The sequence below is a fragment of the Hyperoodon ampullatus genome (assembly GCF_949752795.1).
Source record: "Hyperoodon ampullatus genome assembly, chromosome: 3".
Lineage (NCBI taxonomy): Eukaryota > Metazoa > Chordata > Mammalia > Artiodactyla > Ziphiidae > Hyperoodon > Hyperoodon ampullatus.
This window is the reverse complement of record NC_136916.1, coordinates 116,160,740-116,679,293: the sequence shown is the minus strand read 5'-3', so window position 1 is coordinate 116,679,293 and position 518,554 is coordinate 116,160,740. Positions and strand designations below refer to the sequence as shown.

The 518,554-nt window shown below is 39.7% G+C and overlaps 8 protein-coding genes across 16 annotated transcripts; 4 read left to right on the top strand and 4 right to left on the bottom strand.

The window, feature by feature from the left end:
- Positions 1-13,444: 13,444 nt before the first annotated feature.
- Positions 13,445-16,710, top strand: NFKBIA (NFKB inhibitor alpha). Its single transcript, XM_079700262.1, has 6 exons — positions 13,445-13,756; positions 14,355-14,463; positions 14,799-15,009; positions 15,295-15,383; positions 15,512-15,772; positions 16,141-16,710. The coding sequence occupies exons 1-6, from the start codon at positions 13,530-13,532 to the stop codon at positions 16,186-16,188; spliced, it is 945 nt and encodes a 314-aa protein (XP_079556388.1). The 5' UTR covers positions 13,445-13,529; the 3' UTR covers positions 16,189-16,710.
- A 65,169-nt stretch (positions 16,711-81,879) lies between these two features.
- PSMA6 (proteasome 20S subunit alpha 6) lies at positions 81,880-97,349 on the bottom strand. Of its 2 annotated transcripts, none has more exons than XM_079699962.1 (7): positions 97,211-97,349; positions 89,414-89,508; positions 88,867-88,948; positions 87,983-88,138; positions 85,520-85,698; positions 84,147-84,241; positions 81,880-82,105 (listed from the first exon to the last, which is right to left on the bottom strand). In XM_079699962.1, exons 1-7 carry the CDS (start codon positions 97,284-97,286, stop codon positions 82,048-82,050), a joined length of 741 nt encoding a protein of 246 aa, XP_079556088.1. In that variant the 5' UTR covers positions 97,287-97,349; the 3' UTR covers positions 81,880-82,047. The 2 variants fall into 2 exon arrangements, with proteins under 2 accessions (XP_079556088.1, XP_079556089.1); XM_079699963.1 differs by having other exon boundaries at positions 97,215-97,331.
- Positions 97,350-115,271: 17,922 nt separating this feature from the next.
- On the bottom strand, positions 115,272-237,599 carry PRORP (protein only RNase P catalytic subunit; the record flags this gene model as incomplete). Of its 2 annotated transcripts, XM_079701110.1 has the most annotated exons (7): positions 115,272-115,403; positions 116,574-116,769; positions 119,496-119,644; positions 187,478-187,585; positions 234,030-234,162; positions 234,648-234,695; positions 236,611-237,599. In XM_079701110.1, 7 exons carry the CDS (start codon positions 237,597-237,599, stop codon positions 115,272-115,274), a joined length of 1,755 nt encoding a protein of 584 aa, XP_079557236.1. The 2 variants fall into 2 exon arrangements, with proteins under 2 accessions (XP_079557236.1, XP_079557237.1); XM_079701111.1 differs by lacking the exon at positions 234,648-234,695.
- Positions 237,600-238,767: 1,168 nt separating this feature from the next.
- PPP2R3C (protein phosphatase 2 regulatory subunit B''gamma) lies at positions 238,768-264,430 on the top strand. The gene is made up of 13 exons (XM_079701253.1): positions 238,768-238,929; positions 245,588-245,715; positions 248,498-248,602; positions 249,339-249,451; positions 249,861-249,958; positions 251,041-251,111; positions 254,231-254,363; positions 255,568-255,623; positions 255,701-255,776; positions 256,570-256,706; positions 259,522-259,659; positions 261,863-261,922; positions 263,751-264,430. The coding sequence occupies exons 1-13, from the start codon at positions 238,872-238,874 to the stop codon at positions 263,937-263,939; spliced, it is 1,362 nt and encodes a 453-aa protein (XP_079557379.1). The 5' UTR covers positions 238,768-238,871; the 3' UTR covers positions 263,940-264,430.
- On the bottom strand, positions 260,220-285,459 carry FAM177A1 (family with sequence similarity 177 member A1; the record flags this gene model as incomplete). 3 transcript variants are annotated; one of them, XM_079701256.1, is made up of 7 exons in its annotated part: positions 260,220-260,459; positions 266,610-266,720; positions 268,824-268,921; positions 270,023-270,089; positions 278,765-278,938; positions 285,216-285,339; positions 285,437-285,459. In XM_079701256.1, 6 exons carry the CDS (start codon positions 285,309-285,311, stop codon positions 260,448-260,450), a joined length of 558 nt encoding a protein of 185 aa, XP_079557382.1. In that variant the 3' UTR covers positions 260,220-260,447. The 3 variants fall into 3 exon arrangements, with proteins under 3 accessions (XP_079557382.1, XP_079557381.1, XP_079557380.1); XM_079701255.1 differs by lacking the exon at positions 260,220-260,459 and having other exon boundaries at positions 266,030-266,720; XM_079701254.1 differs by lacking the exons at positions 260,220-260,459; positions 285,437-285,459 and having other exon boundaries at positions 266,030-266,720; positions 285,216-285,380.
- Positions 285,460-299,497: 14,038 nt separating this feature from the next.
- SRP54 (signal recognition particle 54) lies at positions 299,498-332,048 on the bottom strand (the record flags this gene model as incomplete). Of its 5 annotated transcripts, none has more annotated exons than XM_079699822.1 (15): positions 299,498-299,693; positions 300,568-300,663; positions 304,034-304,204; positions 308,906-309,014; positions 309,225-309,298; positions 312,759-312,845; positions 313,333-313,433; positions 313,720-313,868; positions 314,947-315,097; positions 323,408-323,465; positions 323,544-323,610; positions 324,413-324,517; positions 328,576-328,666; positions 329,638-329,729; positions 331,971-332,048. In XM_079699822.1, the coding sequence occupies 15 exons, from the start codon at positions 332,046-332,048 to the stop codon at positions 299,602-299,604; spliced, it is 1,521 nt and encodes a 506-aa protein (XP_079555948.1). In that variant the 3' UTR covers positions 299,498-299,601. The 5 variants fall into 5 exon arrangements, with proteins under 5 accessions (XP_079555948.1, XP_079555949.1, XP_079555950.1 ...); XM_079699823.1 differs by having other exon boundaries at positions 328,582-328,666; XM_079699824.1 differs by having other exon boundaries at positions 304,130-304,204; positions 328,582-328,666.
- Positions 332,049-342,531: 10,483 nt separating this feature from the next.
- On the top strand, positions 342,532-367,568 carry LOC307049996 (uncharacterized protein; the record flags this gene model as incomplete). Its single annotated transcript, XM_079699734.1, has 8 exons — positions 342,532-342,628; positions 353,968-354,089; positions 355,665-355,803; positions 358,782-358,903; positions 360,795-360,905; positions 362,523-362,629; positions 365,863-365,953; positions 367,452-367,568. 8 exons carry the CDS (start codon positions 342,532-342,534, stop codon positions 367,566-367,568), a joined length of 906 nt encoding a protein of 301 aa, XP_079555860.1.
- Positions 367,569-419,839: 52,271 nt separating this feature from the next.
- Positions 419,840-515,528, top strand: BAZ1A (bromodomain adjacent to zinc finger domain 1A). Its single transcript, XM_079701198.1, has 25 exons — positions 419,840-419,969; positions 431,135-431,413; positions 455,471-455,614; positions 458,137-458,238; positions 464,654-464,741; positions 468,775-468,909; positions 469,718-469,814; positions 470,610-470,776; positions 472,949-473,044; positions 473,741-473,879; positions 475,196-475,342; positions 479,774-479,998; positions 481,699-481,864; positions 482,097-482,210; positions 485,180-485,304; positions 487,892-488,488; positions 490,475-490,638; positions 491,354-491,508; positions 493,762-493,910; positions 508,062-508,309; positions 508,399-508,622; positions 510,129-510,598; positions 512,267-512,409; positions 514,768-514,855; positions 515,306-515,528. The coding sequence occupies exons 1-25, from the start codon at positions 419,857-419,859 to the stop codon at positions 515,500-515,502; spliced, it is 4,572 nt and encodes a 1,523-aa protein (XP_079557324.1). The 5' UTR covers positions 419,840-419,856; the 3' UTR covers positions 515,503-515,528.
- The last annotated feature ends 3,026 nt before the right edge of the window (positions 515,529-518,554 follow it).

Sequence of the window (518,554 nt, the reverse complement as noted above, 5' to 3'; positions counted from 1 at the left end):
TGGGCCAGGACCCAAAAGTCCTGACCATAAAAAGAATGCAGGCAGACAAGCTGAAGGTCTGAGCCACTGCCCACGATTCATGTGGGTGGGGTCCATTTTTCCCAGAAGTGCAGACAATGTCATTTGTAATTCAGAAAAAATGTGGCAGACATTGCCAGGGCAATTCTCTCAGCATTGAGTGAAGAGGAGGGGGGTGGGGACGGGGCGTGGACGAGGAAGGGGGGATGGGGCAGTGCACAGATACCCAGAAAAGGTGGTCAGAGAAACACGTTTCCTCCTAGGTCTGTCCCTGAAGACAGGTCTGTATTCAACTGTTTGGGGAAAACGAGCAGCAGAGCAAACTCCTTAGCCACTCTGTGGAGGGAACGTCTATAACCCTTCAGTGCTGGGAGAGCCACAGCTCAAGTTTTGGGACCTAATATCTCTCAGAAGTGGATAGTACAGTTTAGTGTAAGAGAAATGGAGCAACATTTTATGGAGGGGTTTCCTAAATGTGAAAAAGCCATTCCTGAGATCCCAGCATTGATCTGGCCTTCTGAGATCTCTGACTTCATTTCCTATTACTCTTCCCATGACTCACCCCGCTTCACCCACACTAACCTCCCTGCTCTTGGTGGGTCCAAGAGCACCCACCTCAGGGCCTTTGCACTCACCGAACCCGGTTCTTCCCCTCAGCAGCCACCCAGCTCACTGCCTCCTTTCCTTCAGATCTTTACTTCACTGTTTGCCCTCTCATCTTCCCAGCAACCCTGCTTAAAAGTTCAACATGTCCTCCTGCCCTGACATTTCTACCCCTTTGTCTGACTTATTTTTCTCCTAAGCACTCTCACCAGTATATTCTGTATTTTACTTATTTATCTAGTATATTTCTGTCTCCTGCACGAGGTAAGCTCCCCGAGGGCAGAGTTTTGGACTGTATCTCCCATGCCTAGAAGAGTGTCTAGGACAGCGTGGGCACTCAGAACAGAACTTTGAATGAATCAAGTTCAGCTCCATATTCACACTTTCCAGAAGGACACCCTGATTCACATGAAGAAAGTATTCTTTCTAAGCAAATTAATATTCTAAGGAGGGTTTCTTAGAGAATGGCTAAGCATCCTGTGAAACCTAGCTGCTTTCTAGAATCCTTAGTACTTTTTTTTTTTTTTTTTTTTTTTTTGCGGTACGCAGGCCTCTCACTGATGTGGCCTCTTCCGTTGCGGAGCACAGGCTCTGGATGCGCAGGCTCAGCGGCCATGGCTCACGCGCCCAGCCGCTCCGTGGCATGTGGGATCTTCCTGGACCGGGGCACAAACCTGTGTCCCCTGCATCGGCAGGCGGACTCTCACCCACTGCGCCACCAGGGAAGCCCCCTTAGTACTTTTAAGTGTTAGAGATGAAGAGGCATCTAGAGCAGTGGTTCTCAAAGTGTGGTCCCCGGCCAGAAGCAATAGAGGACCTGGAACTTGGAAGAAAGGCACTTTCAAGCCCCACCTAGGACCTGCTGAATGAAGATCTCCAGGGGTGGGGCTCAGCAATCTGTGTTTTAAAAGTCCTCTGGTGACTCTAACACAAGCTGCAGTTTGAGAACTAATCACTGATGTAGAGGAAAGAGCAAAGGGCTAAATTATCTAGAGATGTAGATTCTAGTCCTGGTCTATTTAATTGTGCGACCTTGGTTACACCCCTTAAGCTCATCTACCTCCCTCTCTTCACTTACAAAATGAAAGAGCTGCTAAATTTTTCTTATATGCTTTTAATGTACTAATGGTAAATCTTGCAATCACAGCCCTGAAGGACCCCTTTCGTTAGGCTTGTAACTGTATATTAGCGAATCGTTCAACAACCTATCTTAAGTAAAACTTTCTTTTCTTTCAGTCTGGCCTTTCTTTTCTCAAGTTTCCTGAATTGGTGAGCAGTTTGCACAGACACACAATCTTGCCACACTGGACATTTCTTCCAATGACCTTATTCTTGTACCTCACACCTTTTTCAGCTTCTGGGACAGCCCTCTATTCTGGTTTCCCTCCCATCTCTTTGGCTGTTCTTAGTTTCTTCTGCTGGCTTCTTAGCCTCAGCTCACTCCTTAAACTCTGGTGTTCCCATCTTGGTTCTTAAAATCTATACACAATTCCGGGTGGCTTTGTCCTCACCCTGACTTTAGCTATTTCTCAAGTAAGCCAATGACTCCCAAATATTTCATTCTCTTAGAAATCCCCACATTCAATCACCTGTTATATAACCCCCAGACCCCTCAAATTAACACGTCCGAGAGAGAACTCATCATCTTCCCCCAACCCACTCTTCCTCCGATTTTGCCACTAAGTAGCCCGGGTCAGAAACTGAGAGCTCGTAGATGCCTCCCTCTCTCCTTCCCTCTCATCCAGTCAGGCACCAAGACCCGTAGATCCTTCCTCTTGGATCTCTTCAGCCATCTCTCTTCTTCACTTTCCAGTCACTGCCTTTAACTGGTCACCAGCTTCATACCTAACCCACTTCAGTCTATTTGCCACACAGTCTTCCAAAGCACACTGATGGCAGCCACCATGTAAAACACCCAGGGACTTCCCTGGTGGTCCAGTAGTTAGGACTCTGCCCTTCCACTGCAGGGTGCCTGGATTCAATCCCTAGTCGGGAAACTAAGATCCCACAGGCCGCACGGGGTGGCCAAAAAAAAAAATAATAAAATTTTAAAAAATTTAAAAAACAAAATAAAATCCCCCAGTGGCTCTCCATGGCTTTCAAGGTGCTGTCCCAGCTTCTCTGCTTGGTCACAGGGCCCTGCCCCATCTCATTCCTGCCTAACACTCTCATCTCTCCCCACACACACCAAGCCGCGTACAACTGCTTGTTTCACACCTCCATGATTTGCCACAGACTTTCCCTTCTCCTGGCACGTTCTTCTCCTTCCTTTTCTACCTAACTCCTACTTGTTCCTTAAAAGCTGTCCTTTATCACCCACACCTGTCAGAATGGCCATCATCAAAAAGAACACAAATAACAAATGCTGGCAAGGATGTGGAGAAAAGGGAACACCTGTACACTGTTGGTAGGAACGTAAATTGGTGCAGACACTGTGCAAAACAGTATGGATGTTCCTCAAAAAACTAAAAATAGCTACCATATGACCCAGCAATTCCACTCCTGGGTATATTTCCGAAAGGAATGAAAACACTAATTTGAAAAGATACATGCACCCCAATGTTCACAGCAGCATCATTTATAATTGCCAAGATATGGAAGCAACCTAAGTGTCCATATGAATGAATAAAGAAGATGTGATACACACACACACACAGAGAATGGAATACTACTCAGCCAGAAGAAAGAATGAAATTTTGCCATTTGCAACAACATGGATGGACTTGGAGGGTAATATGCTAAGTGAAATAAGTCAGACAGAGAAAGACACATGCCACGGAGCAACTAAGCACATGCGCCACAACTACTGAGCCTGTGCTCTAGAGCCCACAAGCCAAAACTACTGAGCCCGCACGCCACAACTACTGAAGCCCACATGCTCTAGGGTCCGTGTGCCGCAACTACTGAGTCCATGTGCTGCGACTACGGAAGCCCGTGTGCCTAGAGCCCGTGCTCCACAACAAGTGAAGCCACCGCAATGAGAAGCCTGCGCACCGCAACAAAGAGTAGCCCCCGCTCCCCGCTACTAGAGAAAGCCCAAGCGCAGCAACGAAGACCCAACACAGCCAAAAATAAAATAAAATTAAAAAGAAGAAAAAGAAACAGATGCACAGATACAGAGAACAAACTAGTGGTTACAGTAGGGAGAGGGAAGCGGGGAAGGTCAACATAGTGGTAGGGGATTAAGAGGTCCAAACTACTATGTATAAAATAAATAAGCTACAAGGACATATCATACAACACAGGGAATAGAGGCAATATTTTATAATAACTATAAATGGAGCATAACTTTTAAAAATTGTGAATCACTATATTTTACACCTGTAACTTATATAATATTGTACATCACCTATACTTCAATTAAAAAAAAAAAAGCTGTCCTTGACCAATCCTCCCAGCCCGCCTTAGCTTCCCCAATTCTACACTCCCGGAGCACTTTGTTCACATCTCAACGTGAGCCTCCTTACTAAAATCACTCCTGTACCTGGTTATCTCCCCACCAGCCTATACGTTCCCTGAGAGCCAAGAGCCTATTTTCTTTTCTTTGTACCTTCAGACCCCAGCAGTGCCTGGCACAAAAGTGCTTAATAAATGCTTGACAAATTAATGTTTGTTTTTTCTCTATACATAATACTTTTTTCTCTAGAGATTTCTTTTTTCATATTAGCCAAGTGTGTCAATATGTCACATTTCCCTTAGCTTAACCAGTCCTTTGACTAAACATAGCTACAGGTAGTTAGGGACAGACGTCTGTGCTTGATCCTGGAGCAGGAACTAAGAAAGTGAATTTACGCAGAGGGAAAGCCTCTGACCGGAAGTCTGGGGTGGGAAGAAAGGGCAGCCTGTCTGTGGGAGCTGTGACATTTTGAAAGCACCAAATTCACTGTCACCTCGAGCTTCTCCTGTGGGGCAAAAGGGATGACAGAGGTGGGGGCTTTTGTCCTCTCTTGTGGGCAGATTTCCCCGGTGAGTTTTCCTTTTGTGGTGTCTGTGGCCATGAAGGAGTCTTCCCCAGGAACCCCCCACCTATTTTTAGCCTCAGTTCAACACCCTACAGACAGCACCCCTCCCATATATCTCTGTGTTAATTTTCAATCCTGCTGTTACCAATATGAATCACCCAGGTCTGGCGTGACAAATTGCTAGACCTGAAGTGAGAATAAAGACTTGAAGTGAAAAGGTAAAACCTTTAACAGTGGAAAGTTGCAAAGATGCCCTGACAGCTAACGCATCTAATAGCCTCCCTGTGCTACTTTTATAAAATTATTTCGTGGATGTTCACATGTAGTGTTATTTGAATGAAGTTCTCTGTGATCAGAGGTTTAGAGCCTGCACTGGATAACTCAAACTCCTCTCTAGGATTTCCTCTTTAAGGAAGACTCATCTGGGAAATGAATTGTTGTAGATGTTACTTGAGTCAGGTAGAATACACACCATATATCATTCTTAGTACAGGCTTTTTGTTTTAAGCACTCATTATGTTATAGTTGGTGCATGCTTTGTGAAACTAGGTCAAGCTCTTGAGGTATGATATTTTGTGTTGAAAATGCTGCTGCCTCTGAAAGATCATCCTGGAATGACAGTTACCCCTCCACTGGGTCCAGCCAACCACGTGTCCATGGGCCTTCAGCCTTGCCATCCATTGATGGGAGTTCTGGTGAGGCATTGCCCTGCTGGGCAACCTCTTAATCAACCAGATTGATTCCCATTCCGCCTCCTTCCCCTCATCCTATGTCCCTGAAGGATTTTTGCCACAGGGGATACTCTAGGCAAGTTCTTATTGATTCCTCTAAGCTAGAGCTTCTGTCTCAACTTACTTTTCGATCTCTTGGCCTGGGCCTCCAGGACCTCATCTATCTCTGTACTGAAGGTTTTGAGGAGTCATCTGCCTTCTTATCCTGGGTCCCACCCTAGAGGTTACTCTCAGGCTGTAGAGAAGAAAGAAGAGAAGTGGGGCACAATCTAAGTCTATTTGTAATATCTTCTCTTATTAATACTCCGGATGGGCTGAGTTCTATGATGGCTCTGGTTTGGCCTTCTGTCCTCCTAGTAGCCTTTCTCCCACAATGCCTCCTTCCTCTGTAAAATGAGAATGATAACACCTCACTCCAAGGCAGAAGCTGGACCAGATGAGCTCTTGAGATAATTTCCAGATAGAGAAGTGTTGACTGGATGAAAAGTGAGGTATTCACAGAGAAGAAGAGTCAAAGAACAATTATGTTAGGTCTGAAGACAAGAGGATACTCATGCCTTAGACAATGGACCAGACAAGAGAGACGCAGAAGAAATGAATTTTCTCCACCCCTCCCAGCAGTGCCCATTCCACCCCATATCCTTGCATCAAGCTAGAGTCAAAAGGGGATACTGAACAATAACTAAGCAGTACAAGGCAATGTGTGACCTCAGGCCCTATGTGCAAGCCAGGCCATAAGAATTAGAAGGATTCAAAAGAGGGCAGAGGAAGAGAAGGAAGAGCTCTTGGAAAGGGTAGGTCCTGACAAGGAAGTGGGAGGAAGTTGGTCCTTGGGCAAGGAGGGAGAGCAGAGGACGTATCCCAGTGCAGGCCAGAGCCCCTGGAGCAGAGTGTTGGTGCTGGGGAGAAACGGGGACTGGGATGGCCAAGCTGGGCGGGCTCTGACTCTGGAGGGCTGTAAATGCTGCCTGAGGAATTCAGACTCTGTCCTGCAGGTCATGGTAGGTCACTAGAGGTCCTGTTACAGGAAATAACAGGACAAAATTGTGTATTAGCGAAAGGAGATTTAATCGTATCGCTGTAACCCTTTGATATGACTTGAATTTTTAACCACTTTTTCAACCACGTGCAAGTGCTACATCTGTTTTTTTAATACTACAGAAAATACAACTTATAATTTGTGCCAATACCTTTGAAAAACTTTTAAATAGGAACAGTCAAGCCACACTGTTAGAGTGTGGAGAGGAACAATGGGAGGGGGGCAGCAGGGGGTGATGGATGTAAATGCTGGCTTTGGCTTTCTGGTTGAGTGACTTAACCTTTCTGAGCCTCAAATTCCTTTCAAAACAGATAATGATCTCCATCTAAGAGAATGGTTGTGAAGATTAAATAGGATAAAGTATAGCAAGTGCCAGCCATGGTAAGTGTTCAGTAAATGTATAAATAACAATTTGAGAGGCTACTATGGTAAAACAGGGCCTGCACTAATGTGGGGACAGTGGAAATGGGAAGGGGATGGGCTGGAGTCATTTCAAAAGCAGGATAAACTGAACGGATCAGCTACAGGGATTTCAGGAGAGGGACCACTCACAGCTCTCCCCAGGGCTGTGATAAATGATGCACCATAGTCACACCTAAATACCCAGTCTCAGAGCACATCCTCCAGCCATCTTTCCTGAAATCCCCTCCTTAAGAAAATGTGGGAACTTCCCTGGTGGTCCAGTGGTAAAGAATCCGCCTTCCAATGCAGGGGACACGGGTTTGATCCCTGGTCGGGGCAACTAAGCCCGCGTGCCACAACTACTGAGCTCGCGCGCCTCAACTAGAGAGCCCGCGGGCCGCAAACTACAGAGCCCACAGGCTCTGGAGGCCGTGTGCCACAACTACAGAGAGAGAAAACCTGCACGCCACAACTAGAGAGAAGCCCGCCCGCCGCAACGAAGACCCGAAGCAGCCAAATAAATAAATAGTTAAAAAAAAAAAAAAGTGATTCCTCGGAGAAGTTATTCCACAGACAGCCTGAAGATGTCGCTGCAGGCAGTACCATCCATACTGCGCTCCTTATCTTGCCTGGATTCTGCCATTCGTGAAAGAAAATTCCACTGTGGCTCCCTATCTAACCCCCCTTACTCCATGCTCCTGCCCTGTATGTAGCCTCCTCTTTCTCCTGTGAACACTCATCCTTCCCTCTACCTCCTGCCCTGACCACCTGGGGGTGAATCTGAGCCCTTCAAGGCAGCCGAGCCAACTTTGTGACCAGGTTGCACAAGTGCTTCCCTGCCCTTTCTCCATCATCGTGTTCATGTAGATTATTTACCAAGACCTGCACGCATGCTCTTACCCCTATCCCATTCCCCTAGCCTCTTGAATTTCAGTCAATGAAGGTAGGGGCACCCCTATTCCCTATCTCCCATGCTCTTTAACTTCTCTTCTAAATGGCCCAATTTTCAAATATTAGCATTAAAGATTTGATGATGCATTAATCTACCTCATTTTCTGAAAATGTCAGTGTTCTTGGTAAAATAATCCCTGAACCATGGCCTATATAAACAGCTGTGGGATATAGGAAATGATGAGCATTTTGGAGCCAAGCTGAGTGACTTAGCCAAAGGGAATATGTGACAGTCATGGGACTGGACTCTGACAGCTGAGACCCAGTAACAAAGGAAAAATGTTCCAGGCCAATTTCCCCCTTTCTCTCAGCTCATGGCTTCTGTTTGTGACCCTTCCTCTTACTCTCTCATTTGCTTTCAGCATGTAAAGATCAGCCTAAGAGTATAGGATTAACAAATACACACTACTATATATAAAATAGATAAGCAACAAGGATTGGCTGTGTAGCACAGGAAACTTACTCAGTATCTTGTAGTAACCTATAATAGAAAATAGTCTGAAATATATATATACATATATACATGAATCACTTTGCTGTGCACCTGAAACTAACACAATATTGTAAATCAGCTATACTTCAACTGAAAAAATAAAAATAAAAAGCCTAAGAATAACTTTCAGAATCGATTTTTTTATAGGTATCCCCCATTAACAGCCTCAGAGATAAGACACATCTCAATTCTTAATATTTATCCAAGTAATCTGGGGCTCTACCCCAGAGAACAGAGGGTCTAAAAGGAGATTTGGGAAAGACATTATCTTGGTGATTACAAGAAAGGGCTGAGGATCAAGGTTCCTAAGTCTTCACTCTATTTATAAACTGAAGTGAATCTATGATTCCTCTATGATTATCTATGATGCAGCTCTGATTCTGTTTACCTTTGTCCTACACCATTCCCAAGACCTTAGACCACAGAGGGGAAGAAATATCCACATCCCCGTATAGTTTCTGGTGGTGCTTTGGCCTCTGGTGCTGAGAGGGATCATGAGCTTCTCCCCTGCTTATGGTGCCCAAGGGCAGGGACCTCCTCTCACGTAGGTCCCCAATCCTGCCGGGTACCAGGCCTTTGTGTGGGAGTGCCCTGGTGCTAAGTCCCCTCCTACCCTGACTGAACTCAGAGTGAATTTACACCCAAGCCAAAGTAGCGAACGTACTGGCATGCAGAGGAAGCAGTGGGCTCTTAAGCCTCCACCCCCTTCTTAATCCAACTACCCGTCTCTGAACACAACAGAACATGAATCACCCTCACACCTATTAGCGACCCCTTGGTTACTGCCGACAAACAGTGAAAAGGGAGAGCCAGGAATTGGGGCCATAGGTGACACGTGCAGGCCCCCTGCCTCCCCGGCAGCCGCTGGTTACCCAACTGGCAGAGGGCACAAGGTTGAGGCACCAGCCAAGCAGGAACACTTCAAGGAGATGTTTATTGAAAGCATTTGAGTGTTTAAAAAAACCTAAGTAATCTTTGTAAGAAAAATCAGAACTTTGTTGAACTTGTTGCGCTCATTTTACAGGATAGAGTTGAAACGTTTTTTGGGGGAGGTCGAACTCTCTTTTCCAGGCTTAGTGATTCCAACCCTGCCTGCAGGGGCAGATGGAACTTCCTGGACAGACACACTCCACCTCCAGCCTCCGGTTACAGTTACACGGAGGAGCAGAGACCCCGTGATGCCAAGGGAGGGGAAGGCGGGTGCCTTCCCCCAAAGCGCCACAAAAACATCATACCTTGGCTGAAAAAAGAGGTTCTACACTCAGGGCCTGTAGGCTTGATTTAGCCAAAAGATGCAGAAATGCATTTTGTTTGGGTTTTTTGTTTGTTTGTTTGTTTTTTACAATGCTTTAAGATTTGAAATTTTTCACATCAAAATCCATTTTCCGATTTTTTTAAACAATGGAATATCAGTGCTGAACTCCAGGTGCTACTTGGCAAAAATTGTCTGAGCTGAGTGTGAGGGACATACTCTCAGTCAGGGATGCCACCACTCCCTCTTGGACTCACATGGCCGGCTTCGCTCATCTGTGAAAACTGCCTGGCCCCTATAGGAAGGTATTTGAGAATGAGACCTTTTAAAACTGTGATCCCCCTTTAAATTGCAGGATTTATTGCAGCAAAAGAAACCCCTGAAGGCTTTGACAGTCTTATTTTCAGGTCACCACAAATGAAAGTCCTGACAGCTGTTTTTCTGTGGGGAAAGCTCCAGAGCTTGGGAGCCCCAGGTTCTCACAGGGGTGGACGGATGCAGTGGCTAACCATCACAAGAGGAAAGAAAACTAAGCCTGGGATTGGAGGCAAAATATAAATTCAGAATTTCACGGTGGGGCATCCATCAGCAGCATGCCTGACTCGCTTGCCCTCCAGGGCTCTGTCATGGCTCCTCTCTCTTCCAGCCTGGCTGCAGAGAGCCACGGGCAGCCTTCTTCAGGAGTTTGGTTTGCTGGGGCTAAAACAATTTTTGGCAACTGACACAGGACACCCTGCCCACGATGTTTAAGAAAAGCCAAATATGTTGGACCACCTGGTTGAACTTACAGAAATATCTCCGTGCTGCCAGGCCACTGGGCACCCCAGGCAGAAGGTTCAGTCCACGCTGTGCATCTCCCACCCAGGAAGAGTGCACAAGTTGCCTGCGATCACACCAGGCCTTGATGGTGCTCCTTTCCCACAGGGGTGCTCCTGCCCCCACTGAAGCAGGCAAGCATCACTGGCCATCCTGTCCTTCCCTATGGCTGTATCCTGTGCAGCTTCAAGGTTAACTTATTCATTCTTTTGCCTTTTGCATTAAAAAAAAAAAAAAAGGGAATTCCCTGGAGGTCCAGTGGTTAGGACTCCGAGCTTTCACTGCCAGGGCCCGGGTTCGATCCCTGGTCCAGGAACTAAGATCCCGCAAGCCACATGGTGTGGCCCAAAACAAACCAAATAAAGCCAAATGACATTAAAAGGCTTTAACATCTTTAAAATGGTCAAGATTAGCTAAAATCCTCGACAATGAGGTAGGGAGAACTCTAAGTGTGCAAAGGTCTTTCTAAACCAACAATCAGTTTTGCTGTCTTCTGCTCCATCTGTTTTCTGATTTCCAAGTATGTTCTCTACCACCCAAGGTGTAATGTTTGTTGATTTAAACCATATAGAGCATATGATAGAGGGAAAACTTGTTTGGATCACGTTATTCAAAACTGTCTCCCAGGTTGCAGAAAAACAAAAGGGACCTCCCTGGGAATCCCCACCACAGGGACAGTTCATCAAGGCTCAGCACCTCCCAAAATTTCCAAAGCGCCATGATAAATCAGGGAATGCCTGGACCTGACTCTTACCACTAGGTGTCACACTAAACAATCAGGAATAAAGACCACCAATTGTCCGAGGCCTTCAGCTACAGAAAGCCATCACAGCAGGTGCAAAGAAAACTTATTCCTGAGATACTTTTGACTTAGGCATGATTTTTTTTTCAATGATCATTTTTAAACCTGCAGCTAATAATCATCTTCTAAGGTACCCTTTGTAAGTGGGAATTTAGGGTTTGATATTTCTGTACCTTTTTTATAGGTGTGAATATCCCCAGATGGGGGAACATCTACCCTCTATTTTACCTAACAACTGGAGTAGAAAACAGTTTGCATATCTTCCAAATTACAGTGTATTCAGTCTCATTTTCACAAGGTGTTTTCAAAAGTGTTAATACCATGACTGCTTTGGCCAAATGATTACTATGTTGGGATAGAAATTAGATAAACTGCCATGGGATGCCTAGGTAAATTTCTCTGCATTTTAGTTTCTTTTTAGGAAAGTAGGAACAATAGTTCTTACTTACAGGATTAGTTCTGAGAACTAACAATGTGTTGCAGAAAGTGTTGGAGCCCTTCAAAAACTTATACTGTGATATTTCTAAGAGACATGGTCACCCTTTGCAAAGTTACACAAGCATTTGTGGTCAAGTAATACAATTTTTAATCTGGGGAAAAAATCTAAACAGCATTAAATCCAATCTTGTTATTATAAAAGCAGGTATCCCATAGCAAAGGTAGCTAATCTCTCCAACTAATACGCAGTTAATTAGAGGTAGAGCTGGGAACTGAGATCTCCTACTTAGAGTTCTCATTCCGCCTTGCCTAATAATTATGTATTTGTATATCACATGCCTGCAGAGACATACGGTGTCTATCCCTGGGGAGTTTTCATTTTAGTATGTGACCATCACTACCCTGAAGGTTTATTTCTTGATTTTACTTTTTTTCCCCTCATATTTTGTCTCTCAGCCCCATTGGCCCAGATTTCCTACATTCGGATATTGAGGGTAGGGGAGTGGGGAAAGGGGAGATGAGGAGAGGTGAAGGGTTGGTTAGTACACGGCCAGTCAAGTTGAAGATGATTGCAATAATCACCAGAAATCTCTGCAAAACTATAGAGGCTTCCTAGGGCGCATTCTGAAGAACTCTGACCTAAGTTGCTTTAGTTTGCCTGGACCAGTTCTAGGAACAGATGAATGCATTCCTCTCATTGGCTAGGAGATGGGGGTGGGGCAGAGAGCATAACTTCTATTTCTGCAGATGAGACCCGAGGATGGTGAGCCTGGAGTGGCTACCCATATGGCATGGATAGGTCCAGCTGCTGTCCTCCCCCAGGCAAGAGAGCAAGGAGCCAGCAGGGGCAGGATGAAGGCCACGCTGGGGCTGCCTTGAGCTCCCGCAGTATGCCTGGCAGTTACTTTCTTAGCCAACCTTAAGGCCCAATCTTGGATACGGCACTACTCAACCCATTCTTCAGCCACCTTCTCCAAATGCTTCTGGAAAGTCACCCAGCTGGGCACCCAGAAGTAGGTTAAAGGTCTATACTCTGCAGCAGCACAGTGCAAATCAGGGAAAATGACCTCAATAATTATTTTGTTATTGCAAGGTGTCTACAACTCTACTACAAAGATTAACGCCTTGCTTTCCTTGAAAAATATTATGGTCATATTCAGCATTTTCCCGCATACAGGGCAGAGTGCTTGCCCCTCCCCCAGTCAGCAGGCTTGTTAATCCCGAGGAAATGATTTGAGGCTTCTCCAAGCATTTAGGTTTTCAACGCCAAAACTTTCACAACTTCTACCTGAGTGGGGGGCTGGGGGCTACACGCCCCTGCACTGCCAAGATCCTGGTACTGGCAGGAACGCAGAGGCAGCCGGCGACCTTCCACCCGCCAGTGCGTCCTTCCTGCAGAGACCTTTGGGGAAGTGAATCCCTATACCCAGCCAACATTTCCACTCGCGTCTTCAAAAGATCAAAGAAAAAAAAATTTAAAAACCGGAAAAGACCTGCAGGTCTGCAAACCCCAATGGAGAACCGCCCTGCAGGCCTGCGTCCTTGGGATCTCAGGAGCAGACGACCCCAAATCAAATCGATCATGGGAAACCCCAGGGAAAGAAGGTTTCTTGCAGAGGATCAGGATTACTGGCTGCAGGGAAGTACCGGGGGAGGGGGCCCGGTCAGGAGGACTTTCCAGCCACTCAGCGTTCATCAAAAAGTTCCCTGTACATGACCCCAGTGGCTCATCGCGGGAGTTTCTCTGATGAACCCGGGCGCGGGGTTTGGGCTTCTTTTTCCCCCTAGCAGAGGACGAGGCCAGTTCTCTTTTCTGGTCTGACTGGCTTGGAAATTCCCCGCGCCTGACCCCGCCCCGGAGAAATCCCCTGCCAGCGTTTATAGGGCGCCGCGGCGGCGCTGCGGAGCCCACAACAGTCCGAACCCGCCGTCCCGTCGGTCCTCGACACCGCAAGCAGCCAGCGCGCCGCGCAGCCCTTGGCCCGCGCACCTGGGGAGCAGCGCCCGAGCCCTCACCGCGCCATGTTCCAGCCCGCGGAGCCCGGCCAGGAGTGGGCCATGGAGGGCCCCCGGGACGCGCTCAAGAAGGAGCGGCTGCTGGACGACCGCCACGACAGCGGCCTGGACTCCATGAAGGACGAGGAGTACGAGCAGATGGTGAAAGAGCTGCGGGAGATCCGCCTCGAGCCTCAGGAGGCGCCGCGCGGCACCGAGCCTTGGAAGCAGCAGCTCACCGAGGACGGAGACTCGTAAGTGTCGCGGGCCCGGATGGCGGGGCCGGGCGGGGGCGCCGGGCCTGCAGCCCGAGGCGCGGGGCCTGCGCTGCGGCGGCGGACCGGGGTCGGTGCACCGACCCGGAGGCCGTGCAAAGGTGCACGGCTGCGCGCGGGGACCGGGGAATCGGGGATCGGGGCGGGTAACCGGGGCCGTGGTCTAGCAGCTCTGCCTTGCAGTCGCGCATACACACACACCCCCCCCACACCCCTTGCGGGTCCCCTCGGCCGGGGGCGGGGCTGCGGCGGGGACGCTTAGTCCCCGCTTGCATAAGGGGGGCGGGAGTTTCTGCCCCGCTGGCAGGCGCCAAGCGGCCGGGAGGGGAAGTACAGGGCGTTCCGGCCCGGCGAGAGGGCGGGGCGGTCTGGCCGGCGCCCGCCGCCTAAGAGGGGGGGCCCGGAAAGTCCCTGGGCGCCTGCCAGGAACACTCAGCTCATAATAACCTCGCGGAAAACACCGCGGCCTCGGCCTCCAGAAACCCCGACCTTGCGCAATCCCCCGCGGGCCGCGCCTCCCTGGGCCTCACGCAGCGCACTCACCAGCCCTGCGGGGTTTTCCCTCTCTTCCCCTCAGGTTCCTGCACTTGGCCATCATCCATGAAGAGAAGGTGCTGACCATGGAAGTGGTCCGCCAAGTGAAGGGAGACCTGGCGTTCCTCAACTTCCAGAACAACCTGCAGCAGGTACACGACTCGCCCCGCCCCGTGCCTCTCTGACCCCGTTATAAAGCTGCAGCTAGCTCAGTTCCTCCCAATTATTTCTAAATTAACAATTCCTGGTCATTATCATTAACCTTTCACAGCTGAATCAGCCAACATCCTAGAGAGGACAGAATATTCCATTGATTTGGGGAGGCCTTTATGAAGCCCACCTGGGGCCTCTGGTATTTTGCCTTTTGCCCCTTGTACCTCCCTGGGAGGAGCAGTACCCACTACCAGGATTTCTCTTGGGCTTCAAGGGAACACAGACTGTAGGTTGGATCCGTGGCTTATACTTTCTATCCCTCTTCTGTCTGTAGACTCCTCTCCACTTGGCAGTGATCACCAACCAGCCAGAAATCGCTGAGGCACTTCTGGAAGCTGGCTGTGATCCTGAGCTCCGAGACTTTCGAGGAAATACCCCCCTACACCTCGCCTGTGAGCAGGGCTGCCTGGCCAGTGTGGGAGTCCTGACTCAGCCCCGCGGGACCCAGCACCTCCACTCCATCCTACAAGCCACCAACTACAACGGTACGTCTGGCTGCCCTGCCCATCAGAGGGCAGGTGACGTGGGGAAGGGAGAGGTGGGCCGACTTAAGGAGTCCAAGCAAGGTTTAAACTCTCAACATGTGAAAAGTTGAGAACACGTGTATTCATGAAGGCCTATTTGATGCCTTACTAAAGTCCATCCAGAACCCAGATTCTGGGTTCTTCAAATTCAGAAGAATTTGTCCCTTAAAAGAATAGGTGAAAGGTTCTGCTTGAGAAGTGAGGGTTGAAACAAGGGGTTATATTTTCTTACTTTTGGTCTTCTAGGTCACACGTGTCTGCATTTGGCCTCTATTCATGGCTACCTGGGCATCGTGGAGCTGTTGGTGTCCTTGGGTGCTGATGTCAACGCACAGGTGAGTGCCTCACGCCTTCAGATGGAGTGCATCAGGCTCCCAGCCCTCCTCCATATGATCCCGTGCTTTTGTTGCAAGCAGAAACCCCAAACTCAGCCATAAGCCTCTCAAATTCCTTTTGGTTTCAGGAGCCCTGCAATGGCCGAACTGCCCTCCATCTCGCGGTTGACCTGCAGAATCCCGACCTGGTGTCGCTCTTGTTGAAGTGTGGGGCCGACGTCAACAGGGTCACCTACCAGGGCTACTCCCCGTACCAGCTCACCTGGGGCCGCCCAAGCACCCGGATACAGCAGCAGCTGGGCCAGCTGACCCTAGAGAACCTTCAGATGCTGCCCGAGAGCGAGGATGAGGAGAGCTATGACACGGAGTCAGAGTTCACAGAGGATGAGGTGAGTCCCGATTAACTTGTTTGTGGCTCTGCGAAAAGGAAGAAGAGTGGCCATTCTCCCTCTATCTTCTCAGGCCCCTAGAGCTCCTCCTTATCCTGAGGGTCTCAACATAATGAGGCTCTCAAACTTGAGTGTCCCTAAGCAGTATCCCAAGAGTATGTCTTTTTTTTGTTGTTTTGGTTTTTTTGCTCTTTCTGAAGGAGAGGATCCTTAAAGGAAAACTCCCTCAGCCCAGGAAGTTAATTTATATTCAGGTTATAGAGGGAGTCTAAGAATACTTGAGTTATTTCCAGTAGCAGCCCTCACCATCATCCCAGTACCCTTGGCAAAGCTCTGGAAGTTTAACCTACCTTATTTTCTCTTTTTAGCTGCCCTATGATGACTGTGTGCTTGGAGGCCAGCGCCTGACGTTATGAGCTTCGGAAGGTGTCTAAAAGAACGTGGACTTGTATATTTGTACAAAAGAAGAGTTTTATTTTTCTAAAAAAAAAAAAAGGAAAAAAAAAAAAGGATATACTTATAACCACACTGCACATTGCCTGGCCCAGAACATTTTACTCTGGTGGATTAGCCCTCATTTTGTTATTTTCATGAACTTTGGAAGAGGGGCAAGAAGGATCATTGGAATTCAGAGAAAACCTCTTTTAAATGTCACCTTTGGTGGAGTTTTAAGGAAAGGTTATTCAAAATTTGATGAAAGGACTATATTTTATTTATTGTGCTTTTCGGTTGAATCACCATGGATTCAATGGCTGGGGCCAGTTGTATGGAGTAACGTGTAACAGGTGTGTTGTTAAACCTGTCAGTGGGGTGGGGTTAAAAGTCGCTACCTGTCAAGGTTTGTGTTACCCCCTGTAAATAGTGCACATAGTGTATTTTGTTGGTAATTATTTTGGTACTTTTAAGATGTATATTTATTAAACAGATTTTTACAAACAGCCTTATCGTGATCACTTCCTCCGGGCTGCTGGGGGGCTCCTACACTGAGAGTCATTCTATCCCCAGGTGGAGGCGGAGAGTTGTGTGGGAGAACTCACCTCAGGCAGCCATGGAACCCTTTCAGAGAGCAACTTCTCCCACTGTCTACACCAGCCTCCCAGGGCCGGGGCCCAGTGCGTGGGCGGGAAGGCTGTTGCATGGTTATAGGAAACACCATTTTCAGGCCACTTGGTCTACAGCTGGAAGGTACTTTATTGTCAACTGCTTTCATCTTCTTGATTTAAACTACTCCAGGACCTTACTTCTGCTTTAGGAAATTATTTTGGCCAAGAGGAGTATGCTGAATTCACATTTTCTAGAGCTGGGAAAGATCTCCCCTATGATGCTGGAAGTTCCTGCAGACATGGGCTTAGGAGTAGGACTGCACTGACAAGTGTTAGCAGGTGCCCACCTCTGAGCCTCTGTTTCCTCGTTTATAAACTGGGCTGTCTGAAAAATTGCACAAGACTATACACATAAAAAGTATAGCGGAATACCAGGCCCACAGTACTAAAGAAAAATACAAACCGTTGCACAACATTCTGTATTTCACATGGGAAGGAACCAGTCCAGAGAGAATGTCCTGTTCAGGGTCACCTTGCAGGACAGGCAGGTGGTTAAGTTAGTTGATACACTCTTGTCTTCAGGTGGTTAACAGTTTTTAAACGCCATCTACCTGCAAATCAGCCTCTTTTACTGTTATCAGCTGAAGTATAAAATTGATAATAAAGGCTGGAAAAGTCTTTTCATCAGCTCAGTCTAATTCTACTGAATGATTCTACAGAAGCAGATGATTTCACAAGACATCAGTAACTTGTGAAGTTTGGGTTTAGGTGCTTTCAAAGTTTTTATCCCTAAAATGCATCTCTTGCCTAGATAGAGAAGTACAGGGAAGTTTATGGCATTCTGTAAAACGCAGAATGGGGTATCAATACAACTCATGTACTTTGGCTTACACCTAAGAAAACATTACCATTATGTTATCCTTTTCCTGACCCACAAATGATGTCAAAGTCAAGTGAATATGATGATCACCTTCCTTTCAGACCAAAAAGGAGCCAATACCTCGTGGGTCTTTCATATATAAAGAGTATCACTGTAGACTGAACTGTCTGGTCAAAACCAGCTCTGTCCCCCTCCTGCAGCTCAGTCGTCTGGAGCTGAGCACTGTGGTGGGCCCCTACCAGTCTTGTCTTCTCTCAGGTGCTCCAGGACCCTCACTAAAATTCCTTGTCCCTCTCAGAGCACCTGAACACAGGTGTTACATAATCTAACGCATGAATGTCAGGTTCAGCTCTCCGCTGACACACAGAAGAGGTAAGAGGGATAAGGGGAGGGATATCCATCTCCGATCTCAAAGAACAAAGGTTGGAAATTGGCTCCCAATTTTGGAATGATGCGTCTTAACGCATCTCAGTCAGACATGCCTCTTTTTCCCCCTGTGATGGTGTTGAAGGTACAAGTCACTCCAGTTCTGTGCTTGGAGGTTGGAGAAACAGGGCAAAGGGATGTGACCCACTCTTCCTCAGCCTCCTTGGGGACCGGCTTTTGTGTAGAGGTGTCACCTTCCATGCTCACAGAGGGGCCTCTTCTGACCTTCCATGCTCACAGAGGGGCCTCTTTTGACCCATTTGGACCCAGCCTCCCACCTTGCCAGGCTTCATTCAGCTTTTCTGCTCTTCTGGACCCCAACCCTCAGGGTGGATTCCATCCTCTGCTTAAACCTGGAGGTAGCTGGCCCTTTTCTTTACTCTCTGGATTGTCTTCCTGTTTATCCATCTCCTTTCTTTCTTTTCTTTTTTTTTAAACCTACCCTCTTTCTTTCATGCGATTGGTTGGGTGGCTGGAGCCTGGAGTTCCCTAAAGAAAAATTTTAGAATTAAAATATTCTAATCCATGGAAAGTCTTCCTTACACTTTCTTCCTTTCAAATTTCTAAGCAAATAAGAACTAAAGTTTTCAAAAGAAAACAGCTCAGCAGACTGGGAGCCTTTTATGCACTATGATTTTCTCCAAGAAGCTAAAGGTCCTGTCAGGACAGGTAGAAGTAAGGGAGTCTTGGGAAAGAGGGAAGTGGCACAAGGGGGAAATAAAAGTCACATCAGCAACTTCCTTGAATTTAGTTCCTTGATTGTTTCTGCCTGCCTCATCCTCAGGATAAATTTCCTTTATAGGTACGTGTACCAAAGTCATTTCCAGAAGGAAGGGTTTTTCTTTAAAGAGGGAATAAATTCCAGTCTGAGCAATCTGAAGACCTTCACGTGGGGCCTGAAAATGTCAAAACTGGATGCTTGGGGGCATTTGCATTGAAACTTCAATTGCTACTGGAAGTGATTAAGTGGTGACAGAACTGAGTCAGTGAGATGGGTTCTTCCTTCGCCCCCTTTCCTCCTGATTTTCATCAACTCGCCCTAGGTGTAGTTGAAATTTCATTTGGCAAGAAAGGTCAGAGTGGAACTGTAGTCAGAAACATACCCAAGAACCATTCCCCGACCTCTGGGACCTGGACAAGAATATCCCAGGTCGTTTCCCCATTTTAAGGGAGCATCACAGAAACTGAAGCTGGATATCCTGTGTGTGTTTCCTCCTAGAGAAGTGGCTCTGTCTCATTCATTCAATCGCATGATGAAGCACTATTATTCTCCAGGCCCTGTGCCAGGTCCTAGAGACACAAAGAGTTACCAGTCATGGCCTCTGCCTCAAAGAGCTCCTTGCTCCGGTGGAGAAGACGACAAGCACTTAGAAGACAGGATGGGAAGCTGAAGCACAGATGTGATGTGAGCTCAAATCAGAGGCCCCAATGCAGAATGCAGCAGGGGACGGGGGACCGAGAGATTACACCCTAGTTAGCTATTTGCCCACCAGACCAGAACTCTTATCTCATATCCCAAGTGACCCATGGCCCTCTTTCAACAAGTGACAAGAAACAAAACTGTGCTCAGAGTAAAACTAACTTCTGGGCTGGGATTAAACCAAGCACCCACAGCATGCTGTACTGTTCATTTTTGCATCTCTGTATGCTCCTAGATTCCAGAGCTGAGCCTGAAAGCAATTGAATTAATGACAAATGATGTACATGCCTTAGTTCAGAGCTTCTCAAACTCAGCGTGCACTTGAATGTGCACTTGCATGGCCTGGAGATCTTGCTGAAACGCAGGTTCTGATTCAGTTGGTCTGAGGCTAGCATGACACTCACATTCCTAACAAGATCCCAGACAAGGCCTGTGCTGCTGGCCTGGGGACAACACTGAGAAGCATTTTGAATAGAATGTTACGTTGGCTGTTTATTTAAGGCCAGCATTGTCTGCCATCCCCCTCGGTACCACTGACAAACCTGGACAAGAGTTTCTGCAGCCACTCCTGAGGATGATCCAGCATCAGATAACGTGAGTCTTTTGAAAAGTAGGGCTGGATTCTGAGGACTGACGTTAAATAGGGCCCAGGCCAAAAAACCTGCCATCAAACCTGGTAAGTGTTATAAGGAAAGCAGCTGACACAATGCAAGGCCAAAAGGGTTATCACCTGAGGTCCAAGAAAAGGACAAAAATCATGAAGGAAATGCATTTGAAGGAAAATTCACTAAGAAGAAAAGCTGGTTTTAAAATGAGGTTATTCGTCCCTTTTATGGAGTTGCTGTGGCGTGTGGGAGGGGCCCTGACCAGGCCTCCACCTGGAAGGAGGGGAGAGGGGTTGGCTTCCCAATGACAAAGTCCCCACTATATCCTTATCAGAATATGAGAAGCCTTAACAAGAAAAAAAAAAAAATCAAAAAACAAACAAACCCACCCCAAAAAACAGAAAAAAAAGAAAAGAAGAGAGAATGTGAGAAGCCTTAACAAGCACTGACTAAAATGCATCAGGGAAGACCTTAAATAAAGAATAACTTCCCCTTAAATGTTGCCAGCATTTCATGATTCCCAGTTTTAGAAATTTATTGAATATAGTCTATATGGAAAATATTCACCTGTTTAAAGGTAAATTTTTGAAAAGCTTTTAAGTTGCCATATTTTTTTTTTTTTCTTTTTGGTCTCACTGCCTGGCATGTGGGATCTTAGTTCCCTGACCAGGGATCGAATCCACGATCCCTGATTGAACCCGAGCCCCCTGCAGTGGAAGCGTGGCGTCTTAACCACTGGACCGCCAGGGAAGTCCCTAAGTTGCCACATTTTCATTTTGTACAATATATTTTTTTAAAGATTTATTTATTATTTATTTATTTTATTTTATTTTGGCTGCGTTGGGTCTTAGTTGTGGGAAGCATGCGGGATCTTTCGTTGCAGCGCACGGGCTCTTCGTTGCGACAAGCGGGCTTATCTCTAGTTGTGGCATGTGGGTTTTCTCTCTCTAGTTGAGGCGCAAGAGCTCAGTAGCTGTGGCACGCGGGCTTTGTTGCCCCGCCGCATGTGGGATCTTAGTTCCCTGACCAGGGATCGGACCTGCGTTCCCTACATTGTAAGGTTGATTCTTTACCATTGGACCACCAGGGAAGTCCCTGCATTTTGTACAATATTTTATTCAAAATGTCTTTTAACTGATCTATGATACTATATAATATAGGATAAAATAATAGAATAAATTTACTTTTTATGTATTACACATGTGCATAGTGCTTGCTGTGTGCCAGACATTATTCTAAGTAGTTTACAAATATTAACTCCAGGGATCCTCAAACCACCCTGTGAAGTAGATATAATACTATTATTATTTTCATATCTTTTATAAGGAAGCTGAGGCACAGCCATGTTAAGAAACTCAGCCCAGGTCACACAGCCAGTAAATGGCAGTTCTGGGCTTGGGTGGGCTCCAGGTTCAGGTTCCCAATCTGTGGTATAAAGCAGCTTCCAATGTGCGTGGCGATTCCCACTAACTAAAATGACTTCAAGTCATCGATTCTGAATCTGTTTGTTACACATTTGCTACTAATATCCTCCCAAATTGGATAAATATTACTAAGGATGGTTTGAATTTCTGACGGGCTGCGTAATGGAAGACTGTCTGGTAGAAACTACATAATAATGCAGAGCATGCAAGATGTAAGACCTTAGGAAACCTCAGTAAACCAAACAATAGCGTGGGACCCAGGCAGATTTGGACCCGAATCCTAATTCATCTCCTCTGGATGTTCAGTGTCAAGTTTCATGTGATTCTAAATAAAAGGAAGTGAGGCATGTCTCTCTTTCCAGGAGTTTCCAGTTGTGTGGTCTATGTTTGCTTCTGATTGAGGCTAGGTCTACCCAGAGTCACCACATTAAACATTTGGTCAGACTTTTTAAAACTTTGCAGTATTTGAATATTCATCTCCGGGGAAGCCCAAAACAAACAAGCAAATGCAACTTTTACAGATTAATGAATGATCTTCTTTCAGGTGAAATGTTCTAGTGTTGATTCACTGTTAAGTTGGTTTTTAAAGTTCTCCTTTGAACACCTTCCCACCCCCATCCCTGGGAGGCGACTCTCCAGGGCAGGACCTTGCCACGTGGCCCGCCATGTGTGGCCTAGCCAAGGAGGTAGCCTGGGCTCCAGAAACCTTTCTGTGTATTTGCACTTAATTCAGTTATTCTCTTCCACAAAACACAGAGTAAACTTCTAGTTTGGTGAGGCCTAAACTATAGATATGTAAACATCATGTAATTTTACAAGTCAAATGGAATAGATAGCTTTCACCTCTTTGAGGCTAGAACTAGGAATCTACCACTGGCAGATTCACCATGGAAGGGTCTGTCTGGGGTGTATGCAGTACTCCACAGGTCCAGCAGCAATGGTCCCCAGGGAATCTGTGCACTCGGCCCTCCACCCGTGGTCCCCACAGCACCCTGAGCGGGGAGGGGCAAGGTCATAGATATCTCAATGAGAATTTCAAGTTTGGCTGAAAGTGGGTCTTTCAATTCAGGGGCTTGATTAGGATTGGGGCAGTTTCATAATATAGCAGTTTGGGGTTTGAAGCAGCAAGGTGAGAGTTTGAGGTGAGGGGTTTGAAGTATCTCAAGCGTGAATTGTCTGTTGATGCTTCCTATTAAGAGTTGATGGATCTTTCAGGAAATTCCTGAAATGAACAACCAACTTATTTGCCTGGGCAAGAGTGTACTGTAATAGTAAACTTATCATAATGAACTATGGAAGAATAAAGTCATGTTAATGTAGACAGTAAACTAGGGGCAGGAGGAGGTAATTTTGGCCTCAATTGATTAGTCATTAGGCCTAGAGTAAGGTCCTGAGGAATATGAGGACACACGACAGGCACATTTTGATAAATTAAAAATCCAGGACATGAATCCATGAGCAATGACAGGTGGGGGGTGTGTAGGTAAGTTAACAGGGAGTTTACAGAGGAAACTGCACACAGGGAGGCCAGAGGAAGTGGAGGGGGGGTCAAAAAGCAAGTTTTACATGTTCTATCACTTTACCCATGACTGACAAGGCTTAGATACAGTCACAAATTCCCACTGCAAAGTATCCATGTAATCCAGCTACTGGTGACTAATAATAGTAGGTATAACTTCTCAAACAGTGGCTAAATGCCAGGCATTTTACATATGTGATCACTACGGGAGGTGGGGGGAGAGTGAATTACTATCCCCATTTTACAGATGAGGAAACTGAGGTTCAGAGTTTAGTAACTTGTCTGAGGTGATGCAACCAAGAACAGTGGCAGTGCTGAGACTCAAACTCTACCCCTTCTGCCTCCAAAGCTCTTTCTCACCAGGCTGGTCAGGGTGAGCCTCCTCATTTGCTGAAGATGTTCGAAGATCCTCAACCACCGCCATTGTCCACTGCTGCTGTTGTTAACCTCAAGTAGCTCTAGCTGCCGCATCAACCCATTCTACTCTGCGAAGTCATTTGCTACTAGTACTTCTATTTTATAAAATTTCCTTATTGGAAAAGTTGGAAAGGTACCCCGTAGGACTGTTTGAAAAGTAACTGATGGAGTGCATAGGAAACTCACCACAGCTGTGGATGCAGTCTTGGCATTCGGGCTTCAGTGCGAGAAGCTCCAGACACCTGATCCAGATGAGGGGCTGTCCCAGGAGGATTCTTGAGAGCAAATGGCAGGAACCCACCAGCAAAGGAGAGAGAAAACTCCACCTCCTCCGGGCCCGCTGGGGAACCCTGTTCAAGGCAGTTTGTGATTAAGTTTAGAACACATTTCCAGCTGACTCGGGATGGAGATGGGTACAGTGAGCGAACGTCTGTGGGGCCTGAGGGAGGGGGCCTTCAAGGAGCACTTTTCAAAGGACCAGCAGGCACCATCCTTGGTGGCTATCACAGCAGAGGCAGCCTCCAGAGTGACTGCCCAGCCATTTGAGGTTCATACCAACCCGGATCCCACCCTGCGCCCTGATCCGTACCATCGCATGACCCTGGGCTAGTGCTTACCCTCTCTGCTTCTGTTTCTCATTTATAAATTGGGGTGATGCAGCTGCCTCGCAGAGTTGCTGTGATGCTTAACTATCGCTAACGGTGTCTGTAAAGCTCTGGCAAAGTGCCCCACACGTGGCAGGGGCTCAGTAGCTGACAGCTCCTGCTATTAGGATTTTCCTTATCAATAACATTAAGATGCCTACGGAGGGGCATCCCCTCCAAGCAGCACCCCTCCTTCCTCCGCCTCTCAGGGTCACCCAGGACCTGAGGAACCAGACCCTCTAAAGACAAACTGGGGCATCCAGTCTTCCCTGGTGCCCTTCCTGACCTTGTCCCTTGCCCCAGGGCTCCACCGTCACCCAGCCCATCTCATCCTCTGGACATGGCCCCTTGATGGGGGAGGGGAGCCGTTCGGTGTAGACCTGACCCACAAGAGCCGCCACAAGGTTGGACTAGGAGACACCATCGATGAGGCACCTGACCGAAGGTGGGAAACTAAAGGTTGTTATGGGCCCAGGCCTGCATGTGAGCTGGAGGCTCCCGACTTCTGGCAGCCCTGAGGAGCCATGGAAAGCGGCACCTCTGCTCTGGTAGTCATGAGTGGGCCAGGCTGCAGGCGGCTCAGGGCATAAGCACAACCTGTCCACAGAGCATGAGGAACACCCCTCTCCTTGGGCCTGGCCAGAAGCCTCCTGTTGGGGGCGGGGGAGCTGATCAGGAGTGCCCTCAGGCTGTCCAGGTCCCCACCCTGCCTCATTAGAGGAAATTGAATCTTTATCATGGAGACCCTTTCTTTTCTTCCACCAGCCCACTTGTGGGAAAGGCAAGGAAGGACAGAGCCCTTGATCCTATAGCAGCATTAACTGTGTTTGAGAAAATGAAGGAGGGAGGAGGTCTGTAGACCCATAAAGACGCCTCCACATGCTGTTAAGTAGAAGAAGAGACCACCTTACAGAGCAGTTTGCACAGTAATCCTATCAATATGGAGAGTCAGAGAGAACAGCTGGTGAGCTCATCTCTACAGCCTGGGCCACTCCACTGGGGCCGGAACAGATTCCACACATTCCCTCTCATTATAAGCCTGTGATTCAAGGTCTAGGCATTTTTGCTTCAAGTTAGGGCATCCCCCAAACATTAGAAGTGAGTTCAGATGACAAGTTTGAGTGACAAATGTCCCAAGATGTCAATAGGGTTCTCTCCATGGGGTTGGATTCTAGGGTGGTTGGGTTTTTTGGGGTTTTTCGGTAACTTACTATGGAGAATTTCAAACATGTACAAATGCTGAATATTAAAATGAACCTCCATCTCCAGCTTCAGTTATCAGCTCATGGGCAAATTTGTTTTCATTTATACTTCATTTCCTTCCCTCCATCTCATTAGAAGTAACACAGTCATCATATGTCCACCCTTAAATACCTCAGTATTTATCCCTGAAAGATAAAGACTGTATTTATTTATTTATAAAAATATTTATTTATTTATTTGGCTGTGGCGGGTCTTAGTTGGGGTACGTGGAATCTTTGTTGCGGCACGCGGGATCTAGTTCCCTGACCAGGGATGGAACCTGGGCCCCCTGCATTGGGAGCACGGAGTCTTAACCACTGGACCACCAGGTAAGTCCAAGTAGGTCCCAAAGACTATATTTAAATGCATAACTTTAATGCCATTATCACACTTAAAAAACTAACAATAATCCAGAAAGATTTCTTTTACTCTCTACTTTGTGCATTTCTCTATTACTTTAATTATCAGGAAAAAATATAAAGCTATTCCCATTTTTAATTTGTTTTCAAAAACATTAACCCCCAGTTGAGCATGCCTCAAAAATCCAGTCCTGAGGAGAAAGGTGGGTCAGGGGACGCAAATAGGAAACCCAGAGTGACCACGGGCATCGTTTCAGTCACAAATAACAGAAGCCCCTGGAGCGGGGGCTCTGGAGGCTCAGGAAGTGGTGAGGCCCGAGGGCCATCAGAAGTCACCTGGGTCAACACCTGTGCTCCTCTCTGAGGAGGAGATTTGCATGTTTTCTCTCTGTGTCACATAGCAGGAGAGCCTGCTTGGCTGTGGCTGCCAAGCTCACAGATGACGCGCACAGTATGAAGACAAGCCTACCTCCCAATCAGCCCTCATCTGTCTCTCTCTCTCTCTCTCTCTCTCTCTCTCTCTCACACACACACACACACACACACACATACACACACACTCCTATGGAAAGGACTCAGATGGGTCTAATTATATTCTGAGAAGCAGGGCATGTTTTTGACCTGTCTGACCCTGAGACCCCTGCCCTGAACTCTGGAAGGGTCTATGAAGATCAAAGACAATGACCAGAAAGGAGGGCCATTGTGAGCTGGAGAGCCAGCCAGTGGGTGCCCACCTCACACGAGTCTGTGCCGCCAGAGAGCTTGGTTTGGGGGAGAAGACCTGGGTGCTGACAACAGTTAGAAAACCATATGGAGAGGCACGACATAGGGTCAGGGTGGGGGAAGGTCCTGTGGGCTACAGCACCACCAAATCCCAGACTCTGCACAACGGACAGGTCTCGTCTCACGCGGCTGGAGTTCTCTGCCTTTCGTGGGCCTGAGATCAGTGGCTGCCTCCTTTTTTCTGAGGCCCAACAGCACAAGCCCAACTGTCCACTTGGCTCACAGGACTGTGATGACGAAGGAAGAGGGCAGAGAAAGCAGGGCCTTTGGGTGGTCCTTCCATGACCTCTACCGGGGCTGGGGCCTCAAGAAGGAAAGGGGTGAACAAAAGGGGCAGCAGAGGGGGCCTTGCATAGTATTGGTCCACTCTGGAACTGTGAGGACCCACCAATGACCACCTGACCCATCCCAGGCCTTCTATAGAAGGAATGGAAGTAGCGGCCCCCAGGGAGGGTCAGGGACCACCCCAAACCCAGGCAACTTCCTGGGAGCACTGAATCAGATCCAGAGAGCCAACCCTCAGCCCCAAATTCTTGCCAGGGTTTGGACAGATGAGTAAGGACAAGGCTTTCCAGCAGCAGAACGTGCCAAGGTGGATGTCCACCTGACACCCCTCAAGGAAAACACAGGGCTCCTATGGTCAGATGGTACGGGCAGGACCAGATTACAGAAGGCTATGGACATCTGGACTTGACCTGTGGGCAACAGGGAGCCACACTAGATTCCTGAGCAGGGAAGCCACATGATAAAGTGCAACAGTGCAACTTCACAGAGCTTAGGGTGCAGAGTGAGCTGTAAGGGAACCCAGCTAGGAAGCTGCTGTAGTTGCCCAGGAGTGAGGAAACACAAGTCTGGATGGAGGTCATCAGGGATGAATTAGGTATGAGATGTACTGTGAAGAGAGAAGGTGGGGCACTCCGGCTGGCTCCCGATTGCCGACTCATCGGATGAGTGGTTGACTCAAGCCCCATGCTTGTGTCCATGAGCCATTAACCAGCTCTTGCTAATTTTAAGCAAAGGAGAATTTAATGGAAGCCCACAGGGGATGAAGCGCTCACAAAACGGACAAGAGACTGGGAAGACCAGGCTCTGGAAATCAGGAATTGAGGGCTGTAGACAGCCAGACGGTCACGGCCAGGATGCCAAAGCTGCAGCCACTCCTGCTGTACCAGCTTTTGTAAATGACTTCTAACCACCCACTGTCCTCAGCTCACTCACTCAGGATCTGAAGCCCTAGGCAAGAACATCCAATTGGCCAGGCAGAGGCCGCGTTGTCACCACTGGGCTGGGATCGGGGTGGAGCTGGAAGGATTTGGCCTGCTTGGCTCTTTTTGAGGGAAGTAGGGATGAGGCAATCTCCTAAAAGGAGGTCAGAGTGCTCTTACGATTGGGCACTGGACACCCCCAAAATGACACTTAGCTTCCACTTGGCCCATGTTTCCATCCCACTGATTCTGCAGTTTGCTGAGATCTCTGACCACCACTATTCCTCTCCTGATACTGCTTTCCAATGTGACTGCCCTATAAGGGTCTCCCAGGGATCTCTGTGCTCTGTGACTTTTGTGCTGGATTTGATGTTCCTGCAGATGACAGGGAGAGCCTGCCGGTGGCCAGGTGAGTGAGTGGTGGGCTGACCACTGAGCTTCTAGGACTCCTCAGGATGGTCCCTGGCTCCTTGGGTCCCTCCCTCTCCCCTCCCCAGTTCACCTTCATAAAGCCACAGAGTGAGCCTTCCAGCACCCTCGAGATGAAGCTTAAGGTCCTTTGGGTGCACACAAGGCCCTTTATGAGCTGGCCCTGCCTGCCTAACCTCTCAGTCTCTCTGTGCACCCTTGCTTCTGCTGAGCCCTCTGCCCGACAGGCCTCTGTCCCCCACCCACCAGCCCACACATCTGGCTGTGGCTGGCCAACTCCTCTTCAGCCTGCAGAACCCCTTTCCCACCCTCCCCAGGATTCCTAAGCACGCCTCCTTTGATTCCATTACATTCGCACATCTCAGTCAAAACATTTCCCCTCCAGGAATATCACATTTTGTGATATTTACTTGCAGTACTTTTTTCTTTTCAGAAAGAAATGGGACTTTGGACATAAAACAGAAATCCCCTTTAACTGACACCTCTGGCTCCCAATCCATTGTGCAACTTTCATATACTTACATGTAACATAACCAGCGCTTGGTACCAGTCTTTGGAAGAGTTGACTTCATTCTCATTTACATAAGGGTTATCGTGCTCTAGGCATTTCTCCATACCTTCACTTCTCCTACTCAGCGTCATCATCGCAATCAGCAGACTGTGTGGCCTAATATTCAACAAGTGAATATTGTAATTTACCTAATCACGTCTCTAATATTAGATATTTAATTTCCTTTTTTTTTAGTACTTGAAATAATGTTGAATATCCAGCGTCTTATGCATTTCCGGTTATATACTTAGGATGGTGTTTCAAAAGAGCATGTACTGGGTCAAAGGGCATGTGTTTGCTAAGTTCTTATACATATTGCTGCATCAGTGCCCTTTCAGAGAGCAAGCCTCCCTCCCCCAGGCAGTGGGCTAGTAAGAACACTTATTCTACAGCAGTACTTTGTTCTAATCCTGGATGTTATACATTTCTAAAGTCAGCTAATTTGATAGATGGAAAAGTATGTCTTCTTTTAAATGTGCATTTCTTTGATTATTATCTATTTTTCAATTAGTTAATAATCAATTGTGCTTTTATTTGTGATTTGTCTACTCATATCCTTTATTTATCTTGACATAATATTGTTTTTCTTTTCCATTTAATGATACCGTAAGAATTTTAATACATTGTCACCTTGTCTATCGACATCTTTTACCAGGTTTTCTCTGAATCTTTAAAAACTTTATAATCACAGCATCAGACTTAGTTGAATGTTTCATCATGCTGTTCATTTCAGGCATAACATGTGTATTCTCATGCTGGTTTCCAAGCAGAGTATATTTTGTCCTACATAGTACATACTACTTCTGTGATATTCCTGGGAACGGATTGCATCGCCTAGATTTCAATGGGATGTAGAGGCCATCAGCCTTTGTTTAGAGGTGTGCTTCCCTCATTGCCACAGGAAATAGTCTTTACTCAGCTCGGTGTGGCTTAAAATATTTTTTAATCAGCTCTCGCAACCTTTTCTTACATGATTATTTCCCTTTTAAACTTAGAAAGTCTTTTCCTCTCCAACGATTGTATTATTTTCTGCTTTGTTTTCCTTTAGATTTTATGGGGGGACATTGTTTGCTTATTTTTTAATATCTAACTCCAATCCATCTGGAATGTATTTTGGTGGCATGGATCAAGGAACAGTTTGGAAATATGCAAAAAGAGCTATATATATATACTTCCTGACCCACTTTAGAGAAATGTGGATCAGGGAGTATAAATGTATTACCTTCAAGGAAATAGTCCACAATAAAAGACTTGCAAAGATGTGTATAGCAGTACTATTTATAATAGCAACAGTTGTAGAAAGCCCAGATGTTCACCTACAGAGGAAGAGTTAAGCAAACTGTGACATGGAATAGGAAAAAGAAAGGTGTATATGATGAAGTTTTAAAAGAACATAAAATGTGCCTACCCTGAATTTACACTTACAATAAATCGTGTAGGAGTATGACCACAGCCTGGGGAAAAAATACAAATGGCAAGGTTGTGAGTAAATCACTGACTGCTGCTGGGCAGGTGAGTGGCCCCTGGCTGTGTGTACCTTTCTCGAAAGGTATTCAGAAAGGCGATCTGGAGGTGGGAGGGTTGCCCCTGGGTAAATTATTTTCCTTTTATATTTAAATTGTATTGATATCAGCAAAAGATTTATTTACTTATTATTGAAGTATAATTGATTTACAATACTATGTTAGCTTCAGGTGTACAGCAAAGTGATTCAGTACACACACACACATATATACACTTTTTCAGATTCTTTTCCATTATAGATTATTAAAAGATATTGAATATAGTTCTCTGTGCTGCACAGTAAATCCTTGTTGTTTATCTATTCTATATATAGTAGTATATATGTTAATCTCATACTCCTAATTTATCCCTACCCCCCAGCAAAAGATTTATTACATTAAGACAGTAGCCACATGACATTTGCAATGGATATGTTTCAAGACGTTTGCTAATCTCCAAATCTACACATTAGGAAATACCCAGTGCCTCACCCCTGGAAGCATGTCGTCACAGAGAGCTCCTGTGTGTCTTGTGCTTATTCTTGCATCTTTTCAACCATCACTAGTTTTGTCTCTCACATGATGTCCTTTTTTGTTCCCCCACAAAGAAAAAGTATTGATTTCTCCCCCCTAACGCCCCTCACAACTTTACAAGAGCTACCCTGTAGCCAAGATGACTGGATGCCATCCAAGCCTTGGTAAGAGTCAGGTGCTCTGTGGACAGCCAGGCTCACTCACCAGTAAGTGATTCTCACTTCAGCACTAGCCTGGAGGCACAATTCTAATGTCATCCTTGCAAAATCACAATGCCAACTTCAGGTTTACTCTCAAATAGTTGAGCCTGAAAATGTCGAATCCATAACTATCACTAGTCTTCTGAAGAAGAAGGAAGTTGTGGTAGACTGTGCCCTCCCAGGAAGCCCACCTCCTAGAATCTATGCCCTTGTGTAGTCCCACTCACATCCTCTCTGGCCTTGGCCATGTGCCTGACTTTGGCCAAGGAGACTTCAAGGAGGCATGATACAAGAGCAGCCTTGAAAAGTGCTTGTGCTTTAGATTTGCCCTCTTGGAAGGCTCCCTCTTAGGACCCAGCTGCCATGCTTTCAGGAAGCCCTGAGTAGCCAGTGGGAGTAAGGAGACACCCGGAAGAATGAGGTAGCTCAAAAAGAGGAACAGAGGTGCCCAGCTGAACTCCCAGTTGAATGCAGCCGCCTGAGTAATACCATATGGAGCAGAAGAACTACCCAGCCAACCCACGGGATCATGAGAAATAATAAATCAAGATTGTTTTAAGCCACTAAATGTTGGAGTAGTTTGTTACACAGTAACAAATAACTGAAACACATGGAAATGTATGCAGTGTATACTGTAGGACATTAAGACAGAAAGTAAAATAAAAAAGAAACACAGGATCGAGTCTATATAAAAATACATGAGTAGGGCTTCCCTGGTGGTGCAGTGGTTAAGAATCCACCTGCCAATGCAGGGGACACGGGTTCAAGCCCTGGTCCGGAAAGATCCCACATGCCGTGGAGCAACTAAGCCTGTGCACCACAACTACTGAACCTGCACTCTAGAGCTCGCGAGCCACAACTACTGAACCCACGTGCCACAACTACTGAAGCCTGCACGCCTAGAGCCCTGCGCACTGTAACGAAGGGTGGCCCCTGCTCGCCGCAACTAAAGAAAGCCCACATGCAGCAACGAAGACCCAATGCAGCCAAAAATAAATAAATAATTTATTTATTTTAAAAATACATGACTGTATCATGAACCAAGATTAGGAGACACTTTAAAAGTATAGAAAATGTTTGGAGTTCCTTCAGTTACTTTTTAAAAATTAATTAATTTATTTATTTATTTATCCTTGGCTGCGTTGAGTCCTCGTTGCTGCACGCGGGTCCCCTCTAGCTATGGCAAGCAGGGGCCAATCTTCATTGTGGTGTGCGGGTTTCTCATCGCAGGGGACTCTCCCAGCTGTGGAGCATGGGCTCTAGGCACGTGGGCCTCAGCAGTTGTGGCACGCAGACTCAGCAGTAGTGACTCGTGGGCTCCAGAGCGCAGGTTCAGCAGTTGCAGCACACAGGCCTAGCTGCTCTGCAGCATGTGGGATCCTCCCGGACCAGGGATTGAACCCGTGTCCCCTGCATTGGCAGGTGGACCCCCAACCACTGTGCCACCATGGAAGTCCCACCTTCAGTTACTTTTTAAGTATATATATATTTTTAAAGTGTTGTAAGGAATATCAAAAAGTCTATCATGGCTCCTGTTCTCAGGAACTTCCAGCCCTTGGGAGAAGCAGTGCCAGGCAGTTCTTGGGAGCAATGCTTGAGACTCCCAGCCCAGAGGGGGACTGGCTGAATGGGAGAGTTTCTGGGGCCAACTAAAGGCCAGTATGGCTTCCAGGAGAAGCAACTGATATCCTCTTTTTATAGAAAGGTAGTTCTCAGTAAGGAAGTAGCTCTACTATCAAAACAATTATGTATGTGTGCATGTGTGCGTACATGCAAGCAAGAAGTTATCCAGCCTTAGAAACCCTCCCAGTCCTGAGTCCCCAGGGTTGCAGCAGGGCTGGGCTCAGTTCCCAGGCTAAGGGAGATTTGAGGGACTCACCGACAAGTCTTGAACTCTCTCAACTCTTCCAGTCAGCTCCAGACCAAACCATGCTGTGGTTGCCATCAGCAAGCAGGTGACATGACATGACATGTACAGCTGGGATGTTCTAAAGTTGGTTGAACTCCTGTTGGCTGCAATACACCATATGTGAGGCCTGTGCAAAATTAGGAAAATTACAGCACTGGTAATGAGGGCATGACATCTGGGAAAGTACTTTTTAAAAATAAACAACTTAAGTAACTTCACAAAACAAGCTACTACAGAAACATGAAACTGTTTCCACTCTTCTAATTTCTTGATGAATTACAGTTAATGTTCATATACGTTTTACAAAATACATTTATAAGAGCAAATGGATATTAGTGAATAAACTAGAAAACCACGGATCGTGCTGCCAGTAAAAGCTTTTTTTGGACACCTGCTTTTGATTGCGATTTCATGTCCTATTCACAGGCAAATTTTCTGTTGGCACTATTGCTTCTGGTTCGTGAAATGGATTCACATTGTTTCAACATTCTCTGGTGTTCCCGAAGAACACGCTGGCTACCAGGCCCGAATCAGTCTGTGATCCTCTGTTGAACCACATCGGGTCACTCAGCCATTCCAGGCTCAATCATTTCTGAAAAGGTGAGAGCGCTCTTCCTGCCAACCAAGAGTCTGTAACTAAGCCCAGGGCAAGCAGCAAAAAGTTTAGGTGTCACGTTCCTGGTTCAACCCCCTTATTTAGTGAGAACAACGTTGTATTTGTGAAATTTCTGCTTCCCTTTGTGAAATGAAGAAGTGCTGAGTCACCTTTCTGAGGTATTCCTGCAATGAGCTTCCTAGATTTCCCAAGACTTTTTCTATTTCATTTTTCCTAGATTAAGAAATTAGTACAATGAGTGGCCTAGTAAATGCCACAGAAAGTAGAAAGTCACTGGTGTTGACAGCTAGGGCTGCTTCAGGTTCAGGAAGTCTAAGCTGGATGTGCCCTTTCTGTGTGCTGTGAGCTCTACCCACAGACAGAGGAAGGATTGTCCAGACCCTGCCCTGGGAAAGGTGGGGACTGGCTGCACAGTGCTGACTTTCCTCCCAAATTGTCTCCTTCAACGGCTACTTTGAGTTTTAATTGGAACTTTCTGTTCTAGCTGTTCAGTGAACTGAGCCTCTGTGATCTTGATAAGGGAAGGCAGCTTTCCTATTTTTTCTGGCTTCCTAGCCCTGCATCTTGGCTTGGTTTCCAGCCTTATTGTTTTGCAGTCTGTTTGAATAACCAAGCTCTCTGGTGAGGGTTCCATGACCCCACCCCCCCACCTAGTAGGCAGCACCAGGGATGGGATGAGGGGCGGCTGGGCGCATTCCTCATGCTGTCCTCTTAATTCTGATCTTTCACTGCAGAGGCCCACTGGGCACCCAAGGGTATAGTTTGGGCAAGGACTTCTCACAGCTCAGGGATCATGGAAAAGACACAACAAAGAAAAAACTTCTTGATCTTGGAACCTGCCTTGCCTGAGCAGCTTTTGGACTTTCTGCTCAGAGGACCCCTCAATGCCCCATCAAGGGCAGGGAGGGCACAGTAGAATCACTTTGGGGGGTGGGGGCAGTAGAGCATAGGAGTTAATGGAGGCCTCCTGGCCTCACGACTTGCCAGCTATGAGGCCTTGAGTACATCACTTAACCTTTCTGTGCCTCAGTTTCTCATCTTTAAATTGGGGATTCTGGGGCTTCCCTGGTGGTGCAGTGGTTAAGAATCCACCTGCCAATGCAGGGGACACGGGTTCGAGCCCTGGTCCAGGAAGATCCCACATGCAACGGAGCAACTAAGCCTGTGCGTCACAACTACTGAGCCTGAGCTCTACAGCCCGCGAGCCACAACTACTGAGCCCTTAGGCCACAACTACTGAAGCCCGCACGCCTAGAGCCCGTGCTCTGCAACAAGAGAAGCCACCACAATGAGAAGCCCGTGCATCGCAACGAAGAGTAGCCCCTGCTCACCTCAACTAGAGAAAGCCCGTGTGCAGCAACGAAGACCCAGTGCAGCCATAAATATATATATATATATATATTTTTAAATCTCTAGGAGCCAATTGGGGTAGTTTAATAAATAAATGAATAAATAAACACATAAACTGGGGGTTCTGGTAGTTCCAACCTACAGGGTTGAAAGAAGCAATCCAAATGTGTGATCATGGTAAGCTCTCAATAATATAACCATTAATATTAGTTGTAGGGTAGAGGGGAGAAGAGGAAGTCTTATCTGCCTTGCTTCAGAAAATAATCCCAAGTAGCCCCTGTTAATCTGCCACCAACTTCCATCCGCGTCCCCACCCCCATCCCTGTCTGGGCTGTAGAAGGCCCTGTCCCAGGTGGGGTGGCCTGGGCATCGGCACTCAGATCTTCTTTAATCCCAGCCCTTGGATTTCTGTGGTTTCTGTCCTAGGATGACTATCCATCCAAATTCAACACACTCTCCTCAGGTTAGGTGTGAAGTGGGAGGCAAAGTTGCCTAGGAATCTGTGTACTGTGCAAGAAGAAGGAGCACTGACATTACCCTGGAAATGGGCGGTGATATAGGTGAATGTTAATGTTTACCGTCTACTCTGGGAGATCCCAAGAAGCAGAGGATTTCAGAGAAGGGAACAAACGCTCCAACAGGGGTCATCAGGAAGGGCTTCAGGAGACAGCATTTACTTTCCTTAATATGCCAGGATCATGCTCTCCCCAGCTTCTGAACAACCAGTTTTCAACAAAGCGTCTTTCACCTGAGCCTCCAGGCCTTTGGCAAGAGGTTTAGAAAAACTGCTCAGAGAAAAACCTCAGCGCCAGAAAACAGGGCTGGATGCAAGGGTGCTGCTGCGAGCTGGCATTCCCGGTTTCCAGCTTGACTTTGCTATCCAGGTCCCTTCCTTGTCTGTGAAATTAGGGTGACTGGGGAGTTGGTCAGAAGTTTACCAACCCCTCCTCCCGCTTACAAAGTCTATGATCCTTTACTCTCCAATCCCTGCCCCACGGCCCCAGCCATACGTCTGTGCACCTGGGGGAGAAACCCCAGCAGGATTCAGCTGACTCATATTACCGTAACAGGATGCGTTTTATATTGCTTTCTGGACCTGGAAAAAACCGAGAGTGCCAAGGCTAGACCAGCCTGTGAGTGTTTCCTGTTTCTCCGAAAGCTGACAGGCCGGCGGTCACCATCCCGGGAGCAGCACATGCCAAAAAGGACAGCATCTCCTGGAGTCCGTCCACCTCCCAGCCTCCCGTTTCTTGTAGCGCTGGGCGTGGCCTCCGCGCGGCTCATTGGTGGCTGACGCAGGAGCTGGGAGGCGTCATCCCAGTCCTCGCATTGGTAGAGCTGGTGGGGGGAGAAGGGGCTAGTTCGCAGCCTGGAAGCTCTGGAAGGTCGCGTGCGCTCTGCTGCCCGCTGCACTGGCCCTGACCAAGCGGAGGTCTCAGTCGGATCCGTGGGTGGCCGGACCGACCCCGGTGGCTCCCGAGGCTACTTCGGGAGGATTGCGCTTGGCACAGCTATCTGTCAGTTTCCTGCAGGACCACCCCCCAGGATGTAGCCAGGCTTCCAGACACCAGGCCCATCAGTTCCTTTACATACAATGCGCTGGGATCTCCTGGGCTCTGGGCCCCTCAGAATGGAGGGTGACGTCTGTGGAGGTCATTTTGACAGGATACAGTGGGAGTGAGGACTGGGTCCGAATATCTGTTGTGCACATCAGAGGTGTCACAGGCAGCAACCACCTGTCACCGCACAGTGGGTAATTGGAGAGAATTTAATAAAGGGGCTGTTTAGAAAGGCGAGGGCCAGGGTCTGGGCCTCGCAGTAGCCTCCGTGTCCCCTGAGGCCTGGTGAGGCAGGAGGACCGGTGGTGGGGTGGGGTGGGAAGGTGGTGGGACCTGAGCCCAGAGAGCTGCAGAGGGGCAGGGGAATAGGCCGGGCCTCGCTCTCTCCTGCCGCGCATCTCCACCGCGTCCCCCTAGGCTGAGCCCAGCCTTGACCTCAACGGAGAAGGGGGCACTGGTGAGAGGAACCACAGGGACAAATGTCCGGTGCTACAGTTTAGAAATAACTGTTAAAAAGAGCTGCATCCAGATGTCTCGAGAGTCAAACATAGTTACCCTAAAATGCCTGGCCTCATGCTGGGTTTGCATGTCCTCTGGCCATTCACTGAGATCACAGCCCCAAGGTCACCACCGCCCACAGCCCAAGCAGGCCGGGCCCTGTGTCCAGAAAAGCCCTGGATCACACGTTCCACCCGAGACTGCTGCTCAGTCATTGCCCCTTCTCCAGGACACTCTTGTGCAGAGTCCCAGCTGGTGGAAAGCATCAGTGGCTGCAAATTACTGAAAAATGAAAACAAACATACTTATCCCAACAGCATACAATATTAAAAGGAATTTTGCTTTTACAGAATCCAGTAAACTACCCTCAATTGTACCTGTCAAGCAGAAGTGCGCCTTTGTAAGCAGAGGAATGAGGAAAGAGATTAGGGACACCTGACCTGATGTTCAGGGCACAGCTTTAGGGACCAGTTTCATTTTCTGCCACAGGAGTCAATAGTCTAAAAAGAGCTGAAGGAAAGTCATACTTATTGGATACTTCCTAGCTGTGTAACCTCAGACATGCTCCTTAACCTCTCTGTGCCTCCGTCCTTTTATCTGTAAAATGGGAATAATCAGACTGCCTTTTAGGGTTTTGTGAGGATTAAATGAGTCCATCTCTGGAAAGTATCTGAAACATGTGTGGGACACTGTAACATGGTTGTGTTACCTCAGTACCTGCTATGATCACGTGCCAGCCCAGAGGCCGTTCACAGTCTTTGTTTCCCACCCCAGGAGACCACAGCTTCCAGGCTTCCTCAACACCCAGAGCGAGCCAGCCATTTAGTGGACCCGTGGATCACCTGGTTTTTGTTCCCTGGGGAGAGATGTCCCAGAACGAGCCCTTCCTCCTCTAGCCCGCATGCCAGGCACCTGCCTCTGGGTACCTGGTGGTAGAAAGTGGCCCTGAGTTGGCATTCAGAAGACACCCAGAGTAGCAGTTGAGCGACCTTAATCTCTGGGCCTCAGAGTTCCTATCTGTAAATTAGAGATAATGATTGTCCTCCCCACGTACCCACATGCAGCGTGTTTATAAAGATCAAATGTGGAATAACTACAAGTTTTTCCTCAATGTAAACACCCATGCTTCCAACCCCAAACTGCATTCTAATGCTCCGCTGAGGATGGAATGGATTCAAATAAACCAACCTCAGTGGGTGTGCAAGGGCCCTAGAGTTGCTCCCTAGCCACATGGAGTCGTGGGCTGCCCCCACTGCCAGGCTGCTGCAGGGAGGGGGCCATTAGCCCAAGAGAACCCTTGAACTGCTGGAGACCTGGGATGAAGGGAGATGTCCCATCCCAATTAGTTCCCAGGTTCCACGAGGAAACAGGGATTCTGCTGAGATACCCTGCGTGCAGCGCCTAGCTCTGGCCCAGCACATAGCATGTGCACAATGAATTTGCTCCCCTTACACACGTGTGAGCACATACACAACCGCGTTCGGCCTCACCACCAGACTTTCCGCAAACGCCAAGCACCCACTATGTGCTGGGCACTGCACAAGGTTCAGGGGACCAGGCACTAGAGCTGGCCTCAGCCTCCGGGAGCTCCAAGGCTGGTGATTGAGGCAGCCCTGAGCGCAGGAGAGAATTGGAGCCCTAACAGGGGTCCTGGGGAGGTGCTTCAGGGCCGGGGGTGTTCGTGGATGGGCCTCTGGGCTGATGGAAGAGCAGCCACAGCAGGAGGGGTCGGGAGCTCCAGGGTGGCTGTGGAAAGCAGGTTAGGAGGAGGCAGGGTCCTCGGGCAGCGTTTTCTTGTGCTACATCTGCGTGATTTATTCCTTTGGTACCTGTGGGAGAGGCAAGACCTTGGCTGCCCACCCCTGCAGGTCTCCCCATAACTGGCACATGGTAATCCCAGCATGGGGCCCCTGTCATGGAAGGAGAGGGCAGTGCAGCCCTTTGCCCCAGATGACAGCACAGGTGGGCTGGAAGAATCTATAAGAGAGTCCTGCCCTCTGGGTTCCAGGGGAACATTCTAACCCATCGGAGTCCTCATGGGGCTGAAGGTTCTTCCAGAGGTGGCTTCTAGGTCTAACTCCAGGTACGGGGCCTGGGGTGCCGCCCATCACTTCTTCCCTCCTGCTCTCTGGTCACCCTTCTCCTCCAGCTTTGGGGGCAGGTAGCTGGTCCCCCTCCACTCCAGAGCTCCCTGCACGATGGCCCTGGGGTGTCAGATCGGAGTGGACAAGGGGAGAGTGGAAAAGAACCCTCCTCAGTGGTCCACCCACTAGGAGAGTGTCTCAAGCTAGGCCACCCCTTCACGTTGCCCAGAAGAATCAGCTCCTCATTGACGATGATGAAGCTTCAGTCTCCTCAGGAGCCACACATTTGCATGAAGAGTTGGGAGTCTGGATATGGGAGAGGGATAGCTCTGAGAGTTCAGCCCTGGGGGTTGGTGCCAATTTGAATTTTGCCTCAGAGCAGGCTTAGAACAAGGAACGTCTATTAGAGCACCAGCTACGTGCCAGGCCCTTTGCATATATTCTCATCTAATCCTCACTACAACGTTAAGAGGTAGGCATTCTAGACCCATTTCACAGATGAGGAAACTGAGATACAGCGAGTTTAGTTACCCAGAGTCACACAGCCACCTGAGGGGAGTGGCCTCTGGTTCTACTGGAGGAACAGTCCTTTTCTGATTGAGGGTCCCTCAGCAAGCTCCTGGGGCCAGTGTAGATTCTGGCTGAATGACTGAGGCTGGACTGGGAGCTGCCACCTCAGGAACTGTGTGTGGAAGGCTGGCTTGGGGAGTGTGGCAGCTCTGTCACAGGTGGGCTGGGGCTCTGGGTGCCCCGCCGCCAGTGGGGAGCTACGGAAGGGGTTTGCACAGGCCACCTCATTCCCATAGTCACCAGGACTAACCTGAAGTTAGTGGAGGTCCCCAAGCCTGAGCTTCCAGCGTGGGTGAAGTCTGCTTCCCAGCTGATGCACTTGGAAAAGCCCCTGCCTCTACCATGGCCACAGAGTGCTGTGTAATTTCCTCTGTGGGTCAGTCCGCCACCAGGCACTGTGACAGGGCCATGAGTCAGGCTCAGCTTGTCACTGACAAGCCACCAGCTGCCTGGCTTCCAGCTGACTCAGTGAACACAGGTGGCTGTCCCCTGCTTTCTCCCATCTCTGTTCCATCCTGAAGAGGAGAGGCGGGGCGGCTCCAGGGATGGTCAGGCAGCCATCCACTGTGGGTCACACCAGACCCAGAGCATGCCAGGAGCTGGGAGCAGTTCTGGGCTGTGGCTGGCATGGCTGTGACTGAGGTAGACCGTCACCAGCTCCCGGACAGGTCAGCCACGAGCTTCCAGGGTCAGGAATCGTGCCCCCAGCAAGCTATTTGAACTGGGCCTGATCGCCCCACTCAACTCCCAAGTAAGAACATTCTCCACCTTCCCCTCAAATTCAGGAGCCACACTGAGGAATTTACTCCTTTCAGAAAAAGGCACTTAGCTTAGGTAGTTAAAAAAAAATCAGTGGTTACTTCAGCTGCCTTCAAGGAATTCACCATGTAAGGACAAGGCCTTGAAACTCAACAGATGGCTTTTAGAAAACAAGGATAATCTTTGGATCCCTTGTTCTGTGCTGACACTGGCTCAGCCCTTTGGGGTGGGGAGCACAGGCTGGGGTGCCAGTCATTCTCCTGAGTAATTTAAAGCCACGCGCTCTGTGTCACCAAGACTGTGATTCAACCTTGTGCTTGCCAAGGCTCATTCGCAGAGGGGTGAAAATGCTCTGCAGGCACTTTTCAAAGTGAGGGCTCTCCGCCTCCTTGAGGGAAAACCAGGATGCACAGGAGGTGGGCCTTTCCAGCTGCCCAGGGGAGGGGCCCTCAGAGCCAGGACTGGGAGGTGTTCGGCTCTGTATCTGTTAGATGACTAAGTGAAGAACAGAAAAAAATGAGGTGAACCTGGTACAAACCCTAAAGCCCATACTTTCCCATGTAGGTACTCCTTGCTGTCTTGCTTCTTAGCAAAGAGGAGTGATGCTTGTGTGATCCTCAGGAGGACGCCTGGACCTCCACAGAGGGATCTGATGGTCAGCCGGGGGCAAAGAGGTCCATGCACCCCAGGGGCTTGCCCTCCCTCTGCCTCCCTCCAAGAAGGTAGGTGGTGGGGCTTCCCTGGTGGCGCAGTGCTTAAGAATCCGCCTGCCAATGCAGGGGACACGGGTTCGAGCCCTGGTCCAGGAAGATCCCACATGTTGCGGAGCAACTCAGCCCACGTGCCGCATAACTACTGCAGCCCGTGCTCTTAGAGCCCGTGCTCCGCAACAAGAGAAGTCACCACAATGAGAAGCCCGCACACCGCGATGAAGAGTAGCCCCCGCTCGCCGCAACCAGAGAAAAGCCTGCGTGCAGCAACGAAGACCCAAAGCAGGCAACAATAAATAAAATAAAATAAAATAAATTTAATTTTAAAAAAAAAAGGAGGTAGGGGGTGGCCTGGAACCCTTTGAGGGAATAAGGTCACTCTGTATCTGGGCTATTTCTGGAATGATAAAGTTTATGTTGGCTGAGACCCCCAAAAGAGTTGTTCGTTTGTTTGTTTGTTTGTTTTGCTCCGTGCTTGGGGCCAGGACGTCCCCATGGCGGGATTTTTTACTTGCTGGGACCTTCCACAGAAGTGTGTTTTTACCATTCTCTGCACCATAAACAAAAACTCTCATGGCAGGGCTTCCCTGGTGGCGCGGTGGTTGAGAGTCCGCCTGCCGATGCAGGGGACGTGGGTTTGTGCCCCGGTCCGGGAAGATCCCACGTGCCGTGGAGCGGCTGGGCCCGTGAGCCATGGCCTCTGGGCCTGCGCGTCCGGAGCCTGTGCTTCGCGGTGGGAGAGGCCACAACAGTGAGAGGCCCGCGTACCGCAAAAAAAAAAAAAAAAACTCTCATGGCAAACAGCTTTCAAAGACAGTTATCTCTAAAAGGAAATTGGGCCTTTATTTTCCCACAAGAAGTTCAAGGAATTGTGATTACTCAGAACTCCCTCTCGACATTCTTGTGAGCATTTGAGAAATTCCCAGTGCCTCCTGTTGCCCCCGAGTGCGGGAAGCCAGGGATGTGCCGACTCACACAGCTGCACGAGTGCTTTCGGGCTCACAGAAACTGCATAAACCATTGCGTAACTGCAATTGTGTGTGTGTGTGTGTGTGTGTTTACTTTGATAATGAGAGGAAATGCAAATTAAAAAGTAAAGACTTCTGGTAAAATTATGCCTAGAAAATGACTTTCTACTCTCTATCCCTCCCATCCCCTCGGAAGTCCTCCTCTCAAGATCTCTCCTCCAGGAGCTTAGTTCCCAGAGCGGTTTTCCAGGATTGCTAAGGGACATGTGACAATCTATGTCATTAGCTCCATGAGACCTCTACTTTGGGGCTCAAAGTTTCCCTCAGGCCCAGAGATGGATGCAGGGACTCTCCAAGCTAGAAGAGCCTCCGGCCACCAGCCAACTTTCGATGCAAAGTGCAACTTCAGTCACGAAAAAGACCTGGGAAGTCTTGCCAAATACTGAAGACTCTGACAGAAAAGAATAAAGGGCCTGCATAAACCTGCCGCCATCTCCCCACGGAGAGAACCAGCTCACCTTGGTTACCTACAACCATGGAGGATGAGCTTATGGGGGCTGGATGTGTCCAGGGGAGTCTAATGAGGGGTCCAGGAGCCTAAAGAAGGTGTCTGCTCACATGTCCACTACAGCATGCAGGAGGGAACAGCCACTGGACAGCAGAGAATTCCCAGGATTTTCTGCGTAGGTGTATGTTGTAGGCAGGTAGACATATGTCTCAATTTCTTAAAAATGATCTGTTTTCAAAGAGAAAGAAAGAAAGAAAGGAAGGAAGGAAAGAAGAAAGAAAGAAAGAAAGAAAAAAAAGAATGGAAGGAAGGAAGAAAGGAAGGAAGGACCAGAGAAAGGGAAGGGAAGAGGGTGGGGAGGAGGAGGGAGGTAAGGAAGAAAGTGGGGGAAGGGATGGGAGAAGGAAAGAAAAGGAGACATAAAAGTGCTAGATCCCGGGCTTCCCTGGTGGCGCAGTGGTTGAGAGTCCACCTGCCGATGCAGGGGACATGGGTTCGTGACCCGGTCCGGGAAGATCCCACATGCCACGGAGCAGCTAGGCCCGTGAGCCATGGCCACTGAGCCTGCGCGTCCGGAGCCTGTGCTCCGCAACGGGAGAGGCCACAACAGTGAGAGGCCCGCGCACTGCAAAAAAAAAAAAAAAAAGTTCTAGATATGTGCAGTTTGGTATGGTAACTTCTGCTCTCATGTGACTATTGAGCACTTGACATATGGCTGATCCAAACTGAGATATGCTGTAAGCTGGATTTCAAAGACTTAATATGAAAAAAGAATGTAAAATTAAAAAAAACATTTTGATCAATTACATGCTGAAATGATAATATTTTGGAGATTTTGGATTAAGCAAAATATATTAAAATTAACGTCACTTATTTTTTACTCTTTTTAAATGTGGCTCCTAGAACATTTACATCCATGGCCTGCACTCCACGTAGTTGCTCCCAGGGGGAACCATCCAGCGCAGTGCGGCCACAGCCCCACTCCTAGTTCCCGTCAAACTGTGCAGGTCCTTCGCTCCACTCCTTTCCCGGGACCGAATGTAACTAGCACAGGTGTGTGGTGCCTTGATTCTTAGGTTTTCCAGGTGAGATCCAAGCATCTCCCTGGAAAATCCTTCCGTGTTTTAAGTAGCTGTTTTCTGACCTGCCTGACCTTTTAAAATCCTCTGCTTCATCTGAAGGCGCGCAGGGGCTTTCTCGCACTCTTGTTTGAGAGAGCCAGTAGGTGGCTGTGTGACAGTAATGGAAACTTTGAATAGAATGTGTGAGTCGTGTGTGGTTTTGGTTAGGCCTCAGTGGGGCTGAGGCATTGACAGACACTGTTCAAGTTAGAGTCCAGGTTCACCGGTAAATATTTAGGAGAGTTTTTAAAGTGGTACTGGAGAACATCACAGCAATATTAACAAAACATTCTTCCAAAACTTTCTTCCAAAACAAAAACATTCTTCTCTATGCCTGGGAGCTCACTAGGTGAGGAATTCAGCTGGCTGCAGTCAGACCCTGAAGGAGGAAGGAAAGGCTGGTTGCGTGATGCAAGTGGGAAGGGTCCAGGTGCCAACCATGCAGCTGCTCAGCTTCCCAGGCCTCCGGCCCATATGTGTGTACTTCTATAAAGTCATAATTACAGTAGTACAGTTACGTGTTTTGCTTTTATACTTCTTTCTCATAAGTGCTCATAAGCATTTTCCATGTTTGTCCTCATATCATACTTTTTAGTAATTAAATAATAGTCCACCAAGTGACTATCATTTTGTAAACTGCTGTGGAACATTTAAATAGTTTCAGGTTTGCTCATTTAAATAAGATAGCAGCAAAATTGCTTTTCTTGATGTCTTTTCTCTTGGATTTATTTTCCTTGTGATTAATTCTCAGAAAAGAAAGAAACTACTGCAAGGGTATGAATGTTTTTCTAGTTCTTGATAGATATTGCCAAGGTGCTGTCCAAAAAGCATGTATGAACTTACATTTCTCACAGTGATGGATGCTTGTGCTAAAGTTTCTTGCAGCTTTGCCAGGATTGAAGTGTTACAGCACATATATTTTGTTTTCAGCATTTACATTTGTAAATGTATATATTATATACATACATATATATATTTGCAAATTTAAATGCTGTAAAAATGGCACCTCCTTGAGATTTCTGAAGCTCTTCTAAGCAAGATAGTTATAGACAAGTAATATACGTATATATATTTCCCTCCCTAAAAATGCCAAAACATTGTCTTCAGCATTTCTGGACTTTACATGCAGTTCTGTTTTTAAGTTGTTCTGCACAGAAGATACATCTCTTATCCATTTATGAATTTATGAACTTATTTATTCTATCATTTATTTATATAAATATGGACTTGTTTTAGACTGTGGGTTATAGTCAATACTACTTTATTTATTGTACTGCTCAAAATTTTCCAGTTTAGCCATTAGGAACTCTTTCTGTTGGCTCCTGTGCCCCTTTGACCTCCCCATCCATGTATTTGTTTTGTGAGCACGTCCTTACTTTCCGGCACTACAAGATGCTCCAGCTTCATCTTGTACATTTCCCACCTCAGTCCTAGAATCAGACCATTCTCCAAGGAGCCCCGGTTCCTGTTATTAGAGAATGGTTCTAGAAACCAAGATCTGGGTGCTTGGTGTGCTCATTGCTACTAGGGTGTTGTTTCTCAGGTGACAGAGCAAAGACAAACATGTGTTTACTAGCCTGCCTGCCTGTATAGATACACATAACTATTTCTATATGTAACCATCTGTGTCTATATTAAGTTAAACATGAGTTCTTACTGTTGCCTCCAACTCTAATCCAGTACCGCATGGATCATTCTAGTCTTGCTTATCTTCCCACTCTGACTCGGCATGCATTAATAAAGACCTCATTTCAGGGAGGGCTGATTATCCCTTTTGAAGAATTTCCTTTCCAGAAGTACGTTTTGTGTGAAGGGGAAAAAAAAAGTTGTGCCTAATTTCTATCAACAGAGAGAGGAAAATATCATCAATTTACAAGAAGTTTTAATGTCCTTAAAGTTATCATTGGAATCGGCTGCTGATGGAAACTCAGCAGTCTGCATGGGTCTCCAAAGGTCTACACAAGTGGTTCCTGGTCCAAGGCCCAGCTGACTTTGCTCCCAGCATCTCCCTGCTGTCACTGAGTACCAGTGGCTCCTGACCAGAACCCACAGGAGGATCCCAAGCACAACTGTCCATCTTCCAAAGTCACGTGCTCTTCAGTGTCTCCCTAGAAGAGCTCATGGGTCTCAGACCAGATGGGCTCCCCGTGCTTTGCTCAGTGACACTGGTCACCTCAAACTGCATCATGCCAGCATGAAGTCCCACAGAAAGAACTGTCCACACCAGCCCAATGCTGCTCAGGGAGCAGGTCTTCTGTGCCTTCTTGGCCTGGCTTCCCGCCCTCCAGGTGAATCTCCTTTCAACACAAACATATACAGCAAGTTTGTCCCTCCCTTCTCAAGCCCTTGATTGGATAAGTTTGGCCTTGTTAGTGAGGGATTCTCCATCCAAGCAGGCACAGCCTACTTGTGAAACAAAGTTTATGTTTAATTACACAAGTAGTAATAATCGGAACACTTCCCAAGGGTGGGGCTCTGTTCCAAGCATTTTGCTTCTATGAGTTTAATCCCTATAACAAGCCATTATTAGCCCTATTTTCCTTAAAAAAAAAAAGTGAGGCTCACTGAGATTTAGTTATGTGCCTCTTATACTCTTACACAGCTAATAACTAATAAAGCCAGTGTCTACACTAACCATGGCCATACATACTGCAGCTAAGCAATATATTAATGCAGGTTCATTGTCTAAAAATAAATAAATAAACAAAAATCCCAAAACACAGAAATATCTGTAGTACAACTTATAGTCTCTCTTTGTCACCCCCTTCCAATTGTCCTTCCTCAGAGGTAACCACTCTGTGTATGGTGTGTGTACATCCTTCTAGATCTGTTTTCTTTCCCCCTTTGGCCACACTGCGCAGCTTGTGGGATCTTAGTTCCCTGACCAGAGATCAAATCTGGGCCCCTTGCGGTGGAAGCTTGGAGTTCTAACCACTGGACCACCTGGGAATTCCCTAGACTTGTGTCTATGTATGATATGGTCTTAGGACTTGGGAGGGACTTTAAATACATAAATTACACTATATGTGCCATGTTTTTGACTTGTTAGTTTCACTTGTCAATATGTCTTAGAGGCCATGTCCTGTCAGTATATGTAAATCTGCCTCAGTCTTTCAAAGATTTTAAGGATTCCATGGTGTGGATGTACCATAAATTATTTATCTGGTCTCTGATTGATAGCCATTTAGGTTGTTTCTAACATTTTCCTTGAAAAACCACGGTGTGTTGAACATCCTTGTACATGCCTTTGTGAGAATGGCAGAGGGCAGAGTCCCAGAAGTGGAATTTCTAGATCAGGGTGAATCCACATTTAACTTGTTGCTACTGCCTAATTGTTCTCCAAAAAGATTGGGGTGATTTTCACTGCCCCCCACCCAGTGGTGCTTGAGAGCCCCTGTTTTTCCACATCCCCACCAATGCTACTGAATAGTAGCAATCCTTAACATTTTTACTAATCTGATGGATGGAGGGTGAGATCTCCCTGTTTGAATTTGAATTGACTTTGCTTGAATTTATGTTTCTAGTTCCCTCATTGCTCATCTATTACTAGGCTTTGGATTTCTTTTACTTTGTGCAAGCAATTGCACCCTTCCCAATAATAATCTAAAATGACTCTTTAAAACTCTTTGCTGAGAATTCCCTGGCGGTCCAGTGGTTAGGAGTCTGAGATTTCATTGCCAAGGCCAAGGTTTGATCCCTGGTCAGGGAACTAAGATCCCATATGCTGCATGGCGCAGCCAAAAAAAAAAAAAAAAAACTCTTTGCTGATCTCACCTTTGAGCTTAGGTAGATTCTGCTAAGAATCCTTATCAGTCCTTCCCAGCCCTGCCTGGAGCCACTCCAGGGCTCCCTTCTCAAGAATAAACTGTTCTGGAACATGTCAGCAATGCCTGCCTTAGGAAGGTTGTGGACTTTTGTCACAGTTGTGACTCAGCCCCTGTCCCTGAAGTCTGAGGCCATCCATGTGGAAAACAATAATTCCCTACGTGCAAACCCGCCACCCACTTGGCCCTCATCCAGCAGAAGGGCTTGCTCTGCCTTCTTCCCACTGCTCCTTTGCTCCTACCCGCCACTTTACTTCATAATGCTGTTATAAAAATAAAACATCCACAGATGCTAAACCATTCAAACTGTACAAAATTACCCCATGAGAATATATGGATATTTGTTTAACCTCTGTGCCTCTTTAAAAATGTCTATGCATAAACATGCATATATATATATTTTTTAATTTTAATTTTTTATTTTTGCTGTGTTGCGTCTTCGTTTCTGTGCGAGGGCTTTCTCTAGTTGTGGCAAGCGGGGGCCACTCTTCATCGCGGTGTGCAGGCCTCTCACTATCACGGCCTCTCTTGTTGCGGAGCACAGGCTCCAGACGCGCAGGCTCAGTAGTTGTGGCTCACGGGCCTAGTTGCTCCGCGGCATGTGGGATCCTCCCAGACCAGGGCTCGAACCCTTGTCCCCTGCATTAGCAGGCAGATTCTCAACCACTGCGCCACCAGGGAAGCCCAACATGCATATATTTGCATATAGATTCTTTTTTTTTTAATGCAACTGGAAGACAACTATACATAGTATTCTGCACCTGGCCTTTTTTTTTTTTTTTTTTGATTAACAATGTATCTCCAAGATTTTTCCATGTCAGCATACACAGATCTTTTTCATTTTGAATGGTCTCTTAGTATTTCATTGATGTGTCATGATTTGTTTATCTAGTCCCCCATTAATAGACATTTGGGTTGTTTCCACTTTTTTTGCCGCTACAAACAACGCTACTGTGAACAACCTTGAACAAACATCCTTTTGGACATGTGAAGATGTACGTGCAAGGTAAATTCCTAGAACTGTAACTGCAGGGTCAAACAAAAGAAACATGTACTTGAATTTTGATAGATTTGCCATGCCAATTTACCCTCCCATCAAGAATCATGGAGAGAGGCTGTCTCCCTGTCCTCTCTCTCACTAGCATCAGGCTTTGTTAAGCTTATAAACCTTCTCCCATCTGACAGGTGAAAAATGGTATCTCATTATAATCCTAATTTGCATGTCTCTAATTATGACTTAGGAATATGTTTCAAATGTTAAGAAGTCATTTGTATTTCTTTTTCTGTAAACTGCCTATTTATACCCTTTATGATCTATCCTATTTGTTTATAGGAGTTCTTCATATATGAAGGAAATTAATATTTTTGTTATGTATGGGGTGATAATTTCCCCCAGTTTATTGTTTATCTTTTGTCTGTAGGCTTTTATTATATATAGGTTGCCCTTAGATTCTGGGTTTTCTGTCTTATAGCAGGTTAGAATTTCACTACACACATTTGGGTGTGCAAGGATTGATTGTTGTACTTCCTCTTCAGTTCTACATTTCAGTCCCCATTCCCCTGAGGTGGCAGACACTTCATTGTGGCAATCCAGAGACTGGCTGGCCCCCTCATCCCCTCAAGCTTCCTGGGGTGGTCCTGAGTCCAGGTGGGCTTTCTCAGTGGGAGGAGCTCACTGGATCCTCCAGGCCCGCTGTCCATCTGGCATACACTGGAATTGCCTCCCGGCCACTTCTTGTCCACAAGGCCCTTCTGAGGCTACGCACTCCTCTCCGGCCCTGCAGCGCAGGCGGAACGCACAGGACTCCTCCGCCACCCGCAGGGGTGCAGGGGCCCACCTGCCTGACACCCCACTCGGCCCTTCCTAACCTGGACCTTTGCCACCTCCTCTTGGCTCATCCCAGAAAACAGGGTCAGGGCCCCTTCCTCAGGATCCCACCAACATCTACATACATCTCACGACCCCCCAACTCTGCTCCCCAAGCCCAGGGACTCTGACAAGCCTCGCTATTCCTCCTCAAACAGCTCCCCAGATCTGTTCCTGTGCCTTCCATTCCTCTGAGGAGTTGGAGTTCTGGACTTCAGAGATCAGGAAGACTTTTTATAGATTTTTCTCCTTCTGTCATCACATCCCTTCCCTGAGGCAGGCAGTGCACACAGAATGGCCAGAAATGTGTGTGTGTGTGTGTGTGTGTGTGTGCGTGGCTCCTGGGGAGAGGAGAGGCCAAAGCTCATCAGGAACTCCCAGGTAGAAAGCAGATGGTTGTTAAACCCTGTGCACTGCCCAGAGCCGCCTGGCTTCTCCAGACCTGTATCCTCTCAAGCCCCCAGCTGACACAGTCGGGGTTTCTGTGGTCCGTGTGCTGGCGGTGCCCCTTCTCTGGAAGCCCTTTGTGGGTGGGGGTGGCCCATCTTACTCTCCTTGGTGTCATCCCGCCCCGTGGGCCTCACACATCTGGGCACTTGGTCAGGTGTGCAGCGCTGAAGCACGGTTGTAACAGGCCAGGCTGTTGTTATCCTGGGGGTTCTCCAAAAAGGCCGGATGGGTGGGGCACCAGTGAGGGGGATACTTAGGGTATCCCCGCAAATGGCTTTCTCCTAAAGGCTTTCCTCAGCTAAGCTCCAAGGAACCAGGGGAAACAGGTTTTCTCCAGAGAGTTCTGTCTGCGGATAAGGCCTCCCCACTCGTTTGTCTCCCCAGCCTCCATCCCTGCTACGTTGGGGTTTCTTCAGGCCAGGGGGCTGGACAGTGTAAAGTGACCTCAGACCTGGGGTCTTCAGGAATGGCAGCTGTAGGGGCGGAGCTTTAGGGAAGGTACCAGGTACCAAGCTTCACTGATCACAATTGACTTCACTCCTCATAGGGTTTTCATCTCATCCCTACCGCACCCCTGGCACCACCTTTACTTTGCCTCCAGCCAAGTCAAAGCTCCATCTATAATCCTTCTGGTCATAAGGGACAAGGTCCTTTCTGCAAGGTCCCACATTTCCTGAAAGTGGAAATTGCAATAAAATCCAGCCACCTGCGCACGAGAGGGTCCTCCCCACCCAGGACCCCCTCTCCCTGCCCCTCTTTCTCTTTCCCGGGCAGGGCCAGCTCTCAGGACAGTGCAAACACGTCCTCAGTTGGTCTCCAGTCCTCCCGCCATTTCTACTTGTTCCCTCCAGCATCCTCCACGAGCTCAGCTGCAACCTGACCTAGTTTTGCTGGCTCCCTTATGCCACCTCAGTGCCGGTTACCCACCGAGGCTGAGGCCTTGCTGCCTGTAGATCTTTTACGTTAATTAACCCTCTCCTCAGTAGCATCTCTTTTCTCCTTTGGCTGTGCCGCGTGACATGTAGGATCTTAGTTCCCCGACCAGGGATCAAAGCTGCGGCCCCTGCAATGGAAGTGCAGAGTCTTAACCACTGGACCACCAGGGAAGTCCCTTGGTAGCATCTCTGAGCAACACCATCCACCAGCATGCTTGTCTTAGGGCTGAAGGCCAAACTCAGAGGGAAATGCAGGCATTAGTGGAGCCCCACCTCTGGAATTGACTGGATGGTCTCTTGACCTCCCTGGGCCTCTTTCTTCATCAGTAAAGTGGTGAAAAATACAGTACTCATCCAACAGGGTGGTGAGGGCTCCATGGGTGACACGTGGGTGTTTATAAAACACACGTTATTATTCATAGTATTTTGTGAAGAGCATTTTTCATTGTAAGTGATCTTGCCCCATCCACCTAGCATAAATCTTGAGTCATATTTTTTTGGAGGGGAGGGGGTTTTATCTACATTTTCTTTTTCTTTTTTCTACAATTCTTTTTTAAAAATATTTATTTATTTATTTATTTGGCTGCGCAGGGTCTTAGTTACGGCACATGGGATCTTTGTTGTGCTATGCGGGATCTTTTAGTTGCAGCACGTGGGATCTTTTTTTTTTAGTTGCGGCACGCGGAATATTTAGTTGCGGCATGTGAACACTTAGCTGCGGCCTGTGGGATCTAGTTCCCTGATCGGGAATGGGACCCGGGCCCCCTGCATTGGGAGCGCGGAGTCTTAGCCACTGGACCATGAGGGAAGTCCCCTACCACTCTTTTTTTTAATTAGAAGGTGGGGATAGTGCTGGCAGTGTTAGAGAGGAAAAACAGTATAGGGTGTGGATGGAAAGATAAATAGGTTATCGGGCAGCCTCGCCTCCCAAAGTAGGTGCCAGAAAATTCAGCTGGGACTGAATAAAGTCTGGAAACCTCGTGCTGAGCTCCTGGCCTCTGAGGACATGGACATGAGCCAGGCCCCCCACCACTGCAGGTGCAGTGTGGGCACTCCCCAGGAGCCTGCATTAGGAAGGCACCCCCATGGACGCCATGGGGCCATCCATGCTCTCTTCCATTACCTTATGTCCCTGGTTTGTCACATCTGGAACACAGGCCAACAGGGAGGGTACTGGGCCAGGAGACATGAGCTGGGGTCACGGCAGAGCCAGGGGTGAAGCATCAGGTAGTCTCCTGAGAGGGGACAGCAAGTTGGAAGCCCAGAGGACTGGAAAGCCCTGAAGTCACAGTGGTGGTTGGTTTCCCTGTGGAGAAGCAGAGCAGGAGATGCAAGGTCATGAACTGGGAGAGGAAACAGGAGGTTAGAAGCAAACCATAGCTATCTGCACTGCAAAAGACTGAAAACACCCTCAGTTTCCATCAGTGTGGGGAGGGCTAAACCCACAGGGAATATCCATACAAGGGAAGGCTGAGCAGAAAGATGAGAAATTGCATTATGTATTCATGTGAAATAATATCCAAGATATATTATTAAGTGAAAAAAGCAAGATGCAGATAGTGTATAAAATAAGCTATCATTTGTGGTTTTATTTATATTATTTGCTTGACTACGCATAAAATGTCTCTGGAAGGAGTCACAAAAAGACATTTCAGGAAGTTTGTGTTTAATGGTGATGGGGTTCAGGGCAGGCTACCCCCAAATATGATACTTTGGCATATTATTTTGAATTAAAGTTACTTAAGAAATAGCTGGTACAAGAAGGACAGGTACTCTGACCTTCCTTTGTCCCTCTGAAAGCAGGAAAAAAAAATCTCCCATTTTGGAGATGTTATGCCTACTTTGGTCATTTCTTTGGGTCTCATATCTTTGGGGCCCTGGTACGTATAAAATTAAATTAAAGTAGTTTTTCTCCTGTTAATCTCTCTTTCATTAAAGAGCTGTCTCAGGACTTCCCTTGTGGCACAGTGGTTAAGAACCGACCTGCCAATACAGGGGACACAGGTTCGAGCTGTGGTTCGGGAAGATCCCACATGCCACGGAGCAACTAAGCCCATGTGCCACAACTACTGAGCCTGTGCTCTAGAGCCCGCGAGCCACAACTACTGAGCCCGCGTGCCACAACCACTGAAGCCCGCGAGCCTAGAGCCCGTGCTCCGCAGCAAGAGAAGCCACTGCAATGAGAAGCCCACGCGCCGCAACAAAGAGTAAACCCTGCTCGCCGCAACTAGAGAAAGCCTGCGCACAGCAACGATGACCCAATGCAGCCAAAAATAAATAAATAAATAAATAAATATATTAAAAAAAAAAAAAGAGTTGGCTCAGCCAAGAACCTAGAAGGGTAGAGGAAAAAATTATTTTCCTTCCTTACAATGGGTACAGAGTTTCAGATGGGGAAGATGAAAAAGTTCTGAAGATGCGTGGTGGTGATAATGTGAATTCACTTAATGCCACAGAACTGCAGTTTTAACTGTACATACTTAAAAATGATTACAATGGTAAATTTTATATTACATTTAACCACAATTTTAAAAACCCCAAACATTTCATTAGTTGCCTGCGGGGAGAACAGAGTGTTCAAGAAAGAGAGGAAGGGAGACTTCCCTGTACATCCTTTTGTAACCATAGAAATCTTTTCAAAAAATAAGTAAGAAAGGAACTTCCCTGGCAGTCCAGTGGTTAAGACTCTCCACTTCCACTGCAGGGGACACTGGTTTGATCCCCAGTCCAGGGACTAAGATCCTGCATGTTGTACAGTGCAGCCAAAAAAAAAAAAAAGAAGAAGAAGAAAAGAAAAATTAAAAATAAAAGAAGCAGCAAACTGATAGGGCCCAAGGGCAAGCTAAGCCTTACAGGAGGGCTGGCTGAGAGGCAGTGCAGGGTGGTAGCTTGTTCACCGACAACGGAACTATTTACAAAGATGTAACGGGGGAAGGAGAGCACAGGGGGTGGAGCAGCACCTGGACTCAATAGCAGTGTGCTCGGAGCTTGTACGACTTACTGGAATCAAGGAGAAAATCGGTGGAAGAGGCTGCCTGACAGAGGCTGTGACCTTCCTTCCAGGGTCACAGCCAGCGTGGGTGACTTTGCAGGGAGGGCATCAGGGGAGTTAATACAGATGTCTCTCTTCTCCCTCCCTTTGATCTCTCCTGGGCTCCCCACTGGCCAACCCTGAAAGGCAGCCAGTGGGCAAGGGCGCTGGCCCGGGCAGGATTGGTCACAGGGGTCAGCCTCCTCCAGACACAGAACCGGGTAGAAAAGGGTGGGGAGAGCATCTGGAGGGACAAAGGGACAATCTCGGACACAGCTTGCAAGCTGAGGAGCCAGCCTGCCTGGGCGTGTAGCCCAGCTATGTCATTCACTACCTGGGCATCATGAGGTAATAATTGTACCGATGCTAGAAGCTGCTATGAGAATTAAATTTGTTAATATTGACGTAAAGTGCTTAGAACGGTGCCGGGCACAGGGTAAGCACTGTACACATGAAGTGACTGTTACTTATTACAGCCTGCTGTGTGAGACCTAAAGCTTTCCCTGGCTCCTACCAAGGAAGGATGCAATGGGGCAGGGCCGTTCTGGGGGGCAGGAGGCGGAACCAGCAGTGAGTGTCCGGGTGAAGCAGGCATCTGAGAGTAACAGCAATACCGATTCACTGAGCACCTCTAACTGTCACCACTGTGCTGGGCCTGCTGTGTCCACTGTCATGAAACCCTCACCACACGTGCCAGCTGGGTGGAATCGTTGCTCCTTACAAAGGGGGAAAACTAAAGCTTGGAGGGGAAGCCCCTGCCCAAGGGCTCACAGCTAATGAAAACCTTCCTCCCAGCTGGGCTCTCTGTGCTACACTCCTCCCAGCTGCTAAGTGTTCCTGTAGCAAATCAGTCCGTGAAAGATTTACAGGTTGTAATATCAGAATTCAGGTCAGTGGGACTTCCCTAGTGGTCCAGTGGGTAAGGCTCCACACTCCCAATGCAGGGGGCCTGGGTTCCATCCCTGGTTGGGGAACTAGATCCCTCATGCACGCCACAACTAAGAGTTCGCATGACGCAATGATGATCCTGCATGCTGCAACTAAGACCCGGCACAGCCAAAATAAATAAATAAATATTAAAAAAAAAAAAAAAAAAAGAATTTAGAACAGCCACTATTTCCAGAATCTCTCTGAGCTTACCAGGCACTTATACAAAGGGTAAATCCTCGTTCAAAAATATTATGGTCAATTAAAAGAGTCGATGAAAAGTGTCTGAAATGTCAAATTTGTTAACTTTAAAATGTAAATTTAAAGAGGATTGCAGGCAATTTTATGAAAAATTAAAAATTATAAGCCTGTGTTGAAAGTAATGCATTTTTTCAGAAAAATACCAGTGGCATGGTATTTAGAGACAGATATAGTTAAAGTACAGGAATAATATTAAAGTGATGAAAGTACCAAGAATAATTTTTCTTTTGTTATTTTAAAATACTGGGATAACCAATATAAATAAGTTTTCTATTTGCTTGAATGTACATGTTATCTTTTAAAATAATTTTATTTTTGAAGTTTTAAAATATATTATTTTAGGGCTTCCCTGGTGGCGCAGTGGTTGAGAATCTGCCTGCTAATGCAGGGGACATGGGTTCGAGCCCTGGTCTGGGAAGATCCCACATGCCGCAGAGCAACTAGGCCCGTGAGCCACAACTACTGAGCCTGCGCATCTGAAGCCTGTGCTCCGCAACAAGAGAGGCCGCGACAGTGAGAGGCCCGCGCACCGCAATGAAGAGCGGCCCCCGCTTGCCACAACTAGAGAAAGCCCTTGCACAGAAACGAAGACCCAACACGGCAAAAATAAATAAATTAATAAACTCCTAGCCCTAACATCTTAAAATATATATATATATATTATTTTATAAACACACAAATATAATAAACCCAATTTCTCAGTCAATACTTAACAAATTTTTAAAGTCCGAGGCCACCTCACATGTGGATGGGTGTGTGGGTCCCTCCCTGCTCCCTGCCCCACCACTTCACAGGAGGAAAGAGGATATTCATCCCTGTTCATGGTAAATATAAATGGACGAATGAGTGGAGGGAAGATTGATACATTTGAAGGACAAACAGACCTAGGTAGAGTGGTGATGAGGTTGGGAAGACAGTTTGGGTTACACGGGAAAGGCTTTGACCGGAGGCTGAAGAGAGGATTTTACCCAAGAAGCAGTACAGAGGCAGAAAAGTGATGTGACGCCACCAGACTGCAAGGAAGATTTATGTCACAGAGGGATGAGGAGAGGTCAGAGAAGGAACTGGTGTCAGGGTCACTATCTGGGGGCTCGAGGTGACAGAGGCTTTAGTTTTTGGGGTTTTTTTTTTTTTTTTTTTTTTTTTTTTTTGGCCACACCATGCGGCTGGTGGAATCTTAGTTCCCTGACCAGGGATAGAACCCAGGCCCTCGGCAGTGAGAGTGCAGAGTCCTAACCACTGGACCACCAGGGAATTCCTGACAGTGTCTTTAGAAGGGCCTAGAAAGGGAGGCAAGGAAGGCTGAGAGGTGGTAAGGGGACTGGCAGGACCTGGCGGGTGCCCAAGTTGGGGGCCTGGGAGAGGGAGGGGTTGGGGGTAAGCCGGCCCCCTTGGCAGTACCAGGGAAGTCAGGATGTGGGGAGGAAGCCTTTTCTCTCTGCATTTCCGTTAAGCCACCTGCTTCCTGAGGGAGGGGGGTGGGTTGCAATTCACCCTCAGGTCACGTCTGAGGCCGTCTGAGGCCTCACCCATGTCTGAGGCCAACGTCTCCCCAGTGCCCAGGATGGGGGACACCAAGGCCACAGCACCATCACCTCCTCTGATCCTGGTCCTGTTTCCAGGGTGAGGTTCTGCCCCTCTTGAGATGGGGAGCAACTGAGCCCTTTCTTACAGTCCCAAGACTTCTCCCAAGCAGGCAGTCCCTGGCCAGAACATCCGTCCAGACATGGTTCTGTATCCATCAGTGTATTTCCAGGATACTCCGTGGATAACTTCTCAACCACCTGCAACCGTCCTGCTGTGCTGAATCCTCAGGGCCTGAGACAGCACTAGGAATCACCTAGAGATGATTCTAGATCATCTCGATCATCTCTCCCTTGCCCTCTCCAGTCCTGCCTTGAGTGTCAAAGTTCAAATAAAACTGGACATCAGGGAGAAGCAAGACAAACCATAGAGGAAGTGGCCGCCCTTCCCATTTGTGCACATGGAAGGCATGCTGGGAAAGAGGCCAAGGGACCACACACCAGACACTTCTGTTTCTTGGCTGCAAGGCCAGTGCTGGGCAGATGGGATCTTTATCAGCAAGAATGTAGATCAAGTGGTCAGCAGCCCTTTCCAGCATCACGTGGATGATTTATGATACCTGTGAGCATCAGGCTGCTCCTTAGGACTCGGTAAGAGAAGGAAGGCCCAGGGGTCAAGCCCCTTGCCTGAGGCAGCCTCAGCAGAAATCTCAGTGAGCAGAACAGAAGAGGTCTCTGCCCTTCTGGAACTTACATTCCCGTGGTAGAAGATACATGGTAAACAAATATCTAAGATAATTTGAAATGGTGGTGTGTGCAATGACAGAAATGAAAAGCGTGCAGGGAGTCCTTAGAAATAATGGTCAAGGAATTCATATTTCACTTGAAGGAGACGGAGGCATCTGCCGTGTAAGAAACTAGGGAAAGTCATCCAGGCAGGGGGAACAGAGAGGGCAAAGGCCCTGAGGTGGGACGTAGCTTGGCTTGTTCGGGGACTACAACAGAGGCATTTGTGAACTGTGAGAACTACCTAGATTTCTAGCACTAAAGTTCCTAAATGAACCCTTGCAGGAAAGACCATTGTGTTAAGGGTTTATAAGAACATGGGGTCAAGAGTACCCAAAGCTCTGACCCTGCAAAGGGCCTTTGCTTTCAGTCTGGATGGCTGGGGAGGAGAAAGAAAATGGCGGTGGTCGCTTCTACCTCCTACCTGAAAATTCTGCCTGGGTGGGTTGTGGAGCCCCGGCTGTGGGTTAGGGAAGAACCAAGCCAGAACCAAGATGGACCCCGTGACCACCCCCAGCTGCCCTGACGGCGGGAAGGGTTTGCTCCTCTTCCTTTCTGCATCAGCCCTGAAGTCACAAGCGAGGGGCCAGTGTTTCTCTAAGTAGGGCAGGGTCCTTGGGGGACGCGTGAGGAGACGGTGTACGTTGGGGGCCTCTAGAGGCTTGGGTCATTGCTGGGGAGTGACAGGTTGTTGCTAGAGGCTTGGGCCTCAGAGTAACCCCTGGCTCTGCCCACCTTCCAGAGTTTCGCCAGAGCCTGGAATCACTCTAGGGGCAAGGGCCTTGCATCTGCCAACATCCATCCAGCTCTCCTTGGCCACAGGAGCCTAGGACGAGCAGCAGGAGGTGGGAGCCAGGGGTGGAGTGGGGAATGGGGCCGTGGCCAGTGGAGGCCTTGGGACGTGCATGGGGCAGGAGAGGCCCTTGAAGTCCTGGGAGCAGGTTCCTCCAAAGAAAAACCACTTGAAACACACCAGCTGGGACAGCTGAGGCCCCTGTGGCCAGCCCCCGACAGCCCCGGAGGCTTCTGCTGTAGAAACCCGTGGCCAGCCCCCGACAGCCCCGGAGGCTTCTGCTGTAGAAACCCGTGGCCAGCGAGGGCAGCTGCCCACCCCTGCACAGGACCCAGGATGGCTGAGGGCTTAGGGGTCAAGGGACGAGGGGGTGACTCGAGAGACAGCCACTCCAAGGTCTCCCCATCTGGGCTCTGTTTCCCTCTTCTCCTGTTTGCGGCTCTGACTGCCCCCCGCCCCGTGAAGGCAGGCTAGGAGGCTCGCCTGCCCTGAGTCGCGGCCAAGCTGTAGAAGGCAGGGCCTTGGCAAGCACACAGGGTCGTCGCTCTGGGAGTGGTGGGGCTAATTATACTCAGCTGGCGGCAGTGGCTTGGAGGTGGCCGGGAGTTTCCCAGCTCACTGGCTCGCCCGGCCTCCTGTGTGGTAAACACTGCAGGGAGGTGTGGGGACAGAGGGCAGGGAGGTGCGGGCAGGAGCCCAAGCCAGGCCTTGAAGGGGGGCCAGGTGGGGCAGAATGACCAGTCGCTGGCTCCAGCTAGGAATCTCACTTAGAATCCGTGGCCGTGGGGCAGGTCCAGCCCTCTCCAGGGTCCCGGGCGCAGGGTCCTCCTGCGGGGTGGGTGGCCCAAGATCCAGCCGGCTGGCATATGGTGGAGCAAGATGGGATGGAATGCTTGGGGAAGGCCCGGAGAAGGGGCCTGATGGAGAATGTACTGTCCGCCTTTCCTCTTCCTGCCAATGTTGGGGACTTTCCTGGGGTCAGGGCTGCTGTGTACAGCCGTGCAGGTGTGGGCTGATCCAGCCCGTGTTGGCTGTGACCATCCGAACAATGGGTCACCTTTATCCAAAGCCCACAAGGGCCCTATGCAGGCCGGTACCTGGTGCCCACAGGCCAGGGTCAGAGGGGGGTTGAGCATCAGAGAGGAGCCCTGGGCACTGGGGCAGCTGCTGGCCTGGGAGCCATTCCCCTGAGGCTAGGGTGACACTTTCAGGACTGCACATCTGGCCTGGTCATCAGCGCCTCAGGCTCCAGGGGTGAGCTCTCAGCCCAGGAGGTGAGTGGCAGGCTGGCAGAGTAGTCTGAGGGCCCTGGCTGAGGAAGCCCAGACCCCTCGCCTATTCCCCAGGCTGTTTGTTTCCACGTCCTCCCCTGCCTGGGTACTAGCCTCTGCCCCTGTGGCAGGTCACATCCAAACCAATCCTATTTCATCCCAAGTGGTTTGAGTCACATAGAATTGGAATGAGGGGTGAGCCTGTGAAAGTGAGATCAGAAGTCAGTGTGGTACCTGCATTTGACCTGAAAAATGTAGACCATGAGGCTAAATTACCTGTCGAAGGAGTCCACTGGGGCAGGACCAATGATTTTATGTCACACCTATCCTTACACAATTCACAAGCATGTTTAGATTTACAAACACTAATCTCAAAGCCCTATTCACCCAGTCAGCAAACATTCAGTGAACACTTCCTGGGTCTCACTCACCAACATGTCTGAAGACTCAGTAGGGAAGCAAATACGCCCTGTTCTCACTCACATTCTAGACAAATCAGAAAACCAAGAAAGTAAGCAAAATAATTGCAGATGGCAATAAGCATCAGGGAGGAAATAGGCAAAGTTGAGAGCAGTGGGCCGACTGAGCTGGTCTTGCTTCACCTCTGAAATGAAATAATAGAAAACCTACCCAAATTCTGTCAGAGGAAAAACAATCCTTGAACCACCTCCAAACCACAAGCCCAATTAAGAACCCCCTTCCCTGCACACCTACTCCCAGTTGTGGCTGCTCCCAGAGGCAAGGTCTGCAGGGCTGCTCTGCAGGCTGGCAGGAGGCCCTGGGCCTGAGGGACAAGAGGGACGTGCCACCTCGCCACAGGAAGGGGAGATAAGTGCTCCGTTAGGGTAGCACAAGGATTCATAGAAAAGGTGAGGGAGGGCTTCCCTGGTGGCACAGTGCTTGAGAGTCCACCTGCTAATGCAGGGGACACGGGTTCGAGCCCTGGTCTGGGAAAATCCCACATGCCGCGGAGCAACTGGGTCCGTGTGCCACAACTACTGAGCCTGCGCATCCGCAGCCTGTGCTCCGTAACGTGAGAGGCCGCAACAGTGAGAGGCCCGCGCACCGCAATGAAGAGTGGCCCCCGGGCCTCCCTGGTGGCGCAGTGGTTGAGAGTCCGCCTGCTGATGCAGGGGATACGGGTTCGTGCCCCGGTCTGGGAGGATCCCATATGCCGCGGAGCGGCTGGGCCCGTGAGCCATGGCCGCTGAGCCTGCGCATCCAGAGCCTGTGCTCCGCAACGGGAGAGGCCACAACAGTGAGAGGCCCGCGTACCGCAAAAAAAAAAAAAAAAAAAAAAAAAAAAAAAAAAAAAAAGAGTGGCCCCCGCTCGCCACAACTAGAGAAAGCCTTCACACAGAAACGAAGACCCAACGCAGCCAAAAATAAATAAATTAATTAAAAAAAAAATTTTTAAAGCTTAAAAAAAAAAGAAAAGGTGAGGGAGCTGAGGCCGGTTTTGAAAGATGGATCCAAATTTTGCGGGCTGGCCAGAGGGAGGCCTCCTGGCTCGGAGTGCAGGAGGTGGGTGCAATGGGGTGGGGCGCAACGGAAGGGCACCGCCAGGGGGGGACGTGTGCCCAGCCCTCTGCGGCTGGCACGGGGCTTTCCCATGCCATCAACCTGGCCAGAGGCCCGCAGGGCAGGGTCCAGGCAGGGCTATGAGCATGGAAGTCTCTGGAGAGGGGCCCCTGCGAGGAGGACAGGCTGCTTCTCAGGCCTGGCCACTTGTTCCTCTGCGGAGAGCTCCAGGAGAAATGCTGCTCTTCCTGAATATCTGGTCGTGAACACAGGCATCCAGGGGCGGGGAGCTGCTGGGGAAGAGGAAACGGACTCTCCGTACAGAGCCACCCGCTGTCTGGCTCGGCCTGAGCACACAAGGAAATGGTTCCTAAATTGAGGGACAAGAGTCATCTGGGGCAGAGGTGCCTGTTAGCCACACTCCCTGTCCTTCTTCCTCTCCTAGAACGTCTAGGGTTGGACCCAGGATCGTGCGATTTTAACAAGCACCCAGGCGATTCTGGTGCAGGCAGCCTGTGGGTCCAGGGCCCTGGAAGTTGGGCCTACATGGCATGGCAGCCAGGAGGAGGCTGGGATCCGGTGGCTTGCTGTGGGCCTGGCAGCTCCTGAGAGCACAGGACTTTTCCTTTGATCCATGTCAGTTCCACACCCCCACTCTGCCACCAGGTGTCAGAAGGGGCTCATCTTCTCCCTGGGATCCCCACCAGCTCCATCTGTGCCCCAACAGACAAACAAAAGCTATGCTAGTCTCGAGAGCCCCCCTCCCCCATACTCTCAGTAATGTTTTTTTTCACCAGGAAAAAAGCCCAAACAAAGCACACATGAGGATTTGTGGTTCCCTCTGGTCTGAGAAGCCAAGGCTGAAATGCATTTTGCCTACACGTAAGTCCTCGGCCTCTCGGCACTCACAGCTGATGAAGATGTTGTCAGAACAAAGCTGAACATTCCAGAAGAAAGGCTTGAAACCACCAGGCAACAGAGAGGGCGCACAGCTGCTGAGAACCTGGAGGCATCAGAGCTTAACGCCTCTGCCCACCCCCATATTAGGCCACAGAGACGGCAGACAGGGGTGAGCAGCAAAGGTGGTGAGGAAAGTCAGAAGAAGATGGAGCGGTCCCAAGGGGGACCTCGGGCAGGTCAAGGATGTTGCCTTCAACCAGCCACCCTCTCCAGGGTCAGAGGTGCACAGCTCTTGTCTGGGGGCAGATGCGCCTCCTTTCACAAGCTTTCAGGCCTCAATTAAGATTCATCCCCTCCTGTTGCCTGTCTCCTAGGTCATGACCTGAAGCCCACTGGGGTGCAGTGTCCCTTCTGTGGGGCTGCCCCAAGGCCCTCACTGTGGGGCTGGGCAGATGAAGCCTGTGTTAGGACTTGCCAAACTGCACCAGTATCTCAGCATCCTTTGTGGGAGACAGAGATTTTGCCCTGATAATTCCCTCCCCTTTCCAGCCCCAGTCCTAGCCCTGGCCTGTAGCCTTCCATCCCCTAAGAGCTGCTGTGGGGAGAGAGGAGGGACGGCACTTCTGAAGGGAGACAGGCCTACGTGCTCAGCCCCAGAGCCCTAAATCCTTCCCTGCTCTCTGGCTGGTGAGAGCCACATAATGGGCCACATGAATAAATGTAGCTGGATAATACCACCCAAAATGAGGCCAATTCTCCCTTGCAATCACAAGGCAAAGTTACTTAGGCTTGCCTTCTTATTAGGCCTTATACCTCATTTGGTCTGTGTCCTAATTTGGAGGCTTAATGTGAAAACGGGACAGCTTCACCTGCTCTATTATTCTTTTTTTAATGTTTTTGGCCACGATGTGTGGCTTGTGGCATCTTAGCTCTCCGACAAGGGATCGAACCCAGGGCCTCGGCAGTGAGAGTCCTTAGTCTTAACCACTGGACCCCACGGCTCTATTATTCTTATCCAGTTAGTCCCAGGCCAATCCAGAAAGCTGAGCTTTCAAATACCTGTGGTTTCTAGGGGCCTCAGTGGAGTCTCTGGGCTCCCATTTATAGGTGCAAAGATGCTATGGGACTTGGAATCCGGAGCTGAGAGAGAATGTGGAGGTACCGGCTTTCACAAGGCGAGGGCTGTGTATTCTGGTTGACAGCAGCCCCGTAAATGGAAAAGACCCCACAGCCATTGAATTCCAAACACACCTGGCTTTGAATCACCACCTACCACTTGTGTGACCTCGGTAATCCCTCTGAGCCTCCATTCCTCTCCCGGGCAACCATGGACCCATCACGGAGGCAGCGGCTGCAAGAGAGGGGGAGAGCCGGGGATGGGTCACATTCTCCTCAGCCCCTCAGCCCCGGGACCCTGCGTGATGGTGAGGAGAGGGGTGGGAAGAGCTGAGAGGGTTTTGTCGTCACTGCATTCTGCCTCGGACACTTCACGCTGCCCGACCCCACCCCATTCTCCTCTGGAGGTGGTAGCCCTCACCCCGGCCTCCTGCCCTATGCCACTGGGGGTGCAGGGCATCAGGCCGCTGTGACCGAGGGGCGTAGGTCAGGGCCTGGCTCCCAGACGCCGTACAGACAGGATCAGCTGCCCTCCTCTGTCCCCGCATTCATCACTCCCCAAGACTGTGGGCCTTGGAGGTGTTTGTCCCTGTGTCCTCCCTTTCTGCTCCAGACAGGGCAAGGAGTTTGAATTAGATAAACAGAGATAAACAAATGCTAAACACGAACACAAACTTTATCCAAACCATTTTTATATATTAAACAGAAAAAAAAAAAGGGCCTGGGAGTGTCTGAGGGTCTTGTGTGGCCTTTCTCTGGGTTGAACTTGGTTCCCTTAGACGACGTGCCAAGGCTTTGTCTGGCCCCGAGGCCCTGCTGCTGTTGCTGCTGCGGCTGCGGCCTGTTGTCGGCTGGAGAGGGGGCACTGAGGGGCGCCAGCTGCCTCTTCCTTCCTCCCCAGGTCTCTGGGAGACAGAGACCGCTGCTGCTCCGGCGGGCAGCCGCAGGAGCACATTTGCATTATTTTGTGGCAACAAGCAAATTTCCTGGAGGGGGTTTTTGGAAGAGCTGGGAGCCGCCCAGAGGGAAAGCTGAAGGAAACAGGAGAGCAGGAGGCCAGGAGGAAACAGGCCTGGGCAGAGGCAGAATCTGAGGCTGCAGGCAGCCGGGGAAAACAAGGCCTTGGCCTGAGGTTGGGCTGAGGGGTATCTGGGGCCCTGACATCCTCCTCTGTCCTTGAGAGCTGCAGAGGGGAAGCCTGGCCCGAGCACGTCCAGGCAGGGGTGCTACTGCCCGCGCTGACCTGCAGGAAACCTTGCCCAGCCCAGCAAGCTTGTCAGTGGCAGGATAATGATCTGAGGAGGAGCCAGGCAGGCTGCAGAGTCAGATGGAAAATTCCCACAGCGCTCCTGCACCTGAGCTGCACCCGGGGGAGAGGCACCAGGCACCAGCTCCATGCAGGCCCCGACTGCATGACGGTTGGCAGGGCAGACGCCGGGGGCAATGGCAACTGAACAACTTCAGGGGAGGGGCATGGAGACTCGATCTCTGACCTTTCTCTTTATTCTTGCATCTTGGGAACTGGCCTGACTATGGGCTTGGTTGGTGTGTTTATTGGGTAGGGATGGGGAGGCCATTAGGAAACGAAAGAAGACAGACCTGCTTTCTGCATATAAAGGAGGTCCCACAACCCTCCAAAATCGGCTGAGAATAGGAAAAAATGAGCCGCATTTGTTTAAACAAATCAAGCAGCATTCCATAAGCATATCCAGATTTTAAATTTAAGTTGCTATTAAAGCTCAGGTGCAGACACTCTCAGGTTGGATCGATACTGATGAATATAAGCCTTTGCTGGGCCCGGGGCCTTGAGGAAGAATGTCCGTAGGCATCTGCTGTGTGCTGGCGCCTTCACATAGAGCCTCTTGTTCAGTCCTTGCTGGGAAGAGCCCCGCCAGCAGGACATACTTGATGCGGTACGAAGCCTGACTGGAACGCTCCTAACCATTGTTCTCCCTCAGCTTCTCCCAGAAAGCCAGGCTAGAGCAGGCTGTTTCGAGGCCCTGGAGATGCAGGTGTTTCCCACTTAGTCTCCAGAGCTGGTGCCTCACATTCCCTGTGTCCCAGGAAGATGAGAAGGACCCAGGTGGCAGGAAGGGTATCCTCTGGGCACGTGGCTGGGAGCCCAGCAGCCTGGGTGCCAGGTCCAGGAAGGCCTCCCCACCCCTGGGGGACCCAGTCAGACGGAGGAAGGAAGGAAGCCATGCAAGATAGGATTTCCCCACCCCAGGCCTGCAGTCTTCCTGGCTCCAACCTCCTGATAAGCAAGCTGGTTTGTTAGTTGACCTGTGTAGTTTTCCATAGGTGACAAAAGCCACTGGCAAGTTGCAAAATTCTCCGGCACAGGTGGGCTTCAAGAGGCCACAGTTTTCCAACAAAGATATAAAGAGAAGGTGGAAGAGCCCTGGACGTTCTGTCGGAGCAACTTTCTTCAGGGTCCCCGACTGGGCCCAGAGCTACAGAGAGGAACTGGGCAGCGCCGGTTTCCATCTCTCCACCCCTTTCTGCTGCCCCAGGGCTCCTCCACATCTGCCCCTCCCTCCCAGCTAGCCTTGACTCACGCTCCCTGGGCGCGGTGAGGAGCCTGGGGGAGGGCACGCTCGGGGGCAGGCCAGGGGCCTCACAGCTCCGTGCCGCAGGGGTAGGAGCAGGGTGGTGCAGCCCAGCTGAATCAGAGCACTAGGGCTCTTGAGGGCTCTTCAGGCCCCAGGAGGAGAGGGGAGTGGGAACCCACCCGAGTCCAGGTTCCTCTCAGAGCTCCAGGAGGCTGTTTTGGTTCGTGGCAGGGTCAGAAGCGGCTTGCTGTCCGATGCCATCTTCTCCAGCAAGAGAAGGCTTGAGCCAGGGCAGCCCTTGTCCTGAAGGCCAGGGACCCCCATGAGGAAAGTTTGCAGCCTGTGTGCGTTATGGGCAAACAAGCAGCGGAGGGCCCAGGAAGGAACCTCTTCACTCAGAACGAAGCAGGAATTTGGCTCGCAGGCTGAACCGCAAATTTGGTTTTGCAGGTTACCCAAGGCCACACCTGCTCAGCTCTGGCTGAGGAGGGAGGGTTTTTTTACCTGCAGGCTGGCTTCTGCCTTGCTGACCCCATTACTTGGGTGAAAATATTCTCAGGGTGTCATATTTTGGAAGGTCAGGGTGCTTCAGAAGTTGAAAGCATTTAAGAGCCATTCTGAAAGAGCTCACCAGTTCCTGCTGAGAGACAGTAATACTGTTCTTTTCTGCACTTTAAATGTGTTATGTCATTTAATTCTCATTGCATCTCTTTGAGATGGATCCTATGATTATATCATTTTCCAGAAGAGAAAACTGAGGCTGTAAAGTACTCAGCTGTAGATTGAGAATTGAGAGAAGCTCTTTGTTGGAGAGTTGAAGTCCCTGGCACTTGAATCAGGGATGGAAGCCTGGGGATGCAAGTGGCCCTTTCCCCACCTCTTTAGTCAATGTCTCTGTCACCTGGGTCTCCCTGAGGCCCAGTTTGAAATGGAGCAAATGCAGAGTTGGGACTCTGGTGCTGGTGTGCAGCCTTTGGGAGCTGTTGGCCGTGACCTTTTTAGCAGGAATCTCCCCACTCCTAGTTTTGCTGTGTTGTCCAGTGTCCAAGTGCCTGGACAGAGGTTCATGTGACTATTTCTCTCTCTCCCTGGAAAGCCCCTCCCTCCAAGGCCATCAGCCCCGCCCCCTCCCCCCTACTTTGTGTCTTGGGACTGGGGTTTTTCACAAATGTGAAATTAGCAGTGAGCACCTGGAGCCCTTCCTTCTTTAGAAGAAGCTGCATTATACCCTGTTTTACAGTGACATTTTGTTTTTTAAGAACACGGAGAAGAAAAGAAAAAACCAGAAAGGAATCTCCACGTAGTTTGTGGAAGGAAAGGAGCATACTACGTATATTACAATTTGGAGCTGTTAGAGGCATCCTCTCACTAGTCCTGGGCAGGTGGCTGCCAGTCCCTGGGGGTGCCCCTAACAGAGCTTGTCTGGAAGGAGGCCTGGAGGCTGGTTTTGCACAAGAGGCCTTCATGCCCAATCTGCTTCTGTGAAGGGGCAAACCCTCACCCTGCTGGATGCAGACAGGATGCAAAGCTGTCACAAATCTCTCTCAGCTCACTTGGAGGAGATACTCTGCAAGAGATGCAAAGGCCAAAATTCTTAGACCCCGGAGAGACTTAGCCCGTGTTGCCTTGTTCATCACTGTGTCCCCAGGCCCCAAGGCAGGGTCTGACTTGTAGGCGGCCCCAAATTTTTGCTGATCAGTCAGAGCTAAGAGGACTTTCCCTACATTGACAGGAGATGGTACAATCACATGGCCCTTGCACAACAGCACTCCTCCCTGAGTCTCTCTTGAAGCACATTTTCTCAGGTGGCTACTGGACACAGAGGTGCAGAGAAGCTGGTGGCCTCCTCCAGGTCACCCTGCAACACTGAGTCTCTACAGCCATTCTATCAGGATCAATGAGCTACTTTTTTGGAGGGGGGGTGATTTTGTCTGATGTTGTGCTCATTCAAAACTTAGAGTTTGGGCTTCCCTGGTGGTGCAGTGGTTGGGAATCCGCCTGTCAATGCAGGGGACATGGGTTCAAGCCCTGGTCTGGGAAGATCCCACATGCCGTGGAGCAACTAAGCCCAAGCGCCACAACTACTGAGCCTGCTCTCTAGAGCCCACAAGCCACAACTACTGAAGCCCGCGCACCTAGATCCTGTGCTCCGCAACAAGAGAAGCCACCGCAATGCGAAGCCCGCGCACCACAACAAAGAGTAGCCCCTGCTCGCTGCAACTAAAGCCCACACGCAGCAACGAAGACCCAACACAACCAAAAATTAATTAATTAATTACTTTTTTTTAAAAAAAGAGCTTGACCCGTATCACTTAAGAAACACCAGCATGGCCATCTTCACAGAATTTTTTTCCCTTTGGTCTTCGTGGGAACTTATGTAAGCTCCCAGAAACAAGTGTCCACCAGGCCCCTGGAGGCTGCCTAAGGATTATGGCCCCAGTTATATGACCTAGGCAAACCCGGCTCTGACGGGAGTTATCAACTAACCAGCTAGATCCAGTTGATAACCGAGGTGCTGCTCTCAGCCTTATCCCTGGAAAACCCCATCTTGGGCGGGCACTCTGAGGCTGTTAGCTGGGGCTCCCCCCAGTTCATCCCTACTCTGCCCAGGGAAACCAGATCTTTCCTGTTCTTCTTCTGCTTCTCCTTTTCACCCTCATTCCAGTGGCCAGTGGAGGTTTAATCACAATTCTCCGTAAAACCTATATGACTGGCTTAACTCCGAGGTTTGCATGTTGACTCCTGAATAAGTTTAGATGTTGATGTCTGTAATGCAGACTATCTTCTTGTGGTAACTGCTCAGAAGAGGCATCAGTAGCTTCACCAAAGTTTCTGCAACACCATTTGCCATCTGGGACAATGGCACATTCCCTTCTTCTACGTGCACATTCCCCTGTGTTCCCTCCATGTCCCTCTGGATCTGGAGGAGCCCTCACATTGATGGGAGGGGCGGTGGTCTACAGAAAGCTCTGATGGAGCATCATCAAGCCTTTGCAAGGGGGGCCCCCAGGATGAGGTTGCTACAAGCTGGGCTGCCAAGAGATGTTAATTATTGTTGGACATTTGCATTTTTTTGTCCCTTGGACTGGCTTTAGGAGTCAAAGATGAGGTCAACGAAGACACAGATGCCGAGAACCCAACGCATGGGGGTCAGTTCCTGGAAACGTGCTTGACTCCTCAGCACGCTGGTAAGCTGCCCACTGACAAACTGAGTAGAGGTGGGATGAGAGCCTCAAATACCCTTGACTATGGCCATGCCACCTGCAGTTACCTCTTACAGCAGCGGTCCCCAACATTTTTGGCACCAGGGATGGGTTTTGTGGAAGACAATTTGTCCACGGACACGGTGGGGTGGGGGGGCGTGTGGAGGGATGGTTCAGGCGGTAATGCCAGCAATGCGGAGCGACAGATGAAGCTTCACTGGCTAGCCCGCCACTCACCTCCTGCTGTGCGGCTGGGTTTCTAACAGGCTGTGGACCAGTATCCGTCCGAGGCCCCTGGGGTTGGGACCCCTGTCTTACAGTGTTCCCTAAGGAGCAGCAAACACCAGACCTGACTGGGGAGTGCCCTCAAAATACACATGCCCAAAGCAGCATCCTGGGAGCCTGTGATGTGATAGATCAAGGCAGAGGGCCAGGACTCTACACTTGGGAAAAGTTCCCCTGGTGGTTCTGATGTGAACCCCTGGCTAAGAACTGCCAATCTAGCACATTTCAGTTTAAAATTTTTCACTGCTTACGCTCATGGGATGTGGGCATAGGAAAGTGGTATTACAGAGATTTCAAACCACACCGATCTCGGTGGTTTCCTTCTCGCGTAGAGGGGTCATGGGGCAAATCATGCTTATTGTTCCCCAGGAGGCTCTTTTTGAGTCAGAAGCAAACACCAACACCTGATGGTGTGCTTTCATTTAAGGCCAAGAGAGGCGGCTTCCTAGGGCTAGAGGGGGGGCCGCTAAAATCTGAGGTCAGTCAGATGGATAACAGGTGGGTAGGGTGAGATTGTGCAGCCAGGGAACTTTGGAGGCAGCTTTCCCCCTGCGGAGGCACCCTCGCTGTGGGTAGAGCCCACGGCTCTGCCCTGGTAAATGGGAACGCACTTCACGCATGTGCAGAGTTTTGGCCACCTGGGTTAGCGCTTCTCTGTGGCTTGGAACTGAGGAAAGCGAGGGTCATGCGTAGGGTTTGCGCAAGGAGGCTTGACCAGCACGTGACCAGCTGAGCAAGGCTCCTCTCCAGGTAATGCTAGGATGTGCGAACACTTCAAAAATGGGTAAGAATACCCGTACCTTCACTTTTGGTATTTTATTGGGAAAATTTGGGCCTGTTTCTCTTAAAAGGACTAAAAATTTTAATCAGGTTTAAAAACAAATTCGTGCCTTTCATTATAGTTTTTTAGAATTCAGGGCTTAATTTTTGCCTGATTCTATGATTAATAACTGATCTACTGAAAAACATTTTGAAAATACATTTAAAAATAAGAAATGAGAAATTATTCATAACCAGTATGAACATTTTGTTAAAAATTAATAGGCATTTTTTAAGAATAGTTTTAGATTTACAGAAAAATCTAGCAGTAATTGTACTGAGTTCCCATTAACACCCACTCCCCACACACACGTTTTCCCTATTATCAGTATCTTGCATTAGTGTGGTACATTTGTTACAATTAATGAACTAAGATTGATACATTATTATGAACTAAAGTCCATAGTTTATTCTAGGGTTCACCATTTGTGTTGTACCTTTCTTTTATTTCTTTTTTTTTGGTCAGGGCACGCAGGTTTTGACAAATGCATAATGCCCTGTATCCACCGTTACAGTATCAAATAACAGTTTCACTGCCTTAAACCTGTGCTCCACGGGTCATCGCTCCCCACTCTCCCTCAGTCCCCTTCCAAACTCCTGCCAACCACTGGTCTTTTTACTGTCTCTATAGTTTTGCCTTTTTCAGGATGTCTTATAGTTGGAATCATACAGTGTGTAGTCTTTCCAGACTGGCTTCTTTCACTTACAAGATGCATTTAAGTTTCCTCCATGTCTTCTGTGGCTTGATAGCTCATTTCTTTTTAGCACTGAATAATATTCCATTGCCTGGGTGTACCACAGTTTGTTTTCCATTCACTTATTGAAGAATATCTTGGTTGCTTCCAGTTTGGGGCATTTATGGATAAAGCTGCTATAAACATTTGTGTGCAAGTTTTTGTGTGGGCATAGCTGGATCTTACAGTAAGAGTGTGTTTACCTTTGTAAGAAACTGCCAGACTGTCTTCCAAAGTTGTTGCATTTTGCATTCTCACCAGTTGCTGCTGCTCTGAAGCATCACCAACATTTGGTAGTTGATTTCAAAAAAAAAATTATCCATTCTAATAGATGTGTAGTGTGGTATCTCATTGTTTTAATGTGCAATTTATGAGGACATATGATGTTGGACGTTCTTTTCATACACTTATTTGCCATCTGTATATCTTCTTTGGTGAGCTGTTACGATCTTTTGCCCATTTTTAAATTGGGTGTTTCCTTATTGTTGAATTTTGAGAATTCTTTATAACTAATATGCACACACACAAAGAATTCTTTATATATTGATACTTTGGATACCAGTCTTTGGTATCCTTTGGATTCCAAACACATATGTTTGCAAATATTTTCTCCCAGTCTGTGGCTTGCCTTTTTATTCTCTTACATGTCTTCACAGAGCAGATGTTTTCAATTTTAATAAAATCTACTTTATCAACTTTTTCTTTCATGGATTGTGCTTTTGGTGCTGTATCTAAAAGCTCATTGCCAAACCCAAGATTACCTAGATGTTCTCTTATGTTATTTTCTAGAAGTCTTATAGTTTGGTGTTCTGCATTGTCTATGATCCAATTTAAGTTACTCTTTGTGACAGGTGAAGATATGTGTCTAGATTCATGTTTTTGCTTGTGGATATAGAGTTGTCACAGCGCCATTTGTCAAAAGACTATTCTTTCTCCAGCGAATTGCTATTTTTCCTTTTTTCAAAGATCAGTTTGTTATATGTGTGTGGGTCTACTTCTGGGATCTCTATTCTGTTTTATTTATTAATCTATCTATTCTTTCAGCAATACTATACTGTCTTTACTGTAGGTTTGTAGCAAGTCTTGAAGTCAGATAGTATCAGTCCTCTAAGTTTGTTCATCTTCTTTAGTACTGTGTTGGCTACTCTGGGTCTTTTGCCTTTCCATATAAACCTTAGAATCAGCTTATCAATATCCACAAAGTAACCTGCTGCGATTTTAATTGGGATTGTGTGGAAGTTATGGATTAAGTTGTTAAGAATTATCATCTTGACAATATTGACTCTTCCTACCCATGAATATGAACTCTCTCTCCATTCATTTAGATCTTTGATTTTTAAAAACAATTAATTAATTAATTAATTAATTTTTGGCTGCGTTGGGTCTTCGTTTCTGCGCGAGGGCTTTCTCTAGTTGCGGTGAGCGGGGGCCACTCTTCATCGCGGTGCGCAGGCTTCTCACTGTCGCGGCCTCTCTTGTTGCGGAGCACAAGCTCCAGACGCACAGGCTCAGTAGTTGTGGCTCACGGGCCTAGTTGCTCCGCGGCATGTGGGATCTTCCCAGACCAGGGCTCGAACCCGTGTCCCCTGCATTGGCAGGCAGATTCTCAACCACTGTGCCACCAGGGAAGCCCCTAGATCTTTGATTTCTTACAGCAGTTTTTAGAGTTTTCCTCATTGAGATATAGTACACATTTTGTTAGATTTATATCTAAGTATTTCTTTTTTTCCTTTTTTGAGTACTAAGGTTAAGTGGTATTGTTGTGTTTTATTTTCAAATTCCAATTGTTCATTGGTATGTAGCAAAGCAACTGACTTGTGTATTAACCTGTATCCTGCAACCTTCCTATAAACACTTACTAGTCCAGGAGCTTTTTTCTCCACGTATTGTTTACATTGTTGAGGTCATAGACTTTGTAAACAATCTTATATCCTGTTTTTTTTTCTCAATTATGTCATAAGCCTTTTCAGTGTCATTTAAAATTCTTTTAAAACATTTTTTTAGGGAATTTCTTGGTGGTCCAGTGGTTAGGACTCTGCACTTTCAATGCTTAAGGCCTGGGTTCAATCCCTGGCCAGGGAACTAAGATCCCACAAGCCGTGCAGTGCAGCTAAAAAACAATTTTTTTTTTAATGGCAGCAAAACATTTTATTGAGCTCTTAGTTAACACGTTAACACATCCATCTTTATCGTCTTCATGCATATTCCTTATTGAAAATACAGAATTGTATAAAGAAAAAAATTAAATGTGCTCAAAAAACTCCACCATAAATAACCAAAATAATTTCCACAAGAAATAATCACTGTTCACATTCTGTTGTTTTCCTTTTACTGCTTCCTTTCTGCCAGTGGTTCTTTATTGGGAAATAGACTTCTTTGAATATCTGATGAAAGCTACGGGTCTCTCCCAGAAAATTAAGACATGCACTTATCTTTGAAGTTTCAGAGTTTTTAGGGGCCTCTATGGCCCATCCCAGAAATGCCTCACAGGAGGCTGTGACATTTATCCCCCAGCTTTGGTTGACATTATTTACACCACACTTTCAGGTGCGTTAGGCTTGCACAGACTGAGCAGGCTTTCCTGGCTTTAGAGAAAGCCTGGGACTTCAGAGAAGCAGAGAAATGTATGAATTAGTTGGATATCCCAGAATGTAAAATAAATGGAGGTCAACAGTCATCCTGGGTTCACTCCTTGTTGCAGTGGAAGTGACATTATGATGTTAGCTGTTAAGACTTGTTTCTTATATTTTGGAAATGTAATAGATGGTTGGAACTTTTTTTTTTTTTTTTTTGTGGTACGTGGGCCTCTCACTGCTGCGGCCTCTCCCGTTGCGGAGCACAGGCTCTGGACGCGCAGGCTCAGCGGCCATGGCTCATGGGCCCAGCCGCTCCGCGGCATGTGGGATCCTCCCGGACCAGGGCACGAACCCGTGTCCCCTGCATCGGCAGGTGGATTCCCAACCACTGCACCACCAGGGAAGCCCGGTTGGAACATATTTAACCTTAGCATTTCTGACTCTTTAAGGGAGACCTTGAAGATCCTTAATGTAATAATTTGGTTGTGGCACAAATCTGAGGGTTGGATTTGGGGCTAGTGAGGGAGCTGAGTACCTGGTTTGCTGTTTACATATGATCTAAATGGTACAATGCTGTTTCTTCATGTGGGTACCAAGAGAAGGAGAGCCATGTGTCTACCCACAGGGCTTCACATTCACAAATGTCTCGACATATCCCTCTGAATGTCAGTATTCAACTGTGTATTTCTTACTAGGAGTTTATCAAAATGCCCTTTCGGTAAAGATATTTAAAATTTTAAGATATTTTTCTTAGCATTTGTATAAGATTTCCATGTTAACTCTGTTAGCGATCCCAGACTGTGTTAAAAACAGAATTAGAGCATTTAATGTTTGCATACTTAAATTTATCTCTTCTATTTCTTCCAGTTCTTTTAAGCATAAAATAACCAATTTAATATACTTACTCAAAACCCTTAATTCAGCTAGATTTTGCTTTATAATGTAAAAATTTATTTTCCTAACAAATGAGAAAATTTTCATTTTCTATCACTAGAAGATATTTTCTTATAGAAAAATCCAGTTATTTGCTAGTCTCTCACCCATGATTCCAGAAGGGTGAAGACAGTCAAGGCCCTAAGGGTATAGGAGTGCAGACTCTATTCAGGGGAGCAGCCCTTTATGCAGACCCCCCCCCCTTTCAAAATGAGAGCAGCACCTTTATAGAGCCTAGTGGATTTGGATGGGTAATCCCAGGGCAGCAGCCCTTGAATCGGAAGAATGTTGCTTCCCTTCTAGGACACTTTACAACTCATGACTCAGCTCTGAAGAGGATGTGGTCGGTCAAGTTTCCTGCTTCTAGTGGTCCCAAGTTCACATGGCTTCCCCTTTTGCGGGCCTGGTGGCTGCAGAAACAAGGGCAGCGGACTCCAGGGACTGGTATTAGACCAGCAGCCATGCTCACCTGCATGAGGTAACACCAACAGCACCAGTCTCACCCAGTGCAAATGAAATGTGTTGGCCTTAGACATTCCAAGATTTTGGATACTCTATAACTATTAGTGGCTGAGGTCACCAGGGAATTACTCTGGGAAGTTTAAAACCTTAATTCTACACATTAAAAAAAAATTATTCACAATATAGTTTGCTCTTCTTTTTCCCCTAATGTTGTTTATGGTGGTATCTCTACTTTACTATAGGCCAATTCCTTAAAGTCTGCTTTAAATAGTTAATCTCAAGGCAGCACAGAAAATACACATATTCTACAACTTTTCTAACCCTATTGCTTCCCAAAGGTAACTACAATTTCTGCTCTTAAAAATATTGGTTCTGAGAGACTTCCGGGTAAGATGGCAGAAGAGTAAGACGCGGAGATCACCTTCGTCCCCACGGATACACCAGAAATACAGCTACACGTGGAACAACTCCTACAGAACACCTACTGAACCTGGCAGAAGACCCCAGACCTCCCAAAAGGCAAGAAACTCCCCACATACCTGGGTAGGGCAAAGCGGAGAGATTCCCGCACAGAGGAGCGGTGCCGAGCGGCACTCACCAGCCCGAGAGGCTTGTCTGCTCGCCCGCCGGGGCGGGCGGCGCTGGAAGCTGAGGCTCGGGCTTCGGTCAGAGCGCAGGGAGAGGACTGGGGCTGGCGGCGAGAACTCAGCCTGAAGGGGGCTAATGTGCCACAGCTAGCCGGGAGGGAGTCCGGGAAAACTCTGGAGCTGCCGAAGAGGCAGGAGACTTTTTCTTCCCTCTTGGTTTCCTGGTGCGCGAGGAGAGGGGATTAAGAGCGCTGCTTAAAGGGGCTCCACAGACGGGCGCGAGTCGCGGCTGAAAGCGCGGAGCCCAGTGACGGGCGTGGGACGCTGGGGCTGCTGCTGCCGCCGCCAAGAAGCCTGTGTGCGAGCGCAGGTCACTGTCCACACCGCCCTTCCGGGAGCCTGTGCAGCCCGCCACTGCCGGGGTCCCGGGATCCAGGGGCGGCTTCCCTGGGAGAACGCACGGCGCGCCTCGGGCTGGTGCAACGTCACGCCGACCTCTGCCGCTGCAGGCTCGCCCCGCACTCCGTGTCCCTCCCTCCCGCCCGGCCTGAGTGAGCCAGAGTCCCCGAAGAGGCTGCTCCTTTAACCCTGTCCTGTCTGAGCGAAGAACAGACGCCCGCCGGCAACCTACATGCAGAGGCGGGGCCAAATCCAAAGCTGAGACCCAGGAGCTGTGAGAACAAAGAAGAGAAAGGGAAACCTCTCCCAGCAGCCTCAGAAGCAGCGGATTAAAGCTCCACAATCAACTTGATGTACCCTGCATCTGTGGAATACATGAATAGACAACAAATCATCCCAAATTGAGGAGCCAGGAGTCAGTGTTGTGCCTCTGAGGTGGGAGAGCCAACTTCAGGACACTGGTCCACAAGAGACCTCCCAGCTCCACATAGTATCAAACGGCGAAAATCTTCCAGAGATCTCCATCTCAACACCAGGACTCAGCTTCACTCAACGACCAGCAAGCTACAGTGCTGGACACCCTATGCCGAACAACTAGCAAGACAGGAACACAACGCCACCCATTAGCAGAGAGGTGGCCTAAAATCATAAAAAGTCTGCAGACACCCCAAGACACACCACCAGACGTGGACCTGCCCACCAGAAAGACAAGATCCAGCCTCATCCACCAGAACACAGGCACTACTCCCCTCCACCAGGAAGCCTACACAACCCACTAAACCAACCTTAGCCACTGGGGACAGACACCAAAAACAACGGGAACTACGAACCTGCAGCCTGCAAAAAGGAGACCCCAAACACAGTAACATAAGCAAAATGAGAAGACAGAAAAACACATAGCAGGAGAAGGAGCAAGATAAAAACCCACCAGACCTAACAAATGAAGAGGTAATAGGCAGTCTACCTGAAAAAGAATTCAGAATAATGATGGTAAAGATGATCCAAGATTCTATTTCCAAGATCCAAAATCTTGGAAATAGAATAGACAAAATGCAAGAAACAGTTAACAAGGACCTAGAAGAACTAAAGATGAATCAAGCATCGATTAAAAACACAATAAATGAAATAAAAAATACTCTAGATGGGATCAATAGCAGAATAACTGAGGCAGAAGAACGGATAAGTGAGGTGGAAGATAAAATAGTGGAAATAACTGCTGCAGAGCAAAATAAAGAAAAAAGAATGAAAAGAACAGAGGACAGTCTCAGAGACCTCTGGGACAACATTAAATGCACCAACATTCGAATTATAGGGGTTCCAGAAGAAGAAGAGAAAAAGAAAGGGACTGAGAAAATATTTGAAGAAATTATAGTTGAAAACTTCCCTAATATGGGAAAGGAAATAGTTAATCAAGTCCAGGAGGCACAGAGAGTCCCATACAGAATAAATCCAAGGAGAAATACGCCAAGACACATATTAATCAAACTGTCAAAAATTAAAAACAAAGAAATCATATTACAAGCAGCAAGGCAAAAACAACAAATAACACACAAGGGAATCCCCATCAGGATAACAGCTGATCTCTCAGCAGAAACTCTACAAGCCAGAAGGGAGTGGCAGGACATAATTAAAGTGATGAAGGAGAAAAACCTGCAACCAAGATTACTCTACCCAGCAAGGATCTCATTCAGATTTGATGGAGAAATTAAAACGTTTACGGACAAGCAAAAGCTGAGAGAGTTCAGCACCACCAAACCAGCTTTACAACAAATGCTAAAGGAACTTCTCTAGGCAAGAAACACAACAGAAGGAAAAGACCTACAATAACGAACCCAAAACAATTAAGAAAATGGGAATAGGAACATACACATCAATAATTACCTTAAATGTAAATGGACTAAATGCTCCCACCAAAAGACACAGATTGGCTGAATGGATACAAAAACAAGACCCATTTATATGCTGTCTACAAGAGACACACTTCAGACCTAGAGACACATACAGACTGAAAGGGGATGGAAAAAGATATTCCATGCAAATGGAAACCAAAAGAAAGCTGGAGTAGCAATTCTCATATCAGACAAAATAGACTTTAAAATAAAGACTACTAGAAGAGACAAAGAAGGACACTACATAATGATCAAGGGATTGATCCAAGAAGAAGATATAACAATTGTAAATATTTATGCACCAAACATAGGAGCACCTCAATACATAAGGCAAATACTAACAGCCATAAAAGGAGAAATCGACAGTAACACAATCATAGTAGGGGACTTTAACACCCCACTTTCACCAATGGACAGATCATCCAAAATTAAACTAAATAAGGAAACACAAGCTTTAAATGATACATTAAACAAGATGGACTTAATTGATATTTATAGGACATTCCATCCAAAAACAACAGAATACACATTTTTCTCAAGTGCTCATGGAACATTCTCCAGGATAGATCATATCTTGGGTCACAAATCAAGCCTTGGTAAATTTAAGAAAATTGAAATTGTATCAAGTATCTTTTCCGACCACAATGCTATGAGACTAGATATCAATTACAGGAAAAGATCTGTAAAAAATACAAACACATGGAGGCTAAACAATACACTATTTAATGACGAAGTGATCACTGAAGAAATCAAAGAGGAAATTAAAAAATACCTAGAAACAAATGACAATGGAGACACGATGACCCAAAACCTATGGGATGCAGCAAAAGCAGTTCTAAGAGGGAAGTTTATAGCAATACAATCCCACCTTAAGAAACAGGAAACATCTCGAATAAACAACCTAACCTTGCACCTAAAGCAATTAGAGAAAGAAGAACAAAAACATCCCAAAGTTAGCAGAGGGAAAGAAATCATAAAATTCAGATCAGAAATAAATGAAAAAGAAAGGAAGGAAACGATAGCAAAGATCAATAAAACTAAAAGGTAGTTCTCTGAGAAGATAAACAAAATTGATAAACCATTAGCCAGACTCATCAAGAAAAAAAGGGAGAAGACTCAAATCAATAGAATTAGAAATGAAAAAGGAGAAGTAACAACTGACACTGCAGAAATACAAAAGATCATGAGAGATTACTATAAGCAACTCTATGCCAATAAAATGGACAACCTGGAAGAAATGGACAAATTCTTAGAAATGCACAACCTGCCAAGACTGAATCAGGAAGAAATAGAAAATATGAACAGACCAATCACAAGCACTGCAATTGAAACTGTGATAAAAAATCTTCCAACAAACAAAAGCCCAGGACCAGATGGCTTCACAGGCGAATTCTATCAAGCATTTAGAGAAGAGCTAACACCTATCCTTCTCAAACTCTTCCAAAATATAGCAGAGGGAGGAACACTCCCAAACTCATTCTACGAGGCCACCATCACCTTGATACCAAAACCAGACAAGGATGTCACAAAGAAAGAAAACTATAGGCCAATATCACTGATGAACATAGATGCAAAAATCCTCAACAAAATACTAGCAAACAGAATCCAACAGCACATTAAAAGGATCATACACCATGATCAAGTGGGGTTTATTCCAGGAATGCAAGGATTCTTCAATATACGCAAATCAATCAACGTGATACACCATATTAACAAACTGAAGGAGAAAAACCATATGATCATCTCAATAGATGCAGAGAAAGCTTTCGACAAAATTCAACACCCATTTATGATAAAAACCCTGCAGAAAGTAGGCATAGAGGGAACTTTCCTCAACATAATAAAGGCCATATATGACAAACCCACAGCCAGCATCGTCCTCAATGGTGAAAAACTGAAACCATTTCCACTAAGATCAGGAACAAGACAAGGTTGCCCACTCTCACCACTCTTATTCAACATAGTTTTGGAAGTTTTAGCCACAGCAATCAGAGAAGAAAAGGAAATAAAAGGAATCCAAATCGGAAAAGAAGTAAAGCTGTCACTGTTTGCAGATGACATGATACTATACATAGAGAATCCTAAAGATGCTACCAGAAAACTACTAGACCTAATCAATGAATTTGGTAAAGTAGCAGGATACAAAATTAATGCACAGAAATCTCTGGCATTCCTATATACTAATGATGAAGAATCTGAAAGTGAAATCAAGGAAACACTCCCATTTACCATTGCAACAAAAAGAATAAAATATCTAGGAATAAACCTACCTAAGGAGACAAAAGACCTGTATGCAGAAAATTATAAGACACTGATGAAAGAAATTAAAGATGATACAAATAGATGGAGAGATGTACCATGTTCTTGAATTGGAAGAATCAACATTGTGAAAATGACTCTACTACCCAAAGCAATCTACAGATTCAATGCAATCCCTATCAAACTACCACTGGCATTTTTCACAGAACTAGAACAAAAAATTTCACAATTTGTATGGAAACACAAAAGACCCCGAATAGCCAAAGCAATCTTGAGAACGAAAAATGGAGCTGGAGGAATGAGGCTCCCTGACTTCAGACTATACTACAAAGCTACAGTAATCAAGACAGTATGGTACTGGCACAAAAACAGAAAGATAGATCAATGGAACAGGATAGAAAGCCCAGAGATAAACCCACGGACATATGGTCACCTTATCTTTGATAAAGGAGGCAGGAATGTACAGTGGAGAAAGGACAGTCTCTTCAATAAGTGGTGCTGGGAAAACTGGATAGGGACATGTAAAAGTATGAGATTAGATCACTCCCTAACACCATACACAAAAATAAGCTCAAAATGGATTAAAGACCTAAATGTAAGGCCAGACACTATCAAACTCTTAGAGGAAAACATAGGCAGAACACTCTATGACATAAATCACAGCAAGATCCTTTTTGACCCACCTCCTAGAGAAATGGAAATAAAGACAAAAATAAACACATGGGACCTAATGAAACTTAAAAGCTTTTGCACAGCAAAGGAAACCATAAACAAGACAAAAAGACAACCCTCAGAATGGGAGAAAATATTTGCAAATGAAGCAACTGACAAAGGATTAATCTTCAAAATTTATAAGCAGCTCATGCAGCTCAGTAACAAAAAAACAAACAACCCAATCCAAAAATGGGCAGAAGACCTAAATAGACATTTCTCCACAGAAGATATACAGACTGCCAACAAACACATGAAAGGATGCTCAACATCTTTACTCATTAGAGAAATGCAAATCAAAACTACAATGAGATATCATCTCACACCAGTCAGAATGGCCATCATCAAAAAATCTAGAAACAGTAAATGCTGGAGAGGGTGTGGAAAAAAGGGAACACTCTTGCACTGCTGGTGGGAATGTGAATTGGTACAGCCACTATGGAGAACGGTATGGAGGTTCCTTAAAAAACTACAAATAGAACTACCATATGACCCAGCAATCCCACTACTGGGCATATACCCTGAGAAAACCATAATTCAAAAAGAGACATGTACCAAAATGTTCATAGCAGCCCTATTTACAATAGCCCAGAGATGGAAACAACCTAAGTGTCCATCGTCGGATGAATGGGTAAAGAGGATGTGGCACATATATACAATGGAATATTACTCAGCCATAAAAAGAAATGAAATTGAGCTATTTGTAATGAGGTGGATGGACCTAGAGTCTGTCATACAGAGTGAAGTAAGTCAGAAAGAGAAAGACAAATACTGTATGCTGACACATATATATGGAATTTAAGAAAAATAAATGTCATGAAGAACATAGGGTTAAGACAGGAATAAAGACACAGACCTACTAGAGAATGGACTTGAGGATATGGGGAGGGGGAAGGGTAAGCTGTGACAAAGTGAAAGAGCGGCATGGACATATATACACTACCAAACGTAAGGTAGATAGCTAGTGGGAAGCAGCCGCATAGCACAGGGAGATCAGCTCGGTGCTTTGTGACCGCCTGGAGGGGTGGGATAGGTAGAGTGGGAGGGAGATGCAAAAGGGAGGGGATATGGGAACATATCCCATATGTATATGTATAACTGATTAAATTTGTTATAAAGCAAAAAAAAAAAAAATGTTTTGGGAAGACAGAATTATGAAGTTGCCTGAAATATGGCAGAAGGTAGTGGAACAAAAGGGTGAATATGTTGTTCAATAAAGTTCTTGGTGAAAAAAAAAAATGTAATGAGAACACCAAAAAAAAAAAAATATTGGTTCTTATTGAGTATAGATTAAATGTGTATCTCAACAACTGAAGATCAATAATGCTAATCATTTTACTATAGTTAAAACCTCCAATGCAACTTGGAGTCCAGGTTCAGGAATGAATGAAGAATTGTAAAATAAAGGCCTTGCCTCACATGCCCACTTACTATAGTCAGAGCAAGTTTTGAAACCAGAGTTTTAGTTTGCAATTTATTAATTATGCCATATAGCTACAGTTTAAATTTCTGGCTAGTAAGTTCCTTAAGCCAAAGAAACTTGGATCTCTCAACAAAATGAATAAAGCTACAATGTGAAGATGGTGAACATTTATTTAACTGTCTGCATGTACCAAAGACTTAATCGTTAAAATTGGAGGTAAAAAAGACAGGATGCGATTATTTTCCAAAAGCACTGTTTTTATTTATACAGAGTCCTAACCACTTCAGTGGCAGGAGGAGTGGGAGAGGTTCCTTTTTCAATTCAGGGGCCCCCATAATGTTGGTCTGTTGTTACGAAACACACAGGCAAGTGGCGTCATGGATTTGGTAAACTAACTACAATGTTTAGTCTCTCTCTGCTAGAGCAACAAGGTGAGTATCAATCTCTGCTTCTGTAAGAATCCTGGAAGGCAAAGGGAAAAAAACCCCACAACTATTTACTTTTTGAAAACTTTTTATTATGCAAAATTCAAAAACAACATAAAAGTAGGATAGTAATGAACTCCTGTGTACCTATCACCCAATTTCAACAATTATCAATTTATAGCTAATCTTTTAAAAATCAATAAACCCACCACTCATCCCTTCAGATTATTTTGAAGGAATTCCCAGACATCATATCAACTTCATCTATACACACTAATGTTTACCTCTTTGACATCAGATCTAGAATTAGGTCTTTTGAAAGAAAAACCCTTTTGGTTGCAATTATGATAGCAAATATTTAAATTAAATATAAAACTAAACTATACATAAAGTATTCTATTTTAGCTCCTATGTCAAAATGCTTTTTATACCTACTATAACTCAAGTTTGTATCAGCCTAGAGACAAGAAGGCACTCCATGTTGAACATGTTATTTTCTAAATGATGTTTGCCCAAAGAAATAAAAACTGCTTGGCAATCTTTAATGTGACCCATTACTGGTGAACTTTTAAAAGTGAAATTTGTCAAAGTGACATTTTTTAGTGCAAACTGGGGCAATGTAAGTAGTTTATACAGTTGTGTATGCTTGTTATATATTCTAGTTATTTTTTATTTTATTTTTTTTTGCGGTACGCGGGCCTCTCACTGTTGTGGCCTCTCCCATTGTGGAGCACAGGCTCCAGACGCGCAGGCTCAGCGGCCATGGCTCACGGGCCCAGCCGCTCCGTGGCATGTGGGATCTTCCTGGACCGGGGCACGAACCCGTGTCCCCTGCATTGGCAGGCGGACTCTCAACCACTGCGCCACCAGAGAAGCCCTCTATTTATTATTTAAGTATACTTACTATCACAGAATTTATAAATGATACAAGAGTTTTTCTGAAGACATACGATCTTTGGTTTCTTACTTATTTAACTAGTAGATGGATATAAAGATTTTAAAGGTTATAGGAGGGTCTCAGAATAGAAAACAAGAACTATTTGTAGATCCTTTAGAGAGATTGCTCCTGCTGGAATTTTACTGCTTTAATAATAAAAAAAAAAAGGCAACCTTTTCTATGGGGGACAGAAGGGAATTCATTTCTGTTTTTTAAAAAAATTCTATAAATTTTTCTTAAATCTTTCATGTTTATATCACTTGCCTACAGGCAACAAAAAGAACAAATTAGAAAAGAAAAATGTACTGACAAAACTCTTCAAGGTCTGGTTAAACTTAGTTTACTACCTTTTTTTCCCACCCCTAACAATAACAATGTGTCTTTATAACAGTGACCTAAGAGTAAATACACACAGTAGTCAACATGCATTCCAGCAGGTTCCCTGAATCTGTGGATTTAACTGAAGCATTTTTTACTATTCACGAGAGTATCCAGGTTCATGGTAAAAGTCAATCACCACACAGGGTTGCTGGGAGGATTAAGTGAACTGATATATGTTAAGCACCCAGTATAGATTTGACTCGTGGAAGCTGTGAAGTTGATTTGTGGGAGTTAGTCACTTAGTGAGTAAGAACAGACAAGGATCCATCATCTGCAATTCAATTAGCTGTATGCAAAGTTCAGGGGTTTCAAAGATATCCAAATAGGGTCTGAGGTACATCAGTATTTCATACTGCTCGTCAAAGCTCCACTTAAATAACCACTAAATAATAAAAGCTCCATCTGAAAACTACTAGTTTGGGAGCTGAATTTCTATTGGCCTTAAGCTAAAAAAAACACACAAACACGCTTATTTACTTCTCAGATAAAGGAGGTTATTTTACATCACCTCTGGTATTAGATATAAAATAAATGAAATGAAAAGAAAAGCAGTTTATGTCTGTCTTAAGGAGACACCAAATAAGCTTTAAAACAGATCTCTCAGGTGCTGAAAAAAAAACAAAAAACTAACTCTAGTTCAAAAAAGTGTTCTTTCCTCAAGTTACAGGACAAATGAACCAACACACCTCCACCTTTCTAGACTAGAATTTATCATTTGGCAAACTTCTTTAAGTACCTGGCCAACAATATGATAACTCACCTGAATTTAGGATTTTCAACTGTAACTACTCCAACTTCTATTTCTGAAGGTTTGAAATCAATTGATAGAACAGTAGACAGGCATGTAATTGCAGTCTGAAAAAAAGTATCAACATTAAAATAATATAGTATTTTTCAGAGATTCCAAGATTTTTCTCATTCCAAACTTACTCAAGTCATGAGTTAACCACAAGCTATTCATTTTTGCTCCATGTTTGAGGTGATGTAGTTCTACAGCCACACAGATTGCTTAATTCTAACATGTTGCCTGCCAATGACAAGAAACTTGTTTATACCAAGTCGAACTATAAACTAAAGGGCTCCAACAACAAAGATAGGGTGATTTACACAAAACAGTCTGTTTGCCTGGTGATCACTACATGCCAGGCAATATGCTTATTAGCACTTGGAGTGAGACGGGGAGAGGATAAAGATGAATGATAGTCTTCTTTCAAGGAATTTACAGTAATAATAATTTAAGAATGTTTTAAGTGGCTTTGTACCTGATGTGATTAATTACTTATGTAACTATGAATTGCAATTAAAAAAAAAAAAAACCTTTAAGAAACATTTGAACAGTGCCTCCCAGATGAGAACTAGGCTTGTTTCCTGTTAGTGTATGATAATACTGCCAACCAAACACAAAGGTATTAGATGGTAATTCTTCCTTTCTCGTTTATCAGAATCATGTTGTTAGTCTTTAGAACTGCTGTATCCCAGACCCTCTTTTCCACAATCCACTAAAATTGTGTTTTTAACTTCTTGGCAGTAAATAAGAAACTTCTTTAGTCTAAGGTTACTAAATATTTGTGTAAGAATTTTGTCTTGTCCTGTCAATTTAAAACTTCCCAATCATAATGAACAATCCCCTCAAGAACCCTGCATAAAACAGCTCTACTTCTGTGTCCCAGATATAATTTCTCTGCCAAGTCATCCTGTGAGCATATTCTTTTACTGTGAAGATGTCTGCTTCCTTGAAAATTTGGTGTGTGGCTGCTTTTCCTTTAGGACCATAAGAGCAGCATTACTGACTCAACTTTTTCACTTCTGCTTCCAGTTAGCGTAAGCGTAATTTGAATCACAACCATGCAGGTCTTTGGACCTGGTCTTGACTCCTATTCTTAGTTATAGTTTCCCATTTTATATGTGTTTTGTTGAAAGCAGTTTCAAATAAATTATGAAATGAGATGGGGAATTAGATGAATAAAAGCAGTCCTCACTGTTCCCATGTGACATCAATTTTACTATTAACCTGACAAACTTGGATTATCATGACATAACCCAGGAATAGCTTATACAGATTGTCAATTCTGCAATGATCCTCATTATTCTATACAGCATAAAAAAAAGGTCAGTTCCTTTCGGCTAACTTACTTCCACTGTCTGTTCAAATGTCCAATCAAATTTCTTCTTCACTTTTTTTTCAAGGAAGCTGGTTGACTCGGTTTGTTTAACTCCCGCTGCAGTGGCTTTAAACCCACAGTAGTAACCTGCGGGATCACACTTGTACACCTGAGGGCCTTGTTCTTCATCTATACCGATTAAAATCATACCTAAACAGAAAGAAAGACCCTCATTAAATATCTTATGCCTTTATACAACAAGATTTCTTCTCTATTGGTATTGCCACATAGCTGTTGTTAATCATTACTCTGGCCGTCTATTTTAGGATTTTTCTTTTTTTCCTGAGAACAGGTTTTTCAATGTGTGACAGTAAATGCTCAATAAATGTGGAAATTAAATGATGTTACAGAAAAGGCAACTCATGAAAGCAAAGAAAATCAGGTTAGCCAATTTCACTGTTCTTTTAAAAATATTTTTTAAAGGATGTGTTTGTTTTAAGAAAACTAATAACAAAACATAGGTCATCACCAGATAAATTATGTAACAAATTTCTATTTTCCAAAAGGTTTTATTGCAGATTTTTTAAAGGTTTTAATGATCACAAATGTAATTTACAATTTTGTAATCCTTGCTATTACCCAAAGCATGTTCCTTTGAACCCTAATCCCTCAAAACGTTAACTGGTCAAATAAATTTGGAAAATATACTTTTCACATACTTCTTTTAGAAAAAATAATATACAAAAGCATATTAAATGTTCTAAAATCTTCTGCTGTAGGCTGACCTACTTTAGCTCAGTAGTTCGTCAGTTTATTTGACCAAGAAATATTTTTTCTTGTATAATTATGTTATTATAATGACATACAATTAAAATAACCACCACCAAACTTCTTTCTACTCAGCAGAGCAGGTAACAAAGTATTTAAAGAATGGCTTAACCCCATTTGAAACTTTTTTATATAGTGTCTTCTTACAAGATTTGGTATTATTCAACGACTTTATTCACATTTATAGATGTTTTATAGAGTCTAGTAATGAGGAATTTTGAACCTTATTTTATTGACAAACACTATGACAGTGATGAGCTATCCATTTTATTCTAATGTTATGTTACCCTATAATTTTCTTTACATTTTATACTTGAGCTGTGATACAAAGTACAAGGGCACCACAAAAGAGAGATCCACTTACTTCCTGGGGGGAAAAAAAGAAACACTTCTTTACTTCAGGGTCTTGCAAAATGAGCAGGTTTAACAGATGATAAGGAAATGAAGGGCAATCAAGGCAAAAGGAACATGCACAAAGGCACATGAAAGGTCAGGGCACACCCAGGGAATGACAAAAGATCCATGTATTACAGGAGCTTCAGGCGAAAGAAAAATGCAGAGCTTCAGGTCCAAGAGGCAACTTGGGAGTAAACTGTAAGGGGCCTTGCACATCGTATTAACAACAAAACAATAAAATTTGATTTTAGAATGATAACTCATGTAGGAATATGGAACAGACTAGGAGAGAGTAAGGAGGAAGAAAGGCAGTAAATTAGGTGGCAGAGGCAAAAGACAATGAAAAAGTGACAGAGGAGATGGAAGGGACATATTCTAGGGTAAAGCTTGATGACTAAACAGATGACCAGGGAAGGTGAGATGGGGGTAGAATGGAAGTTGAGGATGAGAGTAGGAAAATAGCAATGATTTCAAGTTTGAAGTATCTGTGGGACATGAAGGAAGAGACTGGGCTAAAGCTAATGGGGGAGTGACTGGCATACAGGTAGTAAACGAAGCCATCAAAGTGGATGAGATCACCCAGAAGAACAAAGAGGAGAGAAGGACCAAGGAGAGAAACCCAGATGAGCAACAACATTTAAGGGACCAGTAGGAGAGGATGAGCTAAGGAAACTGAGGAGAAGAGTATCATTGAAGAAATCAAGGGAGAATTTTTAAGTGACGGGTCAAAAATAGGGTCAGACGGTAAAAAAAATCATTACACTGACTGCTTTAATTCTCATAAATGAATGACACAATGTCAGAAATAAACATGTTGAATTTTTCAGGCTAATTTATTACATTAAATCTCAGATCAGTAAAGCTTATTCCTCTCCCAATAAAATTTTACTTGTTTTTTAAAGAAGAAATTTATTCTAAATATATGAACCACAGGCATATATGTGTAAGCCTGATTCTTTAGGGTGGTCCAAAGAAACAACTACATTGTTAGGATGCCTAATTTAAGCATTTCCATCGAACTAGTAATCTGGAATTGCAGTAGAATCTCCATTACAAAAGCCTAATAGCATCTAAAGTTTAAAGATAGTGCCTAAAATACTGTTGTGAAACGTATCCTTCCATCACTGATTTATTATAAAGATTTCTTCACCTTTTATAACTTCCAAACCACATGTTCCAAACCCGTTACTGAAATAACTTTCTTTATGCATGTTCACTAAAAAAAAATCATAATTCATCAATTATTTGGGAGACTTCTTTGCATACTTACAACAACCAAGAGGCCTCATTTCAGCATTCTGTGTGTAGACCTGAGAAATATCAGCAATTCTTTTACACAGCATGTCCACAGGAATCTCGTAACCATACTTGTATTTCCAATTAGCTGCTTCATAGCGTGCCCTCTGTACCTGGGATCTGCTGTCAGCTTAGAGCATAAAAAACAAAGGTTTACTTCTTTAGAAGGAAAGAATGAATCTCAATTCAGATAATTTTCCCAATATATACATATATCTCCATTATGACTTAAGGAAAACAGAAGTGGTCCCCTATGGCTTTTTCTCCCACCAACGTATAATGAATGACTCAGCAATACGTATGTGACAAAAAAGGAAAAAAGTTAAAAAAATGAAGTTCTATATCCAGCACTGCTCTTTTATGCTGAGCCCTTCATTAGCTGTCAAAATAGTTTCTAAAAGTGTCTAATAACTCCCCAAAGGCCAGGTTTTAAGGAAAGAAAATAATGTTTCTCTCAATCTTTTTTTGTGGGCTTGAATTTTCCCTTGATTTCAGAAAATAAAAACCCAATGTTATTTTTTAAATTCTCACCTACTTCTAACCAGTGTCACTATCACCAGGTTTGAGATATACTGACTTATGTCCCCTTAAATTACTAACCATATCTTAAATAAACCATCTATGAGAGGGGCCTCAGCTCAGTTTCCCTGACTGTAGCATAGAGATCTAATTCTATTATACTTATGGTTTCAAAAAAGCTCACAATACTCTGAAGATATTGATACTAGCCTTGGAAGACTGCAAATCTACTCATATCACCTGAAAATCAGACAGTACAGGAAGCCTTTTAAAATTAATACAAAACTCAAAAATAATCTGAAGAAAATAACAAATCTAAGTAGGTATTAAGTCAATCACCTGTCATTCCTGTCATCACGCAGCCGATGTTTTCGGTTATCTTGAATAAGTGAGTCACTGTGCTGGAATCCAATAATTTATCCTAATGAACAAAATAAATCAAGATAATTTAAAAAAATCACAGGTCTCTGTGTAGTGACAAAAAATATTATGAAATGATAACAATGAACTATATAATAAATGTCTTCTGCTCATTTTACAGTTAAAACCAATAAAAAATGGGGGCAGGGGCACAACTCTGTTTTCCTTTTTCAGATGATATGTTTCCTGTGGGCAAGAATTATAGCTCACCAAAGTGTGTTTTGAGGTCCCTGAAGACAAAAGACCTAGAAATCCCATTATGCTTATAATCATACCACAAAGTTCAACTTGTCAATTCTGTCTACTCAGTTAAATTGTCAATAAATTCTTCTTGGATGACAGACAGGAAAGCAGGGTCAAAGCAAAAACAATGTTAACATATATAATAATATACTCTTGTACAAACTCATGAAACATTCTTGCATTATATTCTGCAACAATTGGCTATCCTGGCAGTACTACTTACAGGTACTTTCTTCTGTGTGACAATTACTGCACAGTCTTTCCCTCTGACAGCTACTGATGTAAGGCCGCCCTGGTTAATAGCCTTAAAAGCATATTCTGGAAAATAGAACAGTTTTTTTTAAGAGGTGAAATAAATGATCATAGATTCATACAATGGAATAATAAAGTTGTTAAAAATAAAGAGCTTTATGAACTAACATGGAATGCCATCCAATACATGCAAAGTCAAAATAATGATAATAATAAATCGTAATTAAACCAACTCCACTTCTTTCCATTTTGATCATTTTCATCAGGTACAAATACCAAATTTCCAATAAACATTTAATTAAGTTTTATTATATCAAATCTTTATCAATTATGTTTTATCATTTAAAAAGTTTGTTTTGTAGCCATTATTTCTACCAAGTCTGGTTTCCCCGGGTCAAATTCAGGTGATCTAAATTTTCTCAAGATTTACTATTTCTGTTAACTTTTGGTCAATAACTAATTGACCGTATGCAGTTTTAACTGCTGTTAGATTACTTTGCCTTTTCTTCCCCCCCTACCAAGTTGAAATTTTCTGGATCATGTTTTTTGCAATTTTCATGTTACCTACACTATAGGATTCTTTAGTTTATCTATAACAAACTTCAGCTTGTACACTTCTCTAGCTGCTGTCAAATCATTCCCATGTTAAAACAGCTGAATTGAAGTGGTTTATACAAACAAACTACTTTGGCACCATGTGGTTTAGCTGATAATGACTGCCTGTAGAGAGTAGAATTACAGATGAAACTATCCCTTTCTACGCTGTATATTTCTGTAATATTTAAACTTAATATAAACATATATTTTGTAATGTGGAAAAGAGCAACAAAAATTAATATATGCTCACTGTAGAAAATATAAAGGATAATGTAAAAGAAAAAAATTACTCACTACTCCAATTGTTATCTACATTTGATGCATAATAGATGCTTTTACTCTGTGCACCAGGTCTGAGGCCTGGTCTTATTTGGTTCAAAAAGCCATTGGTGATGAAGATCATCTGAGGAAGATACTACCTATGACACCAAAGAATTTCCTTTAATAGGAGCTGTGATAAAAATCCTTTGTCAAATATTTCTAAGTGGCCACATATTGAAGAGAACAAAAGAGTAAAAAGACTCTAGAAAAATCACCTCAAAGAAAATCCTCAGATCTAACTTACATTTAACTAGCTAATTACAACAGCTTGTTTTTATCATCCCATTACATCACAAACAAGTTCTAAAATATAATGTTTCATAATGCTTCTCAGTTCTGTTTCTCATATAGTCAATAAAGCCTCTACCAGATCAACCCTCCACAGGTAAACTATAAACTATAGACAAAACTACCCAAAGACACCAGAAAGAGGCCCAAAGAGGCAGATTCCAGAGAGGGAGGCAACGCTTGAAGATGGCAATGGACTGGGGTGAGCTCCCCATTTTCATGACTTAAGCTTGCATGCAGGCCCCAGTCAGGGGTAAACACCCAAAGAAAACTCCGTCCTTTTGGCCTGAAGAGCTGGAGAACAGCTTGGGGGAGTAACCACAGCTGCTGGAAAATGAGGAAGAGAAAGGAGAGAGCCGAAGAGGGAGAGCCCGAACTTCTATGTTGCCCAAATCTCTAGCTGATTCCATAACCACACACACAAAAGACAGACTCCAAGCAGCCTAGCTAGGATAAAAGAATTGAGATTTAAGCTGCCACCCAATTAACCTCCTGCTAGAACAAATTAATGCTCTTCGGAGGAATATAACAGAATCCAGTCTTCACAACCTAACATTCACAAATGCCCAGGATATAATCCAGAATTACTCAACATACCAAAAAAGAAAACAAAACAAACAAAACAAAACATAGTTAAACATGATCTCCTTAGAAGAGACCAACCCTGAGATGACCCAGATGTTGTATTAGCAGGCAAAGTTATTAAAACTATGTTCAATGACATAATGAAAAATATTCAAGATGAAATAAGAAATCTCAGTAAATTACAAAAGAACCAAATAGAAATTACAGAATTGAAAAATACAATATCTGAAATTTAAAAATTCACCAAGTGAACTTAACTGCAGAATGGAGATATAGGAAAATGAGTCAAACTATCCCTCTTTTTTTTTTTTTGGCCGTGCTGCACGGCATGCAGGATCTTAGTTCCCAGACCAGGGATTGAACCCGAGCCCCCTGCAATGGAAGCACAGAGTCCTAACCACTGGACCACCAGGGAATTCCCTATCCAATTTCAAACGAGAAAACAGATTTAACAAAACAAGTCTGTGGGTCAACATCAAAAGGTATAATGTGTGTACTGGAGTCCCATATGGAGAGGAAAGCACGAGACCGCCCCCCCCCCCAATCTTTAGAAATAATGGCTAAAATGCTCCAAATTTGGCAAAAGACATAAAATTTCATACTGAAGAACCAGCAAACTCCAAGCAGGATAAATACAAAGAAAACCACACCTGTGAGCTCAATATAGTCAAATTCCTAAAAACCAAAAGCAGAGAAACTTTGGAAAAACAGAAAAAGAACAGATTATACACAAGAGAACAATGATTTGAATTCCATGATTGCACCTGAAGACAGTGGAACATCCTTAACATGTGGAAAGAAAAATCATCAATTCAGAATTCTATATCCAACAAAAACATCCTTCAAGAATGAAAGTTCAGACTTGCAACAGAAACGCTAAAAGAAGTTCTTCGGGCTGAAGGAAAATGATGCCAAAAGAAAACTGCAATCTTTAGAAATGAGGAACATCAAAAAATGGTAAATATCTGGATAAATATAAAAGACTATTTTATTCTCTTTAATTCTTTAAAAATACCTAACAAGGGCTTCCCTGGTGGCGCAGTGGTTAAGAATCCACCTGCCAATGCAGGAGACACGGGTTCAAGCGCTGGTCGGGGAAGATCCCACATGCCACGAAGCAACTAAGCCCGTGCACCACAACTACTGAGCCTGCGCTCTAGAGCCCACAAGCCACAACTACTGAGCCCGCGTGCCACAACGCAGCCATGCGCACAAGCCCATGCGCAGCAACAAAGACCAAACACAGTCATAAATAAACAAACAAACAAAAATAAATAATGCTAATGGATGAAATACTCCAATTAAAAGAAACTGACAGATGTAGAGAACAAATGTATGGACACCAAGTGGGAAAAGTGGAAGGGGGGGAGTGGTGGTGGTGAGATGAATTGGGAGATTGGGATTGACATACATACACTATTATGTATAAAATAGATAACTAATAACCTGCTGTATAAAAAATAAATGAATACATAAAATCCATATAAAAATTTTTTTAAATTAAAAAAAAGCAGAAACTGTCAGAATGGATAGAAAAGCAAGACTCAAATATATGCTGCCTACTGGAGACACACTTTAATAAATGGATGAAAAAACATATACCATATAAAAGTAAGCATCAGAAAGTTGGAGGGGGGCTTCCCTGGTGGCGCAGTGGTTGAGAGTCCGCCTGCCGATGCAGGGGACACGGGTTCGTGCCCCGGTCCGGGAAGATCCCACATGCCGCGGAGCGGCTGGGCCCGTGAGCCATGGCCGCTGAGCCTGCGCGTCCGGAGCCTGTGCTCCGCAACGGGAGAGGCCACAGCAGTGAGGCCCGCGTACCGAAAAAAAAAAAGGTACTGTGACAAAATGTTCAGGACGAGCACACAATGCCCGACAGTGGCTCACAGTATGAGCTGCTCAGTGTGATGCTACCGACAGCAGCAATGCACGTCCCATTTATGGACGCTCATTTCGAAGCATCTACAGGTGATTCTGAAATTCTGCCAATTACAGGAATGTAACTCAAGATTTATCCCACCCATAATTTTGTCTAAAATGATGTACTGAGATGGAAACTAAATTTTTGGTGCTCAGCATGATTGCAGGGTATACGGAAATAGAAACAGAAATGTTGTACACATGAAACTTAATGTTATAAGCCAATTTACCCCAATAAAATACAAATCTAAAATTTAAAAAAAAAGAGAGAATGCAGCCCTAATGACACCTTAATTTTCAGCCTATGTGACCCTAAGCCTACCAGACTTCTAACTTACAAGACTGGGAAAAAATAAATAGACGTTTAAAAACAAACAAAAACTGTAGTGAATTTTGGAAAATATGATTTTTTCCCATATAAACATGGGCTGGAAAAATAATGTATGGTCCATACATTCTTCGAAGTTTGGCTATCAAAAAAATAAGAGATGTTCTACTGGGGCAAGGCAGGTATTCTTCAGGATATGTCTACATTCAATTTGAATGCTGTACGACTAGAAACTTTTTGTTAAGATTTTTTGAAACTGCCATTCTGTCTTTCCCTAACCTTGTAACTTAAGCAGGAAGTGTGTCTCATTTCACATTGCCTCCAAATATCACACTCCTTAAAATGGTGATGTTCAAGCAGGTGGGGTCATTAGAAATCTTGGCGTTTGTGTGTGTCGGGGGAGGGGGCTATGAGGTTGAAAACACAGCAGTGTTTGATCCCATTATTTCTGTGTAGTTTTAATATGTATGAATTTATGAATATATATACACGTATGTATACACATACACATTTAATTTCAAATCAGATTCAAGAGGGCATGAGGGGCTTCCCTGGTGGCGCAGTGGTTGAGAGTCCGCCTGCTGAGGCAGGGGACGAGGGTTCGTGCCCCGGTCCGGGAAGATCTCACATGCCGCGCAGCGGTTGGGCCCGTGAGCCATGGCCGCTGGGCCTGCGCGTCCGGAGCCTGTGCTCCGCAATGGGAGAGGCCACAACAGTGAGAAGCCCGCGTGCCGCAAAAAAAAAAAAAAAAAAAAAAAAAAAAAGAGGGCATGAGACGTCTGGGTTGAGAAACACTACTTTAAAACAAGAAAAATTTTTAACAGCAAAAGAGGCAAACAGTAAGTACTTCTCAGTCCATTTATTTGTGAAACTCCTGATTCCATTTTTATCAGCCACTTGTTTCTTCCTGACAGCATCCCTCACAGAAACATTTTACTGAGCACTTACTATGTCACAGACACTGAGTACTTTACATCTATTAACTCATTAAATCCTTAGAGACCTATAAGGTAAGTGGAATTATTATCTCTATTTTACATAGGTAGAAAGTTTTCCTAGTTGGTGTGGAGCAAGGACTCCCCAGGAATCCTGGCTTCAGTACACAGTACCACTTCCAGATTAGAAAACTGTCCTCTCCAGTCTGTCTCTACCAGACCATTTCTTTCCTTTCCTTATCAGCATGCTCCCTTCTTAGAAGCAACCAAGCAGTGCTCACTTCCATCTGGGAGGCAAATTCAAGATTCAAGTGACTGCTCCTACCTCCCTTGCCAGGCATATCCAGCAAAAGACCTGCAAGCAGAAGAGAGGCCTGAAAGTAGTCAGGCTTATGGGCCTTCGTTTCCCCACTGATAAGTGCTCTGTATATAGCGATACAGTTTTTCTGTACACACACACGCACACACACACACACACACACACACACACACCCTACCCCTTGAATACATTCATTAAGAGAAAATTTTCAAGGTACAGGTAACAATCAAAAATCTTTCTCTCTACTCCTTGGGAACAAACACTGCCAACAGTTTGTTTATGATTATAGTTAGCATTGTAATTTTAAACTTATACCTCTATTTTTTAAATTTATCAACTTTAGACTACATTTATCTTTTGAACCCCAACTATGGAAGATGAGGAGCATACTCGCCTTTCCATTAATCTTTCCATTCCCTTGTCATCTCTCCATTTTTCTTATATTATTTTTCCACTGTTATGGTTAACAATTTGCACTTTATAATTCTTATACATTTTGTCTTTGGCAGATTCTAAAGTTTATAAACTAATAAACAGTATTTACAACATTATGACAATCTACATATATTTCACTAGAGAATCAAGCATAGATGGACAATGAAAGAAGAAAATAGAGCTACTAATTTAATAGACCAAAAATAAAATAAGCCAAAGAATCAAACAAAAAATAACATTTACTGAGGACTTAATACTGTGCTAAGCACTCTACATGTATCATTTTATTTAATCCTCAAAACAACCATATAAGGAAGGAATTATGAGGCCAGCTTTGCAAACAGAAATTAAGGCTAAAGTTATATCACTTGCCCAGGTGAGCTAGTATGGAGGAGAGCAGGAATTTGAATTCAGGTATGGCTCCAGGGCCTGAACTCTTCACCACTATACTGCTTGCTCATACTAACTATTCTTTCACTTTCCTTTTCCTAGCAATGTCTAATTAGTGCCCTGAGTAGCAGAGGGAGTGTGTTATACAACAAGACAGAGCTTAAAATTATTCTGTCTAGATATTTAACTTGTTTTGAACTACATGCTCTATTCTGAATCTTTTAAAACCATTAAAATGACACTATATTCAGCCTCTCTACTCACCAAATCTGGGAAGCGTTAAAGCCTATGCTTTATGGCTAGATTTCACAATATAGTATACAAAAGCAAAGTGTAGGTCTAAGTGACTTTTCCTGTTCGCATATTAAAAACCATGAAATAGAACATTCAAAGCATAGTCTAATATAGAAAAAGTCTTTAAAACTCAGGAATGAAACTTTAAAAATGAAACTTCCTTGAAGATACAGTTATCATCTCTCTGTTCTATCTTAGGTCATATTTTTCAATTGGGGATGAGTTAAGGGGTTACTGAATTAACCAATATGATGTTGTTTCTTGCTACGTTATATCCAGTATGTAGCCATATAGTAGACTGCTTTCATTCCAAGTTATATTTATTTCTAAAATTTACACGTGAAGAGAACCTCATTTATAGGCCAACTTTCTCCTTCTGATTTCCAAGCACAGACGATTTTATCACTGTCCTCGCCAAGGCACTGAGGTGCTAAATTCACTCAAAAATGAAACCATCACCGGCCAGCTGTAAATCAGGTTCTCCTGATACTGAATTCTCCAGGGCAAGAGGTTAAGGGTCCGAGGTTATAATCATAACCTAAACCCTGACACCTTTCGATCCAACAAAATATATTACTATACTGAATAACTGTAACTACTTTAGGGTTTATTTCCGTTGAAGCTGTTCAGGAAACAGCTAGTTCACCATACCTCATCTACAATTCAGAACCAGCTTTTAAACTATAGTAACATTCAAACAGATGTGGGTTAAGAGAAGATGCTAGTTTCAAGAGCAGCTCTAGAACTGACGGCCACTCATCCTGTCCACCAGTTTTTCAAAGATGTCCTGAACTCTGTAGGTATTTGTAATTTGGCGCTCTATATTTTTCTTTTTATCCGTTTTTTTACGTATCTGTCACTCCCTTTAAGCTGTGAGTTTCAGTATAGGTGAGGGTGTGACATCTTTGCATCCCCCAGGACCAGCACAGCGTCTGGCACACAGAAGGCTCTGAATGCCTACGCGGAATTAACCACAGGACCAGGAAGTCCGTGCTGCAAACAAAGGAAAACGGAGGGGGGACGTTTTAATTGGAAGGTCAAGGAACCAATTATCCATTAGAGGAATGCAGACGTTGGGCCCACTCACGTCAAACAGCCCTACCTTAACGCTTTACAGTGTCCAGGCAGTGCGGCCGCTTGCCCTGGAGAGCCCGAGGCCTTCAGCCTTCGGGCTCCCATCCCTGCCTGCAGATATCGGTGGGAACATCACGGGACTCGACCTGGCCTCGGCCCTCCTCCCGTCCCAGCTCCGGCCATGCTTCAGCCCGGGACTAAACTCCGGCTGCGGCTTCCTGCTCCAGGCCGTACCATGACAGAGCAATTCGAGTGGACCAAAGGCAAACCCGGTTCACTCACCTACTTGGTAGAGCCGGCCCTCGGGGGAAAAAATGGTAATGTGGCGGTCAAAACCAGCGCTGGAGCCACGGGACATGGTGCACCACTACTCCAAGCACAATCCTGAGGCCCCGTAGCTCCCGCACCAGGTGTACAAGCCCCTCCGGAAGTTGCAGCGACTGCTTCCGGGGCACTGGCGGACTTCATCCGCTCTTGCGCCCCGAAGTCACGATTCTAGCGTCAGTTCCCGCGCGCCTGAGAACTCCAAGGCCCCGCCCCTGGTGGAGGGTGGGGAGAGCGGACCAAAGGTTTTCGATGTGCGCATGCGCCAGCCCCATGTGTGGGCGGCTTTAAGATGGTTGGAGAAGTTCTCATTGAGGCGGTTTATAGAGCTTTCATCTAGAGAGTGAATTGACTATAGCAAGAACAAAAAAGCTTTCCGGGGCCAGGAGTAGTGAGTTGCCTGTCTGTGGGATCGCGTATTTAACAAGTCTCTCGTTAGTTTTGGCACCTGTATATCCAGCCTGGCTCTGGCTTGCTGGCGTTCTTCTAACCTCTTTACCCAACCACTTTGTTTCCTGCTACTAGAGGGAGAAATAAATGGATTGCAGCTGCTCCCGCAGCAGCCGTTAATTTCAGGTACAGAAGGGAGCGGGTTCTGCTAGCCACTCCAGAGCACAGTTTTCTGGCCAGGCAAGATCTTCCTTTGGCCAACAGCCCCCGACAGTTTTGTCTTAAAAGTGGAACTGGGGTTGAAATATAGGTATAATACAGGAATCAGTAGCCTTGATTGATAATGAACAAGAACCGAAGGGAAAGGCTCATAGCAGGCCGGCGTTAGATGAACTAATGAGAATAATTCCCAAGCAGGCGAGGTAGCTCTGGAGAACAGCAGGTGGCTTTTTGAACTGTAAAATGTGCCTATTTTGACCTACCTCAACGCACGCTCCTATTTAGTGAATATAAAATGCAAAACAGATGTTAAGTTAGTGTCACCCGCCCCCTCTGCCCAGTAGTTTGTGCGCCAGGAAGGCCAGCTATACCAAGATTTCTGGCACTTCAATATCAGCTGTAATGAATACTGAAGTAGGGATTCTTACCTTTTTAATGTATTTTCTCTTAAACTCACTTTCCATTTAAAAGAAATTTTGTAAGAGCCTTCTAAGGAGTTTGTTATGGAAGTTCCGATTTCTCAAGAGTGTTTTTTAAAAAATAAACTTCTATTTCGTTACTGAAAAAGAAAATTCAAAACTGAAACTCGATTAAGAAAATACTAAGTGCAGACATCATCTCTGGCACACAGGGTACTTTCCAGCTCTGGCTGATTCCCAAGTGTACTGATAAAAGTTGTCCCTTGCTTCTGGTTTAGGTCCCTATCCTCAGCACCAACTCCTCCTGACCTTTTGAGTACTTTTTTTTTTTCTCAGACACTGAGCAAGCCTCCTAAACTGTAATTCCTACAGTTTACCTGAAGAATCATAGATAAAATGAGTTCTCTGTAAGGCTGCTTGGAGGGTGAACTCATTCAACAGCCCCCTCTATGCTGATATTTCCTCAAAACTAGGTCTCTAGCTGGATCCTCCTCTGGTGCTGAGTCTTCTCTAATCGCATATATGACATTTTTCACATTGAGACACATGGTACCTCAAAACCCAGCATGTTTAAAACAGAACACCTGGGGCTTCCCTGGTGGCACAGTGGTTAAGAATCCGCCTGTCTGTGCATGGGACACAGGTTCGAGCCCTAGTCTGGGAAGATCCCACATGCTGCGGAGCAACTAAGCCCGTGCGCCACAACTGCTGAAGCCCGTGCACCTAGAGACCGAGCTCCGCAACAAGAGAAGCCACCGCAATGAGAAGCCCCCGCTTGCCGCAACTAGAGAAAGCCCACGCGCAGCAACGAAGACCCAACTCAGCCAAAAATCAATCAGTAAAATAAAACAGAACACCTCGGGGCTTCCCTGGTGGCGCAGTGGTTGAGAGTCCGCCTGCCGATGCAGGGGACACAGGTTTGTGCCCCGGTTCGGGAAGATCCCACATGCCGCAGAGCGGCTAGGCCCGTGAGCCATGGCCGTTGAGCCTGTGCGTCTGGAGCCTGTGCTCCGCAACGGGAGAGGCCACAACAGTGAGAGGCCCACATACCGAAAAAAAAAAAAGAAAAAAAAACCAAACAGAACACCTCATTCCATCTCTTTTCTCCCAAGCCAGTTCCTGTCCCTCATACCACACTTTCTAAGTCCTCAGAGCCAAAACCTTGCAGCAGCCTTCAGTTCCCCAAAACTTCCTATTCTGTCCCCATGTAGTCTTTTTTTTAACACAAGCTTTTTAAAAATTATTATTATTTATTATTATATATATTTTTGACTGCCTTGGGTCTTCGTTGCTGTGCGTGAGCCTTCTCTAGTTGTGGTGAGCGGGGGCTACTCTTCGTTGCGGTGCGCGGGCTTCTCATTGCAGTGGCTTCTCTTGCTGCGGAGCATGGGCTCTAGGTGCTCATGCTTAAGTAGTTGTGGTGTGAGGGCTCAGTAGTTGTGGCTCGCGGGCTCTAGAGCGCAGGCTCAGTAGTCGTGGCACATGGGCTTATTTGCTCTGCAGCATGTGGGATCTTCCAGGACCAGGGCTCGAACCCATGTGCCCTGAATTGCCAGGCAGATTCTTAACCATTGCGCCACCAGGGAAGCCCCCCATGTAGTCTTGATCCTTCTTATTCTGCTCTCCTCTTTTCTGTTGTATAATTCATAATTTTGTTCACTGTTTATTGTCTCTCCTCCCCCAACCCAAGTTCCATGAGGGCAAGAATCTTTGTTTTGTTCACTGGTATAGCTCAGGCAGCTTGAACAATACCTAGCATGTAATAAGTGCTCAATAAATATTAGTAGAATGAATGAATCCCTTACAGCATAGGGATTAGGAGTGCATCCCTTTCTATTTAAACCTGAATTTAAATCCCGTTTGTGACAGTTACCAGATATGTGACCTTATGCAACCTCCCTAAGTCTGGATTTCCTTATCTGTTAAATTTGGGTAAGATTCACTTTATGGGTGCTGTTGTGAGGATTAAATGAGAGAAGGCAAGAAAGTGAGGTGTTAAACAACATACCTAGCACATAATGAGCACTCATTAAACGGCTGTGATTGTTGCCTTCCTGTCTGGTCAGTCACCAAATCCTCTTGATTATTCCTATGGGGCAACTCCATCTGCTTTTCACTCCCACTGCCACTGTCTGGATTAAGACCCCTTTTCCAGTTTGCCTGGTCTGGCACAGTAGCATCTCTTCTTGTTGATCCACATTCTTGGAATTATTTTCTTTAGCAAGATCTCATTGGGTTGCTTCTCTGCCCAGATTTCTTTGAGCTCCTGAATCAAATTCAGCCTTGAGCTTAGCTGACCTTGTACCTATCTTTTCAGCCTTGTCTTCCACTTCATCCTCCTATTTCCATTGCAGGGCTACATTCCACAGCACAGCTCTGAGAAGCACCACCTGATCCTCCTCAGGCTCTCCCATTCCCCCACACTCCTGTTCCTCCTGTAAGGACGCTCATTCCCATCTCGTCATCTAAGAAGCTCAGGTCCACCAATCTGCCTCTTTTCCCCTATATGCCTAGTGCATACAATTTGAATCTTTTATTAGCCTGAACCAAGTGAAATGACCATTTCTGTAGGTCAAAAGTGTCAAATATTGGTAATCATATGGTTTACCTTAAAGAGTTGTGTGTAGGGGCTTCACTAAAGACTGGCAGGGCAGAGCCTGAATACTTTTTATCTCTGTATTCTCTACCACCCCTGGCATGGAGCTTGGCTTATAAAAGTTCAGTAAATGACTGTCAAGTTGAACTAAAAACTGTAGAAAGACAGGGAACAATTGAGAAATGCTTTCATAGCTGCCTTTCCTTCCCACATAGACAAAAACCCGCTGTGAAGCACCCCTGGGTGTTCCCTGCCATGCAACGACGGGATATTTCAAATCACACACACTTCAGGCTGTGAAAATTATTTCACACATTCAAACAAATTCTGATCCTCTGTTGAGGTTGCATTTAAGTTGGGCCCTAAAAGAGGCATAGGATTTTGGATGGCATATACACATTAATACTCTAAAGGATACTTCCCGGAAGGAGTCGACCTCATTTTCAATACAAGACAAACTGAAAGCTAGAATTAGAACATCAGGCTCGGGCTTCCCTGCTGGCGCAGTGGTTGAGAGTCCGCCTGCCGATGCAGGGGACACGGGTTCGCGCCCCGGTCCGGGAAGATCCCACATGCCGCGGAGCGGCTCGGCCCCTGAGCCACGGCCGCTGGGCCTGCGCGTCCGGAGCCTGTGCTCCGCCACGCAAGAGGCCACGGCAGTGAGAGGCCCGCGTACCGCAAAAAAAAAAAAAAAAAGAACATCAGGCTCCTTGAGGGCAGTGGCCACATCTGTTTTGCTCCCCGGGGTACCCTCAGTGCCAAACAGTACCTAGCATGAAGGAGGCGCTCCGATCATTCACTGAATATGCATTCTCACTGTTTGGCTTTTCTACTAGGATGAACTGTTTTTATTTGAAGAGATTTGTGAATAAATGAAAAATCCAAATCTCAAAAACCTAAAAGGCCAGAGATTTTATATTAGAATTTGAGGTTTTTCCACAAGGCCAATGGATTCCTCCGGGAAATCTTTCAGAAAGACGAACCCCTTGCTGATTCCATTGCTAAGGGAAATCCCCAGGAAGCAGACTTCACGAATATGCGCCTTGGGTACCAAGCAGCAGCTAATCTACTCACCCAGGTGGACTTCCCCCTGGGTTGGGGAGCTTTCACAGAAGTCTGGGGACCATTGCTCCTGCAGCTTTACCACAAGCCTATGGGGGCAGACTTGCTGTGTCTGTATGGAAAATTTGACCTTCCTCTCTGTTGGGCCACCAAGTTAGACTTTCTGAAATGACTTTCTGGTTTTTTGAAAACTTTTAGAGATGACTTGACATCTCGTGAGTCTTGGAAAATCTCCTGGGGGCCTCCATTTGACAAGGCCCACATTCTCCCCTGGGGGTGGAGGTAGGTGGAAAGGTAGGGGTTACCCACAAGGCAAAGGTAAAAACTGGCAGCGTAGATTCCCAGTGACTGCAGACATGCTGAATCACATGGTGTTTAAAGGCAAGATAAGAATTTAGCCCTTAGCTTAAGACGCTCTGCTGGTGGTTTCAGTGAGCCAGGGAATATAAAACTGAAGCTTATCTGTGTTTCCATGTGATATTAGCAGGTGTTGAAACACTGGTAATAGAGTATCTTAGGAGAGTTAGGATTCCCTGATGTCAAGGGGCCCCAGAGGTCAACTGTGGCCACAACAGAGCTAGGGATGTGGCAGTTCTGTGTGGACAATAGAAGGGAGGTAGCTCCCTGGTCAGATTTTGAGCCATCAGGTGCCTCCTCAGGGGACTGAGGGCAAGAACCTAGTTCCATTCGTATTTTTCCCTATCTGTATCTTTCTCATACCAATAGAAACCCTAAAGCTCTTCCTGTACCCCAGTAGCTATGGTTGGCTACCTAGGAGTTGTCAATCTGTTTGAGTCTTGGGGAAAAAGAAAAGGGTGATTTCTTTGTACTCCAGTTCTATAATTTACGGGCAAAGGAGAGGGACAAATGGGGCATCAAACGTGGTATGGGAAGTGCTACCGTGACATATGAGGCACTTGGTTATGCTTCTACTCAAAAGCTCTTCAAACCATATTCCAATAAGGCAACGCTCCCCAGCGCTCTCTCCCATAACACCTAGTGTGGTTCTCTCACCCTCCAATACCAATGGTGGGTTCAATATGGTGTCTATCAACATCGCAGTCATACAGCTATCATTTCCCTGCTACTCCATCCTTTCCTTTCCAGTCAATATAATTCTGCGTCTGGATTCTGTCAGTCATCTCCAATAATGATAATGCTGTCCTTTGATTTGAAAGGGAATAAACTTGTAGCAGCTCAACCCAAAGGACATTTAACTAAATCTCTCCAGGAACCCCTTCTAGAGAGCCAAAACCTTTAGCTTTCAGGTCACTCTTGATTTTTAGCTATAACAACTTCAGTATGAAGTTGTTATAGCTAAAACAACTCTTACAACTTCTGATGTTTCTCTTGTTTTCCCAAACTCCCCCTTAAATGAAGATCCAGTGCTTGACTGAGGACTGAGCTCTTGTTTCTGAAAGCCAAGGACTTTGAGAAACACTAAGAATTCTCATGGGTCTCCCCAGAATACTGGAAGAAGCAATGGAAGACCCCAGCTGGCTTGGGCTTAACCGTTGGTGGTTTTTAACATACAACTTCCCCTTAAGCATGATAACACAGGAAGCCTTTCATAGCTTGAGAGAACAGCAAATGTTCCAGTGAAAAATAAGATGGGGAAGGGAGGGGCCTGAGTCCTGAACATGGTCAGGCTTTGCTTTGGGTGTCAGAAGCATTGGATTTGAATCTGAGCCTTGCCAGTGACCAACTGGTGGCCACCACCTTGGTTTCTTCTCTCAAACAGGTGAGCATGCTGTACCCACCTTAAAGGCATGGAGGAAAAAAATATTAAGCACAATGAAAATAAGTCACCTACTAATAGACTTTAACTAAGCTTCTCTCTTTGTGAAAGGAGGGGACACTGGTGAATAAAGCCTGGATCGCTATTTTGTTTTGACCTATCCCTAGTACAGAAGGAAGCCAAGTACTGCACCAGCCTGCACTGCACTCTGCTATTGTTCAGAAGTGAAACTCATTCTGTTTTCTTAACTTAGAAAGCAGCCAATTCTTACTCACCCTATCCTGCATACATGCAGCCTCACCCATGACTGTGGACAGGGATGGGAATCGTAAGCATCAATAAGTTCACTGAGGGCTTCCCTGGTGGCGCAGTGGTTGAGAGTCCGCCTGCCAATGCAGGGGACACGGGTTCGTGTCCTGGTCCGGGAAGATCCCACATGCTGCAGAGCAGCTGGGCCCGTGAGCCATGGCCGCTGAGCCTGTGCGTCCGGAGCCTGTGCTCAGCAACGGGAGAGGCCAAAACAGTGAGAGGCCCACGTACCGCAAAAAAAAAAAAAAAAAAAAAGTTCACTGAGATTTTCACACCCATGGTGTATCCCTACATCTTGGTGTCTTTATGAATGTTATTTGACTTTATTCATTCTGCTCACTACCCCCAATCTCACCCCACACCCATTTCAGCCCCCTGATCGGGTGGGGAAAGGGTGGTGCAGACGTTGGTCAGGCACCGAGAGGATGAGTCAAGAACAGAGAGGAAATAAGACTCAACAGCCTTCCTTTCAGCCTGGAGACACTTCCTCTTCCTTGAGGTTTCCTAATTGGCTTCCTCTAATTCCTATTTTCTTACCGCAAAATTAAGTCATCTCTGGTGCTCAGAGGAGCCAAGTTCTCTTGAGATAACTGGGGGAGAGAGCAAATGAATGAGGTGTCTGATCATTATAACCAATATTTTCAGGCACTAATTGAGGAACTAGTTCTTGAGAACCCAGGTATTGATGGGAAAGCAAGAGAGTGCTCCAGTGTTATGTTCTACTTGCTTTGAAAGTACTTGATACACCTCAACTGAGATCCGTGAATTTCACCCAGTGTGCAATTCATCCACTGTGTTGAAACAAAGGCAAGTTTCAAAAATCAACCATAGACAACAGACTAAAACATTTTCAAGATTAAAAACTCTGCAATGATGTCTTGCAGGTGGAGAGCAAATTTTATTCCAGTTTTCATGGTCCATGTACAAAATAGATGCCTAATAAATAAATAGTTAATTCATTTAAGACATGGGGAGGGGCTTAAATGGTATGATTAAAGAGGGTGGCATTGAGAAGTTATCATTATTTCTTGAGTGTCAGTTGGAGCATCAGACACCAAAGAGTATGTTCCTGAGCTAGCCGGCACACACACAAAATACCAAGGAGCAAGAGGGGAATTCACTCAAAGGAGAAGTGGGAATCAGAGGTAAAAATCAGGAAGACATTTTCAAACAACTTCTCCAAAATAATTCAACAAACGTTTATTGAGCCTCTTCTAGGGGTAAGCAGCTGGGCTGGCTGCTCTGGAGACACACAGATGAACCAGACGGGGAAGAAAGTTCAGTGGGGAAGAAAGATGAAACACAAATGAGAGCAATACTAACACGAGGCAGCACATGATATGTAAGGTAGTGTCCAACAAAGCACTGCAGATGGGAAATGACTTTGGCCAAAGGGAATGCAAGCCTCCTGCTGAAAGAAATATATCCGAGCTCAACTTGGGAGGACAAGCACTCTGACAGGTGTGTTCGCTGTTAGGAACAGTGTGAGTGGCACTATGATGCAACGTGGACTCGGTGTGGCAAGAACAGAGAAGCAGAGGAAGAAGAAAAGAGCCTGTGTTTAGGGCATGGCAGTGGCTTAGCTTGACTAGGACACAAAAATGTTCTGGAGTACAAATGCAGGGAGGAGGCCTTGAATGCCAAGGAAAGGAACTTCTGCTCTGATTGGAAGGCAATGGGGAGACATTTGACGTTTTTGAGTAAGGGAAATGGCATGATTAGAATTATGCTCTCAGAAGATAAACTTGGTGGCAGTATTTATGATGAACTGTAGATGGGGATATCAATCAGGAGGCCATTGCTAAGAGTCCCAGTGACCGTTTGTGAAGGCCTGAACTGGGGTGGTAGTTATGGAAACGGAAAGGAAAGAAGATGCCAGAGACTTTTAAATAGCTCTCCGCCCATTATAAAAAGTGATACACTATTCATAGCAATTACTATTTGTAATAGGCAAAAACTAGAAGCAATCCAAATGCCCATCAACAGTAGAATGGATAAATTGTGGTATATTCACACTATAGAACATCACATAATAATGAAAATGAATGAGATACAATAACATGTGACAATAGAGATGAACCTCCCACAATATTGAATGAAAGAAGCCAGCCACAAAAGAGCACAGCCTGACTGATTCCATTTACATAAAGCACAAAAACAGGCAAAAGGAATCTATACTGTTGGAAGACTAGACAGTGGTTACCTTTGTGGAGGCAAGAAATGATGGAAGTGAGCACAAGGGGGCATCTGGGTTCTGGTAACAAGCGTGATGAACAGACTGTGATAAAACTACAATCTGACTTTTGTTCTCCCACTCTTCCTTTCATTTTTCCTGCCGCTAGATGAAAACTCGGGTATGCTCCCTTACTTTTCCATTCCTTTTAGATAATATGCAGTGCTATGGTTACTTTAAGAAATACAGTAGCACTTCAGAAATTAGAATATCCAGTTCTATACCAATAGATTCCAAACAGCACTGCATCATTTCTATTCTGTCAGCTTAGGTCGGCTTCACACTAAATCTTCCTGTGGAAAGGGGCAGGGGCATGGTTGACTTGTCCTCCCTAATCACTCCTGGCTCAGTTCCACCCCGACCTCCTTCACACCCTCCACATGCCCCGCCCCAGCCAAGGTGGAGGATGGGCAGTGGAGGATAGGTAAGGGTGGGTGGCTCAATGCTTTCTAGGCCAAGCAGATGTTTATAGCTGGAGTCTCTGGTGAGCCTGACAGATGGTTAGAGCTGATGCTTCTCCGCTTGGCCACTCTTCTAAGGCTCTTCAGTGGGTCTCTGCTGAGCCCATCAGTTTTTATATGTAGGTGGCCACTCGCACTCCTTCTTCAACCCCTGGCTATCCCGAAGTTCCCTTCCAGCCCAAGACAGCCTAAGGCAACTCTCTTCCCACCCATCTGGCCCCCATCTGGACCTCAGGAAACCTGCAGTGCCAGGCAAGTCCAAGGCAGTAGCCCCCTCTGGCTCGTTTCCAATGTCTCTTGTCAGCCCTGCTGTCATCCTGCAGCTTTTGCAGAGTCAGGCCCATCCACAGAGGCTTCAGCTTTCTCTGAAGTTCTGGGTTCCCCAGACTGCAAGAGGAGCTCCAAGTATTCCTATTGAGGTATCTTTCCCAGGGTCCTGGGGTCAGAGGGTACCTAAGGAACAAGGAGCCTGGCCACAGCTCTCTACAAGGAAACATCTTTATCTTTTTCCTTCCTCTGACTCTTTGATATCTTTGGCCTGGTTAAGGGGCTGGGAGTTGTGAGGCAGATTCTCCTTTATTCTTTTTGTAAATTCTGCATACATACTGTCTGCCTCACATTCACCTGGGAATCTTGGTATCTACTATATTTGTGCCTCAGTGGAAACTGAGGCAGAAAGAGTCCTATTCTAACATCCTATTACACATGTAACAATTTCAGATTGTGCAGAAGATGAAGACAACTAAAAATCAACCACAATCCCAGCATGCAGAGATACCTATTAACATTTTGGAATCAACAAAATATTATTTCTTTCAGATACTTTTCTCCAAATGTCTCTTTCCTTCCTTCCTTCCTATTTAAAAAATGGGATCATATTAAACATACCATTTTGTAGATGTTTTGTCATTTAACCCATGCCAACACACAAAGTATCATTTTAATCACTGTAACGTTTAAAATTATATTTATTTCTTCCCTCCCTTGCTTTGAACATTTCGTTATTTCCAATTTTGTTATTATTATCAATAACATTATTATGAAGAATATCTTCATGTACAATTTTTTTAAAAAAGGATTATTTCCTTTGGAAAGGTAGTTAAGAGTTGAATAATTAGCCTATGACAGGTATTTTGAAGGTGGAATCAACACAGTTTGCTAATTGATTAGGTATGTAAGTAGGGGGAAATGAGCAGGAAAAAATAACATAAAGTAAGGCAGGAGGTCACTCTGTTGGGGTGAAGATGAATTGTTTTCACCGTGGTTGAGTTTGAGGGTCCACAGGCTACCAAGGTAGAAATACTCAGCTGCAAATGTAGAATTGGAAAGAAAGCAGGGGTAGAGATGGCTCCTTCCTCTGAGAAGTTTGGCTGTTAAATTATCCCTAGGGAAGCACAGTTTTGTCAGGCTAGAAGCCAAAAGGTATTGTAGTTAGATGGGGGAATGAGCCCATGGAAAGAGATTAACTGAGAAAACAAGTTCCCAAGTTAGCAAGAAAGGATAGTATGGAGGCAGTAGAAAAAGTAACCTAGAAAAGGGAGAAAAGGGTGAGGAAATAAAGTTGCTGGAGAGGGCAAAAACTGCTGAAGAGGCTCTTAACAGATGGCTTTTAGTTCCTGCTTAAGTCATCTGCTGAGAGTGAGAGTGGCCAGGTTATGATTCAGGACTTAGAATCATGAGTGTTGTACTATTATTATTTTTAAATAACCTTGGAGTCCATTTGAGACTACCCAAACTACTACTCAAAAATATGGTCTGCAGCCTTGGCATCATCAGGCACACCAGAACTGAATCAGAATCAGAACTTTAAACAAGATCCCATGTCCATTAGAGTTTGAGAAGTATGCTGGCACCCTCTTCCGCACTGAACAGAAAAGGAAATGGAGGCTGCAGGAGATGAGCTCTTTTCAAGTTAAGGTGGCAAAAGTTGGGAGAGCTCCTTCGGGGAATTAACAGGGAATTCACTGAAAGGTGAAACAAAGGACCTTCAAATGGGAGTGAAGTACTAGTAGCATAATTTCGTGACTTTTCTAGCAATACTATGGTATAGGAGAGGAGAAAGTGGAATGGTATGGGGCTACCCAAATTTCGGTTTAGAATTGATAAGATGGGTACCACAGGAGGTGAAAGGAATGAGAGAATCTGAAGTATTACTGAAGTTATCCATGAAATGAGTGGTCTGAGGATGGACTGGGGTGAGCAAGAAGGCAAGCGAAGCCAGATGCAGATGGATAAGAGAGACCTCTAGGGGAGGAAGGAATAGGCTTAAGAACAGATCTAGGAACTGGTGGTCGGGATGAAGGAGTGGAGCAGGTTCAGGAGGTTGTAGTCAAAACGAAGAGCTCAAAAGTCTGATATCCTGAAAGTGGAGCACTTTTAAGTAGTTTAAAAGATCCAGGTTGGCATCTCACAGGGGGCCGAAAATCATCAGAGTTTAAGTGGATAAGAAACGATGAGACCAGAATGTGGATGGTGTTGAAATCTCTGGGGATAATGGCAGTGGGAGTGGGAAGGAAAGAAATCTACTGACGTTTATAAAGCACAAACTGTTCAGTACTCATTTCCTCACAAAAATCTCCCTTGCTCTATCAAAGAACAAAAAGAGCCAGATGATTTACTTTAAAAAATAAAAAGCTCTCTATCTGTGTCAAGCAGCAAAACTTCCTCAGGCTTTCTCTTCAAATACTTGGTCTGACCAGAATTTATTTCTTTAGGAGTTGGAGATCAGAGGGCCTAACTTGGAAAAGACCCATTTCTTCAAGGATTTGAGAACTCCTGCCAGAACAGGGCTAAGTGCCAAAGGACATGATCCTTAATTTGAGCCAGTAGCTATCATCAGGGTGACAGCTTCCTGGAACACAAATTTCCTTCTGAACACAAGGAAACCTGGAGGAGTAGTTTGTGAGTATACAACCATGCAAATAGTATTTTATGGTATACAGCAGTGTCCTAGCTTAACCTGACTGCCTCGTTTTATGAATTTATATTATGATGTTCGGAGTACATGAGGAAGAAGTGATAGAAGACTATGAGAACAAGGAAAAGTTTCATTTTCTGTCAGGTGGGAAAAAACCATATTACAAAAGAGCTTATAGAGAATGAGTGATCCTTTAAAAAATTATATATCCATGTGTGTGTATATATATATGAAAGGCATATATGTGTATAAAAACTTAATAGCATTAGACTACTCAGCTTTGGAGCACAGGATAAAAATATTCAGCTTTGGATTCCAGGACAAGGTCACTGAAAAGAGGAAGAAAATACAAGAATGATTTCTTTTTAAAGAATTAGTAATACAGTACATCTTAAGCAATGAGTCTAGGTGAGGGACTTACCTTTCAGACAACCTGCCATAACCACTTCCAAAGGAACATGTTTCATTCAGCTTTGGATTCTAGGACAAGGTCACTGAAAAGAGGAAGAAAATACAAGAATGATTTCTTTTTAAAGAATTAGTAATACAGTACATCTTAAGCAATGAGTCTAGGTGAGGGACCTACCTTTCAGACAACCTACCATAACCACTTCCAAAGGAACCTGTTTCATGGAGGTGGAGGCCCCATACTATCCTCCCAGGCCAGGATGCCACTCTGCCCCAGAGAGCCAAATGAGAAGCAGAATTGTCAGGGAATTCCGGACACTGACATTCTTTGTTCTGATGCAGTCATAGAAAGCACAAGAAATCTGTTTTAATAGTGGACTTTCATAAACAACAAGGACCTACTGTATAGTACAGGGAACTATATTCAATATCTTGTAATAACCTATAATGGAAAAGAATCTAAAAAAGAATATATATCTGAATTACTTTGCTGTACACCTGAATCATTGTAATTCAACTATACTTCAATTAAAACAATTTCTAATACATAAAAATTTTAAAAAGAAAAAAAATGGACTTTCAATATTTAGACGTGACCTCAACTTGATACTTAGTCATGTTCTAGCCCAGCTGAGACTGATAGGGCAATCTGAACTGGTCTCCTTAAAATGAATTTATGTCTCTACCATATTAGAAATTGAGATTTCTCAAGTATTTGCTTCTTGGGCTGAATTTTAACTAACATCATAGAGATTAATGAGGTAATCATTTAAATATGGATGAAATTAATTCTACATCAACTTTCTTGTCAGAAGCTACCAGAAACCCTTCACATAACACTGCTATTTATAATAAATTATCATGGTTATTTGAATAACAATCCATTTGATAACAGTGTACTTCTGAGAGTACTCTGGTAGCAAAACAATTTTTGGCTGTTATCAGTGACTAGATAATTGTCTTCCTGTTTATTTCAATTCCTGGTTGAAGGCAAGTTGTATATGTACAGTCTCTGGAAGCATCCATCAGATCAAGTATTGCCAACAGAGACAAAACTTGGGGAGAAAAGTCCTCAGGGAATCTTTTTTTTTTCATTTATTTATTTTACTTTTATTTATTTTTGGCTGCATTGGGTCTTTTGTTGCTGTGCATAGTCTTTCTCTAGTTGCAGTGAGCGGGGGCGACTCTTCGTTGCAGTGCGCAGGCTTCTCATTGTGGTGGCTTATCTTGTTGCGGAGCACAGGCTCTAGGCGCGCGGGCTTCAGTGGTTGTGGCACACGGGCTCAGTAGTTGTGGCTCGCAGGCTTAATTGCTCTGCAGCATGTGGGATCTTCCCGGACCACGGCTCGAAACAGTGTCCTCTGCATTGGCAGGCGGATTCTTAACCACTGCGCCACCAGGGAGGCTGCCCTCAGGGAATCTTGAAACACCATAACAGAAACATGATAAGAGAAAATTAAAGATTATTTCTCAAGATTTACTGCATTTACTTACTCATTGGTGTTCACGTCTCCCGTTTTTTGTTTTTGTTTTTAGTTTTGTGGCATTTATTTTCATTACATACACTGAGAGAATATTCTCACCATCTCCCGTATTTTTTTTCATCCTGCTGGTTTGAATGGCTTCCTCTAAGTAGGTCTCTGAATGGAACTTCCTTCATTTATATCACATGGACTCAAGCTTGTAATTGGCTGGGATAAGGCAGGGAACGTTTGGTCTCTCTCCTCCACCCCCACACCCCACCTCCTGCCCAGGTGCCTTTTACTCACATCCTTTCTTTTTTTATTTTATTTATTTATTTATTTATTTTTGGCTGCACTGGGTCTTCGTTGCTGCACACAGGCTCTTCATTGCAATGAGTGGGCTTCTCATTGCGGTGGCTTCTCTTGTTGCGGAGCACAGGCTCTAGGCGCGTGGGCTTCAGTAGTTGTGGAGCACAGGCTTAGTTGCTCCGTGGCATGTAGGATCTTCCCAGACCAGGAATCGAACCTGTGTCCCCTGCACTGGCAGGTGGATTCTTAACCACTGCACCACCAGGGAAGTCCCTTAGATCCTTTCTTATCCTTGTTCTCCTCCGGCCTCCTGTAGGGCTGTGGGCTTTAGAGATGCCTCATTTCCCACTACCCCTCATCCTCCCATCTAATTCCCACCTAGGGTTGCCAGATATAGCAAATAAAAATACAGGATGCCCTGTTAATTTTGAATTTTAGATAGGCAGTGAATATTTTTAGTGTAAGTATGTCCCTGCAATACTTGTGATGTGCTTATACAAAAAATTGTCATTTATCTGAAATTCAAATTTAATTGGGAGACCGTATTTTATCTGCCAACCCTACTGTCACCCTGGGGTTATAGGAGGCTCCAGCAGCTGCCTTGTCCCACTTACTAAGAACTCTTAGTTCTGCTTAAGTCCCAGCCCTGAAAGAACCCAAATCTAAATGCTACAATTTCATCAGAGTGATCTATGTTCCTCCACTCCCAGTCATTCCCACAACGATTCCCTTAGATGTTTCTCACTCTAGGAATTCCAAGTTGCTGAAGGATGGGCAAAGTACCTGATCTAGACTCCATTTAGCTTTGCCCTCAAGTATCCTGATAATTTTGATTTTTAGCAAAGATAAGATTCACCGTGATGGGCCAGAATTCAGGTGCCTGCATAACATACCCTTCCTTTCCATGCCTGCTCTAGAATGAAGCTATCAGGGAAAAAGAAATCTAATGTGAACACATATGCATTTTATAGCACCTTAGGACAGTTCTTTAAAAAGCAAGAAACCTGCTAAAGGAACAGGGAAGCAGTAATTATTTAAGTGCAAACTTGAAGAGAAAAATTCATTTAATGTGAAGAACAAGGCACCTGAGGTGAGGTAGTCCCAGCAGAGCCCTGAATGAGCTCAGTCTTCTCCTTTGAGATTTTCTCTTTACTGGGTCTGAGAACAGCAGGAGGAAAAGAGAGTGTAAATTCAGGAGCATGCCAGAGGGAAGCACAAAGCATTTTAGACATACTTTTCAGTGGCAGAGTCAGTGCCCTTTCAAAGCTTTCATTGTTCATGGCTGGCCAACTTTAAAGATACTCTCAATCCAGGGCACAGGTTTTTAAAGAATTCCTTCTTCCCACTGTGTCTGGGACCTTGAATTAGACAGGTAGCTTTTGTCTCACTCAGGTGATCAGAATACAAAAGGCAGCCTAAGTGTTGGGTACCAGCTGCCTCCATTCAGAGAATCCCTGAACTCTCCAAGGTCCCGTGTCAGTGCGACTGATTCTGAGCGCCCTAGAATTGCCCTGCTCCCGGACAAATGCCAGATGCACCTCAGTTTACCTCAAGCAGAAATTAGGGTTTTGTTTTGGAATGGTATTAAAGAGTTCAAAAATAATGTAGTTTCCCTAACACAATTTTCTACCCTGATGAGCCACCGTGGAAATGTGAGCCCTTGAAGAGGTCGTCCTGCCTGTTCCCTTCCTCTCATTCTCCCCACTTTCTCTTATGTGGCTAACGAAGTTTCTAAATCTACATACCGGATGCTCTACCATTCAGTCTGTCTGAGTTTTTATGAACTACTCTAGTCTAAGTTACAGTGTACAGTAGAAGAAAGACTATTTGACTTGAGAATCAGAAGAGCTGGGTTATGGTTGAAATGTATCTACTAACTAGCTGTGGGATCCAAGGGAGCCATTGCATCTTCCTGGGTCTATTCCTCCTCTATAAAATGCGACTGTTGGACTTTATGTTCTTCAAGGTTCACTCCTGCTCTGAAGTTCTATGATTCTTTTTGTATCCTCTCCCATCTCTAGAGCAACTTGTGAGGAATTTGCATTAAGCTTTTAGACAAGCTTATTTAACAAATGCTTTCTTTCCTTATTTTCTTAAAACTAGGATAGTTTCTTAAAAAAAAAGTTTAGATCGCTGAAAGCACAGTGTTCTAAGTAGGTAGTTCATGAAATCTAGAAAATAAACAGGTTGGATTTATGAGAGCTTTCCGATTCTCAGCATCTTTCAATGCCCTCAATGTATCAGGCACTTGTCTGGAGAGCTCCTTCCTCTAGGGCGCAGTAGTGTTGAATCCAACAATGCGTAAGGAGGTAAAACATCCCCTCCTCTGTTTTTCCTGGATTGTCTCTGTGCATAATACACACCTTACTTATATCCATGTACATTGTTTGATATAAATGAAGTCATTGTTTTTTCATGTAAATAACTTTTTTATGCTAACATACTTTTTTCAGTTACGTTGTTGTAAATGCATCAATTTTAAGTGTTTAGTGTGATGAATTTGACTAATATATACATACACCTATGTCAGCACCACTCAGAACTTTCCATCACCCCCACAAAACTCTCTTGTGCCCTTTTCCTCAGGCAACTAGTATTCTGATTTTTATCACCATAGACTGGTTTTGTCTGCTCTTGAATATCAAATTGTATAGTATGTATGAGTAAGGAAAGAACTGTTAAGAAGTGTTACAGACACGAATATTTTCAGCTAAAATCAAGATATAAGCTGCCTAGCAAGGGAGTAAAACAGAGAGGCAACAAATTACTCACTTTGGTAAAGTAAGTCAGACTTGATAAAATGAAAATAATCTATATACTTTAGAAAGCCCTCATACCAAGTGATGGAATTAATAGTGTTGACAAAATGCTGAATTAGTCTGGAAAAGGCATTATAGGATGAAGAAGAAACAATCACAATTTAAAGAGAAGGAATTGCCCCCTTTCCTCCAACCCAAATCATTGGGTGATAAGTAAAAGTTGCTAATACACATCTGACATCTGGGCCAGCTCATCATACAGGACCACAAGTGATTCAGTGTGGGAAGGAGATAACATGTAGAGGATGAGATGATATCAGAAATGGAGAAAGGGTTTACAAACAACCCAGAGCCCAGGGCCAGATGGATTGGTTCTGCTATTGGTGGACCTGGAAGGGTAGCAAAATGGATACCAGAAGACCCTGTTGCCCAAGTAAGTGGAATAGCTGGCTCAATAGGAGAAAGGTAGGTATCACTCTGCACCAAGTTCCCCAACTTTGGATAAGCCTCAAATCCTAACAAATGTTAGGGGAAAAAATGCAACCGGTTATGAAAATATATTATATCTTATTAAAAAATCAATTTATTGATATGCAAACCAACTGGACCAAACAGGACAAACTGGATCAGACAGGACAGAAGCAATGCTCTACACAAGCATCAACAATCAACTTAAGAGCTCTGATGCCAACCAGGAGGACACACAAACACAAGTTTAGCATGGGGGTAAGAGTCTTTATGTCTTCCGGTGAAGGCAAAGCCATTTGGTTGGCACTTCGTAGGAATATCTTTCCACCAGGTTGTCATCATAAGGTATGTGCCACGAGTCTCCAGTTGTTTGCACCACGGTGTCATAGATGAGAATATGCTGTTGAATTAAAAAGGGAACCACACATTGAGAACAACACTAAAGGAATATCTAGCCATTTCCCTTTCTCTTCTGACAGCTTCTCAGTTTGCTTCAGAGATGTAGTCTCTGTCTTACTTAACAATGGATTTTGAAAAAGCAGCTAACTCTGTGAAGATGAATGCCGGGGGTGGGGGGCCGTAGGGGGCGGGATAAATTAGGAGTTGGGATTGACACATACACACTACTATATGTAAAAGAGGTAAACAACAAGGACCTACGGTACAGCACAGGGAACGACACTCAATATTTTGTAATAACCTATAATGGAAAAGAATCTGAAAAAGAATATATATATATATACATATATATGTATAACTGAGTCACTTTGCTGTACGCTTGAAACTAACAGAACTGTTAGTGACTGACTGTATCTCTGTGGTAATTTGATACCATATTTCCTATAAATGTTGTTTTATATATTTTTTGACCACTGCACCATATTTATCATTGGCTAGTGTATTTTTCTGTAGTAACTCGCCTTTAGATTTTCTCCCTTTGCTTTCACACAGGAGGAATCCTTGTACTTACAGGTATTTAAACTAGAATCAAAAAAGAACTCAATTGAGACTGTGCCACAGCAGTGGATTAAATAGGAAAAAGGAGTTATTTAGCAGAAATAGAAGTTATGACGAACCATAAGGAATATGGAATTTTGAGCTATTGTAAATAAACAGGAGAATAAAAAACACATATGAGGATTTGTAATTGATGACATAATTGATGTCACAACTGATGACATTACAGGTGTTTTCAACATGTCAATTAACGTGGGGTTGGCCTATGAAAACTTTGCTCTGGCAGACTCTGTGTTTCTAGGATCTGGGTAATTCCAAATACCGAACTAAAGCTGAGAAAAATAAAACATTGAGGGACTTCCCGGGTGGTCCAGTGGTTAAGACTCTGTGCTCCCAATGCATGGGGCCTGGGTTCGATCCCTGGTCAGGGAACTAGATCCCGCACGCATGCCGCAACTAAGACCCAGTGCAGCCAAATATATCAATCAATCAATCAATCAATATTTAGAAGTAAAATAAAACATTGAGAACTAGTTGCAACATTCTTTGACTATGCCACATTCTTACTATCTACTTGGCTCTGCTGACATTATGTAGAGAACAGGTAACATACCTGAAAAGTTATTTTTGATCCCGGATGCCTACTAACAATTGCCAGCTGATGTCCCTGCTGCCACTTAAAGAACAGGCGTTGGGTCTTGGCATCAGGCAGACAGGCCTTGTGGTCCCGCATCAGATCTTTTGTGATAAACTTGCAGTGGTTCCCCGAGTGCAGTGTGGCATACAGAAGGAATGGATCGTCCTCTGAGCTGAGTCAGGCATAAGAAAGAACACAATCAAGCACACGCCCAAAGAGGCAAAGAACAGCATTCTTCACCATGCTGTTTTCTTCTTACTCTACTTTCCTCAGAAGTGTTCTGCTTTCTTAACTGACATGATCTCAGTGATACGTAAGAGCCGTCTGCAAGTCCTAGCTGGTAGACAACACTATCTAGAACACAGATGGAAAGCTAAGGGGAAAGGAATGCTAATGCTAGGGATTCTTAGCAGCTCAACTGGGCTTTTCCACTAGAATGGAGAACTCCATAACAGTAATTCTCTCTTCATACTCAAAATCTGGGTCTCTGTGTTCCCAGGGTGTTTTTCCTATCTGCTTCATCCACCACAGAGCACACCTTTCCCCGTCTCCATTCCTCACTCGAATTCATAATACTAACAGGGCAGGATGACAATTTCTTGCAAAAGTAAGGGGCTGACCTCAAAGCTGAAACTGGTTATCCCCAAGCAGCTTCTGGGTAGTCATCCTGATCAGCACCCCAAAGGCATCTCCAACTTGAGAAGAGCCAGGAGCACAAAGCCTCCAATGGGCCCTCAACATCAGTGCTGACCACTTGAATACATGTGCTGTAAAAACAGCAGTGGCTACCTTGGCTCAGGAGATTTGGACAGCAACATGTGATAAGCCCTATGCCTTGATCCAAATGACCCAAAGTGGACCCTTTAAAGTTTACCTTATACTGACGTATTTCAAGTGAAATGATAAAACAACTGGGATCTGTCTGAAAAATCTCCAGGAAAAAGAGAGAGGAAAAGAAAAGAGAAAACATGTGGAGGTTGTATGGAGCAAGGTTAACAAATGACGGTGACTGCTGGAGCGGGGTGACAGTCACGTGGGGATTCACTATACTGCTCTCTCTACTGCATGGTTGAACAGGCTTCTTCGGCACATTAATGGAAAACAGAGTTAATGTTACAAATGTAAATACTCAAATCCAAAGCCATAGAACATCCCTGAATCAATCTTTACAACTGGGTTTGGATCTTCAGTGTATGCAATAAATACAGGCTCCAAACCAAACACGAGACCAATTTTCAACAGGCTTCTTGGTTATAACACTGCATTTATCCAGTTCTTCCACCTAAGAAAAATAATGATGATGGTGACAGCAACAAACATACATGCCTGCCATGTACTTGGTGCTGTATGATTTGTAAGTTTCTTCTCATTTAATCCTCATGAGGGTTGCATATGAAGAAAAGAAAACACAGAGAAGGGAAACGCCTTCCCAGACAGGAAGTGGCAGGGCCATGATCTAAACCTGGGTGGATTCATTCCCAAGCCTGCGCTCTTAAGGTTTACCCAGTATTGCCTAAGGTGACTGCATGAAGAGCATTATTATTGTCTTATAGTCCTGGAGAGATGGAAGCACCCCCCTCCCATGAATAAATAAAAGGACTTAGCTAAAGAAAAATGGGATTTGGTTTGGGATCTGAAGGAGGGGTTAGCTTCCAGCTTTGTGCACTGAGTGCCATTTGACCTTTCTTTTCGGGGGAGGAGGGGAACGCGCTGTGCAGCCTGCAAGATTCTTAGTTTCCCGACCAGGGATTGAACCTGGGCCACGGCAGGGAGTGCCGAGTCCTACCCACTGGACTGCCAGGGAATTCCTCCATTTGACCTTTTTAAGAAGAAATGACTTGGGGAATACTGACAAACCTTGAAGTTATAACATTCAATCTAATGAAACCTAGACTTGGGGCTGAGGTGCGCTCATTATCCATGCAAAGTCGGAAATAAACCTTTGTCGGCATGAACAGTGTGAAAACCTAAATGCATGCTGAAAGTTAATACGTGCTGTTGTGGATCTGTGCTCCTTCTGATCAGCTGCTTTTTCATACTCTATGGACACTGTATATTTTGTGGCTGACCATGTTTTCCATGTTCCTTTGGCTTCCTGGGAAGCTGTAGCTCATAGCAACATTCCCCTTACATTGAGAAGAAACTCCAGAGCCCACGAGGAGCTCTGCAAGGTGGTCCCTGCCTTTTCTTGGACCTCAGAACTGACTACCTTCCCTCTTGCTGCCCCCAGCCCATCCACACTGGCCTGCCAGCCTTCCTCATTCCTGCCTCAGGCCCTTTTCAACACTTGCTGTTCCCTCTGCCTGGTAGCTTCTTCCCAGCACCCTTCCCCCTTGCTCAAATGACCTCACTCGTTCCCTTCACATCTGTCCCCTCCCAAAGGCTTTTTCCACTCCCCTCTGACCTATCCCCGACCTAGTCCCCTTCCAGCTCCTTACTCTGCTTCATTGTCTTCACAGCTTTGATCACTGCCTGGAATTACATTACCTGTTTATTTGTTTACCTGTTTGTTTACCTGTTTACTGTTAAGTCACAAGAGGGCAGGGACTTGGTCTTGTTCACTGCTGTTTCTCCAAGAACACAGAAGGTGCTCATATTTGTAAAATATTTGTTAAATGATCTGTTTAGGAATTTATGGCATGCATTCTGTGTACTAATCTCATTTGGGGCTTTAACTCATTTCTCCTTTAACCTGATTTCCTCATCTATTTAAGTTTATCCTGCTGTAAAAACTATATTTTTGTAAGCTGTCTCAAATTTTTTTGTTTTGGAATGAGGCTGAGTATATATACATACATACACACACACACACACATGCACTTTAAAAAATGGCAAAAAATAGGTAACAAGCAGATGACTGGAGCCTAGTGTAACTCACTTAATAACTTCAATACCTACATGTTGTCAGCAAAAAAAAAGCTGGCTTGCTTTTGCACCTTTTCCATATCATCCTTCCTCCACCGGGAATTCTGCTTTAACATATGCTTCCGGCCCAGGACCAGCACTTGAAGATTCTCCTTGGCTAGTTGAGAGACCACATCCAAGAGCTAAAAAACACAAAGCCAGTCCCCAAGAGGGTCAAGGGAAGAATCTCAAGTAAGGGAGTGATTCTTGCAGATGGTAATCTCAATGGTCAAATAGTCTTTTCCGGTAAGAGGTGAGAAAACATTCCTTAAAATAACAGTCCATCTTTGCAAATAAGCATGAGGAAAATGCTCCCTGGTCACAACTTAATGTCTAACACCCACCCACTGGCCAGGCTACACTGGATACCTGGGGAGGTTTCTAAGTATAGACTGCGTTCCCTAGAGCCCATGGGGATAGAGGTAGGGGGACTAAGAATGATGGGGTTTGGTCCCTACACACTCCCAACCTTGTTTCAACCCCAACAGCTCAGCTTTTGTATATTTATATATTGGTATTCTGCATAGGCTTTTATTTGAGTAAAGGGTTCTACTTCTTTTTTTTTTAAGTTTGTAAATGGCCAGAATACTGACTTTTCAGTCAACTTTTCCATGTCATGACTCTGCTGAGACTGCTACCTTTCACTGAAATCCCTTTTTCCTCCCAAAGGTCTGTCAATTTCCATTCTCTAGCTTATTTTCCACTCAGTGAATCTTCCCCATTCTCTCCACTTTCCACATGTCTTGTGCGCACAGGAACTCCTCTCAAAAGTTTACACTGGGATTTTTAGTAAATCTAGTACTTTGGTGAGCTTGCTTACATTCATTCTTTCATAAGGAAAAGTCCATAGATTACTTTTATGTACAACCTATTAAACTAAGCTATTAATGGATATTACTAAGTATAATATGTAAAAGCTAATGAAAAACTATAACTTAAGTTATATAATAGTGTATCGGAAGTATAAAAGTTCTGTAATTTATAAAAACTGTTGGGCTGGGACTTCCCTGGTGGTGCAGTGGATAAGAATCTGCCTGCCAGTGCAGGGGACACTGGTTAGATCCCTGGTCCGAGAAGATCCCACATGCTGCGGAGCAACGAAGCCCATGTGCCACAACTACTGAGCCCACGCACCACAACTACTGAAGCCCGTGCACCCTAGAACCCATGCTCTGCAACAAGAGAAGCCACCGCAATGAGAAGCCCGCACACCACAACAAAGAGTAGCCCCTACTCGCCACAACTAGAGAAAGCCCATGTGCAGCAATGAAGACCCAACGCAGCCAAAGGTAAATAAAATTAAAAAAAAATTTTTATTAAAAAAAACAAAACTGTTGGGCCTACGAAAATCACAAGTTGAAAGTCATTGAAGAATCCTTAGTTTTCTTGGGTCTTGGTTAGAAAAGGCATTTTCTTTAGTCTAGCTTCCCCTTACTCATAAATTTCTTCCCATGTAGACTTTCATGGGAAAGACACACAATCCTACCCATGTAGGATATTATTTAAAATTCTCTGATCAGTAAAATTTCATTTATTTATTTGGTCAGTTGTCAAATATTGCTTGAGTACCTGTTATGTCTAATACACATGCAGACTCCTGTTAGTCTAATAATGAATTAACAAGGGCTGAATTTTTAAATTACTGTTTAATGCTTTGGATTTATGTATTTTTTTGGCCCATCCAACTCCATTACTAATCTTATTATTTTAGGAAACAGTAGTGAGTTTTATTATCACGAATTCTTAGTTCTAGAATTAAAGGACAGAATAGACACAAGTTGGCCACTGAATGTGAGCTGATACTCAAGCAGAGAAGTGTATCAAGACCAGTGTGAGGACTCTGACCCAAAGCTTTACGACCAGTAAAATAAAATACTTCCCTTCAAAGCTATGAATAATGGCTTCTGTGTTCATTCAACAGTTATTTCCCAGGCCTCTCTATGTATAAGGCACATGGTAGGTATCACAGCTTACAAAATTTTGAAAGACATGGCCCCTGCCTTTAGTGAGGGAGTGCCTAATGATTTTCTTACCCAACTATCAAGCCTGGGAAGATGTATATGCTGGCTCTACATATACTGGATGGTTAATAAACATTTTCTGATTAGCTGAAGAATATGCCTACCTCTATTTTTAATCTACCATAAAAGTAGCTCATTATTGAAAATTTGAAAAATATAGACAAGAAGGTGAAAGAAGAAATCACTCATACCTCACTACCCAAAGACTGCTAACATGTTTTTGCCAGTCTATTTATTCTATGCATTTTTACATAATCTTATAAGCCACTATTTTAAAAGTTGGGTTAGTAATTAAAAGTAAACATCTTCACTAAAAAAGTTTGGTTCATGGATTCAAACACCCCAAAAGACATTGAGAGTGCATCTCCTTCAAAGTGCATTTATAACATTCCTTTATTAAAGTTATGCTGAGATTACAGATTATTTTCAATGAGCCCAGATACAAAATGACAACTGGATTCATTAAGAGGAATGACGATTGCTTTCTAAAAGTTCCTATATGAATTCCCACAAAGTTATTGTAAAGATACAAAAAAAGAATCAAAGAAAACCAATTTTTGATACTGATTCCATGCATTTGAGAAGACATGGCTTAAAGAAAAACACAATTGGGTCTTCACATCTATACCTTGGTTTAGATAAATAGCCTTGAGTTTACTAATATTAAGTTAAAGGTAGGGGCCCAAGGACGAGCAGAAAAGGCTTAGTCTGAACTACTCTGAGGCACCATCTTGTGGCTGAGAGGTTTCTACTAGTAGCAGCTCTCTGAAAATGATGCAAACAAGGGAGAATAAAGACACAGGAAAGAAAGATGAGTGTACGGAACAGAGGCACTTGCCTGAAATTCTGTGGACAGTCTAGCTATGAGCCTACTTCCTCTGGGGTAAATTCCAAGGCTGGATCCAGTGGGCTGGGTCAGAGTCATAGGTATACTCAGAATAGTAAAGAAAAAGTAAATTCACCTTAATTCTATGTTAGATCAAAAATAAAATGGGGAGAAGTTTCCACTTTTGAGACGATGGAGTGGATGCACTTATCCCTATTTCTTCCACCACTTACAACTAAAACCCCAGACGTTATATATAAAACAAATGTAAGACTTTGAAAGTAGAGACAAAAAGGTAGACTGGCTAGGGACCTTGGGACATGAGGAATGACATGTTGGTGTTGCTTGGATTTTCTTTTTGCATCATATATCCTATACTTGGAGATCAAGAAGCCAGCAACCTGGAAATGCCAATGGATGCAGACAAAAAAAGACCAACAAAGGCCAGTTCTCACTAGCCAAAGGGCCAGAAAAGATGCAGTCTAGCAACACAGAAAACCTGCTGAAGTGATAACACCAGGAGACTGTGATGTTATATGTGTGTGTGTGTGTGTGTGTGTGTGTATACACATGTAATACCTAGAGCAACCATTAAAAATGCTATACAAAGAGTATACTCAAAAACACTATGATTAAAAAACAAAACAAAATACCCACTACAGACACATAAAAATGGAATTCTAAAAAAAGTTAAAGTAGCCCACAGGAAGGCAGGAAAAATAAAACAGAAACAGAAAACAGAGATGACAGAAAACAAAAAATAAAATGGCAGGCATAAGCCCTAACATATCAATAATAACACAAAATATAAAGAGTTTTAATACATCAATTAAAAGACAGAGTGCATACCAGAATTTTATTCCTTTTTAAGCCTGAATAGTATTCCATTGTGTGTATATACAACATTTTGTTTATCTATTCATGTCGATGGATATTTGGGTTGTTTCCAAAACCTTCCTTCCTGAACTTATCCTGTAATGAATATTCATATATACGAGGCATATTAATTATAGCTCTCTGGCTGGAAGAACTGGCATAGAACTTCTAATGTCTCTAGACATCAAATCCCAAAGACTTTAGAGTTTTGAAGATCTACAGTCCACACAACTCAGGAAATGTCAGACTGCAGAGGGGGAGGTAAAAAGTTAAGAATAGGGAGAGGAAGTTACACTTGCTATTTAAGATTACTCAGAAAAGCTCTTGCTCTCATTGGCCTCTCCCACCTCTCAGACAGCTTTTCTATTTCCTGAGCATCCCTATGCACTTATTTCTACCACATGTAGCTCTGCCAATTGTATTTTTACCCTAAGCTCAGGAACTACCTTTCAGCAGTTTTATGCCAAAAGTAAGTCACTTATGAATAATGTCACTTATGGATTAAAAAAAAAAAAACAACCCTCTTATGTATTCCTACCAGAGACAAACCAAATTAGAATAGAAGCCAAACCAGAAAATGTTTGCACCAAATATTAAGCTGTAACTTGTTTTTACTCTTCTGGTTTTTGGAGAATCATCCTTTAGACATCTTAAGGAGCAATGTGGGAGGGGAGGCGGGTGAGATCTGATTCCAGCTTAACCTTGAGATACTGAGTGCCCAGAGTTCTGGAATCAATTTGGAATTTTAAATATTCTCTAGAATCAGCTGTACTGTGCATTTTGCTCTACTGTGTGGCTCAGATTCCAGACCCCTTAGGCAAGTCTAGAACTGTCCTCACCATCTCTGGGTTCTCCAGGTTGAGAACATCCCAGAGTGGATCTTTTTTTTTTTTCCCTTTAGTATTTATTTATTTGCTTGCACTGGGTCTTAGTTGCAGCAGGCGGGCTCCTTAGTTGTGGCTCACCAGTTCCTTAGTTGCGGCACACGGGCTCCTTAGTTGTGGCATGCAAACTCTTAGCTGTGTCATGCATGTGGGATCTAGTTCCTTGACCAGGGATCAAACCCGGGGCCCCTGCATTGGGAGCATGGAGCCTTTTTTTTTTTGCGGTACGCGGGCCTCTCACTGTTGTGGCCTCTCCTGTTGCGGAGCACAGGCTCCGGACGCACAGGCTCAGCGGCCATGGCTCACGGGCCCAGCCGCTCCGCAGCATGTGGGATCTTCCTGGACCGGGGCACGAACCTGTGTCCCCTGCATCGGCAGGCTGACTCTCAACCACTGCGCCACCAGGGAAACCCCAGGGAGCATGGAGTCTTATTCACTGCACCACCACGGAAGTCCCCCAGAGTGGATCTTGGCTTCTGTCATCATGACTGCCCTGAGCTCAAGGAAACTCTTCCACATCTCTCTCATTTAAATCTAATCCCTGTTCAGAGTCTCAAGGGGAGGATTGCCTTTTCCAGGATATCGACCATTCTGTACACATGGATATTTGTGACATACTCCTTTATCCTTCCTATGAAGGCCCAGTTTGGTCTTGGATGAACCCTGAAGATGATAAGTCAGACACAAAAGGGCGAATATTGTATGATTTCATTTATACGAGTTACCTAGAGTAGTCAAATTCACAGAGACAGAAAATAGAATGGTGGTTGCCAGGGGCCAGAGAAGGGGAAATAAAGGAGTTATTGTTTAATGGGTACAGAGTTTCAGTCTGGGAAGATGAAGGAGTTCTGGAGACGGATGACGGGGATTGTTGCACAACAACGTAAAGTACTTAATGCCACTGAATCATACACTTGAAAATGGTTAAAATGATACATTGTACGTTACGTATATTTTACCACAATAAAAAGTTTTACTACAGAAAATTTTAAATATAAACAAAAATAAGCAGAATAGCATGATGTGCCCGTCACCCAGCTTCAATAATTATCAGGTCATGGCCAATCTAATTTAATCTATATCTGCACCTACTTCTGCCTCGTATTATTCTGAAACAAATCCTAGACATCATATCATTTCAACTGTGAATATGTCAGAATGTATTTCTAAATATAAGGACTCTTAAAAAAATAAGCATAATACCATAATCACATCTAAAAAAAATTAACAATAATTCCTTAATATCAAACATACAATCAGTATTTATATTTCTCTAGGTTACATACTTTTTAAAAAATCAGCATCTAAAAGAACTCCGTACATTGCGATTGCTTGATTGCAGTTAAAGAAATGCAGAGGCTAGTCTGATGGAAGTTCCCACATTTAGATTTTGCTAACAGCATCCTTGTGGTATCATGTAACATATTCTCTAGTCTTTCTATGTTTCCTATAAATTGGTAGTTAGACCTAGAGACTTGATCAGATTCAAGGGTTTTTTTGGTATGTATGAGTGTGTGTGTGCATGTGTACATTTAAAATTGTGGCCCTGATAAAGTGAAAAGGTCAGTTCATTCATCAAAAATGAACGACAACTTCTCTGTCAGTCACTAGGCAGAGGGTATTGGGGATGCAGATACCGATATAAAGACACATTTATCCCTAGCCTCCAGGAGGTCGCAGTCAAATGACTGTAATGTGATGTAAAAAGTGCTAAGGAGGAGGACAAAGAATGCGCACTTAAATCAGACCGGGGGTAGGGACGGTGGTCGGGACGGTGGTCAGGGAAGTCACCACAAAGGAAGCAATGGCTGAGCTGTGTTTTCAGATGAATTAATCCGGGCAAGGAATGGGAGTTTCCAAGGACAAGAAGCAGCATGTTGAAGGTGGGCGCTCTTTATTAGTGCGCTGAATTCAGGGAACCACCGAGGTGTGGGAGGTTGACACAGGGAGTGTGAGATATAGGGCTGGAAATGACTGTAAGGGTCAGATCACAGGGGTCTGTGTAAACCATGATAAGGAATCTTTTACCACCTGAAAGCAGTGGAGAAAAAAAAGGATTTAAACAGGAGCGTGACATGACTACCCATTTAGAGAGGTCAAAATTGTGGATTGCAAGAAGGCTGAACTAGAATAGGGAAATCAAGTAAGGGGGCTTCTGCAGTAATTCAGGTAACAGATAATGAGAACTGAGGTGCTGGCAGTAAGGATGGAGAGAAGAGAGCCCTCTGTGAGTAAAGCAGAACTGATCAGACTTAGTCATTGACTGAATGTAGGAAACAGGGAGAGGAATAAACCAAAGAAGAGTTGGACAACTGGATGGATGATGGCAGCAAGACAGGGTCTATGAGAGGCGGAGCTCGTGATATCCCGAGGCGGGAGAGGCCCAATGGGCAGCCAGTCAGGTGACATTTAGGAGAGGGCTTTGAGATAAAATAAAGATTTGGAGTCATCAGGAAACATATATAGGCAGGAGCCATCAGCGAGTGGAAGAGGTCTAACAGACTCAGAAGGAAAGGAGCAGAGAATGAAAACTGAGGAATATTATTACTTAAAAGACAGAGTTATAAGAAAAGCCATCAATGGAAGCTGAGGAATGGCCAGAGAGACAGAAGAAAACCAGGAGACAGTGACCAGTCTCTCAGAAAGACTATAAGGAGCGTTTCAAGAAGGAAAGAGAGACGAGGCATCAGCGCTACAGAAACACCAAAACATGGCCTGTGCCCCAGAGGCGGCATTTTGGTGATGCCATGGTGGGCAGGATGGTAAATTCACTTGGTTTCCTAAACTCTCTATATAAAGCTGAAGTCTGCTTTGTCCAGAGAGACTGTCTTACAAGCACGGCTCTTTTTTGCTTACCAGAAATCACAATCAATTATGCTTTTCATTTCAGATACTGAGTGGTGTGGCCTCTTTACAACCTCCAACCTTCCAGAAGCTTCACTGAGTAAGGAGGAGGTTTTGTTTTTGTTTTTTTAAGATGGAAGAGACTTGAGAATGTTTCTATTCTGGTCAGAAAAAGTCAATAGCAAGGTAGAGGCTGAAGATACAGGCACAGAAGGGATAATTGCGAGAACAAGGTTCTGAGAAAGGCGGAGATCTAGAGAACAGGCGATGAGAATACCTCTTGCACCGAGGTGAGTTTTGAGCACAGGTTCGTTGGTTTGATTGCGTGGTTGGTGCACGTGTGTGCAGTGACTACGTCAACACGTGAGGTCATTCCTCCTGATAGCTTCCATTTTCTGTGTGCCACACGTGAGTCAGTGGCCCAGGGAGGCTGGAGGGGGTGGTAGAGGAGGCTTGAGGGCTGCCTGTGGCACAGATGAGATGCAGCTGGCGCGAGACTGGGAGTGGGAGCTGAGTGGACTGCGGATGTAAAAGCGCAAAAGCCCAGGTGAGGCTGGAGGTGGCAGCAGGGGGGACAATGGGGAGATTTACAGCCCTCTGCATCCTGGCTGCAGTGTGGGATAATGATCGGGATAACAATTGATCGGTTGCCCCTTGCTCCACGTAAACATTTGGTCAAAAGGCATTTCCAGGTGGAACCATAATGGAAACATCAGTCATTTAATATCACTCTCCCTATCTATTTACTATTAAAGATACCAGTCCAAATTGATATTTACATAGTATAAGATCTGTGCTTTGGCATTCTGGCCTGAGTCAGGAATTCCAAATTCCTATCTCATTTGTTTGTTCAGATCTCTTTAATTCTAAAATGTGAATAAGGTGCCCCCCACCCTCCTTAACAGCGTTGTCATTTATCAAGTCATCATAAACAAACATGTAAAATGTCATCACTCGCAATTTCTATAACGAAAAGATTTTTGGAGAAATGATCTCCAAACCACTTGGCTTTGAGGGCAGGCTCTCTCTGACAATGTCTCTTCCTTTTAATGACTTCAGGAAACACCTAGGGGTCTATATGATAAGGTGGTCGGTCCCAGGGGGCTGCATTTTAGTGCTGAAGTCTGTTTCCTTCCTCAACTACCTCTCTCTCCACCTTCTGTCCAATCTCCCTGCCCCCCCTTTAATGAATCAGTGAGGGAACTGTGAGAAGCTCTACTTATCTTAGCCTTAGGAGCAGCCCCCCAATTCTCTTCTGCTGTTAGAGCCCAGCACTCCGTGGACACTGCACCCAGTGTCATTCCCTAGCAGCTTCTGATGCTGCTATTCGATGTGTGAAATGAATGAGTGTCAATTGCTCTCAGGAAACAAGGAAAGTTTGAAGATTCTTGCACTCAGCCCTGGACAGTTTTCTTTAAAGGATCTGATATAGAAGGGGAGCTTGATTAAAGTAGAAATTATTCTCCCTGGAAACAGTCAGAAGCTGTTATAGGTGCAAATTGCAACCAGGTAGCATGTTTGAGGAGCAAGGCCTCATGCACTCGATGGGTCTAAGCTTTTGGAGGCCTCACTTTTCTCAGATAAAACCATGCAAGTGCTCACACCAAGGAGGACATGAGGTGATTTCATCTTTGACCTGCCCCCTCTTTACACACACACACACACACACACACACCTGTAGTTCAGCACCTGAGCTGGGGAAGGAAAGCAGATTAATTTTAACCAGAATGTTGACATTAAAGAGACTATTTTGAGTTATTTATAAGTAGAAAAACTTAAAATTCCATAAAAAATCAAAGAGAAATTCTTAAAACAACCACAAATAGCCTGCAATATTGTTCCAACATGAAAAGATACCGATTACACACCAGTTACACACTGGTCGTTTGGAACCCTAAAGCCAGGAAACACATGTCCACTTTTTATGCTATTGCTTCACTAAAGACAACCTCATGGCAACATGGGGCGTGAACTAGGATGGATGGTCCGGGGGGGTTTCCTATTTGAGCCTGGGTGTCTTTCAGGATATGATGGTGTTAAGTCAAAGGCAGACAAGAGAAAGTACGAAAAGAAAATAAAGACTCTTTGGATCATTTTCTTTCATGCATTAATTAATTTTGACAATTGTTTCCTACAAACTAAGACAAAATGAAACCACTTCAGGGCACAAGGATTGATGAACTCTATGGAGGCAGTGTTGTCAAACTCAGAAGACCACAAACACAGTGTTTGTAATTGATGCACTGTGCATTCCACAAAGTTTACAGCAGAAGAAACAAGGGAAGTCATAACTTATACTAGAACAATGGAGTTTTCTACTTGTTTCTATGTTCCTACAGGCTGCAGGTAAGCTAATATGCAGTTTCATTCTCTTCTTTGTCTTCGTTCCTTTCACTTTTCTCTTGAACTATGTTTTGGAAAGAGAATCCCTGTCTTAGAAATAGTCCTTGAGTGAATGCTGAATTCACCATTTTTCTGTGTACCTCTGGAAATGCCACCGAGGAGAGTGCAGGAAACTCACCAAGGTTGTGGCTCAAGGCTCTCACCATGTTTTCATCTGCCAGCTACTCACTGGTACAGTCTCAGCCTCAGTTTTACGTTTGAGAGTTACTGCTGCTTGCCAGAGAGAGTAGAAGGAAGAAATATTACTCTTTACTTAAAGAAGGTCAATGATATTTCTTTGCTGAACTGTTCAAGCATTGTATACCGTGTAAGATCCAGATGAGCATTTAATGAAGATAGGAGTATTGGAAGAAGGTGAGAAAAGGGAAGTGTTTTAGAGAAGCAGCAGAAGCTGGGGTGAGGAGAGAGAGGGAAGCTTTCACTGGGTATTCAAGGAGTGGAAATTTCATAAGCCTGGTGGCATAGTTCCAGAAAGGAGAGGCTGACACTGAGCTGGAGTCCTGCTCCCACCTCTGGGACCATGTGCTTTAAGCACAGATTTAAAACTCTGATGACTGACTGAGTCTGTAAAGCTCTTTGAAACTCTTGGAAGAAAGTATATACACAAAATACTACTACTTTATTATGATGTCATAAATGATCCCACTGGTTTATATGAGACTCACCATGTCCTATATCCTGCTTTCGTTAGTCATTGATATTTTAGGGAAATTTCAATGATCTCATGTTGTCTTTAGTCAATGAAACAATTCTACTGAGGAAGAGAAATGCCCTTCCTGCCTTGGGAACATCCTGTCAAGTGTGGGATGTGTTTCCTGCCTGCCATGTCTTCTCCAGTCTATGCCATTAGCGCCCACACAGTTATCCAGCCTTCTAGAAAATGATTAAACATTTTCTAAATGTTCAGAACATTTAGCTGGATGAATTTCCCCAGCCAGCTGAGAGTCAGAGCTGTCTAGAAGACAGCAGGTTTGGCTCCTGACTCAGAGTGTGACTTTTCTCCAAACATTTACATGCATCCTTTGGTCTTTTTAGTTTTTCTGTAAAATATCTGTGTTTCCTTGATCATTGTGAGGCAGGAAAGGATAGTATTTTGAAGACTGAAAACTAATTTCAGGAAGATTAAATTAACTTATTCTCATGCATATTAATTTCCACTTTTAAAAGTTAATTAAAAACTTTTCGGGCTTCCCTGGTGGCACAGCGGTTGAGAGTCCGCCTGCCGATGCAGGGGACACGGGTTCGTGCCCCGGTCCTGGAGGATCCCACATGCCGTGGAGCAGCCGGGCCCGTGAGCCGTGGCCGCTGAGCCTGCGTGTCCGGAGCCTGTGCTCCTCAACGGGAGAGGCCACAACAGTGAGAGGCCTGCATACCACAAAAACAAACAAACAAACAAAAAAACTTCTCCTAGGGTTCTAGATCCTGTCCATGGACAGGGAATAATTTGCTCACACTGGGAAAGTATGTAAACACTTTCAGGCTCACAAGCTACCATTTAAGGACTAAAAGAGAAAGAATATGATAAGTAGGGCTCTGGAGGACTGAAATTTTGTGTAGCTTCTCCATGGCTGCACTGCTTCACACAGCTTTTGTCTTGGTACAGAGCCATACACAATTGTACACTATGGCAATTCGCTTTGTTTTCTGGAACAACCCTGTCAGTTCAAAACATATAAAACACCTAGGTATACAAAAGATAAATTGGACATCTCCAGTTAATGTTCCAAGCTGTCTATCTGTACAGTAGGAGGGTTTACACAGTAAACGAAACTAACAGAGACATAAAAGAGACTTTTCCAATGTATATCTACTATTTAATAGCATAGTGATTAAGTAATAAAATAGTAATAGTAATTAAGAGCACAAGCTTTAGCGTCCAGCTGCCTGGGTTCAAATTCTGGTTCTATGAGGTCAGAGCTGTGTGACCTCTGTTACGTTTCCTCTTGAGCCCCTGTTTCAACATTGGTAAAATGGAGATACAAATTGGCTTATTATGAAGATTAATTTTGATGCATGTAGAAACAAAGCACATGGAAAAGTATTCAATAAATATTAGCTATTATTAGACAGTCTGGATTAGTAAATTTAGACCTCCCAAGCCCTACTGATCCCCCCAAACACCCCCCCCCCACAAAAAGAACAACACAGAAGGAAAAGGAAAGGAAAGAGAATAAAATTTAAAAAGAGAAAGAAAAGAGAGATTCTTTTGGTATTATCACAGACTTGGGTGATTTTTGTGTTAATCTCTCAACATGTTAAGAGTAGAACATAAACAAACGTTCAGGTTTAGAAGGCAAAAAGAACATGTGCATCTAAACTTAATCCCACTTGAAACTCCCAATAAAACTATAATACAGAGTCTTTCTAAAATGACAAACCCACAGAAACATGGAGAATAAGAGGGGAGACAACATCAGTAAAATCTGGAAGCTGGAAAGCAGATGGACAAGTGGTAACCGACCTTGCAGATCCAACGGAGTCAAATTTGAAGATGGGTCAGCTAAGATCCAACCCAACCTCTCAAGACTCCAGAACTAGAAGCAAAGGGGGGAGGCTAAATGGGGGTGTGTGGTTAACTAAGGAGAATCAGGTAAAAGCTGCTGAAGAAAATTTAGATTCCTAGATTTGTGTGCCCCTGCCCCCATCCATATTGCCCCTGCTGGGGTGGGGGAGGGAAGTCTGAAGATTCATTACAAGGATGTGGTAAGTCAGAGGAAATCTAGCCTGGCATACCAAGCACATGTGACAGTGTGATCACCATACTGAAAGTGGAGATTAAGTGAATGCATGCATATTGAAAGCAAAATGCAGAGAAACTCAGATTTTCCCCCCCTAATTGGCTCTCAGAACACTGGCAGGAAGGCCTTTACCCTGCAGTCAGAGGACTGAAAACTCTCCTTTGGGGAATATGACCAGTGAAAAAGGAAAAAAACCGTAAAGATTCTGATTATTGGGAATTCCCCAACAAATGACCCACCCAGTTCACCCAGCTGGTGAAGTCAACCAAGACATGCCCCACCTACACAGTCAGAGCTTCCAATCAGCTCTTTAGATCATCTTTAACCATAAGCAGACACCAAAGAATTATCAGACAGCTGTGGAGAGCCTGCAAAATGTAAGACTCTAAAACAACTAAAGAAAACAAAAACCTGAAAAAGTGAAGACTACAAAAGGAGAAGGCAAAATCCCCACAAAAACCTCGCATAAAAATCCTATGAGGGAGACCTTCAAGATGGTGGAGGATTAAGACATGGAGATTGCCTTCCTCTCCACAAATGCATCAGAAATACATCTATATGTGGAACAGCTCCTACAGAATACCTACTGAATGCAGGCAGAAGACCTCAGACTTCCCAAAAGGGTCTTGGTGCTCTGGCTGCATGTCAGGCCTGTGCCTCTGAGAAGGGAGAGCTGAGTTCAGAAAACTGGTCCACCAGAGACCTCCCGGCTCCCCATAATATCAAACAGCGAAAGCTCTTCCAGAGAGGTCCATCTCAACGCTAAGACCCAGCTCCACTCAACGACGAGCAAGCTCCAGAGCTGGACACTCTATACCAAACAACTAGCAAAACAGGAACACAAGTGCACCCGTTAGCAGAGAGGCTGCCTAAAATCATAATAAGGTCACAGACACCCCAAAACACACCACCGGATGCAGTCCTGCCCACCAGAAAGACAAGATCCAGCCTCATCCACCAGAACACAGGCACTAGTCCCCTCCACCAGGAAGCCTACACAACCCACTGAACCAACCTTAGCCACTGGGAGCTGACACCAAAAACAAAGGGAATTACAAACCTGCAGACTGCAAAAAGGAGACCCCAAACACAGTAAGTGAGGCAAAATGAGAAGACAGAGAAACACACAGCAGATGAAGGAGCAAGGTAAAAACCCACCAGACCAAACAAATGAAGATGAAATAGGCAGTCTACCTGAAAAAGAATTCAGAATAATGATAGTAAAGATGATCCAAAACCTTGGAAACAGAATGGAGAAAATACAAGAAACATTTAACAAGGACCTAGAAGAACTAAAGAGCAAACAAACAATGATGAACAACACAATAAATGAAATTGAAAATTCTCTAGAAGGAATCAATAGCAGAATAACTGAGGCAGAGGAACGGATAAATGACCTGGAAGATAAAATAGTGGAAATAACTACCATAGAGCAGAATAAAGAAAAAAGAATGAAAAGAATTGAGGACAGTCTCAGAGACCTCTGGGACAACATTACATGCACCAACATTCGAATTATAGGGGTCCCAGAAGAAGAAAAAAAGAAAAAGACTGAGAAAATATTTGAAGAGATTATAGTTGAAAACTCCCCTAATATGGGAAAGGAAATAGTCAATCAAGTCCAGGAAGCACAGAGAGTCCCATACAGGATAAATCCAAGGAGAAACACGCCAAGCCACATATTAATCAAACTATCAAAAATCAAATACAAAGAAAACATATTAAAAGCAGCAAGGGAAAAACAACAAATAACATACAAGGGAATCCCCATAAGGATAAGAGCTGATCTTTCAGCAGAAACTCTGCAAGCCGGAAGGGAGTAGCAGGACATATTTAAAGTGATGAAAGGGAAAAATCTACAACCAAGATTACCCTACTCAGCAAGGATCTCAGTCAGATTTGACAGAGAAATTAAAACCTTTACAGACAAGCAAACGCTAAGAGAATTCAGCACCACCAAACCAGCTTTACAACAAATGCTAAAGGAACTTCTCTAGGCAGGAAACACAAGAGAAGGAAAAGACCTACAATAACAAACCCAAAACAATTAAGAAAATGGTAATAGGAACATACATATTGATAACTACCTTAAATGTAAATGGATTAAATGCTCCAACCAAAAGACACAGACTGGCTGAATGGATACAAAAACAAGAACCATATATATGCTGTCTACAAGAGACCCACTTCAGACCTAGGGACACATACAGACTGAAAGTGAGGGGATGGAAAAAGATATTCCATGCAAATAGAAATCAAAAGAAAGCTGGAGTAGCAATTCTCATACCAGGCAAAATAGACTTTAAAATAAAGACTATTAGAAGAGACAAAGAAGGACACTACATAATGATCAAGGGATCGATCCAAGAAGAAGATATAACAATTGTAAATATTTATGCACCCAACATAGGAACACCTCAATACATAAGGCAAATACTAACAGCCATAAGAGGGGAAATTGACAGTAACACATTCATAGTAGGGGACCTTAACACCCCACTTTCACCAATGGACAGATCATCCAAAATGAAAATAAATAAGGAAACACAAGCTTTAAATGATACATTAAACAAGATGGACTTAATTGATATTTACAGGACATTCCATCCAAAAACAACAGAATACACTTTCTTCTCAAGTGCTCATGGAACATTCTCCAGGATAGATCATATCTTGGGTCACAAATCAAGCCTTGGGAAATTTAAGAAAACTGAAATTGTATCAACTATCTTTTCTGACCACAACTCTCTAAGACTAGATATCAATTACAGGAAAAAAATCTGTAAAAAATACAAACACATGGAGGCTACACAATATATTATTAAATAACCAAGAGATCACTGAAGAAATCAAAGAGGAAAGCAGAACATACCTAAAAACAAATGGCAATGAAAACACGACGATCCAAAATCTATGGGATGCAGCAAAAGCAGTTCTAAGAGGGAAGTTTATAGCAATAAAATTCTACCTCAAGAAACAAGAAACATCTTAAATAAACAACCTAACCTTACACCTAAAGCAATTAGAGAAAGAAGAACAAAAAACCCCCAATGTTAGCATTAGGAAGGAAATCATAAAGAGCAGATCAGAAATAAATGAAAAAGAAATGAAGGAAACAATAGCAAAGATCAATAAAACTAAAAGCTGGTTCTTTGAGAACATAAACAAAATTGATAAACCATTAGCCAGACTCATCAAGAAGGAAAGGGAGAAGAATCAAATCAATAGAATTAGAAATGAAAAAGGAGAATAACAACTGACACTGCAGAAATACAAATGATCATGAGGGATTACTACAAGCAACTACATGCCAATAAAATGGACAACCTGGAAGAAATGGACAAATTCTTAGGAAAGCACAACCTTCCGAGACTAAACCAGGAAGAAACAGAAAATATAAACAGACCAGCCACAAGCACTTAAATTGAAACTGTGATTAAAAATCTTACAAAAACAAAAGCCCAGGACGAGGTGCCTTCACAGGCGAATTCTATCAAACATTTAGAGAAGAGCTAACACCTATCCTTCTCAAACTCTTCCAAAATATAGCAGAGGGAGGAACACACCCAAACTCATTCTACGAGGCCACCATCACCCTGATACCAAAACCAGACAAAGATATCACAAAAAAAGAAAACTACATGCCAATATCACTGATGAACATAGATGCAAAAATCCTCAACAAAATATTAGCAAACAGAATCCAACAGCACATTAAAAGGATCATACACCATGATCAAGTGGGGTTTATCCCAGGAATACAAGGATTCTTCAATATACGCAAATCAATCAGTGTGATAAACCATGTTAACAAACTGAAGGATAAATACCATATGATCATCTCAATAGATGCAGAAAAAGCTTACGACAAAATTCAACACCCATTTATGATAAAAACCCTCCAGAAAGTAGGCATAGAGGGAACTTACTTCAACATAATAAAGGCCATATATGACAAACCCACAGCCAACATTGTTCTCAATGGTGAAAAACTGAAATCATTTCCTCTAAGATCATAAACAAGACAAGGTTGTCTACTCTCACCACTATTATTCAACATAGTTTTGGAAGTTTTATCGACAGCAGTGAGAGAAGAAAAAGAAATAAAAGGAATCCAAATTGGAAAAGAAGAAGTAAAGCTGTCACTGTTTGCAGATGATGTGATACTATACATAGAGAATCCTAAAGATGTTACCAGAAAACTACTAGAGCTAATCAATGAATTTGGTAAAGTAGCAGGCTACAAAATTAATGCACAAAAATCTCTTGCATTCCTATACACTAATGGTGAAAAATCTGAAAGAGAAATTAAGGAAACACTCCCACATACCATTGCAACAAAAAGAATAAAATATCTAGGAATAAAATATCTAGAAAATATCTAAGAATAAAATAGTAAAATTTTTAACCAGTACTATGTTAAAAAAATGTCTGTTTCTGAATACACTATGTTATCTCATAGGATTTTTTTTTTTTTTTTGCGGTATGCGGGCCTCTCACTGTTGTGGCCTCTCCCCTTGCGGAGCACAGGCTCCGGACGCACAGGCTCAGCGGCCATGGCTCACGGGCCTAGCCGCTCCACGGCATGTGGGATCTTCCCAGACCGGGGCATGAACCTGTGTCCCCTGCATCGGCAGGCAGACTCTCAACCGCTGAGCCACCAGGGAAGCCCTCTCATAGGATTTTTAAAAAATATCTTTATTGGAGTATAATTGCTTTACAATGGTGTGTTAGTTTCTGCTTTATAACAAAGTGAATCAGCTATACATATACATACAGCTCCGTTATCTCCTCCCTCTTGCGTCTCCCTCCCACCCTCCCTATCCCATCCCTCTAGGTGGTCACAAAGCACCGAGCTGATCTCCCTGTGCTATGTGGCTGCTACTCACTAGCTATCTAGTTTACATTTGGTAGTGTATATATGTCCATGCCACTCTCTCACTTTGTCCCAGCTTACCCTTCCCCCTCCCCGTGTCCTCAAGTCCATTCTCTAGTAGGTCTGCGTCTTTATTCCCGTCTTGCCCCTAGGTTCTTCATGACCTCTTTTTTTTTTTTTTTTTTTTTTTTAGATTCCATATATATGTGTTAGCATATGGTATTTGTTTTTCTCTTTCTGACTTACTTCACTCTGTATGACAGACTCTAGGTCCATCCACCTCACTACAAATAACTCAATTTTGTTTCCTTTTATGGCTGAGTAATATGCCATTGTATATATGTGCCACATCTTCTTTATCCATTCATCCATCAATGGACACTTAGGTTGCTTCCATGTCCTGGCTATTGTAAACAGAGCTGCAATGAACATTGTGGTATATGACTCTTTTTGAATTATGGTTTTCTCAGGGTATATGCCCAGTAATGGGATTTTTGGGTCGTATGGTAGTTCTATTTTTAGTTTTTTAAGGAACCTCCATATTGTTCTCCATAGTGGTTGTATCAATTTACATTCCCACCAACGGTGCAAGAGGCTCCCCTTTTCTCCACACCCTCTCCAGCATTTATTGTTTGTAGATTTTTTGATGATGTCCATTCTGACTGGTGTGAGATGATATCTCACTGTAGTTTTGATTTGCATTTCTCTAATGATTAGTGATGTTGAGCATTCTTTCATGTGTTTGTTGGCAATCTGTATATCTTCTTTGGAGAAATGTCTATGTAGGTCTTCTGCCCATTTTTGGATTGGGTTGTTTGCTTTTTTGATATTGAGCTGCATGAGCTGCTTGTATATTTTGGAGATTAATCCTTTGTCAGTTGCTTCATTTGAAAATATTTTCTCCCATTCTGAGAGCTGTCTTTTCGTCTTGTTTGTTTTCCTTTGCTGTGCAAAAGCTTTGAAGTTTCATTAGGTCCCATTTGTTTATTTCTGTCTTTATTTCCATTTCTCTAGGAGGTGGGTCAAAAAGGATATTGCTGTGATTTATGTCATAGAGTGTTCTGCCTATGTTTTCCTCTAAGAGTTTGATAGTGTCTGGCCTTACATTTAGGTCTTTAATCCATTTGGAGTTTATTTTTCTGTATGGTGTTAGGGAGTGTTCTAATTTCATTCTTTTACATGTAGCTGTCCAGTTTTCCCAGCACCACTTATTGAAGAGGCTGTCTTTTCTCCATTGTATATTCTTGCCTCCTTTATCAAAGATAAGGTGACCATATGTGCAAGGGTTATTCTCTGGGCTTTCTATCCTGTTCCATTGATATATATTTCTGTTTCTGTGCCAGTACCATACTATCTTGATTACTGTAGCTTTGTAGTATAGTCTGAAGTCAGGGAGCCTGATTCCTCCAGCTCCGTTTTTCTTTGTCAAGATTGCTTTAGCTATTCGGGGTCTTTTGTGAGAAACAGACTTTTTTAAGAGGAAGAGAATAAAGAAAAGCCCTTGGGAATTAAAACATGCCTGCCATCATGAATAATAATAATTATAATAACAAATAATAGGAAGAGAACACTGAGGAAGCCTCCCAGGAAAGGAGCAAAGAGATAAAAAATAAGAAATTTAGAGAACTAGTCTGGGAGGTCTGATATCTGAGTAACAGAGAGGAAGAGAGAACAGGGAAAACAGAAGGGAGTCATCAATGAAATAACCAAAGAACATTTCCCCAAACAGAAAGACAGTAGTTTCTAGAATGAATTAGTCCATTGCATATCCAACTTAATGGATGGCAAACAGACAATACCGAGTTGTTCTACTATAAAATTTTAGAACATGAGAGACAACGAGATGATTCTAAAAGCTTCCAGAGGGGGAAAAGAAAAGCAGATCACATAGAAAAGATCAGCAATCAGAACATCTTCGGACTTCAAGGGTAACTCTGGAAACATGATAGACTGTCTTTAAAATTCTGAAAGAATGTATCTCCAGTGGGCTGTCATCTAATAGTGACAATACTGCCCTTTCCTCACACAGCTAGGGTTGAGTTTTGCTACTCAGGTTTTCAAACCTAAACAACGAAAAACAAGAAAATTATTTACACCATTGTCAGGGTGGTGTTACCTGGCTGGGGTTGGGGGTGGGGTAGGGGAAAGAAGAGGTTAGGAGAAGAAAGAAAAGGTTAGTCAGCGCACTTAGGGAGCTTCCTAACCCAAGTGTTGGGTATAGGGGTGTTAGTTTTATTATTAGTCTTTACATTATACATTTACATTTAAAGTCTTCTTTATACATGATATGTTTTACACACACACACACACACACACAGACTTTGTTTTATGATCCACATGAAGCTGCCGATATTCTACCATTTTTGAAGTACAAAAATAGCAACCTCATAGGTTTAAACCTAACAGTTCAGGCTCAGCAACGTACCTTGTGCCCTTGAGGCAAGTTAAGAGCCTAAGTTTCCCCACAGGCAAAATGCAGAGTGGAAAAAAAAAAAACCCACGCAATTTAAGAGTAATGAACTCTCATAACTGTATAACTTGCCTATTGTGTATGCACAATACTATAATTCCTGTCCTCTAAAAAGTTAAAACGTAAGACTCGAATGGGGAAATTCCTTTGCGTTTCCCAGAGAAAAGATCTGGCAAGTACTATATTCACATAACTACAGTTTAATGTAATAACATAACAATGAGGACTTAGGAACAGTTTTTAAAAATCCCCAAACCCTCACACTTCCCTCACTTCTGCTTTTCTTAGCAGAAATGGGGACACAGAAACTGGAAATGACAGGAAGCAATAATGGGGATGTGATGTGAGGGACAGATTCAAGAGGAGGAATTAGATATAAAAGGAGACAAGTGTACTTGATATTCTCTAATCAAGGAGGAGACATGGGTGGACCGAGTGGGTTCTTGGGAGAAGAGCTGTTTTGAGGCTCTTTTTTCAGGCATATACATTAAAAATTCACATAAATCAAAAAGTAGAATCTTCAACTTGTCTCCCTTTAGCTCTGATTTACGGGGCAATTATGATGCACCTTACATGTCTTTATATACATCATCACTTCATCCTCATAGATGTCCCATGAATTTGGTACCATTGTTACCACCCTGCTCCAAATACCTTTTTAATATGAGGTAACAGGCTCAGTAAGGTTAAGGAAGTAGCTCAAGGTTACAGGCCAGTAAATAGCAGAGCTAGGTTTCAATCTGAGGTAACTCTAATCTCAAACCCACTTTTGTAATCTGTAACCTTCTTTTACAATATAAACTCTCAATCCTAACTCCTTTCTTTTCAAAATGTTCCCTTCTTAATCCTGCTCCTTATTCTACAGCTAACTGTTACTATGATTTTTCTAGTAGCATCTACTGCCCCATCCTTCCTAAGTGAGTTGTGGGAAATCCCTAGGTACTTCTGTTTGAAAGACTAACACTGTATGTCTCACACTGGGCTATACACAAGCAGCACTTGGCAGTATGCTGGGGGTCCATGAAGCCATAGGATAAACAAGGCATATCCTCCTGAAGTGACAATTTATTGCAGGTTTTATTTTGGGGGAGAATCTTGGTTTTAATTTGAAAACAAACAGAGATGCTGTGATATCTTTAAATGCAAGATCTGCACTAACTTTTAGGATAAAACAAGTAAGGTTCCAAGACACTTTGTACTTGTATATGACTTGAGTCATGGGAGGTCAGTCTGCCTTTATTTTCATTCAATATGAAACACCTTCACTCTGACATGTGTCAAAAAACAAACCAAAATAAATAGCCCCAAGTACATGAGGCTGTACATTCCATTTCCAAGGTAACAATTTCTCACATTAGTAGCACCATCTCAAAACACAACTGGTTGCCTTAGAGACGGCTGTGACTATGTGCACATGCAATAAATGTATCTATGTACGAATGGGAATAAACAAGTGTAAAAAAAAAAAAAAGCCAAAACCTGTTTTCAAAGGAATTAATTTCCAAAATAGAAACAGGTAAACTGAAAAAACCCACCTGGGTAAATCTTAAAACAAAGAAAAGAACAGTTTAAAAGTTGACCATTATCTAGGAAGTAGTAGCCACAATATTTTTAAAGGATGCTAAAATTAGAATGTGTATGTACAGAATGCAAGGAAATAGTTTGAGTAGTAACTTTAGTGTTAGTGAAATGATTTATGAACCATCAACTCTATGCCAGTCCATATAACATTCCTGGCCAAGCATTCTGTTTCAACAACTTTTCTTTTTTTTTTTGTTTTTTTTTACAGAGGCCAGAGCAGAAGACCCTTGGTTTTCCTTAGTTAGACAAGGCAGGACAATTCATGTGAGTAGGGAACTTGTTTCAATGTGACATGCTACTGAGTTGGTATGACACTGATATGGCTTCATTTACATACTGCTAAGAAGCAATGTATGAAATGCAGAAGGGACAATGTGTCATGTATCTGTCACCTGTCAAAGGGAACAAGTATCCTGTTTATGAGACATAGATCAAGCATCTAATACTTGAATATACTGCGCTTGGGAGTTATCACAAGGAAATAATTTTATGAGCTATCTTAGCTCAGGCTGCCATAATAAAATACCATAGACTGGGTGGCTTAAACAACAGAAATTTATTTCTCACAGTTCTGGAGGCTGGAAGTCTGAGACCAGGGTACCAACCTGGTCAGGGTCTGGTGAGGGCTCCCTTCCTGGCGTGCAGATGGCTACCATCTTGCTGTGTCCTCCAACGGCAGAGAGACAGCTCTGTGTCCCTTCTTCTTCTTATAACGACACTAACCCCCCACAAGGGCCCATCCTCATGACCTCATCCAAACCTAACCACTGGGGGTTAGGGCTTCAACATATAAATTTGGTGGGGGTGCACAATTCAGTCCATAGCATGAATCATAGAGTCTTTCTTGTGCTCATCCATTCACTGCCTGATCTAACCAACTCGTAACATGCTACCAAGCTGGCATTCAAATGTTGAGAAGAAAATGGGCTCCAATTTGATCATTAGCTTAAAAAAAAAAACTTCTGTTTTCAGGGAGGCAGAACATCTCTGAAAAAAGCACAGGATGTGGATTCAGTGTGGTACTAGACAGCTGTTACCTCCCTGCAAGTCACTTTTAGCTTCTGAGCTAGTTTTCTCTTACGTAAAATGACAAAAATGCAACTACTTACTCCATAGAGATGTGTGAGGATAAAAATCAGATAATAGCTATGAAAGGGCTTAGTAAGCTGTAAAAGACTACATATTGTTATTGTTAGGCCATGAAAGCACAAAAATGTGGTACTGCGAGAAATAAATGTTTGTTGTTTATAAGTCACCCAGTTTATGATCTTTCTGTTATAGCAGCACAAACCAACTAATACAAGCACTAAAATCCGTCCACTGGAATTGGTAATTAGGAAATTACTGGTGGCCTCAGTGAGAGCAGTTATAATGGAGCAGTGGGGGCTAAGCCATCCCTTAGGAGTTAAGGAATAAATGGGTAGCAAGAAAGAAACTGTATGCCAGTGTTTTAAGAAGTTTAGATGAGGAGGAAAGAGACTAGAGCAAGCTAGCTGTTTATGAGTTAGTGATTAAAGCAGTGGCAATCCAAGAGATCAGGGAATCAGAAAAGCATGTCACAAATAGCTCAGAGTGGTATTTCAAGAAAGAGGGGATAAATAAATCTGTTACAGAAGAAAGAACATGGATTTTGGAATGAGGTATGTCTAATTCTGTGACTTTGCCACTTACTGGCTATGAGACAAGATACTTAACCTTTTCTCATCCTTAAGAAGGGAACATCACTACGTATGGAACTGTTGTGAGAACTAAATGAGATACTGCATATCAAAGTGCCTAGCACAGGCACCTTCTGCTTGATCCAGAGAAGGAACTCAACAAATAGGAGCTCTCATTTCCCCATAGAAGTCACTGGTAACACAAAAAAGTGTCATTTCAATTTAAGCAGTTAAGATGTATGCTAAGTTGCCCAGGGTTAAGGCATTCAGTTATGAAATATTAAAAATAGGAACAAGAATCAAAAGAGGAAAGGATTTGAGAGCATTAACCATGTTTGAAGTCTAAAAAGGATGAAGCAAGTAAAGTACCAAGAGCGAAGTGAGGCTAGGGGAACAGGAGCCCTCATGTCATATGTGATTCGCCCACATCCAAAAATTACATGAAATAGAGGTCCCTCATTGGTCTATAAAGGATAAGATTTACAACAGAGATGAAGTTTTAGGAGGCTGGACATGGAAAAGATCAAAGGACAAACAAGGCCACTTTAGGGAAGAAAGCTGGTGGAGTTGATGTCTGATGTTGAGCATTTCAGCAAAGATCTGGGAAACAAAATATTTGGGAAAGTTAGTTTCCTTAGCAGATTTGAACCCAAGCATCCTTGAGACTAATTATTAGTGAATGTATATAGTACACAGCTAGGGAATTTGTGGATAGAAAACATTCCCTAATTGCACAATCTCTAAACATTTCCAACAGACTTTAACTATAATGATGTGCAAGTTAAACATACTTATCAAATTTTCCAACCCTACATATGCGAAGAATTATTCTCTTCAAACACACATTTCCTTCTAATAATGAGTCTTGACATGACAGCTTTCTTAGATAAATTCAGTTATTTTCCAGATTGGCGGGGGGTGGGGGTATTATTAATAGGCATTTTAAACTCCATATTTTGATCACAAGGAAAACCTGAGCTTTAAAGAATTTAGAACTGAGCAGTTACAAGGCAAGATAATGGTATAATGGAATCCAATGCTAGTCTTTTCCCAAATTTCTCTTCCTAACATTGGGCTGGCCAAAAAGTTCGTTCGGGTTTTCCATATTGGATTGGCCAAAAAGTTCGTTCGGGCTTAAACCCCGAACAAACTTTTTGGCCAATCCAATACATACATGAAATGCAAATTTGTCTTCAAAATACAGGGCACGGACTCCTTACCAACTGTACATTTACTGGTCACAAATCAAGGTGGAAGAACCACTACACAGCTCAGGAAAAAGAAAAAGATGTTGTAATTATTGCGAGGGAAAAGAAACTAGAAAAAACATCCTGTGTTTCACGATACAAAGAAAAAAATTTAAAGAACTCCTCAAGGCAAAGAAAAAAATCCTTCAATTACTACTGAAGATAAAGAAAGAAGCAGTAAGTGAATTTTAGAGTGGCTTAACACAGGTGGTCTGAGGAAAGACAAAGGTTGGTTTCCTCACAAAATCCTCTTCCACTCCACAGGAGAGGAATGCATGCTTTCCTTAGAAAAGAGTTGTACTCTGGCAACTGTTGGAACATGGCAACTGACTGACTTTACAGTAGGAAATGAATTTTGATAATCAACTAAATGGAGCATGGTAGACAGGACCACTGTGTGGAGCTGAGCTGGCTGTGCACCGTACAACTCTGGGGGCAAAACATTCACACAGACGAAAACATGACAGGCACCTGTGGAGTTATGCACAGCAGCAACCCTGGTGGTAGGTATGTATTAAAAAACAACGTGAGCTCCATGAGGACAGGGAGTTTTCTCTATTTTGTTCACTGCTGTATCCCTGGCACAAAGAACAGGGCCTGGTGCTTAAGATAATCAATCAATATCTGCTGAATGAGGGAGTGAATTAATGAATGAAAGAAAAGGGCAAAACTTAAGTTTGAGAGCAGAGAGATGAAGTATATGTTAGAACAGGATTCCTTAGGATTGGAAGATATTAAGTGGGTCAAAAAGACTCCAGGACTTTGGAATGGAATTCCTACCTGTTATGAAGGAGGTGGAGGAAGGAACCAGTTTGGACTGCCTTGCCACATGTTACTGTGCTCTGGCATGGACTTACTAAGGGCTGAGCTAAAATTACATAATAAAGAGGGGTGGAAAGACCATGTAGCATAGATGGGAGATTTTCTTCTTAGGTAACAGGCTAAGTATGTCAAGAAAAGTTCACTCAATGGCTTTGTTTCAATCAAAAGCATCTACATGGCCATAACCATACAGGGAGATGGAAGTCAGATGAAAAGATATGATTTTTATTATAATATGAACCCACTCCAAATAAATTCTTGAACACATGATCAAGTAAGATAAACACTGCAGAAGTGATCTGTAAACTGTTATATGCAACCATGTTAGCTGTTTTAGTATCCAATTAACAGAAACAGAGTTCATAAAGATTAACCAGTTAATTAATGTCCACCAACCATACCTTGAGCCTTAGCATATATGCATTTATATAAAATAGGTAACTTGTACTATTCCTTGATTTTCATTTGTTTTATTTATCAGGTTTCAACTAGACCTAAAGCTCTGTTTCTTTACAACCCTCAATATCATCTTTACACGATCCATAAACGTATACAGAATTTCTAAGGACATGGGCTATGGCTGATTCAGTGGAATTTCTTTTAAAATTCCCAGTATTTAAAAAAAAATTTCAGCTACAAAAATATATTTCAAGAGAGCTGATGCCTCTATATATGTCCTCTTATGACTCCTCCAATGGCATATCACAAACAATTCATCTCAACAAGGAAATCTGCTAAGTTGCTCTAAATTCTCAGCAATGCATAGGGACTTAACCACATTTTTCTGTTCACAATCTGTTTTCTGCCAGGGTTTTTTTGGCACACACCATTTGTAATTTCCATTAAAAGAACACAACCAAACAAAAACACATAGCTCTTCACTGCATAAAACAAAACTAACTAAACTCTAGTAGCTTCTCTGGGAGGAAGCATTCCCACTCACAGCCACTTGATGTTTATCAGGCTATACTAGTTGAAACCTGTGAGAAACAGAGTGGGAAGTTCCCTGTAACCAAAACAAAAAATGTTACAGATACTTAAGTGATCCTTAGCAATACTCTTCTCCTGTCCAGTATATGTTTAGGAGTTTAGTAGGTTACATAACCTACTAATATAGGTACACTAATATAGGTATACTAATATAGGTATAAATACAAGACAACTGGTATATATTCTCCTCAGATGTGGTAATGTGATATACTAAAGAAGTAAAGCTTTAATTTCACTTTATTTTTGTATGGGTAATATATTCACATGGTTCAAACTCCAGAAGAAACCAAAGGTTATTCAATGAAAAGTTTCTCTCCCACCCTATGCCCCAGCCACATAGCTCCTCTCCCCAAAGGCAACCAATGTTAACCATTCCTTGGGCAGCCTTCTAGAGAGTCAAGAACAAGCAAGTGTGTGTTTCCCTTACCCTCTTTTACAAAATTGGTGGCATAATGTATACCACTTCTAGGTATACTCTTAGGCACTTCTCCTACTATGCCATGGATAGGAAATAGGTTTCTTCTTGCGTGTCTTTTTTGCAAGAAAAGCAGCTTCCTCAAGTGCTGTGTTGTGAAGGAGTTTGAGACCAGCAGACTTGGAAGGAAAGTATTTTGTGATTATTTTATATCTGCTACAACCATCTATTCCTGTTCTATGTCTTACTGTATCTTCTACATGCCTCTATTATAGGAATTACCACACTTTATAATATACTTGGGAAGGGTGTCTGAGGGTAGGTACCATGTCCTTTCATGTGCATAATGCAGGATACCTACCCAGCACAGTGCCTAGCATATAATTAACATTCAATAAATATTTACTGAAAGAATCCCACAGCAAAATTCCCAATGTTTAGGGAGAACAAGAGAGATTTTCATATTCCTGAATGAGCTTCTTCCCTCCATGCAACAATAGACTTGACTGACCCTAGAACTATAAATTTGTAATGAAGGTGTATTTGAAACATATGTGACAGTGTTTCCCCGTCCCTGTTAGAATTTACAGCAACGTCATCTGGCACTCAGTCTGCTTGGGAAAAAATACTCATACAGAACTACACAGTATCCTATCATGTGCATAATCAACTAGTTTCCAATCACTGCCACCTAAAGAGAAAATGGTTGTATAACATGTGATTTCTGAAACCAAAGTGGGGTGGGGAGGGAGGTCAGGTGATGGTGGAAGAAAACTGAACAGAAACATCCTAAGTGAAAAAGAAAGTTTACAATTGTTTAAAAAAAATCCAGTGAGAAAAATTAACAAAGAACATTTCAACTGTACTTTACTCATTAAGACTCCATCTGCTAATCATTCTCAAATCTCTTGTATGAACTTATATTTTCTACCCATACTGCCATCTACAGTACATGTAGGAATCATGGTATTTTTTAGGGGGCAAGTACCTGAAATGAAAGCCTGGCATACTATATAGGCTGACATCATCATACCCTTTTAAATATATGCATTTATCAAAGTTACATGGTATATTTTCTCATTACCACATGTAAGGAAAGGCAATAATACTCAGTGGGCTGGTTATTATCTTTTAAAAATTAATATCATAAATCTAGAGCTTATAACTTTTTTTTTTTTTTTTTTTTTTTTGGCCTCTCACTGTTGTGGCCTCTCCCGTTGCGGAGCACAGGCTCTGGACGCGCAGGCTCAGTGGCCATGGCTCACGGACCCAGCCACTCCGCGGCATGTGGGATCTTCCCGGACTGGGGCACGAACCCGTGTCCCCTGCATTGGCAGGCGGACTCCCAACCGCTGCGCCACCAGGGAAGCCCTAGAGCTTATAACTTTAAGTCTTTAAATTACATGTTATGTAACCATGAACAATGAAGAAAAAATAATTTATAATTTTGAACTAGAGTTTAAAGAAATGTTTTAAATATGCCCCAATTCCCATTTATTTCATCTTGCTGTGAGATACAAATTGGGACTCTCCAAGGAGAAGTAAAAAGAGTCCCCGTAAGAAGTAAAAAGAATCTCTTATTTTTGGCGGGATTCCTCTTTTCTGACCAGTAGGTTAACCTAGGGATAGACAGGACAGAAGAGGAAGAAGAATATCAAAAGCGGACAGACTGACTTAGATTTACAGGTGAAAGCTGGAAAAGCCTGAATGAAGGTATCCCAGACCACAGATGATTTTCATGCTCCCAAGAGGACATTAGACCAATGTGTTATGTTATCATAACATAACTTTTAAGGTAAATAAGTGGACTCCATTAAAACTAATTTTTAGAATTAAAAAGAAATTTGATTTTGGAGATAACCAAAGATAACCAATAATATTTAGAGGACAATGAGAATTTTTCTGCTTTGTTTAACCAACTATTCTCAACTGGGTATTAAATTTCATCTTTCTTCTCAAATTACATCACAGTAAGGTTACCATGTGTGGATAACAGAAAAAGAAATTAGCTGATATTTATTACTTTTCCCCCACTCTTCACCCCCTACCTCCTAAGTACTACTTTGCTACATGGTGCTATTTGAATAGTGTTGTCTGGATATGGAATCAGCCCCTCTTCTTTCCCATCTCCTAACTCTAGCTCTCAAAATCTGACCTAATTGTCAAGACCCAAATTAAATGTCTATGTCTCCATAAAGCATTCTTGGATTCCTCCTTAGCTAGAAGTACTTTTCTTTAGCCTATGCATTTTTTTAAAGCTCTTCTCTTAAACATTTCTTAGGGCCCTTATAAATATTCTACATATTAACAATTTAAGTACTTACAGGATTATAAACTCCTTGACAAAGAGAGAATTGCATTTTATTCATCCTTGCATGTCACTACCTAGCACAGTGCCTGGCACAGGATAGGAAATCAATCTAATAAATAATATATGTTTACATTTGAAAGTTTATATGGCTCATAATAAACCAAATAGTTCTTCTGAGAAACATCACGGCACAAAGATCTTTGTTAAATATTTCTTGGGCAAGGAAAGCTAAAACCTATGGCAACTCTAGTAAAATATACACATTTAAACTCATGGTTTTTATGAGAGTAATAATTAGTGTCATTCAGTCACCAGCAGTTTAGTGACAACTTAACGTTACAGCTTGGTAGAGCTTTGGTTAGGCTAAGGCATGTGATATATCAGGAGCTAAATTTCTTAAGCTCTTTTCTAATCATTACTTTAATTTATAGATTAGACAGGTTGTAGTGTTGCCAGGAAGATGTCACCACTACCAGAACGGAAAGCATAAACAAATTTTAAAACATGCCAAATGCTGAGAAGAAAGGCAAGTATTAAACAGAATCCTTAGCCTTATGTTTACTGATTTTGTTTCTTGGGGCACCCTTTGCTAAAGTAGAAAAATGCCCTACCAAAGAATCCAAGCCCTCATAGATTTATTCAGAGCTCCTAGTAAATTTATGTACGTGGTATGTTATACTATATGAAATTAACTATAAAAGAGTTTCTATTAAAACAAGATTAACACACTTAGAAAAGAAGAACAGAAAATCTATGCAGAGACATAGAAAAGAATTAATTTCTGATACTAGCAAAATGTCCATGGAAAATAAAATTAGATGTGAATGCGGATAGATAGAAATAACCAGCAGGCAAGAATTGTAATTAAGCTAAAAGAGAAATAGGTTAAAGGACCTCATTAGTCTAACCCTGGACATAATCAACAAACTTCCCACAATCCCACAATATACCATAACCAACAAAAAGGAGCTTGTGGTCAAAAGTACACAAACAAGAGCTAGATACAAACCATGTCATTTGAAAGTCGGGAAATGCTTGGGAGAACCAAACAGACAACAAATAACAGGGAGGGAACATTATTATAATTAGGTACCTTTGGGGAAAGATATAACTATGAAGCTCAAGGTGCTACACAGATGACAAAGTCCTTAATTAGTTTCTTTGTTTTTTTAAGTAATGTTTCATGCTCATCAGGTATTTTCTGGTGTAGGTTGTAACATTTTTCTCCATTGGAATTTTAGGAAGAAAATAAATTGGAGAGGCTGCATTAGGTGGTGTTTAGAGAACAGACTCAAGCCAGATTTCCTGAATTCAAATTCCAGCTCTCTCACTTACTAGCTGCGTAACCTTAGGGATGTTATTTAACCTCTCTAAGCCTCAGTTTCCTCATCTATAAAATGGGAACTAATACTAGTTCCTCCCTGATTGGAGGATTTGTTTGTTATGAGGATTAAATAACGAATTTAATGAATTAATTTACTGTTTATAAATCACCTTGGACGTATATCTCACAGTAAGTGCCTTATGAATGTGTGCAAAATAAAATCTGTCATACATAGTTTAGATTTCATCTGATGTAAGAAAAAGTTTGGCCCCCATGATTGAGATCTCCAGATATATACATATCATGATGACACTAGGCAGAACTTTTAAAGTTCTCTATTTTTGAAGAAGTCCCGCTTTGACTTCATTTTCTGTCCTTTTCCCCCCACCCCCATGATTTCTAACTCTGCCTCAATAATGATAGTTAAAAGGTAGTTATCCAGGAAACAGTACACCTCTCGCTCAAGGTTCATAAGTGTTCATTTCCTCCAAATCTGCCATGCTCCACAGGAAGTGAGGGGGAAAAGAGGACATATATCCTCTTTTCTTATTAGATATATGACAGTAAGCATTAAAGCTGATGATAGGGTGGAGTTTGAGGTCTCAACAAGATTATGTAAAATCAAGAAGAGCTCCAACATAGAGGTGCTGGTGTGATACCTACAGAATAATATAGTAGAGCCTTTAAATAATTTATCAGCAAAAAATCAAGTAGATGGAGAGTAGGCTAATGGCCTCATTCCTAATAACAATCTCTAGAACATGAATAACAAGAAAAGTAAACTTGAAAGGTTAACACAAGAAGGCAAGTGTCACTGAGACTCATGACACTGGAAAGGTATGTTCTATTTTAATGATGCTATCGTGGTCGACACACCATGATGCTTTCCTAATACGGATTACAAAACAGATATAGACACAATGTACAGTAGTAGTAATGGGAAATGTTACCTCTCCCAGCACTGGGGAGAGGTTTCATTCTGGTAAAAGTAGAGCACCTGAGAAGTTGATACCATATTGACAATTTCATTTCTCAGAAAGCAGAGGAAATGACAGAGAAAACTGCTATTCAGGACTGACAGGGAGGAAACTGTAGGTGATGTAGGAGTGACAAGAGCTTCAAAAGTGATGGTGCTTGCTAGCTTGGACTTTGTAATAGCAAAGGAAGGAAACCTTTCACATGGGAGGACCTTAGACCCTGAGAGAGTAAATGTCAAAGTGTTCAGAGATTGGATGGAGGTAATTCCAAGCTAGAAACTCTTAACTGGGAGTGTAACCTAAGACAAATGGAAGGTAAGGCTTTAAAAACAAAATTATATGCTATTGATTCGAATGAGGAAAAAAGGAGGGAAGCAACTAAAGGAAAAAGAAAAACAAGTAGAGATGCATTTATTAAAGGATGAATGCATAAAGTGGCACAAACTCACTATAAAAATAACAGGAAAGTTAATGCTCAGAATGAGGTAAATATTTTTTTCCTACCACACTTTTTTTTTCTCTTGCAGGTCAGAACTGCTGGTTATGTTCTGTCTATGAATGAAGAGCCCAAAGAATTACAGCTTCAGCCTGGGAAAAGAACTTGGAAGTCCAAAATGGGGAATAGGCAGTATATGTTAGGATGTTGGTGGTATCGAAAATAGGCTATTTTACGGCCAACAGAAGAGTCTACAGGGACCTTCAATGGGGACATGTGAACTTGGACTGAGGGTGCCAGGTGCTCTATAGAAATCGGGGAGTTAGGGCTGGCCCCATCAGTGGATCTGGTGAGGAGTACCCATATTTCTCTTGACTTCTCCCTCAGGTAATTGTTATTGTTAAGCTTCTTGTTGCTTTTACCGAATATGTTTTGGTTTTTTTGTGTTTTTTTGTTTTTTGTTTTTTTTTGCAGTACGTGGGCCTCTCACTGTTGTGGCCTCTCCCGTTGCGGAGCACAGGCTCCGGACGCGCAGGCTCAGCGGCCATGGCTCATGGGCCCAGCCGCTCCGTGGCATGTGGGATCTTCCTGGACTGGGGCATGAACCCGTGTCCCCTGCATCAGCAGGCAGACTCTCAAACACTGCACCACCAGGGAAGCCCCTCGAATATGTTTGAATTTTTATTTTTTGAGTCTTGCTGAGGTTCTTGAACCAAACCTGTAGTACTGCTGCATATATGCCAATTTGGGGAGCCATTCTTTCCAAAGACTGGAGTTTGGGCATGGGTTCGTACTTAATAATGTCTCTGAATCTTCCAGCTATTTCTTGGTAAACGTTGTTTCCTCCATGGATGCCTCTGGTACTTGCCTTTAGTGAGATCCTCTGAGTCTGGCATTAATTAATCTCTGCTGTTCACACATTCAGGTCCAATGACTAGTTATTATTATTATTTTTAAGTTATGTACAACAAAAAAGTCTTTTTATTTGTGCTTGGACAGTTAGTGCAATATTAAGAAATGACAACTAAAAATAAACATTCAAAATTATGTTCAAGTTAGAAATTCTGGTCAAAAGACTGAATGAGAAAAGAAGTACAAGACAAGGGAAGTGACTGAAAAAAAGTTACTTCAAATGAGTTCATTTTTCTAGGCCTGGGTGAATTTCATCCTAAGACACCAAGAAAACTTACATATACAATCATGCAACCATTACTGGTTTTCTCTAAAGAAGGGAGAATGGAAGTCTGGAGATAAACAAACATGATTGTGATTTTCAAAAAGGAAGGAAATATGGATCTTGAATACAACACCACCAGCTCAGAAAAGGAGCAAGACCAAGGGGAGCCAGAGTAGTAACGTGACCAAGGTGATGGCACGGGAGGGGCGTCAGACACTGCCTCTGGGGCCAGCCTCTAGAGGCATGCCTGTGCACGCACACAGTCACAGTAGGGTAGGATACAGACCTCCACTGCCATTGCTGTGATATATCTCTAACCACATCTGTGTCTTTACACCCTCTAGGGTCAAAGTCCCAGGAGAGAGAGCCCAACTGGCTAAGCATGGATCTTATGTGTATGTATTAGTAACAGGGCTGGGACCAGGGTGAGGTGACTGAGGAACTTGCATTGGGCACAAAATTTAAAGGGGCACCCAAAAACTCACTAATCAAGATAAGCAGTATGTTAATGCAATATTTTTTTAAATCAAAATTAATGAAAAAAAATCCATGATGAACAAAATATTAAAATTTAAAGAAAGGCTCAATAACAGTGCCATGCCAAACCGTACTGGTGCCTAAAGCAAAAGGGAAAATCAATAATACTGATCCTTTCTTCAAACTTTTCATATTTTGTTCATCTTGGATGTTTTGCATTAATTGTGATTCTTAAAAGTACTGCATTAAAACAGTTCTTAATTACTGCGGATTTTTGGCATTCCCTGAAATATTGTCACTAAGGTAAGTGCCTCATTCTACTCACCCCAGCCCCACGCCTGTCCCTAGTTGCCAGGGAGCAACAAGAGGGACTGTCTAGAGCCATCTTTGATTTCCCCCATGGGAGGCCTGGCTCTCCAACAGGAGGCAAGTGTGGATGCTGCTTCTGCCTGGAACACTAATCTATCCTGCCTCCTTCCTCTCCTTTTGATCTTTAGGTCTCGGTTTAGATGTCTGTTCTTCACTACTGGTCTAGGTGCTCCTCCGCTGCCCTAGCATCTAATACTACAGCGTATCAAAATACTTATCACCAAATACTTATCAGGGTTCCACAATTTGTTTACCTCCTCCCCCGACTACTACCTTAGATGGCATGGATGCTAGGATATCCACCCCTGCATCACTCTAATACCTAACAGAGTGCCTGGCACGTATTAGGCCCTCCATACATATTTGCTGAATGAATGGCATGGAAGCCGTGTCACAGGGGATAAACTGAAATTAAAAGTGTTGATTTTGGCAGGGAACAGACTCAGGGAAATATAAATAGCTGTCCTCATCCATCCGAGGAAGGAGGCTGAGATGGCTGTTTCTCAATCTTCTGTCCACTCCCACTCCTCCTGGAGGGGATTCATTACATTTCCATCACAACTGGCTCACAATGGCATTAAGTATGCATTAAGTCTGGGATTTTGTTTTTTTGGAGGGTGGTGGTGGTAGTACATATGCTAGAGTGGATCTTGTACGTTGGAGAATACCGTGTCAGAATGGTGAAGAAGCGGTACCTGTGTTATTCGCCTTCAACCTGAAAATCATGGCATCAGTTGTTCTTGTCCCCTATAACTCTGCAGGAGAGACTTAGAACCCACTGTGCAATACTATCATAGAATAGGTTTTGGATCAACATGAGAATCGTTAACCTTTAGAGCTATTCATAAACAGAATGAGTAGACATGCAAAATGATGAATGAGCCATGACCACAAACCTTGCAACTTCTTGTCAGCATGCTGCAAAGTGAACCTGGCAGAAACTGGAGTGACAGTGGAGATGCAGTATTGAATAGTGAGCCTCAAAAAGACATATCCGTGTCCTAACGCCTGGAATCAGTGAATGAGACCTTATTTGGGAAAAGGGTCTTTTCAATTGCAATCAAGTTAAGGATCTTTGAGATGAGATCATCCGGGATTATTCAGGTGAGTCCTATATCCAGTGACATAAGAGACAAAAGGAAAGAAGCCAGGAGGCACAGAGAAGGCGGTCACATGAAGACAGAGGCGGGGGAACTTAGCCAAGTAGACTTGTAAGGTGTTCTAAAGCTAAGAATTTTTGTTTCTAGTTATTTCCTGCCTAGTGGAAAAAAATAATAATAACAGAGTCCATGTGGAAAGCTACCACTTAGGAAAGTTTTTCTGCAATGTTACCAGAAACTGATACCTCTACTCTCCAGACAATAGACAAGAGGAGATATACTTTGATACAAGCAAGTAGGAATACAGAAATTCACCAATAAATTAACTACGATGTTACAAAGTTCACAGTACCAGCCTATCTCTAGCAAATACATGAAGCTGTGTCTAACATGTAGGGTGCCATTAGATGGGTGCCATCCAAATGTCATGGTCACTTAGGGAACGGTAGCTAATCCAAATTATGCATGTGAGAGCCAAAGTATGCTCTTCTGAGGGGTCACAAAATACTTTCCAAGACCCCAGTCTTGGAACACTGTCAAATGTAGGCCACTAGCTTTCACAAATGTTTTACGTCCCTTTGTAGAAAAAATGTCGCTATAGGCCCATCTCACTCTATCCTTAATTTGCTGTTAATTTACAAAATGGGCTTATAAAAGTCTGTGAGTACTTCATGAGCTTTTGAAGAAAATGTGAATACTCCAAAATAATGATGTTCCAATTTCACACCTATTTTCTGGTTGTTAATTAAAAAGGGGCATAGTACAACTAAAACAAAGGAATATACCTTGACTATATGGCACCAAATAGTGTTTTTTACATCTCTAAATTATTTTTATACGACAAAATACTTTGAATAAAACGGAATACTCTTCTCCTTCCATTAAAGTTTTATTTGCTGATCCAAAACTATTTTATTTAACAGCCTAGTATGTGATGGAGTTGGGTTGCACACAGATAATAAGTGATAGATCCAAACCCCGATACCTTTGCTCTGAGCTCTTAACCAGTCTGTCATCCTGTCTCTCAAGTCCTTATTCGGTTGGTGTTAGAATAAGCTACCCTTGTAATAGGGAAGAACATATCTAACTCCATATTGGATTTGTTTCTTTTACGTTAACCTTTGTATTCTATTGCTTTTGCTACCAGTTAATCACTAAAGGGATGTTGCCTGTAGCTTAAAGTATATATAATGGTTCATTTCTGGAAACCCTGCCTGCTATACCTGCATTAAACTAAAATACCTTTGTTTAAGCTCACAGGAAACATCCTGACCAGGCCCACCTGTGAATGGCTGCAGAAAAGAGGAAATTAAGACATCCCCTCTAGAGTCTGGCCAGAACCAAGAAATATTTGCGACAAGTTACTGCTTTTTTGCTTTACCTCTTCACCTTTCTCTCTGTTCTATAAAAGAAACTAGCATCCAAACCAGGGCAAGATGGTTCTCTGGGGCACTAGTCCACCATCTTCTCAGTCTGCTGGCTTTCCAAACAGTCGCTATTCCTTGCCCCGTAAGTTCATCTTCTATATCTGTGAGTCTGTTTCTGTTTTGCAAATAAGTTCAATTGTATCATATTTTAGATTCCACATATAAGTGATATCATATGACATTTCTCTTTCTCTGTCTAACTTACTTCACTCAGTATGATAATCTCTAGGTCCATCCAGGTTGCTGCAAATGGCATTATTTCATTCTTTTTATGGCTGAGTAATATTCCATTGTGTGTGTGTGTGTGTGTGTGTGTGTGTGTGTGTGCGCACGCGCGTGCGCGCGCACGCACAGACAGAATAGCCCAGGGGTTCTTAACCTTGGCACTACTGACATTTTAGGCCAGATAATTCTTTGTTGTGGGGTTGCGTTATTTATTATAGGATGTTTATCAGGATCCCTGGCCTCTATGCAATTAGATGCCAGTAGCATTCCCTCCCCCTTCCTCAACTGTGAAAACCAAAATGTGTCATGGGGACAAAATCATCCCTCAGTTAAGAATCCCGGAATTGACAAAGACAAACCAACCATTCTAGTTCCAAGATGTAAATTCCTATCCCAATCCTGTTTTCTTCACTATCTTTTCTTCTCTACTCCCCAAACTAGAACCAAATAAAAGCCTTCCTTTCCACCCACTAGCTCTATAGCTTGATGCTATATCAGAAGCATCCCTTATATCAGGGGTCCCCAACCCCCCGGCCATGGACTGGTATGCAGAAGATGAACTTATGGTTACCAAAGAGGAAAGGGTGGGGAGAGATAAATTAGGAATTTGGGATTAACAGATACACACTACTATATATAAAATAGATAACCAACAAGGATCTACTGTATAGAACAGGGAACTATATCAATATCTTGTAATAATCTATAATGGAAAAGAACCTGAAAAAGAATATACATACACACACACACACACACACAAATGAATCACTTTGCTATACACCTGAAACATTGTAAATCAACAATACGTCAATAAAAAAATTAATCTTTCTAAAAAAGAATGAAGATGAAAGGGGTAGTGGGTGAAAAAAATTCAGCAGAGAAAAAGAAGAAACTCTGTAGCTCAAAGCTGGCCAATTAGAATGGGAAGCAGAAAGAAAGAGAGAAAGAGAAAGACAGAAAAGAGGGAATGAGAGAGAGAAAGAAAGGGGGGGGCGGAGAGAAAAGAATAACCACTCTTCCTTTTACAGTTTCTGACACATGGAAAGAAGAACAGAGCATAAGAGACAAAAGCCAAATGAAAGTCTTTCTCAGAATTAAAAGTAGAAACAGGAGAATCAAGACTAGTCTACCTAAAGGAGGCTAAATGTAATGAACTTGAAGTTACACAGTTCTACTGAATGCACAGTTTCAGGCATGTGCATAGAATGCTCTTTAACACTAAGTAAATATTGTAAATTACAGCAAGGTATTCTGGTGAGGTTTGTGGGAAAACGAACAAAACAAAAAAACCTAAGGGATTAAGATAGATTGAGAATATCTGTGATATGAGTATTATAAAGTATTTAAAAAATTTTTTAAAATACTAACGTAACAGGTCTGTTATATATATTTTAGGAATAAGTGAGTTAAAAAATGTAATAATCTACCTTTAAATTAAGTTTACCTAACCTGACTTCCTGGACCAAGGTGGCCAAGATTCACCTACTTTACTAAGAATAAATTTAGGAAGAGGCAAGATTTTCTAAATAAAAAAAGCAAAGAAAAAAAGATCTGACCACTTAAAACTCAAAACTTCTGTATACCAAATATCATAAACAACATTAAAAGGTAGATTGGGAAAATATTTGCAATAAATATCATAAAGGCTAATACACTTAATTTACAAAGAGGCATACAAAGTAAATAAATATTATAAGCCCAACAGAGAAAAGCATAAACATATGAACTGATAGAAATGACATGAATTCACAAAACTGTTAACAAACATGAAAAATGTCACCCTCGTTGTTTTAAAAATGCACGTGAAAACAAGATACCCTAGATTCAATGCAATCCCTATCAAAATCTCAGCTGGCTTCTTTGTAGAAACTGACAAGCTAATCCTAAAAACAAAAACAAAGTTGGAGGACTCACTCTTTCCAATTCTAAAACATACTACAAAGATACAGTAATCAAGACTGTGTGGTACTGGCATCAGGATAAACATATAGATCAATGAAATAGAATTGAGGGTCCAGATCCAAACAAAAATAACCATATTCAAAAATCAACTCAAGGGACTTCCCTGGTGGTCCAGTGGTTAAGAATCCGCCTTCCAATGCAGGGGATGCGGGTTAAATTCCTGGTCAGGGAACTAAGATCCCACATGCCGTGGGGCAACTAAGCCCGTATGCTGCAACTACAGAGCCCACGCACTCTGGAGCTCACAGGCCACAACTAGAGAGAAGCCCGTGCGCTACAATGAAGAGCCCATATGCCGCAACTAAGACCTGACGCAGCCAAAAAATAAAATAAAAATAAATAAATAAATACTTAAAAAAACAAAAACAAAAATCAACTCCAAATGATCAAGATCTAAATGTAAGAGTTAAAATCGTTGTGACCTTAGATTAGGCAATGGTTTCTTAAGATATGAAACAAAAGCAAAAATAACAAAAGTAAAAATTAGGGGGCTTCCCTGGTGGTGCAGTGGTTGAGAGTCCGCCTGCCGATGCAGGGGATGTGGGTTCGTGCCCCAGCCCGGGAGGATCCCACATGCCGCAGAGCGGCTGGGCCCGTGAGCCATGGCCGCTGAGCCTGTGCATCTGGAGCCTGTGCGTCCAGAGCCTGTGCTCTGCAACGGGAGAGGCCACAACAGTTAGAGGCCCGCATACCGCAAAAAAAAAAAAAAATTAGATAAACTGGATATTATCAACGTTCAAAAGTTTTGTGCTTCAAAGGATACCATTAAGAAAGTAAAAAGAACCACAGAATGGGAGAAAATTTTTGCAAATCATTTACCTGATAAAGGTCCAGTATCCAAAATATACATATTTTGGATATATATTATTTATATACATACAAAAATAAACTCTTACAACTCAATAATAAAATTATAAAATTAACTCAATTTAAAAATGGGCAAAATATCTGAATAGCCATTTCTCCAAGGAAGATATGTAAATGGATAATAAGCATATTAAAATATGATCAACATCATTAGCCATCAGGGCAAATCAAAACCACAATGAGATACCACTTTACATCCACTAAGATGACTAAGATAGATAATAACAAGTGTGAGTGAGGATATGGAGAAACCCTTATACACTGCTGGTGGGAATGTAAAATGGTGTGGCCATTTTGGAAAACAGTCTGGCAGTTCCTCAAATGGTTAAACAAAGACTTACCATATGACTCAACAATTCCATTTCTAGGAATATACCCAAGAAAAACAAAAATATATGTCCACACAAAAATCTGTATACAAATGTTCATAGTGGCATTACTCATAAGAGCCCCTAAGTGGAAACAATAAAATTGATGAACGAATAAACAAAATGTGGTATATCCATTCAATGGACTATTATTTGGTGATTAAAAAAATGAAGTAGTGGGCTTCCCTGGTGGTGCAGTGGTTGAGAGTCCGCCTGCCGATGCAGGGGACACAGGTTCGTGCCCCGGTCCGGGAAGATCCCACATGCCTCGGATTGGCTAGGCCCGTAAGCCATGGCCACTGAGCTTGCGCGTCCGGAGCCTGTGCTCCACAACGGGAGAGGCCACAACAGTGAGAGGCCTGCGAACCACAAAAAAAATGAAGTAGTGATACATGCTACAACATGGATGAACCCTTCAGGGGTTATGAACCCCTTCAGGGTTATTCATGCTAAATAAAAGAAGCCAACTGTGGTGATCATTTCACATTGTATACAAGTGTGGAATCATTATGTTGTACACCTGAAACTAATATGGTGTTATATGTCAATTATACTTCAATTTTAAAAAAGAAAGAAGCCAGACACAAGAAGCCACATACTGCATGATTCCATATATGATTTGATCAGAACAGGTATATTTCAGGAAAGCAATCTGACAAAGGTATCAAGAATCTTAAAATGTTTACAGCTTCTGACTCAGAAATCTGTACATATTATGTGATAGATTTACATACAAGATATTCTTCATGCCATTATTTTTAATATTAAAAATATGGGAAAAACCTAAATATTGACTAATAGGAAAGTGGCTATGTAAATGATAGTTTCCAAAACACATTTAATTCTATAGGATGTCTCACCAGATGGGAGAAATCAAAAGCAAAATAAAATCTCTCTCTCCCTCTCCCTCTCTCTCTCTGGAGATATGATATGGAAAAAACTGAATGAGACAAAAAAAAAAAATAGAAATACACCAAAATGTTAACACTGACTGGTGAGATTATGTGTATTTTTTATTTTTTTCTTTGAAACTTTCTTATTTGCCAGATGTTCTAAAATCAATATATAAAAAAAAGTTTTTAAAAGTATCAATAACATCAAGAATTGGTTTCTATCACCTCAACTAAATAAATTTAAGGAATCAGACACTTTTCTCAAAGGTTGGGAGTCTGAAGATAAAAAATTAAGCTGAGATTCCACCTCTGTTCAGTTCCTTTCAAGAGAATGCTACAGCACTCAGAAACACCACGGCACCCTCTTTTGGAAGAAATGCATTGTTCTTCATTGGGAGCCTGCTGAAATCACTAAATTTTTAGAGCTGAGAGTCTTTAAAGATTATTAAGCCTGGTCTCCTCATTTTATATAAGGAAATTAGGGTTCAAAAAGAAGAGACCACCCAAGATCATAAAGGGAGGTAGCAGCAGAGTTGGGAACAGAGCCCCATATCAGATACTAACCAGAGCTTAATTTTTCTGATCTTCCCATTCTTTATTCAATAAATATTTTAAAGATAAAAAATAATAATACTCTTCCAATCTTGAGTAAGTATGAAGTCCTATACTCAACAGGCACTCTAGGCACCCAGCCTTAAAAAGTATTATTCTAGAAAGACACGTCCATTTTTGCCTATTGCTTGATACAAATTAGAGTAAGAATTTATAAACCTCACAACTTCTGCATTTGTCTATTAATAATACATCTTCTTCTAAAAAGAAGCAACAGGAGATGACAGAGTAAAATCACTCTGTTTAATTCTAGAAAATAAAATCTTAATGAGAATTGACTCAATATTATTTTCAGGGCTTCTGAGAAAATCTGTTACTATATAACTGAACTAGTGTACTGGGATATTATTCTGGAGTAAAGTCCTAAAATTTCATTATTCAGGCTGGCTGATGAATGGCAATTCATAAAAGGAAAGAAACAGTACATAACTCTTTTCCAAAAATATAAAATAATATAGGTATTGCCATTTTGGCTTTTATCATTTTCCTACTCCTAGATCTGAGTAGTACCCTGCTTCCCTGACAGACAGTATTCTTTGAAACACCCTGTGTTTTCCTCTTAATTGAAAGATGATTGACAAAAAGAAACAAATGAATATTTTGACAAGTGATGAGTAAAGGATAATGTGTAATTTTTATCATTAGCTACATTGACGGTCTTTAAAGCATACAGAGCAGATGCACTGGGGATAAGATACTTACTCTTGGCTGATAATTATCTGTCTATTGATGAATCTGTAAAGGTAATCATTCATTCTTCTGACAATACTATTGAGCAGCCAGTACGTGCAAGGCATGGTTTTAAGTGCTGGGAATATAGCAGTGAACAAAAGGGGTAAGGTCCCTGCTCTCATGGAACTTACATTCTTGGAAGGTGGGAAACTGTTAGAAAACAAAAACAAATAAATGAACAAGGTGATTGTGAAGTATGAATAAAACAGGTATCTACGAAAAACATTAAAAATAATCTTTCCAGTGTTATACACCCACTAAGAAATGTTCATCAGTTCCATTGTGGCAACCGAGCCAGTCCTTTACATATATCATTGTCCATTAAGATGCAATGTGATGTGGGCATGAAGCCTACGGTGACTTGCTTTGTTGAAGAAAACTGGAGGAGGGGAACTGTTTTGCTCTTTTTATCAGAAACTCAGTAGGCATGTCTTAGTCTTCCAGGAATCTAAATCAATCTATTTATCCAATATCTAAAGTAGGCAACATTTCAGGTATTTCTAGCTAGTCACATGTGTTGATTTTTCAAGATAATTAATACCTACCAACCATGAGCCTCTTCCTGCAAAATTCTGCCACTGTCAGAATACTAGCTATTCTTGTCACTCCTGCTGACTTCCAGTCTAAGTCTTCCCTATGGGTTGGTCAAGACCCACGAGCTAAAAGTTAAAAATAAAAACCACCAGATATATCTGAAATCAGATATATTTTATATGACCTGGGGCTTTTCCTCATCCACTTTCTGGATGAAAGACACCATTTGAAAGCAGAAAATGAGGGACTTCCCTGGTGGTGTAGTGGTTAAGACTCCACGCTCCCAATGCAGGGGGCCTTGGTTCAATCCCTGGTCAGGGAACTAGATCCTACATGCATGCCGCAACTAAGAGTCTGCATGCCACAACTAAGGAGCCCTTGGGCCACAATTTAAAAAAAGAAGCCTGCCTGCCACAACTAAGGAGCTGGCAAGCCGCAACTAAGGAGCCCACGAGCTGCAACTAAGACTGGGTGCAACTAAATAAATAAATAAATTTACACAGGAAAGGAAGGAAATAGAATAGCCTAAACATTAAAAAAAGAGAGAGAATGAGATGAAGCATCTTCATGATCCAAAACTAAACAAACATTTTGTTAGTGGAGAAAGGAAGAATACAGATTCATTTCTGAGATATAATTAACAGAGACTCAATTTACACTTTATAAATAGGAACATTTTTCTAGTTATTCAGAGCTCCAAAAACCCTTGTAATTTCCGAAGTGATAAGGGTACTAAGGTCACCTTTTGTTCTAATATTTGGTCTTTGATCCCAGTTCCTGAAACAGAGCTCCTAAATCCCTTAGGATTTCCAGGGTGTTAGGCGTGTCTTTTGTTCTAATGAGGGGGGCTCCTGGATAGCTTCAGCATGGGGGCTGGTCACCAGGAAGACAAGCCATGTTTAGAAGTTTGAAACTTTCAGCCCCAGCCCACTTCCATCCTCCAGGAGGGGAAGAGGAGCTAGAAACTGAGTTAATGATTGATCATGCTTATGTTATGAAGCCTCTACAAAAATACTAGAAGATGGGGTTTGGAAAGTTTCTGGGCTGATGAACACATCTAGGTGCAGGGAGGGTGGCACACTCCAACGCCACGGGGATGGAAGCTCCTGCACTCGGAAGCCTCCATACTTGGAAATATCTCTTCACCTGGCTGTTCATCTGTATTCTTTATCACGTCCTTTAATATGATAAACCAGTAATCGTAAGTGTTTCCTTGAGTTCTGAGAGCCATTCTAGCAAATGACAGAACTTGAGGTGGGGTCATGGGCACCTCCAAATTATAGCTGGTCAGTCAGAAGTACAGGTGACAACCTGGGACTTGTAGTTAGTGTCCCAGGGGTATGGGGAATCTTGTGGGACTGGGCCCTTAACCTATGCGGTCTGCACTAACTCCAGTTGGTGGTAGAATTAAATTCAACTGTAGGACACCCAGCTGCTGGTGCAGAGAATGCCAGATGTGTGGAAAACCCATACATCTGGTGTCAGAAGTGAGGTGTGGGATGTTCTATGTGAGTAGTAAAAGGGAGACACAGAGAAGTGTGTTTTTCCTATAAACCCCTCAACTCACTTCATTTTGGCTTCTGGTCCCTTCCTTCCACCTCCATGGCTCACTCTGTGGTCACCAATGATCTCCATATCACAGTATCCAATGACATTTCCTGATCCTCGTTCGCCATGATAGTTCTGCAATATTTGAAAATGTTAACCTCTGCCTCCCTTTCAAAACACTGTTCCCTTGACTGCTGTAATAACACACTGTTCTTGTTTACCTCCAACCTCTGCAGCCACTCCTCCATCTTCTTCACAAGCTTGGCCACTTCTACACAGAGGTAGAAGTGCACAGACCCTTCTTCTGAACTCTAGGCCTATATTCCCAACCATTAGGTATCTCCTTTTAGATACCCCAAAGGCATCAAACTCAACACATCTAAAGGCAGACAGACTCATGATTTTCCCTCCAAACTTCTTCCAACCTCTCTCAGGAAATGGCATCACCATCCATCTAGTTAAGTGAGCCCACACCTTGGTGTTGTCCTTGGCTGCTTTCTCTAATTCATACATTTCCATGCAGCTCATTATGAGATTCTCTCAGTTTCATTTCCTAAATATTTGAAGATTCATCCACTTCCTACTTGTCTCTCCCTCTCTAAATCTGTCTTCCTGTGCTTCATTCTAGGTGATTTTCTCAGTACCAACTTGCAATTCATAAATTCTTTCATTGTAGCCAGTCTAGAGTTTATCATGTCTACTGAATTCATTATTTCAATGATTATTTTTCATTCAAGATATCTGATTCTTTTTAAACATCCATCTGTTCCTGTTTCATTTCTGCCTGTTTTTGTGTCATATTCTCTTGCTCGTCTTAAATGGAATATATTTATTTGATCTGAGCATATTAAACATACTCACTTTAAAATATTTGAAACTTTCATCAAATTAATTTCATCTGTAAATTTATCTTTTTAAAATTAAAAAATTTTAGTGAATGAAAGATTCTACAGTACTTTACAACTTACAAAAGTTTCACATACATGATTTCATACGATCCCACAATAATGCTTTCTTTTTTCCCTACCCCTATACTGCCCCCCCGTAACCACTACTGTAAATTTATGACTTAATTGTTGATTTTGTTGGTTGCTTATCTTTGCGTTAAATTTTTTCACATTTTTGAATTTTGGTTTGCAGAGTCATTTGCATTTCAAGTTAGAGTTTTTGTTTGTTCTTTTTTCCTCTTTAACACTTTCTCTCTTCTTGACTTCCTCTATGCTGATCTAATCCTTGCTTAAAAGTCTGGGGAGTACTCGCCTCCTTAGCTCCTGAGTCCTTTGTTGAGACTGGTCACTGGTGCACTGCCAGGCTATTTCTTGCCTTTACTCCTGGAGCTTGCAGCTAGTTACAGGTCATAACTTCAAATGGTAACGAAAAGGTTTTTTTCTTGCCCCAGCCTCCTCTGCCACTTTGAGGAGCCTTGCTCTTGCCCTAGCTTTAAGCAATAAATCTGCCTTTGCCCACATCTCGTATGGCACACTTTTAGTCTTTACTACCCCAAAGGAGTTGAATTCCCTGCCTCTATGCCTCTACTGGGACTCAGGATTAAGCAAGCCTGTGATTTTGGCTCTACTCAAGATTTCATGTTTCTAATGTTTTGTTTTGTTTTGTTTTGGGGGTTGGAGGTATCTTTTTGGTTTTCTGCTTCTGTATTTCATCTATCATTGGTATGTATTTGGTGCAGAGGTGGTACATCAAAGTATGAATTTATGGAAACATTTTGACTAGAAATCACAGATCCATTCTTCATACTGCAGCTAGAATTCTACTTTCAAAAATGAAAGCCTGATTATGTCAATTCCGTGCTTCCTATCACTCTTAGGATAAAGACACAAGTCCTTGAAGTCTACAAGGTCTGGCCCCTAGGCTCCTACCACCCTGACCTTCTTTCAGTCCCTCATATGTGCCATATTCCTCCTCTGAACCTACCCCAAAGGCCGTTGCACATGCTCTTCTACCTAAAACACTCTTTCCATCCTTCTTTGTTATCTTTCTTTACTTAGTTAACTCCTACTCATCCCTCTGATCTCAACTCACTTGCCATTTCTTCAAGGAAATTTTCCCTGATCTCCTTGTCTAGCTCAAGTCCTTTTTCTTAAATGCCTTCATAGCACCATGTACCTTTTTTCATTGTTTGTTTGGTACCACTTATCATAACTGCAATTTTACATGTATTTCTATGATTATTATATGAATGTCAGGCTATAAACTCCATGGGGGCAAGGGTCATGTCTGTTTTTATTTACCACTGTATCCCCAAACTAGCTGCTGAATGACTGAAAGAAAAGTCTAACTCTTCAACATGGTATTCCAGGTACTCCAAACGATAGCCACAACCAATCCTACCATACAAGCACTACTAGCTACTAATACCAAACAAGTAAGCTATGCTCCAGCTATTAGTGGCCTACTATTCTTCAAGTATGCCTTTATTTTCTGCCTCTGAATACTTACGGCTAAAATCATTGCCTCTGCTTAGAACACCCTCTCCACTAACTCAGCCTGATGAAGATTCATCGCAAATGCCACCTTGTTCATGAAGCCTTGCCCTAATCTCCTTATCTATACTTTATTTATGGTGTTAATATTTCCCCTTATATATATATATATATATATATATATATATATATATATATATGAGTGATATATATATCTATGATATAGATAGATATATCTGTCACTTCCTCTAGGTTGTAAGTTTCCTGAGGGCAAAGGCCATATGGCCATTTCTACAACCACATAACAGTCACTTAACATTTGTTGAACTGAACTTGGGCACAGATAATTAAGCTTATTTTTGTTAATTTGTAGAAGATACCAATTTTATTAGAAAGTGACTATGCTGTATTTAAACTTCATCAAACAAAATGTTATACTAAAACAAACCCCTTTTGGTTTTGAGTTATATAAAATAAATGTTTGGTTGTTTTGTGCATGTTATACTGAAATAAAAATAAGAACACATGGAGAGGGGCTTCCTTGGTGGCACAGTGGTTAAGAATCCACCTGCCAATGCAGGAGACACGGGTTCGAGCCCTGGTCCGGGAAGATCCCACATGCCGCGGAGCAACTAAGCCCGTGTGCCACAACTACTGAGCCTGCACTCTAGAGCCCACGAGCCACAACTACTGAGCCCGTGCACCTAGAGCCCATGCTCCACGACAAGAGAAGCCACTGCAACGAGAAGCCCGCGCACTACAATGAAGAGTAGCCCTGGCTCACCACAACTAGAGAAAGCCCATGCACAGCAATGAAGACCCAACGCAGCCATTAATTAATTAATTAATTGATTGATTAATTAAATTAAAAAAAAACTTGGAGAGGACAAAAGGACATATTTTATGGTTTCTAAGGTGACACAAATAAACGTAAATAAAGCTCTATCAATGTTTTACTTATTCTTTCTGCTATTAAAACTTAGAATATCTTAATTTCTAAATGGGTAGCAAGAGCTTTTTTTGTTTTGGCGGGGGGCGGGGGGTAGGGGGGAGCGGGGGGGGAGTGGCAGTGCGGTGATAAAGAGAGTGGAGCTGCTCCCTTCCGGAGCTGGAAAGCACACAGGTTAGTGGCCACAGGGGCACTCTCATTTTGAGACCATGCCATATCCCATGAAAATCTGGAGAAGGGTTTCCTTGAGTTGGCAGTTCTATGTTGGTGAATTAAAGGAGAGAAAAAGGACACAAAAGATAAGTAATCTCAGGGTGTAAGGCTCAGCAGGTACAGAATAGGAAACCCAATGGATATAAAGAAAGAAAGAAATCAAGTCTCAGGACAGCACGGAAAAGCAGCAGAACAAAGAAAACAGTGGGAAAGATTCCTACCTACTCCTTCTACAGCAACACACCAAAATAACTGCATGTCTTTTTAAGAGAAATACATAAAAAGTGATCTCTACCTATAATATATTTATAACCTTGCTAAAGAGAAATCTTACACACGAGACAATCATCAGAGAATTCCAAGTAATCTTTTAATGCTAAATGTAATCTTGCAGTTACATAAAATAATTGGGCAGATGTGTCCGTTTCACTAATACAGCTAAACTAGTGAAAAACACAGGTAGAGCTAAACAAAATTGATGCAAAATAACCAAAAGTGTTCAGTGTATCAAGTGTGGAAAAAAGGTTTTAAGTTCTAAAGCATTTCAAACCACAGAAAGGGTAAGTTCTTTTCTCTGCATTTCCACTGACTCTAAAAATAAACCCCGATTATTTTCCAGATTATAAAAGAAATATGAGTTCATTACTTTAAAAAATTCTAACACTACACAAACGCATCATAACGAAAACCAACAATCTATATAACTATTTCCTTTGGAGGTAACCAGTGTTATCAGTTGGGTAACAACCACTTTTTGATTACTTGAGACACAGGAATAGGAGAGCTGCTCTGAACAAGTTATGTTATTATTTCAGTTTCTCCTTTGACCTGTACCCTTCCTACTCCACTGCTAAGGAGACAGAAGAGGAAAAAGAACATCCAAAATACACGCTGCTCTTCCACAACAGGCAAACCACAAAGATTAACCCCTGGAAAAAAAAGAAAAAAAAACCAAAGTTGACTGGGCAAAACTGTTACACTACGTGGCAGAAACAAGTATTACTTGATTTTGAGAAATGGAGTAAAAGTAGAAAAAACACTAACCTTTCCTTTTTATTACCCTCAATAATCAAAAAAGGGGGATAGCATTTTTCCTTCAAAGAAAAAGGTTTTATTTTAGAATAGTTTTAGATTTAGCAAAAAGCTACGAAGATAGTACAGGGAGTTCCCATGTGCCCTGTACCTAGTTTTCTGTGTCATCAATATCTTCTGTTAGTGTGGTACATTTGTCACAATTAATGAACCAGCATGGATACATTATCATTACCCAAAGCTCATACTTTGTTCAGATTCCCTTAGTTTTCACTTCCTGTCCTTTTTCTGTCATGGCATCCCATCCAGGATACCACATTACATTTAGTTGTCGTGTCTCATTAGACTCTTCTTGGCTGTGACAGTTTCTCAGACTTTCCTTGATTTTGATGACCTTGACAGTTTTTGAGGAGTACTGGTCAGGTATTATGTAGAATGTCCCCCAACTGGGATTTATATGATGCTTTTCTCATGATTAGACTGGGGTTATGGGTTTGGGGGAGGAAGACCACAGAGGTAAAATGCCATTCCCACAACATCAGGGCAAAAGTAGACACTATCAACATGACTTATCACTGTTGATGTTAACTTTGATCACCTGGCTGAGGAAGTTTTGTCAAGTTTCTCCACTGTGAAGTTATTCTTTTTTCCCCCATTCCAATCTTTGGAAGGAAGTCAGTGTGCAGCCCACACTTAAAGAGGGGGCAGTTATGTTCTACCTCCCTGGGGGCAGATTATTTACACTAATTATTTGGAATTCTTCTGCTCGAGTAATGTGTCTGTTCTCCCCCACTTATTTATTTAATCATTTATTTATAGTAGTATGAACTCATGGATATTTATTTTATACTTTGGGTTATAATCTAATATTACTTTATTTTGCTGTTCACTTAGTTTAGCTTTGGCAATTACAAGCTTTCTCTTCACTCCCATGTTCCTTTGACATACCTCCATAATTGTGTGTTTTTTTAAGCACTTCCTCACTTCTGGCACTACAAAATTCCCTACTGGTACAACATTCTTTTTTAAAAGCTAAAAAACGTAGCTAATTAGGTAGGTCTGAAATAGAAACTATTTTAAAAGGAAAATTTTATCTTAAAATAAGCATTTTAACACAAAATTAATGATGAATAAAGTGGTACCATTGTAATAATAATTAAGTAAGAATAATTTATATAGATTCAAAAACATGCTTACGTAAATTTACTACTCACTCTGGAATTGCTGCTTTCCAGACTTAACAAATATTTAAAAAATTTTTTAGTTAAAGTGAGTATTATACTTTCACTCTACCTACCACATTCCTGAGAAGCGTATTTTGAACTACTGTCACAGAAGCAAAGTACACACAATAATGATTCACAAAGACAATCTCACACACCCTAAATAGTTATCACACAAAAATTATCAGTGACACATCAAGAGGAGCATCAACTTGCCATTAAGATTTTGCCAGAGAGAAAACAGATCGGGAGCTTGGCAATGCTGTTTTCCTAACAATGTTGTTTTAAGATACCCGATCAGTTGACTAATGCAATTGGGGAAATGTTGTTTCAAACACTATGCAGAGTATATCTTTTGGGGATATTTGGAAAGAAAAGAATATGAGGCCAAATTCATTACAGAAACTTTGCCTGACTTCCTTCAAAGTCTTTCTACTTACTTCTTTGATCACTTTACTAAAAACCCACTTATCGGGGCTTCCCTGGTGGCGCAGTGGTTGAGAGTCCACCTGCCGATGCAGGGGACACGGGTTCGTGCCCTGGTCCGGGAAGATCCCACATGCCGCGGGGCGGCTGAGCCCGTGAGCCATGGCTGCTGAGCCTGCACGTCTGGAGCCTATGCTCCGCAACGGGAGAGGCCCGCGTACCACAAAAAAAAAAAAAAAAAACCCACTTATCCAACAGTTGATCATTCACTTCATTAGCTATTGGTACATGTAAGAATAATCCTGAGTGGTGTAGACTACTCCAGCAGTGGCATGACAAGACAGAACTCTTACAAGTGTCAAGCAGGTGAAATGGGTGGAATGGCACATGGATGGAAGGAAGCATCTAGTCAGTTTGGCATTATTTGACCTAGGGCAATGTGACTTCCCTGACTTATCATGTCACGAAAGCTAAATAGTAAGAAAAAAACCCAAGAACCATTTTTTGTGTTCTTCAGTGAATTCTGGATTGGCATCATCCATTAACGCTTATTTATTTCCCCACCTCATTTGGGGGGGGAGTCACCCTTGACTAGCTAGATGTAAGTATTTTAAACATAAGGAGTCAAGATTAGGTCTACCCCCCACCCCATGTAACAAACTTATAGATTAGAGAATTCTTATAAGCCCTTCCTGAACCCAAATGAAATAGGACTTAAATGCTGCCACCAGATGAGTTGCCTTAAGATTCACAGTCCAAGTTTATGGTTTCCACTGATTAAAAAAAAAAATCTTCAGGCTTTTGAATACATACTAACAGTGACTTATTTGGGTGATTATTTCAGATGCACTATAAAGAAACATGCAATTCCATTGGTTTGATACTCCATATAATTACTTTCAGTCTCAGGTTTTCTCCATTTAACATATTCTCTTTGGGCTATTTTAACAGTTTTTTAAAAGTCATACTCTAGGTAACTTTAACCATCATAATGCTAATATAACTACTTGATAACATAACTGTTGGTTATGGAAACATGACAAACTTCTATTTTGAAAGTGGAAGAAGTATATTATTCTTAGGAACAGGTTTTAGTACTTTAAAATGAGTTTCATATATTTAGTTTAAAAAATAGATTCCTAATCTAAGAATCATTTAGACTTCTAATAGTTTTGAGTATTTGACTTATACAATTGCTTGTTTTTGTAAAGCAGTATGAGTACACTTCTGAGCAAACGTTTTTATGCAATAGTGGTTCTCAAAACGTGGTCCCCAAACCAGCAGCATCAGCATTACCTAGGAACTTTTAAGAAATGTAAATTCTCAGCTCTACCCCAGACCTTCTGAATCGGGAACTCTGGGTGCAGGGCCAGAAATCCTGTTTTAGCAAGCCCTCTAGGTGATTCCGATGCACACTAAAGTTTGAGAATCAATATTCTAAAGTATAGCAGAAACATTAGTGGTTAAGTTTAAATATTTTAAATTTTCTTATCTTTAAAAATATGTGGGTTTTTTTAAAGAAATGTAATAAGTACTCATAAATATATATAATTCTAGAAAGTAAAAAATGAAGTCCCTTCCTGGATTATAGTTTAACCTGGAATAACTGGATTAATAATTGTTCCCATAACCCCTAGCCTTAAAAACACTGAAGGAACCACTTTTTAAAATCCACTGGAAAGAAATTATTGATAAGTAGTTGACTAAAATTAAAATGCTTAGACGTAACCTCCAATCACTTAGTTCCAATCATTAGTAATCAACAAAATTTATGAAAGTAAACTGGGAAAAATGACAAGTTTTTGATTCTAGATTTCAATATAAGAAAAAAATTACTCAAACACCTTCTCAGAGTAGACACGGGGACAGCCTTCTTTGAAGGCAATAAAAGCAGCATGACCCCCAAGTTTTGAGACCCAGTTACAAGATCTTCTACCTCTAAAGCCAGCCCTTAAGAGCTAGTCTTTAAGCATGAGAAACAATTATATGGAGAAGAGTATTAAAAGTTAAGAAGGTGCAATAAAAATTTCACTTAATCTAACATTTGCCCTTGCAAACATAGTAAGGAGTTTCCTTGCTACTATAACATTATTGAAACATAATTTCAAGCACAGTTGGTGTCAAACTCCAAACATTTCTATAGTTTGGGCAAAAAAAAATATGCCCAGGATTTACAAACACAAAAAAACCCACCGAGCATAGTTTATTTTATTTTAGGTTCTTTATGGTATTGAAACATTTACAAGAGGTTGTGTAAATCAACAGAAAGAAATAAAATAACTTGGGTGGCAGGAAAAAAAATGAGAACTCACTGCCAAGTAAATGCTACTGCCAAATGACTTTTTTTTTCTTTTTCTTTTTTTTTCCAAATGACTTTTAATGGCTAATACCCTTTCTTCCTCCATTTTTCTCTCACTGTAGTAAAACCAACCTAAGAGATGGCAATCAAAACAAATTCTGCAGTGTTTCTACCAAACTACTTTCTATTCAATGCCCCAAGCATGCTGTAAGAATGAAAGCATTAGGTGCTAATGTCTGGCCATAATTCTTTTAAATTACATTATAAATTTTCTTTCTGTGGAAGCCATTTTAACCAATTCTTAGTTATCTACAAAAATAGGGAACTGAGTTTTGAACAGCTAGCAAGATTAACTAAAATGATGTACTTTTCCCCCTATACACCCTCTACTAGAGGAGCTTATGAACAACTGAAAACCCCAAATGCAACCTGCAAAAGGAGCAAGGGGAAAAAAAAAAGGACTGACTCCTGGGGAAGCCTGTGTGTCGGGGTGGGAGTGCTGGTGGTGGGGCGGGAGGAGGAGATGACAAGAGCGAAAATGCAGGATGAGAAGCTTTCTACTTTGCTTCACCCTTTGTTTTCTGGGTGAAAGCTTAGGATGTTGTCCCTGTCTCCTCAAGGCAATCTTGCATCACCCATTATTAATAATGACTTGGTGGCTCAAAAGAAAAATCCATCTAAAAATGAAAGTTGTGAAAGTATGTGTAAAGTATGAGTTATGGAGACTTTAGAATTCCTACTTCATCATTCTGGGAAAAACAATCAAGAAAGGTGTCAGTTCTTTCCACATAAAACCATAGTGAAGGAATTTGATATTGAAAAAAGGAATCTAGGCACAGACAGTTTGCATTGACATGATGAAACTCATTTCTGACTCCTGGACTTGACCACTGTTAACAAGCAAGACATCACCAACTTCAGTGCAGTAGTCATCAGAGCTGTTAAAAAATACTAATCCTCTTTCTCCTTCCAGGCGCATGGTAGGACGGCCTTTCCTATGCTGCTGAACTCAGGTGTAGCTATGTAACCTGTATTAACTGGTATCATATCTGAGCAGAAGCTTTGAGTCAGTATGTGCTTCACCACTTTCCCTTTTCCCTCTGCCACAGTGACTGGTAACATTTCAAAAAGTTATTCTGGGTCCTGGAATGAGAATGGTGATGACAAAGATGACCTAAAATGGACATATAGCATGAACAAAAAAATAATTCATTTAAAGCCAATGAAATTTTGAGTTTATTACTGCAGCATTACCTAGCCTATCCTGACTAATATAGTTTGTCTTTTGTTTTCTCTATATTGTTAATATATTTCTCATTTACTTACTCTACAGAGAAGTTAGCTATTTATTTAGAGACTCAAGTTTAGGTTCTAAGCATCAGTTCAAAAAGAATGAATGAGGACACAGGGAGGCGGAAGAGTAAGCTGGGATGAAGTGAGAAAGTGGCATGGACATATATACACTACCAAATGTAAAATAGATAGCTAGTGGGAAGCAGCGGCATAGCACAGGGAGATCAGCTCAGTGCTTTGTGACCAACTAGAGGGGTGGGATAGGGAGGGTGGGAGAGAGACGCAAGAGGGAGGAGATATGGGGATATATGTATACGTATAGCTGATTCACTTTGTTATACAGCAGTAACTAACACAACATTGTAAAGCAATTATACTCCAATAAAGATGTTAAAAAAAAAAGCATAAAGACCCCAAACTGAAAAAACTACAAGAGTAGATGGTCAGTTATTTAAATTAGGAGACTAAACACATCATAAAAAACTACTATGCTTTTATTTCTACAGAGTTAAGACCATAGACAACTAAATGAACTCACAGGGTTGTTGTGGTCTTTTTCTTTTGCATTTTTCTTCTCTTTCTTTTTTTTATTTTTTTGGCTGCGTTGGGTATTCGTTGCTGTGCGCGGGCTTTCTCTAGTTGCAGCGAGCGGGGGGCTACTCTTCGTTGCGATGTGTGGGCTTCTCATTGCGGTGGCTTCTCTTGTTGCGGAGCATGGGCTCTAGGCGCGTGGACTTCAGTAGTTGTGGCACGCGGGCTCAGTAGTTATGGCTCACGGGCTCTAGAGCACAGGCTCAGTAGTTGTGGTGCGCGGGCTTAGTTGCTCCGTGGCATGTGGGATCTTCCCAGACCAGGGCTCGAACCCGTGTCCCCTGCATTGGCAGGGGGATTCTTAACCACTGCGCCACCAGGGAAGCCCTTTCTTTTGCATTTATTGGACTATGTGCCAGGCACTGCAATAGTGCTTTTCAAGGATTAGCTCATTTAATCATCACATAGGAACCAGGAGGTTAAGTAACTTAGCCTAGGTCACATAGCTACTACATGAAGTAAGCTGCCAAGAATAAAATTAAAGAAGTTTTCAGTTAATCCTGAAAAGCAGATAAGTTATTTCTAACAGGTTATATGAATTACTGTATATCCATTTGTTCATTCTTTCAGTCATTCACTAAGCATCTCCTGAGCACTTATGATGTTCAAGGCCCTTTTCTCAGTGCTGAGGATAAAACAGCAAGCAAGGTACACAAGATCTTCAATCTCAGGGCATTTGCATTGTAATGGAGGACAGTAACAAAGTTAACAGAGAAATGTATAGGTAATTATAGATACTAAGTGCTATGAAGGAATTAAATCAGTTATCTACTGCTGTGTGATACATCACTCAAAAACTTGGATTAAAATAATCTCTTACGTTCTCACAATACTATGGGTTGGCAATTTGGGTTGGGCTCAGCTGGACGTTATTCTGTTCCACGTGGTATAGGCGAGGCTCATTCATGTGCTCACAATCATTTGGCAGGCTGCCTGGAGGTTGTCGGTCCCAGATGACTTTACTCACACATCTGGAGCCTTAGTTGGGAAGGCTGAGTTCTCTCTCTCTCTCCCCCCACCCCCCTCTCTCTCTCCATGCGGCATCTCCTCCTCAATGAGACTAACCTTGGCTTATTTATAAGGTGTAGTTCCTAAAGAGTAACAGCATAGCTGCATGGCCTTCTGAGCCCAAGTCCCACAATGTCACTTCTGCTACATTCACAAGGCAAGTCATAAGGCAACTCCAGATTGAAAAGATGGGGAAACAGACTCCATCTCATGATGAGGGAAACTGCAAAGAAACTGTGGCCATTTTTAATCCACCATAGAAACAAATAAGGTTGTTGTAACTGAAAATACAGGCAGAGGTTGGGTGAGCAGAGTGGGGTTACTTTAGAAGAATCAGGGAAGATCTTTGAGATGCTGATAATGATCCAACTGTTTGAAGAAGGAAACACATTAAAGGCTGAAGGAAAACCAAGTACAAAGATCTTGAGGAAGGAACAAGTCTGGAATGTCTGAGGAACAGGAAAAATTCTAGTGTGTCTATAATTCAGTGAAAGGCAAAGAGAAAAAAACAGAGATGAGGCTGAAAACAGAGGTAAAGATCAGATGATGAAAAGTACTATAATCCATGATAAGGAACTTGGATTTTATCCTAAGTATCCTGCAAAGTCAATGAGGCAAGGATGAAAAAGCAAGGAGGCCACTTAGGAGTTTAGGTGAGAGATGATGTTAATAGAGATAGAAAGAAGTGATTAGATTACAGGATATATTTGGGAATCATGACCATTAAAACTTGTCAGTCAACTGGATGTGGGGCTAGTGAAAAAGAGCAGTTGAGGTTACAATCCTTGGAGGATGGTGGTGCCAATTACTCACTCAGTTGAGCTTAAAAAAATATGGATACAATTTAATTTCTACCTCTCATTATGCAGTGCTTTTCTCAAAAGTATTTGTAAGAGCCCAAATAACAAGTTGTTGGGAGATGGCTGTTCATAAAAAAATCCATGCTGCTCCAAAAACATAGTTTATTAAATTAAAAGAAAAGAAATCAGATTCAAGAAAATCCAAAACACTACACCTTGCAGGTAATGAAAAAGGAATGTTAGTCTAAGTGCTACATAAAGGTTGGCTCAAGTGCTGTACAAGGGTTCATACCTAACACTTTCTAATCTAGTCATTGTTTCTCCCAAATTACAACATGTTCTGGAGAACTGAATGTTACAAAACCATTTTGCAATACTTAAAATTTTTTTTTAAAAATTCTTATCCCATGTATTTTGGGTAAACATTATTCTCCATTTTTACATTCCAAGTAGATTTTTAAGAAAAGAATCATACACAAACACAAGAATCACTCTCAATAGACAACAAGATGCAAAATATACTATGAATTTCTTGTTTAGATTACATAACCATCAGCCTAATCATGTTCCAGCATTCGTAGCATTTATCAGCCTATAGACATACCCTCACATCTTAAAACAGTATCTGGCATGAAACAGTTGCTCAATAAACAGTAACTGATTCTACATTGTAACTCCCTGCTAAGAAGCTCTAACTGTTCTTCTCAAAATGGAAGCTATATATCAATAATTAACCTGCCAGTCACTCAGAACCCTTCCCTCTTCTCAAAAATAAAAATACAAACCAAAACCTTTCTTCTTCTGAAAAACTGCAACCAAATAAATATTTTTGAAAAGCAGAATACACTTAACACGTGAAAAACATCTACAAGGTGAGTAACAAGTCTTATTTTGCCCAGATTTACTAAAGGTTCAACAGATGAATTAGAAAGGGTTGAGGCTAGTCCTGTCTAATAAATCTCACTATACTCTAAATTATGTTGGTTTACCATCTATTGAAGATTGGTTCTTTAAAAGGGAACCCTCCTACTGTTGGTGGGAATATAAATTGGTGCAGTCACTATGGAAAACAGTACGGAGGTTCCTTAAAAAACTGAAAATAGAGTTACCATATGATCCAGCAATCCCATTCCTGGGCATACATCTGGAGAAAACTCTAATTTGAAAAGATACATGTACCCCAATGTTCACAGAAGCACTATTTACAATAGCCAAGACATGGTAGCAACCTAGGTGTCCATCGACAGATGAATGGATAAAAAAGGTGTGGTACATATATACAGTGGAATACTACTCAGCCACAAAAAAGAATGAAATAATGCCATTTGCAGCAACATGGATGAATCTAGAGATTATCATACTAAGTCAGACAAAGACAAATATCATATGATATCACTCATATATGGAATCTAAAAAATGATACAAATGAACTTATGTACAAAGCAGAAACAGACTCACAGCCATAGAAAACAAACTTATGTTACCAAAGCGGGACGGGGGATAAATTAGGAGTCTGGGATTTGCAAATACAAGCTACTATATATAAAATAGATATACAATAAGGTCCTACTGTACAGCGCAGGGAACTATATTGAATATCTTGTGATAACTTACAATGGAAAAGAATCTGAAAAATAATATATACATATATAACTGAATAACTTAGCTATATATCGGAAACTAACACAACATTGCAGATCAACTATACTTCAATTTTAAAAAAAAGATTGTTTCTCTAAAAATGCAGACACTAAAATGTAAATAGATAGCTAGTGGGAAGCAACCACATAGCACAAGGAGATCAGCTCAGTGCTTTGTGACCACCTAGAGGGGTGGGATAGGGAGGGTGGGAGGGAGACGCAAGAGGGAGGAGATATGGGGATATATGTATACGTATAGCTGATTCACTTTGTGATACAGCAGAAACTAACACATCACTGTAAAACAATTTTACTACAATAAAGATGTTTTTAAAAAATGCAGACACTATAAATTCAAGAGCTAAAACTATAAAACTTTAGAAGAAAAGATAGGCATAAATCTTCATGATCCTGGATTAGGTAATGATGGATTGATTGATTGATGCATGCACGCTGCACAGAGTGGCATGTGGGATCTTAGGTTCCCAACCAGGGACTGAACCTGAGCCCGCTGCGTGGAAGCACAGAGTCTTAACCACTGGACCACCAGGGAAGTCCCAGGCAATGATTTCTTTAGATAGGACACAAACAACAGGCAAAAAAAAAAGACAAATTGGACTTCATCAAAATTAAAAACTTTTGTGCTTCAAAGGATACCATCAAGAGACTGGAAAGACAATCCAAATGGGAGAAAATATTTGCAAATCATATATCTGATAAAGCCCTAGTTTTCAGAATACATGAAAAAATTACAACTCAATAAAAAGACAAGTAACACTATTAAAAAAATAAGCAAAGGATTTTAATAGACATTTCTCCAAAGAAGATATATAAATGGCCAATAAGCACATGAAAAATGCTCAACATCATACACCATTAGGAAATGCAAATCAAAACTACAACGAGATACCATTTCATACCTACTAGGATAGCTATAATAAAAAAGACTGGTAATAACAAGTGTTGGTAAGGATGTGGAGAAATTGGAATCTTATATACTGCTGGTGGAAATGTAAAATGGTGCAGCTGCTTTGGAAGTTTGGCAGTTCCTTAAAAGGTTAAACAGAGAACTACCATATGACCTGGAAATTCCACTGCTTAGGTATATACCCAAGAGAACTGAAAACATGCTCACACAAAACATGTACATGAAGTGTTCACAGTAGCATTATTCTTAATAGCCAAAAAGTGGAAATAATCCAAATCTCCACAAACTAATGAAGAGATAAATAAAATGTGGCATATCCATACAAGGGAACATCATTCAGCAATAAAAAGTAATGAAGTACGAGGACTTCCCTGGTGGTCCAGTGGTTAGGAATCCACCTTCCAATGCAGGGGATGCGGGTTCGATCCCTGGTCGGGGAACTAAGATCCCACATGCTGCAGGGCAATTAAGCCCGTGCACTCTAGAGCCCGCGTGCTACAGCTAGAGAGAAGCCCATGTGCCGCAACGAAGATCCTGTGTGCTGCAACTAAGACCCAACACAGCCAAATAAATAAATAAATATATTTTAAAAAGTAGTGATTTAAAAAGTAGTGATTCGTGCTACAATATGGGTGAAATTTGGAAGCATGCTAAGTGAAAATATGAAATGTCTAGAATAGGCAAATCCATGAAGACACAAAATAGATTAGTGGTTACCAAGCGTAAGGGGAGAAAGGAATTGAGAGTGACCACTAAAGGGTATGGGGTTACTTTGAGGGGAATGAAAAATATTCTGGAATTTGATAGCAATAATGATTGCAAAACTCTGTAAATACACAGTTGTCCCTTAGTATCCAGTGGGGATTGGTTCCAGAACCCCTGGTAGATACCAAAAGCCATGGATGTTCAAGTTCCTTGTATAAAAATGGCATAGTTGGCCCTCCATATCTGAAGATGCAGAACCAGCAGATTCAGAGGGCTCACTGTACTAAAACTCACTGAACTGTACACTTTAAAAGGATGAATATTATGGCTTATGAATTATACCTCAAGTAGGTACTAAAGAAATGACACAATACTTGATCGAAACCCTAAACTGTGTCAAAAGTGAAATCTAGTCGGGGACTTTACAATCTCCAGTTCCATTCAGTATATCCTCTAATGGTATTAAGACACCAGAAACTACAAGATGACCATGGATTTAGTAATAACTTTTAAGCAAAAAACAAAAAAAGATTTCTTTTTCAGTAACAAACAAAATCATATATTAATCATATAGTTCCATGCCGTATTTTTTTTTTCAGACTCACAAGTAACATTTAAATAGGAATCTTCATATCTTAGTTAAAGGCTCTTCTGAATTACTTTTGGCCATAGCAGCTCTATGACATGTAACATACATACTACTCTCCTGAGAACCTGTGTTCTTCACCTTTACTTTTGTATCACTTTTAAGACCAACAGCAAAAACAGAGTGAAGAATACTGGGGGTTTACCTGCATTTCATATTTGATTATTGCTTTTTCTTTCAATGAATTATGCCATTCTGCAAAAATCAGTTTTAACAACCTCTCCTTGCTTTAAAATTCTGTACGTTATTCTGAGAAACGTGTCAATTACCACCACCTTTTACTGCATGGTTAGAAAACCCTCAGCAAATATTTAAAGTTAAGATTAAGGTTAAAATTAAACAGCGTGTGGAGCTGCCAATACAACTAACTCAACTGAGGTCACAAGTGGATGAACAGACATAGCTGTGCACAGCTAAATTTGCACATTCCCAGGCAATGACAAACACCAGTAAGTCTCAACTCTACATGGTGACTGGCAAGTTCCTACTGACATGAATTATAAGACATAATCTGATTTCAAAAAAAATTAAAATATAAAAAAGTGCAGGGCTTCCCTGGTGGCGCAGTGGTTGAGAGTCCGCCTGCCGATGCAGGGGACACGGGTTCGTGCCCCGGTCCGGGAGGATCCCACACGCCGCGGAGCCTGCGCGTCCGGAGCCTGTGCTCCGCAACGGGAGAGGCCACAACAGTGAGAGGCCTGCGTACCGCAAAAAAAAAAAAAAAAAAAAATTGCATATGAAAACTGAGAAAATAAGTTCACAACCAGAACTTATTTTTAGCTCCTTAAGTCACTATCACCCCTAAACTGTAGGCTCTGAGATCAAGATATGTGATCAAGGTGTTACTCCCTAAATAATGAATGTAAAAATGGTCTTTTCTAATTTATGAACTTACAGAGGACAATGCTGGATACATAATTGACCATTAATAGAAAAGGACCAAGAAGAATTTGTCACATATTATATGTAGAGGGTCCATGGAAAAAACATAAATGACCTGTACATTATTCCACAGAAAAAAACCTGGAAACTTCTTCACACAAAGATGAAAAATTCTAGAACTAAGATTCCTAATCTTTCCTTTGTGTACACTTAAAGGCAACTGTATTAAGAGAGAGAAAATACTAGCAAACAGAATCCAACAGCACATTAAAAGGATCATACACCATGATCAAGTGGGGTTTATCCCAGGAATGCAAGGATTCTTCAATATATACACAAATCAATCAATGTGATAAACTATATTAACAAATTGAAGGAGAAAAACCATATGATCATCTCAATAGATGCAGAAAAAGCTTACGACAAAATTCAACACCCATTTATGATAAAAACCCTCCAGAAAGTAGGCATAGAGGGAACTTACCTCAACATAATAAAGGCCATATATGACAAACCCACAGCCAGCATCGTTCTCAATGGTGAAAAACTGAAACCATTTCCACTAAGATCAAAAACAAACAAGGTTGCCCACTCTCACCACTATTATTCAACATAGTTTTGGAAGTTTTAGCCACAGCAATCAGAGAAGAAAAACAAATAAAAGGAATCCAAATAGGAAAAGAAGTAAAGCTGTCACTGTTTGCAGATGACATGATACTATACATTGAGAATCCTAAAGATGCTACCAGAAAACTACTAGAGCTAATCAATGAATTTGGTAAAGTAGCAGGTTACAAAATTAATGCACAGAAATCTCCTGCATTCCTATACACTAATGACGAAAAATCTGAAAGAGAAATTAAGGAAACACTCTCATTTACCATTGCAACAAAAAGAATAAAATACCTAGGAATAAACCTACCTAAGGAGACAAAAGACCTGTATACAGAAAAATATAAGACACCAATGAAAGAAATTAAAGACGATACAAACAGATGGAGAGATATACCATGTTCTTGGATTGAAAGAATCAACATTGTGAAAATGACTATACTACGCAAAGCAATCTACAGATTCAGTGCAATCCCTATCAAACTACCAATGGCATTATTCACAGAACTAGAACAAAAAATTTCACAATTTGTATGGAAACACCAAAGACCCTGAATAGCCAAAACAATCTTGACAAAGAAAAACGGAGCTGGAGGAATCAGGCTCCCTGACTTCAGACTATACTGCAAAGCTATACTAAACTAGACAGCATGGTACTGACACAAAAACTGAAATACAGATCAATGGAACAGGATGGAAAGCCCAGAGATAAACCCACACACATATGGTCAACTTATCTATGATAAAGGAGGCAAGAATGCACAATGGAGAAAAGACAGCCTCTTCAATAACTGGTGCTGGGAAGACTGGACAGCTACATGGAAAAGAATGAAATTAGAACACTCCCTAACACCATACACAAAAATAAACTCAAAATGGATTAAAGACCTAAATGTAAGGCCAGACACTATCAAACTTAGAGGAAAACATAGGCAGAACACTCTATGACATAAATCACAGCATGATCCTTTTTGACCCACCTCTTAGAGAAATGGAAATAAAAATAAAAATAAACAAATGGGACCTAATGAAACTTAAAAGCTTTTGCACAGCAAAGGAAACCATAAACAAGATGAAAAGACAACCCTCAGAATGGGAGAAAATATTTGCAACTGAAGCAACTGACAAAGGATTAATCTCCAAAATTTACAAGCAGCTCATGCAGCTCAATATCTAAAAAACAAACAACCCAATCCAAAAATGGGCAGAAGACCTAAATAGACATTTCTCCAAAGAAGATATACAGATTGCCAACAAACATTATGAAAGGACGCTCAATATCACTAATCATTAGAGAAATGCAAATCAAAACTACATTGAGGTATCACCTCACACCAGTCAGAATGGCCATCGTCAAAAAGTCCGCCAACAATAAATGCTGGAGAGGGTGTGGAGAAAAGGGAACCCTCTTGCACTCTTGGTGGGAATGTAAATTGATACAGCCACTATGGAGAACTGTATGGAGGTTCCTTAAAAAACTAAAAATAGAACTACCATATGACACAGCAATCCCACTACTGGCCATATATCCTGAGAAAACCATAATTCAAAAAGAGTCACATACCACAATGTTCACTGCAGCTCTATTTACAATAGCCAGGACATGGAAGCAACCTAAGTGTCCGTCAACAGATGAATGGATAAAGAAGATGTGGCACACATATATAATGGAATATTACTCAGCCATAAAAAGAAACGAAACTGAGTTATTTGTAGTGAGATGGATGGACCTATAGTCTGTCATAAAGAGTGAAGTCAGAAAGAGAAAAACAAATACCATATGCTAACACATATATATGGAATCTAAAAAAGAAAAAAAATGGTTCTGAAGAACCTAGGGGCAGGACAGGAATAAAGACACAGACATAGAGAATGGACTTGAGGACATGGGGAGGGGGAAGGGTTAGCTGGGACAAAGTGAGAGAGTGGCATGGACATATATACACTGCCAAATGTAAAACAGAGAGCTAGTGGGAAGCAGCCACATAGCACAGGGATATCAGCTCGGTGCTTTGTGACCAACTAGATGGGTGGGATAGGGAGGGTGGGAGGGAGACGCGAGAGGGAGGGGATTTGGGGATATATGTATACATATAGCTGATTCACTTTGTGACACAGCAGAAACTAACACACCATTGTAAAGCAATTATACTTCAATAGAGATGTTAAAAAAAAAGAGAGAGAGAAAGAGGACAAATAAGAAGGTCAAGAATATTTCCTTTCTGGGTTATTTTATTAAACTTTGTTTACAAATTTTAGAAATGTTTGATCTAAGAAATCTGGGTTAAAACTGTCCAGCGCTTTTCACGTAGCAGATTCATGGCACAAATGCAACTAAATAGTTGAGGCAATCATGTAATAAGCAACTTTGAAGAAATGTGTTCTATTTGGGCACTTTTATACACTGTTGGTGGGAGTATAAATTGCAACAATCATTTTGGAAAGCAATTTGGCAATATGTAGTGAGACCTTTAAAAATATCCTTACCCTTTGACTCAAGAGTTCTATTTCTGGGAATCCATTCTCAGGAAATCATCTGAAACATGCAAAGAGATCTTCTTCCAAGCATTATTTACCATGGTGAAAAATGAGAAACAATCTAATATGCCCACCAACAGGGAAATGATTAAAAAATTGTGGTAATCCATAAGATAGTTATTTTAGAATATTTACCAAGAATGCCTTTTTACTTTTCCTGATGGTGATTTTTTTTAATTTTAAAGTAATATATACTTATTGTAAAGAAACTTTTAAAAACATAAATGAAAAACTAAAATCCTCTTATTGTCTTTTTTTTTTTTTTTTTTTTGCGGTACGCGGGCCTCTCACTGCTGTGGCCTCTCCCATTGAGGAGCACAGGCTCCAGACGCGCAGGCCCACCAGCCATGGCTCACAGGCCCAGCTGCTCTGCGGCATGTGGGATCCTCCCGGACCAGGGCACGAACCCATGTCCCCTGCATCGGCAGGCAGCCTCTCAACCACTGCGCCACCAGGGAGGCCCCCTCTTATTGTCTTTTTTTTTTTTTTTTTTTTTTTTTGTGGTATGCGGGCCTCTCACTGTTGTGGCCTCTCCCGTTGCGGAGCACAGGCTCCGGATGCGCAGGCTCAGCAGCCATGGCTCACGGGCCCAGCCGCTCCGCGGCATATGGGATCCTCCCAGACCGGGGCACGAACCCGTATCCCCTGCATCGGCAGGCGGACTCTCAACCACTGCGCCACCAGGGAGGCCCCCCCTCTTATTGTCTTATACTCTATCCCCAACTCCTAAAGTTAACTATTGTTAAGTTTTTATATGTAATTTCTAGAAATTTTCTAGTCATATACAAAGTTACCTAACAAACATTTATATATGGGTAATCCTTTGGTTTGCTTTTAACACAAGTGGGGCTATATTCAATTTGTTGCTCTTCAACTTTTTTCTTACACTTACTTTGGGTATCATTCCACATCAGTACAAACAGATCTCCCTCATTCATTTAAAATAGATGTTTCAACATATATCAGGTCCTAAATTGACAGATATTTAGGTTGATTACACTTTTCTGCTTACAAACAATGCTATTAACTAACATATTTGGACACACAACTTTATATAGTAATGTGAATATATTCATTTCTAAGAGTAGAATTTCAACATTTTAGGCACCCAAAGTTATTGCCAAATCACCCACCAAAAAAACATTGTACTGATACCCTCTTCTCTACCTCTCCAAACCATTCAAAATACTGGATACTACCAACTTTTAAATCTCTGCCAGTCTGGAAGATAAACATTTTAATTTGCATAACTAGAATTATGAATAGGGTTAAGCCACTTTTCTACTGCATGGTTCATCTTTTTCTTATAGACTTATAAGAGACCTTGGTACAGTCATGAAATTAGCCCTTTGTCACATGTGTTGTAAATAATTTTTTTTTCAGTTTGTTTTTATTTTTAAACAATGTTAATAGTATTTTTTACTATCTAGCAAATTTCTCTATTCCTCCCATTAGGGTTCCTGAATTTTATATATGCTTCAAAGGTCCTTCCATCTCAAATATTTTTAAAAAGTACATGATTTCTCCTATTCTTTTTATAATTTCATTTTTACTGAGAGCTTTCAACAACTGTAAATTAAAATATAGATATATAATTATTTACACAGTTGGAGCCCAATTAGGTAAAAAAAAAATAGAAAAATACAGCAAGGAAATAAAACATTGACAGTGATTATTGTTGAATGTTAGGATTATATATGATTTTCTTTTCTGTAACTTCCAAATTTTCTACAATGAACAGGCCTTACTTTTATAATCTTAAGAAAATAACATTTCTTAAAATCAAATTTTAAATTTTTCTTAAGTTTTTGATGGTACTGGCTTCAATTCTCAATCAAGTATTGTTTGAGTACCTCACCTAGAGTCTAACAGTAACACTAAATCTAATACTAAGGCAGAGATTTGTATTTTCTTTTAGCTCCATTGACATGGATGACACAACAGGAGAAAATCTTAAACTGCCAAACAGGGGTTAGCTGAAAGCAAGAATTACATTTCCATTTGGGAAGTTACTTTGAATAGTTATCACAATAATAGTTACACCTATTAGGTACTTAGTATGTGCCAAGTATTCTTCACTACATCTTTAAGAGATGGGTACCATTATTATGCCTATTTTACAGATTGGGAAACTAAGGCACAGATAGGCTAAATAACTTGCTCAAACTATGAAAGCAATTAAACGTGGTAGACTGAATATAAAAAGTCTGGTTCCAGAATGGCCATTCTTAATTTCTAAACTAAAATGCTACTTTAAAGCTATTTAAAATGCTATTAAGTGCTATTCAGGTGGCATCTCTGAATCTCCAAGCTGAGATTTCCCACATATAATGCCAGTGCACTACCACACATAACAGTGCTCTGAAAAGCTGGGTAATAGCAATTACTTGTCACATAAACTATGGCTTACATTAAATTATTTTAAGAGTAAAAGCTAAAAGTAGTGGCAGATGCCTATGATTTCCCTGGCCCATCATTTGTTCCCTGCCTCTCTGCTAAAATCTGCTAAAATCTTGAAAAATGTGCACATTTTTCTCCCACAATGCTGGGGGATGTGTTTACTACATCATCTTCAACATGGTACCTGCATAAGTTATTCCCATTTGGGCTATATATTTCTGGCAAGACAATTTTTAGTGCTTTGTGTGAAGCTGAAAGTCAAATAGAAGGTAAACAAATAGGAAACTTCTCATTCTCACAGTTTAGATGGGAACGAACCCTTCTGATTCTGAGCTGTACCATGCATTAGTGATAATAATTTCATGCTTCCTACTCTGGCTTTGCATTTGTCAATGTTACTGCTTCAAAGGGCCCTTCAGGTACCTAAGAGATAGAAATATTTTCAACTTACTTTTGTGTTTTTTAATAATAAAGGAGTAAAAAGTACATACTTGACCATAAAAATGTAGGCACAAACGTAAAGGAAAGGCATACAAAACATTTTCTATAAATCTACCTTGTCCTTCGTTAGTACCTGTAAGCTTTTTTGAGTATAAATGGTCAAACTGGACTAGTAGCACCTCTGAGAAAAAGCTTTTAAGTTGGCAGTAATTTTTAAGAAATAATAGTTTAACTACAGATGATCGGCCATAGATTGCCAGCAATAAGAGCCACAAGTCTGAAACCCAGGAACTCTCTACAATCAACTTTTGATGTTATGACTGCTTTCTAAGGATTTACTGAACAAAATTGACCTTAATTTTCTAATTTTCTAATCTGTAAAAATGGGGATTAAAATAATTGCTCACTAGTGCTATAAAAAATCATGATATTCCTATTAGAAACTACTAGGACACTTAGAAATTGACAGAACAAACAATTTACCTTACCAAAAAAAGAACTGCTTAGGTTAATTTATGAACATAGTATGTTTGGAAAAACACAAATGTGAGTTATGATTAATATCTCTTAATAGTATATGTTGATAAATTTCAAATGGAGGGATGTGATCCACAGGGACAAGATAGAGTAACCCCAAAGAGCAGAGACCTAGGAGAAGGTTAGCTAAAAGTTACACAAAAAGGGCTGAACTGGCCCTTTATTACATAGACTTTTTAATCTCTCACTCTTGCCCTGCCTGTAAGAGCCACTTACTTGCCAGGGATGAAAACACTGAATCTTAGATGACTGGTTGGTCACTTTTGGGAACTTATTTTTAGAGGAAAGTAAAATGGGAAACTAAGAGACCCAAGGAAGATCACAAATGGGTACAATAAATATTTCTAGAGATTTGGAATAACAAAATAAAACTTGTACTTACAACTTGAGATTCACGAGCTTTAGGAAACATTTTGGCAACATTGAGCCCATCAATAACAATATCAAAAGGAGGATGGTATTTTACAAAGTTCTGAAATCTCTTAAGTTCCTAAAAAAGAAAAGTCAGATAAAATATTAATAAGAACCTAGTAAGGTCTTTATCATAAACACACTGCTATGACTTTCATTATTGTTCTGGTAAGTCAAAATATTCATCCCTTAAAAATACACACACACACACACACACACACACACACACACACACAGATGCTTTCAAAATGAAATCTGAAAAGATCAGCCTAATAGATGCAACTGCATGTAATTATCTGATACATCTTATAATCTCATAGTGTTTTACACTTCACAAAGTACTTCACATGGTATTTCATTTGATCTGTAACCAGTTATCTAGTCTGCTACACTGACACACATGGTAGTCAGATGAGAATAAAATGTCAAAATCTCTATGCCTTGTTCTATAAGCCAAGGAGAAGCAAATCTCAGATATGCCAGTCTATCAGTGCAACCATGTTGAAAAAACAAGACTCTATAACTTGTACTCCTCTCTTGTCATCAAGAGGATTTGGTTACTTATGGCTATTTTGAAGAGTTGAAAATTCATTCATTCATTCAACAAACATTTGTTGAAAGCCTCATTCTATTGAAAATGGGCACTGTTGTTCACGGTGTCCATAAACTGTTAATGTGGCTACCTTGAGAACACAAGTTTTGCTTCCATCACTGTAATTTTATTGCAGTGGTGACAATGAGACATGTAACATATTTTTTGCTAGGTTCATAAGTAAAAATTGGATACAACAAGGTTTTTCAATATTAGAAAAGATGAAGGAATAAATAGCAATGTGCTTGCTATATTTAACTTCTGGGAAAAAAAATTTGTTGAGCACCTACTGTATGCCCAGCAGTTACCAAAGAGACAAAACCCCAACTTAATGGAGCTTGCATTTTAATGGCAGGAGACACACAATAAACAAGTTAATATATTAAATGTCAAATGTAATGAGTGCTATGGGTGGAAGAAAAGGAGGAGAGGGAGTTCCACTCCTGGTAATGACGGAGTAGTCTGTAATGGATTACCAGATAATATAATATTTTCTATATAAAAAGTAACTATTTGAAGGTACTAGAGAATGACCAAAAGCAAGCAGAAATTGGAGGGCACACAACATTTGAAAGAAGGTTTGATGGTTTTAAAGCATGTCTGAAAATTCTTTGACACTCCTCCCCCCTCAAAAGGCAGAGTCTAACTCCCTTCACTTGAATAGAGGCTTTTCTTTGTGACTGCCTTAATGAATGAGTGTGGCAGAAGTGACACTGTGTGACTTCCAAGGCTGGGTATTAAAAGGCAATACAGCTTCCATCTGGCTCTCCCTTTTAGGATGCCTGCTCTTTGAACCCAACCATCATTAAAAACCCAGGCAGAGGTCATGGGTCATGTACAGGAGTTCTACCTGACAGTCGAACTGAGTCCCAGCCAAAAGCCAACATCAACCATCAGATCTATGAGAGTGAGGGAGATTTCAAGATGACCTTAGCCTTCATTTGATTACAACAGTAGAAGGACCAAGCAAAAATCACACAACTCAGTTTAGTCAAACCCTAGAACCATGAGATGATATAATAATAATAATAATAATAGGTGACTGTTTCTGTTTAATGCCACTACATTTGGGGTGGTTTCTTATCTATTTATGGATAACCAGATAATAAGTGAACTGCAGCAGGAGAAATTTGCCTGTATGTGGCTTTTTGCCAGAGGGCACTCTCTAGTCAGCATGGTTGGCAGGGGCAGCTGGAAATCAAGCAGAAAGCCACAGACTGACTGGTTTGAGAAATGAGAAGAGTTGGAGGCTGCCAGAGAGGCTGGGAAGTTACAGAAAGAATGCTAGAAAAGAGGGAACTGCAAAAATCTGTGTATAAATCTGCCCAAATCCTTGGCTAATCCTTGATCTGTACATGCATGGAGGAGACTCCAAGGAGCCCAGCAAAAAAAACAACAGATGAAAGACTTAAAAGACCTGAACAAAGATTTCAATTATTATCCACTGCAAGAGTGGCAGAGTCTGGAGTCTCTAAGTCTAACCAAGTTTAACCATCTGGTAAAGCAGAAAATCTTTGTATAAATCTGCCCAAATCCTTGGCTAACCCTTGATCTGTACATGCGTGGAGGAGACTCCAAGGAGCCCAGCAAAAAAAACAACAGATGAAAGACTTAAAAGACCCGAACAAAGATTTCAATTATTATCTACTGCAAGAGTGGCAGAGTCTGGGGGCTTCCCTGGTGGCGCAGTGGTTGAGAGTCCACCTGCCGATGCAGGGGACACGGGTTCGTACCCCGGTCCGGGAAGATCCCACATGCCACAGGGCGGCTGGGCCCGTGAGCCATGGCCGCTGAGCCTGCGTGTCCGGAGCCTGTGCTCCTCAATGGGAGAGGCCACAACAGTGAGAGGCCCGCGTACTGCAAAAAAAAAAAAAAAAAAGAGTGGCAGAGTCTGAGTCTCTAAGTCTAACCAAGTTTAACCAGCTGGTAAAGCAGAAAATCAATAACCTCCAGAGGAAGATAATGGAATCCAGAGCCTTTGCAAGATGCCCCTCACAATGTCCAACATACAATTTAAAAAATAATAAACATGAGAGGAAATAGGAAATGTGACCCATAGTCAAGAGAAAAGAAAGTCAACAGAAATCAATCCAGGTCCAGATGCTGGAGTTAGCAGGCAAGAAATTTAAAGTAGCTACTATAAATAGATTTAAGAATTTAAAGGAAAATATAGTTATAATGAATGGAAAGAAAGGAAAAAACAGAAAATGGAAACTATAAAAATGAACATTCTAGAGCCAAAAAGCACACATGTGGAATAAAATATTCACAGGGTGGACATTACAGCAGATTAGGGATGGGAAAAGTAAGAGTCAGTGAACACAAATGACGGAGCAACAGAAATTATGCAACTGAAGGAAAAAAGATCAAAAGGAAAAGATAAATAAACCCTTAGTAACCTGTGGAACAATACCAAACAGACCAACATATGTGTCGTTGGAGTCTAAAAGGAGAGGATGGAGAGGAAAGGAGAAAATAGAAAAGGGAATCTGAATAATGGCCAAAATTTGATGAAAAATATAACTTATCTAAGAAGCAGAGCAAACTCGAAGCAGGATAAATACAAAGAAAATACAAAGCAGGATAAATCAAAGATAAATCAAACATGCAGGAGTGATATATATGACAACAATAGCACAAAAACCAGGAAGTGTTTGGTAAATGGAATTCTACTGCTACAAGGTTCCTACATTTTATGTGAAATGGTATAACCTAAACTCTAAGTGGACTAGGTTAAAGATTCATATTATAATCCCAACTCATATATTTAAAAATAATACAGAAAAGGCATAGATAAAAAGCCAACAGAAGAATTCAATGAAATATTTTTAAAAATTTGATTAACCCAAAAGAACATGAAAATAGGAACAGAGGAACCAAAAAAAATTTTTTTGGATAAATATAAAACAATAGCAAAATAAAATATTTAAATTCAACCCTATCAAAAATGCTGTTTATAAGAGACATACTTTGTTTGTTTGTTTTCGGTATGCGGGCCTCTCCTGTTGTGGCCTCTCCCGTTGCGGAGCACAGGCTCCGGACGCGCAGGCTCAGCGGCTATGGCTCACAGGCCTAGCCGCTCCGCGGCATGTGGCATCTTCCCAGACCGGGGCAGGAACCTGTGTCCCCTGCATCGGCAGGCAGACTCTCAACCACTGCGCCACCAGGGAAGCCCCATACTTTGTTTTTCTTCCAATTTTATTGCAATATAATTGACATACAGTCCCGTATAAGTTTAAGGTGTACAGCATAATGATTTGACTTACATACATTATGAAATGATTACCACAATAACTTTAATGAACATTCATCACCTTAATATACACAAAATTTTTTATAAAAGAAAAAAAAATAATTTTCTCTTGTGACAAGAACTCTTAGGGTTTACTCTCTTTTTTTTTTTTTTGCGGTACGCGGGCCTCTCACTGTTGTGGCCTCTCCCGTTGTGGAGCACAGGCTCCGGATACGCAGGCCCAGCGGCCATGGCTCACGGGCCCAGCTGCTCCGCGGCATGTGGGATCTTCCCAGACCGGGGCACGAACCGGCGTCCCCTGCATCGGCAGGCGGACTCTCAACTACTGCGCCACCAGGGAAGCCCAGGGTTTACTCTCTTAACAACTCTTATATTTGACACACAGCAGGGTTAATTATATTTATCAGGTTATACATCATATCTCTAGTACTAATTTATCTAAATAACTGGAAGTTTGTGCCTTTGGACTAACTTCATCCAATTTGCTCTTCCCCCACTCCCTGCCTCTGATAACCATAAATCCGATCTCTTTTTCTGTGAATTTGTTTGCTTGTTTGTTTTTGAAGTACAGTTGAACTACAACTGTATGTTAGTTCCTCATGCACAACATAGCAATTTGATATTTCTATATGTTTCAAAATTATCACCACGATAAGTCTAGTTACTATCTGTCACCATAGAAACATGTTACAATATTACTGACTACATTCCCCACACTGTACTTTTAATACCCGTGACTCATTTATTTGGTAACCGGGAAGTCTGTACTTCTTAATCTCCCTCAACCTATTCCTCTCAGCCCCCACACTCATCCCCTCTAGCAACCACCTGTTTGTTCTCTGTATCTATGACTCTGTTTCTATTTTGTTATGTTTGTTCATTTGTTTTGTTTGTTAGATTCCATATAAAAGTGAAATCATAGAGTATTTATCTTTCTGTCTGACTCATGTCACTTAGCATAATACCCTTTAGGTACATCCATGTTGTTGCAAATGAAAAAATTTCATTCTTTTTTATGACTAATATTCTGTTGTGATATATACATATATATATATGCATGCATGCCACATCTTCTTTATCTATTCATCTATTGATGGGCACTTAGGTTGCTTCCATGTCTTGGCAATTGTAAATAATGCTGCAGTGGACATTGGTGTGCATATATCATTTCAAATTAGTGTTTTCATTTTCTTTGGATAAATACCCAGGAGTTGAAATGCTGGATCATATTGTAGTTCTAGTTTTAGTTTTTGAGGAACTTCCATACTGTTTTCAATAGTGGCTGCACCAATTCACATTCCCACAAACAGTGTAGAAGGGTTCACTTTTCTCCACATACTCACTAGCTCTTGTTATTTGTTATCTTTTCGATAATAACCATTCCAGCAGGTGCGAGGTGATACCTCATTGTGGTTTTTGTTTTCAATTCCCTGGTGATAGTGATGTTGAATATCTTTTCATGTGCCTGTTGGCCATCTGTATGTCTTCTTTGGCAAAACGTCTATTCAGGTCCTCTGCCCACTTTTTAATGGGGTTGTTTTTTTTTTAATGTTAACGTGTATGAGTTCTTGTATATTTTGGATATTAACCCCTTATCTGATATATCATTTGCAAATATCTTCTCCCATTCAGTAGGCAGCATTTTCATTAAGTCATCAGTTTCCTTTGCTGTGCAAAAGCTTTTTAGTTTGATGTAGTCCCATTTGTTTAAAATATGTAAATTCAACCCTATCAAAAATGCCGTTTATAAGAGATGTACTTTAAATATAAAGATATGGATAAGCTGAAAGTGAAAAGTAGGAAGAAAATACATATCATGCATCAGTATGCTTAAGAAAGTCGGAGTGGCAACACTAATTTTAGACAAAATAGATTTTAAGAAAACAAGTATTACAAAAAATAAAAAGGTACACTTTGTAATGATAACAAAATCAATATATGGGGAAATCATATTCATAAATAAGAACAGAGCTTCGAAATACATGAAGCAAAACTTGACAGAAGTGAAAAGAGGAACATAAATGTCTATAATCATAGATGGCAATTTCAACTTTTCTCTCCATAACTGATAGAACACGTAGATAAAAATCAGCAAGGAAAGAGAAGACCTAAACTACTATTAACCACTTTGACTTGATTGATATCTAAAGGACAATATATCCAACAATGGCAGAATATTTCTTCCTTTTAAGTACACATGGAACACCAAGACAAACCACAGCTCTAGGCCATAAAATGAGTCTCAATACATTTAGAAATATTAACATCTGAAAGAGTATGTTTGCTGATTACTCTAACATACACACACACACACACACACACACACACACAAAAGTGGACCCTTGTACACTGTTGGTGGGAATGTAAATTGGTGCAATGGCTACAGAAAGCCAACAGCAGTACGATATTTAGAAAAGTTCCAAGTATTCCTGAATAATACTTCTAAATAACCCATGGGTTAAAAGAAATTTACACAGGAAATTAGAAAATATTTTGAATTAAGTGACAGTAAAATATTAAATATCAAAATTCATGCCTGCATTAGAGCAATACTTAGCTTTAAATGATTACATGAAGAGAAGAAAGGTCTAAAATCACTGATCCAAGTTTTCACTTTAAGCTAGAAAAAGAAGAGCAAATAAATTTCAAGAAAGTAATAATATTAATAATAAAGAGTCGAATCAGAGAAACAGAAAAGTAAGAAAACTAATAAGGGAAAAAGTTGGAGAAAAAAATGAACCCCCATCTCTATCTCACATCACACTCAAAAATTATTTTGTTATAGATAAGTCTAAACCCAAAAGCCAAAACTATGAAATCTAAACCTAAGAGCCAAACCTAGAAGAAAAGAGAATTCTGTATAACATCAGGATAGACAAAAATTTCTTGGGTAACACAGTCATCACCAATATTCACACAGTGCGCCTCCTGATACGATGCCTCTGACAAGGATACAACAGCATTTTTGTGATATTCTTGCCAAAAACGCATAGCCTGAATCTAATCATAAGGAAATATCAGGTGAACCCAAATGGAGACATTCTACAAAACACTAGGTCTATAGTTTAAAAAAAAAATCAAGGTCCAAGAAAGACAAAGAAAACTGGGATTTTTGTTGCAGATGAAAAGAGACCAAAGAAACAGGACAACAAAACCCAATGTGTAATCCTGGATTGGATCTGGGGGAAGGAGAAACTTACAAAGGACATTATTGTGACAAGTGACAATTGTGACTGAGTATCAACTGCGGATTAGATAATATCACTGTAGCAAAATTACAAAGAGGAAGAACCCCCTTTAGGCCAATAAGCACATGATCAGACACTCAACATTATTAGTCATCAGGGAAATGCAAATTTAAAACCACTGAGAAATCATTATCCACACACCAGAATGACTAAAATTTAAAAGACTGATCATAATAAGTATGTGGAGCAACTGGAACTTTTAAATATTGCTAATGGGATGCAAAATGCAACCTCACTATGGAAAACAATTGGGCAGTTTCTTATAAGGTTAAGCATACATTTATCCTATATATCAAGAATTCCACCGTTAGGTATTGAAAGACGAGAAATGAAAACATGCATCCACACAGAGACTTGTATGTGAATGTTAATAATGGCTTTATTTGTAATTGTCCCAAACTGGAAACAATTCAAGTGTCCATCAACTGGTGAATGAATGGGAAAAAATGTGGTATATCCAGACAATGTTATACTATTCATCAATAAAAAGAAACTACTAATACACACAAACACATGATGGATTTCAAAAGTATTATGCTAAATAAAAAAAACGGCAGACATAAAAGGCTAATACATACTGTATGATTTCATTTATATGAAATTTAAGGCAAAACTATACCAGTGGAAAGCAGATTAATGGTTCCAGGAAGGAGGGAGAGGGAACTGACTGCAATGAATACAAGGGCACTTTTGGGGGATGATATACTTGGTCCCATATCTTGATTATAGAGGTTATGACACAACTGCATGTATTTGTCAAAACTCACTGAATTGTATACTGGCAAATCTTATTATATGTAAATTATACCTTAATAAAGCTGATTAAAAAACAAAAGGAAGAAAATCCTAGTAGTAATAAATATTTCACCTTTAAGATAACCATTGGTCCATATGCATACTTTCATATGTCACTTGACTTCTTTAGCTTTTCTATCCCTGCTGACTACAGTTGTGTGGGACCATACTCTTTCCCTTCTACTCAGCAAAACACTTTGTTTTAAAATTTCTCTGCTCAAATATATTTCCTATACAATGTTTAGAAAGTTCCAATTCATATCAAAACTAACTAAATATTAGTTGGAATGGGAATACTATTTTTTATAAATGGAAATAAAACTATCAAGGAAATTTAAATAGTTCACATACAACATGACCATTTCTTGTTTCAGTTTGAACGAACCAAGGAAAACAAGTGCATTAAATTTCTAAAATTCAGGTTTCACTAATAATTAACAGTAAAAGAATTTCCCATTATACTTCTAATTTATCATCTTGGTGCTGCTCTTGGTACTCATTATATTCACTTCAGGAGTAATGACAAACTAGGGTAGTTCAGTATTACTGGAAAAATGGACATCTGTAAAAATGAAGAGTTAAACTAAACAGATAACTTATAAAATCCCCTTCCAGTTCTGATATTCTATGTTAACCACTCTTGGAAATCCCTTAAAACCACAGAATGGAAGAGGGTATACTGGAGAAGTTTTGTTTCAAAGGTGAGTCTCAGGAACCTCTGTGCAATCACGGGATGTGTAAAATATAATCTCATCCAAAGATTATCCTCCCAATCCATGTCTTCTAATAGACAAACAGAAAAATCCAAGAGGTTGGGTTGTTGTTGTTTTTTCCCCATTACTAAAGCTCTGCTTAGTAAATATGTTACTAGTCAGGGAGTAATACTTTTACTACTTTGTAATACTTCCAGTGGGTCCCCAAGATGCTCACTTTCTGAACTAAACAAATTTATGTCACTGTACACAAAAGCCCTTGAAAAGACCACGCTGAGAAGGCGTGAAAAAGAAAGAGTTGACCTACTGAGACAGCACACTAACTATGGCATAGGGCAATACAAATATGCAGGCTTAGCTGTTTTAATGGATGATAAATTTAAGCAAAGAACAATTATTTCTTTCTAGGGCTACTGCCAGAGTTGTACTTGATTGCAGACTGGCTTATGATCTGGGGTATGAAAATCCACCAACCTTTTGATCATTTGTTCCTTGGCTATTAATAAAAGAAGTTTTAATTAAAAAAATAATTTTATGGAGACATAATTCATATACCACACACTTCACTAGTTTGAAATGTACAATTCACAGACTGTGCCACATCACCACCATCTAATTTTCGAATATTCTGTCCCTCCTAGAAAAACTCCTGGAATTCCCTGGAGGTCCAGTGGTTAGTACTCTTTGCACTTTCACTGCCGAGGGCCCAGGTTTAACCCCTGGTTGGGGAGCTAAGATCCTGCAAGCCATGCAGCATTGACAGAAAAAAAGAAACAACTCCATTCTCATTAGCAGTCAATCCTCATTCCCCCACCTACCACACAGCAACCACTAATTAATCTACTTTGTTTCTATAGATTTACCTATTCTGGACATTTCAGATAAACTGAATCGTACAAATATGTGGTATTCTATGACTGACTTCGTTCATTCAGCATATTTTCTTTCTTTTTAAAAAAATATTTATTTATGTATTTATTTGGTTGCGCTGGGTCTTAGTTGCAGCACGCAGGCTCCTTAGTTGTGGCATGAGAACTCTTAGTTGTGGCATGTGTGTGGGATCTAGTTCCCTGACCAGGGATAGAACCCGGGTTCCCTGCATTGGGAGCGTGGAGTCTTATCCACTGCGCCACCAGGGAAGTTCCCTCAGCATAATATTTTCAAGGTTTAATCATGTTCAGCATGTATCAGTACTTCATTCTTTTTTATTGCCAAGTAATATTTCACTGTATGGATATGCCATATTTTATTTACTTATTCATTAATGGATGAACATTTGGGTTATTTCCACCTTGGGGCTATTATGAAAAATGCTGCTATGAACATTTGTGTACAAGTTCTGCATGGATGTATGTTTTCATTTCTCTTGGGTATATATATCTAGGAATGAAACTGTTAAGGTACCAAATGTGGTAATTCTGTTTAACTCATTGAGGAACTGCCAGACTGTTTTCCAAAGTAGCTGCACCATTTTACATTCCCAACTGCAATGTATGAAGGTTCCAATTTCTCCACATCCTCAACCAAAACTGGTTATTGTATGTCTTTTTTATTATAGTCATGCTTGTGGGTGTGAAGAGGTATCTCCCTGCAGTTTTGATGTACATTTCCCTAATGACTAATGATGTTGAGCATCTTTTCATGTGCTCACTGGTCTAAAGGGAGTGCTTCATTTTTGTAACATACAGGTTTTATAAATTCAACACATATCTCCTTCAATAATTGTCACAACTTCAATCGTCTTAACTCATTTTATACTTTTAAGTTTAAATCTGAGAAGTTTAACTGCATAGGAATTATAAAAACTGTACAAAAGAAGTTGTAAACTCAGATGACTACAGGGACCAGGCAGGTGATATAAACAGGTAAAACAGGCCAAGTCTAAGAAAACATAAGAGCAAGCAAAATGATAATTAGCAAATACTCATATCTCATTGTCCAAGATTCGACAGAAGGAGGTGATGGCTATGACCAAACTGGAGAATGGAGGTCCCTTCTAAAGGGAACAGCCCAGTGCTCGGTACAGATAATTGTTGCCACACAAATATAAAGACCCAGGGTTAGCAACAATAAAGACCCAGGGTTAGCAGATTTGATTTTCGAAAGAAAATTTTAAAATCTGGCATTTTGAAACGTGAAATGACTTTTTAAAAGAGTAAAACACAAAGATGCTCAAACAAAAAAACTAATATGGGCTAGATCTCACCCTTAGGCCACAAATTCATAATACATTCACTTGATCAGTGAGTCAACAGATTTTCATTAAGTACCAAATGTATGTGAAAAATAATGTTCTTATTCCTAGGAACAGAAAAGTGAAAACACTTCCTGCCCTCAAGGAATTTATATTAGCCAAGGAAACAAGCAATACCAAGGTAACAAATACTTAATTTCATTTAGAGAAAAGTGCCTTGAAGAAAAATTAAGCCAGGCAGGGTATTAGCATCACCTTCCCTAGTCCCTCTCTATTTTAGATTTGGTGAAGGCCTTTCTAATGAGGTGACTTTTGAACAAAGACCTGAATGAAGTGAGGGAGTAAACCATGCTCCCTCTGGGGGAAGTGCCCCTAGGCAGAGGAAAGAACCATGAAGGCCCTTAAGAAACACCAAAGAGGGCTTCCCTGGTGGCACAGTGGTTAAGAATTTGCCTGCCAACGCAGGGGACACAGGTTCAAGCCCTGAGCCGGGAAGATCCCACATGCCGCAGAGCAATTAAGCCTGTGTGCCACAACTACTGAGCTTGCGCTCTAGAACCCACGAGCCACAGCTACTGAGCCCGCATGCCACAACTACTGAGGCCCATGCTCTTAGAGCCTGTGCTCCGTAACAAGAGAAGCCACCGCAATGAGAAGCCCGTGCACTGCAACGAAGAGTAGCCCCCGCTCGCCGCAACTAGAGAAAGCCTGCGCGCAGCAACGAAGACCCAACACAGCCAAAAATAAATAAATAAATTTATTTTAAAAAAAAAAAGAAACACTAAAGAGCTTGGCCTGTTTGAGGATTAACAACTAGGCAATTTGGAAACTCAAAGAATAAGTATAAAGTCTTTATATAATTATAGTTTGAGCTTAAATTAAAAAAAAAACTCTTGCTTATTGCTACAACATGGAAAAGAGTAAATAAATGTAAAAACAATTCTAAAACAGCTAATCAAAAGTTTAAATTCTTTATCTTATCGGCCAGCAGTCCCCAGCCTTTCTGGCACCAGGGACTGGTTTCATGGAGGACAACTTTCCCACGGATGGGGGGTGGGGGAATGGAGGGATGGTTCAGGCAGTAATGGGAGCGATGGAGAGCAGCAGATGAAGCTTCACATGCTTGCCCGCCGCTCACCTCCTGCTGTGCGGCCTAGTTCCTAACAGGGGTCCGTGGCCCAGGGGTTGCAGACCCCTGTCTTATCCAACCTTATATTAGAAACAATGAAGTAGAACTGATATTTGTTGATTTGTGGTTGTTACCTAATCACAAATGAGTAGCAGAAAGATCCAAAGATGAATAGCAAGAAAGAGATATAAAAGAATGGCCCTTATACACTACACTTGATACTTGAGATCCAGAATGGAGGTGACTCCAGCTCCTGCCATCAAAAAGCTGCCTTCATAATTATAAATAACTCTCACGACATACATGGCAGTATAACTTGACTCTTCTATTTATTATTTCTTCTACACTATGGATGAGAAAACAAACAGGTTAAGCAACTGATTTTTCTCAACAAATGATATGCAAAGAGACAATAACTTCTTTTTTAGCTTTCCACTTAGAAGAGCTTAAATTTTTTCAAATTTTGGGGATGATGATCTATATGTTTATGACAGTTTACTTCTATTCTGAGACTTTGATACAAATTTCACAAGGAAATTAAAAACATATCTCTCTCATTTATTTTGTTTAATTTCCTACTCTAGAATAGCAACTAAGGGTAACCAGGAGGACTACAATAACATATACTCAAAACTGTATTTCATAAAAGAAGCAGTGATCTTAACATGTCAATTATATCCAATGTACTGAAACATCAGATAATATTTTCCAAAGATTAGAAGAAACGGAATATCAAAACAACTGGCTTTAGTCACAGTGGATATGGAAAAACAGGGGAATACCAGTTATTTTGGTTAGAAGCACTGTTCTAAACATGGGAACAACAGTAAAAAAATGCATCTTTGCATCAAATGGCCAAACTTCTTCATGTGCCTTCTTTAAACCATGGGATCCAAATAAATCCTCAATAGAAAGAACACTAGCATGACTGCCTTAACTTAGCCTGGGAAAAATGAAGTCACAGGTCTGGAAAATGTCACTGCAACCTCATAACTAATAATTTTAGAAAGTTTATACTCATTTAATAGCAAGTTATATTTTAGATGGTTTTTTTCATTCAGTAATTATAATTACTATCACGAAGAATCCTATTTAAAAATACTTATAATTTTACGTGAATTTTCTGATTCCAGTAAGATGAAAAAACAAACAAAAAACCCTTCTTCCTGGGAATATCTAAAAAGGCCGGATAAAATATGACAAAAATACTTAATACACGGTGAACATTTAAGAAAGGAAGTGAAATAAATCTCTAATTGCCAGAGATGAAGCGAGATCTGAAAATCAGAATGGTAAGGATAAGAGGTGATGTTAATGTTGTCCAGGAAGGAAGCAAAAAATAGAAATGGACTGGGTATCAGCAAACAGGGGCTTGGCTTTTGATACCCCCAGGGGAACTGGAGACCTATCAAACCTTGGGCCCAAATGAGAGGGGAAACTGGAAGTGAACTCCACAGTAAAAGAAGAACCTTTACAAATGAGCACATTGATGTCCAAACATAATACACCAGCTTCTCTATCTCTACTAGGGGTCTAAGTAGGAAAAAAAAAATCTCTTAATAGAAACTCTAGGAATTCCTTGGTGGTCCAGTGGTTAGGACTCCATACTTCCACTGCAGGGGGCATGGGTTCGGTCCTCCGTTGGGGAACTAAGATTTCACATGCTGTGTGGTGCAGCCAAAAATATAATAAGAAGAAGAAAAGAAAAGAAAGAAATAGAAACTCCAGGCTTGTATTTTAAGTAAGTGTGAAGCACAAATTTAGATAAACTATATGACACAAATCATCACGTTCCACTGAAAAATTACGTAAAAACTGGTTCTGGTCCAGTAATATCTCTTGGACATTTGGCAGAAGCAAGCACAAAACTTCTCTGGAGAGACACTATCAACAATCCAGACAACAAAAGAATTCTCATAGAAAAAGCAAGCCCCTTTAAAACTGACCTCACCAATTAAAAATTGTAAAACACAGAGTAAATAATCCACCATGTGTGAGAGTCCTCTGACACAACAGAAGGATTAGAGTCCAAAGAACTCAGGATAAAAGATAACAGAAAAATCTAAGAGAAAATATAAAATAAGTACATAAAAATAACTAAAACATAAAAGAAGAATCTGAACTTAAGAAAATACAGAGATCATGAAAAAATGAAGAGAAAAATTTCAAAGAGAAGTTCTAAAATTAAAATTCCAAAATAAATGGAATTAAATGGACATAAGCCCAAATGTCCATGAGCTGGTGAATAAATAAATTGTGGTATATTCATCCACTGGAATACTACTCAGCAATGAAAAGGAACTACTGATACATGTAACAACATGAACTCAAAAACATTATGTTTAGGGCTTCCCTGGTGGCACAGTGGTTGAGAATCTGCCTGCCAGTGCAGGGGACACGGGTTCGAGCCCTGGTCTGGGAAGATCCCACATGCCGTGGAGCAACTAGGCCCGTGAGCCACAACTACTGAGCCTGCACGTCTGGAGCCCTTGCTCCGCAACAAGAGAGGCTGCGATAGTGAGAGGCCCGTGCACCGCGATGAAGAGTGGCCCCCGCTTGCCACAATTAGAGATAGCCCCCGCACAGAAACGAAGACCCAACACAGCCAAAAATAAATAAATAAATAAATAAATAAATAAAATTTTGTGGGCATACAAAAAAAAAACATTATGTTTAAAACTAAATCTAATATATTACAAAAACAAAGATTATGTTAAGTGAAAGATAAACCAAAAAAATTACAGATTATATGATTCCATTTATACAAAATTTTTAATAAAGGCAAAACTACAGAGACAGAGAGAAGGTCAGTGGTGACTGGAGTTGGGAGTAGGAGTAGGGACTGACCTCAAAGGGACATGATGAAACTTTTTGGGGTGATAGAGCTATTCTAAAACTGAATTGTGGTGATGGTCAGACAAGTGATAGATTTAGTCAGTCACTGAACTGTATACCTAAAATGGGTCGATTTTATGCTCTGTAAATTATTGAAACATTAGGGGGAAACCCCTCAACAAATGGGTAGAGAGAACAGACATGTTACAGGTGAGAAATAGTGAACTAGAAGATAGATCTGAAGACGTTACCCAGAATGCAATTCAGAGAGATAAAGAGATGAAATATATGAAAGAGAGAGTAAGTGACATGGAGGAGAGAGTGAAAGGACCCAACAAAAGTCTAATAGGAATTTCAGGAGAAGCAATATTTGAAGATATAAGGCCTGAGAATTATTCAGAATTGATTCAAGACATGAAACTTTGGATTCAGGAAGCTCAGTGAATCCCAAGCAGGAAAAATAAATACATTCATATATACCCATCATAATGAAACAACAGACGTGAAAAAAAAAAATCTTAAGAGCAACAAGGTGGATGGAGTTGGAACAAAGATTGGACCAAAAGCAAACTTTTCAACAGTGACTAAAACAGAGGCCAGAAGACAATGGAATACTATCTTCACAGTGCTGAGGGAAAATACTAAATTCTCTATAGTTAACCTACCATTCAGTAAACATTTTCAGAGAAAGAATAAAATAGTTTACCACTCTTATCCTGTCACTGAAAGAATGTTACTCAGGAAGATGCCCAACAGGAAGTTTGGGGTTCAGCGAGAATGCGAGGACTGGAGCTATACAGATCTGTGAGTCACTGGCATACAGGTGGTAGAGAGGCATACAGAGGAGGGGGTGAAAATGAACAGGGGGAGTGGATTGAGTAGGAAAAGAGGAAGGAAGCTGTGGGAACCCAGAGCCCTGGGAAACACCAAAAACTCAAGGGATAGGCAGAGGACAAATTGTATTATTGTCCTCTTAATGTAAGAGGACAAGTTCAGTTGCATCTGTAAAGAAAGAGCAATGAGCTTTAGGGAAAGAACAGCAACAGATGCAAAGGTATCTGGCAAAAATAAAACAGAAATGCAAGAGAAAACAAAATGCAACAGAATTAAAATCTTCACTGAAAGCATTAGAGATTGGAAGTAATACACAAGAACATGGATTTTGTGAAATGCAGCACAAACTTAGAAAAATTCTATTAGAATGAAGAGGAAAAGAACAAAAGATAAGAGAAAGAACATTATAGATATGAAGAACAGAGAACAGAAATCCAACTTAAGCCTCATAAGGGTGCTCTCAGGAATAAATCAGAACAAAAAGATGAGAACTAATTTTTTAAATTTTTAAAAATTTCCTAAGACAAAAATATGTCTTTAAGGACTCATGAGATTCCGGGAAACTTAATGAAAAAATTCACCTAGTCCTCTTCCCACAAGATTTTAAATTTTGAAGTTGAAGAAAAAAATCCTATAAACATCCAGGCCAAATAATAATAATAACACAAAGATACTTACAGTGCTTTCCATGTGCTATGTAGATCACAAAAATACAGAAAAACAAGAATTCTAAGTGCTTTCCATATATTAACTCCTTTATTCCCCTATCAATGGTATCAATATTATCATTTTCCCCACTTAACAGATTAGGAGACTAAAGTACAGAAAAGTCAAGTACATCACATAACTAGTAAGTGGTAGACTTGGATTGGAAAACTAGAAATCCATGTTCTCACCTGAGGTATAGTGGAACAGAGCAACAGTAACCAAGCTGGGAACCCTAAAAGCCAGAAGACAACAAAACAACTCTGTCTGAAGATGGTAGAAGAGTCCTCACATGGATCTGAACCTCCTGGCACCTGCCTTATAATAGTTTTTCCTTTTCCTGAACAGTACACATTAATAAGCTGTGGCCTAAGTTTTTAAGAAGGCATGCCAATCAAAACTACTGCCCTTCCTTACAAGGTACTTGCAAAATGGGAGAGAAATGCAAATGCCGTTCATGAATTCTTTTGTTGAGAAATCCTACTTACTTTGATGTAGTCTCCCTAATTTACTTAGGGAGAGGTAACCCTCCTTCTCCTGCTCCCCACTCCAAAAAAGACTAATAAGGACTATTGGGATTTCATTGAAATGGAAATCGAATGAGGGATTTTTTCAACTGTAGGTCACAACCAATTACTGGGTCATGAAATCAATTTAATAGGTTGCAACCAGTATTTTTGAGGTTATGATTAAATAAGTTAACATTAAAATGCAGTCTAACACATGTAGCAAGAGCATATAAATGTTTTTGTCAGTTATAAAATGGGTTGTTACACAGAATGTATTTTGTACTTGAGTTGTGGTCAAAAATGTTTAAAAGACACTGGTAGGGCTTCCCTGGTGGCGCAGTGGTTGGGAGTCTGCCTGCCGATGCAGGGGACATGGGTTCGTGCCCCGGTCCGGGAGGATCCCACATGCCGCGGAGCGGCTGGGCCCGTGAGCCGTGGCCACTGAGCCTGTGCGTCCGGAGCCTGCGTGTCCGGAGCCTGTGCTGAGCGCAGCGTGAGAGGCCACAGCGGTGAGAGGCCCACGTACCGGTAAAAAAAAAAAAAAAAAAAAAGACACTGGTAATGGGACTGTCATATACACAAAACACGATTTTGCCCCAGGGAACATTATAAATATATTCTATCATAGGTCTATAATATTTACCCTTGACAGTTTATAAAGAAAGAGCCAAACCCCCAGTTCTAAGGATTAGCTCTACCACATATTAAGACATGTTACAAAACTACAATAGTCAATACAGTGTGGTCATGTGCACAGATTAATGGATGAGAATAGAAAGTCCAGAAGCTGACCCAAATATATATGGGAATTTGATATCTGATGAAAGTGGCATCCCAAACAAGTGGGAGAAAAGATGGGTTGTTAAATAAATGGTGTTGACATAACCGGGTAATTAACTGAAGGAAAGAAAAAAAATCGTTGGAACCCTACCACATTTATACCAGAAAAAATTCCAAATGGATCAAAAATGTAAAGGAAAAACAACAAAAGGAGTAGGGGGCAAAAGGAGGCTTGTATTTGTGTTTATTCATTCTTAAATAATCTTGTAAAGGAAAAGGCCTTTCTAAGTATGAAACCCAGGCGCCATAAAAGAAGAGTTTGATATATTTGACTATTTTAAAATGTGCGTAAGGAAAAAAGCCTCAAAAAGTTGAAATTCAAATCACAATTTTTCAAATAAAGAGCTGCTACAAATCAATTAAAAAACCTCAATAACTCAAGTGAAAAATGGGCAAGACAGAAGCAAGCACTTTGCAGAAAAGAAATACAGGTGGCTTTTAAAGCTATGGAAAGATGCCTGACTTACCCATTAAGAAAATGGTAAACTAACCTTATACCGAGGTTCCATTTTTCTCTTCAGATAGGCAAAGATCAAAATGTTTGATGACACACTGGAACACAAGGGTGTGGAGAAACAAGACTTCTCATACTTTGCGGATCAGTATGTGTGTATACTGATAAATTTTCCACGAAAGCCAATCAAAATTGATACATCTCCACTGCCCTAGCAATTCAATCTGCAGGAATCTTACAGCTGTGTTAGAATATGTGAGAAATTACAAATGTCTAAGGTGATTCACTGTTGCATTTTTGTAGTAGTAAAAGTCTGAAACAACCTAAATATCTATTAACAGAAGACTGAACAAGTAATTAAATTATGGTCATTTGACAGGATGGAAAACTATACCGCTTGAAAGAGAAAAAAGAGAGGAGGAAGAGGAGAGAGGAGCAGGGGGAAGGAGGAAGAAGATAACATATTTTTGTCTTGAAATACAAAATGATAGCCCAGTATCAATAACATAAAAGACTGAAAAAGTTTCACTGAAGAATTCTTAACCATCTAGAATCACGAGTTAAAGACATGTTCTCTAGCAGCCAGGTATATTTCCAAGTAGATTTTCCTACTAAATACCCCAGGCAGAATATATTTACTCACAGGATAAAGTTATTTCTTAAATCTTGCCTGGGCTTTGGGGAAATAGATCTTATTCAGGTAAAGATAGTTTAGAAATTATATGTATAGCTGATGCACTTTGCTGTACACCTGAAACTAACACAACATTGTAAATCAACTATACTCTAATAAAAATTTAAAAAATAAAAAGATAGTTTAGAAATTAAGCTAAGAGGAAGAATAAAAAGCTATATTCTTTTTAATCCCACTCCCTTTCCCTTTCATATCATATCCTGACAGACACAGAGAACAGCTAAAAGAAAGGCAAAAAGACAATATATTTTTCATCATAGAATCTTGCTCCCAAATTAGAAAGGAACAAATCAGGCAAGGAAAGGCAATAACATGGCTTGGATCCTGGAAGCCCAGAAATGCTGTTAACCACTTTTTTTTTGTTTAATTCTGCTTTCAATTCAAGGAGTTCATCCATGTTTACACACCCTGGAAATCCCCTATGCTTCACAACCAACCAGGAACCGGCTCTAAAACACCAACTTAGTGCCTAAGTTCTCCCCGTCCTTGGAAGCACACACGCAAAATATTTAAGTCCTTTCACTGGATGATCCCAAAACAAAAGAAAATAGAAGTATGGCACAGATAAAATTCACTGGAAATCTTTTCCCCCCAAAATCAGAAACTAAATACTTATTTTTCAAATAAGGGAGAGAAAAGTCTTGTAGAAAAACTGAGCACTATACATAGATAAAACTTAACTCAAACTCCTCAAAAAGATTGCCAGAGAAAAGCAATTATGGAAGGTTGCCCATGGCTCTTTTGAAGAGTCTTTATAGATGTTTCATTGTTCACCCTGAAAAAGTGACCAAATTCAAAATGTTTCCTTTAACAATAACTTTGGATACAATTTTATTATTATCCTCCTCAGGTACATACAGGAGCCCTCAAAGCAGCTGTGAGGATGCTAAAGGAGCCTGGACTAGCAGTGATAAGCCAACTTGGGTTTGCATATTCTCTGCTGGGCCATTCAGTAGCTGATATGACTTTGGTCAAGTCGCTTCACTTTTCTGGGCCTCGGTGTAAAGTGGGGCTACTTACTTCAAAGGGCTTTTGCAAGGACTCAATAAAATTAAATGAGCTGACTATAAATAGTCTATACTACAAAAGCCTCCCCATGTGCTTTGGTAAGCAGGTAACAGTACACATTCTACCAACAGTTTGTCACCATCTCTAACTCTTTGGGTTTTAAAACAGGATGCCAGGAAAATAACTTTGCCTGTTTCCTGTTCCTGACTCACAACTGGGTTTGTCTTCATATGGTGGCAGAATGTTTGAATCCCTAAAGTAGTAATAACCCAACTGCCTCCATATGTGTAAGAAAAGCATGTCTACATGTCACTTGTTCCCATGTATTCTGATTCAAAGGCCAAAGAGACCATTGAGCCCATCCCCTTCAGAAAAGCTAGATCCACTGTTCCTGCAGTACACATGTATGTATAGATGATTCATAGATCAAGTGTTCCCTGCTGGGGATTGCCTGTAGTGCATCCTTGCAGATTACTCTAAACTTTACAACATGCATGTATCTTTGGATTGGATCCTCAAAACAATTCTGTGAGAAAACTGTGATGCAGAGGGGAAAAAAAGACCAACTTAATGACTACATAAAAAACATACAATCTCTATTTCCGACTCCTACTTAACTCATCACTTCTTTGAGCTGAATGAGCTATTTATTTTGTTTATAAAGCAGGAACAACAATTTTTCAGTTGTATCTGCAAAAGCCACCAAAGTTTAAAATTTTCTCATAGCCATGAAGCAGAATTTACTATCATCTGTACTCAATTTTATTGTTAATTTAAAAAGAAAATGGTTTGAGCTATCTTTTTGTCCTCTTTTAAAGAAAAAAAAATCAAGAATAGAAGAGGAAGAATAGAGAAGGGAAAAATTTAAATCCTGGAATTTCTAGTGCTTAAGTTAAACAATACTAAGTCTGACTTATGTTAAATAAGCATATAGTAAATCTTTGTGCATTGCAGTAGTAAGAAAGTAGCCTAGGGAAGCTGTCCACGTGGAGGGCAGGGAAAAAATGGTAAGTGATATTACTCCGAAAGAAACTCAGAAGGTGAAAGGGTCAAATAGTAAATGGAAGAGGCAAGAAGACTGGTAGAAATCTTGGGGATATCCCGGGAACACTCATTAGCTCAAATGACGTGTCTTGTACATCTCATCAGTGGTTTTCCCTCCCATGTCTAACTTATACAAATGTCAAATAACTTAACAGCAAAGTACAACTGGAAGATGAGTCATCTCACCAGTAATAAACGAGATTAAGGGAAATTCTATTTTCCTGTGAAATCTGACACAGTTTGCATGTGTTTCATTATTCCTGCTAATTCATGTCTGCACACGTTTTCTTGTGCTTCCATTAATTAAGCAAGTAAGTATTAAGTATTAAGCACTCTTCCACCCTCAAAAGACATACACAGACTAAAAGGGAAGTAGAATTACTGGTATAGCATAAGCAGCATGTGTAACTGAATCCAAAGATCGGGGTTTGAATCCTGGCTTCACGACTTAAACTGTGTGGCTTTGGCAAGTTAATGAACTTCTCTGAGCCTCAGTTTCCTCTCTGTAACGTATATAAAATACTCCTTCCTTCAAAATTATTGTAATGATTAAAAGGTATAATTAAATAAATAGTAACTATCACATAAGAAATATAAACCTTGGATGATTTAATATATAAATAATATTTATTGCACACCTACTGGATGCCAAACACTGTGGAGAGTACAAAGAGGGACAGGAATGTACTCCTGTACATTTTAGATGAAGGGAAAAAGCAGAGGAAGAAAACAGCAATGCAGTCCAGAGCCAGTGAGTAGCCAGCTCCAGCTGAAGCCTGCGTTTGTAAAGAACAGTAGTAAGAGATGAGGCTTGAAATGTAGGTTGTAGCAAAACTGTGGAGAAGGAGTTACTTTCAGGGTAGGAATGGAAAACTGCAAAAGTTTTTGGGGCAAGGGAATAATATGATTAAACCAGTGTTTTAAAAAGATTGATTTAGCAAGAGTATTTAAAAAAAAAAAAGATGGAAGGAAGAGTATAACACAAGAAAACCAGTTAGGAGGTAACACAGACCTTGAGGTTTAGATGCTACAAGGCCTAGACAAGATACAAGTAGTGGAAATGGAGCAGCAGAAGCAGATATGAGAAGTGCCGCACAGTAGGGTTATTAACAGATTTGACACAAGGTTAAGGATACGAGAGGAGTCAAAATCAGTTTTAATCTCCTCAGTCTGGGTGGCAAAGGGGAAGTCACAAAAGGAAACTCAACAGTGTGTGATCGGAGGCTAGAAAAGAAGCATTTATGAAGAATTTGATCTCTGACACATTGAATTTGAATTCATAATGGCATATTCATATAGAAATGTCTCACAAGCAGAAAATAATCTGGGAGTCACTTGGATAAGAAGGAACTAAAGCTGAGGAAGAAATCTCATCAGAGTCATTCATAAAGGTTCTGGGTCCTCTTCCAGGAGAAAAATATACACCCTCACTGCAGGAAAATGGGTTTCCTCTGGTGAGGAGAGGATGTGGAGTCCAGGAAAGCCCAATATTCATAAAAGAGGCACAAAGATTGTGGCATAAATCTTTGTGAACAGTGGTGTCAGCCTAAGTATAAAAGGTCTGTGATGGGGCTTCCCTGGTGGCGCAGTGGTTGAGAGTCCACCTGCCGATGCAGGGGACACGGGTTCGTGCCCTGGTCCGGGAAGATCCCACATGCCGTGGAGCGGCTGGGCCCCGTGAGCCATGGCCACTGAGCCTGCGCATCCAGAGCCTGTGCTCCGCAACGGGAGAGGCCGCAACAGTGAGAGGCCCGCGTACCGCAAAAAAAAAAAGGTCTGTGATGCAACATGAATTAAGATAGAGAGCTTACCTTGAGTGGACACTGTTACTGTCTCGTCAGCCCCACTGGGGGCTCCAGGGGCCTAGGGAAACCACACTGAAATATATTGCACCTGCTTCTTCTCTTATCTGGCCACTTTCTGATACATTTCAGCATTCTTAGTTATATAAACTAGGAATTTAATCTAATTTTACCCTGGATATATGTGTGGTATCTACCTGCTAGTCCATAACCCACCTGAAACACTGCACGTATATTTACACAAAATGTTACCAACATTTCTGGGGGTTCAGAATCCCATGGAACAAAACCTGAAAACCAAGGATTAATCATAAAACAAGGAAAGGAAGAGTTATGGTCCTTTCCTCTCCCCCACAAATCCATTATCATTCCTTTACTCATAGGGGTATTCTACTTTAAAAGTTTTACTGGAGTAAAACTCAATATTGAGTTGGAACACAATAACAAGAAACACATTTGGACTTAAATACTAGTTTAGCTTCACTGATAACACTGCTAATAGTCAGGGACAATGAATGCTGTGCTTTGGATCTGATCATTCGGCTCTGCTAGTTCTGGAAGTGGTTCGTCTAGTTATTTTGGTACTTAACAATAATCAGTTCCTTACAGATAGCATATCATTTATGTTGTTATACCTTAAACTAATACACTGTTATATGTCCATTATACCTCAGTGAAACTGGAAAAATAAAATAAAATTATAAACGTTTAAAATTAATAATAATCAGTTCTTGCTTTCTAATAATCATATGGCATTTCTCTGCAGGCCCAGAAACCTTGTACCATCCACACAATGGTGAGCAACCTGGGAAGAGGTCACTTCAACACTTTCTATCTCCAAAGGTCTGGCCCATCTTTAAATGTAGTACAAGCCCCCAAATATATTTTGAAAAAATGAATCACAGTTATTAGGTCATGAGATATAGACAACGACTGCAGAAAAGGTATTAACTTATGATAAGGCCTTTCATCTTTCACCTAATGTTTAATAGCTCCTGAGCATTTACTAAGTTCTTTTCATTTCCCAGTGACAGTGCATGTGGGCACATACCTGATGAGGCCTTATCTCATTTCCCTGAAAAATACCTTCTGCTCACTTTTCTCATTTTGGAGAATTTTACAGGTTAAATAATCAGGTCAACCCAAAACATAAGCATTTATATGGCATGAATCTGCCAAGAAAATATAGTATTTTTATTAATATAGCATAATGTAACTTAGCCATTCTTCATTTTTCAGTCAGCTTGCAAAGAATCACATTGCTAATTACAGCAATGGTCCATCAAGAGGGATGCCTGCCTTTGAAGAAGCCTGGGTTTATCTGCTAATTCAAATCATCTGAGCAAATCTACCACTGGCACAAATGCAGGGAGCCAATTTTTAAAAAACTAGTGTTTAGGGGCTTCCCTGGTGGCACAGTGGTTAAGACTCCACCTGCCAATGCAGGGGACACGGGTTCAAGCCCCGGCCCAGGAAGATCCCACATGCCGTGGAGCAACTAAGCCCATGCGCCTCAACTACTGAGCCTGCACTCTGGAGCCCGCAAGCCACAACTACTGAGCCCGTGCACCCAGAGCCCGTGCTCTGCGAGCCCAGTCTCTGAAACAAGAGAAGCCACCGCAATGAGAAGCCCATGCACCGCAACAAAGAGTAGCCCCGGCTCACCGCAACCAGAGAAAGCCCGCGCACAGCAACAAAGACCCAGCGCAGCCAAAAATAAAAAAATAATAAATAAATAAATTTGTTTAAAAAAAAAAACGTGTTGAAATCATCTGTGTAGGTAGCTCAATCCATACACATTCCACTCTTTCAATTATAAGTCTCCAAAAGAAAAGCCAGCACTCCTAAGTGCAGGAAATCACATTTTACTTCCCTGCAGCTGCTGCACAGCTGAGGAAAATGCAAAAACAGAGGAAATGTGCTTGGAGAGCTTATTAACAAAGAGTGGAAATCCCCTTCCTCCAGATCTCCCAATTAGCACTGCTAAGGATGTATAAGCTCTCAGGTTCAAATTTCCCTTCATGGAAGGCCTAACCACCCAGAATCAATTGGGAGCTGCTGTCTGCACTAATGGCTGGGGTAGATGCACACTGGAGCATTCCAGATTGCCACTTTAGCTATAGTTTTCACTACATAATGGAATAACATGTACAGGATTTTTTTTTAACTCCAGAACAAATATTAATAGCCCTTTTGCAAAGCAAAAACAATGTGGTTCAGTAGGAAATCTCTCTCCAGCTCTGATCTAAATTTCACCTCTCACACATTTCATAAATGGAAACAGAAATATGTTACCATGTGCAAATGACATGACAATTTTCAGTCTTTTTAAAATACTACTTGACTAAAGAAATGGACTTTCACTTTCTATGGTTACATTTCTAAACTGCTTTCATCTTTTATGAGTATGGGGAAAAATATTAGAGGAAGATGTTGCCTCTGCATGAAATTCACTAAGGATGCAGTATTTTATAATCTCCCTCTTCATAACTTCTATTCTGAAAGTATATAAGCATTTATTTAACATGTCAGTTTTTTTGTTTTTTTTTGTTTTTTTATAAATTTATTTATTTATTTTTGGCTGTGTTGGGTCTTCGTTTCTGTGCGAGGGCTTTCTCTAGTTGCGGCGAGCGGGGGACACTCTTCATCACAGTGCGCGGGCCTCTCACTGTCGTGGCCTTCTCCTGTTGTGGAGCACAGGCTCCAGACGCGCAGGCTCAGTAGCTGTGGCGCACGGGCTTAGTTGCTCCGTGGCATGTGGGATCTTCCCAGACCAGGGCTCGAACCCGTTCCCCTGCATTAGCAGGCAGATTCTCAACCACTGTGCCACCAGGGAAGCCCCAACATGTCAGTTTTTAAAAAAAGATTTTTACAATGGAAATTTCAAAATATACAAAAGTAGACAGAATAATATAATAATAAATCTCAATGAATCCATAAACTACCTTCATCAACTCATGGCCAATCTTGTTTCATATGTAGCCCCACCTACTCCATCCCCCATTTCCCAGTTATTTTTGAAGCATATCTCACCCATCACATCATTTCATCCATAAATATTTCAGTGTGTAGCTCTCAAATATTTATGGTTTTGGGGGTTTTTTTTGGCTGCACCACACGGCTTGTGGGATCTTAGTTCCCTGATCAGGGATTGAACCCTGGCCCTCGGCAGTGAAAGAGCCAAGTCCTAACCACTGGACTGCCAGGGAATTCCCTAAAATACAGAGTTTTAAAACACAACTCGGGACTTCCCTGGTGGCACAGTGGTTAAGAATCTACCTGCCAATGCAGGTGACATGGGCTCGATCCCTGGTCCGGGAAGATCCCACATGCCGTGGAGCAACCAAGCCCATGAGCCACAACTACTGAGCCTGCGATCCAGAGCTCATGAGCCACAGCTACTGAGCCCACATGCCATAACTACTGAAGCCTGTGCATTCTAGGGCCCGCGTGCCGCAACTTCTGAGCCCGAGTGCTGCAACTACTGAAGCCCGTGCGCCTAGAGCCTGTGCTCCACAATAAGAGAAGCCACCGTGATGAGAAGCCCACCCCACGCACCGCAACGAAGAGTAGCCCCCCCTCGCCACAACTAGAGAAAACCCGCGCGCAGCAACAAAGACCCAACACGGCCAAAAAAACCCACCACAACTCACTAGCATTATTACACCTAAAAAAACCCAACAATTTCTTTTCTTTTTTTAAAAATTTATTTTTGGTTGTGCCAGGTCTTAGATGCAGCAGGCGGGCTCCTTAGTTGCAGCCAGCAGGCTCCTTAGTTGCAACATGAGAACTCTTAGTTGTAGCATGCATGTGGGATCTAGTTCCTGACCAGGGATCGAACCCACGTCCCCTGCAATGGAAGGCAGATCCTTAACCACTGCGCCACCAGGGAAGTCCCAACAATAATTCCTTAACATCTCCAACAACTGATGTTCAGATTTCTTTGATTGTTCAGATGAGGAATTAATGGCCCAATACAGTCCATACACTGCAAATGACTGATGAATCATAAATTGCTTTTGATCTATAGGTCTTTTCCCTCTCCCTCTCCCTCTCTCTGGCTCTCTTTCTCTCTGCTTGCTATTGATTTATTGGGAAAAACTAGGTTGTTTATCTTATAGTTTCCTAGCTTGGATTTGATGATTGTATCTTTGAGGTATAATATTGGATATGTCCCATATATTTCCTGTAAATTAGTAGTTGGCTTTAGATGGTGATCAGATTCAAGTTTGATATTTTCATGTACCAAATTCTTAACTCTTCTATTTCCTATTTCTTGAAACCCTGAGGGAAAAGAACCACTTGCTAAGCTTCAGCCTATAGCTAACAAGTAGTGCTGGATAATAAGGAGGTGTCATGGGCTCTGCTTGAGACCTACCAACTTATACTCTGTAATGACCTAAATGGGAATAGAATCCAAAAAAGAGTGGATATACGTATATGTATAACTGATTCACTTTGCTGTACAGCAGAAACTAACACATTGTAAATCAACTATACTCCAATAAAAATTAATTTAAAAAAAGATATTAAGGAAAGGCAGTGAGGTAGTCTAAACAGCTTCATACTATCAAAACGTCAGCAATGATTTGATGTCCCTTTCCTCCTTTCCAGACTGACACTGTGCTAGATACAGATTCTGCACTTTCAGTCACCTAAATCACAGCCTCCTCTTCTACCCTGCACTGTCTTCAGGGCTCTGCCCTCATCTCCGCCCCCATTAGGAAAAGATGACCTTATCTGACTTTTCTTAACACGTAACTAGGTTGCCTGGCAACAGTCAGAACAAGAGTCATGAGGCAACTTTCCCATGGTTACTATAAAGATGATGTTAAATGAGTTAATAGTTGTAAGGTACTTATAGTAGTGACTAGCATATAATAAGCCTTATATAAATGTTTGCTTTAGAAAAAAAAGCATTAAAACAAATTAAGAAGCAGAATTAATATTTGAAAAGATCTCTTAGACTTCTTCAAGAATACAAGTATACTCCCTTCTACCTTGTACTTTGGAGGAATAGTGTGTTTTTTCATACAAGTAAACATTCCAGATAACTAAGGCATGTTCCTTTAGACATCTAATGTTATTTCATTTTAATCTTTTAAAGTGAAGATAATCCAAAATGGAAGCTGTTGTTAGAAATGCATTGCATACTTTATCAAATGAGGAACACTAAACGATATCTTACTAAATTTCTTAGGGACCCAGTATTTCATTATGAACAAAGGGAAGTTTAATGAACAGAACTCAGATTTTGGAGACAGACAGACTTGGGTTCTAATCTTAGCTCTGCTACTAACCAATTTGGCTCGACAAAGCCACTTAACCTCTCTGAGGCCTAGCAAAAAAGAGATTCTGCCTTCCTTGTAGGATTAACAAAAGGATCAGAAATAACAAAGACCCTAGCACACTGCCTGACATATAGCAAGCATTTAGTAAGTGGCAACTATTATTCATTAATTGAACAAATTGAGCATTTTATGCCAAGCACTGTTCTAAATTATAGGAATACTGCAGGGAACAAAATTTCCTACTCTCATGGAGCTTCTATTCTAATATGGAGAAAAGATACTAAAAGCATATAAAATATACAGTATGTCAGACAGTGGTAAGTGCTATGGAGAAAAATAAATCAGGGACAGAAAACGGAGAATGCTTGGGTGAGGGTATACATGCAATTTTAAATAGGGTGGTCAGGAAGAACCATTCTAAGAAGGCAATATTTAAGAAAAGAGCTGAAGCAGGTAGATGAATAATCACACAGATATCTGGAGGAAAGGAAATAGCTAGTGCAAAGGTCCTGAGGCATAAGCATATCTGGTAGGACCAAGAAACACCAAGGAGTCCAGTATGGCTGAACGCAGTACGATCCAAGAGGCTAACAGGGGTAGGATTGTGAAAGGCCTTACAGGTCACTGTAAAGATTCTGTGTTTCAGCCTGAGATGGAAAGCTACTGGAGAGTTTTAAGCAAGGGAGTGACGTGATCTGACATGGACTGAAAAGGATCACTCTGGCTGATAACAGGGTGCTGGGAAACAGGGAGAACAGTTAGAAGGCTACTGCAGTTGTCTTGTCTAGCAATTATGGTGCCTTGGATCACAAAGTGGTAGTAGTAAAGGTGATGAGAAGTGGTCAGATATATCCTGAAGTAAATCAATAGGATTTTCTGGTAGATTGGTGGTGGGGTATGAAGGAAAGAGGGGAGTCAAGGTTGACTGCCATTTTTGATATCTGAATAACCAGAAGAAGAAAGTTCTATTTACTGAGATAAGAAAGAATGCAAGAGGGGCATCTGTATAAAGATCAGGAGTCTGGTGCTGTAGAAAATGGAGGAGGCCTTTGTCATTATTCTCAACATCTCAGCAGCTGCTCTTTCACATTGGTAGTTTTCTCTTCCCTCAGAAGTAAGCTGTCAGCCTTCAGTACCCATGTGCTATCGTTTCTAATCTTCTATCTTATTTAGACTATTCTAGTCTCTAGGAAGAACAAATGAAAAGGCAATAAAAATTGATACCTTTAGTCAACAGTGAAAGAAAACTGAATCAGAAATCTGAGGAAGCATTTTCTAAGCAAAAAAAAAAAAAAAAAAATTCACTTACAAAATGGTTACTTAGAACTCAAAATACTTTTTCCCATAAGTACAAATTTATAAAAAATGACTTGGTTTCCGTGCCAAACTATATCATGGGGCTACAATATAACAATAATAGTAGTAGCCTTGGACTTTCCTGGTGGTGCAGTGGTTAAGAATCCACCTGCTGATGCAGAGGACATGGGTTCGATCCCTGGTCCGGGAAGATCCCACATGCCGCAGAGCAGCTAAGCCTATGCGCCACAACTACCAAGCCTGCACTCTAGAGTCCGTGAGCCAGAACTACTGAGCCCACATGCTGCAACTACTGAAGCCCACGCGCCTAGAGCCCGAGCTCCAAAACAAGAGAAGCCACTGCAATGAGAAGCCCGCACACCACAACGAAGAGAAGCCCCCGCTCACCGCAACTAGAGAAAGCCCGCGCACAGCAACGAAGACTCAATGCAGACAAAAATAAATAAATAAATTTATTTTAAAAAATAATAGGGCTTCCCTGGTAGCGCAGTGGTTGGGAATCCGCCTGCCAATGCAGGGGACGTGGGTTCGTGCCCCGGTCCAGGAAGATCCCACATGCCGCGGAACAGCTGGGCCCGTGAGCCATAGCCGCTTAACCTGCGTGTCCGGAGCCTGTGCTCCGCAACGGGAGAGGCCACAACAGTAAGAGGCCCGCGTACTGCAAAAAAAAAATAATAATAATAAAATAATAATAATAATAGTAGTAGCCTGTATCTGAGGGAGAAAAGATCACAGGGTGTAAAAAAGACCAGGCTTTCTTGCCCTTGGCCTAAGAAAAAAATAAGTTTCTCCTCGCACACTCCTCCCCTGTTCAAACTTCCTCAATTAAAGGTGCTTCTGTCCCTCTGCCTCCAGCACTGTAATCTACATGAGACCTCCCACTCGAGCATCCTCCCCAGAGCTGCCCCCCCATAAATGTTCTCCATGTCACTCACCCAAATCTAAAACAGCAGCAACCAACCACACCCACACACAATTCTTCTTCCCTTGTAAAACAGAACACATCCAGCTATCAGGAGGAAATGCACTGCTTCAAGGTAATTCTCATAAAAATGATTGGATCCCAAGTGGCAGAATTTCAGCAAGTGCTATCTTAGAGCAAATGAAGGACGAAGAAATGGAAATGTTTGATGTTAAGAAGGCCACTGCAAGGAGTCAGCCTGCTTCTCTTTTCACATTTTTATCCTTCCTGGGCTTCTGAAATCACTGATTTTTCTAGAAGTTTCAAATTTTTGGCCACAATTCTTGCACCAATACACTTGGATGATCCAGAGATCACATGCCTGTTTTCTAGTTTTTAATTGTGGAGCTGAAGAAGAGGAAGTGGGGAAGAGCATTAGTGATTAATTATGTACTGGGTAAAATGTTCCCAAGTTGAGGACCATTTATCCATTAATGGGCTTTTTATAAACAGACTTCAAAACACATGGTTTTAAAACTATACTTTGCAAATCGTTAAATTTCTCAGTTTTTTTTAACTACCAAATCTCCGAAGTTTGCCATTTACCACTCAACATTATTTTTTTTAAATCTGGGGGAAAACCTCATATGCATCTTAGAGATAACCAAGTCTTCAAACCCACAGAAGATGAGAGTGGAAGGTTCTGAAGATTGTGATGAAGAGCTCAGCTGGTTCACGTCTTTCATGGTTTGCAGCTGCAACTCTCAAATTAAAAAAAACAAAACAAAAAACCTACATTAGATCAGTTTTTATACTGACATTTCATTTGGGTCACATGTGCTGTCTTAAATCTGTAGTTAAGAGAAACACCAGAAGGCCTCCCTTTTGTCAATTAACTGAAGAGATATTATCAAGCAGAACAAATGGTTTGATTTAAACTTAACCCTAAAAACTCAATTAAATGTACTACAGGCAATTTGCCTTCCTCCAATTTCTTTTCTAGAAAACAGAATCCCAAGTCATTAAAGTTTTATTTAAGAAGTTCTAAATCACAGGATTATGGGGGACTGCTATCATGATTAAAGTTTCATTAAAAGTTACCCAAAAAAAGAGCTCCACTGAAAGTTCAAAATGAGAGGACCATGGTGGGCAACTATTTCTTTCTTTTCAGTTGTCTATTTCAACAGAAAATTTTTTATAATTAATAAATATTATTTTTATTTTCCATTTTGGAAAGTGAAAGAAGATGATGAAATAAGAATAAGAACTAAAAGAGGATAAAAGAAACTAAATACAAGATATGCTGAGTAGTAAGATTGCTTTGCTTTGTTTTTGTTTTGTTTTAACTTCCTTTGTTAATATGTTTGTATAATAAAATTGAGGAAAATAAATTTTACTTAAACTTTTCAAATAGAAAGAAAAAGGAAACTACATCTAAAGCAGAGTATTTCTAGAGCAGTGGTTCTTCAACTCTGGTGTGAGGACCCCTGGGCATCTTTAAGACCTTTTCAAGGGATGTGTAAGGTTAAAAACTATTTATATAATAATACTAAGATATTATCTGCCTTTTTCATGCTCATTTGCTCACAAGTGTGCAGTGGAGATTTGGTATAATATCAGAGAAGAATAACAACAATTATCTGAAAATGCCAATAAAATACTTTCACCCTTTTAGACTACCTATCTCTGAGCCCCCATTTTCTTCATATGCTTCCACCAAAATAACAAACCACAACAGACTGAATACAGAAGCCGATATAAAAATTCAGCTGTCTTCTATTGAGCCAGATAATTAAAAAGATTTACAAATATGTAAGACAATGCCTCTCTTCTCACATACTGCTTTTGTTTAGATGACAGAATTATTATTGAGAAAAGATATTACTTATGTTCACACGTAATAGTTTTTATATTGTTATTTTAAATTAAAAATATTTTTAGGGCTTCCCTGGGGGCACAGTGGTTAAGAATCCACCTGCCAATGCAGGGGACACGGGTTCGAGCCCTGGTCTGGGAGGATCCCACATGCCGCGGAGCAATTAAGCTTGTGCGCCACAACTACTGAGGCTGTGCTCTAGAGCCCGCAAGCCACAACTACTGAGCCCATGCACCACAACTACTGAAGCCTACGCGCCTGGAGCCCGTGCTCTGCAGCGGGAGGAGCCACCACAATGAGAAGCCTGCGCACCACACTGAAGAGTAGCCACTGCTCACAGCAACTAGAGAAAGCCCGTGCGCAGCAACGAAGACCCAACGCAACCAAAAAATTAATTAATTAATTAATTTTTTAAAATATATTTTTTTCAAGTTTCTCAGTTTTAATTTCTAATTCAGTAATTATCAAACAGTACAATCCCACATGAACAAAAGCTCTCAGGAGTCCTTAATTTTAAGAATGTAAAAGGGTCTTGGGACCAAAAGGTTTGAGAATTGCTGTTCTAAAGGATTTCCTACTCTGTAAGAAAAATATCACTCTACAAAGGAGTATTTCTTAAGATAAGAGATACAAAGAAAGTTGCTTAAAAATGAATTTACAATTTATAGGACAAATGATTAAGCTCAGATTTGCTTTACAATTATCTGAGTGGCAAGGGAGGAACGGTGGGAGTATAAATGAAATAAGAGTGGCCGTGAGTTAATAATCATTGAGCTAGGATTTTGTTATTCTAGTCTCTCTACTTTTGCATATGTTTCAAATTTTCCCTAACAAGAAGATTAAATAAAGACAAATTCATACCTGAACAGCTGAATGTGGGAAAAAAAGGCTGTAATTTAATGTTATTGTTAGAATGAAGGAAAATGAGAGGAAAAAAAATCTTACTGATATTAAACTAACACTGTCCCCATAACTCCAAATTCACCTTTTCTATCTTCATTGATGTCAATGAGTTTCATGTAGTTGAATCAGTAGTACACAGATATTATTTGGAGTTCTGCTTCACTCACTTAAAATTTACATATACAGCTCCCCTCTTTATCTACTATAACTAACTTGACAAACAAAAATTACACAGATATCTTTCAGTTTAAGAAAGATAAAGAAGCTCATCAAATCCTTTAACCTGACTGACCTGGCTACAACCTAGAATAATCTTTTACATGTTACACTATTGCCATCTGCTGGTTGTGATGTCTAAGCACAGTAAATTAAGGTTTTAAAACAGAAAAACTAACAATTTACCTATGACTATGGTTTTCACCCAAAATTATCCTGTAGAAAAGAAGCTGTCATACACACATTAGGGTTCTTCAAAATCTCACATTAGAAGCAGTGGTTCTGACCCCACTGCACTTTAAAATCATCTGGGAGTTTTTGAAAGCCCTGATGCCTGGGCCCCGAACCAGAGCAATTAAATCAGAATCTCTATTTTGCGAAAATGAAAGGCAAGCCAGACTGAGACAAAATATTTGCAAAAGATATATCTGACACAGGACTTGTACCTAGAGTCACTCTTACAACTCAATAATAAGAAAACAACCAAATTTTTTAAATGGGCGAAAGATCTAAACACCACCTCACCAAAGAAGATATATGGACAGCAATTCAGTACATGAAAAGATGCTCAACATTGTTAGTTATCAGGAAAATGTACATTAAGACCACAATGAGATACCACTTCACATCCATTAGAATGGCTATAAGTGAAGAGACTGACCTTAATGTTAAGTGCTGGCCAGGATGTGGAGCAACTATAACCCCCTCACACTGCTGGTAGAAATGTAAAATGGGACAACCACTTTGGAAAACAGTTTGGCAGCTTCTTAAAAAGCCACACACATACCTACCATAAGACCCGGCCATTCCGCTCCTAGATGTGTATCCAACAGAAAGAAAAGTTGTAGTGGGTTAAATAGTGTCCCCTCTAAAATTCATGTCTACCTGGAATGTGACCTTATCCAGAAGGGGATCTTCACAAATGTTATTAGTTAAGATGAGGTCATACTGGGATAGAGTGGGCCCTAAATCAAATGGCTGATGTCCTTATAAGAAGAGATGACACATAGAGGAGGAGGAGTGGAGTGATGCAGTTAAAAGCCAAGAAACACCAAGCACTGCCAGAAGCTGGGAGTTTCTGAAGCTAGGAAAAGGGAAGAATCTCCTCAGAGTCATCAGGAGACCAGTCCTGCCAACACCCTGATTTCAGACTTCTAGCCTCCAGAACTGTGAGAGAATAAATGTCTGTCATTTTAAGCCACCCAGGCTGAAGTACTTTGTTACAGCAACCCTAGGAAACAAATACAAAAGCACAAAGTACAAAGACTTGTACAAAATGTTATTAGCTTTATTTGTAATAGCCCCAAACTGGAAATAACCCAAACATCCATTAACAGGTGAATAAATATACAACTGTGATATAGCCACACAATGGAATACTACTCAGCAATAAAAATGAATGAATGAGACACAAAACATAAGTGAATTCTGAAAATAATTATGAATTAAAGAAGTCAGACAAAGCAGGAACTAACACACCATTGTTAAGCAATTATACTCCAATAAAGATGTAAAAAAAAAAAAGAAGTCAGACAAAAAAAGACTTATATGATTCCCATGGTGTTTATCTGAGGTGACAAGAGTGAGTGGTATGTGGGTACAAGAGGGAGTCATTATAAAGTGGCAGGAAACTTTTGACGTTGATAGATATATTCATTATCTTGACAGCACTGACAGTTCCACAGGTGTATACACGTGTCAAAACTCATCAATCTGAGGGGAAGATGGCAGAGAAAAGCACACCAGGAATCAATCTCCCTAGACAGACTAGACAACAGTGCACTGACAGAATCTGTCTGATCTTGTAACAATTTGCAACTCTGAAGTCTGTTGAAGGTTTGCAACTTCCAGGGGAAGCCTTAAATGATGAACAGTGGTTAATTTAATCAGTTTTAGCTCTTAGAACAGCAATAGCTACCCACCTCTCATCCCAAACCACATGGCAGGCAGCTGTACACATGTTCCTGAAGCAGTCTGCTCACAGCTTATGGGAGCCAGGGTGGTCAAAAAGGACCCTGTCCTCCAAATATTGGGGATTTGTGCTCTGATTGCAGACTGCTGCTTCTGATCACAGAGATGCAAACAAAGAGGTATAATCATCAAGAAAAAGAAAATTTGAATATACCTATAACTAGTAAGGAGAGGGAATCAGTAATTTAAAAATCTCCCAACACAAAGAAGTCCTGGACCTGATGGTTCACAGGTGAATTCTACTAAACGTTTAAAGAAGAACAAATACCAATCCTCCTTAAACTTTTCCAAAAAATTAAAGAGGAGGGAACACTTATCAACTCATTCTTCGAGGCCAGCATTAACTTGATACTAAAGTGTCTTTAAACTACAAGAAAGGAAAACTATAAATACTGATGTAAAAATCTTCAGCGAAATACTAGCAAGCAAAATTCAGCAGCATATTAAAAGGACTATTCACCATGACCAAGTGGGCTTTATCCCTGGAATTCAAGGATGTTCAATATATGAAAATTGATCAATATAATACACCACATAAACACAACAAAGGAAAACAACACATGATAATCCAAATAATGCAGAAAAAGCATTTAACAACATTTGACACTCTTTCATTAAAAAAGCAAACAAAAAAACAAACAAAAAATACTAGACAAACTAGGAATAGAAGGAAACTAAGTCAACATAAAAGCCATATATAAAAACCAACAGCCAACATCATACTCAATGGTGAAAGACTGAAAGCTTTTCCTCAGGACTAGATCAGGACCAAGGCAAGGATGCCCCCTTGTACCACTTCTACTTAACACAGTACTGGAAGTTCTAGCCAGAGCAGTTAAGCAAGGGAAAAATAAATAATAACAAAAGGCATCCAAATTGGAAAAGAAGTAAAACTGTCTTTGTTTGCAGATGATATGATCTTATATAGAGAAAACCATACAAGTACACACACACACACACACACACACAAACTGTCAGAAGTAATAAATCAATTTAGCAAAGTAGCAGGATATAAAGTCAACACACAAAAATCAGTTGCATTTCTATAGACTAATAATGAACAATCTGAAAAGAAAATTACAGAAGCAATTCTATTTATAATAGCATCAAAAAGAATACCTAGGAATAAACTTAACCAAGGAGGTGAAAAACCTGTACAATGAAAGCTACAAAACACTGCTGAAAGGAAATAAATGGAAATAAATCCCATGTTCACAAATCAGAAGACTCAATACTGTTAAAATGTCAACATTACCCAAAGCAATCTACAGAATCAATACAATCGCTATCAAAATCCCAATGACTTTTTTTGTGTGTGTGTGGCAGAAATAGAAAAACCCATCCAAAAATTCAAATGGAATCTCAAGGGACCCTGAATAGCCAAAACAATCTTGGAAAATCAAAACTGGAGGAGCCATGCTCATTCAAAACTTAGTATCAAGCTACAGTAATTAAAACAGTGTGGTATTGGCATAAAAATAGACATATAGACCAATGGAACAGAAATAAATCCAGACCCTCTTATATATGTTAAAAATGACTTTTAACAAGAGTGCCAAGACCATTCAATTGGGAAACGGCAGTCTTTTCAACAAATGGTGCTGAGAAAACTGGATATCTACTCACAAAAAAATGAAGTTTGACCCTTACCTCATACCATATACAAAAATTAACTCAAAATGGAGACAGGACCTAAATGTAAGATCTAAAACAATTAAACTCTAAGAGACAAAAACAGAACAAAAGCATCACAACATTGGATTTGGCAATGATTTTCTTAGATATGATGCCAAAGGCATAGGAAACAAAAGAAAAAATAAACAAATTGGACTTCATGATAATTTTTAAAATTTTGTGCATCAAAAGACACTATTTTTTTGTTTGTTTTGTTTTTTGTTTTTTGTTTTTGTGGTACGCGGGCCTCTCACTGTTGTGGCCTCTCCCATTGCGGAGCACAGGCTCCATGGCTCACGGGCCCAGCCGCTCCGCAGCATGTGGGATCTTCCCGGACCGGGGCACGAACCCGTGTCCCCTGCATTGGCAGGCGGACTCTCAACCACTGCACCACCAGGGAAGCCCAAAAGACACTATTAACAGAATAAAAAGTCAACCCACAGCATGGGAGAAAATATTTGCAAATCATAAATAGGGAAAAATAGTTGAAATATAGAGAAAACTCAACAACAAAAACCTAAAACTCAACAACAAAAACCCCAAGCCCCATTCAGAAATGGGCAAAGGACTTGAATGGACATTTCTCCAAAGAAGACAGCCAAATGGCCAATAGCACACGAAAAGATGCTCAACATCACTAATCATTAGAGAAATGCAAATCAAAACTACAATGAGACACCACCTCACACCCATTAGGATAGCTACTACCAAAAAGAAAAGGAAAACAACTAGTGTTAGCAAGGATGTGGAGAAATTGGAACCCTTGCCCACTACTGGTGTGAATGTAAAATAATACAGCCACTGTGGAACACAGTATGGAGGTTCCTCAAAATATTAAAAATAAATGTAGCATATGACTCAGCAATTCCACTTCTCAGTATATATCCAAAAGAATTGCAAGCAGGGTCTCAAAGACCCATGTTCGTAACAGCATTATTCACAATAGCTAAAATGGGGAAGCAACCCAAACGTCCACTGATGGAGAATGGATACACAAAATGTGGTATAAGCATACTATGGAATATTATTCAGTCTTAAAAAGGAAGGGAATTCTGTAATATGCTACAACATGGATGACCCTGGAGGACCTTACGCTAAATGAAATAAGTCAGTCAAAAAGACAAATACTGTATGATTCCACTTACATGAGGTACTTGTAGTCAAAACCATAATGACAGAAAGTACAATGGTGGTTGTCAGAGGATGGGAGAATGAGGAGTTATTATATAATAGAGTTTCAGTTTTACAAGATGAAAAGAGTTATGGGGATGGATGGTGGTGACGGCTGCACAATAATGTGAATGTATTTAATACTACTGAACTGTACACTTAAACCCAAAATCTCTAGGGGGTGGAGTCTGAGCATCAGTAATTTTTAAACATCCCCTGAACTATTATAACAAGCAGATGAGGTTGAGAACCATTTCATTAAAGGGTGCCATCTCATTTATTTTGTTTTGAACAAAAGCGTACTACTTGGTAAAAACATATAAGCCTGAAACAATTTTGATAATGCTCTTTTTAGATGCTTATGGAGGTGAGCCGAAATCATACATTTTTCTTAAGTAGACAAACTCAACATGGATTAGTAGTTACTCCTTGGTTTATACCTCACATTCCCAAATTATAAACAAGCTTTTAAAAGTAATATTGATAGAAGTTCCAGCTGTTTGTTCCCACTACAAAATAACTTAAAATGCTGAACACAATATAGTTTTGTTTTTTTTTTAAAGAAGATGTTGGGAGTAGGAGTTTATTAATTAATTTATTTATTTTTGCTGTGTTGGGCTTTCTCTAGTTGTGGCAAGCGGGGGCCATTCTTCATTGCGGTGCGGGGGCCTCTCACTATCGCGGCCTCTCTTGTTGCAGAGCACAGGCTCCAGACACGCAGGCCCAGTAGTTGTGGCTCACAGGCCTATTTGCTCCGCGGCATGTGGGATCTTCCCAGACCAGGGCTCGAACCCATGTCCCCTGCATTAGCAGGCAGATTCTCAACCACTGCGCCACCAGGGAAGCCCACAATATAGTTTTAATACATATTTGCAATGAATGGTGTTATAGACTGAACTGTGGCCTCCTCAGAATTTGTATGTTGAAGTCCTAACCCTTAGTACCTCTCAATGTGACTGTATTTGAAGACAAGGCCTTTAAAGAGGTGATTAAGGTAAAATGAGATTATAAGGATGGGCCCTAATCCAATCTGACTGGTGTTCTCATGTGAAAAAGAAATTTGGACACACAAAGAGACACCTGCAGATGCCTGAGCACACGGGAAGTCTTTGTGAGGACAAACCAAGAGGGGGGCCATCTGCAAGTCAAGGAGAGAAAAAAAACCTCAGGAGAAACCAAACCTGCCTATACTTTGATTCTTGGAACTGTGCAAAAATAAATTTCTGTTGTTTAAACCACTCCGTCTGTGGTGTTTTGTTATGGCTGCCCTAGCAAATTAACACACATAGTAAGCAGAAAAAAAACACAAGATGAAAAATTTGGGGCAAATGACACCCTGGAGCTGAACTTTACCCTGGGGCACATGCCACACCCTGAGAGCCCTACCCTGGATCTGGACAGGGCCCGGAATGGCTTGTCCTCTGAAATCTTAGCCTCAAATTTTTAGTCACCTGCTCTCTGACCTCAGCCTTCCAGTTTTCATTCCCTTATTGTCACTGTACCTTCTCCTTTATTCCACAGTGAGACTACGAGCCCCTGAGCCCTCCCAGACAAGTGCTCTCTGGCCTTATTTCCTTCCCTATCTAGTTTGGGCCCCATGGTGATTGTGTCAACTATTCTATCTGAACTACCTTCCTCTGCTCCCTATTACATTGCCATATCTAAGCAACAAAACCCAAAATCTGAACCAATGCTACATTTTGTCTTCACTACTCCTCTGGGTGAGCCATGCTCTGTTGGAAAAATATTAAACCATGTATTTATGGAGAGTGATGCCTACAAACTTCAATGATTCAAGTCTCAGCACCCCACTCCCTGCCACATCCTTCTGCTTGAGTTAGCATCTCTGCCATTCCTCTCAAGCACCATCCCAAGCCTTGTTCACTCTCTCTAATCCTCCACTGATGCCCATCCCTCACCCTGCATCCCACTGAACATAGCACATGTCATTAGCCTCAGCCTTCTTGCCTCCCATCTATATATCTGTATCCACACCCATCTTCTTTCTTTTCTAGTCTCAGAGAGGTTTCTTTCATTTCTAACCTCCCCATCTGTGCTTTTTGGCAACCCCTCCTACTTTTGAATCTTGCTCATCGGTAACGCATTCTCTCTACTACTTGTCCTGCTTATTCAACATTTTTATCTTTACTGACAACCCTTTTTTCATCTTATGAACATGCACATCTCTCCCATCTCCCTAAACCGTCCCTTGACCTCTACCAAACTCTAGCCACCACTATCCCATTGCCTTCTTCCTGTTTTCATCTAAACTTCTCAAAAGAAGAGTTTAACCTCAATGCGTGTTCACTCAGTTGCTATAACCTGGCTGGCTTTGACCCTCGGTGTACTATTGACACTGCTCTTCCTAAGATCATCAATGACTCCTTACTTAGTTCTTTTTTTTTTTTTAAGATTTATTTTTTATTTATTTATTTTATTTATTTCTGGCTGAGTCACATCTTATTTGCAGCACACAGGATCTTCCTCAAGGCATGAGGGATCTTCCGTTGCGGCGTGTGCGTGGGCTGCTCTCTAGTTGTGGCATGCGGGTTTTCTCTCTCTGGTTGTGGCACGCAGGCTCCAGGGCCGCATGGTCTCTGTAGTTGTGGCGTGCGAGTTCCAGAGCGTGTGGGCTCTGTAGTTTGCGGCATGCAGGCTCTCTAGTTGAGGCATGCGAGCTCAGTTGCCCCACAGCATGTGGGATCTTAATTCCCTGATCAGGGATCGAATCTGCATCCCCTGCATTGTAAGGCAGATTCTTTACCACTGGACCACCAGGGAAGTCCCCTTACTTAGTTCTGAAGTGGTATCTGCTCATTCTCTCAAAGCATGCTATAGGACTGAGGGGAAAGGACAGACCCTTTCCTAGTCCCCACTGCGCCTTCAAAGTTGCTACTTCTCCACCTCAACTGAGGCTTATGCTGTTCATATATACCAGGGGTCAGCAAATGGTTTTCTGTAAAGGGCCAGATGATAAATAGTTTAGGTTTCGCGGGCCCATGGTCTCTTTTGTACCTACCCAACTCTGTGGGGCAAAAGAAGCCACAGACAAGACAGGCATACATGTTTGGTTCAGTTCCAGACCACCACAATAAAGCAAATATCACAATAAAGCGAGTCATACAAATTTTTTGGTTTCCCAGTGCATGTAAAAAGTTATGTTTGTGGAATCTAAAAAAATGGTACAAATGAACTTATTTACAAAACAGAAATAGAGTTACAGATGTAGAGAACAATCATATGGTTACCAGGGGGCAAGGGAGAGAGGGATAAATTGGGAGATTGGAATTGACACATACACACTACTATATATAAAATAGATAACTAATAAGGACCTACTATATAGCACAGCGAACTCTACTCAATACTCTGTAATGGGACTTCCCTGGCAGTCTAGTAGTTAAGACTCCACGCTCCACTGCAGGGGGCATGGGTTCGATCCCTGGTCGGGAAACTAAGATCCCGCATGCTGCACAGTGTGGTCAAAAAGAAAAAAACAAAACAAAACAAAAAACAATACTCTGTGATGACCTATATGGGAAAAGAATCTAAAAAAGAGTGGATATATGTATAACTGATTCACTTTGCTGTACAGCAGAAAGTAACACAACATTGTACATCAACTATACTCCAATAAAAATTGTTTTAAAAGTTATGTTTACATTATACTGTAGTCTATTAAGTGTGCAATAGCATTATATCTTTAAAAAATGTACATACCTTAGTTAAAAAATCCTAACCATCATCTAAGCCTTCAGTGAGTCATCATCTTTTTGCAATAGTAACATCGAAGACCACTGATCATGAATGACCATAACAAATACAATAATAATGAAAAAGTTTGAAATACTGCATGAGTTACCAAAATGTGTCAGAGACACAAAGTGAGCAAATGCTGTTGGAAAAATGGTGGCAACAGACTTACTCAACGCATTGCTGCCACAACCTTCAATTTCTTAAAAAACGCAATAAAGCAAAGTGCAATAAAACGAGGTATGCCCGAATATAAATGAGTGACTGTAGCTGTGTTCCAATAAAACTTTATTTACAAAAACAATTGGTAGAGGGACTTCCCTGGTGGTCCAGCAGGTAAGACTCCACGCTCCCAATGCAGGGGGCCTGGGTTCTATCCCTGGTCAGTGAACTAGATCCTGCATGCACAACCGCAACTAAGAGCCCATATGCCACAACTAAGAAGTCCGCATGCTGCAACTAAAAGATCCCGCATGTTGCAACAAAGATCCCACGTGCCGCAGCTAAGACCCGGCGCAGTCAAAATAAATCAATAAATAAATATTAAAAAAAAAAAAGTGGAAGGGTGGACTTGGTCTGTGGGCCATAGTTTGCTGACTCCTCTCTGCTATCACCTTGTGTTGTCCCAGACATCTGTACGTTTATTAAGAATTTGGCACCGGACTCACAGACTTCATCACCAGCCCGGCAGTTGGTAAGCATTCCATAATATGGTTGCAGTTATTATTTTTAAAAATTATCATATGGACACTCTAATTAGCTCTGTGGATGACCACCTAGCAATTTAGGCTCTCAGTTTCTTCATCTGCTTAACTCTCATACCCTGGATTTTGTCACCACTCCAGAGCCCTCCGTCTCTCAAATCGAATCGCTAATAGACACTAATCACTCTCACTCCCTTTATGCTTGCTCTCCAACCTCACTGAGATTCCGGTCCACTTTTATCTCCCTCGTCTCCTAATCTGTGAGCTCCTACTCATCTTTACTTCCTTCTACCAACCTTGATCTCATGGTCCGTTAATTAAGCCACCCTCTCACCTACACCCTCAACTCCTGTCTTCCCTTTTCCCTCGATGGTACCACCCTAGCAAAATCTTATCCCATCCCATCCAGCTGCCTTCTCTCTATCTAGATGGCCCAGAACTGCTGAAAATGGCTCACAGATCAATGCCCTTACAAGTGTAGTTGTTGGGACTTCAGCACCACCCAGCAATACTCTCCTCAGTTCTCCCACAAATAATCCAAACTTCCAAGGCTTAAAATTGTCCTTAAGCTCTCTCAGACTATCAAAAATTCTCTCACTTTCAAATGACCAATTTGAAAATTCTCCGGCTCTTCAGAGAAAAACTCTTTGCTGTATCTACACATTTAATTTATCCACTATTCTTAATTTGTTTCCTCTAGTCCCAAAAAGAGTTGGTTCTACTTCAATCTACCAGAAATGCTCTGGATCCATCTCTGCCCCTTCTGCTTCACCAATATTACCAAAGCTAAACCCTGAACCAATCCAGCCATATGCCTTCTTTCACTGCCTGTTAACCACGGATATGGTTCTCAGCCTGAGCCTCCCCATCTTCAAATTGGTGATATCCTTTCAAGATTGTTGAGTGCTGTGAGTGTAATAGGCCTAGAAGTGCCTGACATAGGGTAATCATTCCATAAATGGTCGCTATGTTATTATTATGTTAAATCAACAGCTTAAAGGTGAGAGGCAGATGACAAAAAAATGGGATACAGAATCGGGGAGCTGCAGCGAGGAAAGGGGAGAACACCTGGAAAGAGAAAAGGAGACAATTTCCCTTGTCATAAAATGTCCCAATCCTTCTGTGAATATATTCAGTTGCTTTGTGAATTATGGTAATTAAATGTATGACTACTCTTTGCTATTCTCACCAGTCTGAAGCCTGAAACTCCTCCTGCAGTATAACATTCTCCGAGGGGAAGGTTTGCTCTGGGTTCTAAATCTTTGTCAGCAGAGAAAACTAACAAATCTTCCTTCCATTAGTCTAGAATTACAGTCAGAAGGAATCATTAAGAAGAAATTATGGCAATGTTTAGCCATTAAGAGTCTTAAACAAAAGTATCCAACTAGTGATTCCACGACTGGGGCAGGAGCAATTCAAGGTGAAAACCTGGGACATCTTGTGCCAGAAAGCACAGAAATGCTCAAAAACTGATTGGGGGGGGGGCGGGTTTGCTAGGAGGATGTCAAAGACACACAGGAGCTGGCTTGGCAGGGGTTCCCACAGGCCAAATTTGGGACAATTTGAGCATCAAAAAGAATAATGACGGTAATGGAGTCTAACACAGTTCATCTTAAAAAAAAAAAAAAAAAAAAAAGAACTAGAAAATCATCACTTTGCACCATTCCGAAGGCAGAGCTCATCTCTGTCATGTGAAAAACACTGGGTGAAGAGTTAATGGGTGACAGGATATCTGCGTAGTCTTGAAGTATTACTCCACAGATTACTTAATTTTTAATTACAAAAATTACAAAGGGAAATTATAAAGGAAAAAAATGCACCTTTACAGTGGAGACATCTGGCAGTCACCCTCTTAATCAAGTGATGAAACTTAGCATCAGCAACAGAGAGCAACCTGATATCATGTGACTGCTGTGATGCAGTAAGAAGCACACAGCATTGCCTGTATAACATACCCCAAAAGCTTTTACACTGAATTAATGAAGAGAAAGCCATCAGACAATTAGTCCATGGTCTTGCTACTCAAAAGTGGTCCAAAGACCAGAATCCCATCACCTGGGAGCTTGTTCGAAATATAGAATCTCAGACCCCACTCTGGACAAGTGAGTCATAATTTGCATTTTAAACAGATCCTCAAGTGACTCTGAGGTACAAAGTTTGAGAAGCCCTGAACAAGACAAACCACCCAGACTTTTCAAAAAAAAAATCAATGTCGTAAAAACAAAAAAAGGCGGGGTTGCGGGGGAGGCGCTGCTCTGGATTTAGAGAGATATAATAACAACCAAAAGCAATGAGTGAATCTTGATTCAATCCTGGGTCAGAAGAAAAACGTTATAAAATACATTTTGGGGGAACAACTGGGAAATTTTGAATATGCAGTTTTTATTAAATGACACTGAATTAATGTGAAGGGTCTTAAATGTGATAGTAGCATTTAATTACATAGAATGTTCTTATTCTTAGATACAGGGAGTTCCCTGGTGGTCCAGTGGTTAGGACTCCAGGCTTTCACTGCTGTGGCCCAGGTTCAATCCCTGGTCGGGGAACTGAGATCTCGCAAGGTGGGTGGCACAGCCAAAAACAAACAAAAAAAGAAGATACATGTTGAGATATTTAAGGTAACATGTCTACCAATTCACTTTTAAATGGTTCATAAAAACACACATAGAGACAGAAAGCATATGTGGAATAATAACTGGTTACTCTGACAAAGAGTATGTAGGTGTCCATTGTGCTATTTTTTAACTTTTTCTTCTGGTTGAAAATTTTATTAAATAAAAAGTTGCAGGATGGGAAGAATGTTCAATTAGCCCACAAAAGAAATGTAAAGTCTTTGGTAGCAAACAGCATGATTTACACAACCCTGAATCTATCTTAGCACCTGCTTCCAAAGATAAACATTAAGTGTTCAGCAGATATTGGATGAGAGAAAGGAAATTTGTTGAAATCATTTTAGCTGGCAGAAATTCCTAAGGCATTAAGAGCTGCTACAGCCAGTCAGCTGTCAAGTACATATAGAACTACAAATTGAATTTTCATTCAATGAGAGGCAGCAGAGTATAAAGGCAAAAGTTTTGGGGTCAGTCTGACCTTGATTTTATTAGTGGAGCGTCCTAGGGTATATTTAACCTCCCGAAGTCTCAATCACTCTATCCGTAATACAGGAATAAAATAGTATCTCATAGGGTAGTGTAAGGGTTAAATAAGATATGAGATAATGAATATAAAGCTCTTAGGATCATTTAATAAATGTTAACTATAATTTTACCAATAAAGTCAGCTAAAAGGTATTCCATAAAGTGAAGATAATGTTTTCATGGACCAGATTCTGACTTTATTCTGAGAATTAAAAGTCTTCCTAGTAGGGGTATTTTCTGATAACTTTAAGTCAACGTGAGAAGGCAGAACAATTTTTACTTCTCGTTTTTATTTGGTATCTTGAAGAAAAAGCATTCAGTGAGATGATAGGCAGCCTTTCCCCAAGGATAACCTTTCCCCAAGGTAAAAGCATGTTACTTCAACTTAATCTTAGTAAACCAGCATAAAGTACTGAAGATTAGCAAAATAAAGCTATTAAGAATGACTTCAAGAATCAAATTCGATAAAAAGAAGACTTGGAAATAATTTTGTCAAGTTACCTTAAACTCTCTTGACTAGAAAACTTGTGTGAAACCATAATGCTTTCATGGGAGTTTACTGAACAGTTTTCTGGAAGCACCTAGACAAAGAATAAGCATCTATCTTTTTGGCTTAAGTGCACTTGTGCGCAGATGAAATAGGATTGACTTCAATAGATGGATGACAGTCTAACCCAATTATTCTATGAAAGTCGAAAGCAATCTCTCCTAAAGGTTGGCAACTACGGCCAGTGTGCCAAATCCAGCCCACAACTTATTTTCATGAATACAGTTTTACTGTATTCATTTATGTATTTTCTGTGGCTGTTTTCACTACAACAGCAGAGTAGAAAAGCTGCAACAAGACGTTATGTCCCACAAAGTCTAAAATACTTATTATCTGGTCTTTTACAGAAAAAAATTGTCGACCCCTGCTCAAGGCAAGCAATCCAGGAATCAACAAGACCTGTTCCAGACTCACCTGAGGTGTCGTCTTTTTGTATTGGTCACCTCCATCTATCACATCCCTCATGATTTTTTCCTTGAGAAATTCATACTCTTCTGAACTCAGGTGAATAGACTCTACAGTTTTTCCACAGCCCAAACACTGACCACTGTAATTACAATTAAATGTGTTAAATAATGTCCTGGAAAAGAACTTTTTCTACAATGAATAATTCTAGGACATGAGGAAATTGAAAGGTAGTTTTAAAAAAGAACATTATAACCTTTGCGATCATCATACACATCTCACTTTTTGTAATCCAGACAATGTAACAAAATAGTGTGCCAGAAAACCCAAAACAGTAGATGGCTGGCACCCAGACAAACTTTTTAAAGTCATTCCTAAAACACAACTGGGTCCCAAATCTCTAGGGAAAAACATTTCTGAGGCGTCACACCAGGCTCACAGCACCTACTGAAAGAAACATTTTGAGCACTACAAATTCTCCAAATGCAAAACCGTGACTTTTTTCTTGGCTATCCTAACTAACTTAATTATCCTGTTTCTAAGGCATTCTTAATTTTTTTTTAAATAAGTAACAACAACCTACTGAAGCTGAATCGAACAAATTAAAAATAAAACATTGGCCTTTACCTTTGCTGGACTGTGGTGAACTGTCCTTTCCATTGTTCTCCAGGAATACTACAAAAAAGATTGCAAAACCAAATCACCAGAGGGTCAAATCCCTACTGAACAGAAAGATATTCATTGTATTTAGAAAATCCATAGGAAAGAGCTCTGAGAAGTTCAGGATACTTCCCTAGAATGGTTCCATTAGAAGAGTGGTTGCTTACACTGTGATGGGGCTAAGTAACTGATGGTACTCTACTCTGGATCTCCTTCCCTTTGCTTCTCTTGTCATCTGACCCTCATCTTTAACTCGAAATCTGTCTTCACAGGACCTGCCCAGAAAGCAGCCCAGACCTCTAAATCAAAACTCAACTCTAGGGACTTACCTGGCAGTCCAGAGGTTAAGACTCTGCCCTCCCAATGCAGGGGGCACGGGTCGTGATCCCGCATGACGCACTGCCCAGACAAAAAAAAAAAATTTTACTCTTTCTCCATAAAGCTGCCAGAGATTGTTCTTGGCCCAGAGTAATTTCTTCTCTTACACTATCATTTTATACACCACTCTGAGATAACTGTCTACTATTGTATTCCCAATTAGGTCATGAATGCCATTATAATAGATCTTACATCACAGAACATGCACAGTGCTAAGCCTAAAATTGGAGGCATTCAAAACTACTTATTGGTTTATTTGCTCAATCAACTTATCCTTTATTCTTTCCTCGTACAGAAAATACCATCCATTCCTACTGATTCTACTGCCTTCTCTCCTTTCCCAGTTCTTAATTCAAGATCTCATCATCCCTCATTCAAACCTACAGTTGCCTCCAAACAGATCTCCCTGTTTCAAATCTTAATTCCTCTCTAATCATATTTTCTCACTGTTTTGGCAGTTACTTTTTAAAAACTACTCCAAGACCAGCACTCTTGATAACATTAAAATCCAAAATCCAGGTTTCCCTGGTGGCGCAGTGGTTGGGAGTCCACCTGCCGATGCGGGGTACACGGGTTCGTGCCCCGGTCTGGGAAGTTCCCACGTGCCGCGGAGCGGCTGGGCCCGTGAGCCATGGCCGCGGAGCCTGTGCTCTGCAGCGATGAGGGGCCCGCGTACAGCAAAAAAAAAAAAAATCCAAAATCCTTCCCATTCCAAGATTTTCACAACCTAGCTCCTCTGTGGATATTCAATAAATGTGTTAAGAAAGATAATTAAGCATGATTGCTACTTCAAAGCTCTGTAAAGATAATATATAGTAGAAAAGCAAGAGAAAAATAGAGACAAAAGGAATGAATCTGTAGGAAAGAGCCTGAGGCCAATTAGTGGTAAAGAAATAAGAGAACAAAAGACTGAAGCAATAAATCAGCATGCACACAGCCAGTAACATGAATAAAAGCAAAGGGAAAGCAAAGGACAGCCTTGGAGAGAACACTCAAATGACGGTATGATCAAAAACAGGAAGGATGAAGATTTTCTTCTTTAACACATATCAGGTTTGAGCAGGATTCCTCTCTCCCCTCTAACTATTCAAGCTGGTGAAATGCATAGATTAAACAGAATATATATGTACACATCATACCAGTCACTAGGTTTCAGAAGAACTTCTGAAAATACTAATATGACCCAAAGACAGCTCCAGTTTTCTTGCTATGAACTCCAGCCACAAGTGCTATTTGAAAATATTCACATCATACTAGACACCTCAGAAAACAAAATAAATGATCCTTCTAAAAGGAAAAAAAATACATAAAAACAAGTGTTCTATAATTTCCCTTTTATGTGATGAGTAGAGATTAGCACAACTTATTTATGCTGCTACTTTCTTAAAGAGAAAGAAAACTTTGTCTAAAGGGGAAACAATCTTTCTAAGAGACAGAAGAAAGTATAATCTGACTAGAGTAATTCTCAGCAACTAATAAAAAAAAAGAGGAGGCTAGTTTTAGGTAACGGTATTAAAATAAAAATATACATATAAACAAAAATCAAAATTACCTTTCAAACCATGTTTTTATACTGTGTGCAAGTGACTCCCCAGGATATAGCTGATTATTTCTTAGATACAAAAGAATGTCTTGCAGTTTGTTTGAATACTGATCACCTTTCATGTCTTTTCCAAAATCAAAGAAGGCTTTTAATGTTTCCAACATAGGAACAATATCATGACCTAACAACTCCTGATACAAATTCCAAGCTACATTTACATCTTGATGAAAGAGGGCTCCCTGGATACAGTCATTATAGTTCTTTTTTGAAGGAATCATGACTTTTTTGATGTCCTCTAACAGCAGCAAGGCCTCTCTCCATCTGTCTGTATGGATTAATCCCCGGATGAGAAGAGTGTACGCTCCAGATTCTAAACGCTTGTATCTGGCTTTCATGATTTCATAGACATCAATAATTTCTGATGTCTGCTTATGAAAAACGCAGAGATACAAATACTTGACCAGCAAATCATAGCCTACAATACCATTGTTTTTGGCAGCTACCCAGGCCAGCCCAGATTTGGCCACATCGACAGAGCTATGGCATTTAACCATCTGTGAAATGATCCAATTTTCAAAGTTAGCCTTTTCTTTGAAATCTTCCTTCAGTTTATCCCACTCCTCTGAATTCAAAGGTTTTGTCGGGAGTTGAAAAATGTTCTTCACAGGTGGCAAGACGTGCTCTTTACTCGGAGGATTCATCTGTGATCTCTTCTTAGCCGCTCCAGCTGCAAACATGTGAGGAGAATCAGCAGAAACTTGCTTACTACTGCCCTCATCTTTTTTCCTGACATATCTGGCTTTGGCAGTCAGCAGATTCATTGCTTTGGTATTCTGTGGAGACACCGTTTTAAGAGAAAACCACTTCTCTTGGTTCCTGATGCCATAACAGTCTTTGAGAAAGAGAGAGAGAGAAGAGTGACCTGGGCCTAGCCCAAGGTATGGGCTGCTCTTCCAAAGTTTAGGAAAGCTTCGAATACCAGTGAAATAGAAAGTCATTATGCAGTTAAATCAGCACCAGATTGTGAGAGAGATGTTCAAAAAACCCCAACTTCTACAGCATAATTAAGGGATTTGGGGGGTAGGGGGCGGAGATTCGAAGCGCAACTTTCTAAAAGATGATTTTCAGCTTCTCACAGACAAATCAAATGCTTTTGGGGCTAGCAGCAACGAAGCTTGGTTGAGTTCTCTCCATTAAACAAGGATATGGGGACATCCAACCTTGGTCGCAAGTTCCAGGACGAGGGGACAGAGAAGGAATCCTCTGGTGCCTGTTATAGTCCAGTCCGCGAACCTGAGGAAAATGCACAAAGAAGACCGGCCAGTTGACTCACGTGGATCACAACTGTCCTTGAAAAGGGGCCGGATCCCACGGGAGCCAGGCTGCAGAAGGGGCGAAAAGTCGGAAGCCCCCTACCCCAGACCCACCGGCAGCCAGGACAGAGGCGAAAGCCCGAGTCTAGGGGCCCTGGCCGCCAAACTCTTCAAGTAAGGAAATGGGGGTGGGGAAGGGGCAGAGAGCCGAGCCGAGCCAGCGATACAAGTAAGGAAGGGAGGTCCACGAGGGCACCACCTACTGTGTACGGATCTACCACAAACGAAGTTCACTTGATTCAACCACTCACCGCAGCACTCACGTACCATGCAACCATAAACGCGGCGGAAACTACCCCGCCCACAACGCACTGCGACGGCGCGGCCGCGGAGGCCTGGCTGATCCCTAAGCAGGCCTTCCGCCCGGCCTGGCGGCAAGAAAAAGGCGACTCTGAATCTTTTACTGGCAGGAGGGGGCACAAGCGGCTGCTGAAGGTGCCTACTACATTCAGAGAGACTTTAGGGCTTCCAGATATCCTCCATGAACAATGAAAAGAAACTGTGAAATTAGAAAGCTCGTCCCTCGAACCGGAAGAGCCAAAGGACTTCCGGGATCACGTGGCGCACAAGTGCCAAAGGGCCAAGATGAAATAAAAGGGCGGGCTCCCTTCTGCGCCTTTAAAATACGGCGTGGTGAAGCTGGAAAGCTGCCTTAAGGAGGCTCCCTCTCCGTTTCTTTCACGTCTGCTCTCCCTGCTGTTAGCGTGATCGCCGTATTCTCCGCAGTGGTTACGGTGATCGATTTGGCCGGGTTAGTAGACTTCCGCCCGCGTCCAAGATGGCGATTAAGCGGCCTTCATAACCTTTACGGGGCTGGGCAGTGTTGACGCCGGAGCTGTCAGGGGGTGGAGCGGTTAGTAAACAGCAAATGCGGGAACTGCTGGGCCGGAGTTAGCCATGGACTGGAAAGAAATTCTTCGCCGGCGGATAGCGACGCCCAACACCGGTCCAAACAGTGAGTTTGGGAGGGGCCGGCCGCAGAGAGAGCCAGGCCCTAAACTCCGGGAGGTGGGGGGAGGATGGATGGGGAGGAGCAGCACCTGGGAGCCGTGCCTTTCGCTTCGGTAAAACCTCTCCTGACAAAGGAGGCTGACTGGGATGTGTTTTAGGGATCCAGAGAGGGTTTTTTGTGTGTGTGTTGGTTTTTTTTTGCGTTACGCGGGCCTCTCACCGTCGCGGCCTCTCCCGTTGCGGAGCACAGGCCCCGGACGCGCAGGTTCAGCGGCCATGGCTCACGGGCCCAGCCGCTCCGCGGCACGTGGGATCTTCCTGGACCGGGGCACGAACCCGTGTCCCCTGCATCGGCAGGCGGACTCTCAACCACTGCGCCACCAGGGAAGCCCTCCAGAGAGGTTTGACCCACACTTCCCTGGGAAGGGATTTGCGGGAATGAAAAGCTACCTTAGCCACGCACTTGCATGGTCCTGACCTAGACTTGTGAGGGATAATTGAGAGTCCTGGCGCCATCAACCCTTTGATCCTACCAGAACCTATAATCCATTACCCCTACCGCCTTTTTATTGTTACATTGTTCACTTCCCTCCTTATCCATTTTAGACTTAATAATCCATTTTTCCTTATATCTTTCCCTCTACGGCACGTTTGTTAATCAACCTGGTTAAAACTATCTTTACTATTTCACAACTGCATCCAGGACAGCTGAAAGTGGTTAGAGAAAAACGGAACCTTGGTGAATTTCCTCACTTTTAATTCATGTCCACTAACCTAAAGTAGGTGTTTCAGTCATTCATTTACACTTCTTCCGCGTTTCCCTAGACATTCACTCTCCTACACTCTAAGGCAGTTCCTCTCATCTCCCAAACCTCCAATCCTCCAGTATGTCCTATCTACTCCTTACCTTTAGCTGATGAACTAGTATATATACTTGAGAAAGTAGAAGCAATCAGAGAAGAATCACACCTGTTCCCATTTACCATTTCTGCCAGCGCCCCCCCACTCCCCACCCACTGTAGGCAACCGTGCACTCTGCCTTCACTGTTAAAAGGTGAACTGGCCAACAGTCCCTGTACTCCAACGCTGGATCACGTTTCTTTCTTTTATTCACTGACTTCACTCTGGCCTTATCCCCTCCTTTATGCACCATCAAATTTTCTTTCCCTACTGGTTCATTTTCATCAGCTCTGACAAACATGTTGTAATATCCCCCATCATTTAAAAAAAAATCATTTGATCTCACAGCCCCCTCCAGCTTTTGCTACATTTCTCTGCACCCCTTATAGGAAAACTTCTAGGAAAATTTACCTGTACTTGTGCTTTCTCCTCCCCTTCACTCCTAAACCCACTCCATCGCATGTCTGTTATCTGGATAACCTAGGCTGTAGCAGTAAACAGAAATCCTTGTCCTTGTAGAACTTACACTTTAGTGTTGGCAGAGATGATAAAATAGTAAGTAAATCATATAGGTTGTACTTCTGTTGAAGGCTATTTCTTCCATCAGTGTGCTAGATCCCATTTTTGCCTCCTCAAGGATGTACTCCTACAGTCATCCTGTCTCCTGCATCATGAGATTTTCTTTCTCATTCACTCCCATCAGCATATGAACATGGTGTTATTTCTCCCACCTTAGAGAAACTTTCTTAACTTCCACCTGTAGCTATGCCTCGTTATAGCAACACTTGTTAAAAGAGTTGTTGGTTGAATCTGTCGTTGTCTCTGATTCCTGCTTGTCATGATCGTCAGTGATCCCCACGTTGTTCCAGTGCTCAGTTGTCCTTATTTTACTTGACCAGCCAGCAGCCCCTGCCAGGAACATAGTAGGTCACTCACTCCTCCTACACATACTTTCTTCTCTTGGTTTCTGGGAGACACACTCTCTTAGTTTTCCTTCTACCTCACCAGTCATCCCTTCTCAGTCTTTACTTTTTCTTCCTCTTCTTCCCAAGAACTTAACATTGGAGGGCCCAAGGCTGAGGCCTTGGTCAGTGTCTATTCTCTGTCTACACTCACCTTCTTACGATTTTAAATAATGTCTATTTGCTAATGTCTCCTAAATGTATACCTCTACCCTGGACCTCATCCCAAATTCCAGGTTCATATATCTATCAATAATTGTCTACCTGACATGGCCACTTGGATCTAATATCTTAATCTTGTCTGAAATTGAACTCCCACTCTCCTTCCTAACTTGCTCACTCATAGTTTTCCCCATCTTAGTTGCCGGCAATCGCATCTACTCAGGTCAAAACCTTTGGAGACATCTTTGACTGCTCTCTTTCTCCAATACCCACATCCAGTGTGTCAGCAAATCCTGGGACTAAAAAGAAAATATATCCAGAATAAATTTACCCCTAGCCACCTCCATTGCAGCCACCCTGGCCCACGCCACCGCCATCTGTCACCTGGATTACTGCATTAGCCTCTTAATTCCTTCTGGTGGCTCTCTCCCTCATCAGAATGAAAGCCAAGGTCTTTCCAGAGGCCTGGTGGCCTGCCTCCCCCATTATCTGTTGTCCCTCATCTCCTGCTATTCCCTCTGGCTCATTCTGCTGCAACTGCACTGGCCGCCTCCCTCTTCCCTGCACACACCAGGGACACTCCCATTTTCGTGCGTTGGCACTGGCTGTTTCTTCTTCCTGGAATGCAGTTCCTCCTGGATATCTGGATAGGCAGCTTCCTCACCTTCATTTTTTTTGAGGGGGGGTCAATTTTATCTCAGTGAGAGAGTCAGTATCCCTGACACTGTTGAAAGCTGCATGTGTGTATGCACTCATCCACTCACACATATACTTGTGTATCCCTAGAATAGTTGAATGATGTAATGAAAGTGACTCTTGGGATTTGGGCTCAGGTGATTGGATGATAGTGGTACCACTTATTGAGATGGAAATATGGAATTAGAAGAAGAGTAGTAAGGTGAGGGATAGGGAAAGTCATTCTAGGTATGTTGGAGCATGAGGATGAAAATATTTTGTTTTGAATGCGTGAGTTTAGTGCAATGTCTGGGTTAGTGACATAGGTTTGGGGCTTAGAGGTTAAACTATGAAAGTTGAAATGATAGAGGAAGAGGATTAAGAAAAAAGAAGAGGGGACTTCCCTGGTGGCGCAGTGGTTAAGAATCTGCCTGCCAATGTGGGGGACACGGGTTCGAGCCCTGGTCCGGGAAGATCCCACATGCCGCGGAGCAACTAAGCCTGTGCTCCACAGCTACGGAGCCTGTGCTCTAGAGCCCACGAGCCACAACTACTGAGCCCACGTGCCACAACTACTGAAGCCCACGCGCCTAGAGCCCATGCTCCGCAACAAGAGAAGCCACCGCAATGAGAAGCCCGCGCACCACAACGAAGAGTAGCCCCCGCTCGCTGCAACTAGAGAAGGCCCGCGTGCAGCAACGAAGACCCAACACGGCCAAAAATAAATAAATTTATTTTTAAAAAAATAATAATAAATAAAATAAAAAAGTGCATGTATGTATATATATAACTGATTCACATTGCTATACAGCAGAAACTAACACAACATTGTAAATCAACTGTACTCCAATAAAAATTGGAATAAATAAAGACAGACAATAAGTAGATCAGTTAAATAAAAAAAGAAAAAAGAAGAAATAGCCATAAAATAGGAGAATCAACAGAGTGTGGTCTCATTAAAGCCACAAAAAGTTGAGAATCATTGACAGTATCAAATTTAACAGAGAAATCAAGGACAGGTGTGTCCATTAAACTAAACAATTAGGTCACATGCTGCCTTGGCAGTTTTCGTAGAGTGGCAGGATTGCATAAAGAGATAGTGAGAGGTAAGAAAGTAGAGATCGCCAACACAGGCCTTTCATTTGAGAAAGTGGATGAGGAAGAAGGAATTATGTGTGGCAACAGGTAGAAAGGAAGGAGTTTTGCGGAGGAGATGGGAGAATGAGGGGTCAGCCTTGGGTGAGAGAAGAGCTACGTCTTCCCCTGAAACTGGCAGGAAGAAAGTAAGATGCAGATTTGATACCTTCCTGTCCTCCCACTCCACTTAGATGTTTGTGGGTATCCATGCCCAGTAGACTCAGTTGTTGGTGAACTGGGTGGGATTCTCATCTGTTGAGGGTGAACACAGGGGGCTTGAGGAATGTAGTGAAAGTCTGGAGCAGTCAGTCACCAAGAGGACATCAAGCGCAAATAAAATGTGTATTGGTGGTTTGGGGAGGCTGAGTTATTAGTAACCGTGAAATAAATTTGTGGGACCAAATATTTGCAAAATTTGGCAGTTTTCTCTAGCACCATTGAGCATTAGTAAACAGATTATAAAATTGGTCCAAGGTTAAAAATTAACAAGGCAGATATGGCAGAAATGCAGGCAGGAGTTTCGGGGAACAACTATATGCATGTTGAGAAGGAAGTGAGACCAGGAAGAGGAAAAACTTTTGCGAAAACAGATCACAGAATTGAAGATCTCAATGAGGCTGAAGTGCAGTGAGGTTTTGGTAACCATAAGCTTGTTTTCTATGTCTGAGTCTCTTTCTGTTTTGTAAATAAGTTCATTTGTATCTTTTTTTCCATATTCCGCATATAAGCTATATCGTATGATATTTATCTGACTTCACTTAGTTTGATAATCTCTAGGTCCATCCATATTGCTGCAAATGGCATTATTTCATTCTTATGATGGATTAATATTCCATTGTATATATATATACCACATTTTCTTTATCAATTCATCTGTCGATGGACGTCTAGATTGCTTCCATGTCTTGCCTATTGTTAATAGTGCTCCAGTAGTGAACATTGGGGTGCATGTATCTTTTCAAATTATAGTTTTCTCCATATATATGCCCAGGAGTGGGATTATAGGATCATATGGTAACTCTATTTTTAGTTTTTTAAGGAACCTCAATACTGTTCTCCATAGTGGCTGTATCAATTTACATTCCCACCAACAGTGCAAGAGGGTTCCCTTTTCTCCACATCCTCTCCAGCATTTCTTATTTGTAGCCTTTTTGATGATGGCTATTCTGACTGGAATGAGGTGATACCTCATTTTAGTTTTGATTTGCATTTCTCTAATAATTAGCAATATTGAGCATCTTTTCATGTGCCTGTTGGCCATCTGGATGTCTTCTTTGGAGAAATGTCTATTTAGATCTTCTGCCCATTTTTTGATTGGAATGTTTGTTTTGTTGGGTTTTGGGGGGTTTTTTTTTTGGTATTGAGTTGTATGAGCTGTTTGTATATTTTGGAAATTAATCCCTTGCTGGTCTCATTGTTTGCAAATATTTTCTCCCATTGTGTAGGTTGTCTTTTCGTTTTGTTTATGGTTTCCTTTGCTGTGCAAAAGCTTTTAAGTTTAATTAGGTCCCTTTTGTTTTTACTTCCATTACTCTAGGAGATGAATCCAAAAAGATATTGCTGCAATTTATGTCAGAGTATTCTATGTTTTCTTCTAGTAGTTTTATAGTATGTGGTCTTACATTTAGGTCTTTAATCCATTTTGAGTTTATTTATTTATTTATTTATTTTTTGTGGTACGCGGGCCTCTCACTGTTGTGGCCTCTCCCGTTGCGGAGCACAGGTTCTGGACGTGCAGGCTCAGCGGCCACGGCTCACGGGCCCAGCCGCTCCACGGCATGTGGGATCTTCCTGGACCGGGGCACGAACCCGTGTCCCCTGCATTGGCAGGCGGACTCTCAGCCACTGCGCCACCAGGGAAGCCCTTGAGTTTATTTTTGAATATGGTGTTAGAGAATGTTCTAATTTCATTCTTTTACATGTAGCTGTCCAGGTTTCCCAGCACCACTCATGGAAGAGACTGTCTTTTCTCCATTGTATATTCTTGCTTCCTTTGTTGTAGATTTATTGACCCTAGGTGCATGGGTTTATTTCTGGGCTTGCTATCCTGTTCCATTGATCTGTATGCCTGTTTTTGTGCCAGTGCAGTGAGGTTTTGAATAACAACCAGAAGGAGAGAAAATTTTTGAGAGTATATTAGAGTTTAAGATTTCAGAACAGGAACAGGTAAGATCTGTGGTCTTGCTGAGTGAACAGAGTACAGTAGAGGTGAAAGCCTTCAGAGTTGAGGGGGTACCTTCACCCACATAAATGTTTATTCTTCCTTAATGATTGCAGGTGAAGAAAGCTGTGCACCAGTCTCATGGTTCATGGTGGAGGAATGGCTAAATGAGATGGCCATCTGCCAGCAGCAAGCAGGTTGGGTAATAGCACCCTGAGGTGTGAGCTTCAGATAGGTAGAGGAACAGTGACTATGACGCTGAAACTCCATGAGGTCAAGGGCTGTGCCTAGTTTCTCGCTGCTCTAGCCCCAGTGTCTAGTGCAGTGTTCTGTTTGGAGTAGGTGCTCAGTGAGAACTTTTGATTGAATGAATTAGAGCATGTCAGGTCTATAAGAGAGGCAATGACTTGAGAAAGAGACAAGTATAGTGATAAAAATAAGTGGAGGGAGCATCTGAGAACTGGTTGAAGATGTAGAGGAGGCTGTTTCAGTTGAAGATAGTGATTCTTGGTATTTCAAGAAAGTTAATATAGATGCTTAGTGTCTAAGTACAATTGTGAAGGCCTTTTTTGTACTGTAATTAGACCATGGTGTATAGATGTCTTGAAAAAAATATTGTTTGATTTTAAAAGTGCTTTCCCCTCCTTAACGTGTTTTGTTACCAGAAAAAAAAAGTGAACAAGAATTAAAAGATGAAGAAATGGATTTATTTACCAAGTATTACTCAGAATGGAAAGGAGGTAGAAAAAACACAAATGAATTCTATAAGACCATTCCCCGGTTTTATTATAGGGTAAGTGGTATCTAAGCAAATGTCTTGCAGAGTTTGTAAATGAAATGTAATTTTTCAAGTGGGATTAAAAATCTTACATTTTATAAATAAACAAATGGATTATATTTTAAATTTTGTATATTTATTGTTTCATTCCAGTTGACCTTATTATTTTTGACCTGATTAAATCTTGGTTTTTCATATAAGTAGGTATAAGAACACAAAGTTGTTATTTGCCACTTTTTTTGAACTGTAGGCTTTTTCCTTCCTCCTAATTTTTATTATGGATGTTAGTAGTAGGTATTCTTTTGGATTATGTTGCCTGGCTTTCTATAAGACTTAGATTTACTTGGCTGATCACAATTTTTAACTTTGTCTTTTACTCATAAGGTGTAAAATGTTTTGCTCAAGGCTAAACTGAAAAATAGATTGAGAGTGGAAAACTTTAAGAGTTATACTTAATTATATGTTTCCTTGTGCCAAAACAGTAAAGAAGGCTTTGAGAAGGGTTATAGATAAAACAGTAAGACTTTAAGAAAGATATTTACAGCTGAAATTGAAGGCTACTGAAAAGAATAAGTCCTATTTAGTATTATGGGAAATGTAACTGCTATAGAAAAGTTAACTTTGGAATTTTAGCTGAATATCTCTTAAACCTGTTACCTCCTAAACTCAATTAATTACAACATTATTTGCAAAGAAAGTAAATATTTTGTTTTGCTTGCATCAAGGAGTGAGGTAGATTATCCAGATACTTTTAACTTATTTCTTCAAGTACAAACTTTTTTGTACTTGTGTACATGTGAACCATTTTATTGGAAACTTTTTTGTAATACTATATGTCTCCCAGCCTTTTAAGAATTATATGATTAATCCACGTTTGTCATGGAAAAGAGAAAAAACAGGTAAAGTTGATATTTTCCCATAATAACATTGCCCAGAGATGTAAATAAACATTTTTACATGAATCCTTCTACATATTTCTATATGTGTGTGTGTGTGTGTGTGTGTGTTTAACAAAAATGGGGTCACATCATACATACTGCTGTTGCTTTTTTGCATTTCACACTTTGTTAATAAGAGGCAGTTAGACAACTGAGAATTTTTTATAGTCTGGGGGAATGGGAAGGGGACTGCCATTTATTGAGTGTCTACATACTTCAGAGCATTTTATATTCATTATTTCATGTAATCAGGATTGTGAAAGCGTTATCTTACTAACCCAGGAACTGCCCTCAGGTGCTGACATTACTCCATTCCCAGGACTCAACTTTCCTGTATTTCTAGTACCAACCGTCCCCTTGTGTTTTCTGAGGGAATCCCCTTTTCCCCCATTTCCGTCTCTTCTCTGACCTCCTCCAGATCCCTGATGGTTTCTGGTCTGCAGATGTGGATTTGTGGGATGTCCTTTCCCTTGTTTCTTCTTCCTCTACTTCCACTCCACTGCTTTAGAGAAACCACCTGTCATCTTTGGTCACCACTTCTCTCCTTAGCTGGTTAGCTGGTTGACTAGCAACTGGAGCACAATCCCAGTCTCAGCCCCAGCCTCACCTCCTAATGCATATTCCTTCTCCATCCCTTTTGATGGGAGGGATGGCATCTTAGTTCTTAGAAATAAAAAGTGAAAACCATAGCCCCCAATTTGGACTGTGGGTTACTTAGCTACATGTAATGGGGCAAAGTTACAGAAAAATAAGAAGAAATCCTCAAAGCAAATTGTTTGAAGTTGTTAGAATGAGTCATTTTAAAGCCCTGCTTAGGGAAATCACCACAGGAGGACGAACGTCTGCTTTGGAGGCCAACTAGTAGACATTGGCTTAATTATCTCTAAGAAGTAAGGTGACCCAGTCTCAGAAAGCATACTTGGCTAAAACTGTCGCTCTTCAGCCAATCCTAATTTAGTTCTATATTAGTCTAAGGTTACAATGGGAACAGTGCTCTACAAATATAAAATGAAACTTGAGCTATATTGAGAAAATAGAAAAAGTGGTGGTCATAAAGTAAAATAAGAGCATGACATTCTGATACATTTAGTTCGGGGATGGTTATCCTACGTTGAACATCTGTCATAGTACTTTACTCCTAGCAGTCACTAGGAAATAGCATTAAAGTTTACTTAATTGGGAGAGGTACCTAACTACCCAGTAATGGAAATGAGGTGGAGAAGAGAAAATACACTAAATCCCTGATGTCAGAAGACCCGGATTCAAATTTTGTTACTTTAGTTGCACAACTTTGGGCAAGTCATTAACATTAGGTGTGAAATTGAGGGGACAGAGGAGTACATGGAACCAAACCAAACAGCTCATAAGAAATTAAAACAGACTTGGACTCTGAAGATTTAAATCTTTAGTCTGGGACTGGCTAACTGCATATGTGTTCTTGATAAAGTCATCCATCTCTTGATTTCCTCACCTCTAAATTGAGTATGATGAAATGCATCTCACAGGGCTAGTAGGATTAAATTAGAACCTGTGTATTGATGCCTGATATATTGTGGGCACATACTAAATGTTGTGTTTAGTTTTTAAGTAAACCTGTATGGATCTAAGTAAAGAAACTTGGGCTAGATGGTTAGCCTTTTCCAGGCAGAACTGGCCTCACTGATCACTGAATTCTCTGTGGATCTCTTTTTATTAAATGAACTTTTTAAATAAATGATGACTTGAAATTAAGCAAGATTGAGATTCAAAAAGTAATTTTGAGACAGTAGCATACATAGTTTTTTATGAGGCCAAATACATTTTACATAACCCAAGTCTAGAATTTAAGTGTAGAAATTAACTCTACAGTGTATTTTTAGCTGCCAGCTGAAGATGAGGTCTTACTACAGAAATTAAGAGAAGAATCCAGAGCCGTCTTTCTGCAAAGGAAAAGCAGGGAACTGTTAGATAATGAAGAATTACAGGTAAGAATGGAATAAAAGGTTGCTTTGGAGGTTCGCCATTTCTTATTTGTACTACATGTGTCATGTGGGATCTCGGGGTGCCTAAATGGAGCCAGTAGTGCAGAGTGACTGAAAGCACAGGCTCTGTAGCGATGGTTCCCACCAGAATCAGGTGCAAAGCTTGTGTGTCCCAAGGATAGTTTTGTATTGTTTTTTAAAGTCCATAGGTGATTTTAATGTGTGGCCAAAGTTGAGAACCACTACTGTAGGGAGTAATATTAAGAAGACTATCATCTCCTATTATCCTTTTGATTACTGATAACATGATAAAAATAGCTAGCATTGGACTTCCCTGGTGATCCGGTAGTTAAGACTCCACGCTTCCAATGCAGAGGGTGTGGGTTCGATCCCTGGGCAGGGAAGTTCTGCATGCCATGTGGCACGGCAAAAAAAAAAAAAAAAAAAAAAAATAGCTAGCATTTATTGAGTGTTTACTAAGTTCTAAAATTTTCATATACCGTTCCTCTTTAATCTGTGTAACTATATGATGTAGACACTGTTATCCTTACTTTACAGATGAGAATTGAAACAGAAACTTTAAGTCTACTGTCCAAGATCACAGAGCAGGGCTGGGATTTAAACCTTTGCATTTTGACCCTACAGTAGTCTATCACTTTAATGGAAATAACACATTTAACTATGTTTTTAAATTTTGTTCTGTTGATTATAACATCTTAATTTCTGCAATTCTCCTAAGAACTTATGGTTTTTGCTGGACAAGCACCAGACACCACCCATGATTGGAGAGGAAGCAATGATTAATTATGAAAATTTTTTAAAGGTTGGTGAAAAAGCTGGACCAAAGTGCAAGTAAGAATAATATGATTAACAAAGGAGTATGTTATGTTAAGCATTTAAAATGCCTCAAGTAAATGTTAATGAAAATTTAAGTCAATAATATGATAATTTGAGTCAGCTTTTCATTAAACTAATAAAGTTTAATAAAATTATTTACAGTCAAGAAAATTACATTGGTATAAAGTTATTAAAAGAAATAATATAGCTTATTTACAGCATTATAGGTCCTCATTCTTAAGACAGTAGAATTAAAGATGTATGGCTTAATATTTTAAGTTTTGAACTATAGTTCTCACTTTGATTTTCTTCCCACCACTTTGATTTTTAATTGTTTGAATTTATGCTGTTGTCTGCTAAATCATACAGAAGTCATTTTTATATTATATTGGCAGATGATTTAATCTTTATTTCCTTTCCTTAGGCAATTTTTCGCAGCAAAAGTCTTTGCTAAACTCCTTCATACAGATTCTTATGGAAGAATTTCCATCATGCAGTTCTTTAATTATGTCATGAGAAAAGGTGATTTCATTTTCATTGTACTTGAACTCCTTCTATCTGGGAATCAAGTAGGTTTCCAGTCAGTGCTTTTATAGTATCCCTTCCATGTCAAACAACTCTTAGTAAATTTGAATAACAGAATTCTTGTCTTTTGACCAAGATTTGTTTTCCTATTATTATGATTCTCTCCTGGAACTTACTAGAGCTGAAAGTTTCTATCATACATTTGGGTTCATTATTATAAAAAACAAACAAAACAAAAGCCTCATGTATCTTGAAGATACTAGCTAACTAGGTATATCAAAAGCTGAACCAAGAGTTTTTTTTTTTTTTTTTTTTTTTTTTTTTTTTTTTTTGCTGTACGCGGGCCTCTCACTGCTGTGGCCTCTCCCGTTGCGGAGCACAGGCTCCGGACACACAGGCTCCGCGGCCATGGCTCGCGGGCCCAGCCGCTTCGCGGCATGTGGGATCTTCCGGGATCGGGGCACGAACCCGTGTCCCCTGCATCGGCAGGCGGACTCTCAACCACTGCGCCACCAGGGAAGCCCTGAACCAAGAGTTTTAATGGATGGTTATTTGAAATACTTTAATTCACTGGTAATTTTATTTCGCCAATATATTACAGGTTGAGTTGCCTGAGAGGATAGTTTCAAACTCACAACTGTAGCTTCATCTCAAGGAGTATTTATTAAACAAGTTGGAATTGTTATGATTCCTATAAGTTCCATAATGACCTGTCAAGTCCTGTGTGTACCAGCTTTAATATTTGGTTGTGGTAATTAACCTCAGTAGAATAAAAGCTGCTTCACTAAAGGCACAATATCAGAACTCCTGTTTTGGTGGAACACCAGTATTCTCAAGGGCATCAACTTTATTGTCACTTTAGGCATGGTAGCATTGTTAATATCTGCAGTTAATTCTATGGTATATTTATTTTGTTTCAAACAATTTTTGGATTAATGAGATAAGTAATATATGTGAGAAAAATATGTTTATAGAGTCATTAAATTAGCTTGTCTCTCTAATCTATCTCCTTTTATGCATATATATATACTAACAGATAGATCTTAATAATTATATTTCATTTTCTTGTTTATTGTCAGTTTGGCTTCATCAAACAAGAATAGGCCTCAGTTTATATGATGTTGCTGGACAAGGGTATCTTCGGGAATCTGTAAGTATTAACCTACTTTAATAAACGCTAGACACCAGAATGCTCTAGACACCAAAATGCTAAACAGTAGTTATCACTGGGTGTTGAGATTACAGATAATTCTTATTTTGTTTTGTTTCTCTGCTTTGTTTGTTTTTACAAATAACGTGTTACTAAAGAACTTTTTAAGTGTATATTGGTCACAAAAATTCCTTTCTAAATTCTTTTTCTCCAACCTTTAAAGAAAAAAAAAGCCTTTTAAAGGAGAAGAAAAGAATGTAATGTTTTAACTGGATTAAAAATCATTGAAGAAACAGTGAAAAACTTTTGGTTATTCATGAGTGTTATCAGTGTATGACTGTTTTAAAATGTAAGGGCCAGTAGTTTTTCCTTTTTTTGGAAATATAAGAAAAATAATGTGACTATAGTCCCACCTTCAGGTTTGGGTTGTAAGGTCAGTTACCAAGAGGCTATTTATTTCCCATTAGGCACTAATGTGGTTATCAACAGGTTATCAACAGAGAATTATATTATAGCCTCATGATCCAAATCACTATTCTTGTAAGTGTGGGTATCTCAATTATATGGGGACTTCCCTGGTGGTCCAGTGGTTAAGACTCAGAGCTTCCAAGGCAGGGGGCCCAGGTTCGATCCCTGGTCGGGGAACTAAGGTCCCACATGCTGCGCAGCGTGGCAAGCAAGCAAGCAAATAAATAAATAAGTAAATCAATCAGTCAATCTATCTTCTTTTCAGCTCAGGCTTTTTTTCTCAAATATATACAAAGGGGGAAGGGAGTTATGCATAAATATGAACCAGGTTATTAATCACTTAAATAAATATTCAGATATAAAATTTAAAGAGATGTAAATTCCCTGTTACAGTTTATGTTTCCTATTATAATTTGTTGCACTCGTGTTTTATCCAGATTTCTATAGATAGAATCTGTTAGCTCATACTGGATACTTACACTTAAAAACCTTTCTAGGGCCACAGTATAATTCTTGTCCTTTAAGGTTCAGATCAGCTTGACAGTAAAAGGTTCTTGCTTCTATCCATCTGTCTTTAGCAAGGAAGATGTATTAAACACTGGTTGATACTTACTCGGGTCAGATATTGGAGTACTTCTATAGCTCTGAGAATTCTTGTCAGCCATTAGATGGTTTACAAAACAAACTTTTCTTGCCTCTTCCCATGAATGGAAACAAAAATTGCAAGAGGAATGGGAGGAAGAGAGAGAAAAGCAACAGTATATCTCTGTAGTTGTGTTTAAAAGGGAGTAATGTTCCCTTCTCTCAATGAAAGAAAACATTTCTCTGAAAGAAAAGAAATGACTCTCCTAACCTTGGCACTTTGCCTTTTGAAACCAGATTTTGTTTCTCCCTTATTTAAAAGACAGTAATTTCCAGAGCCAACATCTGTAATTTGAGTAGTATAGGCAAACTCTCATCCACTTACTAAATCTTATTAAATAAGCAATCACCAAACACTTACTTGTGCCAGGTACATTGCTAAGCCTTATTCTTTTTTTTTTTTTTTTTTTTTTTGCGGTACGCGGGCCTCTCACTGCTGTGGCCTTTCCCGTTGCGGAGCACAGGCTCCGGACGCGCAGGCTCAGCGGCCATGGCTCACGGGCCCAGCCTCTCCGCGGCACGTGGGATCCTCCCAGACCGGGGCACGAACCCGCGTCCCCTGCATCGGCAGGCGGACTCTCAACCACTGCGCCACCAGGGAAGCCCTAAGCCTTATTCTTAAGGTGCTTTTTTCCTAGCAGAGTGGGGAGGCAGACACTAAATTATGAGCAACATGATTTCAAAGAGTGACAAGTTCTAAGGAGAAAAATAGGGTACTAAAAGTGTATGACTGGGGTTGGGGAACTATTTTAGATAAGATGTAAGAGCTGCCTCTGAGATAGTGATTGAGTTTTAGCCATGAAGGATGAGAAAGAAGCCAGCCTTATGAAAATGTAATACAGAGGGAACAGCAAGTTCAGTGTCCCCAAGGCACAGTTAAACCTGACCTGTTCTAGGAGCAGAAGAAAGCCAGTGTAGCTGGAGCATATGGGCGAGGGTTAGAGTGACAGGAGGTGAAGTTGGAGAAGTAGGCAGGGCCACATATTGGGTTGTTAGACCATGATAAAGAGTTTGGATTTTATATTGAGACTAATGGGAAGCCATCAGAATTTTTAAGCTGAATCTGTCAGGATATGGTTTACCTTTTATTTTATTTATTTATTTTTTGGCCATGTGGCTTGTGGGATCTCAGTTCCCCGACCAGGGATTGAACCCTGGCCACGGCAGTGAAATTCCAGGCTCCTAACCACTAGACCACCAGTGAACTCCCTGGTTTACATTTTAAAAAATTACTGGATGTGTGGAGAATGAATTGTAAGGAGCCTAGAGTCAAAGAAGGAATAATTAGGAAATTACTGTGGTTGTCCAGGTGAGAGATGATAGTGGCCCAGACCAGGGTGATGTCTGTAGAAGCCAGTAATAGATTAATTCAGTATATATTTTGGACACACACACCCTAACAATGACAAAAATTTGCTGCTGGATTAGATTTTGGGGGTAAGGGGTGGGGGCCTTGGTGAAGAAAAGGCAGGAACCAAGTTTAACTTTTTTACTTTGAATAAATGGTGGAATAGGGGAATATGGGTGAGGACCAGGGTTGGGGATAGTAAGAGTCCAGTTTTGGACACACCATGTTTGAGATGCCATCTGTCCTACAACTTAAATTATAAAGTGTCTCAAATGAACTAGAAACATTATACTTTACAATGGATAAAGCAAAAGTAATGAAATGATTAAAATAAATATAAGAAACCATGAGAGGCTTTTAAATATATAATCTTGGAATAGGGAAAGCCTTTCTAAGTATGACAAAGCTCAGAAGTCTAAAAAACAATAAGTTCAGCTAAATTTTTAAAAATCTGAGAGCAAAGACCATCATAAACAAAGTTAAAAGAAAACAACAAGCCAAGAAAAATATCTGAAACTCAGTCACAAATGAATTTATTTCATCATTCATATAGTTTTAAAACTGAATAATTTTTAGGACTGAAATTATATTCCAGTATCTCATGAAGAAACAAGATCAGACATTTAACCCTTTAAAGTTTTATTTTGTTTTGTTCTTTCAGGATTTAGAAAACTACATATTGGAACTTATCCCTACTTTGCCACAATTAGATGGGCTGGAAAAATCTTTTTACTCCTTTTATGTTTGTACAGCAGTTAGGAAGTTCTTCTTCTTTTTAGACCCTCTAAGAACAGGTAAAAGAAAATCTTATCTAACTTAGATATTATGAGATTATCATTACTTCTAAATTTCAATAACTAGAGAAAAGTCTTTAAAATGTTATTTATTTTCCTAACATGTTATTGCCATTAATATATAAATCTTTTGACATGTAGATCTTTTGATTTACTTGTGCCAACCATAATCAGCTGTGTGACAGTGGGAATATCACCTAACATTTTACAATGTTTTCATCTCTAAAATGAAGTATATTCTTTCCAGTTCTAAGAAGCCAGGTATTCTGATATAATTTGCTATTCCTGATAGGTAATATACTGGAGCATTCTTCTTTTTGACCAAAAATATGAATTGGGAGATAGGAGGACCATTTAGCCATGATCTGTTTTTCTCATTTTCAAGTTAACTATCCTATATGAGGATCAGATTTGTAAATTTTGCCTCATTAACAGTACATTTATCAACTATTCTAACCTGCTAGGCTTAAATACATGTGTCTGGGACAGAGGCCCAAATCAAAGCCCGATACTCCTTCTGTCCTTGAAAATGCAGCTGTGAGTCCATCACAGAGTGGGGTAGCTGTCAGTTTTTTTAAACGCCTCCATTATAGGCACACACACACATCTTTTTCCTTGGAAATTTATGCAATAATAATAGCCAACAGTTTTGACTGTTTATTATGTACTAAGTACTGTGCTAAGCATTTTACATAGATTCTTTCATTTTCTTATCATAACTCCATTAGGAAGGTATTATTACCCATATTTTATGTGTGAAGCAACTAAGACTTAGATGGATTGCATGTCTAGAAGTGGCATTTAAATCCCATCTCTCTTAACCATGCCTCTATATTGCTTTCTATTCCAGAACCTGCAAAGGAAAACTGGAAAGTCTCCTTATTTGACTACTGACAGTATCATATCCATAACCACAAAAAAATTAACACAACTTTTTTTGGAATCTGGTATCAATGTAATTTTGGAATTTCTCAATTGGATGTATATAGTTGGGGGTATATAGGTAGACATACCTCTATGAGATTTTATTAAATATTCCCTGCAGATTTCCCTTTTCACAGAAATGCATAGTAAGGACTTTGGAGCATGAGAGCTAGGAAGTTTAAAATATCAATTGTGCAATTGCTCTTCTAAAATAATACCTTTATAAAATTGAGTTGCTCTTGTTTTTAAAATTAAGTAATTGTGTTTATGTTCTTTAAAGGGAAGATAAAAATTCAAGATATTTTAGCATGCAGCTTCCTAGATGATTTATTGGAGGTAAATATGTTTTTAAACTACTTAATTATATCACTTCACAGTTGCTATCTTCTAATTATGTCTCTATGCTCATATAGTTAAGGGATGAGGAACTGTCCAAGGAGAGTCAAGAAACAAATTGGTTTTCTGCCCCTTCTGCCCTACGGGTGTATGGTATGTTCTTATAATAATGCTATAATTTGAATTATCCGTTCCTCAGTTAATGTTTCATTAACTGGTGTTCAAAGGACAGTTTTATACATAGCCTAATTTACCTTAAGATCAAAGTATTCTAATTTCCTTACGAGCTTATATTCTAGATTATTAAATTTTACTTGTTTAAATACCAGCGTTTTATATTTTTGTGACTCTTATTTAAGTTAGTACATTTCTAACACTTCAGCATAAAGAATGTAGTTTGATTTTTTTATTGTTGACTCAGGAACATTATTATGAATATCACCTGTGATCTTGCATTGTGATAACATGCTACTCTCAGGGTCCACAGAGGGGTGTGTTTTAGGGCCTAGTTTGCTTTTTTTCTTGAATTTCATTCGTCTGTTACATTGTCCTTTTGGGTGGTCTTGTGACTCATTTTGGCAACCTTGACCTCTGCTTTCAAGTGCCAGCATTTCAGTGCTTTATGTTGGTTGACCCCTACCTCCATCTAATTTAGAATCCTAGGAAAGTTATAAAAGGTTGCAAACTGAAAACAAATAATGATGTTAAGTGAAATAGCATAAAGGCATGACCTTTATGATGAGTTTTCTTTGACTGGTTCTGGCTTAACAGTTGTTCTGATAGAGATTGCAGGGATAGCAGATGTCTACCATGACTGTAACATAATTAGTTTAAAAATCAAAATATTAACCAATAAAAATAACTTTTTGTTAGTGTTTATTCTTTTGTCTTTTAGTTAGAATTTTATTTTGGTCATAAGTGTCTTTTTATCATCTTTCTCCCCAAGGCCAATATTTGAATCTTGATAAGGATCACAATGGCATGCTCAGTAAAGAAGAACTCTCCCGCTATGGAACAGCAACCATGACCAATGTCTTCTTAGACCGTGTTTTCCAGGAGTGTCTCACTTATGATGGAGAAATGGTAGTAGTTTAAATCTCTAAGTTTTAAAAATTTAGGCTCCCACAATTTCCAAAAGCCTTTTTTTTTTAAATTGAAATATAGTTGACTTACAATGTTATATTAGTTTCATGTATACAACATAGTGATTCACTGTCTTTATAGATTATATACCAAAGTTATTGTAAAATATTGACTATATTCCCTATGCAGAGATTTCATTATTTTTTATGGCTGAGTAGTATGCCATTGTATATGTATACCATATCATCTTTATCCATTCATCTGTCGATGGACACTCATTTTGCTTCCATATCTTGGCTAATGTAAATAATGCTGCTGTGAACATCGGGGTGCATGTATGTTTTCAAATTAGTGTTTCCATTTTCTTCAGATAAATATCCAGGAATGGAATTTCTGGATCATATAGTAGTTATATTTTTAATTTTTTGAGGAACCTCCATAATGTTTTCCATAGTGGCTGCACCAGTTTGCATTCCCACCAACAGTGCATGAGGGTTCCCTTTTCTGTATATTCTTGTCAACACTTGTTAGTTATCTTTTTAATGGTAGCCATTCTCACAGGTGTGAGGTAATATCTCATTGTGGTTTTGATTTGCATTTCCCTGGTGATTAGTGATGTTGAGCATCTTTTCATCTGCCTGTTGGCCATCTGATGTCTTCTTCAGAAGAATGACTTTTGGGCTTCCCTGGTGGCTCAGTGGTTAAGAATCGGCCTGCCAATGCAGGGGACATGGGTTCGAGCCCTGGCCCGGGAAGATCCCACATGCCGTGGAGCAACTAAGCCCGTGCGCCACAACTGCTGAGCCTGTGCTCTAGCACCCTCGAGCCACAACTAGTGAGCCCACATGCCACAACTACTGAAGCCCGTGTGCCTAGAGCCCGTGCTCCGCAACAAGAGAAGCCACTGCAATGAGAAGCCCGCGCACTGCAACGAAGAGTAGCCCCCGCTCGCTGCAACTAGAGAAAAGCAATGAAGCAGCAACAAAGACCCAAAGCAGCCAGAAACAATAAATAAATAAAATAAAATAAATAAATTTATAAAAAAAAGAAGAATGACTCTTCAGGTCCTCTGTCCATTTTCTTAATCACGAAAGCCTTTTTCTTGATACGATACAGCATTATTTTCATATCAGTGTATAACAGTATCTTAAGAAGTATGAACTGATCAAATTATTGGAGATTCAGAGCCTTTGATCTTAAGGTAAATTTGCTTAAAAACATTACTTCCCTCATGGACTCAGGGCAAACAAAATTTTAATATTTTTGTTCATTTCATTGTCGGTGCACCTATTGTAGAGAAGTGTGGACTAGTAAAAAAAACTGAAAAACAGGTAAATCCTATTGACTGTTTTCATATAGATGGTTCATTCATTAAATTACCAGGTCAGATATAGTACCACAGATGCCATGATTTAAATCTAAGAATCAGGTAGTATTACTCTAAGTGGCTACCTTAGCAGCTAAAGATTTACTAATATACACCTGTCCTTTTATCACAACAATGCAAAATACTTGAGAAGAAAATTCTAAATAGCATTTTTAAATCACCATTCTTGCTATTAAAAGTATGTGTTAAGGATCTGATAACTTTTCCAAACCAATGATGCTTAAGAAATGGTCATACTGTCAGAAGAGAATCAGGGTTTTAGGTTTTATCATTTAGCTTTAATAGCAGTTTTCTAAATAACACCATTGTTAGCCAACTGCAAAGGGAAAGAGGAAAAGGTGCAGAAACTCTGCTTCATGACTCCCACAGCTGCCTGCAGTTAACAGTGAGGAGCTTGGAGTATGCTAATAACCTGGTGAATAAAGAAAATCAGAAGCTACAGTTAGGCGTGGAGTTTAACTATGATGAGGCTGCATCTCTAGCTCTTTATACTACGATTTATGCAGAAAAGAATTCTTAATCTTAGCCTAAGAAAATCCTTTCCAAGATTACAAACTTTTCCAAGTGAGAATCTCCCAAGTACTTTACTTTTTTTAAACATGCAGAAAAAGTAATCTGTGACTATCCCTTTTTCGTAGAGAAAGCTTTCTGTTCTGTTCATGTCTTTTCAGCCTTCATTTGTACTCTCTTGCCCCCTTTTCGGATGAGAACAGTGTCAGATCACTGTAGGATATCTGGCACTCTTTTTTTTTAAATAAATTTGTTTATTTTTGGCTGTGTTGGGACTTTGTTGCTGTGTGCGGGCTTTCTCTGGTTGCGGTGAGCGGGGGCTACTCTTCGTTGTGGTGCATGGGCTTCTCATTGTGATAGCTTCTCGTTGCGGAGCACGGGCTCTAGGCGCGTGGGCCTCAGCAGTTGTGGCTTGCGGGCTAGTTGCTCCGCAGCATGTGGGATCTTACCAGACCAGGGCTCGAACCCGTGTCCCCTGCATTGGCAGGTGGATTCTTAGCCACTGCGCCACCAGGGAAGCCACTCTAGCACTCTTAAGATGACTTTTTGGAAATCATCTGAATTAAAGTTTAAAACTATTTCAGAATGACCACACCGAAATGAAAATACAAATTTAGTGGCAACATGCAAAGGTTAGTCACTGTCCTGTCCATTTCAAAAGCCTATGAATGAAAATTATGGTTTAACACAGCAAATCTCTTATAAGAAAATGAGCTGTGCCCCCTCAAACTGTCCTGTACAGATAAACTGCTATGTAGAATTCCTAGAAACCAACATTAAGTATATATTAAGTATGGATTTCTTGTTTCATATTAAAAAAAATTGCCATCTTTGATTACAAACATCTTCAAATCATCAGTCACTTGAAAAGTTAATTACAAATAAGGCCTCTAACGAATGTCATTTTCTTTTCTATAGGACTATAAGACCTACCTGGATTTTGTTCTTGCATTAGAAAACCGAAAAGAACCTGCAGCTCTGCAATATATTTTCAAATTGCTTGACATTGAGAACAAAGGATATCTGAATGTCTTTTCCCTTAATTATTTCTTTAGGGTAAGCCTCATTTGTGTAAATGTGTCTTTGTTATACAATTTGGTTTAAATTACCTACCCAATGACAATTTTATCTAACTTGGGATGTTTAAATTTAACAAAAGCGTTTACCTAACAGATTTCAGAAGGAAATCAAGTCAGGTTTTAGGGTTTTTTTTTTCTATTTTTAAAAACATAAATGGGCTAAATCAATACTGATTTGATTAGTCATAGAATACTAAAAAGTGTGTAAATATACGTCAGAGGTTATTAGCCAGTGGAGATACAAACATACCTGAGAAATTATATGCTCTTGGTGATTAAAAACTAGTATGTAAAATCCTACAGAAACTTTAGAAACTTTATACAGTACAGAAAAGGTAACTCCTTTCCACAGGAGTTCTGCACATCTGGTACCTATAGATTCTTTTAATTGCTATGCTGTAAAAAATATAAATTTAAAAATTGGCTAGAATTGTGGGCTGCATTTCAGTGTGAAACAGATTTGCTGAAATACTTATTCTGTGCCGTAGGTGGTCTCAGAGAATAGCATGATGAGCTCTGAAGTGGAATTTGATTGTATTTTACCTGATAAGCATTCAGCTGCAGCAGGTGTAAACGTAGGAATGTCTTCCCTTGTAAGATAAATCCTAACACACCATTGTAAAGCAATTATACTCCAATAAAGATGCTAAAAAAAGAAAAAAAAAAGATAAATCATTCCTCAGTTTGAATGGTGACTTTTCTACTTGATGGAAAGGTTTTGTACAGTAGTGTTCCATTCCACTGCCACATTTCTATAGCTGGTTTTCAGAAGACCATCTGATTTTTATATGGTTAAGATTGATAGTAAGAAGAAATTTTTTTAAACAATAAAAATGACATTTTCACATCTTTGTCATAAGAAGTTTTCCCCCAGAGGCTTTTTCTTTTCCACTTAAAAAATTTTTAATACTTTTAAAATAACTTTATCTGATTTCTGAGTTTCAGAGTATATATTTCATAATTTCATGTTAAATTCCCTGAAAAGCTTTCTATTTTCTAGGTAGTAATGACTGCAGATTATTATAAGGATAAATTACAATCCCAGTATTAGGATGCATTTTTTAAAAATTGAATGCTACGTGGGCTTATATCAGTGGCTCATCTGAGAATATAATACCACCCATCATAGGGATGCCCCCCACTTTAGGCAGACCTATTAAATGAAAATTCAGTTTTAGGAAAACAAAGTAAATATATCTTTTGGAAGCTAAATACTCAATCCCTTTTCATAAAGATTTTTTATAGTATCCTCTACTCTTTGAATATTAAATTTTATTTATTAAATACATTGAAAATATTTCATACCTTTATTTTATCAAAGTTTATTTAGGCTTCGTTGTATGGGCTAAGGTACAAAGTTACTGGTGCTGAGCCCTGCAGTCCTGGACTGTTCTTAGAGCCTTTGTACATCAGTATCCCAGTGATAAAAGCTGGGCCCAGATGGTGCACTCTAGATCATTCCATCCAGTCTCCTGCTCTAGTAGCTTCGAGTGTACTCAGATACTCATCTGCTGCAAAGAGATGCCCTGTGCACATTCTGATATCAGTGGCACTACAGAGTAGGTACTTGGAACATATTATTTTCCAAGAATTTTAAGCTTCACATTTTCCAGTGAATGACTCCCACCTAAAACATTTGTTAGTTCAACTGGATCACAGTAGTTTCTCAGTCAGTATTTTTCTGTTAAAGTTCATAAAAGAGAAGAGTTTGAGGGAGTTTTACCTCCATTTTTTCTGTCAAGTAGAAGAGAAAGTGTAGGGTGGGAGGGGAGGTGGTGGATTGGGTGCCTTAAAGAATGGTGAAGGTATGAACAGCGTTCCTGGAAAATGGGAGAAGCAGGTCATAACAGAATTGCTAGGCCTGTTAAAGGCCCATCTGGGGTTGGAGAACATTCCTATGCAATAGTAATCTGTACTCTTGTATACTTTCTTTATGAAGTTCTCCATAGCTAAGGTGTAGGTCTAGAAAAGTTGATGGTTACACTGATCCAGTGTTTAGGTTTTGCTCAACAGATGTGAAGCAAGGTCAAGGAATTTGAGAATATTGGCAAGAGTGGTTAAAACGATGAGGGCTGTGGTCTGATAGGATAGCAAATGGAACTGGAAAGGGACCATGGGACAGGACAGGGAATGTTGCGTATTTTGTTTTTTATTTAAAGATTTATTTCTACTAAATACAGGCCATACAAGAACTAATGAAAATCCATGGACAGGATCCTGTTTCATTTCAAGACGTCAAGGTTACTTTTTTTCTTTAATTTACGTAACACCACACAATCATTTGCATTAAATGAAGTTTTTACCTGAAAGCAACTTATGAAGTACTGAACCAAATCAAGTATTTGCTGTTATTTGTTCTGAATTAATATTTAAGTCATTAGAAACTGAGAACATACTTGGACTAATGATTTGTGCAGTATAAGATTTTAGCATTGTCAGTCTCATGTTCTCATTGGAAGCATTCATTCATTTTGATCGAAAACTAAGAGAATCAGTATAGCCTATATCCTTTGGTAGTCTGTTCCACTGTAAACTGAATTTGGGGGAGCTATTTAGGTTCAGGCACATTTTTAGTCTGCTACTTCAAAGGGCTTGCTTGCCTTGGTATTTAAGGAGACATCAATCTTACAGTATGAAAACTACCACTATTTGAAATACATGCTGCTACTTAGCATTTTAGTAATCAGACTTTTACCAGCTATGAAACACTTTGAGTATCCAGTATTGGTTCAGGTGAAGTAATGTAATAAAATAACCCATCCAGTTTTAACCAAGTATAATGAGATAAAGGGCTATTTTGGTTTAATATAGGTGAGACAAATTTGAAACTATGCAACTGGCAACTTAAGAACTAGTAATTTTAAACTGCCACCAACCTGGAAAGGGAAGTTTCACATACACACAAGATTAAACGTTCATGCATTTCGTTTACCTGAATTGTTCTAACCTTTAAAAATGCAATTTGCCTCTTTAAATGCTATTAAATACTTTGAGTGATTTTACTACAAACAGATTAGAAAACATGTACTAATTCCCTGTAAGTAATCTTATAGTACACTTCATAATATAGAAGAGGTTCTTCCATATATTCCAGTCATTTTTAGCACAATTTAGTGTCACTGTGGATGACTAGTTCTTTAATACCGAGCTCCCCCCACCCATTCCAGGTCCAGAGTAAAAGGCTGACATCATTATTGGAAATGAAGCTTTGTCACTGTCTTGGCTCTAAAGCATTTAAGTTTTTACTTTGAGCCAAGTTTGCACTTAAATCAAGGCCTTGCTTTACCACCAGTTAGAAGACAACAGAAAAATATAAGTAGTTAGTTAACATATATTCAAAGAACACTACATTAGTTTCGCTGCTAATTAGCTATGCAGCTTAAACTCTGAGCTTCAATTTCTCTATAAGACACATACAGGCATACCTTGTTTCATTGCATTTCTTATAAATTGAAGGTTTGTGGCAACCCTAGTCAGGCAAGTCTATCGGTGCCATCTTCCCAACAGCATTTGCTCACTTGGTGTCTCTGTGTCACATTTTGGTAATTCTCACAATATTCTATTATTATTATTATTATTACATTTGTTATATGGTGATCTGTGATCTTTGGTGTTACTAATGCAAAAAGATTACAACTCGTTGAAGGCTCAGATGGTGGTTAGCATTTTTTTAGCAATAAAGTATTTTTTAATTAAGGTATGTATATTTTATTAGACATAATGCTATTGCACACTTAACAGACTACAGTATAGTGTAAATATAACTTTTATATGCAATGGGAAACCAAAAATTTCACATGACTAGCTTTATTGCAATATTCACTTTATGGCAGTGGTCTGGAACTGAACTCACAATATCTCCAAGGGTATGCCTGTACCTAAGGAATCTTCCAATAAAATTTTGTGCGTATAGAGAAGAGGTGGATGGCCTGTTAAATGAAAAAGAAAAAACTGGAACAAAAAATTTTACGTAAGCTCAAGTGCCAGCCCTGAATTTTAGATCACTGTATGATAGAAATTAAGTGAATCAGATATCAGATTTCATTGTATTTTTTTCCTCTCTTGCAGGATGAAATCTTTGACATGGTAAAACCAAAGGATCCTTTGAAAATCTCTCTTCAGGATTTAATCAACAGTAATCAAGGAGACACAGTCACCACCATTCTAATTGATCTGAATGGCTTCTGGACTTACGAGAATAGAGAAGCCCTTGTTGCAAATGATAATGAAAACTCTGCAGACCTTGATGATACATGATCTCTCAAAGACTAGACTGTATTCATTAAAATAAGCTTGAATGCTGCATGTAAAACCTTTGAAGCAGAATCCTTAGAAATGGTCTAAATAAAACACTTCATATGTCTATAGAACACAGCAAATGTTCTGGCTACTGGAATTTTGGTTGTAGTGGTCTGGAAGAAATGGGACCAAATTAGGAGTCAGTAAATTCTGGTTTCACTTAGCTCAAATATGGCAAGTGTGATCTGGTGAAGGTAGGAGTCCACTTTAAATCTGTATAATCTTTAGAAATAAAGGAAGTTTTAATGGAATAGTTCTGACATTAGTCACTAAGAATTTGAATACTTGAAAGATAGTTTAAATTATATCATTTAACCTTGAATATTCTAAAGTATTATGTATATCAAAGATTATAGACTTCCCCATTCATCAGAGTAGGGCCATTTCATTTCTGGGAAGTATTTGGACATGATGTTTATTTTAATAGAATGTTTCAATAAAAAGTATTCAAGTTAGTATTTTACTTTAATTAAAATCATTGTTATAAAAAAATTTGTCTACCTTTATTAACCAGCACCAGGTTACATTTTACAAAACTTAACTCCATTTTGTTAAGGATTTTTGTTAGAGAATTTGTTAACTAAGTGTAAAGATTCTCAATTATACTAATTTTTAAGAGATGAAAGAATAGAAGAGGGTAGAATATCATGAACTATGATTCAGAAGGAATAGTAACTATTAAAAGGGTTGAAAAGGAAGAAAAAGTGAAAGAGGCTTAAAAATAAGACAAAACCATTTAATGCATTTATGGGAAATTTTATAGTTTGCATAAATAAAAAGTATAAAAATTTAAGGCACAGTGAATAACTATATAAACATTACAAACTGGCCACTGTTGGACAAGTAGAAAAAGTAAAATTCAAGAAATGTAAAACCTTCATTAATCATTATCTTCCTTCTACTACAATCAGAAAAGTTTCTGAGTCAACTCTTTTAGATCTAGTGCCTCTAGGGAGAGAAGATTCAGATCACCTTTAGATATGCTTGCCTTTACAGGATAACCAAATAAATATTTGAGCTTGAATATCTTCTCAAATGAAGATAAAAAATTATAGGGAACACATCAGATTAGCATTCTTTAGAGCTACTGGTAAACTATAATTTATGACATTACATAATCTGACAATCCTTTAAGCACTAAATTATATAGTTTATACCCATGACCAAAAAGATCACCATCACATGCCATGAACCACCATACCATGAATCCATGTAACTGAGGATTCCTAATGAAGAATTATCTTTCCTAAATCCTTCAAATTTCAGTTGAAGAACTTAGTGGGCAGATGTTCATGTTCATTGCTAACAGACTTCCATAATAAGCCCACTGTAGCTCTGTTGTTTCTTTGAAGCTATATAGATACAGTTAAGATTGAAAGCTTAATGCTATTTAGAAGGCTATTAACAACCATTAATCCTAAAAACTCTTTAAGTTTGTGAATAGGTTTTTAAGAGCAGCATATCTGAAATACTCTACATATTTCTCCTTATCCACATTTAGTTATAAATCTAAGTCATACAGATATAAGATTCTGAACACATAGGAGTATTTTCAAAATTAGTTTCATATTATACTTTTGTAAGGTCTGCTAATGGCACAGTGGGTACAGAGATGGCCAACTGGGTCAAGCAAACCATCCACTGCTGCTGCTTCAAAGTGGTGAATGACAGGTAACTTCATTATGCTACCATTGCACATTGTACAATATTTAACAGTGAGCCCTGGAGGGTTAAGTCTTCATCTGTCCCCCAGTCTTGACCCATAGGAGGCATTCAGGGCTGAAAGAGTGACATAAACAGGATGCCATGTGGGTAATCACTAGGTATTACCATTTGAATACAAATACATTAATAACTTCATCCCATAACTAGTGTTTTTAACATTATGTCCAAAGTTATTTAAGTTTGAATAACTACTGAAAGAGAAAGTAAGATTAACCATTAAAAAATGGAAACCCATCTTAAGATTTGGTGGTGTTATAAACTCAATCACCTTCCCATGAAATAAAGTTAATTCTCAAGGAAAGAAAATTCAAAATGCTTTCATCTTGCTCCTTTTATTACACATTCAGTGAACCGTCCTTAGTATGAAATGAATGGTTAGATATATAAATGTAGGACATAACATGAGAAGATCTAGGGGAAAAATCCTCATTTTAATCTGAGACTACGAATATCAGCTCCAGTTAGCCTTATTCAGCAATTTACGTTTTTTTTTTTCTTACACAAATAACAGACAAGCTTGCTAAGTTAACTCTTCTTAATTGGTGGTTAGGGTTCTAGAATGTCCTTAACTTTTTTTAAAAGATCATTTTAAAACCAAAGCACTAATCTGACATAGGAAAAGCATAGTACAAATATCCAAATTTCAGATCTGGCTTTTGCTAGATAGAGCCTAAGAATAAAGAAACATTCTCCCCTTTCCAGATAACTTAATAATTTAAAATATAAATAACTATTAAGTCCCATGAATAGAGAGTGTGAAAGTTCCTGGTATAAAAACTACCTTAGAAGTTTGATGGTCATTTCATTCTACGGAGGGACAGAGACTGGATTTTGTTTGCTCTCCATAATTACTTCACAATCTCCCTCCATTTCAAAATTGAGATTCACAAATGAACTGGATACAAGTGATTCTGGTTGATCTGACTGAACAATGGAATCAGCCTGCAGCTTATTTTGCTGGTATTGTCTTTCTGCTTCTTCAGACATCCTGTTCTCTTCTTCTTCTTCTTCTTCCTAAAAGGAGGAAATATCAAGAATAGTTGAAATATAAATGTCCAAAAGGAATAGTATTTTTCTCCCACTTTCATCTGCTTATGCCTTTTTTTTAACCAAAACATTAGTGTCATGTCCAATTCAGTTTCATCCAATTAAGACAAGACATACTTCCCCTTCCCCTGTTTCCAAATTGAAATGAAAACTATTGTATGAAGTATATGTAGTGAAGCTATTTTTTTTTTTTTTTTTTTTTTTTTTTTTTTTTTTTTTTTTTTGCGGTACGCGGGCCCCTCACCTCTGCGGCCTCTCCCGCTGCGGAGCACAGGCTCCGGATGCGCAGGCCCAGAGACCATGGCCCACGGGCCCAGCCGCTCCGCGGCATGTGGGATCCCCCCGTACCAGGGCACGAACCCGCGTCCCTTGCATCGGCAGGCGGACGCTCAACCACTGCGCCACCCGGGAAGCCCGTGAAGCTATTTTTAAAACACAGTATAGCACTGCTTAGCTTAGATGAGACCTGAATTAACTTTGACATGGGCTGGATCTCTTCAGGTTAATTCTAATCTAAATAAAACATTAGCTAATACTGTATCACTACAGTTACAGGGTGTCAGCCTATTCAGTGGAATAGGGTGGTCTATTCACTTAAGTGATACAGCATCGTTAGTGTTCCCATAAGCACCTAGTAGACAGATAAGGCAGTCCCTGCCCTCAAGAAGTTTACAATCTAGGAAGGAAGTTAAGACATTTAAGAAGAGTATTAAAACAGAAAGGAATAACCACTATAGAGATTTAGAGAGTAAATAACTTCTAGTTCCAGAACTACTAAATTGATGGAGAAAATGGTGGCATTTGCATTGGTCCCTGTAGTATGGTGAGTCAGTACAGAGTGAGTAACCTGTCAGGATGATTAATCTAGAGATTTTCTGAGAGTGAAGGAGAAAGACCATTTAGGAGACTATCACAATAGTCCAGATGAGGTAATGAGGCTCTAAACAAGACTAGTAGAGTTAAAAACACTCATTTGTTCATAAAACATTTTTATTATTATTTTTTTTTTTGCGGTACGCAGGCCTCTCACTGTTGTGGCCTCCCATTGCGGAGCACAGGCTCCGGACGCGCAGGCTCAGCGGCCATGGCTCACGGGCCCAGCCGCTCCGTGGCATGTGGGATCTTCCCGGACCGGGGCACGAACCCGTGTCCCCTGCATCGGCAGGCGGACTCTCAACCACTGCGCCACCAGGGAAGCCCCATAAAACATTTTTGAAACCACATAACAAATACAGTCAGCTGAGCTGAGCTTTCTAGATTCATGCCTCTACATTGTAGCTTTACCCGAATTGCCCTCCTTGTTTGCTTGAAGGAGTAATGAAAGATTCTAATATTTATTTCAAGCTCACCAATATACACTCCATGCTGCCCTAAGCATTTTACATATTAACTCATTTAATCCTTAGAGCAACCCTGAGCATGGATGCTGCAATTTTCCTCCTTACAAAGACGAGGAAACTGCAGCTTATATAGGTTAAGTATCTTGCCCAAGGTTACAAAGTTGGAAGTGGCAGAGCACTTGGTTCTCGAGCCCACACTCTTAAATGCTAAAGCTTTCTCACTCTTTAAAGCTAAACTCATTTCACCCTCACCCTAAGACCTCACGACATCTGCACACAAAATCGCCTCATATCTTTGTGCCTTAACAACTGGCACTTACACATCTCTAGTATTGGTCATTTCCTGTGCATCAAACCCATTCCACTTCTCCCACATCCAGTCTATGTGTCCTAAGTACAGAGACCAGGTCTTGTTTCCTCATCTTAAATGTGGAATAATTCAAAGAGAAGTGTGTGAAGATTAAATTAAATAACATATCTAAGGCACCTCTCACAGCAACTAGCACATGAAATCTAGCTTAATTGTGCATATAGATTGTAGGGGAATTTCAGTATTAAAAAATTCTAAAATGTATGCTAATTTGATAAAGAAATTAATGGCTCGAGAATGAAATGCCTAGTATAAGGGAGCTATCTTTGGGGCAGCTAGAGGATACATGTCTTCATTATGCAACCCATGAAGTCCACAGCAAACCAAACTGAATCAAAAAAATGTAAAAAGGAGACAAACCTCCTTCTTCATCCGGTAATACTCATCAATGGCATACTGGTATTTTGGGGTGCTGATGCCCAAAACAGATGCAATCTTCTCTCCGAGAAAGTCACACACTAAAAATACAAAAGTTAAACGGCTTACATAATTCCATAAACATTTCTTGAGCCCTTTCTATGCGCAAAGCACTGTACGAATACAAAAGTTACAGTCCCTGCCCTCGGGGAGATAATGAACATTTAGCACATCTCCTTTGTGTATCTTCCTTGATTTCCCCAAGAAGCACTAGTGGCTCCTTCTGGGCTCCCAATAACACTGCTAATACCTCTTACTATAACACTTATCACCAGGTGTTATAATTATCTGTTAGATGTCTATTTCTTCAAGAAAAATGTACACTCTCAGAGGGCTGGGATATCACTGGGCTGGGAGAAAGGAATGGATTATACTATAGCACTCACTGAGTTCCTGCCACATGCCAGGCATTATAAAAGGTTAGACTCAAAGAAGTTGAAGAACTGGCCCAAGCGGACAAAGCAGATCCAAAATTCAATCCAGGTCTGAATGTAAAGCTCATGTTCTTTTCATTATACTAGACTATCTAGCATATATTGAGTGCTCAGTAAATGTTTGTTGAATGAATTACTATTCACATTTAGATCTAATGAAAGGCATAACGTGATAGAAGCTATGGGGGAGTTAAAATGGGAAGCAGAGGAAAGCTTTATGATTTAAAACGCATATTTAAAGTTAGCATGATTAAGTCATAAGTTGATAATTCATTTCCTTCAAATATGACTTAGTTATATCTCAACTTAAGAAATGAAATATTAATCAAATAAAACATAAATGAATTATAACTACAGGCTTTAGAATAAGCAGTTAGAATGAGAACAATATCAGGGAATCAAATGGCAAAATAGCAAAATAACTGCTAACAGGAAAGTTTCAAGAACATGAAAATTGTATCTAAATTAATATAGCTATTTTTTAGTCCTTTTTTTAAAGCATATCCAGAAGCTAAAAAATGTTTTAAGATGAAGTACAAGTTAGATTAATATCTTCCAATGTGAGCTAGCTAGTTAGCTAGCTGCTGAGAAGGGAGTGACTAACTCCCAACTGTTTCTCCTTCAATTTTGAAACACCCTATTTAGCAAAGCTCCTGTTCTGGGAGCATATTATAGTGGTTATACAATATTCAAATAAAAAAGTAATACCTGAGAGGGTTGATGTGGCAGCACGAAGCATGTAAAACCATAAGTAGGGGCCCCAGGTAAGTTTTGTCTGCAACAAGAGGTGAGGTTAGCAACATTCATACCTAAATTCATTCTATATATTTAGGCCAGAAAGAAGTAGTCAAATACTTGGTGGGCACTTAGAATATTCTATAGATGACACTATAAACAGAGTACAATCCAATAAAAAAATTAAAAGCTTTGTAGAGAGAATGTCACAAAGACATTTTACATACACCCATACAACTATCACCACCTTAAGTCCACAGAATAACCAAAAAAAGCAGCAGCCACTGAAATGGAGTTGGTTAAGTCATAACCTTATTTATTTATGAGTTATCCAGAGCCTTCCTTTCTCCTGTCTTGTTGCTTTTTTGTCTTCATTGTTCAAAAGCAGATCAGAGAGTGTGTACAGTCAATGGAAAGGGATCTAAGAAATCATACAATACAACACACGTATGATTTAGTGGGGAAATTAAGGTTCAGAGAAATTAAACAGATTAAGGGCATATTAAATGAACTTTTTTTTTTTTTTTTTTTTTTTGCTTGCGTTACACGGGCCTCTCACTGTTGTGGCCTCTCCTGTTGCGGAGCACAGGCTCCAGACGCGCACGCTCAGCGGCCATGGCTCACAGGCCCAGCCGCTCTGCGGCACGTAGGATCTTCCCGGACCGGGGCACGAACCCGTGTCCCCTGAATTGGCAGGCGGACTCTCAACCACTGCACCACCAGGGAAGCCCCCTAAATGAACTTTTTTTTTTTTTTTTTTTTTTTTGCGGTACGCGGGCCTCTCACTGTTGTGGCCTCTCCCGTTGCGGAGCACAGGCTCTGGATGCGCAGGCTCAGCGGCCATGGCTCACGGGCCCAGCCGCTCCGCGGCATATGGGATCCTCCCAGACCGGGGCACAAACCCGTATCCCCTGCATCAGCAGGCGGACTCTCAACCACTGCGCCACCAGGGAGGCCCTAAATGAACTTTTAATGGTGGGAAAATAAGTAACCAGTAAGTGGCAAGATGAGGTTTTTTTGTTGCTGTTCCTTCAAGGATTAAAAAGGGACTAGAGCATATAACCCAAGAAAAGTTTAGTATCTATTTGGTAGGCTAGGACCACTGGCAGAATGCAATCTACACTACACACCTGCATAGTTAACCCTGGTAATTCCATAGAATACTTTTGTGAAGCTTGCCACATAGATGACAGTTTGCCCCTGTGGATGAAATCAGTAATAGGAGCAGGATTCATCATACCAATATTTTTGTTTATGAAAAGAAAACATAGTATAGAGCCTACAATCAATCAAACACATTAATAATTATTTGAATATTGGTTCCAGGGAGAGAAGGAAAAGATAAACCTGTCCATAATCTTCTTAGATAAGATATGCTGATGATTATAAGGGCGTTAAAAAAGCATATACAAGAATATCTGTAAGACTGAAAACTGCAGACGCTGGAAATGACACTTTTTTTTCTCTATTGGTAAAATGGAAGTATCTCCTTTTCCGCCGTCTAAAGCTAACGAAGTTGCCAATTTCAGTGTTATTTCCTTTCTTGCTGGTTAAGGAAAATTTTTCACCTCAGGGTTCTCAAAGTCATTTTGAGTGGCCACTGTCTGTCTTATCAACTTCTTATGCAAATTAATTTAAAAATAAAGTTCTATATTTTAAATGTTTTTTTAAAAAGGAATATCTGTAAGAGTGGGCAGATGGGCTAAAGCAGAGAGGAGTAAACATGTAACATAGTCTTTCAATGAAAAGTAGGTATATCAATTCCTGTGATAACATTTCTGAAAAGACACACAAGTAAGGTAGCTCCTTAGTCTCTCTTTACACAAGAATGGATGTCCAAGCAAACAAATACAGTCAAGAAAACACTGCATATTTCTGACTCCCTGATAAAAATCTGCTATATCTTCTACATTCAGTGCAGGAGGCATCTCTTAGGTGGGGATAAGGGTTAGTTTAGGGGCTCTGTTTAAGATGCTCTGACTTTAGTGTTTACTTTTTTTTTTTTTAACAGCAAATGGGACAGTACAGAAACATAGGGAATGGAAGCAATTTCTATAACACATATTAAGTGATAAGGCCAAGAAACTACTTAGAAAAGGATTCAGCATGCTTTTGGAGAAAAGCATGCATTTCTCAGTGGACCAATTCTCCTGGGGTTGTTTCTAGAGAGAACAATTGCTAATATCCAGGCTGCGACTACCAAAGAGTCAAACCTGCTCCAGAGCTGAGACACTGGATAAGGATTCCTGAATACCATCTATCATTATCACACAGAGTTATACAGAATGAATGGATAGGGCCCTTTGTGCAGACACTGACCCAGAGTCTATACTGGAACCCTGCCACCACTGCCAGCATCACTACTGCCACCACCATCCCAGTAACAGAAGAACTGGGACAAGATCTTGAGTCTTTAAGACTTCAAATTTATGAGTGCAAACTCAAGTAGATTCATCTCTTTCTTCAAAAATTTAATTATCTATTTCTTCCTGCATAATTTTCCATCTCTTCCTTAATAAAGAACTATTAAGATTTGCTATCTTTTGTTTTGAAACAACTTATTTTTAAATTATAAAAGTAATGCTCATTTATTGTAAAACACTTACAAAATGGAAAAAGTATAAAGAAAATTTGAGTCACCCATTTTTCCACTGTCCACAGATAATTATCATTAACATCTTAGTATATTTTTCCCAGTCTTTTCCTAAGCATATATGTGTTTTACAACATTGCTATACTTTTTCTATCCTGCTGTTTTTCCCATTTACTATATTGAAAATATTAAGCATATTTCCCAAATGCTTAAGTTCCTAAGGGTGGAATAACTAGGTCAAAAATATAATCATTTGGAAAGCTCTCCCTTCACAATGCAAAACTTCACACCAGAAAATTTACCAATAAATATTCAGCAGTAATGTATGAGATTGTCCATTCCCTTGTACCCTTATTACAGTATATTGTTCTTTTCCTTTTTAAAAATTTGATAGGCAAAAATGAGCCCAGATAATTTTGAGTTCTGACTATATTAAGAAAGGCATCAGTCCATTTATATAGGTAACAGTTATGTGCATAATCAAAGTTTTTAATATGTATAGTTAGATACACACATATACACGTATTTAAGGAACCCTAAGCGAAACTAAATCAATGGTTAAAGGAATTACTGGAAATATGTTTACTCTTAATGCTCATCTAAGGTAAAATCTAAGGAAAACAATTATAAGATTGTAAAAAGATCTAGGTCTCCATTTCTTACTTTCTATCAAGTATCATATGCCAGGAGTATTATTCTTTTATTTATTTATTTATTTATTTATTTTTGACTGCATTGGGTCTTCGTTGCTGCGCGCAGGCTTTCTCTAGTTGCGGCAAGCGGGGGCTACTCTTCATTGCGGTGGCTTCTCTTGTTGTGGAGCATGGGCTCTAGGCGCACGGGCTTCAGTAGTTGTGGCTCATGGGCTCAGTAGTTCTGGCTCGCGGGCTCTAGAGCACAGGCTCAGTAGTTGTGGGTGCATGGGCTTAGTTGCTCCATTGCATGTGGGATCTTCCTGGACCAGGGCTCGAACCCGCGTCCCCTGCATTGGCAGGAGGATTCTTAACCACTGCGCCACCAGGGAAGTCCCAGGAATATTATTCTTAAATCTTTATTTTATTTTATTTTTATTTTTATTTTTTTTTTTGCGGTACGTGGGCCTCTCACTGTTGTGGCCTCTCCTGTTGCGGAGCACAGGCTCTGGACACGCAGGCCCAGCGGCCATGGCTCACGGGCCCAGCCGCTCCGTGGCATGTGGGATCCTCCCAGACCGGGGCACGAACCCGTGTCCCCTGCATCGGCAGGCCGACTCCCAACCACTGCGCCACCAGGGAAGCCCTTAAATCTTTATTTTAGATATCAGGGTTTTTCTTTAATTGGGTCTGTACTACATATCTACTATGTAAATATACAACAATACCTTTTCCAAATTCCTTTGTCCTATCAGATTTACGACGCATTAGAAGCCAATAGAAATTGGAAAGTCTGCTTTGCACATTAAGTGATGCTAGGTCTGTCTTTAATTATAAACAGCTGCTAGGATGATTATTATTTTAAAAAAAAGACAAGTGTTGCTGAGTATGTAAAGAAATTAGGACCCTTGGACGCTGTTGGTGGGAATGTAAAATGGTGCAGCCGTTATGGAAAACAGTAGGGCGGTTCCTCAAAAAATAAAAAATACAAACACCAAATGATCCAGCAATTCCATTTCTGGGTATTTATCCAAAAGAACTGAAATCAGAATCTCGAAGAGGTATTTCCACTCTCTTGTTAGTGGCAGCATTATTTACAGCAGCCAAGATATGGAAACAACCTAAGTGTCCCCATTAAAGAGGAAAAACACTATCTGCAAGTTTGCTTTACGACCAGAAGTCTACATTAAACTACAGCATTTAAAAAAATGATGACTAACATTAACACGTGCATGCATAAGTAATAAACCAAACGAAGATATCTATAGTTCAGGCAGCAATTAAAAATATCCAAAAAACGAATTGTATCTCTTTTAGCAAAAGATTTAAGTAATTGTTATTTTTTGGTCTTGGTTAACTTAGCCAACATAGATAGTCCTATTTGCTAACTATAAATTCTTCATGAACGGTACCAGATTTTTTTCTGAAAATTTTATGTAGAAGTCAAGTATAATGTCAGCTCTCAGCTTCCAACCAAGTTTATAACATAAGCTTCCTACTGGCAGTATTTACACACACACACATATATATGGTATTAGTACATAATAGCAGCTCCTCGTTGCCTAAAAAATTCACTATACTCTAGGAAACACAATTACCACCAAGGAAAATATAACTTTAAAACTTCAAAATGGATATTTCAGGAATGAAGCCAAACAAGTTAATTTCATAAACTTTCAAATGATTCTTGAATAAGAAATGTAGGGAAAATTGTTAAATTAGTCATGGGTTTTCAAATTCCAATAGAGTTCTAAAATTACCTTTTGAGTGAGATTCCTTGTGCTACCTACTGTATTTGCTTTGTTATCTAATACTACCTTACATGTATATTAGATATACATGTATATAGTTCTTAGTCATTTTTCAATGAGTCTTCATATGTACTATCTTTTTAATCTTCAAAAACAATTCTTAATGTAGATGAGACAAGATTATCTTTTTTTATAGTCATGAAACCTGAAGTGCAGTGGGATTAAGTCTTCGTCACAGGGAGGTGACTACTCCAGGACTAAGCCAGGACTGAAACCAGCTCTGACTATGCATGCTGCCTCCCACTGAAGGAAACAGACAGGTTTCTTATCACCCAGGTTTCTTGTCTTAGTTTAGGCCTAAAAATTCAAATAAATTCAAATGACAACATACTATATACAAGGTAATTAACTATTTTAAGAGTGGATATGGACTTACACCACAACAGCAGGAGGAACTCTGTGGACCCACTACCCAGTGAAACTGGTGAAAATTATTTAAAATAAACATTTAAACCCTCTGGAAATGGTCCTAAGGATATACTACAAATGAAAAAACATCTATTCAAGAAAATAAATAAAAATTTGACAAGAAAATGAGAGTATGAAGTAAATGAACCAAGACCACTGGCCTTCCCAGCAAAGTGAAGTGGAAATTCACTGCCAGACTGGTACAGATAAGAACACAGGGCTCCTTCTACCCCCAGCTTCCACTGGAGCCCGTGTGCCACAACTAGAGAGAAGCCCACACACCGCAACAAAGAGCCTGTGCGCCACAATGAAAGATCCTCAGCCAAAAATAAATAAATAAATAAATATTTTTAAAAAACAAACAAAAACAGGCAAGGGATCTGAATAGGCATTTCTCTAAAGATGATATACAAATGGCCAATAAACAAATGAAAAGATGCTCAATATCACTGGCCACCAGGGAAATGCAAATTAAAACCATAATGAGATGCCACTTCACACCCACAAGGACAACTAGAATAAAAAAGATAGTAACAAGTGTTGATAAGGATGTAGAGAAATCAGAACCCTCATTCAATGCTGGCAGTAATTTTAAATGGTGCAACCACTTTGGAAAACAATTCGGTGGTTCTTCAAATGACTGAATACAGGATTTCCCTGCTATCCAAAAATAGAGCATTCCTATGAAACCTTTCATAATGCAAAATTGTGTAAAGCAAATAAGTGATTACCTTAGGACACATCTTACTAAACAGCTGAACAAAATAAATCGAAACCAAGCACAAATGCTCACAGATACAGTTGAAAGCTATGGCGGCTTGATGCTGTGATGATGAGTGTAGTTCCCCAGGGAAGGAGCTTCAAGGTGCCTCTCTCACTGTTCAGGGTGCCCACCACCTCTACAAGGGCTCACTGCAAAACAAATTCTGGACGCTATTTTTGCTTTTTACCTTTTTTCATAAAAGTGAAAATCCTCTTCGGCTTTCTTTCAGTTAGCGAAAAGAGGTACTAATGTAGGTTTTTCATAAAAGCGAAGTGGGGTAAAGCAAACTTTCAAAAAGCAGGGGATACCTGTATAGAGTTATCATATGACCCAGCAATTCCACTCATAGGTACATACCTAAGAGAAATGAAAACATATGTCCACACAAATACTTGTACACAAATGTTCATAGCTGAATTATTCATAATAGCCAAAAGGTAGAAACAACCAAATGTCTCTGACCTGACAAACATGGTATATCAAAAAAAGGAATGAAGTTCTGACACATGCTATAACATGGATAAACCTTGAAAACGTTACACTAAGTGAAAGAAGCCAGTCACAGAAGATCACATATCATACGAGTTCGTTCATATGAAATGTCCATAATAGGGAAATCAATAGACAGAAAATAGATTAGTGGTCATCAGGGGTTGGGGAGATGAAGGGTAGGGAGTGATAACTAAAGGGTACTGGGTTTCTTTTTGAGGTGATGTAAACGTACTAAAAATTGACCATGGTAATGGTTGCGTCTATCAGTGAATATATTAAAAACCACTGCTGCAAATTTTAAATTGATGAATGTATGCTACGTGGACTGCATCTCAGTAAAGCTTTTTAAAGAGTAAACCTTTAGGAGAGTAGTAAGGATGCATTTTTTTCTATGCAATGTCTTTATTACCGATTCCTATGTAAATAGAGGACTATTTTTGAGACAAAGACTTTTTAAACCATACATATATACACAAATTTATACAGACAAATAAAAACCCCTTCAAAGTAATTTAAAAGAAAGACATTTATTTCAACACTTCTTCCACTGCATGAAACACTTCTACAATATTCTGCATGCATTTGGAATTGCCTTCAGAGTATACTGCACAGTCCTTTGAATATTGTCTATAGCAGAGAATCTAGATCTGATTTTTTTAATAACTAGAATTTATTTAGAACCAAATCTGATGAAAACTTAGTAATAACATTTTTAAGCCAAATCTAAATTAATAATTCTCTATTCTACTACTTTGCTTTATTTTCTTCATAGCACTTTCCATAGTCTGATAATTATAGTATGTACTTGCTTATTGCCTTTCTGCCCACTAGCATATAAGAGCAGAAATTTATACTGCCCATTGTTGTATCACCAGCACCTAGAAAGTCCATAAATATTTGATCAACTGAACTCTCAAAATGACTACTTAGAAAGGCAACACTTCTTTTAAAAAAATGTACAGCTAGTCTTATAATTTTACAGTTACATCTTTTTGTTTTGTTTTGTTCTTGTTTTTTAATTTCTTTTTGGCTGTGTTGGGTCTTTGCTGCTGTGCGTGGGCTTTCTCTAGTTGCGGCGAGCGGCAGCTACACTTCGCTGTGGTGCACGGGCTTCTCATTGCAGTGGCTTCTCTTGCTGCAGAGAACGGGCTCTAGGCACGTGGGCTTCAGTAGTTGTGGCACGCGGGCTTCAGTAGTTGTGGTGCACATGCTTAGTTGCTCCGCGGCATGTGGGATCTTCCTGGACCAGGGATCGAACCCATGTCCCCTGCATTGGCAGGCGGATTCTTAACCACTGCGCCACCTGGAAAGTCCCCAGTCACATCATTTATAACTTAGAAATTCTTAAATTTAGCTGGTGAGAAACGTAAAGTTAAGAACTGTACACTCCTATCTTCTAATCAAAACTTGAGGCAATATAAAAAAGAACTGACAACTTCTAAGCTTTAAATGGAAACCATCATGGTGGTACAGTCTTTAATACAAAGGGACTGGAATTCAAGTACACAGTTTAGTGAAAAAAATCTTAAAGAAACCAATCCACACTGACTAAAGAACTCTGACACTCAAAAATAAACTATTCAGGCTACTGAAATACAGAAAATACTTCCATCCATATTGTGTAAAAATACTGTTTTCTACCAAAATCATAATGCATAATTTTATAATCAGAGTACAGTTTATTTAAACCTCAAAGGTCCCTTCTATTCAATGTTTAAGGGAAAGAGGGACTTCCCTGGTGGTCCAGTGGTTAAGAATCCGCCTTCCAATGCAGGGTACATGGGTTACATCCCTGGTTGGGGAGCTAAGATGCCATGTGCTGCAGGGCAACTAAGCCCTCACATTGCAACTAGAGAGAAGCCAGCATTCCACAAGGAAGATCCCGTGCAACTAAGACTCGACGCAGCCAAAAATATAAATAAATAAATAAATAAATATTTTTAAAAAAATGTTTAAAGGAAACAAATCAGTCAAAACAAAACCTACTGACAAAAGGAACATCAGTATCAAACCTACCGGATCAACAGTAGGCAAAACATCTTTTTTCTCCAGGCCATCCACTTCATCTTCATCTGTGCTGTATTCTTCCATTGTTTCACCACTAACAAAGTGGATGACTCTCCTTGGGACTTTCTTCTTTTTTCCTATGACTCCCAGTTCTACATTTTCAAAGCCTCTTTCATTACTCATCTAATGTCAATAATAAATTAAGAAAAGAAGAGTTTCAAGTGAGATTAATTTTCTTTCATATAACAAAAAAAATTTTTCAGTTGCGTTATTTTAGGGAATAAAGAAATATAAGCCAATCCTTAAACAGTTTTTAAACAATAAAACAGATTGTACACAGAAAAGCATATCAACAGCATAAATGAAGAGTTTAATGAATAGTAAAGCAAACCTCTGCATACTCACTGCCGAGGTTAAAAAACAGAACTTAACCAATTAAACTTTTTAAGTCAAAAGCTAAGAAATCAAGCAACACACTTCAAGTCATAGCAATTCCAATGTTGTATAATATGTGAAGACATGCTGGACATCAATAATTTTAAAGAACAATGCTAATTACGAAGGGATTAATGTGTTGATATATCAAAGGAAAATCATATAGATGCATGTACATATGTTAGATGCGTAACATAAAATGTTTTATTAGGTAACCCTGCTAAGTCTTTGAATTTGAGCTTAGCTACATGTGGGCAAACCAAAACCAGTTCAGCTTAATTCTGAACCTCTCCTTTTCCAAAATGGGAGTCCCAAAGTAAGATGCCTTTTAGGTCCAAGCAGGTACCAAAAATGAGTAAATACTGCTATAGATTAAAAGTAGACCTTTGAAGAAAAGCATGCCACAACCAAAGACACTAAAATTCAAAAAAATTTAAAGCACTGTGCAGGCCAAATAAAACTCATTTGTAAACCAAATCTGGAAAGCAGGCCATCAGTATTCTATATCTGAACTTCTACATTTCTCAGTCACTAATATATAGATGACAACACAGTTTTCCTGCTAGTAAAAAGATTTAACAAATTTTAAAACTATAATAGTCTATGTAATTCTAAATACATCCAAATTTCATTCCAAGGGAAATACTAATTTTACCTCACACATATAGCCAATTTTCCAAACTCACTGTAAATGCATTTTGAGGGAGAGGATGAAGAGCTTTTCCTTGTCTTTTTGCCTCAAGTTTAAATTCCTAAGAAAGCCTTTGTTGTATCTTCTTACTAGAAGATTTCAAAAAGCACAGTGCAAATAACTGTAAAGAAAAATCTGGCAAGTGATTACCCTTGGGGTTAGGTACAAATATGGGGGAGGAGGTACATGAAAGGAGTGTTTAAAGGGGCTTTTTATTCTTTTTTTTTTTTTTTTTTTCGGTACGCGGGCCTCTCACTGTTGTGGCCTCTCCCGTTGTGGAGCACAGGCTCCGGACGCGCAGGCTCAGCGGCCATGGCTCACGGGCCCAGCCACTCCGTGGCATGTGGGATCTTCCCAGACCGGGGCAGGAACCCGTGTCCCCTGCATTGGCAGGCGGACTCTCAACCACTGCGCCACCTATTCCTTTTGTATTTTGTTGTTGTTTTCCTTTCATGATGAGAATATGCTCTGGTACAATTTTAAAACTAAACCAAAGCAAAATGATACAGGACTACAAGACTGCCATGATTAGAGTCCATATCAGTGGGATAGTCCAGAGTTCAAAAATTTCATCCTCTATAAGGATTCTTACACTTGTAGATATGACCACACATAATTTAAACCCATGATTGTTGTTCAACCCTAGAAAAGTTCTTTGAACTGCTTTTGCAGAGATGGAATTATACTGATAAAAATAGTGGACTAGAATTGCCCAGTTATGCAAGTATATGTAACTTTATTTTTATGCATTGTTTCCTCTTAATCCTCTAAGGTTTTTCTTAGGAAACAGATATGGCTGTTCTCTGTCCTTCACTTCCCAAAGGTAAGTTTAGTCATTAGCCAGGATTTGAATCCAGGTATATCCAACCCAAAGAACACACACATTGTTCCATGACACACATGGACATCACTGACAGCAACTATAACTGCTGTAGAGCAAATTGAGACCATGAAAACCTTGACAGCATGGGCTACCTATGGATTAACCAGAAAAAACAAAAACCACAACTCTCCCTAGCCTGTCCTGAGGTTTCAAACATATCCCAGCCCTTAATAAAGGAACACCAGCCCACTCACTGTGTCCATAAATAAGATGAACAACAAATGGTCCACCCAGGCCATCTTTCTTCCATCACCAGTCCCTAAGCATAGCAAGCCGTTCCTACCCAATCTCATTTTCCCCCTTCATATGAGATTTGGTTTATGGTTGTCCTGACACCAACGTCTCCTTTTGGACCATGACTTTATAGGCAAGAAAAAGTCAGAGGAGCTGGGTTAGATCTCCAGTTATCATACTAACTGGATGGATCTGATGTGAAAGCAACAGTCCCAGTCAATGAACAGAGTTGAGTCCTTTCACAGTACATCACCCTGCCTTATTCCACCCCCACTCCACCCCCATCAGAGCAAGCAGCTTCTCATTCTCCCTCTACCAATCTCTCACTGGCTTAACTTGTCTTTTCTAAGACACAGGCAAAGGAGAAGGGGTGTCTCTCACTGGCTTCACTACTTTGTCTTCCTTAGACAACTTTAATAAATAAAAACATTCTGGCTGGGTCATAATAACAGGAATAAACTTATCTACTAACTCCATTAACTGACTCTTGGCTATATTTTTTCCAAAAGGTAAAAAAAAAAAAATCTACAAAGGTGAAAGCTGAAAGGTGATTCATATTTTTCATTCTAATACCAAAGTTAGTCAAGTATAAACAGACCTTTGAGTAATATTCTCTATACATAATATGTAAATGGTATTTTATTTGTTCTAATCATCACATTTCATATAAAGATTTTTATTAAAGAGACTTTTATTTAAGAGCTCTCTTTTAAAATTTTAATATTAATTTTTGATACAATAAAACCCAAGTTTTACATTTATCATCTTAAGCAGGACTGAGTAATTTTTCCCATAAAGGACAGATAGTAAATATTTTACGCTTTGAGGGCCATGTAATCTCTGTCACAACTACTGAACTCTGCAAAAGCAGCCATGGACAATACATGATGAATGGGCTATGTTCCAATAAAGTTTTATACAAATCAGTGGCTGGTGGGATCTGGCCCATAGGCTCTAGTTTGTCAACCCCTCATCTTAAAGAACCAGATTGTCAAGTAAAAAAATCTGTGAAAGAATCTATGTCATATGATCCCAAACTCTACTTGGCAAAGAGGCGACTGTGGGGTTAGTTAAGGGAGGTATTGATGGGTAAAACCAACCAGAAAATAATTTGATTCAAAATTTCCAACAATTATAAATGAAAGTTATTCTCTGAATCTGCAAACATTTCAGTTTTACAAATAAACAGTCAACCTGCAGGTCAGAAAATTTTCACTGTCAATCATACAAACTCTACTTCAACAAACTCCAAAGATCTGAAAAGACAATTTCCTAACACCAGGAAATTATGAGATGCAATGTCAATTAACATTTCATTACATTTTATGGTTAACAGTACTGTAAATCTGCTTATCTTGTTCCTTGGGGCCTGTTTTTTTTTTTTTTTTTTTTTGTCTCTGCTTTACAACAAAGTGAATCAGTCATACATATACATCTGTTCTCACATCCCCTCCCTCCTGCGTCTCCCTCCCTCCCACCCTCCCCATTCCACCCCTCCAGGCGGCCACAAAGCACCGAGCCGATCCCCCCGCGCCACGCGGCCATCCCCCACCATCCATCCACCATCCATCCACCCCACGCCCGGCAGTGTATACACGTCCATGCCTCTCCCCCGCCCCGTCACAGCCTCCCCCCTCCCCATATCCCCAAGCCCACCCCCAGTAGGTCTGTGTCTCTATTCCTGTTTTACCCCTAAGTTCTTCATGACATTTTTTTTTCTTAAATTCCATATATATGTGTTAGCATACGGTATTTGTCTTTCTCTTTCTGACTTACTTCACTCTGTATGACAGACTCTAGGTCTATCCACCTCATTACAAATACCTCAGTTTCATTTCTTTTTATGGCTGAGTAATATTCCATTGTATATATGTGCCACATCTTCTTTATCCATTCATCCAATGATGGACACTTGGGTTGTTGCAATTTTCTTTTCACATACTCCCATAGCACCCAGAACTTTATAAAAACATGCATGACATTCGGAATTTACTCTGTGTCACCTTCCCCAAATAGGTGATCGGCAAAATGGGAGTAGGCAGAGTGTGTATCCTTCTCTGCACTATCCTTTAGCCTACAGCTCCTGGCACATTGTAAGTGCTTGGTAGCAGGGGTGCTAAATAAATAAATGAACAAGTAGTACTGAAATTTTAACTCCTTTAATAATAGTGAAGCTGAGATTCTGGTCAAAAGTCTAGTCAGATAAGCTGCTGAATGTCCTGGTTTGAGGCCTAATTCTAAGCACAGACCCAAGCTTCTAACTCTTCCTCCCTTCCCTACATGACACTTGGGATTTCTCAGTTCTGACAAACCGATGAAGGAGTACAGGATGGCAGCCTCTCCTGCCACCCAAGTCTCCACTTCATTGGCCTCTCCCCTCTTACTGTGGTCAAGTAGGCATAGATTTGCAGTTCCCGGAAATGTCTCTGCTTCAGGAATGTGAATGAGAGAGCACAAAGGGAAAGTTAGAAAACTGTTTGTATAGTATGAACCCATTTGTGTTTAACAGGAAAGATTATATAGGCATAGGCAATCCCAGAAAGAATACACCAGAAACTTAACAGTTACTTTTGGGGAATGTGAATGTGAGAAACGGGTGATGGGAGTATTCCTATGACTTTTTACTTTTTGCTCTATGGTCTTCTTTACGTTTTATTTATTTTATTATTTTTTAACCAAGAGTGTGAAAATAACATATTAGCACTAAGCCACAATAAAGAGTCTCTCTTCAAACAACATTTATCTGGTAAATCAGTACAAAGTAAACCACTTCGCTATTAGAAAGATTGAAAGCTGAAGTAGTGATGAAAACAATTATAGTAACAGAAGGAAAAATCAAATGGAAAATACATCAAACGCTGTGGACTAAAAAGGTTCAGTTCAAGTACACCTGTCAACAACAGGTCTCGACTCAACTGAACATAATAAGTGGGCTTCCTAATCAATTAGCGTTTTCCCTGAATTCCTTCTTGCAGGTTACCTTCCCCCTTCTTAAGTAGGAGAAAAAACAATTCGATATAAAGACTAGCCTGAGAAAAAAGCTTTTGTTAATGCAAACTACCTCTTATAATATTAGAACTATACTCACATTCGGGCACCATTCTCTAGGAATCTGTAGTTTGGGGGAAATGTCTTACTAACATTCAGGTAGTTCGTCTCAAAAATGAAGCCACTGAAAAGCTTTGTTCTCACTGAGGGTGGGAAGATTTCTACACAGAAGCAACTCAGGTTTTTAACATCAAAACTGTATACTCCTGAGCCGGTTTCAGGTAAAGCCATTTCTTCATTAGTTTTACTTGGCCAAAGATCCTACACTACTACTTCAGATTACCAAATCCCAAACAAAACAAACCTCTAAACCTTACCTAATGCTCTACACTTACGCTGTCCAATAGAGTAACCACATGGGGCTAATGCTCACTTGAAATGGGGCCAGTTCAAGCTGAGATGTGCTGAAATACACAAAGGATTTCAAAGACTAGTACCACAGAAAGACTGTGAAATATCTCAGTGATAACTTTCATATTAATTGCATGTTAAAATGTTTTTTGACAAAATTGGGTTAAATAAAATAGAATATTAAAATTAATTTCACCGGTTTCTTTTTAGTTTTTTAATGTGGCTACGAGAAAATGTACAATTTAAAATGCGGCTGGCATTATATGTCTATTGGACAGCGCAGCTCTGAGCCTTAGCTACCTCCCTGGTGAAATGGGGATAACTCACACCTCATGCAGAAGTTATAAGGATTAAGTGGGGGGGGGGGGGAAGCCTGTAAACGCATAGCACCCAGTTACTATTTGCTAACCAAAGGGCAGATGCCAAGTCAGGCACTCCCACAAGGAGACACTGAGAAGTGATCGCAGCCAGCGTCACCTGGCTTCCAGCTACTCCAAGGACAGCCTTTCGGGGACACGCCTTCCTTCTCGCGCTCGCAGACCCGAAGCTGCAACCTCACCCCTCGAAATCCGAGGCCGCCCCGGAGTCTGCGGCGCTGTCAGAGGAGGCGATGCCCAGCGGCGCTCCGACTGCGGTTCGTCCGCCCCTTCCCTCAAGCCGACGCTCGGAGCCGGGGACACCGCGAAGAGGAGCCCCGGGACGCACCTCCGGCGGGCGGCCTGCTCGAAGGAAGGCCGGGCAGGCCAAAAGGGCAGGCGGCAGGCGAGGCAGACAGGAAGCTGGGCTCTCCCGGCCTCAGCCTCGGCGGCCGCTCCTACCTGCTGTGCCGATTCCCTGAACGGAGCGGCGGCCGCAGCTCCCGAGGCAGCCCCTGCTTCTCCTCCTTCCTCACGGCTCACTGGCTTCCGGTCCATCGTTGTCGCCACCACAGGACTGCTGGCGCTGGCGAGATACAAAGTAATGGCCGATAAGCCCGCTTCCATTCTCCGCCTCCCCGCCCAGGCGCGGACCGAACCCGCTGTCAGGAAGTGGGACTCACCGGCAGCGCCCGACTAGCGCCGAGCCCGGCCAAGCCACTGCTGGAGGGACGGGCGGGCGAGGCGAGGCGGAGCGGGGCGGGGCGGACCTGGGGGTGGGGCAGGCCCGATGGGCGGGGCCTCTGGCGCTCCCGCCCACCCGGCTCAGCTCCCGGGGCTCGGCTGAGCACCGTCTGGACGGCACAACTCCCGACTCCTGTGGGGCGGGACGGGACGGGACGGGGCGGGGCCTTCTGCAGTACAGTTTCCGGCCCGGCCCGCGTCCCGAGCTCGCAGACTGGCACCACCAGTGACGTCATGCCTCGTACCTGTACCGGGAAGCTGGCTTCTGGACCTTGGCTCAGCTGCTCACCAGCTGCATCCTGGGCAGTCACCTCCCAGACTTTGGTTTCTGCACTGTGAAATGAGAACGGCTGCGTAGTGTGCTTCAAAGCCTTGTGACGAGATGTGGTTGCTGAAAATATATTTTTTAATGAACGGCTCATGCTACTTATTCCGTTTCTCATGTGGATGACAGTCTAGTCAAAATACCCTTGAAATAAGAGCCTCAAAGGAGAATTTTGCTTTTACACCTGTCTGAAGTACTTAAGTATATGTACCTGTAGAAAAAGTTAAGGGAGACCTGAAGGAGAGCAGAGGGCTAGCAAACTTCCATTTTAACAAATGTGAGGAATAATTTATTATCTGTTTAGGGTGTGTGTGTGTGTGTGTGTGTAAGAGGGAACATTTCAGACTTTTCAGATTTTTCCCAGTGTTCAACCAAATAAAAAAGTCATGATTGCAATGATTATTGCATTACTCTAGTTGGAACATTTCCATGTAAATGGTCTTTAATTGTAGTTTTAGTATGAGCGTTTTCAGGCAATTTTCACTAGTTGTAGAGGTCAAAAATAAAACACATTCTTTTGGCCGTGGAGGAGGGTCTTCATTCGATACCCTAGATTCCATTTTCATGCCAGGCAAATTCATAAATGCTCCCCAGAGTTATAGCCCAGCATATCTTCTATTCAGCGTGGCAACAGCAGGCCCAACACCCATACAACCTTAATTCTTCCTTTCTCTCCTGTGCAAAAGTTCTTTTTCCTTACTCTCTGCTTAGTATTTTTGTACACTTTCTATCCTGCATATGACTAAACCTAAAAACCAAACTGAAAACCTTAAAAATAAAAGTTGATTATTTGAAAGCCATCTATATTTTTTTAATTGGATGGAAATTCATAATGTATATTCTGGTAATAAAATCAAACTAGCTTGTTGCCAAGGTTCACAAGTGCTGTCTAGTGACATTAGCATGGGGTTGAGACAATCCAAAACAGCAAAAGCTGCATAAGTTGAAAAGAAAAATAAAGAACCAATTGTTAAAGCCTTCATGAATTGGCTTTCATAAACAAGACAGTTCTACATTACATGTATTCAAAAATCCCTTTCCTTTTACTGTCAAGAAGGGTAGTCAACAGCTTTTATCATTAAAAATTAGTGGAATGTTTATAAATGCATGACTTTATTTTGCAAAAATGGCAATTAAATATCAAATTACAATTTTCACTGCTGAGGCAGAACTTATTTTCATGATTTACAAGTACATTTCTTAGTTTACTGAAAATTCAAAATGCAAGTCACATTCCAGCATGAACCAGAAGTATTTCCTAAGAAGAGTTATTTTTTAACACAAATATGCAATTGAAGAGCAGTCTTTTGCAAACAAACAACTCATAGCAACAGAAAAGCATAGAAATTCTAATGGTTTTATTTTGGGCATTGATATTTTTGTCATTATTTCCAGACTGTCGTAGATCAACTAAAAGTGGACAATAAAGCAACATGCCAAATCTTTCTCTCTTTCACTTTGTAGTATAAGTTGTACTGTATTACTATGACAAAAAATAAATTCAGGTATTACTATAATTTACTTGAAAACATAACTGTTACCTAAATTTAGTTATCTAATGATGCATATAGAGCTAAAAAGGTAAATTTAGATCTACCTATTTCTGTGAATGGCTGGGACAACAAAGCTGAATAAAATTCAATAACGAGGAGAGTCCATCAAATAAAAAACAAGACTTTCATATATATTTTAGTAGAGAATATTTTAAGGTTAACCCACTCCTCAAATAGGGGGATATAGTTTCATAATCAATCATGCGTAAGGAAAAATGTTTTTAAAAAAGGTGTTAAAAATAAAAATGCACTTTAGGTTGATTTAAAGCAATGGCCACTCCTGATTTGGTCAATTTGGCTAATAAGCTGTCTAAAACAAACACAGAGAGAAATGCAAGACCACTAAAATCGTGAATTTGCAGCTGCAGCATCTGACCACTGCCACTCAGCAGCTACCTCAACAGAAAGACCAAAATTCTCTTCAGGGTTCCTCCTAAGCCCAGGTCCCTGCCACTATCATAAGTGGCCTGGCCAATGGAAGAATTGCCCAAAGTTAAAAAGAAGTCCCTATTCACAGCCCAAAGCCACTCACTCTGACCGTTTTCATGAACTGAGAAATTTGAGAAGCACCTCCCTTTTGTAGACACATGGTGTTCCAAGAAAAGTGTTGGGATCTTCCCGGTACTTCCACTAACACCATTGGGAGAACTGGACCTTTTTTTTTAATAGGATCTGAGGCTATTACCACTCTTGTGGACACAGGAACAACTTTGTCTGTCTTGAACCCCACCAGCCTCAAGGTGCTCTTCCTCAAAGTACTGAAATTGTCCAAATGGTGTGAGTTCCCAACACGGTTATGAAGGTAAGCAAGTTGGCCCCCTTGCCTTTTTTTTTTTTTTGGCTGCTTTGGGTCTGTGCAGTTTTTCTCTAGTTGTGGCGCATGGGGGCTACATTGCGGTGGCTCCTCTTGTTGCGGAGCACAGGCTTCGGTAGCTGTGGCTCGCGGGCTCTAGAGCGCGGTTCAGTAGTTGTGGTGCACGGGCTTAGCTGCTCCGTGGCATGTGGGATCTTCCTGGACCAGGGCTCGAACCCGTGTCCTCTGCATTGGCAGGCGGATTCTTAACCACTGTGCCACCAGGGAAGTACCCCCCCACACACACACCTTGCCTTTTGAGATAGGTTCTTTGCAGGGAACTCATCAGTTCCTTCTTGTTCCTTCTGTCCCAGTACTCCTTTTGGGCCAAGATCTCCTGGAAAAATTACAGGCTAATATTTCCTTTTCCCAAAAAGGAGAAATACACTTGCAATTGACTCCTCAAGGTCTACTTCCAGCTCTAGTCCTGATAGTGAGATTCCCCTCCTTGCTTCTGTCTTGTTAATTCCCAATCACAAGGATTTATTAGATTCTGTTTCTTCTACCTTATGGTCTACCTCTTCAAATGACATAGAACACATTCATTAGGTGCTATCAATTAGGATCCAGGTAGATCCTAATAAACCTTTGCCTCACCTCAACAGGTCTCAGGCCTGAGGCCCTAGAATGAATTCGTCCCACTGTCAAGGCACACTTCCAGAAGGGCCCCATAATCCCATGCACCAGTCCCTGTAGCACACCAATCCTTCCCATGGGCAAATCTCATGGCCAAGGTTGGTATTTTGTTCAAAATCTCTAATCTGTAAACAATAGAGTCATATCACGTTACCCCATAGTCCCCAACCCTCACACCAACCTGTTTAATCCCTCTGAGCACACAGTTCTTTACAGTCATAGATTTATGTAGTGCTTTCTTCAACATTCCTGTCCATCCAGATAGCCAATACCTGCTTGTCTTTACTTGGGAAGGACATCAATATACTTGGACCACTATGCCTCAGGGTTACACAGAAAACCCTACTTACTCTTCACAGATATTGAGACAAGACTTGGCCAATGTGAATTTTGCCCACGGCTCTACTTTACTTCAATATGTTGATAACGTTTTGTTATGTTCCCCTGCCTCAAGGACAGCCTATACCTCCTCACTCAGCTAGCACACAAAGGCATAAGGTCTCAAGGAAAAAGCTCCAATCTGTTCAAACCCAGGTAAGATACTTGGGTCATTTGCTAACCCCTCAAGGGCTAACACTGGATCCTACATGTGTCCAGGGCATATCTCAGTTTCCCGCTTCATGCCACCAAGTGCCAGTGAAATGCTTTTTTTTGGGCTAACAGGCTATTGCAGGGTTGGGTTCCTAATTTCTTCTTGTATGAACAACTCATTTTTCCCTTCTAAAGGACAGAGGCCTGATCCTCTTGTTTGGAATAATGAGGCTGAATCAGTTTTTCAAACTTAGACACTTGGTTGGCCACAGCCCCGGCTTCAGGACGCCCTAATTATTCTCTTCACTTTCTATTCATTCATGAAGTTAGCAGGAAACACCCTTAGAGTGCTCATTTAGCCCATGGGGGCAAACAGAGACCTACTGGGTTTTAGAGCCAGTTGGACCCTCTAGATCGAGATCTTCCACCTTGCCTCCAAGCAATAGCAGCCACTGCTGCCCTTCTGCAGGCTACAGAAGAGACAGTTATGGGGTCTCCCTTACAGGTGTTTGTCCCTCACTCTATTGAGGCACGCTTGAAGTCACATCACACACACTTATCTGCTAGCTGACTGATGTCCTATGAAATCTTGCTTTCCTCTCCAAATGTCACTTTGTCTCATTGTAACTCCCTAAATCCTGCTACCCTCTTACCGTCAGCAACAGATAAAATCTCACATGATTACATAACCACAACTCATCTTTTGACTAGTCCGTATCCAGATTACAAGAAGCACCTTTAGACAACCTTGACATTTCTTGGTTTATCTATGAAATACTGCTGGACAACTGAAATCTGGATATGCTATCACTACTCCCTTCACTATAACAGAATCCAATGCTCTGCCCCTCAGTTTCTTCAACCCAACAAGCTGAACCATACACACTATTTGCACCTGCACTTTGCCCTCTGGCAAATGTGCTAACATTTACACTGATAGAAGGTATGTCTTTGGAGTAGCTCAGGATTTTGGAATGCTTTGGAAACAGAGAGGTTTCTTGAGTTCAGGGGGAAATGAAATTGAAAACGGCCCCTTTGTTAAGGCTTTGCTGGATGCAATCTTGCTGCACAACAATTGGCAATAAGTTGCAGGGCATTCCAAAGACAACACTGAGGAAGGAAAGGGAAACTGACTGGCCGACAGAGTTGCTAAGGCCGCAGCATTACAAGATTCAGGCTTCATAAAGAAACCTCCTCCCATTGGTCACTCTATTCACACCAAGTTAACTATATACTACTTGGAAGGACACCCAACATTTAAAAGATATTATCAACTCAAAATGGATTAAAGGCCTAAACGTAAGACCAGACACTATAAAACTCTTAGAGGAAAAAGAAGGAAAAACACTCTGACATAAATCACAGCAAGATCTTTTTTGACGCACTCCTTAGAGTAATGAAAATAAAAACAAAAATAAACAAATGGGACCTACTTAAACTTTTGCACAGCAAAGGAAACCATAAACAAGATGAAAAGACAACCCTCAGAATGGGAGAAAATATTTGCAAACAAAGCAACTGACTAAGGATTAATCTCCAAAATATAGGAACAGCTCATTCAGCTCAAAATTAAAAAAACAAACAACCCAATCAAAGAATGGGCAGAAGACCTAAATAGACATTTCTCCAAAAATGGGCTGAAGAACTAAATAGACATACAGATGGCCAAGAGGCACATGAAAAGATGCTCTACATCATTAACTAGTAGCGAAATGCAAATCAAAACTACAATGAGGTATCATCTCACACCAGTCAGAATGGCCATCACTAAAAAATCTACAAACAATAAATGCCAGAGAGGGTGTGGAGAAAAGGGAACCCTCTTGCACTGTTGGTGGGAATGTAAACTGATATAGCCACTATGGAGAACAGTACGGAGATTCCTTAAAAAACTAAAAATAGAACTACCATATGACCCAGCAGTCTCACTACTGGGTGTATACCCTGAGAAAACCATAATTCAAAAAGACACATGTACCCCAATGTTCATTGCAGCACTATTTACAATAGCCAGGACATGGAAGCAACCTAAATGTCCATCAACAGAAGAATGGATAAAGAAGATATGGTACACATATACAATGGAATATTACTTAGCCATAAAAAGGAACGAAATTGGGTCATTTATAGAGATGTGGATGGACCTAGAGTCTGTCATACAGAGTGAAGTCAGTCAGAAAGAAAAAAACAAATATCGTGTATTAACGCATATATGTGCAATCTAGAAAAATGGTACAGATGAACCTATTTGCAGGGCAGGAATAGAGACGCAGACACAGACAACAAATGTGTGGGCCTGGGGTGGGCGTAAGGGCGGTGGGATGAATTGGGAGATTAGGATTGACATATACACACTACCATGTGTAAAATCATTAGCTAGTAAGAACATGCGGTACAGCACAGGGAGCTCAGCTTGGTGCTCTGTGATGACCTAGATTGGTGGGATGGGGTGGAGTGGGAGGGAGGTCTACGAGGGAGGGGATATATGTATACATGTAGCTGATTCACTTCGTTGTACAGCAGAAACACAACATTGTAAGGCAACTATACTCCAATTAAAAAAAAAAGATATTATCAGAGATGGGCAAGTGAATGCTACAGCTAAGGAACAGCAGAGGTGGGTTTCTGAAGGATGCATATTTGACCAGCATCCTGGGCTTTGGTATGGGCCAAACAGCTACCCTGCTCTTTCTGGTGTCACTCAACAAACCATCTTAAAATTAATACATGAAATGACTGATTAAAGAACTGATAAAATGATAGCCTGGGGAAAACAATACTTTTGGAAACCTCCCATAGTAGCGACTGAAATATGTCAAAGGTATGAGATCATCTGAAATATGACCCAGGAAAACCTATTCATATTCTCAAAGCCACTTTCCTTTATCTCTTGGTTCCTTTGTTATCTGGCAACGGGATTTTATCTAGCTGTCTCTCTCTCAAAGATACAAATATGTTCTTGTGACGGTTTGTATGTATTCCCATTGAGTGGAAGCCTTTCCTTGCAGATGAGCAACCACCCTTGCAGTGGCCAAAATATTGTTGTAAAGGATTAGTCCTACCTGGGGAATTCCCTTGGAATTACATAATGATAAAAGTAGCCATTTCACTGGACAAATTCTAAATGCTGTTTGTGAAATCTGGCCTATACTACAACATTTCTACTGCACCCATCATCCTCAGTCCTCTGGTCTAGTGTAAAGAACCAATAGCATAATCAAAACACAATTGGCAAAACTCTCTGAGGCTGTCAGTCTTCCTTGGTCTAAATTACTACCCATAGTTTTATTAAATTTAAGATCTACACCCTTTGGAAAATACAAGTTGTCACTATTTGAAATAATTACTGGAACACTTAGGATTCTTGACTCAGGGCTATACGAGCCCCTTCTAGTCAAGGGAGATCTTTTACATTATTGCCAAAGTCTCATTGAGACTAAAGAAAAATGAGCACCTGGTTGAAAAACCTTTACACAGTAAAGCGCTCCTGGGATATGAAGACCTAGAACACCACAATTTACAACCGGGGGACTATGTTTATTGGAAAAGACATCTTTTAAAGGATTCCTTGCAGCCCAGGTGGAAGGGACCCTATCAGGTACTCTTAACCAACCTCTGTGCCAATAAAGGCATTGATTCTTAGATTCAGGTTTCTCATTTAAAAAAGGCTTCCCCACCTGAATGGGCCTCTGAAACAGTTGGAGACCTAAAGCTGAAACTGACCCAAAAGTGAAGCAAATGACACCTGATATAGACAACTCTCCCAAGACTCCATGATCACCATTAATGAAATCTCTCTTCTTACCTTTGTTCTAATTGCCATTATCACAGAGTTGCTATGTCTCCGTCGATATGTAATAATTGATGATATATCAACTTGCCACTCTCCTTCTTATACTCCTTATAGACACATGCTCAAGGAGTGAAAACTTTCATGCACGGGTGTGTGCTTGGAATGAAAGTTTAAAAGAAATGACCCAGGTCCTTTGGTCCCTTAAGTTTGACTATGAAGGACTGGAGAATTGAACTTCTGAGACTCCTCCTTTTGGTTTCAGGTTTATTAATGTTCTTAGCCCTACTACATACAGTGGGCATCCTCCTTTGGCAGTAATTCCATGAAAACATATATCTTGCCAGAACTCTCCTGGGAAGAAGCCTCTGGCTCCAATTCTTGGCCACTCAACTAATCTATTCAGCTTAGGATTCTTTCTTTAACCAAGGCCATGAGCCACACTTTCTCCTCTTTTTATTAAAATGGCTGATTTTACTTGGATAGTTCTTTCATTAGACTTCTGTTATTATTCTTTCTTAAAATCCACCCAGAACCCTTATGCCTGGAAGAGTAATGCCCTAGTTTGCATTTCCCAAAGTCTAGCCACTGGAGGAAATCTAAGATTGTTGGCTATGCCATTGGCACCCCAAATCATTTACCAAACACTGGGATCCCCTTGCTTTAGCTATCTCCAAGCTTACTAATATCCCTCCACCATGTCCTGTTCAGAATTCATCTATTCTCCCAGCATACCATGTTTGCCTACTTGAATTCACAGCTCCTTTTTCCTGTTTGGTCAATAGAATCAGACAAAACCTCCAATAGTTCTTAGGAACAATTTGTTCCAACAGTACCCTGAGGTTACCCAGAAACATTGGCTCTCATCTTTACCTTGCTGTGCAACAGAATATGTCCTCATGATGACCCCCCACATATTCCAACAAGGAAGGCTTCTAGGCTGCTCAAATATAACTGACCCATGGTTTAATTTCACCTTGACAACTCCTTTCTTTGTGCCCCATCTGCTATATCTTTGTGGTTGGAAGATGACCTGCCTCAACACCCCTAGCCCCAGGTTCTCAATGTCCCCTAGGATTTTTAATGACCCCTTTGACTGTGTTAAATTCTCCAGAAATTATCAAACAGCACACATGCTCTACTTCCTTCCTCTGCTGAGAAATCTCTTCTTAGGGATTTCAGAAATATCTAATTATATTCCCCAAGTGGAGGATTGGAACCCTTGACAAATTGGTTCAAAATCTCTCTGCCACCATAGCAGACATAGCTAATGCCACAGTCATAGCATTAAGTGACCAAGTTAACTCCCTAAACTCACTTACTCATGTTATATTAGATAACTGATTTGTCTTAGACTACCTTCTGGCAGAACATGGAGGTATCTGTGCCATCTTAAATGTCACCTGCTGTACTTGGATAAATACTTCTGGTATAGTAGAAACTCAAACTGAGGTCCTACAAAAGAAACCCGCTTGGCTTCATGCTGATACCCTTAACACTCCCCTAATATTTGTTCAGCTGTTTAACCTCAAACATTGGATCTTGGTTCAGAACTGTTCTGCAAACTGGGTAATTGCTCTTAATAGCTGTTAGCTTCTTTATGTTGATAAAGTCCTTGCTTAAATTGATTACTTCTATACTTAACCGTTCTTCTGCTTGGTTAAGGCTCACACAGACCACTATGCTTGAGGCAGCACAATATCATGATGCCGCCAATGATTTTCCTGATCCACTTATTGACTCTTACACCCAACCCCCACTCTGAGGAACATGATGAATCCAGAACAGGCAACCAAGCCACTCCAGCTATGTGGGACTAAAAGTTGCCCTGGTGATATTTTCTCCAGGAAAAATCATGAGCAAAAGGGGGAAATGTGAAAGGAACAATGGCATAAATGACTGAGACGTGCCCCGAGGAGCTCCAGGTTCACTGCCCACGCTGAACTTTTGCTGAACTCTCTAAAATAAAATTGTTGATATTGGCTGAGTTGCCAAAAGGAAAAAACAATCCTGAGAACTGTACCTTTTCTGGACTGAGGAAACCATACCTTTCCCTAGTAACAGATGAGATGCGCTTGATAACCCAATTGTGTATATAGAGCAAATTTACCCTCCAATCCAAATTCTTGGTAAACTATAAGAAGGAAACTGTAAAAAATCAAAGGCCACACATCAACTGAAGGGCTTCACGCTCCCTATATTTCCTATCAAATGGATTGTCAAGAAACAGGTGGGTATTTCTTGTACCACTTCTGTCAGAAATAAAATTCTGAACCACTGGGTTTCCCTGGTGGCACAGTGGTTGAGAGTCCGCCTGCCGATGCAGGGGACACGGGTTCGTGCCCCGGTCCGGGAGGATCCCACATGCCGCGGAGCGGCTGGACCCGTGAGCCATGGCCGCTGAGCCTGCGCATCCAGAGCCTGTGCTCCGCAACGGGAGAGGCCACAGCAGTGAGAGGCCCGCGTACCGCAAAAAAAAAAAAAATTCTGAACCACTTAATTGATTCCCAAAGTCAGAAACTTTGGGAATTTCTGGTCCATGAATATATCCAGTAACAACCCTTACCTCTTTTAGGTTACCTCTTTAATTTCCCTCATTCTATTTTAAAATCAAAAAAGCAAACAAGCAAGATACATAAATTATGCAGATATGCAGACATTACACAGGACTTTTCCCTGGAAGGTCACAAAACTTTTGCGTGTGTTGTTTAAGAAAAATAGACCACAATCACAGGATATTACTCACTTCTGCTTCCCATGAGAAGTCTTTATGTCAGAGGAGTCAGGCCCCACGTAGGGGGTTTTCTTAGTGTCAGACTCATTTAAATTATCCCTCCTACAAACAGGTACTGCTGTGCGATTTCTTGATTGTTTTTCCATTTATGATCCAACTGGTACAAGAAATGCATTGTTTTAGGCTAATGAGAGAAACTTTTAAGCCAAATGAAGCTAAAAGATCTATATGCACTTCAAATAATGATTTTGAATGAAGAGAAAGAAAAGTAATGAGAGTTGCAAACAGTAGCATAGGCATGCCAACCTCAACAGCGTGTATGCACCACATTAATACTACCAAAGGAAATGTGCCATAATTTACCAGCTTCCTTTAATAAAAACATCCAAAAATTACCTTGTACTCAATACGCCCATATTACAGACAAGAGGTCAGTAGAGAAGGATAGGGACTAGAGGCTTGGGTTAGCAATTACTCAACAATGAGCACAACTAAACTGTTATCTACCCCTAATTGCAAAGTGTTGGGAAAAGACTCATAGCAAAATTTCACATCACATCAACAACAAGCCACAGACTATACAGGTGATCTAGAAGTAAAATTTAAAAATACCTCAAAATTTGAGATATAAATTCATCATTCCTGTAACTCATGGCTCAGAAGCAAAAAAGGCATTAGGTTTAACTGTAATGCAATAGCTTAATGTTCAGAGCATGGTAACTGGAGATTAGAGCAGAATTTTGAAGATGACTACGTTTCTAATCCAGTGAATGCCAGCAATGAACAGAAACAGATTTGAGTTGTGATGATGGCTTCCTAGTTTTGAATATGCACCTTACTTAGCTTTATTAAAATTATTGCCAGGTTTTAAGGAAGACCAAAACTTATTTACATTTAGTTGTTATTTAGCCATGGTTCTCCCTGGCTCATTCAAATTCTGTGGTTGCTATTATTTTTTATTATAGTAAAATACTTGCTTTTACTGCATACACAATCAACAAGCTGAAATTCCTTCACATTTATTTTAAACACTTCGTTCCATTTTTTGCTCAAATTTTTGTTTATATGTACTAAAGCTACCTGTAAAAGAAAATCATTCAATTTTATTTTATATTATGGTTTACTTTTCAGAACCTCTACATTCACTGACATAAGGTATTAATATTATAGTAATTTTTCCAACATTAATATGCATGATGAAACTTTAGTTCTAGTAAATTTCCTGGTCTTATTGCCTTCTCTATATCAGTATTTTTGATAACAATACATTTCTTTTTAGCTATGTGCGTTATATGTCTATTCAAGGTTAGTACAATATTACTGCATATCAGAACTTAGGACTTCTCACATTATGACACACTGTATTTATTTGAACAATATAATGGTTTATGTAACACACTTCAAAGTTGCTTTTACTACATGATGAAAAGTAATTAATTTTTTCCAAAAAATTCCTCCATAAAGTTGCAATGCATTGTGTATACACCTTATATTTTACATGCTAGCAAATATACTTTCAGAACACTGACATCCATCAGATTAAATTATTAATTTGCCTTTTCTAGGTATTGTAGTTTTCTGATAATTAAGTTCTGTTTGGTTTCGTTTTAAAATTACATAAGCATTGTAAATGTAAGAAATTATATCTAATTTTATGTTTGTACATATTTAAGTAACATTATAATAAAATCTAAGAAGAATCCAATGTTTTATGATATTAGATCTAGCTAGTGCTCTAAGCTGGAAATAGAACATATATCAAAAAGCTAAGGAACCAATTTTAACAACAGTGAAAAATAAAAGGACATTTGTTCAAATTATTAAAGAATTTAATTCTGGTATATAGTACTTATGCTTTCAAAAAATGAGTACTTTGATAGAAAATGTGAGAACTGAAAGATAGCTTTTGTAACTAAAAAGATGCCAGGTTGAGGAATTAATGGAATCAGAATTTCAGAGAACATCCCCAATTTCCTCATTTTATAGAAGAGGCAAGAGAAATAGAAGCTGAACTACATGTTCTGGACCTTTAGTTGTCTTTTGCCACTGTTATTTTTGCTTCTGAAAAATATAATTTGCATCACACCCAAAAATACTAACAACAATGCCCAAAGCCATACAGTTTGGCCAAGTGTCTCATTTCCTTTTTTGGTCAAAATGAAAAAGTGGTACCCTGATGATAGAAATCACAAAAATGCATGCCCAGAAAAGGTGGTATGCATCAGTTTAATAAGAAATTAATTTGGAGAACAATATTTTCTCTATTGTCAAATTTCTGTAGCTGGACCTTGTGATGACATTTCTGCAGAAAGCAAGATACGTAATTTTTACAGGGTATACAAATGTTCTATAGGGATATTAAAGTTTTTGGCTGGTGAAAATGATTTGGTGGGATAAAAAATCTTTGCCCAAATAAACAAGAAAATCGGCTGCATTCTCTATGTAATTATTTTCTGAAGATACTTTGGATTTTAAGACCCTTTTAAAACACTTGAGTTATAAAAAATTAATACTATAAAAACTAGCTATTTCTTTCACTCTCTTCTACTTCTACAAATCAATTCTTTGCTGAAGATCAGTTCATCCTAGTTCAAAATCAGTTCACCCTAGTTCAAAATACAGTTATACCATATCTATTATCTTCATGATGTCAATAATGAGTAGGTATAATAATTATTCTAGTATCTTAAATTAATTCCATAACTTACTGAAAAGCCATTGTCCTAAATGAACTGTGCAGCAATCCAAAGTAACCAACAACCAAGTCAATCTTGTCATTGTCTGATTATTTTTAATATATAATAGTGACAGCCTAATATTTGCAGTTATATTCCCATTAGGAGGTCTATACATTAGCTATTATCATCAAAGTATATCAATTTCTTCAAGCAGATTTTTGGTATGTAAGAAACATAACAAAATTGGCTCTTCAAGATAATCAAATATTGCCATTAAGTCTTCAAAAATATGAGGTAAAAAAAATGCAAGTTATATACAAAACATTAAATTGTGAACTGTAACCAAATTCACAATTTCAATTTAAATGGCAGACCTAAGATTTTCTATGGCAAAATTATCTTGATTATTCCAAGTTAAACAAAAATTCCTAACACTAATGGTTAGGTTACTCTATCATATGTCCCAATAAAGGTACACTTATGAGAATAGTTTTAAATATTAGCTCCTCTGTCTGCCTTTTAACATGATACACTGATAATTTTAAGCCATAAAGAAAGTTAACAACCCCTTAACTTGTAATGACTTTGAAGTTTATTTTACAGCACTTTTATTGAGACATCATGTAACTACTGACCAGGACTGTTTACAAATGCAATGCTTGGCCTTTGAGACAATTAAAAATTTTAAGTATCAATACTAAAATTTTACATCATGATTTGTTTAACTTAAGAAGTGTTATGACGGCTGAAAACTAACAGAAGAAAATCTAAAGCAAAAATATAATGATTTCCACAAAAACCATATATTCCTCCCTTATATGAAAGGGAGGGAGGGAAAAAGGAAGGAAAAAGAAAAGGAGGGGGAAAAAAGATGAGGAGAGAAAGAAAAGGGGCAAGACAGACAAGAAAAATACTTTTATTTCCCGTTTGCAAAAAGGAGGGAAACTCTGAGGTCTCAGCAAACAATGTAATCAACTGAGTCAGTTTAAATTAAGGCATCTTCTTTACATGTTATTGAATCCCATCATGCCTTTCATATTGCCAGCAGCACCCTGTTGAAACTGCCTCATCATTGACTGAAGTCCTGCCATACCACCTAGAGTGCGAGTAGAATAAAATCAGATAATTATTAAACACAACTTGAAACATTTGTTACTTTTGCCTAATAAGTACTTGAACTTCTAAAAAAATATACTGGGTTCTGACTGCATCAGCCTTAAAGTACATAAAACTTTGTATTATAACCAGTATCCTCATCTATAAAAGAGAATGAATAATTTACCTCATCACATTATGAGAAATACATACTACATGAAGAGATCTCAGAACAGTACCTGTCACACAGTAGGGAATCAGTAAATCTAAACAAAAATTTTTTTCCTGGGAAGTCTGAGTCTTGTAAATAGTAATAATTTGGGGCAGGGATTGGAGGTAGTTATTTCATAGGACTTAAAGTAAGAAAACAATTCACCATTATTGAACATCTGCTCTATGTCCACAACTGTACTAAATGCTTTCCCATCTATTAGCTCATTTAATCATCATAATTTCCTGACGAGCTATTGCCTGTGATTTTACAGAAGGGGAATGTGAGGTTCAGAAAGTTTACGGAACTTTTTACAGGTTACATGGTAAAAGTGGAACTGGGTTTTCAAAATCGTTATATAATTCCAAAGTCTCATCAATGAAACTATCCAGATTCTAAACTAAGGCAAAAGGTCACCAGAACAAGCATTAACAAAAGATGATTAAGTAGCTTGCTCAAAAAATCACAAACAGCAGCAGAGGAGTGAATAAAACCTCAGCTTATACAGCACTGTTACAACCATTCAACTTAGAAGTTAGATGGCCCTTTTACTTAAATCATACATTGTTTGAACAGATTTTCATATCACAACAAAAGGCATATTAAAACTCAACCCTTATAAACTAAACCAAGTATTAGCAACTGGCAACAACTTTGTATTTACCCATGTGATGAAGAACTCTAGGATCCATCATTTTGGCCATTTGTTGATTCAATTTTGCCATCTGTGACTGGCTCACATTCTTAGACATGTCACCACCTGAAGAAAGAAAGGTTTTGAGTCAGTATAGACTGTAATATAATCAGGGTATCATAGAAATTGAGTAAATATAAAGAAAAAAACCTATAATCTTATCACTCTAACACAATTATTTCTATTTGTACATATTCCCTTCTACTCTTTATCCCAATTACATACATATTTTTGAGAAAGAACAAGTGAAACTCAATATTAAGGGACTTTTTTAAAAAAATTATTTTCTTTATTTATTTTTGGCTGTGTCGGGTCTTCGTTGCTGCGCTCAGGCTTTCTCTAGTTGCAGCGAGCGGGAGCTACTCTTCGTTGCAGTGCATGGGCCTCTCACTGCAGTGGCTTCTCTTGTTGCGGAGCACGGGCTCTAGGAGCATGGGCACAGTAGTTGTGGCTCGCGGACTCTAGAGTGCAGGCTCAGTAGTTGTGGCCCACGGGCTTAGGTGCTCTGCGGCATGTGGGATCTTCCCGGACCAGGGCTCGAACTTGTGTCCCCTGCATTGGCAAGCGGATTCTTAACCACTGCACCACCAGGGAAGCCCTAAGGAACTTTCTTAAGGGCTACAATTTTTGTTAACATTTTTACTTATACCTGTGAATGAGCCACTATAAGCAAAAACATATCCAGTGGTTATTAATAGTAAGCTATAACAATTGTTTAATAGTGACATGGTAGAATGCTGAACAAAAAACTTTATAGATATGGGTTAATTGGGAAAGAGAGTGGATTACTGATAAATGGATATGAAAGAATGAGTCTGAGAGAACCTGAAGACGTGTATATCTAAGAAGCTATTATAAATAACAAAAAGCTTCAGAGAATAGAAAGAATAATGCAACTCCATTTATTAATGAATTTCTACACACTCAGTCAAAACTCCACAGTAAAAAGGCAGCCAATGAAAGAGATGCACCCTGGGGCAGAAGCGATAAGAGCATCCTTTAGAGAATAACTGCTGCACTCTTAAGAGACAGAAAGCCAAAAACATCACTGATGCAATAGCAATGAATAAGTAGAGCTGCTTCAGCAAAACTACTTATTTCAAAGGAACATTAACTCTGGTACTTCTCAGGAACATTTGTGAAAATGCAAATCAAAGATGACCCTGATTCTCTGATCAAAGCTGGCTAATATGAATAAATTAAATGAATTAAGAACTATAAGAAGATGTGTTTTTATAAAAGATGATAAAACCTGTAAAAAATGTTTCATAATTAACAAATTTGTGTAAGATGTGAATTCTACGACCACTGGTGATTTGTTGTAAGAGTTTTTGTCCCTGAGGACTTAAAACTTTGAAAAATTATTAAGACTTTGGTGTGACAAGGACGTGTACCATATCCACTGCCCACTTCATCTTGGTTGTGCCTTTATTGAGCAGTTAATGCTTAGACAAGATCTGACCAACAGATCTGCAGTAGTTCTATCAAGAACAGTCAGGGTCATTTGGGAAAGATGTTAAACTGACTTAATGTGTTTATAAATCACTATCTGAAATAGTATGTGATGTTAGGAATTATAACCAATTTTAAACTTGTTTGTCTAACTTTTCTCCCTTGTCACAAAAAAGAAAATAGGATATAGCAGGCAAGGAAAATAAGCAAACTGTCAAAGACAAAACGTGATAAAAACTTATGTAAGGGCTTCCCTGGTAGTGCAGTGGTTGAGAGGCCGCCTGCCAATGCAGGGGACACGGGTTCGTGCCCCGGTCCAGGAAGATCCCACATGCCGTGGAGCGGCTGGGCCCGTGAGCCATGGCTGCTGAGCCTGTGCGTCCAGAGCCTGTGCTCCGCAACGGGAGAGGCCACAACAGTGAGAGGCCCGCGTACAGCAAAAAAAAAAACAAAACAAAACAACAACAACAACAACAAAAAAAACTTATGTAAGTACCCATCTTTTTTAGAAAGCTATTCAGTGGTATTATTCATCTTTGGAGTTTGCCTAATCAATATTTCTTAAATAATAAATTCACCTTAATAGTGCTTATGATATAGAAAAAAACTTTAAAGAGAGGGCTAGGACAGTTGATTTTAACCCTTTGGAAAAACTAACTTACCTTTTTACCTTAGAAAATACACAGCAAAATAAATTCTAGGTGGGATAAAGAGTAAGACCTAAAAAAAAAAAAACAACAAGTAGAAGAAAATATAGGTGCCTATTGTGGTATCAACATGGGGAAGGCTTTTATGAGTATAAAAGAAACCAAACCAAAAGGCCTGGCTGCATTAAAAATGAAAACTTCAGGGACTTCCCTGGTGGTCCAGTGGTTAAGAATCCGCCTTCCAAGGCAGGGGATGTGGGTTTGATCCCTGGTCAGGGAACTAAGATCCCACATGCTGCGGGGCAACTAAGCCTGCATGCTGCAACTACTGAGCCTGCGTGCTCTGGAGTCCACGCGCCACAACAAAGAGCCTGCGTGCTGCAATGAAAGACCCCGCATGCTTCAACGAAGATCCCGCATACCGCAACTAAGACCTGATGCAGCCAAATAAATAAATTAGTTAATTAATTTAAAAAAATAAAAATGAAAGGCAAATGATATTTTGGGAAAAATATTTGCAGATATAGTCCAAGAATTTTAAAGAGTTATTACAAAGCAATAAGGAAAAAAATAAAACAAATGGACAAGTAACCTAAGTAAGAGGGGATTCACCAAGAAAATTCAAACCAATAAATGTACGAAGAAATGTTAAACGTGAGTAATTGAAAAAATATATTGAAAAATATTTGGCCATTAAATTGGAAATACTGAATTATTACAAAACTTATTCTGCATCTACTATATTTCTGATCAAAACAGACAAAATCCCTGGCCTCAGGGAAGACTGCACAGAAACTGATACAGGAACTGATACTGATACGAAATCAGCCTAAACATCCAACAAAGACACATTGTGCTAAACAAAGATACATGCATAACTGGAATAGTACTCAGTGGTTAAAAGTTATATTCTGAAGAATATTTGACAATATGGAAAAAAAGTCATGATGTTTGAAAAGAAAAAACACTAGTTATATCAAATGTTATTTGCAGTAAGACCCATGGGATTCTCTGGGGAGTAAAGGTAATGGGTGTTTTAAAGTTTTTTCTTATATTTCCTTATATTCTCTAAATTTTCTTTAATATATACTATAACGTCACAAAAATAAAGTCATTAAGTGTGATTTTTAAAAATATTAGCATTTATTACCTTCAATCTGAAAACAGATAAAAATCATAGATTGCATTATAAATCCTGGAAGTACTTGAACATAACATGAAATTCAGCAGTGTATTTTCTAATACTGGCAGTACTCCCTGGCTTTAATTTTTAGTTTCTCAACCTCTTTCCTTCCTTTCAGTGTGTCAACTAATGATGAGTTTGTTATTTTTCTTACCTTTGAAAAGTCCTTTGATACCTCCCATCTTTTTTACCATCTGTGCAAATTTGGTATATTGTGTCAAAAGTTCTTGTACATCTCTCGTTGACACACCTGATCCTCTTGCTACTCTTTGGATTCTTCCTGGTTGCTTACTGAAAACCTTGGCACCATCAGTACTGTCCAGTTCTGTAGGCAAGGGTCAATAACTTTCACGTACACTCAATTAACATTCATTGTCAAAGCAGTTACATGCAAATATCTTACACACAGAAAATAAATACAGTGGTCAAATCACCAACCAGATTTAACAAATGTTGTTATCATCTGCTATGTCTTCATCTGGTTTTTAAAAATTAAACATGGAATATATTCAAAAGAATATTTATAATATCCATAAGCTATAAAAACAATCAAACAAATACACATCAACTCACCCTTCAGTTTAAGTAAAATAGAACATTGTGAAAATTTTTCTTTGAAAAAATTTTCTATGTCCACCCTTTCTATATCTCATATCCAACTGCTCCTCAGAGTATATGCCAGAGGTATAAGGTATATTTCAAAAAGGAACAAAAGTGCTCACCTTAGCTCTAAATAACTATTATCCTTTAAATCATAAATTTAGGCATATAAGCAAGTAGAAGTAGGTAGGTTCTATCTATAATCAACAGAATAATTGTATATTTCCTATATAATCAAGTAATTACTACTAGTACTTTAATGCTTTCTGTAACGTAAAGAATGAGTTAATTCCTTCCAGTGTTTTGATGATGCTTAGAATACGAGGTACATTTCTTATGGCATTAGTTGCATACAATCTCAGGAATAAAATTTCTATTATGTTTGCATTCTCTCCACAATATCCCCTGATAAGTGATCACCTAACTTTGATTTAATAACCCCAGGAGAGATGACCCACTATCAAAAATAAGTCAATCTATGCCATTCTAATACCTGTAATTATGGAAAATCTTTTCACATATTAAAATGAAATATGTTTGCCTGACATTCCTTCCTATTTTGCATAGATGTCTCCTTGCCAGGCACAAAGAATAAGGCTTTCAAATTATTTGAGAGCCATGATGTCTCCTGTGAATTTTCTCCAGGTGACAAATATCCAACTCTTTTGACTGTTCCTCTTATAACATGGTTTAGCACCCCATTTACCATGCTGATTTCCTAACTACATTTTCTAATTTGTCTATGCCCTCTAAGCATATAGTCCAGAGGTGAACTGAAATCCAGGGGAAGACTAATTACTCATGTAATACAAATAAAGATCAAATTATCTCATAATAAACTTATAGTCTGTTAAAACCTCTAAATCCATTTCATAAATGCAGCTTTTAAGCCACATCTTCATGATAAAATATTTAGAAAATGTGTATCATATTCCTTCCAAGAGCTCAAATGGAGTGAGAGAAAGAAGACAGCGAATAACAGCACATCCTGGCAAGCAATAGGACAGAGTTAAGCAAAAAGCAGAAGGGGACGTAATTCAAAGAAGAAAGGAAGTCAGGAAAGGCTCCATGCTGGAGGTTTCTCTTTAACTGTGTAGTCCTGAAGGACAAGTATAAGTAAAGAAGAGAAAAGAGCAAGGGAAATTCTAGGAAGCAGAACATGGATTCTTAGAATAAATGAAAGTAGTTTTGTGTAGAAGGAACAACGCATGGATAAGAGCTGAGAGATTTAAGAGGTTATAAGAGTAAGTAAGGACAAAATTATAACAGAACTTGTACACCAGGCTTAGGAGTTGGGAATTCATCCGAAGACAACATAGAACCACTGAAAGATTTCGATCCCAGAATTGTTATGTTTAGAAAGATTATTCTTGTGGCAGTGAGGAAGGCAGATTAAAAGAGTGAAAAAAGAGAAAGGGAAATGTCAGGAGGCTACTGTAGCAATCCAGGTAAGGAATGATGAGTGTACGAACTAATTCAGGGGATATAGAGACAAAGAGGAGAGAGGAGATATGAGAAATATTTAGGAAGTATAACTCACTAAGTCTAAGGTGATGTTAAAGTTTCTATATTGTACTTGAAGTGATGAAATACTGATACGAATGGACTGTGATAAGTTAAATATGTATATATATTGTAATACCTAGAGCAACCACTAAGAAAACTACTCAAAGAAACATACTAAAAAACATACAGACACATTAAAATAGAATAATAAATAATGTTCAAACAATCAAAAGAAAACAATCTTTTCTAGGAAGATAGAAAAGAGAAAACAGAAGAACAAAAATCAGAGTGAACAAACAGAGCAAAAGATAAAATGGCAGAACTAAATCCTAATATATAAATAAAATATCAGTTAAAAGATTATCAGAATTATTAAAAAAGAAAAAACATAACATGTTGTTAATATAAAACTCACTTCAAATATAATGATACAGGTAGGTTAAAGGTAAAAGGATAGAAAAAGATATATAATACAAACAACTAATTCAAAGAAAGCTGGAGTGGTTGCATTAATATCAGATAAAGTGGAGCAGGACAAAGGAGAGCATTACATACATAATGATAAAAGGGTCAGGTCAGTTCACTAAGAAGACAGAACAATCCTAAATGTGTATGCACCCAACAAAAGAGCTTCAAAATACACGAAGCAAAACTGACACAACTGAAAGGAGAAAAGTTAGGCATCTCAATACCTCTATATCTATAATCAATAAAACGACTAGACAGTAAATCTAAGTTGATCCCAGTTTCTAGCTTGGGTGACTGAATAGATAGATGGAAATGTCACTCACCAAAGCAGAAGCACTACATTTTGGAACTGATGTACCTCAGAAAACTCTCAAACATGTAATAGAGATGTCTGTCCACCATTCAGTGAGCACCTAGACAGGAAGTGATCCAGAGTATCGACTCTCAAGCCAGAAGCCCAGCCTCTCCATTCCCTAGCTAGTGACCTTTGGCAGATTACTCAACTTCCCTGTATCCTAATCTGTAACAGCTAGATTGGATTTTGACCCCAGAATTCTCCCTTAAGAGTTGTTGGGGGTTAAAATATGTAAAGTGCTCAGGACAGTACCTAGGGCAGAATAAACACTCTAGATACGGCTGCAGTTATTAATTCTACATGCAAATTATTCTTTTTTTTTTTTTGAGGTACGCGGGCCTCTCACTGTTGTGGCCTCTCCCGTTGTGGAGCACAGGCTCCGGACGCGCAGGCTCAGCGGCCGTGGCTCACAGGTCCAGCCGCTCCGCGGCATGTGGGATCCTCCCGGACCGGGGCACGAACCCATGTCCCCTGCATCAGCAGGTGGACTCTCAACCACTGCGCCACCAGGGAAGCCCTGCACAACTTTTAATAGTGTTGAAGATACAGAGATGAGAGAGAAACATTATTTGGGTTACTATGAAGGCCTAGAGATCAGGAAAGACGTAGAGACTACAAAAAATAATCAGGTAGTAGACAAAGCATAGATGTGGATTAATTATTCAAAACTGAGCAGAATGATAAGAAACACTAGCTGAGGACAGAACCCTGTAGCATATATTCATTTAAGAGGTTGGGTGAGGATGAGACCAGTGAAAGAGACTAAGTGAACAAGAAAGGTATGTGTAGTTCCCTGGTGGCCTAGTGGTTAGGATTCTGGGCTTTCACTGCCGTGGCCCCGGTTCAATCCCTGATCCGGGAACTGAGATCCTGCAAGCCACACAGCACAGCCAAAAACACAAACAAACAAACCAAAACAAAACAAAAAAAGCAAACAAAAAAAAGAAACCAACAAAGGTAAGGGTAAAATGGAGAGATGGTATAATGGAAACCAAGAAAAAAAGGTGATTAACAACCAATGTTGTAAAGGTCAAGAAAAAAAACTGAAGAGTATCCATTAGAGTAGACCAGTAGAAGGTTATTAAAAATCTTTGTATGATCTATTTCACAGTAATGGTGGGGAGAGAAGTCAGATTTCAGTAGTTTGGGAACATAAACCATTCTTTTAAGAAGCTTGACTGAAAAGAGAGACAGAGTAAAAGCATGTGGGAGAAGTAAAGCCTAGAAAATGTGAAACTGTGAACTTAAAGAATGTTTATATACTGATGGGCGAAAAAAGTCAGTTGGTAAGGAGAGACTGCAGATATAGGAGAGGATTTTACTGATGGAGAGAGGTCTTTGAAAAAGCTTTAAGAATGGTTTGTGGCTGTCACAATCTCATAGGTAAATCGGTCAAAGGCTGAAAGAATTCAATGCCAAAAGCCTGTATTTCTTTGTAAATAAGAACAGAGATCAAGAGTAGAAGGCCTACAAAAGAGTGATAAATGTTTGGCATGCCTGCTGGGTTCAATCAGAAAGGGTGCTAAAAAAACTGAGAAAAAGATAAAGAGGTCATGGGTCTAGAAATATTCATGGGCTGAGGACCTGAAAGTACAGGAGAGAGGGATAATGTAGGATTAGAGACAGAGCAGTGTACTTGAGAAGACCAAAACCTTGAGAGTTACAGAGCAAAGTAAGCTGGTAAACACTGCATAAACTATCTCTCTCTTACAGATTCCCAATTCATGTTAGCATACTAGAGCTCTGAGGAGACATACAATAAATAAACTTAATAGTTTTTTTTTAACTCAGCATTCCTCCAAATTTATTTGACTACAGAACTCCCCTTTTAAGTTATTTCTATCAACACCATAAAGAACTTGTGTTCTCTCCATAGAACTCATTTGGAGAAGCACTATACTAGACATTTCTCTCAATGAGGAGGTCAACCCAGTAATCACAACCCTTTGAGCAAGAGCTTTCAAGCAGCTAGAAATCTCCCTAACAATAATCTTTCAGTCTAAATTTTCCCCATCTTGTCCACAAGAACATAGTTAAACTCTCAACTTGCTGATATTCAGAACATTGCCCTCCAAGTCAAATAATCTACCACCTTACCTTGATCATTCATACTATCCATTATTGTCATTAATTTCTTTAGCCTTGCCATTGACTCTTGTTCATTCCCTTTGCTCATAAAATCTGTTCCGAAACCAGGGATCATCCCCTAAAAGATATATTAAACATAAAATCAATAACGGCTTGAGATTAATTGTTCAGAATGTTCACATTTAACTAATGGCTTTAATGTTGATACTAAGTTTTAAGATTATCTATTTTTACCCAAATATTAAAATAATTAAAGCAAGTGTATCTGTTCTTAGAAATTTTAACAAAAACAACAGAGGTTAGAAAAAAACTTTTTAGTATAACTAACCAAGATCTGACTGAAGGGGCCCATTTTCATGATATTTTGAAATTGTTCATACATGTCTCGCAACGTAAACTGACCTGAAATACAATATAAATGATGCAGATATATTAGAGAATGAACATTTCCAGTCAATAAAACTAATATTTTCCTTAATCATGGGCTCATCTTGAAGCACACTTATAAAATATCCAATCAATAAATATTCACTGAGCAGTTAATACACACAAGATCACAGGATGAATACAGTGGAGACAGATAGATCCTATCCTAGAGAAGCTCATATTCTATCAGAGAAAATGGACATAAATACAGGAAATGTGAAAACAAAGGAGACAAACTATACCTACTAGGATAACTGAAATTAAAAAGTCTGACAACACCAAAAGTTAAAGAGAATGTAGAACAAGCAGAACTCTCATATACTGCTGATGAGAATTGTAAAATGGGCAAAAGCACTTTAGAAGATTATTTGGAGTTTCTTACACAGTTTAGCTGTCCATGAACTGGAAAATGGATAGACTCTGGATGAAATACTACTCTCAGCAATAAAAGAACAGGCTATGGGCTTCCCTGGTGGCACACTGGTTAAGAATCCACCTGCCAATGCAGGGGACACGGGTTCAAGCCCTGGTCCAGGAAGATCCCACATGCCGCGGAGCAACTGAGCCCAAGCACCACAACTACTGAGCCTGCGCTCTAGAGCCTGCGAGCCACAACTACTGAGCCCACGGGCCGCAACTACTGAAGCCCATGCACGTAGAGCCTGTGCTCTGCAACAAGAGAAGCCAGCGCAATGAGAAGCCCACGCACTGTAACGAAGAGTAGCCCCCCTCATCACAACTAGAGAAAGCCCATGTGTAGTAACAAAGACCCAATGCAGCCAAAAGTAAATAAAATAAATAAATTTAAAAAAAAAAGAACAGGCTACAGGTGAGTACAACCACCTGGATGAATATCAAAAATATTATGCTGAGTCACAGAAACCATGTGGGAAAAAAAGATACGCTCTAGGATTCCTATAATATGAAGCATTTACTGGGAAGGGGAATAAGCAAACTTTCTAGAGTAATAGAAATGTTCTATTTCCTGATGGAGTGTAGATTATTGTGCATTTGTCAAAGTTGACTGAATGATATTCTTAGAATCTGAGCATTTCATTATTATGTAAATTCAATTAAGGAGAAAAACAGAAAGAACAAGACAAAGGAGAAAGATTATTTTCTATTTTTGTCCTAAGATATAAACAAAAATGGTGTTTGGTTTTAGGCATTCTGAATTTGAAGTAGCAGTACAATATCTTAAAAAAAATGTTATAGCCGGCAGCTAGAAATGCAGAATAAAACAGTGGTAGAGAAGGTTAATGCTCAAATACATATTATACAGAAATGACAATTGAAGCTATGATAAATATAAGAAATCCACTGTCATGGAACCCAAGTGAAGAGTCTGAAAATATAAAAGGCAGATAAAACTGTTAAATATTGGGAGCCAAGAGGAAAGAGAAAGGTCACTACATTTGAAAATTAGGAGGCCCTTGGTTATTAACAGAAATGAGTAGAAAGTTAGAAGCAGAAGCAAAATGCAGAGATATAAAGAGAGATCTAGGAGTCAGAAAGCAGACTGACTAGGAGTATATTACCCAGTTTAGTGTGGTAGTAGCAGGGGGAAAGAATCAGGCAATAAAGGATAGATTCATTCATTCAACAAATATTTACTAAAGACTAAGTGCCAGAAATTGTACTAGGTACTGTGAACATAAAAGAGGAAGAACACAGCTATGAAACCTACCTTCACTTTCCAGCAGGGAAGACAGACATCAAATCATTGTGATGACTCATACAGCAATTACAGGATCCAATGGAAACATACAGTAGGGGGTTCTAACTTAGTCTAAGGATAAGGTAGAATGTCCCTGAAGCACATTTAAGGAAAGACTTGAAGTATTAGTAGGAGTTAGCTGGTTTGGCTGGGATAAAGAATGCCCTTCTTCTGTCGAAGTAGGAAGAAGAGAGGATAACTAACAGGCAGAGGGACCAGCAAGGGCAAAGGCAGAGACAGCAGCGTACATGTGAGAAACTGACAGAAATTCAGCAGTGACCAGCACACGGAATGCTAAAAACAATAGTGTCAAAACATGACTCGGAAGATGTGGGTTAGATAGTGGAGTCATTCAAAAATACTCTAAGGGAAATGGGAAGCTACTGAAAGATTTTAAGAAAGGTAATAGGATCAAATCTGCAATTCTGAAAGATCATTTCGGCTGAAGTATAAAAAACTGATCCAAGGGGAAGAGTCCAAAAAACTGGAATATCTGTTAAAAGACTTAGAATGAACAATCTAGATAAGAGATGAACTTGCATAGATGCTGGGAAGTGGGGGATGGAATGGAGATAATTAGGAGGTAGAATCACTAGGACTAATGACTGATCGGAAAAGGACTGGGCAGAGTGAGGAAGAGATGAGTTGAGGACAACATCCAAGTTTCTGACTTTGGCAACAAGACAAATGATGTTAAATTCATGGATGATAACATTGGGGTGGGAGGTTAGGATGGGAAGACAAAGATAAACTGAACTAAATGTCTAAGGAAGATCTAAGCATCTAAACATACAGATATGAGTCTGAAGCTCCAGAGAAAGAAGATAGCCTAGAATGATCCCTGGAAAACATCAACATTTGAGAAGTAAAGGCATAGGCACCTGACAAGATGAATGAGAAGGAGCAAAGAGGCAGGATAGTATGTGGCCATGGAAATTAAGAATAATACCATTTTGAGAAAAACAGAAATGGTCAATAATATGTGAAATGCTTCTGACATGCTGGACATTTTACATATATCAGCTAATTTAATCTTCACAACTCTATGAAGAAGATACTTAGTATTATCTACTTTTTACACATAAGAAAATTGAGGTTAAGTAATTTGAACATGATTTTTTTCGATTTAATTAATTAATTAATTCGGCTTCACCCCGCAGCATGTGGAACTTCCCAGACCAGGGATTGAACTCACACCTCCTGCAGTGGCAGCATGGAGTCTTAACCACTGGACCACCAGGGTAGTCCAAGGTTAAGTAATTTGAAAAAGTCACGTTAGATTAAAAAACTTGAGCTCTTAATCACGTTTCAACAGGAGTTGTCTTCAATGTGGAGTAAAGAAAACGTGTGGGTATTTAATCTCATTCTTTTAAATTTCTTTTTATATGTTTTATTACATATAAATGTAAAATTTATAAGTAAACAAACAAATCAGAAGAGAGTACTCTAACGTACTTTTAACCTGTTTTACTCCAAGGAACCCAATCAAAGCTTCAATTTTAATCTTAATGCAATTTGATTACAAGAAAGAAAATAAAAACACTCCTTTCTACAGTTGCTTAGAAGCCTGAGATTTAAAATGATTTGTATATAAACCTAAAACAGTAAACATTTGAAGAACTGGCTTTAATGGATGTATCATTTCAAACAAATTATAGCTTTATCAAAAGAAATCCAGGTAAGTCATCTGAGATCAAATGTTTTTTGCTACTCATATACCATGTTTCAACTTCTCTATAAGTGCTTCATTGTCATCCAACTTCAACTCGTTGACTTTATCTATCAGTCCTTCAATGTCACCCATACCTATAAGACCCAAAAAAGTAAAATTAATAACTAATAGTGTATCTGTTTTACATTATTCAAAATGCATGCACATACATAATAAGCCTGTGAGATAGGCACTTCACAGGTGAAAAACTGAAGCTGGAGAGGTTAAGTGACAAAGCAGGAACTGCAGCCCAGGGTTTAATTCCAAATTCCATGCTCTTGAACACCTGGAGACATTATGAAAGTTTTGCTGCCATTATCACTGCTATTACTACAACCACATGCTTCTGTATTGAGCTCTAAAACTTTTCCAAGGAACTTTGCATCTAATAGCGCATTCTACCACTCTAACTACAGGAAGCAGATAACCACCATCCTTAGTTTGCAGGTAAAGAAGATAAATCATAGAAGAAAATTATTTTCCTGAGCTAGTTAGTGAGAGGGCAGAATTAAAATTCTAATCTGTCCTAAAAATTCATACTACTTCTTGAAGATTTTTCTATATCCCCACCACTGTACACACCAAGAAGTTTGCTGATGAAAGGCTGTGTTTTGAAAGGTTCAAAGTCATCTATATGTTCCCCTGTACCAATGAAAATAATTGGACTTTTTGTGGCAGCAACTCTGCAAAGAAAAAGAAAACACAAAATAACCTCAAAAAGGAAAACAAATTTCTAGAAGATTTTAAAGGTAATTAGACAAAGGTACACAGCTCAAATTTCTTTTCACTAGCTAAAGGAGAACTATATCAGAGGTACTCCAAAATTCTGTTTCTATTTAAACTTCTTTTACAGACCATATTAGGTCCTCCATTGGAATATATTTTAAATGATTGATAAGAAAGCCATAAATACACACACACACACACACTAAGCCCAAGACACAGGACAATAACATCAATGATACTTACGCACTGAGTGCACCACCTCCTTTTGCATGACCATCAAGTTTTGTCACTATTACTGAGGCTACATCTACTTTATCTTTAAAAGCCTTAGCCTGGGCTTCACAAGCCTGCCCAATGGAGGCATCCATCACATAAACAATGTTATCGGGTTGCTAGAAAATTTAAATAGAAAAGATATATATTTTTACTGACCTTAAGCAAATTTCATCATTAGAAGCTATAAAAAATATCTATTATAATTATTCAATCAATCAGCGTTTACTGAGGGAGTACTATGTATTGGGCACCATTTATGTCCTCAGTCAAAGAGATGAATAAGAAAATCCTTATCCTTGTGGGACCTACATTCTAGTCACTGGAGACAGATAAAAAAATAGGCAAATAAACATTTCAGATGTACAGCAATTAAAATGGAACAGAGAAAATCAGTTTTGAGGTGTGGGAGGTTTCTTTTTGTAGGGTGGTCAGGGAAGACCTGTCTGGAGGTAACATTTGAGCTGAGGCCTGAATAAAGAGGAGAAAGTTAAGCAACGATCTAGAGGAATCACACTCTAGACAAATGGAATAGCAACAGTAAATCAGAGAAAAAAAGTAGAAGAGTGTGCACTGAAACCAAAATAAATAAAGGACAGATGAGGATATTTCCCTTAGCTCTGCTCACCTAGGTCAAAATAATGGAACAGCTAAACAAAACAAAACAACGTATTAGTATTAATCATTAACCACAGAATTACTGCCAACACCTCAATGGCAAAACATGGGTTCATAATATGTGCTATAGATTACCTATAAACCACTTCTTCCAAGTTATTTCCATCACAATTTTAAAGAGACACTAAATGATGATTAATATTTTTAAATGCTTCATTTTAAAAATCTTTCAAAATTCACCTAAAGCAAATGTTTTTAATTTAATTTAAATAATTTACAGAAAGGAAATTCAACAGCTATTAAAGGCTAATTCTCATTTTTTTTGCTTGTTACTTTTTCGTATACATACTAATAAGATGATTAAGTGAGAAAGGAAATATTTCAATACTCATGAAAATTTCATATTAATGTAAAGAAGATTAAGTCCTTATCATACAGATAAAGGAGCCCAAAATAAAAATAAATTACTTGGAATCTGTCTTACAGGCAAAAAATAATTTATATGGTTCATAAACTCAATCAGGGTTTATAATTAATTTAACCAAAGCCTTAATAATGTTGTTAAATTAAGCTACTTACTATAGCATTAGCAACTTGAAGCATTTCTTCAAACAAAGAGTCTTCTTGTTTATGGCGGCCACTTGTATCAACAATAATAATTTCAAAATTTTCATTTTTGAATTTCTCCACTCCTTCAGAGGCAATGATGACAGGATCCATTTCTGTATAGCTATTTAACATGGAAAAATGACTTAGCAGCAAAACTTCCAAATACGAAAAATCTGGAAATTGTTAGTGCACCCTTAATCTACTCTGAAAAAGTCATAATAATCACAATTTCAATTTAGAAGTATAAAATCTAGTAAGTATTAAATATAACCCACTTCTAGAGCAGCATGAAGCAGTAATCAGTTTTCCAATTACAAAATCCTGTATGATTCTTTTTTAAATAAATAAATTTATTTATCTATCTATTTATTTATTTATTTATTATTGGCTGCTTTGGGTCTTGGTTGCTGTGCGCAGGCTTTCTCTAGTTGCAGTGAGCGGGTGCTACTCTTCGTTTCGGTGCACGGGCTTCTCATTGTGGTGGCTTCTCTTGTTGTTGAGCACGGGCTCTAGGCATGCAGGCTTCAGTAGTTGTGGCGCACGGGCTTAGTTGCTCCGTGACATGTGGGATCTTCCCGGACCAGGGCTCGAAACCATGTCCCCTGCATTGGCAGGCGGATTCTTAAACACTGCGCCACCAGGGAAGCCCGAAATCCTGTATGATTCTGCTGCGTATCTTTTCTGAATGAGCTATGAATCCCTCAATTTTTTTTACATTTTCCTTAATAACTGAACTTGTATTACATAGTGTTTTAAACATGCTTTTCCACTTAACACGCTTAAGCAATTTTTTAAACATCTTTATTGGAGTATAATTGCTTTACAATGTTGTGTTAGTTTCTGCTGTATAGCAAAGTGAATCAGCTATACGTATACATATATCCCCATATCCCCTCCCTCTTGTGTCTCCCTCCCACCCTCCCTATCCCACCAATCTAGGTGGTCACAAAACACGGAGCTGATCTCCCTGTGCTATGCAGCTGCTTCCCACTAGCTATCTATTTTACATTTGGTACTGTATATATGTCAATGCCACTCTCTCACTTCGTCCCAGCTTACCCTTCCCCCACCCCATGTCCTCAAGTCCATTTTCTACATCTGCGTCTTTATTTCTGTCCTGCCCCTAGGTTCTTCAGAACCTTTTTTTTCTTTTTAGATTCCATGTAGCTGTGTTAGCATATGGTATTTGTTTTTCTCTTTCTGAGTTACCTCACTCTGTATGACACTCTAGGTCCATTCACCTCACTACAAATAACTCAATTTCGTTTCTTTTTAAGGCTGAGTAACATTCCATTGTATGTATGTGCCACATCTTCTTTATCCATTCATCTGTCGATGGAAACTTAGCTTGCTTCCATGTCCTGGCTACTGTAAACAGTGCTACAATGAACAGGGGTACATGTGTCTTTTTGAATTATGGTTTTCTCAGGGTATATGCCCAGTAGTGGGATTGCTGGGTGGTATGGTAGTTCTACTTTTAGATTTTTTAAGGAACCTCCATACTGTTCTCCATAGTGGCTGTATCAATTTACATTCCCACCAAGAGTGCAGGAGGGTTCCCTTTTCTCCACACCCTCTCCAGCATTGACTGTTTGTAGATTTTTTGATGATGGCCATTCTGACCAGTGTGAGGTGATACCTCATTGTAGTTTTGATTTGTATTTCTCTAATGATTAGAAATGTTGAGCATCCTTTCATATGTTTGTTGGCAATCTGTATATCTTCTTTGGAGAATGTATTTTTAGGTCTTCTGCCCATTTTTTGATTGGATTGTTTGTTCTTTTGATATTGAGCTCCATGAGCTGTTTGTATGTTTTGGAGATTAATCCTTTATCCATTACTTCGTTTGCAAGTATCTTCTCCCATTCTGAGGGTTGTCTTTTCACCTCCTTTATGGTGTCCTTTGCTGTGAAAAGCTTTTAGGTTTCATTAGGTCCCATTTGTTTGTTTTTGTTTTTATTTCCATTTCTGTAGGAGGTGGGTCAAATAGGATCTTGCTGTGATTTATGTCATGGAGTGCTATGCCTATGTTTTCCTCTAAGAGTTTGATAGTGTCTGGGCTTACATTTAGGTCTTTAATACATTCTGAGTTTATTTTTGTGTATAGTGTTAGGAAGTGTTCTAATTTCATTCTTTTACGTGTAGCTGTCCAGTTTTCCCAGCACCACTTATTGAAGAGGCTGTCTTTTCTCCATTGTATATTCTTGCCTCCTTTATCATAGATAAAGTGACCATATGTGCGTGGGTTTAACTCTGGGCTTTCTATCCTGTTCCACTGATCTATATTTCTGTTTTTTCTGCCAGTACCATACTGTCTTGATTACTGTAGCTTTGCAGTACAGTGTGAACTCAGGGAGCCTGATTCCTCCAGCTCCGTTTCTCTTTCTCAAAATTGCTTTCGCTATTCAGGGTCTTTTGTGTTTCCATAGAAATTGTGAAATTTTTCCTTCTAGTTCTGTGACAAATGCCATTGGTAGTTTGAAAGGAATTACACTGAATCTGTAGATTGCTTTGGGTACTATAGTCATTTTCACAATGTTGGTTCTTCCAATCCAAGAACATGGTATATCTCTGCATCTGTCTGTATTGTCTTTAATTTCTTTCATCAGTGCCTTACAGTTTTCTGTATACAGGTCTTTTGTCTCCTTAGGTAGGTTTATTCCTAGGTATTTTATTCTTTTTGTTGCAATGGTAAATGGGAGTGTTTCCTTAATTTCTCTTTCAGATTTTTCATCATTAGTGTATAGGAATGCAAGAGATTTCTGTGCATTAATTTTGTGTCCTACTACTTTACCAAATTCATTGATTAGCTCTAGCAGTTTTCTGGTAGCATTTTTAGGATTCTCTATGTATAGTATCATGTCATTTGCAAACAGTGAGAGTTTTACTTCTTTTCCAATTTGGATTCCTTTTATTTCTTTTTCTCCTGATTGCCGTGGCTAAAACTTCCAAAACTATGTTGAATAATAGTGGTGAGAGTGGGCAACCTTGTCTTGTTCCTGATCTTAGAGGAAATGGTTTCAGTTTTTCATCATTGAGAATAATGTTGGCTGTGGGTTTGTCATATATGGCCTTTATTATGTTGAGGTAGGTTCCCTCTATGCCTATTTCCTGGGGAGTTTTTATCATAAATGGGTGTTGAATTTTGTCGAAAGCTTTTTCTGCATCTATTGAGATGATCATATGGTTTTTATCCTTCAATTTGTTAATATGGTGTATCACATTGATTGATTTGTATATATTGAAGAATCCTTGCATTCCTGGATTAAACCCCACTTGATCATGGTGTATGATCCTTTTAATGTGTTGTTGGATTCTGTTTGCTAGTATTTTGTTGAGGATTTTTGCATCTATGTTCATCAGTGATACCGGCCTGTAGTTTTCTTTTTTTGTGACACCTTTGTCTGCTTTTGGTATCAGGGTGATGGTGGCCTCAAAGAATGAGTTTAGGATTGTTCCTCCCTCTGCTATATTTTGGAAGAGTTTGAGAAGGATAGGTGTTAGCTCTTCTCTAAATGTTTGATAGAATTTGCCTGTGAAGCCATCTGATCCTGGACTTTTGTTTGTTGGAAGATTTTTTTTTAATATATTTATTTATTTTTGGCTGCATGCGGGCTTTCTCTCATTGCAGTGAGCAGGGGCTACTCTTTGTTGCGGTGCGTGGTCTTCTCATTGCAGCGGCTTCTCTCGTGGTGCAGCACAGGCTCTAGGCACGTAGGCTTCAGTAGTTGCAGCACGTGGGCTCAGTAGTTGTGGCTCACAAGCTCTAGAGTGCAGGCTCAGTAATTGTGGAGCACAGGTTTAGTTGCTCTGCATCACGTGGGATCTTCCTGGACCAGGGCTTGAACCCATGTCCCCTGCACTGGCAGGCAGATTTTTAACCACTGCGCCACCTGGGAAGTTCCTTTGTTGCAAGATTTTTAAATCACAGTTTCAATTTCAGTGCTTGTGATTGGTCTGTTTACATTTTCTATTTCTTCCTGGTTCAGTTTTGGAAGGTTGTACTTTTCTTTTTTTTTTTTTTTTTTTTTTGCGGTACGCGGGCCTCTCACTGTTGTGACCTCTCCCGTTGCGGAGCACAGGCTCCAGACGTGCAGGCTCAGCGGCCGTGGCTCACGGGCCCAGCCGCTCCGCAGCATGTGGGATCCTCCCGGACCGGGGCACGAACCCGTGTCCCCTGCATCGGCAGGCGGACTCTCAACCACTGCGCCACCAGGGAAGCCCGGGAAGGTTGTACTTTTCTAAGAATTTGTCCATTTCTTCCAGGTTGTCCATTTTATTGGCATATAGTTCCTTGTAGTAATCTCTCATGAGCCTTTGTATTTCTGCAGTATCAGTTGTTACTTCTCCTTTTTCATTTCTAATTCTGGTGACTTGAGTCTTCTCCCTTTTCTTCTGCATGAGTCTGGCTAATGGTTTATCAATTTTGTTTATGTTCTCAAAGAACCACTTTTAGTTTTATTGATCTTTGCTATCGTTTCCTTCATTTCTTTTTCATTTATTTCTAATCTGATCTTTATGATTTCTTTCCTTCTGCTAACTTTGGTTTTTTGTTGTTGCTCTTCTTCTTTCTCTAATTGCTTTATGTGTAAGGTTAGGTTGTTTATTTGAGATGTTTCTTGTTTCTTGAGGTAGGATTGTATTGCTATAAACTTCCCTCTTAGAACTGCTTTTGCTGCATTCCACAGGCTTTGGGTCGTCCTGTTTTCATTGTCATTTATTTCTAGGTAGTTTTTTATTTCCTCTTTGATTTCTTCAGTGATCTCTTGGTTATTTAGTAGCGTATTGTTTAGCCTCCATGTGTTTGTATTTTTTACAGTTTTTTTCCTGTGATTGATATCTAGTCTCATAGTGTTGTGGTGGGAAAAGATACTTAGATGATTTCAATTTTCTTAAATTTACCAAGGCTTGATTTGGTAAATGCCCTACTGTTGGCCATTTAAGGTTTTCCAACTTCTTGGTCTTAAAAATATAGCCAAAATGAATAGGATGTAACGTTGTTTCTTTGAAATTGTTATGACATACTCCTACAAGTTGAAATTGGATCAAACAGTCTGATCATTTAGGCTTTTGGTTTTTGAAAGGAAAATGTCCGTCACAAAAGTTTAATTTCATTCCTATTTTACTACATTTTCACAATCCTCAAAACTCTATTTAATTTGGGACTTCCCTGGTGGTCCACTGGCTAAGACTCTGAGCTCCCAACACAGGGCGCCTGGGTTCGATCCCTGGTCGAGGAACTGGATCGCACATGCATGCCATAACTAAGAGTTCACATGCCACAACTAAGAAGTCTACATGCCGCAACTAAGAGGCCAGCATGCCAAAACTAAGAGTCCACATGCCGCAACTAAAAGATCCTGCACACCACAACGAAGATCCTGTGTGCCACAACTAAGACCCAGCACAGCCAAAAAAAAAAAAAACAATAAATAAATATTGAAAACAAAAAAGCCAAAACTCTATTCAACTTGAAAATCAAGAAACGAGATCTCATTTTAATTTGCCTTTTTTTGATTACTGGCAACTTTTGATACAGTTCAATACTGTCAAATGAAAAGACATATAATGTTAACAAAAAGTTTCCCCCTAAATTAACAACAAAAATCAAGTAGAACTACACTTAATAAGAATACATGTGAGCCTTAAATGAAGAAAATTATACTTAAGGACAAAATTTTTGAACAAAAAAGACATAGCAGGTTCCTGAATGGAACTATACACGTATAGTAAAGATGTCAGTTCTCCCCTAAATTAATTGGTTTCACAGTAGTTCTAATCACAATTTTAGGGAGATTTTTCTTTCTAGAACTTGATTTAAAAAATCTAAAATTTACCCAGGAAAATAAGCAGGTGAAAGAAGCAATAAATGTTGAAAAAGAAAACAAAAATTAGCATTACCAGCTATTTTAAAATATGATTAAGAAGGACTTCCCTGGTGGCACAGTGGTTGAGAATCCACCTGCCAATGCAGGGGACATGGGTTCTTTCCTTGATCCGGGAAGATCCCACATGCCACAGAGCAACTAAGCCCATGTGCCACAACTACTTAGCCTGCGCTCTAGAGCCCACGAACCACATCTACTGAAGCCCATGTGCCAAGAGCCCATGCTCTGCAACAAGAGAAGCCACCGCAATGAAAAGCCCGCGCACCGCAATGAAAAGCCCTCACACCACAACGAAGAGTAGCCCCCAATCGCCTCAACTAGAGAAAGTCCGTGCGCAGCAACAAAGACCCAATGCATGCCAAAAAAAAAAAAAAAAAAAAAAGATAAAGACACTATTAAAATAAAACTTACAAATGTGGAAAGAAATATTATCAAAGATGTTCATAAGAAGGGCATTGATTAATTACACACATGCATACAATGGAATACAATGATGTCATAAAAAAGAATGATCTTAAACAGTATATTGCCCAGAATTATTAAGATCCCATTTTTTAAGTAAACATTTTAATGAAGTATAACATATATGTGGAAAAGCTGTACAATTATAAACTTGGTGAATTTTCACAAAGCAAACACACCCAGATCAAGAAAACAACATAATTAGCACCTCACTCCTTCCCAAGAGTAATAACTACCTTGTCATAAGATCCCATTTTTAATCAACTGTATAGTGGTACGTTTACATACAATAAAATGCACTATTTTAATTGTTCATTTTAACGAGCTTTGACAAATTTACACAACCCATATAACCACTACCAAAGCAATCAAGGTACAAAGCATATAAGCATCCATTTCAGTTAAAAATTATCTATGTATGTCTGTGTATTTGTTTATATAGACACTGAAAAAAGCACAGATGGACATGCTACAAGCTGATAACTGGGAAGTGAAACTGCTAGTGCTTTCACTTCTTTAAAATTTTTAATTAAAATAGTGTTTTTTTAAAAAAAGAACAAATTATACTATAACAAACATATCTACCACCCCTCCCAATAAATACTAATATGTAAATTTAATATTGGAGATACAGTTCAAGTCCTCCCCCTAGCCCCATTTATTTCATCTCTCCTGGAGGAAACAATGACTGCTAATACTTTACTCCATATACATAGTATGTTTTTTAAGTTTACATAAGCAAAGGAGAGATTATTTAATAAACGGTACTGAGAATACTGGTTAAAAATCAATGCTCTGGCTTTGCTTGATAGTTCAAGTAATTATCAGCTAAATTATATCATTTGCAAATTGTGAACCCTAAAGGTAGAGCTGTTTATTATCCCTTGATTTTTAAATCTATGTAAGAAAAAGTTCTTATCCTAAAAATAAAATTCCTAACATTATTCTTTAATCTACTTGCTAGAAATTATCATAAAAAAATAACTAAAAGGGCTTCCCTGGTGGCGCAGTGGTTGAGAGTCCACCTGCCAATGCAGGGCACACGGGTTCGTGCACCAGTCCGGGAAGAACCCACATGCTGCGGAGTGGCTAGGCCCGTGAGCCGTGGCCCCTGAGCCTGCGTGTCCGGAGCCTGTGCTCCGCAACGGGAGAGGCCACAACAGTGAGAGGCCTATGTACCGCAAAAAAATAAAAAATAACTAAAAGAGGGAATTCCTTGGTAGCCCAGTGGTTAGGACTCCATGCTTTCACTGCCAAGGGCCCAGGTTCAATCCCTGGTCAGAGAAGTAGTAAGATCCCACAAGCCATGTGGCATGGCCAAAACCAAAACAAAACAAAAAAAAACACACTAAAAGAAAAAGAATTTAAATAAAGAACATACCATAGCTAAAGTTCACCAGTTTTTTTGGCCAGCCAAAAAGTAGAAAATAAAGACCAACAAAATGATATCATTCATTTAATTACCTCAAATTTTAGCTTCTTTAAGCTTTCTATATTAATAATCTTTTTACATTGATATTAATAACTTTAAGAGAAATGCTATTCCCTCAAATAGGTCCTTCTAAATTCAATCTCAACTTGATTCTTTTAATTAGTCATTTTAACATATACAAACCACCTAATTGAACAGTAATGTAGCAAATGAAGGATAGCAATGATCAGAATCTCTGAGATAACTAAAGATCATAAAGCATTTTAGGATGATCAAAAACAAACTTTCAAAGATGATGTACTAAAGAAATAGACAATATGGAATTCACCAGTGTGTTGAATGGAGGAATGCTTCAGATAGGTCTTAAACAACTGGAATAGAAGCAGAAGGATGCTGGAAAGCATGCAAGGCAGGATGATAAGTACAGGCAGAATGATAAACTAAACAACATCTGCTCTGATCTATCAGGCTGGGTCAGAAGAGTCATGTTGCAATAATAAAAGATAACAGTGTATTAATTATACCTCTAGTTTGTTCCAGAAAGGATTTAAGCTTATAAGTATATATTAAAATGTGACCAGATAGCATTAAATAAAGTCAGACAGATAAGGTGAGACACATGAGTACAAAAATAAAAACTGGAACCCACCTTCCATAGAATGGAATTCTTGCTTTGGTTGCATTCTGTTTTAGTTGGTCAAAAGCCCCTATGAAATAGAGTTAATGAGTCCTCAAACTTGAAAATACAAATTTCAGAAAACAATTTTCAAATTTCAACACAATACCTGCTCTGAATGTGTCTGCACATATCAAACAGGTCTTCCAACCTTTTCTCTGGTAGTAATATGCTAACTGGGAAAGGAAGATTTTAAAAATCAATAAATACAAATTTATTATACATGTAATTGTTTCTGTTTACACTTGTTATTTACTTAAGGAGTAAAATAAAATTGCTCATATTCTCCTAAAAGTAATATTATTAAATTCTGAATACAGAAAATTTCCTAAAGAGTTTAAATTCTAAGTGCCATACTGTCACATTCGAAGGATATAAAATGATGAAGCAACAAATGACCATAGTAAAAAATGTTATTAACGTTAATTAAAAACAAACAATAACATAACCCTCTAAGAAATAATCCTTTCCTCTTTTTTTCTTTCTAAACTATACAAAGTTGAGGCTTGTGAAGTAAAATCTGGTAACAAAGTTGAGGTACCCAATTATGGAGGAAGGGGTGGTATAATGAATTTAAAATTAGCAAATAGATATGCAAAATGAAGATTCATACATATTACACTGGGTGAGACATTGTGAAAAGGGAGTTTTGAGCCATAGGAGATAAGGTAAACTTTCCACGTTCACTTCTCCAAAAATCATATCCTCATCTCCTTAAAGGACAGGAACAGTCTTTTTGGTAAAAGAAACAGCATAGTTATATAGAAGTCTAGCATTCTTGCAAAAAGCTTTCACGAGAAAGACTATGGGATTCTTTGCTCTTATCCTACAAAGAGCTATTACAAAAACATAATAGATACATCAAGCAACACAAAATTGTAAAGGAACAAAACTACAAATCCTGACTTTAACATAAAACTTGATTTATACAAACATATTTTCTCCATGACTTTGTTTTTTTAATTAAGTATAATTTACCTTTGAACATGTTGTTGTTTTACCACTCCCTTGCAATCCAACAAACATGATCACATTCTGTTTTCCTTTAGTGGGTGTCCATGCCTTAACTCCAGGGTCTACAAGCTACAAACCAAAAACAAAAATAAAATCAGGTTAACATACACTTACATTCAAAACCCCTCTCCCTACAACTTGAAAAAATAACTTATAGACACTTCAATATAAGTGGCAACCATAATCCTACCATTCTAATACAACTCTATTTCCCTTTGTACATACGTAGTGAAATTTAAGAATTTAAAATAGTACACTGTGAAGTCATAAGCAAGCCTATACTCCCAAACCAATTCAGAGGTAAGGATCTCAAAATATTTTTTAGAACAAGCTGGAGTGTGAATGTGAGACCAAGTTTGAGCCAAAGGAGCAATCTACAACAGCACTGCAGAAATATAATATAAAATATATGTGCAGGCCACATATGAATTTTTAGATTTCTAGTAGTGACATTAAAAAAAGTAAAAACAAGTGATATTAATATTGTATTTAACTCAATATATCTAAAATATTATAATTCAACATGTAGTTTATATTTAAAAATTAATAAGATATTTTATATTCCCTTTTGCCATGCTAGGTCTTAAAACTTGACATGTATCTCCTACTTACAGCACATCTCAATTTGGACTAGCCACATTACAAGTGCTCAATAACCACATGTGGCTAGTGGCTACCATATTGGGACACTACCTATCTTCATGTTCAATTTGACAAATGTTTATATATGAACAAAATTACAAATTACACGTGAAAGACTTTCCAGGTCAGTCAAATATTAAATTCTCCAATGCCAAAGATGTACTGTTCTACAAAGTTATTATATTTAAAGTGCTAGTAAAAAATAATCACTAATTTTATAATGACACTCAGTGGAAAGTTAAGGCATTGATACATATATGGACAGTCCCCAAATTAACAAGCGTGAGGCATTTTTAAAGTTCATTTAAAAAAATAATTCAGTTCCAAGTCAGTTGTTCGGAGCTTGAAACCTGCATCTCCATATGATAATAAAACCATAATAGTAGTTAATGTCCTAGGACCAGATGACATAGACCATATTTACAACTATGTGTAAATAAAGTTTTAATAGAACACAGACATGCCCATTCATTTACTGCTTTTGTGCTATAACACCAGACCTGAGTAGTCGCAACAGAGACCATATGACCCACAAAGCCAAAATTATTTGTTCTTAAGAGAAATTTGCTGAGCCCATGCTAGATGATACCATAAAGGTTACATAATCCATATTATATGTGAATTTCAAGGAAAGCTATGTGGTAGAAAAGGGAGGAAAAGAAAACACATTTTGTGATCTCCCTCCCAGGCACAGGGCTGAAATGAACAAAATCTATCTTAAACATAAATCCACTGCCCTTCCTCCTAGATCCTTTCAGAACACGAATGCTGCCCCATATTCACCTCCATTCTCTATATCCCATGGCAGAATCACTCAGCTCTCTATGAACCTACTATTTGCAACCTATACGTTTTATTGAATAATGATTTTTTAAAATAAATATATCTTCTCTTCCTCCTGCATCCTAGAACAGCAGTACTGAAGTTTCATACTCTATACTACATTAAAATCTGTTATTCTATCTTGAACTTTGAATCGATCTTATCCTGGTGCATGCTTTTGTAACATCATACATTAGTCAGTTAGAGAATATTGGTTCACTCAGGCAGCTCTTCCACTGTTGACACATTTCACTATACAACATCAAAACATTTTATTTATTAATATCAATACTGATCTCACCAGAAAAGTTAAATATTGTGACACTCATGGTGGAGATTCAAGCTTCTAGTTTTCACCTGAAAGCTGGAATTTCATCACGGGCTGTAATACTGTTAGTTATTTGCCTTAAAGTGACAAGCTCACTTTATTTACTTTGGAGAAAATATCTGCCAAAGGCCCAAGTGTAAATAACCACAGATTATGTCTGTTGTTCATTCATGTAAAAATGGCGTTCTATGAAAGAAGTGGCTGGCTCAGCTTGCAATCAAACAATTACACATTTGCTTTCCTCAAGACAACCATCAAATTTCAGTACACAGCAACAGGGCTTTCTGCATACTTCCCATTTCATCACACAAAATCTTATAAACACATGTGTATTCAAGGGTCAAGATTTAATACTACTAATAATCTCTACTGCTCCATCAAAGACATTCTTAAATGAAACTGGCTTTTTTTTTTTTTTTTTCCACTGCAAGTGTGTGGGAGGAAAGAGTTCAATGACTACTAGTATAGTTTGGTACCACTACCTTGATTCATGCTAGGGAGTTTTACCCAGTGGTTTTACCCACCATTGTTTTTGCAGTAAAGAAGGCTGAAAAAATGCAAATAATGTCTTAGTGTTATTATGAAAACAGTTTTGGCCTTGCTTTGTATACCACTGCCCTAGACCATGAGCTTCTGAGTATTAGGCCCAGTCTTTTTCATCTTTTTATCAGCAGTATCTGGCATACTGCCTGGAATAAAGTAGGTACTCCGTAAAGCCATCTTAACAAAGCACTTGATGCTCCAGAATTGCCGAAAGATTCCAACCCCTAAAAATAAAAATGTTCACTCACCCTGTGCTGACCTCAGGTGTTAGATGAAAAACAATCTGGAAATATTGTGAGGAGTTTGGAGATCAGACCTGGGTCTACCACTAACTGTCTTACTTTTCTCAACTGCAAACTGAGAAGGAAAACTGGATAAATTTCCTGACCTCTTTTAGGTTCTGAATTTTTTTTTTAATAAATATATTTTTTAATTTTTGGACACACTGGGTCTTCGTTGCTGCGTGCGGGCTTTCTCTAGTTGAGGCGACCAGGGGCTAATCTTCCCTGGGGTGCGCAGGCTTCTCATTGCAGTGGCTTCTTTCATTGCAGAGCAGGCCTCTAGGCACACGGGCTTCAGTAGTTGTGGCACGTGGGCTCAGTAGTTATGGCTCGTGGGCTCTAAAGCACAGGCTCAGTAGTTGTGGCTCATGGGCTTAGGTGCCCCGCGGCAGGTGGGATCTTCCCAGACCAGGGCTCAAACCCGTGTCCCTGCATTGGCAGGCGGATTCTCAACCACTGCGCCACCAGGGCAAGTCCCTGAATTTCTCTCTAAATTAATTAGTCTACAGGACTAACCTGAAATGACACAACCATCCGAGGTACTAGACTTTTTCAAAGTACCAATCAGCTCTGCTAGAACCAAAGGAGTAAGTGAAACTATTCACACAATATAGGGAAAAATACTCGAGACCACTAGCAGATACCTGGTGCTCTTAAAAATTTTTTTTTAGTTCCTTTCTTTTTTTCCCCTACGGCTGGACTCAAACATATTTTCTAAAGCTCTAAGACTCTCATCATAATTTTCACAACAGCAGCAGCGATATCAATTCTAAGGTGGAACAGGGCAATAGTCTATATTTACAACTTGCAAAATAAAACTTCACTAATTCAAAATTGCTTAAAATCTAGGCAAGAATAGGGATATCTGATCTTTTCAAAGGGAATTTTTTTTTTTTTTTTTTTTTTTTTTGCGGTACGCGGGCCTCTCACTGTTGTGGCCTCTCCTGTTGCAGAGCACAGGCTCCGGACGCACAGGCTCGGCGGCCATGGCTCACGGGCCCAGCCGCTCCGCGGCATGTGGGATCTTCCCAGACCAGGGCACGAACCCGTGTCCCCTGCATCGGCAGGCGGACTCTCAACCACTGCGCCACCAGGGAAGCCCTCAAAGGGAATTTCTGACACAATGAAAGTGTAGAAAAGAACTCTTGCCAAGAGTGACTTTCTGTACAAAAGCAGGACACTCAATAGGCAAAACTTTATATTAAAAGAGGATAAACTCAGAGAGGCTCTTCCATCAATTAATATATAGTGAAGTTTTACTTTTTGTAACTTGGCTTTGGCATTTTTTTGCAGGAATAATACTGGCCTTCATATCTATACTCAGAATTTTGTATTCAGGAAAGCCTATGATAAAAATAAGCCACTTCAGAAAAGTTAATAATCCTTCAATTAATATTTTTAATACAGATAAATATTCTATAAAAACACAAAAAAGGATTCTGAAATAGTATTACTGTTTGCAGTGCTAATGTAGTGAGTCTACAGAAAATCACAGCACAAGCTAGATATACTTTTACCTTCACAAGTTCTTTAAATACTGCGTGCTGAATCATTTTTCTTTTGTTAAGACCAGATGCCATCTCTTCAAGATCAATTGCAGACCTTCATGATGATGGTTTTTGAGGGTAGAAGGGGGAAAAGTCAGTTAAGACGCTCTAAAAGAAAAAATTAGCTTTTGCCCCAAAGAATGTAAGAATATTCAATCATTCATATTAATAGTCTTCTAATTAACATGCATACAATTACTACAGAGTCATAAGTCCATACCATAAAGAATTTACCATGAAATATTAGATGCAAACTTTTGTTAATTTTTCAAGGCTTTCTTTTGAAAGTCCAAATATTAATTTGTCCTCATATTACTGTAAAGTATTCATTTTATTTTTCTGGCAGCATACAGAATTTATACATGTTTACACCTAGCAGAAAATAAGACTACTTCCTGTAGTCTAAATGCTTAAATGCTAGTAGTTCTCTATTTAGTACCCAGTCTGACAATATGAAAAGGAGGGATGGCCTGAGCACGACAAGGGCTAGGATTCAGGCAGCTAATTGAGGTGCCCTCAATTATTCTATGTGCCCTGTCCCAGTCAGTGCCCCTCCTAATTAACACAATAACTGAGACCACACACGTTACTCCTTTATTCAAATATGGACAGAGAAACCAAAAGGGGACAAAAAAGAATACAATTCTCCAATAATGAAGGAGGCTGATTAATGTCATCTTTAGTCTGAAGAGGATTAAAATGGCAGCACTTTTCTATGATGAATCTAAATTGTTAACAGGCTTTTCTATTAAAATACTATACAGTATACGATTGAATCCATTCAGATAAAGGAGTAGTAGAATGGAAAGAAATCCATAATTAAATGAAAGCCACATGTAGTTTATTCTTTGAACCATCATAATGGAAATGTACTGTAAACAAAGTCTTCCAACATATGAGTTCTGTTATTTCCCAGTGCTGTATAGCAAAAACATTTCAAAATATGGCAGACTTTTCTAGTTAGCTTCTCATCCCAGTAAACTATATTTAGTTTTGCCTGTTTTTTACTTGATTAATTTAACTTACTTTACATTTTCTCTTAGTTGCTTCACTAGTTTAATATTAACATCTGCTTCCAATAATGCTGTACATACTTCTTTTAGCATAGCATTTAACACCTGCAAATAAATAAATAAAAACTTAAAACGCCCATTGTATCATTTCAACCATACAAAAACAATGATTGACCAGTCATCATATACTACCATAACTTAATATTAATAAAAACAATACTATACCATTGGGGGGCGGAAAGGTTCTCAGTTAGTCTTCAAGAGAGAATCTCATTAAATGTCTAGTCATTTTGTCAAAATAAGACATTTCAGGGAATTCCCTGATGGTCCAGTGGTTAGGACTCTGAGCTTCCACTGCAGGGGGCAGGGGTTCAATTCTTGGTAGGGGAACTAAGATCCCGCAAGCCATGCAGCATGGCCAAAAAAAAAGACATTCCATTTCGTTTTATTCAACCAGGTATTAACCGTCACAATTTTATCCCTATGTTAAAAGTAATAATAGTAAAGACAATATACAAGCCAAAACGTTACTACACAATACATGTTGCCACTGAAGTTTTCTATGTCATTGAATTCCTGTTGCTGATATGCAGCAATGTATATTCACAACATCTGCTTAACTGGACTATCATGGAGGAAAATGTGACAAAAGAAAATGACTCAGTCTGACCTAGCAGCCTTACTACTTCCACTCAGAGCAGAGGAACAAAGTTGAAAAGGAAACTATCCCCCATTAATAACTCAATATCATCATATATTTGTTGAGGTGCAAGGCACTGTGGTTAAATGGTCACAAGCTATAAAATCTCTAAAAAAGATGAGCCCTTAGCTGCTCATGGAAATCAGTGTTTACAGATTAGAATGTAAGCTCCATGAGAACAGGAATTTTAGTCTACATTGTTTACTGCTATAGCCCTGGTGCCAGCAAAAATGTTTGCCAAAATGTAGGCCCTCAATTACTTCTTGAATGAATTCTCATCATCAACTTCGGTCATATGTCATATAGCGGCTTATCAGATTTCTCTATCCCTCATTAAAGGGATTGATAAAAATGGAACTGATCTCTCATTAGAGGGATTTCTCCTTGTTAATTCCCTAGTAGCACAGTACCAAGAACAGAGAAACAACTGCCAATTCAAGCAACATCTGTTATTTTACTTCCCACCAACCACTTCTCCCTGGTTTCTTTTTTTTTTTTTTCCCTACCATAAACACAAACAGCATAAGGGTTATGCAACAGGGAAAATTGTTTGGAAAGCTGTTGTTTTATTTGTTCAGAATTTCAAAGGCTAAACAATGGTTTAAATTACGATTTATTACTTAATAATAATTATTAGAAAAAGCCTTGGAATTAGGAAAATTAGAAAAACAAGAATTAGAAAAAAGATTCTAATCCTGGTTCTTCCAATAAATAAACATGTGAAACTGACTTTCCGTTGCTGTTAAATGAGAGGCTGGACTAGCTGAGCTCAAAGATGGTCCCCAAATTATTTAATTCCATTAGCTTATTGAAGTGTTGATATCAAATTCTATCTTCGAATTTTTTTAAACCTCCAAGTTAGAAAGTACTTTTTATCTATTATTTCATTTGATCCTTAAAATCATCTTGAAAGGTAAATGCTATTTTCTCATTTTATACATTAAGAAATCTGAAGCTGACTTGCTCAAAACTCTACCATTTGTTTAGTGGGATGCTAAACAAGTTCTTCTAAAACCAACTTCAGTACTTTCCCATTGGTACCACAAAATATAGAGTTTACTATAATCTTCTTTTTTCAGTTGACAAACCATTAAGATACAATGTGTGGAGAAAAAAATGGGAGAAAGAAATACCTTAAACTTAAAATAATAAAACCTGGAGGAAAAGTATTTCAGATACCATATAAGGAGTCAGCTTACAAAATTTCCAAAATAACTGAATGAGGATTACAGAGGGAATGAATCAAAGTAGTCAAGATGGAAATACTAGCCTTTTATAAGAATGCTAAATAAAAGTCAAGGAGAAAAGGTCAGATACATGCATGCCTAGCCAAGAAGCAGGATATTAAAGTTTTAGGCCTATGTCAAGAGAGAAAGCAAAAGTATATTTCCAGGTCTAAGCCATTTTCAAAATATAAAAGGTATATCATTATTACATGTAAGTTAAGGTGGTTTTTGTTTTGTTTCTTGGGGGGTAATTCATTACTGAAAGTTGAAATTAAGACAGTTGATTTCTCAATAAAAAATGCTATCTAGTGTATCCATTTCTGGGTTTTATCTACTGGTATTTACATAGAGATTACTAATCATCCATCTCCAATGCTAGTGATGATGTACAATCACATGTATTTTACATATTTTACATACCTCTTCATTGATAATGGTGGCATTGCTCAATGAGCGTAATGCTGATGTTATTTTTCTTCCAAGGTCTGCTAGTACCATCCTGAAGACTTTAAGGTGTGATTACAAGGAACTCTAGGAAGGAAAAAAATTAAAACATCTATAAACAATCAACACCAGTTCCCATAACTGAAGACTTCTAAAGAAGAATAAGTTCAAATTAAAGTACTCTAGTGTTTAGATACTGTAACTTCAACTTCTGTAGCCTCAACCTGCATCTTCAATACTGTCAGGTCCAGAAGCTGAAGCTACCACTTGGTTATGATGCCTTATATTTGAATACCTAACTGGAATATTCTGTATGAATCAGCAAATTTAACATGTCAGATAATATGCTTTGAAGAAATGATGACATCTCAAATTAAATGTATTCATTTTGGACATACTTGTAAATATGAATAACTGACTGATGTGTTACGTACATTTTTAAATGAAAAAAAGGGTGAGAAAGACAAAGAAAGAAAAAGGTGAAATCTCCACCCAGGAATATTGTCTAATTAAAGGACAACTATTTTGAGTTATGCCCTAAGTGAAAAAAAAAAGTTTTAAAATTAGTAAATCACTTAACTTTTCATGAACATTGCATTATCTCATTTCATTCTTCTAAAAACTAAGGAAGGAGGTGTATTATTAAAAGGCTGTTCTTGATTCCCCAACTCTAAAACAAGATAACCTCTAAGGCCCCTTCCAGCTCTAAAATGTTACGGTTTTATAAAATAGGTAGATGTACCTATTACACGTAAGTCAGGATGCAAGGACTCATGGGTGGTAAGCAAGCAAATATGACTGGTAATTCCTGCCCTCAAGTTGCTTACCTACTAGCTAGCAAGACAAGGCACATGAATAAGCAGCAAAATAAAGTGAATCTAGGAATTCCTCTGCCTGACTGCCTTCTAACTGGGACATAGGCTTTCTTCTGCCTTCAGACTCAAATTGAAACATCAGCTCTTCCTGGGTCTCAAGCCTGCCAGACTGCTGACTAGAAATACACCATCAGCTTAGCTCTCCTGGGTCTCCAGCTTGCCAAGTCACCCTGTGGATCTTAGGACTCATCAGCCTCCATGATCATGTGAGCCAATTCCTTATAACACATCTCTTTTTAAGTGTGTGTCTGTGTGTGTCTGTGTGTGTGTACACACACATATCCTATTGGTTCTGTTTCTGTGGAGAACCTTGACTAACACCAGAAAAGTAGTAGTTCAAACTAGCAATAAAATTTTATGGTCAACTGCCAATGATTATTTCTGTAAAAATTCAAAGGAAAAAAAATAAGCTCAAGTAGACAGAACAGGCCTTATTGAGAAGGCTGAACATGAATTTGATCCTGAAATAGGGTAGTAGTTGGATAGGTGGAGAAAAGGACAAAAGGGAGTTTGAAGAAGGTGAAATGGCATAAGCAGAAATGGAGACATGGAAGAGCCTCGGACATATTCATATCTTATGTATACATTTTACTTATAGATTATTGAGTACTATTTTGAAGACAGTAAATAAAACATTCTCATCAGGACAGAGGGCTACATAGTTAGAAGGAAATACAGGTTGTAAAGGGCTCTGAAAACCAGGTTAAGAAATATAAGCAATGCTGGCAGAAAAGTTCAGTGTTCAAAACAGCTGTTTTGGTAACTCTTCCAAACTAATTGGTCTAATTTAGTCAACCAAGATTACCTAGACTAGATCCTATCTATAGAGTAAACAGAAGATTAAAAATAACAGAAACAGGAGGACAAAAGAGCTGACTCATTCAACATAGAGAAAGTGGAAAGATGAGGGGAGTCAAAAGAAGCAGGAAGGGAAAAGGCACTCAAGGACCTATCACTGGCAAAGAGATATTCCAGGTTGAGCTCTACATTAAACACTACACTTCCATTCAGGTAAAATTTGGTAAATTATAACCTAAAAACTTACTACCAATACCTGATGGAACTGAAAAAATGTACTTACCATAATTTTCTGTTTTTTACGATTATATGGTTATGTAAGCTGGAAGAGCAATCACTTCGTAGAAAAAATCCAGAACTTTTAACTTCTTATCCCATACTCATTATACCAAATTATTATTGCATAAGTAAATATTCTTCAGGTAAGAGATAAGATTCAGTTATCTGATAGATGTTTCAGTTTATCTCCTCTACCATTGCATTACCAGAAGTAATATAATCCTAATTATGACACCACAATTAGCTTTTTTAGAGATCATGTCATAAACAGATCATCCTCCATTTTATTTATTTTCTCATCCTCCATTTTAAAAAGCTACACTAGTTAACTCTTATCTTCCCATGTTGACTGGCTCTTTTAAATTAAAAATTAAAAAAATTCTGTGAAGTTTTCCAATACAGTTGTCCTACTTATTGGTAGCATATTTTAAAATATATTTGCCTGATTACAAAAACCTACACTTGAGTAGGGGAATAATATCTAATAATACCTTTTATTAATACAGTGTTTCCTCTGTAATTTCCAAGGATGTGTTTCTGAAAACTCTGGTATTAAAATTCCGTTCAGGGCTTCCCTGGTGGCGCAGTGGTTGAGAGTCCGCCTGCCGATGCAGGGGATACGGGTTTGTGCCCCGGTCCAGGAAGATCCCACATGCCGTGGAGTGGCTGGGCCCGTGAGCCATGGCCTCTGAGCCTGTGCGTCCGGAGCCTGTGCTCCGCAACGGGAGAGGCCACAACAGTGAGAGGCCCGCGTATCGCAAAAAAAAAAAAAAAAAAATTCCGTTCAAAACCTCAACGACTTTCCATTTCACGCAGAGGTAAAGTCCTCAGAATGGACTATAAGGCACTCACCCTCCCCTGAGGATTCTGTTACTTGCTGCTGTTGCTACACATTTCCACCTCAGGGCCTTAGTACCAGCTGGCATGCTCATACTCTGGTTAACTATATGGCTCCCTCCCTCATCTCTGTCGGACTGCTGTTGTCCAGATGCAACTTCTCAATGAGGCCTTCCCTCATCACTTGTTTAAAACTGCAGCCTCGGGCTTCCCTGGTGGCGCAGTGGTTGAGAGTCTGACTGCCGATGCAGGGGATACGGGTTCGTGCCCTAATCCCGGAAGATCCCACATGCCGCGGAGCGGCTGGGCCCGTGAGCCATGGCCGCTGAGCCTGCGCGTCCGGAGCCTGTGCTCCACAACGGGAGAGGCCAAGGCAGTGAGAGGCCCGCGTACCACAAAAAAAAAAAACAAAAACTGCAGCCTCCCTTCTCTTCATTTTCTCTCATTGTTTTCTTACCAACTAACATGATTTACTTACAGCTAACCCCTGAACAAAGGGAGGTTAGTGGCACCGACCCCTTCCACAGAAAATCCACGCACTGCTATCTGTGCCTCAAAAACAAAGAAACGGACTCACCCAAAGGCAGGAAGCTGAAACAGTTTGGATAGAATTGACTCAAATCCTAGTTCTTATGATTCCACATATTGTGATCTCTAATTGAACACAAACTTATCCCCACACTTAATTTAAAAGTCTGTAAAATGAAAATACACGTACTATATTGAAAAAAATCTGCACATAAGTCTACCCACGTAGTTCAAACCCTTGTCGTCAAGGGTCAACTGTATATTATTTGCAGTCTAGCTCCCTCAACTGAAACGTAAGTTGCATGAGGGCAGGGATTTTTGCCTCTTTTGCTCTCTTCTGTGGCTCAATGCTTTATTTATCTTCAGCCTATGTAGTAAGCCTTTAGTAAAAATGAACCTTATGGATGAATGATGTATTTAAGACCTTAGGGAAAAAGCAAGACTAGGGAACCAAAGTCATGAAAGGCCTTACAAGTATCTCTCAAAAGACCACTAAAATAAACCAATGAAGATAACATGACAAATCAAAAAAAAATCAATGACCTAGATAATTGATATTGTACAATTAGTATTCATTTGCCTTATTTATTATAACTTTTCAGAATTTCCAACAAGATTCTTAAAAATTAACTTCGCCTTGTTCTAATATGCTAATATATAATATACTAATATACTAAAATACAATATACTAATATACTAAATACAAAATATCTTTTTTAATGTTAATAGCTAACTCTATATCTCAAATTGGAATAATTTACTGTTTAAGCACCCTCACTCAAAATTCTCTCTGCTAACTGAAAAGATTTATAGAAGTAATTATGTGTATACCTGTACTAGAGTTTCACAAAAGAAGAATCTCTACTTAGATGGGGCTGTTGGAAAGGTAAGGGATTACTATATAGTACTTCATATAGTTTAACATCTATTATCTCATTCCACCCTCACAACAATTTTACAATATAAGCAGGTGAAGGAATGGAACAGCCATTCCCTACAAAAAAAGCATAATGACTTCCTACAGTGCCTTGAATACAGAGCCTTAGGTCCTAGGGTATGAATGATGGATGCTTTAGACCATACAGTTGAATACACCTGCTGGTGAACTCCTGGGATGAATTTTGCTGCTATACTACAAGAAAGGAAATCATATTTTGAAAGCAAAGATGCACATTCCTCTTCATGCAAGAGTAATAATTGCAATGTCCAGAAAGAACTGATAAGTACCACTGCAATCAGGACATGCAAGGACTGATCTTGGCCCATCACATGTTCTTCTAACAGGAGTCTGGCTAACAGTTGGATTGTGAGGTGATGGAAACGGTCTCAAGTTTGGGGTGCCCTAAATAAGGCAAGCACAGGGCCAAGTATCATACTTACCTGCTGCAGTGTGAAGTACTGGAAAGAGCATGGGCTTTGGAGTCTGACAGACTTGGATTCAAATCCCAGCTCTGTTACATACTGGCTGGGTTACTTTGGGCAAGTTACTTAATCTCCCTGAGCCTCACTTTCCTCACCTGCAAAATGGAGATAATACCATTATCAAGGTAGTTACCCTGAAAGGTTGTTGTGAGGATTAAATGAGACAATATGTATAAAACTGCCTGCAAGTACACAGTATATTAACTATTATTTTCCTTCCTTTCTTGAATGATATCAATTGGCTCTCCTTATAACTTTAACTGAAGTGTGAGTAAACTGGAAATTTTCTGAACTCTACTAAAGTGACTGTCCCACTACCCAGGAATCACTCCCCCAAAATATTTAACATTTAGTGTGAACGTGTACCTGGTAATTATTCAATAGAAGCTGGAGTGTCCAAACAGCCACTTTTTTCTACATAAGCAATTAAAAATAATCCTGCCAAAACCTTGCCCGATCTGAGATTATACAAACAGATCCTAACAATTAGAGATTCCAAATCTTATTATAATGAAAATGCCTATTAAAAAGTTCTTCTAAGCCCTAGTCAATGACTAACTTATTGGATCAATATTACACTAAAGAACTAAATATACAAATATACTATTATTAGTAAATGTCTTTAGAAAAATGACTTCTATATTATACACTTTTCTATAAACTAGTCAATAGCCCAAACCAATACTTGCTTTCCTGACTAAAAAAATATATATATATATATGTGTGTGTGTGTGTGTGTGTGTGTATATATATATATTCTTTTTAATTCTGCATAGCATATGTATTCATAGTCTAGAACCACAGAAAAGTAAACTATTTAACAAGTGGACTATTGGTATTTTATTTGGTAAAATGATTATATCTGAATAACTAATATAACATTAATGACTTTAAATTTAGGAATATTTTTTCATTCTGAATATACTTAGTCCTCAAAAGAAATAATTCACTTTTATGCTTTGTGATTACAAGAGGATACATGTTTGTTATAAAAATTCAAACATTACAGAAACTTTAAAGGTAGAAATATAATTCCCCTAACCCTACCCCCTCTTTTGTCCCCTGATAACCACCAATAATACTTTGGAATACATTCCTATAGATTTTATTTTTTATGCATATAATTTAGGCAAATTTTCATAAGAATTATGGTTTGGGGGAATGAAGAGGAAAGAAGAAATGAGGGAAAATCTTTTGTAAATATGCTTGCTAATGCTAAAAATATGCTTATATGCAAAAGCCAGATTACAAAACTGCATATATTGTATTTTGTATAAACTAATATCCAAAAAATGGCATTAGCCACGAAGGAAATGTAAATCAAAGGCACAATCAGACACCACTTGACCCACACTGAAATAGCTATAATAACAACTGTTGGTGAGAACATGGAGAAATCAGACCCTCATACACTGCTGGTGAGAATGTAAAATGGTACAGCCCTTTGGAAGTCTGGCAGTTCCTCAAAATTTTAAATGCAGAGTTACTATATGACCCAGCAATTCCACTCCTAGGTACATATGAGAAAAAGGAAGACACACATTCACAACTGTACTTGAATGGTCATTAGCAATATTATTCATACTAGCCAAAAAGTGAAAAAAAAGCCAAATATCCCTCAACTGATGAGTGGACAAATAAAATGTGGTATACCCACCAAATGGAATATTATTTGATAATAAAAAGAGATGAAGTACTGACACATGCTGCAACATGGGTGAATCTTGAAAGCGTTATGCTAAATGAAAGAAACCAGTGACAAAAGAATATACATGATTCTACTTATATGAAATGTCCAGAAGAGAAAAATCCGGAAAGAAAGAAAGTGGATTAATAGTTGCTTAGGGCCTGGGAAACGGGGGAAAATGAGTGAGGGCTTCCCTGGTGGCGCAGTGGTTGAGAGTCCGCCTGCCGATGCAGGGGACACGGGTTCGTGTCCCAGTCCGGGAAGATCCCACATGCCGCGGAGCGGCTGGGCCCGTGAGCCATGGCCGCTGAGCCTGTGCGTCCGGAGCCTGTGCTCCGCAACGGGAGAGGCCACAACAGTGAGAGGCCCGTGTACCGCAAAAAAAAAAAAAAAAAAAAAAAAAAAAATGAGGAGTGAGTGTTAGTGGGTATGGGGTTTCTTCATGGAGTGATGAAAATGTTCTAAAATTGATGGTGGTGATGGTTGTACGCTCTGCAAATACACTAAAGACCACTGAATTGTACCCTTTAGGTGTGCTGTATGGTATGTTAATTTTATTTCAGTAAAACTTTTAGAAAATAATAATATTTGTCATCTCTGGATGGTGAATAACTAGTAATTTTTATTTTCTAATTTATATCTTTTTGCAATTTTCAAGTTTTTGGTAATGACTAAGAGTATTATTTTTTGTTAAGGGGAAAATTAATTATTTTTCAAAATGCTCTGTGAGAATTAGAATGATATTATACTAGAGGTTGAGACAGAGTTGTGACTTTTATTCATTTTAGTCACTCATTAAACACCTACTATGTGCTCCAGGAATTGTACCAGCATGAGAAAAGTTCTAACTCCAAATCAATAAATTACATCAAGTTAACAAAGACAAGACTCCTCTGTTAATTTCAGAAGATAAATTATGCATCATACCACCACTGACTTCCCTGCCTTATTTTGCACCAAAGCAGTATCAGGAAATATTCTCTTTATTAAAATGATTCTGTTTTTGAATTTAAAACTCATTTTAATATTAAAAGGTATACCAAAAATTCAATAAGCAACAATGCATAATAACTCAAAAACACTGGGAATCAATTCCTTAAGATATTTTTTGGCTCTCAAGTCATTCATAAAAAGAATCTTTATGTAAACTGTTACCAAGAGGAAAATTAAAACAAAATCAAAAGAATTCCTTGGAAATAGTTTGCCTTGAAGTTGAAAAGAACACAGACTGAAAATATGGATGAGGAGGGATGAGGCATATGCTCAAGCGATGGGTAATTTCAGTGACATTCAGCTAACACCTGTCAGCTAAAAATTAAATACTCAATCAGAATCTCTAGGGATGGTAACATCACAAGATTATGGGGGAAGTGGCCTCATCTAAATTCATGATTAGAAGAGCAAAACAAGCCATCTACATTTTGAAACACTTCACTGGCTATACTGATGTGCAGCCAGGGTCAATAATCACTGCATGAAGCAACACTCCTCAAGAGAAACAAGAGAATGAAAAACCTGTTCTATAATTTAAAAATTAGAGACAATGTAGCAAATGCATTGAAGGGAGAGCAAGGAGACTACATACACTAAGCATACTCCAAAAGTCTATTCAAGAGATGTGGGCTTGAAGAACATGAGGGGAAGGGGCTCAAGCCAAGGGCTAACCATAAAGCAGAATTTATAGGACCTAATGACCAAATGGTTATGGAGAATGAAGGAGAAACAGAGGCAAAAATGACTCTAAGGCCTCTAGTTTGACTAACCAGGTGGCTAGTGATGCCATTAACCAATGAATGGAAGGCAAAAAGAGAAGCTGGTTTGAAAGTTAAAGAGTTAATAGAGAAAAGATTCAAGGGGCTTTAAAGGTTATTTGTAATGTTCTTCTACTAGGTTGGATATTGAGTGTTCATTTTATTATCCTTTTAAAAACTGAACAAACAAATATCACAAAATTCAACGAAAACATGGGGCTAAAACTCAAAGATACACTAGGAATCCCTGCTTTTATGCACTTTTGTGCGTAGGATGTATGTCATTTAAAAAGGGAAAAAAGGGAAGGTGGAGAGAGTGAGTTTGGTTTTAGACCTATTGAATATGCAGAAGCTAAAGAACTATTTCATGAAACAGAGGCTAGAGAAAAAGATGTGGAAATGGTTGGCATACAAGGATAATACCATGGAAGTAGATGAGAGCTCTCAAGGAGAGCATTTGGGTTAGAGCCATGGTGAAGGGCCAACCAAAAGGAGAGAGTCAACTAAGACTGAGAATAATCAAAAGGATAGAAGCTTTTACTAATTCCCTTTCCCTCTCCGAAGGCATTCAGAAGCAAATCAATTGAAAACAAAAGCTACCACTTAATGGGTATTTTACTGTATTCCAGTGGCAGGTCCAGAATTTCTAGACAGGTAGAGTTACAGGAGTAATCTCTTTGAAGGAGGGCTTGAAGATGTTTTTGCACAGTACTTCATATTCGGTTGGAAAATACTAATTGATCAGATCAAAAAATCAAAGGAAAGAGGTTTGAGGGAAATATTTCCCCTCCCCTTTGGCACCACCACTGCTGTATTCTAGGCACTGTACCAAACACCTTACCTAATCTTTCATCCTCATACTAAGCTTATTAGGTAGATGAGGAAACTGAGGCTAGATCAGAATAACAACTTGCTCAGGGTCACAAATCTCCAAAGTAGCACATCTGTGTTCCCATAGCTCTTATGGCTCTTTATGCCTTACTAGAATTTCTCATTACTCATCTTGGTGTAATGTATATTTATGTGCCTCTCTCTCACCGTACTGTTAGCTCTTCAATGCCAGTGTTCATGTCATTAATTTCTGTATCACTATAGCTAAGTATGAGTAAATATTTTGTTGAATGAAGCATATGAAAGAACTAGGTGATAAGAGTATCCAGAACGCCAATAGGCGAAAGAGCTTCAAGAAATGGTTAGCAGCACCAAATGCTACGGAAAGAGCCATCAGTATACCTTAAGTCGTCAATGGCACTGAACTGGTATCCCTTATTCATTTTTGAAAGCCTACTATAGGCGGAACAATGTGTTAATTAGGCACAAGTTAACATGGAAAAGTAAAATCTGGTACAAGTCAAAAGATTTTCGGAGAAGTAGCCACATCTAAATCCTTGATCACGACAGCAAAACAAAGTCAAGCCTGCAATTGCTTACGTTTAATTTGGTTCGGGTAAATCTGAAGACAATTTTAAAAGGGTCACAGCGCATCTTTTAATAAAACTTCTGATGGGAGACACGAGATGGAAAAGGGCCAGCGCACCTCCGTCTCGGTAACGACAGCCGGTGGCCAAGGACGCCGACTAGGAAGTCTAGTCCCCAGTGTCTAGCCCCCTAAGCAGGGTTAGGGCTGCCCCTAGCTGCTAGTCGGTAGTGTTGAGCGGGAAAAAGCAGACACTTACCGCAAAAGGCACCGCTACAGCCGTGACCCAAACGGGCCGGGGATTCCTTCGCGAAGCCCCACGCCGTGGGAGGAAAACAACGAAAGCGGGGATCAGACAGACAGGTGCTACCCCACATAAACTAGGGTCCCAGCGCCCAGCACCGCGACGCCAACTCCCACCAGCTGGAAGACCGATGACTGCCACCGAACCTTCCGCCCAATGTGGTAACGTCACTATTCGGCGTAGTCCAGCCTTTCATGAAGAGGATACACTTCCGCTTCCGGGTCACCCGCCGCGTTCCTTCAGTGCGTTTACCGAAAGGGTTTATTGAGATGTTTCTTTGCTTTGGCTTTTGACATTCGTTTTCTATCGCTCAATAACTGCGGCATTAAAGTTAGTATTAAGATAGGAAGCTCTCTAGGGATGCGATCTCAGGAAAGAAGTCCAAACTCCAGGCGCCACCTTAAGAAAAAATGACTTGGCTGAGCATCACCAGCTAAGGGAGACGGGGGTGTAGGGATGTCTGCGTGTAGGAATTCCCGGGAGCAAGTGAGAACTCCAAAGAGGGGGCGGGGCTTAGAACTTTAGCAACCAAGGGAGGCGGGTTCCACCCCGGGTCGAATCAGGTGTCTGGACCCGCCTCTGCCTACGCCTACGCGTGCGCAGTGCGAACCTTCCCCCTGCTCTGCTTTTTCCTCCAACATGGAATTCCGCTCAGCTCGGCAAGCAGTACTGCAGCTACTCCGTACGGTGGCTCCAGCAGACCTCCCAGCTCTGCTCCAGTGGATGAGAACTACCCGTAAGCGATCAGAGCCAGAGTCAGACGGTTGGGGCAAGAATATGCTGTGGGCGCTGACCTTGGGGACTTAGGGTGAGGCCAGAAGCCTTCCACGGGGTAGCTGTGCTGGGTCTCTGCTCTGCTACGGAGCGGGTTGAAGGGGGGCACATCGCAAACTTTTGTCAGTTTAGTATTGGGTGCAGGAGGACCTGGCTCTGGGTTTGTGATTCCGCTACAGACTTCAGACAAGCGGCTACAGCCGCCTTGTGTCTAACCTCTTTTCTGAAGGGAAAAAAGGGGGGGGGGGGGATGGGTTAGCCCTCCTCCCCGTTACTCCCACTAATTTGGGACGACCAGTAGGATACTACCTGAAAAAGCCCTTTGCAAGAGAAGTTTCAGGCTGTAGATCTGGAAGTTTTTACCCTGTAGGCAAAATCACATGTAGCTAGTGCATTTATTTTCTCGATTGTAAAACGGGCCATCAATTTAATAGCAGGTGTTCCGGGGTGGGGAGAGGGAGAAAAGGGGGAAGGGAGGACAGGACTTTAATTTTCAATGATAGTAATACTAAAAAAGCACAAGTTAGAATCGAGGAAATGTGGTAATTAGGTCGAGTTATTGAAGAACGGGATAGATCTGTTTTGGCAAAGTGAAGCCTGGTGAAAGCACAAGAGAATAGGATATTCCTTGTTGGAGAACTATTCCAAACCATGCTCTGCTTCTGTACCCCTAAACGTTGATTTCCATGTTTATTTTCATCTAGACTCATGACTTGAAATATTCCTGTTTGCTGATGACTCCCAATTTTAGACTTCCATCCGTGAGGTTCTTCCTAGAACTTTCTCTCTTTGTGATGTTAGAGTCAATCAATCGTTTGGGTATTATCATTATTGTTATTACTACTACTACTACTACTACTACTACTACTACTACACATTTTGGAGGATCATTTTAGATAAGATGCCAAACTAAAATTAACGTGGACATCTGGTAGTGAGATTTAGCCTGGAAAGTAGAGAAAGCCAAAGAGCTAGCTTCATATTTATACACGCAGACGAGACTCAAGGTAGGAATTTACGAGATTTATTTATTTATTTTTTTTTTGCGGTGCGCGGGCCTCTCACCGTTGTGGCCTCTCCCGTTGCGGAGCACAGGCTCCGGACGCGCAGGCTCAGCGGCCATGGCTCACGGGCCTAGCCGCTCCTCGGCATGTGGCATCCTCCCGGACGGGGGCACGAACCCGTGTCCCCTGCAGGCGGACTCTCAACCACTGTGCCACCAGGGAAGCCCCTACGAGATATTTTAATCCAAAAGCCCTGGGTGCCTACAAAAATGCCATCTATTGCCTGGTTCTGGCAATTGCATAATTACTAAAACATCCTTGCCCTCAAGATTTCAGTTTTGTGGAGCCATTTGTAATCTAAATCTCCAGTTTTAGAGGCATCAGTTGAGACTCCATTTTCCAAACTCATTGAAAGCATGTTTTGTATGATGATTTTGTAAACAAGAAGACCCAATACCATTGGCTAAAGAAGATGTTTTTACTTTTTCTAACACCACGTTCTGTGCCTTTCTCCAGCCGATCCTGTAGTAGAGAAGCTCAAGCAATTTGTTAAACAATTTAGAACACAAACTGAGTTTCTGAAGAATGTTTATTACATGAATATTTTAAGAAATGAAAGTGTCACTTAGCTTAAAATGAAGGAGTATGTTTTAATATGAATCTTTAATAGTAGTGTAATTTATTGGTATACGTTTTTTATGTGGTAATATATACATAATACAAGATTTACCATTTTAACCATTTTTAAGTGTACATTAAGTACAATACATTTACTTTGTGCAACCGTCATCACCATCTGCCTCCAGAACATTCTCATCTTCCCAAACTGACACTTATAGTGTACTATTTTATGAAATACAGCACAAAAGATTCTTCCAATCAACAATTTTTCATTTTCCTAATTAACTTCCTTCTTCCAGGAAAAAAATTATCACATAATGTCTTACTTGTATGACATTTGCTTAGACCTTTGATAATTATAACTCTGCTTGAATTTTTATACCATTTAATGGAATAGCAAGAGACAATAATAGGCATGATTTTGGTTTTGAGTTTCACAGAGTTTACTGAAACTGAAAAAAATCTACATATTGCTAACAGGTAAAAATCACAATAATTTTAAATACACAAAAGGAAGAATAATATTCTTGATCTCTGAAGGAATAGTGGGATTATCATACCAAGACCTGAGGTCATTTGGGATCAGGCTGATAGAACCAGAAGCTTGGACCAGGACAGAGGCAAGCACATGTCAAAGTATGATATAAACTGAAGATATAGAAAAAATAAAGATAGAGCCTGTATTTACCTTGGTACAGCTTAGGCCAAAGTCTAGGAAACAAATGAGCACCAGTAAAGAAGGATGAAAAAAGTCTGAGGGACAAAGCACACAAAGACAACTCCCCCCTCAAATAAATAAATAAAAGGAGTAAAAAATACAGCAGGACTTCAGCTCATTGATTCTAATCTTGTGGCAGAGCATCTGTTCTTTTGTACTTCTTGTATATGTATATAGTGGACTCTTGATCTAGCTTTCAAAGTATAGGAGAGTGACTGCAATCCATTAAGTGAAGGGAGCTGAGAGCCAAACTGTATGTGAGGTCCCCAATAGGCATATTAAAAATTACATTTTGTTAACAACTATCTGTTAACAAACACCATTCTGAAGCCTCTGAATTTTTCCTGAGTATGCAAATACAAATGAGGATGTCAAACCAACAACTCATAAGAATTTCTATTAAGAATCAAGTTATAGGGCTTCCCTGGTGGTGCAGTGGTTGAGAATCTGCCTGCCAATGCAGGGGACACGGGTTCGAGCCCTGGTCTGGGAAGATCCCACATGCCGCGGAGCAACTGGGCCCGTGAACCACAACTACTGAGCCTGCGCGTCTGGAGCCTGTGCTCCGCAACAAGAGAGGCTGCCATAGTGAGAGGCCCACGCACCGCGATGAAGAGTGGCCCCTGCTTGCTGCAGCTAGAGAAAGCCCTCGCACAGAAACGAAGACCCAACACAGCCATAAATAAATAAATAAATTTAAATTTTAAAAAAAGTCTATGTAAATCTGCTTTAAAAAAAAGTTATAAAGGATAGAAAATTAAGGTGTGTATAAGAAAATTAATAAAATAATCAAGAAAATATTTAAATGCTTAAAGAAGTTAATAGTAGGTGACTAGAAGCTTTTAGAAACTTTTCTGTTTCCTGTATTTTAAATACATCTTCATTGAGCAGAATTGAACCTGTTGCTGAACAGCAGCTACAGAGTTGTTAGAGGTTCTTTGAAATTCCGACAAATCTAAAAAGCGAAGCCTGGGGTCTACTTACGTTTGTCGAACAGCATACTACTGCAGTTCTATATTATATTGCTATTACCACTGAGGAAGTGGCCACATAACTTACAGATTTTCCAATCTTTGTTTCCCGTTTGATCCTTCGGTTTCTCAATTTCTTATCTCCTCTTGCCTTCCTGTGGGTAAATGGAACAGTTTTAGAATTCTGTTCTTGTTTATAGTGTTTCTGAGTATATCTCTTTGTATAGTTTTCTTTGTGGTTACTCTATTACAGTATACATATGTAACATCACCATCTACTGGTCTCAATGTTTTAACACTAGAAAGAAGTATTGAAATCTTACTTTCATGTAGGTCCCTTTACCCTCCCCCACTTAAAAAATATGATTGTTTTATGTATTTCCTCTATATACATTGAGCACTATTACAGATGGTTTTATAAATTTTGATTTAACCATCAAATATGGTTTAAGAAACTAATGAAGAGAAAGATAGTGTAATGAATTTACTCTGTTTTTACCCATTCTGTTGTTCTTTCCTTTCTGAAGTTCCAAGCCTTCTGCTATTTCCTTTCTGTTGGAGAGTTTCCTCTACCAGTTCTTTAAGGGTAGGTCTGTTGGCAACAAATTCTTAGTTTTTCTGCATCTGAGGTTTTCTTTACTTCTCCATTCCTGAAGGATAATTTCATCAGATATAAAATTTACAGTTTGTGGTCCTTTTTTTCTAGCATTTGAAAAATTTTGTAATCTTCTGGTTCCCATGGTTTTTTGTTAAACAAAAAACAGTTTTGGTTTGCTTTTTGATTTTTGTTTCTTTTGTTTTGGGGTTTTTTTTTGTTTTGTTTTTTGGGGTTTTTTTTGTTTTGGTGGTTTTTGGGGGGTGTTTTTTGGCTGTGTTGGGTCTTTGTTGCTGCGCATGGGCTTTCTCTAGTTGCATTGAGCGGGGGCTACTCTTTGTTGTGGTGCGTGGACTTCTCATTGCAGTGGCTTCTCTTGTTGTGGAGCACAGGCTGTAGGGCGCGTGGGCTTCAGTAGTTGTGGCACGCGGGCTCTAGAGCGCAGGCTCGGTAGTTTTGGCGCATGGGTTTAGTTGCTCCACAGCATGTGACATCTTCCTGGGCCAGGGATTGAACCCGTGTCCCCTGCATTGGCAGGCAGATTGTTAACCACTGTGCCACCAGGGAAGTCTGCTCCCATGGTTTCAGATGAAAAATTCACTGCTTGAATTGGTGTTTCCCTACAGGGAGTGAATCATTTCTCTTTGGTTGCTTTTAAGATTTGTTCTTTGTCTCTTTTGTTTTTAGAAGTTTATGGTATGTTTTTTTTTTTTTTTTTTTTTTTTTTGTGGTACGCAGGCCTCTCACTGCTGTGGCCTCTCCCGCTGCGGAGCACAGGCTCCGGACGCGCAGGCCCAGCGGCCATGGCTCACGGGCCCAGCTGCTCCGCGGCACATGGGTTCCTCCCAGACCGGGGCACGAACCCGTATCCCCTGCATCGGCAGGCAGACTCTCAACCACTGCGCCACCAGGGAGGCCCTATGGTATGTTCTTATGTGGATTTCTTTGGGTCTATCATATTTGGAGTTTGCTTGGCTTCTTATATCTGTAGGTTTATGTCTTTAACCAAATTTGGGGAGTTTTTAGCTATATTTCTTCAAATACTTTTCAGCCCCACACTTTTTCCCCTACTTCTGGAGCTCCGATACTAATGTTAGATCTTTGTTATTCCACAGATCCTTAAGGCTCTGTTCAGTTATTTTTTTTCTGTCTATTTTATCCCTGTTGTTCAGATGGAATAAATTTTATAGATCTGTCAACTCAAGTTTACTGATTCTATCCTCTGTCATCTCTACTACTGAACCCATTCAGCAAGTGTTTTTGTGTTGTTGTTTGTTTGTTTGTTTGTTTAGTTTTATAGTTTCTATTTCTTTTTCTATGACTTCTACTTCTTTGCTGAGATTTTCTATTTTTTTCACTTGGTACAGGATAATTCTTAACTGCTTATTGAAGCATTTTTATTATGGAGTTTGCTTTAAAAGCCTTGTCTGATCATCCAAATTCTGATTAATTTACATGTTAGCATCAAGATTGCCAGATTCACATTATGACTTCCTGTTCTTGGTATAAATGATTTTCCATTGTATCCTGGATATTCTGATTGTATGCTAGGGTAATTTTGATTTTATCCTGGATATTTTAGATATTATGCTGACTTGATCCTATTCAAATCTATCTTAGTAGGCAGTTACCCTGCTTAAGTTTAACCTATTGGTTCTGGCCTGCTTTTGTGGGCTGTAGCTCTGATAACAATTTAGTTTTCAGTGCCCTTGCAGTGCTATTCAGGTCTGCTTCATTCCTTGAAACTGCTGGGGCTCCTGCTCAATCTATGCTGGTGTTGCCTACATGGAGAAGGACAGTTTCTTGGATCACCCTATGTCACTGAGCTTACCTTCCACCAGTGGGAGTAGGGGACAAGCAGTACAGGGCCTGGTTTGCTCTTGGCCACTGGGCAGAAGGCTGGGAGACCTCAGGCCTGGGTCTCTATCCTGCTGGGTAGAGGGCCTGAGGACAGCAGCCTCCCCTGTCATTACCAGATAGCCTGCCACTGCCCCAGGTGTGGACTAGGGATTAGGGCTCCCCAGTACGTCTCTGTTGTTCTTCCCCTTTACAGTCGTTGGTGAGAGAGAGCAGGCTTTTCTTAGTTTTTGTTCTGTTCTTTTTTTTCAATCTGGCTGTTGGTAGTTCTGGGATGCAGGCCTCTCCAGGGCCCCGTCCAGGCTACATGGAAGATAAAAGGAAAACTCAGGAGGGAATTCACTGCGGTGACCCTCCTTCCTTAAATCCTCAGGTCACTAGACAGTTTACCTTTTTTCTAGCTTTCAGAGTCCTTTCTGGTTGCCTGTTGATTTATTTCCAGGGTATTTAATTGTATTTAGAGGGGAGGAGCAGGGGAAAAAGAGGGAAGTAGCCATCTTGTCTAGGACCAGAAGTCCCCTCAGTAAATTTTTAAAATTTAATAAGAACTTCAGAGTAATATAAGATATGAATGAATAATAGGAAATATATAACCCAATGTTTAATTATGTATTGTAAGTCATTAGAGGTAAGGATATGGGTGAGTTAAGGCCAGAGTTTGAACGTAAGACTTCATGGAGACGAAGTAACTTGAGCAGGGCCTTATTGCAAAAGGCAGGGTCATAGAGTTGAAAGGAACAGTATGAACAGGAAGGAGTATGGAAAACACTTGAGGAGATTTGCACATCTTGAGCAGAAATTATGTTAGAGAGTAATGAGAATAGAAAATAGGATGGTTAGACTCTGATGATATAGAGGGCCTTGGAAGTCTAGAGTGACACTTCATATGTTGAAAAGTGAAAAGCTATCCCAAAATTGTAAGGAGAAGGAGTGACACAAAGTGAAGTTGAAGCAAGATTAGTTTAAAATCGGTGTGCAGGATATCTTATATTGGGGGGAAACTGATAATTCAGGAGCTAATTGTGAGTTTGTCCTGGTATTCTAAATGTGAGGTGGTGCCTGTGCCTATGAGGTATTTGAAGCGGTAATAAAGAGGAAGTGGATTCAAAAGAGAAAGTGATAGGACTTGATACCTGACTATATGTAAAAAGTGGGGTTTGATTCATAGACTGTCAGCTTTGGTGACTTCTCTGTCCCCATGTATTTAATTAAATATAAGTAGGAAATTGTTAAAGAATGAATTTTGTTCTTTAGTGAAGCTCTTCTTTCTCCACTCCCTTCCCACCTACATATGTAATTTGAGAAAAACCTTACTGTCCTTAGGCAACTGATTAACACCTTTCTTTAACTTTTTCCAAGCAACGTACTGTTAACACACATTCTGAAATAGCTATTATACATGTTAAAAGATGTTCAGCCTCACTTGTAATTAAAGAAATGCAAATTAAAACAACAAAGTTTGTTTTTATGGTACTATTCAATGCTATAAGGCTTTAATGAAACACATATTCTTATTCTTTTCTGATAGATTAAATTGGTATAATCTTTCAGGAAAGAAATTTGACAATATGTAGCAAAAGCCTTTAAAATGTTTAAATACTTCTACTTCTAAGAATTTATAGTAAGGAAATAAATACAAAGAGATGATGTATGCCAAAATGTTAGTTGCAGTGTTCCCAATTTTTCACAGTTATAATTGTATCTAAATGTATAGTAGTAGAACTGAACGGTTAAGTAGTATACATATGGTGGAATATTACACAGCCTTTTAAAATAATGTTTTAAGGAATTTAATTTTAATAACAAATACTTATGATGATAGAATGTTAAATGAATTCCAGTTTTACACACTGCAGTAATATCCTATCATATCATGCGTGTTCCACCTGTTTTATAGCCATTATTAGGGCAAAAATATCTTGCCCTTCTTTTCAGAAGTTATTTGCCAACCACTACAGATAATGAAACTAATTTTAGCCTCTTGAGCTAAAGATTTCCACAGTGCCTTACATACAGTGCTCAACAAATATTAACTATTATTATGAAAGATCTTTTGAGAATTTTCTTCCTAGAAAAGTATACATATTTATGTATACAACCAAGCATGCAACTTTAGGCCTTTTATGGACCACATAAAGCCCATATGTGGATCCTGCTAACTAGGACCATGGTGAAGAATCACTGCTGTAACTGAAGGAATCTCTTTTTACCCTTGAATGTAGTTGAATCAGAGTTTGTTGTCCAGGATAAGAGGTGTCAGTTCTCATTTTCACCTGGTATCCTTGGGAATGAGTCTTCACTTAATACTGCCTTTTTAAAATGACTGAGTAGGGCTTCCCTGGTGGCGCAGTGGTTGAGAGTCCGCCTGCCAATGCAGGGGACACGGGTTCGTGCCCCGGTCCGGGAAGATCCCACATGCCGTGGAGCCGCTGGGCCCATGAGCCATGGCCACTGAGCCTGCGCATCCGGAGCCTGTGCTCCGCAACGGGAGAGGCCACAACAGTGAGAGGCCCGCGTACCGCAAAAAAAAAAAAATATTAAAAAAAATAATAAAATGACTGAGTAATTTAACACACAATTTCATAATATCTCTCATCTTGCCTGGTGATGCTTACATTAATTGGGGGATTGACTCCCAAATAAACATATTTAACTAGGGAGACAGCGGGAAATCTATTGTGATGGTTCAGAATTTGCAGCCCTTCCCATCTTTCATTTCTCCAGCTCCCTCGATCTTCACATATGACTGTTTAGATGGTTCACCACCACCACCCCTTCCAAGTCTATTAATAACCCAGTAGCAGTAGCAATCAGAGCCCTAGACACTACAAAGTGATAGAAGAGGAAAATAAGCTAAGGTAGTCATGGATTAGAGAACTAAATTGCCAAATCGAGTTCAGTTCCAGGGCCACATTTAAAGGGGCTGTTGAACAAGTCCAGAAGATGGCAACCAGATGGCAGTGGATATGGTTCCCACAATATATGAGGAACCGTGGTCAGAGCTAGGGAGAAGAGAAGGCTAAGGCAGTGATAGGGGAGCTCTTACTAGCCAGCTGCCTTCTGAGCTCCCTTAGAGAGACTGTATGGTATAGTAACTAAGAGTTCAGAGTTAGACCTACATTCAAATTCCAACTCTATCACTTTCTGGCCAGTATGACCTGAGACAAGTAACTTAAATTCTGACCTCACATTCTTCTTTTGTTATAAAATAGAAGTGATAATAGTACCACATATAGGATTCTGAGGATTAAATGACTGAAAAGCACTGCACAAAGTTTAGCATGCCTTAAAAGTGCTCATTCAATAAATGCCGTATAGCAATAGCATTAAAGATGATGATTCCTCTCGAGCTGAAATTAGAAAAATGAGCTGTTATGGAAAGGCAGATTCTGGCTCAGCACATGGAAGAAATGCTCTTCCCAAATGTGTTCAGGTGAAGACTGAAAAACAATCATATGTCAGAGATGCATGGATGGATTCTGCCATTTGGTAATAGTTCGTAATTAAGTTCCCTTTCCACTGTAAGACTCTTATAAGGTCGACCCACATGAAAACTATGTTTTCCTAACATGGTTGTTTATGTTACAGAATTAAATCTGAAGAAGTTGGGCTATGAAATATCTTACTTTGGTATAATGAGATTTTTATTGGCTTCTTCAATTATACCATTTACAAATTGAGAGAACTTGCTAAGAATCAATGGTGTGAGTGATATTATTAGAATTAAGTGCAAGTCATAGAGGCTTCTAGACAGTTTTCCATCTACAGAGAAGCTAAGCAGATGTTAGGTATTAATTAACACCTTGAGAAAATTTAATTAGATTTTAAGAATACAATTTTTAAAAGGCCAGTTTTTTTAAAAATGCATCACAGGTGCTATTTAAGTTCCACCTAAAACAATTTGGAATGAATCTTCATAGTATTTTCATTTCTCTATAATTTATATTTTGCATCCTTCTAGAAAAAATTTGAAGCAACAATTTAGATCATTATACTAGATAGATGAGGAAAGAAAAAAGAGCTAAAAGGCCTTTCTGCATTAGTTCAGAGAGCCAAATAATATATCAGTATCTTCATATTAACTACTATTGCTCAAAAGGAAGTTATACAGAGAAAGAACCTCTGTACGTAGGGAAACAGTGGAAAAAGTGAAAAAGAAGAGTAGCTTTATTTAGAAGCAAAAAACCTAGGTTTGTTTCTTGTGCTGCTGTTGGCCTGCTTTGTAACTTTTCACAGTTCATTTAACCTTAAAAGACTCAGTTACCTCCTCTGTAAATCAGAGAATGTAATCTTGCTTTGTCTTCCTTACATGGATGTTATAATACTTAAATGACCTAGTTTCTATGTGAAAGAACTTTGCAAACTAGAAAATATTATCCAAATTTTAATTGTTATTTGTGACATGAAAATTGCATTCTGACCCAACACAAGAATTATTATGTTTAAGAAGGAAATCATGAACTTGTTTAAAAACAACCAAAGATTTGGGGGGCAAGATGTGGAGATGGATGATATTTTCTTCAGAATCTCCTTGTTTTCCTTCTATAGCTGTTTTAAAACAGTAAGAAAAACACAACCCCTTCGAGGTCCTTTTACTCTAGCAAGAATTCAATATAAGTCTTTTAAGAAAAAGGTAAAATGTTTTCATTAGTAGTCCTTTCCAGTCTATATTTGGCATTCAGGCTGTAGCTAACAGTATTTTACTTCCAGATAAGTCACATTCTAGTTAAAATTATATGAGCTGCTTAGAAATCATACTTTTGTAGAGCCAATTTAAAAAAATTTATAAACACACAGATAAGTTGAAAAAGCAGAACAATGAACACCACCTTTATACCCTCACCTAGATTCACTGTCAGTCTCTTACCTTCTCCATCTTTATTGCTACATACATCGGCATGCACGCACACTTCCCTTTTTGCCAGATTATCCAAAGGTAGGCCACAGCCATCAGAAATGTGCTGTTTTAATGATCATTTTATCTGCTGTTCAAATGCAGTGGAGCAACATGATTCTTATAAAGTTTATTCTATAGTTGGTGCCATCTGTTAGTGCTTGTTATCCAAAGTCTTGAGTACGTTTTATTGGAGGCAGAGATGCTCAGATTAAAGTTATATTCTTAGTAATCCCTGTGTGATGCCTCCTAAACTTGTAAGATCTATATGGTCACAAAAGGGATATTTGACTACTTACTGGTAAGTTTAAGACCCTAAAAACTAATGGCAGTACTTTCCTTAAGTAAAAATAAAGTAGTAAAAGTACTACATATTTTTTAAATGCCTTTGTTGTTCTGTAACAGGCTGAAATAGTCAAGTTTTATATTTTCAAGCAGTTTGGAAAAAGGAAAACCTCAGTGTTTTCAATGGAACATTTGTTAAAATTTAAATATTTCATTGGTTAGAAAGTTTATTTATTGTTATAAATTGATGCTATCTGATGGAAAATATCCACTCATTGTAATCACTTAGTCTCGGTATGAGTACAACCATAAAAGCTGTATCTGGTTTTTTCTGTTTTTTTTTTTTTTTTTTGCAGGAGATTTTGATGAATTCATTCAAGACAATAATGACATTATGTTGAAAAACATAGCAGAAGACCTTCGGAATTGCTTACCTCTAGAATCCATGCTTTCCTCAGAACATCTAGCCCTCCAAAAAGTAAATATGTTTAGTTAATTTACTCTTAGTGCTACTTGAGGACTCTCCTATTCTCCCCTGACCCCATTAGCCTTTCCAGTCTAATCAGTCCTGAATTCTGCTTTTTCGTTTGGTGCTTCAATCATGTCACCAATTCTTTTGAGTCTGTAACCTTCTGGCTCCCTAGTACCATTCATTCAACAGATATTTTTTGAGGGTGTCCTGTTTGCCAAGCACTCAACCCCCCACCCCCACCCCCAAAATCAAGGCACGACATTAATCTGTCCCTGCCTACATCATTGTCCTGGTTTTCTTTTCCCTGTTCCATTTCCGTGGCTTTTATCAAGGGTGAAGTTCACCCCTTTGTCTCCTTCTCCTACTTTTGCGTTACACAATTTTTGCTTCTTTTATTCCTTTATTCCTAGAATTCTCACTTTTCTTCTCCAGACAACCCCCTCATTCAGGTACCTTCAAAGCCCAACTCTTATGGGATACATATGCTATGAATACTGTTTCCTAAAGCAAAACTAAGAATAATAATTTCTTCTTCCCCCACTAATCTGAAAGTAACAGCACTTCATGTGGTTTTTCAGCATGTAAATTCCTGAGCAGAGGTGCTAAATCCTGTACATTTTTAGTAGTTCTGTGCTCATTGTGAGCACTCAGTAAATCTTAGTAAACATCCAGTCATTTACAGGAGGAAAATAGTGGGTCGTATAAAAACTAAGAGCAATATTTGTAATACAGTTTGGATGTTATTAATAAAACAATCTTAGCAGTCTCATGATATAACACAATATATAAAGAGAGAAAAATGTATTCATTGCATGTTAATGGTGGACCCACAATCCCCCATCCCAACAAACTGTTTTTCTCTTCCTTTGTTTCCTTCTGGTCCTTGTATATGTTCATACATTTTATATACTTATATATGTGTATGTGTGTGTATAGATGTAGATATAATTTGTAGATTTCCAAGCAGATAGGTTGATTCTTTATTTAGTGTTAAAGTAGAAGGAATCAGACGTATTTTTCTCTGTAGCTGCTTGCTATTATATCATGTACCACCAGTATTAATAAAGTGCTATTATTTGTAAGCATGGAGTTTTACTAACATTGTTATTATTTGAAAACTTTGCTTCTGGGCAAAGATTACTTGCTAAGTATTTTGATGGGTAAGTCGCTGACATGTAGGACTCAGAAGACCTGATATTAGTTTCAGTTCTTCCCGCTCTTAACTAACTAGTGTCATTTCTTGGGAGAACTCTCTCTGGGTATCAGTTTCTTTATTTGTAAAATATACTACTTAGGATGGACAAGATGGTCTCAAAATACTCCTTTCAATTAAAATTTTAATCTATTTCTCATAGCCATGTTTTGCATCATGACATGTCAAATAACAAGTTGCTAGTGTCTGAAAAATAAAACAAAAGCAGAGCAGAGTTGCTGACTTCCATAATCAAAACTTGTCTTCCTGGGCCTTGTCGTTGCTCTCAGAATTTTAGCATATGAACCACTGATGTTTTGCCTTATTTAGCAATAAAAAGAGACTTCTTTGTACTTTGTTTCTTTTGATGTTTTTCTTCTCTCCACCAGATACAGCAGCAGCCAGAACCCACAGTTCACGTTGATGCATTCCTTTATGATGAAGACTTTATTGATTCATTATGTGAGGAAGGAAAAATGAGCAGATACTACTGTATGGTGTGCGGCTCACACCAGACGGCACCTTTAGGTGGGCACTCAAGCCTGCGAACCTGATGACTTCATGTGTACTTTTCCTTACATGTCATGAGTATGCAGATTTTATTTTTAATATCTTTAATTTTTATTTTTTTATTTATTTTTGGCTGCATTGGGTCTTCGTTGCTGCACATGGGCTTTCTCTAGTTGCGTCGAGCGGGAGCTACTCTACACTGCAGTGTGCGGGCTTCTCATTGTGGTGGCTTCTCTTGTTGCGGAGCACGGGCTCTAGGTGCGCGGGCTTCAGTAGTTGTGGCACACGGGCTCAGTAGTTGTGGCTCCCGGGCTTATTTGCTCTGCAGCATGTGGGATCTTCCTGGACCAGGACTCGAACCCATGTCCCCTGCATTGGCAGGCAGATTCTTAACCACTGCGCCACCAGGGAAGTCCCAAGTATGCAGATTCTTGCCTAAGCATTCACTGTTTTTTGAAAGCAAAAGGACAACCTGCAGCCTAGCCATTACCAGTTATTGCAGTCAGGGAAACTAAATAGAAACATCGTCCAGGGAAGCTAGGCCACTTCTTGTCTCTCCCAGGGGGATATTTCTGCTTTTCACTGAGCATGTTTAATTGGAGGTGACTTTTCAGGTCCAGCAACTAATCAGAAGTGAATGAATACAGGGAAACTGACTCATACTTTATATACTCAAAAGAGATTCACATTTAACCATAGTGCTGATTTATTTACAATGAGAAATATAACTGCCAAGGGGGCTGAAAACGTTCTCCCCATAGAAACATCTACTTGAGAAGTCAGATAGTAATCAGATATTGTTGGATGGGCATGGATTCAGAGGACGGAGATAGAGAATCTTGACAGTCTATTCAGACCATGATTTAACATCATGGAGCATCTTTGGTCTATAACCCAGAACAACTCTAGTGACAGTCTCCTGCATCTCTTTCCCTCAGATGCAGCACCTGTGTTTCAAATGGGAAACTAGACTGACTCCATGCTGCTAAGATGTTAACTCTTCTGTTAATATATTTTTTGTTCAAACTGGATATTATTGGCTAGGCTATTAATTAAACATGCTATTTCAGTCTCCCTGCTCACTTAGATTTAGAGGTGTTGCTTAGAGTGGGTAAGTAATATTGTGCTCATATTACTGATCTTAGATAATATTATTCTCGAAAATTAACTACTACCAAATTTGTAGTATGTTGCTAATACAAATATATTGTACCTGTATTGTAGTTGGGGATTAAACTCCCCTGGTTTACTGATTTAAGATTCTATTTTTAGATAGTACTTATTTCCATTTGAAGTATTTGAAATTCACAGAATAGAAAAGGACTTAGACAAGAACAGTAGAGGAAGGGACTTCCCTGGTGGCGCAGTGGTCAAGAATCCGCCTGCCAACGCAGGGAACACGGGTTTGATCCCTGGTCCGAAAAGATCCCACATGCCATGGAGCAGCTAAGCCCGTGTGCCACAACTGCTGAGCCCGTGTGCCACAACTATTGAAGCCCGTGCGCCTAGAGCCCATGCTCCGCAACAAGAGAAGCCACCACAGTGAGAAGCCTGTGCACCACCACAAAGAGTAGCCCCTGCTCGACGCAACTAGAGAAAGCCCACACACAGCAACAAAGACCGAACGCAGCCAAAAGAAAAAGAACAATAGAGGGAAAACTAAAAAGTGAATTATAAATAACACCATATCAGATCTGACATACAGAAATTTACAGAAGGGCTATGTTTGACACAGAAAAATTTGGAGGTTAGGATGTATTTTCACATAAAAATCAGATTGTAAATAGTGTCTGGACACCCAGACCAGCCCAGATAACTATAATGACTCTGAAAAAGCTATCACTGTGTGGGCCTCTTATCCCCTATATGAAAGGGGCTTGTCCAGCTACAAGACACGAACGATGACTCTGGAGCCCAGGGCAGGAGCACTAACGTGGCAAAGAGGATCGTGAGGATGAGAGGAGATAAGGACTATGGTGGTCAACCCCCCTCCACCCCATCACCTCCAGTGTTACTTCTGAGGCCTAGTCATCCTTTATTTTCTTCCAAGGGATTAGCCTGCCTGCTTCCATTTTCTTTGCCACCAGTCATTAGTTATGATCAAAGTTTTTCCCCTTCCTGACCATTATATCATGTAGCATACAGTAGAGAAAGTCTTTGGGTTACCTCCATATCAGAAAAAGCAGACTCGGGCTCTCCCAGGTATTTCATTACAGAAATAATGGAGTGAGAAGGTGGTCTAGGAGACTAGAAATTGTAGCAATTAAACTAAGGGAAATAACAGTTTAGGAGTGTTTTAACCTCCTTCCATACCACCCCTCTCCTGCACTCCAGAACACACTTTAGGTTGGTCAGGGCTGCCACATTGTTCCACTCCAGAGATGGTCATTCATTGGGTAGTTTACAGTCTATGCAGCAAGAGGTGGAAGCCCTGTGGTTGGCTCTGGGATAGGGTGAGAAAGCCAGATGGTATGGGAGTTAGGAAGCAGTTGCTGGGAACAGCAGTTCAGAGGGAGAAGAGGAAGGGGAAAACCCAGGACACCCTAAGCAGCAGCAAGAAGGAAATGAGGAGCATGGGGGTAGGGACAGGCAGCTGAGTAGCGGTTTTCTCGAGGCCTTTGATGACGATGATGATGAGGAGGAGGAGGAGGAGGAGGAGTGATGATGATTTTGGCCATGCTGCGCGGCTTGTAGGATCTTAGTTCCCTGACCAGGGATGGAACCCGTGCCCCCTGCAGTGGAACCACTGGACCGCCAGGGAGTTCCCTCTAGAGGCCTTTTAAATGTCAGAGACTTCATATTTGTTCTTGTCTAATACAGCTCAGAGTGAATGAACACAAAATTATCACATTAATTTTTTCTAAATAACCTCTGAATGGCTTTCATTGATTAAGAAAAGCATGAAATACACTTTACAGGTGAAAGAATTAGAAATACAGAATGGAATTGTTAATCCCCAAGCAGAATTTAATGTTTACTCTGTTCTAATTCTCCAGGGTTTATTTCTCATTCCTTCTCTCTCATGGAATTGAAGTTCATTTATCATCATGTACTCCCTGATCTATCGGGAAAGGTCTTGGTTGACGTTGGCTCCAGGCTTGGCACCGTCCTTTACGGGGTAAAGTCCAGCTTGTAGACATACTCAACATTTGGAAATACTTTCTTCTCCTACTAGCATCAGTTTTGCCTGCCACCATCCAAGGTGACAGCTTGGCTTTATTTATTAGAGTAACAGAATAATATTGTTAAAATAGTGTATCAAATTTGGACTTTCAAAGGCCAGCTCTCTGATTTCCTTTACTAGTTTGACTTTGTGACACAAGTGAAGGAATATCAGCAAAACAGCAACAGGTGACCCTCATAACACTTTGCTATTCTGTCACTCACTTACTGCCCTTCTAACTCCATTTTCTGTACTGTACTAAAATAGTATAGTATACTGAGTTTTGATAAGAGCTCTTATAAAACTGACAAATTTACTTGACCTGGGAAATTGCTTATGGCTATGAGCAAGTCCCTGAACACCTCTGTGCCTCAGGTTCCTGACCTGTAAGTGAGCAAACTAAATGATATCCAGGACACATCATGCTCTAGTTTTCTGTGATCCAAAGTTCGAATGTAGACTTTTGTGTCTTCAATGTGGCTTTTTTTAAAAAATTCAAATCATGAGCATTTTTAATATTCTTAAATGGTTTTATCAAAAAACTGCAATGTGGTTTCTGGTTGTCATTAGCAGATGTGTTAAAACATGTGGCCAACAGCAGTAGATGTTCATGCCAGAAACAGGCCCTATCAGTTGCCAGCATCACTGCCTGCCCTAAACAGAAACAGTTAACTCTTTCATGCTTCATTTATTTTTCAGTATTGACTTTTATTCTACCATTAGGAAAAATAGCCATAATAGAAAGTACAGTTTATCAGATGGCTTTGTTTGGAGAACATTAGAGAGTATGCTTGTTTACCATATTTTGTCCATTCCTGTTAATTTTTTTATTTGTTAGAAAAGTATATAGCTGAAATAATTGTGGCTATGCAGGTATTTGGCAGCATTAATGAATTTAAACATATTGTCATTTTCCTCTATAGTACGTCACTGATTCAGTCAACAGAAATTTTTTGAATACTTACATATGCTCTATTGAACATATTCTAAAAATCCATGATGAGCTATGAATATAAATTTAGTTTACACGTGTTAGTTGATGTATAATGGTCTTCAGAATATGATTTGACCTCTCCTTCCAGATTATTTTTTGTTATTACAACCAAAAATAGATACATAATAATATATAGTCGGTTCTTGATGATCCTTGTTAACTAATGGCCAGTTATCTTTGGTGGATTGCCAGACACCAGGCTGACTTCTCAAAGCCAAACAGGACACACCTCCAGCCACCCTCCTCTTGTGTCAGACTGTGCATGAGTTTCCATTATATTTCCCACAGGTTAATGCCTTTCTTGCTTTCCCCTGATGTAACTTCCCAAGAAATTACAGAAGTAGGGTATTAAACAAATAATCTATATGTGATCACTTTCCTCATTTCCAACTTTGTTGAATGCACAGTTTTATCAGGAAAAGTAAGAAATCAATCTTTAAAAATATGATTACTTTTAAATAACGGAAATTAATAAACTATAATCAAGGTCTCGATGAGTAAGAGTCTAAGTTCTTAAAAGTTGTTTTACATAAATTATAAAATGTTATTTGTCTCTCCTTTTTATCTTTATTTTTACTTTATTGAATTCTATTTTTAAAAGTTTGATTTTTAGGGACTTCCCTGGTGGTCCAGTGGTTAAGACTTTGCCTTCCGTTGCATGGGGTGCGGGTTCGATCCCTGGTTGGGGAGCTAAGATCCCACATGCCTCGCGGCCAAAAACCAAAACATAAAACAGAAGCAATATTAAAGACTTAAAAAAAAAAAAAAGTTTGACTTTTAAAATTTCAAGTAGAAATAAACCCACAACTAAAAGCTAATTCTTTTGCATCATAATGTATCTTCATATTTTAGGGTTATCTTTACAGTTCAGCATCACAACTATATGGAGTAGAATTGAATGGAGACTTTTGCCAGTTGCAGGAAATGGTCATAAAAAAGTACCAGTTCACTGACAGAATAAAGGTACCCTTTTAAATGTTTATTCTGTTATCCACCGTATAGCATAGTTTAGCCAAATTTCTTCTGCATTGGATTTGGAAACTCTTTTTGAATCTATTCTTGATTGCTGTTGTGTAGAAACAGATTGAGTTAACTTAATATTTTAAAACACTGATAATAAAGACGAATTATTATCAATATGTTCCACTCACATTTTTCTCTTCCTCCCAAATTTTATTAGAAAGTAGAATTTTTTCTTAATTTTCTTCACATCAACTATAGTTTTGGTAGCACTAATTTTGAATCTCTTGATGTTGGTCAGAAGTGTATTTAATTAAACTCTGAATGTTGAAAGTAAGCAAAAAGGTTAAGTAATGCTCACAGTTTTTATCTTTTTATAAGCTTTCAATAGGAATTGTGGGTGCCACAGAATAGCGGTTCATGGGAAAATGATGTCCTGGGTTGGGCTACGACAGAAATTTTCTGTTTCTTATATGTAAGGGGAAAAATAACAAAAAAGGGGAAAGGAAGTTTTTTGGTTGATGCAGTAATCCTTGTCATTTCACTAGCGATCCTACACTTCTAATGGCAATGCACAGAAGTATTGTGTACCTAAGGATCTGTGGTATTCAGTGCAATCAAACATTGAAAGACATATCTTAGTAAGATTAAAGATCTAGCTTTCCCCTTTCTTATAGAAGGAAAACTTTTCATTCTCTTCCTCCTTCCATCCTTCCTTTTTTTTCTCTTTCTCTCTCTCATCTTGGAAATTGAGAGGCAAGTGATCAAAGAGAATTCATTGTCCAATAATAAGTTCATGGATTTTTCTCACTATCCCATATTTAATGAACAAAAACACACTGCTCTTACATAATAAGAATCACATAACTAACAGGAATATTGATTTAATTAGAAATAGAGATTTAAACATTCTGGATATTATTTATTTGTAAGGCTAAGTTCTTTTTTGAAAGGAAATCATACGATATAAAAAACTTTTTCTCTTCTTTTTAAAATAAAAGTTATTTGCTTTGCTCTTGAGCAAATAAATGTTTCCTCTTATTATCTTGCCTGTGGTCTACAAGACTTGTTGATTATAGTCGAAGTTAATTTTTTGAGGTATATAGTTTTTTCAATAAATTGTTTTGTTTGCTTTCTTGGATAGATAATATATTCAAGTGAATTTTAGATGAAGAGTTGGACAAGGCCAGTTAACATATTTGTATTAACATTTTACAATTTACAAATTAGTTTTTAAATTTTATATGGTCCCTTTTGATTCTGTGAATCAGGACATATATTACTCCATTTTATTTATGAAGACACTGACTACCCAAATGTACAAATCCAGTTGATGATGGAGCCAGAATAACTAGTGATATAATGGAAAACGCTCTGAACTGGGAGTGAAAAGAGTGTAATTATAACTATATAAATGATTCCATCTAAAACAAAATTTTTACAAGTTTATTAGGTATTGAGTATCTTCCATAGGTAGTAGTATTAAATATACTGTTCTCCCATTTTAAGAAGTGTGAATCTCCCATATTGCCTCACAAAATCATTGAATCAATAGCTATTTCTTACGTGATTACATGATATGGTGTCTTTGTTCTCTTACGTGAACTCATTCTTTTTTAGGTGCATCATGCAGACATCTGTACACAAGGTTCACTTCTGCAAAATGCTGATGTTATTATAATGAATAATGTCTTTGAATATTTTCTTAATGAGGCAGAACAGGCCAGGTACGTTATTTATTCAAGCAAGAAATCTGTTGTTAAAATGTGTCTAACAAAGTATGAAAAGGGATTGGTAGAAGTGTTTTCATATTAAACTTTTTTAAATTAATTAATTAATTTATTTTTTGCCACACTGTGAGGCTTGTGGGACCTCAGTTCCCCAACCAGGGATCAAACCGGGGGCCCTAGCAGTGATATTAAACTTCTCAGAAATGACCTCAACTGTCAGGAGTTTATATTAATAAGGAAATGTGTTATGTCTAAATGAAAATAAAAATAAACTTTGGTTGTCTAACCTTGTAAATATTACATCTAATTTTGAGTAGTTATAAAATGGTTTCATGACCGAAGCATTTGCTTCGCAGTCTGGGATGCAAGAAGTTATCAATTCCCAGTGGGTTTTTATACTTATTCTTTTCTGCCTCAGTCTTCTTTTCTTTGAAAAAACATGTCCTATGCTCTCCTATCACAAAATTATGGGAATTAACTGGTGCCTATAAATGACTATAAAACAAGATGTAGGGCTTCCCTGGTGGCGCAGTGGTTAAGAATCCACCTGCCGATGCAAGGGACGCGGGTTCGAGCCCTGGTCCAGGAAGATCCCACATGCCGCAGAGCAGCTAAGCCCGTGTGCCACAACTACTGAGCCTGTGCTCTACAGCCCGCGAGCCACAACTACTGAGCCCATCTGCCACAACTACTAAAGCCTACGCACCTAGAGCCCATGCTCAACAAGAGAAGCCACCACAAAGAGAAGCCCATGTACCGCAATGAAGAGGAGTAGCCCCCGCTCGCCATAAATGTTCTTAATGTGGTAATAGTAGGTTCCTGGAGTTTATTCCACTATTCAAGCAATAGAAAAATTAACAAATCTCTGATCACTTTTTAAAAAAATTTTTGGCTGCTCTGCACAGCTTGTGGGATCTTAGTTCCTCGACCAGGGATTGTACCCACGCCCTGGGCAGTAAGTGTGGAGTCCTAACCACTGGACCACCAGGGAATTCCCTGTGATCGCTTTTCTGACTTCTCATCAGGACATACGTATACTCTAGATGCAGGAAACCTCCTTTCCATATCTATGAAAGGGCATTACACACGTTTGGATTAGTGCATCAGTGAGGTTTCCACTGCAAGAAATAAAAAGACATAATTATAGACCGTAAACAGTTAATATGGAGTAGAATCCTGAATGAGTAACCCTCTTTATCCTGCCACCCCTTTACCGTCTATATTTTCTCTCTCTCACACACACATACACACACATATCTATTACTTGTAGGTTAAGGTTAGTACAAAATTAACAGTGTAAATAGTTTAAAAAGAAACTAGTTCAACAGAAAGCTAATCATATTCTCAAAGCTCAGCCAGAATGGGTGATGATTTTTTGGTCACAGGCTAAAGGCCAGAAACACAGCATGAACAAGTTGTTTTAATCATAGTGCACTCTTTAAGCTTAATTTCCAGTGGACAAAGTATGTATAGCTTTTTACCTTTTTAAGTTCAGGACCAGTAGTCAAAACATTACATAATTGTTGGAGAATGAAATATACTAGGTTTATGCTGTATAAGAAGTTAAAAGACAAAAACACCTTAAACTCTTCACAGATTCATATAGGAAGATTTTGAATGCTGAAGAATGATGAATGCTACCTGTTAACTTGATACTGGAAAGTATTTTCATGTTTGGGTTGTTTTAAAAACTGTCTTGGGGGACTTTCCTGGTGGTCTGGTGAAAAACCCGCACGCCACAACTAGAGAGAAGCCCGCATGCCGCAACTAAGACCAGACACAGCCAAAAATAATAAATAAATAAAAAATCTCAAAAAAAAAACTATCTTGGAAAATTAACTCACAAACTCTGCATGACTCACCAAATACGTACTGACCATGTGTTAGTTAGTTCAGTCATTTCTCCAAGTTAATCAAATGCAGTGAATTCTAAATATAGATAGATTATAGCCTCTCATGGTTAATTACCTTCATCATGAATGACACTACATGGGAGAAAGTTTAGAAGATACAGTAAAGCATTCTGATATTGGAATCATTCTGACAAAATTGATCATTTACCTATATAATTCTGTATTGTAGCAAGTAGAGTAATTCTTAGTTTAAAAGGTGCCTCTGTATTTTTTCAGTAGGTGAAACATATACAACTACTACAATGACAGCTTCTCAGAAACAGCAAGTGCTATTTTGAGAGCCATGCCCAACCGTGCCAGTATACTCAGCTTCTTCAGTCTTACTAAATAGACTTGTAAAATATATAATTTCTAAGGAACTACATCAAGACAACAAACAGCTCTAGCCCAAGCACAGTGATATTTATTATCAAACACTGCTTCTTGGTTTTATATCTAGCCTGAGAAAAAGAACATTTGTATCGTTTTGCCTAGTAAGCTCCAGAATATACTAAACCCAATAACCATTGCTGTAACTAAAATAAGTGCAAGTGATACTGCTGCCCACCTGCCCCACTACAAGGGGTGCACATCCCTGCATTGTTTGACCCTTGCTCCCCAATAGCAGGGTGTACTGTCAAGACTCGTGCACAGTGTAGAAATCCCATTCATGTCTGCTCTACAGGTTAATCAGAACTGATCAGACACTGCCCTCTGACACATATATATGCACATGGCGTGCCATCGTGCTTCAAATCTAGTTGATCTCATTAAGCTTCTCAGGTGCCATAGTGTCCAGAATTCTTTCCATTGAATATTTCTGACAGCCAAATAAAGTATGATTTCACTCTTGATATTATTTTAAAAGATCTAATCTATATGTTATACTCTTATTTTAGTCTTTGCTTGTTTTCTGGCTTCTCTGGCCTTTCTCCATGAGTCTTTCCCACTCACCCGCCTCAGCCGGGTTCCATTCTGCAGAAAGTTTGACAGTTCATAAAGAATTGAAGAGGCTTTAACGCTGATCCAGCTTTGATTTCTGTATCAGTTCTGAAAACTTCCTTTTGGCCTTACTCACAATCCCTTGTATTAACCCTAATCCCCATCTTGTTAAATCTCTCTCAGTATTGTAACTTCACAGTTTTGCCAACATCCCTTCAGGAACTGAATTTACCAATTTCTAGTATCTTGCTGCGGTCCTGTTTTCTGCTGGCAAACATTTTTACCCATCTGGATTTCTACATGTCGCCTGGGCTATATTTTTTTTTGTCATCCTCATTTTGAAAAAATATCCAGTGTCTGGTAAAGCATAACATATAAGTTTTGAATGTGTTATAGAGCCTGGGAATATATCAGCCATAATGTAAGGAAGCAAGGATCCTTATTAGTGACAGTGCCAAGTCTTGAAGATTCTCTCTCAGGCCTTCAGGTATGTAAGCCTCTTTCCCAGCATTTTTATTGTCAAAACTTTTCTTCTGCTTTTTTCTGATAGCTGTTAAAATATTCTAGAAATGTTCTGTCTGAATGTAGTGACAATGATAGAAAGAATAGCAAAACCTTATGGCTTAAGAACTGATTTGTGGTTTGTTCACTGGCATCAAGAGCTCTGAAAGTGTACAGATTCCTTTGCTTCTCCACCCAGTTTCTCCAGCTGTGGGGTTACAGTTTTATTTAGGTTAACAAATGCTATTAAATATTTGTAAGAGACTTAGAAGACCCACATCATAACTTTTTCCTGAGAACAAAAGAAACAGAGCTGTTCAGGTTTCTAGAATCAGTAAGTGGACTGGAGGCCCACATCCTGAACACAGTTGAGCTAGGTCAAGTTTGGAATCTTGCACAAACTGCTTCTATGTTCCTCAGATTCTCCGTACAAAATAAGGCTGATACTTAATAATAAGATTCAGCCCAATAAATTGACCCTTTTATAAAGGTTAATTAATGTTTGTAAAGCTCTTTGAGATCCCTAGATGAAAGATACTGTGGCATTTCTTAGTACAGAGTCGTATTATCATTTTCTTTAATACCTCTTTCCTCGCATATAAGCACTGCCAAATTTAAGTATATATTTCTTCCTTTAAAAAACTAAACAATCATCAATAATACCTTCTTTAAAAATTTTTGTCAATCATCTAAATTACAAAAGTAATTCATGTTTGTCATAACAAGGGAAATAATCCAGAGATATATAAAGGAACGATGTTGATCTCCCCAGTTTCCCCCCACCTAATTCCCTCCCCATGAGATCCCTACCCCGTGAGTGGTATAATTCTACCATACTTTTCCATACTCATAAAAACATACCTTTTAAAATATGTGCTCTCCAGTTTATAATGTCTATATGTATTGAAATAATTCAGTGATTTTCACTTACCAAAGTAAAATATTTTTGAAAGAGTCCTTACATGTGAATTCTTAAATAACATTATTGCTTTCCTATTTAATGAAACTTCTTTAAACAAATATATCCATTGGTGGCTCCAGAATTTCTGTATCCTGGAGACCCAAGTTTGCAATGTGAAGGGAAGGGCCTGATAAAGGTTATGGAGGGAGATTACCCCCTCTCGTGCAACCTCTTAGCACCATCACTGTGTGTATATGAACCGTTTCTCTGTGTACTCCCATTGTTGTTTTAATCTTTTATTGTTTAAGCTAGTTTAATTATTAAACTATTTACATTAAAATAATTATACTATATGTTCTTTATTCTTTCAAATTCCAAAATCAAGGTAAATTACTTAAGTCCCTGAATCCACAAACCTACCATTTAGTACGACAGAGAATTATGTGGCACCATGTAGAACTTAGTCCCTCTCATTGTAATAAAAATCTTTTGTGTTCAATTACTTAGTCATGATTTCTCGAAATTCAAGAGAATAGGTTCATTCTGCAATTTTCGTATTTGTTTATGACCTTTTTTTTTCCAGATTAATATACAGTTATCTCCCTGGGTTGAAGAGGTACCACTGAAATATGATGTGTACCCAGAAAAGGATATTGACAGGGAAGCTCTTGAACAAATACATTTATACAAGATTCTCTAACACCACAAGAGTCCTACCTCAGTGTAAAATAATTACAAAATAATTTAAAACAAGCAGAACCCCAGTATCCTAACACACATTTTTTCTGTATATTCCTTTCTAGTCTTTGTACATATGCTTACATATCTGTAAATAGTTGTATGTGTATATATACAACTTTGCGTGATAATTTTATTAAAATATTTGCATGAAAAAATTTTGGTTTTCCCCTGGTTTCTTTTATTTTGTTAAACATATAAACGTGGGGCTTCCCTGGTGGTGCAGTGGTTGAGAGTCCGCCTGCCGATGCAGGGGACACAGGTTCGTGCCCCGGTCCGGGAGAATCCCACATGCCGTGGAGCGGCTGGGCCTGTGAGCCATGGCTGCTGAGCCTGCGTGTCCGGAGCCTGTGCTCCGCAACGGGAGAGGCCACAACAGTGAGAGGCCCGCGTACCACACACACAAATATATATATATATATATATATATATATATATATATATATATAAATGTGTACTTTTTTTTTTGAATTTTTATTTATTTATTTGGTTGCACCGGGTCTTAGTTGTGGCTCGCCAGCAGCTCCTTAGTTGTGACATGCGAACTCTTAGTTGCAGCATGCATGTGGGATCTAGTTCCCTGAACAGGGATTGAACCTGGGGCCCCTGCATTGGGAGTGCGGAGTCTTAACCACTGGACCACCAAGGAAGTCCCAACATCTGTCCTTCTTTAGTCACTAACTCCATATACCAAGTCCAGATATGGCCCCCCAAAAAACTAGAAGTAGCTCCTATTATGAAGGAGGGGTGGAGGGGAAGGTGGGTTACATTGTACCCCATTTATTAGATCTCTATTCTGTAAGATCCTTGTACACAGCTTTATCTGAGGAGGCTAGCACAAGGACTAAAATAAAAAATAATTGCAGTTGGAGGAAAAAGCAAAACTAGAAAGGTAGCTTCTAAAATATAAATAGAGGTTATATCTAGGTGGAACAATTACTGGTAATTTATTATTTTTTTCTTTTCTGTACTTTTCTGAATTTTCCTTTTTTTCTGTAATGACCTTCTTTTGAAATCAGGAGAAGCAAAACTTTTTTTTTCCAAGAATACAGTGAGACATCAAAACTTGAACACTTAACTAGTTCCAGTAATTTCATATTTAGCATATTGAAATTACTTTTTTAAAGTAAACTAACCCACATTTTGGAATTGCAGAACCTTTTGGAGATCTATCTTTTGAAAGGGATTTATCTAATACACTTTTTGTCATCACTTGTGTATGAAAAAGTATTTGCAATGGCAGTCAATTCTAACTTTTAAAAGAAAATTATTGGTCAGGCAAACAAAATGCTAAAAATAAAAAGACAGAAGTTTGGAACTTCACCGTTACTGTTAATAAGTTTAATATTTAGGATCTGGTGTAATATTGAATATCAGAATAAATGCTGGAATTCCAATAATTTCTTGTTCATACAGGAGTTACTTATTCCTGCTAAGCCATTAAACATTCTTACCATGCTAGTCACCAAAAAAAAAGTCACTATAAATTTCTGGAATTCCCTGGGTGTCCAGTAGTTAGGACTCCATGCTGTCACTGCCTAGGGCCCAGCAGATCCCTGGTCGGGGAGCTAAGATCCCACAAGCTGTGAGGCGTGGCCAAAAATAGTAATAATAATAAAACTGAAAAACCCCCAAAACGTCTGGCATCTCTGAGTAACAATTGATGGATGTTTCCAGGACACTGTGCAGATTTTCTGAGATTTTTAGAAAGATTTATAGAAAAGGAGAAATTTTAATTTAAAGTATTTTAAAATAGGTTGTAGCTGTTATTTATATGATTGTTTTATATATAATTAAACATTTATTGGTTTATTGTAATAACTTATGTTTAGGCACTTAGATTTCAAACACAACAAAGAGTACTAACTATAGCAAATAGAGCATTACATAAGATACAAATAGTAATCATCCATAAAAAATGAGTTTATTAGTAATATGACACATAAGCATAACACTTAATGGAATTTCACTTTATGCTGTGCCTATTCTTGAGAAACTATAGTTGCCAGACTCTGAATCTCAGTTGCCCTAGTGTTGATTTGACTGCTTCTCAGAAGTATGAACCTCTAAAGCAAAATCTGCTGCTATGGCCCTGAGTGAATACCAGAACACCCATTCCAGAAGGCCCTGACAGGACAGAAAGAGAGAGAGTACTAGCAACACTCTGGATCATGAGGGGGGAAGTCTATTTGTAAACCTAGTTTCAAATCGTTCAGCCCCTCATCTGTAAAATAAAAATAAGTATTCAGCCATCATTAGTGGAATGTAGTCAAGAGTACAGATTATTGGTGGTTTCCATAGATATGTGATTAAAGTTACAGAAAAAATGGATGATTATTTAAATATTGTCACTGCTATGATTTTAGATGTTAAACTATGGATCTGTAGTTGAAAGAATAGAAAAAAAGGTATAAACAGTCTAACATATTGGAAAATATTCTGTGTGACATGTATATGCTTAACACTTTTTTTTTTTTTTTTTTTTTTTTTTTTTGCGGTACACGGGCTTCTCGCTGTTGTGGCCTCTCCCGTTGCGGAGCACAGGCTCCGGATGTGCAGGCTCAGTGGCCATGGCTCACGGGCCTAGCCGCTCTGCGGCATGTGGGATCTTCCCGGACCGGGGCACGAACCCATGTCCCCTGCATCGGCAGGCAGACTCTCAACCACTGCGCCACCAGGGAAGCCCCATCACGTTGTTTTTTGTCAACAACTATGATCATCATCTGGTTGTTAAATTGTCTAAAACTTATTGATTTTCTCAAATTTCTGCTTTCTTTGGGAAGATGAGGAAAAGAAAAATATGCCCAAGATAAACTCCTAGGAATAAATTCAACATGGATTAATGAAAATGTAATTCTGTAGACTAAGAAGAAAAAAAATGTATGAAAAACCTCACCTAAATCTAATGGAAGGAAAATATCACAAGCTAAGGAATCAATTCTTAACTAGGCTCTGTTAAGACACTTCCATACTGACCTAAATCAAGACAGGCTCCCAGACCAGGAAGGTAATATATATTTAAATCCTGAGCCCTCAAGGAACATTTTCAGGAAAAAAAAAACACTAAAATTTATTAACACATATTTTAGGCACAGTGTGTTACCTGTGCACAGTGTGTTATTGATCCTGTCAACAACCCAGTGAAGTAAGAGCTATTAACAGGTGAGTAACAGATGAGTAAACTGAGTTTTAGTGAAGGTAAGAAACTTTCCAAAGTTGTTCATCTAGTAGATGGCAGAGCCAAGATTCAACCCTATTTTCTATCTGAACTCCAAAGCCTATGCTCTTTTGTTATGCTGCCTCTATATTTTACATTTCATGGCCTAATATTAATGATAAAATCTACAGATTCTAATGGAGAGAAGCCTCTTCATTTTGCCTTTGGATTCCTCATCAACGTGCTTGAGTAATTGTCAAACGTACGAGGTACAGCCGTGATGTATAAATCTGTTGGGCCTTCAACCCAAGAGGAAAAATGACAACTAGATCATAGTTCAAAATTTGTGGCTTTTGAATAAAGAGAAGCATAACATGGCTTTAATATTTTTATTGGTGTTGCTTGATACTATGAATATAACATCCTAGATGGTAATTATTAATGTGATTCTATTTTCACATTGAAAGTTACCTACATAGAAAGTAGGTTCTGTCTCTTCCTTTTTTTCCCCCATTTACTAATTTGTACGTACATAATAAAATAACACTTGAGCTTTTCAAAATCAACTGGAAACATGGAAAATATGCCAGGATTTTGGCTTACAGGCAGAAAGGGCAACTAGTAGAGAGAGACTATACATGATTTCCTTAAAACAATGACTCAGTTTTTGGACTCCAGCTTTGTTTATTTTTCCTTGCCAAACAGACATCATTATTTAGGTCAAACTGTAAGGTGCAAATAACAAGAGCCATTCTTTCTGTTGGAAGATGAAGGATAGACTTTTAGAGTTAGAGGAAACTAGTCTAACTCCATTTTCTTAGAGAAAGAAAAATTATATTTGGAGCTTCTATGCAAAGTGGGAAAAAGCAACTTCCTTAAAATATATCTGTGTTCTGGCAACATGAGACCCACAATTTATGGGATAAAATGAAACTTGAAAAGTACTTTAGGTTGTTGTTGAGACATTGGAAACTTTCTATATTGCTGGTAGGAATAAAAAATGGTGTAGCTGCTTTGCAAAAGTTTTGCTAGTTCCTTAAAATGTTAAACAGAGTTACCATATGACCTGTAATTCCCCTCCTAGATACATATCCAAGAGAAAGGGAAATATACAGCCAACATAAAAACTTGTACTATGAACAAATATTCACAGAACATTATTTATGATAGCCAAAAAGTAGGGTAGGAGCAACAAATACCCACCAACTGATGAATAGAACTAAGTTATTCAGAATAAAAAGAAATGAAATATTCATCCATGCTACAACATGGATGAATCTTTAAAACATATGCTAAGTGAAAGACGTCAGTCACGAAAGATCACATGTTATATGATTCTATTTTTTTTAAACCACAGCATTTCTTTTTTTTTAATATTTTATTTATTTATTTATTTATTTTATTCATTTGGTTGCGCCGGGTCTTTGTTTTAGCAGGCGTGCTCCTGAGTTGCAGCATGCGAACTCTTGGTTGCAGCATGCATGTGGGATCTAATTTCCTGACCAGGGATCGAACCTGGGCCCCTGGCTTTGGGAGCACAGAGTCTTAACCACTGCACCACCAGGGAAGTCCCTGTATGATTTCCTTTATGTGAAGTGTCCAGAACAGGCAAATCTATAGGGACAGAAAGTACATTAGTGGTTGTTTATGACTGAGAGTGGGACAGAGGGAGGATGGGAAATGCCTACTAACACGTACGAGGTTTCTTTTAGGGGTAATAAAAATAGTCTAGAATTAGATCGTGGTGATAGTTGCACAACTCTGCTAAGATCTGTTTAATTATACACTTTAAATGGTTGAAACCATATATTGTATGGTATGTGAATTACGTCTCAATAAAACTGTTTTTTTAAAAAACAAGGAAATGAGGTAGGAAAAAAAAGTACCTTAGGTTGTAAATAATCTGTGGCTTTATCCTGTAACAGTTGGGTAATTATTTAGCACAGCAGTAGGTTGATATTATTAAATTATAAAGTGAGAGAACTACCTGTACTTAGTTTAACAAGTACATGCTTGATTTTCAGAAGGCAAATAATTGTATTAAAAATTGTCTTAATCTCAGTAGGCTCATTAGGAGGAATGAAATAATTTTAGTACTGTCACCTACTGTTTCATATACATGTGGACAGAAAGTTATAAGTCTGAAAACACTGTAAACCAGTGGTCTTCTATTCCTCCTCTCATGTAAGTCCATGAGGTCCCTGGATGGATATCCAGAATTTTCATAGCTTTCATACATTTTTTAGCACTAAAGATAACTCTTACATTTATAATTGTAGACCTGAAACAAGATTTTTTGAACATGTCTGGCTGACCAAGTTCTAAAAGAGAGCAAATTTTCCAAAAACCGATGAGCAGCAGGCCTAAAAGCAGTGGAATATGCTGTCCTTTTTTCTCTGTATTTTATAAGAGTTTGCTGGGAAACTGATCATAGGTACTGGGACTGGTAGATGCATGCATACTCAAAACTGAAGGATCAGAGTGACTTGTGTGAGAAAGAGGTGGCACTGATAAAATATATCTTTGATTACGGCAAAAGGACTACAATTTTTGCAGGTAAAACAATTTGTAGAAACCAATTTGTAGGGCTCTATTAAGATACACATTTAGAATTTCTAACTAGTTCTTCTATGTACTACATCTGATGTTAATATTGGTATCAAACCATACAGTTTTATTGAGGTACAATCAACATACAATAAGTTGCAATAAGTTTAGTAACTATACCATGACATAAGCATACACCTTTGAAACCATTACCACAATCAAGATGATAGACATTTCCATCTCTTCTAGAGATTTCTCTCTGTCATCCATCCCTCTCTTGACCCCTGCCCCAGGCAAACACTGATCTGATTTCTGTCATGATAGATCAGTTTGCTTTATATCAATGGAATCATACTGCATACACTTTCTTGGTCAAACTTATCTCATTCAGCATAAGGATTTTAATATCCATCCATGTTGTTGTATGTGTCAATAGTTTGTTCCTTTTTATTGATGAATAGTGTTCCATGGTATGGATACACTACCATTTTCTACCCATTCACCATTTCATGGACTTCAGGTTGTTTCCAGTTTGTGCAATTACAAATAAAGCTGCTATAAACATTTGTGTATAAGTTTTTGTGCAATTATATGCTTTCATTTCTCTTGGGTAAAAACCTAGGACTGGAATGTCTGGGTCATACGAGAGATACAAGTTTAAAGTTTTAAGTAACTGACAAACCACTTTCCAAAGTAGATGTATCATTTTGTATTGCAAACAGCAGTGTATGAAAGTTCCAGTTCTTCTACCAACACTTACTATAGCCAGTCTTTCATTTTAAGCATTCCAGTGGGTATATAGAAGTATCTCATTTTGCTTTTAATTTTCATTTCCCTAATGATTAATGATGTTGAGCATCTTTTCACATGCTTATTTGCCATCTGTATATTTTTGGGGAAGAGATGTCTCTTCAAATATTTTTCCCATTTTAAAACTGGGTTGTCTTATTAATGAGTTGTAAGAGTTTTTAAATATATTCTGAATACAAATTCTTTATAGGATATGTTGGGGGTTTTTTTGCGGTACACGAGTCTCTCCCTGTTGTGGCCTCTCCCGCTGCGGAGCACAGGCTCCGGACGCGCAGACCCAGCGGCCATGGCTCACGGGCCCAGCCGCTCCACGGCATGTGGGATCCTCCCAGACCGGGACACAAACCAGCGTCCCCTGCATCGGCAGGCGGACTCTCAACCACTGCACCACCAGGGAAGCCCCTATAGGATATGTTTTGCAAATAATTCTCCCAGTCTATGGCTTGACTTTTCATTTTCTCAGTGGTGTCTTTTAAAGAACAAAAGTTTTTAATGATGTCTACTTTATCAATTTTTTCTTTATAGCTTGTGTTTTTTGTGGTCCTTCTTATATAAGAAATCTTTGTCTAACCCAGTCACTAAGATTTTCTCCTATTTTTTTCGGAGAAGTTTTACACTTTTAGCTCATACATGTATATGTGGTATAAGGTAAAGAACTAGTTTTTTTTTTTTTCCTGCATATGGATATTCAATTATTCAACACCATTTTTGAGAAGATTATTCCTTCTTCCACTGGATTGCTTTGAAAACTCTGTCAAAAGTCATTTAGCCATATAATGTGTGTCTATCTCTGGACTCTATTCTGTTCTATTAGTCTATTCTTCCATTTTTATACCAATACCACACTATCTTGATTACTATAGCTTTATAATAAGTCTTGATATAAGGCATTGTAAAACTTCCAACTTTGTTTTTCTTTCAAAATTGTTTTGGCTATTTTAGGTCCTTTACATTTCCATACAAATTTCAGAATCCACTTGTAAATTTCCACAGAAAAGCATGCTGGGATTTTCATTGTGATTGCATTGACTCTAGAGATCAATTCGGAGAGGATAAACACCTTAACAATACTGAATCTTCTCACCTATGAAGAAGGTATATCTTTCCATTTACTTAGGTCTCCTTTAATTTCCCTCAGCAATATTTTATAGTTTTCAGAGTACAGATTTTGTAATCCTTTTGTTAAATTTATTCCTGAGCATTTCATATTTTTAATATTTTCAATTAATGGTATTTAAAATTTTTTCAATTTCTGATTGTTGCTAGTATATAGAAATACAGTTGATTTTTGTATATTGACCTGTATTCTGCAATCTTGCCAAATTCATTTATTAGTTCTAATAGGTTTCTTGTTGATTTCTTTAGAAAAACAATTTTATTTCTTTTCTTCCAATCTATACACTTTTATTTCTTTTATTTGCCTTATTGCAGTAGCTATGATTTTCAGTAAAATGTTGAACCTAAGTGGTAAGAACAAATCTCTTTGTCTTGTTTCCAGTCTTGAGGGAAAAGCATTGTCTTTCACCTTGAAGTATGATATTAGCTATAGGTTTTCTGTGCATGTCTTTTATTAGTTAAATAAAGTTCCTCTCTATTCCTAGTTTGCTGAGAATTTTAGCATGCGTGGATATTGAATTTTGTCAAATTATTTTTCTGCATTTATTGAGACAATTACATGATTCTTCTTTTTAAGTCTGTAAAAATTGTGAACTTCATTGTTTGATTTTCAACTGTTAAACTAATTTCATATCCCTGGGATAAACCTTATTCGCTCATGATGTTTTACCATTTTTATAAATTATTGGGTTTGATTTGCTAGTTTTTTTGTTTTTTTTTTCTTGAGGTACGCGGGCCCTCACTGTTGTGGCCTCTTCCGTTGCGGCCTCTTCCATTGCGGAGCACAGACTCCGGACACGCAGGCTCAGCGGCCATGGCTCACGGGCCTAGCCACCCCGCAGCATGTGGGATCTTCCTGGACCAGGGCACGAACCTGTGTCCCCTGCATTGGCAGGCAGACTCTCAACCACTGCGCCACCAGGGAAGCCCCTGCTAGCATTTTTGAATCCATGTTCACAAGGGATATTGGTGTGTAGATTGTAGTTGTTGTTTCCTTGAAATGTCTTTGTCTGATCTGGTTGTTAGGCTAAAGCTTGCCTCTGACAATTTCTACCTTCAAATTGTGTGTTTAGACCATTTACATTTACTATAACTATTGACAGGATTGAATTTAAATTTACCACTTTTCTTGTTGTTTTCTATTTGTCTCATCTGTTCTTTGCTTTTTCCCTTGTCCTACCTTCTCTTGGATTAATTAGAATACTGTCAATGATTTTATTTATCTTTATCTGCTTATTAGCAATCTATCTTTGGGTTTTTTAGTGCTCTAGAGTTCACAGTATACATCTTTAACTCATCACAGGCTACCTTATATAATATCATAGTGATTCCTGGGACTTCCCTGGTGGTCCAGGGTTAAGACTGCATCCTCAATGCAGTGGGCACGGGTTCGATCCCTGGTTGGGGAACTAAGATCCGGCATTCCACATGGCGTGGCCAAAAAAAAAGTATACCAATTCCTGTATAGTATAAAGATTGTATAACCATATACTTCCTTTCGTCCCCGCCCAGCCTTTGTGCTATATATTAACCATATATATTCCCTTTGTCATATATAACCATATACTTTCCTCTGTCCCCGCCCAGCCTTTGTGCTATTGCTGTCATATATATTTAGTTCCATGTAGGTCACATGATACGTTGTTGTTGTTGTTGCTTTAATCAGACGATCATTTCAAAAATATTTTAAAAGAAAAAGACTTTTATATTTACCCACACATTTACCATTTCTAGAGCTCTTCAATTCTTTGTGTAGATCCACATTTCCAACTGGTTATAATTTTCCTTGTGCCTAAAGAACTACCTTTTCCATTTTAACTGGTCTGCTGACGATGAATTCTCTAAGCTTTTACATATCTGAAAATGTCTTTATTTTGACCATTTTTGAAAGATTTTTGTTGGATTCAGAATTCTACATTGACAGTTCTGTCTTTCAGTACTTTAAAGATGTTGCTTTATGTACTCTGGCTTGCACTGCTTCTGTCATTCTTACCTTTGTTTCTCTGTAATTGTATCTTGTTTCTCTGGCTGCTTTTAATATTCTCTTTGCGTTACTGGTCCTCAGCAATTTCATTTTGATGAGCATTGGTGTGTTATATTTTATGTTCCTTTGACTTGGGATTTATTGAGCTTCTTGGATCTGTGAGCTTATACTTTTCACCAAATTTGGGGAAATTTTGGTCATTATTATGTCAAATATTTATTTCCTCCATCTTTCTCCTCCCCTTTAGAGACTCTAACTACATATATGCTGGGCTGCATGACATCCCTCAGTTCAATGATGCTTTACTCTTTTTTTCCCCCAGTCTTTTATCTTTCTGCACTTGATTTTGAATAATTTCTATTGCTATGTCTTCATAGCAATAGTTTACTAAACCTTGGACTTCCCTGGTGGTCCAGGGGGTAAGAATCTGTGCTCCCAATGCAGGGGGCCCGGGTATGATCTCTGGTCAGGGAACTAGATTCCACATGCTTGCCACAACTGAGAGCCTGCATGCTGCAACTAAAGAGCCTGCATGCCGCGACTAAAGAGCCTGCATGTCGCAACTAAAGATCCCGCATGCCGCAACTAAATATGACGCAACAAAGATTCCACATGTCGCAATTAAGACCCGGCACAGCCTAAACAAATAAATCAATATTAAAAAATACATATAGTTTACCAATCTTTTCTTCAGCAGTGTTCAGTCTGCTGTTAGTCCCATCCAGAGTGTTGTTCATTTTAGACATTGCTGTTGTTTATCTCTAGAAGTTTGATTTAGGTCTTTTTTATATTTTACATACCTCTTCTTATCATGCTTGTACTTCCCTCTACCTTTTTGAAGATATGGAGTATACTCATAATAGATGTTTTAAAATCCCTAACTAATTTAACTAATTCTATCATCTGTGTCATTTCTGGGACTGTTTCTATTGACTGATTTTTTTTCCTCATTACAGATTGTATTTTCCTGCTTTTTTTGAATACTTTCTAATTTTTGACTAGATGCCATTGTGCTGGAGTTTTTTGTGGAATACGAAGGAATGCAAAGGAATGTAAAGGAATTTTACATATTTGGGGGTTTTGTTCTGGGATGCAGCTACATTACTTGAAAACAATTTGATCCTTTCGAAGCTTACTTTTAAGCTTTGTTGGGCAGGTCCAGAACAGCCTTTAATATAGGGCTTATTTGGCCCAACTACTGAGGCAATAACCTTCTGAAGACTTTATTCAATGCACTACATGTTAGGAGGTCTTTCCACTCTATCTGATTGGAACACAAATTACTCCTGGCCTGTGTGACTCCAAGTTGTGTCCCGTTTCTTCTTTTCCAGTGATTCTTTCTCCAGCCATGGTAGTTTTCTCACATGCATGTACTGACCAGTACTCAGCTGAAGATCCAAGATCTTCTTCTGTGCAGCTCTTTCCTCTGGTTTTTACCATCAAAATCTGATGCCTTCACCTCCCAGATCTTCAAATTCTGTTTCCTCAACTCAAAGGGGTAGCTGATCTCTGTTTGGGTTCCTTCTCCTTATGCTGCAGGCTGCAAAATCTCCTGCAGCTAGGGGCAATCATAGGACTCAGCTTGTTTATTTCCTTCCTGAGAAATCACTGTCCTGCACTGCCTGCTATCTGTTACCTGAAAACTATTGCTTCACACATTTTGTTCAGTTTTAAAATTTTTTTAGGTGGGAGACTAGTTCTGGTCCCTGTTATGCCATCCATACTGATGACAGAAGTGATAGCATAAGTTTTTTATTTCCTAATATTTTCTTAATTAAATAAACAATCCACATTAAAAATTTTCTGAATCATTTCACAAGATGGAGGAAGCTAAAAAAAGTGGGAAGCAGAAAAAGAAAAAAAAAAAAGCCTAAAACGAACAACTGAGAAATGAGAAAAACAATCATGACACTTTGCCAAAATATAGTACCAGCTAATAGTTAAGCAACTTACGTAACACCTCAAAGGCTTTTAGAAAACACATCAAAAACTCTTTTAGTCCTTTATTATATCTTGATTTTACAGCTTCAAGTATTAAACACATTCTAGGTCTAGCAGCGTGTTTTTTGTTTGTTTGTTTGTTTTTGTTTTTGCAGTACACGGGCTTCTCACTGTTGTGGCCTCTCCCGTTGTGGAGCGCAGGCTCCGGAAGCGCAGGCTCAGCGGCCATGGCTCACGGGCCCTGCCGCTCCGCGGCATGTGGGATCTTCCCGGACCGGGGCAGGAACCCGTGTGCCCTATATCGGCAGGCGGACTCTCAACCACTGCACCACCAGGGAAGCCCTAGCAGCGTTTTAAAAACCCACCGTACAACTGCAATTTTGCTCATAAGTAAAATTTGACAAATTAGCTTAATTATGGAAGGCATTGAGCATAAAACTTAATTTTCAAGTAGTCACTTGTTACTATAATGAAGCCAAAACCAAGTAGAATTGTTTTCCAGCACAAGTCACAGAATGACAGAGCAGAGACAGCAACTCAGAAGAAATTATTTTAAAAGAAAAATTTCAAAATGAAATAATAAATACATCTTTCCCTGTGAGATTTTTAAAAATCACCTCAGATGAGTTAGCTCACATTTTCCAAACAGAAAAATAATCACCTCTAGGTTGACAAAAAGCATGGAAAGCTTCAAACACAGTATTCATATGGGGTGGTGCAACCGAAGAGGGACTATCATACAGTGACCTCTCCAGTAGGCATTCCTGGATCGTAATCACCTAAAAGCTGTATGGTCAACATTCCTGACAAATGGATGAAACGAGCCCACAAGGCTACTGATAAAAGTAGAAATGCTACTATATAAGGGTGTCAATGGGCCAGGGATGTGGTTATTATCCTCCACTAACTGCCCAGGAATAAAGCATCTGCTCCTTTTTGAGGCTCCTAATGATCCCCACCTCTTGGATTTCACACCTTTGTGTAATTTCTTCCCGTTGTGGGTGGACTGGACCTAGTGTCTTGTTTCTAATGAATAGAATATGACAAAAGTGATGTCCTATCTGAGATTACATTACAATACATTATGACTTCCATCTTCCTCTCTTTCTTGATCTCTTACTTACTCATTCTGATGAAGGAGACTGCCATGCTGTGAACTGCCCAATGGATAGATCTAGGTGTCAAAGAACAGAGGGCAGCCCCCAGTCAACATCCAGTGAGGAACTGAGGCCATCAGTGCAACACCCTGAGAGGAACTAACTCCTCCCAACATCCTCCCAAGTGAAATAGAAGTGGATCCAGGTCTAGTCAAGCATTAAGAAGACTGTAACAACAGCCAACACCTTGACTACAAGCCTTGCCAGAGATCAAGAGTCAGAAGACCCAACTAAGCCATACCCAGCTTCCTAACCCATAAACTCTGTGAGGTATACTTAAAACAGGTATTATAAATATACTCCATACCTTCAAAAAGGTAGAGGAAAGTACAAGCATGATAAGAGGTATGTAAAATATAAAAAGACCCAAATCAAACTTCTAGAGGTAAACAACAACAACAACATCTAAAATGAACAACACTCTGGATGCATTTAACAGCAGACCAGACACTGCTGAAGAAAAGCTCAGTAAACTTGAAGATACAGCAATTGAAATTATTCAAAATGAAATGAATCTGTGAGATAAATGTTTATTGCTTCAAGCCACTAAGTGGTAATTTGTTGTGCAGCAATAGATGAAACTAATACAGATTCCACTTGATAAATGTTAACTTACCCTTAGCTCAAATCTCACTCAAAGAAGAAATTAATATTCATCTGAGATTTATTCCTTACCCAGTTAAGGTAGTTATTGCCCAGAAAAATCTTAGAAACTTGCCTAGAGATTGTGTCATGACCTCACTTCTGAGTTTAGAAATTAATCTTAAAGAACTGTAGTTTCCAGTCACACTTTTCCATTAAAAAATCATGAGGCTTTTGGACTTCCCTGGTGGTCCAGCAGGTAAGACTCCATGCTCCCAATTCAGGGTGCCCAGGTTCGATCCCTGGTCAGGGAACTAGATCCCTCATGCATGCCGCAACTAAGAGTCCTCATGCCGCAACTAAGAAGTCCGCATGCTGCAACAAAGAGCCCACGAGGTGCAACGAAGACCCAGCGTAACAAAATAAATTAAAAATAAATAAATATTTTTAAAAATCATGAGGTTTTATTTTTACAAGCCATAAGTATCTAATTAGCTCTCCACTATTCTGAAAAATAGTATACTCCTAACTCTGTAGTAACTATCTTCAATTCTGGAAATAAGTACTCTGCAGTAGAAATTATCAGAGCTGTGGATTTTAATAGACCTATGTAGTTAATTAAACCATTCTGTGAAAGCTCAACTGGAGAACAGACAATTCATCTGACAGTTTTCATAAATAGCTAATTTAAGAAATTATTCTCAGGCTTCCCTGGTGGCACAGTGGTTAAGAATCCAGCTGCTAATGCAGGGGACATGGGTTCGAGCCCTGGTCTGGGAATATCCCACATGCTGTGGAGCAACTAAGCCCGCGTGCCACAACTACTGAAGCCTGCGTGCCTAGAGCCCGTGCTCTGCAACAAGAGAAGCCACTGCAATGAGAAGCCTGCGCACCGCAACAAAGAGTAGCCCCCGCTCGCCACAACTAGAGAAAGCCCACGCACAGCAACAAAGGCCCAACGCAGCCAAAAAAAAAAAAATATATATATATATATATATATAAGAAATTATTCTCAAGCTGGTGGGTACATAGATGTTACATTAGTCATTATTTTAAAAATCTTTATGTTTTGTATGCTCTTTGGTGTATATATTTCATAATAAAAACGAGTTTTAAAAAATCTGCCTTTGGGCTTCCCTGGTGGCGCAGTGGTTGAGAGTCCGCCTACCGATGCAGGGGACACGGTTTTGTGCCCCAGTCCGGGAGGATCCCACATGCCACGGAGCGGCTGGGCCCGTGAGCCATGGCTGCTGAGCCTGTGTGTCCGGAGCCTGTGCTCCGCAACGGGAGAGGCCACAACAGTGAGAGGCCCGTGTAATGCAAAAAAAAAAAAAAAAAAAATCTGCCTTTTCTGATATTAAAGACTTTGGCTAAAAGTTCAAGTTTAAAGGGTACACATGGTAGTCATCTGGAAAAAGATAGGGCTTTCTAAGCTTCCATTACGTTTAACATATTTTAATTAATTCTCCTAAAATTATGTAAGTTATCAAGTTACCAAAGATCAGTTACTCAGGTGCCCCAGAGTTAATTGATTCTTTAATTTGGGATGATAAAGGGTGAAAAACAAAAGTTAAATAGAAGCCCACAAAATCAGAAAAAGAGAAATTACTGCTGCAGTTACCTCCTTTTTCATCCCCTATAGGCTTAAACACCTGCCCACATGGACTGGTGCTCTGCCCTTTCTCAAATGTTCAGTCAGAACCCCAAAGGCTAACTTTGACCCTGGTATTATGAACCCCTCTATGCCTTTATTAGTCACCTGCATTTTAACTATTACTACTAATATCCAACTACATCATTCATTGAGAACCAGTAATGTGTGCTACCACTTTATTTTTTTTCGTGCTACCACTTTAAGGTTTGGAATTAGATTAAACATGCAACTCTGTTGAAAAATCTGGTTTGTTTTATAACTGGATGCCTTTAGAACTTTTGTTTATAGTACTTTTATAAATTAAGGCCATTTTTTATTCTTTTAAAATTATGTCTATTTTTCATTCATTCAGCAAATATTTGTAAGCCTTTTACTGCAGATCTGGAACTGTTCAAGATAGGAATGCAGCAGTGAACAAGACAGACAAGCTCACAGTCTTTATATTCTACTTGGGGGAGGGGTGGGAGTGGTGAGTGCTAGACAAGCAAAATAAATCACTAGTTGAAATTTTGCTTCACATAATATTTTTCAATAATATATGACCTATTGTTATTCCAGGATTACTATATATACATATATATATTACTATGTACTTATTAATACAGGTTTGTAATAAAGCCACAATATACTTTGTCCCCTTTCCTAAGTGTGTCTTAGGTTAAACCACACACATATGACACCTATATATCATACAATCAACATCTTAAATAATAGTTTTGAAATTTCTCAATGATAGGTTGCACTGCACTAAAAATTAATATATATATACACTTAATGCCATACTCATTAAAACAGGAAGGGATTAACCCTCATCATGCATATACTCAAATCAAGTTAATGCCACTTGGTTTTCTTTTTCTCTTTTTTTTAATAAAAATTACATAGTTTACAATTAAATACAAAAAAAAATCCCTAACTTTGCATAGACCTGATCTTTCAGTTCATGAATATTTAATGAAAATGACAAAATAATGAATAATGAATTTGTTATCTTTGAAGGGGAGAAGATTCAGGTAAGAAAGACCCATACTGTCCACTTGTAGTAGACTGCTTAGTATTGCACAGAAGGCATTAAGCACAAGCAAACTGGAGATGAAAAGAACCACCCCAAACTTTTCTCCTCTTTGATCTACATATTGTAGCTCACGTGACAAGGGTGTGATACCACCTTAAACACAAACTTACCCTTCCCTGCCCAAACACCAAGCTGGCAGGGTAGAATGGATAGAGCATTGTGTCTCTTTCCTGGTATGACATACCAAGAAGGAAAATCTCTGTTATATAATTTCTGCATCTTCAAAACAAATCAAGTTTTCAAAGAAGAGATATTGTCACCCCTAGAAAAGTTTTACCCATCAGCATAGGAAATCCTCACATGTTGTCGGTAGGAGTGTCATAAAAGCCTTAAAATGTTTAAATACGTAACTAAGCAGTTCAATTTCTAGGAACTTAAGAAAATAACCTGATATTTACAAAATGATTTACCTATGGTAGTTAACAACAGTGTTGTTTATGTTTAAAAACTGGAAACAAACTAAATGTCTAATAGCAGGGATTAAGTATAGACCATCCATATTCTGGAATTGACAATCAGATATAGAAGAATATTTCAGGATGTAAGTAAATATTCACAATATATTGTTAGGTTAAAAAATGTTACAGAGTGTTGCATAGATAAGATCCCCGTTGTATGTGTGTGTGTTGATGGCTGTATGTAAATGAAATGTCAAAATGTGTATGCCAAAATGTTAAAAGTGATTATCTCAGGGGTGGGTATTTTTTTCTTACTTTCTGCTTTTCTGTGTTTTTCAAACTTTTAAGAATGAAAAGCTGGTATTCTTTATGTCATCAAAGAAAAGAATAGTAATTTTTTTCAAACGAGGTTCTACTTTGCTAAAATCCCACCATTCTCATTTGGAATTGTTCTCTCCTGTCATCACTTTCTGAGTGTCTATTTATTGTCTGTACCTTTTTAATATCATCTGTCAATGTCAGATATTTATCATAGTTTCAAAGTTATAGGATTATGAGTTCTAATTTATCTCACCGTATCTCTCTATTTAACAAGTGTTTGCTAAATTAAATTGAATACACTTATAAGGATAACTCTGTGACAGAGTTGCAAGCTGGAACTGTGCCTAATGGGGACTTTGAAGTGGGTTATGAATTAATATTATGCCAAATGCTAGTAGCAAAGCCACAGGCATGATATATTTGTTTGCAAAACAATATTATGAAGATGCAATGCTGCAGGCCAGGAAGAGATAGAAAATGTTCCAGAAAGGAGTGTGGACACTGGGAAGCCAACTGAATATGAAAGCGTTGGGGCCCTACTCAAGTACAAGAAGAAATGTACTTGCGATGAGAGTCAAAGAAGCCTTTCCTGCCCTGTTTACACCCCTCCCTCAGAAGACATCTTAAGAGACCGGGAAGCCTTTATTTCTTTCTTTTTTGCTCCTTCCTCCCTCCCTCCCCTCCCCTCCTTTCCTCCCTCCCTCCCTCCCTCCCTTCCTTCCTTTTTTTATCTTTTGTTAGTTATTTACTTTCTTAGGCAACTCTATAGTGAGAAATTTTTTTCTTTCCCTCTAGCCCAAAGGTTTTAAGGTCTCAAGCATGTGAGTGAGCGCTTGCTCTCTGGGAGAGTACAGCTCCAGGAAATCAAGACCAAGCACAACCCACATGCACCTGAGGGGTGATGGAGCTGGGTTCCCTACTCTTGGGAAATTAATATTAAAACACTCCTCTACAAGTGGAATTACTAAAAAGATAGGACGATCTGTGGTTTAGGGGAGAACAAGAGTAGTGAGAGTTACAGGTACGCATAACAGAGGGCTGTGTGATGGTCCACAGCCCCAGCAGAGACATTTGGGGCACGATCAACAGACAACTTTCATCAAAAAGCAGACAGCTACAACTTTAGGGAGCCAATGCATTGGCAGTGATAAGAGCAGCTACTTCCATTAAGGGAACATAGAAACTGAAAGCTGCAAATTACACTTTTTCTATTCAGTGCTTTGATTTCCAGCAAGTCACGTGTTTATCAGATTTCTTTTTATTTAAAAACTGGGTAAATACTTCTTTCCTACCTTACAAGTGCCTCCTGAAATACAGTCAACACGAAGCTGTGTTTCAGCTACTTTTGTTTTTTAAGAATAATCCCAAATCAGCATTTTTCATCAACCACATTGGACCAGATTGAGAGAGAGAGACTAACGTGTTCCAGTTGCTTTGTTCCCCTTTATGACCAAGCAGGAAGTTTCAGAGCAAACCTCCACCTCTCAGGAAGTGTACGTCAAACTGAGTATTGACATCCTGTTTAATATAGTCTTAAATTTTTCCCTCAATTCTAGATACTCACTATTTGAATTAAAATGTTTGCGTAATCTGTCCTGAAGTTATGTTTCCTTTGACTTTCAAAAGACTATGTATATCTGTCCTAATCATAAATGGAATATCTCTATGACTAATAATGATAAAAGTTAAAGTTTTTCTTAGTATTAACCGCCTATAGTTATAACTCTATTTATAGCCCTATTCCCTACCCCTTATCCATTTGATCTCTCAAGTAGGTCCTTATTGACCACATTCTGAGTCATTAGTTATGCAGCTTCTACACTAAAAACAAGCAAATAAAACCTTCAATGGAGCATCCTGGGGCTTCCCTCCAGGACATACAATGTAATATTGGAGTGAGAGAGGTAACAGGACAGTGATTCTGGATCTTCTAGAAACTGGCTGTATGACTTTGGCTGAGTCCCTTAACTTTTCTGGCTTCAGTTTTCTCACCTGAAAATATGAGGGATGGGTTAAATCTTTTGTACATCCTGTGAGATTGCACTATGGGGAAGTGGAAATCTTTATCTCAGAAACTGTAAAGTCATACTTCTTAAATTTAAAAAAAATTGATAAACCATAATGGAAAAGAATTTTAAAAAACAATGTACATATATGTATCACTGACTCACTTTGCTGCACAGCAGTAATTAACACAACATTGTAAATCAACTATACTTCTATTTAAAAAAATTTGAAAACACATATTCTAAGTGTAAGCCTCAGGATAAATATGGTTTTATCTTCCTAGATGTATTTATTAGGATTCGTTATGATTGCAAGTAATAGAAATCCAAATGGATCTTTTTTAGATAGGAAGATGAATTTATTATAAAGGCATAGAAGGCTCTTGCAAACCAAAGGACAGGAATTCAGCTGCACATAAGGAGCCAGAAATGTCCAAAGGACTCTCCCTCTCCTGTGTCTCCTGCTTTTTGTACGTCTACTTCATACCACCTTTTCTCTGTAGACCAGGTTCTTCTGCTACCCTTGACTACACAATGGAAAACAGGACACTCTGGAAAGCTCTTGAATTCACAAGGTATAGGCACATGAAGAGAGACAGCTCCCAGTCCAAATGCCATTTTTTCAGGAAAAGGCTTTAATTCCCTCATTAGGATAGATGCCCAACCCTGGACTAATCAACCGCCATCTAGGTTTGGGACCACTTAGACTGAACATAACAGCTTTCACCACAATCCTGAGCAGGGGGAGGAGGGAAATTTCTAGAAAGGGGATATAAGTAGAAAATTCAAAAGATGCTCACATACTAAAATACTACTTTACACAATAGAATTTTTATTTTGAAATAATTATAGATTCACGGGAAGTTGAAAAATCAGTACAGAGAGTTTCCACCCAGTTTCCCCCAATGGTAGCATCTTACATAACTGTAGTATAATATCAAAACCAGGAAACTGATTGCACATTGGTGCAATCCACAGACTTCACCACTCAGACTCAGATGTCACCACTTTTACATGCATTCATTTGTATGTGTGTATAAAAAAATCTACGAGATTTTATCACATCTTTGTAGATTTGTATAACTACCACCATAATCAAGATTCAGAACTATTCCCTCACCACAGAGATCCTGTGCATAAAAGCACAGTTCAATGAATTTTCATGAAGTAAATGGACTCATGTAATCCAATTCAAGAAACAAAATCACCATCACCTCAGAAGACCTCATTATACTCCTTTTGAGTTACTACCATCCCTTAAGAGTGAATCACATATCATGTACTCTTTTGTATCTGGTTTTTTTTGCTGAACATTATGTTTGTGGCGTTCATCTATGTTTTGTGCTACTATAGTTCACTCATTCTTCCATGAAGCTACATTTATTTTTTACAATTTTCTTAGGATATATGATGTACAATAAACTGTACATTTAAGTGTATAATTTGATGAGTTTTGACATATGTACATACCTGTGGCAATACCACAATCAAGATAATGAACATATGTATTCTGGCAAAAGAGTCCATGATTTTTTTTTTTTTTTTTTTTTTGTGGTACGCGGGGCTCTCACTGTCGTGGCTTCTCCCGTTGCGGAGCACAGGCTCCGGACGTGCAGGCCCAGCGGCCATGGCTCACGGGCCGAGCCGCTCTGCAGCATGTGGGATCTTCCTGGACCGGGGCACGAACCCGTGTCCCCTGCATCGGCAGGCAGACTCTCAACCACTGCGCCACCAGGGAAGCCCTTCCATGAATTTTTAAAGCTAAAAATGGGACTTGAAAAAGATGAACATCTTAGGGCTACACTGGTTTCCAGATCTTTTGTGGAAAGTTTAACTGAAGTTACAATTCAACTTTACAGTTATAGCTCACGTAAACATGTCCTTCAGTACTTTTTGGAAAGACAACAATTTAATAGACTACAATCATGGGCTTCCTTAATTAAAATTCAGTGCTTAGAACTAGAGGAATATTGGCCCTACCTATTCTTGCTTGATCAGGCCACACCACATTTTCAAATAAACATTGATAAAACAAAGTTTTCCACAGGAGTCCAACCAAGATAATTGGATTTAGAACTATATCCTATTAAGCTGCTGAAGAAATGGTTTTGTTTGGGGGAGAGGGGGTCAATATATCGTCAAGTATCTGAAGGAGAGTTATGTGGCAGATATTAAACTTAATATTTGTGACTTCAGAAGACAAAGCCTGGGTCAATGCACAAAATGTAGGCAAAGTTTAGCTCAATATAAGAACTTTCTAGCCATTAGGATGTGGGCCACTTTGGGGGGTGTGGTAGGCCCTCAAAGATGTTCGTATGTTAATCCCTGGAACCCCTGCATATGTTGCCATACATGGCAGAAGAGACTTTGCAGATATGATTAATTTAAGGAGATTATTCTGGATTATCCAGATAAGCCTGGTGTGATCACAATGGTCCTTAAACGATGAAAGAGGGAGGCAGAAAAATCAAAGAAGATGTGATGATGGAAACAGAGGGCCAGAGACAAAGGAAGATGTGAAGATGCTATGTTTCTGGCTTTGAAGATGGAGGAAGGGGCCATGAGCCAAAGAATGCAGGTAGCCTCCAGACATGGGAAAAGGCAAGGAAGTAGGTTCTACCCTAGAGCCTCTGGAGGGAACTCAGCCCTGCCAGCACTTTGATTTTGGCCCAGTGAAACTCATTTTGGACTTCTGACCTCCAGAACCATAGGACTGTATCTTTGTGTTGTTTAAACCACTAAATTCATGGTAATTTGTTACAGTGACAAGAGGAAACTAACGCAGGGGGTAATGAGTTTCCATCATCACAGGTACAGCAGTAGAGCTGGATTTTTTTTGTTCTGGGGAGTTGAGATTTGTGGAAAGGACTGAACTAGAATGATCTATAAAGTCTTTTCCATCTGGATTGAGCTCTCTTTTTTCATTTTTTGAATATTTTCCCACGACTTAAACTATAACCTCTCCATGAGTAACACCAAAATTCATAGCTCTAGTCCTAATTTCTCTTGATTTCTAACCCCACATATCTCATTTGCTGACATTTTCATTTGGATATCCTGAAATCCCTTTAAATCCAATATGCCTCCAGAAGGAAAAGATGCAGGGATTGAGAGTTTAGAATGCAGAGAGGTAAATGTGGTCTTTCCTTGAAGGAGGAACAATAAAGCTAACTTGTCTTCCATAAATGAACAAAATTGAGCAGAATCCACGATGAAGAATTCTGATGGCAAAATTTCCAGTGCTTTTATGCAGCAAACTATATAGAGGCTTTTTAACCTCAAAGGGAATAAAGTTAAAGATTGTTTCCCCTTAAGTTATACTTCTTTAAAAATTATTAAAATATTATGCCCTTAACAAAAAAAATAGACTAAATAATATCTGAACCTGATATGCATGTCTCTAGCCATCTCTCTCAAGGCTGAGCCTGGTGAAATGGTGATAATTGATAAGCATGAGTTAAAACTGCAGCGAGCCATATACTATAGTGGTTTAGAGCATAGGCTCTGAGGTCTGCCTGAAATAGAGTCACAGCTCTAATATTTACTGGGTGAGTAACCTTGGACAAGCTGATTAACTTTCTTTGCCTCAGTTTCCTCTATAAAATGCAGATAAATAGATTACTTCATAAGATTGTTATAAAAATTACAAGAGATAATACAAATAAAATGCTTAGAACACTGATGGCACCTACCAAGTGCCCAATAAATATCAGATTTTTTAAAAAGGAAGACAACTCTGGAAAGCTCTTGACATCAATCCAAAGGGAGATTCTAGTTTCCTGGAGGCATTCGTTTGCATACAGGATTTAATACAAGGATACATTGGCTTTTTCCCACGGCAGCCTGACTCAACTTGGTCCCTAATTGCTGCCCTGGTAAGGCATCATTTTTGGTCTCCTAATTTCCTGGCTCATTTTGCTACTGACTTGATGTCAACATTCTCCCTGACATCCCAGTGATTAATGCTGAGCATACCACAACTCCTTTCTGGTTCCTACCCAACCTGCTCTACTTTGGTAATGTGACTCACCTGTTCTTTAGGGCTTTCAGGAATGCACCACTCCAGTAGTTCTGTACTGCCTTCACCTTTCATCCATTCTAATAGCTGCAACATTCCAGCTCTGGCTTCAACTCCAAAAGAACCTTTGATGGTTTTGACAAGTTGTTATTAAAAAAGAGTTGAGGACTTCCCTGGTGGTGCAGTGGTTAAGAATTCGCCTGCCAATGCAGGGTACTGGGGTTCGATCCCTGGTCTGGGAAGATCCCACATGCCACGGAGCAACTAAGCCCATGCGCCACAACTACTGAGCCTGTGCTCTAGAGCCCATGAGCCACAAATACTGAGCCCACGTGCCATAGCTACTGAAGCCCGTGCGCCTAGAGCCCATGCTCCGCAAAGAGAGAAGCCACCGCAATGAGAAGCCTGTGCACCGCAAGGAATAAAGAGTAGCTCCCGCTCGCTGCAACTAGAGAAAGCCCGTGCGCAGCAACAAAGACCCAACGCAGCCAAAAATAAATTAATTAATTATTTTTTAAAAAAAGAATCCCTTTATTTAAAAAAAAAGAGTTGAAATTGAGTGAGGAAAGGGCTTTGAATATGTGTTTGTGTGTCTCTATGTCTTATTGAATAAGATATCCAACATATGTCATTAGTCATTAAGTAGGTCATACTTTAGGACTATTATTTTAATAGATATGATAGAAAAAATTGGCTAGGTTATAGACTAATCTATATTCTTTTATCCAAATCAGAGAATATGCTAGCCAGTAAGCCCACACAACCATAAAACAGGCACCACCATCCACTTGGTGGCACCTGAATTGTAAATGTCATGGCTCACAGAAAATAACAAATTTTCATAAGGTTGGCCTTACCAAAATTAAAGTTATAGAACATGATGACAAAAAACCATTTTAAAGTGGTGTGCAGTGACCAATACAATGATGTAGAGAAAAGGAAAAGTGTCAATGTTGATTATAAAGATAAAAAATAGAAATAAGTGGTTCTGGGAAAAAATGGCTACAGTGTAAGTTGGGTACAAAACACAAATTTGTTGAAAAATTAATATTTATGTAGCACTTTACAATATACTTTTTATATACTCTACCTCATTTCTTTCTTGTAATGGTATTATAACATTGATGCTATTCTTATTCTTATTTTAAAGATGACGAAATTAAGGGGGGGAGAAGTTAGGTGATTTGCCCAAGTCGGCAATTTAAAAAGAGGCAGAACCGGGACTCAATTACGTTTGCCCTGATTCCAAGTTCTTGACTTTTCCCGTTATTATCACGCTGCCTTACTAGTACATGAACTACATTTACATGTGTTGAAGAACTTAACTATCTAAATAATCTTTTAAAATCTCCATACTTAGGAATCTTCAAGAAGAGAATACATTTTCTATGATTTTGTCTGTAGGCAGGCTTTTTAGGCATAATCATCTTGAGGTTCGTTTCTGCTTTTTAATTTTTGATGAGTATCAGCCTACTTCTCACTAAAGTTTATGACTTATGATATCCACCCCACATGTACATATTAAAGGAGGTAGCCCGAGCATCTGCTCTGAAAAGGTATCGTTCAATCAAAGGCAGTGTTGTGTAGGTGACCAGCGGTGGGTAATTGTCTCACTAGGTCATAACCGTCGGACCAGGCCACGATTCATAACCTCACGAGAGGCTGGATTTGTAAACGTGCTCAGGTCCGTTCTGCTTGCCGCCACCCGTTTCCCCATCCCTGTAGCGACCCAGCGACCCAGCCTCTCTTGCTCAATCGCGACCTGCCCCACCTTCTGAAGCTCTGCTGGGGGAAAGAGCAGAGTTAAGCTTCTGTCGTCCCGAGTGTTTTGCTTTTGGCGGGAGACGCTCCAAATGCTGTCCGCAGAAATCCTGTCCTGAAAGGTACACGGTGGTCTGAAGAGGTCTGCAGGTCTCCTGGGGCTCACAGCCACACTCCAGGGCCGGGCCCCACGCCGGAGGGCTCGCCCTGCGGGAGCTGGAACAACACAGCCCCGCAAACTGCCACGGGGTTATTCGGGGTGGAGCGCTGGCCTCTGTAGCCGAGCGGCGGCTGCGGAGGAGCCGCGAGATGCGCGAGTCCCGCGGCTCAAGAGGAGCGGCCGACTCCAAGGAGGGCAGGGAGGATGGGAAGGCCCACGGAGGGGCGACGGACCCCGGGGAGGATGCGAGGACCGCGACCAGGGCGACCCGGACGCGAGGGGTGAGCGCGGGCCCGGCGGGAAGGGCGGCCGCGCCGCCCAGCCGGGGTGAGTGGTAAAATTCCCGGGTTAACGCTGGGCAGAAAACAAAACTGATCTGCTGCAAACTACCAAGAAATGCCTTTATTCCACAAGACCATCAGAGGACTCTTCTAGACTGTGTTTCTAATTATAAAAGTCCTTAATGGTAGCTGGGGTCTTAACACTGCGTGTCTCCAAACCTATTGGTGAAGACAGCGCTCATCTCTAGAGTTGACTCCTCTTCCTAACAATCCCTGGTGGTATTTTTGTTTGTTTGTTTGTTTAAATTCAGCCCCTGGTCCACTTCTTTTTTCCACACACCTGGTCTTTTTTTATAGGCCCCTAAGACGCTGTGGTGTAGAGTGTAGTCAACCTACAAAATACAATCAACAAAAAATGTCTTATTGAATTAAAATCTACTTATTAAATGGCCCACAGTGTAGTCATCTTATTAACAATATGATGTTATATATAATAGGTTTAAAAGAGAATGTAGGCTGTAGCTATTACAATCCTGTTTATAAACGAGAAAAACAAATGTTACTAAAAGGCCTGGTGATATCCAGCTGCAAAAGAATAAAGTTGGGCTTTTAACTTACACCATATACAAAAATTAATTCAAAATGGATCAAAGCCCTAAATGTAAGAGCTAAAACTATAAAACTCTAAGAAGAAAATATAGGGGGAAATCTTTACGACATTGGATTTGGTAGGGTTGTCTTGGATGTGACAACAAGAACAGAAGCAGCAGAAGGAAAAAAATAGATAAATTGGACTTTATCAAAATTAAAACCTTTCGCACATCAAAGGACACTTGTCAAGAGAGTGAAAAGACACCCCACAGAATTAAAGCAAACATTTGCAAATCATATATCTGATAAGGGATTAATATCCCAAATATATGAGCTCAATAACAACAACAAAAAAAAAACACAACCCAATTTAAAAATGGTCAAAGGACTTGTGTCAACATTTCTTTAAAGAAGATATATAACGGCCAATAATCACATGAAAGATGTTAGTCATTAGGGAAACACGAACCACAATTACAATAAGATACTACTTATAATACTTCACACCCATTGGGATGTCTATCATTTTTAAAAGAAGGAAATAAATGTTGGTGAGGATGTGGAGAAATTGGAACTCTCATGCATTGCTGGTGGGAATGTAAAATGGTGCATACTGGGAAACAATATGGCAGTTCCTCAAAAAATTAAACAGAATCATCATAAGATCCAGCAATTCCAATTCTGGGTATATACCTAAAAGAATTGAAAACAGGAACTCAGACAGATACTTGTACATCAATTTTCACAGCAGTATTATTCACAATAGCCAAAAGGTAGAAACAATCCAAATGCCCCTCAACAGATGAATAAACAAATGTCATATATACATACAATGGAATATTATTCAGCCTTAAAAAGGAATGAAATTCTAATACATGGTACAACATGGATGAACCTTGAAAACATCATGCTAAGTGAAATAAGCCAGACATTTTTTCTTTTGTTTCAATTTGATTAACTGAACAATCCTCCCCATATTAAATAGCCACTTTTTTCATATTCTAAATTCTTTTGTTTTAAAATGTATTTCTCTAATTACTATTCAGTTTAATTAATCTGTCTATTCATAAGCCATTGCCACAATGTGAAATTATTATTGTTTTATAATATATTATAATATCTTTTTTTTTTCAGAATTGTCTTAGCTTTTAGGATAGATTTGAGATGGTCCCCGTTAAGGAATAAATTTCATCTTGTTTACTTCAGCTTGTGAAAATATTTTTGAATCTTAATTCTGAGATACTGTTTTGCTATCTCTCTTTTTTGTATGATCATAATATTTGATAACCATGCCTATAGATCTTAATCCAATATAAAATTTTCAACAGAAAAGGGCTAGAACTAGAGGCCTATAGCATTGTCCTAGGCCTTATTACTCTAAGTATGGCCTATGGACCAACCCCACTTAATATTGTTTGGGAACTTGTTATAAATTCTGAATCTCAGGCCCTAACCCAGACTTACTAATTCAAAATCTGCACTTTAACAAGATTCCCCAAGTGATTTGTACACACGTTAAAGTTTGAGAGCAGTGTACAATAGAGATTTCCCTGTAGGATAGAAATTCACAACCTTCACTGCACATTAAATTCACCTGGGGGAGCTTTTAAAAGATACTGAAGGTTGGACTGTACCCCTAGAGATTGATTTAATTGGTCTAGGGTTGGGACCCTTGGCACTGGTATTTTTAAAAACCCCTAATTGCAGCCAGAGATGAGAAACAGTGCTCTAGAATTATAGCTTGCCATTGTTAGGGTCCTGGTTACTTAAAAACCAGGAAGAATGCCTTTATCATCTGATGCGGTGTCATTAGGGAAAAAAACTGTGATCCAAAAGCATTATCCATGTACTTGTATCCCCAGAACTTAGTTGTCATGCCTACCTGGCTTGGCTTTTCCCCTCACCATTTCTTTGGTTTCCTTGATAAATGACTCTTGCTTCCAAAGAGGTAACCACCTCTTTACCTTTCTGTTCTTACACCCAGTAAAGGTTTCTGACTTGTCTGCCATTTCTACTAAGCAGCCATAGATTGATTCCTGTCTGTGTTCCTGTACTACTGCCTTAAATATTCCTGTTCATGAACCTGATATAATTTGATCCCTGCCTACTAGTTCCAGGTTTGATTTGAGAGATTTTATTTCCTTGTACAGTTAAAATTCCATAGTCATGAATGGCTCTCATAGCGGTCAGCTCCTCTTACTGTTCACCCATGGTGATTAGCGAAGGCAGGCTATAGAATTCCCCTGATACACCAAGACAGTAACTTCAGCAAAAGAGGAAAGGGGATTCATTTTGAATGACATTCTGAGAGAATACATTTTGGCTTCTAATAATCACTATGTACTTCCATGTTGCAGGCTATCAGAATCAAGCTTTACGTTGCATAATTATTGAAATATATACTATTGAAAATTTGAAAAGTAACCAGTCTACAGTTTTCCAGAAACCTGCTCACCGCTATCCCTTATTAAAACACTATTTCTCAGAGATTACTAACACTGACACTGAAATCAATGGCCAAATTTTTCCAGCATCTAAATGTGTAATTCTCAGGAGTCCTGGAGTCTTGAACTCTGTTGGAATGGCTAATTCTTATTATTTCTTCACATATTGTGAGCTTCTAGTCTGCCTTTAGGTTTGTTCACTTAACATACATGAATGAAGCACCACATTGTGCTGAACTTGGACAGACTTGAATAATCAAGGAGTTTACTTTCCATCTGGAGGTGGCGATATGTATGTCCCCAACCAATACACACTCTTGTGTGAATGAAGTAGATTGGATGGGGTAGATGAAATTCTGTGTGTAGCTGGCCTTAAAGTTCTGAATTTCTGATACTGATATTATAGATTTGCAGATTTTTAAAGCTTGTCCTAGGGGTGTGGATAATGCTCAGAGTTTTATCTTGGTAGTATTTTGATTTTTTTCCAGCTTGAAAATATTTCTTTTTGCTTAGAAGATGGAAGCAATATAGTAATCAAGTAGCTCAACTCTCTTTTTTTCAGCTACTAAAATCATATCATTTCCCTCAAGCAGTAGGCCTCTTTCTTCTTTGAAGTGTTTCTTTCCACAAACTCCTGAAGAGAATCTGCAGGTGAAAGATAAAGAAAGAATATTTATTATCAAGACAGAAATTTAACATCTTCAGTATCTTGGACATACAGTTAGAATGCTAAAGGGAGACTTGGCTCAACAAATATTTATCAACAAGTCAGTCGTAACATATTTTATGATCTGCCTCAAAATCTGCCTTTTCCAACTTCAGAATAGTCGTAGGGGAGAGAGCTAATTATGATGCCTGAATAGCTAATATTTACTCCATGCCAGGTGCCTATTTTATTTGATCCTCAGAACAACCCTCTGAGGAAGGCACTAACTTCCATTATTGATCAGGAAACAGGCACAGGATCAGGAAGTAAACACTGACACACATTGCTTAGTCACAGCTATTAAAGTGCCAGAGTTAGAATTCAAACCCCAGCCTGCCAGACTTCAGGGCATAAGTGAGGAACCACCATACAAACTGCTCTCTTATATGCTGTTGTTCTTTGCTACACTCGTGGGTAAAGCCTACCTTCCTGCCTGCCTTCAAGCTGTCAGGGGGATATCGAAGACTCAGATCTGAAATGATGCTTGGAAGCTGCTGACTAAGCAATTTCATCTCTTGTGAATTCCATCCTTATTGTGTGTCTGTGGTGGTGGTTTTTGGTTTTTGGTTTTGTTTTGTTTTAATAAAACACTTTGATTTCCTTCAGGGAAATATGAAAAAAAGAAGGGTGGGGGATGGTCCTTTCCTAGGTCCTCTGCTCTATTCTTTGAGGAGAGCTTCATGGGCTCAATAGTGCCCAGAGGGCCTATTGAATATAGGCTTTCTTTTCTGTCTTTGGCATCCCTGCACATATCTGAAACAGACAAAAATATGGACATATACCCTCCCCCAAATACTTTATCTATATTATGTTTTCAGATTTTGAACTCAACACCTGATTATAGCCCATATATCAGAATTGTGTACAAAGAATAACTGAGAAAGAGTAAGAATATGTTTTTCTGCAATAACTTAAAGGTTGAGTCATCTCATCTTTTCTAATAAAAGAGATTAAAAACACATGTATATCTTTACTTCACTGAAACTGACAGTAAATCACCTTACCACTTCAGTATTGGCTCAGCTACTGATTATGGGCAGCTTTAATAGAATGTTGAGATTATACTACTGTTTTCCTGTAAGTTACTGGGGTTTTTTTGTTTTTTTTTTTTTGCGGTACGCGGGCCTCTCACTGTTGTGGCCTCTCCCGTTGCGGAGCACAGGCTCCGGACGCGCAGGATCAGCGGCCATGGCTCACGAGCTTAGCCGCTCCGCGGCATGTGGGATTTTCCCGGTCCGGGGCACGAACACGTGTCCCCTGCATTGGCAGGCGGACTCTCAACCACTGCACCACCAGGGAAGGCCCAAAGTTACTGGTTTTTAACTGCTAGAAGGAAAAAAACAGTTGAATAAATATAATACATTCACAGCAATATGAAATTCAGCCTATAACTTTCCAACACCAATAAAAGGTAATTATTTAAGTATTTCTTAGCTGTTTAGAACTTTCGTTATCTGTAACTGCATTTAGTATTTACACTTTGACTATTTTGAATACTGCTTGGAATCAACTGTCTAAATACTCCAGCTTCTTTGAAAAATTGTGAACTAGGTGAAGTTTTTCTCCATGAATCCTTTATCTCCTTTTCTGTGGCATCTTTCCGCGTTCTCCATTCTTCCAGGGACTGCTCCCCAAACTGCCTACTGTCTCCACTGCAGATTCACTAGCCCGGCAGCTGTCCCTTTCTTTCCCTTTCTGCACTGAGCTCCTGTTTCCTGCAAGCCTTACTCGGGTTGGTAACTGATAAACTGATTCAAACTAACACATCAGTGGCTGACAGCTGACTTGGGAATCTAGGGAAGAGGTTTGAGAAAGGCCTCTCCCTATGGCTTTCAAATCCCACCTGGGAAACAGATTAACTAGCTTATCTCCAAGAGTGGTCTTGTTCCTAACCAAATTAATTGACAAGTACTTCCATTTGGAAAGGATGTATTGTTTAAATATAAAATAGTTCTTTATTATGGGGCTATTGCTTAGCTTTAGTTGTGTCTTCCCTGTGGGAATTTTTTTTTTTTTAACATCCAGATTTGAAGTAAGAATTAGGAAACTGATGCCAAAATCACATAGTAGAAACTCATCTTTTTCCTGGCCTTGTTACTAGTAGATATCCTATATGCATTCTTATATTAATCTTTTATAAAATAGGAATAAAATGTGGTCATATTTATAGGAATGTAATGGCAATTAATAATTATTCATTACATTATAAATATAAAATAAATAATAATTATGAGATTAAAATCATAATCTTGTGGTTTTCTACAATATTACCATTTATAAAAGTACACAGGTTTAAATATAGCATTATAAATTTCTAATTTAAAATGTGTATAATATGTTAATTCATATCAATATTAAATCAGGGTGGATAAAACTTTGGAAGTGTTAGACACTCAAAATGAATTTTCTATAGAATTTAACTTTTGTGTGTGTGAAATTTTTCCCTACTTAACAAGTCAATAAAATAAGAAAACGATTGGCACTTTACATTAGCGCTAATTATAGGTTTTAAATCAATAATGCTGATTGATATAAACTGAGTTATAATTTTAAATTTCATACATAGTGTATATATCAGTTGTAGACCTCATGAATCTGGTTTTAAACTATAGTACCTAATTTGGGTTTCTCCCTGAGGGAGAAATTGGGGAAAAAATTGACATAGTTTGAAAGCAGAGTTGTTTTCAGTAATTACTTTGGAGGGTTCCTGTATATGTTTACCATCATCCAGATAGTTCAGTTAACTTTCAACACTTTTGTAGACAATTTGAATCATATGTATTTCTTTCAGTTAAATAAAAATTTTTTTGTATTTTCGTATGAGCATGATTAAATATTGTGCGTCATTTTAACATTATATTTGCTCATTTATTTTGCTCGTATGAATGGTGAATCATAACTTTATGACTCATCAGTAATATAGACTTAAATGTGAAGACAGTGATGTTGCTTTTTCATTATTGCATCAAATTGTAAAAATTAAAGTGGATCTATATTTTCAGAATGGAATAAATCAGAGATAAAACTCAGAGGTAATTTGTGAACTCTGCTTATTCTTTCTGATCCAATTTAAGTAGATTTTTCTGTTTGCCTGTGAATTCTTCAGACATGTGCTGTACAATAATCATTCAGTTATTTAACATGGATTTATTAGGTATCTTTTATAGGCATAGCACTAGGCTAAATGATATTTGAGTATAACGATCCTATTTTCTAAACCAAAAAAATAGGACACATGCTCTGGCAAATATATCTTTGGTGACTGTGCTTCTGAATCATAGAAATGAGGACTATCCTGGACAATCTAAAACACAATGTTGCCAAATACAAGTTACTTGAAAAAAATAAAGACACCATATAAGGCAATAATAAAAAGTGATTTATTGACTATCATATGTCAGGCACTTTATATACAGTGTAGTAGTATACCTAACTGTTAGCGCAACCCTGAATGATAGGTGCTATTATTTCCATTTTATACTCATAGAAGCTGAGGGTTGGGGGTGGGAGTGAGGTGGTTATGTAATTCGTCTAACATCAAATGGCTGGTCAGTGCCGCAGCTGAGTCTCAAAGTCAGAGCTGGTCTAACATAGCCTATGATGTCCTAGAACCTCTTAGTATACTGATGTTCGTGGTTAAGAAATGATGGGGAAAGGAATCAGGAGTCAGACAGATCTGGGTTGACTATTAGCTATATGGCCTCTACCACTTAGTAGCTGTCTGACTGAGCAAGTCAAATTAACTTCTCTGAGCCTTAATTTTCTCATGAGTAAAATGGGTTTAATAATACCTATATCGAGGGTATTATGAAGATTAAATGAGATAATACATATATAGCACTTAACACAGTGCCTGCACATAGTAAGCATTCAATAAATGTCATGTTACTTTTATTATTATTTCATAGTAACAGTTCAAAGGAGAGGGTGACATTGATATGTGCTAGTAAAAATGTTATTGCTGGTGAAAAGTTTTATAACATAAACCTTCTGATCTCATGTAATTCTGTATTAATCAGATTTAATAATTAAACTAATAAAATTATTTCTGGAAAGTGATTTCATTTTTTAGGATTCTGCTTTTCAAAATCTTTATTTATTACTTTAGTGCGGTGGTAAATCTAGATGAAACATTAACAGAATAGAATTAATAAGTATTTATTGAGCATCTATGTGCCAGACACTGTTTAGGAGCTGAGACTCTAATGGTGAACAAATGGTGCCCTCATGGAGTATACAGTCTAGTGGGAGAAGCAGAAGGATCAAATAATCACTCAAATAAATGTAAAGCTGTCCTTGTGGTAAGGGCTATGAAGAGACACACATGGTGCTCTGAGAAATTATAGAAAACAGATTTAATTTAGTTAAGGAAGTCATGCTAGGCTTCCATGAGGAAGAGACAGATGAGCTCTGAAGGATGAGTACAAGTAACTAGCAAAAAACAGTGGGAAAAATATTCCCAGCAGAGAAAGCAGCACCAGGAAAGATCAGGAGTACCAGGGAATGAAAGAAGGTGAGTTTGGCAAAGAAGGGCACCTGAGCAGTGATTGAATAGGAACCTGGAGTAGGTGAGGGACCAGAATGACCAGGATTTCGAAGGCTGTGCTAAGGAGTGTGGGCTTTAAGGACAATGGGAAGACACTGAAGGTTGTAGAGTTGAAAGTGACATGATTAGGTCTTATTTAAAAAGAAAAAAATCTGTAGCATGGAGAGCTGCTAGAGAGAAGGAAGAATAACTACAGGTAGAGTAAGAGGGCATGGAACTATTTTAGGCCAGAGATGATTGGTTTGCATTTGGACGGTGATCATGGTGATAAGTAGGAAAATTAAATTTGATTTGAGTGATATTTAAAAGAAAAGAAGTATTTTTATGGATTGGATTATGGGAATTAAGGGACAATGAAGTGGTTTTACCATGAAATATTGGCATGCTTTAGAGATAAAGTAATTTGGGAGCTAATTGTGTTAACCACCACTGCAGCAATAAATCAAAACAAAAACCCTCCTAAAATGTAGCTGAACATTAAGTTCTATTAACAAAGATAAAATATTTTACCCAGAAGTCATTGACCATAAAAAGCATTAGTAAAAATCTAAATTATTTCTTTTTTTTGGTGGTAGCTGTGATGTGGCACATTTACATGTCTTCTTACAAAATTTGAAATGGTATTTTAGATGTACTTTCAAATTTGTGCATGTAGATTGTGGTTGCCCTGTTGCTAATGATGCGTTAGTCTTGATTGTCTTTTATCCCAGCATGGTAAAAGCCTTTGCAGATATTAAAATTCACAACCCCTCTGACAAACAGTTAATAGGTAATTAAATTCTGTGTTCTACCCACTTGATATATGAATCAGTTCCTGGTTAATAAGCTCTCTTACATATTTAAAGTGAAATTTAAAAATTTAAATAACAATAACGGCACAAGCCAAAGAGAAATACAAAGGAGTTTAAAATAACCATGAATGCTCCTAAATTCAAAAATAGAGCTCCTTTAGAAATATGTGAAACCTTATGCTTGCACTAGTTCAAGGTGGACCTAAGATATTGAAAATTAATTCATTCTTCAAGAAATATTTGTAGAGGCCCACTGTGCATCAGACATGTGCTAGAGGGGGTAATACAGGGATGCATAAGATATAGCAGCACTGGCCCCTCTCCTTGAAGAACTAGCTGTCTAATGAGGGAAACCATCAGGGAGGCAAATAATTATATTGGGTTGGCCAAAAAGTTCTTTCGGGGGTTAACATAAGCTCTTACAGTGACAAGTGCTATAACAGGGGTATTTACAAAAGTGCTATTCTACTAATGCACAAGGATAATGTCATGTGAAAAGACAAAATACCTTCCTATAATTAATAATAATCACTCCAAAGACTGTTAATAACACCAATTTCTCTAAAGCACAAAGCTACATTTTTGTACTATGGAATAATGAGGGGCCTCACAAAATTAGTGAATCAGCTAGTTCTGTGACAAGCATCTGATTTTAACCTCTTATTTGATAGATTTGTTAACCCACCACCAGAAGTTTGGTGAATAGAGTTAATGGAAGAGACTAAATCTCTTGGCTTCCATTGGGGTTCTTTCCATCCCACCTTTAACATGAATCTATTTCAACCTTGTTCATAATTCAAGAAAGGAAAAACTATTTCAAATTCTCTATAAATTCGTACAATAGAGATGCAAAAATACAGTCCAGATTTTTCATAGCATTCATTCATTTGTATTCCTTCCTTCAGGATACATTAAATAAGGGACTACAGTATGTCAGGTCTTGTTTTAGAGGAGGAAGGCAGGGTCCCTGCCCACTCCTATCCCAGGATGACTGGCATATAAACAAATGGATACAATGTGTCATAGGAGGCCTGTAGGGGAGTAAGGGCCACAGGAGTATTATGGATGTTTGGGGGTGGAGGTACAGCAAGTGCTTCCTTGAGAAGATAGTGCTTAGTCTAATACATTTTCTTAATCTGTACTTGCAAAACAAGGGCTTGGGCTATGCAAGTATATCTGACTTGTACAAAATTTGGACGCAATAGTAGTTTTTATTCGGGCCAATTAAAGTTATGTAAGAACTTTCCTAGGTCCTGATTATTTTGGAAATTTTAGGCCTACTTATTGCAATTTATGTTTTCTCTGACTGTTGAGACATACTAATGAGCTTTTGTTCTTGAACAGACTGGTTGCAACAGCTTTGGAATGTGTTTGTAAAATTAAAAGGCAAACAAAAGTACTACAGTTCAAAATTTGCTTTTTATTAGACCTGCTACTTTGCTTCAGGCTTTAAACTGTACACAGATAATGCAAAAAACAGATAAGTGCAAGTTGCAGAGAACCTTCTGTGCTGATTGCCTCTTGGGAATCTTAACACTTGAATATACTTCCCAAGGTCCAAGCATACAGTAGGAGTAGACACCAGAAGATACAGGAGCCTAGGGCCTCCCTGGTGGCGCAGTGGTTGAGAGTCCGCCTGCCGATGCAGGGGATACGGGTTCGTGCCCCGGTCTGGGAGGATCCCATATGCCGCGGAGCGGCTGGGCCCGTGAGCCATGGCCGCTGAGCCTGCGCATCCGGAGCCTGTGCTCCGCAACGGGAGAGGCCACAACAGTGAGAGGCCCGCGTACCGCAAAAAAAAAAAAAAAAAAAAAAAAAAAAAAAAAAAAAAAAAAAAAGATACAGGAGCCTACGTAGTTGAGAAACCCCATTATTATGAAGAACAGAGTTACAGCTAAATTACAGCAAAATTTTAGGCTGTCCTTGAGGACATGCATAGAAAGTTATGCTACTAATAGATGATTTGTAAGCCTGAAACCATTCAAAAGACAGAGAAGCAATATTCAGGCTAAAACAAAACCTCCTACTTTGTTAGAATAGAAAGAATATGCTTTTTGTTGGGAAGCTAAATCCTGGGAGAGTCAGAGACTAAATAAATACTCCACAGAGAGCAAGTCCCAAAGAATCTTACTTTTAAAGTGAGTAACATTGAGCTACCATGGGACCCAAGGGCCTTCCTAGAAAAGTAAAGTTTTGCTGTTGCGGTAACATAGAGGCATCAGAGCAGGTGTTCTTAGTGAGTTAGATCAGGAGGCCTACAGGAACTCTGAGGAAGAACAGAAACAGCATAAGAATAGAGGTGAAATGTGTGAGTGCAGCTGTAACTTTGAGGGGAGGACACTAGGACAATTTATAGAGAGGGCTGGGTCCAGATCATGTTAAACTGGGTGCCTGCCCAACATTTTTTTTTTTTTTTTTGCCCAGCATTTTTTAAAAGGTAAAATCAAGTTAAAATGAACATGAAACCCTAAAAGTAGAAAAGAGATCTCTCAGGTTGCAGAGATAAGGCATGAGTAGTCCCTCTCTTGGTGAGAGGGCAAATAAAAACATTGACCACTTTGACTTTGCTGCTATGTAGAAAGGGTCGTCTGTCTATCTCAGCGTGTTTGTTTTTAAGTCCCATTTTTCACTGGAAAAAGCATCCTAGGTGAGTCCAGTAAGCGTCTGGTATACCACAGACTCTAGAAGTTCATTTTCTTAGCTTCCACTTGTGGGCTGTGTAACATCTTAAACTTTTTATTTTGAAATTATGGTAGAGTCACAGGAAGTTGTTTAAAAAAATGCCAGAGAGATTCCATGTACCTTCACCCTCAGTTCCCTTATATTTTCCAAATGTTACTGCTACTATATAGGAAAATTTTCTTGTAACCAAATATCTCTCTGAACCTCTCTTGTTAGTAGTAATAGTCTTTTAGTTGACACTTCGTCTTCTGGACAATTCGATCATCTACACATAGTGATAAATTTCTCTCTCTTTTTTTAAGACTTATACCTCTTATTTATTTTTCTTGTCTTATTTATTAGCTAGCTTCCTGAACAGATATGAAGAATAACAACAATAGTGGGGATTTTTTATTGTTCTTGATTTTGGTGGAAATGTAACTAAAGTTTTAATGTTAAGTTTGAAATTTGTTGTATAAAGCATAAGCCTTATTGTGTCTTCATTTACACTTTTGTTTGTTTACAAACCAGGAACAGACATTGAATTTGATCAAGTTCTCTTTTGTTCTCTCTCAAAACACTCTTAGATTTTACTCTTTTGATCCATTAATGTGGTGAAATTAATTTATTGATCTCCTAATGTTGAACAATCTATTCTTTCTCACAATAAGCCCTTATGTTTAGTGTGTGTTACTCTGTTAATATACTACTGAATTTGTTTGCAAATATTTTATTTGGGATTTTTTTGCATCAGTTTTCATAAATGGTGTTAATCTGTGGTTTTCTTTGTGTGTGTGTGCTATGTGCCTCAGATTTTGTTCTCAGGTTATGCTAACTTTATAAAATGAATAATAATAAAGCTTTCCATAGCATTCTATTTTCCATAATAGATTAGATATTATTGATTATAATGTATGTATGCCTCAAAGTTTTGATTGAATTTGCGTAGAAACATTTATGAGCCTGGAATCTACCTCTACACTTTATAGATGAGGAAACTTCATTTCCCAAGGCTTTAGGTGCCAAATGGAAATTTAAAACCCCAGTCTTACCAAGGCATTTGCTTTCTGCAACAGCCTATTGCTTCTCTAGTATAATTAATTATCCTTAACTATTATAGGGATATCTGGCAAATAAGGGATTCTTCTCATCTGATAGAGCAGAATTTACCAAAAGCTTCAATAATCTGATGTGGACGGGAAATGAAACTTCTGTATTTGTGAATTTCCCATATATGATCACCCAGTGGTTAGCTGTCCCTCCCATCCCACACTCCACCACAGCTTCACTTTTAGCCTATGGGGGAGGACCAGTCAGGCTTATACTCTCTCTTGAAAATATTCTTTCTGGTTATGAGACTCTCTGCTGCTACTGAAAGCCACTAGAAACTGGTTGAAGTCCATTCTTTAAGCTAATGCCTTCTCTCTCCTCAGGCCTACAAGGGGATATGATAGAGTAGTATCCCTATGGCTCCAGCCTCCTTGTTCTTTTAGACTCCACAAAACTTACAAATGAAGCTTTGAAACATAGTTAAATTTCTCTAAAGCCTGTTGAGAAAATAATATTTTCTCTGTATTTGCTGGCCTCAAGCTCAGTCAATGGAAACAATGACTCTCCTTTGTTGTACAGAGCAACTTTTGGTCTTTTCTTGCCTTGCTCAGAGAGACCAGTAGCAAAATTAAAGCACTTTAATGGCTGTTTTTTGTCCCTGTTCCACCTAACAAAATTTACTCTGTTTATTAACACCTAATATAAAAATCTTTTAAAATGTAAAAAGGGTATTACCAAAGAAAAATCTAAATGGCCAATAAACATATAAAAAGATAACCTCATTAGCAATCAGGAAAATGCAAATTTAAGCTACAGTGAGGTATTACCACATACTCACCAGAATGGCTAAAAAGAGAGACAATACTAAGTATTAGTGAGGATATGCAGTTACTAGAACTTATATAATGCTGCTGGTGAGAGTGCCAATTTGTATGACCACTTTGGGAGAGTTTGACTGTCTATTAAAGCTAAAAATATGCATATCCTATGACCCAACAATTTCACTCTTGTCTATACATTCACATGTCCAAGAGACATGCACAAGAATATTCATAGGCAAAAACTGCAAACTAATGTTCATCAACAGAAGAATGGATAAATTATGGTGAATGCATATGCTAGAATGCCACATAGTAATGAAAATGAATAAACTACAGCTATGTGTAACAACATAGATGAATCTCATAAACATTGGAGTACAGGCTATATTCTCTTTCTTTACCTGGGTAGTACGTGTGTGTGTGTGTGTGTGTGTGTGTGTGTGTGATAATTCACTGAGCTGTGTATTTATTTTGTGCGTTGTTCCATGTAATTCACAATAGAAAGGATTTTTTTTTAAATGTGTGTGTATATATAGTATATACTCGCTCAGATTCTTGAATAATATGTTGAATATAATTTTATCTTAATGATTTAGAGGCACTAAATTGTTGGTATTACTGGGCTGGAATACACTTGATTTATGTGGAACTTTTTGTCCTACCATTAAATGACTCCAAATCCATGCTTCTTAAATTCTTGTATCTGGTTCTGAGTGTGTATCTTGAGTCAGAAGCGGTCTGAGTCACCTTCTGAGTGGTAGAAATGAAATCTGACTTTTATACTAGCTTGTAGTTATCTCTACTTTCCAATGAAATACATGATACAATACATATGAATTTGTATCTTCTTGTTTGTATTAGAAAGCTCTTAAAAATGTGAAAGGACAGGGAGATTAGCTCGGTGCTTTGTGACCACCTAGAGGGGTGGGATAAGGAGGGTGGGAGGGAGATGCAAGAGGGAAGACATATGGGAACATATGTATATGTATAACTGATTCACTTTGTTATAAAGCAGAAACTAACACACCATTGTAAAGCAATTATACTCCAATAAAGATGTAAAAAAAAAAAAGATACTCTTATGGATGTAGAAATACAATTCTTTTAAAGCCAGGATAAGGTCACTTCTCATCAATCAAGAAAGGGCTTTTCAGGAGTGGTCAGAATGTTTAAATGTTGTAGACAAACTGAGAGGCATGAGGACTGTAAACAACCTTTCGAAGGAAAATGAGGTAGCAGACGGTTAGAAGAGTGCTGTGGAATATGGGGTATGGTGTGGAGCGAGAAAAAGGAATGGAAATAGGGACAAGTAGAGTCATTTTTCAAGACGAGACCTGTGTATTTAATGTAGTTGGATGGATCCAATGGAAGAGACAATAATTAAACCAGGTTTCAAAGGAGACTTGCGATAAAAGTTATAAAATCAACAACTTCGGTGGAAGGGTTAATCTTGGGAAAGTAAATTCGTCTTTACTTGTGTAGATGGGTGGCAGGGGAGAAGACAGAGGTGTTGTCAGCTAACAGATGTAAACACCAAGAATGCAGGGATCTTCTTCTGTCTTCTTCCCTGATGTAGCCCAAGTCTCCAGAACAGTATCTAACATATAAAAAGGCACTCAGAAGTATTTGTTGAATATATAGACTTTGATGGCTAATCAATCTGAATTCGAATCCCAGCTCTTCCTTCCACTTTCACACTATGGGGTCTTGGATGATTTCTTTACCCTGCTATACCTCAGCTTTATTATCTCTAAGACAAGAATAATAATATAGAATGTAGTTCTCCTATACATATTTGTAACATAGACCTTTAATCTGAGCCATTATGACTTTCTTTTTTTTGAATTTTATTTTATTTATTTTTTATACAGCAGGTTCTTATTAGTTATCTATTTTATACATATTAGTGTATATATGCATTATGAGTTTCTTATATTATACTTAAATATTAAGCTCAGTGCTTGGCAAAGTGCTTTATACCTAGCAGTTGCTCTCTAAATGATTTTTAATTGAATTTTTATACTTAATTATAAGGAATAAACTTGCTTTATTATAGATCATAATATCTTCAGATATTTTTCAGAAGTTTTCTAGCTGCGGGGCCTTAATTTTGTTGAGATAACATAAAATACATATTTTATTGTTGTAAAATTATAAAAATAACTTTTTCTAAAAGTTGGTTATACAAATTAATTAGTTTTTACATAGCTCATTCTTCAGCTCTTAAATCCCAAATACTTAGCAATACATTCTGGCGTTTTCTCTAACTTCATGAACAATTAGGAAGGCAGCTATAGTGGACCAGGGCGAAAAGGTAGCTTTTTATGATAGAAGGAGAAATGTAGGTGTATGCGTAGCATACAGAGGGGAAGGCATTGTCAACTTTCCTGCTAGAAAGTTCTAAAACATAAATAACTTCTGTGAAGTAAGATTAATTGTATCTAAATTAATAGTGGAAAAAAATTAGTGTTCTCAAGGTGCCTACTAGGTTTAAAACTTGACTGCCCACTTCTTTTTTTTTTTTTTTTTTTTTTTGCGGTACGCGGGCCTCTCACCATTGTGGCCTCTCCCGTTGCGGAGCACAGGCTCCGGACGCACAGGCTCAGCGGCCATGGCTCACGGGCCCAGCCGCTCCGCGGCATGTGGGATCCTCCCGGACCGGGGCACGAACCCATGTCCCCTGCATCGGCAGGCGGACTCTCAACCACTGCGCCACCAGGGAAGCCCGACTGCCCACTTCTTATGCTAACTTCTACATTTGTTGCCGTAGGGATTGCCCAAGACTCTTGTTTACAGCCTTAAATGAGTATAATTGCTATTGTTATAGACATCAGAAAAATCCTGACTTATGACTAAGAGATAACCATCATATGACAACTCTAAGTGCATTTACAATTTTAACTCCTTGGAAACAGATAAAGGCAAAGTAGTATTATATTCTTTATTGTTTCTCAGAAGTCAGCATCCCAAATCTCTCACAACTATTTCTTGATTAGTCATAACTAAAAATATTTTATGATTAATTTATCACATGATTTCTGCCCTACTGAAACTTACATTTTGGAGACTATGACACAAACATGTAGGACATACTCACATAAGTAAAACTGCTCCAGCAAGAATTTAAACCACTATCAAGATGACATATAGTGGTAAAGTTTATATTACTTAGTAACACCAAAAAGGAGGAATAAGATGGTAGCTCTGAGGAAATCAAAGTGAAGGAAAAAAGGTTTTTTAAGGATAAGGTGGGCTTGAATTTGTTAGTAGGCAAAAAAAAAAAAAAAAAAAGGAGCAACTGAAATGGGGAGATACAAGAGAAAGAAGTCACGGAATAAGAACCTAGAGGTTGGGACTTCCCTGGTGGTGCAGTGGTTGAGAGTCCGCCTGCCAATGCAAGGGACACGGGTTCGTGCCCCAGTCCGATCCCACATGCTGTGGAGCAGCTGGGCCCGTCAGCCATGGCCGCTGAGCCTGCGCATCCGGAGCCTGTGCTCCGCAACGGGAGAGGCCACAACAGTGAGAGGCCCACACACTGCAAAAAAAAAAAAAAAAAAAAGAACCTAGAGGTTGAAAGAAATATGATCAAAGGCACAGCTGTAGCCTTGGAAAGGGGAAGACAATAGGGAAAGAAAAGAAGGTGGGGTGAAAAGAAAATCTGGGTTGAGAACAGAAGTTGTTCTCAATCTGAATGGCCCAGATTTTGTAAATAAATTAGGAGTCAAGGTGTGACTAAGAAAGGAAGATCAGGTGAGAGGCTTGAGAAAAATGAAAAGAGGTTTAGAAAAACTGTTGTAGGGTGTTCAATAGATTGTCAACGTGAGATGACTTTAAAGGAGGTTAGCGTGTCTGTGAGGCCCTAAGATGTGTCTGTGAGGCCCTAAGATTAGAGAGCACGTTTTGTAGTACCTTCCAGTGATCAATCAGGAAGAGGCAACAGAAAGCAAATGCTGGGGGTTACTCATGGTGGGAATAGGAGTGCTGGTGAGTGTCTAGAGCATCCTGCTACTTGAGCTGAGCACTTGAGTAGAGGAAAGAATATCAAGAGGTTTATTTATTTAGCAAGTATTAACTATTTACTGTATACCCGTCAACTTTAGTAGCTTTTAAAATCATATTTCTGGAAACAGTTCCCTAATCTATAGCCTCAATCCTGATTTCTCTTTTGATTTCAGAGCCCAGTCTTCCAACTGCTTTGCTATTCCATATCCAAAATCCAATGCTTCATCTTCCTCCCAAACCTATTTCTATACCCGATTACCCCAATTTTGTTAATGTTATTACCTTTCCAGTCTCCTAGATCTGAAATTTTTGAGTCATCACTGACTTTTCCTCTCCTTTCTTTAATGTGTCATCAAGTTCTGTCACTAAATACGTCCACTGAAATATTTCCCCTGGCTTTAATTCAGCCTGGCAATAATTCAGGCTGTTGTCATTCCATACTCGTCCTTTTCCTGTGTCTTCTCAATTGTTTCCCTGCCTCCAGGTTCTACCCAATACAGTCAGTCTTACATACCACACCCAGTTTAATCTTTATAAAATGTCAGTTTGATGACTCATTCCTCATCTCAAAATATCTTCAAGAAGCTGTGGTAGAGTCCCCAAGGAAACAAGAAGACCCTAGAAGAGCTCATATTCCAGTGAGAAAAGGGGCAGTTAATGTAGTCAGGAGGAGATATTGGTTTAGAACAGGATTCCCTGAGGAGTGACAGGAGACGAGAAAGGATGGAAGAAAGCTGGGAAACACCAGGGTTTAGGGGAATAGGCTGAGGAGGAAGAGGTGATGCCAAAGAGACTTGGGGCAGTTCAGAGGGGTAGGAGGAAAACCAGGGGAGAGTGTGTCACAAAGGCCAAGGTAGGAGAGGATGTCAAGGAGCAGAATGAATAAGGTGTACTCTTCCTTCGTTTGAGTCTATTGGATTTGGCAATTAGGGATTCAAGAATCAAAAGCAGCTTTAGGGGAGGATGGGGAGGCTACAGAGGGTTAAGAAATAAAAAAGTAGAAACAAGGAGCATAGGTTTCCTTTTTTAAATGTTGGTTGAGAAGAGAAATAGTGCTGAAGATAAAGAAAGATGTACTTAATCCCCCTCCACCCCCATGAAAGAAACTTGCACTAGATTACAGCCTAAGGGCAGAGATCTCAATGGTGAAGGAAAGCCTGATATTGGATAGAAGGAAGATTGATGGAGCAAGATCCCTTTGGAGGTCTGAGGAGATAGAAACTAATGAGGGAAAAAAGTCTTTGTTTATAATCATCCTCTTACTGTATACATGCTAATTCTGCCTCTGTATATGTTATGGTTGTATATGGTTAAGGTGAAGATGCATTATGAAATGACTAGATGAATTTTTTGCAATTTGGAGGAGTAGCAGTTGGATGAATCATGACAGAAAACTCTAGAAATAGGAGTTGCTCATAACCTCAGCTTGAAAAATCTAAATCTTTCATTAAAGTTCAAAGATATCATTCGTTATGATTTTCATTGCTATGAAAATCAGTTGAGAATTAAGAATATTTTCATGCTGGATGTATTCGTTTTCTATTGCTACTTTAACAAATTACCAGAAACTTAGTGGTAGGTCAGAAGTCCAACACAGGTCTCACTGGGCAAAAATAAAGGTGTAGCCAGGTTCATGTTCCTCTCTGGAGGCTTCTAGGAGAGAATCCGTTCCCTTGCCTCTTCCAGCTTCTAGAGACCACCACATTCTCTGGTGTGTGGCCCCCTTTCTCCATTCCAAACCAGCAACATCATATCCCTCTAACCTTTATTCAGTCCTCCTATCTATTTCTGACCACACCCAGAAAAGGTTCTCTACATTTGAGCACTCAGGTGATTAGACTGGGCCCACCTGAGTAATCCAGGCAGCTTGCCCCATCTCGGGGTCCTTAACCTTAATCACATCTGAAAGTTTCTTTTGCCGTGTATGATAACTATTCACAGGCTCTGGGGATTAGGCTGTGGACATCTTTGGGGGCTATTATTCTGCCTACCACACCGGAACTGAGAGTGAGGTCTTTATTTTAAGAGGGAAGTTTGAAATGGTAAAAAGAGAGGTGTTTAGTATTGGGGAATTTGGTTTTTGTACTTGAAATAGGCAAGATGCTTGTTCTGGTAGGTAAACTAGTTCCTAGACGCCAGGTATGTGGTTTCTAGATGCTAAAAAGTTACTGAGAAAGAGTTTACTGGTAGCTAAAAAAGCTTTTTCAGCTGAAAAAGATAAATTTCAATTGTGTCAAGACACAGTGCCAAGATACACCCAAAGATGGGTTTTTTTTTTTTTTTTTTTTGCATTACACGGGCTTCTCACTGCTGTGGCCTCTCCCGTTGCGGAGCACAGGCTGTGGACGCGCAGGCCCAGCAGCCATGGCTCACGGGCCTAGCCGCTCCGCGGCATGTGGGATCTTCCCAGACCGGGGCATGAACCCGTGTCCCCTGCATTGGCAGGCGGACTCTCAACCACTGCGCCACCAGGGAAGCCCAAGATGGGTGTTTTGACCTAAACATTTAGACTAGCGAAAATAGGATAGTAGCATGACTCCTGGGTTCTAGGTATGATGATGGCAACAGAGGTAAAGGAAGAAAACCCTAAATATTTTATCTTATCGTGCCTGTAGCATTAGCACGTGTTTCACCAGGAACTCTTAGATTAGAATTTAGCGGTAATATGTTCAGAACTGGTTTCTGAATTTTAACTGTCTTAATTCTGTCTCTTCATCCGTAATTGCCAGGTAGTCCATGTATGCATTACAATATGGGGCTAGTTATCAGTGTCACGCTTGCAGTATACCATGAATACCATGCTTCAACCACTTGAGCTAACTGGTAAAAAAAGACATGGTCCTAATTATAAATATTATAAATTTAAAATTATAAATAATATTTATTTAAATACTATAAGAAAATAAGAAAAAGGAAAGAACTTAGTACTTTTCCATAATAGGTTTTGAGTGCCTACTGTGTTCCAGGCATGGTAGTAAATCTTTTTTAAAGGATTTAAAAAATTATATAGTAATATTTAAAATAATATCTGATAATAGGTTATAGCCTGAACACTAAAGAAAAAGAGGAACAAAGTAATATATTCCAGTATTTTGTACTCAGTATTAACAGAAATTAGTAAATGAGATGGTAAATATTAGTGCAACTTTTATCTGGTAGCTATTTTACCAGATAAACTAAAACTTAAAAATTAGTTTTGCAGTTGATAAAAATAAGAAAAAGAGCCCTGTACTTCAAATTTTAAAACCTTCTACTTGTTCCTTATATGTCTTATTTTAAAAAATAATAATAAATCTATTTGGCTGAATATAGTATGACTTGTTCTGTAAATTGGTATATAGCTAATAATTAACATAAACAGTCTAGAGGGAGTTTCTTGGAAATGTGTAATCTAAATTCTATTTCTAGGTTAAGATGAAAGCAGTCACCCATATGACTCTGTTTCTTTTACTATAACCAAATTAAGTTTGTATTTTATATATCCATCTAACAGTTCATCCATCCAACACATTTGTATTGAACTCCTGTCATGGGAAAAGCACTATACTAGGCCCTGTAAAATATTTAACAGACATTTTTACTTTTTATTTGCAGTTCTAAACTTATTTCCAATTGTTGCATTGAGGACTTTATTACATCAGCTGTCTGTCCTGACCTGCCGCTTTAGCATCTAATCTCTGTATCTTAAAAATTTTTATTCATCTTTCTACGAAGTGAAAAGTCTTCCTTTGATTCCTGTCCCCTAGCAACTCTTTCTCCAGAGTCAACCAATGTGTTATTTTCCAATATATCTTTCCAGGTCCATTTTATGTATCAAGCAAATATGTATATACATTAAGCCCCCCATACATATTTTAATGAACTTTTTTTAACTTTCTCATTCTTTCTTATGTCTGCATACCATTCCATTGTATGAACATATCATAATTTTGTTTAATCATGGACATTTCCATTAATTTTAACATTATGCTATTCCTAACAAAGCCAAACTAAAGTTTTTGTGGGGTTTTTTTGTTTTTTTTTTAAATTTATTTTTGGCTGCGTTGGGTCTTCGTTGCGGCACGCAGGCTACTCTTCGTTTCTGTGCGCAGGCTTCTCATTGTGGGTGGCTTCTCTTGTTGCAGAGCACCAGCTCTAGGCGCGTGGGCTTCAGTAGTAGTGGCTCGCAGGCTCTAGAGCGCAGGTTCAGTAGTTGTGGCGCATGGGCTTAGTTGCTCCGCGGCATGTGGGATCTTCCCGGACCAGGGCTCGAATCCGTGTCCCCTGCACTGGCAGGAGGGTTCTTAACCACTGCACCACCAGGGAAGTCCCTAAAGAGGCTTATATTCAAATATACTTGTGGGATATCTTCCTAGAGATGGAACTTTTATGTACATTTGTAATTTTGGATAAATATCACCAATTTGCCCTTTATAGAGGTTGTGCCTGTTTCTCCAGACTTACCAACATATGATGGTGATCTTTGCAAATCTGAAGGATGAAAAATGTCATCTCAGTGTAGTTTTAATTTGCTTTTCTCTTATTATGAGTGAGGTTGAGAATTTTTTATGTTTTAAAAGCCATTTATATTTCTTTTTCTGTGTCTCTTAGATTATTGTGATTTATTAGTAGATGACAGGGAAATAGGAAATTATATATTAGGGAAATTATCCCTTTGTCAGTGAGTTGCAAATAATTATTTTCCTAGTTTGATATTCATCTTCCAACTTTATGGTAGCTTTTGTCATGCAGAAATTTTTAATTTTTATTTTATAGAATTATCTTTATGGATTCTGGGCTTTGTGTTATGGTACTTAGGCTTTCCCCACTCTGAGATAATTTTTTAAATTCTCCATGGTTTCCTCTAACAAACATTCTTGATCATTACAAGTTCTAAACTGTTTAGTGCATTGGCTCAAGTTCTCTGTTTCAATTTATATCTGAGCTAGATTAGCAAATCAGTCCCATGGAAATATACAGTAGTACAATAGTAAGGAGCTTGGACTCCAGAGTTGATAATTTTGGCTTTCCTGCTTCTGGGCTGTATGACCTTGGGCAAACTATTTAATTAACCTCTCTGAGCCTCAATGGCTTCATCTGTAAAATGGAAGTGATAAATAGTACTTTGTTGTAAGAATTGCATGAGATGATTCATTTAAAGCCCTTAGCACAATGCTTGACAAGCTGGAAGCATTCATTAAATGTAAACTATTACTGTGATAATGATGATGGCCATAGACATTCTTTCACCCCCTCCTACTATCCCATAATTCATGACTTTAATCACAAATGGTTGAATAAAAAATGAATTCCAAATTTGCCAACATTACTACTTCAGCATTAACAATCCAATCTCCTCTAAGCATAGTAGTTCTCAGCCTTGGCAGTACATTAGAATCATCTGAGTAGATTTTTAAACCCCAGATGCCTGGGTCCCTACCCCAGAAATTGTTTTAATTAGTCTAGGGTATGACCCAAGCATCAGTATCTTTCAAAAACCCCTCTGGTGATTTCAATGGGCAGCTAAGGTCTAGCACCACTATCCTAATACTAGGCCAATGGTTTCAGATAGTCATTGCTTCTAAATAACAATATATAAAAATCTTTTATAGGCAAAATGCCATGAATTAGAAAGACATTAAAAAGGGATCATAGAAGAGTTGAGACAGGTGTCAGGTAAAAATACTAAGGAAAGGAGTTACAAAGTTGAAGATATTCCTTGTACATATTTATAAGACATCTTTCTCAGCTATACTCTAAATGCTTGTTTCACTGCTACTTAGAGGTAAGGGACATGAAGTGTTTATATTTGTTAGATGTGTTAACTGAAGCATGGAGATAGGATTTGTCAGCTCTTCAGTTGGACAAATCTAAGATTCATATTACTCCTATTGTTTTTCTGGATAATTCTCAAAAACTATTATTTCTGATCATGAGTAATATATCTTATCCCCATATACATTTTAGCAGTTCAGGAGGGATTTGTAATAGTATTTTAGCTCATTTACAGATACAGTGCAAGTAGGGTGTGCAAGTAGGGTATACAAGAAAATTAGATATTATCAAATCTACAGAAAGAGCAGTGTGGTCTAAAGAGACTAGACAAGGAGTCAGGAGGCCTAGATTTCAGTTCCTGAGCTTCCATTTCCTCAGCTGCAAAATGAGAGAATTAAGAGTTACCAAAGGTTTCTTTCAGTTCTAAGTAATTACTGTCTCACCAAACCACCTAAGTAAAGCCTTTCTTAATCAGTCAGTAGAAAACAGGAAAAGTATACTAGCTCAAACTTTTACAAATATATATATTTCATAGTCTTGTTTTATCTTTACCTATCCAAGGCAGTATACCTTCTCAAATATTAAACTAGGTCTTGATGATATTAGATTGACATATGCCCTAACTAGTATATTTACATTTTACATTTAAGTGGGGACTACTGGTGTCTTCACCCAGAGAGGTGACAGAGGGTGGAGGGTTGCATCTTGAGACGGGGGAGGATATGCAGGAACATGAGCTTTATGTTGCCCTTCAAATCATGCCCTGTGGATAACTTCATTTAGGACCGACCCTGGGTCCCCCTTTTATTGTACATTTTCTTTTAATCTTTTCTACTTCTCTTTTTGCATTATATTACTCATGATCATTAGGACTCATACAATCCTTGTATTGTTTATTTGTCTTTACATCATCTCTTACCTACAAGAGTGTACATTTTTTGAGGCCAGGATACATTTATATTGTATCCCTTACATGAGCTAGTACAGTGTCCTGGCACATAAATGGAGGACAAATGTTTAACTGAATTAAATTATTAAAAATTTAAATTAATTTGTTTCTCTTTTTTTCTTTGTGATACCCTAACTTTCATAGTTTCCTTTACAATATTTCCAATTTTTTTTTTACACAAAGTCTTATTTTATGACAGTATCCTTTACTTTCTGAATACAGCAATGAGCTTTTCACTCTCAAAAGTCTAGAAGTAGTAGTAAAGCAAGGAGGTGATCATGATACCAAAATATGAAATAAATAATATATTAGGTAAGTTTTTAGTAGTAAACATGTAGGATAACTTTAAGAGAAGTGTTACTTTGAGGTAGCTTAGGTATGCTATCAATTTGATCAAACATTATAAACATATAAAAACTAAACCTTTTAATATATTATTTATAATTTACTAAACACATTCTGAAATAACTATGTATAACATTGATTAAATATCATAAATTAAAATAAATCCTATGTATGGAACTCAGAGAACCGAGTTATGATGGTATTGAAATTTGAGTATGGTAGTAGGGAAATTGAGATGATAGTATTTTGAAGTAGAATAAAATTTCCATTTTAGGTTAGCATGAAAAAAAGAATCCAGTTGTTAAAAAGTTTGTATTTAATAAAAGTAAAATCAACATTACTATTTTTGATGGTGATTTTAACAAGATTATTTTAGCAGCTTAGCAAATAGTGAGATCTAAGAAAGATAAATACTATATAATCAGATAAAATTTCATCTATTTTTAGCTTAAGAGTTAAGGTGGGATTTTGAATTGTGAGAGTGATGCTTCAATATCAGTTGAAAATTATCCATCCTCCTTGTCCCCATTTTTTGTAGGCTCTAAGTTTTTCACCTGGGAAATTACTTTCTGTGAAGGGAATTCTATATTGTCACTCAGTGTACTAGTTGGAGGCCAGTTTAAAACACCAAATCTTTGCATGCATAATTTTCTGAAGAGCTTATCCAGGCTAAGGAATATACTTGCTACTCAGAGCATTTCCAAGCCTCTTTGACTTCTGTATCTGTACACTAAGGTGCATTAATTTTATTAATGATTTTTGAATCACAAAATTTTATTTTGCTAGCCACCATAGAAGTATCTTAAAAGAAGTTTAAAAATAATAACTCTTGAGATTTGGATAGATTCCTTACATTTTCTGCTCCAGTGTACATATGTACTTAATTTGAAGATACAAAGATGATCCCACATTGTTTTTACAACTGAGATCATTTCATAGTATTAGTAATTAGTTACATCCTTTGTTGAAGGACTTCTTCAAACTTATTGTCTTTTAGACCCATTCTTACAGGTTAATCTGCAAATATGCAAATGTCAAAGGCAGTAGCAAAAATGACCATTTAATACAAAGCTGGCAAACATTTGGAGTTATGTGTAGTTTCGAATATTTTTTACTTCAAAAGTCACATGTATTATATGCATTAAAATTAGTTCAACAAATGGAAATCATAGATATGGGAAAGTTGTTTCAGGGGAAATTTCACTAGTAAATTCATAATCTTTAAAATTCTGAGTGATTGAATTAAATACTGATCCCTTGCATAATATATTCAGCGGCGTATTCTAAATATTACTTTTTAAAGGTGTGGTTTTTAGTTTTAAATATGAGCGGGTCCTATAGGCATGATGACATTTTCTGACGTATACTTTCTTGTTCTTTTCCTCTGCTAAGACTTTGACTGAATTGTCCTAAGTATTAAAGAGCACGGTGTCAAGAAAGGTATTTTCAAGATGAATGTTTATACAAGCAAAGTATTTTTTTAGACAGGTGAATTCTAATTCTGAAGAAGAAAATTTCAAAATACTGTTCACTTCTTATTCCTCATCTCTCTTCCCATCCTTAAAATACAAGTTAAATCTTAATTGGAATCCTTTTCCCATTGTGGAACCAAGCGCTGGTGTCAGACTTGAAGAGGAAGGCTTTACTTTGTTAGCTATTTGTTTGAAACCCCAGCTCTCTCCCCAGATCTTTGGGCTGATAATCGCAAACATGGAGGATGCTTCTGATTCTTCACAAGGGGTTGCTCCATTAATTAATAATGTAGCTCTCCCAGGCTCTCCGCCGTCTCTTCCTGTATCAGTGACAGGCTGTAAAAGTCATCGAGTAGCCAATAAAAAGGTAGAAGCGAGAAGTGAAAAGCTCCTCCCAACAGCTCTTCCTCCTTCTGAGCCGAAAGTAGATCAGAAACTTCCCAGGAGCTCCGAGAGGCGGGGAAGTGGCGGTGGGACGCGATCCCCCGCGAGGAGCCAGGCCGTGGCAGCGGGAGAAGCGGCGGCTGGCGGCGCGGCGGGGCCGGCGAGAAGCGACCCCCCGGGGGGACAGAGCCTCCCCTCGCCGCCTTTCTAGTTGAGAAGGTGGAGAAGTGGCAGCCGGCGTGCTCGCAGGTGAGGGGCTTGGTGTGGTCGCTCGGGAGCCGGCCGGCGCCGGCAGAGAAGTGTAGGCGAGCGGGGGAACAAAGCGGAGCCGCGCCGGGGTCCGCCCGCAGCGAGCTCCTTCGCGGCGTCGGGCCGGCCGGCTGCGCGCCGAGCACGTTGTGAGCCCCGCGGCGGCGGCGGGCAGGGAGCGGGCGCTGGGGGGAGGGGGCGGCCACTGCTCACGCACCGCCTGCCCGCGGCTGGGCGTTCGGCCCCATTGTGAGCCGGCAGCCGGGCGTTCGGAGGTGGGGCGGCTCCGCTGGCTCAATACCCCGACCGCGACAGGAGCGACCTCGGCTCGGGTGGCAGCCGCAGCGCGTCAGTCACACAAAAGGCAGTCGAGCTTCGCCCGGCGTGCGGACCGGCCCATGCCGCCGCCGCCGAGCGCTCCCCACCTTACCGGCTTTCCTTTCCCTCCAATTTTGATAGGGAAGCGGGGCCGGCGCGGGCGGCCGAGGGTCCGGGTGAGCCCGCGGGCGGACACGAGATGCCGCTGCTACACCGAAAGCCGTTTGTGAGACAGAAGCCGCCCGCGGACTTGCGGCCCGACGAGGAAGTTTTCCACTGTAAAGTCACCAACGAGATCTTCCGCCACTACGAGTAAGGGCCGGGCCGGGCGCGGGGGGTGCGAGGGAGTGTGGGGACTCCCTCCCCAGCGTCCTTTTGTCTCTCTCCTTTTCCAAGACCCGGGTTTCTGGCGGGGCGACTGGAAAGTGACGGGTGGCCGCGGGCCCGCGTTTCTCTGGCCCCCGAGTCCGACACGGTGACTTCGCGGGGCCCCCGAGAGGCCCGACCGGCCGAGGCACGCGTGGGGAGAGCCGGCCGGGGCAGAGGAGGCTGGGGTCCCTGGCCGGCCGCGGGGACAGCTTCTAGTCGCGGCAGCCGCCCGGCCGCCGAGCGGCGGAAACTCCCCGCCTCGCCCCTCCCCGCCTCGGCCACACGCGCGCTCCGGGGCCAGTTCCGGGATCCCCGCCCGGCGGCCGAGGGGATCCCCGCTCGGGTCAGCGGCATGGAGCCGCGGCCCCCCGGTCCGGGGAGGGAATCCCTGCCCCCGGGGGCAGGAAACGGGCTGGGCGTCGTTTCCTCGGTCGGGAGTGGAGCCTGACGTTGGAGCTGCCCAGGGTAGGGGCGGGGGTGGGGTGGGAGCGGAGTTGAGACTCCGGGGAGGGTGCTCCCCGGCAAGCCCGGGACGCTAGAGCCTCCGCCGGCCGCCTCTGGTCCGGTGCGGCTAGGCCTCGGAGTGTGCGAAGCGAGCCGTGCGCTCTGTCACCGCCTCTTCTCGGTGACTAACTCCCGGCCCCGGGGAACTCGGCGTCTCCGCCCCCGGGAGACCGGGTGAGGAAGAAGTCGGGACTGGGCGGGGGAAAAGGAGGGGGAGAGAGCAGGGCCCTGGGCGCCCCCTCGTTTTCGCTTTTGCGTAGCCGGGAGCGCGGCGGTGGGAGTTGGGGGAGGGGGCTAAGACAAGTTCAACTCCAACCCCAGCCAGCCTTCTCTTTATCCCCCTGCGCATGGGGCCGCCTGACATGTGCCACTCGCTTTTGTTTTGACAAGAATCCGGAGCTGCTGCCTGTGTAGTTTCAACCCCTCAATTTTTAGTCCCTTGCCTGGTTTATCCCAAGAGATCCCCTTGTCCCGTGACACCAAATAACGGGCCGTTTTAGAGCTCTGTGTTTAAACAGGCTCTCCAAGTGAGAACCTGAATTGATCAGTCGCTGAAACAGCCTGATCCTCCCTTTTTCTTATGCTTTATCCTCTCCACTCAGAAGGAGTCCCTTTGTGGCTTAGAAACCAAGTGTTATAGCAACCAAATAAATTGTGTGTAGGAGGCACCTTTTCTGAGTGGGGGCTTGCTGGAGGGAGGGCGTTAAGCAAACTCAGCACCTGTCTGAGAAATGACTAGTGAAGTTAGAAAGGACAGTTCCTTTGAGCTTTTATTTTAAGCAAGCCTTCTTTTTTCTTCGGCTCCACAGGAGTTACACGTAAACATGTCATATCCAGAGAAGTTTTTCAGCAGACAGTACTTTTAAATAGGAGTGCACATCTTACTCTGCTCCTGTACAGACTTGTTTTGTTACTCAAATAGAGTTCAGTCTTGTAACTACTTAAGTGAATTTGGATTAAGTAACTTGACAAGGATGATGTCTTATTTTTAAAGAAGATTTAGGTTAAAATCCTTGGTAATTCTGAATTTTTTCAAGAAGTTGCATGTAAAAGCGCCAACAAGATAGGAAATGGGCTTAAATTTAAACTTTTCTTCTCTTATGTAAGCAGTCTTATCTTTTTGAGACACTCTTCTCACTTTAGAAGGGAGCATAAATATGGCCCCTAGCCTCTGAATTTGAACACTTTTCAGATACTTAGGTTCTTGATGATAAAGGAAGAGATTTTTGGTATTCCAAACCTACTTTCCATTAATGTTAAGGAACTGTGTCCCCTGTAGTCTTATGACACTAAAATTAAAATGTTTTAATTTTGTCCTTTGTAGTCTTATGACATTAAAATTAAAATGTTTTGTTTTCTCTTTGCTCTGTGCTGAAGCGTTTGGGTTTTTGGAAATTACAAGCAGTTTAGGAGAGGTGATGGTTTGGGAGCAAAGATATTTAATCATTTACCCTGACCAAAGCAGAACTACTGATGTTCTTAGCTATTAACGTTTATGACTTTGAATTGGCACAAAACTGGAAGAAGACTGCCATTTAATTGTGTTAAAATTTGGATTACTTTCTCTTAGATGATTACAAAGAGATCTTTCTAAAAATGCATTCATGGTGGATGGTATATGGTGGTCTGCAGATTATGGTAATCTGACCCTTGCCACAAGTCTGGAGAAACTGTGAAGGAAATATTTGTTTTCACTAATTCGTTAAATCACAAATTGGTTTATGTGAATTTGTTTGAAGATTATCTTTTAAGTACATTATTTTGAATATTTTTCTTTTGTATTTGTCTGAAGATCACTCTGCTCACCTATTTGCTCAGGTTTTTGATTTCTTGAATATAACTTTCTCTAATCAGTCTCAAAGAGTTTTACTACACTTCCGCATCTTTTTCACTTCCCAGCATAATGCAAAGTAACTGCCTCTAACTCTGGTTAGTATAGGTTGCCAGTGACCTTTTAATTGCTAAATAGTGTTTTGTGTGTCTTACCTGATATTATAGCCTAACACTTCCTCCTTTGTCCTTCTAGCAGCAACGGTCACCCTTCATTTTATCTAGTGTAACATCTGCAGTTATTGCACGGTAATGCAGTGTATTTGTTGCATCACATTTTCTCTTTTCCAAGACCCTGAATTCTTTGAGACAGGGACTATGACAAAGATGGTTACTTGGTGATTATACAGTTCAAACTCCTTTATTTATTTATTTTTTATTTATTTATTTTTTTTGCGGTACGTGGGCCTCTCACTGTTGTGGCCTCTCCCATTGCGGAGCACAGGCTCTGGATGTGCAGGCTCAGCGGCCATGGCTCACGGGCCCAGCTGCTCCGTGGCATGTGGGATCTTCCCGGACCGGGGCACGAACCCATGTCCCCTGCATCGGCAGGTGGACTCTCAACCACTGCGCCACCAGGGAAACCCTGTTTGTTTTTTTTAACTATATGCTCTTTAATTGCTAGCTCTTGTTTGACCTGCTTTCCATAAATAAAGAAGACTCATTAAAAATAGCGCATTAACTGTAGGTGAATGCATAAGCTAAAGTGCAAAAGAATGAAACTGGGCTACTGTCTTACACCATACACAAAAATTAACTCCAAATGGATTAAAGACTTGAACATAAGACCTGAAACCATAAAACTCCTAGAAGAAAACATAGGTGGTAAGCTCCTTGACATACGTCTTGGCAATGATTTTTTTTTTTTGAATTCAACACCAAAAGCAATAAAAGCAAAAATAAGCTAGTGGGTGGGACTACATCAAACTAAAAAGTTTCTTCACAGCAAAGGAAACCATTAACAAAATGAAAAGGCAACCTACAAAATGGAAGAAAATATTTGTAAATCTTATATCTGACAAGGGACTAATATTCAAAATATATAAAGAGCTCATATAACTCAATAGCAAAAAAACCAAAACAACTTGATTTAAAAATGGACAGAAGATCTGAACAGATGTTTTTCCAGAGAAGATATTCAGAGAGCCAACAGGTGCTCTACATCATTAATCATCAAGGAAAGGCAAATCAAAGCCATAATGAGCTATCACTTCACACATGTTAGAATGGCTGTTATCAAAAAGACTAGAAATAAGAAGTATTGGGGCTTCCCTAGTGGCACAGTGGTTGAGAGTCCGCCTGCCGATGCAGGGGACACAGGTTCGTGCCCCGGTCCGAGAAGATCCCACATGCCACGGAGCGGCTGGGCCCGTGAGCCATGGCCGCTGAGCCTGCATGTCCGGAGGCTGTGCTCTGCAACGGGAGAGACCACAATAGTGAGAGGCCCATGTACCACAAAAAACAAACAAACAAAAAAAAACAAGTATTGGGGAGGATGTGGAGAAAAACAAACCCTCATGCACTATTGATAAGAATATAAATTGGTGCAGCCATTATGGGAAATAGTATGGGGGTTCCTCAAAAAATTACAAACAGAACTGCCATATTGATACAGCAATTCCATTTCTGGGTATTTATCCAAAGAAAATGAAAACACTAATTCGAAAAGATATATGCACCCCCATGTTCATTGCAGCATTATTTATAATAGCCAAGATATGGAAACAACCTAAGTGTCCATTGATGGATAAATGGGTGAAGAAGATGTGGTACATATACACAATGGAGTATTATTCAGTCTTAAAAAAGAATGAAATCTTGCCATTTACAGCAATACCTATGGACCTCAAGGGCATTATGCTAAGTGAAATGTTGGACAGAGGAAAGCAAATACCGTATGATCTCACTTATATATGGAACCTAGGGAAAAAATATAAGAAAAACGAAGCTCGTAGATAAAGAGAAAATAAAGTGCATAGTTTAATCTTTTAAAGGAGATAAAAATTTATTCTGTAATTTAGTTAGCAGAAAAAAATTTTGTTAAAAAAAATTTTTTTTTGGTCTGTGGATTGTTCAAATAAGGAGCAGTCAAGTCTGAACACCAGAAATTCTAGATTTGTGGGCTAAGAAAATGATTTGTATTACCTAGTGACTTTAATCTCCTTAATAAAATGACTTCTTTTTTTAGGCATTTAGACTCTTGGAATTGGAATGTATTTCCCATCTGTGATTGAATCACACTTTTCATATACAATGTGAGGAGTCTCTTCTACAACATCACTGACAGACCAGCTTATGTTTCAACCTGGCTGTCCACTGAAAAGTGTTTGACTAATTTATAAAGCATCCTGTTTTCATTGTTCATCAACTCCTCACTTGTTAATTCAGTGCTTTCAACTGTCCTCTTTTTACAGATGAGGAGGTTGGGATTGAGGAAATAAGAGGAAGTCCAAGATCAGTTCAAAAACTACCTATCTAGCAATTGGTGACACTAGAGTTCTCACTCACATACCTAAGACTCTAGAGTTTGTGTTCATATTTACCATCACATAGTGCTTATTATAGAGAATTCTTCCTAATATTTGTTAAAGTTTGCATAAGTATGCACCAAAAACATAGGGGCATTGCTTGGAATTCAAGCTGGCTGCCTAGATCTTTGTGTAGGTACCATTATCCACAGTCTGCTCAGACATTTGACTTTTTTACTACACTCCCAAGTGATTAAATTCTAGATACTATATGTAAAAACCAGAATGCCATTAATTTATAGTAGGGAAAAGTGCCCTTCACATAGACCAGTCCCCAAACTGATAATCAGCTATGTATGAAATCTAGTTATTATCAGAAGGCCCTTTCGTGAGAATAGGGTTTTCAAGGAGAGTAGGATAATCTTAATAGCTAGCGTCTTCAAATTAGATGTTCAGCTCCTCTTTAGGAATAAGTCTGCCACATGGCCCAGGTATTTGGGTCTATGAGTCCTTTTTCTGTGGATGGTATAACAGATTCCTAAATACTTTTTTTTTTTTTGCATTTTAACCTTTTATCTGCTTAGCAGGCTACCATGTTTCTTTTCTGCAGACAGAATATATCAGTTATTTATAACACGCCACTCTAAAACTTAGTGGCTCAGACAGCCATCCATTTTGTTTGCCCACTATTCTTTGGGTTGCCATTGTGGTTTCTGCTCGTCTCTCTGTGCTCTCTCATTTAGGTGAAGTCAGATGAAGTCAGGCTTGGCTGAGGCTAGATGGAGTAAGAGGTGGCCTCAGTCATATGTCAGGGACCTCAGCTAGGATGGCTTTTCTTTGTGTGTGTGTGTTCTCCAGCTTTATTCGGGTGTAATTGACAAATAGAATTGTAAGATATTTAAAGTGTACTATGTGATAATTTAATATACTGGGATGGCATTTCTCACCATGTGATCTTTCATCCTCAGAAAGCTAACTTGGGCTTCTTCTTCCTGAGACCTTGGGCTCAGGGTTCCAGGAGGGTGAGAGTAGACACCTCTCAATGTCATTTCTGTATTTTGTTGGTCAAAGCCAATCTCAGGTCCAGCCCAGATTCAAGGGTTGGTGAAATAGGCTCTACCTCTTGTGAGAAGAGTGTGAAAGTCATTTCTAAGGAGCCTGCACATCTTCAACCCTCTTTCAAATAGTCTACCACTATGCAGCTGATAAGATTTTATACTTGGGTCATCCAGATTGGATTTTGGATGTTTGCTGATAATCCTTCTACAATTAATCCCTTTTCCTACCCTCCTTCCCAATGCCAAACTTTCTCTTCAAAGATTCTCAGGTCTTATATGTGTTCTTCTGACATTGTTGCTCTACCATACAGGTTATTCTTCTGTGTATTCTTCTAAGATCTCTCTGCGAATAGGGTACCTAAACAGTAAGAATTGATATGTTTATTGAGTGCACATATAGTATGTTGGGCGTACTGTATTATTTAATTTTCATATTAACTGTTTATGGAACACATTGTCCCCATTTTACAGAAGGGGAACCAGGTTCAGTGAAGTTTGTATAAATTACCTAAGTCATATTGTACAAGTGACAAAGCTGAGATTCAGATACTTTCCTTTCTTCTTCCCATTCACATGTGTACTTTCTCTTTTTAGATACACGTAAAAGTAAATGTGGACTGCCAATGAGAATATATTTGCTTATTCTTGACACTGTACTTTGGAAAGTCTTTGGAGATGCTGAGATAATTTGTCCCCCTCTAGTGAGAAGTGAATGTATGTCTATAACACAGTGGCATAAATCACATATGTTCTGAGGAGCCAGTGTAATGGAAACATAGAAAATGGAACTGATAACTGCTGAGGAATTGAGGAAGCCCTCAGATAGGAGATAACAACTGAGTTGGGTCCTGGAAGATGGAGCTATAATGTTTCACCTTTGTTGATTTCTACTTAAGTCTTCATTGTCTAGATTTTAAAAATCTGTATTGCTATTCCTCACCTTAATGTCATCTGCAGATTTTAGGAGCCTGCCTTGTATGTCACTATCTAAGTTTGTCTGAGGCAGCACTAAGTAAAGTGAAAAGTAATAGTAAAGTGTTTTTTTAAACTAAGCTTTGTAATTGAACTTTCCCCCTCACCATTTATGAATAAATGTAATAAATGTAATTTTCATCTAGCAGTTATTTCTTCCTATAAGGCATGTATAGTCTGCCATGCCCATGATCACCTAATCTCCTGCTCTTGTAACCCCTTCAGTGAAGGAAATTGTTAGAACAACCCATGCTGTCTTGTAGCAATTACTACTTTTCTAAGCTTATAAACCATACTTTCCTTCTCTTGCATACCATATGCTGTTTTAGTCAAGAATTGTGTTAGTTTTTAACCTATGGCTGCATTTCTCAGTTACTAATTATTTTGTAGACAGAGGAGTTTGCTTATGTCCCTTAGATCTTTTCTGCAGTATTGGGCTGTATCTTTCTTACCTTGCTTTACATCTAGTTAATACATTTTGGGCCACTAAGTAAATAGAGTATGCTTTGCATTTATCTTTTCTGAATTGTATTTGGTTTCTGGTTTTTATGTCACTTCATTCTTAATCTTATTCTCTTAGGTTTTTAGTTTTCCAAATACTCAGCAAGTCAACAGTATGTTGCCCTTTGTTCCTTAATTTGTTGACTTTATTTTAGAAGTGTGTTCTTACCAGTACTTGACCTGGTAACTCAGAAGCAATTTTTCCTTCAGAAATAATGGCAAAGGGCAGAGGTCATCAAACTTTTTCTTAAAGGGCCAGATAGTCAATATTTTAGGCTTTTCAGGCCATTAGATGTCTGTTGCACCGACCCAACTCTACAAATGTAGTGAGGAGGCAGTCATAGGCAATACCTAAAGATGTGGGTGTGGCTGTGTTCCAATAAAACTCGAAAAACAGGTGGAAGTCTGGATTTGACCTCCAGGCCAGTAGTACGCCCATCTCTAGTAAAGAGGATTGTTGAAGGAATGTAGCAATAAATTGGAGACATAATAACCTGTATTAGTCTAAACTGATGTAAAATAGTACTTTGTGTTTTATGAAGTTTTACTCACAATAATAAAAATGTGCTGCTTGTAAAATTTTCGTTATTTATATTCTTATAATATTGAAATTGAAGAGGCGCTGTAACCTATCCCCTGGAGTTCAGCATTATTAACAAAATCCTACACATTTGAATGTGTATCGTGAATGGGTGAAGAGCAGAATATAGAAGTGGAAGTAAGTGAAGGTATATAATGTTAGAGATGGTGCCGTGATGAATAGGGAGTGATGAATAGGGAGAAGTAGCCTTGGGCTTTATTTCCCTTGCTTTAAAATGGCCACTGTGAAAGAAAATTCCAATAAAAATTAATTTAAAAAAATGGCCGCTGTGGTAGTGTGTCCTGCCTCCCTCCTCCTGAGGGTGGATCTTTGTGCACAGCAGGACTATAATGTAAGACCTTTTTAGGGTAGATAGACACAAAGGAAACAAATAGAACAAACACTTCGCAGGAGGCTCTGGGAACCTGGGTGAAGAAGGGTAGCTGTACTGTCGCTGGTTACTCTCTGTCCACATGTTTAGTGGAGGTTTGTGGCACTTGTGCCATTCTTCTCCTTGGTATTTTGAACAATGGTAACAAATCTAAATAGTGTTTATTGCAGCTCAGTCTAAAGTCTGTCGCCCTGCCATGGCACCAAATACCCCAGGCTATCAAATACCCACCTGCTATGGCTAGAGCTGTGCTGTCCAATGCAGGAGCCATTGGTTATTAAGAACTTGAAAGGTGACTAGTCAGAATTAAGATGCGCAGTAAATGTAAAATACATGCTGGATTTTGAAGACTTGGTACCAAAAAAAAAAAAAGTAAACTATTTCAATATTGATTACATATTGAACTATTTTGGAATATATTGGGTTAAATAAAATATATTAATTTCATTAGTATGTCTTTAAAAATTTTTTAATGTGGCCAGTAGAAAATTTTAAATTATATGTGTAGCTAGCATTCTACTTTTGATAGCACTAGCTTAGAGACTAGTTAATGTATAACATATCTAGATTTGAAATATATTTTTCTTACAGTTGACCATGGATAGGGAGGGCTGATGGTAAAGTTATACACAGATTTTTGACTGTGTGGAGATCAGCACCCCTATCCTCCCCTACCCCCATAGTTCAAGGTCACCTGTAGTACTAGATAAATAGTTTAAATTATTAGAATATCTCACACACATTATATATGTGGCTTGGGAATCTGTGTTTGTTTCTAAAGGAAAAAGTTTAAAACTTTTATAAAGCTTTCTAAGTGAACTGCAGTTTTAGGCAGTAAAAATTAAATAAGACCTCTTTCAAGATCCATCCATTCATTCATTTTATTCTGCCCTGTTGATAACCCTCTATTGGGTATGTCTGTTGCCTCTCACTTAGCTATTTATCTCACATAGATTTTATTATAAGAATCAGATTATATTCATTTTTTTCCCTCTGGCATTTTTTTCCTTCAACTCCACTTTTCCTTTTCATCCTAACTCTTCATGCCAGTTCCTCCCAAAGATGTTCTAGCATTTCTTGATCTTTTGTGCCTGCCTCTCCTTCCCTTCCTCTGAATTCCCGAAGGATATCTGCCTCTATTTTGTAAAGATAATCACTTTTTACTTTGTATTTTAATGATATACACCCATTATCCCCATTACTAAACGGTACATACTTCAAAAGGATTTCCTTTGTACTGAATTAGTCATGTAAGTTGGCATATGTATATTATCTCTTTAGATCTCATTTATGTTAAGGTATGATTAGTTTCTCTTTACTTCCATAGATTTCATTTTTTGTTGTTCTCGTAGAATCTACAGACAAATATGCAAATGAAACTATCTTAATGGAATTACTCCAAATCTTCTTTGGAGATCAGACTACAGGGGTAACCTGTACAGATATACTAACAAGGAAATAAACATGTAACAGTTTTAATAATTTTTAGAATGATGAGAAGGAAAGGGGTATTTCAGGAAGGAGAAAAAGTTAGAGAATAGTGAATTATGTTGGTTACATATAACTGTTGAAAAGTAGACTGAAATATAGAGGCGGGCAAAATATTTACCCATATCTTAACCACTTAGAGGCAACTACTGTTAATCTTTTTGCATATGTCTAACCTTTTCTGTTTAAAAAATATTTTTATTATAAAAACAATATGAATACATGCTCAGTATAAAAATTCAAACAATATGGAACTATTTAGAATAACAAATTTTCCTCTTCCTTCCTTCCCAGTCCGTCCCTTTCTCCATAGGGAACATCTGTTTATGGTATTTGTATAAATACGAACATTTGCACGTTTTTGCTATTATTATAATTAATGCATATGGAATTATGTCATTCAGTGATTTTGAGTTTTTTTCTCTTTAATATACCTTAGAAATCTTTCCATATAGTAGATCTCTCGCATTTTAAAAATGACTGAATAGAGTTTTTGAAAAGAAATTAGTGCTTATAGTAAGAAATCCCAACAGTGCAGAAAAGCACTGGGTAGAATGGTCCCTAGGTCCCATCCCCATTCTGTAGCTGTTACCTTGATTTTTGTATAACATTCCAGGAATGTTTTATGCTTCCTTAAGTTATCTTTCTCTACTTTCCTTCCTTCCTTCCTTCTTTCCTTCCTTCTACCCTTTCTTTTTCTTCCTTTCTCTTTTTTAATTTTAACACAGGTGGGACCGTATTATATATATTGTTTGGATAAGCTTTTACTTTGAAAAAATACAGGAGGGAAGCAGACTGGAAAGTTGTTTTCCCTGTTTACGTTATTTAAGAACTCTCCTTCTGTTTCATGACTGATTTTTCATTATATGAAGTACTATAATTTATTTAACTTTTCTCTTATTGTTTGATGCTTAGATTTCCCAGTTTTTCACTATTATGTTAAAGCCTTTCAAAATTCATAGTTAAGTGCTTGAATTGACAATGTTTTGACTGCTTTGGAACAAAAAGCTTAAAAATTAGAAGGAAAAAAGAAAGGTTGAGTTAATTTTGTTTCACTTCAGTTTCAAAACTGATAGAAATCAAAGTCCAATTTTGGCTGAATGTACCTGTAAATTGCAAAATATAAATGTCTAGTTTAAATATACTTTTTCTTATGTTTGTAATATTAATGTGTAAGTTGACCAGTTACTAAACTTTTGTTTGAGTTCTATGAGTCTATGTAAAATTTTGCAATAAAGGAACAATCCTTTATCAGCTTTTAATGTAAAATTTGTGAAATGATAGGTAATGGATTTTTGTTTTTGTTTTTTAATCAGTGACTTTTTTGAACGAACCATTCTGTGCAACAGTCTGGTGTGGAGTTGTGCTGTGACGGGTAGACCTGGACTGACCTATCAGGAAGCACTTGAGTCAGAAAAAAAAGCAAGAGAGAATCTTCAGAGTTTTCCAGAACCACTAATTATTCCAGTTTTATACTTGACCAACCTTACCCATCGTTCACGCTTACATGAAATTTGTGATGATATTTTTGCGTATGTCAAGGATCGATATTTTGTTGAAGAAACTGTGGAAGTCATTAGGAACAATGGTGCAAGGTAAAGTACTTTTAATTTTTTCTTTTCTTATACATACATTCACATTGATCAAATTCAAAGTACACACAGGGATGAACTGAGGAAAAGCTTACCTTTTACTATTTTCCACCTACCATGTTACCCTCCCCCAAGATAGCCCTTGTGTTAACAGTTTCTTGTGTATTTTTCCAAAGCTAATTTTTATATAAGACCACCAAAAATATGTACATATGCGTGTGCACGCACACACACACACAATCAATCTCCTGCTACTTTCAACGCGAAAGGTAACATACTGTAGTTTATACCTTTTTTCACTCAAAATATCTTGAAGATTAGTCCATTACTTTATAAACCACCTTCCTTCTCTTTTTTTATTTACTATATGTTCTATTATATCCAAGTTTCACCTCTATTTAAGAGTAAAAAACCTTAAAGATATCTACTGTGTTCTCATTATGTTACCTATTAGTGTAAATATGCCTGTATTTCTTGCTGGGTTTTAGTAGTTCTTTGATAAGATGAAGACTGAATTTTATATACTCTATTAAGTTCTCTTCTCTCTTACCCAGGTCTTCAAGAAAAAAGTGGGTTTTTCATATTGCAAAGTTAAATTGAGTTTATCTATGGCACTAAATTAAAAAGTATCATTGCTGGGCTTCCCTGGTGGCGCAGTGGTTGAGAGTCCGCCTGCCGATGCAGGGGACGCGGGTTCGTGCCCCGGTGCGGGAAGATCCCACATGCCACGGAGCAGCTGGGCCCATGAGCCATGGCCGCTGAGCCTGCGCGTCCGGAGCCTGTGCTCCACGACGGGAGAGGCCACAACAGTTGAGAGGCCCGCGTACCGCAAAAAAAAAAAAAAAAAAAAAAAAAAGTATCATTGCTTTCCTGAAATCTTAAGCATTTATGATTGGCTAGTCACTGATATTTATTACAGTAATCCTTATTTGCATTAAAACTTTTTTTTTTTTTTTTTTTGCAGTACGCGGGCCTCTCACTGCTGTGGCCTCTCCCATTGCGGAGCACAGGCTCCGGACGCGCAGGCTCAGCGGCCATGGCTCACGGGCCCAGCCGCTCCGCGGCATGTGGGATCTTCCCAGACTGGGGCATGAACCCGTGTCCCCCGCATCGGCAGGCGGACTCTCAACCACTGCGCCACCAGGGAAGCCCTGCATTAAAACTTTTTATAGCCTCCTGACTTTTGAGGCAGTGACTATTTTGGGATGCTTTTTCCCCTTTGTTAACCTGAATGAAAATTTTTTTCTTTTTGAATTTTATTTTTTTAATATTTATTTATTTATATATTTATTTGGCTGCATTGGGTCTTAGTTGCAGCATGTGGGATCTTTCGTTGTGGTGCATGGGCTCTTCTTTGTGGCACGTGGGCTCAGTAGTTGTGGCACACAGGCTTAGTTGCCCCGCAGCATGTGGGATCCTAGTTCCCAGACCAGGGATCAAACCCACGTCCCCTGCATTGGAAGGCTGATTCTTAACCACTGGACCACCAGGGAAGTCCCTCTTTTTGAATTTTAAACTTTAGCAGTCAAAACTTACTATATATGTTCTTAATTATATGTCAGTAATTATGTTCTTTATTATCTTATTTTGGAGAATCATCATGAGTTTTTATATAATTTCAGAATAATGTCTTTAATATAATCCATTTTAGTTATTAAATGCTACTCTGCATGAATCTTAAAAATCCAGGAGGTGTTTATATTAAGATCTGAATTTGCTTGGATTTGATTTTGGTGAAGAATTGAAGAAGTTCCTTTTTTAACTGTAGAAGCAACAAATGATAAAAATTGAAGGATTTTTCATTTGTCTCATGACTTTTGGGAAAAAAGATCTTTATTTTCAAGAGGAAAGATTGATATGTCACCAGTAATCCCACCAAGAACATACCAATCTATATCACCAAAAGGTATAATAGGGCCTGTTTGGGGACCAGGACAATTTTTTTTTCTCCTTATAGTCATTATTTTATTTGACTTATGCCAAAAGTGTTTTCTAACTTAAAAATCATTGGGATACGTTAACCTTTAACATTAGGTTAAGTATTGCTTACGTCTAGAAATACAGTTGTTCAGTGTTTTTTGTATAGCTTTTTTTGGTTGTACCTTAAAAATGGGCTTCAGATAGTTGTAGCTTTAATGACAGTAGTAAACTAGGGTACATTGTAGAAATGGGAAATCTGAGAGTCACAATTTTATTGATTATTCATTAGAAACATACTCCTTCAGACTTCCCTGGTGGCACAGAGGTTAAGAACCCTCCTACCAATGCAGGGGACACAGGTTGGATCCCTGGTCTGGGAAGATCCAACATGCCGTGGAGCAACTAAGCCCATGTGCCACAACTACTGAGCCTGCACTCTAGAGCTGGTGAGCCACAACTACTGAGCCCTCGTGCCACAACTACTGAAGCCCATGCACTTAGAGCCTGTGCTCCGCAACAAGGGAAGCCACTGCACTGAGAAGTCCACGCACTGCAACGAAGAATAGCCCTCGCTTGCTGTAACTAGAGAAAACCCGCGTGCAGCAATGAAGACCCAATGCAGCCAAAAATAAAATTAATTAATTAATTGTTTTTTAAAAAAGAATCCTATAGTGGATTCAATGTGAACCTCAAAAAGAAAAAAAGAAAACACACTTCTTCTGGCTTACTGGCCATTCTTAATCTTTGTGCGGGAAAGGAGAAATCTTGGATGACTCATTGACTTTTTTGCCTTCAGCAGCTGGGTAGATGGTAAGATGCAGAGGCCTCAGGAAGTAATACTATCAGAGTCTAGCCATCTTTGCTCTCATCTCAGACCCAGATATTTCTGACTGCTCTGATTTTGCCTTTCACGGACATATTGCTTAGGTGATTCATGAGTGTCACTTAGAGGCTAGACACTAGTTACTGGGGATATAACAAGGATTAAGATGTCCTTAAAGAGTTCAGTGAAAGGAGAGACAAACATGTCAACTTGCCGGGTATTAAAATAAATGTATGAATGAGGTAATTCAGGAGCATCCAGGTCCAGAGTGCCATAGAGGCTAGGCCTGGGTTTCCTACACTCACACTAACACTGGTTATTTTAGTCTTTTCATCTTTGCCAAATCTGATGATATCTCAATGTTTATTTGCTTTTCAGATCCTTTGCTCATTTTCCTTTTGGCTTTTTTGTCATCAGTAGATTTATGAAAGATCTTTGTTAAATACTAGGCATATTAAACTCTTTGTCACTTTGTTACAAATATTTTTGTTTCATTTTTTGCTTTTTCTTAAATGTGCGGTAAATGTAAAAAGGACTTTGGGGCTTCCCTGGTGGCTCAGTGGTTGAGAGTCCGCCTGCCAATGCAGGGGACATGGGTTTGTGTCCCGGTCCAGGAGGATCCCACATGCCGCGGAGCGGCTGGGCCCGTGAGCCATGGTCGCTGGGCCTGCGTGTCCAGAGCCTGTGCTCCACAACGGGAGAGGCCACAACAGTGAGAGGCCCGCGTACCACACAAAAAAAAAGGACTTAAAAATATGTATAAAGAATAATGATAGAACTAAGGAATAATGAATAAAACTTCAATAAATACACATTCAACACTTGATTTTAATAGAATACCTTTATCTTTGATGTTTGTTTATAGTTTGAGAAAAGTTTTCTCGTTTTATGGGAAGCAGAATTGTGTGATAGTGAAGGGTTTAGGCTTTGGAGTCAGACTGACCTTGTTGGACAATGACATCCTTTCAGGTTATTGTGAGACTAAAATGAGAGTGTGTGTGTGGGGTGCACATTTTTGAATTGCTATATAAGTAGAATATAGTGGCATTTTACTAGGGGAATAATGCTCCTGTTGGCCCAAGAGGGTTATATGGAAGTTAGTATTTTTCTTCTATTATTGGCTAGGTTTTCTATTATTTTATATTATAATTAAGCTTCAAGCCTGACTTGAGATTTCTTCAACTTTCGATACTAGTTCCTGCATACACCTTTATCCTTTCACCTTTTTAACTTAAATTTCAGTTAAAATAACTTAAATATATAAACTTGACTAGATTTCCTTTGGTTGGAATTGTACCTCTCCCATCTACGTACTACTTGTGTAACTTTTGGGGAAGTTATTTAACATCACTTATCTCTTCTTTGTGTATGTAGTAGAATTATTGTGAAGATTGACTGAGATGCTGTATGTGATGTTCCATGCACACAGCAAGTATTCAATAAATGACAAGTAAAAAGAGTCCATCTTTTTCCATTTTGATTTTTTTGGTGCTCTGTCATGCTTGTAAACTCTTATTCTATTACACTGATATGAGGAGAGGACTTGGCATGATGTTTTTCATTTGGAAAGTGCTCTAGACCCCAAGGAACATGTGTCCCTTTTGGCTTCACATCTGCTTGTGTAACTTTGGGATTGAGTTCAGTTTTGAGGTGATGATGCTAGTGATAAGGTTCTGGCGTCCTCAGGGGGTCAACTAGGGCAAATCCAGCTTCGGTGATGAGAGAAGCTCCAGGTTGAGTTTCCTCAGTATCCCTGTTGACTTTTATCTGCAGGCTCCTGTGGCTTCTGTATCTGACTGTGGCTTGAGGCTTATCCTTACAGGGCTTATTTAGAGAATTCAGTGGATTTCTCCCAGTGGCTGAGAAATAGCAGGCACTTACTATCTTCATGGGATCCATAGGATCCACAGTATGAGATGACTGTGCTCCTACTCCCACTTTCCACTCTTTGAAAGTTAGAATGTGACGTTAGAAGAATTTGCTTCCACAGGACATACATCTCCCTCTGCTTTTTAAGTTAAATGTGCTTTATTGAGATATGATTCACACACTGTAAAATTTGCCCATTTAAAGTGTACAACTCAGTGGGTTTTAGTTATGTGATGATTTCCACTAATTCCAGAATATTTTCATGACCCCAATAAGTCCTGTACCAATTAGCAGGCCCTCCCCACTGCACTCTCCCCTCAGCCCCTGGCAACTGCTAATCTGTTTTCTGTCTCTGTGGGTTTGCCTATTCTGGACATTTCATATATGTGGAGTCATAAAGTATGTACCTTTCTGTGTTTGGTTTCTTGCACTTAACTATAATGTTTTCAAGGTTCATCTGAGTTGTAGCATGTGTCAGTATTTTATTTCTTTTTATTGATAAACACATTCTACTGTATGGATCTATCACATTTTGTTTATCCATTTGTCAGTTAATAGATATTTGAGCTTCCACTTTTGGACAATTATAAATAATGCTGTTACAAACATTTCTGTACAAGTTTTTGTGTGAACATATGTTTACAGTTCTCTTGGGTATATACCTAGAAGTAGAATTGCTAAGTCATTTGGTAACTCTATGTTTAGCATTTGAGGAATCTCCAAACTTTTCCAAAGCAGTTGCATCATTTTACATTCCTACTAGCAATGTATGAGAGTTCCAGTTTGTCCACATCCTCATCAAGCCATATGTATGGACAATTTATTATTGTCCGTCTTTTTTATTTTGCCATCCTAGTGGGTGTGAAGTGGTATCTCATTGTAGTTTTGATTTGCATTTCCCTAGTGACTAATAATGTTGAGCATCATTTTATGTACTTATTGATCATTTGTGTATCTTCTTTGGAAAAATGTCTTCTCTGGTCCTTTGCCCATCTTTAAATTGGGTTATTTATCTTTTTATTACCGAGTTGTAAGAGTTCTTTGTGATTTGGGGTATAAGTCCCTTAGCAGATATATGATTTGCAGATATTTGCTCCCATTCTGTGAGTTGTCTTTTCACATTCTTTTTTTTTTTTTTTTTTTGCGGTACGCAGGCCTCTCACTGTTGTGGCCTCTCCCGTTGCGGAGCACAGGCTCCGGACGCGCAGGCTCAGCAGCCATGGCTCACGGGCCTAGCCGCTCCGCGGCATGCGGGATCTTCCCGGACCGGGGCACGAACCCATGTCCCCTGCATCGGCAGGCGGACTCTCAACCACTGCACCACCAGGGAAGCCCTCACATTCTTTATGGTACCATTTGCAGCACCATTTCCCTTTGCTTTTAACTTTTGTGCCACTTGTCAATAACATATACCTTTTGTTTCTATCTGTGTTGGCAGAACTTAGCAGTGGTCCTAAAGACTTCTTCATCCATTAGAATTACTGGATTAGATTTACTGGAAAGAATACGCTATGTTACAGAGAAGTGGATGGGTGCATTCTTAGGCTGAATTATTTCAGTATGGGTACTCTGGATCTTCTCACTTCAGTATTCTTATTGTCTCATTTACCTTTAGATATCCCTCCCTCTCTTCCTTTTGCACCTTACTCGTATAGATTAGGTGCTTCCCTCCCCACCAAGACTTTCTGTTTTGAAATTGGCAATCTGCAGGCAGATTCTTCTAGAAGATCCTTTGTCATTGCTATGGCAGATGAAGTAAAGAGAACAGCAGACTACTTGACTGAACCACACCAGTTTAGTTCTTTACATGCCCCATCCTGATTACCACCAGCTTGCCTGCCAATCATGCTGCCATTTGTTTTCTGCTGCTTCCTTGGAGCCTATGGGAAAAGTGAGAGGATGGCTGGTCTTGTGAAGAAAACACTAAACTGGTAGTCAGGTCTGTTAATTCTTAAATAACTACTAGATGCTTTGAATATACATTATATCAGCAGATATGAGACAAGGACTTACAGTTTCTATTTACAGATGAGGAAACAGAGATCCAAAGAAGTTGTGTTTTTTTTGATAGTTGTTTACCATGTATTTAATGATACCTGTTACTTATTGATACTTGCACTGTTCCAGACACTGGAGATACAGCAGTGAACAAGGCAAAGTCATGGAGCGTCCATTCTAATCTTACAAGTAGTAAACTGTAGGATTTAAATTCAGATAGGGCTGACTTACAAAATTATTTCTTTCTCAGTATCACTGTGTCCTTGATTTTGGATTCTGCCATTTGTGATTAGCTGTATGGTTCTGTGCAAGTAATTTAAACTCTTAAGTGTTAGTCTTTTTTCATGTGTTAAATGGACCCCCCGCCTTACAGGGTTGCCTCACAGGGTAAAATGACATAATGAATGTGAATTTTTAAAAGCTGTATTATATAATATTGCCTTTTAAAAAATATTTATTTATTTGGTTGCGCCGGGTCTTAGTTGCTGCAGGCAGGCTCCTTAGTTGTGGCATGCGAACTCCTAGTTGCGGCATGCGAACTCCTATTTGCAGCATGGGTGTGGGATCTAATTCCCTCCCCAGGGATCGAACCCGGGCCCCCTGCATTGGGAGCACGGAGTCCCATCCACTGCGCCACCAGGGAAGTCCCAATATTACCTTTTGATGTAGGTGTCTTGTTAGTATTTGAATCTGTTTATTGGTGGTCATGCAGTTTTGTTTTGTTTTTGTTTGTTTGTTGGGATATGCCAGTAGTGATGTGAGGCTACAGTAGCTGCCTGGGACACTGTAACTTGGAATCAAATTTCTCTGTTGCAACTCTGAGCAGAAACCCCATAGTTAACAATATCAGTGTCTTAGAAAGACATAGTTGTTTGTTTTTGAAGACAATCATCCCTCATTTGTATGTGATATTCTAAAAATGCTACACAAGTAGTTTTCAAGACATCCAAGTTTCAAGTAACTTTATCTTTTTTTTTTTTTGACAAGCCTGGTAACCATTGTTTAATAAAGGATTAGGAGGATGGTGAATTAGAACTCAAATAATTGCATGATAAACTCATCTTCTCTCCCCAGCCCTAGAACTGGTGAATTGAATCAGGAAAAAGGAGGTAGAAATCACGCAACAAAAAACATTTTGGACTGTTGAGTCATCGTTCAGTGTAAAGAAAGGACTAGAGTTTGAAAGGATTTTTAAAAATGAGTCAGAATATAATTGTATATTTGGTAATTTTTTTTAGTTAAAAGTAGGCTTTGGGCAACTTGTTTTCAGACATTTTATAAGCACAGTCAAGATGTTCTGGGAGCTGAAAGATTCATAGGAAATGTGAAGCAGCAGGTGAGAAGGTACTTCTAAAAGTATTGGGTTGGCCAAAAAGTTCATTCGGGTTTTCCTGTAAGATGTTACGAGCTTTTTGGCCAACCCAAGCAAGAAGTGGCACCTTATAGCAAAGGAGGAGATAGAGTAAACATTAACTGCAAACTATACTGGCCTGGCTCAGTATATAATTTGGTAACGTTAGAAAACGTTGCAGAATAAAAATATGCTAGCATTTATTGAACTTTTTCTGTATGCTAGGCAGTGTGCTAGATGCTTTCATTTTAATTCTCATGATATTGATGGGTGACCCAGAATTTTTGAAAAGGTTATTTGTTTGTTGGTATTTACCTGAAAGAGTTGAAAACTATGTCCACACAAAACCTGCACATGAATGTTTATAGCAGCTTTATTAATAATTGCCAAAAGTTGGAAGCACCAAGATATCCTTTAGTAGATGAATGAATAAATAAACAGCAGTACATCCAGACAATGGAATATTATTCAGTGCTAAAAAGAAATGAGCCTTCAAGCATGAAAAGACATGGACGAGCCTTAAATGCATATTACTAAGTGAAAAAAGCCAATCTGAAAAGGATATGTATGGTATGATTTCTACTATATGGCTTTCTAGAAAAGGCAAAACTATGGAGACAATGAAAAGATCGGTGGTTGCCAGGGGTTGAATGGGGTAGAGGGGAGATGAACAGGTTGAGCACAGAGGATGTGTAAAATACCCGGTGGTACTATGATGGGTACATTTGTCCAAACCCATAGAATGTACAGCACCAATGGTGAAACTTAATGTAAACTATGGACTTCAGGTGATAATGATGTGTTAACATAGGTGCATTGATTGTTAACAAGTGTTACTTCTCTGGTGTGGGATATTGATAGAGGGGTTATGCATGTGGCAGGGGCAGGGAGTATATGGGAGATCTCTGTCTTCCTCTCAATTTTGCAGTGAATCTAAAGCTGCTCTAAAAAACCAAAGTCTTTAAATTAAAAAAAAATTATATGCTCTGCTTATCAAGGCTGAAGTTTATAATTTTTTTAATATCTGCTTTTTTTTTCCTATAAAACTTTATATACAGGAGAGGAAAGTAAAAGGTAAAGGCCTGGAGTGCATTTCCCAAATGCTCCTTTCAGAGATAACCACAGTCAAAAAATTAGTGCATAGTTCTCTTTTTTTCTATACTACACTTAATTAAAAAAAAAAGTAGCTCTTTCACTTAGTAATGATTTGGATGTCTTCTTACATTAGAAAACCACATGCACCATTTTTAATTGGTTTTGCATAAACTCGCTAAACTGTGTGTTCCTAAAAAGCTTACTTGGAATATTGCCTTTTTCTGAGGATGGAGAAAGTTATTCCTTTTGTTAGCCTTGTATGAATTTGCTCTTTGAAAATAATGAACTGCGTTTTCTTCCACATAATCTCTGACCTATGACTTAATGACAGACCTTTTCTCCAGTGTAGGTTAAATCAATACAATAGCAGAATTGGATTTGCACCGGAGTTTCACTGATAGCTAGATTTTCCCACATATTATCCCCATACTATTTAGATTTAACAGTTAGAAATGCTATCTAGTTAAGAAGCATAAGATACTACAGTTCAGTATTGGTTTTAGAACTGCCTTGTAAAATGAAGATTATGAAATTCTTTTTAATCTTACAAACTGATATCAATTTTGGCATCAAATAGAGACCAGCCACCTGGAGCTCTTATCTATTCAGATATCAAGGTATATTCCCTGTGGCTTTCTATGTTGCATTGGTGGAATGCTTCAAGCACTTTAGTCTAATGAATAAAAGAAAATTAGCATAAAAACCTAAAATATAGAGAGTAGGTACTTATTATATATTAGAATTGGAAATGAGAAAATGGACTTTTTAATCTTTGAGCTCTTTTTTGTATTGCTAACCTAAATGATATTAGTGAATCATAATTAATTAAAATGCATTAATGTTGAGGACAAAGGGAAATACTAAATATATTGAGGAGATAAGATGAACATAAAAGGTGTAAGTGAGGAACAGTACAGTTATTTTGATTTAAACATACATGCTTGGATATCAGTGAGTGGATCCAGGTGGGATTAATCCAAGGAGAAGTTTTTGGAAAAGGGTTATTTGACTAGAAATTTGAAGACAGAGAAAAATATAAATTAGTAGAAGGGATTGAGGAGGAAGGCTTCTTATTTAGGTGCAGATATAATATATAACTTTTAACAACATATATTAATTAAGTTTATTATAGTTCTTTCAAATAGAAGGCTTTCTACTGGTCAGCTTATACTACTGCCCTTTTAAGGTCAAAATTCCTTGTTCTTAGCCTAGGAGAGTCCTAAGGAACATCCTCAAATTGTTGTTTTAGTCTTTAGTTCCTGATGACCCTAGTATGCTGATGATATAATTATTAATAGAAAAAAAAGGCTATTTGGGACAGCTGTTCTTTCTTTGGAATTCCTAGTTAGAGTCTTCTTTAGATATATATTGTTGTGTGTATCAGAGACCCAGACTTACAGCCTGACTGACTGCTGGATTGTTGTTGCAAGTTGAACAGTTAAAATTTAGAATCCTTATTTACTTGTATAATAATATAAATTGGAGGCCATCCTGGGAAACCCTTTTTATATCCTAAAAATCCCTATTAAGTAGCCACAAAAATAAATGAAAATGAATTTGTTTTTCTGAACGTGTTTAATTCAAATAACATATAAAGCTTCTGTTGTAAATATTTCTGTATGAATTCAACTGTTCTATTCTTAACAAAATAGTTCAGTGAAGTTTAGACTGATCTCATACAAATGTATTCATTTTCTTCAGTGTTCTCAGGACCTTCAAATTTGCATTGGCCATTAAGAGGATCTGCCTAATGCCTCTCAAAAGTCTTTGAATGGTAAATGTTGGAGGAGGGTGGTTGGTTTCTGTGGCAACCTTTATTGATCCTCTGCACTAATACCAAGTGCAAAGGGTCAGCTGAGTCTCTACCAGGACTTAAGGTCTTTATTGTGGATGTCTTACTGTAGTAAGAAAAGTGATAAAAATGGGGGATGGCAGGACTTCCCTGGTGGCGCAGTGGTTGAGAGTCCGCCTGCCAGTGCAGGGGACACGGGTTCATGCCCCAGTCCAGGAAGATCCCACATGCCGTGGAGCGGCTGGGCCCATGAGCCATGGCCCCTGAGCCTGCATGTCCAGAGCCTGTGCTCCGCAACGGGAGAGACCACAATAGTGAGAGGCCCGCCTACCGCAAAAAAAAAAAAAAAAAAAAAAAAAAAAAAAAAAATGGGGGATGGCAAGTAAATTGAGGTTCACTTCTTTTCTATTATAAAAGGAAAACAATGTTTACTTCAATTTGTGTCTCATTGAATTGGTTAGCAGCAGGATGGTGAAGTAGACTAGTAGTAGTCCTGAAGTTCTTAGTTCACTATGGCAGGAGAATATTAGAGACAAATCTCACAAAAGAGAGAAGACTATGTATAGCTACTTCTGTCCTGAAATCCCTGTTAGGAATAAAAGGGAAGTCCATTTCTACGTGGTTATTACACAGGTTCAGGTCTGGGAAGTTAGAAGTCTTCTGAATAAAATCTCTCTCCTACATCATCTTCTACCTCCTTTATGGTCTGTTCCATTCGGCCAATATAAGATCACAGTGGTTCTGAATAACCATTTTTAAAATGGGGTTATCTGAGGCAGAAATAGAGACACGGATGCAGAGAACAAACCTATGGACACCAAGGGGGGAAAGCGGCGGGGGGTGGGGGGTGGGATGAATTGGGAGATTGGGATTGACATGTGTACACTAAAATGCATAAAATGGATAACTAATAAGAACCTGCTGTATAGAAAAATAAATAAAATTCAAATAAATAAATAAATAAAATGGGGTTATCTGCCTTTCTTAGACAAATTCAGAGATTGTCCAAAGATAAAAGAGAACTAAGAGAAATGACATAAGCTAAAATAATTTTCAATGAAAGGAAAAGGAGAGATAAAAGTACAAAAAAAGTCTGCTCATCACTAAAGGCCAGGCAAAATCCTTTGTTTAACTTAAAAACATACCCCAAGAGAATAATTCCAAGTAGAGGTTGGCACACTTTTTAAAAAATAAAGGGCCAGATAGAAAATATTATAAACTTCGATGTCCATATGGTCTCTGTCACAGCGAGCCAACTCTGCTGTTATAGTGCAAAAGCAGCCATAGACAATAAATGAATGAGCATGGTTGTATTCTAGTAATTCTTTATTTATAAACACTGAAATTTGAATTCCATGTTATTTTCACATGTCACAAAATATTCTTATTTTTATTTTAAGCCATTTAAAAATGTAAAAGCCATTCTTAGCTCGTAGACCATACAAAACAGGCAGTGAGTTGAATCTGCCCCATTGGCCATAGTGTGCTAACTCCTGGTAGAGAGGAAAGATTACTGCTGAAATAAGTGTTAAAGAATAAAGTCCCCAGAGATACCCTTTGAATCTAGAACCTCAGAGTATAGCATGTAGATGTGGCTTGGTATGGTGGAAAAAGCCTTTGGAGCCAAACTGAGTTACTAGTTCTGGGAATCTTCTTTACTAATCTGTAAAGCAAGTAATATCTACATTCATATAGTGGTTGTATTAGTTAGCTTTTGCTGCATAACAGACCACCCCCAAAACTTAGTGGCCTAAATCAATAGTCTCATGATTCCATAGTGGGCTGGAATGTTCTTATTGTCTGGGGCTGTATTGTCTAGGTCGCTTACTCTAGCCTTACTGACATGTCTGAGGCCTCAGACGGGTGGGTATTTTCATGTGGCCTCTTATCCTTCAGGAGGCCAATCCAAACTTGTTCCCAGGGTAGGAATAGAGTTCCCAGCAGCAAGAGAAGGCAAAGCTCCTATGTGCAAGCTCATATCAAGCCTCAGCTTGCTCGATGTTTGCTAGTGTTCCATTGACCAAAGCAAGTCACATGAGCAAATCCAGAGTTAATGTGTGGGCAGGGGGATCAAGGAGGCCCGTGACTCAGTGGGGGCCATAACTGCAACAGTCTGGCACAGTGGTTAATATTTTTCAGGAGCCCAGCATAGTGCCTGACACATAAAGCACTCAGTAAATGTTAGATCCTTCTGTACTTGTCAGGGGCAAGTGAAAAGCCTGCCAGCTGTGATGACTCATCTTTTTTTTGTAGCCAGTCCCTAATTTTCTTACATCACAGTCACTGTTCTTCAGAGTTCACTATATGTCATTTTAGGGAGATGATGACAATACCAGTAAACTTTTGAGAGCTTATTATATGCCAGGCACTGTTCTAAGCTTTTTACTTATACTATCTTATTTAATTTCCACAACAGCCATATGTGATAGGTACTCATTTGCTTATTTTACAGTTGAGTTCATACACAGAGCTTAATTAACTAAAACTTGCCCAAGGTCACAAGTGATGAAGTTATCAAGCACAGGCAGTGCTTCTGTGTGGGCGGAATGAGTGTGAAAGACATACTAAAAGATAGCCCTTAAGCAGGATTGAAAGATTATAAATTGAATGTACTTATTGATTACTCACTATTTACTTTTCACTTTATTTGCACATTTTATAATTTCTGTCAAAGTGTGAAGCAACATAGGCTTGTATATAATGTGGTTAGATTAAGCTTTTGATCATTCACTCTGAGTGATCCATATTGTTGAGTGTCTGAAAATCAGCATCATTTTATGATCATTGATTCAAAGGGAAAAAAGCTCCTTCATTTAAACAGGTTCTCCTGCTATTTATATTTTTAACCACTGTGCTTATCAGAGGGTGCCTTAATTATTTTACTTCTGCATTCTGAGCTGATTAAGCTTTCTTCTTTTCAAATATTTTGCTTGCAGGTGAAAGAATGCTATCTAGTGGCAACAAAAGGTGACTGCAAGCATGGGGAAAAATAGAAGTTTTTTAATGTATTTTTTTCATAGGATTTTTAAAGTATTTTTATTTATTTATTTGGCTGCATCGGGTCTCAGTTGCGGCATGCAAGATCTTTGTTGGGGCGATCGGGTTTCTCTCTAGTTATGGCGCGGGGGCTCCAGAGCACATGGGCTCAGTAGTTGTGGCATGCGGGCTTAGTTGCCCCATGGCATGTTCCCCGACCAGGGATAGAACTGCGTCCCCTGCTTTGGAAGGTGTGTTCTTGACCACTGGACCACCAGGGGAGTCCCAGAATTTTTATTTATTTATTGTTTTTCTATCTTTTGGCACAATTTCCAGGGATGAAAAATGCAATTACTTATGACTTTTTCTTTCTTTTTTTTTTTTTTTTTTTTTTTTTTTTTGCGGTACGCGGGCCTCTCACTGCCGTGGCCTCTCCCCTTGCGGAGCACAGGCTCCGGATGCGCAGGCTCAGCGGCCATGGCTCACCGGCCCAGCCGCTCCGTGGCATGTGGGATCTTCCCGGACCGGGGCAAGAACCCCTGTCCCCTGCATCGGCAGGCGGACTCCCAACCACTGCACCACCAGGGAAGCCCCTTATGACTTTTTCTTAGAGGTGGTAGGGAATATTCTGATTTAGTACTTAAAAGTATACACAAAGCCAAAGTTTTTGTGATTCATTCAATAAACATTGTGTGCTCAGTGCTATTGTAGATATTGGGAAGGGGGTAGTGAATAAGACAAGGACTAGGGACTTATATTCAAGTGCAAGAGAGAAAAACACAAATCAGGATAATTTCAGATACTGATTATTGCTGTAAAGAAAATAAATCTTGATGGGATAGTTTTGAGTCATTTTTTGTTTTAGCCAATTAAATTCAGTATCTTCTCTGAAAAACCACTGTGTTAGATGCAAGCAGATAATCAAATATGAGAAAAGCATTAGTACTTATTGTTCTCAAGCATTATGTAGTCCGTTGGTAGTAGGAATAGAATTTGTAGGGCAAAGATAAGTAAAATACATATGAATGACTAATGAAGGACTAAATAAGATAAATACATTAGGAGGACATAGAGGGGACGGGAATTGGAGGAAGGGTAGTCAAAAGGTCCAAACTTCCAGTTATAAGTAAGTACTAGGGATGTAATGTACAACATGATGACTATAGTTAACACTGCTACATGATATATAGGAAAGTTGTTGAGATTAAATCCTAAGAATTTTCATCACAAGGAGAATTTTTTTTTCTTTTCTTTTTTTTTAACTATATGAGTTCCTGGATGTTAGCTGAACCTATTGTGGTAATCATTTCACAGTATGTATAAATCAAACCATCATGCTGTATGCCTTAAGCTTATACAGTGATATATGTCAATTATTTCTCAATAAAGCTGCAAAAAAAGGGCATAGGGTAAGTCTTACTTGTGGCTAGTGAATATATCACTAACATTGAAATAGAATGAATAAAAGGTACTGTAATGCTAAATTAATTTAGTGCTCCATTAATAATTTGCTGTGATTGGCCATTAGAATGGGCTGATGTTTACCGTTTGTCTTTATAAAGATGTTTTTGTATCTTTCTTTATCTACTTATAGTCAGTCAGTCAGTCAGTCAGCATGTTGATTTCATTGTTGTCATATTAAGAATGCTTATTGACCATAAGGATAATAGAAAATATTTGGGTTATTTTGTTTGAGCTTCCAGCTCAAAAAATTTGAGAATGCAGGAAGTAATAAGTATAATTTTGTCATCTTAATTTGTTAGTTATATAATAATTTCTTTGCAAATTCTTGTAGTTATTTTTTGTGCACTGTATTTTTTTAATAAATGTATTTATTTAATTTATTTACTTTTGGCCGTGTTGGGTCTTCGTTGCTGTGCGCGGGCTTTCTCTAGCTGCAGTGGCTTCTCTTGTTGTGGAGCACGGGCTCTAGGCGCGTGGGCTTCAGTAGTTGTGGCTCGCGGGCTCTAGAGCACAAGCTCAGTAGTTGCGGCGCATGGGTTTAGTTGCTCCACGGCATGTGGGCTCTTCCCGGACCAGGGCTTAAACCGGTGTCCCCTGCATTGGCAGGCGGATTCTTAACCACTGCACCACCAGGGAAGCCCTATGCACTGTATTTTGATGTACAGAAATCATCTGACTTTATTTGATTTGTTTATCTCACGTTGTAAGAGAGAACACCAATATATTGAACTTCTTTCCATGAAAAATAGGGATTTTAATATGAATTGTTATGGGGTTCCCTGGTGGTGCAGTGGTTGGGAGTCCCCCTGCCGATGCAGGGGATGCGGGTTCGTGCCCCGGTGTGGGAGGATCCCACATGCTATTATGTTTATAGTTGAAATGGAAACAAATTATAGAAAAGGACTCCCTTTATGGAGTTTTTGCATTACAAAGAATTCTCTGGCTAGTCTTCTGATAAGTATAGCGGGACCCATCTATACTTCAATAAGTTCTAACAAGTAGACCTACTTCAGTTAGCCATTTTCGTATATATTGTTTTAAGAAAAGGAATAAATGTTTTACTTTTAAGTTAAAGGATAATTTAAATTAAATAACTTACATTCAGATAGGCCTTTATCCTAAGTAGTCTAAATTAATAAGGCTTAAAGTATATTACTTTCTTATGATATAGTTTATCCTTTTTATTGTATAGCTCTGACTCTGACTTTTGATACATAGTCGTGTAACCCATCACACATTTTTACTACCTTCCTTTGTGCGCTTTTTTTTTTTTTTCACTGCACTGCGTGGCTTGCAGGGTCTTAATTCCCCAACCAGGGATCAAACCCATAATCCCTCCAGTGGCCTTTGTGCCTCTTTGTAGTCACCCCTTACCCTCACCTTCTAGACTCTAGCAACCACTGACCTGTTTACTGTCCTTATAATTTTGCCCCTTCCAGAATATGAATATAAGTGGAATTTTGGGTCTATTTCTGGACTCCCTTCTATTGAGCTGTATGGCTATCCTGCCAAAACTACAATGTCATTATTTACTGTAGCTTTTTAGTGATACCTATACATTACTTTCGTCTTTTATTGATTTTTCCCCCTGTGATGTGAAATGTATGCTCTTAATTGGAGTTAATATTTTCTTAATGTTTATCATTAGCATTTTTAAACTAAACTTTCTATTTTGAGATAACTGTAGAATCACATAGAGTTGTAAAATAATACAGAATTTCCCCCAGTGGTACAGTATCACAACCAGGATATTGACATTAATATAATCATGGTACAGAATATTTCTGTCACTGCAGGGATCCCTCACATTGCTCTTTTATGCCACACCCACAAATCATAGGTTGTTAAATTTATTTTTCTACTTCAGACTTTGTTTTCTGAAACAAATATGACTTGAAAAATCTGTATTGCCAGTGACACAGTAACTTTCAGGTTTGAAAATCTTATTCAGCATTTTTGGCTGAGTTTAAGAATGCAGTACTCTGACTCAAAATAAATTTAACATAAATCAGGTTATAAACTGATTACTGTTTAATAAAAATACCTAGTATACCTAATAGATTGCTTATATTGCTTTTCCTCAGCTGGAATTTGACTTGGGTGCCTATAATAGGAAAAATTTTAGGTACATTAACAAAATAGAAATTTCTCTCTCATGTAAAACTAAGTACTTAAGTTGTAGTGTTAGGGCAGGTCTACAAAGTTGTCAGGAACCCAGGCTTTTTCCTATTTTCTGCTCTGTCATCCCAAGGTTGTGACCATTGTTTTCCTTGTTCAGGATGGCAGCAAGATAGAGGAAAGGCAAGAAGCCTGCTTTTCTTCCTTTCCTATCCATCCTTCACACTGAGGCCAAGTTAAGTGTTCTAAAATACTATTATCATTTTGAAACAGAAGTCACTTGCTGCTAAGTCTGTGGTGGCTTTTCATTATATTTCATGTTTTTGTTTTCTCTGGTCTGTGTGTGTTTGTCTTGCCTCCTCATGAGGGTATCATCTCTGTTGGCATCAGTATGTCAGATCAACATAAAGCTGAGACCACAAACACTTTGAATATCTATTAATTTGAATACACTAATTGGAATTTTAAAGTATTTTGGTGAGGCTTTCATTTGGTTGATACCTTAACCAAACTAACTCATGTGGCTTTAAGATGATAATTTTGAATACTGAAGAGTTTAAACAGTATACTGATAATATCCAGATGTTTGAAACTTTAGAGATATGTAGGATTTAACCCATATATCTTATACCTAGAATTTTCTCTCCAAAGATTTTTATTTGTATTATATATATCTTTTAATAACAGATTTAGTTTTTAGCAAGAATCTAATGATTCTAGTTGTCTTATGATATTTAGGCTTATAATAGGTCAAATGCCAACTGGAGAAATAATAAGGTGTGGTTCTCTGGTCCATAAAGAGTCTCAGAACAGTTCAAAATGAAACATTCTTTGAGCTGCTCTGATCAGTTTGTCTAAAAAGTGAGAGGTTACAAACAAAGCAACTTTTTCTGACTGCTTCTTCCCCACTGACAAGTAATCAACATAATTCAGTCTTTTTGTTTGAAGTAGGCAGACTTGTTGAGTGGTCTAGCTTCCTCCACTTAAAATGAGGTATCACTTAACCTCCTTAACTTGAATTTTTTTTAACTCTAAACTTGAAATTAAGCAGGTTTACTCTGTTTCTACCTATAAAGTTGAAGTAATTATTCAAGCATAGCATTTTAAAAATAAATGTTCTTGGCACCTGTATTACAAGAAAATAAAAGGTTAATGAGGCAGCACAGGTGAGCAGATGTGAAGCATGCCACAGATTCAGCGTATTCTATTTTTAGAGACCCAAACAGAGAGGGGCAGTCTTTTTATGTCAAGTAGGTCTCCCCAGGTTTCTATTCTTCTTTCCTTTTGCTGTTAATTATTTATCTTCTACCCAAACACCTTGTAAATATTCTGCATATATTTCCATTCTAGAATTTGCTTTTGTTTTAATGAATTTGTATTTTGAGATATAAATTGAACTATAACTATTGTTAAATGACTATTAAAACAGAAACAACGTTTGTGGGGAGATATATATACCATTCCAGAATATTCTCATAAAAGGTTATTTCCATGTTTAGCTGGTCACTCTTAGGAATTTATGGCTAACTTCTGCTCTAGCCTCATTCTGTGCTTGCTGCTGTTCCACAGACGTGCTTTCACTCTGAAACATGTTTAAATTTGAAATGTGTTTTGGAGAGGCTCCAAAAGTGGCTCTTGACTACCTGGACTTAAAGCTCTGAAATACCCTTGAGTCAATATAGTGTTGTGTTACCCCTCAACTCCAGTAGTAGAGTGGAAGATTAGAAAATACATGGGCTTCAGAGCCAAATAGTTAAAGTTTTGGCTGTACTGTTACTGGTTGTGTGACCATAAACAAATGCTTTAACTTCTCTGGCCCTGAATTTCATCTACTGAAAAACGTGTACCTTGCAGAGTTGATATGAGGAGAGAAATATGTGAAAGTGATATACTTATCTGGCACACAGGAACGCTAATAATAATAAGGACCTTTCTTTGATTGTCAGCCTCCACTCTGTCCTCAAAGAATGGAGCATAACATTAATTTAGAGTTTCTGTACTCTCCAGGACCCACTAGCTGGGTCTTGATTCGTGATTCTTTAACCTTTTTTTACACCCCCCAATCTTCTTTGGATTCCCTAGGACCAAGAAATTGTAGCAAGTGGATTTGAAAGACATAGATGAAGTCTCTTTGGAAATCTGTTAGAACGTGTTGACCTGACATTTTGCAGTTAACTGAAGTTTAGCTAAGCACCAGTGAGAGGCCTAGCCTTGATTAGATTAGCAAGAATTGACCTGTGGTTTGGGTGTGGTACAAAGTTAATAGTAGCATTGAAAATAACTAGGATAATTTATATATAAAACATTTACTACATTATAGACAATGTCTCTAAGCTGTACTGGTTTCCTTCTCCCTTATTCCTCTATCAGAGAATTGTATTTCTGTTAATTTTCTGTTAGTTTTAAAATGAATTAGTTCTTAAATTATTGTAGCTCTGTGGGCCCTACTGGGATCATAGACTATTCCCTTCAATGGACTGTCAGACCATTTTAGGCACCACACCAACCGTTCCTGTGCCCAGCGTAGACCCGTTTACTTTTTCTCTAATGACAACCACTACTGCCACTTAAGGACACTCACCTGGACTCTGCCAAGTGAAAACTATCTCTTTTTCTAAGTTGAAGAAGCTTGTCACAGGTTCACTGAAAAGCTTCCTTTATCACCTCCTGGAACCCTGAGCCATATGATCCCTGGATGTCATACCTAGGCCCTTCAAAAGTGGGTCCAATTGATTCCTTCCTTATTTTCGTGCAGTTCATGTCACTAAATTACAGAACCTTTTAACCATTAGACTACATAATTGCCTGATATAATTTCCTATAGTTGTTCCTCTTTAGAAACACTGGGTTATTTCTATCAGCCAGAGGCAAAAGTTAGCCTGCAGTTCTTTTGACACCATTTCCATTTGCTACCAATGTAGGCTTGGTAATTGGGCCTTCTTCAGATTTACTCTTAGGACAAAAAAAATTTTTTTTTAATTGTGGTAAATAAACATGAACTTTACCATTGTAGTCATTTTTAAGTGTATAATTAAGTGGCAGTAAGTACATTCACAGTATTGTGTAACCATCACTACTATTTCAAGAACTTTTTCATCATCCCAAACAGAAACTCTGTACCCATTAAGCAATAACTCCCCATTTCTCCCTCCTTCCTGCCCCTGGTAACCTTTATTCTACTTTACGTCTCCATGTATTTGCCTATTCTAGATACTTCATGTAAGTGGATTCATACAATATTTGTTTTTTTGTGTGTTTGGCTTATTTCACTGAGCATAATGTTTTCAAGGTTCATCTGTGTTGTAACATGTATCAGAATTTCATCCCTTTTTATGGTTGAATACTATTCCATTGTATGTGTATATACCACATTTGTTAGTCTATTCATTTGTTGATAGATACTTGAGTTGTTTCTGCGTTTTGGCTATTGTGAATAATGTCATTATGAACATCGGTGTACAGGTGTCTGTTGAGTTCCTATTTTCAGTTCTTTTGGGTATATACATAGAAGGGGAATTGCTGAGTCATATGATAATTGTGTGTTTAATTTTTTTAGGAACTGCCATATTGTTTTCCACAGCAGCTGCACCATTTTACATCCCCACCAGTAATGCATGAGGGTTCCAATATCTCTATATCCTCCCCAACACTCTTTATTTTCCATATATATATATATATATTTTTTTTTTTTTGTGGGCCTCTCACTGTTGTGGCCTCTCCCGTTGTGGAGCACAGGCTCCGGATGTGCAGGCTCAGCGGCCATGGCTCATGGGCCCAGCCACTCCACGGCATGTGGGATACTCCCGGACTGGGGCACGAACCCGTGTCCCCTGCATCAGCAGGCGGACTCTCAACCACTGCGCCACCAGGGAAGCCCCATATTTTTTAATAATAGCCATCTTAGTGGGTATGAAATGGTATTTCATTGCAGTTTTGATTTTGCATTCCCTTTATGATTTAATGATGCTGAGCATTTTTTTCATGTGCTTATTGTCATTTGTATCCTTTTTGGAGAAGTGTCTATTTAGGTTCTTTGCCCATTTTTGAATTGGATTTTTTTCTCTTTTTTTTTGAGTTTTAAGAGTTCTTTATATTTGTTGCCATATCTTTGTCTGGTTTGTATATCAGGGTAATGTTGGCCTTATGAGTTAAGAACTGTTCTCTCCTTTTCAATCTTTTGGAAGATTTTAAGAAAAATTGGTATTAATTCTTTAGAAGTTTGGTAGAACTCACCAATGAAGCCATCTGGTCCTGGGCTTTTCTTTGTTGGGATATTTTTGATTACTGATTCAACCCTCTTAATAGTTACAGATCCATTTAGATTTTCTATTTCTTCTTGAGTCAATTTGTGTGTTTCTAAGAATTTGTCCATTTCATCTAGGTTATCCAGTTTGTCAGCTTTTCTCTCTTTTCTCAACTCTTTTTTTAGGAGCAAATTATTCAGGAGTCATATATGATACTTTTTTATTAATTAATTAATTTATTTTTGGCTGCATTGGGTTTTTGTTGCTGCACGCAGGCTTACTCTAGTTGCAGCGAGCGGGGGCTTCTCTTTGTTGCGGTGTGCGGGCTTCTCATTGCGTTGGCTTCTCTTTGTTGCAGAGCATGGGCTCTAGAGCGCAGGCTCAGCAGTTGTGGCACACAGGCTTTGTTGCTCTGCAACATGTGGGACCTTCCTGGACCAGGGCTCGAACCCGTGTCCCCTGCATTGGCAGGCAGATTCTTAACCACTGCGTCACCAGGGAAGTCCCCATATATGATACTTTTAATTGGATGTTTATAAGTCTCAGAGTGAGAGGAAGTGAGTTGAGGGGGGAAGATAAGATGCTTTGAGAGTTTTAGATTCACCCACATAGTCTACATTTTGTTGATTCTTAAACCTCAGGGTGCTGTGGAACCAGTTAGTTTCTTCTATTTGTGTATGGTGCAAAGTTCCTAGCAGGAAATCCATGGTCCTGATTTTCTCTGTGCCTAATAGCAATATTAGACTTTGTTGGGGATACTAAAGATGTTCTCCTAAAGGAGAATATAAGCAAGCATATGCTAAAATGTACACTAATGAAAATAAGTGCAATTACCTTGTAAAAATCCACCAGCTTTCCAAAATGAATCAGCTCTAAATATACTGTTTGTCTTTTTGGAATTGTATGATTCTGTTTTGGCTGTAAATGCAAAAATGTATTTTGAAAACATGTAGGCAAAAGGGCAAACTACTTGTAACCCCTCGTCTACTTTCTGTCTCTATGGATTTCCCTATTCTGGATATTTCATATAAATGGAATCTTTTTTTCTTTTTTAATTTTTAAAAATTTATTGATTGATCGATTTTTGGCTGCGTTGGGTCTTCGTCGCTGCGTACCAGCTTTCTCTAGTTGTGGTGAGCGGGGGGCTACTCTTCATCCCAGTGCATGGGCTTCTTTTTTTTTTTTAACATCTTTATTGGAGTATAATTGCTTTACAATGGTGTGTTAGTTTCTGCTTTATAACAAAGTGAATCAGTTATACATATACATATGTTCCCATATCTCTTCCCTCTTGCGTCTCCCTCCCTCCCACCCTCCCTATCCCACCCCTCTAGGTGGTCACAAACCACTGAACTGATCTCCCTGTGCTATGCAGCTGCTTCCCACTAGCTATCTATTTTACGTTTGGTAGTGTATATATGTCCATGCCACTCTCTCACTTTGTCACAGCATGGGCTTCTTATTGCTGTGGCTTCTCTTGTTGCGGAGCATGGGCTCTAGGCGCGTGGGCTTCAGTAGTTGCAGCATGCAGGCTCAGTAGTTGTGGCTCACGGGCTCTAGAGCTCAGGCTCGGTAGTTGTGGCACAGGGGCTTAGTTGCTCCACGGCATGTGGGATCTTCCTGGACCAGGGATCAAACCTATGTCCCCTGCATTGGCTGGCGGATTCTTAACCACTGCACCACCAGGGAAGTCCCTGGAGTCATATATTATATGGCCTTTTCCGTCTGGTTTCTTTAATTTACCATAATGTTTTAAAGGTTCATCCATACTATAGAGTGCATCAGTATTTCATTCCTGTTTTTTTGCTGAATAATGTTCCATTGTATGGCTATAGCAAATCTAAATTACTTATCAATTGAAAATTGGCACAGTAAAAATGAGATTGAGAAATATTTCGGTTGTGGTGAGTGAGTCTGAAATTGCAGCCTATAAAATCCAGATACAGCAGGCAGAGGTAAGGGAAGCCAAAATAGGGTAGAGTTAATGAATAGGAAGCTTTCCAGAGATCAGAAATCACAATATAAGTTACAAAGAGAATAAAAAAGTTTATGATCAGGAGAATTTCAGAATTTAAAATATTGAATGCTTTGAAAAACTCTTGTAAGACCTAATCTGTATAATGAGATATTATGCCAGTACTTGATTTTCTAAACAGTAACTTTAGTGATGAATATACTTGCTAAGAATTGTGATAAATTGACTTTTAAAATAGTCTTGTATTGTGTTAAATTGTAGCTAACCTTTACTTAAATTGGATGTTACAGATTTTCTCTTTTATTAAATTGGTTATAGTAATCAGCTATAGTTTCTACAAAATTGCTTTTCATTTGTTTAAAATAGATTGCTCTGAAATGTTTGATTATAAAATATCAAATGATTTGCAGTTTTAAATGTATCATTTTCTTTCAGGTTACAGTGTAGGATTTTGGAAGTCCTCCCTCCATCACACCAAAATGGTTTTGCTAATGGACATGTCAGCAATATAGATGGAGAAACTATTGTCATCAGTGATAGTGATGATTCAGAAACACAAAACAGTTCTTTTCAAAATGGGTAAGTGATTTTTAATAATTTTTAAAATGTATGAATTCCCTTGCTGTCCATGCTTTCACTGCTAAAGGCCCGGGTTCAACCCCTGGTCGGGGAACTGAGATCCCACAAGCCATGTGGCACAGCCTAAATAAATAAGTATGTATGTATGAATGTATGTATGTATTTATTTAAGTAAGTATGTATGTATGTCAGATTGGGTACTGATATCCCATTGAAATAATTTTTTCTCTTCCTTTCTAGTCATACACTGGTATACTATGCATCTAAACAATATGGTTCAACAACACCTTAGAATTTGCAAAAACTGAAACTTACCTAGTTAATTCTAGTCAGCTGCTCAAGAACAATTGAAGCTCACTTCATTCAGTTATACATTCCACTTTTGTTTACCTGGGAAAATTCATTCTGTCCTTTATTATTCACTTTATGGTGCATATAGTAAAGAAACTGTAAGTTTCTGAGATTTAGTCAGTTGACAGCTTTGGTCAGCTGAGTGCTCTTGGAGAAAAATCATATAAATCCATATAGATTGGCACTGTCTGCAGTGTGTGTACTGTATTTATATCACTTTGACTGTATCTTACTTTCATTACCCAGTTGCCCAATGCTTCTCTTTATCATCCTTTCATATCATTTTCTTCTCTATAACCCCCACTTATATCCCCTTTACATATAGGATTGCATTCACAGAGGCAGCTTTTCCAGAATCTAACCACTCCTCTCTACTGCCACCACTACCCTCTTAGTCTGTACTGCCAACATTTTTCTCACTTAGTTTTATTGCATTAGCTTTCTAACTGGTATCCCTGTTTGCACTCTGTTCCCCTTATCCCCGCCAGAATGATCCTTCTGAAGTGTAAATTAAATCATTATCACCCGATTATTCAGAATCCTCCAGTGTCTTTTTTCTTTTTTTTTTTAAATTAATTAATTTATTTTTGGTTGTGTTGGGTCTTCGTTGCTGTGTGAGGGCTTTCTCTAGTTGCAGCGAGCGGGGACCGCTCTTCGTTGCGGTGTGCGGACTCCTCATTGTGGTGGCCGCTCTAGTTGCGGAGCATGGGCTGTAGCCGCGCAAGCCTCAGTAGTCACAGCACTTGAGCTCAGTAGTTGTGGCGTGCAGGCTCTGTAGTTGTGGCACACGGGCTTAGTTGCTCTGAGGCATGTGAGATCTTCCCGAACTAGGGATCAGACCCATGTCCCCTGCATTGGCAGGTGGATTCCCAACCACTGTGCCACCAGGGAAGTCCCTCCTCTGGTGTCTTTACTCAAAGTAAAATTGAAAGCCCTTAAGGATAACCCGTAATCTGGCCCTGCTGCTGCCTCTGAACCTTCCTCTTTTTCTCTCTGTTTATTCTGCTTCTTGTGCAAACCATGCATGCTTCCCCCTCAGGACCTTTATACACTCTTTTCTCTCTTCCTTTAAAAACTCATTTCCCCAAGAGTTTTTTCATGGGTTGCTCCCTCATTTTTTTCAGATCTCTGCTTAAATGTCAACTTCTTGGAAGGCCTACCTGGTCCATTTATCAGGGATCATCACCCTATATGAAATAGAGACCTTTCACTCTGCACTCTTTTCCCTTCATAGCACTTACCACCTACCCTGTTGTCTATTTTGTTTGTCTCCCCACTGTATTTCTGTTTTGTTCACCAGTGAATCCTTATTCTTTAGTATTTGGCACATTGTAGGCTCTTAACTATTTAGTGAATGGATGGATGAATGAATGAATATACCCTCAAAAGAGAAGAAAAAATGAGAAATTGGTAGGGGTGGGAATTAAATGTGTAGCCTCTTTGCTAGTTCTTGAAACAGGGTAAACTACATTATCTCCACCTTTGCTCTTGGATTACATAGCTAAAAAAGGTTTAAAAGTAAATCCAAGAGCTGTTTATAAATTTATCTAACCTAAATTGGATAGTCTGCTTATTCATCTGGAGTTAATTTCTTCTCCCAAGGAAAATTTATTGAATAAGTAAAGTACCTACCTAACATAAAATAGTGCTTTGTGCTATTTTGGCTAATAAAATAGTGAGGCATATCAGTAACTTATAAAATCATAATTAAAATTAAAATGCATTAGATTCTGTTATCGTATATCCTTAGAAACTAGATTTCATATAAAATATCATGTTTCCAAACAAGTTTTTTAAATTTTTTATTTATTTTTGGCTGCGTTGGGTCTCTGTTGCTGCATGCGGGCTTCCTCTAGTTGCAGGGCTACTCCTTGTTGCAGTGAGTGGGCTTCTCATTATAGTGGCTTCTCTTGTTGCAGAGCATGGGCTCTAGGCACGTGGGCTTCAGTAATTGCAGCGCGTGGGCTCAGTAGTTGCAGTGCATGGGCTCCAGGACGCAGGCTCAGTAGTTGTGGCACACGGGCTTAGTTGCTCTGCGGCATGTGGGATCTTCCTGGACTAGGGATCGAACCCGTGTCCCCTGCATTGGCAGGCGGATTCTTAACCACTGCGCCACCAGGGAAGTCCCCCAAACAAATTATTAACTTATTTTGTGTCTTTGCTCTTTTTAGGAAGAAGAAAGATACAATTGATCCCTTATTATTCAAGTACAAGGTACAACCCACTAAAAAAGAATTGCATGAGTGTGCTATTGTTAAAGCAACACAAATCAGGTAAAATTCCATATCTTCTGTATGGTAGTTTAAAGTAGAATAATTATGTTCAGTTAAGGAGATTTGATGTGGAACAAATGGGTAGTAGCGAGTGATTGCTTCCGTTTTTAAAATACATGTATATTTATATGCTCATAGACTGATAATGTGATTCCTAATGAACCATGAGCCCTTTGTCTAGTTTAGTAACTAACTCCAAATAGTCTTCACATCTAAAAAATTAAGAAGGATTCTATTTATGAAGCACTTCTCATGAGAGAACTCAGTTTTCAAAGCTGAGAAACCTGGTGCTTAGAAATACGTCACATTTGTAATATTATGTTCATTAGACACAAACATCTGATCAGTCTCTGCCCATTTCTAAGGAAGTTAAATAATAAAAAATGAGTATGTTTAAAAATTCCTGTTTGTGACCTAATCAAAAGATAGAGGTAGTCATGAAACAACCTAAATGTCCTCTGACAGATGAATGGATAAAGCAGATGTGGTATATATATATACAATGGAATACTGCTCAGCCATATAAAAGAATGAAACAATGCCATTTGCAGCAACATGGATGGACCTAGAAATTATCATACTAAGTGAATTGTCAGACAGAGAAAGACAAATATCATGTGATATCTCTTATATGTGGAATCTAAAATATGACACAAATGAACTTGTCTACAAAACAAAAAGACTCAGACATAGAGAACAGACTTGTGGTTGCAAAGGGGGAGGGGGATGGGGGAGGGATGGATTGGGAGTTTGGGATAAGTAGATGCTTTGCATTCTATACATCTATTATGTATAGAATGGATAAACAACAAGGTCCTACTGTATAGCACAGGGAACTATATTCAATATCCTGTGGTAAACCATAATGGAAAAGAATATGAAAAAGAATATATATATATGTATAACCAAATCACTTTGCTGTACAGCAGAAATTAATACAATGTTGTAAATCAACTATACTTCAATAAAATTTAAAAAATAAAAAAATAAAAAGAGAAAGAGAGGTACTGAATGGTTAATATTTAAAAGAACTGGCTCTAGGTTACATTGATATATTTTAGGAAAATCCCTGTTGTTGCCTGTTGAGGTTAGTCTCTTAGTCACCTGAAAGTAAGTAGTTGACATCATCAGCCAACTATCAACTTGCCACCTAGGAATCAGTCTTGCATTTTGTTTTATGTAAAATAATTTTACTTATTCTCTCATCCCTCTTGCCCCCCCACCACCCATATACTCATGAGTCCAAAGAAAAGTGATAACAATATTATAAATATTGAGTGGATCCTGAGTCAGGTATATTACTTTATATAAACTGTATGGGTCTGTGCAGTTTTTTGTTTGTTTTGGGGGCCTATCATTAATGTCAGATCTCTGGAGCATTCTCCACTTTACTGTATATTGAAAAATAGCATTTCCAAGATAATGCTCATGAATTATTCAAACTTTTAAATTTATTCAGTTTATGGGCTAATGAATAGCATAGTTGAGACAACCAATGTTTTGCTTATTCATTGTTGAGCTTTTTCATTTTTTTTTTTTTGGTTTTAGTTCAAGATATGTTTTTTATGTAATGTAATTCCCTATTTAATATTTTTCACTTTTCTATTTACTTTTTGACTTATACTGTAAATATAATTCTGCTAGATCTTGGTTACAGTTGTATTAACTCATTTTCTTCTTAATTGGTGATGCAAAGAATTTTAAGGTGGAAAGTTATACTTGATAATAGAAGACTTAAATGACTTGCAGCTCTTTGTTAGCACCAAAAGATAATACTGTTCCAAAGATGCAAAACTCCTCAACAAAATACTAGCAAACAGAATCCAACAGCACATTAAAAGGATCATACACCATGATCAAGTGGGGTTTATCCCAGGAATGCAAGGATTCTTCAGTATATGCAAATCAATCAATGTGATACACCATATTAACAAATCGAAGGAGAAAAACCATATGATCATCTCAATAGATGCAGAGAAAGCTTTCAACAAAATTCAACACCCATTTATGAAAAAAAACCCTCCAGAAAGTAGGCATAGAGGGAACTTACCACAACGTAATAAAGGCCATATATGACAAACCCACCGGCAACATCGTCCTCAATGGTGAAAAACTGAAACCATTTCCACTAAGATCAGGAACAAGACAAGGTTGCCTGCTCTCACCACTATTATTCAACACAGTTTTGGAAGATTTAGCCACAGCAGTCAGAGAAGAAAAACAAATAAAAGGAATCCAAATCAGAAAAGAAGAAGTAAAGCCATCACTGTTCACAGATGACATGATACTATACATAGAGAATCCTAAAGATGCTACCAGAAAACTACTAGAGCTAATCAATGAATTTGGTAAAGTAGCAGGATACAAAATTCATGCACAGAAATCTCTTGTATTCCTACACACTAATGATGAAAAATCTGAAAATGAAATTAAGAAAGCACTCCCATTTACCATTGCAACAAAAAGAATAAAATACCTAGATATAAACCTACCTAAGGAGACAAAAGACCTGTACGCTGAAAATTATAAGGCACTGATGAAAGAAATTAAAGATGATACAAATAGATGGAGAGATAGACCATGTTCTAGGATTGGAAGAATCAACATTGTGAAAATGACTATACTACCCAAAGCAATCTACAGATTCAATGCAATCCCTATCAAACTACCAATGGCATTTTTCACAGAACTAGAACAAAAAATTTCACAATTTGTATGGAAACACAAAAGACCCTGAATAGCCAAAGCAATCTTGAGAAAGAAAAACGGAGCTGGAGGAATCAGGCTCCTGGACTTCAGACTATACTACAAAGCTACAGTAATCAAGACAGTATGGTACTGGCACAAAAACAGAAATATAGATCAATGGAACAGGATAGAAAACCCAGAGATAAACCCATGCACATATGGTCACCTTATCTTTGATAAAGGAGGCAAGGATATACAATGGAGAAAAGACAGCCTCTTCAATAAGTGGTGTTGGGAAAACTGGACAGCTACATGGAAAAGAATGAAATTAGAACACTCCCTAACACCATACACAAAAATAAACTCAAAATGGATTAAGTACCTAATGTAAGGCCAGACACTATCAAACCCTTGGAGGAAAACATAGGCAGAACACTCTATGACATAAATCACAGCAAGACCCTTTTTGACCCACCTCCTAGAAAAACGGAAGTAAAACCAAAAATAAACAAATGGGACCTAATGAAACTTAAAAGCTTTTGCACAGCAAAGGAAACCATAAACAAGACGAAAAGACAAGCCTCAGAATGGGAGAAAATATTTTCAAATGAAGCAACTGACAAAGGATTAATCTCCAAAATTTACAAGCAGCTCATGCAGCTCAATATCAAAAAAACAAACAACCCAATCCAAAAATGGGCAGAAGACCTAAATAGACATTTCTCCAAAGAAGATATACAGACTGCCAACAAACACATGAAAGGATGCTCAACATCATTAATCATTAGAGAAATGCAAGTCAAAACTACAATGTGATATCATCTCACACCAGTCAGAATGGCCATCATCAAAAAATCTACAAATAATAAATGCTGGAGAGGGTATGGAGAAAAGGAAACCCTCTTGCACTGTTGGTAGGAATGTAAATTGATACAGCCACTATGGAGAACAGTATGGAGGTTCCTTAAAAAACTAAAAATAGAACCACCATACAACCCAGCAATCCCACTACTGGGCATATACCCTGAGAAAACCATAATTCAAAAAGAGTCAGGTACCACAATGCTCACTGCAGTTGTATTTACAATAGCCAGGACATGGAAGCAACCTAAGTGTCCGTCGACAGATGAATGGATAAAGAAGATGTGGCACATATATACTGTGCAATATTACTCAGCCATAAAAAGAAATGAAATTGAGTTATTTGTAGCGAGGTGGATGGACCTAGAGTCTGTCATACAGAGTGAAGTAAGTCAGAAAGAGAAAAACAAACACCGTATGCTAACACATACATATGGAATCTAAAAGAAAAAAAATGGTCATGAAGAACCTAGGGACAAGACGGGAATAAAGACGCAGACCTACTAGAGAATGGACTTGAGGACACGGTGAGGGGGAAGAGTAAGCTGGGACAAAGTGAGAGAGTGGTAGTGTATATATGGACATATATACACTACCAAATGTAAAATGGGTAGCTAGTGGGAAGCAGTCGCATAGCACAGGGAGATCAGCTTGGTGCTTTGTGACCAGCTAGAAGGGTGAGGTAGGGAGGGTGGGAGGGAGGGAGACACAAGAGGGAAGAGATATGGGGATATATGTATATATATAACTGATTCACTTTGTTATAAAGCAGAAACTAACACACCATTGTAAAGCAATTATACTCCAATAAAAACGTTAAAAAAAAAAAAGAGGTAGAGGGGAACCTTCAGAGACAGATCAACCCATCATAATATGCAGACCTTATTTGGATCTTGATTCAAATATACTAACTGCAAATGAAGCAAAACAACTAAATCTGAACATTGAAAGGACATTTGATGATATTAAGGAATTATTGTTACTAATTGATAATATTTTACAAAATGCTTTGGTGGTTATGTTTTTTAAAGAGCTACTGTCTTTTAAAGATACATACTGAAAAACTTACAGATGAAATAATATGTCTGGAATATGCTTCACATAATACAGAAAAGAGGAAGTATTTGAGTTGTTGATGCAAAAAAAAAATGATAATACTGTTCCTATAATAAAGAGATGTTAATATTCCTGTAAGGAAGACTTGATATGATAGAGTAGCTCTGACAAGGAGAACTTTCTGCAGTGATAGAAAGGTTATATGTGTGCTGTCCAGTATGGTGGAAATGTGGCTAGTAATAGTGAGGAACTGAAGTTTTAATTTTAATTTCATTTATTAAAAAACAACAACAACAACAGGGACTTTCCCTGGTGGCCCAGCGGTTAAAACTTCACCTTCCAATGCAGGGGGTGCGGGTTCAATCCCTGGTCCAGGAGCTAAGATCCCACAAGCCTCTTGTCCAAAAAACCAAAAATATAAAACAGAAGCAATATAGTAACAAATTCAGTAAAGACTTTAAAAACGGTCCACATCAAAAAAGTCTTAAAAAAATATGTATGGCTAATACGTGCCAGGTAGGACAATACATTTCTTGAGGACTAGTATATTTAGTCAATAGTCAAAACATAATTACCTTCTCAGATACTGTATGGTGCTGGGATCCTTTTTCAGATCCTTTTATTTGTATAGTCCTTCCTGTAGTTTAGGAAAAGAATATATATTTGGGGGAGGGCTACTACTTAAAAACTCCTATTTGTTTGTTTACTCATAGAAGCTTTTAACTTGGTTTTTTCTTGAAAGGAATACTTTAAATTCAGTTGAAACATTTGCTTTCTTTCCAGAACCTTTCCAGAAATACTTGTGTGTTATTTTTTTGTTCTGCTCTGTGTGTGGTGGTGGTGCTGTTTTTTAATTTGGGAGCAAGGGAAAATGAAAAATAGTGTATTTTTAGAATCATAATAACTCTAACTCTCTTTAATTTTAATCCCATGAATTTGTTGGCTGCCATATGATGTTTAAATACAGAATATTTTAGAATTTGATAAAAACCCATGTTCAGTTCTATTCACAATATCCTTTTGAATGTTGATTTACATAGTATTATGTGATAATATCTGGTAGTCTACAAATTTTGATTATGTTAAGAATTTTAATGGTGATACTTGTAGGAATGATCATCTAATTTTATAAAATTTGGTTTACTCTGTGGTATATTTTCCTTGAGGTTTATTTGATTTCTAAGTGGTTCCTAAGCAACAAATGCACATGCTGGTTTTTTTTTTTTTTTTTTAAAGGTCAAAGTGCTATGGCAGGGGGTGGGGGAAGGAAAGGTTTTTTTAAAAATTTATTTATTTATTTATTTATTTTTGTCTGTGTTGGGTCTTTGTTTCTGCGCAAGGGCTTTCTCTAGTTGTGGCGAGCGGGGGCCACTCTTCATCGCGGTGCACGGGCCTCTCACTGTCGCGGCCTCTTGTTGCGGAGCACAGGCTGCAGACGCGCAGGCTTAGTAGTTGTGGCTTACGAGCCCAGTTGCTCCGCGGCATGTGGGATCTTCCCAGACCAGGGCTCGAACCCGTGTCCCCTGCATTGGCAGGCAGATTCTCAACCACTGCGCCACCAGGGAAGCCCCATATGCTGTTTTTGTAATGGACTTTTATGGTAGATCCACTCAGGCTGATTTTATAACATTCTACATAAATACTTCTATATGAAGTTTCTCGTAACTTCTACATAACTACTATTGGAAAATGAAATTTCTTCTTTTCCTAGACTTGAAATTGAGGTTATGCATTCAAAAGAGATGATGGAGTTCAGATTGAATTCTTTTATACTAACACTTTCTTCTTTCTCCCCCTTTTCCCCTTGTAGCCGGAGAAAACACCTATTTTCTCGTGATAAACTAAAGCTTTTTCTGAAGCAACACTGTGAACCACAAGATGGAATCATTAAAATTAAGGTAATCAGAACAGTGATATTATTTGTTGGAAAGAAGGGGAAAAAAGAGAAAAATGAGCGGTGTTATAAAGTTGTAACATTGCAGAAATGTTACTCCAAATTTGGTTGAATATAGCTCTCTTTTTATCTGGAGCCAGTTTTAGTAATTTTCATTGGATTAAATACTGTTTTTTGCAATTGCTAGAATTGCTAAGTGGGTCAGGTACTTCCACTTTTCTCCGTGTATAAAAACGATCAAGCGGGGCTTCCCTGGTGGCGCAGTGGTTGAGAGTCCGCCTGCCGATGCAGGGGACACGGGTTCGTGCCCCGGTCTGGGAAGATCCCACATGCCGCGGAGAGGCTGGGCCCGTGAGCCATGGCCGCTGAGCCTGTGCGTCCAGAGCCTGTGCTCCGCAACAGGAGAGGCCACAACAGTGAGAGGCCCACGTACCGGGAAAAAAAAAAAAAAAAAAAAAAAGATCAACCAAGACAGATGAGAATAGAGGGAAAACTTGGAGAAAGAAAAGTTATGGGGAGAATTCCCTGGTGGTCCAGTGGTTAGGACTCCACCTTTCCACTGCACGGAGCGTGGATTCAATCCCTGGTTGGGGAACTAAGATCCCGCAAGCCACGTGGCTAAAAAAAGAAAAAGTTATGCTTGCAGGGCAACTAGTGCTTTCTAATAGTGTAGTACTGGCTCACAAAAACAGATTCAAAGAACAGTGCTAAAATAGATCCTACTAGATAGGAGAACAATATATATATAATAAAAAGAATCTCAGAGACCAATACTAAGCAGATAGATTATATTTTATTCATAACCATTCAGAAGGAAAAAATCAAGTTTAGAAACCTCACATTGTATACTAAATAAAAAGTTAAATGGTGAAACTAAAACTGATTTTTTTAAAATGAGAAATATTTAACTCATACTGGGAGAGAGACACTAAGTAAAAAAGCAAAAGAATGGGTTAGAGAGATGTATGCATGTGTCAAAAATCAGCTACTGTATGCTTAAGATTTGTGCATTTCATCATATGTAAATGTTATATCAAAAGAAAAGATATGAAGTAAAAGAATAGATGAATTTACTCTATGTGAAAAGTAGCATTTCAAATCTAGAGACCAAGATAGATTATTTAATAAATAGAACTGGGACCCTTGGTTAACTATTTGAAAAAATAAAGTTGGGTCTAACTCCAAAAAAAAACAGGACATGAGATAACTCTTAATGTTATTTATGCTGAAGTACTTAGAAGGAGCAGTAGAAAAGAAGTACCAAAGATGAGACTGATTTGACAACACAAACTTATGTAGGTTTAAAAATGTCATGAATATATTTCAAGGGCAAATGCTGGAGGAAAAATACTTTCAGTGAATACAGTGAGGAGCTCAAATCAATTATAAAACATAAGCACCCCATTAGAACAATAGACAGACATGATCAAACTTCACAGTGGATGAAGTATTAAAACTTGAAAACACATAAGATAGAATCATCTGAAAGATAATTTTTAAAATATTTGTCTTTGATAAGAGAACATAATTTAAGCATTCTGTCTATATAGTATTGAACAGGTAGCCATGTAGAATGATGCTTGCAAAAAGTTGATTTAGATACTTGTGATAAGTGGCTAGAACAGTGCCTGACACTTGATAGGCAGTCAGTGAATATGTGAATAGTTGCATATGTGTATCATAAATAGCCAGTTGGCTAATTCACCTAACTTTCTAAGATCTCTTACACATCAGTGAACAAAAAAAACCTAATTAGTGAAAAAATGTCAAAGGACATCAGCAGTTATTCACCAACGAAAACAAAGTCAGTAAACATGAAAAGAAATTCAACTTTACTTAATAAATATTGAAAGTTAAGGTGACAGTAAACATTTTTCTCTTAGAGTATAATGAAAGATGGTTAGTGGATATTCTAGTGTACTTGCACACACGCACACACACCCTCAAAACAACAAAGTCTGGGGACTTCCCTGGTGGTCCAGTGGTAAAGAATCCATCTTCCAATGCAGGGGACGCGGGTGCTATCCCTGGTCGGGGAACTAAGATCCCACATACCGCAGGGCAACTTAAGCCCGTGTGCCACAACTACTGAGCCTGTGTGCTCTGGAGTCCGCGAGCCACAACTAGAGAGCCTGTGCACCACAATGAAAGATTCTGCATGCCACAACTAAGACCCGATGCAGCCAAATAAATAAATAAATAAGTAAATAACAACAACAAAGTTTGATACCCTGTGTGTGAGTGTATACTGTTGTTACGAGTACCTGCAAGAACACAAAGATGTGGTATTTTTGTTTATTGTGTGTGTTGTGTGTGTGAATGAGGACACCTTGGCAATTAATATATTAAAACCTATTTTGACCTCTTTTGGGTATGTATTTGAGAAGAAACCACCCATTCATACTTAAAGGGCAGTTCTCTACATTCACAGGTTATTTAAGTGGGATAGTAGATAGCCATCTTAATGGAATTTACTTTAATGTAAAATCTTAATGGACTCTAGATTTACTCTGCTGGCCAGAACTGATTGACTTTTAGGTGTTAAAAGCTATGTTCTACCAAAAGTAAAAATATTATATAGAAAATTGAATTCCAAGTAGAAGCATTCCAATTTTGTTAATAACTTAAAATTTTGTATCATCACATTTTCTGTATTTCTGTAAATGGCATTTTTTTTTTTTTTTGGAGAGAAAGAAAGAGTGATGATCTTGGCCGTTAGACCAGAAGTAATCTTCAGAATTGCTTAATCAAAAATAAGAAGTTTAGGGACTTCCCTGGTTGTTCAGTGGTTAAGAATCCACCTTCCACTTCCCTAGTGGTGCAGTGGTTAAGAATCCGCCTGCCAATTCAGGGGACATGGGTTTGAGCCCTGGTCCGGGAAGATCCTACATGCCACGGAGCAACTAAGCCTGTGCACCACAACTACTGAAGCCCACGCGCCTAGAGCCCTGCTCTGCAGCAAGAGAGGCAACCGCAATAAGAAACCCACGCACCGCAACAAAGAGTAGCCCCCACTTGCCGCAACTAGAGAAAGCCCGCGTGCAGCAACGAAGACCCAATGCAGCAAAAAATAAATTTATTTATTTGTTTGTTTGTTTGTTTGTTTATTTATTAAAAAAAAAAGAATCTGCCTTCCAATGCAGGGGACGCAGGTTCGATCCCTGGTCAGGGAACTAAGATCCCACATGCCGCAGGGCAACTAAGCCTGCACACTCTAGAGCCCACACGCCACAACTAGGGAGCCCGCGCTCTGGAGCCTGCGCACCCCAACTAAAGATCCTGCATGCCACACCGAAGATCCCGCGTGCCACACCTAAGACCTGATGCAGCCAATTAAATAAATAAACGTTTTTAAAAAAGAAGAAGTTTAGAGTTGGACATGGATGAAAGGTGAACAAGTTCCAAATATGAAGTAATAGGAGAAAAACTCTTGATTTTAGCAAATTATCCTAGAACCACACCACTCATGGTAAAGATGAGGTTGACTTCTCCAAACTTAAATTTTGAGTTGAAACTTTGTAGGAATTGATCAATATTTCTGCTTTTATCCAGACCAACTTTAAAATTTGATACATAAAGTATCTAAGTTATCACTCCAAACTGGGGGGGAAACCTAAATGTTCAGCAGTTAGAAATGGCTAAGAATGTATTGGTTTAATACAGTGGATTTTTAAATATTAAATATATGGATTATTTACACAGAAAATATCATACAAAATTAGTCAAAAACAAACAAAAATGATTATTGTATAAATGTAATTTTGAGATAGTTTTAGAATTCAGGAAACTGTTGAAGCATTCTTGAGTACTTTATGGTGAAGCAATCCTTTGAATTGTTGTTTTCTTTATGGTAAATCTGATTAATTATATAGTTTTTTAAAGGATCAAGAAATAAAATATATGTTACTGCAAAATACACATAAAATTCTAATGGTTTTGACCTGGTCTTTAACAGTAATCATATGACATGTTAGACCTTATCTATATATGGTTTACTAATGTGTTATTATTATACCCTGTGTCTTTTTTTAATGAAGGCATCATCTCTTTCAACATATAAAATAGCAGAACAAGATTTTTCTTATTTTTTCCCTGATGATCCACCCACATTTATCTTCAGTCTGGCTAACAGAAGAAGAGGGAGACCTCCCAAACGAGTATCTGTTAGTCAGGTAAGTAGAGAATAGATAAAAACTACATTGTAGTTCTTAATAAAACTAACTAAAATTAAGAGTGGGATTTGGCTCCCTTCACCTCTGTAGCCTGTAAGAAGGAACACATTCCTTCACACACAAAAAAGGTGGGTACTGTATGTTAATAACTGCTTAGCAGTGAGGCTTGTAGAAGTTTCAAGTGTGAATTAGACATGATTCTCATGCCACAGGGATTTTATACTGAAGTGGAAGCAAGCCTATAAGCAATCACTAAAATGTAAAGCAGAATGAAATACAGGGAATAAATTATGGAATTGAAATGTAAAGATCATTTAAAAGATATGAGATAATGATATCACAATTAAGCAGGCTAGAGACCTTAATCTCCCAAGAAATAAAGTAAAAATAAACTTTTGACATGTTTAATATTGGCTACAAAAATGTCTCTGACATGTCTTTTCTCTGTCTCTTTCTTATTTGACATCAACACCATCTAGTTTACAAAGTACCCTGGAAGATTTTTGTTTGTTTGTTTTTCTAATGCATATTTTTAAGGCTCCTCTTATATATTACTGGTTGTTTTTCCTGGGAGGTTTTTGTACTAATTTGTAGAACTATAGGATTAACTCATATTCTGTATGTTACTATGATTAGAGTTAATAAATGTTCAGTTATACTTTAGAATTAAACCTTAGTATAAAGTCTAATTGAATTTTTTGTTTTTTATTTTTACTGTAAGAACAAAGCAGACCATCAGTTTACAACTTCAGTGGTTCTACAACTTTAGTTTTCTGGGTTTTTGTTTTTGGTTTGTTTTTTTTTTTAGGAGGACAGCATTGCTAATAAACAGACTGTTGCAGGTTATAGGAACAGAGCTACTAAAGAAAGAGACAAACTTTTGAAACAAGAAATGAAGTCACTGGGTGAGTTTTGATGTAAAGGATATACCAAAGATCTTGGCAAACAAAACAGGCTTAATAAATGTTAGTTCTCCAATTCCTTCACCTTCATTTGTTGTCTGCCTTCTTAACACCTTTTTTCTCCCCAAAAACTGTTAGTTATAGGAAAGAATATTTCTCTGTGCCCAGGCAGGGGGTGTTTCTAAAATGGCATATTTCTGTTTTTGTTTTTCTTAAGCATAGTTTTTTCCCTCAGATTATAATTAATTTCTTTACTAAATGAGACCTCTGTTTATCTCTTAAAACAGTATTTCAGGGTATAACATATGCCCTGTTAAACTGACCTAATGCTAGATTAAGCACAACTTGGCAGTTTCTAGGGCTTTCAAACTGTTTTGGGCCATTTTTGTTTGACTTCTACAGCCTTATAAAACATTGCTTCCCAAATGTGACTGTACACAGGAATCACTTACAAATCTTACTAAAATGAAGATTCTAAATTAGTAGGCCTGGGTGGGAGAAGAGATTCAGCATTTGCAACAAGGTGATACCTTGCTGCTGGTCTTAGGACCACACTTTGAATAGCAGGGCTTTCAGAGGCAGGTATATATGTTTGTCCCACGCAGTAGTTTGTCTTAAACACAGCCAACTTGCTCTTCCCATTTTAATCACTTGCTGACTCCCTCCAGGAATTTACAACCCCTGGGAGTCTCTCTAGATCTCATTTAACCTTAAGATAGTTCAGGGATTCTTTTGTTACATTAAAAAAATGTGTTATTTTCTGTCTGTGTACCTTTCTAAGTTTGACCTTCTCCACAGCTTTTGAAAAGGCTAAACTAAAAAGAGAAAAAGCAGATGCCCTAGAGGCAAAGAAAAAAGAAAAGGAAGATAAAGAGAAAAAGAAGGAAGAATTGAAGAAAATTGTTGAAGAAGAGAGACTGAAGAAGAAAGAAGAAAAAGAGAGGCTTAAAATAGAAAGAGAAAAGGTATACTCAAGTATATTAGTTAAGCCCTCCACAGATAGTTAATAGTACTTTATATATTTAAATTCATGGTTAATTTTTCAAATGCTTTTATCACTTTCATTAACATTTATAGTTGTGCATAGAGCACTGATAAACAGTACTTGTTTATCTCTCTTTTGCTGTGGAAGATTTAATGAATGATTTAAGGTTCAACATATATGCACGCCTTTACACCTCAAAGCCTCTTCTAAAGTACAATTCTAAAGTTGATTTTCTTCATTATTTAGACTTCCATATTTAGGGAAGACAATATATGTAAAAGTTTCAAAAGTAAAATACATCGTTAGAAAAGTACAGTAAAATGCATGATTAATAAGAATTAGTGCAGTGTTCTTATTCTCCTTAAAGAATAAGGTATCTGTGATAATAGGTATTTCAGCAAATCTTTGATTATAATCTTCAGCGGTGGATATTCCTTAGAGAATTCTATAGCTGGTTTCTTCTAAAGTCAGTCATTGTCATTGGTTTCCTGGGATATTCACAAGTAGCCTAGGTGTTACACATTGTGCTCATTTAAATTGCATGTGTTTTCTTGAATTATTTCATATAGCCCCTTGGGTGGGAGTAGGGAGTGTCTGATACATGTTTACTCCAGAAAAATGTAGAAAACAAGGAAAAAAAAAACACTTGTAATCTAAATGGTAACATTTAGAGATAGCATTAATACTTTGATTAATTTATTTCTAGTCTTCATTCTGGGCCTTAAAGAATAAGATCCAGTATTTATAATTTTGTATATATATTTTTTGTTTAACATTATAAACATCATCATGGTATTAAATAAACTAAATAAGTAAGGTGGAATTTTTAGTGACTGCATATAATCGTTAATCAAATAGATATAGGTAAACGTTTAAAAATTTTTGCTCATAAATAATGATACTTTGTTCAAATTTATGAACAAAAGTCTTTCCTCTTTTTGGATTGTGTCTCTGGATAAATTTGTAGAACTGAAATAATAGGTCAAGGGTAAGAACATTTAAAAAACTTTCGGTACGTGGTGGACATAGGTATTTGTTTGCCAGATGTACTTATGTATATTCACTTAGCAACAGTGAATGAAAATACCCATCTCATTACATCCTGCAAGAATTATTTGGGGGGAGGGGGAGCTTATTTCAGCAGACCGCTGGAAGCACAGTTAATAAGTTCTGTAGGGCCTCCCTGGTGGCGCAGTGGTTGAGAGTCCGCCTGCCGATGCAGGGGATACGGGTTCGTGCCCCGGTCTGGGAGGATCCCATATGCCGCGGAGTGGCTGGGCCCGTGAGCCATGGCTGCTGAGCCTGCGCGTCCGGAGCCTGTGCTCCGCAACGGGAGAGGCCACAGCGGTGAGAGGCCCGCGTACCACAAAAAAAAAAAAAAAAAAAAAAAAAAAAAAAAAAAAAAAAAATAAGTTCTGTAACTAGTTGTTTCATGTTAAATTTGATAAGTGTATATCTGTTTACTTTCAGTGATACTAAATTTCAAAGAAAGAATATTAACATATATTAAACATATATATTATTACATACATTAACATATATTTATTGGAAATAATTATAATAAAATATTTTGTTTACATTTTGCTTTATTAGAGACTTTTTAGGGTCAGTATTTATCTTGCAGTTTCAAATACCAGAAACAAGAAGTAAGGGTTTCAAAAGACCAAGTGAGCGAAAAGTTCACCAATTGTATACTGTCCCCTCTGTGTGTCTCTAGGCAGTTAGTCAGGTTTAAATGAATCTTGAAAACATGTATTACAAATATAAGGGGAGGTTTTATTTTAGGTACTCTAATAACTTCTTACCTCTTTAGTTAAGATCTAATTGATTTAAAGTAGAGGGAGAGCTGCTATAGACAGGGTTGGATTGAATTAATATTTATCCAGGAGCTGCTATGTGTTGAACATTTTTCGTCTTTGTAGCAGTTCTATCAGGCAGGCATTGTTTTCATCAGTGGTTTTAACACTTCAGTGTGCATCAGAATCACCAGAAGTGCTTATTAAAACATCAGTTGCTGGGTCCCAACCCCAGAGTTCATGGTTCAATAGGTCTAGGTAGGGCTCAAGTAATTGTATTTCTTACTAGTTCTGAGGTGATGCTGATGCTGCCTTATAAATTTCTTATAAGACTTTTTGTTAACCTTTTATTTTAGGAAAGAGAGAAATTGCGTGAAGAAAAGAAAAAGTATATGGAATACTTAAAACAGTGGAGTAAACCTAGAGAAGATATGGAATGTGATGATCTTAAGGTATGAGCATGTTCTATGATGTTTCACACACCTGTGTAACAGAGGAAATAGCCAGTTAAGCAAATGCTTATATTTAGAGTCCAAAGTAACATTGTTAGTATTTTATCACAAGCTTTGATAATGATTCTTATTCTGTGGAAATAGTTGGTCATCTGTGCTATCCTTGGTAGTCCAGTAACCACCGGGGCCAGGCATACATTTAGTTTGATTGCTAGACAAAGATTCTGCTCATCTCTAGAAATAACCAAAGTATCCAAACCAAACTCGTTCATCTCAGTTTATAAGGAACCATTTCTAAGTCAGTAGATGATGGATTAATTCTGTTCCATATCCCAAGGAAAACACTGCATTGAAGATCATATTGCCATGGCTAGTGCCTTGACCTCAGAATCTAGGTTAGGAGTCCTTCTTAACTAGGAAAGGTAGTCAGAAGTATGGTTCAGCCTAAAGTTATGTTCTTAGTTTGATGAAGGAAAAAGTCCCTAGAGACCGTGATTTAGTAAAGCTGGAATAAAGCCACAGCATCTATAATTTTTAAAGTTCCAAAGGGGATTATGATAAACATCCAGTGTTGAGAACCACATGAAATAATTCTTTACATGAAATTATTCTTTTAGGTAATGAGTATATCATATCTATCTTTTACAATTTCCTGTACTTGGTTCAAATAGTTATATAAATTGTTTAATCTTGCAGGAACTTCCAGAACCAACTCCAGTGAAAACTAGACTACCTCCTGAAATCTTTGGTGATGCTCTGATGGTTTTGGAGTTCCTTAATGCATTTGGGGAGCTTTTTGATCTTCAAGATGAGTTTCCTGAGGGAGTTACCCTAGGCAAGTGCTATTGCTGTGTTGTAGTTCATGCTAAAATTAGTGGCTTAAAGGAACAAGTTATTCTCTCTCAAAGTTCTGTGGAGTCACTGGACCCAGCTGTCCAGTCCTTTCTTGGGAGTCCTTCATGTGATTACAGTCAGACAGTGGCTGGGACTGGAGTCATCTGAAGGCTCACCTGGCTAGATGTTCAAGATGGCTTCTTCACACACGTGCCTGATGCCTCGGTGCTCCTCCACATGGCGTCCCACTCCATCAGAGTAGCCTGCACTACTTATGTGGCAGCTGAGTGCTCCAAGAGTCTGGAAGCAGAAACTGCCAGTTTTCTTAAAGGCCAGGCCTGGAACTAGCAAGCCTTACTTCTGCCATATTCCATTAGTTAGGCATGCTGGGATTCAAGGAGGCAAAGGAATAGACTCTACTTCTTGAGGGTGGCATGGTATGTAAGTGCAGGGATGGGAGAAATTGACAGCCGTATTTGGAGACAAGTTATTGCCTAACTTTAATTTATGATTCTGTTTTGCCCCTGCACTTACATACTATTACTTTTTATTTACATCATTTATAAGAGCTAAATTAGTATGAGAGGGCTTTGGATCCCATTTTAGATTTTTAGCTGACCAATAGCAAAATAATTTTCTTAAGATCCAAATAAAGATTCTCAAAGACAGAATTATAATGCCACTCTTATTTTATTAAGAGTAAATTCTTCAGGAGGGCTTTCACATTCCCTCAGTTTTTCTTTATGAGCTAGGTGAAGCATGAATCATTGTGCCTTACAGATCAAGAAGGTCTAAACAATGCTGGTTTAGGTAAGAAGTTTAGGTTAGATGAATTAGATAAGAAACATTTATGACTTGAACACAATTTTAGGATTACACCTAATGCTGATGATTACCTCTTATGTGCACTATTTGGTAAACAGTAATGTCCCACATAGCTCTTCAGAACAGTGGGACAACAATAACAAATCTTTGGCATTGTTATTCAAAGTAGAGTAAAATTATAATTTTTAATATATGCCTTAATTTGCGTCTCAAATTTAAACTTAGATGAAATACTGTATCGATCTACTGAGACTAATTTGGCTTTCTTTGAATGCAGTGATTTTGGCTTATGATTTTATTGTATTTTATTGTAATCATTATAAATTATTTTTGATTTTGGCTTGAATAATACTTGGCTCTACTTTGATAAATGGGCAGTTAAGAAAATAGTTACACAGGCTATTGTTGATTAAAATGTTTATTATTCCAATGGAGTTGTTTTTTCAGTACATGACCAGAACTTTAAATTCATTTTAAACATTTTATTCACAGAAGTGTTAGAGGAAGCTCTTGTAGGAAATGACAGTGAAGGCCCACTATGTGAATTGCTTTTTTTCTTCCTGACTGCCATCTTCCAGGCGATAGCTGAAGAAGAAGAGGAAGTAGCCAAAGAGCAAATAACTGATGCTGACACCAAAGGTCAGAATTCAGTGTTACTGCTTGCTGATAGTAGCTTTGTAGTGAAACTAATTTTTGATTAGTTAATTTTTAACTTTACTTGGCTTTTACAGTTATAAAATTACTTGATTTTTGAGTCATATACTAGCAACACATATCAGTTGTCTTAGAACAACTTTGTTTTAATGTATCCTGTTTCTGATGGCCTTAAAAATGCTGCAGCCCCCATCCCACCAATCTGTCTTGCTTTTTACTCCTTTAGATTTCTCCTGCTATTTAGGAGCATTACAGATTTAATTGACTAGTTTCTGTAATTCCAAGAAATTCTACTAAATAGCCCTAATTTTTTCCCCACCTAAGGAATTACTTCAATTGTTGTTATTAATACTTTAAATTGAAAATATTACCACTGATTTCATTTCCTATCTGACAATTTTTAGACCAGAGTTAAGTAAAATTTAGTTTTTAAATTTCACTAATTGGTTTGAACTAGAAATTTTGCTCTTTAAATTCTATACAGTTAAGTATCTAGAGTCAGCGTGTGGTACATATTAATGTAGGAATAATTCTTGGGGAAACCCTTTTTTATTTTTAATACAGAGTAGAGTATGTTCACTGTTTTATTTAGGATTTACCTCAATCAGGAATTGTTAAGCATTTATATTTAAAGGTTGATTCGACTTCCTGAATAATGCTCTCTGTGAATTTTGCCACATATGAGATGGGACTATTAAACAATACTTTAGTGTATTCCATAAAAATTTACAATAAGAGATAACTATTTGGAGATATCTTGATAGCAGAATCTTGGTAGAAAAAAAATGGGACATTCCTCCATTCAGATAGCATGGTTGGCCACAGATAATTTGAGCTAATTTCCTTTATGCCTGGTCGATGAAGCAATAGGATAATTATGAGTATGTAGCCAATGTCAGCTGCCTTTTGATTTTACAGGCTGAGTTCAAGCAAAATATATTCTCTAGCTTGAGTGCTAATCACCATAGGTCCCTTATCAAGGCCATTTTAGCAATGTGGTCCTCATTGTCACCTCAGATGATTTAGTCAATTAAATGAAACTCTACTAAAGGGAAGACAGAAGGGTACATCCATTTATAAAACATCTAAAGATTTTCTAATGACAAGTATGAGCACTAAAGATGGATTATCTAAGAGAGACAGTGTAACATATATTCATTCTTTTAGCCTTTAGGTTTTCTTAATGACCAGTAACATCACAGTGTTATTGACCAAATTCTGACCTTAATACAAGACATAAAGCTTTTTTTAATTCAGGATTTGAAGCGGGTGAATTTTGTAGTTTTGGAAATCCTGATGACAGACAGTGGAGTCAAAAGGAAATTGTATTGGAAAATCAGCTAAAATAAAGGAAACATATATGTAACTGTTGACGTTTATATTGCCATTATATTTTCTATTCATGATTTGTTTGATCTGCAAGTTTTATAGCTCTACTCCTATGCAGAACTGTCTATAAATATAAAGTCTACCTCTGAATAAGTATTGACCATTAAATAAAGGTTTTAATGCTCCTTTTGAAACTATTTAAATGTTAGGGAGGGAGAGAAAAAAATACTCCAGGAATTTCACCCTTCTCTCACTTGCATATTATTATTGGCCACATTTTAAATGGTTATTTCAGTTTCATTAAGGGCCCTAGGCTGTTCCCCCGGATATTTTTCATATGTTCTCCCATCTCAGTAACAAAAAAGCTCTTCCATAGTCTTCCTGAAAGCAACTGAATAATCAAATGGGATTGAATATTCTTTTACTTCCTCTTTAGCAGGTCTTATTATGTAAGGTGTTTCTTGCTATTTTTAGAAATTGGGAAATTGGGCAGAAGGTAAAAGCATGAATTTATCTTAGTGATGAAAAAACTGAGATTCAGTGAGGTTATTTACTGAAGATCACAAAGATAGTAAGTGACCACAAACCTAGTAAGACACTATATATATATGCGTTGTTTCATTTAATCCTCATACCACCCTTGTGAGGAAGATGTAATTATTTTCTGCCTTTTACATATAAAGAAACATAGTCTTAAGGAGTTTAACTTGCCCAAAGACTTTGGCTAATAAGAAAGTGACAGGATAAAAACTCAGGCACTCTGGCCTAGAGCCTCATAATGACTGTTATATTACCTTATTATTTGGCAAAGAAGTAATTATCTGTTTTCAGGAACATCTAATTTCTTTGGTCTTTGGTCTCCCTGTTTTTATATCAAATCTTGGAAATTTTGACCAGCAATTTTTTAACTCTTCTATTAAAAATATCAATTCCTCTCGTTAGTCTTACATCATGAACTTAAATGCCTTTCAAAGTACAGGAAACAGAGCATTCTCCTTATATAGAATAGTTTTGTGTATTTGCTGAGATGTTATTGTTTAGTGTTGAAATTGGGTGTACCTAATTCTAGATTATGATGGTGATAAATGTATCTGTTTCACATAGTCAAGCCATATACATACAGTTCAGCAATATTCTCTTGGTATGATGTACCTGAGTGACTGTCTCGGCAAATCCTAGAATGATATTTACAGTTTCTTGAGAGTGCAATTTGGTAGATAACTGAGTTAAAGAATACATATTTTAACATGTTAAACACAACTAAAAGTAAGCTGTCATTTTGTTGGTTGTCCATTTCCTAAGGCCTTTGTTCTAGGAAAATTATAACTTAGTATAGATAAAATAGGTTGAATTGCTGCAAAGGAAGAGAACCAGTACACTTATACAGCTCTGTAACTAGGACTGTTGTTAATTTTAGACTGCCTGTATTAATTTTAAGTTTGTTTGGCTTTATATGTAAAATGAAAATTGAAAAAGTTTTAGGTCTAGTATTTCCCTAGTGAGGAAGAATATAATGTCTGTCATTTTGACTAGATTCATGGCCTGGTAGGAATAACTTATGCATGTATGTAACATGTAGTCAGATAACTTCTCCTGTGTGGTAGTGTTTATGCTTTAAATGCCATGAAATTTTCAATGACTGTAATCAGACATAATCCCAGAGCCGCCTTTTTCCTTCAGTAAAGGACAGCACTTCTGTTCTCTAAGGTTCATTTTTTCAGCTTGTGAACTTTGGGGAGGGAATCATATAGTAGAAAGTTAAGGAACCACAGAACCAGGTTAGCCCAGTGATTTTCCAACTAATCCATGGAGCTCTACAAATTGTACAGGGATTCCTCTGTGCTACTGCAGCAGAGTTGGAAAAATGAATGGGCAGGATTGTCATCTCTATTCCCTACTTTAACAAGGGCATCTTTTATCTCTTTTATATTGTACTTCCAAGAAATACTTGAAGAATTTGAAAACTGCTGATCTAGACTTACCCCTGTAAGAAAAATGAAGCCAAATAAGTGACTGGTCTAAAGCCTACATAACTAGGAACTAGGGATTGGCAGAGTTAAGACTAGAATATACATTATCTGACTCTTAGTCTGAAGCTGTGTCTGCTTTACTTTGGTATAACAGAAGGGCTTTTTATCAGCTTAAAGTTTTTTCATAGGTGACACTTTAATTTTATTATCTATGTAAGGAATAATTATATATTCTAATGGTTTAAATACATTTGTGCCAGTAGATTTGCTCTTTAGTCCTATTTGTAGGCTAAGTTTTCAAAGCTAAAGGAATTTACTTAGAAAATACAGGGATGTCTTCCTGTTGTTTCATGGATCGGTGAGTTTTCAAAATAAAAACAAGCAATTTAAATGAAGAGGATAAATCTCTGGTTAAGTGACAGCAGTACTGTCTTTAAGTTCTTTTAGCTCTTTTTCTGTGCTGGTTTTGTGATGATTACAACTTATACTTTGTTATGATTCAATCTTAAAATATTTATATAAGATTTGGGTATCTTCAAATAGATTCTGATTTTCAAAGTAGACTTTTCTAAAGTTATGTTGAGCAAGGAGATTTGTTTTTCATTCTAAAGTGTATTTTACCTTTTTTTTTTGGAATGTGTATGTGCACCTTGTTGGTAACTTGGAAATTGTCTTCTCTCTGTTAAGTAAGGGAAAAATTAGTGTGTAGTGCATGTCTTAGGATTTATAGTTTTAGTTGGATACTAGGCAGAATGTGAAGGATGCTTGTTGTACCTAGCGTTGATTCTTTTGAGGTTCCTGAATGTTAAGCTGTTTGCTGTTTCTTTCATCATTTTAAAAAGGCATTATTCCCAAATATTCAAGATTTGATTTGCACTAGAATAAAGTATTTATTTCCTTAAAGATTTAACGGAGGCTTTGGATGAAGATGCAGACCCCACAAAATCTGCACTGTCTGCAGTTGCATCTTTGGCAGCTGCATGGCCGCAGTTGCACCAGGGTATGTGTAGGTTTTATTTTTTTTGTTTGCTTTTTTATTTTTATAAAGGTATATTTTACATTGCTGAGGACTTATTGTTTATATTCTAAATGACTATATCATTTTTAACAATTATAGGCTGCAGTTTGAAAAGCTTGGATCTTGATAGCTGCACACTTTCTGAAATCCTCAGACTACACATCTTAGCTTCAGGTGCTGATGTAACATCAGCAAATGCAAAGTACAGGTATCAAAAACGAGGAGGATTTGATGCTACAGATGATGCCTGTATGGAGCTTCGTTTGAGCAACCCCAGTCTAGTGAAGAAACTGTCAAGCACTTCAGTGTATGATTTGACACCAGGTAAACTTCACAAGTTAGAATTTGTATAACCTGCCTACTTCCCACCCTCTTATCCTCTTACGCCCAGAAAACTTGGTAGCTGATGAGAAAATTTTAGGTGATATTCAGTTTTAAAAGAGAAGGAGAGTGATTTCCCTGGTGACGCAGTGGTTAAGAATCCACCTGCCAATGCAGGGGACATGGGTTCGAGCCCTGATCCGAGAAGATCCCACGTGCTGCAGAGCAACAAAGCCTGTGCGCCACAACTACTGAGCCCGCGTGCCACAACTACTGAAGCCTGCGCACCTAGAGCCCGTACTCCACAACAAGAGAAGCCACCCCAATGAGAAGCCCACGCACCACAACAAAGAGTAGCTCCCGCTCGCCGCAACTAGAGAAAGCCCACGCACAGCAACAAAGACCCAACACAGCCAAAAATAAATAGATAAATTTATTTTTAAAAAAAGAGGTGAGGGCTTCCCTGGTGGCGCAGTGGTTGAGAGTCCGCCTGCTGATGCAGGGGACACGGGTTCGTGCCCCAGTCCGGGAGGATCCCACATGCCGCGGAGCGGCTGGGCCCGTGAGCCATGGCTGTGGGGCCTGCACGTCCGGAGCCTGTGCTCTGCAATGGGAGAGGCCACAAAAGTGAGAGGCCCATGTGCCACAAAAGTGAGAGGCACGCCTACCGCAAAAAAAAAAAAAAAAAAAAAAAGAGGAGAGAAAGCAGTCTTTAAAAAAAAATTGTTGGAATACAGTGATGTAAATTAACTACTGTTGTTATTCATATTAGCTTTAATTATTTATGATTTTTTCTTTTTCTATTTGGATTTTCTATTACTTTAAAAATTTATGGGGACTTCCCTGGCAGTCCAGTGGTTAGGGCTCCGCTCTTCCACTGCGGGGGTCGTGGGTTCAATCCCTGGTTGGGGACGAGGATCCCACATGCTGCATGGTGAGGCCAAAAAAAAAAAACCAAACAAATTGTGGTTAGTTTATTACATCTACTAAGTTTAGAAGGATAAGTGAGAAGTAGCTAGCTTTCACTTTTACTTATTAGTATATCAGAAATTTAAGCTGTAGCTGCAAAATTCTAATATTCACTTGAGTGTTTGTGCCTCAATTTTACATATGAGGCACAATATGTAAAAATAAGATGAAGTTATTTTTCCCTTCCTTTTCTAAATAAAAAATTATAATGTACAAATATATAGAATTGAATTTAATATGCTTAATTAAGAGAACATATAATAAGAGTACCTAATTCCTAAGATTCATATAGTTAAAAAATTTTTTTTATTGAGATATAGTTGATCTAACATTCATATAATTTTTATAATTTATAGTAGTGTTTTTGTGCAGTCTTTTCAGAGTAGCAATTTGTGTATTGCCTTTTTTTAAAATTCATGTGGTTATAACTTAGTTTTGATTTGAACGTCATACATGAGCCTGAAAATTAAAACTTGAAAATTAATTCTTTGCAATTAGAAAATTTTTCATGTCTATTTAATTAGTATATAAGGTAGTAATTAGTATTTGAAATGCCTTGTCTATCACATAACTGTTAATTGGATTCAAAGTTGCTTTTTTTCCATACATGCCACTGGCATGTTTGATCTTAAGAAACTTTTCCCTGGTCTTTATTAAACATTTTCACATTGAGCCACAAATTAAAATTTTTCTTGTCATTGATAATCCAGAAGTTATTTACCAATTTTTGACAGGAGAAAAAATGAAGATACTTCATGCTCTCTGTGGGAAACTACTGACCCTAGTTTCTACTAGGGATTTCATTGAAGATTATGTTGACATATTACGGCAGGCAAAGCAGGAGTTTCGGGAGTTAAAAGCAGAACAACATCGAAAAGAGAGGGAAGAAGCAGCTGCTAGGTAAGAAATAATTATAGTCAGTTGTGCTAATGAAAGCTGTTTATTTCTTTGCATCTGAAACCATGTTGGGCTGCAGTGTGGCACTGGCTCACACTGAGAGGTTATGAATAGATTAACTGCTTTATGGTTTTGTGATAACATTTGGAGCATTTTCTATAATTTTATGATTAAAGACAAGATACTAAAAGTTAAAAGTATCAGATAGACTATAATATTTTATTTTAACTTTCAGAATTCGTAAAAGGAAAGAAGAAAAACTTAAGGAGCAAGAACAAAAAATGAAGGAGAAACAAGAAAAACTAAAGGAAGATGAGCAAAGAAATTCAGTTGCAGATATATCTGTTGGGTATGGTTTGAATTACACTGCTTATCTGGATCACATAAAGAATAAAAATCAGTACCTTAAACTCTAAAATGCTTTCAAGATTTATAGAAAACATATAATAGTGTCAGCAAGCCTATGAAATTTACATAGACAGTCCTCAGATATACATGTGTTATGTTTAAAAAGAAAAAAAAAGCACTTCCAGGGAATCTAGAACTCATTTTCTCATAGAATTAATGTTATAAATTATAATTCCCAGAAAACTTTCAATAGGCTATTGTTAACCAGTTTCTAGCATTACTAGTAGGATCTCTCCACTCCACCATCATCATCACAGTTGTACACTGTGTTTACAGAGCTCCTTCAAGCCTTTTGAGGAATAGAGATGAGATTGGAACTTTTGGTAGAAGGTGTAAGGAGAGCATGTCAGCACCTTAAATAATTTAATGACTGCCTAAGCATTTCATTGCATTTCAGCATATTAGGGATGAAGATTGGCTGTGAAGACAAGTCAGAATTTTTCCCATACTGTAGATGGCAAATCATATTCAAATTTAGCAGAAATAACCATTTTTAAATAAAATCTGCCAAGGAAGTTCTAAAAATCTCAGTATTCCAAATTTAGTTTATTGACTTTTGATTATACTTTCATGTAAAAATACCTATTACATCTTAAGATCATAGGTCACAAACTTGCATCAGTTGTATTTTATATGGCCATCAGTAATACTTTAAGGAATTTATTTGGATACCTTAAGAAAGTTAATAGATATGACACCTAAAGTACAAGCAACCAAAGAAAAAATAGATAGACTTCACCAAATTTGAAAACTTTTGTGCTTCAAAGAACACTATCAAGAAAGTAAAAATAGCAACCCAGAGAATGGGAGAAAATTTTTGCAAATCATATATCTGATGATGGTCTGACGTCCAGAATATATAAAGAGCTCATACAACTCGACAGTAAAAAGACAGCCCAATTTTAAAAATGGGCAAAGGATTTTAATGGACATTTCTCCAAAGAAGATATACATGAAGCACATAAAAAGATGCTCAACATCATTAGTCATTAGGGAAACGTATATCAAAACCACAATGAGATACTACTTCACGCTTACTAGGATGGCTGTAATTCAACTGAGGGACAGTAACATATGTTGGTGAGAATATGAAAGAATTAGAACTCTCATACATTGCTCACAGGGATGTGTAAAATGGTGTGGCTGCTTTGGATAAGTTTGGCAGTTCATCAAACAATTTAAACCATATGTTACCATGTGACCAGCAGTTCCACTCCTAGGTATATACCCAAGAGAATTAAGAACATACATTCACTTAAAAATGTATACACAAAAGTTCATAGCAGTGTTATTCTTAATAGCCAAAAAATGGTAACAACCCAAATGTCTATCAGTTGATGAATAGATAAACAAAATGATATATTCTTTCTGTGGTATATCCATATAGCAGAATGTTATTCAGCAATAAAAGGAATTCTGATACATGCTACAACATGGATGAACACATTATGCTAAGTGAAAGAAGCTAGTCACAAAAGGCCATGTATTATATGATTCCATTTATAGGAAAAGTCCAGAATAGGCAAATCCATAGCAGAAAGTAGATGAGTGGTTACCAGGGGCATTGGGGGAAGAGGAAATGAAAATGGCTATGTGGTTTTTCTTTTGGGATGGTGAAAATGTTCTGGAATTAGATAGAGGCAATGATAATATAACCTTGTTAATATTACTAAAAACCACTGAACTGTACACTTTAAAATGGTGATTTTTATGGTACGTGAATTATATCTCATTTTTTTTACATTTTGTAAACTTTTTCCAATTATATTGAGATGTAATTGACATAAAATATTGTATTCATTTAAGGTGTACAAAACAATGATTTGATAAATGCATATATTGTGAAATGATTACCATAATTTCATTAATATTCATCACCTCACATAGTTACAGATTTTTTTTCCTTGTGATATCTCAAATTATTAAAAAGGGAAAATAGGCATGTTACAGATCCCACCACTTCATATTTTTTGTACTCATCTAGCCTCACTCGTTTACATTATCTCTCTGGTTCCTGAATACATTTGAGTTTACAAAACTGTCTTTGAATGTAGAACATAAATGGTAGAATTAACTCAGGTTTCATACAACTTTAGTTTTGATTTGGACAATATAGTGGATTAGATAAAATATATTGTGTTCATTCTTCCTACTTATTATATCTGAAGTTTGTCTGCTTCTCTCCTCCACTGTTTGTCTATTTATCTCCTTTATACTCTGAGCCACCGTCACCTCCCAGCCAGCTACCTGGACTATTACAATGACCTCTTTACTGGTCTCCCCTCATCTACTTTCTCTCTCAGATGATTTTCCACATAGCAGCGAAAGTGCCTTCTAATCATGTCATTTCCCTTTCCTAAACTCGTCCACTTTTTTCCCATTACTTTTTTTTTCCCATTGCTTTTTGAATGATGCCTTACAAGGCCCAGTATGACCTAGCCCTGCTTTTTCTCATTCATATCTTGAATTACTTCTTTTTTGTTTACACCTTCTCAAAATTATAAGCTCCTTCCTTTTCCCTTGAGCTCAGTGCCTTAGGATGTTATCCCCTTTGCTAGAAATGAAGATTTCTTCTTACCTGCCCCCTTACCCCTCCACAGTCTCCATAGTCTCGCCGTTTAAATGTCACTTCTTTAAGCAAGCCTCTCTTGATCCCTGAGACTAGATTTGGTTCTCCTGGAAACGCTTCCATAGCATTTTGAACTTCTCCTTTTTTAGTATTTATTACATATTTTAATTTTACAATGATTTATATAATTATCTGTTTTCTCTGCAAGACTGTAAACTCTGTGTTATCTCGTTCACTACTTCCTAAGCATAATGCCTGGCACTTCATACACAGGCAATAAATATTTCATGAATGGAATTATATATTCATTAATGAATATAATTTTTGTTTTCATCCTTAAGGGAAGAAGAAAGGGAAGATTTTGATACTAGCACTGAGAGCAAAGAAATAGAGCAAAAGGAACAAGATCAAGACACAGTTACTGAGGATGAAGATGACCCAGGATCACATAAAAGAAGTAGAAGGGGTAATACAGAATTTCTTAAGGGCATTCTTGCTTGTTTTTAATTGATAAGGCATTTTATTAATTCACTATTCTGAAATATATATTAGATTGCTTCCGTTTGAGATTCCAAGGTGTGTTTGTTGAGTTTTCATATTTACTACTTTATATTGACCAAATAGAAATTTTTATTCTATAACATACTCATTCGACATGCATTGAATGCCTCTTAGTTGCTAGAGGTACAAGAGATCAGTAATGCTTGTAATTGGTGTCATATTGATGGGAATGGATATCTCTGCTGCCTTAAAATAATTTCATAAATTGCTGAATCAAAGGAAATACATTTTTTTGAAAGCTTGGTACAAATTACTTCTGAGGATCTCTAACCGTCTTCATTTGATAAATATTAAAGGAGATCCTTAAGTTTATTCTGTGCCTCTAATTTGGCTGGTATCTTTTTTTTTTTGCTTTATTTTCTAAATGGTTATTGTAAGTAGACAGAAAATCTCTTGTATAATGGAGGCTGTACTGTCTGATTACAATGCAATTGATTTAGAAATCCAAAGCAAATAAACCTCATATTATTAGAGTTTAAAACAAACTTCCAAGTAATGGGTCAAAGGAGAAACCCTAATGGAAATTAGAAAATATTTAAAACCAATTAATACTGCATATTAACACTTGTTGGATACAGTCCCTCCACTTAAAGGAAAATTTATATAGCTTTAATACAAATTAGGAAAGAAGAAAGGCAAATTGAGCTAGGCATTCATTTAAGAAGTCAGAGGTAGAAACTGGAATAATCTCCCCAAATATAAGGAAACAGTAGATATGAGTAGAAATTAATAGAAGATAAAACTGCAGTAGAGAAGAACAACAAAGCCAAAAGTTTGTTCTTTGAAAAAGACACAAACTGGATAAACCTTTGTTGAAATTGATTTGGGGGGGGTCACAATAAAAAATTAGGACTAGAAATGGAAGCAACATAACTACAGATGGAGCAGAAATTTAAAGATAAGGGGATAACATAACAATTTTATAGCAGTAAATTTGAAAATAGAGGCCAAAAAGGAGCAAAATCCTAGAAAAGTGCAAATTATAAAAATGGATTAAAGAAAAAATTAAAAATGTGAATCATCCTAAACCATTAAAGATCTTGAATTCGTATTAAAAGCCTTCCTATAAGGAAAACATCAGTCCTAGGCAACTTTATGGTGAATTCTGCCAAATTTTAAAGAAACAGATAATTCCAATCTTACACAAACTCTTTCAGGCAAAAGAAGTAGAAGAAACACTCCCCAACTATTTAAGCAATATGACAATGACTGAAACAAGAGAAGAGTCTAATTCTTCAACACAGCATAAAAGTCTAGGCAGGTCACCAGGAATCCAGGCTCCTTCTGTCTTGTTGGTACTGTCATCCTTAGGGTTTTGCTGCCATCCTCATGTTCCAAAATGATTTATCACCTTGTCTCCATTCTACCTAGTTGAAAGAGGGAAAGAAGAAAAAGAGGCATAACCCAGAGGTTACATATAATGCTTCTGCTCCCATGTCTTTGACCAGTAGTTTCTAATGTAGCCATGTTTACTAGGGAAAGAGGGTCTGGGAAATGTTGTCCTTCTTTTGGATTGCTAGGTGCCTAATAATTAAGGGTTCTGTTACCTTAAAGCAAAGGTTAGTAAGCTATAGCCCATTGGCCAAATCTGCCCTGCCCCCTGTTTTAATATTACCCATGAGCTAAAAAGAGTTTTTACAGTTTTAAATAGTTGAAAAAATTTTATGAAGAATGATATTTTATGACATGAAAATTACATGAAATTCAGACTCAGTGACCATAAATAAAGTTTTATTGAATATAGCCATGCTCATTCATTTACATATTGTCTATGGCTGCTTTCATGCTACAGTGGCAGAGTTGAGTAGCTGTGACAAAAACCATATGACCCACACAGCCTAAAATATTTACTAGCTAGCCCTTTACAAAAGTAGTTTGCTAACTCCTGCCTTAGAGGAAGGACTGAATGTATGTTGCAAAATAACTAACAGACTGTGCCCACACTCTCCACTATGGAGATGGAGGATTTTTGTGTGTCCCTTTATATTTAAGTGTGTCAGTTTCTTATTAATATAGTATATTAGTCTATTCATGCTGCCATAACAAAATATTACAGACTGGGTGGCTTAAACAACAAATTTATTTCATCAAAGTTCTGGAGGCTGGAAGTACGATCAAGGTGCCAGCAGGGTTGATTTCTGGTGAGGCCTCTCTCAGCTGGTGATAGCACCTTCTCACTGTGTCCTCACATGACCTTTCCTCTGTGCCCACAAGTGGAGAGGGAGCTCTGGTCTCTTCCTTAAAGACACCAGTCCTGTCGGATTAGGGCCCTGCCCTTATGATCTCATTTAACCTTAATCACCTCGTTAAAGGTCCTGTCTCCAAATTCAGTCACATTGGGGTTTAGAACTTCAGCCTATGAATTGGGGGTATGGGGGGTGGCGCATACAGTTTAGTCTAAAACGTATAGTAACTTGGGGTAGCTTGTATCATATTTTTCTAATGAAAATTTAAAGTATGATGATGGTGATCAAAGGTTGTTTCGATTATAGGGAAAAAGGGACAAAATGGATTTAAAGAATGTACAAGGCAAGAAGAGGTCAACTGTGTAACAAGAGAGCCTCTTACTGCTGATGAGGAAGAAGCTTTAAAACAGGAACACCAACGAAAAGAGAAAGAGCTCTTAGAAAAAATCCAAAGTGCCATAGCATGTACCAATATCTTTCCCTTGGGCCGCGACCGCATGTATAGGCGGTATTGGATTTTCCCTTCTATTCCTGGATTGTTTATTGAAGAGGATTATTCTGGTCTCACTGAAGACATGCTGTTGCCTAGACCTTCATCATGTCAGGATAATGTACAGCCTCAAGATCCTCAGGTATCCACTAAAACTGGGGATTCTTTGATGTCTGAATCTACCTCCAGCGTTGACCAAGGTCCGTGTGATGATTCTATGCAGCTGCCAAAACCAGTGCATAAGCCAAATCGGTGGTGCTTTTACAGTTCTTGTGAACAGCTGGACCAGCTTATTGAAGCTCTTAATTCTAGAGGACATAGAGAAAGTGCCTTAAAAGAAACTTTGTTGCAAGAGAAACGCAGAATATGTGCACAGCTAGCCCGTTTTTCTGAAGAGAAGTTTCATTTTTCAGGTAAATTTTCAATGGAACCTATTTCCTTTATTTTTCTTTTCCAATAATCTCTGGCTCAGGATTAAACATTTTTCAAACTATTAGAGCTGTGTTTAAAACAACTTCTCTTTCATTTGGACTATGCTCTCAGTTCCTAAGTTAGGGAAAGTTTGCCAGTTAGAGAAATAAGGTTTTCTAGATTCCACTGGCTTCCATTTGGATTATGAGAAACACAGCTGACAATGTGAGAAGTTATGTACTCTTCCTGATCTCATTCCTTGATCAGTAGATTGAATACCTGAGGCACTAAGGTTACCAGCGGTTTTTGAGATCTAATAGTGAGTGAGTTCGCTCACTAAAGGTTTTGGCTGAGGGTCCAGGGAAAGGTTCCATTAGTGATCACGCCTTTGAAGATGGGCTGCAAGGACAGATCAGGTAGCAATATTTCTTATTTGATGGCTGGTCTATTGATGACAGATAAGAGAAAGCAGTAAGGCATTTTTAGGTGTAAATGAAATTCTCTAGATAGAGAACTCTTAAATTTAGGGTCATATTATTACCATGACTACTTTAATTCTCTTCAGGATTAAAAACTGTTGATCACAATTCTTTAACAGCTTTAAAGCTGAGATTTTAATTCATAACACTGTACAATTCACCCATTTAAAGTGTACAATTCAGTGGTTTTTTTGTATATTCTTAGATATGTGCAATCATCACACAGTCAATTTTAGAACATTTTCATCATCTCAGAAAGAAATCCCATACCCTTTAGCTGCCACCCCCGTAGACCTAAGCAACCACAAATCTATTTTCTGTCACTGTAAATTTCCTTGTTTGAATATTTTATATGACTGGTATCATATAGTATATGGTCTTTTGTGATTGACTTCTTTCACTTAGCATAATGTTTTCAAGGTTCATTTAAGTTGTACTTCATTCCTTTTTATGGCCAATTAATGTTCATTGTATACTACATTTTACTTTTCCATATGTTAGTTGATGGACATTTCTGTTGTTTCCACCTCTTGGCTATTACGGATAATGCTGCTATAAACATTTGTGTACAAATTTTTGCTGACACATGTTTTCATTTCTCTTGGGTATATACCTAAGAGTGAAATTACTGGATTGTATGGTAATTCTGTTTAATCATTTGAGGAACTTCCAGACTGTTTCCTAAAGTGGCTCACCATTTTATATTGAGGGTTAAAATTTCTCCATGTCCCTGTCAACACTTGTTATTATCTGACTTTTTGATTCTAGCCATTCTAGAGGTGTGAAGTGGTATCTCATTGTGGTTTTGATGTGTATTTCCCAAATGACTAATGATCTTGAGCATCTTCACATGGTCTTATTGGCCATTTGTATATCTTCCTTAAAGAAAAGTGTGTTCAGGGGAATTCCCTGGTGGTCCAGTGGTTAGGACTCAGAACTTTCGCTGTTGTGGGCCCCTGGTTGGCAAACTAAGATCCCGCGAGCCTCGTGACACAGCCAAAAAAAAAAGAAAGAAAGAAAAGCGTGTTCAGATCCTTTGCTCTTTTTTTTTTTTTTTTTTTTTTTTTTTTTGCGGTACACGGGCCTCTCACTGTTGTGGCCTCTCCTGTTGCGGAGCACAGGCTCCGGACGTGCAGGCTCAGCGGCCATGGCTCACGGGCCCAGCCGCTCCACGGCATGTGGGATCCTCCCGGACTGGGGCACGATCCCCTGTCCCCTGCGTCGGCAGGCGGACTCTTAACCACTGCGCCACCAGGGAAGCCCCCCTTTGCTCATTTTTAAATTGTATTATTTGTCTTTTTATTGAGTTGTAAGAGTTCTTTACATATTCTAGATACAAATCACTTATCAGATAAATGGTGTGCAAACATTTTCTATTTTTTTTTCCCCCCCGCACTTGAGGATTTACTGAGTGTTTTTATATCCATTGTCTCACAATCATACAGTCAGATGGGTAATTATATTTTTTAATGAGAAAATAATAATAAAGATATTTGATAACTATTTCAGACAAACCTCAAACTGATAGCAAACCTACATATAGTCGGGGAAGATCTTCCAATGCATATGATCCATCTCAGATATCTGCAGAAAGGCAGCTTGAGTTGAGACTGAGAGATTTTCTTTTGGATATTGAAGACAGAATTTACCAAGGAACATTAGGAGCAATCAAGGTTTGTCCCTGTTCCCATTTTAAATTTGCCTAATTACCAGAATTTTGACCATATTTGTTAATTTATTTGATATAGTCAAGGCATGTGTGTTCTGAATAAATACCAGCAAGTGATATATTTTTTATGAAAACTAACTTTATTCCGCGTATCAAATTGTTTATATATAGATAGAAATCTTTCTTAAATATGTTATATGACTATCTGCTTTCTTAAACAGAATTTAATGAACATAATTGACCTTTTTTAATATTAACTTTTGGTGTTTAAAAAGTATCTGTTTTATTGCATTTTCATCCGAGATGTTGAAATGTGTAAGGATATTTTCTTCTTCCTTGACTAGCTCCTGCCTCCTCTGCTGAGTCTGGTTTGTTTATTGGTTTCTTTGTTACCTTTTTAAAATCTGTAAGTAATTCATGCTTGGTATGTGTATTCTGTTCATTCCTTTGCTATCATCTGTCACTTTTTTGCTACTGTCAGGTGACCAATCTTAGAATTGTTTATGATTTCACAATATAGAGAGTAAGGTATTAAAGCTTCCATCTATGAATGATATGAATTCCATTTTGGCCACTTAGTAACCTTATTTTTAGATCCCTTTTGATTCACAATCTTTTCTAGAATATTCATGACTTTTTCATATGTACATTGAACCTCATACTTCTTAGGAACAGTATATGTTATTTTTCAGGGCTAGTAAATTTGGGTTTTGTTACAGGTTACAGACCGAAACATCTGGAGATCAGCATTAGAAAGTGGACGGTATGAGCTGTTAAATGAGGAAAACAAGGAAAATGGTATAATTAAAACTGTGAATGAAGATGTAGAGGAGATGGAAATTGATGAGCAAGCAAAGGTCATAGTAAAAGACAGGTACAGAAAGGATTTTCTAAAGTAATCATCACTTTTCCTTGCCATTTTATACTTTTTTTTTTAAGTAAAGGTTTCTTTTTCTTCAAAAAATTGTTTTAAAATCTTATTGTGAGGACCTTAATATTTGTAACCACTGAAGTGATGATTTTGCTAAACCACAGGTTCTCTGTCACTCCACTTAGTACTAAAGCAGCTGAAAGACAACTTGTTAGGATAATGATATTGATAGTTACTCAAGTTTTTAAAAACTCTTTGAACTTAAGGTTTTATTAATTTCAGAAAGTAGCTTTACACTATCCATTTTTCTTTTCTGTAGGAAAACTTAGTATACTGTAATAGACCAAAATATTATTTGAGCCATTAATCAGAACCTATTTATCTATAGACAGATACTTTTACTTTTTCAGAGTTATTTTGGATAGTATCTGCCCTTAAGGATAAGTTTTATTGTCTAGAAGCAAATGGTGGAGAGACGTTAAGCTAACAATTATAGAACAGGATCAGAGTTCTGGTAGTAGTAAATACCCAATGCAAATGTAACACATAGGAGGGCTTCTTATCTTCGTAGAATATGGAAAACAGCAAAGGAAGTGCAAGAGGAAGTGACTGTGAACCTGAGACCTAAAGGTGGAAAGGAAATGAGACTGAGAGGGAAGACATTATACCAAAGGCTTTGAGTGAATGAGCTTGTACTTTTTTTTTTTAACATCTTTATTGGAGTATAATTGCTTTACAGTGGTGTGTTTCTGCTTTATAGCAAAGTGAATCAGCTATACATTTACATACATCCCCGTATCTCCTCCCTCTTGCGTCTCTCTCCCACCCTCCCTATCCCACCCCGCTAGGTGGTCATGAAGCACTGAGCTGATCTCCCTGTGCTATGCGGCTGCTCCCCACTAGCTATCTGTTTTACATTTGGTAATATATATAAGTCCATGCCACTCTCTCACTTTGTCCCAGCTTACCCTTCCCCCTCCCCATGTCCTCAAGTCCATTCTAATGATCGTTTTAGCTGCAGCATGGACATTTATTGCAAAGGGAGTAAGATTGGAGGCGAAGGAACTGGTTAGTTAGGAGGCAGCTATAAGTAAAAGTTGAAGCATGAGAAACAGAGATAAGCTGCCTGAGATACTTATCCCTTAAGGTCCTCTCTGAAACCTTTCCCCTAAGCTTTGTCTCATCCACCTTCCCTCCTCTCGATATTTGCCCTTGTAACGTCCTTAAATGACTTGATAGTTAGTTTAGCTCTTGATTCATGTTTTTATCTCCCTTGCCTATTAGCTTATGAGAACTCCTAGAGATTGAGGGAAACTATTTCTTACACAGGTATAAGTAAGCATTTGGATGAATAAGTGGATTCAAGTTTCACCTAATAGTGTTTTTAAGTACTATAAAACTCTTCAATTTTTTTTGTGTGAATATGATCTTTATAGCACAACATAGAAAAGTATGAAGTAATCTGAAAATTAATGATAAATGGAAAAAGAAAATACAACCATGGGTTAAAATATTAGATATATACTTTGATGGGAAATTTTTATGACAAATATAAATATAATTTTATTCTTATATTCTGTTTCCAAGATTTCTTCAACATATAAGACCTTGAAGGTAATCATAGTTTGAAATATATATATGTACTTTTGAAAATCAGCAGAAAGACCTATGATTTAGGAAAGAAAGCTGAAAGATAATTTGTATTAGTAAATGCCTTACCCGAAATTTAAAAATTCTCTGAGGGCTTCCCTGGTGGCGCAGTGGTTGAGAGTCCGCCTGCCAATGCAGGGGACACGGGTTCATGCCCTGGAGCGGCTGGGCCCGTGAGCTGTGGCTGCTGGGCCTGCGCACTCCGCAACGGGAGAGGCCACAGCGGTGAGAGGCCCGCAAAAAAAAAAAAAAAAAAAAAAATTCTCTGAAAGATGGAACTGGCTTGCTTTGTACAGTACTCTCTACTTATTCAAGTTTGCTTCAGAGAAAGAATTATTAGCCCAGCCTTATCAATCATATTCTGAGTTACTGGGAGGAGAGAGAATACTGTGAGTCACTGTACCTGCACCCCTGCGTGTGAAATCCTTGTTATATGTGGCTGTAGATATGACAAATTTAAACTGGGAGTATTTTTCAAGTATTCCTTAATTGCCTATTCTTTATTTTATGGATTCGATTGAAGACTTGCTCTTAACAAAACTTTATGTGTGGTGCTATGGGGAATAAGATAATCCCTGTCCTCACTGTTCAATGTTTTAATTGTAGACTTCTGGGCATAAAAACAGAATCTCCAAGTACTGTCTCAACTAATGCAAGTACACCACAGTCAGTGAGCAACGTGGTTCATTATCTTGCAATGGCACTCTTTCAAATAGAGCAGGGCATTGAGCGGCGTTTTCTCAAAGCTCCACTTGGTAAGTATCTGTTTTTAATTCAAAATATTAGTTATATTTTAAATGCTTTTGAATTGCCCTTTAATTGATAGAACTTTATTGGCTGACATAATAAAATTGATTGACTAATTTGAAAATTTTAAGATTGCATTTTCATTTTAAAATATGAATTATTTCAGGTGAGATTTATTTTTTTAATAATACTTAAATACTTAAAAAAATTTTTTTCTAGGTATTCATTCATTTTAATGAATGCCTATTTAACTATTTCTGTCAATCTCTTCTTTTATGAACTTTTCTTCTGAAGAAAGATTACCAAATCCTGTGACTAGCCAGACCCTGAATAATCAAAGACTATACATAAATTTGTTGTTGTTATTTAAAACAGAACCTCAAAGAAGCTACTTAAATGTCCCCCATTAGGGGTATGGTTTAATAATGTGGTCACTCACCCGAGCACTGTGTACGAAGTACCAAATCAGAAATACCAGGTGTTAAAGGGTACACAGATGAGGAAATGCTCTATAATTTTATGGTTAGGATGACAGAAATAATTCTATCAGGAATGTGTTTCAGCAATTGTGAAATTAATATGCTTTTAGGGACTAATCTAGGAACATACTCATTATGTCTTTAGGAAAATATATGTGTCAAGTTCCAAATCAATTTTCATGTCATAACTGCCTCTACTTCCCTGTGGTCTTTCTGAAAAATGGAATTAATTTATAATTCATCATATTGAGATAGTTTGTATCTCAGTAGTGGGGTACTAGAAGAAACAATTTTTTTAAACCATATCTTTTTGGTCTCATATTGAGAGAGCAACTTGAGGAGACGAAAATCCTTTAAAAATGATTTGAATGTTACTTTGTTGAGTAGTAAGAGCAAAGCTTTCATAAATAGATGGTACTATCAGAGCAATTTTGGAACGTCAATATATTTGTAAAATGTTATTTTTAAATTGAAGGATTTGTGGCTAGTATCTCATTGTTCTAATAAACCTATCCATATTTTAATATTTTTTATAAATTGATAATTCCACCATGAGCTTAATAACTCACTTTTCACATCAAAAGTAGCACTTGTAAGAAATAAAATACATGTGATCATAAAGATATTCAAGTTTGTATTTGTTGTATCACTGCTATTTTGTCTTCAGTATTTCTTAATATTTTCTGTGTTCAAATCAAATTACGTGTACAAGGGATCTCTGTATTGTTTCTTACAAACACATGTGAATTTACAATTACTTCAATTAGAAGTTATTTGTAAGTCATAGAGCTCTTATAAATGTAAGATGTTATTACTACTCATTAATTCTGTGATTCCTAAAGGGGTGAGGGATAAAATACAATTCTGCTGATTTTTCCACTTCCGAAATTGCCATCAATTAAAGTTATTTATACGTTTGGGGGGATCACATTAATTATTTAGTGTGTTTGTATTTTCTTCAGTACATTTTATTAAATATTTACACAAAGGGAAAAAGTTAACACTGAGAGATGTTGCAACTTACAGCTCATAGGTTATGTAAGAGCAGAGAACTATAGTGTTCCTTATGCTTGATGGTATACAGCAGCATTAGAACATTCATTTCATCCTGAGACATAGAAACAATTTTAATTTGGGATCTTAAAAAAATAAATGAAATAAGCCAAGTTCAACTTACCTTACTTACTTTGTAAATGTTGGTCAGAGTCAGATGTTGATCATTTGTAATATGGATATTACCATCTACCATTGCTGCCTCAAAGTTAATAGAAGAACTGGTGTCTGTAACTCTTTATGTTTAAGCCTTTGAACAGTCTGTTTTGAATGAGACCGCAGGAAATAGAGGTACCTCTAGAGTTTTAAGATAGCCTAAATATTTGGAGCAAGGTAATCAAGAATATCCTTAATCCGGAAGAGAAAATGGGGTTCCACTTCATGAATGTTTGAGATAGAATATTTATTAAAATCCTCCATTCTCTTGCTAATTTTTCAACATAACAAATTAACTATAGTAGGAATTTTCCCAGTTTAGCTTCAAAAATTATTTCAGTTTCTTGAGGAAGCAAGTAAGAAATAAAATTTCTACTTATGTTCCACCTTCTCTAGTATGTCCCTCTTATGCTAGTGATCAATCGCATTGATAAAACTAGGTTTTTTAGCTTGGGGAACATAATCATATTTCAGTTAATGATTTTAGGTAACATGTGAGAATTGTTTAAGTTGATAATTTAATCATTTATAAAGTCATCCATATGGTTAAACCCTTAAGCTATAGGGAAAAAAATTGTCAAACTAACTTTATCAATTTGAAATTAGGTAACACAGAAATTAATAAAGATCAAAAGGGAGATAGGAAAAAAAAGACAAGAAAGAGAGGAAGATCAATCTAGTGTGACAGATGGTAAATTTTTAACTTTTTAAAGAATTCTGTATTTTTAAAGAACTATGATTTTACTTTCTTTACTGCTGAATACTGGTTTACATATTTAGCTTTTGAAGGAGAAACCTTGGATTTGGTTTTTTAGAAGAGAATGGCATTGGGGGTAATATCATCTTCCTAACATTTTTCTTTCTACATTTCATACCTCAGCTAATCAAACTCTTTTAAGCTGGTATATAAAAAATTGACATAATTGATCCTTAGTATACATAGTTATTAGTTAAAAGAATTAACAGCTATGGAATGTATATTTACTTATTCTACATATAGTATTTATTCACAGCATTTTTTTTTCCTTTACTAGCATAGGGAGAATTAAGGAGTAGGAGATGTTATTGTTTTATCTCCTAGAGAAGCTTACATGGCATGGTGACATGGATTAATGTATAGTGGCAGTTAACAGTATAAAATCTCCCAGTGTGATATTTGGTTATATGAATCTACCATTATTTTATATTAGTAAAATACTTTTTAAATTTTATTTATTTATTTATGGCTGCATTGGGTCTTCATTGCCACACGCAGGCTTTCTCTAGTTGCGGCGAGCGTGGGCTACTCTTCGTTGCAGTGCGCAGGCTTCTCATTGCAGTAGCTTCTCTTGTTGTGGAGCACGTGCTCTAGGTGCGTGGGCTTCAGTAGTTGTGCCTCACAGGCTCTAGAGCACAGGCTCAGTAGTTGTGGCACAGGGCTTAGTTGCTCCGCGGCATGTGGGATCTTCCCAGACCAGGGATCAAACCAGTGTCCCCTGCATTGGCAGGCAGATTCTGAACCACTGTGTCACCAGGGAAGTCCCTAGTAAAATACTTTTAATTAGCAATATCTTGAGGAATTTATCTGTGCTAGCATAATGGAAAATAAAACAAGACATTTCTTCCCTTGAGAGCTGTATAATCTGGAGAAGCAAGGTTTAAGATGAAAAAACAATTAACAGAAAAATGGAATCAATTTTATATACTGTTTTTTATCCTTATTTAAGTACTTATATGAAAATAGAAAAATATGAACATCCATTTGTACCTTATATTTAGAATATTTAAAATGGATAGGAGTAGGTGGGATAAAAATTGGTCCTTGAACTACCACTGGTTTAATTTTCTTAAAGCACCTCTTTGATCAAAACCCATAGTGTTTCACCAGCCTTTGAGTTAAGAACCATTCAAACTGACTTTCTAGGTTCCAAAAGTTCTTCATAATTTTTTTTCCATTGTTCCACATTGGCCTCTGCAACCTTATTTCTTGCCATTACCAATAAGAATGCTCTCTGATTTATACAGAAAGATTTCTTCAAGATCTTTGAACTAGCAATTCTTGTTGCCTTCTTCCTTGGAGGTCCCACTCAGGCCAGAGCTTTTCATGAAGACTTATATTAGAAAATCAAGATAAATAGAAAGCTCAAAACGAGAAGGTGGAAATAAATCAAGTGGACTGTATTATTGCATTTATATCCCTTTTTGCTGATATTTCTCTTTAGCTTTGTCTAAAGAGTCATTTGACCCATCCACTTTTTTTCCCTCTCTCGTTGAGTTATAAATCTCAATTATCTTTAGAGGTCCAGATGCTTTTTCAAACATCTTGGTCATTTACTCATACTTTCAAATGTTTATTTCTTAAGATATATTAAACATAGTTGTTTTTCTTTACAAGTTTTGGGGTTTTTTTGTTTGTTTGTTTGTTTGTTTTGGCTGCGTCAGGTCTTAGCCGTGGCACGCAGGATCTTTGTTGAGGCGTGTAGGATCTTTCATTGTGTCACTCAGGCTTCCTTCTCATTGTGGCGTGCGAATTCTCTCTTGTTGAGGCGCATGGGCTTAGTTGCATGTGGGATCTTAGTTCCGCGACCAGGGATCATACCCGAGTCCCCTACATTGGAAGGCGGATTGTTTACCACTGGACCACCAGGGACGTCCCAAACATAGTTATTTTGTATTGTGTCTAATTCTGTGTCTCTTGTCTTTATGGGTCAGATTCTGCAGGCTCTTGCTTAAAATGTTTCCACATGTGCCTTGTGGGTTTTGACTATTAACTCTCATTCCTCAGAACTTAATCTATGGGAATTTCTTCAGAGACCATTTGCAAAGATTTGCCCTTGTTTCTGCCATTTACCTGAGGTCACTATGAATCCTGGACCACTTTAAAATCTTGGTTTGTGTTTTTTCAGGTTTTAAACCTGTTCAAGGCTTTGCTTGTAGTTACATAGTAGTAGACTTATTTCCCCTTTCCACCCAACACCAAGGTCCAGATGAGCATATTTACTTGCTACCTCTTTCTTTGTGGCAGGTGTGTCCACCCTGATGCTTTCAGGTGTAGCCTTTGGGGGTCCTAACTTTTAAGAGAGGACTCACCACATTGAGTGGGCCCTGGGTCTCATGTTCTGTCTCTCCCTCCCTGCCCAACAGTTAGACAGAAGTTCGAGATCCACTAGTGTTTAGCAGGTCTGTTGCTTTATGACTTCAACTCACTGTATATCTTCACCCTCCCAGCTATATTAAAATTTTCTTAAAGTCAGGGACCATAGAATAGACTTGTTTCATATCTTCTAAAGTACTGCATATTGGAGGAACAGTATGATGGAGGAATAATGATAACAACAATAGCATTTACTCCATGACAGACAGTTTACATGTCTTATATGTATTATCTCATTTAATCTTCCCAACAGCCCTCAGAGGCATAAACTAGCCACATACTACTGCTGAGGCACCTGAGGCACAGAGGAGTTAAGCAACTTGCCCAGGCTCACTTAGGGAAGCTAGTACTCAACCTCAAGACAGACTGACTCCATAGCCTACATTCTCTTAATTATTATGACATGGCACATGAGGTTTTATCTGAGGATAATAGTAGAAAATATGGTGTGATAGGACCAAACTGTGTGTGGAGTCATATATCTTGCAGAATTTTGACAAGATGTGATAGGACCTTTATAATTAAGTGTAATGTCTTAGGAAAACTAAGGTAGTTGCAGTATTGAAGATCGATCGAAGGTGGATATCACAAGCCAGTGTACAATGATAGGCAGGCGAGATTAATGGCATCCAATTAAATGACTTTTTTTTTTTGGTGGTGGTTTTTATTTTATTTTTGTTAACATCATTATTGGAGTATAATTGCTTTACAGTGGTTTGTTAGTTTCTGCTTTATAGCAAAGTGAATCAGCTATACATATACATGTATTCCCATATCTCCTCCCTCTTCTGTCTCCCTTCCACCCTCCCTATCCCACCCCTCTCGGTGGTCACAAAGCACCGAGCTGATCTCCCTGTGCTATGCGGCTGCTTCCCGCTAGCTAACTATTTTACATTTGGTAGTGTGTATATGTCCATGCCACTCTCTCACTTCGTCCCAGCTTACCCTTCCCCCTCCCCATGTCCTCAAGTCCATTCTCTATGTCTGCGTCTTTATTCCTGTCTTGCCCCTAGGTTATTCATAACCTTCTTTTTTTCTTTTTTAGATTCCATATATATGTGTTAGCATACGGTGTTTGTTTTTCTCTTTTTGACTTACTTCACTCTGTATGACAGACTCTAGGTCCATCCACCTCACTACAAAAAACTCAATATCATTTCTTTTTATGGCTGAGTAATTATTCCTTGCCTGTATGTGCCACATTGTCCTTATCCATTCATCTGTCAGTGGACACTTAGGTTGCTTCCATGTCCTGGCTATTGTAAATACAACTGCAATGAGCATTATGGTACCTGACTCTTTTTGAATTATGGTTTTCTCAGGGTATATGCCCAGTAGTGGGATTACTGGGTAATATGGTAGTTCTATTTTTAGTTTTTTAAGGAACCTCCATACTGTTCTCCATAGTGGCTGTATCAATTTACGTTCCCACCAACAGTGCAAGAGGGTTCCCTTTTCTCCACACCCTCTCCAGCATTTATTGTTTGTAGATTTTTTGATGATGGCCATTCTGACTGGTGTGAGGTGATACCTCATTGTAGTTTTGATTTGTATTTCTCTAATGATTAGTAATGTTGAGCATCCTTTCATGTGTTTGTTGGCAGTCTGTATATCTTCTTTGGAGAAATGTCTATTTAGGTCTTCTGCCCATTTTTGGATTGGGTTGTTTGTTTTTTTGATATTGAGCTACATGAGCTGCTTGTATATTTTGGAGATTAATCCTTTGTCAGTTGCTTCATTTGCAAATATTTTCTCCCATTCTGAGGGTTGTCTTTTCATCTTGTTTATGGTTTCCTTTGCTATGCAAAAGCTTTTAAGTTTCATTAGGTCCCATTTGTTTATTTTTGTTTTTATTTCCATTTCTCTAGAAGGTGGGTCAGAAAGGATCTTGCTGTGATTTATGTCATAGAGTGTTCTGCCTATGTTTTCCTCAAAGAGTTTTATAGTGGCTGGCCTTACATTTTGGTCTTTAATCCATTTTGAGTTTACGTTTGTGTATGGTGTTAGGGAGTGTTCTAATTTCATTGTTTTACATGTACCTGTCCAGTTTTCCCAACACCACTTATTGAAGAGGCTGTCTTTTCTCCATTGTATATTCTTGCTTCCTTTATCAAAAATAAGGTGACCATATCTGCGTGGGTTTATCTCTGGGCTTTCTATCCTGTTCCATTGATCTATATTTCTGGTTTTGTGCCAGTACCATACTGTCTTGATTACTGTAGCTTTGTAGTATAGTCTGAAGTCCGAGAGCCTGTCCTCCAGCTCCGTTTTTCTTTCTCAAGATTGCTTTGGCTATTCAGGATCTTCTGTGTTTCCATACAAATTGTGAAATTTTTTGTTCTAGTTCTGTGACAAATGCCACTGGTAGTTTGATAGGGACTGCATTGAATCTGTAGATTGCTTTGGGTAGTGTAGTCATTTTCACAATGTTGATTCTTCCAATCCAAGAACATGGTATATCTCTCCATCTGTTTGTATCATCTTTAATTTCTTTTATCAGTGTCTTATAGTTTCCTGAGTACAAGTCTTTCTCCTCCTTAGGTAGGTTTATTCCTAGGTTTTTTATTCTTTTTGTTACAATGGTAAATGGGAGAGTTTCCTTAATTTCTCTTTCAGATTTTTCATCATTAGTGTATAGGAATGCAAGGGATTTCTGTGTATTAATTTTGTATCCTTCTACTTTACCAACTGCATTGATTAGCTCTAGTAGTTTTCTGGTAGCATCTTTAGGATTCTCTATGTACAGTATCATGTCATCTGCAAACAGTGACCATTTTACTTCTCCTTTTCCGATTTGGATTCCTTTTATTTATTTTTCTTCTCTGACTGCTGTGGCTAATACTTCCAAAACTGTGTTGAATAATAGTGGTGAGAGTGGGCAACCGTGTCTTGTTCCTGATCTTAGTGGAAATGGTTTCGGTTTTTCACCATTGAGAACAATGTTGGCTGTGGGTTTGTCATATATGGCCTTTATTATGTTGAGGTAACTTCCCTCTATGCCTACTTTCTCGAGGGTTTTTATCATAAATGGGTGGTGAATTTTGTCAAAAGCTTTTTCTGCATCTATTGAGATGATCATATGGCTTTTCTCCTTCAATTTGTTAATATGGTATATCACATTGATTGTTTTGCATATATTGAAGAATCCTTGCATTCCTGGGATAAACCCCACTTGATCATGGTGTATGATCCTTTTAATGTGCTGTTGGATTCTGTTTGCTAGTATTTTGTTGAGGATTTTTGCATCTGTGTTCATCAGTGATATTGGCCTGTAGTTTTCTTTCTTGGTGACATCTTTGTCTGATTTTGGTATCAGGGTGATGGTGGTCTTGTAGAATGACTTTGGGAGGGTTCCTCCCTCTGCTATATTTTGGAAGAGTTTGAGAAGGATAGGTGTTAGCTCTTCTCTAAAGGTTTGATAGAATTCACCTGTGAAGCGGTACGCAGGCCTCTCACTGTTGTGGCCTCTCCCGCTGTGGAGCACAGGCTCCGGATGCACAGGCTCAGCAGCCATGGCTCATGGGCCCAGCCACTCCGCAGCATGTGGGATCTTCCTGGACCAGGGCATGAACCCACGTCCCCTGCATCGGCAGGCAGACTCTCAACCACTGTGCCACCAGGGAAGCCCTGGTCTGTTTATGTTTTTATTTCTTCCTGGTTCAGTCTCAGAAGGTTGTGTTTTTCTAAGAATTTGTGCATTTCTTCCAGGTTGTCCATTTTATTGGCATATAGTTGCTTGTAGTAATCCCTCATGATCCTTTGTATTTCTAAAGTATCAGTTGTTACTTCTCCTTTTTCATTTCTAATTCTATTTATTTGAGTCTTTCCCCTTTTTTTCTTGATGAGTCTGGCTAGTGTTTTATCAATTTTGTTTATCTTATCAAAGACCCAGCTTTTAGTTTTATTGATCTTCGCTCTCATTTCCTTCATTTTTTTTTCATTTATTTCTTATCTTTATGATTTCTTTCCTTCTGCTAACTGGGGTTTTTTTCTTCTTCTTTCTCTAATTGCTTTAGGTGTAAGGTTAGGTTGTTTATTTGATATGTTTCTTGTTTCTTGAGGTAGGCTTGTATTGCTGTAAACTTCCCTCTTAGAACTGCTTTTGCTGAATCCCATAGGTTTGGGGTCGTCGGGTTTTCATTGTCATTTGTTTCTAGGTATTTTTTGATTTCCTCTTTGATTTCTTCAGTGATATCTTGGTTATTTAATAGTGTATTGTTTCACCTCCATGTGTTTGTATTTTTTACAGATATTTTCCTGTAATTGATATCTAGTCTTATAGAGTTGTGGTCAGAAAACATACTTGATAACAGTTTCAATTTTCTTAAATTTACCAAGGCGGGATTTGTGACCCAAGATGTGATTTATCCTGGAGAATGTTCCATGAGCACTTGAAAAGAAAGTGTATTCTGTTGTTTTTGGCTGGAATGTCCTATAAATATCAATTAAGTCCATCTTGTTTAATGTGTCATTTAAAGCTTGTGTTTCCTTATTTATTTTCATTTTGGATGATCTGTCCATTGGTCAAAGTGGGGTGTTAAAGTCCCCCAGTATGATTGTGTTACTGTTGATATCCCCTTTTTATGGCTGTTAGCATTTGCCTTATGTATTGAGGTGCTCCTATGTTGGGTTCATAAATATTTACAATTGTTATATCTCCTTCTTGGATTGATCCCTTGATCATTATGTAGTGTCCTTCTTTGTCTCTTGTAATAGTCTTTATTTTAAAGTTTGTTTTGTCTGATATGAGAATTGCTACTCCAGCTTTCTTTTGATTTCCACTTGCATGGAATATCTTTTTCCATCCCCTCACTTGCAGTCTGTATGTGTCCCTAGGTCTGAAGTGGGTCTCTTGTAGACAACATATATGTGGGTCTTGTTTTTGTACCCATTCAGCCAGTCTGTGTCTTTTGGTTGGAGCATTTAATCCATTTACATTTAAAGTAATTATCGATATGTATGTGCCTATTACCATTTTATTAATTGTTTTGGGTTTGTTATTGTAGGTCTTTTCCTTTCCTGTGTTTCCTGCCTAGAGAAGTTCCTTTAGCATTTGTTGTAAAGCTGGTTTGGTGGTGCTGAATTCTCTTAGCTTTTGCTTGTCTGTAAAGGTTTTAATTTCTCTGTCGAATCTGAATGAGATCCTTACTGGGTAGAGTAATCTTGGTTGTAGGTTGTTCCCTTTCATCACTTTAAATATGCCCTGCCACTCCCTTCTGGCTTGCAGAGTTTCTGCTGAAAGATCAGCTCTTAACCTTATGGGGATTCCCTTGTATGTTATTTGTTGTTTTTCCCTTGCTGCTTTTAATGTTTTTTCTTTGTATTTAATTTTTGATAGTTTGATTAATATGTATCTTTGGTGTGTTTCTCCTTGGTTTTATCCTGTATGGGACTCTCTGTGCTTCCTGGACTTGATTGACTCTTTCCTTTCCCATATTAGGGAAGTTTTCAAGTTATAATCTCTTCAAATATTTTCTCAGTCCCTTTTTATTTCTCTTCTTCTTCTGGGACCCCTATAATTCGAATGTTGGTGTGTTTAATGTTGTCCCAGAGGTCTCTGAGACTGTCCTCAATTCTTTTCGTTCTTTTTTCTTTATTCTGCTCTGCACTAGTTATTTCCACTATTTTATCTTCCAGGTCACTTATCCATTCTTCTGCCTCAGTTATTCTGCTATTGATTCCTTCTACAGAATTTTAAATTTCATTTATTGCATTGTTCATCATTGTTTGTTTGCTCTTTAATTCTTCTAGGTCCTTGTTAAACGTTGTATTTTCTCCATTCTATTTCCAGGATTTTGGATCATCTTTACTATCATTACTCTAAATTTTTTTTTCAGGTAGACTGCCTATTTCCTCTTCATTTGTTTGGTCTGGTGAGTTTTTACCTTGCTTCTTCATCTGCTATGTGTTTCTCTGTCTTCTCATTTTGCTTAACTTACTGTGTTTGGGGTCTCCTTTTCACAGGCTGCAGGTTCGTAGTTCCTGTTGTTGTTGGTGTGTCCCCAGTAGCTAAGGTTGGTTCAGTGGGTTGTGTAGGCTTCCTGGTGGAGGGGACTAGTGCCTGTGTTCTGGTGAATGAGGCTGGATCTTGTCTTTCTGGTGGGCAGGACCATGTCCAGTGGTGTGTTTGGGGTGTCTGTGACCTTATTATGATTTTAGGCAGCCTCTGTGCTAATGGGTGGGGTTGTGTTCCTGTCTTGCTAGTTGTTTGGCATAGGGTGTCCAGCACTGTAGCTTGCTGGTTGTTGAGTGAAGCTGCATCTTAGCATTGAGATGGAGATCTCTGGGATATTTTTGCCGTTTGATATTACGTGGAGCTGGGAGGTCTCTTGTGGACCAATGTCCTGAAGTTGGTTCTCCCACCTCAGAGACACAGGCCTGACTCCTGGCCGGAGCACCAAGAGCCTGTCAGCCACAAGACTCAGAAGAAAAGGGAAAAAGAAAGAAAGAAAGAAAGAGAGAGAGAGAGAGGGAGGGAGGAAGGAAGGAAGGAAGAAAGAAAGAAAGAAAGAAGGAAAGAAAGAAAGGAAGAAAAAAGTAAAAATAAAATAAAATAAAGTTATTAAAATGAAAAATAATTATTAAAAATGAAAAAAAAATAAAAAGTAATTAAGAAAAGAGAGAGCAACCAAACCAAAAAACAAATCCACCAAGATAACAGTGCTAAAAACTATACTAAGAAAAAAAAAAAACACGGACAGACAGAGCCCTAGGAAAAATGGTAAAAGCAAAGCTGTACAGACAAAATCACACAACGAAGCATAGAAGCATACACATACACACTCACAAAAAGAGAAAAAGAAAAGGAAAAATATATATATATCGTAGCTCCTAAAGTCCACCTCTTCAATTTGGGATGATTCGTTGTGTATTCAGGTATTCCACAGATGCAGGGTACATAAAGTTGACTGTGGAGATTTAATCCGCTGCTCCTGAGGCTACTGGGAGAGATTTCCCTTTCTCTTCTTTGTTCGCACAGCTCCCGGGATTCAGCTTTGGATTGGGCCCCGCCTCTGCGTGTAGGTCGCCTGAGGACATCTGTTCTTCACTCAGACAGGACGGGGTTAAAGTAGCAGCTGATTCGGGGGGCTCTGGCTCACTCAGGCCAGGGGGAGGGAGGGGTATAGAATGCGGGGCGAGCCTGTGGCGGCAGAGGCCGGCGTGACGTTGCAACAGCCTGCGTTTTCCCGGGGAAGTTGTCCGTGGGTCACGGGACCCTGGCACTGGTGGGCTGCATGGGCTCCCGGGAGGGGAGGTGTGGATAGTGACCTGTGCTCGCACACAGGCTTCTTGGTGGCTACAGCAGCTGCCTTAGTGTCTCATGCCCGTCTCTCGGGTCCGCGCTGATAGCCGCGGCTTGCGCCTGTCTCTGGAGCTCGTTTAGGCGGTGCTCTGATTCCCCTCTCCTCAGCACTCCAAAACAATGGTCTCTTGTCTCTCTGGCAGCTCCAGACTTTTTCCCAGACTCCATCCCGGCTAGCTGTGGCTCACTAGCCCCCTTCAGGCTGTGTTCACGCAGCCAACCCCAGTCCTCTCCCTGGGATCCGATCGAAGCCCAAGCCTCAGCTCTCAGCCCCCGCCCGCCCTGGCGGGTGAGCAGACAAGCCTCTCTGGCTGGTGAGTGCTGGTCGGCACCGATCCTTTGTGCGGGAATCTCTCCGCTTTGCCCTCCGCACCCCTGTGGCTGCGCTCTCCTCCGAGGCTCCAAAGCTCCCCCTTCTGCCACCCGCGGTCTCTGCCCGCTTAGGGGCTTCCTAGTGTGTGGAAACCTTTCCTCCTTCACAGCTCCCTCCCACTGGTGCAGGTCCTGTCCCTATTCTTTTGTTTCTGTTTTTTCTTTTTTCTTTTGCCCTACCCAGGTATGTGGGGAGTTTCTTGCCTTTTGGGAGGTCTGAGGTCTTCTGCCAGCGTTCAGTAGGTGTTCTGTAGGAGTTGTTCCACATGTAGATGTATTTCTGATGTATTTGTGGGGAGGAAGGTGATCTCCACGTCTTGCTCTTCCGCCATCTTGAACATCTCCTAAATGACTCTTAATAGGTTCAAATGTTTCTGTATAAAAATTGGTGCTGAAAGTTCTTTTTAAGGGGGTATTAACATTTTTTTAATTTACCTTATTTTAAAAATAATATTTTCTGGGCTTCCCTGGTGGCGCAGTGGTTGAGAGTCCACCTGCTGATGCAGGGGACACGGGTTCATGCCCCGGTCCGGGAAGATCCCACATGCCGCGGAGCTGCTGGGCCTGTGAGCCATGGCCGCTGAGCCTGCGCGTCCGGAGCCCGTGCTCCGCAACGGGAGAGGCCACAACAGTGAGAGGCCCGTGTACCGCAAAATAATAATAATAATAATATTTTCTTAGGTATAGAAGACAATATAGTTGGCATTTAAACATAATTGATATTTTTAATAAGTTATATTGAGATATATTTCGCATATATAAAATTCACCCTTTTAAATTATACAGTTCAAATGTCATGAAGAACCTAGGGGTAAAACAGGAATAAAGACACAGACCTACTTGAGAATGGACTTGAGGATATGGGGAGGGGGAAGGGTAAGCTGTGACAAAGCGAGAGAGAGGCATGGACATATATACAGTACCAAACGTAAGGTAGATAGATAGTGGGAAGTGGCCGCATAGCACAGGGAGATCAGCTCGGTGCTTGGTGACTGCCTGGAGGGGTGGGATCGGGAGGGTGGGAGGGAGGGAGACGCAAGAGGGAAGGGATGTGGGAACAGATGTATATGTATGACTGATTCACTTTGTTATAAAGCAGAAACAAATAATAAAAAAAAATAAAAATAAAAGTAAATTATACAGTTCAGTGGTTTTTAGTATATTCACAGTTGTACAGCCATCCACCACTATCTAATTTCAGAACATTTTCATTATCCCCAAAAGAAACCTTAAATATGATTTATACTTAGAGAGCAGTCCATCTTTTATCTGAAATGAGGCAGTAACATTCTTGATTGAAATGAATAGTAGCTGACTTGTAATCATATATAGCGAGCTTTCTAAATTATGTCAAGATTTGATACAAAGAACTGGATTACTAGATTGAGAACACATTGCCTAAGTTATTTTTCTCTTTTAACTTTTGAAATCCCCCAGCATTTAGTTTATGGATTTAAGTAATTCCTTATGTCATAAATAAGATCTGGCTCAGCAAATTTTCTTTAGCACGAGGTTTTTGTTTTTAATATCAATGTGGTCTTTTTGTGAAGTATTAGCAGAGAAGAACTGTGAATTCCAACCTATTTACACTACCAAGAAAATAGTTCTAGGAGATATCTAGGGTTTGCTTAGGAAGTTTAATCACTTTCCCTTTTCGTTTAAGATGCCAGTGACAGTGGGCGTTCTTATAAAACAGTCCTGGACCGTTGGAGAGAGTCTCTCCTTTCTTCTGCGAGTCTATCCCAAGTCTTTCTTCATCTCTCCACCTTGGATCGTAGTGTAATATGGTCTAAGTCTATACTGAATGCCCGTTGCAAGATATGCCGAAAGAAGGGTGATGCTGAAAACATGGTACTTTGTGATGGCTGTGATCGGGGTCATCATACGTACTGTGTTCGACCAAAGCTCAAGGTATTTTTTTCTTCTTCTGCTCAGATTAGAATTGAGACACTGAGATTTTGAGTGACAGATGATTAATGATCATTTATGTGATTTATTAGACTGTGCCTGAAGGAGATTGGTTTTGTCCAGAGTGTCGGCCAAAGCAACGTTCTAGAAGACTCTCCTCTAGACAGAGACCATCCTTGGAAAGTGATTACGAGATGGAAGGTAGTATGGAAGGTGAGGATGAAGTTGATGATGATGATGAAGAGGGTCCAAGTGAGGAGGAAGAGTATGAGGTAGAACAAGATGAAGATGATTCTCAAGAAGAGGAAGACGTCAGGTAAGTCTTACCATGCAATAAAATGAGAGTTCGAGTCTTTAACTAGACAGTCTTTTGACTTTTCAAATGCAAATGGAATGGTTGGGGCCCATAATTTAAAAACAAAAAACTAGTGTGCAATATAGTGTCATAAAGTTCCCCTTGCTTTTTATGTTTTATAAACATATGAAATTATTCCCAAGGGAGTATAGTCGCTTTGTGAACTTAGCCAGATCATAAAATCAAGTGTAAGTTTAAGTTTGGTTAGGATGTCAATTCAGAGCCACACTGAGGTTGATATTACTTAATTTTTTGCTGAAAGCAGCAAATAAGCAGTCCAGAGGATATTCATGAGATAGAGATGAATGCAGCTCCTGATGCCTCTTTTGCTTTTCTCAAGGAGTTATACCCAAATATTGGTGATCTTGGCAGTCTACAGAGAGAGAGAGAGAGAAATGCCAGGAAGCACATTGTATTTGTATACTCCTACTGCATCAGCACCTAGAAACAACTTCTATACTACTGTATAGCCAAGTATTCTGCAGCTTAGCAAGCTGTGTCAGCCAGGCCTAATGAATGGCTTTGGTTATTCCTGCCATGGCAGCACTGGGGCAGTCTCCCTGTATTTGTCCCTAAGACCTCCCCTTGTTTTTAACATTTGAACTCCATTCTTGTGGAATCAAGAAAATGAATGGGAAGCAAGGGCAACCTAGAACCAACACAGTACAAAAAGGCCAAAGACTGAGGAGGATGAGTAGAGAGAGCCACCCCCTCTACTTTAAACAAGTTGTTCAATAGCTCCAACTAGCAGGAGCCATTTTCCCTGTAGCTTGTAATGGCAGTATTGTGTTAAGCATAAAGATGATAAAGAACTTGGAGAATTTTTGGAAATATTTTAAGTAAACTGGAAGTTCAGGTATGGGGGGAGATGGATATAAGGAGGCTTAATGGGGTTGTATCATCCTTGTCTACAACTTAAAGGCAATTAAAGGGTTGAATCTAGTTTTATATCTTACAGTAAGAATCAAAAGATAGCAAAGAGATTCCTGGCTTAGTGTTGAGGAACAGTAGGTTTAAGGCCTACTTTTGTGGGATCCATTGGCCAAAACTGTAGGTTACCTCAGTATCAATAGTAATGAAAAGTGACAGTCTCCTGTAGCATAAGGAGACAAAAGATTTGCATTTTAAGTTTTTCAACGTGATTAAGTCCATTTATTCGGTTCTCCTGAGGATTTTATTACAGTTTATCACAACCTAGGATTTGATTTTCATGATGATATCCTGGAGTTACCAAGAAATTTTTAAACATTGTCTTTGCATTACAAGGAAATATATGAAAGCACATTTTAGATTTCCATGAAGAGTTTGTTGATTCTAAGTTTAAAGAACTAAGTACAGGATAAGTCTCAGTAACACAAAAGTTATGTATGTAGAACTCATTGGCTGGATAGTAGAACAAGGGGGATAGAAGTAATCATATGTTCATCATTGCTCTGTACAATAATTGTTTTCTAACACTATTTATAGCCCACCAAAACGAGGAAGACCACAAGTTAGATTACCAATTAAAACAAGAGGGAGACTTAGCTCTTCTTTCTCAAGTCGTGGCCAACGACAAGATCCTGGAAGATATACTTCAAGGAGTCAGCAGAATACACCGAAAACAACTGTTTCTTCTAAAGCTACTGGTAGAAGCCTAAGAAAAATAAAATCTGCTCCTCCTACAGAAACTAAATCTTTAAGAATTGCCAGTCGTTCTACTCGCCAGAGTCATGGCCCACTGCAAGGAGATGTATTCGTGGAACTACTTAGTCCTCGTAGAAAACGCAGAGGCAGGAAAAGTGCTAATAATACACCAGAAAATAGTCCCAGCTTCCCTAACTTCAGAGTCATTGCCACAAAGTCAAGTGAGCAGTCAAGATCTCTAAGTGTTGCTTCAAAACTTTCTCTCCAAGATAGTGAATCCAAGAGAAGAGGCAGGAAAAGACAATCTACAGGTATGAAGAAGTCTAATTTAAGCTATTCTTACCTAAGAAAATTGAGTAATTTGGAAAGATTGAATGTTGAGATACTTTGTATCATTTTTGAAAGGCTGTCCACTATACAGGGTTATTAGGGAGCAACCTGACCTGAAGCATAATGTTCAAGGAAGGGGCAGGTATTTGGAATAAAGGTAAACTACAGTACGAGTATTTCTACTAGTGTAGTAGGGTAGTTGTAAGAAATTTGCAAACAGTGTTCTGTGTTTAATGGAGAGATTTGGCCAATACTTGAACAGCCTCAGTATACCACATTATAATACGTTTCATTCTCTTCCACCTTTGCTTCCTTCAAAACACATGTACTCATCATCACCTAGACAAGCTACGTTAGGTAATTTGATAAGGTTCCCACCTGACATACTGAATTTCGGGGCAGGGAGAGTTGGGAACAGTAATATTGTTAGGGAGTGATCACCAGCTGTCTTTTTGATTCTGATAATTGTTTTAATATTTATATATATATTATATAAATTGTTTATATATTATATATATTTATATTATATAAGTTGTTGGTAATATTTATCCATGTAATAATCTCTTTACCCATTTATCTCTAATCCTATCCTCTTTTTTCTTTAATGTCAGTAGTAGTAAAACTTCGATATTTCAAAAAATGAAGTTAAACATAAAAAATGCTACTACTGTTCTTTGAAGAATTTTAGATAGTTTGTATTGCATTATTCAAACCCATGACAGGATTAAGGAATTCACTGGTGGAAGAATGGAACATGATGCAGTTGCCAGGTCGTCAGGTTTGGCAGCGGGGTGGGGGTAGTATCAGGTAGCTTTGCACCAAGATCTAATTTAGCTTTTCCTATCCCCTTATGTGTTTTGCTCTTCTCCAATCCTGAACCCCAAGCTTTTTGGAAAATAGTACACGTGAAGCATTTTTGTTTTAAGAAAGAAAAAAAAAAAACTGCTGAAAAAAATGTCGTCGTTTTTAATTGATTTGTGAACTTACTAACCTGGTTCTAAGGACAAATAAAGGACAAATAAATGTGTGGATTAACATTTAAGCAGAGAATTTAAACACCTAGATCTATATATGAACTATACTACTCTTTTCTACTAATTCATTCACCTTAGATCTCATTATATACGTTACATTTTATGAGAAAGCATTTTGCTTTAAGAAAATTCTCCATATAAAATTAGATTTATAAGAAGAATCTTTTATTTCATCATTGAGAAATATTTTCTATTATGCAAGGTAATTTATAAAGAGGCCAAGTTTCTAAATCTAAAGAGGTTATTTTCATAAGGTTATATTTCAGGAAATACCAGAGGATTTCATTTTACTGTAGTTAAAAACATATTTTTAATAAAATGGAGTAACATCCCACAAACTTTGTGTTCTAGAATTTCCTTTTGTATTACACTCTTTTTACAATCTGTTCCCACTGAGTGTTTATTTCAATTGGAAATTTTTAAGGTCGAAAGGAAATAACGAATACTTGGTCCAGATTTACCTATCTCTCAGAATGTAAGTCAGTTTAACATCTCAGTGTGTAGAGTGTCGATTTTCTGTTTGAATTTAGTTTGTATTTATATGTCCTGATTAGCTTATGGTGACCAAATATTTTGTTTTGTCATCACCTAAAGTTAACATAATTATTTATTCAGAATCATCTCCAGTGACACTTAATCGAAGGAGTTCAGGTCGACAGGGAGGAGTTCATGAATTGTCCGCTTTTGAACAACTTGTTGTGGAATTGGTACGGCATGATGACAGCTGGCCTTTTTTGAAACTCGTTTCTAAAATCCAGGTAATACTACTAGACTTTATAAAATGTATTCATGTGTATTATCTGACTTAGTCTGCATGGCAACTTTAAGGTAGTCAAAATACTTGTTTAGTCACTGTCTACTTAAAAAACAAAACAAATCTTGGAACATTTGTTCCTATATTGAAAAAAATGGAGCTAGCATAATCTCCTCAGTCCCTTCTAGTCCTGTGACTGATTCTTTTTTTTTTTAATTTATTTATTTATCTTTGGCTGCGTTGGGTCTTCGTTGCTGCACGTGGGCTCTCTCTAGTTACGTCGAGCGGGGGCCACTCTTTGTTGTGGTGCACGGGCTTCTCATTGCGGTGACTTCTCTCATTGCGGAGCATGGGCTCTAGGCACGCTGGCTTCAGTAGTTGTGGCACACGGGCTCAGTGGTTGTGGCTCGCGAGCCCTAGAGCGCAGGCTCAGTAGCTGTGGCACACAGGCTTAGTTGCTCCATGGCATGTGGGATCTTCCCAGACCAGGGCTTGAACCCATGTCCCCTGCATTGGCAGGTGGATTCTTAACCACTGCACCACCAGGGACGCCCCTGTGACTGATTCTTATAAATGATGACAGTGTGTTGAAATAACCTCACTTTTTATTCTGTGTAATGAATATGAATAGAGTTGATTGAACTGAGTACCATTACTGGCATTTCTATTATGTAAAACAGTGTTTCTTAAACTTTAGCGTACACCACAATCAAAGGAGGGCTTGTTAAAACACAGCTGGCTGGGCCGCACCCCAGTCTGTTTCACTAGGTCTGGGATGATGTCCAGCCATTTGCATTACTGACAAGTCCCCAAATGATGCTGATGGTGCTGGTCCAGGGACAGCATTTTGAGAAACACTGATGTAAAAGATGGGTACTCTTGGATAACAGAGATAGCCTAACCTAACTAAGGGATTTGAGCTGTTATTTATATATAGGTATGGCAGAATATGATGTGCCATAGCAGAGGTAGGACAGTGTTAGTTATACTAGAAGTTTAATGGTCTTTCAGGAGTAGAGAAGAGAAGGAATTGATTTGAGCATTTCAGGGGGAAGGAATAGCAGGAATTAGAAAGTTTTTTTATGGAAGAACTATTTGATTTGGTCACTGAAGAAAGATGGAATTTCAACAGTGAGAAATGGAATGAGGACATTTTAGGAAGAGGGGACAACAAGTTAAGACCTTGAAATGAGAATATGGGAATGGTGGGTGGTTTGAATGGAGCAGAGGGTGTGTTAGAGGGGCTCAGACACAACTAGATTGTAAAGGGCCTCACTTGTCAGTATCAGGTGAAGGTTTCTGAATGAAAAAGTGACATCATCAAAATTCTACTTTGAGAATTCTAGAACCAGAATGTGAAAGATTAATTAACATTGAATAGCGTCTTATGAAAATTAACTCTCTGGGACTTCCCTGGTGGTCCAGTGGTTAAGAATCCACCTTCCAACACAGGGGACACAGGTTCCATCCCTGGACGGGGAACTAAGATCCCACATGCCACGGGGCAACTAAGCCCACGTGGGGCAACTAGAGAGAAGCCCACGCACTGCAACGAAAGATGCCACATGCCTCAACTAAGACTCAACGCTGCCAAAAATAAATAAATAAATATTTAACAACAACAAAAAAATTAACTCTCAGTTGGACTGTAACTTATTTTTCCTGAGTAGTTTTGTGCTGAATTAATTTTTGTTACGCTTTGTGACCGCTTGGAGGGGTGGGATGGGGAGGGTGGGAGGGAGGGAGATGCATGAGGGAGGGGATGTGGGAACAGATGTATATGTATGACAGATTCACTTTGTTATAAAGCAGAAACTAATAAAAAAAAAAAAAAAGAATTTCTTTCTAAAAAGTGAAACTTATTAATTCAAGTGAAGAATAAATGACTTGACCAAAGTCACCTTGTTAGTGAGCAAACTCAGTGACCCGCACCAAGTACTCCTGATTCATCATATATGCATCAATTACATTAGGGGAAGAAAAGGGAAATAGTTTAATAAAAAAAAAAAAAATTTTTGTTACATGTATTTTATTCTTTATTACAAATGCAGTCATGGTCATTACAGAAATTTCTTTATAAATACATTTATGTATCTATATATAGAGAGAGAGACAGAGAAAGGAAGAGAACACACAAGCAAACCCATAATCTGTTTTTTCACAATACATTGTTAACATTTTTTATAGTATCAATAAGCTTTTACAATATTACAATGACTGAAATGTATTATGTAATTTTAATGGAATAATAGTATTCAGAAGTTAATATTCAGTTGCTTTTAAGGGCAAAACTTGCATGTATTTGACTACTTATCTTCAATAAATTTTCTATAGGAGAGATAATATTTGAATTATTTTACAGGTCCCAGACTATTATGACATCATCAAAAAGCCCATTGCCTTAAATATAATTCGTGAAAAAGTGAACAAATGTGAATATAAACTAGCATGTGAGTAATTTATGTTTTTCTCTGATAATTATTTTCCTTTAAGGAGGTAAAGGCTGTTTTTCTTTTTATTTAAATGATGTATATTAACGAAATTGTGTAGATGGCATCCCAAGAAATCCCTAAAATGCTTATGTATGCATATATGGAAATGAAAGATGGATGGGGATTGAATGAGTTAAAGATATTTTATAGAATCTCATCTTAATAGATGTTCTTTTTAGTTATATAAAATACATCTAATTAAATAATTGTATAATTTCAATAAAACAGTTTTATAAAGTATTTATAAACATTTTAAGCTTCAGTTCTACCACCTTGTTTCAGAGTCTTCAATTTCTGAAGAAAAATGTGGACTTCTGTTTTCTTAATGACATTTCCAGATATGATACAAAGATTGTATTTATAATTTACTTTCTTTCATTCTAATCTCATTTGGTTTTTTCATTCTAGCTGAGTTTATCGATGATATTGAGTTAATGTTTTCGAACTGCTTTGAGTACAACCCTCGTAACACAAGTGAAGCAAAAGCTGGAACTAGGCTGCAAGCATTTTTTCATATTCAGGCTCAAAAACTTGGACTCAACGCCACACCTGGGAGTGTGGATCAAGTTAGCACGCCACCAGCTGCAAAAAAGTCACGAATCTGATTCTGTCTTTCTAAAGGATATATTTGAAGAAAACAAATTGTTCATGAAAATGGAACATTAAATCATTTTCTAAAGCAGACATATATGTATAAAGCAATAACAACTGATTGACCACATTGAAGTGTGGCCTGCACTATATTCTCAACTTTAATATTAAGCACTCAGGAGAATGTAGGAAAGATTTCCTTTGCTACAGTTTTGTTCAATATCTAATAAATTTGATGGATGTATTGGCTACAGTACTGGTTTACAGAGTTTTTTGTGCATTTTGAGATCATTCATGTGTCCCAGTATCTCAAAAAATACTTTTTCACCCATGATTTATTTTGTCGTTGACTTTTTTTTATAAGTGTGGTATTAAGGGAGATTTATCTACACAGGTAAATCTTCCATGACAGCACAGTTTAGAAAAAAGTGTATACATCTAAGAATTGTTTAATGAGCAGATTCTTTCAACACTATACATGAATGAATCCAGCTTTATTCCTTGAAGTGCTGTACCAGTGCTGGCTGGAGGTATTGACTCTGAGTTTATTAACTAGATATTTATTTAGCATTCAGAGTAATTTGTGAATTTGTTTTGTATTTATAAAATTTGTACCTGGAAAATGTTCTTTAATTTTTTAAACATTTTATTGTGTTTTTGTTTTATTTCTCTAACTTCCTTAATGATCAGTTAATAAAAGGTAACACCCTCCCTTTTCCCTGGCAATTCTTTCAGTTTTACAGAACTGTATTATAAGTTTCTATGTACAACTTAAGTGTACAAATAAAATGATACTTTTTTTCAAATATTCTTAATTTCTGGAATTTTTTACAAATCAGAATTGGACTTCTACATGTGATAAATAGACCATAGGAACCAATGTTTTATTGTACCTGAGTCTCTATAGCAGTGATTTGCATCTTTTTCTGCCCAAACCCTTGAGGAGTAAGATACCTCCCATCAGTAACAGTAACATTCTATGGCAGAGATTCTCATTTAAAAGAGAAAAGAAAGTTTGGAATACGCCCACAACCCTGAAAATTTTTTAAAACTAAAATAAATGCTATTTCCTAGGTATGGAAAACATAGGAGCCTCAGTTTTGGAGGAGTAGCTGTTCCTTTTTAGGATGCAGAAGGAAGTCAGGTATCCTCTGTAGGGCTTTTGGGGAGTCAGGAGACAGAACCTTCCCTCTATTTTCTCATCTAAAATCCTGAGGATTTTAACGAGGTTCATTTGGGGACTTCCCTGGTGGCGCAGTGATTAAGGATCCACCTGCCAATGCAGGGGACACGGGTTCGAGCCCTGGTCCGGGAAGATCCCACATGCCACGGAGCAACTAAGCCCATGTGCCACAACTACTGAGCCTGTGCTCTAGAGCCCGCGAGCCACAACTACTGAGCCCTCGTGCCACAACTACTGAAGCCTGCGTGCCTAGAGCCCGTGCTGTGCAACAAGAGAAGCCACCACAATGAGAAGCCCGTGCACTGCAACAAAGAGTAGCCCCCGCTCACCGCAACTAGAGAAAGCCTGTGTGCAGCAACGAAGACCCAACGCAGCCAAAAATAAATAAATAATTAACTAGGTTCATTTGTTTGGGAAGTTATCCTTCTTTGCTTTCATTTCTTTTTCATATACTCTGAGATGATCAATTCCCTGGCTTCTTTACATGAATATGTTCATATCTGTAACCGTTGGTAAATTTGTAATAATTTCATGTGCCAATAACCAAATTTCTTAGAAAGTTTTACTTAATAGCATTTAAGGGAATTCTCTAGTGGTCCAGTGGTTAGGACTCTGTGCTTCCACTGCAGGGGGCACAGGTTCGATACCTGGTCAGTGAACTAGGATCCCATAAGCCATAAGCCACAAGCCATGTGGCCAAAAAGAAAAAAAAAGCATTTAAATATTCAAAAGAGAATTCTAAAATATAATTACATTTTAATAGTAAGTTATCTGATTACTTAATATTCTTCACTCTTTAATAACAAGTAACATATTTGTTTTTCTTCTAAGACAAATGTAAAAAGGGGTCATTTCTGATCAACTGTTGAATTATTCAGTCTGAAAGTCAGTCTTAAAACATGCAGTTTATCTTATATGTTGCCTATGTTGCCTTTCTCAGACTCAGTTAAAATAGAACATTGCCTTTTTGCAGAGAAGGGGGGCACACAGCTTGCAGGATCTCAGTTCCCCGACCAGGGATTGAGCCTGGGCCATGGCAGTGAAAGCCCAGAATCCTAACCACTAGGCCACCAGGGAACTCCCAGGACATTGCCTTTTAACCTCCCAGCCAGACTGTCTTATATACAAAAAGCAGCATTTATTCCCGTACATATCTGCAGTAATTGAAATTTTACAGAGCAACAAGGTTAACACACAAGGACATATGGTAATGGCTGAGAATGTCACATTGCCATGATCAAGAAAGCAGTCAGCATTATTTGACTTCTGTTTTGCTTTTACATTTTTATTCAAGGAGAGAGGACGGCATAATGGAACAAGTAGACCAAAAACATGATTGAGAAAACTTAAGACAGTGAAGGAGACATTTCAGTCAGTTGGGTATCTCTTACTGAGTTCAGATGAATTATATTTCTAACAGCACTTGATTTGTAATTGCAAGAGAGTGCCAGAAGGGAAAGGAATTAACACATCCTGCTACATACCAAGCCCATTAATATAAAAGTTTTATCCTTTGTATCTAATAACTATGAGAAATGCTTTTTATGTTAAATAAGGCAAGGACTTCCCTGGTGGCGCAGTGGTTAAGAATCCGCCTGCCAATGCAGGGGACACTGGTCTGGAAAGATCCCACATGCCGCGGAGCAACTAAGTCTGTGCGCCACAACTACTGAGCCTATGCTCTAGAGCCTGTGAGCCACAACTACTGAGCCCTCATGCTACAACTACTGAAGCCCGTGGGCCTAGAGCCCATGCTCTGCAATGATAGAAGCCACCGCAATGAGAAGCACGCCAACCGCAACGAAGAGTAGCCCCCGCTTGCCTCAACTAGAGAAAAGCCCACGCTCAGCAACGAAGATCCAACGCAGCCAAAAACAAATTTA

Coding starts and splice junctions, on each gene's coding strand:
- NFKBIA (XM_079700262.1), top strand. CDS start 13,530: ATGTTCCAGCCCGCGGAGCCCGGCCAGGAGTGGGCCATGGAGGGCCCC. Junction 13,757..14,354: donor CTCACCGAGGACGGAGACTC/GTAAGTGTCGCG, acceptor TCTTCCCCTCAG/GTTCCTGCACTTGGCCATCA. Junction 14,464..14,798: donor TCCAGAACAACCTGCAGCAG/GTACACGACTCG, acceptor TTCTGTCTGTAG/ACTCCTCTCCACTTGGCAGT.
- PSMA6 (XM_079699962.1), bottom strand. CDS start 97,286: ATGTCCCGTGGCTCCAGCGCTGGTTTTGACCGCCACATTACCATTTTT. Junction 85,699..87,982: donor AATGAGGCCTCTTGGTTGTT/GTAAGTATGCAA, acceptor CTTTCTGTTTAG/GTATGATTTTAATCGGTATA. Junction 84,242..85,519: donor CATTTGAACAGACAGTGGAA/GTAAGTTAGCCG, acceptor ACTTTTTTTCAG/ACTGCAATTACATGCCTGTC.
- PPP2R3C (XM_079701253.1), top strand. CDS start 238,872: ATGGACTGGAAAGAAATTCTTCGCCGGCGGATAGCGACGCCCAACACC. Junction 249,452..249,860: donor AAAGCTGGACCAAAGTGCAA/GTAAGAATAATA, acceptor TCCTTTCCTTAG/GCAATTTTTCGCAGCAAAAG. Junction 249,959..251,040: donor TAATTATGTCATGAGAAAAG/GTGATTTCATTT, acceptor GTTTATTGTCAG/TTTGGCTTCATCAAACAAGA.
- BAZ1A (XM_079701198.1), top strand. CDS start 419,857: ATGCCGCTGCTACACCGAAAGCCGTTTGTGAGACAGAAGCCGCCCGCG. Junction 473,880..475,195: donor TCCTGAGGGAGTTACCCTAG/GCAAGTGCTATT, acceptor TTTTATTCACAG/AAGTGTTAGAGGAAGCTCTT. Junction 512,410..514,767: donor AACTCGTTTCTAAAATCCAG/GTAATACTACTA, acceptor ATTATTTTACAG/GTCCCAGACTATTATGACAT.